Genomic DNA, 576,716 nt, shown 5'->3' with positions numbered 1-576,716 from the left:
CAAATAAAAGAAAAAGGAGGAAAACAGATCATTGTACCAAAGGAGGGGGAAAAAAATAAACAGAGGAACACTAGGTAGGCACGGATTTAAATTCAGATGGGGAGGATAACTATCTGTTCAGTGAACGTAGCAGGGTTGAATGATAGAGGGAAAAGGTTAAGCTGGTGGAATTCGTGAGGACGAATGCCTTTGATGTAGAGTGTCTACAGGAGACCCACATCCCATGGGGGAAAAAGGGCTTGTTGGATATTGGAGGGTATAATATGCTGGTATGTACGTCTCAAAGCTCAAATATTCGAGGAGTGGCAATATTAGCAAAAACAACCTTGGGACAGGCTAAACACAAAGCTGCTGACGCACTGGGAAAGTGGGCAATGGTAGAATTAGGGGTAGGGCTTACAGTGTGTGTGATCTATAGATCAAATCAAGACGATCCACAGATCTTTGAAGATCTTGAGTTGGAACTTGCGGCATGGCCTTGCCCATTAATTTTATGCTGAGATTTTAATATCTCCCAAGATTCTCGGCATGGGCAGCTAAACCAAGGGGGATACCATGGACGAAAGCCAAGAGTATATAGGGCATTAGCATCTCTCAAGAGTAGTCATGGTTTGATTGATATCTGTGTATGATTCTTTTAAGGCTGGCCTTAGCGGTGAAACAATTAGCTTTGTCGCTAGGGCAAGGAGACTGCGGGAGATTAAGAATGAACAACTGATGCGCAGTCTAGGGGAGGCGGAAGAAGAGCACGTTTTACTAATAATGCAGGGCCGGGATGTGGTTTATACCCAGCATGGAATAATTGGCCGTAAGGCGGAAATAAATAGCTGGCTAATGCAGAGATCGGCAGAGGAATATCAATCCCAGCGGAATAATTCTTATGAAAATGGTGAACTAGTTGGGAGGAGACTAACCCTTCGTACCCGGCAGAAAACATCTCTACATTTAGTACCCTCTATTAAAACAAGCATTGGAAATGCAATAGGTCTCGCATTAGAAAAGTTGGAGCTATTGATTTTGTAAATGACAATTTTTTTTTATGTGTTGGTCTTGAAAATAGCAAAATTAATAGCTTTGTCATTTACAATGCCAATACTTTTAACTTTTTCAAATGTGACACCTATAGCATTTGTAATGCAACATGTTTTGTATGTACGTGATGTACAGGAGGAAAAACTCAAGCAACCCCAGGTGGGTGACTAGGAACCAACTGGCTACAAAAGGCCTGAAAGAACACATGGTAGAGGTACACATGACTGGATAAAAAAGTCAGAGACTTGCAGTTTAGCAGCCTCGAGTTCCAAGTCTAATGAACGCGTGGCGTTCAGCTCTGTGCTTAATGAATGCGTGGTGCTGACGCCAGTAAGACGCCCAATTTATAGTGTATTTATTTTTTACAATAGCAGCACGAATAGCTTGTAAGGTATTACCTTACAATAATACAGAGGTGTTTGGCAGCGTCCAAACAGCAGCCTCCTGCTTCGCGCCTAATGAACGCATGGCCTTTAATATATCCTAAGAAAATAAATGTTAAAACACTTGTTACATATGGCACTGTAGAATCACGTATTTTAATGCAGAAAGAATAGAACAAAAATCTGAAAGCATGGCGCCAATAAGACGGCTGCTCACGGATGACCACCATGGTAGTGGACAAATAACAATAACCTTGCGTATTAATAATGCACGAGCAGCTTTGGTTTCTCCGAGACTCTAAAAGTATCCGATTGCAGGTGAGGAGCCCTTAACGCCGGGGGCCCGGAGCCCCTCCGGGTTCTCATAATAATCAGCCACGGATCAAAGCAGCCCCTGGGCGGGAAATGAAGAGAACCCCCCGCGTGGAGACCTACAAGCGCCTTTCATTTCAAGCAATGCCTGCTGCAGGGGTGGGCCCGTTGCGAACAGCATGGCAGAATTATTAATTCAATTCAATGGTGTGGCCAACAGTGGACGGGAGGGGCATGGAGGGAAGGGGAGGGGGGCGAATGGGGCAAGGGTAAATATGGACATGAAGGGGGTCGGATGAGGGAAAGAAGAGAGGATATTGAAGGCAGGGATGAATGACGAGTTTAGAAGAGAGAGGAAACGAGAAGGGAGGGCTGAAGTGAGGGGGAGGAGCAAGGGGATGAAAGGATGCTGAAAGGCGGAGTAGAAGGAGAGGTTACGAAAAGAATGAAGGAAAAGAGGTCAAGCAAAGGCATGAAGCAACTGAAGAAGGAAGAATGTAAGGATGGCAAAAGGGATGTGTAAGAGAGAAAGGAGGGAGAGAAGAAAGTCACGAGATTTACGAGAAGGAAAAAAGAAGAAGGAAAGAGGTAGGGAGGGATGAATGGAGAATCGATTGCAGGCGGGGAGCCCTTAACGCCGGGGGCCCGGAGCCCCTCCGGGTTCTCATAATATTCAGCCACGGATCAAAGCAGCGCCTGGGCGGGAAACAAAGAGAACCCCCCGCATGGAGACCTCCAAGCGCCTTTCATTTCAAGCAATGCCTGCTGCAGGGGTGGGCCCGTTGCGAACAGCATGGCGGAATTAATTCAATTCAATGGTGTGGCCAACAGTGGAGGGGAGGGGCGGGGAGGGGCAGGGAGGGAAGGGGAGGGGGGCGAAGGGGGCAAGGGTAAATATGGACATGGAGGGGGTCGGATGAGGGAAAGAAGAGAGGATATTGAAGGCAGGGACGAATGACGAGTTTAGAAGAGAGAGGAAACGAGAAGGGAGGGCTGAAGTGAGGGGGAGGAGGAAGGGGATGAAAGGATGCTGAAAGGCGGAGTAGGAGGAGAGGTTACGAAAAGAATGAAGGAAAAGAGGTCAAGCAAAGACATGAAGCAACTGAAGGATGGAGGGAAGGCAGAGAAGGTGAGGGGGGAGGAGAAATGCGACACGGCGGGCAGGGGAGGGGGCGGAGCGGGTAAAAAAAAAAAGGCGGAGGGAAGGCAGAGAAGGGGAGGGGGGAGGAGAAATGCGACACGGCGGGCAGGGGAGGGACCCGAGCTGGGAGAGCGGCGATGAGGGTGTGAAGCAGCAGGGGCCTTTGAAGTGAAGCTAAGCTTCACTTCAAAGGTGTGGGAGGAGTGCTGCTGGGGAACAGATGGCGATTTGATGATGTGCATGCGCATTTTAGGTCAATGCGCTTGCGCATTGACCTAAAAGCACACGGGCACAGCATCAAATCGCCAGTCAATCGCCAGTCTAGGTAAAGCTTATTTAAGCCCCTATAGTCTCGCTCTGCTCAATGTGCATGCGCATTGAGAGGCGAGACCTAAAAAATGAACAAACATATGCAGATACAGATGATATAATCAGGGTATTTCAGGATTATTATCAAATATTATATCAGGATGATACGGGCACAGCCGGAACACTATTGGATATGTCTCGTATGGTAAGCAATACTGATCTTGGCGAGGGGTTGGATAGTTTAGTTAAAGAAGACCTAGAAAAGGATATTTCATTAGAACAAGTTCAGGTAGCTTTGCAAGGAATAGCTAAAGGGAAGACTGCTGGCCCTGATAGGATACCCCTGGAAGTATATAAGATATTAGGAACTGTGATAATCCCTCTTTTACTTGATCTTTTCATGGGCGTTCAATATAGTGCAAACCCTCCAGAATCCTGCAAAGAGACGGATATTGTCATCTTTCCAAAGGAAAACCAATAGATAATCCAGCCTCATATCGGCCAATATCTCTAATTAATTCAGATACAAAAATCTATTCGAAGATATTGGCTAACTGGTTAGGGAGGGTTATAGGGCATCTGGTCTCCCCCTGGCAGCATGGGTTTATCCCAGGAAAAGAAACAATAGACCATATTCGTAGGGTTATTTCACTATTTGACATGGCCGGGACAGGGGGCCAGATGGCTATGATCCTCCTTGATGCCAAGAATTGCATGCAACGGATTAATACTTGGATGCAGAACAACTGCCTGAAATTAAATAGTGACAAGACAGAGTTTTTATTACTAGGGTCTAACCCCTCCTTCTGGTCCCCAAGATGTGGCCGGCTGATTTGGGCAACTGCCCATCGCCTGTCACAAAGGTCAGGAACCTAGGGGTAATATTTGACCAAAGATTAACCTTTGAAGACCAAATCAATAAGCTCACCTCTACCTTCTGGGGCATTTAAAAAATGATAAGGAAGATCCATCCGTTCATCCCTTTGGATACTTTAAAAACAGTGGTCACAGCATTGGCCATATCACGACTGGATTATGGAAATGCCCTATATGTGGGACTCCAGTCACAGCTTTTACTCAGACTCCAACGTGTGCAAAATGCAGCGCCAAGACTGATCTTGGATATCCCTAAACATGAATCAGTAACGCATCGTTTGAGGGACCTCCACTGGTTGCCAGTGGGAAAAAGGATTATATTCAAGGCACAATGCCTGGCATATAAGTACAACTATTGTCAGTCCATAGGTACAAGCAGTTACGCTGGGGGGGGAAGGAGTTTCATTGTAGGAATTGCGAAGGTGTGGAACTCTCTCCCCTTGGAGATAAAAAATAGAAAGTCGCTGTTGTCATTTAGAAGTCTGCTGAAAACATGGCTGTTTAAGAACTAATAGGTTTTTCAGGTATTATCCCACAACAGAATTCTAGCTTTTCCGTTAGTCCTAGCGCCAAGACGCCCTTGGGCATACGCTGCGCTTTATAAGTCTGTAAATCAAATTAAATCAAGAAGGCATTCGATCCGGTATCCTGGAAGTTTTTATGGGGGATACTGGAGTTAAAAGGTTTTGGACCACAAATCATAAGGGCAAATAAAGCTAGGTATTCCGACCCAAGAGCCCGGTTACAATTGATGGGGAAGGATTCTGGTACCATTTTAATATCTAGGGGAACCAGGCAAGGGCGTCCCTGCTCCCCCATTGTATTTGCTATGCATATAACCTCCCTGGTGGTTAAGCTCTTGCAGCGCGGATTCTGTTTGTGGCAAAGACCGAGGAAACGGACTGAGGTTAAATCGTTAACCCGACTGGAGGATTTCTGCATCTTGTGACTGTGGGAAACGCTCGCAGGATCTAACATCAGGGCCAGAACTTGTGGAAAGGACTACGGGTCCCAGGAGGCTCAGCGGAGCAGTGACAACCACCCGCCACGCCCAGCATAGAGCACCAGGTGATTTAAATCATCACTGGACCCGCGCATCGCGGGAAACCTTGCAGCGCAGATTCTGTTTGTGGCAAAGACCGAGGAAATGGACTGGGGTTAAATCGTTAACTCGACTGGAGGATTTCTGCATCTTGTGACTGTGCCATCACTTCTCGCGTTTCCCGCTTCGCGGGAAACGCTCGCAGGATCTAACATCAGGGCCAGAACTTGTGGAAAGGACTACGGGTCCCAGGAGGCTCAGCGGAGCAGTGACAACCACCCACCACGCCCAGCATAGAGCACCAGGTGATTTAAATCACCACTGGACCCGCGCAACGCGGGACGCGCGCAGGCGGCCGCCGGGCTAAGCCCGGGCAAAGGGCGGGCCCTCTTAGGCCCTCAGAGGCCGAAGGAGGCAGGGCTGGGCCCCTTCTCTTTCATTTCCCTTTCCTGATCGGCAAACAGAAGCTTAAGATGTACTGAGACTTCTATCACATGCTTAAAAGTAAGACGACTCTAATATAACATTTACCCTGTTGTTATGTTATAAAGGTCCGCCACGACACTGGTTGTGTTTAATCGCTGCTATTGATTAATGGTACCTAATTTGGTTCTGTCAAATAACCCATAACAATGCCAGCTACACAAAAAGAAGCTACGCCTCTTCTAGGAGGAAATAACCGAGGCCCACTAGATAACTATATATTTAGGATTGGTAATGATGCTGATAGGGAGGCAATGCTCGCTGAACGCCGGGCAGCAAGACGCCGCTCGGTGGAGCTCATGAAAAACAAACGCTCGTCTATGGGCGCGCTATCGCAGGCTATCTCCCCAGTTCCCAACTCCACCTATGACAAAGAGGGTCCCGTTGTATCCCCTGCAGATAGCATCCCATTAATTTTTCAGGATAGATCTCCCACCTTGCCAGTAACTAGATCTCCCACCCTGCCAGTAATTAGCTCTCCTACATCACATGTCTCAATATTTTCTGTTAACTCAACCCCTGAGGAGGTACCACCGTTAGATATTACACCACCAAGAAATAAAACCAAACAAAAGACTAAAAAGACAATTAAGTCAACCCCTATTCCGGACCCACCTCCGAAAAAAAGACGGAAAAGAGGTAGTGCCCAGAATCAAAATAAAAATAAAAACACCAACACTACTTCTGGGAGTAATAAAGGTGTAGTGGATGACCCACCACTAGCTCCTGTAGCTGTTACACCCCAGCCCATACCACCAAAAGATGCGTCCACTACTGACCTAATGAGTGATATGGAGAATTTAATTAAATCTCTCATATTACCAATAGCAGAAAGGCTGAAAAGATTAGGCTTACAATTGGGAATTTTGGAGCAAGTTATGGGGGAAATTAAAGAGGCCACGAAAGATTTAAAAAAGTCCGTTCATACCCCTTTCAAATCGGTCCCAGTCTCAAATAAAGCAGATAATGACGCAACTAAAATTGTGAATTTACCCAAAACAAAAGTTGCAAAACTGGCGCCCCCGAAACCAGTAGGAACTAACACAATTACTAAGCAGAACGATAAGGAAGGCCTGGCAACAGCGAACTCGATCCTTCCTGGGGTGCCCCAAAAGTAAAAGCAAAGGAGCGTACGAGGGAGTTTCCATCAAAAAAGCTCACTGTGGAGCTGCCGCCGGAAGCGGTCCCATTTGTGGTGGTATTAACAGAGTACCATCCTTGACGGAGGGGACCAATGAAGCCGAATACCAACTAAGAAACAAAGTAATATACTGGCTAAAACAGAATCGTCCTCTCCCTCCAAATCTAAATGGGAACATTTTGGATGTATGACGTTAGCACGCATACTATTACCACGCATACCTTTACAACGCGGTATTTACAACGAATACCGTTACAACGCATAGCGCTTTGAGGTGCTGGATAGTGTTAAGTATAATTTTATATTCCAACTCCAGTCCCCGTGGACACTAGGGAAGGTGTTGGATATAAAATTAAACTTATTCCCTATCCTAGAGCGCCCCCCAGCGCAATGCGTTGTAATGGTATGCGTGGTAATGCCTGCGTTGTAATGGTAGTGCTTGGTAAAAAATGCGTGCTAAACGTTGTATACCGAAAATTTTATATGTCAGACGCCTTCCCTGGATAGGGCACAGGAAAAAAGATATAGAGGGTGATATAATAATAATAAACTTCAAAGATAAAAGGGCAGTAGGACACATTATCAACTGGATCCCGCAAAGTGCTAATAACACAATAAATACATGTGACCTCACATATTTTTATCCTAGAATTCCAACGACCCTAATATCCAATGTGCAATCATTGCTCCATCCCACAGTAAACTACACAGAACCCCCAATTCAAAATCAGAAGGGTTGGCCAGGATACCCACCCTTAGATTTGGAAGGTTATCCTAGGCCTCTAGTACCTACATTTCGACAAATGCCCCGGCCTGTTGGTATTAATAGATATCTGCCGACTTATAGACAGACTGATTGGTCTAGGCAACCATCGCTGAATTCTGATGAATACCATAGGTACACGTTATATCAGTATCCCAAGTACCCAATCCCACTCTACAATCGTTATGCAGTAATGTCAGACATGGAGGGAATCGACTGACTTGATGGAGAGATTACAGTGGAAAACCGCCTTGAAAATAGCTTTGTTAGCCCGCAAATGGTTTTCCCCATGGTTACTGGCCAACAATCTTCAAATGACAACATGTCTACCCAGCGCCTTAAGCAACCCTGTCTGATAGACACTGTGATTGCCCCTAAATTTACAACTGCAGGCCAAAATGACCTTCCTCCTGCTTTCAAACCAAAACAGAATTGCCACTTCAGAACCAATAACACACAAAAAACATGTATTGGGGGGCATGAAGGGTCAGAGACCAAACATCGGATCTCTATTTTATTTTGGAATGTCGCAGGGCAGCGGGCAAAGGTGACTAACGATAAATGGTTGGAATTCGTTCCAACCTTTGAGATTCTAGCATTCCAGGAGACGTGGGCATGTGAGGCGATACACATGGAGGGATATAAGACCTACTTTTCGCCTGCCAAACCATCCACCTCAGGCAGAGCGAAAGGGGGACTAACAACCTACATCTCTAACCTTCTTAATATGACCAAAGTTGTACCCATTAAACTAGAATTAAATTTCCAGATTCTATGGATATGCCTCAACAATAAAGAAAACTTCCTTGTGGTCAACTTTTATAACAATCTTACAGCTCTTGAGGCACTAAATGTGGGAACACTGATTCGATCCACTCTATTAACGTGTAAAAGAAAGACTGACAAGGATGTGACAATTATTTGGGGGAGGGACTTCAATCTGGGTCCTTGTATTTCTGAAGGAAAAGGTACCTGTGGTGTAACAGACGAAGATGGTAACTCAATCACTCATTTTAGGCACTGCTCTTTAGGTAACCTCCTTAACGAAGTGCAAATTGATCTTGACTTAAAAATAGCAAAAACACTAATAAGGAGGAACTGTTACTTGCCCCAACATTCCATGGGAGGGGACATCAATCAGTGATAGACTTTATTCTGGTCTCCAACGGTGTTAATTCGGCAGAAGCAACGTTCACCCAGCATAAAATCCCATTGAGTGATCATACCCCAATCAGTATTTCTATGCTGTTGTCACAAAATACAAGGAGTGGATATAGCTCCATTTTAATGCAGAATAATTTGGACCTAAGTAGGATAAATGGTTACGCTCTGAAGTGGGGGAAAGTAGACCCTGCCGAAATAACAAAGCAGGTGGTAGTAAAGGCCCTTCCACACTTTATAAAATGTCTTAGTATAGAGGTAACTGACCATGAAATCCTTTCCAACTTCGAGGCAATTCTTAAAACAGTAAAAGAGGTCCTTTGGATCGAAATTAAACAAAAATCAAGGCAGAAAAAAGGGTGGTTCAACCACGCATGTACGGTGGCTTACTCTAATCTAAAAAGCGCCCTTAGAAAGATGGCCAGGATTCCCCAAGAGATAAAAACATTGCGGAAGACATATAACCTAGCACTTAAAACGAGGAAGAGGGAGCTAAAAAACCAACTTTGGGACCAACTGCACGAAAGCTGCAGTTCTGGAAACGCGGCCGCTTTCTGGCAGGTGGTCAAATCTCCTTTTTTAAACAATAACATCGATCTTCCGAATATTGAGATAGCGATACAAGAGAAAGACTGGGTTCAGCATTTCACTAAGATCTTTTCACACACCCTGGACCCCCAGTATATTGGAGATTCTCCTTCTAAGGTCCGACCCAGTCCTTATCCTATCAATCTCCAATTTACAATAGCAGAAGTTGCACAGGCCCTAAAAGCCAGTAAAAGTGGGAAGGCGCCGGGTCCTGATGGTGTCCCAATCGACCTATTTAAAGCCCAAATGGAATTATGGACCCCCCTTCTCACAAGAGTCCTGAATGCCACTTGTAATGCTGGTTTATTGGAATCCTGCTCACGTTCTATATTAGTTCCCATATTTAAAAAAGGGGACAGGGGGTCTGATCCTGTTACCGCCCAATCTCGCTCTTAGACTCCCTTGGTAAGGTGGCAGGTCGAGTCATATTAGAACTATTGCAAGATTGGGCGGAGGAAGGAAGAATCATCTCAGACCTACAATATGGGTTCCGTCAAGGGCTAGGGACCACTGAGCAGGCCTTGAATCTTTCCCTCCTTATTGATAAATATGTCTTCATTAAAGGTGGTGACTTGTACATGATCTACGTGGATTTATCATCTGCGTTTGATTGTGTCTCCCATTCTAAACTATGGTCCTTGTTGACCGAAATGGGGGCACCACCAAATGAAGTGAAGTTCCTGAGGGAACTCTACTCCAACGCCACAGCCAAAGTTTGCTATGGAGTAGGAGGAGAGCGGACGGAGGATTTCCCTATAGAAAGAGGGGTGAGGCAGAGATGTGTCCTGGCCCCCCTCCTTTTTACCTTATATACCAACGGGTTAGAAAGAGAGATGCTGGAAAACTCCCAAGACCTTCCAATGGTGGAAAATCGCCCAATCCCTGCATTACTGTATGCGGACGATACAGTAATACTAGCCCGCACCCCAATCGAATTGCAAAAGAACCTGGATAGGTACTCAAAGTTTATGGCAGGTCTGGATCTAAAAATAAATATTAGCAAAACCTTCGTTATGAGGGTGGGTTTAAGTCCCAAAAATAAAATGAGGGGGATCTACCTCAATAAGGAAAAAATAGCGACTACTGACAAATACTGCTATCTAGGCATAACAATTGACCATAAACTTTCATGGAGAGCTGCTGTGGATACGCGTAAACTGCTTTTTTTAAGAACTACAGCAGCCCTAACCAATTTTGCTAGAAAGTTGGGGAAGAGAGCACCCTTAGAAATGTTAAAGATCTACAGAGCCAAATGTCTTTCTGTGGCTCCTTACGGGGCGGGCCTCTGGGGATTTGTAGCACTCGATAGCATCCAACGGGTGGAAAATACTTTTCTTAGATACCTACTTGGTGTTGAGGTTCTGTAGCGATCCGAACCCGTGTTTTCGGTATCGTAGTACTGACACGATTTTGGTACCAGTGAACCGTAAATGATCCATTTAGTATGTGGCAGTGTTTTCGCCGTGCTACAAGCACGGATTCACTGAGAAATAGGGCATTCTGTTGAAAACACACAGCATCCATTTTAGATACGGCGTCCATCTTGTTTCTTGCCCTCACATAGTCAATGGACGAACGTTGACCCCGGCTGAATCACCTTGTCAGGGACACGTAGGCCTTAGTTCAAGAAAGCTGATGCTGCGTGACTTGGCAGAAGCTGCCTCCCTTGCCTGAGGCCAGTCCTGCTATACTGGTTCTCGTGTTCGTTGGCCTGATCACGATTAGGAGGCTGAAGACAGTAGCCGTGCCCGCTTTATGACCCACAAGCATCCCTTATCCTGCTTTTCTATCTTCTACACCTGGCTCTGCTCCTTTCCTTCTGGGCTTTTACTATGGGGAGGAAACATTTTTTACGATGAGGCGGATCGATCTATGAATAGAAAACTGACATGAAGACTTGATCAAATACTGGAAAACTCGCAAATAATTATCGTTTGGTATATGTTTATTGTTTGTTTGGGATACCGGGCTAGGCATGAAAGATATTTTAACAATGTTGCCTAAAGTCATTTTCCATGTATATAAGGAGCGACCCACTTTGTACAATTCGAACAGTCTCCTAGAATCTGCCTTTGTGTGGTTCCTGTGACTTCTGTATCCCTACAGTAAATAAACCTTGGTCTCTGACGCAACCATCGAGAAGCCTGTGTCTCTGTTTATTTGTGCACCGAGACAGGAAGATACTCAGGGGTCTTTTGGGTGTTGTTTCCCTGACACCTCTGGACTCTAAAAGTCCATAACCTCAATTGGCGCCCAACGTCGGGGCGACGTCAACTGGTACCGGTCCAAAGTCTGAAGATTTCGAGGAGCTTCGTGTGAAGATTCCGGAGGGAGGTACCCCGCTTCATCGATCCCTGCATGTCGTAAAAGTGGCCCGACGATCTCTTCCACGAGGGTTCCCGTTCCCAGACGGCTACAGAGGACCGCTGCCCTGACTGTCGCCCTGTCTTGGACCTGAGGTGCAGACCTTAGTACGGCGAGACGTAGACGGGTTCTCCTTGGTGACGTCTTCGACATTTCAGTTAAGTATTAAGTGGGCCACACCCAGTTTGGTTGCTCTTGGTGGCTCTTGTAAGGATTTATCATTGGTTGCTCTTGTACGGATTATCCTTTTGTTTTCTGGATACGCTTGTTTTGGATTTGTAGATTATCACTGGTTGCTCTTGTCAAGATAATCTTTGGTTTTTTGGGTATTGGTTCATTTGGATACTCGTGGTAGGCCTAAGTTCTTTGCGCATTTGGTTAGAATTTTGTCCTTAGTTTGTAATGGCTAGCCGTAGTAATTGTTTCCTGTCCTGGTTAAGTTGCAACAAGGATTCCCGGTTGGAGGACTCGTGTCCGGTTCCTCCGATTGGAACTCCAACATATGAGCTCTACTGTAAACATGGTGTGGGTCCTATCACTTTTAATGAAGTGTGGGTCCGATACACCAAGAAAGATGGTATCCTTAGTTGGCCACCACATGGTAGCTTCGAAACTGAAATTCTAGATAATCTGGAAGTGAAATTATTTAAGAAGAAAGCCCGGCCGGCAATGTTTGATTCTTTCCGTTTTTGGCGTAAGGAAGCCAGACAGAAAGAAATAAGAAAAATAAAAAAGGAACAGAAAGAGAAAGGGTTGACTTTAATGCAGTCTGCTAGGCAGTTGCATGTCAGCGAAACTGAAAAAGCGATAGAGGTAGCGAATAGAGAGCATAATCTGGCGATTGACAAGTGCTACCCTGCCTTGCCATCGTGTCCTGCTAAACCAGGAGAGGACCCTGAAAAGGATCCCCTGTTGTCTTATCTTTTGAGATCCCCTCCACCGTATGCACAAGGTGTTACGGCACCTCAGTTGCCACCTGTTGTACAACCGGCTGTGGGTCAGCCTGGAATAGTTGTTCCTCCTCTTTTGATCCAAACTCCTGTCCTTCCTGTGGTTAATGTTCCTCCGGCACCCCCTCTTCCTGGGTTGCCTATTCCGCCTTTGCCTGTCGTTTCGCAAACTGCTTTTCCTACTACTCCTACCCTTACAATTTCATCTGCTCCAGCTTCCTTGTCCCCGACCTCTGTAAACATTCTGACTCCGCTTTCTGTTCGTCTGAAAATAACTGACTCTGTAACTAATATTTTAACTCCTTTTTACAGGTCTTTAATTAAGACCCCCGTTTCTGACTCTACACAGAGACGTAGTCAGCTTCCTGGTCTCCAGGAACGAGAAATGTTAGATTTGACAGCTCTTAGGTGGGTTTCGAAAACCGTGAAATATGATGCACAGAGAGTGTTGGATACGTTTATGCAATGGAATGAGCCAACTCAGCGATACGTATTTGATGTGATGTGTTCCCTTTTGCGTGAGGAATGGGATAATGATGACTTGGATTCAGTTCCCGCTGATTTGATAGATACTCAGCGAAGGTTCGCTGCAGGAATGATAGTAGGTCCGGACGTAAAGGAAGCGATAGAACTGATTTTAGCATACAGGTCTGATTCTCCTCTTCGATCATCAAGGGACTCAGATGGCTCTCCGATTACTAGGAAGAAGCGAGGTCAGTATCCAATGAGGGAAGTTCCGCCAATATGGCGCGAAGCAGTTCAAGCTAATGCGAATCTTGGTATCCAAGCTGCTCCAGCACAGTTTCAGAGAGTGTGGATACACATTCCGTGGAAACGGCTGAAGTTTTAGCAGTAAAACAGGCATTGCCAGACCCGCGTAAGAATCCTGCTGGCTATTATAAAGAGTTGACCCAGACAGTTCAAGCTTGTGTCATGAATCTGGCAGACATTGAGATGCTATTTGGCAATGTAGTGCCACAGCCTATTTGGGCCAAAATTCGCCATGAGGACCATCAAGTTGCCTTAGGAGGTGATTGGCCAGCTATTGTAGCGGCAGAAGCACAACAAATTGGTGGTGCTAAACCTGAGCCCCTGATTGCTGCTTTGCCTGGCAGAATAATCGATCTGATGAAAACTCTGATGCCAGCGTTACGTGTCAACTGGGATAAATTATCAGCATGCAAGCAAAAGAAGGATGATAGTGTCTCTGATTTCTTCACCAGATTTGAAGAGACTTTCGTACACCACAGTGGTCAAGATATGAGTACTGAGGGAGGCCAGAGATTGTTTGTCGACAAGTTTGTGTTTAATTTATTGCCTGAATTAAGTAATAAATTGAAGGATTCTGAGAGTGCATGGGCGGTATCGACGACAGCACAGATACTTGCAACTGCTCAGTATTACGAAAACAGAGAAAAAGAAGAGAAGGAAAAGTCAGAGAAAAAGACGAAAGACTTGAAAACCAAAGTTCTTTTGCAACAGGCGTATCCGCCTCGCTCGAATCTGTCAGATTCACAGCAGCGACCCCAGTTTCAGCAACAGCCACAGTTCCAGCAAGGAATGTCCCAAAGGTTTGATTATGATATTCCACGACAAAAGGTAGCATGGAATCAGTGTGCCTATTGTAAAAAGGAGGGTCATTATAAGAATGAGTGTCCAGTTCTACATCCACAAACTAGTGGTGTCCCAGCTCCGAGAGGCCGTGGTGGTTTTGTGCAAGCTTCTAGAGGCAGAGGACGCGGCGCTGTGCCTCCACAGACTGATCGTTCCTCTAATTATTTTGATCAGCAGAATGTGCCATCGGGTAGATCTCAACAATACCATGTTGAAGATTATTATGAGGGTAATGGAGAAGTTCAGCGAAGTGAGTACTAGGACAGCCATAGGCAAAGAGAGGGAGTAGTATCAGTTCCTGTCGATCAGAGTGGACCTTATGTCACAGTAGCTACATCAGGTGTGATTGAACCGTTTCTGTTGGATATTGGTGCGGCAAAAAGTTCAATTATGCATGCGAAACTCCTGGCGCACCTTTGTCTGGCTTAACAAACATTTCGGTAGGATTCTCAGGCGCCCCTGTTCACAACCCTGTTTCTGGTCCTTTGTCCATTTCTGTTGGACCATGTCATCTAGAAGCACCCCTTATTCTAACGACTGGTTGTAATGAGAATCTGCTTGGTCTAGATCTGTTAAAACGCCTGCATGCGACATTGTACTGCTCTCCTTCAGGAGTACAGCTCACGTTGGGTAAGAGAGTGATCTCTCCAATGTATTTGTCAATGGATAAGCTCCCACCGGAGCTACATTCTCTCCCTGATCCTCTTTGGGCAACTGGTCCTAATGATGTAGGTCTTTTGGAAATACCTCCTTATGTGGTGAGTTTGAAGGCGAATGTTAGATTTCCACAAATCCCACAGTATCGGATTTCAAATGAAGGTGAACGTGCGCTTTTACTGATCGTACAGGATTTGATACAGAAAGATGTGATAGAAGAAACTAGAGGAAATGTATGCAACAGTCCTGTTTTGCCGATTTTGAAACGCACTGATCCTTCCAAACCTCCAGTCTACAGATTTGTGATTGACCTTAGAGAGGTTAATAAAAATTGTGGTTCCGCAATTTCCTGTGGTCCCGGATATCACTGCATTACTGACATTGATTCCTGCCTCAGCTACATGGTTTTCAGTGATTGACTTGAAGAATGCCTTCTTCAGCATTCCGATAGCCGAGGAAAGTAGGGATATTTTTGGTTTCTCCTTAAGTGGTCGTAGTTTTAGATTCAAACGCGCTCCACAAGGGTATTGTGAGAGCCCTTCGATTTACAGCCAAGCATTAAAAAGTCATTTAGATACTTTTGTACTTCCTCCTGGTGATGCTCTAATCCAATATGTAGACGATCTCTTAGTGGCTGCTGATGACGAGGAAACTTGCAAAACAGCCACAATTTCTTTGCTGCATCATTTATCAGACTTACATCACAAGGTGTCACCTTCTAAACTGCAATATTGTTGCCAAGAAGTGACCTATTTAGGTCATCTTTTGTCAAAGGAGGGAAGAAGGTTGACCCCAGAGAGAATTAAAGCAATTTCGCAGATGACTGTACCGAGCACACAGAGAGAAGTGCGTGCGTTTTTGGGTATTACGTCATATTGCAGACAATGGATCCCAAATTTTTCTCTTATGGCAAAACCATAGGTGGCTCTGACTGGAAAAGGTGTTCCGAGTCCTTTGCCGTGGTCTGATGAATGTCAGCAGAGTTTCTCTGATTTACGTGATGCGTTGTGTTCAGCTCCTGTGTTGGGTACTCCTGACTACAGTAAGCCGTTTACACTATATGTCCACGAAAGAGAGGGTTGCGCGTTGAGTGTTTTGACGCAACAATTCGGTGACAAGCAACGACCTTGTGCGTATTTCTCATCAACATTAGATCCGGTAGCCGGGGCATTGCCAAGTTGTTTGAGAGCTACAGCAGCAGCTGCAGTGTCCATTCGACAGTCTGCTGGATTGGTCATGAACAATATGTTAGTAGTCATGGTTCCACATGCCGTGGATACACTCATGAATCGAACGAAAACTCAGCACCTCACCAGTGCTAGACTATCAGGCTATGAGCTGACGCTTTTGGCAAGTCACATTCAGATTAAGAGATGCAGCATATTGAATCCAGCAACACTGTTGCCGACTACTCAGGAGTCGAGTGATTTGGAACCCCATGATTGTTGTTTCAGAACTGAGGAAGAGACAAAAGGACAGATTGATTTAAAAGATACTCCATTACTAGATCCAGATGGTATTTTGTATGTGGACGGATCTTGTTTTAAACTCCAGAATGGTGATGTGACTAGTGCGTACGCAGTTACGACTTTGAACACGATTGTTGAGACTGCAAGAGTGAGTCAGAATTCTGCCCAAGCTGCAGAATTAATTGCATTGACGAGAGCGTGTGTTTTACCTGAGGGAAAGAGAGTGAATGTGTTTACTGATAGTCAATATGCCTTTGGCGTAGCACACAGTTTTGGTCATTTGTGGAGAGAGAGAGGTTTCTTTACATCCCATGGGACTAAGATCCAACATGGACAATTAGTCAATGACCTGTTGGAATCTCTGACCTTACCGAAGGAAGTTGCGATTGTGAAATGCAGTGCCCATCGAAAGGTTACGGATGACGTTGGTCGTGGGAATGCGTTCGCAGATGAGGTCGCTAAGGAGACGGCCAAGAATATGATGAGTCGAATGTATGTTGCAATGTCTGCAAGATGGATGGCTGAATCAGGAATGTGCGAGAATTCGATTGAAAGTGTGAAGGCAATCCAGAATGAAGCTACTGAAAGTGAAAAGAATGCATGGAAGGAGAAAATGGGTAAATTGGATTCGAATGGATGCTGGATTGATTTGTCAGAGCATCAACGATGGATGTTGCCTGATGCGTATGTACTTGCGGTAGTTACGATGGCTCATGGAATAGCGCACATCAGTACGAAAGGTATCAGTAAGATGTTAGCTCCCGTATGGAAGAATGATGGGATTGCTAAGTGTGCGGAGAGAGTGGTGAAAAACTGCATGGTATGCCTGATGCATAATCCTGGCAAGGGAACCCCAACCCCAGCTGGTCACTTTGCTCCCCCTTCTTGTCCCTTTGAAGTGATTCAGTTAGATGTTATCCACATGGACAGGTGTAACAACCTCAAATATGTCCTAGTGGTAGTCTGTGCATTTTCGAGATGGATTGAAGCTTATCCGTTAAAGGATAACACTGCCCTGTCCACTGCCAAAATCCTCCACAAAGAGTATTTCCCTAGGTACGGCATGCCACGGATTGTATGGTCGGACAATGGAAGTGAGTTTGTAGGGAAAGTTATGCAAAGTGTGTGTGCAGGTTTAGGAATTAAACAAAAATTCCACAGTGCGAATCATCCGCAGTCAGCAAGTTTGGTTGAGGGGTACAATGGTACCTTGAAGCTGAAACTTGCTAAAATCCATGCTTCCACTGGTTTATCTTGGCCAGACGCTCTGCCTTTGGCCTTACTGTCTACCAGAGCGACTGTCCACTCTCGAGTAGGGCTTAGCCCATATGAGATTGTGTTTGGTCGCCCTGCTAATGTTTGGGGAGTTCCTAGGCCCAAGGAATTCAAACAGATCGAATATCCAATGTTGATTGATTACCTTTTTGACCTGACTGCTAAATTGAGTCTTATTCATCAACAGGTATTTGAATCCTTGCCTAAGCCGCCAGAGGGTCCAGGACACGCACTGAAACCCGGGGATTTTGTCCTCGTAAGGAATTTTGGACGAACCCGAAACCTTCAGCCGAGATTTGTTGGCCCTTTTCAAGTGCTCCTGGCCACAAGAACTGCTGTACGCCTAGCTGGCAGGAAAAATTGGGTGCACGCTACCCATACGAAGCGTGTGCCTCTCCCACTCCCCTATGACAGTTGGGTTAGACAGGGAATTGGTGATTCCGAGACAGAACCTGTTCCTAGGCTTGTCCCTTTCAGCGATGCAGAGTATATAACGGACAGACAAACTGAAACACAGAACTCTGACACTGCACCAGGAACTGTCCCTTTGAACCCTGAACAGAACATTGTACAAAGTGAACATTTGCCACCTGTGGATTTGAACATTGCCGCATCTTCAGATCCGTTGTTTCGAGATCAGACACAACCTGGAAAATTCTGTTACAACTTGCGTTCTCATTTTATGAACCAATAACATTGCATAAATACTTTTCTATTTGAAAACTGATCGATCTTACCATTTTCTTTTCAGTCAGGAAGTTTGGCTCATTAATTTTTTTGTTTTGTTTCTTTTAACCTTGCCATCTGGGTTGCCGTAGGGTCGCAACGTGTACCTAGTTTTAACTTGCAGGGGGCCAGACACAAGGTCGGTTTCTTCTGTTTATTTTGGGAACTCCCAGGGTAGACAGAGGCATTTTTAACAGGTACAAATCATCCGATTGCGAACGGTTGTAGAAGATGTAGCTTCCTGAACTGCGACGAATTAACGCTATCAATACTCCCAAGACAAAACTGTACAAAATTCTGCATAGTAAATGTTTCATAATGCAATGTGCTCTGACATTTTTGACTGTTTTAATAACTTTGGTGGGCGGAATTGTTTTCGGTATCCAGTTAATTTTTTCACCTGTTACATCTACAGTACCTCCCCATGTTTCTGTGTCTCCGACTATTGTTTCTCTTCATTCCTTCCACCCTTTTCCTGCACATGAGGAAGCTCGACGCTCTGAGTTTATAAATAACACTTTCATTCAGCTCTTGCACCAACACCAACTGGTAGTAAATACAACGAACTGCGGGTGTGCGGTCTGATACCACATACAATGGACAAGGGTATCCCCTATCTGGTTCTGCCCTTTAGTTATAATGGATCATTTTGGGCATTTCAGACCATGTTCGTTTATGCGCTTGAGACCTATCCCCCGCGACCTCCGCGTTCCACTAGGTATAACTCTGCTAATAGAGCCTTGGTAAAGGGAATTACTGACATGGTTAAAGATGTCAATAACACTCCGTTTATTCCCAAGCATGAGTTGCGAGTTTATATGGGTTGGAATGCTACGGAGTATGGCATTACTTTGGGTGAGAACAAGCGTAAGAGCTCTACTCCGATTTGGGTGGTACCCCACCAAGGTCAAGTCTGTTTGCAAGGGAATGGGAGGAATCCGAGAGCTCGGCTAGGGAAGAGTGGCTGTACTGAAACGTACGTTTTTCCATCACAGTCTTCTCCTGCATTCTTAGCTGCTAAGGGTACCTATTTTGTCTGCCAAGACAGAGCATATACATGGCTGCCTGCTGATTTTTCAGGCTCATGTTATATTGCCCGACTGTTACCTCCGACATACACTGCTGCACCGGATTATCACAAGACTAGAGTTGTGAGAGGTGTCTTCGACAAGGAAGATACTGCTGGCCAAGAAGCAGGAGACTTTTTCAAGGGTTTCCTTCCGTACTGGGGGCCCATGGCCAATAGTAGGAACTTACGTCAACTAACACGGGTAGTTGAATCCACTATTACTGAAACTGCCGGTGCCCTTAGTAACCTGACAGCTGAGCTCCAGGCGGATCGCCTCATGACGTTGCAGAACCATATGGTTCTTGACGTAATACTTGCAGATCGAGGTGGAGTATGTAAGATGATCCAATCGAGTTGCTGTGTTTTTATTCCTAATAATGCTCCAACAGTGTACGAGACCATTTCTAAGTTACACAAGATCGCTGATTCTATTCACGTAGATAAAGGTGATTGGTCGCTGATGGGATGGCTTTGGAATCTGTTATCTGCATGGGGATGGAAGGTTCTGATGGTCATTGGTGTTGCGTTGGTGTTCCTATTCTCATGCTGTCTCATTGTTCAGTGTAGTCCTGCCTTATGTGGCCTCTGTGCTGCAACATGCGTACGAAGGCCGCCTGTTTTGGGAAAGACGTTGCGAGATAGAATGATGCTCCAACACCATATCAGTGACTTGATGAATATAGAGATAGACTCTGACATAGAGTGAGTTATTGCCTTTGTAAGGGCAAAAGGACGGTCTGAGGTTCTGTAGCGATCCGAACCCGTGTTTTCGGTATCATAGTACTGACACGATTTTGGTACCAGTGAACCGTAAATGATCCATTTAGTATGTGGCAGTGTTTTCGCCGTGCTACAAGCACGGATTCACTGAGAAATAGGGCATTCTGTTGAAAACACACGGCATCCATTTTAGATACGGCGTCCATCTTGTTTCTTGCCCTCACATAGTCAATGGACGAACGTTGACCCCGGCTGAATCACCTTGTCAGGGACACGTAGGCCTTAGTTCAAGAAAGCTGATGCTGCGTGACTTGGCAGAAGCTGCCTCCCTTGCCTGAGGCCAGTCCTGCTATACTGGTTCTCGTGTTCGTTGGCCTGATCACGATTAGGAGGCCGAAGACAGTAGCCGTGCCCGTTTTATGACCCACAAGCATCCCTTATCCTGCTTTTCTATCTTCTACACCTGGCTCTGCTCCTTTCCTTCTGGGCTTTTACTATAGGGAGGAAACATTTTTTACGATGAGGCGGATCGATCTATGAATAGAAAACTGACATGAAGACTTGATCAAATACTGGAAAACTCGCAAATAATTATCGTTTGGTATATGTTTATTGTTTGTTTGGGATACTGGGCTAGGCATGAAAGATATTTTAACAATGTTGCCTAAAGTCATTTTCCATGTATATAAGGAGCGACCCACTTTGTACAATTCGAACAGTCTCCTAGAATCTGCCTTTGTGTGGTTCCTGTGACTTCTGTGTCCCTGCAGTAAATAAACCTTGGTCTCTGACGCCACCATCGAGAAGCCCGTGTCTCTGTTTATTTGTGCACTGAGACAGGAAGGAACTCAGGGGTCTTTTGGGTGTTGTTTCCCTGACACCTCTGGACTCTAAAAAGTCCAGAACCTCAGTGTACCTGGTAGAACGGGCACTCTTGCCTGCCACATCGAGCTAGGTCTTCCATATATCACGGACCTAGCAAGAATTGAACCATTGTTATTTTTGCACAGGATATGGACCTCAGAAAAGGCAATTTTCACCCAGCATATTCTCTCCGATTGTGTAAAAATGGATGACGCCAGTAACTCAAGGTGGCTGCGTTATGTAGCTAGATTCTTTCAAGATTTGGGTTGGGCCCAATACTATTCCAGTCCCTCCTTAATTAGTGAGGTACGGAGAAAGGTTCTAAAAAAGAAATGTTTGGCTCACCTCGAGGCTCTGAGATTAACTAGTGAAATTACAAAACCTTCTGTTACTCACGCCTTGATCATACAAACGGAACCTTCAATACAACCATACCTCACCTATAACACCACGAGTTACGAACGATACCTGCTGGTTAGGTTTAGAATGAATTCCTTTCATAGATTGGTCACACACCCTTCAAGAAACATTTGGGCAAAAGTACTCCCCCCTTGTCCTTGCGATGGCACTCGCTGCAAACCACTTCCCATATTTTATTTTTTTGTACATTTTATCACAACCTTAGGAAAAAATGGCTCGTGCCCTTTCTAAGGACTACTGGTTTTAAACAATATTGTCCAGCATTGTTGTTTCTACAATTGTTACAGGGTGAGCGCTTGGTATTCTTAGTGTCAAACTTCCTTAAATGTGTTGTCTGCCACCGCTTAACCCTTGAGCACTCAGAAGAACAAACTGAAACCGTAATTTTACAGACTTAACAAGTAATGCTTAGACATCTAAATTCAACTTGCAGGTTGCCAATCGAATTATATTTTTAATTTGTAAATAATGTATTTTAAATGTATTATAAATGTTTAAATGATAGTATGTATTTATGAAATATGTATGTTTGTACTGTATGCTTTTATGATTTGCAACCAAAATCGAAATAAAGCAATATTGAATTGAATTGTTGCAGAGCCAAGAAGATTAAACCTGTGGTAACCAGGGGGTATGAGACTAATGTGGTGGCTTACGCCAATGACGATGCTGTGTTAACCACAGATCGAACAGAGGCAGTCAGGGAGATTAACCAGGTAGCTGAGGGATATGGGCTTCTATCAGGGTATGCACTGAACAAAGGGAGGACAATTGGTATTTCTACAGATAATGTTGTTTTTAATGATTCTAGATGTGCAGAATCTGCAGTCTACCTCGGGATTCGTATTAGCCCGGAAGTGGACAAGATTGTGAAAAGTAATTTTGATCCCCTAGTTAAGACAATAGCCATGGATTTAAAGAGAGTAAATGGTCTACATCTGTCTATAACTGGGAGAGGGAACTTTTTTTAAATGACCATGTTGCTGAAAATCCTGTATCTCTTTCGTTCAATTCGGCTCGTGGTGGATGACCACCTATTGAAGACTCTGGACTCCATTTTCTCTCATTTTATTTGGCAGTATGAGAAAGGGAGAAGGTCTTTAAAACATTTAACCCTTCCACAAGATAGGAGAGGGCTTACAATCCCTAATATTACATTATACTACTGGGCGGCCCTTCTCCACCAGTTGATCTCCTTGTTTGTAGTACAAAGAGACAGTGAGATGGAACGGGGTGTGAGAATACCTACAGTATATGACCGATAATTACCGCTTAATAGCCCTCATTGACAACGAGGCGAAATACTTTGCTGGAATAATCTTAGAGGAGATTGTGACATGGGCGGACTCAAAGCAGATTATACCATGGAACCAGACGGGTTTCCGGAAAAAAACCGGAACAACAACTAACATCCTGGCAATCTCGCTGATTATTGACGGAGCCAAAACAAAAAAACTGCCGCTGCACTTGTGCTACATCGACTTCACCACAGCCTTTGATAATATCAAGAGAGGCATGCTGTGGCAGAAACTTGCACAATGGGGAATATCTCAATCACTTCTTAATATGCTGAAGTTACTTCACTATGATACCTGGGTGCAGGTGAAGTTGGGAAGTGGGACCCATCTGTCTTCCAAGGTTCGAACGACCAAATGGCTAAAACAAGGGTGCGTGTTGGCCCCGACCTTGTTCAATCTGTTTATGGCAGATCTATCAGGCCGACTCGACACATGCAACTCCCACTCTCCGAGGCTGGGAGGAAAATCCCTAAGTAATCTATTATACGCGGATGACGTGGTGCTTCTAAGCCACACACATATTGGCCTCCAGAATTTACTGAGCGAAATGCATAGTTACACAAAGAAAACAACCTAAAAATCAACTTAAATAAAACGCGTACAATGTCGATCAATACCAGGAACAAACAAACAGAAGCCCTGGAATCGGGGTGGCCGAAAAATAGAGTCTTCTCGAGAATATAAATACTTGGGACTTATCTTTGACACCGAAGGCTCATTTGTCCGGCAGATGGAGGAAACCAAAAGAAGAGGAGCCTCGATTGCGATCACATTGAAAAATGCAGCAAATCAACTATCGGGGCCGACTCTAACACCATATTTAAAAGTCATCCAGGCCAAATTGCACCCTTCAATTTCCTACAGCAGCGAGGCACTACGAGGAAGAGACTCCAGGAACCTAGACAACATCCAGGTAAAAGCATATAGAACTTTGTTCTCACTTCCATCCTACACCTCGCCTGCCCAAATAAGGCTTGAGTTTGGCTTAAAAAAACAAGACCTTGCAAGACAAGGAGCTTTCATTATCTGCTGCCACAAACTCCGCTCAGCCCTCAAAGACACCTTAAACGCGATGCTGTGGCAAGACATACAAAGCAGGGATGAATCTCAGGCATGCTCCTACTTGAAGGCAGCTTTGGGGGCTGTCAAGGCAACCGCACTCTGGGACATGCAACTGGGGCACAACCCCTTTAAAAAAGTGGTTTGGAAAAACGTAAAAACGATTTCCTTAATAGAGGACAAGGCCGCTTTTGCAAAAAGAAACCATGCGTGGATGACATTAAACACGTACAAATCTCTGACCCCACAACCTTACTTCAGCCAGGGCTACCCAAAAATTACAAAACTGAAGTTTTTGAAATATAGATTAGGGATCCTGCCCAGTAGAGAGCATCAACCACCATGGCTCAGGAGCAATGGCCACAAAGTCTGTCCGCTCTGCAATCTAGCAACCGGAGACATACTACACATGACCTGTCTGTGTGAAGAGCTCCAACAAGTACGTCGACAGCTATTAAGGGACCAGCTCAAGCAGATAGGGACCAGCACGGGAAGGCAGGCTGTGCTTGCATGCTTGAACCCTGCAAACACAAAACTGAACTGTTGATATGTCAAATTTCTGACTACAATAGAGCAAAGCCTGCAAAATCTACAACTGGCAGCCACTCCTGGCTCTGGGACCTAATGGATGAACCTTGGGCCACCAAAATCTAGCCTGCTCTGGCACAAGGAATACTGCCCGACAACCACCCTCGGTCTTCCACCGCATGCCTTTTGACAAAGACGATTACAGAGACTATATTTTTATCATATTTTAAGAAATTGTTTTAAATGCAGTGAATGTACCGGTTTTAATTAACTATACATAATAAAATTTACTTACTTACAGTATATGAACTCACCATAGGGAAGGAAGCTCCCGGGCTGCTGCTGAGACAAAAGGAGCAGAGTTATTATAAAAAGGTGCGCTTCAAGGTAATATATAGCGCATGGAAGATATGGAAAAAAGTGTTAAAATTAATGCGACACATAAGGTTTTTCGCTATACTCCTCTTTGGCGTAAATCGCTCTTCCCACCCATGTTTTACGATGCCATGGGGAAAGGATGAGAACAGCTTGATGTGGTTACAATCGGAGACCTCTATGATGGAGAGTACGTTTCTCAATTTTTTAGGCTGCAGGAGGAGTTCGGAATTCCAAATAATCAGTATTTTAAATATGTGCAGATTAGGAGTATCCTTACCACATGCAGACCAGCGATTAAATTAGATAGTACACTAAAAATGGAAGCTATTATTAGGAAATCAAGCAAAATTAGGAATGTCTACAGCTTGCTATTAGAGGAACTACCAGATGATTTAGAAAAGACTGAGACAGCCTGGGCAGGAAAACTCGATAACCCAGATGTGGATATTTACATGAGTTTATCTTTAACTGCAAGATACTTTTATCCACTAGCTTAAAGGCTTAAAGGCACAATTCTATAAAACTATATTTAATTTATATTTTACACCTTCAAAATTATTTAATTGGGGAAAAAGGGCAGCTGATAAATGCCCCAGATTTGAGGCAGGACCGGCTACACTGACCCATATGTTTTTTTAATGTGATAAATTGTCCCTATTAAAAAAGGGGTTGCTTGGCTTTTGGGAAAGATTATTCGGCTCTAGGATGGAATTGACCCCTACCCTGTTGATTCTAGGATATGATAGCTCCTTGGGGCTTAATACCACACAGGAATATTGTTTATTTGTGGGAACAGCAATATGGAAGGATGCAGAACCACCGACATTACAGATGTGGCGTGCTTGGCTTCTTGGAATATATAATCAAGAGACAGATTTGTATGCATGCAGGGGCAGGCAGGCCAGAGTTCGGGGAGGGGGGGGGGGGGAATGGGGATATATTTCAGAATGGAGCAGAGAAGCCAGGAGATGTTAATAAGGGAGTAGGAGACCAAGAGTACGATGGTAGGCTTCCCCATTTGAATGCTCACGCCAGGCGGGAAGAACAGGGTCGCAAGTGTCTTATGCCCTATAAGGTTGAATTGCAATACTATCTCGCCTGGGTTTAATCTACTAACCTCAACCCGTATATGCCATGTTTTAGTAAGCATTGTTATGCTGGTTCAGTTTATCAATGGTGCCTATTTTGCTAAGTGAAGTATCTCTATTTTTATTTTTGCACAAACCTATTAGAATTACATTGTAAGAATGAAAGGTAAGGTTTTATGATTTTACGCTTGGTTTTAATTCTTTGAATTTCAAAGCTGTATACATTTCATTTTGGCAATTGTTCTTATTCTGGATTAAGTTACATGTGATGCTCCTGTTTATTTAATTGTATTAACTGTTTTATGATCTGATTTATTGCTATTTATTCTTGTAAACAGTGCTTTCTGAGTATAAAAATTTAAAAAACAAGCATTTGCAATGCAATAGGTCTCGCATTAGGAAAGTGTGAGCTATTGTTATTGTAAATGACAATTTTTTTTAATATGTGTTGGCTTTGAAAATATATAAATTAATAGCATTGTTATTCACAAAGCCAATAGCTTACACTTTCCTAATGCGAGTCCTATTGGCTATGGCAATGCTTGTTGGTAGCAAGCAAGGACAGTGCTGTTGTGATGCTGAGTGATGATGTGGTTGGGCTGAGTGATGTTTTGGTGTATTAGAGTGATGTGGTGGTGTATTAGAGTGATGTGGTGGTGTCCCAGAGTGATGTGGTGGTGTCCCAGAGTGATGTGGGGGTGCCCCAGAGTGATGTGGGGGTGTCCCCGAGTGATGTGGGGGTGTCCCCCGAGTGATGTGGTGGTGTCCCCTGAGTGATGTGGTGGTGTCCCTCGAGTGATGTGGTGGTGTCCCTGAGTGATGTGGTGGTGTCCCTGAGTGTGGTGTCCCTGAGTGATGTGGTGGTGCCCCTGAGTGATGCGGTGGTGCCCCTGAGTGATGTGGTGGTGTCCCGGAGTGATGTGGTAGTGTCCCTGAGTGATGTGGTGGTGTTCCTGAGCGATGTGGTGGTGTCCCTGAGTGATGTGGTGGTGCCCCTGAGTGATGTGGTGGTATCCCTGAGTGATTTGGTGGTGTCCTCAAGTGATATGGTGGTGTCCCCAAGTGATATGGTGGTGTCCCCGAGTGATGTGGTGGTGTCCCCGAGTGATGTGGTGGTGTCCCTGAGTGATGTGGTGGTGTCCCCGAGTGATTTTGTGATGTCCCTGAGTGATGTGGTGGTGTCCCTGAGTGATGTGGTGGTGTTCCTAAGTGAAGTGGTGGTGTTCCGGAGTGATGTGGTGGTGTCCATGAGTGATGTGGTGGTGCCCCTGAGTGATGTGGCGGTGCCCCTGAGTGATGTGGCGGTGCCCCTGAGTGATGTGGTGGTGTCCCTGAGTGATGTGGTGGTGTCCCTGAGTGATGTGGTGGTGTCCCTGAGTGATGTGGTGGTGTTCCTGAGTGTTGTGGTGTGTGAGGGTGAGGGTGTGTGGGAGTGTGAGGGGGTGAGGGTGAGAAGGTTGTGAGGGGGTGTGAGGGTGAAGGGGTGTGAGGGTGTGTGGGGGTGTGAGGGGGTGAGGGTGAGTGAGGGTGAGAGGGTTGTGAGGATGAGGGTGTGAGGGTAAGTGAGGGTGTGTGAGGGTGTGTGAGGGTGAGTGAGGGTGTGTGAGGGTGAGTGAGGGTGCGTGAGGGTGTGTGAGGGTGAGAGTGTGTGAGGGTGTGTGAGGGTGAGGAGGTGTGAGGGTCCGAAGTAAATGGTGGCAGGGTAGACATCATAAGACAGAGAGAAGAGACTGCATGGTGACTGCGATGGTCAGTTTCAGAATCAGGAGGGGCAGTGTCAGCACAGTCTGTGAGGGATCAACGTGTCTAGAGGCAAAGCATAGAGGATGTAGCATTGCAGCTAGCAAGTCGAGTGTTTTCAAGCTGAGTGTCCCTAGAGAGATGGCAACACAGCAACAGCATTTGAGGAGCAAGGCTACTGTAAACAAGCATGGTAGGCTTTCACTTTCATCCAGAAACAAGCTCTCGGCATTGCTGTGGTGGTGCACGATGTGCACGCGGGGGCGGGGGAGCGGCAGCCTTTGAAGTCTGATGCCGAGGCACAGACAAATGGTGGTGTGGGACGTGGCTGGCGATGGTGTGCACGCGCATAGATCACATGAACTGTAGGCGATCCGCAGCCGTTTTGGTAGACTTTCTTTTCCGCTTACTATAATCTCGGCGGAGCAATGCGCAAGCCCATTGGCTCAAGCAAGACCTAAAAAGAAGTTCACGCAAAGTCAGATCTTCTGTAGTAGCATAACCTGGATTTCTGTGAAATCCTAGTGTTACATTAAACCATGATGAGTAATGTGGAACTTTACAAAATTACACATTTCACGCTGCTTGCTCTAGAGCACTCATCATCTTGTAGAATTTTGTCTTGGGGGGTTCAACTCGAGTGCAAATGTCATTCAAGAATCCACTGTCTTGCAGTTCCACTATGACTCAAGGATTAGTGCATTGCTAAAATGGCTTTATGCATGATCACATCTGCGCACAACTATCTGGAAGTATGACACTACACAATTTGTTGCCACTCGTACAATTCAGCACTCCATCTGTCCAGCACTTCCTGCTTTCCAGTAAATTCGGGCCCAACTTCTTTAGATTACTTTTCGACATATTGGGCCTCATGTATGGGTTTTTTGCCATAGGGCAGCGCAGCAGGCCTTGCTTCTGCGCTGCCCAACGACAAAAGAAAAGGACAGGAATGCTCCCTATCTATTAGGTACGGCGCATTCCTGAACTTTTCCCTGCACCGGTGCACAATGGGCGGCCGTACGCCAACACAGCCACATTTGCACCATGGTGCAAGGGTGACTGCGTTGTGGGGATGATTATTTTTGTGCAGGAAGGGAAACCTTCCTGCACAAAAACAATCACAAGAGGCTTTTCCCTTTTCTTTGTGTGCTGCAGAATACAGCACACACATAGAAAGAAGAAAAACGAGGAGAAACATAAATATTTCTCCTCCTTGTGCCTCCCTTAAGCCTCCCCTTGGGAAGTGTACGTTTTTGGCGCTGCCTCAGACTTACGATTTCTCGTAAATCTGGGATAGTGTCAAAAGGCCATGGATGCTGCCAGGAACGCTCCCCAGCAACATCCACGGAGCACGCCTTTCACACAGTTTTCTGCGTGAAAGGGGCACATATTTATAATGCCATGAAAAGCCACGTAACATAGCTTTAGGTGCCCTTACAAATGTTCCAGTGGCACATTGCAGCACGGGAACGTCAATCCTGATGTTCCGGCAGGACAAAAGTGCAGATAGGGCCTCATAAATGATGCCCATTGTCTTGCTAAGGTGGACTTTCTGTTTTTATCATCAGTTTTGCTGTCAGTCAATCAATCTGTGTCACAATACAGCTGTTAATACCTATCCTCTCTTCATCTGAATTTCCTGTTTGTTACAGATATCAAACTTGCCTGCTTTAAGTTACTATCAATACATTTGACTTCCACATTCGATAACATTTCTTTCACTCACAGACGTAACCAGGTACTTAATTCAGAAGAAAGTAGAATTGGCATATCTACTGTAGTATTTTGTTAACACACAATAACGACATACTTTGTTTATTAAAACACGCAATCTAATCCCTACCGGAAGCTTTCACATCGTTTGGGGCAAAATGTAATAGCCTAGTACAAGAAAGGCTGACATTTCACTTTATATTTATCTCATGCTTTCCAAAAACATGTTGCTTAGTAATGGATGAAAATTACAATATGACTCAGAGGCTTGTAGTCTAATGCGGAATGGGCACAGATACAGGATAATGCGGCATCTCTGTGTTTCTTATATCTATTGAAGTTAAGAATCCTCGTAATTGGTTTTGCTGTCTCGAAAAAACAGCTTTCCTCTGTACAAACGCAAACATTTCCAAATTCACCAACGCATTTGAGGCGTGTATTAATCACAGAATGTACATTTATATGGGCTGCTGTCTTCAGACACAGTTATTCATGGTTTTGTTGGACATGAAGTAGGCAGTGTAGAGTTTATTTTATTTATTTTATTTTATTTATTTATTTATTTATTTATTTATTTATTTATTTATTTATTTATTTATTTATTTATTTATTTATTTATAGTGCGGAAACTAATACCTGAAGGCGTCTAGGCGCTAAGAGAAACCTGAAGTGATAGCCAGATCTTAGCAATACTCAAACCTTTGCATTTGTGGAAGATGAACTAATGGACGAAGAGCCAAGTCTTAAGGCTCTTCCTTAAATAAAGCAGGTCAGAGGAGTTCTTTAGATTGGTGGGAAGACAGTTCCATAATCTAATGGTGACAGTAAAGTTCCTAGGAATGCAGTTGAACAATGCATCCTTCAGTTGGATGGGCCTTGGACTTTCTGCTTTCTTGCACATATTTATACGTACCATATCGTGGGTGTTTAACCAGGTTGTAATAGCCTTTAATTCATATTGTACTGCCAACTTCATGGGCGCCATATTGGAAGGCAGTTTTCTCCACTTCGGAGATGTCTACTTAAGTTGCATGAGTGCGCAAATGCACAGCTAATCCAGGAGATACCACTTGTGTACTCTTGTATGTTTTAAAATCTTTAGTGTTGGTTATTCATTTTATTGCTTTGCACCGCATTTTTTACACTGAATACCTAATACTTACCTTCTCCTTGGTCCACTACAGCTGGGTAGCAGCTGACTGTTGCGGAGAGAGAGTTGATACTAGTGGTGCCCACTTCCTGGTTGACACTTCACGGACACCATATTGGAAGGCAGCAGGTTAGTAGTTTTCTCCACTTTGGAGAAAACTACTTAAGCTGTATGAGTGCACGGACCTGCCGCTGGTGCACCAAAGGCAAGCCTGTTTGCATCTGGACTGTGCCCCTGGTCCTTTGATACAAGAAAGGTCTCCTCCTTTGGTCTATTCCAAGGGACAACTATGTAGTGTATATGATGTGGGTAAGTCACCTCCATGCTCCCTGTTTGGGTCTGAGGATCTTAAGCCAAAACATAAACTGTACTTGCTCCTCTTTTTGGTTTAGGGTCTCTCAGCCTCCATCCTGGGAAGGGATATCTACTAACACCGAAAACTCCTTAGCAGTAGCATATGCTCCTGATGTAATGTAAAATGTAATGTAAAAGGTTATTTATAGAGCGCAGACTGTCGCTCCGAAAGAAGCATCCTGGCGCTGAGAAGGGTAGCTCAATGGAGTGACGGAGAAGACATGCACTAGATGGCAGCTAGCACATATGAGTCTGGCAGATTATATAGCAAGGTTTTGTTTCTTTCTAAAGGCTGCTTTGGTATGTTGCATTCTGAGGTCGTTTGGCATGATGTTCCAAGCTTTGGGGGCAAGGACGCCGAATGATTTGCCGCCTTTCGTATTGGATTTTTGTCATTGGGACTGGGGCAAACACTTCACCGGGTCCCGATTTGGTTGATGCAATTCCCACAAGGTATACAATCCTTAGACTTGACAGGGTGGGCAGACCAGGAGGTGGTCTGGCTATTGTATATAAACTTAAATATCACTGCCACATGGAGTAGATTAAATATGCTAGTATCTGTGGAGCTCTTTACTTCACCATAGAGATATCACCCACTGACTTGTTTGCTGTCATCTTAATATATAGACCTCCGGGCCTAGGACCATGTTACAGATGAATTTGCAAACCTTATTGAACCTAGCTGAACACAAAATCACTCTTATGGGTGATTTTAATGTTCATCCGGAGGAGATCAGTAGTGACTCCAGGGTACTGATTGATATAATGGCTTCTCCATGGTAGACCGAACAGTTAAGACTACTTAGGCAGGCCTGTCAACATCATAAACAATGCTGGAGGAAACATGATGAGGAGCAGGAGAAAATCTTATACATGAGATTGCCAAAAAGAGTACAAAAGAGGTTTTAGAGAAGAAAAATCCCTCTACTATACTAATAAAGTTGAGTCTGTCAACTCTTCTAGAGAACTTTTTAAAGTTATTCATCAGCTCTAGGACCCTCCAGTTCCCTCCGAAATTTAGGGCTCACATAAAATATTTAACAAGTTGGCTGAATTCTTCCAATACAAGGTTTCTAATTTCTACAAAGAATTTGCATCTTCAAATCAAGAAGCGCATTCAGACTCGTGCCTCACAGCTCCATCGCAACAAAGCCTCCTAGAAACCACGGAGTCTGAGGTGATATATTTAGCAACCTTCTCCTACTTCCCTCCTTTGACTCTGGATCAAATGGAGATACAACTCCTCAACTTGAAACTGGGATCACTGCTGGAACATTTTCACCCTAAAATCAGTCAACTGGCAGTTAGTACAATAGCTCAACCTCTAACCGCTATTATGAACAAAACGATTAGTTCTGGGTGCAATCCACGATTTTGGAACTAGGCAGTCGTCAGGCCTCTATACTCCTGAAACCCAATTTAGATCTAAGTGACCTGAAGAACTATCGCCCAATCTCCTTGCTTCCAATCCCGGCCAAGATTCTGTAAAAACATCTTAGCCAGCATCTGATGGTCCATGTGGAGAAACAGGGATTGTTGCACATCTTAGTGCAGTTTCAAAAGCAATCATGGAATGGAAATTGCCCTGGTATTCGCAACAGACAGCATTAGGCATCTTGTTTACACAGGGCAGGCAGTGGAGGATCCTTTTGGATCTGTCTGCGGCCTTTATTACCATCTCTCCCACCGTGCTCAATAAACCCTTAAAGGATTTGGGTTTAGGCGATTGTAACGACCGGATTTTCAGACCAGATATCACCAGCTCACCAAGACACCACCAATCCAGCCGAAACGTAATCATCTCCCTCCCCAGAGCCTACTTACCACAGTACCTAGGTACCTTCCTGGGGATGGGGAATTAGCAATATACAAGCTCATATCATCAAAAACACCACTAAATCTATAGGATTACTAGGAATACTCACTGATTACTAAGGAATTCCATGTCACATCCTATGATCTCACCTTATAGTCTCACGGCAACTCAGGCCCAGACTATGCTACCCTCCTCCTCATAGTGAAGGGGGCAGTTCTGATCACTTACCATTACACACTGACCTCAATCAGTGCTCACGCAAGCCACAATCCTATGGGTATACACACCGTATCCTCCCGGTGCTCTCTCTCTCTCCGTCAAGCCACAATCCTGTGGGTATACACACCGTGTCCTCCCCGTGTTCTCACTAACGCCGCTACACAACGGCGATCACTGTCCTATTGATACCTTTAACTCTCTCTCTCTCTGTGGGGAAGTTTCACTATATACCACTGGGGATATCTCTCATACAATATTATAGGTTATGTGATAGATAGACAGTTCAATCCTCTCACACAAGAATGGCCAAATTACAATATGCAAAGGTTATTCTCTGATATAAGTGCTCCCTGCTCCCTTGCTCAGTTACCACTTACCCGGACTGGAAACGCATCCATCCACATAACAGCATCTGACTAGAAGAAAGGTTAACTTTACCATAAAAACAACAGTTACACAATGGTTCACTAAGAACTGGGGTCCCTTTATTACACAATAGCAAATTATAACATCACTATAACTAACAATCTAGACATAGCCTGAAAAGTAAAGGGAAATAGGCACATCTAAGGAATACATAAAGCTTTATTACTAACACATCCACATATAGCTGACAGGAACTGTAAATAGCTGAATTATAACAGGACTGCACACCGCTGAAAGAAAAGGGATTAATCAGTGTAACAATACAGTAGGGAATATAGCCTAGGAAATAAAGAAAAATGAATGATTAAGTGTAAAGCAAACTAGTTTAGAATACCTCACCCTATAAGAAGGGATGTCTCTCTCTCTCTGGTGGAATCAAGGTTCTCTCCCTCTGTCACCACGGCTTCACTCCACTGGCTCCAACTGCTCCAAAAGCTCTTCCACCTGACTGGCAACTGCTTCAATACATTCTGAGAAACTGGCAGCTCCAGCTGACAGTTCCAGCTCCAAGGATCATCTCTGACTGCTCTCTTCAGCTCCAAAGACCAACTGCCTTTTACCATTCCAAGATTCATCTTACCGCTCCAAGATCCATCTGACCGCTCTCTTCAGCTCCAAAAACCATCTGAACACTCTGCCTCTCTGCACTTCGCTAATATGGAATGCTCTCCCCTAGTGGAAAGTTCCAGCCAGTAGCCTCCTCCCACCAGATCCATGTACCAAGCTCCCTGCTCCAGACGCTCTCTCAGTGATCAGCTGCTTGTTTCGTCTAGAGACTTGAGCCCAGGGACATTTCTTGATAAGATTCAGCTCCGGCCAGTTCTCTCTAGTTTGCAAAGAGCGAACAACACCTCATAACTAAAACATCACGCTTGACCTACATGCATCTCAGTCTGCAGAGGCAGAAAGCAAAATGGAGTCTCTCTGGTTCTGGGCCTTGTAGGCCCGAAAAGGATGAAATAGACACATAACTCTATCAAAATACATACACAAACCCTACCAATAGTAAATATAAAGTCAGAACTACAGGATCCACCCTCTACTATAGGTCTTCAGGCTTGAGAATGATGAAAGGACACATAATTACGTCAAAGCCAATAGGCAATAGATGGATTAGAGTCGGAAATAAGGGATCTATCATCATATAAAGCGGCTATCCTCTAATTTATGCTTCTAAGTCTGAAAAGAGGCCTGAAAAGGACCAAAACAAGCTAAGAATAGGGATCTAGAATGGTAGCAAGCTAAAGTCACCATCACTCAGAAATAGAGCCAAAAACCCGGTCAATACAGCGATATGGCACTGAAACTACTTACCTCATTCCTTATGGACAGATCCAGATGGTGATCTAAAATCAATTTAAATCTGACCCTTTCTCCTTGCCATGTGGGGTTCCTCAGGGTTCTTCTCTGAGCCCTACACTGGTCAAACTATACTCTCTTTTGGGTTGCGGACCGTATCGTTTGCTGATGACACGCAGATTATTGTGTCTATTTCCAAAGACACGGATGCCACTGAGGCTAACTTTAATAACTGAATGAAGGCAGTGGCCAAGTGGTTGGGCAAGAACTGCCTAAAATTGAATGGTGAAAAGACAGAGGTGCTGATTTTTGGAAGCCAACCATCTGTATGGAACTAAAACTGGTGGCTAGATAACCTGGGGACACTACACATCTTTACAGACTCAGTGAAAAATCTAGGCGTTATCCTGGATAGTGACCTGTCATATGACCTCCAGGTCAATCATTCGAAGGCGTTCTGTTTCTGGATTATCATAACCTTGCGGAAAGTCTTTCCATTTATTCTTCTTCCTGCATGGAAACATGCAGCCTTAGCACTAATTTCATCAAGGATGGATTACTGCAATGCGTTTAATTTCAAAACCAATATGACAACTCAATTGAAGCAGCAAATGGTGCAAAATGCAGCGGCAAGGCTGACCTTAGACATCTCCAAACATCAGTCGGTCTCAAGGGATTGCTTGAACTTCACTGTCTGCCAGTACAGCAGCGTATTACTTTTAGAGGTCTGGGCATTGTTCTTAAAGCCCTGTACAATGCTAGCCTGGGTGAAATCAAAACCATGTTCCAATGGTATTCCCCTAGTAGACAGCTTCGCTCGGTGGCCCATAATCTAGTTATCATTCCCAGATTTCGTAGTAATAATGGGAAGGCAGAGCCGTTTCTGTCATGGCGGCTAGGCTCTGGCATTCCCTCCCCCACCATCTGACCTGCATGAAGTTGTATACTCATTATAGGAAGGCCTTAGAACCCTGTTTTTTTTCCCTGTAAGGAGGCAAGCCCCAAATGAGTTAACCAGGCTCTCTTAGTGCTGAATCAGTCTACTCTCAGGATTGGTTCTTAGCGCTGTGATACTTTGGGCATTTGCTGCGCTATATAAATATCATTTCATTTAATGTCATTCTGATAGGTGCTCTTCATCATTACTGGAAGTGGGATTCATGAACGAAGTGAGGAGTGGGCTGAACAACCATGTGTTTAGATTCTTCAGAATTCTAGGTTAAGTGTGAGCTTTCTTTCTCGGGATGAGAGAGTGGTACCCACATTGGTGTTCTGTCTGAAATAAGTCACATCACCCATGCAAGATTATCAGCAATAATAATTCTAAGTGCTGCCTTTGACGTATGGTTAAGCTTATCTGGATAACTGAATTGAAGTTTTCCTCGCAAGAAGATTGAGCCTATACTATTGCCTGATGTGCAACGCACATGATCATGAATAAGATCCATCTGGCCACAGGGAAGAAGTCATGGGCTTGAAGAGCTGGTGTGATATGGTATTCCCTCTCCGGTAAGTCTTAAGCAAACAAACAAATGAAAAAGACTTGCTCCCAAAAGATGGGAAATGTAGTATAGGTTGTGAAGAATTGGTTGGAGAAGGAGTCACATTTATTTAGTTTCTATTTTTAGCAAGTGTCACTCACCCAAGATGGTGCTAGTGAGGTCTATTGAAGCCTTAGTACTTTTCATCATTATAGATTTAACAGCAATCTCTGGAAAGATGACGGTAGGATATAGTTCATAGCTAAGAGCTGCCTGCAGGGAAATGAGAGCAAAAGAGAGTGAGAGGCAAGTTTAGAGAATGTAGGCGTCTAGGCACATGATTAGGAAGAAATATCAGCATTCAAGGAAGGGACGGAGGAAAGGCATAACAAGTGAGGTTGTGTGCTCGAGAGAAGCAAAGTGGGAAGGCCAGTGCAGTGGTGAAAGATGGCCATGTAGAAGTATAGTAGGTTAACAATAGCAGTAGAGAAGCAAGAAAAGTAGTGCACATGAAGAGTAGAGAGGTTTTCTGACCAAAGGTGGACTATATTAGAGAGGATAGTGCTCAATGCATAATTTTGGAAAGTTACATTTTTCCCAAGAGGCTGGATGAGAAGAAAGAAAGAGGCAGTTTAGGGATATATGGAATATCTGGGAGGAGCGCTAAGGATGTAATTCCAGATAGATTTGAAACCCTTCATCTTTACTGGATTTCCATATTTGCATCACAGAAAGGAATGTCAACAAACTAGTACAATAATAATGGCTTCCCAACATGTATGGATAGTTTTTAATTCCCTTGCTCTCCCACTTCCCCTATGAATCCCAACAACCAGGTCAACCAGTGTAAGAGTTTTCAACCTTCCTCCCACGGTGAGTTAGACATGTGGCGTGACTAACGCTACTGTTTGTAGGAAACACCATCTAACAATGGGGTAATTCATGGCTCGGCTAAACGCCTCATGATTCTGCCCTTAGTAAGTGAACATATTTAAAGACCACCATCTGGAATGTCATGAAAAGGATGGAAGACTCTTAGATTGATGAATCCAATATCAGACCCCAAATCATTTTAAACTCCTTGCACTGGTCAGATTTTGATTTTTGACAATCTCTATTGCTATGAAATTCCATAAGGTCAGGTGGCAGTGCTAGATGGAGAGAGGGTTTTTGTTTTTCAGTAAGAAGCTAATGTAGTGTTTTTGCTTCACTCTAAGCAACTTCACGGTTAGTCCCCATTTGGTATTCCATGAGAAATGAGCAGAAGACCAGTAAAACAAAGGCAATATCTGTGGGGTTGGATATCCCAAAATCGTTTTCATGGCTGCTCGGACCTCAGCCCCGAACTGGGAAAGTCCCACCAAATATGCCTAAAGATTACTAGTAGGCAGCACACTCTCTAAAAGTATGATTTAATGTGTGGATGAAATATTTTAACCTTCTTGCAAGTCTCAAAATTGAGCATGATATATTCTGGGACATGTCTGAGTTTGTGTCACAGCTTCTGATTCTCCGCCTTTCTAAGGGGCCTGGCTCTAAGCAAGGTGTAAAAGTGGTGTTGCCATGAATGGGTATGAGGGAAATGTGGTCAGGTTCAAGCATCTTGATAGGGTGTCGGAGAAGGTCAGTGTAGAATTCCTAGGAGCTCCTATTTTAAGCATTTGGAAGTCAATCTCATTGGGTACCTACTCCAAGTCCCAAATAAGTTGCCTTCTACTGCCTGATTCAAATGTGGCCACAGTTTGCAAACTACCTAAGTGACCAATCTAAGAGGTCTCACAGTAAAGGAGCCCTGTAATATATTGGAAACCCAGAAGGGTCAAATCTTCAGCCACCTCAGGGCAACACAAAACTATATAGGCTAACCTTGCTAGGTTTGACTACAAGATACATTTCAAACTTGTTTGTTTAAGTATTATGACGAAGAATTCCTTGTGCACTAACACCGGTAGTGCTTGAAAAAGACATAGAATCCTGCACAGAACGTTAATTTTTATGGTGTTAATTTGATTCATCCACGAGAGAAAGAGGGGTGACCATCTCCGAAAGTCCTCCTTTAAGTCTGTATTGATTTGTACGTGGTTTGCTTTGAACACATCTGATGTATTTGGAGTTGTATGTATTCCAAAGTATTTAATTATTCAATCAGTATTCCAGAAGGTGGCATGGGATTTTAACTAATTTTTCTTCTACAGGGAAGTGCGAGATTCAGAATCTCTGGTTTTGCATGGATTATTTAAAAACCCTTCGGCTTTCTCCAAACTTGTTTACTAGGATAGAATGAGTTAAATGGATGTGTCCAGTGATGATAGGTTAAGCAGCACATCGTTTGCAAATTTAAGATATTTTGTGTACATCTCTGCCAAACTGGATGCCTCTCAACATTCTTATCTGTCTGGTTAAATGCCACAAACGTTTTAATGCTTACTCAGTTCAAAAGCATGTGTTAACCATGCATTCAATATGAACCTTGAGATGGGTGATTAATAGCCCGCTAGCAGCATGGTTATAATTGAAAGTCAAAATCCTACCAGCTGTAATGCGTTGGCAAGGACCTACCAGTGCACCCAGTTGAGAGCCTTTTTTGTGTCTAATGAGATTTACACTGCAAGCATAGTCTTCCTCCTGTCTTTCTCAATCAGGTGTACTGTAATGTGAATATTATTATGTGTCTGATGGTCTTAAATCAACCCCCAACTGATCAGTGAGTATTAAAACAGAAACCAGGGGTTTCATTCTAGTTTAGCATCAACATTGAAAAGGCTTATTGGCCTACCTGATGCACAAAAATTTGGATTTTTACCTGGCTTCGAGTTAATGGAAATATTAGTCTCACTCATCAAAAGGGTCACTTTGCATTCGCTTGAATCTGAAATAAAACGGATGGTCAAATGTGGGGCTAGGGAATTAGCAATTACTTATAACAACTTCCAGTAAAGACATCTAGGCCTGGAGCTTTGTGTAATGTGAGGGATTTATATGCTGTCATTCCTTCAGGTTGGGTAATAAAGGACTCAAGCGTATCCCCCTGGTTAGACCTGGCACCATTAGCGTGGGTCTCCATTCCATTTTTGCTGTTGCCTCGTGTATTTTTGCTGGTGTTAGATGCTTTGGGTACTGTGCCACGGTTCCATGTTTGGCTATTTGGTTTACTTGTCAGACCCTAATACAGTGCACTGAGTGTGCCCAAGGCGTGTAAATCCAAATGCTGCTGGTGGGATTGCAGCACTGGTTGTGCCAGCCACAGAAGCAGCCTTGTAAAATGTGTCTATGGTCTGCCATTGTAGAGCCTGCGTGCAGTCTGGTACCGTCATGCTGACTGGGCAAAGTGCACCCACTTGCCAGTCCCTAAACCTTTGCTTTTCTTCATATCAGTCACCCCTATGGTAGGCCCAAGGGCAGGGTGCATTGTAAGTATAAGGCAGGACAAGCCCTGAATGTGTGTGGCATGTCCTAATAGTGAATTACAGCCGTTTTTCACTATTGCAAGGCTACCTGTTCTCCATAGGCCAGAATGGGCCGTTAGATTATTACATGTTTATAATCCTAACTGTCTCAGAGAACATGGTAGAAATTCGAGTTTAGTATGCCTGAACTCAGAATGATAAAATACATCTTTTAGTGAAGTTGGTTTTAACATTCTGTGTGTGCAAATACCACTTTTAGAAAGTAGGTATTTGCTTGTCTAACCTTTCAAGCCTGCCTCTGCTAGGTTTTGTATTCCTTTGTCTGGTTTTGTGAGTGGCAGGGCTGGGGAATTCCAAGAGACAGGATGAGTCAGCCCAGTGGTGAATAGATAGATCTGCATCTAGATGGGAGGGAAGAGTAGCACCTGAACCTTGAATAGGGCTGTGCCTGCCTTCCAAAATGCTGGCTCCACCTCTTGGGGAGCAGCTGATGTCTCTGCCCTGCACACTAAAAGAAGAGAAGGAGTCCTGTCAACAAAGTGCTCGAGGACTGTACTTGCCTTCCACAATGCTGGCTCCGCCTCCTGTGGGGCGTCTGATGTTTCTGCCCTGCACTGTGAAAGGAAAGGAGAAGTCTGGTAAACAGAGTGCTTCGGAACTGGTTTGGACTGGGCAAAGGCCCCTCTCCCCTCAGAGAACAAAGGATTTGGGGGTTTAACTATTTGGACCCTGATCCCATGAAATTAGATCACTTCTGGACTACAAGAAGAAACCTTTACTGAGGAGAGGAACCTGAAGAAACTGAGGAGAGACTATTCCCAATCTGAAGTGCGGCTTGGGGGATTGGCCTGCAGTGGTTGCCTTACTGCCAAAGGAAGGAGAAAGGAACTTTGTGTACTTTGCTTTCAACTTGTGAAGGATCTCCAAGGGCTTGGAAAAGAGCTTGCCTCATGCTGAAGTCTCAGGGACAACAGACTTCACCCCAGCTCCCCAGAGTTCTTTGGAAGTGTCTGCTGCTGTTTTGGGCCTTCTGAGGGACTGCGTGTTGCAAGGAGCTGGAAGCGCGACCCATCGAAGAAGAAGCGTGTCGCCGTCGTGGGGCCTGCCGTCGCAACTCCCAGGGAGGGTGACGGTGCTGGAACTTTCACACTGCACCGCATCGAGAGAAGCGTGCCGCAATGAAGAGGAAGCGTGTCGCTGCTGTTGCAACTCTGAAGGAGGATGATGCCGCTGTAGCTGTCGCATTGCATTGCATCAAGAGAAGAATCTCGCAATGAGGTTGGAGCGTGTCGCCGTTGCTGTGCCTGCCGTCGCAACTCCGAAGGAGAGTGTCGCCGCTGGAACTGCCGCACTGCACCGCATCGAAGAAAAGCACCTCGCGTCCCCGAGAAGCGTGCCACCATCGGAGCTGCTGCCGTCGCATCGTGGATGTCGCTGCTGTAGTCCCATCGTGCGTAAGCTTCACGCATCGTGGGAGAAGAGTGTCGCAAGTGGAGCTGCTGCAGTCGCATCGCGGAACAAAGGTGTCGCAGCGACAGACCACGCATCGAACAGAGAACTTCTCACATCCTGGAGAAGCGTGCCGCATCTATAAGATCTTCACCTCTTTATTTTTTTGCACCTGAACTTTGCCTCATTTCCCTCGCTGCTACATTGCTTGCAACCTAAGGTACATTGACGCAAAGTGTTGCATCTTAAGAACTAAACTGTTGTTTATGGTCTTGTGGTAAATCTATATAAAGTATACTTATTTTTTATATAAAACCTTGTGTGGTGTCCATCTGTAGTGTTGTCACTGAGTTACTGTATGTGGTCACAAATGCTTTACACACTGCCTCTGAGATAAGCCTCTCTGCTCTTGCCAAGCTACCAAGGGGGTGAGCAGGGGTTATTTTAGGACTGTAATCCCCTTATCCTGACTAGAGGCAAGGGTCCCTATTTGTCACAAGTACCTACCTTGACCAACTAGAGACCCCCAAATCTAACACCCCTGATCTGGAGTCAGCTGTAGGAGTGATGCAGATAGTAACAAAAAGAGGTTTGTTAACTGTGTAAGAGAGAGTTAGGGGAGTATAGAGTGGAAAAAAAGTTCAAAAGCCTCTATTTTATCTCCCTCTGAGGTGAGCATCGAGCCCGCAAAAAGTTGTTTCTCTCTTACATATACATCCTACAGCTTTTGCTGCAACTACCTGGCCAAATGGGTCCTAACTCTATTGCCCTAATTGTATGAGATATTTTGGAGGTGCAGCAGTGTCAGTTCTGAATTGTTCGTAGCCATTGCATTAAGTTTTCTTTTCAAAGACATGATTACATGTAGGAAATATTGGGTAGGATTTGGCTTGATTGACTGTTCAGCTTCTAAGAACTCAGCCTGTTGAGATTGGCAGTTACCAGATGCATTTACTCACAGAATGCTTTGAAAATGTCCCAATGTCTTGAGGGGCCCACTTTACCTGGGGTATTTAACTGAATGTATTCCTCTATATGTGATTAGATATCAGTTCTTAGTACAGGAACCCAAAGCAGTGTTGGATACATTATGCATAATCCAGTCAGGGGGAATCCCATATTTCAGAATTAGCTCAATCAGTGCATGTTCTGAGAGCACGATCAGATGTATTTTGGTATTCAGTTCAACTCACATTAATGCAAGGTTTACCAATGCGTAGTCAATTCTTGAATTTCTTGAGCAAGCATGAAAGAAGAATGTGAAGTCTCTCTGATCTGTGTGATGCTCTCTCCAGTGATCTATAGGCCAAGGGTCTTTAGTGTCTTTCTACTCTTTTTAGGAAAGACACTCTAGTAGGATGAGATGGAGCCTGATCTTTCTTTCTCAGCATTCCACACTAAGTTAAAATAGTGTCTCAATATTATATTGCCCGCAACAAACCCTACCAAGATTTCTAGGAAGGTAGTTATGAAATTTTCATGGCCATGATTAGGGGCATACATAGTGCCGAGCGTGACTTGTCTATTCTGACTTCAGCCCACCACCATAACTTCTCACTTGTATCTCACTTTTACTTGCAGTAAAGGCAAATTCCAGTGATTTCTGAAGGAAGAGAGCACACTATTATATTCATTTCAAGCCAAAGGTTGCTATGCAATTGAATATTGATTATGTTTCAGGCGAAGTTCATCACGTCTCCTTAGATGGGTCTCTAGAAGTGCTATAATATCATGCTTTTCCTCACCCATATAACGCCGAAGATTGCATCTCTTGTTGGGCTAGTGAGTCCCTTCATCTTTGATGAGCTGACTCTAACCAGTAAGGATATAAGGTATCCTTATAGTACCAACCCTCTTTCTCTTCCCATGCTTTGCACTATCGTTGTCCCCACTGGGTCTTGTGCTTCCTGATGTTCCTTGTTGCGTTGGAAAAACCAAAATATGTGCCTCTTTGATCTTGTCTGTGACACGGTTTGTCACTGGCTGGCACTTCATTCTCAGCACAGGCACTAATGACATTCCAACACATGGTAGCACTGTCTCTGTAATTTTGTGATAAATTGCAGAAGATCCTTAACCCAACCATGGTGCATTCACTTAACCCAAAATCTTTTCCCATGCAGCAACTTCAATGGGTCCTCCTAAAATTATAAGATGCATAAAAAAGCTAACCCTTCAACAATTTCTGACACCCTTTACAAAGCTCACTCAGCAGTGGCATGAAGTGCCCTATTTATTCCTATTTATCAATTTAACCTTTTATCACAGAAACCTGGCAAACTCCCAATCCTAGATGAATTAGTTCCCCAGGGGGTGTAAACTTATGAAGCTTATGAGAGAAGGCAAAAAGATGGAGGGGGCATATTATCAAGGAACGGCATTCTAATTATTGCCGTTTTAGCATCAGGAAACTGCTGCTAAAACGGCGATAATGGGCTTGATAAAATGCCATAGAGAAATCCAATAGAAACCCATGTTAACACCAGAACAGGTGCTTCTATTGGAATTCTCTAGGACATATTATCAAGCCCATTATCGCCGTTTTAGCGGCAGTTTCCTGCCGCTAAAGCGTCGATAATTTGAATGCCGTTCCTTGATAATATGCCCGAGGTTTTGCTGTTTTGTTTATTATGATGCACTTTTGCTTCAACAAATTCGAAACGATTCTATCTCTTTAGATTAACTCCAAGCCATCTCAAGTAATCTTTATTCTAATCTATCTCCCCCATCTGGATTTCCTTTTAGATTCACTTGACCCTTTAAAATAATTGTCTAACTTTCCTGGAAGAGGTTGCTTCCTCCAGATGTGATTGGCCTTAAACTCTCTAAATGTTTGCTTGTAACTCAATTGTGCAAAACAAACTTCTGGATATTGAACACCAACAAAGCAGAGATTATGTTTACCTCCCCTAAAATCCAAATAAAAGATCTAAATTAGCCATTTTCCTCTTTTCCCCCTCTCTTAGCTGACCCAAAAGTCCGCATTGATGAAAATCTTAGAGTTAGTTCTCACACATCCAAGGTGTCCAAAACCTGTTTTTTTTCTCACCTACATATCTCCCTGAAATAAAATGCTCCTATTATTAGAGTAGGAATTCAGGTCTCCAGTAGTCATCACATTGGAACTTTAATTTTAATACATAATCCTGCGCCTTAACCTTCATCACAATAGACCATCTCCTCTTCAACTAAACGGTATGGAGAGCCAAAAATCTTTGGTGATCATGTCCTAAACATATAGCCATTATCAAGCTTACCACCTAGTGACACTTTCGGGACCTGCAGTACTACAATACCGAAATTATGACACATGTATCACCGTCCTTAATGTACATTCATGCACTTGACGTCAACAGGACTCGTCTCAAGTACTCATTTGTTGTTTGCACAAGACTTTCACAAAAAATAAGGTATAAGCTCATCCTGCTCCTGTAGGCTTTCTAGAATGTGTTCAATATGTCCCCTACTTGCAGAATAATGAAGCTTGTCATACATTCTTCTTAGCTGTAGGACAAAGCGGAGTTCACATTCCTGTTCTGAAGAACACCCCTCTCCTGTTACCCATGTAAACCATCTTTCAATTAAGACCATGAACCATGTGAACTTGCATATAGTGCTTAATTTATGCACAGTGTTGCAGGTGACACCCACCTGCACTCTTTTTGTGTTGTGGATAAATACCTATTTTGCAACATCAGACTTTGACCCAGAGCAAGAGAGAGAAAGGCAAAAAAGGGAGACAGCAAGAGAAAAGAAAGATAGACAAACATTGACAAAGGGAGAAATCTGGCACAAAAAAGAGATTGTAAGTGTAGGTTAGGGGAAGAAAAAGGCACGAGGTGGAATCAACACTAAGCAGTCTCTGTATCTGCCAACCCCAGCAAGCTACAGTAAGGGCATCAAGCTACTAAGAACATTTTTATGCTCCTGCACCTTATAAAACAAATAAATGAAGTATTGCACATGACTAAATGGTCTTTATGGACAATATATCCATAGTCGTATCATGGTGTAAAAGCCCTTTCATACCACTGAGATCTCCATTTCATGCATCCTCATCAGTCACCAAAGTTGGCCAAAGCACATTTATTGTGTGTCCTTAAACCTTGAATTGCAATTGTTTTTCTTCTGAATTATACACAATGTATTATGGCCCTCATTTATGAAAAGTGACGCATCGCTGCGAGAAAACAGCGATGCGTCACTTTTCATTGCACCCTCCTTGCGACACCAATGATGCTTCGTATTTACAGTATGACGCATCATGTCGCAAGGAATTACAGATACATCAGTATTTCTGACGTATCTGTAGGCGCAAAAATTGTGCATTGCTGGAGTGTTTCACAAAAGTGACGCAACTCCAGCAATGGGTCATTACACATGGGCAAGTCCCATGTTAAATTTGCCTGCGTCAGTCTTATGCCTGCCATAAGGCAGGCGTATGATATTGACGCATTTGCATTCTAGAATTGACGCAGTGAAATCTCATAGATTTCACTGCGTCACTTCTACGACCCTTTCTTGCGTCGGAACGCCCCCTTTGCACACATTATACCTGGTGCAGGCATAATGTGGTGCAGGGGTTTACAAAGTGACGTATCAGCCTAGATGCATCACTTTGTAAATATGACGCAACATGGTGCATTTTTTACATGGCTGGTATGTCACACCAAGTGACCCACCGGCTGCGCAAAAGTGACACAACGGCCATAAATAAGCCCCTATGTTCCTCTCTAAGCCTCCCTTGTGTTGGCTCCACACTCTGCAGAGTAGGCTCATGGCTTAGAGATGACAGGATAACAATAGTGTTCTAGTATTTGAAGTGTAAACTAGAGATTGCCAGGAGGACCTGGCTGACATAATGCATAAAGTGTCAAAGTGATTGTGCAAGTAACTGAAAAGAGTGGCTGAGGTTCACCTGATCTAAAAGTGCTCTGAAAGAATGAATCAGTGTTCCGATAAGTTCTTCTCGCACCAACTTTAGCTCAACCGTCCACCACCTCACCCAGCAGGCACGTGATCTTCCTGAGCTCTTGTTGAGGGGTCCTCTAGGGAGATCTGATGCACCACAGCTCTGGTTGAACAGAGTTGGCCTTCATCCTGGCAGTGGTATGAATCTGTGGATTCTGGAAGGGCCACAGTAATCACATGACTTTAAGTGGGCCGGGTCCTGCCGGTGCTCAGCACCAGCAGTTCTAAAAAGCAGGTGCTGAGATGTGTCTTTATCGGACTCCCCATTTTTGCCCTCACCCCCGGGTGGAAAAAAAATCTTAACTCTGCAGCAGTACCACCCATCGCTGCCTTTGATGTAACTTCAAAGAGACTCGTTATAGTTCTCTCACAGTCTCCTCATTTCAGAACTGAGGCATTTTCACTAATATATATGTAACGAAGCCATGGCTGTTGCTTATTTATATTTTGCAACTAACAACCATTGACAAAGCCAATGGTCCTAGCCTGTTGTAGGTATAATGTTACTTGCTGTATTATATATCTGAATGCAATGACAGAAACAACAAAATACCAGCCGGGCGGCACACCATGCAAAGCACAGGGTTTTAGCTTAGATTTTTTTAAGCCACGCCATGCGTTACATAGGCCACGCCCCTTTGAGAGACCCTCCCACAGTTTTTTCATCGCACTTAAAGTCCTGAGTAAAGAAGTATGTGCCTGTATAAATGTATTCGTACATATAAAGTACAAACCTAGCTACAAAGCAATCGAGAGGATTGTGGAAAACCGGTATGATAACTTTGCACCTTGAGCATTGAAAAGAGACAGGTGGTGTCCCACGATTGCACACTGAACTAACCCAAGAAAGTTTTTGTTTGGAACATAACAGTAATACATTAACACCTTTTAGAGACCCAGAGTTTGATTTGGGTTCTCTTTTCCCTTCCCCGCAACAGAACCGCCACATGAAATACTAAGCAATATTTTAAAAGGCTTTACTTGAGCAAATTAAATACATCTGCTGTAGCAAATCTAAAAATGAATGCTGCCATTATGAATGAGCAAAAAGTAAATATCATGAGCACATTTGTAATAATACATTAAATGAATTCTCCTTTAGTAGATCCTAGCTAATAATAATTAGCATTGAAAGGCTTATGGCCGTGAGCAGTACACAGGATTAGTCACATACCTGAATACCAAGGTCAAACAGCTCATAGCGGCTTGCAAGGACAGTTTGTATTACTGAGACGCCATAATGTACTCAGTCTGTGGTTTTGAATGGAATACATGTTCTCCAGAGGCCAATATGTTCCTCTCTCCCTGACGAGAATGAAAATACTGCTTATATATTGATTTTCAAAACAATTGTGAGAAACATATAATTGCTACTTGTCATGTAACATCTAAAGGAAAGCGGGGGAGAAGGACTAGAAATAATGCTGTGTTATCAGTAAGTAATGGACGCATTACCTCCCATCCCTCCCTTGCCTTCCTTCTTAACAAATGAAACATAGCCAGCCGCGGCCGCTGTAGGTAACAGTGGTAGGGTGGTGGGGAGGGATTTCAAGAGATAACCATGAGCGGAAATTAAATAAATAATGAATTTGCCCTTGTGGTCGTCTCTCGAAGTCCCCCCTCACCTGGCCCTACCGCCCCTCCACTTTTACCTTCAGCGGTTGCGGATGGACATTGCAAATAAACAGAAACAGACAACTGAGTCGCAAACACACCCAAATTTATTAAAGTGCACAGATCATATAGAGAAATCCATCGTTCCTTCATAGAGGACAACACTCCTTCACCCAAAACACCATAAAGACGTTCAAACTCAGCAATCCTATGCTGACGAACAAAAGTGGATGGAGTAGCCATGTTGCAGCCGTACAAATCTCCACAACTGAGGTCCCCTGCAATTAAGCCAGCATTGCAGTCATACTGTGTATAAAACGTCCCTGAATCCCCAGAGGAGGAACCACACTTTTCACCTCATATGCTAAGATAACCAGAAAATATATTCATCTACTCAAAGTAGCCGTAGATTGTTTCTCCCCCTGCTTTACTGGACCAAAATTCACAAATAATGTGTCCCCTTTCCGAAAGGAACAACAAGCAAATAGAGAGGCAGCAATGGAAGTAATTATGAAATGCTTCAATACATCAAGACGAAACACGTGTCCTTTATAGATATGTAAAAGTCCTTTTTAGGTTTCGCCTGTCGAAACCTGCACAAGCAGCGTTTCGCGCAGGCGAAATCTTTTGTTTTGCAGTATGGCTGTTTGTCCCGCCTCTGTTTCCCATTGGCTAGCTCCATAAATGGAGGCTAGCCATTGGAAAAAAGAGGCGTCCGTCATTCTGCGAGGCGACTCGTGGGCGTTCCTGAGATTTTTTCTCATCCAGCCCCTTTGTGACGCCATTCCGGCGGTGGGCGGATGTTATTTTTTTTTTTTTCTCGTCCTGTTTTGGTCAGTTTCAAAGTGTCCTTTGCAGGAGTGGGCTGCAAGATTGAAGTTGCCAGGATGCGGTGGGCTGCGCGATTTCTTTCCTTGCAGGTAAGCAGCATTTTTAAATTTTTTTTAATCCAGTTTTTGCCCCCCCTACCGCTGTCCGTGTGCTCGTTCCCGCCCCCTCCCCCCTCCCGTTGTCTGTGTGCCCATTCCCGCACCCCCCTCCCGCTGTCCGTGCTTTTCCCGCCCCTCCTCCCGCTGTCCGTGCCTTTCCCGCCCCCCTCCGCCTGGCTGCTTTCAATGCCGCGCCACTTGCATATAAACTGAACGTTTCACTATCAAAGCCGAGCTAAGGTTCACGGGCTTTGATCGTATGTGCACGGTGCAGACCTCCACATGCTGTTTTTCCCCGCAGCCCCCAGCTGTTCTACCTCAAAGGAGCTGGTCTGCAGTGCCGAGGCGGGCAGGGCGTAGAGTGCGTATCCGCAGCATGCAGGGGCGAAGTTATCGTTGGTGCAGCGGGTGCAGTGCACCGACATCCATTGAACCTGATAATTGCTGTCCTTTTTACTACCTCAACAGCAGACAAAGGGGCTTTTTTCCTTCCTTGCACCATGGCTTATTCCAGCCAAGCCACGCTACTGGTAGCATCCAGATATGTATATGATTCGGCAATTGCATGCCTTCTGAATTCACTTATGATGAACCATCGTCTTTTCCTGCTTCACCAGCAGGGGCCTCCGAGCTCCAGGCCCCCCCCCCCCCCCTCAGCACAGTACCCTGGCCTGGGGGCTCCGGAGGGGGACCCCCTCAGGCTTCGTTGCACCACTGAAGCATAGCTCTCCTAGCAGCAAGTACCGGGGCACAGGATCCCAGGAGTGTGACGGGCGCCCCCAAACCAAATGATAGCATTTTTACTGCCTAATTACAGTGCATGCGGTAATACTGTTCCATGCTTAGGTCCCGGTCCCCATTAAGAGAGTCTTAACGTTACCTGGAAACGAGCGAACATGTGTCACGGTCATGTTAGTTTCCATGCAGTCCCACGTACGTCATCAGGGTTACTCTGGCCACTGACGAGCCAGTCGCAATGTCCAGAACTGTAGGACTATCACTACTAGTTCCATCTCCTATTCTATAATTCTCGCGACAGGTGATTGCAGACACTTCTAGCTTGTCTCAAAGTTGAGCGTGCTACCTTTAAGGTCACAGGTTAAAATCCTTTTGAAGTCAGTTCATGTTTGCAAAGTATAAGAAGTGAGTGCATGGAGTGGGGTAGTAGAAGTTGTGTGTTTTTTCGGCATGAGGGGTTGATCGGATAATTGATTAATGCGTAGGCCAGATGTCCCCTCTGCCCGCTCCTATGACTATATGAAAGGAATCGGTAACCAGAGCAATTAATAAATAGAAATCAGTAGCTCTCTCGGCCTATTGGGTTTGACTAAAGGTTTCATAATCAATACGCCACTTACTTTAGGCTTTCACAATGGGTTGACACAATCGTTAAACTTCTGCCTATGTGCTTCAACAACAGGATTTTCAATAAACACTCCCTGCCTTCAGACTCTGAAATAGAGGATTTCACAAGCAATAAGCTTCTGCCTACTGGCTTTATCAAGATGTTCTCCACTGGCTATGTGCATTGACAACAGTTGTTTATATGACAGCAGGCAATTACAGAGTTAGTATTTACAATTCTTAAACGCTACTCGCGCACAAGGGCTAGAAGCACAGGTCTTAGTTACCAGACAGCTGGGCAAGTATGCATAAGGACAATGGTGCACAAAGGGTGACTTGTGCAAGACAACAGACAATTTTAGGGCACAGTTTTTTAAAAGTTTTGGAAAAAGGCATAGTACCCAGTGTGTCGTGGGCCCTAGTGCAAGGAAGGAATAGACTCCGCTGGCAGCAGTTTCAACGGTGAAAGATAGGGTTAAACAGGGTTGAATGCACCCTCTCCCCCCACCCACCCCCCAGTCCAGGTGCCACTGCACCTGGTACACAATTGGAAGCTACGTCCTTGGCTTTGGATAAAAGCCACCTTTTTTCCCACCGTGTCTGGAGACAAACTTTCCGTGGCCGCAGGATCTGGCACCGTCCAATGCATCGCAAAATATTTGCACTTATAAGAACATTGGGTGCTGCTCGCTGTCAGCTGGAGAGTCACACAAACAAGAACCCAGGGGTTCATCTTTTATTTCCCTGCACACCAAACTCACTAAGGAGCTGTGCTTGCTTCCCTGCCCCCTTGCTGTGCTTGCTTCCCTGCCCCCTCGCTGTGCTTGCTTCCCTGCCCCCTCACTGTGCTTGCTCTCCTGAGTGTGTGTGTGGCTTTGGGTGGGTGTGTGTGGCTCTGGGTGGGTGTGTGTGGCTTTGGATGGGTGGGTGTGGCTCTGGGTGGGTGTGTGTGGCTCTGTGTGGGTGTGTGTGGCTCTGGGTGGGTGTGTGTGGCTCTGGGTGGGTGTGTGTGGCTCTGGGTGGGTGTGTGTGGCTCTGGGTGTGTGTGTGTGTGGCTCTGGGTGTGTGTGTGTGGCTCTGGGTGTGTGTGTGTGGCTCTGGGTGTGTGTGTGTGGCTCTGGGTGTGTGTGTGTGGCTCTGGGTGTGTGGCTGTGTGTGGGTCTGTGTGTGTGTGTGGGGGTCTGTGTGTTTTTGTGTGGCATTTGCCAGAGATTAAACTATTGGCATTGTAAATGACCATGCCATTTATTTATCTGTTTTCAAAACCAACACATAAATACAAATTTTGTCATTTACAATGCCAATAGCTCAAACTTTTCAAAAGGCGAAACCATTGCATTGTAAATGCTTGTTAATATGTCCTCTTGATACAAGATGTTAAAATAGACAGCCAATATTCTTAATACAGGATGATCAAAGAGACAGCCAACGCTTTTCGCCCGTTGCGGGGTTCCTCAGGTCAAATCTTCAGGTTAACTCTCACGATAAATAAATAGACAAACGTATAAGCTTATTAGCAAAGGTATCGAGTGCAAGTAGCGACGAAACGGAGAAGAGGGGATGTAAATTGAACACGGAGTAAATCTAAAAAGGTTCTTTAACCAACGTGATTCTGTTTAAATTTTCCTTATCTTTCACAGCTAATGATCAGCTCGGTGATATGGGTGTATGCTATGATATGCAACACTCCAATAGGTCCAGAATTTCTCAAAACGCCCCCATGTTGTCCTGGGTATCTCGACTCCCCAATCTGTCAAACCAAATTTCGCGCGAAAAAAAAGGCCTCCGAAAGGATTTCGCCACATCAAGGAACAATAGTAGTCACCATCTCATGTTCAAACAACTTCATCGGCACCCCTCTTCTGAAGAGGGCTCCGAACACAATTCTGGTAAAATCACCTCCTGAGTGGTGTTAATAGCTAAGTTGACCTTAGGCACAATGGTATCCTATCTTGGCACACCTTACAAAAAGGATACTTACAAGACAAGGCCTCTGACCCTCCCAGGTGCTTTGAGCAAGTAATGATCACCAAAAAATAAGTCTTAAATATCAATAGTTTCAAATCCACCTGAGCAAGAGGCTTAAATGGAGGACCACTCAAAACATCTAACACCAACTGCAGATTCCAATTTGGAAAAGAACGAACAGCTCAAAAATCAAATATCTAGGCCTCAGCCCCTCCTCATTATTTAGATTTTGCCAGGAAAAGCCCGAATACCAGCCCACTGTACCCTCAGAGTAGCTACTGACAAACCCATGCTAGCTCCATCCTGCAAGAATTGCATAATCAGAAAAAGACTAGCCAAAGTGAAATCCACCTGTTTCCTCAAAATACCAGGCCAAAACGACTTTCCAATGCCTAGCATGAGAATGGAGAGTAGACGGCCTCCTAGATGCCTGCAAAGTCATTTAACAATTCCTCAGAAACCCCCAAAATAGCTACACCTCTCTGTTCAACTTCCATGCCGTCAACTACAACTTCTATAATGACCCCAAGGGATGAGATGGAATGAAGAGAGGAGACGAGACAAGCAGTAGAGCCCATTCCTGACCTTTCTTTAACAACCCCACAAGAGGAAACCAATTTGCTTGGGGCCAATGCAGAGCAATCAAAACTACTTGAGCCCTCTCTTTCCTGACCCTCTCCAGAAAAGACCGGATCAACTGAAAGGGTGGAAAAGCATAGACGAGAGTTCGAGGCCAGGGACATGTCATCCCATCCATTGCCCATGCCTGAGGACACCTCACCCTTCAACAGAACCTCTGCATCTTGGCATTCTCTGGAGAAGCAAACAGACCCAAGTCTCGTAGACCCCCACCTCAGAACAATCAGATCAAACAGACACGGATGCAGAGAGAAATTCTTGGATAACAGAATCACCCTGCTCAAAGGATTCACCCTCATAGTTCCCTCCTCCAGAATGTAAAGAGAATTTAGAAACAGTACATAATCTTGCACCCAGTCGAAGATGTCCTGTGCAATCAAGTTCAGAGACTTGAATCTGGTACCGCTCTGACTGTTGATACAAGACTTTGCCACCAGACTGTCGGTCTGAAGCAGCACCACTTTCCCCTTCAGAACTGCTTGAAAATGAACCAAAGCCAGTAGAACAGTATTCAACTCGCTCCAGCTCGATGATCTCTGAGAGTCCAATAGAGACCAGAAACCTTGGACTTGCTCCAACTTAAGCCAAGCCTCCCTAACCTGAGAGGCTGGCGTCCGTTATCACCACTGGAGCCGGAGGAGAAAAGGAGATACCCTTCTCTTTTTCGGTTTGCAATTTTTTATTTTCATCAAAAGAGGCACATATAAAGACCAATAACAAAAAAAGCGAAAATCCACGGAAGGTTTTTACATTTACACATTAGACGAAAACATCCATGAAAAAGAAAATAGGAAACAAACGAGAATGGTTATATAGGGGATACACCACAAATTCATACAAAACTGTCAATAATTAGATTATTCCATCCAAAATCAATGGTCTCCACAATGTTTCTAACTTAACTAAGGAGCAAACTCCCCTTGCCTTAGCCAGGGCTGCCTCTAATCCATATGTCTCTCTAATAATGGACCATCAATCCTCAACTGAGGGCTATTTCTTAGAGACCCACACCCGAGCCACGGCCAATCTGGCAGCCGCCATCAAAAGTGAAAACAGACAGGCACCTGCTGGGTTATCCTCCTTATACCCAAGTAATATTTCCAAATTAGTGAGTGGAGAGTCCAAAGCTAGTTTAAGCTGGAGTAGCTGTTCGATTCCCTGCCAATAGCCCGTAAGCTCTGGGCATTCAATAAACATATGTAACAAATTGGCAGCGTATAATCCACATTTAGGACATGTGGTCTTATCCCCAGTCATGTTTCCCTGCGCCTATTTAGTTATTTTGGCCGGGGTATAATATAGCATACAAGTAATACGTAATTGCTGAAGTTGTAGACTTACAGAGTGAACTGAATCTTTAACCTGGCCAAGAGCCTTTTTGATCACTCCCGGTGTAACGCTAATACCCAAAGCTTGGCTCCAACGCCCTGCTAATTTCTCACTGCAATCTAATCTGAAACTATATAAATGTTCATACATTAACCCTATTAAGGATTTGGTTATTCATCCATACAAACAGTCCCAGATAATTGAGTGCCTTATTACTTTCGCCTCCAAATTTTGGGCCAGATAGTCTCTAATCTGTAGAAACTTAAAAACAAAATGAGTAGGAAGTTTAAAAAGTAACCGTAAGCTTTCAAATTATTTGATTCCATTCTCATCATATATGTCACCTAAACAAGTGATTCCATGTTTGGCCCAAAGTTTACCCAGTTGATCATAGAAGACTTAGGGAAACAGAGCATTCCCCCATAATGGAAGTTTTCCATGATATGCTGGCAATTTAGATCTATCAGCCATAGCTTGCCAAATAGAAACAGTATCTCTGACCGTCTTGAACCTAACTCGCTTAAAGTAGTTTGGATCTCTAATGCCATATAAAAACTTATCCCTCTGGTTGCCTAAAATAAAAATTTAATCTGTGTTATCTAGGCTCAACAAGCTACGAAAATGATCTGTAAAGGCAGCCCAAAAGTACATTTTGAAATCTGGAAAGCCAAGTCCGTCTTGCTCAAATGGCGATTTGAGCAAGTCGATTGCCCTCCTAGGTCTCCTGTAGCCCCATATAAAACTACTAAAGATCCCCTCTAGTTTTAAAAAACATATATTGGAGACTTTTAAAGGTATAGACCGAAACAAATATAAAAACTTAGGGAGTATTTTCATTTTTATGAGGTTGCATCTGCCTAGTAACCCTATAGGGAGCTTATGCCAGATTTTTAGCAGTTTAATAGTATCATTCAAAAGCGGTACATAACTTAAGTCGACAATCTGATTGACTTTAGCAGTTATTTTTACCCCCAGATAAGTAACGGTAGTACAAGACCCGATAATTGAATTTTGGATCCCAAAATTGGTGAGCACTTGGGTCTTGTTAGCATTCAATTTGTACCCCGATACATCGCCAAATTTCTCTGCATCTTCCTGGATCCTTATCCCTGCCTCATATGGATTAATTGCATAGACCGCAATATCATCTGCATATGCCGTGATCTTAAGTTTGGAATCCGCCGATTCCAGTGGCTTAATATGCATACAACATTGTAACATGCGTATAAATGGCTCTATATATAGAGCAAACAATAATGGAGACAAGGGACACCCCTGCCTAGTCCCGCATAGAATTCAAAATTATGTGGAGCGAGTACCCATGTAAGATAACTTTGCCTGTGGGTTACTATATAGAGCCTGCACCCAAGCCCGGAACTGTGATCCAAAGCCGGCCTTGATCAGTACAGCCCATAAAAACTCCCACCTCACCCGGTCGAAAGCCTTTTCGGCATCTAAAAGAATCGTACCGAAGTCAATCTTTTTTTCCCCGCAAAGTCAAACGCTCCAATAGCCATATTTACATGCAAGGTATTGTCCCTACCCATGATACATCCATGCTGTCTCGCAGAGACTAATTGCGGCATTAATGGAGCCAACCTAGTTGCCAAGATTTTTGAAAATATCTTGGCATCCGCGTTAATTAAAGATATAGGCCGGTATGATCCACATTCAGTCGGTGGTTTGCCCTTTTTTAGAAAAAATACCATTTGTGTCATACACCACGACTCAGCTACCTGCCCACTAGTAGACACCCATTGTATTACCCTACTGAAAGGCAAGAGCAAAATCTTTTTAAAAGATTTATAAAATTCTAATGGTATTGAGTCATCTCCAGCAGCCTTCCCCATTGGCAATGCTGAAATCACCAGCTCCACTTCTTCTATAGTTAGTCTTATCTAGCATAGAAGCTTTCTCCGTTGCTACTACCGGCAAATAGCTATCTTGAAGATATCGAAGTATCTCCACTTGGTTAGATATCTAAGAAAGTGAATACAACTGCTTATAGAACAACAAAAACTGCTAAAAAATAGCGGAGGACTCAGTATACAAAAGCCCATTCATACCCTTTATTGCACTTATCTTTGTTTTAGCTTCCGCCTCCGCTGTCTGATAAGCGAGCATCTGCCCTATATGTTCCCCATACTCATATTGTTTTAATCGATGTTTATTATAACTAGCCACAATTTTGTCCCTGAGGAACTGCTTCACCTAGGTTCTTGCATCTATTAATGACTGGAGCAAACTATCCTGATTCCTCCGAGCATTTTGTACTGCCTCGACATGCTGTTTCTCAATAATGCGCAGAACATTCACCCTTATCTCCATTTCCCCTTTGCATTTTTTATTCTTTAATGAAATATATTTTTGTGTAATACCACGAACATAGGCTTTCATAGTATCCCAGACAATTAGAGGAGATGCTGTCCCTAAATTCTCTCAAAAGAATTCCTCAAGTTGTTCGGACATTTTAACAAGATATTCGCTGTCTAACAGCAAATACCTAGGAAAAGAGAACTATCTACTTTCCCTTTTCTCTGCTTCAACCTGAAAGTATTAAAAAATGGGGTTGTGGTCTGAAGTGACCTGGGGACATATTTCCATATCAGATGTTAAAATTAAACTTTCCGACACCCAGGCCATGTCTATCCTAGAATACGATTTATGGGGAGCTGAATAGAATGTATAGCCCGGTATGGCTGGGTATAAATACCTCCATACATCCTTAACAGACTGAAGTCTTGCCGACGGAAGTATTGCAGCCCGGGTCTTCCGCATTCTAATACTACTACCCTTCTCCGTAGAGTCTATACTATGATCTATTACACAGTTAAAGTCTCCCATAATCAGTTTTTCACCCTCCCAATTTAATAATTCTAGATTAAGGTGTTCAAACATAGCAGGATCGTCCACATTAGGACCATATTTTGCGCAAGCCACGAACTTTCTGCCCCTTAACACGAACTGTGCCAACGCCCAGCGACCCCATTGATCAGATTGAGTCTTAGTCACGCTACAGTGAAACCTCTTATCTTTTAGTATGACCACTCCTTTTATAGATACAGATTGGGTAGTACAGATAATAATATCCTATCCTGAGTGTTTCAACATGTTTTGATCATTATAGGCGAGATGGGTTTCTGTTAAGAAGACCAAGTGGGGCTGATACATTCGTAATTCCACATGGACTAGCTGTCTCTTGGTCGCACTATTGAGGCCTGCCACATTCCAGGCCATACATTTAACCTGGTTCATAGCTCACTTTCACTTTCTACCATTCAAACCCATCCGTGTTACCGCTTTTAAATTCAAAAAAGAAAAAAAAGTAAATTTTGGTGTTTCGCCTGCTTGCACTAGAAAAAAACCTAGTTAAAAACCTTCCATTTTCCCTAATCAAACAGTGCCCTAATGATGACTTTTTTTGCCCCATTACAATGCCCTCAACCCTACCACCCCTGACAAAACCCCAACCCTCCCCACCCACCCCACTCCTGTCGCATAGAAGAGGACTCTCCCCCTTTACCAGCTGCCGCTAACTAGGCAGCCATACAGAGTCACAACCCCAGAGATCACCCCCACACCCACACCCACAACCTGTTCTATGACAACTTCATTTAAGATAGCGCCTATATTTTTTGCTACTAAATTAAGTATGAGCGGAGAAAGAGCAAACCTGGAAAGTGCCCACCCAAGAAAAAGCAACAAGAAAAGGGGGATGCCCTGCTCAACAAAACAAAATAAAAGCATAATTACACCTAGTTACAGCTAAATGTTTGGTGGGACACACACAACAATTCAACAATTCAACCCCCTTATAGTTCCTTAGTCTGTGACTTTTCCGCTGTATCTGTTTGCCACTTATTCACTGCCTGACCCATTTCCTTTTCTTCAGTAAAGAAATAGGTACGCCCACCCTTGAGAACTTTTAACCGTGCTGGTTCCTGCAAAAAAGCTTGAGCACCCAAAGCTTTTATCGGATCTATAAATTGACGCAGCTTCCAATGCCGGTCCATTGTAGACTTGCTTAAGTCAGATCTGACAAAAAAGTAACTGTTTCCATTGTTACGGGCGAATTTGGTCGAGCTTTAAGTGCGACAGCCTGTCTCAACAGATAGTTCCCAAAGTAAAAATGGCCTAGGGAATTGACCCCCTTATTCCTCTGAATCAATGGTACTCTGTGTACTCTTTGCAGCTGAGAATCCCAATCCCAATCTGATAAATCAGGAAAGGCCTTCTGAAGCAATAACTATATAAGCCCTGGGATCTGCCCCTTCTGCACCTTCTGGAACCCCAAAAAGCCTAAGGTTTTGCCGGCGCTGGCGATTTTCCATGTCCTCCAGCTTTATCTGAATGCCTGAGATCTGAGCCTCATGCCTCTGTGCTAGGGCATCTGTGCGTACAGACAGTTCTTCAGTATCTACAACTCTCTGTTGCAGCTCCGATATATCTCAAGGTATCCCTCCAAGCTTATCCGCCATTTCCTGTAGGGAATGTCGCATTTTATTATTATCCTCTCGAGCTTATTTATAATGCTGTTGAGCTTCCTGTCTTTTCTCACTCAGTGACTGTAGAATTAAACAGAGTGAAGGTGTCGTAGCTTCTTGACCACCCGTATCTCCCTCTATCAATTGCAGTGCAGCGGGTGTAGTATGAATAGCTTTGGATATTAAGGGTACAGACGGTACAGATTGCGCCCCATCTGACCCCCCGCTTAGCACTGCCTACTGGAACTGAGTGATTCCTCATTGAGCTACTTTCAGTAGGGCTACTGCCCGAGATCCGTAATGCCATTGTCTTGATCCCCGCTATCGTTTGTACCCATTTTCGTAGTGGGCTGTTATCTAGAATCGCTTTCCCACGTGAAGATGCTGCACTCTGCCCTGCTAGTGGCTTTTTTACTTTGTTTTTATACTTCCCTTTCCGTCCTAAGGTTCCTTTACCGAGATCCGTAGGGGAAGCCTGCATAGAGGATTCCGCCATTTCCTCTATGTCTTCATATAAAGCCTGCTCTTCACCTTCCTCATCCATGTTATCATTTACAATATCGCAAGTCTCTGAACCTGAAGCCATAACCTTGTCCCCTCTCACCACGTCTAAATGGTCTATTGATTGAGTATCATTCACCAGCCGCACATTAGATATAGGCCTACCCAACCTGCCAAGCTCATCCACCATCCCTTGTTGTGCTACCATTGGGGGTGAAAGGACAGTCCCTCCAACACCACTCTTTTTCCCAGAGTTAGCTTTGCCATTACTCAGAGTCCCGGTATTCGACAAGGCGGAATCCTCTGCTACATTGTCGCAGTCTGGTAATACCGCAAGCAGAACTTCGGCAATTTTGTTGCCAGTTAACTCCCCTTTGTCCAGTCCGCCAAAACGGTCCGCTAAAAGTTCGGCGGCTTTCCCCGACTGCAACAGATGTGCAAGTAGCTTACCAATAATCGTACTCGCTTTCTCCATGCTACTTCCACCGTCCAGTGCACCGGCTTCGTTTGCAGCAGATTTTCCAGCCCTTGTACACCTCGGGGCAGTCTTAGGCGGCGCCATGTCTCTCCCAACTCTCTCGACTCCTAACACCGGAGCCACTGCTGGAGACACCCACAGGAGCAGATCCGGCCTGTCAATCACCAAGCGGCCCGCCGACCTCCAGATGGCGAGCCAGAACGCCCACAGTAAGCGCCCGCTCTTTGCAGAAAAAGGCCGCAACATTCGTTATCTTTTAATTCTTCGTTTTGTTTATTTCTTCTCCTCTCGTGGTCTCACGGAGAATATGCTTTTTTTTCCCTGTAGTATAGCGCTTATCCCTCAGCGCTCGGCATGGGTGCAGGGGAGCCTCGATAGAGCTGTGCTCGGTGGCGGCTTCACTCCGCCATCTTGCTCCTACTCCCCCTGAATTTATTTTAAAGAGACATCCCTTCTCAAGGTGAACCTGCTCCAGCCACCAAAACAGATCCGGTGGACCTAGGCTGACATCTGGATGTGGACCTGAAGATCCTACGCACCTGGAGACCAAAAGCAGAGAATCCAGAGAGCAAGTTTGGCCCAAGGAACTAGAAATACAGTTGAAGCCAAGTGAACCTGAGCCCACAAGCAATCCACCACCTTTGGAGCTTTCTGAGCCACCAAAGCCAGAACCTGAGCCTGCAAACTGACTAGTCTTGTTTCTGAAAGAGTCACCAGCCCTCTGTAAGTGTTAAAACAAGCTTCTATAAAACCACGTCCTTGGATGGAGCCAGACAAGATTTTTCTCAGTTTATCAAAAATCTGTGCTATTGGAGGATCTGCAAAACCCTTTCTGTGTGAACCACACATTGGGATTTTTTAGGGATGGTACCAACAGACCATCTAAATGAGGATAAACGAAAACCATTTCTGTGTGAAGAATAGCTAGCAAAGGTGACAGAATTTTTGTAAACACTCTAGGAGAGGACTTGAGCCCATAGGGACGCACAAAAATTGGAAATGATCGTTCCCCCACTGCAAAATGCAGAAACTGCTGAGAGGGATCTGTGATAGGAATGTGCAGATAGGCATCTTGGAGATCCATTGAGACCAAAAATCCCCTGGACCTATCAGAGGAAGGCTCACCCCAATTGTTAACATTTGAAAATGGATGGCTTTTATCCAAGAGCTCACCCATTTTAGATCCAGGACCAGACGAAATGCCCCCAAAAACCTTTTATCCAAAAACAGGACGAATATGCCCTTTTTACCAGCACTGCGGTTAGAACTTTACAGATGGCCTCTTTTGTCTGCAAGTCGCTGATTCCATTTAGAATAGCCTGCCTCTTCTCTTGGGCAACCGGAACCGGAGTCAGCAGGTCACCAGTACCAGGGAGAATGTGCTCGAACTCAATTGCATAACCAATGGCCACAACATACAACACCCATTGATGTGACACATCTTGCTGCCAGCTCAGAAGAAAATGTTGATTCCTGCCTCAATCCGGCAGACCCCCCTCCCCCACGGACTTTGATTGTCAGGAGCCCTTCATTGTAGCTCCTTTCTGATTCGAGACATTGCGCTCAGGTGAAAATCAAGGCTGAAACCTCCTCCTCCTAAATGAAGAATGACCTTCCATTTCCGGGATGACTTAGAGGACTTAGTCCATCACTTCCCAGCTGAATAATCACTCTGATAGGGCAAGGTATGCTTTATTTCCTTAAATGCCTTAGAGATCATGGTGGACAACTGTTCCCCAAAGAGCACCTGACCCTCAAATGGAATCATCATCAGGAAGGACTTCTCTCCAGGGTCTTCCTTCCACTGCCTTAGCCAGAGATATCTCCAAGGCACAATCAAAGCCCCTGTGGACATGGCTGAAGAACGTTTGATAGCCGAAGAAATGTCTGCAGACAACCTCGCCTGCTGCTCCATAGCTGCCAACAGATCAGAACATTCTGACCCCCTCCCAAGCTTACCAAAGTCGGAACCAAGGTCTGCACAGAATAAGCCGAGAAAAAACTTGCTTTTAATGCCAAATTCTCAGCCAAAAAAAGTCCTTTTAATACCAGAGTCCACCTTTCTAATTGTGGCATCAGTGGGGACACAATCCTCAGGATTATTGGCAGGCTTATCAGAGTTACTAGACTAGAAGCTAGGTGAACTGAATGAGGAAGAGAGTCCTCCCTTTCCAATAGATACATCTGCAGAAAACTAGGGACCTGTATTTTATCCACAACCGTCCATTCCCGGATTACCATATCTCTAACTGCACCCTGAGAGGGCATGGCAAACCTAGAGGGGTTAACATATTAAGTTAATAGGGCTCCCCCTTTCTAAGTTGCTTGAAAGGATGGAAACCCCAAGCTTCTCACTCCTTTACTTTAGAATCGCTCCCAAGTCATGCCTTGCACAAAAGATCCGTTGACCCGGAAGCCCTGCCACAGCAGGACCGCTGGACTCCATCAGAGCATCTGCCAACCACGCTTCTTCCCCCGCCGCACAGAGGGAATCCGGAAAGGCTGCCAAAGCTGGGAAACTACTGCCAGGGTCCGGCTTCCCTTCAGGGATCAGCAAACAAAGCACCCCTATGCTCCATCAAGAAGAGAGAACTGGAAGGTAAGTCTAAAAAGAACAGGAGGTGGAGGGCGTGGGAGGTGTTTTTATTTTAAGAGGGGAGGGGTCTAGTTGGATACGAAGGAGCCTCATTAATTAAGATGGAAGGTGAGGGAGGGACAAAAGGTAATATCTGCTACAAAATGGGATGGGTTTAGGGAGGAGTAAGAAGGGGTTTAAAGAGGGATCATGTGGGGTTAAGGGAGGGACAAAGTAATGCAAAGACCTACTGACAAAAGAGTAAGCCCATTGCTATTCAAAAACTACACTGCTAAAGTTTTTACATGCCAAAAAGCCACAAAACAGTTGTAGAAGTACTTCTGACCAGCTTTGGAGTAAGTCCGGCACTACACATGACCGCTCACAGGTACTGCTACACACTCCCTTAGAAAATAATATTTGCAGGGAGTTAAAACTGTGTCATTAGGAAATAATATTAAAATAAAATAATGTATTTTGACTTTTTTTAATATGTATATATTCAATATAATGTTAAATACATATACATAAAAATAACTATTGCATTATAAAAATGTAACCCCTTAAATGCCGGCCTTTTCCCTCCCTGTGTGGAGTGCTTTTTTGGCCATTTGGGGTAGTTTGTGCTTAGAGCTCAATAACTTTTTTCCATATAAGGTATCCAAGCCAAATTTGGGTCCTTTTTTCCAACCTCCTGGGAATTCCGAAGGTACCCCAAGTTTGTGGATTCCCGGAAGGAACCAAGAAAATAGGCAAAATATTGCTAAATTTCAAGTTATTGGGGACATTTAGGAAAAAAGGGATCTGAAAAAAAATGTCTGTTTTTTTCTCTAAAAACGGCATCAACTAAGTTTGCCATGCTAAAGTCACCATTTTCCCAGTTTTCTGGACACGCAGAGCTGAATAAAAAAACAAAAACCTTTACTACTGTTTTGGCATTTTTCAAAGCGGTATGCCATTTTCCCTATTTTTGTAACTTACTTTCTGTTTGTGATGGAAACCAGTGTAAAACCTATAGGTGATCCAGAAAAGCTATAGATTTCTGAAAACTAGACAAAATTGCAAATTGAGCAAGGGATCATATGTGTAGATACCTCAAGGTTTTCTCAAAGAAACTAAATGTTGAATTAAAGAAATATTGAAAATGAGTAGAAAAAATATGGCCATTTGTGACAACGTTTGTCACAATGACTGATTTACAAAAGTAATATACCATTATGTCTGCCAGTCCCTTCTGGTTGTGGAGATATATGCGGTTTGTAGGTTCTCCAAGAACCCGAGGCACCCAGAGCTACAACTGAGCTGCACTGTACACTGTTTTTTTATTGTGTACAGAGTATAGACTAATTTATATGTTGAAATAGGAGTGAAAAATGGGCATCAGGAAAACCTATGCATTTCTAAAATGGGACCAAGATGTGAAGTTTAGGAACAGTGGTTATTTGTACATCTCTGAATTTTTGGGATACTGTACTAGCATACGATTTAGAGGGTATTTTTCAAAATACCTTCTTTGTTACACACAGGCTTACATTTGGAAGGCACAAATGCAGTGAAAGCCAATTGATAATAACAAATGTTCTACAATTTTATGCTCCCCTATCTCTTCCGGAAAACTGACCCTTTTTTTGCAAGATGGGTAGCTGTGGATTTTGGGACTTAGCTCAGCCGGCACCTAGGGAAACCTAGTAAACATGCAAATTTTTGTAAAACTAGAGACAATGGAGAATCCAGGGGGGTGACTTGTGTTGCTCTCAACATGTTTATTTTTAACTCAGAATCCCATGAAAACCTTACACTTTGACTACAAAAACATATTTGTCCTCAAATTTCTGTGATGGAAAGTTCTGGAATCTGTGGAGAGCCCCACACTTCTTTCCATCCAGCATTTCCCCAAGTCTCCCGATAAAAATGGTAACTCACTTGTGGTGTGGGTACGCCTCGTGCCTGCGGCAGGAAATGTCCCAAAATGCAACATGGATACATCACATTTTTCCACTCAAAACTAACCCTTTCTTGCAAGGTCAGTAGCTGTGAATTTTGGACCCAAGCTTGCTAGCACCTAGGGAAACCTAGCAATCTTGCACGTTTCTGAAAAGTAGATACCTGGAGGAATACAGGGACTGTTCACTTGCATAGCTCTACAAGTTTTTTTTACCCAGAATCCGTTCCAAACCTCAAACTTTGTCAAAAAAAGACCAATTTTCCTCACATATCTGTGATGGAAAGTTCTGGAATGTGCAGGGGGCAACAAACCTCCTTCTACCCACCATTCCCTGTAAGCCTAGTGCCCACAGCAGGACCAGCCCAAACACAAAATGAATACATCACATTTTGTCACTCAAAACTGACCCTTTACTTGCAAAGTGGGTAGCTGTGGATTTTGGGCCCCAGATCAGCCGGCACCTAGGGAAACCTGCCAAACATAGCAGTGGGATTTTTGCCTCCCCATTGGATAAAATCCTGTCTGCCCCTGGAGAGGGGGCAAAAAACTGGTTTAGCGTTTTTGTGGTGGGAGTGGGTGTGAGGCCAGTGCCAGAGTTCAACACCCGCACCACTTTTGTTTGCCCCAAAGGCAAAATCCATGTTGTCAGGTGGACTTTCTACACCCCCTAATTTGAGCAAACCTATCAACGAGGCCTACTGGACATCAGGGACTTAAAAAAAAATAATGGAAGAGTGGGGGCACCAGGGAAGCAGAAAGACACTATTGCCCCTTCTGGAGTGGGGTATGACTAGATGCCAGCGTAGGTCACTCCCCTCCTTTTGTTTTTTTGGCTTGTTTCGAAATCCCTGTTCAGTCGGCTCTCTGCCCCCCAGAGGCAAATTGAGGGTGAATACCCCTATATTCCCCCCAGGGGGGCAGAAAGTCTAAAGGGGGCGGCATTGGTGGGGGGAGAGCATAGGCCCATGCCCAGGGGGCCATCCCCACCCCAAACAAATACTGTATAAATGAAGACCCTGGTGTCTAGTGACCTTTCAGCCCAAACACAACATGAATACATCTACTCAAAACTGACCCTTTATTTGCAAAGTGGGTAGCTGTGGATTTTTGGCCCCAGACCAGCTGAAACCTAGCAGTGGGCTTTTTGCCTCCCCATGGGCAAACTGGGCAAAACTCCTGTCTGCCCCTGGGTGGGGGGCAAAGAACTGGTTTGCTGTTTTTGTGGTGGGAGTGGCTGTGAGGCCAATGCCAGAGTTCAACACTCCACCAATTTTGTTTGCCCCAGAGGCAAAATCCCTAGTGTCAGGTAGACTTTCAACCCCCGGGGGTAGATTTGGGGCATCCTATCCAATTTGAGCAAACCTATCAATGAGGTAGAAAGCCAACTAGACACCAGGGACTTTAAAAAAATAAATAGAGGAGTGGGGGCACCGCACAGGGAGGCAGAAAGACACTATTTCCCCTTCTGGGATGGGGTATGACTCGGGTAGGACTCTATGACAGGGTAGGCTACTCCCCTCCTTTTGTTTGTTTTAGCGCTGTGCGGAAATCCCTGTTGTTCAGTGGGCTTTCTGGCCCCCGGGGGTGGGGGGGGGGGGAGAATTGAGGGTGAATACCCCTAACTTCTCCCAAAGGGGGCATAAAGTCTAAAGGGACAGCATGGTGGGGGAAGAGCACGGGCCCATGCCCAGGGGGCCATCCCCACTCCAAACAAATACTGCATAAATGAAGGCCCTGGTGTCTATTGGTCTATTGAACCCCCCCCCCCCCACTAACTCAGGGCGGATTGGGGTAATCATCCCCATCCACTCACCAGAGAGGCAGACAGACTGTCAGCACATTTGTTTTGGGAAGGGCCAATGCCATGGCCATGATGGGCAGTTCACAGCCCTATATTTATAAACAAGGTAAGCCCTGGTGTTAAGTAGGCTTCCTGCCCCACCTAGGGGGAATATTGGGGGTAATCCTCCCCATCCGCCCACCCTGCCCCCCCTGAGGGGACAGAAAGAATGCTAGTTTATTTGTTGGGGGCTGGAGGTGGGGGCATGGCCATGATGGGCAGCTCCCAACCCTATATCGATGGGGTGGGCGCATCGTCATGGCCCTGATGTGCAGCCCCCATATATTGTTTTTATATGTCCTCGGTGTTTTGTGAGCCTTCTGCCCACGCCCCAGCATAGTTTTTCGATGGGGTGGGGGCATTGTCATGTCCCTAATGTGTAGATCACATATGCTTTTTTTATATGTCCCCAGTGTTTTGTGGGCCTTCTGCCCCCCTTCCACCCGTCAGGGTAGATTGGGGATAATCACCCCCATATGCCTCCACCATAGCAGAAAGACTGTCAGCATATTTACTTTTTGTGGGATGGGGTCATGCCCATGATGGACAGCCCCCACTCCTCTATTGTTGTATTTTTAAGTCCCTGGTGTCTAGTGGGATTTCTGCCACTGCCGGGTAATCACCTGCATTTTCCACAAGGGTGAAAGACTGGCAGTTTATTATGTTGGGGTGTATGGCCATGCTCGCAATGGGTAATCACCCTTCCATCCCCCCCAGGTGGGGCAGAAAGACTGTAAATATCAAACACAGTGAGGGGGAGCACCAATCCGGGTGGATCCCTTCTTGGGGATCACTCTCCTGTGGGGATCCCCAAGCAGGGATACACTGGGCAAAGATATAATTGGAAAGGAGAGATTCTCCTCTTTCAAATGATAAATCTCCCACTGCAATCAGCTCGGGCTGAGATCTGGCCCGAACACTGATTCAGTAAAAGTAAAACAAGCCCATGGCTCGTTTTACTTTCACTTTAGTGCAATCACATCAGCACACCCTGTACACTGATCGTCATTACACTAAAGCCTAAAAAAAGACTCAGGCTCTTCTGGATGCGCTTCCCGAGCAGCCTGAGTTTTAAATATTATGAAGGGATCCCTTTGGTTTTCTGCACCAGAGGAGCTTTTATTTAGCTCCCCAGTGTCAGCCAATGGCTGACAGATTCACCGTGAAGGTAGTGCGGGTGTCAGCTATTGGCCAACATCCACACTCAAAGGATTAAGAACGGTTTTTAAATACAAAAATAAATGTAACAGGTTTTTTCTTAAGTACATTCATTTAAATTAATTCCATGGAAACTTGCAATACATGATAAATACAAGTAAGTATTGTATTTCAGTTGAGATTTGTTTTTATAAATACTTTTTTAAACCTATTTACATTTAAATGAATTACATATTTAATCCAAAATTAAGTTACTAGATCTGTAGCTTTTATTTGTTCTACATTTAAAATACTTTTATAACATTCATTTAGATCAAGATTTAGCCTTAAAATATTATTACTATTTTTTTTAAAAGTTATATAAAGTTCACTTTTTCCTATACTTTACCGTAGGGAAATTCCTCAATCTATGTGTGAAAAGTTACTTGTAATCAGTTAGCATTCCTAAATTAGGCTCCAGAACCTGATTTTCAGGGGGCGGAGATATGCAAGTCTACACTCTGTGGTAACTTTATACCTGGAAATGATGACTAGCCAAAAGTAGTGACATTATTAGAAAGTGTAAGAATATATGTATCCGTTGATTTACTCATGTGCAAATTTATCTGTAAATATGCCTCACAGTCTCATATTAAAATCCTATTAAAAAATAGGAATATAAGACTATAAAAATAAAACACTATCAAAATTAATAAAGTGGCGGGCTTCTTTTATTTTATTGTAAAAAAACTAAAAGATTTCCACATCAGTAAAGAGATTCTCTAGGATGTATGAGATTGGGCTATCACCCATTACCCTAAAATGAATATACCTCGTTATCACGCAGTCTTTTTCCCCGCAGTGAGTTACAACGACTGTGTTGTAATTCCGCATACCATTACCCCGCAAGTCGTAATAACGACTTGCGGAGGGGGGGCGCTGGATGTTGGAATAATATAATTTACGATTCCAACTCCAGTCTGTGTGGAAAGTAGGGAAGGTGTTTTAAATCCAACACCTTCTCCCCCATCCGCAAGTCGTTGTTCCGACTTGCGGAGTAATGGTATGCGGAATTAAAATGTGGTTGTTGTAACAAAAGCGTTGTAATTCTCTGCGGGGAAAAAGTTTTGTGTTCACCCCTTAAAATGATTACTTCAAAACGGACATCACTCTTATAAGCATTCAACGTTATTTAAGGGATAAACGATTAATGAAATCAATCAAATTTACACAAAGTAAATAAAATCTCTAATAGATCTCCATTATTCGCCTACATCAGCAGAAATACGATTCAAGCTATCACTACCGTCTCTACTTGGGCTACAGTTAAGCCGAAGAGAATTAATTAAAACATTTGATTCTCGAGGAACGTTGAAAATCCGAAGTTTTGAACACAGCCATAGAAAAGGCAATTGTAGTTAAAAGCCATCTGCTTTTATCACTTCTACCAAACATCCCCCACAAAGAGCACAAGACCCTGATATGTAAGATGTTAACCATCAATTTCAGATCATCAAATTTGAAAACGTTATGGAAGTATAAACATGCAGATAATACAATTGAAACATACCAACACAATTATGTATATTTAACTTCTTCCTTGGAGCCAGTCTGTAAAAACAACTACCTAAGATTTCGCCTTTTGTATAATCTAAACACCCAATTCATGGGAACGTGAAACATAGCGTTTGACACCTATGCATGCAGATCTTGTGGGTACAAAGATAAAACTATCAAGCACATTTTATGTTTGGACTTAAGGAAGGACTACTTGAAGGCACCATTTACCGCAGCAAAGGTTCAGACCATTTGAAAAGCAATTAGATACTTCTTTTACTCACAAGACTGACAATTCCTTGACAGATTGACCCCATTTTTAAAGCTAGCTTAAAGCCGTTTAGAAATAGATCATAGCATGCTAGTTTAGAAAAAGATTTTATATTTAGTCAAATAATATTTTAACATAATGTGGTTTTGTCTATATTATTTACTAATCTAGATTATTTTATTGTAATTGGTATTTTTAAATATTTTTATGAAATACATCATTTCAATCATACAGTCATTTTCAGGTGAATCAGTCCTATATGCCACAACAGGAGAAACAGAAAGTGTTGAGCAAAGTGATGTTGATGGCAGCAATTGCTGAGGAGCGGAATAAATGGTCGGCACAGGAAGACAAAATACAGGTGATCCATAAGCAGCATTTGTGACAATGGCCAGTTGAAACACCCCACACATTGAACAATGAATGAAAAGGGGTTTAATGAGCTCTGTCTGATCCACAGGGAGCACACATTGATGTTCCAAAAGGATACTGATCACAATCATGTGATAGCAGGCGCAGCACTGGAATATTGTTCTCGCAACTGGTGGTACACATTTTTTAAATCTCAAAGTCTAATATACATACAGACTGAAACGCAAATCTACGACCAAATGAAAAAGTGATATCAAATTATCACTGATGCTTGGGAGGATTCAGCAAATTCATACCCTTAGAGTTATGGTTGCTCCTGAAATGATTAGAAGAGTTAGGAATGCTAAATAACTTGGAGGCGAGTGAGTACCAAAATAATAGTCAACCCACCACAGGAAATATGTATTCTGAAAACATAGCAAACATTGAAGAGAATAGCAGGGTATGAGGTAATGTCAATATGGGCGCCATCAACAACGGCAAGAAAGACCAGGCATCACAATGTCAGAAGGATTCTGCATTAAAACCATGTCAAGCAAGACTGAATTGTCTAAATGATTTGCACATGAAGAAACATTAATAAGGACAGGAGTTTCTTTTAGTAAACACTGGTACTGGAATAAAAGGCTCCATCGGTGCAAGAAACGGTTGTTATGAATAGGTGCATACCATACCATAGATGTTTGTCGTAGGCAGCTAAAGAAATTATAAGTATTAATAGGTGTGAAATTTCCATGCATTATTCACATTGAACTATGGACATCACCAGGTTAAGAAAGTGCCAATTATGTTTTTGTTGTACTGAGAGAAGATGGAAAACTCCATCGTTTATGGCTTGATCTTTGTTGCCATGCAGTAACAATGTATTGAACAAGGAGAGAAGTTCCATTAAGGAACCAAGGCACCCTGAGTCATTGATGAGTTTGTAAAGTACAAAGGAGCTGAGGGAGAGCACATACTTGAACCTGCTCCTGCTGAAGACATGATAAATCTTTTCTTAATATTGTGAGTACTGGTGAATTGATAGAAGTAACAGACTAAATTGAGTTAGAACTTGTCTGTTATGCTCAAGGGAAACAGTGTTTTACAGGGATTGCCTTTGTAGTTCTCAGTTATGATTAGCAGCTACTTTCTGTTGTTATAAAATAAAAAGGTGAAAAGGCCATTATTCTTTCTAGAACCAGCTCCACCTAAAGCAAAATGTCCACAACAAACAGCAAAGCGATTGAAGAAATGCTTGAATAAATCTTAGCCAATGGCTATCTCTGGAGCCACATTCCAGTCTTTTGCCGCTATGCCACTCTTGACAGAATCTTACTATATGCAGATTAGCCCTGGTCCTGCCCCAATAGGAACAGTCCAGCTAACTGCTAGATCATGCCCCCTCCAGATGGAAACACAAGCAACCCCAAACCAGTTTTGGCCTATTTGAGCTTCCTCAGTAGGGTGCAACTTAAGTGAAGCAATCCGCCCATCACTTTTTGGTTTATTTCCGTTAGATTAATGTCATTATATGTCATTTGTTTGTACATTTTAACAGAATGAAGGTCAGATGTCTACAATCATTGTTGACATAATGTGTCCACAATGTAAATAGTGACCTTTACAGATGAATACCTTACATCAGGTGTATTAGTAAGTTGGTTGGTCTGGATCAGTCACAGAAATACTTTGTTGTTGCTTGGCCTTAAATGTGCCATTTTATATAAGTTTATTAATCTTGTGCATTGTAAGTGCTCTCCCCATTTCCAATCTGAGAAGTGTGTGAAATTTCCCTTAGGCGCTAGCTAGATCACAAATGTGTAAGTATAGGAAAATCCAGGCACGTTGCTTGCTGAAGTGTCACAGAAAAAAATCTATCATAGATATAAACAGGCAAGTAATAATTTAGCCAACCCTTAAAGCAGCTAGGATCATGATCCTTGCCTACTAGGCACTTGAATGGAAGCATCCCAGTACTTAGTGTTGTTCTAGGAAGGGTTGAAGGAACTGAAGTGAATATATAAATGCATGACTTGTGACCCAAACTTTAGTAAAAATACTCAAGATTCTGTAAATAGAAATAAACAGATCAATCAGTTCTACGATCAATATCAAAGTAAATTCACTTTCCTTGGCAGGCCTTCCGTGTCTCGAGGGTTCCAACAGTGCTCCCCAATTATTGAAATGATGTCGTAAAAGCTGGCTATTTGATTGATGGCCACACCAATGGCCATATAGTTGAACAGTACATTGCCTTATAAATCTCCTCTTCCAGAGAAGGATCTTCATTGTCAAGCGAAGCATACGTTTTTTGATCATCGGAAAGGTGTTTGACTGTTTCAATATCCCACATGCTTGAAAAAGAACTTGCGGTGATAATGTCATCCAAACAAATGTGAATTTGAACCACTTCTGCAGGTCTCAAAAGGTGATGAAGCATTATAACTACTTGCTGTACAACGAGATGACTAATGTGTCTGGAGCTCTTGCAATACAGAAGATCGCGGAGGCTACTCAGTAAGATAGTGCCCATAAAATATCTTCTAAATAATAATTTGTATGGTAATCCATAGGCAGAATGATTAACTGACTGCAAATACCCATATTTAGGATCAAGGTAGACTAATATCTCGATCACTTTCCCAGCAACAGATCATCCATACAAGCTGCACAAACATTTCTAATGTAGGAGTGTCTGAAAAAAATGAAGGAACGCAACTCTTGCTTCCTGAGGAGCAAACTCCTCTTACAACACTGCAGCTTCTTGTAACTGTGAAGTCCCTTGTGATGGTGCAACCTCCAGCAAGGACACAGATGAGGTTGACACTTGTTCAGAAGTCTCTTGCACTGGATCAGAATTTGGGTAAAGCGAGTGTGAGCTGCTCCTCCTAACAGAAAAACATATTCGAACCAAAATAAACATGATGAAACATCTCAACTTGGCTGATATCTTCTCAGGGTGACTCCAGATTAGAGTGGATGTACTGATTTATTCTGGAGGTACTTTGGCATTGATGGGGGACAGCTGAACCTGATTGGCCACATGATGCTTCTTGATCAATCAATACTTTTCTGTCATTTCTGGAACCAGGGAGCCATAGATAGATTACTGTACAAGTGTCTTCTTTTTGTTTTTAAGATGTTTATTAGGAGATATGACATGTACAAGGAATCATACAGAAAAAAGACAAAGAAAATAAAAGCAACTTAACATACATCCATGTCATAAGTCCTTTTGTCGAGTTTATGCCCCCTGCCCCTCCCACCCCCGGTGGATCACTACAGTGCAAATAAAGAATGAGAAAAAAAAAGGGAGAAAAAAGTGCATAAACATAATTCACATTTCACATGCATCAGGATAGCTTGAACCTTAATGTTCAGTGATCAGCCAACTAGTTAATGGACCCCAGACCTGTTTGCCACCCTCCGGGCCCTATATCCTCTTCTCTTAAAAACAGAGTTCCCATTTACACACATTTAAAAATTTGCTGCACCATTCGTGGGAAGTCGGGGGAACGGGGTCCAACCAGACAGTAGCTAGACATAATCTCAGCACAGCCATGGCAATAAAAAGTAGCTTCCTATCCGATTCAGCCACATTTTGGTTAGCAATACCAAACATAATAACCTGGGGTGCTACTGAAATCCGACACCCAAAACCTTTTTCTAAACGTTGTTCTATTTTACATACCAATGGAACCAGAGAGGGGCAAGAGGCGAACTTGTGATTGCTGTGAAACGCTAGCTCCCCGCAACGGGGACAGTTTACCCCCACTACCCCCACCCCATTGATGTATACGGAGAGGAGTTATAAACAGGTTGAGCCAAGTCTTAAAACATTGGACCTGGAGATTAGCAGAAATAGTGGCAGTTTGACTATAAGCTAAAGAATCCTCACAAAGACCTTGTTCCACATGTAGTCTGGCCTGCCACAGACTAAAATGCTTAGCTAAATCATCACTCCTTTTATCATTAACCAGTTTGTATGTAGAGGATATGGTCGATTGATTCCCATTAGTTGATTCTACCAACGGGATACGCACCCAGCTAACAGTTTTTTTAGAGAAAAAATCTCGAATCTGAAGGAATTTGAAAAATTGCCCATTCTGTATCTCAAATTTGTGTTTGATAGATTCAAAAGTCAGGAGCCCAGATTCAGAAAAAATGTCCCCTTTGTACTAACCCCTTGTGCAGACCATTCCTTAAAATACCCATTCCGAATAATTTCCGGAAAAAGAGTATTCCCTGCAAAAGGGAGAGTATACATGAATTCTACCAATATTAAACATTTTCTGAGCCGTTGTCCAAACCTTAAAAGCACCAAGCAGAACTTTAAACCTCACCCGTTTAAAATAGGCAAAATCAATATGCCTAAACAATAAACCCCGATTCTCTTCCCCGTAAATTAAATGATAAATGGAAGTATCAAACCGATCTACATCTCCTACATCTAATAAACCAGCAATTTGTCTCAACATTATCGACCAGTAGTAAACGTGAAAGTTAGGTACTGTCCAGCCTCCCCTTTCCCTAGGGAGAGTCATATATTTCATAGCCCGTCTTGGGCGTTTGCCAGCCCATAAAAACCAAGAAATAATCTGGTCTAACTTTTTAAACCAGATTTGATCAATTAGCAAAGGAATGGCTCTAAGAAAATATAACATCTTGGGCAAAAAAATCATTTTTATCACATTGCATCTGCCCATCAACGTTAACTGTAAGTTATTTATTTGACGAGCATCAGCCTCTAATTTACACATCAAAGGGTTCAAATTAATCTCAACCATCTCCTCAGGTTTGGAACTGATCTCTATCCCTAGGTATTTAGATTTACTAACTACCCGCGGGTCAGCCAAAATGATCTTATCATTGCAGATTATTTGAGTTTTTGCATCATTTAGGTGATACCCAGATATCGCACCAAACTGCGACGTAATTATTTGAATTTCTTGCAAAGCTACCTGCGGGGAGTCAGTCAAAATAGCTAGCTCATCCGCATAGCCAAGGATTTTCGTGTCCCCGCCCTTAGCCTGAACAGGACGAATTAATACATCAGAAAAAAGATTTTTAATCAAAGGGTCGATATAAATTGCAAATAATAAAGGGGAGCAGGGACACCCCTGCCTTGTACCTCTCAGTATGTTTATTGAATCAGACTGAATACCCATAACCGAAATTTGAGCGGTTGGGTGTATATACATACTCTGAATCGCACAAATAAACCTCACCCCAAGACCGTAATGTCTCAATACAGCCCATAAAAAAGGCCAGGAGACCCTATCGAAAGCTTTCTCCGCATCAAGCAGGATTAAAGCCATAGGGTCTCCTGTAACCTTGGTGTAGTGGAACAGCGCAATTGTACGGCGTATATGTTCGATTGTTTCGCGCCCAGGCACAAAACCATGTTGTTGGGGCGACACAAGCTTCTTAATCACGCCTGATAACTGATTCGCCAGAATTTTTTAGTAAATTTTAATATCGCTGTTAATTAGCGTTATTGGTCGGTAAGACCCGGAATCTGAAGGTATCTTGCCTTTCTTTAAAAATGTAACAATCCTGGCTCGCCACCATGATTCAGGAGGCTTATCCCCATTTTGGACCCCTCAAAACATCTCTATCATTACTGGGGTAAGCGGAGAGCGAAAAAACGTATAAAATTCCCCTGGTATGAAATCGGGGCCAACAGCCTTACCACTAGGAAGAGAATCTTGAGCTAGCCATAGCTCTTCAATTTTTATTTCCGCATCTAGCATATCCAACTCTTCCGAGGATAGAGCCCCTACATCAATCTCCTGAAGGTATCCTTGGATTTCAGCCTGAACCACCTCATTATCACAGATATCTTCATTATATGGCTTTTGGTAAAATTTCTGTAATGCTAGAGCTATAGCGCCTTCTTCAGTTACTAGTCCTACTTCGGGGTCCATAATGCTCTCAATACGCATAGCAGATTCCTTTTCTCGAGTTCTGACCGCTAACATATGTCCAGCTCTTTCACTATTCTCAAACATTCTCGAGCGCCAAGCCAGAAATTTACTTGCGGCTTTGGCCTGTGAGATTTCGGTTATAGCTGGTTTAGCGATTATAATCTGAGTTTGAGCGGCATCACCATCCCCACCCACCAAAACAACCCTGGCCAGATTTAACTCGGCCTGTTCAAGAGCTCTGTATAGCTCCAACAGTTTACCTCTTTCCCCTTTCTGGCTCTCCCATCCATATCGAGTAGTCTCCCCCTTATACCAGCTTTAAGTGTGTCCCAGACATTTTGTATACTAGTACTACCTATATTTTCATTTAGGAATCTTGTTATCCAAGGTGCCATACAATCAATATACTTGCTATCTCTTAACAAACCATGATTAAAAGTCCATACATCTGGTTTCCTAGCCGTAGGTTGTATATTAACCTCAAGTACATGCGTATTATGGTCCGACATTACTCTTGGATATCTGATAATACTAGAACCTTGAGCCAGAATTAATGAAATAAAAAAGTACTCTAGCCTAGAATGGGTTTTGTGTGGTGCAGAAAAAAAGGTAAATCCAGAATCGTCCCTTCTAAAAGAGGCCCATACATCAATCAAACCATGCATTTCCATCATCTTCCGCAGAGCCCTATAAACTTTAGGTTTTCGACCAGCATATGCTAGACCTGGTTGATTAGCAAGCTTACAGTTAATATTTATATTAAAATCACCACATAATATAAACGAGGCAGGCCACCCAACCAGCTCTAAGTTTAACCAATTGTATAATTATGGATCAAGTACTGGGCCATAAACTGAACAAAGTGTAAGGGCTTTTTTCTGAAATTTACCATGAATGATGACCCATCTGCCGTAAACATCAGCAGAGGAGCGGATTATATTCACTGTTCCCCGCCGCGCCAGAATGGCAACCCTTTTGGTCTTAGCCTCCAATTTGGTCCATGAAATCAACTGAAAACCATCAAGCTCTAAGAGCTTATGCCAACTAGCTTTGATGTGAGTTTCTTGAAGACAGATGATATATGCCCGCAGGAAACGCACATCCTCTCTTATCCGGTGCCGTTTAGCAACATCATTTAGTCCGCAAATAATTATAGATGCTATCCTGATGTTAGCCATGGCATTATGAAAACATTACATACATATATCCAATTGAGAGATTGTGCCCACCCTGCCTGAACTACCCTATTCCCACAGACAATCCCCAACCCAAGCCTTTCCTTGCCCTGTAGTTCCTCCCCTACCTTGATCCTCCCCCCACCCACCCACCCCCCCCCCCCAACCCCCAACCCACAAAACTGGCAAAAAAGGTCCTCAGACCCTTGTGATGCCTCCCACTTGCCGAGTGTCACCCGGTCACTTCCTGTCCATATAGCGACATAACAAGAGAGAAGGACATTTAAGAGAAAAAAAAACTTGAGAGAATGAAAAGGAAGAAAAGGAAAAAAAAAAGCCAAAACATCCAAAACACGTTTGTTCCAAGAAAGTTCCAGAATGAAAGTACAACACATTAGCCCTCAGTGAGTTCCTTCAAATAATTTTCCGCTTGTACTTCCGAGGAAAATACCAGTATCTTGCCATGAAGTATAACGTTCAGCCGTGCAGGGTTCATCAAGAAGACTTCACACCCTTTTTTCTGAAAAGGGGTAATCAGCTGGCGAAGCAGCCACCTCCGTTCCACTGTTGTGTGACTAAAAACCGTTTCACTGTTGTGTGACTAAAATCGGGTCACACAAAGAAAGTATGACCCTCTACAGATCTTCTTGCATCTGGACGTGCTTTCCCAAAAATGGCTTCTCTCAGCAAAAAGTTACCAAAAAAATCAATGTTGCCCGGGGTTTGGCTTCGGGCCTGGTTTTTTTCCAACATAAGGGGAAACCGATGCACTCTCTGTATCTCGGTTTACCATCACCAATGTGAGAGCTCCGGGAACGCAGTTTTAAATAGTTTCCAAACAAACCCTCTAATATCCTCGCCCTCAGCTTTTTCCTCAATCCCTAGAAGTCGTAAGTTGTTCTGATGGAGCAGATTTTCGGAATCCTCCAACTTCCACATTATATCCGAAAGCCTTTCATCATTAGCCATAGTTTTTTTCGGTATTCTGCAATCCAGTCTCGAGCCCAACAATTCTTTCCTCCAGGGCAACTGTCCTGGCAATGACCTCTGAGCAAACCTTGGTATTTTTCCGGATTGCCCCTTGTATTTTCATTGTGGCTAGCTGGGCTCTCTTATGTTCTTGGTGAGCTTCATTTGGATAGACTTCAGCATGGCAAAAATCTGGGTATTCAAAGGAGGTAGGTTGGTGTCACCCCCGGGCTCCCCCAGGTCACCTTCTTGGGCTCTTGGCCCTCCTGAGCCTACAAGGGTAGTTGTGGCTCATGAATAATCCCATTGCAGATTGTTGCTGGCCTCTGAGCCATCGCTCTCACATTTTCTCAAAGTGGGCGATGGTATCTTCCTGAATTTACTGTGGCGAGGTGTAGTCCTTTTCAGAGTATCTGCTGTAGTTGGGGGACTCCCACTCTCCTCACCCGAGATAAGTTCTTTCTTTTCGGAGTCCGAGGTAGGATCTATATCAGATTCCTCTGCCAAAGAAAAAAAGCTGTCTCCATCCTGGGCATCCGGTATGCTACTAGCGCCAGATCCCGTATCCAAACCACCCCCAACGGGAGTTTGAAAGGCAGAGGTATTGGCCAGATCGGTCTCCGAGCCTTGCAGAGATTTTGCATAGCCCCCTTCTGCCCCTTCAGCCCCTCCTGTGCCAGTACACAGCACCGATGATACCTCAGGGGTTGTGTTTAGCTTCTTTACAAATTTATCCCCATCAACTATCCCGGGCTTCTCAGTTGCCATAATGCCATTTACTCCCCCATCACTGTCCTTTAAAAGAACCTCGATGTTATTAAGGGAACCGGCAGTATCCGCACCGCAGAAGAAAAATTGGTCTATGAGTTCTTCCCCGTAAACATCCCTGGGACGGTAACCATCTTCCCCCGCCCAGAGCCCTCCATCATCTGAGAGGGAATCCCTGACACACCTAGCTTCTTGCTAGTACTTCCATCGCTCAAGGTAGGTAGGGATTGGGTCTTTTCTGTGGCTTTCCCTTTTGCAAGACTCGCCGTCTTTAGACTCAACGCGATTATTTTAGACCCGGGCTTTTTTGCCACTCTGTCCGTTTTCGTAGATTTTTCAGATTTATCAGACTTCTCCTGAGCAGCGGGAGTCTTCCTAATCCCTGAGGCTGCCGCATCTCCCACAACTTTGGTGCTCGAAGCAGGTAAAATTCCATTTTTGCGAGGCGGCATGTTGCTTTGTGAGCCGCCGCTCACCCTCGTTTCCTGCTGGAAGTTCCCCGGTAGCCACGCCCGCCAGGTCCACAGGTGTGCACGGCTGCGAAAGATCGTTACTGCAAGCCGTGCAGACCGCAGCCAGAACTTCTGTTTTTCCTGGTACGTGAACATATTTTCCTTTTCGAAATGTCGAACTGCTGTCGAACTGATTCGATATTGCGTTTTTACTCCCTCGTTCAAAACTCTCCTCTCTCGAAAGAACCACCACTATTGCAGCACTGTTTAGGGAGCGACACCCACTCAAATCAAGCGGCCGCCATCTTGCCCCTGATCTGCACTGCTTCAGATGAATGAATCTTGTGATCAGATTTTCCCTACGCCTTTTGATTTTGAGATCTGTACAAGTGTCTTCTATTCCAAGAACTGGTACGGGTGGCTTATATAATTGTGCAAATGGCATTTTCCCCAAAGTTGCATTAGTAAAGAAACCACCAAACACCCTCAGGAAGAAACATGATCGCTCATCAGACTAATGAAGGCCAGAAACCTGTTGAAAGAGTTTAGCTCACTCTGAATTACTTGTGGGGTGGTCTGCCCTGAAGAGCAGGTGGCGCTTCACACCAGCCCCGCAGGTTTCCCCTGGGATGGTTCTCCCCTCCTCCGGGGCACTCCTGGGACAGGCCTCTCGACTGGGGGATACATTGCCTGGCTGCAGTGGGGTCGGACGGTAAATACGCACTGGCCGTACACAGTAAAGAACCTTCGGGCCTCAGGACCCCTCCCCAGCCATAGTGCGTGAGGATGAAACACTGTTGTGTTTGAATTGCAGTGGTGGTGGGATTCCCCTCCCCAGTAGACCCCTGAGGGGGGCTTACTTGGCTGGCTGTCGCGGGCTGCAGAGGTGGCCGAGCTAGGCTCGGTGCAGCTTGTGGCACGGGATGTGTCAGATTCCTAGAGGACTAGCCCGTGGTGTCCCTTATGTGATAGCTGGCAAGACTTATTCACGACGCCTGGTGACCCGCAGCGGTCCTCCTTCTAGAACAGGGCAGCACCCCGGCAGCGGACTTCCTGAGAACTCTGACCCACCATTCCACGGCAGGAAACCATGGACACCGATAAGCCAAGTGGGGCAGGAGCCAAACAAAACAACCTCGACCACTACACCCAGGGCCCGGGTGGAGGGGGTACAAGTGGATACGTGCCAGACAATGCGGCGCTCCTGGCAGCTATCATGGAGGCAAGAGATCCCCTTGACGCTAAAATCAGTGCAGTGGGATCCGAGGTCTCCTTCCTGCACCAGGATCTTCAAAAGGCGGTGGATCGCATCACGGAGGTGGAGACGTGGGTCTCATCCTTGGAAGACACCATGACTATCCTGCAGAAAAAAGTCAATAAGTTGACAGTAGTGTCACAGGGGCTGGAGACTTGGGTGGAGGAGGCAGAGGGCCGAGCCAGGCGCAACAATCTCCGTTTTGTGGGCTTCCGGAAGGGCTGTGAGGACACCTACATGAGTCGCTTCCTCACCCAGTGGCTCAGAGATCTCCTACCGGTGGACATGCTATCCCCCTGTTTTGTGGTAGAGTGAGCCCACTGGGCGTTGACAAAGAAACCGCCCCCCGGGGAAAGCCCACAGCCAGTCATTGCTAAACTGCTTAACTACGCAGACCGAGACGCCGTACTGAAGTTCAACAGGACACACAAGGACAAACTTCTATATAAATCCCGGCATATAATGATCTTTCCACACTACAACCGCCTAGTAAAACAACATCAATCCTTCACGGCGGCAAAGCGGAAGCTACAAGATCTTAATATTCAGTACATGCTCCTCTACCCTGCCAGACTACGTGTAATTTTTAAATCTAAGTCTCTCTTTTTCGACACGCCTGAAGCGGTCTTTGTGTGGACGGATGAACATACTCACCTGAAGCCTCATACCCCTCCGCTGCTGGAGTTGGATTACTCCCGTGGCTCTCAGAGAAATAGACCTAGAAAGCCGAAATCAAAGCGGCGACACAGGTTTGGTTCCAAGCGGCGCTCCTCCAATCCTGAACGAACATCCTGAACTGCATCAGCCTACGGGGATCCTTGTTCTCAGATTTCTATTGATAGCCCGATGCCTGAAACATCCTGTTCCTCCTAAGCATGGAGATGGCGTGGACAAACAGGTTATGTAAGTAAGTAATTTATTATGCATGAATAATTAGAACCGTTCCATTCAGAGCATTACAGGTTGATATGTACAAAAGTTACATTAAATGAACAATTAAAGTGAGTATAAGATTAAAAACAACCTTACATTTGTACTAAAAGACATAAAATTGTTCCGATTGTAGTAGCACTGCTGACACAGGATAGCAGGCCTTGATGAGGTCATTATATGTACTGCGTAATGTTAATAACGGTGGAGAGGGCCAATTCAGAGTCTGTTATAGTCTCGTTTGCTCACTGCTGTTGGCAGCAAGTAATTTTCAGTCTCTGAGCTATCAGGTCAAAGAATTTTGTAAGGTGACAGTTTAGCTGCAATAAAGAGGGATTAAAACACAGCATCACTGCCTGTCTGCAGGACTTTACTCCATGCTGCTTAAATAGTGGTTTTAACAGACTTTTCCGTATGTGGTCCAGCTTCTTGCATATGCATATAATATGAATCAAGGTCTCAGGGTTTTTCACACAAAGACGGCACAAGTAATCGGTCCCTCTTCTTTTCCACGGTGGCATGAACGGGTTGATCGGGCTGACTCCCAGCCGTAGCTTTAAAAAAATGTCTTTGGTCTCGAGCTTGGTTCCGTCCTTGAGGTAGGGCTGAGGTTTTAGAACATCGTAGTTGTTAAGTACAACCCAGCCGTGAGTTCTCTTGGAAACCAAGTTCTTGTCCTCTATGGCTGATATGAGCCTGGTCGATTTTGTTACTATTTTTTTTAAAACCAAATGGCCCATTGGTGTGTTCCAGACATCTACCAGGCCAAGGGACTGCAGAGAGTTCTGTAGGTAAACGTTAACTGGTGATTTTCCAGTGCGGGTCAGCTCTAGCCAAAGTAGGTTATTCAAGGTCCCTCTCTCACCAGCTCTGATTTTGTGCCAACTCTTTAAGAAAGCTCCCTGCCTTTCTATTTTCTGTTTCTGGATCCCAAATTCCAGCCTGATTTGCGCAGGTGAAACATATTTGGGGAGCTGAAATATCGCCCGGTAGAAGGTTGCGATTATACAGTCTAGGGTAGCAGCATCTCTTCCTGTCATGGATTTGCTCCCGTAGGTGATTACTGGTTGCAATTTTGCACGCAGGACGTTTAAGAGGGGGTCAAGTGTGAAGTCCGGTAGCAATTTCTTCAGGGGCTTTAATGCCAAGCAGGCCATTCCTCCCTTCCTTCGTAGAGATTCAAGTTGTGGTTTGAAGGAATTGTTTTTATCTAGGAGTACGCCCAAATATTTGTAGGAACTTAGCATGGACAATCAAGCCACAAGGCTGCACAGCCCAGACATTAGTGCTCCATGTTGACGTTCTATGGGAAGGTTGAGAACTATTGGCGGAGGGACTCTGTGCTCCACTGTTGGGGGATTTGGGTGTCCTTCACAGCGACAGATGCTTCTTGTTCATGGCAGTGTTGGGGAGGGGGGATGGTGTTTTGATGGGGATGTGATTAGTTGGATTAGTATTGGTTTTCGCAAGAGCACAGGAAAACTATATAATATGCTAGGTCCACAGAGCGCGTGTATAGAGGATAGATGACTAGTCAGGCTCACGTTTCCCCACTTGCGGATCTGACCGTGGTATCATGGACTGTCCGAGGGATACTCGATAAAATCAAGAGGAACGCCATTCCCCGTCAGGCCAAGCGCTATGGAGCCAATATCCTTCTCCTACAAGAGACACACTTATTGGGCACCAAGGATCCCTGTCTGGCGAGATTCCGATATCACTTGATATACCATGCGGAGTTCACTAGAGGTTCCTGGTGGACTGGTGTTCATTCATTGTGGTTTCCCTTTAGTGCACACGAAGCATTCGAGAGATTCAGGGGGACGATACTTTATAATATCAGGCACAATATATGGGGAACATGTGAACATTGACCGTGTCTGCGCCCCCCCCCTTAGCGAATACTTTCATTGACAAAATTTCCCACCTTTGGTGCGAACTCTCGGATAGACTGACCATTCTGGGGGAGACTGGAATGATGTCATGTCATCATTGGATAGAAAGCGGGGGTCCAATGCAGGCCCCCCATTAGATGCCTCGAAATGAAGTCTCCTCACCACCACACTGGGATGGTCTGACATATGGCGTGAATGCCACCCGAACCAACTGAGCTACACATACATATCGGCAGTTCACGGCTCCTTGTCCCAGTCGAACTACATGTTCACGCTGTATAGCTACATTCATAGATTCTTTCAAGTTTCCCACCCTCCAAGGGGGCTATCAGATCACTCCCCGGTCTCTGTTAAACTCCATACACGCTCCCAAAAACCTCCCTTTAGGTGGCATAGGTCTCCCATGGTACCTCCGCGACCCTGACTACCAGGAAACCCTCACTAGGGCAATCCAGGAATATATTGACATTAACGTTGCATTGGCTCCATCCAAAGCTATCCTATAGAAGGCCCTGAAGCCCACAGTCCGAGGGGTCGACATCAGATATTGTTCTATTGAGAAATGCAAACATTCTGCCCACCGGGCCAAAATAGAAGCCCGCTACACATCACTAGAAGCACAATATGCCCCACCCCCCACCCCCGGTTGCAGCTTGATTCATATGTAACAGCAGATACAACTCCACCTCAGGGGGAGGCTAAAAATCTGGTTGGTGTTGCAACATTGTATTTACCAATGGCCGGACAAATCCAGCAAAATGCTTCATAGACTATGTCAAGTAGGGAGGTCCCAGCACCTATACCAATTATTCAAGGCACGGATGGGGATCTGCATTCATCTCCAGGGGCGGTCATTTAGGAATCTGTGTATTATTTCTCCGCGCTGCACGTGCGGCAAGAACAGATATCGGAGGCGCTCATCGCAGACTGCCATAAAGATATCCCTCCTCGTAAACTTATAGACCAGATGGAAGATCACCTGGACGCCCCTATTACCATGGACAAATTAAGCGTGGCATTGTAGCGATGCGTCCCAGGCGGGCTCAGGGCCCCAATTGATTCCCCATGGAGTTTCTTCGGCCACACAAGTCCACATTGGGCCATCACCTGCTAGAGGCAGTGCATGACGCCTTTGAACAAACCTGGTTACCTCGGGATTGGCGGCATGCAGAGATTATCCTCTTCCTTAAGCGTGATTGCCCACCGGAGGATCCATCCTCATAGCGCCCCTTCAATCCCAAACTCTTGGGCAAAATCCTGGCCAATCGCCTGCAGGCTTGTATACAAGACCTGATTCATCCAGATCAAGCTGGCTTTATGCCGCACCCGGCCACTCGCCACAATATTCGTCGGGTCCACAACGCCATGGCTATGGCCCCGGAGCTAGGGTGTCTGGCAGCCATATTATTAACCGATATCAACAAAGCGTTTGATTCTCTCAGCTGGGCGAACCTTTTCCAGCTTCGAGAAGCTGTCAATTTCAGCCCGCATTTTTTGACATATGTCTGTCTTTTATACACAAATCTCACTGCCTCGGTGAACATGGCAGGACATCATTCAGCCCCCTTCCCTATCTGTTGTGGCACGTGGCAGGGCTGCCTCTTGTCCCCACTCCTATTCACCCTGGTGGTGGAACCTTTGGTGGCGTGGGTATGTGTACTCCGGGGCTTTGAGTGGCCACGGACGCAGCCGTATAGCACTATATGTGGATGACGTCCTCTTGTTCATGACCGACCTGTGGATCTCAGGCCCAAGAATGTTGCAGATACTCCAAATATTTGGCCAGACTACAGGGCTCCATAGCATTCCCTCTAAATCCATGCTATTCCCAATAAGTGGAGACCAGGGACGATAAACTTGCGCAGCCCAGCTAACCAACACGTCTGGGGGCTTTAAATACTTAGGCATTTTTAGGTTACCCTGCCCAAAAACCTAGTGGGTGCACAATATTAATCCACTTGTCGCCAGTCTTCGAGATGAGACAGCAATATGGTCCGCTCTTCCATTCTCAGTGTACGGGCGCGCATCGATTTTTAAGATGGTCTCGTTACCTTGAGTACTGTACCGGTTACAGAACTTCCCTTATCATATACAACAATCAAGTTTTGCACAAGTAAACACCACCCATAATAAATTCCTGTGGAGTGATTCGGGTGGCACTACAAAATTGTGCTCAACTTATTGCATAAAACTGGAAAGGCGTGGCAGGATGACATACCAGAGTTGACGGATGATGATTGGGCCAAAGCATTAGCTAGCCCTCAGGGAGCGGCTGTGTCCTGTCAAAACCACCTCAGCAAATATAAATACATACATCGTGTATACTATACATGCCTTCGCCTTTGGAAGATGGGGGTCGTCCAATCCCCGCAGTGTTTACGCTGCGGAAGAGAAGAGGGATCATTCCTACACAGAGTGTGGAGCTGCACAACACTGCAGCCCTTCTGGTGCAAAGTCTCAACCTGCATGGGTAAGATATTATCTTGAGATCTTCCGTTCAACCCAAAACTGATTCTTTTGCACAGTACCGAAGGGATAGGACGGAACCGGTAAAAACAGCACCTTTTCTTCCTTGCCCTCACAATTACCAAGCATGACATTGCCCAGTTATGGAAGGGGGCCTCTCCCCTGACATTAGGGAAATGGAGGAAGGGCCTTGACAGTTGCATGAGCGCAGAGATTGCGGTGTTCCAGGCACGGGGCTACCCCCAGAAGCATAGGAAAGCATGGTCCAGATGGGTAACATACCGGGGAATAGATTTACCCCCTTCCCGGTCAGTCCCCCTAGCGAATGTTAACCATCCACGATCCCAGACAACATCATATACATCTTTCCTCATCATGGCTCATACACGTACCTAGCTGTATTTCCGAACATACACGAGTATTGGATCTGTCTGCGCCAAACTGTTTTTGTTGTATGGTATATACGTGCAGCATTAATATGCCATATATACATGGTACACCCAAATTATTTTTGTCCTGCTTTCGTATACGTTGGGCCGCGGACCAGAATGTACCATGGAAATTCAATAAAATATGTTGTGGGGAAAAAAAAACGAGTGGTCAAAGTAAGAGGACAAACCTTGGCTTGCAAAGGAGATAAGGAGGGGTGTCCATTGAAAACCCCCGTTTGAGACTTGGTAAGGGTCAAACTGTACTTTGCAAGTTAGGAACCCATTTCTGTCTTATAAAAAAAACTTTGTACACAGAAAGACACTATTTTGCATTTTCTCACAGGCTGTGATTTATTTTAAGAATCACAGCGCTTGCGGGTACAAAACAGTTTTGTACATCTGTCTCTAAATTCCCGAAAATTATACCAGAAGTTGAAATTGTTAACCATCATGAAATGGGACTATACAGGCATTATTTGGGCAACATAATCTTCAGGATAGTCAATAACACTCTTGAAAGGTATCAAAGAAGATAAAGAAGCAGGATGTCCAACTATAAGACCGTAATAAGTCATTTAAGAGAGGCTGAGTGAGATTAATTAGATCTACTGACATAATTATTTTTGTATTAGAACTAAAAGACAATTAGTTGCCATAATGCAGTACTGAATACAATAGCTGTGTTGTTATACTTTTAGCATTGATTACAAATACAACTGATCAGTCAATTAAAGTGCTTAAATATTTGTTTCGTTAATGGGCATATCCCACATATATTTATTTATTTATTTGTTGCTATTTGTAAAGCGCGACAAATACCCTTAGGCGTCTTGGCACTGAAAACTGTAAACATTCTTTCTTCTCATCGCCCCAGAAATGTCCCCCCTTCGCCTTTTTTTTCTACACACATCTGCCTAGTCACCTTCTTAAAATAATATGAAACTGATTGCTTCAGTTTCCTGTCTTTGAATTTGAAATGTGTGCCATTGTACTTCAATCTGCCCAGGCACTTCATTTTTCACGCCCAGTTCACATCCACAACCCAGTAAATTATCCTTCGTCTCATCTAATCTAGACCTCTTTTCTCCCTTACGTTTTGTCTACCAAGTTTGACATGCCATGTACAATATATGTAGGTGCATTCGTTTTAAGTATAATAATTTCACATTTGCTTGTTTAATACAAGTTGTACTCTTTTTCAATATTTTTTGTGTTCTTTAAAATGGGTGTTTGGAACTTGGAAGTATCCCAGTGAATCGTTTTAACATAGGTCCTTCATACCAAACGTGGCTCACATTTGCCTTGAACATTTTAACCCTTCCACCCCCTTCTGTAAAGCGTCCCGTACACACAAAGGGAAGACCATGTGTAACGACTGGATTTTTGGACCAGATGGGATCAGCTCCTGAGAGCCCCTCTAACCCAGCCGGAACGTAACCACCTCCCTCCTCAGGACCATCTATCCAGGCACCTGGGTACCTACCTGAGGATGGGGAACTCCCAATATACAAGCTCATATCATCAGAAACACCACTAAATCTATAGGGATACTAAGAATACTCACTGATTACTAAGGACATCCATGCCCTACACCACACTCATACCTCATAGTCTCGCGACCACATGGGTCCAGACTAATCTACCCTGGGGCAGTTCTGATTATCTACCATCACACACTGATTACCCTCAGTGCTCACTCGACACGCAATCCGGCGTGTCTACACACATGGGCCTGCAGTCCCAGTGCTCTCATACACACACGGTCCGCAATCCGGCAGACCTCCACACCGTATCCTTCCGGTGCTCTCATTCACACACGGTCCGCAATCCGGCAGACCTCCACACCGTATACTTCCGGTGCTCTCATTCACACACGATCCGCAATCCGGCAGACCTACACACCGTCTATCTTAGGTGCTCTCATTAACGCCACTTACCAATGACGACCACTTTCCTATGAATACCTTCAGCTCTCTGTCTCTCTATGTTGGGAAGTCTCTCTCACTATTCACTAAGGGTTCGCTACTACAATAATATTATGGGATGGCCGAATCACTTAGTGTCAACAATTCCCTAGCTCAAGGGCTCCTTTTTCTCCCTACTTGTTCAGACTTACCGGATCAGGGGCAGCATCTGTTCTGGCTGTAACATCTGACTAGAAGAAAAGGTTACCTATGCTTTGAAATAGGAGACACTCTGTTTGCAGGAGTAAAAACGCTCTCTATCATAAAAACAACAAATACACACTAGTTCACTAAGAACTGGGGTCTTTTTATTTTAACAATGATGAAATACACATACACAAATCTGCGGGGTCTCTATGACTAACAGGAACTTTAACACACCGCTGAAAGAAAAGGATTAGACATACAGTACAAGGTTATCTGCGGGGACAGGAACTTTTAACACACCGCTGAAAGAAAAGGATTAGACATACAATAGCCTAGGGAATAAGGACAAGATTAAGGGGTAAGTATAAAGAACGAGGTCACCTTGGGAGTATGAAGTCTTGCTCTAGCTGTCATCTGGGCTCCTCTCTCGTCTGTGTCTTGGCTCATCTCAGACTCTCTCTCTCCTGCACTCTTGGATACACATCTGCGCTGATCACTTTGCACTGGATTTCTCTCCCCCACGGACTCTCTCCACCTTCCAACTTCAATCTAATGGTTTCTGCCGCTCTGATAACTGTTCATTCCACTAGCTTGTTCACTCTGGGTAAAGTCTCTGTGCCAATGTCCAATTAACTCCAGCTGCTCCCACAGGTTAATCCACGATATAACTTCAGTCTCTTCTAAAAGGCATTACTTCAGACTCCAGCTATTCACAACTCCTCCTGATAAGTAACTGCTTCTGACTGCTTCCTTCAGTTCCAGCTCACTGACTGTCTGTTTGTCTTCTCTCTGTTCCAAGCATTTTCTGTCTCTTCTCCTCCTGCAATTCCACTCCTCCAACTCTACCAACACTCTCTGCTCCTCCAATTCAACTCACTCTCTCTGCTTCTCCAACTCAACTAACTGCAACTTCAGCTCAGCTCTCTCTAGCTCGAACTCTTTCTGCAACTCCAACAACTAACTGACTCCGCCTCTGCACTTCACTAATATAGAATGCTGTTTCCTCATGGAAAGTTCCAGCCATCAGCCTCCTCCCACCGATCCCATGCACCAGGCTCCTTGCGCTAGACGCTCCCACAGTGACCAGCTGCTTGTTTCGTCTAGAGACCTGAGCCCAGAGACACTTCCTGATTAGATTCAGCTCTGGCCGGTTCTCTCTGGTTCGCTTAGGGCGAACAACAGCTCAAAACCAAAATATTACCTTTTCCCCTGAAGCCTCTCAGCTCCATCAAAATGGAGTCTGTCTAGTTCTGGACCTTGTAGGCCTAAGAAGGATGAAATAACCCTTAGCTCTGTCAGAGTACCTACATAAACCATACCAATGTGTAATATAAAGTCAGGACCACAGGATCCAACCTCTACTATAAGCAAAAATGACAGGCCAAAGCCAATAGGCAATAGATGGCCTCTTCTATGTCTGAAAGAAAGGGCTTAAAAGGGCCAACACAAGCTAGGAATACATATCCTAGATGTGAGCAAGATTAAAGTCTATATCACTTCCAACTAGGGCCAAAAAGCTGTCAATACACCATGCAACCCACCTTGCCATTCATGCTACCACTACTTCTACAATCTGGTCTTGATGAGGTTTCCTCTCCATTTCTTGCCAGCTTACACGAGATCCCGGCAGCATACATGTCTCGGGTAATGCTGCATCTGAGACCATCTCACGGAAACCCTCACATATCCCTTTTACAGTGTCCACTGTGATAAATCCAATATATAAATGAGGGGCCTCATGATCACAACAGTCTCCCATCAAATTTCCAGCACAATACACACTAGACAGAGTTATCCAACATTGGTCCAGTTGGGCTAGATCCAGTCAAATAGTCAAGCTAATGACCAAAAGGTTCAATCAATTTCATTTAGATTAATTGCATGTACATTTATTCCATGTTGTAGCCTGACAATATGCTTTGCATTGGCCCATCATGATCCAATGTCAGTTACCATTCACCACACTTTGCAGAAGGACAGCAGACATAGAATAAATAGCTGTGTGGTCTGACAGCCGTAAGCAAGAAATCTTCTTAAGCTGAATGATTACTTTAACATGTATATACATTATTCGTACCATGTAAATATTTTATACAATCTAATTTTTGGTACAAATATATTTGAAAACTAATCCCAAAATGTTCAAGCCACACTTATTTTCTCTAGTTTATTCTCTCACTGGACCACTTCACACCTAGGATGGCTTCCTCTTTTGAGACATCATAATCTCTGAACCTAATTATTCATTTTATAAAGCAAACATTTGTCACTTACCACTTATTTTCAGTTCTTCCCACCAGCCAACCTTTTCTGCCCAGATACTATATCCATTATTTATTTTCTCTCCATGGATCTTAAATAGACATTCTCTATTTTATTGTCCTCTCCTTAAATTATTTTTTTTAAGATCTCTCATTATCAGTGTTGCCTGTACAGAACATGCATTTGCAATCATTTCATGGCTGTCAGAAGAGGTCACGTTCCTCTAGTCGATACAAACCTCCAAAATGGTTCTTCATTTTTTTATTAAGAATCTTTTAATTTGTTGTTTATCATGCTTTTTCAGCTTCATTGATCTGGTCTGGTCTTTTATGAGTTTTTTTCAGCAATCTGTCTACTGGATTGTTACTTACTGCTGGATTATCTCAAATCGGTCTCTCATCTCATATTTATGCCTAGTCTCGTGTTATATTCCGTTTACAATACATTGGCCTCTTTCATTGCCAGACAAACTGTTTTTTTTCCGATTGGCAGCTGCTTAGTTACTTTTGTTGTCAAACATGTGTCTTCCCCAATATATATGGATAGAATTTCTTTATTCTTTAATTGCCAAAATGCAGATCTCTCTCATCATGCAAATGTTTACTGCTCACCCGATCCCTAATTTTGTAAATATAGCATTCCTTTCTTTGTAATCTTTAGTTTTCTTTGACAAAACAGCTTACTCCCATTCCACAAATTTTACCCTATTTTCTAAATTTTCTCCAGATTTTTCTCTGTTTTCTTCCCAAGTCCCAACATTCATATTCTGTTTTCTCTTGCCCCTCACATTTCAACACCCAAAAGAATACGTTAGTTACGTTCGGTAACTCTTTTTCTATTGGACCCTGTAATAGCAGATTTCTTACCTTGTCAATACCCCCAGGTGCCAGACTGGATGTGAGATTTTCTCAGCATAGCCTCTGCATGCCAGCAGATGGCATCAAAGCCGTCAATCTCAAAATGTGATCTGCAAAGACGTAAATGTAAATGTATTGGCATTTATATAGCGCACTACTTACCCGTAGGGTCCCAAGGCGCTTCGACCGCTGCGAAACCCTTCCTGGCTTCCCTGAGAGATGATCCCTTAATGGGTATCTCCAGGGTGAGACCAGGCATCCCCGGCGGTCTGGTGGGGCCGTTAGTGAAGATGAGGCAAGCTAATGCCCAGAGTTGCCGAGTGTGATCACTGATCAGAGTGGGCACCGAGGCGAGAGAATTATCGAGTCCGCTGACCCTGGTCCAGAAACCTGCTGCGCCGGGAATCGAACCCTGGTCCCGGGCTGTCCTCTGCTCTCGGGTCTGCCGCCTCTAACCAGTCTGTTTCGTTCTTGACTTGATCCGCGCCATTTGAGGCAGAGCTTAATAACTAAACAAAAATTGACAGTTTGTAGATTTCTAAATTCTGTCCTTGTTATATATTAACAAAGGAGTCCATTCTGCAGCACTTGGAAGTGGAAGGGCGGTGGGAATTCCCAAAGGTAAGCACCTTGTTTTTCTGATGGATACTTTTAACCGCAGATTCCTCAACTTGTGAATAGATACCAAAGCAGTACCTCTAAAGTGGTGGGCCTACTGAATGACTCAAACGAAAATATGCTGCAGGACTAGATGGTGAAAGTGCTCCTCCTGCCATACCAGGCTATCAATGCAGTAGTGATTTGTGAACTTATAGCTTGAAGGTCTGGGTCACAGCCTGTCAGAGACAGCTATCCGAGACAGGCACTCAAAGTGCCCGCACAGTGGTAGGAGCCTAGTCTGGTCAAATGACCTGTCAGAATCTGCTGAGGCAACAACTTGGCCAGAACATAGCACTTATATATATATATATACACACGCACACACACACACACACACAGAGGACTACCCACTTTGATATGGTCCTTTTCTGCACTGCCTTACTGGTCTTTGCTTCAATGCCACCCTAGTCCATAGACGCAAAGGACAGCTGTACATCTGCTCAAAAGGGGTACACAATAGAAAAGTGAGAACCAAATTAAGGTCTAACCATGGCATACAAAAAAGTTTGAGTTGAAACCTATGGACTAGAGGATGTTTGGTCCTGTAAATGCAAAAGGCTGAAAGGGCTGACAACCTTTAACAGTACCCACAGCATGTCCTTGCAGGGCTGAAGATCGAACAAAAAGCGTACGGCTCGACTTTGATCGAAGTTGAGTCTGACAAGACAATCAGGTCCACCAAGGCTGATGTTGAGGTGGAAGGGACCGCCTTGGGCCATGGTGAGATAGTTGAAGTCAGGTTAGGTTCTACACCTGGTTTCGGGGCAGAACCTGCACGTTCACAAGACAAATAGGCAGCATGGAGGTTGGATCTGCTGATGGTAACCCAACTGCAGGCCTCTTCAGATCCATGGGGCATGAACGCGCACCAGAGGAAGCAAGCAGGGTGTCAAATATGCACAGCACGGCTTCTATGAAAGCCTCCGACTGCTGCACTGTCACTGAGAGATCAGAAAAGAGGGGTACATTGGGACAAGTTGTGGGATTGGTTATTCAGTCAGTCAAAAATCTTTATTTCGGCCACAAGGACTAGGACCCTTATTCAGTAAGGGACTGGGATCGAGACAGAGGGGCCCCTCAATGCCAGTGCAAATTCTTACGATGAGTGGCGGGACAGGGAAGAATCCTGCTTCGACATCTTACTGTTCTTTTTCTTGGACTTACCAGACAGCTTTGACTAGGAAGATAATTATAATTGGTCAAAAGAACGTTCATGGGAGCAGGTCCGTGCTCTCAACTGTAGCAGGACTTACGTGCTTTCCACTATTGTTAAGCATTATAGAGATTGGGTTTGTGGTCCCAGATCACCTGTTGGTGACAGTTAATACAACGCTTAAACTCTATGGGTTTGGGTGTAGACATTTTCCCTTACACAGTTCAGAAGAATTTGACAAAATAGCTCATAATAGAGGAGAAAAAATAGTTAGGGTGCGAGCTCCGGATCTGTGTCCTAAGGTGCAGAAAGAAAGGAATCAATGTCAGCAAGCATGGGTGGTGCACGTGTCCTGATCGTCAATTGCCAATGGGACTGAGTCAGTACTGAGCAGCACGATGCCACCTGCTGCAGTAAAGATCACAATGAGAAAGCACTCCAGACCCAGTCTAGCATTTGTGGGTATTTATAAAGTATAGAATCTACCATCAGAAGTATCCATCAGGAAATATCCCTTTCCATGATAGCCTCCCAAAATGTTGTCCCATCTGGTTTGTTGCCTTTATATGTCTGTGCACTTTACCCTGGCTAACCAGGGGTAGAGCGTCTGTATTCCCCCTTTAAACATGAGTGAATTGGTTTATTTTTAATTGGCACATTTAACTTGCCTTGAACATTCTAATATCGCATATATAAAGGTGCATCCAGGGCCTGGAAGTTAAATGCCTGACAGAACTATTGTGCCATCCATTACAGTGGCAGTACAAACAAATTCAGGTCTACCCTGTGTAGCCCAACCGCTGCAGTGTGAAATCAACAGTTCAAAACCTGCTGGTAACCTATCAAAATTACCCTATCAGACAGGTAAAAACATTTCAATTAAATATTAGTAAGTCACTCCTACATGGGCCTTCAACCCCACAAGAGAGAGTGAATGGGTAAAGTGAGACAAGGCCCTAAAAACAATGTTCACTGTGACAGGCATGGTTGTCCTATTTAGAAAATTAGAGTACAGATTAAAATATTCATACTGTAGATCGATAAACCACAATTTTAATAGTTCTTCCAAATCCAATTCAATGGTGAAGTCGTATTTTAATAAATATTAAGGAAACATAACTTTTAGAAAGTTACCTTTTACCTGCCTGATCTGTCAGAAGGTTAATTATAGCACCATTTGCTAGCTCTCAGCATTGAACAGGTGTGAAATGCCTCTGAGGAGCCCACAATGGGCTAACATGAATGGGCAGGGATGAATCCTCTAAACTGAACAGAATATTTAGAGTTGGGACTGTGGGCATTCAGTGACACCACACTGTCAAATCCTGCTTGACAAGCTTGTTGAGCCACATGTAAAACATGGGCCCATTTGAAAGGGAGAGAAAAGATGGCAAGAAAATTCTTGTGTATTCTGTCTGGTTGCTTAAAGGCTCTGGTTTGTCCCACCAGACTTATGTCTTTAGATTGGTTGCGGACACAATACTTTAAACAGGGCCTTTGAACGTTTACTCCTGCAGTTGATTAAGACTTAAAAGGCTAAGTCAGAAAGCACAATCGCTCACCAGGATGAACCTAGTTGGTGTATCTGACCCAGGCTCCTTTGTGGTTGGCCTGAAATTGCTCCTTGGTCTAAGTCTGCCACAACCATTAACTATCATTGGCACTTTACTTTTTCTTGGCACTATCTGTACTTAAAACTTTAAAATTACCTTTCTTTAATTATCCTAATTGGATTGTCGTCATTTTGTTCATTAAATTTAGTCTATGTTTCTAATTCATCATCAATCAATCAATAAACTTTATTCGTTTGAGAAAACAACCATATAAGAATACAAAAAATGCATAAAATACATTTTAATACATAAAAGACAAATGCTAGTCCAATGATCCTGTCAGATTTTCCTAAAATATAAAGTCAGAGAAAACAAAACCGTTAACATCAGTCAACTGTTTTCTGTTTTAACAACTATTAACAGGGAGACCGAAGAGCCCCGACGGGGACCAGGTGAAGGAGCGAGGCGTCTGTGCGAACTCTGGATCGGAGGACTGCAGCCCATTCAGCACACGTTCCCCCGCGCTGTGGCTCTCCCTGCACTGGAGTGACTGTTGACTGGGCCCCGCGTCGCAGTGCGGCTGCTTATCAGTGTCACGTGCCCGGAGATCTCGAAGACCAGCCGACCGTGGTGGGGCCCTGACTGAGCACCAGAGTGATCCCATGAGGGCTGCATCGGCCGGTAAGGAGAGATTGCAGCGGTGCTGGTGGCTCCTGACTCTGGTTCCCTGGGGAGCTGGCTCCGGTGTGCACAGCCCTGCTGAAGATGTTTGCGGCTGCCCGGGGCACGGCTACCGGGGGCCAGACTCTGAGCCTGGAAGCTGCGTGGAGGTGGCTCTCTCTGCATTGACTTGAGAGTGCTCCACTCTACGAGGGATTGCAGCCCGGCCGCCCCTGTCCTCTTCCCTTCCTGATCGTGGTGCCGGACGGGCAGAAGCTTCCAGGATTTACCTTGCTGGGCATCTAATCTTCCACATTCCACTTTATTAGAGGCAGAGGAAAACAATCTAAAAAAAAAATTAAAGAACAGCGTGGGGGCTTGAGCACGTCCGCTGCTGTTCTCCACAATGTGCCGGCTGCAGCAGGATAACATGTGCAGCCAGGATAGAGGCTTTGTCAATGGCGGCACGGCGCAATGCAAAACAAGAAAAAAACGGCACAAACAGGGAAAAAAATGGCGGACGCAAAGCTCCGAAAATTTCGGAATCAGGGGCGTGTTTTGGCGTTCTGAGTGACGTCAAAGTCAAAAGAACGCAAAAAAACACGCCCCCGAATCCGAAAGAGACGGGGCTTTAAAGGAGTGACGCCTGTCTCCTCCAATGGCTGGCCTCCGTTTAGGAAGCCAGCCAATGAAGGAGAGAGGCGGGTTCAAGCCCCCATACTCCAAAACATTCAATCTCCTCCCGGAGACTGCGCAAGCGCAGCCTTCGGTCCTCGACCTAAAAATAAAGAGTGGTTAAAAAGCACATGAAATCAGGTTTAATCAAAGTGCATAGTGCTCAGTGAACGTACAGCTGTGTGAAGGAATAAGTTTACACAAATACATGTTTCTTCATCTCATTGTTGAAGATAATGGTAAGCTGGGATACAGTGCAGTAGGTTTCTAAGTCTCATAAAAGGAACAAGGAAAGTTTTAGTGTGCATTTTATAGAAGTCACATAAAAACAAAAAAGTGTAACATTGACTGATTGAAGACATCATTACATGGGTATTCTCTAGAGTAGAGTTTGTGCTGATACCCAAGAGGGAAACAGGGTAAGTATTCTGAAACTAAATAACAAGGAGCACTCCCAATTTTCTCTAATCTCCTATAAATAGCTGGTGGGGCGACCTCAGGGATTAAACGCAGGTAATGTGCAACAGTTGGTTTCAAGGTCTCAGCTCTTATCCTAGCTGTTTTTAACTGGGCTAATAACAACAGTGCTAGCACGTGCTTTCTGCTGAGGGTAGAGTGAAAAGCTATACCAGAGAAAGCATGGGCTAGGCCAATCATTTCAAATTGTTTTTAGCATATGCCAACCACGGGATAGGCAGTCGGCAATTATATCCCTTGCTACGGACGCTTCCTCCGCCGGACAAATGGCTGGCCAGATTAAGAGGAGTCTGATGCGGTCGCTCGAATAAATTCGATCCAGCTCATTATGGCTGATGAAGTGGGAAGTAGATCAGGGGGCAGCCACGATCTTCCTGCAAAAACTATATTCTTCCCTCTGTAAGGCCATGCATTCGGTAAAACGCCAGATTTCTGCCCTATAAGAAGCTATTGGGGGGCACCGACATGGAGTGGTGTATATCTGCAACATAGGGGCCCAACTCCCTTCCACAAGAAATGTGTGGGAGACTAAGGAGTGATTCAATCGCTCTGGATAGCTTGCACTGCTGTGTGAGATGTGTGGGGCCCATGAACCTGATGAGCAAAAGGTAACACCCAAATAAAAAAAAGTACTCATGCTTATAAAAGAATTTGGGCCAACTGAAATGCTTGAAAGTAGAGTTTGCTTAGGCCCACATGCAATTATAAATGATTTAAGAACATTTGTTAACAAGTCCATGTTGGCCAAAAAAGTGAACTAGCATGCGAACGGCATTCGGTGTACGAGCCATTGGAACGGCATTGTCCGCATACAGGAGTGCTGGGAGCAGAACGCCATTTATATTTGGAACATCAGAATTGCTCAGGGTTAACTAAGTGCTGAGCTTGTTAATGTATAGGATAAATAGCAATGGGGCAAGCACACATGCTTCGCAGACTCTGCGCCCATTACTGATTCCATCTGACACCTCACCATTTTGGCCACACCTGACCCTAACTTTTGTATTTGTGTGCAATGAAACTAATGAATGCACAAGTGTCACATCTCAAGGAGGAGTTGCCATAGCTTTGACTGATTTACAGTCAAAAGCCATGGACAAGTCCATGAAGGCTAGATGTAGTGAGGTCTGCCTTGCCACTGTGTATTTACCGAGGACTAAAGTTCTAATTTAAGCATTGCTCTACTGTGCAAATACTGGTATGATAGCCATATTGAAAGGTGTTTAAGATTCTGTTGTCCTTAACCCAGTCTTATATCCTGTTTTGAGGGACCCGCCCTAGAACGTTAGAAGGGATATCAATCAATGAAATGGGTTTGGAACAGTCCCCTTTTCTGAAAATTGAGACAATAACAGAGCTCACCCAGGAGCTGGGTATGGCAGAGTAACTTAAACTATTGAAAACACTGTCCAATAAAGAGGACCAGAGGTTCAGATTGCATTTGATTAGGTCTATGGGAACACCATCTGGCCCCGGGGATTTTCCCCACACGCTCTTCTGTATGGCTACAGTAACTTCCTGTAGGGAGACCTGCATAAATAAAAACAAATCCTCACATGCTGGCATTTTGAGTTTTGGGTCAGACGCTAAATAAATTTAGGAAAAATGGATCACCCATGCCTCACTGTCTATGTGGCAACAAATGGAGGTAGATATCTGAACAAAAGATAAAGCTTTCCGAAAGGATTTGCTATTTTTTGAATGGGACGTATGCATTACTATATACCACTGCTGGGTGATAACTTCATTCCGTCTAGGCTTCTTATTTAGGGCTCTACTCAAGAGATGGTTAGACCGGAAATACCGATGAACAAACCACTACGAGCCAGCAGCGCTCGTCTATTTGGTTTGCAGATGGACTGTCTGATCTTATTGCAGAATGCCACAAAAGAACTATCACCCCTTGGCCTGCGGCCTCCACCAGGCATCCCATAAGTAACTCAGTATTCTCGGTTACTAATTTCCTCAGAAATTGGGGTGGATCTGAGAACTTCCAGTTGAGTCTTAGATTATCTGTGTACATACAAGAATAGGTTATTGTGACCAGCTACAATATGAAAAGACTTTCTAGATGGAAAGTCCAATACTATCTCAACAGGGTTATGATCGCCGAAATTTGTGTTGATAATGGTGCCAAATGACAAAAAATGAATCAAATTTAGGGAAACAAAAATATAGTCGATTACTGTGAAACAGTTCCTCCCCCTAAAAGTGGGCAGGTCCGGGTTGTTGATTCCATCAGTTTCCATCACATTAGACAGGTCCGAAGAGGAGAAAGAGCTCCAGCTCTTTGCCCCTCGAATCCCCTCACACACCAGCATCTGAGACTTAGCAACTGCGAGTATTTGACAGCTTAGCGTTGAAGTTTCCAGCCATGAAACGGTACTTTTGCTGTCCCTCATTAGATTTTCGCTCCGCAATGGTGGAAATGTAATCAAACAGAACTGAGAATTTTTTGATTAGGCACATTAAGGAAATCATTATAGTAAGAGTTAATAAGGTACTAAGTCAATGACCCCTTAAAAAGTACCCCTTGGAAGTTCTTGCCTGGTGCATTCAAGCCTCTGCGCGGCTGCTGAGCTGCAAGTTAATCCATATAGTTAAACCTCCTGATGCTCGCTTTGAGGTGGATGGTACAGGTGGTATGCTAAAGCACAGGAAGCCCTCAAATGCTATATGGTTAGTATCCAAAGTTTGTTGCATTAGCAGAATATGCTAAGATCTTAGAAGCAGTTGCTGGAAGTGCTATCTTGGTGCTAAGTCCTGCAATATTCCAGCTTATTATTCTCAGCGGGCGGTGTTTGACCAGCAAGGGGTCAGTTGGGAGAATATTTTTGGGGCACGAACGCTTTAGTATTGTAGCCAGACATTCAAGTTAAACCAAAACTACTGGTTTAAGTAGGACAGCATGTACCTGGTGCTGGGGCATTATAGTCATGGTACAATGTCCGTGTGCGGTCCTAGGCTAGATTGACTGGGCCTCCTCCATAGTTGGCCGGGACACATCCCGTCAATCAAACTCGTTACAATCTATTAGTGATGCATACCGGCTGTTACGTTAGGCCCCAATGTGGCTGAGGGTGATAATTGTGTGGTAGGGAGCACAGTATCAGACTGGGCAGCTTGTAAAAATAACCCAGTGGCAGTGTGGTAATACTGGATTTCGTTGGTGCCCTCGCTGTATTTATACCTAGCAGTCTCTCCACACTACTTGGACGCCGAAGATTAACAATGATGCAGTTACCAGTTATGTCTTTTGGATGCGTGGCAATCCAGCTTACCCGCCAAACCATTAGGTTCTCGTTTCCATCTGCAACGTTAAAATTTCTATTTGCCCCAAACCAATGAATAACCTTGTTTCATGCCTGTTCCCAAGTCTCAGTTTGATTACTTTTCAAGGTTGGTACTCCTGCCATTATCAGGACATATGGGTAGGCTTCTGGAAGAAGATTTAGAGAAACAGTGCTGGGCTTGATGTCCATAGCTCTGGCAATGTTACTCTGAGTGGCTGCTGCAGATGGTGGCAATTATTTGGTGGACAAGTGCAAACTGTTGATACAAAAGTGGAGCCGGGAAACTACAAGGATTGACTTTCTTTGGTGCGGTGTCATGGATACTGGTTGTACAGCGGTGGACGAGAATTCCTCCATTGTCGGTCTCCACTACTGGGCTATGTGTTTCGGCTACAGGTGGGCCAATTAACAGTTATTTGCCCCAAGCCGCCCCCAAACCCCATAGATAGTCTGTGTTCCGTTAGGCTATTTCATAACTTACGACCTCTATAGCTCTCTCTAACATAGTATTGACACTTGTGGGTTTATGCAGCGGCATAGAGCAGTCAGTCACTTTGTGTTCGTTTGCCCACAGTGTTGATAGACTAAATGGGAGCACTTGCCTGCAGTGTCCAATTGGTGTGAGCTCTATGGTTGTGCAGTGAACCAGGCAAGTCTCGGGTGGCCCTGGATGGGTGCGTTCTTGGACTGGGCTTTGCCGGGGCACATCCTGTGCTGCAGGGATCGAGCGGCGCTTGAATAGCGTCAGTGTCTAGGGCCCCTCCTTAGGTAGGGGTGCTCGAGGACGAAGCCCCACCCCAGCAGGGCCTCCCAAACTCCCTGGAGCAGTCTTTGCAGGTAAAATCAGTGCGGGCAGAGAAACTGCAGATGAGTGGGGAAGCGCTCATTGGCGGTTTCTCTGTATGCATTGATTTTACCATCATAGTCTGCTCCAGAGTGTTTGGAAGGGCCTGCTAGGGTGGGACTTTGTACACCAGCATTCCCCTGACCTATGCTTCCAATTAGTTTTGGTAATATTGTTTTGCATTTTGCTTTGGTACTGCATAAATACTTTACACACTTCCATAAGTGAATATATGTCATGACCGCATGCGGGAAAATGAGGTTGTTACAACGACCGCATTGTTAAAACGTGAATCATTCCAACGCAAGTTGTTTCAATAACTTGCTGTAGGGGGCGCGCTGGACTTGGGAATAGTATAATTTACTATTCCAACTCCAGTGTGCGCAACAGTAGGGCAGGTGTCAGAATAGTAATTTATACTATTCCTTAGTTTAGCGCGCCCCCCTTTGTAACAACCGCATTGTAATAGCATGTGTTGTACCGCATGCGATGTAAGCGCCGTTTCCCCATAAGTTAAGGTCTATGCTCTGAACAGCAGCTACCAGAGGACTGGGTTCAGGAGAATTTAGTGACTTTAAGAGTTCACACAAGAGGTGTGATTATCCTTGTGGTGGGCTGTCACCGATTACAAATAATAATCCATTTTCTTACACTCCCAGTGGTATGTTTCTGTTCCACCCCCAAATTATATTTGTTTTGCTATCTTTTCCCCCTGGAAAGCGCCCCAAGCCCTATTTACAGAATCCTAAAAGTCAATTCCTTTTTCCAGCGATACATTTTCTTATTCATCTCATAAGCTTTTCATGACTTTCAAGCCTTCTCTTCTGAATTTCACACACATCTTATTTAGTCAATCTCTTGTCTTTACTTAAATATAGCCGGCGTATAGAAACAGTGCGAAAAAAGGGGGTACTAATCTAGTACCAAGATAGGAAAAGGTCTTCAAGTGGCCGAATGCCTGGTCATCTCTGGTGAAGAGGTAACAAAACTTTGTACTCCTCATCCTCAGCATATATCACAAAGTTAAGGGCTGTCCCAGCGCACCAGAGACCCCCGTTTTGTGGACTTTTGCTATAGTAGTGTGTCTAACATTCACTTGGTGTGCAGAACCTTTCCACTGCATGGTTATAGTCTTATTGCTACATCTTGCAAACCCATTATTCGCCATGTCATGATGAACTATGGCACAGAGCGGCGTTTCCCCACTAACTTTACCTCGGACTGATGCTTTAAGCAACAAAAAAAAGTAACACAGACCATTTTCTTTCTACATTTTATTATTTCAAACCATGTGAACAATTTCATAAAACATCATGTGATAAAAGCTACGCTGCATCCACATTTACTAAAAAGTCCCAACAACATCCCTTACAGGAGAGGAAAGGCGGGGGTCGGGAGAAGTGGCGGAGCAGAGATTTGCCACTCCGCTTTACATATAGCAGTCTATGCTCCAGCGATGAGTTATGGGGGGATGATGGGGGCATAGCCTGACTTTGGGGCATATACAGCAGCCTTGTCTGGAAACCAATGTGTGTTAATGTCAACAGTAAGAGATTAGGAAGATTGGACTGAGAAAATGTGGATATCAAGTTCAATAATCTCCAACAAAATTAGAGAGAGGAAAAGACCCAATTCTTGTCATTTCTGTGGGAAAGGTTGACATGTACAGACAAATGCTTGCATGAAACAAATGTGTTACAGTGCTCCAAACTGAGCAAAACCTACAGAAAGAAATAAACACAGAGGACAAGACATGCAAAGGGTTTTCATGTTCAGAAAGTGACCAAAATTTTGGCTCCAAACCTAAAACTTCCAGCGGTTTCAAACCACCAAGACATATCCATCTGAGAATAAAAATACCAAGGAAACAAAGAGGAGCTATACATTTTTCTGTTCTTATATTTAACAGGGAGGAACGAGGGACTAGCAAAGATGTGTACAACATAGATCCAGGAAGTCCTTTCCCGATTTTCAGGGTAATCTCTATGTAAATTAGATGTTTTTAAACACCCAGAAAGCTGCACAATCTGTATTTACTTTTCCTAAGTCAAGTAACTGTGTTCGTAAGGAAATATGATCAACATCTTCGGGGGAAGTGTGGCTTTGTAGACATTTCAATCTTTAAACCGTTTCACAGTTTTTCATAATGTTGGCATCAAAAGATGTATGGAAAATGGATCAAATGTCTGAATATGGCTGCTGTGCCTACAGGGGTCAGCATCGGTTCAACCTAAAAAAAAATAAAGGCTGCAGAAAATAGCAAAAATGGCTGGCAAATGAATGTCAGCGTGGGCTCACAAATGTACACATTTTCAGGCATATATCTAAAAATGTTAACAAATCAGAGTTACCCAGTATCTAATGAGAAACTCTTCTATGCAGATTTGAGAAATTACAGCTTACATGGTGAATGGAGGCATGATTGTGTGGAGTCAAGACTACAGAATAACTGGTCACGAGCCGGGCGGTGCGTACAAGTACAAGCTGACGGGTCCGAGCGCCAGCTTGGGAAAAAGCAAATGACAGACCAGCCATTTTAGGATACAGACAAACATGTCAGATATCAAATACAAATCCCATCCCCCTTAACCACTTGCTTCCACCATATGGCTTGGGTAGGTATTTTTGTAATATGATTTTTCAGGCACCCGTAAAGCTTATATTAGTCAATTATCCATCTTACATTACTTACAGTTCCTCGAAGGGCTGAGGGGTGGTTGGGGGGTTAGAAGGGGCAGCCTATTCTGTTGCCAGTTGTCCATGCTCGCTCTGGCTCTGCAGTCTTCATTCCCATGCTTGGCATACTCAGGTGTCACTATTTACAAATAAGGTTACAGGGCACTTGAATAAGGCCCATTTCAAAAGTGCCCATGTTTGGCTGCTATGCTGCTGAAAGGCCTCCTTTGATTACAAAAATGTTTATTTCAACTACAAATCTTGGGGGCGATGCGATGAGTTACCTCTAATCCCCTGCTTGCCAACCAAGCCAGATAAGATGAACCAGTGGCACTTCACCATCTGCTGTTCCTGGCAGGGGAAGAAGTTACTTTCTAAATGGTAAGTATAAGATTGAAGTGTCAGACAGGGGTGTCTTAAGGCTGTAAATGCAAGTAGGAAGTCGCATGTGCCTTTTTTTATGCAAAGATACTCTCACTGGATGAGTGGCACTTAATGGGAGGCAGGTCATGGGTTGTTACACAGCAGATCAAGAAAGCAAATTTATGGAGAAAAATATTGTAAACATACGAGCAACATCCTGAAGGCACAAAACTGACTGCAGATTTTGGATCAAGACAGGTTGACCACTTAGAACTTTTACATTTTAAATATATATCATTTTCTTAGAAAGTATTTGTTATTCAAGCAAAGTAAATAAGATTACATGTTTTTGCCTTTAAATTAGACTTTTTTTAAGTAACATTTTTTTTATTTTGTGTGCAAGACCATCATTTTTTAACAAATGTCAGGCTAGGACATGCTGGAGTATTTTTTTTTTTAAATCTCAATAAGAACAGGAAACCTCTACATTTTCAATTCAATATATCTTTCAGAGGCCCTGTAAATTATCTCAACATAATAAATCAAATTCTTTACTTTTAAAATGACATCATTTTTCATTAAAACATTTAGGCAAAGAAGCCTACAGGCTCACGGTTTAAAAACACAAAGTTACAGGAATAAACAAGCACTGGCAATGCCTTTATGGTGGGGAGGAAAAATAAAACAACGTACAAAATATATGACCAATTATTTCCTTAGAAGGAATGTGCGAACGCCAGGCAACTGGAGAAGGGATTAGATTGAGGCGTAAGGTTGGAGTAAGGGGGTGCAAGAAATATTGAAATTCTGGCACTTGCCCCCAAATTACTAAGTCTGTACTCATTTTAAAAGGATTTAAAAGCTGAAGTCTTGACACGATGCAGTAAATCTGCTTTTTCTCTGCCGCCTGTCTTGCATCATAAAAGCTGGTTCAAGTAATCCTGGAAGTAGAAAGAGGAAACGAAGAGATAAGGCACAATACCAGAAATGTCTGGATTTTAACATATATACAGGATGGTGTTTTAAAGAAAATGCTGCCCTCATAAAACATTTACAACATGGTTACGCAGAAAGTTTTTTGTGGTATGGGGAGACAATAGGTTTTGGGGGGGGGGGGGGGGGAACTTTTTTGCGGTTCAGCGTAACACAAATATATCTGTGGAAACGTTTGTGATCTAATTTCCACAGAGATTGCCATTTGTATGTTCCTTACTTGATCTGCATGAAAAGCGTTGGCGTAGGAAGTGTGGCAGTGATGTCACAGGTTGTTTGGCATAGAGCGCATTTAGATGCTGTGATGGAAATGTCAGGAGGGGAACCTAGCCAAGAACCACCCTACTCAAGGATCAGGATACGGACAGCAGGGAGTTTGTGTGGATGCTGTGCGAGTTACAACAGCGAGAACATAATTAAGGCTCCCTGTTAGCCGTTTTTACAGATAAATACAGACAGAAAACATGTATTTTCTTGTCTATTTATTTTTAAATGTGGATAAAAACGGAAATTGGGTTGCATTTTAAGTAATTCTAATTATTGTCTGCCATGACTGCCAGGTCAATAGCTGTGTTGATTGATAGGTAAGGGGGCTAAAAAAGAAAGGAATTTTAGTAAAGAGGCTTTAACAGCAGTAAATATGCACAAGGTTGATACTTGAATTTGCATATTTTCTTATAAGTGCATGCATTGATTTATCTTCTGCTGGTATTTACAGCCTGAGTGCATATTTACTGGTTAACCCCTTCCAGGCTCATGACGAGCTGGGCTCGTCATGGTGTAGCCTCCTCGCACGCTGATGACGAGCCCAGCTCGTCATGTAACAGAGTTCACAGATTCCCAGCACAGGAGGGGAAAAGCCATAGCAGCCAAGGTGCTAAAAAATGGAAATATACTAATTTCAGCTTCATTTTTCCACAAAACCAAAAATAAATATTGATAAATGCAGATATAATTTGCCAAAAATAAATATGGATAAATACAGGCCGAAATGTCAACAAAATAAATACTATAAAACTGGGAGCACTAAACATAATATATCCTCCTGAAGAAGGACCACATTGCATCAGGACTAAAACATGTCACATTCTAAAGATCACTAATAGGATACTGTTTGAGAAGATTTCTACTTAATTATAATCATTAAGTTAGGAACCCGATTCACAGTGACATGGTGGACCCTATGCAAAGTTCTTTACAAAACGTGCATAAGGCTTAAGTGAAAAATTCACAAGGGCATTTATAGATGCATGGTTTTGCAGTTGCATATCCAGGGAGGGCGGATCCGCACAGCAATTGGGCTGCTCACCAGTCGCTGCTTCACTGCGTAGATCCAGTATGTTAATAGGGAAAAAGCGAAGTGTGTGCCGCTGTGCTTAATTTAAGCCAGTGGTTTCTGGTGCTCTGCAATTAATTGCCCACATCAGCACCTATGGCAGCCTGCCACATGGTGGCACTGTCTGTCTAATTTAGCAGAACAGTTTATAATTAACACAATGTGCATCACAAATAACTAATGCCTGCCACTCAAGCCACTCTTATAACTTTGGGGTCCTGGAATAGTCTGAATTGTCACACTTGTAGGAATGTGATGGTTAGAGGTTTTGGTACTGAAGAATGCAGCACTGGCAGGGACAATGGGTGGAGTAAGTTGCAGTGGCCTCCTGACGAGTGTTCTGGCACTTACTTATTTTTGCAAATTAAGCATTTGTGTGCCCTGAGAATTTTACATAGCACAGATCACACGGGCCATGTCTTCAAGCCCAGAAAATGTGGCAACAAGACTGTCTCACAAAACCACTATCACCCTAAACATCTTTTATGCTTTCTGATGAAAAGGGACTGTATGCTGCCAAAGCAAACAACCTTCTATAGGATTCAGAGACAGCCTTTAGATGTTTTTATGGAATTTTTGGCTTTCGGAGCTAAAAATCTCTTGAGAATAACTGATTAGAATTGTACCATTCTACCTACCTCAAATCCGAAATGCCCAAGGTGACGTTTCAATGATTCACACTTACAACAAATGCCTTAAATATTTGAGAGCTTCTTGTTGAAGAGCAGAAGCACATTCTAGTTGTTTAATCCGGAGTCTTTTGGTCTTGGACGGAATACTTTACCTTCTACCTGTACCTGGTTCAGCACAGTCACAGCTCAGGATTACAGACATGCTTCCTCATCAACATATCTCGATTCCCATGCTCAACCTCAAAAACCCAGGATTATTCAGAATTCTTTGTCTTCCTATTCTTCAAGCCTTATAAGCAATGACTGCACATATCTAAGTTATGGCTCTCCGACATTGTTTATTTCACGGCCCCATTCTGAGTGTTATTTTTAACCTTTTTATAGGGATCATTTGCTTTTTCAGATGTTACACAAGACATACGATGTTCATGTACTTACAGTTTTATACCTCGTTTTTTGGACTATGAATTCCAAATATAAAAAATGTGTATAATTCATGTTATCTGTGACGTAACGGCACAAGTTGCCAGACTCACATCCTAGTCAGATATACTTAATGCAATACATACCTTTATTTTCATGATGTTTTTATAAGCAGCAATTTGTTCTAGGACAATTGATGTTAAGATAAATCAAGTAACAACATTCTGTCATCACGGTTGTGCTGTATAAATCTCATTGTGTTATGTTATTCATTGGAGTAGTTAGTTAAACAAAGCATCTAAAGTGCATTTTTCAACCTGGGTATCCATTGCGTTGGGTTTGGGAAAGTGAACACCAACTCCATTATTGAACACAATGACTTTAACTTTGATATATTGGTCAATTGTAACCATCACAAAGTTTCGCTTATGGGTTTTAGTTAGGTAAGTTTTGTTCACCGACCCAGCCAGAAAACTCAGGGCCAGGAATTCATATCGGCATGTTTTTTTTTTTCAACAAATGTTACTATTTCCTTTTTTACAACAAACGTTGCTGTTCACCTTTCAGTACTTCATTAACTTCACAATACAGGGGTATTTTCTCTCTTTCAGTTGCACATTTTATTTATTTAAGAACGTAACTCGTCATACGTATTTCCGCCTAATGAGCAGCGTTGCGGTTCACTCTAGATCCCTTTTCTGGAGGACCTAATTTCGGAGAACATTAGGGCAAGATATTTTTTTGTTGGGGACCAAGATATATGTACCATGTTTACTCATTGTTACATTATGGTGTAGTCTTTAGTGGTTTTTCCTTTTTGAAGTTGGGTTCAGGCTTCCTGCAGACTTCAGAAAAGGTTTTATCCAGGGGCAAGTATTTGTTTGCATCTTTTGTTATTTGTTCACAACTTCACCATTACACTTTCGAGCAGCTTTTTTATGGCTTTCTTCGTTTTTTGAAGTTGGGTCCAGACTTTGTCAGAGAGCAGACTTTACCGATGGTTGCAATCACTGCTATTTCAGCTGTGACTGAACAATCATAAGGTTGTGTTACATTTTATAGGGTTTATCACAATCAGATGGATGATTGTCGACAAAAGCGTTTTTTTTCTCTCACACATTTCTACATGAGAATTCACAATACGCTTTTTCGTAGGAATCATGTTCTCACTTGGAATATTACTTTTGGCTTTTTCATAGGCGGTTCATAGGTAGATCACTCACAGTATCCTCTAGTGCATTGACACTTTTGCTATATTCTGTTTCTCCTTATTTACTCCTTCATTTAGAGGATTTACAGAGCACCTTGCTGCATATTAGGTGATTAACAGAGACAAGACTCTCTGCTTGGAAGATCTATCCAGCTGGGTTGGAGTTTCATGTGGTGGTTGGTGGCTTTTTGCAGTTTTCACAAACATTGAGAATTGTCCCTCACAGCATGAGGTCAAGCATGTAACATTGTTAGATGTTGAATCTCTTCACACATGTCTTTATAGGTTTTTGATTCTAGACACCCCTGACAAATGGCTGTTACAGCCCGAAATGCATTGGGATGAATTTCATTGCTAGTCTTCAAAGAAAGTCAAGTCTAGCTGTCATGTGAAAGACTCGCGGACAAGAATCATGTCCTTGAAATTAAATCGACTTGATCAAGATTTTGTTTACGAGTGTTATAATTTGTAGCACTATTGTTTGTTGAATACTAGTGCCTCAGTATGTGTATATATTTTTTGCTCATAATGTTAAAAAACACTTAGAGTTCTAGCCAGATTGTATTCCAGTTGTGGGAAGTAGTAGTGCACACGGTGTCTAGGACACTCGTTCTAGGTACTCTCTCCAACATAAAGGGCATTTTCATTGGACAGTGCCTCATGGGTAAAAATTTGAAAAGTGGCCATTTCAGGCTCTGAAAAAATTATTAAAGGAAGTGAAAGATTATGATCAAAGTGAAATTACAGATCTTCTGAAAATAAAATATGAACAATGGGATGGGGATGGTAAAGTGTGTAGTGAGAGTGCATAATCTAACAGGAAAAATAATTTAAAAGGCTGTTTTCTATGGTCTCCTCCCACAAGCACTCACTGCGAAACCAAGTAACTGGTGCGGCTGCAGAGTGTGCCGAGAAGTCGCTGCACAACAAAGCAAGTCAGAATAGGCGTTCTTAAGGGTGCATTCAAAGGGTTACAAAAATAATGAAGAACCGTGTTAAAGAATTTATAATCTGGTAGGTTGCTAATGGACCGTTTAATTTATTTATTTTCGAGATTTTTATTGCGCATACGAATACCCTGGGGTGTCTCGGCGCATGAAGAGCTAATAGAGATCAGTCATCAATTTACTGGTTGTCAGACATCAATTTACTGGTTAAACAACCACGTTTTTAAGAGCCTGCGGAAACTCATCAGGTTAGGGGCAGTTTTAATCGCCAGTGGCAACAGATTCCAAAGTTTCGGAGTAGCCACCAGAAAGCGCCTATCTCCCCAGGTGGCAGTTCTCGTGCGCGGTACTGAAAGGAGACAGGTATTAGCAGATCTAAGTTGCCTCTTGGGGGTATACAGCTGAAAGGTTTCTGTGAGAAACCTGGGTCCGACGCCATGCACTGCCTTATAGGCAATACAGAGGGCCTTAAATTTAATTCGGCTCTCTACTCTCAGCCAGTGAAGGTGACGAATGGCGGGAGTAGTAGGCTGGCGGCGGGGGATATCAAGAAGAATCCTTGCAGCCGCATTCTGAATAGACTGTAGCTTCGTTAAGACGAAGTGTTTAAGAAGAGGGCGTTCCCGTAGTCTATTTTTGAGAATACTAAAGTGGAGACCAAAGTCTTCCCAGCTGAAATAGGGAGGTAAGGCAGTAACTTCTTGATTTTTTTTTAAATAAAGAATGCTTATGACACAACCTTGTTGACGTGAAGGCCAAATGATAGTTTACTGTCAAAAATAACTCCCAGGTTTCTGGCCTTTTCTACCGGGACAGGAGGAGGGCCCAGCTGTGCAGGCCACCAGATAGTAGACCATTCCGGGGAAAGCCTGCCGAAGGTCATGATCTCGGTCTTGTCAGAGTTAAGCCTCAGACAGTTAGAGGCCATCCAAGTACTGACCGCGAGCATGGCTTTTTGGAAGTTGGCAGCCACCACTGGGCCGTCTCTATGGATTGCCAGAACCAGCTGGGTATCATCTGCGTAAGATGTAAGCCGTACCCCATGGGCCTTTATTACCCTCGCTAAGTCCGCTACATAGATGTTAAATAACGTGGGACTTAGCGAGGAGCCCTGTGGGACTCCACAAGGGAGTGCAGAGATAGGGGAGTAGAAATCACCCAGCCTCACTGTCTGGGCGCGGTTTTCCAGGAAAGATGAGATAAGATCCCTGACCATACCGTTTATCCCCAGGGCTGTGACACGGTCGATCAAAATAGCATGGTCGACCGTGTCAGAGGCTGCAGACCAGTCCAGAAGGATCAGGACGGCCGCACCTCCCTGATCCATAATAGCTCTGATCTCGTCTGAGGCCTTTATTATTCCATGCCCTTTCCTGAAACCAAACTGCGTTTCGTCGAGAAGTTGGTGAGTATCGACGAACTCTGAGAGTTGCTTATTCATCAGAGATTCGCATATTTTGGCAGGAAAGGGGAGACACGCAATGGGTCTATAGCTGGCCACAGCTGTAGGATCCAAGGAGGGTTTTTTCAAAAGAGGTTTAATCACAGCCTTCTTCCATGACCTAGGATATTGACCGGTCTGAAATGCAGTATTGCAGATTTCCATGAGTGGCCGTGAGATCACTTCTGTAAGATTTGCCATCACAGATGGAGGACAAGGGTCCAAGGGGGAGCCAGACTTAATGGTGGAAATGAGTCTGCTAATATGGTCTTGCGTGATGGGAGCAAAACAGGGAAGGCGATCATGATCAGAAGTTACTTCTTCCTCAGTGTAAACTCTAAGTCTAGTCCTTGTGTCCCCTTCGAAAGATGAGTATATGTCTGCCACCTTGGTAGTAAAAAAGGTGGATAGATCATTACAAAAAGTCTGTGAGGGTTCAACCCCGGGGCCCGTGGAGGGAGTGGACAAAGTGGTGACAACAGAGAACAGCTCTCTAGCAGAGTTTTTGGCATTCTCTATTTGGGCCGAGAAAAAGACAGTTTTTCGAGTGATGATCGCCTTTTTATATATTATAAGGGCATCTTTATAGGTTTGCTTGGCTATGGGCAGTAAACTTTCCTCCAACGCCTTTCCAGGTTCCTGCAGTGTTGCCGATGGAGTCCGAGATCTTCAGTATACCAGGCCGCTGACGGAGACGTTCTATTAGGTCTCATGAACTTCTCCGGGGCCACTTGATCAGCGGCATTCCGAATCCAATCTTGGAAGTCGGAAGCTAATAAAGCAGGATTGCCTCCTCCCTTGGGGCAGGAAGAAGCATTCTTCCAGGCACGAGTCCCAGTCCTGGTTCGTGGCCTGGGGGGGGGGGGGGGGGGGGGGGGGGGGTTTGTAGTCCGGATATGTATCCCAAAGTTAATAGCCCTATGATCTGACCACGTGATGGGAAGAGTATCCAATACCAAAATATCGGGATTATTGGTGAACAGACCATCTAGTGTATGTCCCGCCTGGTGTGTGATTCCCTTGACCAATTGATGAAGTCCCAAAGTTGAGAGATCAGCAATAAGTTGACTGGTTTCATAATTATCCTGCTCTTCCAAATGGAAGTTAAAATCTCCCAGTATAATATATTCAGCAGAACTTATAATATGGTCGTCGAAGTCCGAAAGAGTAGAGAGAAAGGGGCTTCGGGGGCCGGGAGGTCGATATAACAAAATTCCTTTAAGGGCTTGTTTCTGATTAATGTTGATAGCAAAGATTGCCGCTTCACAGTTGACGGAGTTTATGGGCTCGAAGGTGGTATGATATTTATTCTTATAAATAATGGCGAGTCCGCCACCTCTTCCTATGAGTCTATCATGTCTAGCTACACTATAGCCTTCTGGGGTTGCAGTGCAAAAATCCGGTCCTGATCGGCGTCTCCCCAGGTTTCAGTGGCAAAAAGTAAATCCAGGTCATGGGCGAGGATGAACTCGCTGATCTGGAGGCTGTGGCATGGAAGAGAGCGCGTATTAATAAGCGCTGCTCGACAGCCATGGAAAGAGGTGTTATCCAAATCGTGAGACAGGGTGTGATTAAGGGCTTAACAGGGGGAAGCAGTAATCTTTTGCATATGTCCCCCCGTGTTGACAGGTTTGTTTAAGGAAGTGTCATATAAATCTATATAACTTCATATTGACATGCAAAAAAACAACAGGCAGATGTGTTTACTTTCCTCTACCTGCCAGCAGCACAGAATTAACAATATGGCAGATCTGCCTTAGAGGCCTCCCACTAACTGGAAGACCTGGCGTTCAGTGAGCAGATATTCGACTGAGGCTCACAAATGCTATTCATTCCATCATTCCCTAACCTATATCTATACACTCTTCTACTGACCTTCCTATATCGACTGCAAAACACCCTCAGTCCACCCCCATACCAGCTCAAAGTGAGAAATTTCTCTACAAGGTAGGATTTAAAAAAAATAGCTTTATGGTCAGAACAGTTTGCAGGGGTGTGGAATTCTAACTCCCAGGACATATTGTTTGGGGTCAAGGACAGCAAGTTTTCATGTTTATTTAGTCCTTGACACATGTAGGCCCAACCCCCTGCTAACAAACACTTTAGCTGCTAGTTTACAGTAGTACCCCATTATGGATCAGGGAAGGACATTGTCTGCAGTTCAGGTAATATTTGTTACCACATGATAATACGGTTTTAAGTTTTATTTATGGTTCATTAATACAAAGCCTTTCTTACTAGGGTGAGCGATCGAAGGAAATGTTGTAAGCTCGGACTGCAATACTGACAACCGTTCCAGTGTAAAAATGCGTACATGCATTTCCAAAGTTTAACTTTCTGAGGATAGATACAATGCTCACAGAATGCTCTCTAAATAGATACAAATATCTGCAGAAGCTTGAAAGCAAGATTGATGATCTTATGCTTTCAAAATAAGATGTTCACCAAAAAATGCAACCTGGAAAGAAAAAAGTTTGGCTAAACTACTATGAAATTGCAAGTAATATTTATTGAAATGTGTTGATGCATGCTAGTATTTCAAAAGAATATTCCTCTCTGCCTTGGTGCCCATTCGGTGGAAACAGGCTTGGGTGTCCCACATCCTTAAGAAACCTGCATTGGACTAGGCTAAGCCCGAAAATTTCAGGCCCATATCTCTTCTTCCTTGGGTGGCGAAAGTGGTGGAGTCACATGTCAACACCATATTAACCAATTTTTTGCATTCCAATAACATTCTGGATGAGACACAAAACGGTTCCTGCTCCGGACATAGTACCAAAACTGCCCTCCTGGCCATGACTGAGCATCTGCGGACCATTCTTGATGCAGGTCAGACGGCGGCACTGATCCTGTTGGGTCTCAGTGCCGCCTTTGACACGGTCTCACATGGCATTTTGATACAACGTCTGGAGGAGGCAGGTATTACGGGTATGGCTCTGGAATGGTTCCAATCTTTTCTGTCTGGGAGATCCTTCCGGGTCACTGCTCCACCATTTTTATCTCAGGCTCACTCTATTGAACAGGGGGTACACCTCAGGGCTCTGCCCTGAGCCCCACTCTGTTCAATCTATATGTTCAGCCATTAGCTGCGGTCGCCAAGCAGTGGGATCTTTCCATCGTCTCATATGCGGATGACACGCAGCTGGTGGTGGCTCTGACAGAAGGGTCCACTATGCATGCCTCTAGATTTAGAGATAATTTGACGACAGTGTCCGAATGGATGACTTCTAACTACACACTGCTAAATACAAGCAAAACTGAGGTTCTGATAGCTGGTAAGAACGCTAGCCTGTGGGGTGAACATTGGTGGTCGAGGGCGTTAGGTAAGACCCCTGAGCCTAAGGTGGAGGTTAAGAACTTGGGTGTGTGGATGGACTCCTCCCTCAGTTTTCGGTCTCACACAAAGAAAGTTTCTAATACATGTTTTGGTTTATTACGGGGGCTCAAACCTCTTTTAAAGTTTTTTGAGCCCGCAACTTGTCAGCGGATTGTCCAGTCAATGATTTTATCTCGACTAGACTACGCTAGCTCCCTGTTTTTGGGGGCCAATCAAGCTGAGATTGCCAGATTACAACGTACTCAAAACAGGACGGCCCGAATTCTGCTAGGGCTTCCTCTGTGCTGCTCTATCCCTGAGACTATTCGGAAACTCCACTGGTTGCCTATAGCGGAGCGAATTAAGTTTAAAACCTTGTGTCTTTCATTTAAGATACTAAAACTTGCTTCGCCTAGCCTGCTTTGCAACGTGTTGACTCCGTATGTTCCATCCCGAGCGCTGCGTTCTTCTGGGCAGCATCTAGTTATTGTCCCCCGCGGAAAGCGTTGTAGAGCGGGGGGGGGGGGGGCGCTCTTTCCGCTATCTAGCGGCCAAATTATGGAACTCTCTACCACTTGAGATCCGTGGCGTGGAGGGCCGGCTGGATTTCAGGAGAGCGATTAAAACGTATCTTTTTCCATCACAATAGTCCAGTCGTTATGGGAGGTAAGAAATGCAGACAAGGCGGTACCAAGGAGGGACTAACGGGCCTAATAATGACTCGAAAGCCAGCGTTTACGAAGGACAATGACACCAGCAAATTCAAAATATGGGCGGAGAGTGGGCGGGGCTTCAAAGCCATACTCCAATACTGCATGCCTTGCAGCAGTGCAGGCGCTGACCAGGCTCGACCTAGGTTTGGTTAACGCCAGACCTAGGGGCTCAATTCTTAAAGTCACTACTGCACCCATGGTCTATGTTCCTTGTATTAGTGCAGATTTACAGCTTTCATGAATTCACAAAAATGTACAGACTTAGGCAGGAAATTGTACTTCTAGAAAATACTGCTTTTTAGCACGAGCAAAACTTGAAGGTGTAGATTTGCACAGGCAAAAATCTGTTGAGCATTAACAAATTCACTTTCCCTCCAACCACTTTTTTTTCCCAACCCTGGAAGAAGTTTTACTTATGCCATTGTCAGGCAGGAGTAAATTTCCAACTTTTCTCAGTATGGGTAAAGATTACAGAAAACCTGCGAAACCCCCTAAAACATGCAATTTAGTCGGTTTGCACAGACTCAAAAGGGCACTCCATCCCCAGTATGTACATCTGGGGAAAGGTGGCAAAATAAGGAAATTGCTAGAATTCAAAGCCTACCATAGTACGATCCCTGACATAATCAGAAAGGCTAATATCAGAGCTTTTATATAATGTGATTGCGCCAAAATTTGTCACTGCACTGTTTAGCACCAGAGGGAGAGGTGGATTTCTTTACAGCACAAGTTGATTCATGAAGCAACCTGTCGGACGAATAGATATTCCATTAAATTCCACACCCCTGAGAACACCTGGTATCGAAATGGCTTTAAAAAAGCGCACTCTTTCCAATAGGCTTGGCACTTATAGCAGAAGTCGCCATTACACCACACATGAAGGGTATGCCATGCCTTCCCCATCACGTGGCAGTAGGCAAGTCTATGTTCAGACGACTGCAACAAGTAGCTGCTGATAAAGACATGAGCATAGAATCAGCACCACGTCACCTACGGATGCCAAAGTAGATCAGAAAGCAGTTTTTTTCAATAACAACAAAAAGCCCTTACTGACTGGCCGGAACAGGGATGTCGCCTCCCTTAGGAAAAAGCTGTGCAGATCACCAGGGAAACAGGTTGCCTGGTTACCGAGGAATATTCTGCTTTCCAAGGTTTTCAAGTTAAATCAGTATTACAGGAGATAAAAGACAGGGGGAAAAAAAGCAACAAGAAATGCACCAGGCTTGTAAACATCTGGCTGCTGATGCTGTCTCTATGGGATTTTGCAATCTGTTTGCTGAAACAGAATGGCGACTGCTTCCCACAGTGTTATCCCTAGGAGGAGGACACAGACCCGATGCTAGCTTTTTGAATCATCCCTCCACGATAATAGATACCTATGAAAACGCCAACACATCTCATACTCACCATTAGAAAAACAAACTAATATTTACAGAAAGTAGTGACGTTCAAAATGTAATCGTACAACTACAGAGAATTTTGCAAGGTGCAATCAGCAGAATGTTACACTGTTTGCTAAAATGAAAGAGTGGAGAGAACTGAAAGCTAGGTGGTGCCTTGGCCCACTGCTTATAGTGGCCCTTATTATAAAGGGCAACCAAGGGGTCACTGGTGGGGCGTGAAACGAGGGATGCCTATCACTACATGCATACTGAAATCCATAATTTAATAAAGCTGATAACCACCCGCGCTAGGTTTTAGACTGGTCAATTCAGCAATTCTCTATCCAGGCAATGTCAACAGTGTCTCTCTCCTCTCAAGAGTTATGTGAAAAATACTGTTACTACTTTTTAGAAAAAAAGAAAATAAGACTACTTCACTATCATTAAGAGCCAATAATTACACAACCTGTTTCAATTCATTCTGCAAGCCTACACCGCATTCCTCCCCCTTGTAGGTGCTTTTACACCAACAGATTTAATGTAGCTGTACAAGCCTGTTTGCTTAAACAACATTCATCCAGCTTTGCCCCCATCACTCCACATCTCATCAATTTATCCATAAAGCAAGCCTGTGTACTCACTGTTCTTAAAGAAGGCTCACCCTATAAAGAAACCTACACTTTGTTATGGATTTGACACGTTTTCACCCACATAAAACGCAACACCTATCTAGTAAAAATCCTGGAATTGGTTTTTGTTACCCAACTACAATCTTTTATGGCTATCAACAATATACTTTCCCCTATGCAACCAGAATGTCACCATTTGCATGGGAAAGGGTCTGTTATGTTCAGCTTTTGTGACAAGTCTGCTTTCAATGGAGGATGGGGCAGCATCCACGTTCTCCATGCTGGACCAATCTGCAGCTTTCGACACAGTAGACCATTGCATTCTTTTACACGCTTAGCCACAGAGTTGTGGGATGTACCTCATATCATTAAATGGTTTCGCTCCTTTTTGAAGGATCGTTCAAACCAGGTGAAGTTTGAGCCTTTCTTTTCTCATCTTCTGACCCGGAGTCAAGGAGTTTCACAGGATCCTGCCTTTTTAACATGCATCTGAGACCACTTGTGTAACTCGGTTACAACAGTAATATTTATATGCAATCACATACCGAAGAAACTCAGATTTATTTAAGATCTTCCAAAGCTTCCATATTCTGCTCCAATTTGAGCACTCCGAAGGGAGATATTTAAAGCTGAACAACTTGCAACTACTGCCAATCGAACAAAGCTAAAACAGAATTGGTAGTAGTAAGAGTAGATCGTTGTTTAACCAACAAATTCCGGAAACCTTTGGCAAAAAAAAAACCAGCTGATGAAGTTAAAAACTTGGATTTTCTTCACCCACACACTTCCTTCAAACTTAAATTCGAACCAGTTTTGAAAATATGTTCATCACCCGTATACTATCCTGACTTTATATGCCTTCAAAAGCAGATCTTTAGTGATGGGAGTCCATTATTGCAGGCTTAAATACTGCAATGCATTGACACAAGACATCCTATGTATTAGCAAAGGCCAGAGAGCCCAGAAAAGCGCGTTACTATCAATTTACTGCCTGAAAAGACAAAAGACTATGTTTCAGAGGCCTCGTGTTCGCTTTGCTGAATGTGGGTGCAGGCAAAAAGTGCTTTCAAGATCGTATGCCTTGTGTCCCATCCTCCACAACTCGGTGACATTTGACTGTGTATCCCAGAAAGCAATTAATTTGTGACACATGTAGGCCATTCTGTTTCCATTCAACCTCCTTTATAATGGCAATGGAATGCCCTACAACTTCCAATCTTCTCACCCTCAGGAAAAAAAACTAAAATATAGTTAGTTTGGTTAGCACTATGAGACCCTTTTTGAGTGGTGGATATTATGTAAATGTTGTAACTCACTGACTGTGGAAGGGAGTAATTGATTACAAAAGTGGGTGAAGTCTTCACCTCGAACAAAACAGAGTGAAAGATTAAGAGACTAAAGGTGCAGAGATCTCTTTTGCATCCGGAAGAGAATGAGAAATTGAATATATTGATGGTGCCTTATCTGTATTTTTGGAAAAGATCAACCAAAGTGAAGGTGCTTAGATTCATGTGCTTAAAAGAAGATCAAGAACATAGGCTAACCCATACCTTCCCAGAAAGGTCAGCAGTTTCCTTGTTAGAAGAGGCCACAATCCTTCAGGTTGTTTTTAATGATGACATCAGTGACCGCGTCAAACACGAACTGGATATTCTTGGTGTCGGTGGCACAGGTGAAATGTGTGTAGATGTCTTTTGTCTCTTTTCGCTTGTTTAAATCTTCAAACTTACTCTGGATGTAGCTGGCTGCCTCATCATACTTGTTTGCACCTGTGAAGGAAGGGAGGTGGGTCAGAGAACTTTGGCTTCGCATTAATAGAACCATTTTACAGAGGCCATGGATTGTTAACTATAAAATGTCATTTAAATTTACTAGACTGATCACTTTGCATACATAAAGCTCAATTTTGCCACCTTCTCGTATACAGATTTCTCCCCATGCAGGTCCAATGCTCTCTTAGACTCTTTAATTTAGTGCTCACTTTTTACAAGTACACTATACTTTGCTTTTATGTTCAAGCGAAAAACAGTTTGCCATAATTTATACACAAATTGGCAATGCTTTTTTATCAGGACAGAGTTGTTTCTCTCTTCCATATGTTGAATCGACACAAATACGAGGCTCCTCCCATTATCACTGTCCAATCTGGAAATCGTAATTACCCTGTTACACATAATTTAGAGTTCAACGCTTCTCCCCCCTTTCTATCTAAAGTTCAGTTCTTAACATCATTCTTTAACCAGTAAGAGATACTCTGTCCACAACCCCCCCCCCACAAGCATTTTCCAATATAGCTTCCTTGGTTCAATCAAATCCTGTAGATTTCCGCAGAAAACAAATTTACATTTTCCTCCTGCCTGCGTTTACCTCCCAGTTATAGAACAGAGTGCCAATTACTTTATGTGCAGCATCATTTTACATAATCAGAAAGCTTAAAAATATTTAAAAATTAATAACTGAGTATACTCCAAATTGCCCCAGTCGTGCTGATTTTCTCGAGTGGTCCCACAATTACAAAGGCCAATGCAGGCACAGTCAACTGGTAGCTATCCATTGATGGCGGATGGTAGGTAAAGGAGTGTGTCATTCAAAGATCATAATGTAAGAGGAACACTGCTCATTCATGAATGGAGGAAGGCTTCCATGAACACCTCCTCATTAACATCCAATGCTGGTGGTGGAGGTTTATTTAGTCAACAAAGTAGGCCAATGTTGTCTGTGACATTTTCATGCTGCAGTAGTATCTCATAGTCTTGAAAATGTTAATATCTCTAGTTTTTGCTTTCAGCGGTATGGGCCTAATTTGAAGCTATGCAGTAACTATGCCCGGCTGAAGGTGTCAAACTTGAAATGGCTCCACTTCATAGCTATGCTTACTCAGAATTATAGAAAATGCATTTGGGTGCCATAGAACGCTGAGGGGGCGGGGATTCAATCACAGGTTTATATGGAAAGGGACACAAAAACCACACTAGAACAGTGTGCCGGAACTGCTCTGATCAGGTCTAAAATAAAAGAAAATGTAGAATTAAGTAAAGCCTCTGGCTTAAGACTTCTAGACTCTCGCAAAAGATTAGGAAATAATCTAGGCAAGAAGCCTTTAATGAGGTTTAACAAAACAATCTCTCTCCCTAGTTTAATGCGTTGGGTCAGCAGCTGTCACATCATTAAGGGGAGAATCCACTTTGGAGCGAAGGGTTTGGTAACAAATGGTGTAAGAGAGTTCCCTAGGCTGGAACCTGTCAATGAACTTTGCAACAGGTCCCACAAGCAATTTTCCATGTCATTCAGATGCAGAGATATGCAGGGCAACAATTACATGGACACATTACATATTAACTGCAACATCTCTTCCCATAGAACAAAACAACATCAAATAACATAATAAATAACAAAATACATTATAAATAGCAATAAACGTACAGCATTATAGTGGCCCAGCAAACTAGCAAAGTACTCACAACCTGTACTTTGAAAAACAGGGTCTTATTTTTAACAGACAACACGTGGGAGATCAGTCAGCTACAGGCCTGGTTCCTCAACATTTTAAAACATGTCTCACATCAGAGCACTCCTTCTACTCAGACCATCTAGCAGCAGTACATTTGATCATACCCTCCTTCCAACACAACAGTGCTGGGACAGAATGCCACTTTCTGATATTTTACGCGCTTTTACCATCTTTTCTGCAAATGATGACCCTGTATGCTAGCACGGCATGCATACAATGATGCTGCATCCTATCAGCATCGTTCATCTTTTTAACATGTTCAGTTGAATTCTCCTGGCTTACCTACCTTGGTGACACCTTTTTATTCGCAACTGCATAACAGCTTCAATTTCTTGCAACAATACAAAAGATGCATCAAGTCTAGTGGAATTTAGAAGTTGTCCTACACCTTCACAATGACATGGCCTCCTTTCAATAATCCGAATAGCCTCCGACAGGAGGTCGAGCATACTAGCAATCAGAAATGTGGTCATCTTTACTAACGCAAACTGTGGATCACTATCCCACACAAAATGTTCAGGAAAACCACCACCATATGATCGATGACATCCCTTACTTTTACTTCACTGACAAACTCAGGCTATTTAAAAGAAGAAGCATTTGCAAAGCTAACAGGTTTCAACTATGCAAAATCTTTTGGCGTTGTCAATGTTTTTCTACATGTTGGGCAGCAGCGCGAGCTGCTGTGCAACACGGCTTAAAGTATTTTTTTTAAAGTGCAATGAGGCGGCCAGCGTTGACCGCATCACATCACTTTTTTCTTTTTAACCATGCCTGCACTGCTGTGCAACATGTAAAATAACAGTGGCGTGTATTTTGTTTTTTTTGGGGTGGGGGGCAACACATAGGAGAGCAGGAGGGCGAGTAAAAAAGAATTGAGGACAGGGGTTGAGGGGAAATACAGGCGGGAAGAAGGGGAGTTACTTTTGGACATGGACTCAGAGTGGGTATCCAAATAAAAGAAAAAAAGAGTACCAGCATGAGTCTGCGGCCAGTGGAAAGCAACTGGACAAAGGAAGCTGTACCTCGTCCAAGCTCCACGGCATGGACATAAACAGAGAAGCCCCAGAGAAAGCTGAGGCGAGGAGGAAGTGCTGACCAATAGTAAAGAAACATGAGTGACGTGGGAGCCAACAAATAGTATGTAGAAGTAATGGGCGGGCTCTAAGCCCATAAAGAATTGTTTTTTTAAAAAAAAAAGAACAATAGCTTTTGCAGAGACAGCAAGTACGACATAGGCGAAACCTAAAAACCAAAACCATGACTAACACACCTAAAAGCACCACTGAGCATAAAATATTACACTATGGACCCATCGCTCCTAGAAAGCAAGCTCAACTCTTCAACTCCTCGTATCCTTGCATCTAGATGGTGGCAACGGTCTGCTCCAAGACCTCTCAGGCTCTACTTTTTCTCTGGTCTCCTCCTTAAGGGCTTCCCAAATGCTGCAGTTTGCCTGACAAATATGACCACATCACCATCACACTGATGGACGTCCACTGGCTTGCCCACACCATCATCAAAACAAGTACCGGCAAAGCCAATAGGTTTCGGCTATGCAAGATCTATTGGCTTTCTCAATATCCTTTTTCTAATTCTTGCACAGCAGAGCGAGCTGCTGTGCTACTTGGCCTAAAGAAAAGAAAAAAGAAATACGACGTCTTCAGACTGCGTCATGGCCCTTTTATTTAAAACGTTAAGCTATGCACATACAAACAAGTTATAATTGGTATTTTCCCTATACTTGAAATGCAGTTTATATTCTTGAACAAAGGCCCATTGCAGTTACAGCATAGGAAAGTGTAGCTAGCTGGAACACTGAGCATGGAGAGGCTGTGGCGTTACGGCCAGAGCTGGTGCTTTTGGAGCTGGGGAACCAGGGCGGAGTTGGCACTGGCTCAACTTACTGTGATTCTGGGCAAATCACTTAATCTCATGTGCCTGTAGAAATGAGTGTATCCTTGTGAAATGTAGCTGGCGCTCACTTAAAGCGCTCCAAGTAAGTCCTTCCAGTCGACTTTGCGCTATATAAAACAAACTATGATGGAGCTTGGAGGGAGACACCTAGTGACAGGGTGGGGAAGAGGCATGCAGTGACTGGAGCAAGGTGGTGGGAGGGACAGGCCAGCAACAAACTGGGAAGGGGCATGCAGCGATGGAAGCAATTTGGTGCTAGGGATGGGCAAGCCACAAACAAAATGCGGACTCTTGAATGCAAAAATAAAGTGTGATCCAAGTCCGTGGCCAGTGGCCACTGGAAGCAGTACTGGGTCCGAGCGCCACCGCAAGGACGTAGACGTGATGACGAACAGGAAGTTGGAGGCAGGAGGAGCCGCAGACCAACATGATGAAAGGATACAAGAGTGGCGTGGGAAATAAGCCAAAGGTGAGTAATGGGCCGGATCTAACTCCCTTAGAGATTTTTTTGTTTTGTTCCAAGAAATTTCACAAGCACGGCAAAAGCAAAACCCAAACAGCTACACACTATAAGAATCCATCTTAACTGGCACCGCTACCTACCTGGATAACAGCTCTCCGCCTTCAGGAGAACTGGCAACATCAGACTGGAGATGAAGGGTGGAAAAGAAAAAAACAAGGCAACAGGCACCCAGGATCTGGAACTGCATCCTTATACCCCAAAGTCCACCCAAGCACTCCTCCAATTACCAAAGAAATGAAGATACACCCCTTAGAACACTAGATAACAAAACTGTGACAGCCCACCTTTGCTACCAGAACCCAGCTAAATACAATCATTTGCTGACTGTATCTTTGTATTTGACAGTGTATAGTATTCCACTGCCTTTCAGCTAGGCTTGCACTACAAGAATACCATATGTGTTCAAATTTAAATCACCTGATAAAATGTACAAGGAGTACAATGGCCTCTACCACCTATTTAAGGCATGAATAATTACATACCTTAAATATAACCTTCTCTACAATAAATAATATCTCTTTTAATAAAACACATGAAGGCAAGTTCTCAATAGAACCACACAGAATGCATGCCTTTAAAACTAGAGTATTCAAACCTACCTGTATACTCTGGAAAACAGATGGTCAGTGAACTGTGGGTGATCTTCTCCTCAAAAAGATCTTTCTTGTTGAGGAAGAGTATGATGGATGTGTCCGTAAACCACTTATTATTGCAGATGCTGTCGAAGAGTTTCATGCTTTCATGCATGCGATTCTAGAGAGAAAAAAAGAACGGAGCATTAGTCTATTCGTGTGAGTGAAACTTTAGAATATTGCACCAAAATGTTTCATCTGGAGAAGATAGAGGGGGAATATGTCAACTCATGAAACAAGGTAATATTTACCGGAAAAAATAAAATAAACTTGAAAACAAAAACCACCAATAGATTCTCCAAATAAGATTACTTTAAGTTTTTGTTTTGCAAATAAGTGTGAGCTGATTGACAGAACTGTATAATTTTCAGCAGCCATTTCCTATGCAAATTCTTTTGACCGGGGGATTAAAAGCAAAGCTTATTCATCTAGGAAAAAGAAGAGAATTGAAAATAGCATCTGACAAGCGCTGTCAGGACAACCGACTACGCCTATGTCTCTATGTACTTTATTTTGTTTAATTAATACAGTATACTGGATATTTGCATACATATATTAACACCCTGTCAAAACAGCAGAGTGTTTACAGTTGATATGTCCTGTTTCGTAAAAACTTCGTGATCAAGTAAGCACTGTTAAATGGGAGGAAAACACAGTTTGCAGCATACAAAGTAATAAATCACGAGACAATTTGAAAGTTATTATTCACCATAGAAGTGTCATATGAGCCTGCTTTGTATACTAGAAATTCACACTTATCAATATTTCAGTTCCGTATGATTTCTGCCTAATGCATTAAGGAAACACCACAATACTTTCACAATCAGCAGAGGAGTTCTGGATAATAATGTCTTAACTTTTGTCCAAATTATTGCTATACTGCCTGAGGAAGGACCAGTATGACAACCATTTGTTTTTAGGTTTGGCCTAGAGAAAGTTTTAGCTGCCTCCACACCCACATGTTTTCAGAAAAAAGAATACTAAATATACATACATTCAGTGGTTTGGAACTTTTAGATATTGACAACCAGGACATATTGTTTAAGGTCAAGGAAACAAGTCTTCGTTTCCACTTTATCCAAGTAGTCTCCACCCCTATAGTACAAGTCCAGGTTGCAAGTTTACAGTGTCGAATATTTAAGAACAAGGAATAATCCGCTGTTATAGCGAGACAAACACCCAGGCATAAAATAAGTTACAAGTAGTATATATGGGTCATTAATGCAAAGGTTTTACTCTTCAGTCAAATGCCATTAAGCAATACAGTTTGCTATAAGCATATATTGTGTAGACAAAAGTTTTTAAACAAAAAACGTACACATTTTTAAAATCTGACAATTGTTGAGCCTGAAACCGGTCCTAGGATGCTTGTTTCCAGTTCAGGGAGGACCTGGCCTGGCAGTTCGGGCTGGACTGTTACCACTGGGCGCAGGGTCAAGACTGATTTGCATATGGCTGGGTCCAAACTGGAATGGCATGGTGAGCAAAAGAATTATGGATTTAGGCCCAGATCTCTGTACTGGGGTGAATGTATGACATTGTTTTGCATTCTAGCCAATAGGACTCGCATTAGGAAAGTGTAAGCTATAAGCTTTGTGAATAACAATGCTATTAATTTATATATTTTCAAAGCCAACACATTGAAAAAAATGTTTCATTTACAATACCAATAGCTCACACTTTCCTAATGCGAGACCTATTGCATTGCAAATGCTTGTTGCATTTGTCACCAGAGTGGTACGGGTATGCCCAGATGTGGGTCCCGTGCTCTCCATGCCACTGGAGTCAAGCTATCCTGGCTGATGAGAAACCGGTCCTAGGATGCTTGTTTCCAGTCAAGGGAGGAACTGGCCTGGCAGTTCGGGCTGCACTGTTCCCATTGGGCGTAGGGTCAAGACTGATTTGCATGTGGCTGGGTCCAAACTGGACTGGCATGGTGCGCAAAAAAACGATGGATTTAGGTCCAGATCTCTGTACTGGGGTGAATGTAGGACATTGTTCTGCATTCTGTCCATCAATTGTTCTTTTTGCATTTGTCACCCCGAGTGGGTATGTCCGGACGTTGGTCCTGTACTTTCCATGCCACTGGAATCAAGCTATTCTGGCTAATGAGGGCTAAAAGCCAGAAACCGGTTCTAGGATGCTTGTTTCCAGTCCAGAGAGGACCTGGCCTGGCAGTTCAGGCTGCACTGTTCCAATTGGATGCAGGGTCAAGAGTGATTTCCATATGGCTGGGTCCAAACTGGAATGGCATGGTGAGCAAAACAAAGATGGATTTAGGCCCAGATCTCTGTACTGGGGTGAATGTATGACATTGTTCTGCATTCTGTCCATCAATTGTTCTTTTTGCAATTGTTGAGTATTGCCAATTTCACCAGTACGCTGCAAATACCTAAAGTGCTTATGGAGATAAAATAGTTATGTACTATTTCTTTTCTTCAAATAGAAACTCCTTTTCTATGCCGCACCTTGAGAAAGGACTTGCTCTGGCCCTTACACACAGTAAATCCATTTATATGGCAGTAAAGGTTGAATGAAGTCTGCAAAGTCCAAGAACTGTAAAGGCTGAACGTGCCCTTAACTGCCCACTTCTTACCCCTTGGCGTGGGATTTAGTCCACACTTAACATTAGATTGTGGTGGGGCAATATAATGTGCAAGTAAATTAATTCCTGATTGGTAGGTCACCTTTTTCTTAAAGCTTAGCAGTCATAATGGCTAGCTCTTTGTTCTGGTAAATATACAAACTTTACGATTTGGGACTTGTTTTTTGTCTTCCTGCTTCAAGCTACATTAACACCACTGTGTTGAGTTTTATGGAGTGCACCCTGTGAAACCCCCAAGCCCCCAATTATATCAATGCTTCTGAGCTATGGCAACAGACCACAGACTGTTGTCTTCAGCTCTCTTTGCTCTCACAGTATGATTGTATTCCAGCAGTCTCTGTTCTACACCATCTCCTAGGTTTCCCAGGCGGCAGTTTGTGTAGATGATGTTGTATAACATTGCATGAGCTAGACAATCTTTTAAATTCTGCTTGATCTTTGGTCTCACAGTAGGATAACTTCCCTTCAACGAGTAAGCCTTCCGTAGGATCCTTAACCTCCCCAAGCTGCACTTTGTGTGGACTTTGCAGATTTAAGAGGGCTGACCATACACTCTTCTTCGCCTACATCCCGGTCTTTGCTTCCAGGCTAGGATTGCTCCACTGTGAGGAGTTAATATTGTGTATGCTTTGTGAGAACCCCAAGTTTAATTTGTGTTAATGTTGCTGAGTTCTGACAACAGAACTTTTGAGTTCTGTGGTTTTCGTAGCTCATTAATTACCTTTCTTTTCACACAGCTTTGGGGTCCAGAGTTTCACAGACAATGATCCTTATCAACTGAACTGTAACAACTTATAGTGGTGCAATGACCCTTATCAATTGTGCAAACTGTAGGGTGCAATGAGCATTATCAACTGAACTGTAGAAACTTGGTCCCTGGCTTTTGTTTTCTCCCCTTGCTGTAGTTTGTATATTATGGGGTCCCCATAGACGTCCTTCTCTCACAGAACACCAGACTACTAATCTAGTTCTGTCTTTTTGTGTGCTGTATGAGGTCCACTATAACACTTTGCAGTGTCGCAGCTGATCCTTGAATCTCAATATCCAGTCACAACTTTATTCTCTTAGCTTAACCCCTTGAAAGCTCATGACGAGCTGAGCTCGTCATGAGCCACAGTGCTCCGGTGCTCATGACGAGCCCAGCTCGTCATAAGCCGTGGAACGCTCGCATGCGGGGATAATTCCCCTGCTGTGCTGAGCGTTCCACGGGAACAGGTGTGGCCGTGACGAGCTGAGCTCATCATGAGCACAGGAGCGCCGTGCCTCATGACGAGCTCAGTTCGTCATGAGCATGTGAGCGCTGTGCGCGCCCCCTCCCGCCCAGCACAGCAGGGGAATATCCCCCGCAGCGAAGGGGTTAACTTCCATGAAACGAGATTCAAAGTCTATGCTGGCTGAGATCCCTGGCGCTCCAACGCATAGCTGTTGCTTCATATTGACTAGAGACTACTCTCTATGTAGTCTCAAGCTCTGTCGCTCTCATGCAGTGATTACTGTGATGCGCTTAATGCTGTATGCACAGTGACATCCCTGGACTGCCTTAGACTGGCTGATGCTGGGTTCACACAGATGACCTCAGTCCCCGTTTAATCTCTACTTCTGTCCTTTCTCTCGTGTATTGTTGATTCCCTTGTGAAGAGCAGAGTAATGCGGTAACCCTCAGGACCCAACTTTTGTGAATTTTGTTGGGCTTTGCAAGCTGACCGTTTACCCTGTTTAATCTTCAGCTCCATCTTAGGTCACACACTACAATGTCTTCTAGGTGTGTTCCATAATATATGCTTGGCAAGGTCTGCCAGCAACATTGTGAGTGGCTGCTGCTAAGCCATGGAAGCGGAGGTGCTGCTGTCTGCGCTTTCTAACACTACCTACCTCATAGGCCTCTAATCCTTGATGTGAGGGGTCGTCATCTAGGGTGCTCCAACCATGCCATAATTTGAATGGGTCCTACGGAAGCTCTGGCATAATGACAATGCAACCATCAGGTCTCATCTCACTGCTTTGCACCCAAAGGGACAAGTACATTTGTTTACACAACAGGTAGATTTCTAATACATCTTGCATCTTGAACAAGTAGATAGGTTATCAAATTCAACGATATATATATTCATGTACAGAGGAGCTGTTGGCCAGTCTTCTCAACTCAATGGCCTGTTCAAGTGTCAATAACATTTTGTTCCTGCCCACAACAGCACAGGGCCATGGGTCTGCCCCCAAACTCTTTGGCGGTCTTGCACTGAGTGAGTGATGGCATACTGCCCGATCACATGTTCACAACCAACAGAATCCCTCAGCAGTGCCACTTGAGGGATGTTAGAGGAAGGCAGGCACATACAAACATGTGATTAGGGCCAAACAAAAAAACACCAGGTGGCAATGAAGCATAATGAAAAAATATGGGTCAATGGGGCAGAAAGAGGACATTTAATTAAAGGAGAGAGATCTCTACAATCTCACGAAGGCTGTCCAGCTGCCGTGCTGTGTTTGTGTCTTACTAAAGCTAGAGCCATGTTGTTCGAGTGCGCAATCAGCTGGTGGACTTAGTAGGCGCAGACAGTTTGATACACAGGACCTGCACTACCAATGACTCCAACACCAGTTATTAGGAAGCCATTGCTTTAGGAGTAACATGATGTTGGGCGGTCATATGAATTCATCTCATGACTCGACATAAAATGGAGAACAAAATAAAAGAGAAACATATCAACTCTAAAAATAATAGTCCAATGCTGCAGTTCAGCTGGGATATGGATGCTGAATTATTGGGAGTGTGGCCAGTTCTGAGGTGAGAGTTTAGTAATAGTAAGGGCTGGGGTTGTGCTCAAGTGGACTTGGAAGTTTCTGCTCTCCAAAAGTTTCCTTACTAGGAAAACCGCCATTTGCATATTTGATGTAACGAAAGTTGTTACTTAGCAATTTATTAATTTTCGAGCAATCTCGCCTAAAGATTTTTGTAAGCGCATTTCCTCAAGGACTGTTACATTGTTTACCCCAATTCAGAACTCAAAGGTATGGGCTATATGTTTAAACAATTTGCTGACCAAATAAAAGAGGACATTGGCTTGAAGATTTACTAAACAAGATGCAACCTTCACATGCATGACTACTGCATAAATTAGAACATGCCTATAACCCTAACTGTGTCTTTGGCCTTAGAATGGAAACTGATACTCCATTAAGGCCAATTACGCTTAATGTGCACCAAATAGCTAAACAATGCATTGAACCAAGCATCACTTAGCTCTCCAACATAATGAAAAGAAATGTCTAAATATTAATGAACTTGCACAATTCTGGATTAGGACCAGCCAATTGTGGAGCTATGTAGTCAGACGAAGAGGGATGTTCAGGCCAAGTGGTGTCATGGGTCTTGGCAGGGCAGACTAATATTAGTAAGCCAGCTATGTAACATCTTTTATCCTTGGCTTCACTTTGGCACTGGGATTACTATTTTCTCATGTCTCTCTGAGTTTTGCACTCTTTCAGTGTCCATTGTTCTGCATATAATAAACACTCATGAAGTTCCCATATTTTGTTCATCAAAACGTCAAGTTGATCCTAAAGCGAACCTGTGGAGAATTAACATGCTCATTATATATACCCATATAGTCCCTTAATGTAAAAGGAGGATGCCTCTTGTTCAAGAGGGAATCTGACAGAACTATTTTATGAAATATGCCTTTAAGCATTTTCAGTTTTTAAAAAACAAATCTGACTTTACCTGCAACCTTTATACCCCTCCTGCCCCCTCCGTTCGTCCAGCCGCTACTTCCTCCCTCATTTACAAATCAGTATATTTAACACCTTGGTTCTAGTAATGATCCACAGCTTGATTCCATCTACTCATCCTGAAGCACACCATAATGTATCCACTTCTCTCTTGTTGTCCATCACCTTGCTTGACCAAATTGATTTAATTAGATGTTAACTCCAGAACGCATCTCTTCTAGTGGCAATCAATACACTTATCATCCTTTGGGTTTCCAGAAATCAATGACAAATATACCAGTAGTTTCACTAAACTGTGTGGCTCTACGCTTTCTCTGCTATCGCATTGTGTTCGGAGTGTCATCACTGAGTTGCTGGAGGCCAGCTCTACCGTGCACCAAGGAAGGTCATTGTCTTTTACTCATGCTTTCATATTCAAAAACTATCAAACTTCCCACTTTCAGATTTTCCAAAGGGCGACTCACTTTTCCTGGGCTTTTTTCTCTACCATCCATCAAGTCATCAGAAAGGAAAAGGACAGCTATCAGAAAGGGAGCATATTTCCACTGGAGGAAAGAACTTGTTCATGCTGCTAGCCCACAACTCATACTTCTAAGAGATCTGCACAGCTGCAGGAGTGGGGATCTTGTGCCTGCTTCTTACCATCTCTTCATCTTCTGCAAGCACCAGGTCGTAGGCGCTGAGAGCCACACAGAAGATGATGGCGGTGACGCCCTCGAAGCAATGGATCCACTTCTTCCTCTCAGACCGTTGTCCGCCTACGTCAAACATCCTGTGAAAGAAAAAGACAAGGTTACACACTAGAAATTTAACAAGCAAAATAGTTGTAAACACAATCTACATTCCTATATGCAGCATTGATGGGGCTCATGACAATGAACAAGCGCGGAAATTTATTTTTTCAAATGTATTATTGTCATATCTAGTTCTCAAAGTTTTGCTTTGAAGGAAGTTTTTTTAATGGAAAAGTAACCTCCCTTCAGACAGGAGGTTAAAGTGAAAGTTACACTTGCAAGTATTTTCAGAAACTTGAAAGGTACAGATGAAGATAATTATTGAGTTAAAGATATTGTTTTGATTACTCATCGCTGTAAATGTCACTGATACGGCAGATTGTTGCTTTCTCACCTACCTGGGTGTGGGAGTAACAGATGTGCCCTTTTTAATGAAATGTGATTTGCACAGTTTGCAAGGGAGATATCACTTTCTGGACGATGATCGACATAGTCGTCGTGACACGGGTTTTCTCGTAGCGATAACAGGAATTTAAAGGAGAAGGAGAGACCCAGAACACCAGATAATATTCAAACGAGGTACTAAGGACTGGGAAAAAACCCTGGCACTGAAATATCTCCATTCTGGATGTGATTTTCTTAGGGACTGATTGAATGAATATTGAACTGGCCTGTACTCGGAACACACTCTTCACTCACTCAGGTGGAGACAAAATAAGAATGCCACAAACCAGTCTAGTGAACCAAATGGGCAACAGGGGAATATTTTCCCCTATTAGATGGCTCTGGTGTCTCTTACATTGGAGAAACCCTTTTCTGGGTTGTCCTCACCCACATTGTGTGGCATGCTTCATCATAGGATTCTTATGGCATCACAGACCCATTCTGCTAGAATGTACTCAACCATAAAAGCGACCCCATGATAAAATGTACTGGGAATGGAAGAGAATAAAAATGTCTTCATGACACCCGAAAGCATTCTATTAGGGTACCTTTAATAAGATTAAAAAGGAAATTGAGACGTAATGGATTTTAATTATCCTCTCATTTATAATGTAAACATGTTTCAGCAACACTTGAAAGCCTCTCCGGGTCAATGGCTTTCATCAGGACAACTTTGGAGGGTGTACCAGCAAACTGTCCCTCTCACTCCTCTCATACGCTTCAGTGGTATGTGCATCAAAATCCAGACAATGCATGGAAACCAGATTCTCCTTTCACACCTTTCAGATTTTCTTAAGGAGTAAAATACAGTCCAGATGTAATATTCGCTTGTCAGTTCCACCTAGTTGTATGAGGTTTCACAGAAGGTCTACTGTGCAAACATTTAGGACTATTTAGGCCCCTCACCATTTCTCACTGCTTAGCAATGTTTGATGGGCGTAAAAACGTGTGTTTTTTACTTCACCCCTGACTTTGTGCACTGAACATATCAGAACTAAGTCTCTGACTAAACTCACACCACATTAATGCTTCAACCTTGCACTGAGAGAGAAGGTGCAGAGTCCTCAAACAAGCGGACACACATTTTAGTCATATTTTTTGTCAATAAGCATACTTTTCCCCATTACGAACCTCAAAAATGCATATCTAAGAGAATACAAATAAATGGAAATTGTAAATATGACGAATACAATACAATAACTAGATGTTGGGAGCGGTCAGTGAGGAAAAGGGGAGAAAGAAGATGGAAAGCAGACCATGCAGAAAGAATGGGGGAGTTGGGCGTAAGGACCCTTGCGCATACTCCCAAGCGGAACCGCATACTCCCAAGCGGAACAGTTGTCTAAGTTAGAGACATTAAGATAAAATCAAGTATGTGCCTAATTTTCCTCAAACTCAAATGCTTTTTGCATTTAAGTGTTAGTACAATGGCAAGAACAAAGTTTGTTTCTCTAGGCAGAGCCCAGAACTGTTGATATAAAAACACAGATGAACAATGAAGCCATAGTTAACACAAAACAAAACAATGGAGGAACAGGAAGGTCGTTGGTGTTACAAATTTCAGTCTATACTAAAGTGGATAAAAAAAATTTAAAAAAAGGCAAGAAATTGGCAATATGAATACAAATGCTGATGTTCATCGGGAGAGAGCTTGCTAGAGGAAAATGATACATCACACAAGGTTATTGAGAAGTTACAAAATAAAAGGGACTTCCTACATAAAGCTACTCAGAACAGCAGCCGGGCTGAAAGGAGACACAGAACAAGCATTTACAATGCAATGGTTTCGCCTTTGTTAAAGTTAGAGCTATTGGCATTGCTTTTAACATTCTGCACTCTGAAGCTCCACTCTGAAGCTCCACTCTGCTATAGAACATAGAATGAGTGCATTTGTTGTATTTTTGTTAAACTAGATTTGCATAGTAACATTTATGTTGTTTGTAAATAATAATGCAAAGACAAAATAATGTTTATCTTTTTTATTTATGTAAATATATTTATTATTGTAAGCAAATTAAACTGTACTGAAAATACGTTTACATTTTGTATGAAACATAATTTACTTATGTTTTTGTAGTTCAATTTACAGTAAAGTTTTGTGTACTTTTTTTCAACTTATGGAAACATATCTTGTACAAGCCACTTTTAGATGGATGCAGGCAGCTGCTTTGAAACTTTTTTAAAGAACATATACAATGATGTGAAGGTCTTAGAATGCAATTGCATGTATTGTTGGAAAACATCAATAAGGCACTTGAGGATGTCACACCGAACCATGCATAAGTACAATATTGCACAGTGACTTTACTAGTTTGAAAAAACCATAAGTTCTGAAGAATCCATAGATTGATGTTAAATGTTGCATGGATGACTGATGGATGTGTCAGCGCTACACCCTGGGAGTTCCTGGACATACAGTCACAGATCTCTGCAGCAGGTGCCTGAATCCAGTGTGCCGTCTTAAAAGTGATACTAAACGTATAGGCAGGCGTATTCAATTCTTGTGGAAAAAAAGGAGGAGTGTCACTTTCACACGGGCGGTGCTCAAACTACCGACTTTGTTTGAAGCAGAGGCCAGCCATGCCTGGGATGAAACGGATGGTATGTCCGTTCCGGGAGAGAAAATGAAAATGCGAGATTCAACGAGACCTTTAAACCCATCAGCAGTAGAGGCGGTCGTGGAAAGTGCGTGTATTCCGGCGGGGGTGGGTCCCATGGGCCCTGGTGCGAGCAAGGACAGTGGTGCATTGGAATGATGTTTGCATCGTAATACACAGCAATCATCGGTGATCAGTGGGCCCCTCCGGGCTCTGGTGCTACTGCACCTGCTGCACCAATGGCAGGAATGCATGGAGTTCGAATTGCTGTAGGATCCGGGTGACAGTCTTCGCATAAAGGGCGGTCAAGACAGGGCACCACCCTCCTGCAGCAGTGGTGTAACGATCGGTAACTAAATGCAACAAAATTACCCCTGAGCAGCACATCGAAGTCTCGCAGTGTGGGGGCTAAACACTAAGGCGAGCGCCTGGACATGCAACAGGCTGGGTCCTGCAACATGCATGCGTCCCAGGTGACGGACACTGCCCCTGTCTCAGACTAACCAGGCGTTCCCCTATAATCCTTTCACTTCTGGGCCCCAGAACACACAGAGGGCTTGCGAGCCTACAGACCCAGTGTCTTCATCCCAAACACTGATCGGCCAGCTGAAACAACAGGAGCCGTTAATCTATGCAGCTCCACCCCCTTCTGCATGTAGCAATAGGTAGCGCATAGAGCTGCGCCCGAGGCGCAGAGCTTCTAGTGTAATCACATGGGCCACTTCTGAATAATTCACTCTGGCGCTGCTGTTGTTTGTCCCGTTCAGCTGGTCGGATTGTGTTGTGTGCAGCCCCCCTCCCCTGTCTCACCCTCACAATGCCTGCGACTCCTGCGCATTGTTTTCCCGCTCAGTAAGTGCCTGCTCGATGGGGGGTCGTGGCAGGAGGCGCGGTGCCCTGAGCTCCCGGCTGCCTGCGCCGGGAGGCCTGCATTGTTCTCCGCGCCCCACCTCCGCGAGGTGAATCACTCACACACAGCGCATTCCGCCCCCCCCCTCCCCTTGGCTCGGGCCGCGCTCTCCCTCTCTCAGACACGCCTGGGGTGGACAGGGGGAGTGGGCAGCGCAGAGGAGAAACCCAATCCTTGTATTTTCAGCCCGGGCTGCGCTGGAAGGCAGGGCTCAGTCAGACACACACAGGGAGAGGGTGTAAGTGAGACTCCGAAACAGGGCGGGGGGAAGGCAGAGGAAACGAGGGGACGAGACAGAGAGGAAGAAGGAGTTGGAGAGGGGGGAAGAGGTATGAAGTGAGGAGGAGAGAAGAGGCCGGAGACAAGAAGAGCAGAGAGACAAAGAAGTGGGAAGAAAGGCGGAAGAGACAGAACGAGTCAGAGGAGAAAGAGAGGAGGGAGTGTGAAAGGAAGGGGAACTTAGGAGGTCGAGACAGAGAGACAGGTAAACAGAGGGAAACACGTGTGTCTAGTGGGAGCCAGGGGCAGATGTGAAGATAAGAAAGTGGAAAGAGCCTGGGTAACAAGGAATAAAAGTGACAGTGAGTGACAAGGAGGAAACAGGAGGGCGAACGTAGAAAAGAATGAAGGTGGTAATTACACCAAAGGGAGAAAGCAACAGATAGGAAGGAGCGTGAGAAGGACTGACAAGTGGAAACGAGTTAGGAGCTTGAGGAGAGAAAACCGAGAGCAAGGTGAGGGGAAGAGGCGAAGTATTAGGAAACAGACACTGGAAAGGAGACAGGAGCAGAGTGACAAAGGGAAGCGGGCGAGACAGACAGAAAGTGGAGAGAGGAGTAAGGACATCGAAAATAAAGGAGGGGCAGAGACAGATAGGAAGGAGGGGGCGAGGTGGGACAGGGTGCGAAAAGCAGACAGCGGGGGACGCAGGAGGCAGGGCTGAGATTTGTGAAGTGGAGCTGGACGTGCGAGGGAAACAGAGGCAGGAAGAGGAGGCCGGGAGAGCACCCGAGATAAGGAGCGCGAGAGAGCGACCCGGGAGCCCGCGAGACAAAGAGCCTGACAGCAGAGAGAGCAGAGTCCAGGGGAGGACAGACCCTGCCGGAGGAGGACAGGACACCCCTGGAGGAGGACACGACACCCCTGGAGGAGGACAGAACACCCCTGGGAGGAGAAGGCTCGATGGACGGGCTCTGACCGGGCAAGGAGACCGAGAGCTTTCCAAGTCACACAAGGTAAGCGCCTGCACCGAGACACATGCTCCAAAGTTTCTAACTCCTGCAGTAGCTCAAGTCTGGGCACCGGGGGAGGGGCCGGGGGCGGGACCGCAGCGCCCGGACTGCGAGAATCGAGCTGTTTGGGGTAACTTCTGGTCTTTTAACCTTAGATCTGCGTGCCCTCGGTGACGCAGTTGTGGGGGCTTGGGAAGCTGCGAGTCCGAGGGGTACGCATGGGGCTCCTCGGCAGTGTGCGTCCTGCTGGGAGGCCCCGCCTCCTCGCCACATTTGCCTGTTCAAAATTCTCACACCTGGGCCGTTTGGTGCATATTCAAAGCCGGCTCTGTGTGTGAGGGAGCCCTGGGCGGGGGCTGCACGGGGGGCCTCTCTGCTCTTCCTGCCCCAGCAGGGCACATGGCCGGGAGGTATCATGAACTCACACACCCTCGTCCCCGCCCGGGACGCTGGATTGTCACATCCCTCCGCCTGGAGAGCTGTGCTTCAGGCAGACACATTCCACTTGTACACATCACACAGCAGAGCTAGCCTTCTGACACCTCACACAGAGAAGTCCGGGCCGGCAGAGTTATGTTACCTTTCACAATCATACATACTCATTCACAGCAGAGCTATCCCTCTGAGTGACACATCAGGCAGTGTGAGTGAGGTACGGGGTATCAGAACTGCCACCATTCACAAACCAGACAACACGAACTTCCCACAGGGCGGGACTGGCACACATCACGCAGTCTTCACAGCAGAGCTATCTTTCAGACGGACACTCTTTTAGGGTCTCCATACTCGGAGAGCTACCCTTCGCTTGACCATCAATCAGAAAGGCTCAAACCTCAAAAAAGAGCTTCCTTGAAGAGTACATAGGCATGAGATGCCAAAGGCAGGTCCCGGCAATGCCGGACCAGACACGGGGGCGTTCCCGGCGTCCCGTGACGTCGGCAAAAGCCAAAGAATGTCGGGAACGCCCCCGTGTCTGGTCCGGCATTGACGGACAGGCCCCTCGTCCAATGGCAAGGCTCCGTTTACGGAGCCAGCCAATCAAGGACGAGGGCCGGACAAAGCCACCTTACAGTTCTCAACAGGATTTCGCCTGCGCCGAAAAGATGCGCAGAGCGCATCCTTCGGCGAGGCGAAACCTAAAAATGAAGGGTTCAAAGGAATGAGGAGCACTGTGGGACATGCTGAGGAAATAGGCAAACAACAAGGACACACAAGGTCAAACCACTGAACAACAAACATCACTCGCACAATGGGACACTGGCGGAGGAGGCCCTGTTGCTAAAGCAAACTCACACATGTTGCTCAGTGGTGAAGGCACAGATAAACCGACAGTATAGCAAGCAGAAACGATTAAGAGTTGTTTTTTTTAAGCCTTTTATTGAATGCCAGCTTTTTACATAGTTTTGTCGCATAAAAAGCTAAATCAGGATTCAAGAGCCACTATAATGAGTTTCCGAATGTGTGCCATTTAACAATAAACATTAATTGGAACCTGAATAAAGTCAGCCTTAGAACCTTGGCTCTGACACAAATGATTTCCATACACAGGAGTAAATGACTACAAGCCAGGGAAAGCGTGCACACAAAACGCTGAGGGCACTGCTCTGAGAGGCCAGGAGAGGCGGGCACTGGCAATAAAAGTGGTGGGACTTGGTAGCAGATTGCCAAAGGGGCAACATAACCTCCAACAATGATCTACCTACACACAGCAGAAACATAGACCGCCCAGGCAGAGAAGCAGAGCGGCAATTCCTTTGTTTTTTTATGTTTTTACCGCTTTGAGGTGCGGCCAGAGAGCATCTTCACTGTGCTTGGGAGTACATATACAAAGGGGCGGCTCTTCCGTAATGGCGGAGGAGCGTTTTCCCACTGGCTCAACGCCAGCAGCTGGAAAATAAAGATATTTTATCGTTGTTTTATTTTTCACCTGCTGGCTCAGCCAGCGTGTGTAGGGAGGGGCGGGGCTGGGGCGATGGGAGGGGGTGGAGGACTGGTTGGTGCACTTGTAAGTGTGCATGCGTGTTTGGCCGGTCGTCTTAGCTGTATTGCACGGCCGGGTTGGAGAAACAGCACAGACTCCCTGAGCGGAGCATCAAACCAGCCTACTCAGGTCAATCCCTGTACTGCGCCCATAGAATGAGAGCAGAGCAGGGATTAGATAGGGAGTCTGTGATGCTGTTCCAGTGTCTGCTGGGACCAGGAGCACAGGAAGACCAAGGCGAGAGGCGGCCGTCAGCTTAAGTTAAGTTGTCAATTTTTTATTATTATTAAACCTCCCCCTCCGCCAGCGCCCCTGAAACTCACCCCTCCACTTTTCGGTTGTGACGGCCGCCACTGCATATGCAAGGAAAGGGGGCAAACAAACACATTATTGAATTTGTTCAGGTTTTAATTTTATAGCTCCACCTAACTTCTATTTTGACTGCTCCTTTGGGGATACTCCTTTTCTCGCCCTGAAAACACCAGAAGCAGCTGGAGATGTTGGACTAGACTGGTCAGGAAGCTCAGATGATGGCAGGCATATAACATTTACTAGCACCTTAAGAGGTTGACAAATTCCAGCAGAGGTAGAAAAAAAATGAACAATGACCACAAAATGTAGTGTTTGGGACTGACTTTGCGGTGGTCTATATGAGTAAATATGGGCGCCTTGGGAGGCAGTCCACGGAACTGACGTACGTCATGAGGTGGAGGGGCGAGGGAAGCTCTGGATGAGTTAAGAACTCTATTCTCAAGCTGAATGTAGATATTCAGGGGGCACAGGCACACCAGGAGAAGCGGTCTCCCCAAAGAGACACACAACTAAGGAGATGGTGGTGTCAGTTACCTCTTGTTACTCAATGGCATCTACTCAAAAAAGCTAAAAGCGGGAAAGGTTGACTCTTCTGCCACAGGATAAAATGTGCTTCAGACTTTAGGCGGCATGTTAATAGGGGTGATGGTGCAGGTCTTGTAATTCCCCATTGCAGTGGCGGCTGGTGGAATTTGAAACTGGTCAGGCGTATGCAGAAAGAATCAACGTATGAGAGCGTGCGCAGCGAGCGAGCCCGACTGCAATAAGGGGGTTCGGGGGGGTTCTCCCTCCGTGAAGAAATATTTTTTAACTTGGCATCTTTTGGTGAGATTTTCAGCACTATTTCTGTGATAAATGGACTAAACATTCAGTCCTTCTAGGCAACTTTAATAAAAGAAAACTCATACATTATTTCAGAGAATTTCTGGGTTGCCAAGCAAGTCTGACTTCTGAAGAGGGCTAGGGTACTAAGCAAAACTGCTTTGGCTCTACCCTTTCCAATAGAAAACACTAGTTAGCGATGTGAACAAGTTCAATGATCAAACTTGGGGTCTAGGGAGAGAATGGCGTAGGCTGGTAGTCTAACAACCACCTAAAACTGAACTCACTGAAAACTGAACTCCTCCTCATTTCCCCTCCTCTGACTTCTCCCTCCGGTACAAGAATGGCTGTGCTGTTTAGATGCCCTCAGCTGCAAACCAACCATCATGGAGTGCAAAACATCCCTAGGTATCAGCTTTGATTAAAAACTGGAGTATGTGGCCCCACACTAACTCCGCCACTCAAAGTGCGCTCCCAGCTCAGAATCCTCAAAAAGGTCAAACTCCATCACTCAGCATGACTTTAAGAATGTAGTTCAAAACATATTCAGACTTGAATATGGCAATGCCACGCTTATCAGTACTCATAAATCTCACCTGGTGCCTCTGAACACAACCCTCAATGCCGCTTAAAGACTGTTTTTCAGGAATAAGGCACTTTACACATATAACTTCTATCAGTCGACTGAATTGGCTACTGATTGAAGCAAGATGAATATTCAAAGTAGCTTGTCTTATTATACTCCACCTGCCTTGAGGAAGTCACTCCCTGTGTAGCTCAGACACTCTTCAACATGAGCCGCCAAGGTTCAATAAAATGAAGACCTCATGCTCCTCCTCTGGCTCCACCCCAGTGTACGGAACTTACTACTACAAGATGTTCGCACCAACCACTCATCTGCCACTTTTCATGAAGAAGTTAATTCCTATCTGACTTACTTCCTCTTTGAAGCGCTGGAGCCGATCCTCCTTTCTACCCTGGCCCTTACACCTGGATTATCCTACTGGTCTTACTTCAGGGTTCTCTCTTATCAAGTTTACTTTTCTCTGTGTTTGACACAATTTAGTAGTGTATATACCGGCCGACTGATGCCTCCTCTGAGAATTAAGCAACCTTCGTTCCTCTGCCACACCTTTTGCAATGTAAGGACCTTAATATGCGACAGCTGTCGGACCTCACTACTTGCGCCACAGCATGTTGCTGCTTTTATCTCCTAGCTTTCTTGCTTCTTTGTGTTTTTTTGTTTTCACTGCAACCTCTCCATCCAATTGTCGTGCTTTATACAGTGATCTGACCGCCGCGGCACCTACCCTCCCCCACCCCTTGATCATGTTTGGGGTTAAAAAAAAATTATGAAAAAATTAACCTGTGACCTCTGGAGCCACCAAGGTGCCTGTGGGGGTGGAACTGATGTCTCTGAGCACTGTCTGCAGAGCTGGGGGGCAAAATAGCCTATCGTCGTTCACCCAGCCCCTCGTAAATGATCAGGGCTACAGCACTGGGGTTTTGTGTTGTGTGCAAAGCATTTAAAATAATAACGCACACTCTGTGCCCAGCCTGAGGCTGCTGTGCTGGGTAAATAGAGAAGCTGACGAGACTAGAGCGATGCGCTGCATCACAACATTATAATTAAAGTGAGTGGGCAGTGGTGTAACCCAAAACGATGGAGCCTGCCCTGTAGAATCTGATGAGTGGGGTGGCTGGGGAGCACTGCAGTAGCCAGCACTGACTGAGCAGGATACTTGTTCCTCGTTATTGAAGGGAGGGTGAGAAAACAGCAAGGGAAGAGGTATGAAAGAAGAAAGAGAAACCAATGGAGGGAGATAAAGTAATAAGGGACATAAGACAGCCATCTCACTTTTATACTGTTACGGGTAGTGCAAACACTCTGTGTGCACACAAGATCTCAGCCCGGAAACAGCTCGAGTGTTCCCTTTCTAAACCCCAGCCTCATCCAATCAAGAACACACGTATCTCGCTCAGATATGGACTAAAAACAAAAGTACTCCCTTGGATATCTCACCCACTCTTTGAGTATGCATATATCTCTCTTACAATGCACCAACCCCAGCAAATAACATATTTCTGCACACCTGCAACACAGAGGAAAATCAACCTGAGGCAATCCATCCGCAGTCATTCCGGAGTGTCCCCTGTTCAAAACTTGTAATCAGCTACAGAACCCACCGAGCTCTCTCTGATCCAGTGCCTTGAATATCCCACCCACCCTCACAGCAGAAGTACCGTCCTCGTCCATCTACGCCACAACCAGAGCAGACTCCACCCTGACACCAAGAGCGAAGCGCTTCCATCACCATCTCACCCACCATCGGAGCTGACAGATTAATACCTCACTCGACAAGAGAGCACACACACATTGTCCTGACACTGCAGCGATGGTAAATTAATGTAAAGCGCAGTAACACAAACACTGCATCTAGGCGCTGGAATGAATGAATCTGATCTGGTGCCAACGCACACACATCACTCCTTCGAACACTGGCTCAATGCACTAACGACAAGTCTGTGGAACACGCATTCAAGTACACATATATTCATTCTAGGTTTACACACACACGAAAGCCGCGGCTCGCAATACTCGCGGGTTGGGGTGGGGGCGGGTAAGTTTAAAATTAAAATATAATAAAAGAAAACTTAGCGGTCTGCGTCACCTCTGCTTGACTGCTCCTGGGCCAGGGTCCTGCGCTTTTCAACCAACAGGAACAGCCGCAACATCACTGCCAACCCCTCTACTGACACAGCTTCAGCAGCGCCAGGATTGGCTTGAGGGCAGGGATACTCCCTGCCCATTAGGAGACCGAGGGCTGCGGCATGAAGCAACCCTCGGTCTCTTAAGGGGAAGGCTAGTGTGCATGTTCGGGCTGATCGTAAAAATGACCAGACCAAAAATTAACATGCGCACTATTGCTGTGACTGTCTAGTGCGCTGCTGTCACTCAACTCCCTGAGTGCTGCCGCAGCCCCGCCCCCACCCCCTCCAGCTTCCCTCGTTCTACTTCTCCGACGCTAATTCCAATTAGGAGTCCTGATTGGAATAAGCGTCGGAGAAGTAGAACAAATAATTTGAATGGGGCCGTGGCATTAGTGGGGCAATGCAGAGGCTTCCAGTCATGTACGAGCCCCTTTTAACAGGAAAGTTGGTTTCAGTAAGGCCCTCTTTGTGGCATCTAGTCCAGGACAACAGCACAGAAAGGGAAGCCATGATTACCACTTGAAGTTGCAAAGTCTGCATGCCCCACTGTTACCCACAAGCACTCCGGATCCCTGCTGTGGGGGATGGCCTGTTTAGGTCTCGCTATCAACTCGCACTGTCTGCGTTTGATAATTAAGCAAATAATCTTTTCTAATTGTAAGGAAGCTGTAATAATGCTCTCTTATGTTTACCCTAATAATAGGGTGACCAGGCGTCCCCCTTTTGCCAGGACGGTCCCAGTTTTTAACCAGCTGTCCCAGCAAATTTCAAGAAATGTAGCTCATGTCCCCGTTTTTAAAGAGGTCGACTGAAAACGGTGGGATGTGGTTTTTATGTTTTACAAAGCAGGGATAGTTAGCAGTTGGTTCAAGAAAGCAATTTAATTAACAGGCAAGCTACTGGGTTTAAAAATTGCATTTTATGTATGTTCTTAATGCCTGTTCTGTAATTCTCCGCTGAGGAGCGCTCTCATTCCTTGAAGTAAAATTGTAGTCCTTTTATTTTTGTGAAATTTTCCGGTTTTTGGCTTTAAAATTCTGGTCACCCTACCTAATAAAGTCCGGCCTGGAGGATGGGCCTCGGAAGAGGTTGTCAATGCTCGTCAGCAGCCAAAGAGAAATGGGTGGGAAATGGTGGAAATTCTCACCGCCTCCCGCCCACCCTCCCAAGCCTGAATTTAGACACACTGTCAGCTTTGCGGCCCTTTCAGCCAGTTCTGCAGGCAGTGAGAGAGTCTGGAAAAAAAGTGCAGTCGTAGGAGGGCCTAGGTACGTTAATCATTACCTCCAATCTGTTCCGCTCCTTCGCCCGCAGTCTTGGCAACGGTCAGCAGCGTTATGATGGAGTGGGAGACGAGCTGCGCGCCATTTTCCCCATCTGTCAATGGCCTGATAATAAGCAGATATTTATAATTTTCCACGTCACCCGGGTTCCTGTGGTTGGCAGCGCGCCAGGGGGGCACTGTGTATTTGTTACTGTATGGACGCCTCCTCGAGAATAAGGGGAAGGGTTTCAGTGAGAAAACACACTCGTGGAATTGTAAACAAGGCCAGGGAAGCGAGTCAGAACCAGTGGAGACAGGTCCGGATGTGTCCTAACATGGTTCAGAGAACTGGCACAAGGGGCAAAAATAAAAGCCCATCCTTGTCAATACAAAGATAACCAACGTAATTGGCAAATGCAACACACAGAAAAGCAAGAAATAAAACATATAAGCACCAGCAAGTTTTAAAGCAACATAAAATAAATGTGTTTTTGTTCGTAAACAGACACACACTTAGAAGAGGAAGCTGCACATAGACGATTCTGTTGTCTCCTATGCAAAAATAATGGCACCTTACTAACTACGACCTCCCGCCACACATCAGAGCCAAGCCTCACTTCTTGAGTTCCGTAAGAAGCTGAAGACTTGGCTCTTCGAAGAATCACGTTGGGGACTGTAAAATTAGATGAATGAATCCAAGGAGATGATTGATGTAGAAAGATGAAGTTTAATCCAGAGCATAAAATGTCCCATCCATCAGCAAGCAGGAGTCCGGTGCAACTGACTCAACATTCATCATGAACATTCCATCTCCAGGGTGCTAATCAAAGAGTAACATGTGTACATGGAAAATACAGATTGAATACAAACATAAATATGATTTATTTAACATAAGCACTATATTACATACCTTCCTCCTTTAATAACAAAACTATTTATCCATCACAAAGTCTTTAAATTCCATGGGTTTGGTTCTGATTCTCTCACTTCTCTTCCTAGTATGATCAAAGGGTTTACTATAAGCAATAGACTTTGGATCATTAACTGAACCACTACTCAAAAGAGATGTGTTCTTGATCTCTACAACCCTATTGAGGTTCCATATTCGAGAATCTTCCGTCTTGACAGCATTAGTTAAAACTTTAATCCTCACAAAGTGATTAAAGTTTGCTCAAGCGCCTGAAGACCCTCTCAGGATGCCTTCTTCGAACCATTGGCTTTACTCTTCTTGACCTAATGCAAGAACAGGACGGACTATCACTGGGGTATTCCTTTGCTAGATCTATCCATAGTTAGGTGGACAGCGAAGGCGGGTCAATTACTAGCCATGACATTAAATGGCCACCTGAGGGCTGCTAATGGTAGATGCCAATCCGACCGCCAAGGCAAATAGAACTTTATTAGGGTAGGCGATATTAGTAGAATTGATTGCTACATGGCGGACGTAAAGCTCTTGTCGGCAATTGTGGATATGGATATAGTTGAGCGCTTGGATAGTGACCACAATGCCCTTTGTATGTCTTGGAAGCTCTAGATGTACCACTCAGGAAACAGTGTGGTAAGGTAGGTAAGCTTTATTATATAAGTTGCAGCCTGCGGAGGTTAAGCAGCTCATCCCTGGCCAGCTAGTCATCAACTGCCGACCATGAAACCACGGACCCATGGGTGGAACATGGAACACACTAGGCACAGTGCTCCACACTCCACAAATGAGACCAAAACTCATCACAACAGTATGTTGCTATGGAACGAAGTACCCAGATCTCAGGTATCCTATGGCAACAGATCTATTAGCTTCCTCTCGTATGCCAATTATTTTAAAACAATCAATTGGGACTGGGTGATTAAAAACACTGAGGTATTGGAAGCGATCAAGAATAGTGTTACTGCCACTCATGATTCCCTATCCAAACTCCCGGCTGCCTCTAGAATTGAGAATTTTGCTATCCTCCACGAAAAGATACTAGCCCATGCCAGAGACACATTGGGGAAACCTGACAAATGATACAATGGTGAATGGAGGGAAGTGTGAACTCATTGTGGATCTGAAAACAAAAACTCAGCCAGATATAGCCAAGAAAAGAAAGTTGCATCAGCAAGCAATATTTAGAGGCCAAAAGAGAATGGGAGAGTACCCTATGGACCAACCTACATGTAGCAGTTAGGTAGAATCCAATTGAAATTATCAGTGAGACTTCTTTTCCAGATAGGGTACAAAACCAATTATAGTCCATGTATGTTCATTTCTCCGTTTATTCACAAGGCTTCATAAAAAAGAATCAACAAGAACAGCCAACACGTGTTTCGTTGATACATCCAATCCGTACCATGACTTCTTCAAGGCTGAATGAGATGATAAGAGCGTGGTAAATCGTGGCCTCGCTCTTTAGTATAAATATAAAAATCTGGTCTTGGCCTATATCCTATAGGTGATGAATACTATGCGATAATCTCCAATGTGATAATTTAGGAGGTAGAAGCTATGTGTTTCATACAGAGGGACAGTTCCAACCCCAATGCATGGATCGTCGCCAGTAAATACCCAGCATCGGCGAAAGTCTAAAGGAATATAATTGGTTGTGAAGCAATAGAGTAGCTGTGAGCTCCGTTTGTATCTTCAAATCCGCATGATAACGAGACATAAGCGACCAAGTTTGCTGGGATGCCGGTTTATATCCTATATGATATAGGTCAAGACCAGATTTTTATATTTATACTAAAGAGCGAGGCCACGATTTACCACGCTCTTATCATCTCATTCAGCCTTGAAGAAGTCATGGTACGGATTGGGTGTACAGACAAAACACGTGTTGGCTGTTCTTGTTGATTCTTTCTTATGAAGCCTTGTGAATAAATGGAGAAATAAACATACATGGACTATAATTGGTTTTGTACCCTATCTGGAAAAGAAGTCTCACTGATAATTTCAATTGGATTCTACCTAACTGTTTTGTCTCAACTTTTGTTAATTACATATTACTTGTTTTAAATCTACTTAGGATTGTGCTTCCGTTGACCCTATTGTGCATGGCTTTGTTAATGTGTTTAAGCTATGTTGTAGAGTACTTCTGACTGTCTGTTTAGTAGTAAAATATTTTAATAGTTGGTGGTTAGAGGGGCTCCTATAGCTTTGGGCCCCAGTGTCACCACACCTGCTGCACCATCTAAATAAAGCCTCTTTCAACTGCAAGGTAACTGCATACTGACTGCCCGTTTAGTAGCAAAATTAGATGTTTAGAGGCGTTCTGACAACTTTTGGCCCGGTGCCATTGCACCTGCTGCACCATTCGAATATATATAAAAACAAGTGTGATTATTATTATCCTGTTTAACAGTACACCATTTATTAACCTGAAAAAGATGAAAAGTGGAGATGGCCCACCAGATATTGAACTTGCTTTCTGAATGAGGAAAATAGAGAAAGAGGATGGGACATGCCATTGAAAGAGAGGAAGAGAAGAAACTGGAGTATGCTTCAATAAAGAATTCTAGAATTTGCAAGAATTAGTAATAATCAGTAGAGGCATGATCGCTTTCAGGGCCGGTAAATACATGATTGCTGAAAACATAATTTGATCAAGGATGCCCCGCATTTCTACACACACATGTACACGTGTACAATGATTTAGCAGTCACTGTAGGTGCACCTGAGGAATCGCATACCTGGCGCTGAGTGATTACAGTCCGCAAAACACGGTGCTTAGCAGTCTACGCAGAACTCCTCTGATTTTAACAGCGCATGGTCAATTGCAAAAGATGTATTATTCTTTTGCAAAACGAGAAAGGGCTGCTGCGGAGCCGACACAAAGAATGCACGCACAGCAGGCAAAGATAACCGGATGATATTACACTGATGGGTGGAGACAGGACTTTGGACTGCGCAGGCTTGTATTTTATTTTGTCCTTTGTCGTCCAAATTCACTCTTTTGAGCATAATAAAAGTGGCAGGCGAGTGATATGCCACCACAACAGTGTAACCTACCTCCTTTACAACTCGGTTTTAAAGAAAAGTATCGCAGAGGCTTGGTAAAGGTTTGCACAACACGCAAAGACAAATAACATACCGCAACACTTTTTAGTAATAAAAAGCAGCGGCAAAAGCTCTGAAATAAACAGGCACATTACTCGTATAGAAGAAAAACAACGCTAAACCTCAAAGTATCTAAAACGTGGACAAGGACAACTGCTTCAAGGCCAAAAAGATTTTAATAAAAAGATCAGCACAATCCCAGCAGCAAATTGCTTTGTGTGCTTCTAATACATTTTCATGATGCTTACTCCACGTTGGAGTGCACTGCGAGCTAGGGTTTCCGCAAGATAATTCATGTCCGATTCAGTTAAATTACTGAATCGGACATTAAACATACTTTGTTAATAAAAAACAAACCAGAGTAAGAATTCTTTAGCAGACAAAACAATTCTAGTTAGTGGTGGAAAACAAATCATGATACTGAAATTGGTGAGGTGTAAATAGACATTAAAGATTAAGTAAAAAGAAACCCCCAAATATATAGAATAAAATAGAGGCAAACTGGTATACATTTTTGGACCGATTGCATGTGTATAATTTGGTGTGAAATGCTGAGGTGTGTTTTTCGTAATATGCTCTTACGGTTTACATTTTGAAAAAAAGTTGAACCAATCTCACAAATTGCAATAAAAATGGAAACGTTTAAAGACTGGACGACTTGCCCTAATTTATTTTCCTAGAGTAGAGTGAATCCGTGTCAGTTGTGCAGGGCAGATAATATCGCAATCACTTTTAAAGGAAGCACACATATGTCTTTCAGAAAATAAGGAACATGAAGTTGCTTCAAGTGAAGGCAAGGTTAGTCAAAACCAAAGTCAATTTTACTGAGATGAATTTGACATGCTAAAATGAGCCAAATTCTGCTGCGTTTGCATCAGTTCCTCAAAGGCTAACGCAGAGTTGTGGCTGCTGTAATTACATCTGCTGCACAGGAAATGACGCCTCTGCTTTGCTGTCACAACGTGGAATGCAGAAGAACTTTTTGGATCTGAGCAAGCAGCTGTAGATAAATAGCTAAAAGAGAATGTAAAAGCTTTCTGGGACAGCGGACTGGTAAGGCAATAAGCAGACACATTGACTCAAAGGATGCCTAGCTAAAGTCTCTTACACTGCAAGAGCTCTAAAAGTAATTCCAGTTCACCCAATCAAAAGACATTTTAGTGTTGCCCGAGCCCAAAGCCTATATCCTACCCATCAGGGAATTATAATTTACCCTGTATGCGAAACAACGCATGCCATTACAACGTGGTCAGTACAACGATTGTGTTGTTACATCGCATGCCATTACAACTCAAGCCATTACAATGACTTGCTGTAGGGGGCAGAAGGTTTTAAATGGAGATTCCTCATTAGGTGGCAGCTATTCATTCGGATGAGTTCGGTGGAGGAAGAGGTCTTGGCGCTGGCTTTTGAAGATTATGAAGGAGGGGTTAGTCCTGATGTACTGGGATGGAGTTCCAAATTTTAGGAGCATTTCCAGAGAAGGAGCGTGATAGGGTTTTTTGTTTGTGAGTTTCCAGGGGAATGAGAAGTAAAGTGTTGGTACTTCTGAGATTCCTTGTCTTGCCAGTTTTATTGAGTTTAGAAGCCAGGTAAGCAAGTTTACCAGTGTGCAAAGCTTTGTGTGCGAGACCAGCAGTTCTGAAGTTGGAGCGCAATTCTATTGGGAGACATTTTAGCGAGGGAGAGATGTGTTCGTATTTCTTGACTTCAGTGACCGTCCTGGCAGCTGCATTTAGCGAAGTGAGATTTTGCCGTCCCAGTGAGGGGTGCATTCCTGTAGTCCAATCTGGACAGAACCAGGGACTGTGTAGCCTGTTTAAGGTCATTGGGAGGAATGAAGAATTTTATTTTGTTGAGTAATTTTAGGTTGAAGAATGCATTTTTTGCAGTGTTCTTAATATGTTTGTCCGTGTTTAATTTTGCCACGCAGCACCCCTCCTTATTAAAATGCAACTAAGCAACAGGGAGGTGGTGGTCTCCGAGGCTGGAAATGGCCCAGGAGGGGGGTGGGCCTGCCCCTTTTAATTTCATTTGGGCCTTGGGCAAGCGGTGGTCTCATGGGCCCTGAAGGGCAATGGAGAAGGTCTGCGCGGCTCCCTCCATTTTTTAAAAAGAAAATCCCAGGAAGGTGGTGGTCTCTGGGGCTCGCAAGAGCTTCAGTAGGGCGGCTTTGTGGCCCTCCTCAGTAAATTTGTCAAGTGGCCTGCCCTGGAGAGGTGGCTGTCTCGGGGCCAAGATTGGCTGTTGGGAGGGGAGCCGCATTGCCCCCCCCCCCTTTTTTTTAAGATCCAAATAGGTCCCCTGGACCTAGCCAACCCAGAGGCCACATTTTAAAAAACAAAGTAGACTGCTCGTTGTTTTAACTTTTCGTGGGTATTCGCAAATCTTTTCCCTTTGAACTTTTAACAAACAAAAATGCTTCTTGGCCCCAGCAGGGTCCATCAATCACCCCAACACCAGGCCTAGAGGGTCAGGGTATTCCTACCCTGCCCCCTTCTCTTTTTTTAATGTTTTTGTTTGGGACTTGGCTGAGTCAGAGTCCTTAGATTGCTGCCAGCAATTTTTGAAGTGTTGGCAGCCAATCAGATCTCTGCATAAGATCGTTAGATTTGCTTAGGGTCCGCGCCCATGGATATACACATTTTATTTCCCATAAAATCTCAAGAACTTCTGAATGGATTTACACCAAATAACAAAAAGCACGCTTCCTGGACCAAAAACTACCTTTCTGACAAATGTGGTGCATTGCCATCCAACGGTTCGAACTGTAGTCGAGTTCTTAATCTGTATGGGAAATTGTATGGGGAAATTACGCTTTGCGAACCCCCTTTTCTCAGTGGCATACTAATTTAGAGTTTGGCAAACAGCACTAAAGTAATGAAAGGAGATTACTTGAAAACATTGTGAAGCAACCACCAGTGTGCCAACTGAGTGTGAGAGCAGGTGCAGGAAGATTACTGCGCTAGTAGACAAACCTTGCAGCACTTTATTATTCCTGGTCAGCAGGGCAATGTTGCATAGAAATTAGGTGAGATTTCTGCAAAGCAGACACTAACATGTATCGTGGCTATCACTGTCTGAACCAGAAAACTATCTGGGTAGACTAATATATGTAGTTCACAAGCAGGTAAGGGTGTTGGTGCTTGAGCAATTCCCAGAGATGAGGCAGAAGCAGTGATCGATAGCCAATGGTGTGCACTATGGCTTCTTTCTTGCAAAGTGCCTTATACCGGACGAGACATTGCTGGTATGACGTCAGGTAAAGCAGAACCTCAGTGCCGAACTCCATAGGAGCGTAGTGAACCCCGTGCCTTGACCGCTGCATCAGGGGTGGGGGTCTCTTTAGGCCTCTTCTGTCTTCAACTCAGCTGGCAAAATCTTATAAATAATACTATGAAGGAATCCAGTGTGAACAGAAGAGCAGGCTGGAGCAAGGAAACATAAAACATGGGTAAATAGAAAAGGAAAGGAAGGAATATTGAAACAAGCATTGGCATAGCCAATAGGTCTCGCCTTTGGGCCCTTATAAGTGTTTAGCCATGCAACAGCTGATGTTGCACGAAGGATATTGTGCTGGATAACTAAACACTTATAAGGTCCCAAAGGCGAGACCTATTGGCTATGCCAATGCTTGTTGTATCTATTCCTCTCATTCACTTAGTTTTCTTCCACAGCACTTCAAGTTTACCATAATAATGATGTGTTTTCAGAAGGCGCTTCATACCACACATATGTTCTTCCTAAATTCTGCACACAGAGGTGTTACTGAAACTTGCATTCATGGTCCTCATTGTAATGACCTTGCAAGGATGAAATGCTCCATCCACATTGTCGGGCTTTAAACTTCTGCCCTGCAGATTCCGCACGTCTTAGCAGGAGGCGTTTAACTCACTTATTCTGTGGTCTTTTAGGTCCTTAACACCATGAACTATTGGGCACATTTTTTGAAAGAAGTTAAGGTCGTACACCCAATTCATGAAAGTGTTAGGGGTACATGTCTGACTTTCGGTACATTTACGTATAAATGTATGGAATTCTTGTATATTCCTAGCATATACCTGTATTCCACACCGTTTGAGGACCTTCATATTAAAGAAAACAAAATATGCATGGGGGTAAACACTGACATTTTACAAACATGCTTTTCCGTTTTTTCTTCACATGCAATGCAGCAGTCAACTCAGAATTTCTTCGTACATAGGTGTGCCTCCTTTCATAACTTCAATACTGAAAAACTTGCAGTTCCAACTACTTATTTGGTCTGGCCTAAAGGCAGCTTTCAATATCTTGCCAATTTCATGTGTTCACCCCCAAAAAGTAATTATTAATACACATCCATGTACATACACACAGAGGGGCTTCCCAAAAGACCTTCTCAACCATTTGTCTGTTTGTCATTCACATTTTGCTTCCCTCCTCCACAGCATGGGACAGTGGTTCAGTCCACTCCAGCCATTGGTTTTCTTGCGTATAAAGTAGTCCACTTCTGCATAAGGACAGGCAGACCAGTCTCTCCTTTTATTACTGCTTTCAGATCATGCTTTTTTAGTGTTGTATTTGGTCATTTTCATTTCCTTTTTTTTGCAAACATGCACATTTAGATGATAGCATTTTTACTTTTTATTCTTGCCAGGTATTTATTGTCTATTGAATATTGTTAAAAGTTTATACCTATTGGCTTTGCCAATACTTGCTTAGATATGTAATACCAAAAACGCATAATTTCAACTACACAGTTACAGATTTATCACCAACAGACGTTCAGTTCCAAGAATGAGCTTTTGGTGTTTAAATGTATAAAATGAGTTGTACTTCGGCATTAAAATTATAATTTTATTAGGGAAGGACAACTGTTTTACAAATTACAAGGTGAAATAAAAAAAAAGATTTTGGGGCAAGAAATACGTTCAGCACAGTGTGTTCACTACTACTATATGTTGCCAAAAGAAGTCAAAATAGACTGCACGCTGTGTGCAAACATACATGCAGCATGTAATCTGGTGCTAGGCGAGGGCTAAAGTTCTTTACATTCTGTGGTGATTAAAGGGCTTGTTAGATCACAGTTTCTAGAGAACTTGTGTGGGAGTTACTACTGAGGAGTTTCACCTATTGTGGATCGATGCAGAAATGCGTTGATTCATAAAGGACTGCTTTGTATCAAATATGTTTTCTTAGAATTCTGCTAGTTTCTGGTTTGCTGACATTGTTATTTTTTTTATTTGTGTTAACTAGTGATATTTTTGGCAGGTAAATGAAATATTTTGAGAATATGGCTTTTGATAGTCCTGATATATTTGTACAGGTCTCTGATACCAAATTTAGAATGAAAAAAAATCAATGTAAAAATAAATCAGTATGTGGGAAGCCAGTCTTTTGTTAACTCCATCAGGTCTTTATTAAGACATAAGGTACTAAGTTACCCTCCAAGAAGATCATATTAAAGTGAGAAATGAAAGAAAATGTTGTAAAAAATATAGGAACTATATTCCTTGGGAGTCAACTAGGGGTGTCTGCTCATTGCAGCTGACACCCCTAGCTTTGCCTTTAGTTCTGGCTACAACTGGTCGTGGGGTCCCTGCACTCAGTGACAGGAGCAGGGTGCAAGCAGGGCTCTGATGGATGAGTTTCCGTCGTGCATTCGGCGCCCCTTACCTGCCACTGGCTCCATGGAGGGTAACACGAGGCTGCGGATGTCAGCGGAGGCAAAGGGTACGTGAGTCACTTCCGCTCCACGTGCCATTTTGGTGAATCAACATTGACGGAATGTTGTGTGTGAAAGGAGGATAGCGCGAGATGAGAAGCAAGCAGGCAAACTTCTCTGCGGAGGGTGGGTGGGGGTTGGGTGGGGGATTAAGTGCTGGCGAGTAAGGCAGCTGGGTGGAGATTCCTTTTCTCTCTTGCAGTAGCAGACTGAGGAGAGGGGGGAGAACAATTTAGTGGACACAGCAGCTCTGTGGAACATGTGGTTTTAAACAAATAAAATGCATAGAAGGACCTTTGAATAGAAACAGTAATATCGTACTTGGCCAAAATGAAGACGATGTGCTTACTTTTCCTTCATAACATTGTGGTGTCTTGTGGAATTCAGTGGGGGCCCCCACACACACATTTAATGACAAGCATGCTTTTTAAGACTGCATGCAGCACACATACAAACATTTGTGAACACAGTTATGGACTATTTTGCAGTAAAAAGACGGGCAGTGTTATTTACCAGCGGCCCTGCTCAGGAAACAGGAATAGAAGGGAAATGGAAAAAAAACAACGTTTATTTGTTAAATTTATTAATAGGTAGAGATAGCGATTAAGCTGCAGACTGTATAAGCCCTCTCCTTTCTGCAGAGGTGAGGAGACCCGTGAGTTGTGAGTGCGCGCGAGCACGCGCAAAAGGAAATAAAAAAAAAACATCCGAGTGGTGAGCAAGTTGTGTGCGCGCGTGCACAAAAAGGACATTTTTAAAAAAGCTCGCAAGTGGTGCGCGCGCAGCAGTGGCAAAAGTAAAAGTGATTGTGCTCCAGATGGCGACTCGGGCGCTGAAAGCTGCCGGCTGCACGTGTGCGTAACCGCATGCGCTAGGCCAGCAAAAACTTGTGGTAGCACTTTTAAAATCCCACTTACTAAATGTTTCGCAGTTCAGCGCATGCGCTGGCTCAGGCGAGACCTAAAAAGGAATGGGGAAAGGTTAAGGGATGAGTAGGTGGATGGATGAATGAGTGCGCAAATGGATGAATGTGTGAAAGAATGAGTGAATGGATAGGTGGATAGATAGGTGAAATGATGGTCCTGTTGATGGATGGATGGGTGAATAAATGGATCAATCAATCAATCAGAGCATTTGTAAAGCGCACTACTCACCTGTGAGGGTCTCAAGGCGCAGCCAGGTCTTGAGGAGTCTCCTGAAGGTCCGCAGGTCCTGGGTCTACCACAGGTGGATGGGGAGGGTGTTCCAAGTCTTGGCGGCAAGGTGGGAGAATGATCTGCCGCCGACGGTCGCGGGGGACAGTGGTAAGGGCGAGGTCAGCGGAGCGAAGCTGGAGGTTCAAGGTGTAGAAGGTGAGTCGTTTATTGAGGTATGCTGGTCCGGTGTTGTGGTGTGCTTTGTGAGCGTGGGTGAGGAGATTGAAGGTGATCCTCTTGTTGATGGGGAGACAGTGCAGGTCTCTCAGGTGGGATGTGATGTGGCTGTGGATGTCCAGGATGTGAAGTGCAGAGGCGTTCTGTATGCATTGTAGTTGTTTCTGGAGTTTGGCCGAGGTTACTGCGTAGAGGGCGTTGCCGTAGTCCAGTCTGCTGCTGACGAGGGCCTGGGTGATCATCCTTCTGGTTCCGGTGGGGATCCATCTGTAGATCTTGTGGAGTATGCAGAGGGTGTTGAAGCAGAAAGAGGAGACTGTGTGGACTTGCTGGGTCATTGACAGCGATGAGTCCAGGATGAACCCCAGGTTGCGTAGGTGGTCGTCGATGCCACTCCCAGCGTGGCCGGCCACCAGGAGTCGTCCCAGGCGGAGGGGGTGGAGCCGAGGATGAGGACCTCCGTCTTGTCCGAGGACCGTTTCAGGCGGCTGTTCTTCATCCATTCGGCGATGACCTTCATTCCTTTGTGGAGTTTGGTTTTGGTGGTGGTGGGGGCCTTGGTGAGTGAGAGGATCAGCTGGGTGTTGTCGGCGTATGAGATGATGTTGAGGTCGGGCGATCGGACGATGTTGGCGAGCGGTGCCATGTAGAGGTTGAAGAGTGTCGGGCTGAGGGAAGATCCTTGGGGCATGCCGCAGATGATCTTGGTGTCTTTAGATCAGAATGGAGGGAGGCGGACACTCTGGGTCCTGCCGGTGAGGAAGGAGGTGTTTCATTCCAGGGCTTTGTCGCGGATCCCTGCATTGTGGAGCCGTGCGCGTAGGGTGTGGTGGCAGACTGTGTCTAAGGTGGCCGAAAGGTCCAGGAGGATGAGGGCCGAGGTTTCTCCCTGGTCCAGCAGGGTCCTGAAGTTTTGATCTGGATTGGGACGGGCCCTGGATGTTGTTCTCTTGGAGGATGGAGGTCAGTTGCCTGTTGAAAATCTTCTTGATTACTTTCACCGGGAAGGGGAGTAGGGAGATGGGCTGGAAGATCTTGAGGTCCTTAGGGTCAGCCTTGGGTTTCTTGAGTAAGGAGTCGATCTCGGCGTGCTTACAGCTCTCCGGGACGGTGGCGGTCTCGAAGGAGTTGTTGATGATCTTGCGGATATGGGGTGCGATGGTGGAGCTTGCTTTGTTGAAGATGTGGTGGGGGCAGGGGTCTGACGGTGAGCCGCAGTGGATGGTGTTCATGATTTTGATGGTGTCGTCGTCATTGACGTGGGTCCAGGAGTGCAGGGGCTCGGTGTGGCTGGGGGCGGTGAGTCTGAGGTGTCTGTGGCTCTCGGGGGTCTAGTTGTTGAAGCTGTCGTGGATGTCTGATCTTGCATGGAAGAAGGTAGCTAGGGAGTTGTAGAGGTCTTGTGACGGCAGGATGTTGTTGGAGTTGGAGCTGGGGTTGGAGAGTTTCTCCACAATGTTTAAAAGCTCTTTGCTGTTGTGTGCGTTGTTGTCAATGCTTTCCTTGAAGGAGGTCCTTTGGCGGCTCGGATGAGTTGGTGGTGTCTGCGGATGGCGCTTTTGTGGGCTGCATTGCGGTCAGGTGTCTGTCCATGGTGCCACTTCTTCTCCAGCCTTCGGCAGGTCTGCTTGGATGCCTGGAGGTCGGCAGTGAACCATATGACTTTTCTGTCGGTGCGTCTGTTTGAGGGTTTCTTGATCGGGCAAGAGTGTTGGTGCAGTCGTCGATCCATTGCCTGAGGTTGCGGGCGGCAGTGTTGGCGGTGTCAGTTGGTGGGTTTCGAGCGAGGGTGGTGATAAGCTGGTCTTCAGTGAATTTTCTCCAGCTAGGTGGATGGACATGTGAAAAGATGGTAAAGAGAAGGATGGAGGAATGGATGGATGAGTAGGGTGTAAAGATGAGCAAATGGGTGGATGGTAGAGTGGATGGGTGGATGGATGGATGGACGGCAGAGTGGATGGATGGATCAGTGGATGGAAAAGTTAATGGACTGATGGAATGGGAAAAGACTGAATAACGCATGAAGAAATTAATGGATGTAAGAACGTAAAGGCGAAATAGGGGATATCAGCAGATGGATGGCATGGTGAAAGGATGAATAGATAAATGTCTGGATGGAAGATACGGGAGAGCTCTTTGAGGCACAGTCGGCTCACTTGCTTTCCTTGCTTTGTGCCATCAGAGCTTTCATTTCAAAGTGGGAGGTACTTTAAATTTCTGGCTACACCCTCGACTGCATCCAATTATGAGAAGGGTTCCGAAAGATTTCGCCTGGGATATGAGACAACGGTGAAGCTATGTGGGATGAAGCAAAGGTAGGCAAGAGCAGCAGGGAAACGGAGAGCTTTATGTTTGGAAGGCTAGAAGGACAAGTCTGCCTCACAGCCCAAGGAAATAAAAGCACTACAATGATCCAAAAACACCCCATCGCAAACGAGAGACAAAAAATGGCCTGACTCAAAGGCTAAACTGCCAGAAGATCATCAAATCAATCCATCACATCATTCAGGGGAACAGCAAAGGCCAGAATCCATCGAAGTAGTGAAAGCCAGGAAAGGGCTGCAAAGTGGGATGTAGAGTCCAAAATGGAGACGGTGTGAGAGTTACGGTTAGGTCACAGCACTGATTCTTAGAGCAAGAGGACCCAAGAAGAGCAGAGCTAGAAAGTTTACCCCTACGCTGGGAAGCTCTTGTTAAAATGCAAACAAACAGACAGAAAGAAAAGGGAAATTAAGTGTCACGAGCCCAAGTAAAGACTGTCCTTGCCTTAAGCTTTGTCCTAAAACTAAAATCCATAGTGTATGCTAGAGAAAAACCAACAAATTAACAATAAAACCACAATCAAGGTAGCTAATATCAGGAATGAAAGCGAACCAAAACCCATCACGTTTAATGTTCAACAAGAACGCACCACAAAAATAAGTTTGCACGCGCACAGCGGAGTTCTGTGAGGGGGGTGTTCACTTTCTGCCCCCTTCCGTCACACAGAGGGCTACCTTCACAAAGGAGAGTGTTGCAGTCACTTTAGGAAGGTTACCCCGAAACATTCATGGCTCCAAAAACTAGATTTGTATTCATAACCTTTCTTATGAATTACTGGATGGCTCAGAGTATTGGCAAAGACATCCTCTACTTCCGATGTCCAAAACTGGACAGCTCAGAAGGCTGGCCTAGGAATACAGGGGCTTTTGTGCCTGGAATACAGGAACGATTCAGAAAAGGGGGTGGTGATGAACAGAGTGTCTGAATTAAGCAGACCACTCTTACCCAGTCCAAAGATCAGGGCTTGATCCATCACCGTTATTTATCTCACTGCACCATCCCAGCTCAGAACCTGGCTATATGCAAATCAGTCTGTCCCTGGCCCAGTGCATCATGGGAACAGGGCAGACTAAACTACCAAGCCAATTCTTCACCAGAAAGGAGACAAGCTACCGGGGACCGGTTTCTGGCATTTCAGCCGTCTTCGGCCCGGCTTGCTTGAATCCTGATGGTGCAGTGAGAAAGGGACTCATGTCTGAGTATACCCTGCCACACCTATAGTGGCCAAAAACGATTCAGAAAAGGGGGTGGTGATGAACAGAGTGTCTGAATTAAGCAGACCACTCTTACCCAGTCCAAAGATCAGGGCTTGATCCATCACCGTTATTTATCTCACTGCACCATCCCAGCTCAGAACCTGGCTATATGCAAATCAGTCTGTCCCTGGCCCAGTGCATCATGGGAACAGGACAGACTAAACTACCAAGCCAATTCTTCACCAGAAAGGAGACAAGCTACCGGGGACCGGTTCCTGGCATTTCAGCCGTCTTCGGCCCGGCTTGCTTGAATCCTGATGGTGCAGTGAGAAAGGGACTCATGTCTGAAATGCCAGAAACCGGTCCCCGGTAGCTTGTTTCCTTCCCAGTATAAGAATTGGCTTGGTAGTTTGGTCTGCCCTGTTCCCATGATGCACTGGGCCAGGGTCAGACTAATTTGCATATAGCCAAGTTCTGAGCTGGGATGGTGCAGTGAGCTAAAAAACGGTGATGGATCAATCCCTGATCTTTGGACTGGGTAAGAGTGGTCTGCTTAATTCAGACACTCTGTTCATCACCACCCCCTTTTCTGGAATACAGGAAGGCTTGTGTGCTAGGAAGAGTTATACATTGCTTTTAATCTCATGGAATGTATGGGGGGAAAACCTTTTTGGTCAGAGACTATCACCAAGGGACTGGTACAGGAATGAATGTTTATGTTTTACCCATCTGCACACCAAAATATGGAACACTCATTTATGGGGGCCATTCATACCCTATGCAGTAGTGCGAAAACAGGGTTCAATGCTATTTTTAACTGTTACACCACTGCATTAAAAGCTTTAAAAGGAACACCGCATCCGTGTCCCTCGCAATCAGATTAGGTTGCCGGACCACTGAGGCGTTTCAGTGTCCCAGGCAGTTCCCCTGCTCCTGCCACCTAGCCCCAACAGAAATACAAATGATGTGTATCTGGTGGCTTTGGCAAATACAATAGGTCTGTTTATAAAAGAAAATTCCAGCCAGACCAATTGGTTCTTAAACGTAGTTTAAATCAGTGATGATTCTGAGTTGAGCATTAATTGCACTTGCTCACAGTTTGCAATATTAGTTACTGGTGGCAAATACAAACGCAAAACATGCAAATGAGTTAATTACTTATATGACCATGGTGTAAAAATTGTTTCCACACATTATTTTTTTATTAGCACCATGTCAGTAAAAAGGGCGCGAAACATTGCAAACTCCTGGGAGTTTTCGCGCCCAACAATATCGGCAGGGATTATATGAGCATTTATTTCGAGCTGTGCAGATGCCTTACTGTATCCCCCATCGGTGATACATGAAATGAAATTCTCGGGTTTCATGCGATAAACAATGGGCAGGCAGCAGGTGCGCGTATCTGTGGCATGTCAAGCGTGTGCAATGTTAAAGTGCTACGTGCAATGTTAAAGTGCTACGTGCAATGTTAAAGTGCTACACTCCCACTGGCTGCACGCCGTTTCTCGCTCGCTGCAGTCTCTAGCAATATGCCACTGAATTTACAGCAGAAACATTATTAAATAGACAACACGTCAGTGACCATATTGTAACTGTCCCCGTGAGCAGATCATCGCTGCAGGACGCTGCGTCTCAGTATCTGATGCCATGCCCGATTGGAGCTGCGCAGCCGTACAACACGTCTCCATGGAGACTTCAAGTGAAAACAGACAGCAGCAGCGTCAGCCGCTTTCAGGCGTGACGTGTTGCCGTAATCAACGTCGCCATGTGACGTTCGGTAATCAGCGTCGCCGTGTGACGTTCATTGGGCTATCGGAGGGTCTGGGATGAGCAATGGAGTTTGGTTATCTCTCGAGTTTGTGGTAGAGAAAGGCAAGAGGCAAAATAAATAAAGCGGTAGTAAAGAACATTGAACGGTGTATTTAGTATTTAGAATTCAAGCGCCACAGTAGGATGAAATGTTAACGAAATTAATGTGTGATCTGCGACCCGCACCAGGGGCGTGCCATGAATCATCAACCCGGAATTTTGTCTCTTTCTGCTACCCTCAGCCTCCTCATAGCTAGACAAAGGGCCGTGGCATGATGGGACTGAGACCACAACAACCACCGCCTGAGTTTCCACCAACCCTCCAAACACATGGCCTCTGCCTCCCTCGCCTCAAAGTCCTAGATTGGCCTCCCCCTCCACTACCGGTCCTTAACCTCTCATCTTGGAAATCAGAAACGGACTCGAGACCTGGGTGTTCAACTGATTCCACCTAAGCAGCATGGATCTCAGCACCTGGAAACCCTTGCGCGTGATTACCAGCGCTCTAAAAATCCTGTTTGATTGATTGTTTTACTGTTTCACCTAGCTAGAGACATGGCTACAAAGAGCTAAATATAGACTGCAATAATGAAGCCCTCATCTGTCAGAAATCCAGTCCACAACAGGACTTATGCAAAAAGAACAACTGATGGACTGAATGCATAACAATGTCATACATTCACCCCAGTACAGAGATCTGGGTCTAAATCCATTGTTTTTTGCTCACCAAGCCATTCCAGTTTGGACCCAGCCATATGCAAATCAGTCTTGACCCTGCACCCAATGGGAACAGTCCAGCCTGAACTGCAAAGCCAGCTCCTCCCTGGACTGGAAACAAGCACCCTCGGACCGGTTTCAGGCTTTGAGCCATGATAGCTCGACTCCAGTGGCATGGAGAGCACAGGACCCACGTCTGGGCATACCCGTCCCACTCAGGGTGACAAATGCAAAAACAAGCATTTACAATGCAATGGTTTCGCCTTTGTTAAAGTTAGAGCTATTGGCATTGCTCTTGACATTATTTTTATTTATGTATTTTTTAACATAAATAAATGGCATTGTCATTTACAATGCCACTAGCTTTATCTCTCGCAAATGACACACAGAGCCCCCCCCACACACACAGCCACACAAAGCTCCCCACACACACAGCCGCACAAAGCTCCCCACACACACAGCCGCACAAAGCTCCCCACACACACAGCCACACAAAGCTCCCCACACACACAGCCACACAAAGCTCCCCACACACACAGCCACACAAACCTCCCCACACACACAGCCACACAGAGCCCTCCACACACACCCACATGGCACAAGCAGGCAACAGGGGCACACTGAGGCACAAGCAGGCAACAGGGGCACACGGACGCACAAGCAGGCAACAGGGGCACACTGAGGCACAAGCAGGCAACAGGGGCACACGGAGGCACAAGCACATCTGTCACTTGTGAGGAAATAAATGGCTCTCCGTGTGGCCAATGGGCTGGCAGTGACTCAGGAGGTCAGCCAACCATGGCAGCCCACCAGCACCTGCCGCCATTTACGCGACACCCCGGCCAGCACGCACAAAGCCAGGCCGCACTCTCTGAGCCCGGATCACCAAGGGGTGACCTAAGGCACACAAAACATCCCCCCCAAGGAAGGTTGGCATTTGGAACCCTCCACCCAGCCTTTGTTACAGCGTGGCCCTACACCAATGTCTGCCCAAAAACACCTGCATTACCATAATGTCTGTGCGGGTTCAATGTGCTAAATTACATTAACGCATCTCTCTCCTGCATACATACACAGAACCGTCTGCTTCAGAAACGTGTTTCTAAAACTCCCGTCAAAGTTTTATCTCTCTACTTTGGTTTCCAGTTGATTTTCCCATACTACAAACGGGCTGCGTTAAACCTCTTTACTTCAGGTGTGTATCTTGTGTACAATATGTGATCTCTTTACTCGCTCTCTGATTAACCTGTAGCAGTTAGAATCAAGGAAAGGCGAACTCCCCGTTTCATCCTTCCGAGGTCGATACCCCAACCATCATGCAAACGGGTGATAGTAACACCTGTTATGTACAGCGCCTATTGGTGGCAAAAAGTGCAACATTAAGCGCTGTAAATAATATTTCATGCTGGCTCCTACTCAGCCCCCAGGTGCCTTCCGTCAACCTCAAAAATTGAGCCCCATCAGGACCACGGATCACCTCTTTCCTAAAGATGCTTTGCACAGCTGTGCACAGGAAGGCTCAAACAACAGGCAGAATTTTTGGCTGTCTTCCTTGGAGGAGTCTTCTTTGGGGAACAGAGTAAATAAAAGACCATGGCGGGGATATTAACCTTGTCTTAAAACATAAAAAATTAGCCTGGTCTTAAAACATAGCCCGAGTCCAGTGCCCCTGGTGGGCACAGGATAGAGGCAGCCTGAGAGGAGACCACAGCAGAATTAACAAGCGTGTCATGCCTTGTAGAAACCATTACAAAGGATGGTTCGATATACACTGATGCACTGTGTAACAAGTGCACTTTGCACAAAACTCAATTAAATGAATGACATTCCTATGGAATGGTTTCACATGGTCATGCTAAAGTTTTCTGCCGAGTCATCCAAAGACCTTCCTCCTTCCAGTGTCCTCCCTGACACTCCTGTCGAACTGCCAAGATTCTGCTCCCCTTACCTACCTTGCACCAAACAGAGCAGCAATCTGCAAAACCAGATCGCTCAAGGTCCCTTCTGCCTCGTGTAAGTGGTTCATTTTAACTAAGTTATTTTATTTGTATTCTGGGTCTTGTAACTGATTTTCTCATTATAAGCCCGAGAATGCAAAGAACAAGACTGGACTGGATGAAAGAGAAATAGAATGAGCATCTCAAACAAAGACCTGGAGGGTCTCACCCCTGCCCCAGTTCATCCCTGTAAAACCAGTCACCCTGAGCTCCCCTGCAGAGTGGGCCTCCACGCTGCGCATTCGCACACCAACTCTCCACACCTAAGACGTAGGCGTAGCAGCCCTCACCGAGACCAGCCACACACCTTGTTCTACCCACTCTAAGCATCCACGCACCAAATCTAAAATCCGAGAATCACTCCTGGGAAGCAATCAAATTTTGAGCACACCAAAATGACCCAGCCAAAGTTTTAACCCAGAATATACACCAGAACTGATCAAATAAGAAACTTTACAATGCAATGTTAAATCCCAGAATAAATACGCATGCCTTCCATGGGCACAACAAAGTTTCAGTAATAATGGCTATTAAGGACTCGCTAAATGGAAGTTACCTACAGCTGGCTCTTATTCTGGGTTTTGGAGAGGTTTGTCCGGGAATTAGTTGTGTAACTATTAATACCTAGTTTCTGGAGTCTGGCGTCCATTCTGAACTGAGCCGAAGGGGGAATGCTGGGGTGGGTTATTTTGACTAGTGTTAATAGAGAGGTGGGAGTAAAAAGGTTACCAGTGAATGACCCTCAGTGGTGTTGAATTTTGCAAGATAACTATTTAAGGTGAGGGGTATAGGTCTTGCAGGATAGGGTGTTAAGGTGTGGGGTATAGGGAGGGTGGAAGGGATGTGCCTTACTAATTAGCAAGCCAAAAATCATAGAGTGTAAGAGAAGCTAGGGGTAGTGGCAACTCGTAGTATTGATAGAGGGAGTCAGAGAGAGTGTGCTTTTCTGAGAGGAGCTAAGGCAGGCCTAAGCGCAGTAATAAGGGGAGTCAGAGTGAGAGTGGAACATTCTAGGGCGGGCGAGATCAGGGAAAATGATGCGCCAGGCGTGAACTTACAGTAGCAATCATGAGCCCAACAGCAGACTGGAGCGGCCATTTTAAATATGTGTGTGTCACTTATAGGGGGGATGGAGGTTGAAAGTTTTCAGCAGGAGAGTGAAGACAGGACAATTGTTGCGCCGGGCGCGAGCGTCACAAAGGCTCTTTCAGCAAACTGGGGGGGGGCGAGCCTAGGTAGTTTGAATTTAATTTGTAATTAAGGCCTATTAACGTGGAGTCGAGGAGATGCGAGGGCTAACTCAACGGGCGCTACGCCTGCCACAGGAGAGCAGTATTTGAGGCGCCAGGAGCGGTGCGCTAAGTAAATATGAACCGTGCTCGGGAGGAGTGGTGTCTAGCTGAGACCCAGTGTAGGCAGTCTCTCTCAGCGTCGGCCGGAAAACAGGGGCAGGAGGGCTCAGAGATTATCTGGCTGGGAGACAAGAGAGGTGTTTTCCTGGCGGGGGTATAACTATAGTCGACAGGTCACAGGCGAAGGTACTACAGCTTGTGGGGTCCGGGAGAGAAACAGATCAAAGCAAAACCTTGACAAAGGAGCCAAGGTCCTCGTGCAGAGCGGCGTGGGTGGTCCGGCCAACGGCTGCACAATCGGCTCTGTCTGAGGTTGTAGTATAAGGAAAGGCACAGTGTTTGAGCGAATGGAGGGGGGAGGAGAAGCAGACAGAGCAAAGAAGCAAACAGAGGCAACCTGGCGTGTGTGTGTATGTATATATATATATATATATATATATATATATATATATATATATATATATATATATATATATATATATATAGAGAGACAGGCCTTGGGCGATGCCATATGGGAGGTCAGAGAAAGAAGCAAAACAATACATAGCAAAACAAAAGAAGACATCATGGGTGGTCCAGTCAGCGGCTTCACCATCGATTTCGTCGACGGCGGCCTTCCACAGAGTAGGAGCACAGTATCTAGTTGAGTGTAGGCGGAGGGCTCAGAGAGTGGGAAACAATGCAACATGAAGCGTCCGCGCCCTTCTCGGGGGCAAAATACCAGGCAACAGCACACCAAACAAAGCAAGAAGAGTCAAGCAGGCGTCAACCATTTGCACATATATCGACAACAATGTGCAGTTCGTACTTAGGCAAACATCAAGGCAGCACAGCAGACCACAGAATGTTTTTGTAAAGGAGGTCCGGTCGGCAGACAGTACCAACTGTGTGGATCTTGTCAGGGGTCAACTCAGGGCGATATTGGGCAAACACATCTTCGATAATGGTGTGTAGATAGTGGAGGTTGGGAGAGAGGCCAGGATCGGAAGGCAACAATCATCCCCCATCATAGAGCATAGAGAGGGCTTTAGCAACCACAACATGGCGGTGGGCAGAGGGATCAAAATCTGGCTGGGACAGCCGATGTGGTGGCTCAGTCGAGTGGACCCGAAGTGATGGTTCGGAGTGGTGGAGTCGCTGTGATGTTTGGGGCCTGTGTCCCGCTCATAGGGGCGAGTGGTGGACTTGTTCCCCTCGGGGACAAGGTCTGGGCAGGCGATCGGGAGCCTAGAAAGATGTCAACAAGAAGAAGGGCCTTTGGACTGGCACAACAGTAAACGGGCGCATAGTCAGGGAACCACATTCAAGACTACGGGGGTAGTAACTACTAGGCAACAATAGGAAGGTAGGTACCAACATCAGCAAGGCGCCAGACCTCAGGATAAGCTTCAGGGGTAGAAAGGTAGTGAGAAAGGCAGAGTCTTACGGATACCATCAGGCCTGGAGGGGACAGTGACCAAGAACTAGCTTTTTAGTACTAGTCTCAGAACCAGGAGCTAAAGAATGAGCGATGGACATCAGGAAAGACTTTGGAAAGGGAGGACTTTAACATTGTCTGCGGTATGGGGTGCTACCAAATAAGGTTAAAAATACGCAAACTCCTTACGTTTCAGAAAAACATCACCACGGGAACGGGGACGGGAGCAAGCAGCGACAGGCTGGGCAGCCCAGACAGAGCGGCAGGTTGGAGAGGCACTTCTCCGCTCTCCCCGCGGGCGCCGCCATAGTGCTTACCGTCTTCCTCTCCTTCTTCCCCGGGCTGCGGGGGGCGGGCACTTCCGGCCGGCCGCGCTAGGATTGGCCGGCCGGCCAGTCACGGGGCAATACAATCGGGGAGGAGGAGACTGGAGGCCGGCGACGGAGGAGAAGAGACGCAGTAGTGCCGGCAATGCCGGACCAGACACGGGGGCGTTCCCGGCGTCCCGTGACGTCGGCAAAAGCCAAAGAATGTCGGGAACGCCCCCGTGTCTGGTCCGGCATTGACGGACAGGCCCCTCGTCCAATGGCAAGGCTCCGTTTACGGAGCCAGCCAATCAAGGACGAGGGCCGAACAAAGCTACACTATGGAACTCAACAGGATTTCGCCTGCGCCGAAAAGATGCGCAGAGCGCATCCTTCGGCGAGGCGAAACCTAATAACAATTGATGGACAGAATGCAGAACAATGCCATACATTCACCCCAGTTCAGAGATCTGGGCCTTCCATTGTGGGATGCCCAGACGTGGGTCCCTTGCTTCCTCTGCCACTGGATTCAAGCTAGCATGGCTGATAAAGGGTAATACCCAGAAACCGGTCCCAGGATGCTTCTTTCCAGTCCAGGGAGGACCTGGCTTGGCAGTTCGGTCTGAACTGTTCCCATGAGGCACAGGGTCAAGACTGGTTTGCATATGGCTGGGTCTAAACTGGGGGTGGCATAGTGAGCAAAAGAACAATGGATTTAACCCAGATCTCTTGACAGGGGTGAATGTATGTTTTATTCAGCATTCCGTCCATTATTTGTTTGCGTAGCACTTTTCACCCTAAGTGGGATGGGTATGCCCAGACGTGGGTCCCTTGCTCACTGTGCCACTGGATTCATGCTAGCCTGGCTGATGAAGGGTAATACCCAGAAACCGGTCCCAGGATGCTTGTTTCCGGTCCAGGGAGGACCTGGCTTGGTAGTTCGGTCTGGACTGTTCCCATGAGGCACAGGGTCAAAACTGATTTGAATATGGTTGGGTCTAAACTGGGGTGCCATGGTGAGCAAAAGAACGATTGATTTAACCCAGATCTCTTGACTGGGGTTGAATGTATGATTTATTGAGTATTCCATCCATCATTTGTTTGTCTAGCATAACAGGATTTAAGCAACCAATATCCACAAGCCCACATTTGACATTAACCATAATAATAATAATAATAATAAAACATTTATAAAGCGCCTGGCTGCACAAAACTGTGTGTCCCCGCACTAACTGCTAATACAATACAAATCCAGAGGAGTAGTGGCATGGAGCTCAGAAGAAGGGTTACTTGCTAGGGAACAGATGAGTTTTTAATTTTGTCCTAAATCTCATTTCGGATGGCTCCATCCGCAGGTAGAGCGGGAGAGCATTCCAATACTTGGCCGCCAGGTATCGAAAGGATTTTCCTCCCATTTTAGCTCTTGTAATTCGGGGAAGTTTAAATAACATCATGCCCGATGATCTTAGATTCCTAGTCGGGCGATGTATGGTAAGGAGATTTTTTAAGTAGTCAGGGCCTCTGCCCTGAGCGATGCGGTGGGCATAGCAGAGGGTCTTAAACTTAATCCTCTCGTTAACTGGGAGCCAATGGAGTTTGGATAAGGCAGCTCTAGCAGATGTTCTTCTTGGGAGACCGAGCACCAGTCGGGCTGCTGTGTTCTGTACACATTGTAATTGATGAAGGCCCTTCTGGCTGAGACCAATCAGGAGGGCATTCCCATAGTCCAAATGGGGTGTTATCAGAGCATGGACTATGGTTTTCCTGGCTTCGGTGGGAAGAAGGTCTAGCACCTTACGAAGAACTTTTAATATGCCAAAGCATTTTCCTGTTATCTCTTTGACTTGGGTCTTACCGGAGAGGTCGGAATCCAGCATAACGCCTAGATTTCTAACCGTCTCTACGGGAGTAGGCAGCTTGTCCAGTTCACTAGGCCACCATGCATGAGACCATGCAGAGACTTCTCTCCCCACCACCAGTACCTCTGTCTTATCTCCATTCAGACGGAGACAGTTGTTGTTCATCCAGGCCGCTACCGCCGACATACAGTCTGAGAAATTGGTGGCATATTCTCTTCGGTCAGGGGTTAACTTGAACACCAGCTGGGTGTCGTCAGCGTAGTGGACAATTCCCACCCCATAATCCTCCACAATGTGTGCCAGGGGTTCCATATAGATGTTAAATAACGTGGGGCTCAAGCTAGAGCCCTGTGGAACCCCATGGCTCACCTTCCGAGGAGATGATCTGAAGGGTAGGCAGTGTAGCTGGAAAGTTCTGTCGGTCAGAAAGGATTGAAGCCGAGCGAGAGCTGGGCCCGTTACTCCCATATCCAAGAGACGAGACAACAGCGTTGAGTGCAGCACGGTGTCAAATGCTGCACTAAGGTCTAATAGGACCAACGCTGCTGTCTCGCCCTCGTCCACCATCTTCCGAATACATTCAGTCGAATATAGAACTGCCGACTCAGTTGAGTAGCCTGATCTAAATCCTGACTGGGAAGGATGAAAGAGAGCTTCTTTCTCCAAAAACTCCATAAGTTGTTTATTTGCCACTGTTTCTATGATTTTGGCACAGAACGGGAGAAGTGAGATTGGGCGTAGATTTTGGAACTGAGAAATATGAATGTTGAGTTTCTTTTTTAATGGCATAACTTGGGCAGTTTTCCATATTTCTGGAACATAGCACTCCTGGAAAGATAAAGTGATCATATGACTGATGTGATCAATTAATGTGCTTTCCATAACTCCCTTACACCGTTCGGGTGGGTAGGCATCGGTGGGGGAGACGGACTGTATGTCATTAATGATTTTGAATAGATCTTGTTTGTCCGGAGTAATGAAACTGGTAAGTGGGGATTTGTGCGTTTGGGTGCCTTTAGTATCCACGTTGATATTTACAGGAGTTGTGTTGCTTACAAAGGTGGCATGAATTCTTTCTACTTTTTCTACAAAGAAGTCCGCGATTTGATCACATATCTCAGCGGAGTATGTGTCTTGAGTATCTAGTCGTGATGAGACAGTGAGTTCTCTGTAGTTACTAAACAACTCTCTCGTGGGATTATCTGCTTCCTCAATTCTATTTTTATAGTGGTAACTTTTCTCTGCTCTAACCATTTTCTGATATTTTTTTAATTCAATTCTGTAGCTTTCTTTGAGTTCAGGTGCGTAGCTTTTCCTCCATTTACGCTCTATAGATTTACATTGAGCTTTTGCTGTTCTGAGTCTCTCCGAAAACCATGGAGCGGTTTTGGATTGTCTTACTGGAGCTTTGGCTGTCCAGGGATCAATCTTATCTAGTGCTTTCACCATCCATAATTCGTAGTTGTCCCATACCTCCTGTAAGGAGTTACCTATTGTTGGAGGTTGCTCGGCTAACATGCTCTTAAAGAGTTCAGGGGTGAATTTTTTCCAATTGCGGCGTTTGTGAGGAGGATGTTTTATAGGTGTGATTTCTGTAGGTTCTCTTATTATCTCAAATGGCACAATGCTGTGGTCAGACCAAATCAATGGGATCGGGGGTAAGGTCTTAATGCCCTCCCAATTCGCAAAAATGGGGTCTAAAAGATGTCCCTGCTGGTGTGTGGGGATTGTAGAGAGAAGTTTTATGTCTACAGAGTTAAGTGCGGCCGCTAAAAGTTGTGCTTTACTAGAGTTAATATCTTCAAAATGAAGATTTAGGTCGCCTAGAATGATTAGATTTTTATATCTAACTGCTAGGTGGGTAGCTATTTCGATGAGTTGACTGCAGAAAGGTGCCGCGGTTCCCGGGGTCCGGTAAATAAGTAGACCAGTGATCGTATTTTTTGGTTCTAATTTTATAGTAAATAGGCCACATTCACTATTGATTATGGTGGATTTTATTAAAGTGCATTCTAGCTCTGCTTTATAGATAAGTGCAAGTCCTCCTCCACGTTGTTTTTGTCTGTCAATTCTCAGAAGACTAACTGGGAGGTATAGCTTCTAGAATATCAGGGGAGGATGAATCTTCTAGCCATGTCTCCGTAAGAAACATGGCGTCCAGATCTTTATTTGTCAATAGGTCGCAGATTTCCATTTTATGTTTAGTCATAGACCTACAGTTTAGCAGTATCATCTTCAGATTAGCTACCTTTCCTGGAATTTTGTGTATCGTGGGGAGTGCCTAGTTGCATAGTTTACAGAGAGAGGGTATGTAATCAGGATCTATAGTATGAAAGCAGGTTTGAATTGGCTTCTTACCAAGTGTAAGGAGATCTGTTTTGGAGTAGTGAATTCGGTGGCTGCTGCTGCTTAGGGCGTCAGAATTTGTTTGAAGGGTGGGGCCATGGAGTCCTGCTCCGCGCCCCGGTCGTTCGCGGACGACCGCAGACGGGCAGGACTCTGGCTTGACTCCGGCGCGCGATCGGCGCGTCCGCTGCGCGGAACCATGGACGCATGTTTTTATGCCGTCGTCCGAGCGACGTGCACTGGGAGCCCTCACTAAGATGGCCGCTACCCTATCCCTGTCAGTCCCCGCAGATGACGGCCCGTGAATCGGCCACACACTCTATGCATGTTAATTATTGTGAGTTACCTGGGCAAAAACAGAAATTGCATCTATGACCTACTGGCAGATTTCAAAGTTGAACTCCTCTTTAACACCGAAACTTGGCTAGGTGAAGATGCTTCACATTGTATGGGCGCTGCAATACACAATGTTGCTATTACAGATGCTATACTAGAATGAATAGCTCCTGTCACTATGAAACACAAAATCTATGTATACTAAGGGACTTCAAAATCTAGTTTGGCAACCCAATACTACACAAACAATCTGCCTTCTCTCCAGCACTGAAGAAGCTGTCTTCCACCAATTGACCACCAGTCTCACCTACTCAACTGGCCAAATGTTTGACGCTATATTTTCCTCAACAAGCTTAATATCGGCACTGAAAATAGACCTATTGCATGAAGCAATCATCACATTGTTCACTTTTCTCAGATTATCTCCTTGACAACCAAACAACCTGTAGATTTGAACACAAACATAACTGCCACAACCTGGAAGCGATTCAATGTCAATTTAGTCAAAGAATGCTTCTCCATGCACTGCATAGAAATGTCCGTTAAGCACTTCCACAAATTATTAATAGAGCGTTTCACAGCATGGCCCATCTAAAAAAACATGCGTCTGTGGCCCAAAAGAAAAAGAGCTGGTTGGTCCAATTCAGATACAAAAGTACAGAAATCATATCGCTAAAAAAAACTCCAGAGGAAACATTGAACGCTGGCAATGACAAGTGCCTGCAAAGGTAAAACGTAATACGCAGGATAGTCATTAAGAAGCCAAGTGGTCCAACCAGGCACAACACTACCCAGAGGCTACATGCCCAACCAAAGATTTGTTCAGAACCACTGATGAATTTATAACCATACCAGCACTTCAATTAAGGTTAAACAAGCTCAGGAATTGCATTATCTCTTAGCAATTTACTTTGTCAGGAAAGACACCGCTTTCAAAGCCTACTTCCTCTATAAAGCAAGCGTAGTTCTCGGAGAGGTTCTCTCACCAAATCAGGCTACTCTAGGCACTCAACCAATACTCTGCGCATTTAACTTCTAAAAGTAAAATATACTCGTGAACGAATTAAAGCTTCAAATGCAGCTGGCTCTACAGCAGATCCTTGCCTGCCACACATCTTCAAATCATTCTTTCTTGAATGCTCTGCTGTCAATATCAGAGGATGCTCACCGACTCTTCCTATCAACTGGTGAATTTCCAAATGGACTTAAAACAGAATATATTTAACCCTTTCTAAAGGAACAATGAGTTAATTAGACTGAACCAACTGATTACAGACCAGAGCTTAGGTTCGCTTTCTTAGATAAACTCATTGAAAAGGTAGCCTTCGGACAGACATCAACTTTCTTTAACACAATAGACAGAATGGTTTCAGACCTTGAAGAAACACACAATAACCACTAATCTCCATTTAGTATGACCTTCAAGACGGTCAACAACATTGTGGTTGCTGTTCTACTGCTACTTATCCTGTCAACTACCTTCAGCACAGTTGACAACCTGCTAATAGGGCAAAGCCTTTATGACTGGAATGCAGTGTACAACCCTTTATAAAAGACCGTAACCAAATTTTCTCCTTATCACCTTTTAATTCTTCACTCTCCATCAGTTTAGGAGGTGTCCTTGGGGCTTCTACTATCACACCATTATTCTGCAACATCTACTTATCCCTCTTCATAAACCGGTGAACTCTTTCACCCTCAACTGCTAGATTGACACTGATGACACTCAGATAACAGTAACACTCAAAACTTCCTCACAATTAAAACCTTTAAGACTAAGAATGCCTACTGACTGAGGAACAGAAATACTCACCTGAGGATCATGATAAACCAATAACCTAATATACTTTTAATAATAGGAAAAGGGGCAGCCATCTAACACTGACTGAAATAAAAACCACTGTGGAATGATTGCAGACTCTAAAGTCTTGATTCAGTCCCAAGTGAACAAAGTGACAAGCGACGCATTCTACAAGGTGAGAATTACACAATGTATCTACACCTACTTGGGGCTCTCACGTCTGAGAGATGCAGCCCTAGCCTTTGTGATGCAAAGATTGCATTATGCATATAGACTCTACATTGAACACACAAGAAAATCAACTGCCAAACTGCAAGGAACAAACAACTTCACAACTAGGCACTGGCGCGCTCCACTGAATAATGTCAACATACAAAAACCTGGATACATATTACAAATCTAAGTCCCAGTTGTGAGGGAGAGTCGCACCATTTAGTTCTGAGTGGGACAGGGTTTGCTCTCTAGTCACATACCCGCCGTATATGTGGCTTTTTTAATGTTAAAACAATCAAAGCAGGCCGGTAACTACAAAACCTTTACCAGTGTATAGGTCTAAAAAAGTGAGGACCTCACATAAGTAACACCGGGAGGGTGGCTAGTAGGTACTCACCAGTTAGCTCCCTGTGTCATCATTGGCACTTTCCTGACACAAAAGGAAATGAAACCCAACTCCCAATTATGTGAAGCAGGTTGCAGGGAAGACGCGGATGCCAGGCCACCGGCGTTTGGGGTTGTTTGCCTTCTGTGACTTTTATCGGTGGCTTGTTGGTAGGACTCCACCTGGCAACTACCTGGTCCGGTGCATCCTCGAGGTGGAATTGGGTCCCATACCCTGATGAAATTGCCACAACGTTATTGGCAATGAAATATGTCGGCAGTTCAGGTTAAAATGGTCTAAACATGATATTGTTGTTTTTAAGGAGTACAGACACAATGAAAATTAAAGGCAGGTGTTTTGTGTTTCTGTAACTCAATTTTAACCTAATAGGAGTAGCATAATTGGCCTCCTGCATGTAACAGGGCTCTTCAGTATTTAACTTAATATCACTTTATTTTTGACACATTGCTTCTCTTCAGCTTCTCGTAATTGGGAGTTGGGTTTTGTTTCCTTTTGGGTCAGGAAAGTGCCAATGATAACAAAGTGAGCTAACTGATGAGTACCTACCAGCAGCTCTCCTGGTGTTGCTTACATGAGGTACTTCCTTGACTCACCTCACTTCTTTAGACCTATACACTGGTTAACGTTTTGTGGGGTACCAGACTGCTTCGATTGGTTTTATTTAAAAAAAAGTATATACGCACTTAGAAGGATTAGGTAATGCCGCCACTGTCCCTCAGCATAAACAAAGCCACAATAAACCCAAGTTAACCACCTCTAACAACTTCTCTTTCTATAACATTAATTGCCGCTCTCTTCCTAAACACCAGGCGGACATCTTTGACCTTTTAGTGGACCAACACCCAGACGCCATCTTTCTCACTGAGACACGGCTTAATGGCGCCTCAGGCCCCAACGTAGCCAGAGCCCTTCCACACAACTATGCCATTGTCAGGAAAGATAGAGTAGATAGGTTAGGTTGAGGGATCGCCATTATTTTAAAAAAAATCTTTACCTGCAAGTTTGATGTGCTACTGGTCCCCGGCTGTGAAGCGGCAGTGTTTAAACTTATCCTGACCCCTCAATTCACCTTTTCTGGGATGCTGGCATATTCCCCCCCCGCACATGGACCATTAATTTTCCCCGATCTCATTACTCCTTTTTTTGTTTGGCTCAGCCAATTTGACCATTTTAGGAGACCTCAATCTTCAGCTAGAGGACCCCACTTGTACTACCAGTAATAGTTGTATCTCTGATCTTGCTGCTATGAACATCCAACTTCATAACAGCGGACCAACCCATAAAGCCCCATTTTGTCGAGCCTACCTTCTCTACATTGTCCAGCAGCAACCCCAGTGTGGTGGACTGATCATTTTTTGGTAGGCTTTAGTATCGAGGCACCTCGTTTACCCTACATCATGCGTGATGGCGGCACTAAACTGTCCAGAAACTAGAAGAACCTTGATACCGCTAACTTCAATCGGTTTCTCTCTGCTAATGCCCCCATTTTTAAAAATCATTTTGCTCTTGACCTGATGGCTTTTCATGACTGGATTCAGTCTGTATTAGACACCAGCCTTCCCACTACCGTCAAGAAGATAAACAAACATCGCCCCCCGGCACCCTCGTTCTCTGACGAACTAAAAAGGGAGAAGACTAAATTTAAAAATTTGGAACGGCGGGGCGAAGGATTTATGGGCCCGAAGCTAAAACGGTTTACCTCACCGCCAGAAGGACCTACCATTCCCATTGTAAGTCTGCTTGAGCCAACTTCATTTCATCAACCATCACCCAGGCTAAAAACTGCCCAAAAACCTTATTTAAGATGGTTAAAGAATTATCGGGCTCAGCAACCAATCAAGCACCTCCCAGCTTAAATAACACCAAATGCGAGGAACTGGCACAATTCTTTTTAAACAAAGTGGAAACAATCTACTCTGCACTGGCCAGCTCCACCCTCCCTTCCACATCTATTCATTCTGTAATCCCTGTCCTATCCGACCCAATATCTGAAGGTGCACTACCCTTGCTCCTGACCACACACTTGATGTCTGGCCACTCCCGGACATGGTGACACTTACTCAACTCCTTAATAAAATCAAGTCAGGATCCCCCTGCGATTTTCTTCCCGTCACGGTCTTAGAGCAAATTGAACAACCATCACTGTGTTACATCCTTGACCTTCTTAACGCCTCTCTTAGGGAGTCCCTTGTACCCCCAGATTGGAAACATGCGATGGTTGTCCAATTATTAAAAAAACCTAATCTGGACCCTGCCTTTCCCTCAAATGACAGTCATATTTCACTTCTCCCTGCTCTCTCAAAAACTTTGGAGAGACACATCAATGGACATCTTTCCAGGTTCATCGAAACCAATGAGCTTCTACATCCTTCCCAATCCGGCTTCAGGACTGGTTACTCTACAGAGGCCACACTTTTAGGTGCGACTAAAATGCTCCGACAAAACCTGGATGCAGGCGGAACCATGGCCCTGGTATTGCGGGATCTCAGCGCGACCTTTGATACGGTCTCTCATAACGTACTTATTAAGGCCCTCCACTCCTCTGGGATTACTGGGACGGCCCTAAACTGGCTTTCATCCTTTCTTTCCAATCGTACCTTCCAGGTCTTTTCTTCTACTGCTAAATCTAAACTCTACTCTTCGCCTTATGGGGTTCCACAGGGCTCATTTCTCAGCCCCCTGCTTTTTAACATTTATGTTAGACCTCTGGCAGTATTGGTAGAAGACTCCGGGTTGTCGCTATTTCCATACGTCGACGACAGCCAAATTATCTTCTCCCTCTCAGCAGGTAAGACCACCGAGCCGTCTATCCTCAAAACAGGCTTAAGCAAAGTTATGACCAGGATGAATGCCAACTTCCTAAAACTTAATGGTGAAAAAACAGAGGTCCTGGTTCTGGGCGAAGATAAAGATCTCTGGGGCCCCCAACATTGGCCCCAAGAAATGGGCTTGCTCCCGCGACCCTTAACATAGGCATGCAATCTTGGTTTCATCATCGATGATTCACTATCCATGCGTCAGCAAGTTACCAAGGTTGCCGCTACCTGTTTTACCATCTTAAAATGGTTGAGGAAGATGGTGTGGATGCTACCTACTCATACCCAGCGTACCGTAGTCCAGGCCCTCATTACTTCAAGGCTGGACTACGGGAACATCCTCTATCTGGGCGCTAACAAGGATGTAACACGCAAGTTGCAGCGAGTCCAAAACTCTGCTGCTAGATTACTATACAGTGTTTCCAAAACTGCTTCGGTCTCCAGGCTGCTTGGGAGCCTCCACTGGCTTTCGGTGGAGAAACGGGTTATGTTCAAGGCCCTTACTTACATGTTCCGAATTAAGCATGCTACATCTCCCCTCTACTTACAACGCCTAGCTCATCTTTACGTCCCTTCGCGCGTTCTCCGGTGTTCCACACTTGCAAAATTCCAAGTCCCTAGGACCAGACTCTCCCGTATGGGAGGACGCTCCTTCTCTTACTTGGGGGTCCTGTCTTAAGGAATGCCCTGCCTCTGTCCCTCCGTACACAATCTAACCTTGTCATGTTACACAAATCTCTCATGACCTGGCTCTTTGGCCAGTAGTTCCTCCCGGCGCTGGGAAACCCTTTTTGGGTATCTGTTGCACTGACACATTGACACATATACATATACATATACATATACATATATATATATATATATATATATATATATATATATATATATATATGCTCCAAGGTTCCCACCTGGTGGAGATGCACTCAGACATCCACTGCAGCAACCTTCATGAGGTAAAAGCCAGATCGGCGCGCGGATCAAGTTTACAGCATGCCTGTCGATTCACGCCGGACGCGTTTCGTGCTCATTGCACTCTTCAGAGGCGCGACAGTCATTTTGGCATAGAAGCCACACCTCCCACTTAAAAATGTGAGCCCTCCAATGGGCGACTCAAATGAGTCCGCGTTGGTTAGTGGGTCTTGTAGTGTGTGCTTCAGTTATGTGCCGCTGGCCGAGCTGTTTCAAGCCCACCAATAGGCCTACACTTGCACCTCCGGCTTGTCAATCCTCCGTGGGTGCCTCCACATTGAGGATCAGTGATACGGAGCTCCGTGGCCCCAAATTACCGGGTGGTGCATCTCCCGCGGCTCGGAGGCCGCGTATAAATCAAAGCTCCAAGGTTCCCACCTGTTGGAGACGCACTCAGACATCCACTGCAGCAATATATAGGACTAACAACAAGATGGACCAATCATTTTTAAACTCACGGATGAATGAGTTAGTGGACTAGTGTTGATGTCATTTATTGTGTACTTTTCCTATATGGACCCTCAAAAGCTTCATGAAGGAATACACAAGTATTAGTCATTGTTACTGGGGTCTGAGAAGCATTTTATAAGGCTTATTGTATGTGTATGGATTCTCGTACTTATTGTTAGGGTCATGTCGTAGTGTCTCATGTTTTTGTATGTATATATATGTTTTTGTAGTGCATGTATGTACTCATGTCAAGTCTTTATATGTATTACAGCCCTGACGAAGTTCAACACTGCTTGAACGAAACGCTTTGGCTGGAACGTTTTTTACTGATTGAATTTTATGATTATGATAAAGCTGGAACTTTCCTAATGGACTAAAGGATTCTTTGATTATTGCATTTTCGGGTGCACGATTCCACTCTCTTGCGTTATCAAGACTGTCTGCTTCTGCAGTAAAACCATACAACGGCTGGTATTGGAAGAGGAGTGCACTACTACCTTGAACTTAATGTGAGGTGCAGTTTAGTTGTCTGCCGTTGCCCTCTGCTTCTTCTTGTAAGTCCGTAACATAAACAAACTTGAATACAGAACACCTGTCCTCAAAGCACTACAGCAATTGCCAGTGACCAAAGGAATATCGTTTAAAGCCCCTTTGTATTGCAAATCAGGGCAATCCACAGGCTGGGAACTAGATTTCTACAACTGAAACGCAAGACTTTAGGAGCATAAGAGAAACCGGAGATCAAGACTGGCCTCACTGCTTATTGTTCCCACTTACCATACAGCTTTTATTGAAAGTAATTACTACTCCATTCAGACATGCAAATTATGGAATTATCTGCCTAAAAAACCAGATGTATCAACAAGCACTTGCATTTCAGAAGGGCCATGAAGTTCTGGCTTTTCCCAAAACCAAGACTCTGTCCCTCTAAGGTCACACTCTGGCTGGCTTTGTATATGCTGTTTGTGAATCGGTCCTCACACTTTTTGCTTCATGCCACATACATTAACTTGCTCTTATGCCAACAGCTAAAGTCTGAAGCATGCCCTCTGGGCATCATGTATGACACCCATACTCAACTCTGGTAGGTAACACTGCTGCCAAGATCCTTGTTCAATCCACGAACCTCAGAACCAGAGGTCTGCATAGACAAGCGGTAGGAAAGGTCTAAACAAAGGTAGAAACCAAACCGGAAAACAAATCCGGACAAGAGAGGAAGGGAAACCAGGGTAGGAAGCCTGGTGAAGATTACAACGTCTAGTAAACAGTATTGGTAAGGAACAAATCAACTGTGAACTGTCAGTGCTTGCAACTCTGCATGAGTAATCTCCAGTGGCCTGAAAAAAGAGGCCAAGGAGTGTCTGAATATTATCTGTAGACAATATGGTTTTGAACCACCTGAGATACTTTTTACATGGAGGGAGATTCAACATCACCTGTAACTTTGTCCATAGGATCATGGAAGTCAGGGGAGGTGAAAAGGACTGTCACAAGCCTTTACATTTTGCAAACATCAGGAGCAAGGATGATACTGGCTAATAGCAACTATATATAGTTAATGCCTACTAATATATAACCACCACACTATGACAGTGAAGGCAACCTATATCTGGCATTGGCTCTCTTCCCTATGAGTGGTGGCATTATTCCTATGGACATGTGCACATCTGCCCATAGCGTAGTAGACTTCGGTGCCAAGGCTGGCAGGTCAATCTAGGCCTTTATTACTGCTTTAACTAATGTTTTGCAAATTCATTTTTCTGATTGTTCATTGTCCTTTGTTTATGAAAATGTGGATAACACCTTTAAACAGTGGAATTTTTACTTTGTAGTACTTTTAACATCGTATGCCTATGTTTGCAAACAATAAATAAATACAGGTTTAAAAGGGCCAGACCTACTGACTGCCAATTCTCGTTCTGATGATAGGGTCAAACACTCCTGATAACAGAGGTAATAAAGCAAAATATTTGAGAAAACCTGCATACATCCACTGAGTAAAGGGCTGGGGAACAGAACGGTGAGTTTTTGAGGCATTAGCGGGGAACACCTCACGCAAGCTACATTGTAGGCCCTCCCACTACCTTTTCTCAGGAGCTGTCACTCTTTGCTGAAAACGGTATGTTCCAGTTACGGCAGAGCCTGAACTACAAAGCTTGCATATTTTTTAGTTATGGAAGAGCGGGAGAGCACAGATGGGCAAAACACGGCAAGAAAACTATCCTGAAGAAGGACACGACCTCTGTCCCCAATAGGAGGCTGCAGTAGTGCAGCAGAAGTACTCAAAACGTCCTAGATGGCACTTCAAGGACACTGGGTGATTCCAAGCCCAATCCTGTGTGACATTCACAATTAAAAATTCTTTAATAGAATCAGTACAAATAGCCATAGGCCAATAACGCCTAAGCATTGTTTGTATTCACCATACTAATCTAAGCTACGGTCAAGATTCACAAGATGCCCAACCAGGATCACGTTGAGTTCATGTGTGCTTTTCTTACATTCATCCAATAAACAAATAAATGTATGCGCTATATTAAACTACAACTGTATAGCATTTCTTGATGCAGGGACAGCCTGCAGAAAAAGTAGCCATTCAGGTCTCCACCAATGTGTCACTTACTTGAAGTGCAGGTCTTTGAAGGTGAAGTGAGTCTCAACGATGCCGGTGGTCTTCACCCTTGTCCGCAGAACATCCTGCTGTGTAGGGATGTAATCTGCTCGGGCTATCCTCTCCAGATCGTTCAGGTAACTGCAAAAAAAAAAAAAAAAGTGAATGCAGGACACATGAGGGAGGGAAGCCCCAACGAGCAAGTGGAGGATGAGCTGCAAAAGTAGCACAGTCGCCCACAAGTGTCCATCATTCTGTTGGTAATGAGAATCTGGGATAGACATTTCTACTCTATGCATAGCTACAATGAGGCACGCAGCCCTGGGCCAAAAATAATTAAATACTTTTTGGGCTTTAAGTATCTTGTTTCCGAAAACCAAAATGACTGTCCTCTTTACCTGCCTTGGTGGTCTATTATACACAAATTTGAATGCCACTAAGCATAATCAAAGTAAATGCAACACACAAAATGCACTGTATTCCATTTGTCTTTTGGGCAAGCTTTCCAGTCAAAGCTTCTTTACAACACCCACACACAATCGAGGGGATGATGCGTAGAGCAACATTACACCAGACAGCAACTACAATGAGAGTGAAATCATACACAATCAGAAAGCAGCTGTCCTTTCATGGGGAAATAGATATCCAGTATGCCATTACATGAGATCTCTCAGTCCTGGAATTTTAGGCAACCAGTTAGCATTCTGGGACTTGTAGTTTTACTGTTTGTATCATTAGTATGGGTGAGTAAATCCCAACATGCAAAAGTGGGGTGATATCGGAGGTCCCACGAATAACTGTAAACCACAGAACAACTGTGCACGATGTTACAGTGCATTCTAAACCTAGGTGGTTAGGTAATAATTAGGCTGTCCGGGTTTAGGTTTAAACATATAATAACTAATAAAACTCCACGGAAGAGAAATAGCGCCCACTAGTGTAAACATATAAACACCAAAAAAAAAATGCACAACCACAAACTAAATGCCATTCAAAGAAAGGAAAAGGAGAGTGAAAGAGTAATTTGTATTTCTTCCTGAAGGGGCAAATACAATGTAACTTATACAAGGTAGTTGTAAGAAAGACTGGGATAATATTCTGTTTGAGTTTTGGTGTGTAGGGATGTCACTAAAATATTGTTTCTTCTTCCTTTTGTGGTCTTTGGTCTAAAGACACGGGGTTAGAAGCATCTTTTAGATGTTTTTTATTCATTTTATAAACTGTAGAGAATCAGGAAAAATCAAACGCATGTTTGATTTTTTAGCTAAGTTTGAGTCTTTCACTGATAGGAAACATGTAGGTTTCATAAGAATCTTTCCCAATATGTACCATCCCATTTACCCACAGAGAATGGGTAATAACCCTTGATACATCAGCCCCCTTCTTTTCTAGTGAGTCAGTATTGATAGTAGGTGAATTGCCAAACACCCCAATCTTTAAACATTCAATGCAAGATATAGTGACAGGTATATGTGAAAAGAGTGCATTCACAAAGCATCTGGGATAGTGTTGAAAACATGACACTAGACATTTGGAAAACATGTAACGCTGTGTCTCTTTGAATGCTTCTGCAAAAAGTTCTTACCAAGTTCAAAAAAGATTGGAGTGATATTGTATGTATTTGAAGTGATTCAGCTACGAATATGAAAAAGTTGTGATGACCTGTCAAAATCGATGTCTGACCTGAAGTGCTTCCCTGTAAGAGATCCTTGCCGCTTGTTACATAGTATGCAGAAATCATCTTTAAATTCTTCAGCGTTAATGAAGAAAGCTATTGACTTTTTAGTCCATTCTGGTGCACTGTTGAACAAGTTACTTACCTAAATAACGATATATCTGTAAGAAACATTAGTTAGTGATAGATTCCTTACCTTAGAATTACCCCAGGCATCAGACTGCATCCGGAAAGTTTTCGTCAGCAGTACCCCAGCGTGTCGGTAGGTGTCGTTGTGCAGCTCCGCGTACATCCTTGATGTCGTAGTCGCTGAGATAACATCGCTGGAGCTACTTAGACGTGCCCACGTGCGAAGACGTCAGTTCTGTACACAACTTTCCATGCCAGGAACGCAGGGCCATGCAAGATACTGACCACTGGTGCATTGAAACTAGGGCCCTGAAAGGGATGACCTTAACCCTAAAAATCAATTTGCAGAACGGGGAGGATGGGTGGGGCGGTAAGGAATCTCTCACGAACTAAAGTTTCTTACAGATATATTATTACCGAAGGTAAGTAACTTGTTCATCTGAAAGAAACACGTAAGTGATAGATTCCTTACCTTAGAATAGATACCCCAGCAATACCAATCCCGGTGGTGGGTCTGTGAACCAAGATCACACCAGAAAGTCACAGAGAACAGAACGGCCAAAGAAGCGGTCTCTCCGGACTTGACTATCAAGGCAATAATGCTTAGTAAAAGTGTGCAGCGAGGCCCACATGGCTGCCTGACGGATGTCCTGCAGGGGGACAACCCGTTTCAATGCAGTAGTAGCTGCTGTCGCCCTGGTAGAATGGGGGCGTAACCCCCGGAGGTTCCTTTTTAGCCACAGAATAACAGGCCTTGATACACAAGAGGACCCAGCTTGAGATAGTCCTCTTGTGTACAGCCTGGCCTTTCTTCGAGCCTACGTAGCCAACAAAGAGCTGGTCATCCACCCGGAACTGTTGTGTGCGATTGAGGTAGAATGAGAGCGCACGTTTTGGGTCCAGACGGTGGAGCCTTTCTTCCTCTCTGGAAGGGTGCGGAGGCGGAAAGAAAGTGGGCAAGGTGATAGTTCGCCCGAGGTGGAAGGCAGTGACAACCTTTGGCAAGAAGGAAGGACGAGCGCGAAGCACAACCTTATCTGGATGAACCGACAAAGGGAGGCTTACAGGAAGGAGCCTGGAGTTCACTCACGTGCCTAGCAGAGGTCATGGCAACCAGGAAAGCAGTCTTCAAAGTCAATAAACCAAGAGGACAGTTGTGAAGTGGCTCAAAAAGAGCGCACATCAAATAAGTAAGAACTAGATTCAAGTCCCATTGTGGCATAACAAACGGAATAGGAGGGAAAAGGTGTGTAATGCCTTTGAGAAATCTATTTACAACAGGAGACTTGAATAGAGAGGGCTGATCAGGGAGTCTGAGAAAGGCTGACATTGCAGAAAGGTAGCCCTTAATAGTGCCCAGAGCAGAGCCCTGCTGGGCCAGAGCAATATTGAACAAAAGGACTTCTGAAAAGGGGCAGAAAGGGGATCCACAGCCTTTGCTGTGCACCATGCCACAAATGTGTTCCACCTGCAGGCGTATACTTATTTAGTGGAGGGACGCCTGGCTGCCAAAATAATATATCAGACTTCAGGAGGCAAGTCAAATGGAATCAACGGTCGCCACTCAATCTCCACGCATGTAGGTGGAGGCTGTATAGGTTTGGGTGGAGGATCGTCCCCTGCTGCTGCGAAAGAAGATCCTCCCGAAGAGGCAGTCGGATTGGGGGATCCATGCTCATTCTTAGTAGCTCGGGATACCAAACTCTTCTAGCCCAGTCTGGGGCCACAAGAATAACTTGAGCCCGGTCGCGCCTGATCATCTTCAGCACTCTGGAGTGCGTATTAAGCAAGTTGTTTTACCAATTATAATCCCTTGAGTACCAAATGAAAGGACACCACACAAGGTATATATCAAATATATATGTATTTATTCTAAACACAACCCATCTGCACTTTTTATGAGGTCAGAGGTAAAAGTACAATACAAGTTACTCAATTAATATACGATAAGTTGCACAGTATACGTTATGCTCTAGGGGCCTCACAAACCATATACTAAAATAGTGGTATAAGAACCACAAGAGAATTAGAAAGCAGGCCTGGGGCCTGTGGAATCGCAGGGGCTACTCTAAACAACCAAAGGTTAGGAAGTAGGAGGCCCACGGGAGACGCGTGCAGTGTCTAAACAAGGCCGCAGGTTACCATGGACTTTCTATGGGAAACGAAGAAGTTACAAATTTACAAATCAAGGACACTTCAGGATGGACTATGTTGGAACCCTTTTAAACTAGGACACTTCGAGAGTCAAGACCCACAGAAGCACCGGGGCACTCGTGTTACCTCACCCAGGGAAGCCGAGTGCATAGGTGTCTTTTCGTGTCGGGTTTCGTCGTCGTTTTCAATGGAGAGCTGCAAAGAAGTGCTGCAGGCGACCAGAGGAAAAGTGTCCGGGTGGATCGAAGATCTGTAGAACCTGAAAGCAGAAGGGACAGAGTCTGGGTCACTTGCCAGGGACCAGGGTGGCGATAGAAAGATCCACCAGATGTCGGGTGATTTCAGGTGAAGATGTGAAGTTTGTCTCTTCAGCCACAAGGACCAGGAGGCGTGGACGATGACCAGGAGCTGGATTCGAGCTGTCCCACGAAGGATCTAGCTGACTGCGGTGTCGGTATCCGGACTGGACCCAACAAGCCTTGGCAAATGCAACCCACGCAGGATGGTCTGATGAACTTCTCCTTTGTAGGGAAGTTGGAGCAAGCCTGGAGCAACCAGGAAAGCAAGTTAGATTAAAAAGAAAGTATTCGGGGGGCTCACTAGGCAACGGACTAGAAAACGCGAAGACGCGTCGAGCTGAAATGCAAAAGCAGGGCCCACGGGTCACTCGTGAAGAGGGGGCCTCTGAGCTTCGGTGCAAATGGTGCTCGGGTCTGGGGCTTCCGGCACCCCAATGCACGACTTCGAGTTACCTCGTGAAGTGAGTGCAGCTTGCAAAATGCAGGATGTCCAGGAGTTCCGGTCCCACGTCTCTCGTGTCCGCCACGTACCTCAGCTTTGCTGTGAGCGAAGGTCTGAGTCAGAGATGTCTGGAAGTCCGTGTCCTGTGTCGCTGATTGTTCGGGATCCGGCGGGAGCCTCGAACATATAGACCGGCAAAGTTGCTGTTGGTGCCTGTTTAAACAGGGTGGTCACTCCTTGACAACAAGGGAGATGTCTTCCATCTTCCAGTCGAAATGGAATGTAGAAGGTCCAGGATTTATGTTTCAGAGTTTTGTCCAGGGTAATCTAAAGTCCTAGTGACTGGGTTCCTATACTTATACTAAGTTTAGGGGCTGGACTACCCTTAAGGTCCCTCCTATGGGTGGACCTGTTAAGGGGGTGGTTACACCCCTTTCCCTTTGACCAGTTTTGTGCCAGAGCTGGGGCAGAGTGCCCCAGCAACCGGTTTGAACTGGGAAATGCATGGAGCACCTAGTGTGTCCCAGGCAGTGTCTAGAAAGCATTCACTGAATGCAGCCCTCCCTGCCCCAATACACAAAAGCCTGTCTGGGGAGGTGCCAGTACCTTCTTGGACAGGAAACCTATTGTCCAGGCCTCCCCTGCCGGAGTTTCGTCCAGCAACAGGAGGTCAGACTCATGTCTGTGGCAGCAGCATCCATTTTGTGATGCTGAGGCTCTGTTTAACTTTAACCGAGTAAACCAGTAACTGCATGTCTTCTCCCTCTATAAGGATGGAATGCTACCCCCGCCGCCGTGATTAGCAGGTCCACAGCCACACTAAAATCGAAAAACCAGAGAATCACAGCAAAAAGTGGGGGTAACCATAGTAAGCAGACCCTACTCTCCTACAAATAGATCTAACCAAGACTATCCCCACTGCTGAAAGAGACCTTGTACCACCTCCGAGTGAAGACGCCATTTGTGATCCATCATGCGCCTGGGGCTGAGTTCGTCCGCCCAGGCGTTCAATTAAGCTGCCAAGTGTTGAACCGTCAAGGAAATGCCTTGACGTTCCAGCCATGTCCAGAGACGCAGAGCCTCCTGGCATAGGGTCCACGACCCCGCCCTGCCCGTTGCAATATCACATTGCGGTAGTGTTGTCTGTGAACACCTGCACTACTCTCCCCTTGACAGAGGGAAGGAATGCCTTCAGTGCAAGTATAATCGCCCGGAGCGCCAGAAAGTTGATATGGAGCCTGGACTCCGCCAGAGGCCTCTGATCTCCGCCTCTCCCATATGGCTGTCCCATCCCAGGAGGGACGCATCAGTCACCACTGTGTGCTCCGGTTGGGGAAGGGAGAGGGATCTGCCGCTGACCCAATCTTGGTTCGTGAGTCACCACTGCAACTGCTGTGCAGTGCCCTACGAGATCTGGACGTGCTCGGACAAGTCCCCCTGATGCTGCGTCCACTGGAACTTCCGGTCCCACTGCAGAGCCCGCATATGCCATCTGGCATGATTGATCAGCAGGATTCAGGAGGCCATGAGGCCCAGCAGCCTCAAGGTCATCCTGACTGAAACCCAGGACAAGGGCCAAAAGATCGGAATCATAGCCCAAATGTCCCAGACTTGCTGCTCTGGAGAATAGACCCGAAACAGTGCCGTGTCCAGAACCGCTCCGATGAGGAGGAGCTGCTGAGAGGGGATCAGGTGTGACTTCGGCATGTTGATGGAGAACCCAGCAAATGCAGGTCGGCCGTAGTCTGGAGGTGGGAAACGACTGCCTGGGGCGAGCTCGTCGTCGAGATAGGGGAAGACTAAAACCCCTTGATTTACGCAGATGAGCTGCGACCACCGCCATCACTTTCGTGAACACCCGAGGGGTGCTGGTAAGGCCAAAAGGGAGCACGGTGAACTGAAAGTGCTCCTGGTCTTCCGTGAACCGCAGGTAATGCCGGTGGGCCGGCAGGACGGGGATATGGAAGTAAGCGTCCTGCAAATCAACGCTACCATCCAGTCTTGCGGGTCTAGAGCAGACAAGACCTGAGCAAGTGTGAGCATCTTGAACCGCTCCTTCCGGATAAGATAGGACACTGGCCCTAGTCCTTCTTTAAACCAGTAAGTAGTGGGAGTAACAATCACAACCTACTTCTGGCGTCGGAACACGCTCAATGGCCCCCTTGGCCAAGAGGGCCTCAACTTCCTGCTGGAGAAGTGCCAAGTGATCCCCCGACATGTGGTGGTACTGAGGTGGCATGGCTGGAGGGGTAGTCTTGAAGGGGAGGGAGTAACCCCTTCGGACTATCTGCAAAACCCACCGGTCCGAAGTGATGGTGCGCCAATGGGGGAGGTGATGGCAAATCCTGCCACCCACTGGCGTTTGGTGGGCCTGAAACACCGGACTAGGAAGGTTTGGAGGCAGTGGCAGCAAGGGAGGTGGTGGACTGACCCGCCCGCTGGCCCTGTGACCCACCTCTAGGGCGCCCACGTCCGCAGTTGCGCTGCGACTGGTGTTGCGCAGGCCTGTGGCTCTGAAACAAACGTGTTTGGGCGCCCCTTCCTTGGCCACGAAAGGAGCAAAAAGCAGAAGCGCAAGGAGTCCGCGTGGCCGAAAGGCCTAAGGACATGGCCGTAGCGTGGGAGTCCTTGAAACGCTCCAACGCACTATTTGCCTTGTCGCCAAAAAGGTGAGTGTCATCAAAGGGCATGTCCATCAGAGTGTTCTGGACATCCCAAGAAAAGTTAGTCATCCTCAGCCAGGTGTGGCGGCATAACATCACTGTTGTGGAAATCGCTCTGCCCAGCGAGTCTGCGGTGTCAAGGCTACAACGAGTTGTGAACTTGGCTGCGTCTCTCCCCTCAGCAATAGCTTGGGAGAGCACAGTCCGGGCCTCCTCCGGACACTGAGGCAGCACCTGCATAACCGTGTCCCACACAGAGTGGGAATAACGGCCCAAGAGGCATGCACTGTTCACAGAATGCAGGCCTGAATTGGCGCGAGTATAAATTTTCTTCCCAAACTGTTCCAGTTTCTTGGATTTCCTGTCTGGTGGTGCGGAAGGTAATGCGCTTGGGGAAGCAGAGGCCTGGACAACCAAGCTCTCAGGGGGAGGGGTTTGGAAGAGGAAAACTGGGTCGCCCGGGGCATGCGATGGCATCGGGCCACGTTCTTATCCACAGGAGCCCCCATGTTGGGCCTGGACCAGGTGCGAAAAGAATGTCCGAAAGTGCGTCATTAAAGGGCAGCAACGGCTCCGTAGAGGAAGACGCCGGCCGAAGCACATCTTTCAGGAAGGCCACTGTAGGGAGCTTGAGATGGAGAGCCTCGGCTGCTCTACGCAACACCATAGACTATGTACCACCTTCCTCCATAGCCACGGTCGGAGGAGACAATGTGCCAGGTTCTGGAGTAAAATCCAGGTCACCTGCATCCTCCAAATCCTCTTCCCAGTACTGGTCTAACAAGCACCGGGCTGTGAGAGGGTCCTCAGACCCCTCCCAGTCCTCCCCAACTTTCCGGGCAGGCGGAAAAGAGAGGCTGATGGAGAAAAGGATACACTCCTAATCGGCGTCTGTATCTGTGTCGATCGACACCGGTCTGGCGCCGTCTCCACGTCGGGGTGGAAGCCGGGGAGGGCGTCGGCCATGGAGCTGGATGACGCCGGTGCCGTAGATGTCGATGTCAGTGGAGATCGTACAAGGCCACCCGACAATGGCTGGGATCCATGCATGGATCCATGGGGGTCTTGTGGCGTCGAGACCGGAGTTATCGACGACGTTGGGCCGGAGTGGTCGACGACGGGGGTCTCGTGGTGTCGAGAACGGAGTCGTCGACGATGTCGGGCCGGAGTGGTAGACGACGAAGAGCGAGGACCCCCACTCGGACCTGCGGGGTCCGATGGGCCAAAATGGCGGGCCATGGCTGACAAAGTCCTGTAGTTGGTCCAGAGTTGCCAACGGACCCGGGAAGGGCGGGTAGGCCGTCAGCAACTGTGCAGACTCCGCCGGAGCCCCGGGGTGGTACACCCTCAGCCATATCGCTTGACAGGCTAGGGGAAGGCGAAGAGCGATGACGCTTCTTCAACTTCTTGTTCTCCGCCTTACCTGACTCAGAGTGCCAAGACTTCGTCAAACGACGTGGTGGTGGCTCCGCGACCGGTCCCTCGACCTCCCACGGGACCGGGACCTTGAACGGCATGGAGCCGACTCCCAGGCCACCAGCAACTTTCAGGACCGCTCCCGCAAAGTTTTGGGAGCCATGGCCCGTCATTCGGGACACGACTCGGAGTTGTTGTCACGCCCCAGGCATTAGAGACATTCACGGTGCGGGTCCATCACCGACATCGTGCGGGGACAAGCTGCGCAAGACAAAACCAGGCATCCCTATACACCAGGAGTCAAAGACTCAAAAAACAGAGACAAAAGTCCCAAAAATAACTCAGTCAAAAAGTGACTCGGGGGGGGGGGGGCGTGGCCAAGATGGCGACGGAGTAGGACGTGATTCTAGTCCCCTCCGGCTCCGGGCCCTACAAAGCCTTGTCCACCATTAGCCCCGGGTGTCCCCCTGGGCTTTTAGGTCGCTCCGGTGTCTTCTTGGAGCGGTGGCCGGCAGTGGTGCGATCCCCGACGGTGCCTGAGCCCGTAATCGCAGTGCCGGAGCCAGCAGCGGTACCCGTGGCCTGTGCGGCGCTGCGAGCAGCGCGGCGGGCCGGAGGGTCCTGGAGGCGTTTGGCGAACGGAGGTTGGCGAGAGCACCTGGACACGGCGGTAGGGTGCTGCGGGGGCCCAGCGGCGGCGAGGAAGTGCCCGGTAATCGCCGTGACCCTTGATCCCAGGTAGGAGGCGGGGCTTATCACCCGCGAGCCGGTGGAGCTGCAGCGCGGCCAGCGGACTGCTTGAGGCCGTGGCTTGCGGCCTAGCTCGGAAGACAGACTGCGCTGCTTCTGGGACCCGCGCGGCCACACGGCGGCCCGGACTGTGGTTTGGCGCTGGGGCGGCCCCCGGGGGTGTGCGGACGACCCCTGAGGGAGTGTGAAGAGGCGAGACCGAGGTGGTGAGAGCCGCAGCCTCCTGCTTGGGCCCGCGCGCACCTGGTCGGTCCGGCCCGGTTGCTGGTGGTTGGGGCAGAGCAACAAGGCAGAGCGAGCACTTGGCCCCCAGGATTTGAGCAACGCTGCAGTGGGGAGCCGGTACGAGCAGCGTATGCGCAAGGAGCGCTGACCCAGGCATTAAGGGGGATGTGAGGACAGACATCTGCCCCAGGTGAGAGCGGCTGGCACCACAGAGAAGACTTTTGGGACGAGTTTGGATTCCCCCCCCCCTCCCCCCCCCCACCCACCCGCTCAGGGGTTGAGACTCTGCTAGAACACGGGGGCGAGCGGGACCGGTCTGAAGGGTGGAGCTGAGTGATCATCATTGGAGTGAGGCCTGACTGGTTGAAGTGAACGCTTGCATTGTGGGCCTCAGGGGAAGGTCGGTCCCCTAGACTTTCGATCTTCTCACAGCTTGCGACCGGTGGTACGACAACGCCCTTGGTATTGGTGTGGGGGCTGGAGCTGCGGAGGCCGCATCCGCTGGACCCAGTCTGCCTGACCCACTGGGACGGACAGGGATAGCAACTGGGAGTCTGGGCACACGCCGCGGACGGGCGGCAGGGGCATTGACGAGACTCTGTCCTGTTGTGGGGGGGCGCCGTCTGTGGTGTCTCCCAGGAAGTCAAAGGGGGCCGCAATGTCTACCGTATTGCGCAAGGGGAAGAACGGTAAAGACGGCCAGCCCAAGAACACCCAGCAGCCGGCATCCCCTGGCCCGAGGTCTGACGATGAGGCTCCTGTCACCAAGGCTTTCATGACTGACCTCTTTAAGTCCATTAAGGAGGATATCTCGGACCTCCGAGCGCAACTGACGTCTGATCTCCGGGAAGTGCGGAGAGACGTGGACGGAATTGGGGAGAGAGTGGCCACGCTGGAGGATCACGATCTCAGCATGGCGAACGACGTCCACCAGTTGCAGCAGGACGTGCTGAGGCTCACAGAACAGAACTTGGACTTGCAATCCCATGCAGAAGACTTAGAGAACCGTTCTCGAAGGAATAACATTTGCATACGAGCGGTGCCGTGGGATGGCGAAGCGGGTGATCTACGTGGCTATGTGCAGGAGCTCTTCCTTCAGATCCTGGGCGAGGAGGATGTCCATGAGATTCGGATGGATCGAGTCCACAGAGTTGGTCTACCACGGAGGGGCGGAGGGCCGCCCCCTGATATCCTAGTTTGTGTCCACGATTTTCAGCTAAAGGAGAGAATCCTCAGAAAAGCGCAAGATGTTCCAACTCTGCAGTTCCGGGAACACCGCCCGCAGCTCTATCAGGACTTGGCGGCAACGACTCTTCAGAAAAGGCGGGAGTTTAGGCCAGTGACGGCTTTTCTGCGGAACCACAACATTCCTTACTCATGGGGCCATCCCTTCCGCATAGTTTTCCGGTGGCAGAATAAGCTGGCACAGATCCGCTCCCTGCAGGTGGCGAAGGAGCTATTGGGCATCGAGGATGAGTCCCCGGCCTCAGGGGCGGGCAGCCCTTCGACGAGGAGGCGGCATCGATCCTCCTCTTGGCATAGAGTGGGGGCGGCGTCGGATCGCGGTCGGCCGGACCGAGCAACCAGCCTGCAGGAGAGGGTAGATGCGGTGGCCTCCGTCGCTTCAGCGACGTTGATGTCTTCACAGCAGAGCTCCGGAGCGGCCTGAATTGTAGGCTGATGGCATGAGGGCGCCGGAGGGGCTCGTGTACTCAGGTTCCGTGGGTATGGTGGTACTTTGTGAGAAGACACCCCGGACCGAGGCCTTGGGAGTCCCACCTGGAGTCTCCCGTCCCCTTCCCCATGACTACTCTGTGCGCTGCACCGATCTGGGACTATTCGTTGGGACTGCTAAGTATATTGGTTTGTTTTTGGGTTTGGGTTTGGTTTGGGGGGAGGGGCAATGGGTGTGTTGTGGGGGGCTTGGCGGGAGGGGGTTAGGTGGACTGGGTGGTGGTGGCGTCCGGAATGAGTGTATGGTATGTTTTTCTCTCATTGCTTCTGTGTGCTTGGTGTTCTTGATTGTCGGGCCTCTGGGTAGGACTGTTAACTGGGTGGAAACTGTTGCTGGGCTTGAGTTCTCGGAGGGTCTGTTTCCTGGGCACTGGAGGAGTGGGAAGGCCATCGCATTGAATAGACAGGGGTGGATTCTAAATTTCCCCTATGCCATTTAGTATTGGGACATGGAATCTAAAGGGACTTAACTCCCCTCAGAAGCGCCAAGAAGTTTGGAAATATCTTACTAATCATCACCTGGATATTGTGGGACTCCAGGAGACCCACCTGGCGCGTAAGGATGAACTCCGGTTGAGACATAGGCATTTCCTGCTTATCTATAGGTCCTCTGCATCCACTAAACATAGAGGAGTAGCGCTTCTCTTCCGAGCGTCCCTACATTTCCTTAGGTTGAGGAGGAAGGAACGGGAGGGTTTGGAGGCGGAACTGGCTACCTTAGAGCAGGCCCACAAAGCTAACCCATCTAGACTCACTCTGAGACCACTGACTGCAGTGCGGGGTAAGTTAAAGGCCCACTATGCCAATCGTGCGGAGTTTACCCTACTTCGGCTTCGGCGCATCTCCTACTCTCAGGGGAATAAAATAGGCAGACATCTGGCTCGTCAACTCCGAGATAAACGGGAAAGGGATTATATAGGTGGCATCTTGGACTCTTCGGGACTGCTACACCACAGTGATGCCGATAAGGCAAACCTCTTTGGCCGGTTCTATGAGACACTTTATAAGGGTGACTCCCTCAATCAAGCAGCTCAGGATCGCTTTCTGGCTGACCTCCGCATTCCACAGGTGTCGAAAGAGTGGAACGAACTGCTCGCGGCCCCTATCTCTAGAGAGGAGGTGTTGGAGGCTATCAGGGACCTGAAGCTCCACAAAGCCCCCGGTCCGGATGGCTACACTGCATTGTTATACAAATCCTTTCCTACGGAGCTCTGCGAATTTTTGGTACCCCTCTTCAACGAAATGGCAGTCGCGGGTCGGACCACGGGCTCCATGGCTGAGGCTATGATTTCCGTGATTCCTAAACCGGGGAAGGACCTGTCCCACTGCTCGTCCTACCGCCTGATAGCTCTACTCAACATAGATGCTAAGCTATACTCCGCTATTCTTGCCCGTAGACTTCGGGACCTGATGCCGGCCATCGTTCACCCAGATCAATCAGGGTTTATTAAGGGACGTCAAACACACGACAACCTGAGGAGGGTGATTCACCTCATTGAGAAAGCCACAAGGTTCCGTCTCCCAGCAGTGCTGGTGGGGTTGGATGCGGAAAAGGCCTTTGATCGGGTAGACTGGAATTTCATGTTCCGTACTTTGGAAGCCTTTGGATTCTCGCACCACTTCATTACCATGATTCGCGCGAACTATAACACTCCTTGCTCCAGAGTGATGGTGAATGGACATCGCTCCGCCAGCTTCGCTCACACCCGGGGTACGAGACAGGGCTGCCCTCTTTGACCTCTGCTCTTTGCCTTAAGCATCGAGCCTCTGGCCATTGCGCTGCGTGCGCGGGAGCAGATAAAGGGACTCACCTTTTCGGGGGAACAACATAAAATCTCCCTTTTTGCGGACGATGTGCTACTCTCTGTGGGGGATCCAGCGCAATCTCTGCCGCACATTCAAACTCTGCTGTTCAGCTTTGAAGAAGTAGCCGGGTCCAAAGTTAATTTTGATAAATCCTATATCTTGAACTTGACACTCCCACCAGCCGAGTTAGAGCGATTGCGACCGCTTACGCCGTTGGCCGGGCTGAAGACGGCTGGAATGCCAGAAACCGGTCCTCGGAAGCTTGTTTCCGGTCCAGGGAAGGCATGGCTTGGCAGTTCGGGCTGGACTGTTCCCATGAGGCACAGGGTCAGACTGATTTGCATATAGCCATGTCTGAACTGGGGTGGCAGAGTGGGCTAAAGAACGGTGATGGATTAAACCCAGATCTTGTGACTGGGTGTGAGTGTTTGATTGGTTCAGATGCTCCGTCCATTACCACCCCCTTTTGTACCACTTTTGGCCGCCATAAGTGTGGCAGGGTATGCTCAGACGTGAGTCCCTTGCTCACTTTGCCACTGGATTCAAGCAAGCCGGGCTGAAGACGGCTGGAATGCCAGAAACCGGTCCTCGGAAGCTTGTTTCCGGTCCAGGGAAGGCATGGCTTGGCAGTTCGGGCTGGACTGTTCCCATGAGGCACAGGGTCAGACTGATTTGCATATAGCCATGTCTGAACTGGGGTGGCAGAGTGGGCTAAAGAACGGTGATGGATTAAACCCAGATCTTGTGACTGGGTGTGAGTGTTTGATTGGTTCAGATGCTCCGTCCATTACCACCCCCTTTTGTACCACGCCGTTGGCGTGGGCACTGGCCTCCCTGCTCTATTTGGGGGTCTGACTGACGCCTTCTATTGGCTCCCTGTTCGCAGCGAACTTTCCGCCTATGTTGTCGACTGTGCGGGGGGAACTAGATCGGTGGAAGCCGAAATACATTACTTGGCTGGGCAGGATCCATGCCATCAAGATGGTCCTCCTTCCTAGGTTTCTATACCTTTTCCAAGCCCTCCACATACCAATGGAGATGGATTTTTTCCGGCGACTGAAGACTTGTTGAAATTCATCTGGCAAGGTGGCCGGGCACGCCTCTCCTATGCGACTTCAAGGCGCCCACGGGAGGAGGGAGGAGTGGGCCTCCCGGATATGCACCTGTACTATAAAGCCGCACAACTGCGGGTCTTGGTGGAGTGGTCGCAGCAGGAATCTGAAAAACACTGGCTGCACATGGATAGGAGTGTGGCTGGGAGGTCGATCTGGGATCTGGCTTGGAAACCCAAGCTAGACAGACCTAGGAATGTTTACGTCAGCACTCCCACAGGCACGGTCCTGAAGGTGTGGGACACGGTATCGGGAGGCGAGCACTGGACGTCGTTCCCCTCCCCCTTCACTCCTTTGCACTTCAATCCGGCTTTTCCGCCGGCGCTCCAGGAGGGACCATTTCGGCTTCGGAGGGAGGGCGGTTGTAGGGCCCTTACGCATCTATTTCATGGCACGGAGCCCCTCACGTTCTCTAATTGCATGCAGGACTATGGCCTGCCACCCACGGAACACTTCCGATATGCCCAGCTGATCCACTGGGCGACCTCGCCCGGTCTAAGAGAGGCAGCTACGAGACCGCCCTCGCCTTTCGAGGCCTTTCTTCTACGGACCGCCACGATGAAGGGAACGATCTCCTTTTTAGGGCTCGCACTGCGACGCAATCGCGAAAGCGATTGTCGCAGTGGAGTCCTATTGTAATCATTCTGGCTTTCAAGGACTAACGAGGTTTGGGACAACAGACTGGCACGCGCACGCACGCAGCCTGCCAGAATCGGATCAGGTCGCGCGCTCCGATTCAGGCAGGCTCTTCAGTCAGTCACCATGGATCACGCACGCACACAGAGACACACACACACGAGCGAACACATACAGACACACACCACACCACACCTCCCCAGCCCCCCCCCGCCCCCGCCCACACGAGCGCACACACACAGACAACCCCCCCGCCGCCGCCCTCGCCCACACACGCACAGAGACTCCCCCCAACTAACCCCACTCACCGCATCGCTGGACTCTGCAGCCTCCGCAGGTCACCAGCACTGCTTTTCTGTCCAGGCACTCCTGGGGCGCGGGCTTTCGAAGACGGAAGTCCCGCCCCACGGCAGGTTTCGTTTTTGCGCACGTCTTGTTTTTCAGTGCTATCAGTCTGACCCCACTCCCCTCCCCTCACCCCCTTGTGAACACTCGGCTCTGGAGCAATCTCAAGCTCAAAGGCAGCTATCAGCAACTTTTGTTTAAGCATCACGCGACAGCCGGGGCAGGTATAAAATCACAGCAGAGGACTTGAGATTAGTGACCAGCTGTCTGCCGTGACTTGGAAACACTCTCGTGTGAACACTAGTTTACAAGTAGTTGTCAAATTGTTTTATTGCCTGTGTATAGAGCCAAGTGCAAGGACGCGGTATACACAAAAAGAAAGGCCGACAACCACAAGGAAAAGCAACGCTAGAAAATGCTTCTACAAATGAACCCTGGACAATATCCCTTTGGAGAACCCTCTCCCCACATACTGATGCCACATCACACCTGGCTTTCAGTTCCATCTCATTGTACATACTACTGCGCCATTTGTCCCCGTGTGACGGCCATCCAATGTGACCCCAGCACACCACACGGCCCCGCACAGCGTGCAGCTTTCCTGCTGCTGGGAGGGTACGGAGGGCACTACCCTGCCATGAAAATAACATTGGCAGCTTACTCCCACGTGCGCTCACTCCTCAAAAAATAAGCACCAGGCTTAAAGCACGCGTTAGAGGTCATTTTAGGGAGAATGACAACATGCACAGCTAGTCAGTTCTTCGAGAGCCCAACACAGTAGTTTAAAACCATTTACAAAGACAAACCAGTGTGGGCCGTGCAGTGAAGCAGCAATCTCGGACAGGGTGTTTCAGGCAGCTTTGGGTGTGTGTAATGCAAGTTATATACTCTTGCGTACTGCTGCGATGGAGCTTGAATCTCAGCTGACTGAACAGGACGATGAGGGCTGGACAGGACGATGAGGGGGGATGGGACATAGTCCACAGCAGCACTTTTTCTTTACCGATAATCGAGGTTTCTGTGTCCGAATACTTCAGTATACCGGTGGAGACTGGTGACACTCCCCAGCACCGGATGAACACCGTATTTGGGGCATTTACTTGGTTCCGCCCTGCTCCATGTACCGTAGAGGCAGGCACGATAATTTGAGGGGGGCTCAACTGAACTGGATGGGGGAGGGCACTGAAAAAGACCTATGCCCCCTCCCCCCTCGATACCCTCCGATGAACGGAAAGCAGCAATGTGGGTCAAGGACATGGACAACACATGCTGCTAAGACAAAGGAACCACCCCGAACCCATCCTCCCACCCCGCCCGACGCTCTGAGACGGCAATATGCAGGAGGCAGAAAGAACACACGGGGAATGAAAACAAAAGGGCGCTGTACGGCTCTGTATCTGTGCATGTTCCGGAACAGTCTCTAGGCGCTTTATTGACTCAACAGCACGTCACTCCTGCTGCCAACCTCTGCTCAGGCAAAAGAAAGGCTGCAAATGTGTACTTGCAGCTTCATTGCAAACCATTTCAGAGGACACTCAACCACTGAGCTATCAGAACAGCCTGTACACAACTGTAGATATGTGAATCAGAAACAAAATGTAATCAAGGTGAGGAAACAGCTCGCACAACTACGGAGGCCAGCGCTGGCAAACGCCTGTGCCCGTCCAAGCATAGAAATGGGGCAATGGGAAAATTGTACACCAGTAATGGGACAGGAAGGAAAATGGGGCCGCCTCTGAAAAGAGCGGGTCGGGGTCTGCAAAAGATGGTGCTAGGCAGCAAGTGGGATTTCGGAGCCATGAAGATATACGAGTAATGGCTGGCAAACACTGACGGTTAGAAACACTAGGGGGTGGGGTATTTGCAACATGGCCCGAGCTGTCCCCAGTGAGAGCAGATTAGGATTCACTGGCCCATGGCATCTCAAGGGCTCCTCTTTGCAAACAGTGGGCTGAGCCCATCAGGGCTCATCCAAACAGCGCACAATGGGGCCGTAATAGAATTAAAGGCCTGAAAGCACACGCTAGATGGTCGCAAAGGTTGTGGGAGCATTGTTAGCCGTTAAACAGCTGGAGCGCAATGACACTCTGCATGGGAGGAAGCGGGGCGGGGGCTTAGAAGCAAGAGGCCTGGGTGGGTCAAAGTTCATTAGTGGCTGTGAGACGGTACAGGTGGTATAAGGTCTGGGTAGGATCGACAGAGGGTGAAAAAACAGTTCACTAAAATATGAGTGCACATGTGAGCGGGGGTGGGCACGCAACTGGTCAGCTCGGTCCAGTCCGCATGCAGGCCGCAGCTCCAGCCCGTGGAAAAGCGCGAGAAGATCCAGATCTCCTTGCGGTTGGGCCGGTAGCAGTCGCAGGGCACCTCCAAGCGCACGTTCTGGACCAGGTGGCGCCCGAGGGTGGTGCCCCCAGTCTTCTGGATGTGCAGGAAGACGATCACGTCATCGCCCTTCATGTCGAAAGACAGAGCCCGCTCCAGGTCACGCACCGGGAAGTAGTACTTCTTCACGTAGTTCGGGTCCGGGGTGGGAAAGAGGTCCAGGTCCTCCTGGGGGTACCGGCTGGGGGAACCCAAGTTCACAACCGGTCCCACGTACTGGTAGAGGATCAGCATGAAAAACACGGAGGCGACCAAAATCAAGAGAAACTTGCTGGCCTTCTAAACCATGGTCCTCCGAAGCCTCTTCATGTGTCAGCATCTCACAGGGCGATCTTGGGTGGATGAATGGATGAATAGAGCCTCCCAATCTCATGGTCCACAGCGCCAGCAGGGTCAGCAGCAGGCAGGGACAGGAGTCACCTGTTAGCACCAGATCAGTAACAGGTCAATATCACATGAAAACATAATTCATTGATTTAGCAGTGTTACGACATAGACAAGCCTGGTTTGTAGGGTTTACACCAATAAAAAGTCAGAAAAACCCTCACGTAGAACACTGCTAGAGCGCTCTGCACCACCACAACCCCTTCCCCAGTTAGAGGGGGTGTGGGGAGCGACGCAAATCCCCCAGATTAAAGCATAGATGGAGTGCCTTTAAAAAACAAGCATTTACAATGCAACGGTCTCGCCTTTGCAAAAGTTAGCGCTTTTGGCATTGTAAATGACAAATGTTTTATTTATGTGTTGGTTTTGGAAACAGATAAATAAATGGCATTGTCATGAGCAGTAGAGAGTGAGTAGTAGAGAGTGAGTAGTAGAGAGAGTAGTAGTGAGTAGTAGAGAGAGTAGTAGTGAGTAGTAGAGAGAGTAGTAGTGAGTAGTAGAGAGTGAGTAGAGAGTAGTAGAGTGTGTAGTAGAGAGTAGTGAGTGTGTAGTAGAGAGTAGTGAGTGTGTAGTAGAGAGTAGTGAGTGTGTAGTAGAGAGTAGTGAGTGTGTAGTAGAGAGTGTGTAGTAGAGAGTGTGTAGTAGAGAGTGTGTAGTAGAGAGTGTGTAGTAGAGAGTGTGTAGTAGAGAGTGAGCAGTAGAGACTAGTGAGTGTGTAGTAGAGTGGTGAGTGTGTAGTAGAGTGGTGAGTGTGTAGTAGAGTGTGTAGGAGAATGTGTAGTAGGGAGTGTAGTAGAGTGTGTAGTAGAGAGTGTGTAGTAGAGAGTAGTGAGTGTGTAGTAGAGAGTGTGTAATACAGAATGTGAAGTAGAGAGATTGAAGTAGAGAGATTGAAGTAGAGAGATTGAGGTAGAGAGATTGAATTAGAGAGATTGAGGTAGAGAGATTGAAGTAGAGAGTGTGGAGTAGAGAGTGTGGAGTAGAGAGTGTGGAGTAGAGAGTGGAGAGTCTGTAGTAGAGTGTAGTAGAAAGTAGTGAGTGTGTAGTAGAGTAGTAGAGAATGTGTAGTAGAGTAGTAGAGAGTAGTAGAGGGTGTGTAGTAGAGCGTGTGTGTAGCAGAGTGTGTAGTAGAGTGTAGTAGAGTGTGTAGTGTAGAGTGTGTAGTAGAGAGTGTGTAGTAGAGAGTGTGTAATGTAGAGTGTGTAATGTAGAGTGTGTAATGTAGAGTGTGTAATGTAGAGTGTGTAATGTAGAGTGTGTAGTAGAGTGTGTAGTAGAGTGTGTAGTAGAGTGTGTAGTAGAGTGTGTAGTAGAGTGTGTAGTAGAGTGTGTAGTAGAGTGTGTAGTAGAGAGTGTAGTAAGTAGTGACTGTAGTAGATAGTGTGTAGTAGAGAGTGTCTAGTATAGAGTGTGTCGAAGAGAGTAGTGGCTGTAGTAGTGAGTGTGTAGTGAGTGTGTAGTAGAGTGTGTAGTAGAGAGTAGTGACTGTAGTAGAGAGTGTGTAGTAGTGTGTAGTAGAGAGTAGTGACTGTAGTAGAGTGTGTAGTACAGTGTGTAGTAGAGAGTAGTGACTGTAGTAGATAGTGTGTAGTAGAGAGTGTCTAGTATAGAGTGTGTCGAAGAGAGTAGTGGCTGTAGTAGTGAGTGTGTAGTGAGTGTGTAGTAGAGAGTAGTGACTGTAGTAGAGAGTGTGTAGTAGTGTGTAGTAGAGAGTAGTGACTGTAGTAGAGTGTGTAGTACAGTGTGTAGTAGAGAATAGCGACTGTAGTAGAGAGTGTGTAGTAGAGAGTGTGTAGTAGAGTGTGTAGTAGAGAGTAGAGTGCGTAGCAGAGAGTAGTGACTGTAGTAGAGAGTGTGTAGTAGAGTGTGTAGTAGAGAGTGTGTAGTAGAGTGTAGTAGAGAGTAGAGTGCGTAGCAGAGAGTAGTGACTAGTAGAGAGTGTGTAGTAGAGAGTAGTGACTGTAGTAGGGAGTGTGTAGTAGAGAGTAGTGACTGTAGTAGAGAGTGTGTAGTAGAGAGTGTATAGTAGAGAGTGTGCAGTGATTTGAGTTTTACATCAAATTAAAAACGGGAACGGAACAAACTCATCCTATACATTATTGTGGTAGGTGCCCACGCATATAGGGTTAAATGATGCGTTAGATGCCACAGGTCCCACCAACACGCTTCCTTTATGATAGGAGAATGCCCAACATCGCGGAGATTTGCTCTCTGCTCTTCCCGGATATTTGTATTTTCAAATGTATAATGTTATCCTGCTAAACGAAGACGATGCTCAAACTATAAAAGAAGAGGGTTTCACAGATATGTTAGTCCTTCCGGGCAAACTAAATGACCCAAAGAAAGATCAAGTGACAGTTTAGAGCTCCAAGTGAGTCTTAATAAAATCAGTGTCTGGAACGCATAGCATCAAAAAACGAGCGGGGCATCAAACTGCAGTGTCATTCAATCAAAGCTTCAAGGCTTCTGAGCGCTAGCCGAGAATTATTTTTTGTGAAGCACTAATCACTGTGGAAGGTGCCCCTGCTATCCCAGATGTGAGAAGTCAGTCTGATATGAAAATAAGCAGTATTTGGAATGAATGTATTTGGCAGGGGGAAGGTGGGGCGGTGCAAGACCGTACTGACGAGTGAACAGGAGCCATTTTGTACCGAGTGATTCTGCCTGTGTGCATGTAGACAAACCAGGCAGCAGCATGAGCATGTGATTCGGTAAAATAACAAGCATTCACAATGCAATGGTTTTGCCTTTGTTAAAGTTAGAGCTATTGGCATTGCTCTTGACACTCTGAAGCTCCACTCTGCATTCTGAAGCTCTACTCTGCACTCTGAAGCTCCACTCTGCACTCTGAAGCTCCACTCTGCACTCTGAAGCTCCACTCTGCACTCTGAAGCTCCACTCTGCACTCTGAAGCTCCACTCTGAAGCTCCACTCTGCACTCTGAAGCTCCACTCTGAAGCTCCACTCTGCACTCTGAAGCTCCACTCTGCACTCTGAAGCTCCACTCTGAAGCTCCACTCTGCACTCTGAAGCTCCACTCTGAAGCTCCACTCTGAAGCTCCACTCTGCACTCTGAAGCTCCACTCTGCACTCTGAAGCTCCACTCTGCACTCTGAAGCTCCACTCTGCACTCTGAAGCTCCACTCTGAAGCTCCACTCTGCACTCTGAAGCTCCACTCTGCACTCTGAAGCTCCACTCTGAAGCTCCACTCTGCACTCTGAAGCTCCACTCTGAAGCTCCACTCTGAAGCTCCACTCTGAAGCTCCACTCTGAAGCTCCACTCTGAAGCTCCACTCTGAAGCTCCACTCTGAAGCTCCACTCTGCACTCTGAAGCTCCACTCTGAAGCTCCACTCTGCACTCTGAAGCTCCACTCTGAAGCTCCACTCTGCACTCTGAAGCTCCACTCTGAAGCTCCACTCTGCACTCTGAAGCTCCACTCTGAAGCTCCACTCTGAAGCTCCACTCTGAAGCTCCACTCTGAAGCTCCACTCTGAAGCTCCACTCTGAAGCTCCACTCTGAAGCTCCACTCTGAAGCTCCACTCTGAAGCTCCACTCTGAAGCTCCACTCTGAAGCTCCACTCTGAAGCTCCACTCTGAAGCTCCACTCTGCACTCTGAAGCTCCACTCTGCACTCTGAAGCTCCACTCTGCACTCTGAAGCTCCACTCTGCACTCTGAAGCTCCACTCTGCACTCTGAAGCTCCACTCTGCACTCTGAAGCTCCACTCTGCACTCTGAAGCTCCACTCTGAAGCTCCACTCTGCACTCTGAAGCTCCACTCTGAAGCTCCACTCTGCACTCTGAAGCTCCACTCTGAAGCTCCACTCTGAAGCTCCACTCTGAAGCTCCACTCTGAAGCTCCACTCTGAAGCTCCACTCTGAAGCTCCACTCTGAAGCTCCACTCTGAAGCTCCACTCTGCACTCTGAAGCTCCACTCTGCACTCTGAAGCTCCACTCTGCACTCTGAAGCTCCACTCTGAAGCTCCACTCTGCACTCTGAAGCTCCACTCTGCACTCTGAAGCTCCACTCTGAAGCTCCACTCTGCACTCTGAAGCTCCACTCTGCACTCTGAAGCTCCACTCTGAAGCTCCACTCTGAAGCTCCACTCTGAAGCTCCACTCTGAAGCTCCACTCTGAAGCTCCACTCTGAAGCTCCACTCTGAAGCTCCACTCTGAAGCTCCACTCTGAAGCTCCACTCTGAAGCTCCACTCTGAAGCTCCACTCTGAAGCTCCACTCTGAAGCTCCACTCTGAAGCTCCACTCTCCACTCTGAAGCTCCACTCTGAAGCTCCACTCTGAAGCTCCACTCTGAAGCTCCACTCTGAAGCTCCACTCTGAAGCTCCACTCTGAAGCTCCACTCTGAAGCTCCACTCTGCACTCTGAAGCTCCACTCTGCACTCTGAAGCTCCACTCTGCACTCTGAAGCTCCACTCTGCACTCTGAAGCTCCACTCTGAAGCTCCACTCTGCACTCTGAAGCTCCACTCTGAAGCTCCACTCTGCACTCTGAAGCTCCACTCTGAAGCTCCACTCTGCACTCTGAAGCTCCACTCTGAAGCTCCACTCTGCACTCTGAAGCTCCACTCTGAAGCTCCACTCTGAAGCTCCACTCTGAAGCTCCACTCTGAAGCTCCACTCTGCACTCTGAAGCTCCACTCTGCACTCTGAAGCTCCACTCTGCACTCTGAAGCTCCACTCTGAAGCTCCACTCTGCACTCTGAAGCTCCACTCTGAAGCTCCACTCTGAAGCTCCACTCTGAAGCTCCACTCTGAAGCTCCACTCTGAAGCTCCACTCTGCACTCTGAAGCTCCACTCTGCACTCTGAAGCTCCACTCTGCACTCTGAAGCTCCACTCTGAAGCTCCACTCTGCACTCTGAAGCTCCACTCTGAAGCTCCACTCTGCACTCTGAAGCTCCACTCTGCACTCTGAAGCTCCACTCTGCACTCTGAAGCTCCACTCTGAAGCTCCACTCTGCACTCTGAAGCTCCACTCTGCACTCTGAAGCTCCACTCTGCACTCTGAAGCTCCACTCTGAAGCTCCACTCTGCACTCTGAAGCTCCACTCTGAAGCTCCACTCTGCACTCTGAAGCTCCACTCTGAAGCTCCACTCTGCACTCTGAAGCTCCACTCTGCACTCTGAAGCTCCACTCTGCACTCTGAAGCTCCACTCTGCACTCTGAAGCTCCACTCTGAAGCTCCACTCTGCACTCTGAAGCTCCACTCTGAAGCTCCACTCTGCACTCTGAAGCTCCACTCTGCACTCTGAAGCTCCACTCTGAAGCTCCACTCTGCACTCTGAAGCTCCACTCTGAAGCTCCACTCTGCACTCTGAAGCTCCACTCTGCACTCTGAAGCTCCACTCTGAAGCTCCACTCTGCACTCTGAAGCTCCACTCTGAAGCTCCACTCTGCACTCTGAAGCTCCACTCTGAAGCTCCACTCTGAAGCTCCACTCTGAAGCTCCACTCTGCACTCTGAAGCTCCACTCTGCACTCTGAAGCTCCACTCTGCACTCTGAAGCTCCACTCTGAAGCTCCACTCTGCACTCTGAAGCTCCACTCTGAAGCTCCACTCTGAAGCTCCACTCTGCACTCTGAAGCTCCACTCTGAAGCTCCACTCTGCACTCTGAAGCTCCACTCTGAAGCTCCACTCTGAAGCTCCACTCTGCACTCTGAAGCTCCACTCTGCACTCTGAAGCTCCACTCTGCACTCTGAAGCTCCACTCTGAAGCTCCACTCTGCACTCTGAAGCTCCACTCTGCACTCTGAAGCTCCACTCTGAAGCTCCACTCTGCACTCTGAAGCTCCACTCTGCACTCTGAAGCTCCACTCTGAAGCTCCACTCTGAAGCTCCACTCTGAAGCTCCACTCTGAAGCTCCACTCTGAAGCTCCACTCTGAAGCTCCACTCTGAAGCTCCACTCTGCACTCTGAAGCTCCACTCTGAAGCTCCACTCTGCACTCTGAAGCTCCACTCTGAAGCTCCACTCTGCACTCTGAAGCTCCACTCTGAAGCTCCACTCTGCACTCTGAAGCTCCACTCTGCACTCTGAAGCTCCACTCTGCACTCTGAAGCTCCACTCTGCACTCTGAAGCTCCACTCTGAAGCTCCACTCTGCACTCTGAAGCTCCACTCTGCACTCTGAAGCTCCACTCTGCACTCTGAAGCTCCACTCTGAAGCTCCACTCTGAAGCTCCACTCTGCACTCTGAAGCTCCACTCTGAAGCTCCACTCTGAAGCTCCACTCTGCACTCTGAAGCTCCACTCTGAAGCTCCACTCTGCACTCTGAAGCTCCACTCTGCACTCTGAAGCTCCACTCTGCACTCTGAAGCTCCACTCTGAAGCTCCACTCTGCACTCTGAAGCTCCACTCTGCACTCTGAAGCTCCACTCTGCACTCTGAAGCTCCACTCTGCACTCTGAAGCTCCACTCTGAAGCTCCACTCTGAAGCTCCACTCTGAAGCTCCACTCTGAAGCTCCACTCTGAAGCTCCACTCTGAAGCTCCACTCTGAAGCTCCACTCTGAAGCTCCACTCTGCACTCTGAAGCTCCACTCTGCACTCTGAAGCTCCACTCTGAAGCTCCACTCTGCACTCTGAAGCTCCACTCTGCACTCTGAAGCTCCACTCTGAAGCTCCACTCTGCACTCTGAAGCTCCACTCTGCACTCTGAAGCTGCACTCTGAAGCTCCACTCTGAAGCTCCACTCTGAAGCTCCACTCTGCACTCTGAAGCTCCACTCTGCACTCTGAAGCTCCACTCTGAAGCTCCACTCTGCACTCTGAAGCTCCACTCTGCACTCTGAAGCTCCACTCTGAAGCTCCACTCTGCACTCTGAAGCTCCACTCTGCACTCTGAAGCTCCACTCTGAAGCTCCACTCTGCACTCTGAAGCTCCACTCTGCACTCTGAAGCTCCACTCTGAAGCTCCACTCTGAAGCTCCACTCTGAAGCTCCACTCTGAAGCTCCACTCTGAAGCTCCACTCTGAAGCTCCACTCTGAAGCTCCACTCTGAAGCTCCACTCTGCACTCTGAAGCTCCACTCTGCACTCTGAAGCTCCACTCTGAAGCTCCACTCTGCACTCTGAAGCTCCACTCTGAAGCTCCACTCTGCACTCTGAAGCTCCACTCTGAAGCTCCACTCTGCACTCTGAAGCTCCACTCTGCACTCTGAAGCTCCACTCTGCACTCTGAAGCTCCACTCTGCACTCTGAAGCTCCACTCTGAAGCTCCACTCTGCACTCTGAAGCTCCACTCTGAAGCTCCACTCTGCACTCTGAAGCTCCACTCTGAAGCTCCACTCTGCACTCTGAAGCTCCACTCTGCACTCTGAAGCTCCACTCTGCACTCTGAAGCTCCACTCTGAAGCTCCACTCTGCACTCTGAAGCTCCACTCTGCACTCTGAAGCTCCACTCTGCACTCTGAAGCTCCACTCTGCACTCTGAAGCTCCACTCTGCACTCTGAAGCTCCACTCTGCACTCTGAAGCTCCACTCTGAAGCTCCACTCTGCACTCTGAAGCTCCACTCTGCACTCTGAAGCTCCACTCTGAAGCTCCACTCTGAAGCTCCACTCTGAAGCTCCACTCTGAAGCTCCACTCTGAAGCTCCACTCTGAAGCTCCACTCTGAAGCTCCACTCTGAAGCTCCACTCTGAAGCTCCACTCTGAAGCTCCACTCTGCACTCTGAAGCTCCACTCTGAAGCTCCACTCTGAAGCTCCACTCTGAAGCTCCACTCTGAAGCTCCACTCTGAAGCTCCACTCTGAAGCTCCACTCTGAAGCTCCACTCTGAAGCTCCACTCTGAAGCTCCACTCTGAAGCTCCACTCTGAAGCTCCACTCTGAAGCTCCACTCTGAAGCTCCACTCTGAAGCTCCACTCTGAAGCTCCACTCTGAAGCTCCACTCTGAAGCTCTACTCTGAAGCTCCACTCTGCACTCTGAAGCTCCACTCTGAAGCTCCACTCTGAAGCTCCACTCTGAAGCTCCACTCTGAAGCTCCACTCTGAAGCTCCACTCTGAAGCTCCACTCTGCACTCTGAAGCTCCACTCTGCACTCTGAAGCTCCACTCTGCACTCTGAAGCTCCACTCTGCACTCTGAAGCTCCACTCTGCACTCTGAAGCTCCACTCTGAAGCTCCACTCTGAAGCTCCACTCTGAAGCTCCACTCTGAAGCTCCACTCTGAAGCTCCACTCTGAAGCTCCACTCTGAAGCTCCACTCTGAAGCTCCACTCTGAAGCTCCACTCTGAAGCTCCACTCTGAAGCTCTACTCTGAAGCTCTACTCTGAAGCTCTACTCTGAAGCTCTACTCTGAAGCTCTACTCTGCACTCTGAAGCTCCACTCTGAAGCTCCACTCTGAAGCTCTACTCTGAAGCTCTACTCTGAAGCTCTACTCTGAAGCTCTACTCTGAAGCTCTACTCTGAAGCTCTACTCTGAAGCTCTACTCTGAAGCTCTACTCTGAAGCTCTACTCTGCACTCTGAAGCTCCACTCTGAAGCTCCACTCTGAAGCTCTACTCTGCACTCTGAAGCTCCACTCTGAAGCTCCACTCTGAAGCTCCACTCTGAAGCTCCACTCTGAAGCTCCACTCTGAAGCTCCACTCTGCACTCTGAAGCTCCACTCGGAAGCTCCACTCTGAAGCTCCACTCTGCACTCTGAAGCTCCACTCTGCACTCTGAAGCTCCACTCTGAAGCTCCACTCTGCACTCTGAAGCTCCACTCTGAAGCTCCACTCTGCACTCTGAAGCTCCACTCTGCACTCTGAAGCTCCACTCGGAAGCTCCACTCGGAAGCTCCACTCGGAAGCTCCACTCGGAAGCTCCACTCGGAAGCTCCACTCGGAAGCTCCACTCTGAAGCTCCACTCTGAAGCTCCACTCTGAAGCTCCACTCTGAAGCTCCACTCTGAAGCTCCACTCTGCACTCTGAAGCTCCACTCTGAAGCTCCACTCTGCACTCTGAAGCTCCACTCTGAAGCTCTACTCTGAAGCTCCACTCTGCACTCTGAAGCTCTACTCTGAAGCTCCACTCTGCACTCTGAAGCTCCACTCTGAAGCTCCACTCTGCACTCTGAAGCTCCACTCGGAAGCTCCACTCTGAAGCTCCACTCTGCACTCTGAAGCTCCACTCTGCACTCTGAAGCTCCACTCTGAAGCTCCACTCTGCACTCTGAAGCTCCACTCTGCACTCTGAAGCTCCACTCTGCACTCTGAAGCTCCACTCTGAAGCTCCACTCGGAAGCTCCACTCGGAAGCTCCACTCGGAAGCTCCACTCGGAAGCTCCACTCGGAAGCTGCACTCGGACTCTGCACTCGGACTCTGCACTCGGACTCTGCACTCTGAAGCTCCACTCTGCACTCTGAAGCTCCACTCTGAAGCTCCACTCTGAAGCTCCACTCTGAAGCTGCACTCTGAAGCTGCACTCTGAAGCTGCACTCTGAAGCTGCACTCTGAAGCTGCACTCTGAAGCTGCACTCTGAACGGTCAGACTCCAAAAATCGGCCCTAATCACAATAGTATTATTTCACCTGCGTGAATATAAGTCTTTGAAATTCTGGCCAGTGGTAATACACACAAGTAATATAAAATTGTTGTTCCAAAGAGCATTAAATGGAAATAAAACAAGTACCAGACCCATTGACGCCTGCACCTTAAAAGCGAAACTGACGGAAGCGAGCGCCCGGGCCACGTTGAAAAAAAAAAGCCACACACATTAGATGCAGTCAAGGCGCGCTCACGAACTCAGAAGGCACTCCACATGAACAACTACCAGACACATTGACGCCTGCACTTTGAAATGAAACAAAGTGAAACTGACTAAAGGAAGCCCATTAGATGCAGTCAAGGCGCGCTCACGAGGTCAAATCTCCAAAGGAGAAGCTCGTGACAGCCTGACTACAGCAGAAAAAGCTTGTAACAGTCTGATGTCCACAATATTCCCAGAAAAGTGGCAACATAAGTTGTCTCGCATAGACAGCAAAAGCTTCGCTTTTGCTTTCGTCTAGGCGAGACCTAAAAATACACCAAACACCATTGAAACGTCTTTCCAGCCGAGTGCCGATAAAATCCGTAAAACTAGGCATTTTAGAGAGCGGAAATATATTTAAAATACACAAATTCACAAACGTACAGGAGTAAAAATCAGCATCGCCCCACGAAACAATCCTTCAAGCGGAGATAATCATTAGGGCTCCCGGTTTTATGGTATTCTATTTTTTTGCCATTTCCGTCTGTGTTTATCCATATTTATTTTTTGGGCAATTTTTCTGTATTTATCCACATTTATTTTTGACACAAGCAAAAGACGACGCTACAATTAGTATTTTTCCAGGTTTATTTAGATTGACTTTGCACACATGCGCTCAGTTGTTATTGGTCAACACTATACATTAATCTGAAAACTTTGCAGTTTGCAAAATGTCCCAAATATGCTTAAAAGTGCTATCACAAGCCATTTGTCTCAGAGCCTTGCAGTTTCTGTCATCAGCAGATTGCCACATCCTCTCCCCCACTGAACACCATACTGCCCTACTGAGAGAAACTCTCACTGCCTTCAGCTGCAACCCAATTGTGCCACAACAGCGCTAAAGCTGTCCCTGGCCATCACTATGCGGATTGATGTTTTGTGTATGCAGAAAAGAACACGTATTTGCAATGCAATTGGTCTCGCATTTACGCTAGTTTAAGCTATTAGCATTGTAAATGACAAGGCCTTTTATTTATCTACTTTAAAAACCAAAACATAAATAAAAGGCATTGTCATTTACAATGCCAATAGCTCAAACTCAAGTAAATGCGAGACCTATTGCATTGCAAATGCTTGTTATATAAGCTCTTGCTTGGCACGGTGGTCTCCCCTCGTCCCCGCTACATGGACCACTGGGAAGGTCAGCTGGGTAGGGACATAGCGGAAGGTGAATGGAAAGGTCTCTGGCGGGATATTAAGACTCACAATCATTCAGCGGATCTGCGAGATGCCCATTTCAAAACTATGTTTGATTGATACCTCTACCCCTCAAAACTTCATCGCATATTCCCGGCGACCTCAGATCGTTGCTGGAGGGGCTGTGGCTTACTGGGAGATTTTCGTCACATCTGGTGGGACTGTCCAGTTATTCGGCCGTTCTGGACCGAAATTTTATCTCATATCAAAGACATGTTGGGATACCCGATTCCAGACTCCCTGTCCTTTGTTATCTTGGGCCTCCGAGATCCGTTATTGGAACATCAGACGAAAGCGGACAAACAAATTTTGTGGCTTTGTTTGGGGGCGGCTAAGCTAACACTGGCTGCGGCCTGGAAGAGACCGACGGCCCCGGCTATGTCATTATGGCACGCGAAGCTATGGAGATTGATGAGCATGGAGAGAATGGCGGACATCTTCCTGGGCAACTTTAAGAACTTTATGTTCCGGTGGGGACCATTAGTCAGGTTCTTATCGAAGGGATTGCCATCTGCTGTCTGTCCATCGGCTTTACGAGCCCTTCACCTTGTCCAAATCTAATTCCCAGAGCGCTGTGAGTGTGTAACGAAGAGAGAGAGTGTGAGTTGGCGCCACCACCTGGGGGGGGGGGAGGGGGGACAGCGGGGGGGATGGAAGGGGGCACAGTTGGGGGGTTCTGTATTTGTTGCGGCATTACATGGCTGAAAGAGGAATTTGCCTGCCCGGGAATCTCCCGGGACACTGGGAGTAACTGGATTGCCCTTCCTCATGGAAGACTCAGCAGAGACATTGGGAAACGTCTGGCGGTTGGAACCCCTTGCCGTCATTATCTTTCCGATCTCCGCTTTGCGCGGGTAGCTGTGGCTCAAGGCTTCTAATGGGTATGTCGGAAGTTCTTGCAACGCTAATATATGTGATGCTGCAATATTGCCGCTTGTTTTTTCTCTCTGGCTTTTTCCTGTATCTGTTCCTTCTTTTCAAATACAATAAAAACAACTTTTATAAAAAAAAAAGTGACTCGGGGTACCGCTCTCTCCGAATCTGCGTTTGCTGGCGCGGAAAAAGAAAGTGCTGACATCAGTGCGCGTGGGCGCGTCTAAGTAGCTCCAGCGACGTCATCCCGGTGACTCGACGACCTTCTTCGGTTCTACGGTCTTTTTTGGGTCAACAGCCTTTTTTGGCTAGATGTGTTTTTTCGGCTCCATGACTTTTTTCGGTTCTACGGCCTTCTTCGGCTCGGTGGCAGTCTTCGGATCGACTACCTTCTTTGGGTCGATTCCTTTTTTCGGGTAGATAACCTTTTTCGGGTCGACGGTCTTCTTTGGATCGACGACCTTCTTCGGGTCGACAGTATTTTTTGGATCGACGACCTTCTTCGAGTCAACGGTCTTTTTCGGATCGATGACCTTTGGCTTGACGGCCTTTTTCGATCGACAACTTTTTTGATGTCGGCGCCCGTTCTCGGCTCTGTGGCCGTTTTTGAGTCGACGGCCTTCTTGGGAAGTGTTTTGCTCGGTCCCGGGGTACTGGAAGGCTTAGGTATGGTCTTTGGAGCCGGAAGGTGAGGCTTCTGAAGCGGTGTTTTGGTCGCGGCTAAGGCTTTTAGGCGATGCTTTGACTGGAGCCTTGTATGGAGGTGGCGGCAGGGTAGGGGCTTTGGTACTCACGGTTTGTCCCGGTGGGATATCGTCATCGGAGTCCGACTGGTCTTCTACTGTGACTAGTTCTAGGTCAGAGTCCGCTGCCTCTGGGAGTTCATGTTGGTCGTCGAAGATGTTTTCCGGTTCAGGTGCCTGTCGCTGCATCTCTTGTCGAGCAGCTCTTCGGTTCCGGATAGTTTTCTTCAACCGGAACTGAGCTCAAGCTGGACAGTTTTCTTCGTTGTGCTCCAGAGATAGGCACCTGTTGCATACTGTATGCTTGTCGCTATGTGGAAACTTGGATCGACATTGTGGGCATCTTTATAACGGGGTTCTTTCCATCGGCAGGAGGCGATCTTGTGATACTTCTAAGACTTTTCCAAGACAACAAGGTGCAAACATCCGGACCCAACACTAGGCGGCGATCTATGCTAAGATATGAATTCAGCAGCCCACATGCCTCGAACACACTGCTTCTGTTTTTAATCACGGCCCTGGATCTTAATTCCTATGTCCCCGTGAACTGGTATTAGTACTGAACATTTGGAGACCACACCATGTAATGAGAAATTAAATTCAGGCCTGTCCCTCTAAATGTCTCCTCAGACTGTCCTTACTTTTTTGCATCACCTTATAATGGATCTCCACCTGCTCCAACGCACTGGCATTCCTCAAGATAGCACCCAGCAAGAAACACTCCGAGAGAACCAGCTGGTTCACTCCCGCTCTCCATGAGTCCAGACGCACCTGTAGAAGGCTCAAGAAGAGATGGAGGAACAACAAAATCCCAGAAACCTACGCATCCTTCAAAGCTGCTGTCTTCGCACACTACACCCTCCCCAAAACTGCAAAGAAATAGGGAGTTCAAGTCAGAATCAAAGCCTGCGCACACAACAGCAAAGAACTCTTTGCCATCGTCAACGAATTTGCCAAACTCCACAGCGAGACCACATAAGCCCCACCCTCTCAAGACCTCTGCAACAAACTTGGCACCTACTTACACCACAAACTCAGGAAGATCTATGACAGCGTCGAAGTCCAAAAACCACCCATCACTCCTGCCACCACTCACAAGATGTCACCACCCCTCTACAGATCCTGCTCAACTGGACCCCGCTCACCACAGACGGCACCCTCAAGACCATGAACAGCATTCATTCTGGAGCCCCCTCTGACCCCGGCCCACACCACATTTTCCACAGAGCCACCACCACTATCGCCCCCAAACTACTCCACACCATCAACTGCTCCATTGAGACCCCCACCTTCCCTGATGACTGGAAACACGTTGAGATCAACCCCCTGCTGAAGAAACTGTCCGCCGGCCCGACAGACCTCAAGAACTTTAGACCCATCCCCCTTCTCCCTTTTCCAGCCAAGGTCATTGAGAAGGCCATCAACGCTCAACTCTACGAGTTCATTGAAGCCAACCACATCCTGGACTTCCCTCAATCTGACTTCAACCACAACTCTGAGACTGCCCTCCTCTCCACCACCGACTACATCCACTCCCCCCCCTCGACTGGGGAGAAACAACAGCCCTCATCCTCCTCGACCTCTCGTCCACCTTCGACACCGTCTCTCACCGCACCCTAATCACGAGACTCCACAACGTTGGCATCCAAGACAAAGCCCTGGACTGGATCTGTTCCTTCCTCACCAGTAGAACACAGGGAATCAGACTTCCCCCCCCCCTTTCCTCTCAGGATCCAGAGGGATCAGCTGCGCAGTGCCTCAGGGCTCCTCTTTGAGCCCCATGCTTTTCAACATCTACATGTCCCCACTCGTAGCCATTAACAGGAGCCACAGACTCAACATTGTTTCCTATGTCGATGGCACTAATCTCACTCTCTTCCTCATCAATGAGCCCACTATCGCCAGAAACAACTTTCACAATAGAATAAAGGCAGTCTCCACCTAAATGAGAGATAGTTGTCTCAAGCCCTACTCGGACAAGACCAAAGTCCTCATTCTGAGGCCCAACACCATTGCTTGGGCAGATTCCAGAGCTAGAAACTCCCCTCACACACCCACTGACCACGTACGAAACCACAGCATCATACTTGACTCTTCGCTCACCATGAACCACCAGATCAATGCTGTCACCTCATCATGCTTCCACCCTCTTCGCCTGCTTCGGAAGACATTCAGATGGATCCCCACTGAGGCCAGGAAGACGGTCACCCATGCACTCATCATCAGCAGACTTGACTAAGGCAACGCACTTTAAGCAGGCGCCACCCAGAAAATCCTCAGGAAACTTCAGAACGTCGCAGACAGACTGGTTCTCAACATCTCCCGCTGCAGCCACATCTCCGAACACCTACAAGAACTCCACAGGCACTCAGTTGACAAAAGAATCCCCTTCAAGATACTCACACACGCCTACATAGCCCTGCAAGACGTCGGACCAGCACACCTGAACCACTCTCTCATTACACATACCTACCTGACACATCCATTCTTTTTCCGAGAGGAGAGAATTCTTCTCCCCACTTCTTTGACTCTACACCACTATGTGGAGCCCATGAACACACACAACAACCTGCTTTAGACATTAGGAACTGCATACCACTATTTGTAGAGTTCCACTAACGGGTATGTATGCTGAACCTGGATAAAGAATAGCATGTACCTCCTTCCCTTTTGATTTACCTCCATTCTGCTCAACTGGCCCTCGCCACCATCCCTTGGATCCGCAAGATCAGGACCGGCTGAAGATATTTCTCCTGCATAGCCGCCAAATCCTGGAATGCCATGCCTCTCCACATCAGGCTATCCCAGTCTCTGACACCATTCACTAAGGATCTCAAGACCTGGCTCTTCGAATGAACCACAGCTCCCAGTCAGACCTGCAACCCCTCCTCCCCAGCACCTTGAGACCCTCATGGGAAACTATGGGCCAGATTTACAAACCTCTTATGAGACGAACAGTCTTTCTGACTCTTATAAGGGCCTTTGGCCCTTCAGCAATTGCAAGTAGGATGGGGTATGAAAGGGGCCTCTTATCGATGAATTTGCAAGATATATTTAAAAGGTGTTCGACTTCCATAAAAAATGATTGATCAGTTACCAGTTGTGAGTTGGGGTGGTAAGTGATTTGCCAAGGTAAAATAGGTACCCTTGGGACAGATTCCACTTTAGGATCTGTGTCGGTAACCTCAGGGGGAGGACGTACAGGACCTAAATGGTAAACTTTAATTTTTTAGAAGATGATCCTTTAATGGATAAAGGCTGTTGTACAAAAAAGGTTTCCCATTTAAAAAAGCAAACAAGGACAGAGGTCTGCAGGGCAGGAGGGCATCCATCCATTCTAAGGAAATCAAAGTGGGGTCGCAAATTGCAGCCCGTCGAATAAACATTCCTTTGACCCATGTCGTTTTGTGAATGGGCAATTTATAATATAATCTATTAGTACAGAGGTCACATTGCAAACTGCTCTCCCATTTGCAAAACAGACGGGGTGCAAAATGACTATCCCTGGTTTGCAAACAGGAATAATACATCTGACTCCAAGTCCATAGAAGCTAGCTACCAAAGTGGGGGTGTCGCTCTCAGGGCAACAACGTGTAAATAATGGGTGTCCTGGACCATTCTAAAGACCACAGCATCTTTTATCCCAAATATTTCTTCTTGAACAAAATGACTCAAGGTAGCCAGTACAGCCCTTTATTTCTTCAGAAGATCTAGAATAAGCCAATAGACTCAGTACTGGCCAGTCGTAAACGACAAAGTGCAAAACCAGCCAATAAAAACCACCACAAGGCAGGTTGGGTAAAGTCAGAGCATCTCGAAACACAGGCCATCAGCGCAAATATCCTATTTTCACTGGTGCAGCGGCCAGGGCAGCTGCTTTCGGAGCACCGGGTTCATGGTTCGAACCCCGGCTCCGCGTCAGCTTAGCTCAGCACCATGTGTCTCTGGGCAAAACTCACTTAATTTCCACAAATTAGGTTTGCGCTTTATAAATACGGATTTACATTTACCCCACTCCCAAAAACACAAACCAACAATCCATGGTGCGCACAAGCTGTGACATGCCACAAGGTGCCCGACTCCACTTACCGGCTAAGTGGGCTTTCACCGACAATCTCCTGTTAAGCTAATTAAAACGGTGCTAATCAGGGCACTCAGAGGCTGTGGATTCGCTAATGAAGCCACAGATCGCTACCAGCACCTCCCCCCTCCCCCCCTAGTCACGTGCCTTTAGGGATGCTGGAGACGAGTTCGAGCTTGCTGGAGGCAGCTCAGCGGGGCTGTTATTGTACATTAATTGACCAAGCCTTAAGTAGCCAACGGAGAGAACTTGGAGCGCCGTGTAATGCCCATGGGGGAGGCAACCTCTTCCCAATCTAGTAATGAATATTGATTTACGCCGATTACAGCGTAAACGGTTCCATTACACAGGTGCCTCATCCGATGCAGGGTTTTACGCAGGAGGACTGCAAGCTTGAGAGAGGCAGATCTTTACACCCGAGGATGCGTGTTCTGGTTAATATGCGATGGTGTTCACACAGTGCATGCTTTTGTGACAAAAAGGCTGTAACAAGTACAACAAAAAGGAACACGTCCACAGCAGTGAGAATTCACACCAGAGGAGTCATGCTCAACCTTTTGTCAATTATACTCCGTGACTAGAGATATTAAGTAAAGACAAAACAAGAAGCATTGGTAAATTTAAAGGCAGCTACGTCTTTGACGCGGTTCTGCACAACAGGATCATTGCGGCAAGACTGGAATTAAGCACCAATGCAGGACTACATTTATATGTGCAGTTGAAGGGCTTATGCTGCAGGAAAAAGTCAAAGTTGGCACTATATTATGCAATTCAATTAATTACGCAGCACTTTCTGTGACAATATACATTATGCAATTACATTAATTATGCAGCACATTCTGTGACAATATATATTATGCAATTACATTAATTATGCAGCACATTCTGTGACAATATATATTATGCAATTACATTAATTATGCAGCACATTATGTGACAATATAATCTCCCAAGACATTTAAACGCACATAAAATGGACCCCAATACAAATGTATATCGTGAAATTATATAGTGAACACAATCAGCAGATATCATTCAAATCGTATGGCAGTAGAGGAACTTAATAAAACTACCGCTACACGTTAGAGCAAAGCATTTTCAGTAAAACACATGCAAAGGTCTTAAAAGCGGAAAACATATTTAAATGCACATATTCCATTACTTGTAACAGCACATTTACTTAGTAGTAGCCTTTATTAAGCTAACACTTGTCTGTAAATGGCTTGACCCCGAACTACAAATACTAAACATCCAGAGATGCTACTTCTTCTTTAGGCTCTTATCTCAGGCCGCAGCCTTTGGTATAATTTGCTCTTGCAGATCTGGAACACACTTGGAAATGTGTACATCAGACTAGGAGGAGTTTGGGGATAATGTTGAGGAAGGCACACCTCGGAGTAATGAGGATTGCTGAGAATTAATCATGCCATACCCCCCCAACAACACGCATCAGTCCTTAGCCATGATGTTGTACAAAGCAGTCACGCACGCTCCAGTGTGTTTGCAGTGTCTGGATCACACAATGGGTCTAGACACCAGACAGAAGACAAGATCATGATTTAAATAAACACCTTTAAACTGAGTGGCAAAATTTACACTATCACCAAACAGTGCAAAATTGTCAGGGAGTATGAATTAACTTTCAAGAAGTGCCCGGATAATCCCCATATAAGGCCAGGGTAAGGCTGGTCACAGAAGAGGCAGAAATATGGTACCAAACTTTTGCCATTTGAGTACACCCAGCAACAATGCTATTTTTGGTGCCACTGTTGCAGTGTAGGGCCCTCTTGAGACCATCTGTTGTGGTGCAATAAGGCAGCTGCCTGCCACAGCCTTAATTTAGCACTGGCCATACATATCTGTGTTCAAATGCTTTGAACCACCTATCAAAATTCAGCAAATCAAGGTACTTTATCAAGCAAATCTGTTGGCAAATGTAAGTTACACGTCTGAGACTCCATGCCCTCAGGACACACTAATTATTCAATCCTAAAGAAGGGCCTATATTTATTGGTCATTTTAGATAGTGCTGCTCTACCAGAATAGGCCTTAGCGCACAGTAAAAGGGCAGTGAATAATGTATTTTTGTACTATAATCATCAGCGTATAAAAAATAGAGGGGCCTATTAATTGAATTATGATTAGTAAAAGTGATTTAAAAAACAGTATATTGTTTGTTGGAGAGGGAGCCACCTGTGTAAAAGATTGTGTTGCAACCAGGTGCTAACTAAGTATCCTAGAGGATAGAGGAGGAGGAGCCATGGCCATGATGGCCGCTCGGTGTTGAAGCTCTGTGATGAACCCACATACCGGCATCTAGAGCAGACCTCGCCGCGTCCTAATCCTGCCTAATCTAACAATTCTGCAATGGGAACACTGGTGGATCATTCTAAATACTTTACCGCCTCTCTGTGTTCCCGCCTCGCCGAGATATGATCCCCAACATCCCTGCACTGAAACGAACGAAGATGGCGCGCGGGGAATTGTGAGAAAACATCCCTGGGCCGAGAGAAGTTGACAGCCACGTCGTCGGCTGACGCTTTTACATCCGATAGCGGCCTCCCCCTCCCCCCTGCCCTCTTTCGAAGCAGGGTTCTGCCAGCTGACTGGGGAGAGAACTCCTGGACGGGAATACCCCTTGCCTGCACCATCAGCAAGGTACGAATACAACCGGAGGGGGAGGGGCCCGCAAAACATAAGCGCTACATAATGGGGGAGCACATCTGAGAGCACTTAGTCCTTCTGAAACCGCGATCTATATTGCGGACATCAGAGGGAGCATGGAATAAGTCTCTGTCTCCCCTCTACAGAAATTTTAACAAGGAAACAATCTCCTCGAAGTTAGGGGCATACTTTCTACTGCTCTTAATTCAAGAAGCCTTACTGGAGAACAGCCGGACCTCAAAACGGCCTCAAAAAAGGCACCCAATGACTTAAACATGATTAACGGTCTGCCTAACCTTAATGAGGACGACCTGCAACTGAGTTACGGTAACAAAACCACCAATCCCAAGGCAATGAACTCTAAAGAAATCTCCTGTCCAGACATTTACCCTCCAAAAACACCTTAACCGATACTTTTGATGATGCCTCCTGGGCGGAAACCTGAACTTGTCTTTATTTTCTGCGGTGTCCGAGCAGCCTTGGCTTATGCCCAGTGGAGCTGTCTCTTGCAGCTAAAGAGGAGTTTGGCTCTGGTTCACCCCTTGGCCGGAACCTACCCAGCCGGACATTGATCTGCTCGCCTCCCCGTTGTGTTTATATTTGAATTCCTTACCCCTGTTCCCCTTATCCCCTCTACATTTCCACTCCCCATAAGACTTGTGTACGCGTTAATAAGTAACTGATGTAACTATGTAACAATGTTCTGATGCAATGTCCTATCTCTTGTAAAGCGCTCTGATACCTTCGTGTCTAGCCAGCGCTATATAAAACTTTTCAAAGAAATAAATAAATCCTAATTTCAAGACAAACATGTTCCCCATTTGCCTTCTTGGTCACAAAGACCAAATTTAAAAAAAAGAAAAGTTATCCATAGTTGAAAAATCTGCATCCATTAGCAACAATAACAACTACCTTCTACTAGACTATAAACGCCATGCAGCTAATCAACAACAGTGACTACACCAGGAACCGAATTACAACCAGAAACAGAAGCTAACATCTTGCTTCACAAAGTAGCATGCTTTCCATCCGCAAAATGCTTCAACACCTCGTCAGTGGTAGTAAGTGTCTCACAATACAATACTTTCCATGGCTGCTCTTCCCCTGGACACAAAAATCAGTCAGTCCTCTTTCTATGGAAATGTTGCTATATTGCTATATTATTCTTCAATAAGGTAAGTCATTCTTCCATTTCCATCAAATCAGAAGTAAGGAAAAAGCTTCTTACCAGTATGCATCTGTTCTTGACATGTAGAGCTGCAGAGTTACACACTATGCATAGATGGCCACCTAGTGTTGGGCCCGGATGTTTGCAGTTTGTTTTGTTGTAGAAAAGTCTTTGGAAGTCACGGGATAGGTGACTCCTCCTTTGGATGATACTGTGCATGGGCATCGGCTTCATCCCCAGATTGTTTTTCGCCATTAGGGAATTGATGGAGCTGTACAAGCGGTAGTGATGTCCATGTGATTTGTATCTAATTAAGATAATACTGGAACAAATAAAGGTAGCCGGGGAGGCGGGAGGGCGTGTGTAACTCTGCAGCTCTACATGCCAAGAACAGATGCATACTGGTAAGTAGCATTTTCCGTTTGAGGCATATGAGCTGTAGATTACGCACTATGCATAGATTGTATAGCAGTACCCACACCTAGCGGTGACCACCAGTATCTGTTGCAGTTGTTTGAAACAGTGTTTTTAGTACAGCCTGGCCCACAGTGGCTTGTTGTTTAGTTTGCACATCTACACAGTAAAGTTTTGTGAATGTGTGCGGTGTAAGCCATGTAGCTGCTTTGCAGATATCATCTAGGGGAATGTTTTCCAAGAATGCCATTGAAGCCCCTATCTTCCTTGTTGAATGGGTTTTTGGAGAAATTGTTAATGTAGTACGTTTGGCTTTCTGGTAGCATATTTGTATGCATTTAACAATCCACCTAGCGATCCCTGATTTTGATATGGGGTTGCCTTTATGTGGTGGTGAAAAAGACACAAAAAGTTGTTTTGTTCTACGAAAAGTTTGTGTCCTTTCGATATAGTACAGTAATGCTCTTTTGACATCTAAGGTGTGTAGAGCTCTTTCTGAGACTGTTTGAGGCTGCGAAAAAAATACGGGCAGCTCAACTGATTGATTTAGATGGAATGGTGAAATGACTTTAGGAAGGAATTTAGGATTAGTACGAAGAACCACTTTGTTATGATGAATTTGCAGAAAAAGGTTCTTGAATGGTAAATGCTTTTAGTTTACTAACCCTTCTGAGAGGTGTAATTGCTACTAGGAAAGCTACTTTCCAGGTTAGGAATTGCAATTCACATTTATGTAATGGTTCAAAGGGAGGTCCCATTAATCTTATGAGAACAATGTTTAGGTTCCACACTGGTGCAGGTGGCGTTCTGGGAGGAATTATTCTTTTGAGTCCTTCCATGAAAGCTTTTATAGCTGGTACTATAAAAAGCGATAGATGTCTATTTTATAAGTATGCTGCAATGGCAGCAAGGTATAGTCTGATAGACGTATAGGCTAAATTACACTTTTGAAGGTGTAATAGATATCCTATGATGTGTTGAAAAGACACGTCTAAGGGATTTATTTGGTTGTTTTGGCAGTATATGACAAAGCATTTCCACTAAGCACAATCAGAAGTAAAGATTTGTTACAACTGGCTAGTACAGCAAGTAAGCACGCTGGCAAATTACAGTCAACGCTCCTTTCATTGTCTAAAAACCAGATCCTGTGCACATGCTGGCCACACCACAGAGCTTGAATAGTAACTTACGCTCCTTCACGTGTGTTAAGATTAGAACAAAGGACATCTGACACTACATACCATCTTGATTCACAGTTGTGCTGCACCGTGCACATACAGAGCAGCGAGTGTGTGACTTAAGTTTTATTTGTAAAGACTTCCTAACACCGGACCAGAAATCAGGACAAGAATAAAGAAAAAAAATGTACATTGCTATGAGCGAATGAAAAAAGTACAGCTCTAATATCCTCTACTCTTTACCAGCTTACTTCACGCACACTACTTAGATTCTACAAGGCCTATTCCATTTCTAATCCTCTTAGCAATAACACTTTGAAACTGCAGCTATAATTCCAATAAACCCACTGTAGCTAGGAAGTGGTAGATTAACCTACACAGCTTCCTCTTCATCAACCTGCTGGTAACATCAGCTGCAGTCTGCTGCCCACCGCTTCACGGGTGGAGTGCACCTTTTCTTCTGTTTCGTCATCTTTTCTTGCTTGTCTATTCTTTTCCTCTACTGTGCCCTTAGACAGAACCTCTACCTCTTTCTGCACATCAGGACTCCTTTAACCAGGGTTTAATTTGAGCTGGTGGATGGCAGTGGGAGCCACCGGCGCATTTTTTTGGGGTATCAGCGCTTATTCTTTCCACATCAGACATTTAACGATAGCCATGGAGGGAAAAACGCACAAACCGGAACACAGACGAAGAGAGAAACGGAAAAAAGTAACAAAGGGAGAAAGGAAAAGGCTGCAAGTGAGTAGGGAGTTCCTGGTAGTGGATTAAAGAGGCTTGAGGTGGGTTTAACACCACACAGCCTTGGAAGTCAGCGTGTCGAAATGTTATTGCACTAGCCAAGGGCTTCTGAGGAGAGATTTGGGGAGCAACACTCATTCTTTTACAAATGAAGCACTGTTAAAGACCTACGGGCAGATTTACAAGCCCCTTGCGCCTCTTTTACGCCGCCGTTGCGTCACTTTTGTGATGCAGCAGCGGCACAAAAGAGGCGACATGGCGCAGGGTATTTACAACATGACGCATCAGGGAGATGCGTCACGTTGAAAGCCCTGCGCCAGAAGTAGGCGTCCCTGAGCAGGGGTGGCGTTCCGGCGCAGGAAGGCCTCCTAAAAGTGGCTGAGTGAAATCTACAAGATTTCACTCAGTCACTTTTGAGCCGATGCTGCGTCAAAACCCTCCGCCTGCTTGAAGCAGGCGTAAGGATTGATGCAGCATTGTACCGATAGGGGCCCCCAGAGCATTGCTGGAGCTGCGTTGCTCTTGAGACGCAACTCCAGCAATGCGCCGCCTTTACGGCACAGATGCGCGACGCATCTGTGCCATTTTTGCCCCATGATGCGCCGCATCCATTATGGCGGAGCCGCGGCGCACAATAACTGGCGCATCCCTGCTGATATGCAGGGATGCACCAGTTATTGTAAATCTGCCCCCTAGTGATTATCAAAGTTAAGGTGAACGTTTATTCAAGTAGGTCAAAAGTAGTAAGTAAAGCTAGAGCACCCACCGGGAAGATGCTGTTCTCAGCTCAGTCCCAACTCTCACAACAAAACTGGTGGAACACTGAACACTTGCCGTCTACTTCTCTCCCCTCTACCTTTCCACTCCCCATAAGACGTGTGTACGCTTTAATAAGTAACTGATGTAACTATGTAACAATGTTCTGATGCATGGTCCTATCTATTGTAAAGCACTGATACCTTCAGGTCTAGCCAGCGCTATATAAAACTTTTCAAATAAATAAATCACTAATTCTGTGGAACAAAGCCAGAGGGCCCAAGAATACACACAAGGCAGGACAAAGTAGCAGGCTTAGCCCGAGCTAAAGACAGACATCAGGCCTATCCAGAGCAGCTGGGGATGTGACCATGGGGAGCTTGGTCCACGCCACCCCTTCTGCCAAGCGCGAGCAGAGCATCGGCAAGCACGCACTTACGGCCCGGCCCCCCGGCCCCCGCCCCCTACCTGATCTAGATAGGGGCGGCCGGTCTGCCCCAATCGGCGACCGGCCGCTTATCACTTCCGGGGCAGGAGGACGCACTTCCGGTGAGACAGAGGGCGGAGCCTGGTGACCTATTTAGGTTCTAGGGGCAGGGACCCCGGCCTCTCCTTCCTCTGTTGCACCGGATCGTGGCGGCCTCCCAGAGGCGTCCCCCCTCCTACAGCCCCTTTGTATAGTTTTAAACTTTCTCGTATCCCCTCGTCCGGAGTTGGAGGTCGGAGGTTCATCGGGTTGACGATTCAACCCAGCCAAGCGCGTGGTGGGAGGCGACGAGGAGGAGAGGTGCGTCTGGTTGCAGCCGTCTATCTCGCCAGGTAAGGAGTCAGGGGTGCCGGGGGGGCCTGTGTGCAGCCGCGGATTGCGGGAGGAGTATCCGGGGCGGGCGATGGTATGGAGTCTGCTCCTGTGGTCTGCGGCTGCCGGCAGGGCTCCTGGGCCTACGGGCTCCTTCCTGGTCGACGTGGGCGGGCAGTGTCCCCCATCGCATCCCCAGGACGGTCTCGTGGCCTCGCCTGGCCGATAGGCGGACGGGGAAAACTAAACACGGGCCACTTAGGGCCCGACAGAGAAGGCCCTGTACAGGCAAAGTGTAATTGCAGTCAGATTTGCGGGCGGGTCCTGCCCGAACGGAATCGGCTTCCGTGTTTCCTGCCTTAAGCGAAGGCTGCTTCTTTAAATGTCCAGACATCCGGGAGGGGAGACCAGGGTTCGAGCCTTGGGATGGTGTGGCTTCCTTTCGAGTTCACATGCCTCTTGTGTGTATAAAAGGTCAGAGAAAGATCAGTTCAGCAGATGAAGAGAAAGAAGCTCCTGGTCACAGGGACAGCACGGGTATTGCGCTCGTGAAAGTCAAGGATGCAAAGGCCTCTATCCAGCATCACAGCTGATGTGCCTCGGTAGATTTTGGAAGAAGGCACACCTGCCCAGCCCCGACGACGCTCACGATTGTTTTTGGGCTAATGAATGAGTCACGGAATTTGAGCTTCAACTAGTTCGAGCGACCACGTGTGTGTTACTATGCAATCGCGCCGAAGGGCGCAGGGGTCCCTTGAGTGAGCCGTCCATCATAGTGGTTAAATGGCGGGAAGACAGTGCATACCGCGAGTGCGTGGGCAGGGCCAAACGGGCGGGGCTTTCATGTTCTAAAATGAGAAAATACAGGATATACTTATTAGAATTGCTCTACATTCTAGAATTTCTAGGTTTTTCTAATCATTTCTATATTTAGAATACAATTATTTATTGTAATAACAATTTGCGAGGGTTTGTGATGAGCAAGGTATTTTCAGATCTCGGCAGCAGGCACTCAACCTACTACTGCTGGGTCCCATCTCAGATAAAATATAGCACCGTTTACGAGGTACTTCATAGGACTAGTGAGCTCATGGTCCTTCAAGGCAGTGATTAATATCTCTATTGTTAACTAAGGAGACGTGTTTGATAGTAACCAGTGCTGCGGGCCCCTTCCTCCTCCGAAGCGCTTGTGAAATCAGTGCAAAGCACACACACCGTTCTGTGCGGATTGTGTTGCCACAGCACACAGCTTGTTGGGGACTCAGTGTACTTCCTTCCATCCCTCCTCCCCCTCGTCCGTCTGTCGTGGTTCAATCTGGCACCACCTGGTCCCCAGGTGGCCGCAGCAACAAGTGGGTAGGGAAGAGGTGCTTCATTTCTGCGTGTTTGAAATGAGCCAAGTTACAACAACGCCATATTCTAGGCACTGCAGCAGAGACCTGAAAGGGCGTAGTGCAAGATTCGTCGCTATAAATAGTACAAATATAATATCAATCTGTCACTGTCACCCATTGTTATCCCAAGAGGTTTCGCACAGCAATTTTGGTGATAATGGCCATAATATAACAGTTTGCATAGTTGTGCGTGGCAAATTTTGCAAATTTGAGACTTCGTACTGTGGTACTCCACAGAAGTAGCAGGATGACTCAGTGAAACGAGCTAGTGATGTGATATGCTGTGATGTGCCGATAAAGGGTCTCCTTTTCTGCTATGCTGACTCAGCCTTTCAGACATTAAAGGTGGATAAACTTAATACTAAGATTTTACCTGATGGTAATAGTGGATATCTATAGCACGTAGAAACGACACTAATGCATTCTGAAGCGGTATTTCAAAACAGTTAGGTATCAGACATGAAATGTATGCATTTTACACATTGAATATCAAGTAAAAGGTATAATAATGGCCTTAATTTATGTCGTGAAATTCGTCACTCTGGGGGCTTTGGGATTGAAAGATCGACAATTGTAGTTGAAAAAGTGCAAAACGGAAATGGAGAAGCGTACTTTGGTTATATATGGAGTCTATGAAATTGCCCATGAGTTTGAAAGACAAAATATGTAATTTCTTTAATTGTTCCATTATCAATTGTTTTGAAGGTAGTTACGAATTATGTAAGGAATTTTAACCCTCAGCTGCTAACATTTTGCGGACTCCATCGGTTGCGCCATCACTTACCTCATCTGTATGCCCAAACCCCAAGGTGCCTGCAGGGTGGCTAGTTCCTAGTCTACAGATACCGTGGTATGCTAACAGGGTGCCCAGCTAGGGGCACAATACATATGCCACATATAAAGTCATCCCTGGTATAGGATGTAAAATGCAAGTATGACCTAGAATATGAGTGATGATATTTAGGAACTCAGTAACGTGCCAGGACGTCATAATGTTCGGTGTGTATGTCTTGAGAAATGTTGCATCTTTATTGCTGTGCCATAAGAACACGAATGGATCAGCCTATCATGGTTCCAGGATAATGCATCAAAAAGGGTACTGGGCAATTGATGCATCACACTATGGTGCAAAAATCGATATGCTATTTGATTAGTGTGACAAAAATCCGAAAGACTTACTTTTATTACAGGAGAAAAAGGTGTCATAATTTACTGCGTTACTTTTCTTTAGTTGGGCAACTGAAATGTTTTCATCCGGGGGTGAATGCAAAAATGTCCAGTATTTGCAATCATTCTAAACTATGCTTCGTGAACAATGTCCTCGGAGGAGTGGCTCTCGGAGGCGTAGGTGTTACAAGGCAAAGGCTGACGAGTTTTATCTCTTCGAAAATTGTGGTTTAGCAATTTTAATGGACCCCCACTGAATTACTGTGACCTTTGTGTCTGCACCTATGAGAATTTCGGTAATCAAACCTGGATGTAATTAAGGGCCATTGTTTGTTCACATCTTGCTCCCGACGGCTGTGTTTGGTTGGTAGGTGCATATGGTTTGCAGATCCACAATAAGACCATAGAGGAACTTAATGGGAGCAGACTGTCGTGGGGGGGCAAGTCTTTATTGGTTGTCAGTGGGTATTTATTAATGAACAAAGGGATTAGTAGGGGCAGAACGTGCAAGAGTTGAAGTTCAGCTCTGTGTGATCTAAATAGGGCAGGAGTGCTCCCTTACCATCGAGTAAAGAGGTTTATTGCTAGTACTTAAGACAAATGAGGATAGCGCCATGTGGGTACCTTGCATAGTAGTCTCAGTGGCTTATAGTTTGTTTATCGTGTACATACGGTTCACGGTACTGCTAATTCCGGAGTGGAAACCATATGATAAGCTGCGTTATTAATTCACTCCAAGACCCCCCCCCCCCCCCATATGTCAATTATCATCCTGGAAAGTAGGCCAGATTCGGGTAAATAAGAAGTAGCTAGATTTCACTGGTCTGGTCGCCTTGCCTGATAACATAGGACCCCGCCTTCAATTGGCGTGTAGTTCCCATATACCCTAGATGGGTCCGTCAGGTTGGGATATCATAGACTAGGTTTTGTAGGCAGACAGCCTCCATGCACCCCCTCCGTATACATTAGGCTATATGGATCAGCGAGCGCACAGAGTCTCTTGAATCTCCGCCTAGTTTCTAGCATCCTCGGAACAGGACGGCCCTGATCCCCAAGAGCATGGAAACTATACAGTCACTCGGGCTCACTTAGTTTGTCTCAGGAATACACAGGATAAAACGGGCTGTCCGTTTCCATAGAAATGTATATAACAGTTTCCCTGGCGCGCAGCAGGAGTTGGACAGGCCTGGGGTTGTACTTGTAGTATGTTGACTGTCTGTAGCAGTACCAAAGCAAGCCGTTCAGAGTAGTGTTAGCGGGACTGGGACTGAGCGTGTTGGGATACCCGGCCCTCTCGGGCAGGATACGTAGGGCAACGCTAACTGCAGAGGCAGGCTTACCAGACAGCACAATGGAATAGGTCGGGCGCTGGTGGCATGAGACCCATTTGGCCAGAATGGTAGTGTCAGAAATGCTAATGATTTGCCAATGACCATACTTGACTTTTCTATTTCTCTCCTGTTCAGTAGTGTGCCCGCGAAGGTGGTGGTGGCACGAGGCACTCGTTCATGCGACAAGCTGCAAGGCGACTATGGCAGTGGTGAGTGGTATGGCCGGTAGGCCTGAAGGGAACAGGGTTCCTGTGTCGGGGCGGGCGGCCCCGGGAAGAAGTCGAGAGCCTGGAATGTCTCGGTGAGGCGGCTCAAGTAGGAATTGCCCAAGTCGCGCTCAGTGTAGGGCCGCTTGTGTAACATTCCACCCGAATGGTCTCCAGTCTCCGGAGAGGTGAGGTATCACAAGGTTGGAGGTGACCAGGTGGGCTCAGTGAAGGGCTGCTGGTGTCACATTACGCACCGAATGGATTTTCCGGTGAGGTGATGTATCGCAATGATGGAGTGCAGTTATCGGGCATCGGTACATAGAGCTGGGTTAGAGGATTAGGGTCTTTCATGCAGAGCGCAGGTGGGGACGGTGACAGACCTGTGGGCCCGGATCACCTTTGTGGCGGTAGAAAGACCTTGGAACAGTACAATTGACCGACGGAATGGACGGGAGTCCGCCTTGCGTACTCCCTAGGCTAGCACTGAGGGGGGAGACGGTAAGCTCTCCGCTGTGAAATAGGGCCCCGGCTGGGGAGGCTAGGGCGACAGGTTACGAGCCTCCTGGGTTCCTGGTCAGCCTGGTGGTCGGAGGGTGGGCCCCTGGAGAAGGCGGACAAGGATCAGAGGTTGGGGGCCCACTCCTCATGGGGCGCAGGTGGGTTCCACCTCGCGTGGATGCACGGCATGGAAGAGGGGAGCCGGAAACCCCCCTTAGTGCTGGAGGATTAGAATCTTAATCTGGCGGAAGAAGATCAGGAAGTCCAGAATAAAATTGTGTTGATAACTGTATGTAATGAATTTTGAAATGCCTTGTCATGTTTATGAAATGTCAAAATATTAAACATGGCCGTTTTACACCCACACAAATCTCTGTTGTTGATTCTCATGTGGGTCGTCAGGTTATAAGGAGGGAGCGGGGAGCATGCTGGGGGATCCGGGTCCTAAAACAAAAGAATGATCCAGACTGAGCAGCAAGAAGGCCTAAGGCTGCAAGAGAATAAAAAGAAGTTGAGGAACATGCTATGCCACAACTGAATGACAGTCAACACTGAGCAGGAATATCCATTGAGCAGTTCATGGTGGAGGCTGCCCCACATTCCTACAGCCTATCAGGTTTTGGGCCTTCACCCAACCCTCAGATTCCTCTTCTAATCAGTCCCTCTGTTGTGGGAACATGAGGGTTCATCCCTATTATTCAGCAAACAACAGTTTCTCTAAAAAAAGAAAAGCCACCAAACAGAACTCGTGGCCTCTTCCCACCAAAATGTTTTTGCCATTTTAGATGGGTGATTATACATACCAATGTTGCATCAATTATACACTCTTCCCATTACCTTTCCTTAAGTGAAAAATGATAGGACTGCAGTCAAATCTCATAATTATGTCAAGACCGTGCGCTGGGTAAAGGATGCTGTGCTTTAAGTATTCCTATAGCTCCAACCCTCAAGGGGTCGCCATGCATTTTTTCTCTGGTGAGGAAGGCAGAAGCGGTGAGGAGGGACTAATGAAAAGAAGAACTAGGTGGGAAAGGGGAGTGACAGTCACTGTTTTAGAAAGGACGACTGCGCAGAGGAGAGGACCGGAGGAGCCTGTGATGAGTGGCCAGACAGTGTGCAAACAAAGAGAGACAAGGCTGCATGTGATGAACGGAGGGAAACACTGAGGACAGGAGGGACAGACTGGATGCGATTTACGCAGCAGTAAGGTAGGAGGGGAGGCCGATCAATGAACACGCTGGCAGGGCGGATAGGATGTGGCATAACGGCTAGATCAGTCGACCTCGAAGCTGGGGAACGGCATTTGAGTCTCGGCAGAGGCGCTCAATATCCTGCGATTCTGGGTAAATCACTTAATCTCCCTGCACCTAACAAAAGAACGTGTCCGTCTGCAACTCAACTGGTGCTTAAGTAAAGCGCTCAGATAGCTTTGGGTCAAGTTCGCGCTATATAAAACAAACAAAAAAAAAGTGAGTCCAAAGATGAACACTCAGCCGAAAGAACATATGCCCCATTTCCTGGAAGTTGGTCGACATTCGCTCTTGGTAGGGGCAAAGCCAGACGCTGTGCTCTTGGTGCCAGAGGCATGCACCATCTACTGTAATGTCCAAGAGCAACCCTGCAGACAGGGTGGAAGGAGACAGAGAATGAAACCAAGAGGCAGGTGAACGAGGAAGTGTAGGAAGAGCCAATGGTTAAAAGTAGAAAATGTGAGATGGGGAGAAAATACAGGCAGCTTTCAGAGTACACGGTAAGTCTGTGCTTGCATTTCAATTAAGGGAAGACCTGGCTGGAAGTTCGGGATGGACTGATGCTATTGGAGCAGGGTCAAGCGTGATTTGCATATGACTGGGCAAAAGAACGATGGGTTTGGAATGCTACCCTGAACGATTAGAATTATTGCAAGTATCACCAAGGGACAAGTTAGGGGTACTGTGCTGGGGCGGAGATACAGGACACTTTTGTCGACCACCTCTCCTGTGGAAACACGGACCTGATGTATGAAAAATGCTGCAGCTCCATCTGCTGCAGATGAATTACACACTAGGGCAGGATTTGCTCCACGTGGGCCAGCCAACATGATTATCAGGATACCAATATTGGATACATTTCCATACAGTTAAGTTATATAGTAATCCGTTACAGATTCAATGGCTATCATGAAAATCTGGCATGGATCGGGCTCTTGTGGAACAAATTTGGACATCCCTGCTCAAGGAAACTGCAGCAAACCTCAAGGTATTAAATTGTTTCCCTCACAACCTTCAGCATCCTAGCTAAGCCTTAAAACCTATAAACCATTCCCTTTTGGGATTTTTTTCTTGATTTCACTTTTATTCTGTATCTTAACTTGTTTTTTCTAATTGCTAGTGAGTTTGTACTGATGTTTTACTTGGTATATTCCTTTCAATAAAGCTTTCTAAACTTAAAAAAAAACTATAAACCAGTGTATGTGGAAATATAAGGTCACTAAAAGATCAAAAAGAGTGGTTAACTCTTATTTTCCAAAGGTTTCTACAAAGGAGAGGGCACTACACTCGCTCTCGAGAGGTCTCACACATTAACAGTCCAAACATGTTCTAGGATGTTGGAAACCATAATGACATCAAAAACCAGTACCAGTAAACCTTACATGGGGTAGCTGATTATAATAATAATAGTAAAAAAATACAACATGTTCAGGCGTTAATGAAAGAAAGCTTTGCATGCATGACTCGCTCCTCTCCCACGAGCCGAGTGGTCGCTCCCAGTGTCCCTGCAGACACATGGTATTGTAGCGCTGCTTTGCCTAAGAAAGCTGCTTTTCATCTCGCCTGCTGTGCGCTCAGTTTCCGCTTTTGATTCAGTCTCCGCTTTGATTAATTAGCGCTGTGTTTTCACTGTTTGTGCTGCTTACAACGCGCATTGACTAGAAAGCTGTATTTGCATCTCGCCTGCTGTGTGCTCAGTTTCCGCTTTGATTAATAGCGCTGTGTTTCAGTTACCGCTTTGTTTAATTAGCGCTGGGTTTTTCTTGGATTGGGCTGCTTACAACGTTATTTGCGCGTTTGCCTCCAGCGCTCCGCCCTGCTCCCCCCTCCGCCTCCATTTTGTTTGTTGTTGTCGTCCTCGTGTGCCCGCCCCGCCTCCCAGCTGAGACGCACTCCCACTGTCCTGAAATAGCGCTCCTCACCCTAAGCACATCGTGGCTCGCTCCTCTCCCACGAGCCGAGTGGTCGCTCCCAGTGTCCCTGCAGACACATGGTATTGTAGCGCTGTTTTGCCTAAGAAAGCTGCTTTTCATCTCGCCTGCTGTGCGCTCAGTTTCCGCTTTTGATTCAGTCTCCGCTTTGATTAATTAGCGCTGTGTTTTCACTGTTTGTGCTGCTTACAACGCGCATTGACTAGAAAGCTGCATTTGCATCTCGCCTGCTGTGTGCTCAGTTTCCGCTTTGATTAATAGCGCTGTGTTTCAGTTACCGCTTTGTTTAATTAGCGCTGGGTTTTTCTTGGATTGGGCTGCTTACAACGTTATTTGCGCGTTTGCCTCCAGCGCTCCGCCCTGCTCCCCCCTCCGCCTCCATTTTGTTTGTTGTTGTCGTCCTCGTGTGCCTGCCCCGCCTCCCAGCTGAGACGCCCTCGCCCCTCCCCCTCCACCATCCATATATGACAGTTACTCCCGCGCGCAGCGTCCACGCGCAGCGTCCGCGCCCAACCCGCGCCGAAGGTGCGCCAAAGGTAAGCCCGTCCACGCCCGTCCGCGCCTGGACCGCGCCCAGCGCCAGACCCCCTGCCCCTCGCGCTTCCCAGCCCTCCCGCATTACCTACGATGCCGCCACCCTCCTAGCCCTTAACCCCGGTCGCGCCCCCAACTGCGTCCAAGCCGCTCCTGGACACACCCATGGACCTTTCTCCTGCTACTCCTGCAAATTCAGCGGCACCGACAACATCTCCGCTACGATCACACCACAGACTCTCGACCCCAACCACCTACAGTGCATCCTTCTCAACACCCGATCGGTCCACAGACACGCCATTGACCTATGGAATCTACTAGACACCATCTCTCCAGACGTCGCCTTCCTAACAGAAACTTGGATGAACGCTTCCTCCGCCCCAGACATCACCATTGCCATCCCTGAAGACTATAAGATCACACGCAAGGACCGCACCGACCACACAGGAGGAGGAATCGCTATCGTCCATAAGAAATCAATCCGCATCTCAACCAGCTCTGACGCCAACCTTGCTAACTCCGAACACCTTCACTTCCAGATCCACATCGACCCCAAGACCACACTCAGAGGCACCCTCCTCTACAGACCACCAGGACCCCGCGCAAAATTCAGTGAAGACATCACGGACTTCATCACCCCACACGCGCTCCCCTCCAAAGACTACATCCTTCTGGGAGACCTCAACTTTCACCTCGAAAAGATCAACGACCGCAACACCGCCACCCTCTTAGACAACCTCGCCAACCTCGGACTTAAACAACTGGTCACTTCCCCCACCCACATCGCAGGTCACACACTCGACCCCATCTTCACCTCCAGCAATCATGTCTCCTTCAGCCACACTACGGACCTCCTCTGGACTGACCACAGCTGCGTTCACTTCACCTACAACAAGCCGAAACCCACCAACCACCTCCAACCAACTCTGCAAAGAAACTGGAACAAAATCACCACGGACCAGATCTCCGCCTCGCTCCTTCTAAACGCCCCAGCCCACTCTTCTAACGCAAACGAAGCCGCCGCCAACTTCACCCTATGGTTATCCAACACCGCCGACACCTTAGCACCACTGAAAAAACGTCAAAGCAAACCTGGCAGCAAAAAGGCCTCATGGTTCAACGATGATCTTAAGAAGTCCAAGAAACTCTGCCGCTCCCTTGAAAAGGCCTGGAAAAAAGACCCAACCACTAGCACCAAGGACGCCTTCAAAAACGCCACCCGCACTCACCACCAACTAATCCGAAAGGCCAAGAAAACAGCATTCAAGGATCGACTTGACAACAACGCCCACAACAGCAAGGAACTTTTCAACATCGTCAAGGAATTCACCAACCCTTCGGCCAACTCCAACGACATCACCCCCTCCCAAGCCCTCTGCGACTCCCTAGCCTCATTCTTCCACAACAAGATTGCAGACATCCACAACAGCTTCGACAACCAACCCGGAAACCAACCCACCCTACCATTTGCTGAACATTCTCCCCCCGTGAACACCCTTAATGACTGGAACCCAATCTCCACTGAGGACACAATCCGCCTGATGAATTCCATCCACTCAGGATCCCCCACAGACCCATGTCCTCACCACATCTTCAACAAAGCAGACTCCGTCATAGCACCGCACCTCCGAGATGTCATCAACTGCTCCTTCAACTCCGCCACCTTCCCGGAAGACTGGAAACACGCTGAACTCACCGCCCTTCTGAAAAAACCCACAGCGGACCCCACCGAACTCAAAAATTACCGCCCCATCTCGCTCCTTCCATTCCCGGCCAAAGTCAACGAGAAAGCTGTCAACAACCAGCTCGCCGCCTTCCTCGAAGCCAACAAATCCCTCGACTCCTCACAATCGGGCTTCTGAGCAAAACACAGCACTGAGACCGCCCTCATCGCAGCAACAGACGACATTCGAACTCTACTGGACAATGGAGACACAGTCGCCCTCATCCTCCTCGACCTCTCTGCAGCATTCGACACAGTCTGCCACAGCACCCTTTTACAACGCCTCAATAACATCGGAATCCAAGGAAAAGCACTTGAATGGATCACCTCGTTCCTCTCCGGAAGAACCCAGAGAGTCCGCCTCCCACCATTCAAGTCCGAGGCCACTGAAGTCATCTGTGGCGTACCACAAGGATCCTCACTCAGCCCCACCCTCTTCAACGTATACATGAGCCCCCTCGCGGCCATCGCCCGCCAACACAACCTCAACATCATCTCTTACGCGGATGACACTCAACTAATCCTTTCTCTCACCAATGACCCCAGCACCGCCAAAACTAACCTACACGAAGGAATGAAAGAAGTTGCCGAATGGATGAAACAAAGCCGTCTGAAACTGAACTCAGACAAAACAGAAGTCCTCATCTTAGGTACATCCCCCTCTGCATGGGACGACTCCTGGTGGCCGGAAGCCCTCGGAAAAGCACCCATCCCGACAGACCACGCACAGAACCTAGGCGTCATCCTGGATTCTTCACTCTCAATGAACAGACAAGTCAGCGCCGTATCCTCTTCCTGCTTCAACATTCTTTGCATGCTCAGAAAAACATTTCGCTGGATCCCCACCGAAACAAGGAAAACAGTCACCCATGCTCTGGTCACGAGCAGACTGGACTACGGAAACACCCTCTACGCAGGCACTACCGCTAAACTCCAGAAGAAACTCCAACGAATCCAAAACGCCTCAGCCAGGATCATATTAGACATCCCACGCAACGAACACATCTCTGGTCACCTTAAAGACCTCCATTGGCTACCCGTCAATAAGAGGATCACTTTCCGACTGCTAACCCACGCACACAAATCACTCTACGACATCGGACCAGAATGCCTCAACTCACGACTGTCCTTCTACACCCCCTCCCGCCAACTACGATCTTCCAGCCAAGCCCTCGCCACGGTACCTCGCATCAACAAGACCACCATGGGAGGCAGATCCTTCTCATACCTGGCTGCTAAAACATGGAACTCACTCCCCGCTCACCTTCGCCTTACCCAGAACCACCTAGCATTCAGAAAGCAACTTAAAACGTGGATATTTGACAAGTAATCCTCCTCCCCTTTCTAAGCGCCTTGAGACCCTCTGGGTATGTAGTGCGCTATATAAATTCTATGACTTGACTGACTTGACTTGACATATCAACTACCATACTGCAAAAGGCTTCAGTGTCACGTATAAACTTGAGCAATGCGGTCTTTCCACAATGCCCCGCGTAAAGGGAGTTATGAGACTGGCGACCAACGCAATTCCTCAGGAGTGGGCCAGCATTGCAGTAATATTGACCCGGAGTGTATTTATTTATTTAAGAAGTTTTATATAGCGCTGGCTGGACCCAGGAGTATCAGAGCGCTTTACAAGGTGTTTCCATACAGGTACAGTGTGTATAAGCACAGAAAATGGAATAATAAAAGAGCAAGTCCACATAGAATACATAATATCTAGATAAGAGAGTAAAAACAAATTGCTAGACATTATGATTAATACAAAATAGCGGTCACAGTTTGGCAGGAAGCCTCACTTAAGTATACAAAAGAAAACATGCAAGAGAACTGAGGGTCATGAGGAGGGGAGGTAAGGTGATCAGATAGAAGTAAAGGGAGTTGGCCAGGCGGGAGGTCACAAGTCATATGCGGAGCAGCTAGTCGGGGTGATGCAGAGGGGCGAGGCTACCAGGGAGTGATTAGAAACCCCAGTATTTATTAAAGAGAAGAAGTTTGAGTTCTTTTTTGAAGCTGGGGTAGGACTGGTTACAGCGTAGGTCTTTTGGGAGGGCATTCCAAATAAGTGGGGCATTGCCTGAAAAGGAGCGTGACTGAGTGGAATTCTTTTTCTGAAGGGGGGGGGTAAGTAGGAGGGTGTTGGAGCTTCTCAGCGATCGCGTGCAGCCTGCTTTGGTCAGTGTGTTGGAGAGTTATGTCGGTGTGTTTTGGTGGAGGATTTTGTGTGTAATGCAGGCTGTTTTATAAGTGGATCTGCCTTCAATGGGGAGCCATTTAAGGGATTTAAGGGCGGGAGAGATGTGTTCAAATCGTTTGCAGTCTGTGATAAGCCTAGCCGCGAGGTTGAGCACAGATTTAAGAGGTGCCAGGTGGGTTTTGGGAATTCCGGGACTGCCAGTTTAAAGTCATCAATTGGGATGAAGGGCTTAATTTTCTTAAGTTTACCGAGGGTAAAGAGGGCTCCTTTGGCAGAGTTGTTGATGTGTACGTTGAGAGTTAGGCGGTTGTCAAGGGAGATGCCCAAGGATTTGACTGAGGTGGCTAGGGACAAGGAGCAGTTGAGGGCGTTAAGGTCTGTGATCCACTTTTGGATAGGGAGCTGGTTGTTTTTTGGGGAGAAAAGAATAATTTCAGGTTTTTTTGGGTTAAGTTTGAGATGGTTCGAGTGGAACCGGGCTTGAATTTTGATGAGGGTGTTGTTGAGGTGGAGGATGTCAGCATGGGTTTTTATCTTATGGTAGAGTTGTGTATCGCCAGCGTAGAGGTGATAGTTAATCCCTGCTTGTTTGAGAATGAGGGTGAGAGGTTCCATGAAGAGGTTAAAGAGAGAGGGAGATAGTATGGATCCTTGTGGAACTCCTAGAGAGATGGGGGAGGGGTTAGAAAGGCAATTGTGGATTTTAATTTGCTGAGCGCGGTGTTGCAGGTATGAGACAAACCAATTATGAGTCATGCCATTAAGGCCGAATCGTTCTTTAAGGACTTTGAGAAGAACAGAGTGGTTAACGGTATCAAACGCTACGGAGAGATCGAGGAGGATCAATAGGCTAGATTCGCCATTGTAGAGGGAGTGGTGGATGTCATCTATAATGTTAAGCATGGCGGTTTCGGTGCTGCAGCCTTTCCTGAAGCCTGATTGGAGGGGGTCAAGTAAGTTATAAAGTTCAATGTGTCTGTCAAGCTGAAGGAGGACACATTTTTCAAGGGCTTTCGAGAGGAGGAGCAAGTTGGAGATAGGGCGGAGGTTGTTGAGGTCATTAGGGTCAGCCGTAGGGTTTTTAAGAATGGGGGTGATTTGTCCCAGTTGAAGGGAGGTGGGGACACAGCCGGTGGCAAGGGAGGTGTTAATGATCAAGGTCCAGGCAGGTGTGATGATATGTTTGAGGTTTTGGACGAGTTTAGAAGGGAGAGGGTCTTTAGTGTGGGAGGAGGGTTTAAGTTTAGCAATGATGTCAAAGACATCTCTTTCAGTGACTGGCTGGAAATTATGCCAAGCTGCGTTATTTTGAAAAGTGAGGATTGTGTAAGGATGTTGGATAACTAATCAACGAAGGGGTGAGTATTGCCGGAAGGGTTATATATGTTGTGAAGGCGAATGGGTTGGGAACCGTGATTTTTGAGTTCAGATTCAAGGTATTCAAGGGTGGAGTAATTAGTATTATTGACAAGGGAAATTTGTAGTTCTTCTTTGAAGATGATGGCAACACCACCGCCAATTCAAGCTGATCAACGAATACAGCAGTGGACAGTGTTTCGGACCAACACAGTAAAAACACTACAAGTAAACACCAACAACCACCACTTCTTCCAACTAAACCCCATGCCAGTTTCACTTTAGACAGAGAAGAGGACCAGCAAATACGTCAACCACCTTGCATTCTAGTCGCAAACAGTCCTGAGTTAGCAAGCACCTTGTATACATTTCTAAAAACATATCTGCAGCTCCATTGGGCTGCAGGGAGAAGGGACGTGCTAATAAAAGAATTTCCCAGCCAACCTCTTCCCTCCAGTGGCAATTAGCATATATTAGAAGCAGGACCGTTGCCAAGAGTATTTATTTACAGGGCATGTCACACAGTAATGTGAACATGACGAAAAGGATCAGACGGGGAGGGGCGGGGAACGCAGTTGGACTACCTTACGTTAAAAAAATATAAAAAATGTTGCAGTACACTTTGATGTGTGTTGGGATGGGTGTGGGTTGCAATAATGCAATCGCATAGCTGATACGTGACCATGTCTTTTGAGACTAACACTTGCAGCCAGTCCTGGTGTTATAGCCAGGAGCACAGTGCATTCTAGTCTATGTAGTTCCATGGTGGGGACTGGCCATTAACCCTACCAGTTACCTAAGAAGGGTAATCCCAAAACAAGTCTCTGGGACCTGGGTAAAGGGCAGTACATAGGAATAAAAAACCAGCTTGGTAGGGTTAATGTACATAGGAAAATTGGTCCCAGAAAACAATGATACAATAAGGCGGGGTCTTCATCAGGACCGAGGTGTGAGGAGAGGGGATCGTAAGTCGCCTCAGATGGGAGGCTGACGATATGTAGGGGCACGTGTGACTCCTTGCTCGTGAGAGCAGAAAAGCAGCACTATAGGGGTGGTTGTCTCTGTGTAATGCCGGGTTAGTCGGCTGTCAATGACATTTAGAGTAATCTTCGAAAAAAATGCGGGCCAGAACCTTTAGGTTTCCTACAAGCCGCTGCTCTGTTGGGGAAACTCATTGTGGTTGTTCGGCTCACGCATCTGAGGCGACTTATGATCCCCTCCCCTCCTCTAACCTCACACCTCAGTCCTGATGAAGACCCGCCGTAAGGAATGTAACAGCCTACTGATCTATTGGGGTCGAAACGACGACACTTTACAATCAAGCCAGTTTGAACAACAGAGATTTTGTACTGTGTCAATGTATGAAACCATGGCTACATAAATTTGTTTTGGTATAAACTGTGGCTAATAGGCTCGAAGAAATGAGCCACGTGTTTTCTGAGTGACATACTGTTTTGATGCACACTACACTTTTGCAGTCACTATCCTACCCTCACGTGAATCACAATCACCCCACCCTGCCCTTCCCTATTATCCCTACCTAGGGACATCACTGTTTGTAATGATATGTAAACATTGTCAATAACAGACCAATGCTCAGTGTGAATTAAACACTGCGAGCAACAAATACCTTGTGACTCAGTTTTGAATTTGTATTTATGTTGTGATTTTTATATTGTATCATCGTTTTCTGGAACCATTGTTCCTATGTACATTAACCCTACCAAGCAATATTTTTTTATTTGGTCTGCTACATTAAAGACATTTAGAGCCAGCAGGTTTAGGGTGTGATCACATTCCTCCTAATTAGTTTCAGTGAAGATGAACATGTTTCTTAACCTATATTGAGCAGTACACCTCTGGTATTTTAACTTGTCCCTCGCAGTCTACCATCTAAATAAATGCTGACCACTCACAGGAAATTTAACAAAGCTCATGCTGTCAGGGTGCAGGACCGTGCAAGGGACATACTGATAGGCTGCTTGAAACACACAAGCCAACTCGTGACTGGTCGATTAGAAATGGGACACAATTTTGCAGGGTAATTCTTCCCATCTTAACCTTGGAGTTATTACCAGTGGATTTGTATCTTCAGGGGAAGAGAGAAATCTTTCCACTGCGAGTTGGACACAGAGGATTTGCCTATATATGGGAAGTGATTGCGGAACAGCGCACCCAATAACTAATTTCTCACCTTGGCCCTTTTTAGGTCTCGCCTGTTGTCGATGCGCATGCGCATCGAGCAAAGCGAGACTATTGCGAGTTATCCACTCTTTATCCACACTGCAAGGAATCGTGGCGATTCCTTGCAGTGCACGATAAATTTAAGGTCAATGCGCATGCGCATTGAGCTTATGCGCATGCGCATTGACCTTAAAAGTCACGGGCGCGTGCACGTCCGTCTTTGTTTACCCCTCCGCCCCCTCCCGCCGTGTCGCATTTCTCCTCCCCCTCCCCTCTCTTCCTTTCGTCTTCCTGCCGTGTCGCACCTCTCCCCTCTCCGCCCCCTCCCCTGCCCGCCCCCTCCCGCCGTGTCGCATTTCTCCTCCCCCTCCCCTCTCTTCCTTGCGTCTTCCGGGCCGTGTCGCACCTCGCCTGCACGTTTTCGGCAAGGAACTTTGTCAGCGCTTGTCTCTTTTTGCCCACTGAAATAACCGTGTTTTATGTTCATCAGGCTACGTATGTGAGCGGAAAGAGCTGCTGGCAAATGGCTGCTGCAACATCAATGTGCCAAGTTCGCAGTTGCACAGCTGCAAGAGCTGCCTGCCAAATGGTTGTTGCAGTGTATATGAGTACTGTGTCTCCTGCTGTCTTCAACCCAATAAGGTTTGTGGGCTCCCGGCTTTTGATTGTTTTTCCCCTTTTCAAGGAGTTAGCTTGAATTAACTTGTGAGCACCTCTGCTCTTTGCCAGCAGGTTAGGTTGGAACAACATCTGAACCGGACATTTGTCATTCAGGTAGGTTAGGACTGGTTATGGCAGACTCTTCAGTAGGTTAAGTTAAAAATGTGTGTTCTTCCGACCAGCCTCAAGAGAAAGTGAGTCTACCATAGTTCTCTTTTGTCATCTAAGGGATTAGTTTAGAAACGTGTCTTGCTTTCTTTGTAACCGGCTAACTAGACCTGTGACTCTTTTATATATAAGATCTCACTGCACATAAGGAGAAAATCTCTTTTCTTTAAAATAAGGTTGGTGCAAACCCTTCTGCTGGCAATTATTAGTGTTCAGTTCTCTTCTCTTAATTGTTTTGTTTAAACAAAGTCTGATACAACACAGAGTAACTATTTCTCAATACCGACTAACGAATACTGAAAATTAATTTACGCCCGGGGAAAGTGGTGGCAGACCTCTCCGACTTACGTTTTCTCGATCTCCAGCTCCACTCAAGCTTCTGCTGCTACCTGTACTTCCCAGTAGGATAAACAGACAAAAGTCCGTGCGGTGCTGTCAATGCCGGTTCCGCTCATTGGCAATGACGGCATCCCAGAGCACTGAGCGTTGCCCTTTTGCAAAGAACCCTTTTTTTATCTACTTTATTTTCCATTAAATTCTGAATGGAAACTAGCCTTTTTGGTTCTTATTACCTCACTGTAATATATGCACTTTTTGTGAAGTGCCCCTCTTGTGTGAACATGTAAAGGATAGATTTTGGACTGAGAAGGACCCACATTTTAAAGGACGTTCAGTACCTGGACTGTGAATTTACCTGTAAAAAGCAAACTATAGGTTTTCTTAGAAACTGTTTTATGGTATTTTGTGGTCTTTCTCCAGGCACCAAGAGGCTTAAATTAATATGGCTGGGAGGACAGGTGCTTGCAGGTCGTGGACTAATAACCTTAGATGAGTTCGAGCTCCTCAGAGGGTTCATATTCATTCCTACAGAACAAAGACTTCACTGGTCACTTTCCTAAGACGTGCTTCCATTTCAAATATTTGTAAACCGCAAAGTATGCCACTTACATTTCTTGAAATGATTACTCTCAGGATACACTATTCAGGGCAGATGCTGCATTCATCCAGGATGTGTTTTGCTCAGTTTATTTGTTTGAAGGCTAGGCAAACATATGCGGTCTTGCTTTTTCCCAGTTTTTAAGTAGGAGTTGTCAGTTGTGAATTTCAACAAGTTAGAAGGAGAATGATCCATTCTTCCAGCCATCTCCGCCTACTGACACTGGAGCGCTTCAAAAAGCAGAGCAAAACCTCCAAATACAAGTTAATTTTTTCTTTCTTTTTGTGTTTTTCCACAAAATGCATGAAGCATTGCCGTCTGTTTAGACTGGGTAATATATCCCCCGCCCCCATCATAATCCTAATCAGCCCTTACTGTAAAATTGTACTGGTAACCAGCCCACGTTCAAATTTAGAATGAATTATTGGCAGTCTGGATTGTCTGCCTCTGAGGTGTTCTTCCTTTCACTCTCCCGTTCATGTAAAAGAGGCCTGTCTGGCAACAGTAAACATCCAAATACAGGTGTTAATTGTATAATATTTTGACCTGTGTGTAATTTAAATGTTATATTATTGGCGGTCATATAATCTAATTAAATATCTGAGTACAAAACAGCGGCTATGATTAAGATTCCTAGTTTTCCATATTTTGTCACAAAAAGTGTAAATTCTAAAACTTTTTAAAGCTGAGATGGTAATTCATAGCCTGGCATGCCACGGTTCAATGCTAGAAGTGTTTGCAGTTCTAGCTTTGAATCGGGGTTATTCATCTAGCTTTGAATCGGGTTTAGCACAAGGGTTGTGCTTGCCAATGGCACTCTGTTCTGTGTTGGGATTACAAATGTGCAGCAGTTCACCAGTTGTTTCCCACGTCGAGTCTCTTTTCTGCCAGTGATCCATGCAGACTACACAGCCACACCATCAGTCCGATCCAGAACAGAAGGGTGCTCTGGGCTGACCTTGCCTTTACTCACAAGTCTTTAGTCTTCTGTCTTAGCGTGCAAGAGTAGATGGTGAATGTTTGGCCATGCCCTTGTTTCTATTTCTTTTTTACTCTCTCTCCCGTCTTTCTCTCTAAGAAAGTAGCGGCAAAAAGTAAAAATAAACCCCATTCCTTCCTCCTTTCTCTCAGAGCTTCTTAATTTTGGTGCTACTTCTTGACTTGCAGTGCCCCTTCTTCCACAGGGCACTCCCTACCCCCCCCCAGCTGCAATTGGGCTCATCCACTGCTGACAGTTTCAGATGCAAATACGTATTTCTTTGAATCACATCTAAAAGGTTGAGCTGGACATTGCACATTTCCTTGCCTCATAAGGGTAAATTCGTTCAATATTACTTTATTTTTCAGTATTCAGATTGCCCCAAGGGACAGCGGAGTGCTTTACGTACCACAACACAAAAGCCAATGTGATCCTTAGTATTAAACAGGGACAAGGGTTTCTAAGCTTTAAAATATGAGATCATATTAAAATCAATTTGTTCTAAACTACACTTTTTCAGACTCCTTGTTCTAGATTGGAGTGATGAGGAGTGCAGCATTAAAATACTTGGGGGGGGGGGGTGGATTAGAGAAGGAGCAGTATGTGCAAAGGGACAGGTCCATACGGCTTAGGAACAGTTCTCACATGAGAGGTACCAGGGCTGGCTTAAGCACTGGTGGCATCCGGGGCGACAGTCATTTTTGGCGCCCTCCACACCCTAAGACCGCCTCCTCGTCTTCTCTCACTACCAACAGACATAAGTGCCCTCATCTCTCCAATCATAAGATATTGCTAAACACAGCAACCTCCGCCCCTCCCCCCGAAGGTCAGAGCCCAGTGCGGCTGCACCGGTTGCACTGCCCTAAAGCTAGCCCGCTAGGTACAGTCTGCTGTGGGAATATATTGCCATCATCCAAGTAGCTATTTCTAAACAGCTCTCTTTCTGGGGGAGAGTGGATGGATATGGCTGGTTATTAACATTTTGTGAGGTTGTGAACCTCATAGCAACCTGGCCAGAGCCAGCCAAACTAAATTCGGACTATAGCCATGGTTTTAGCATCTCTGACAGGACAAAGAGAAAAATGCAGCCACCAGAGCAGGGCGTGCTGTTTCTGTGCAGGAATAGCATGGGATGGACGAGGGTGCTACAAGTCAGAGTTGAGACGCGTGTCGGGGTTTAACGTGGATGTCACTTCTGGAGTAGGAGCAGGCCTGCAGATTAGAACCAAGGAGCACTGGTTGGTAGACTTGTGACTGGCAGATGCCTTTCACCTAGTAACATCTAATTGGAAACATGCTCACAATGTTATTTTCCAATCCTGGTGGTATGCTGTAGGTTTTAACCATAGACCAGATACTAATTATGTTTCTCCCATTTCTTTAGCTATAAAAAGAGATCTTTTATGGCCCCCAGTAACTCATTTTGTGTCCCAGTTTAGTTTACGTGCAAGTACAGGCATTTGTATTCCTGCTTAAGTACGGAAATGACCTTATACCAGTATATACACCACCTCTCTGTCTTTACCTATAGAATTACCACTGTATTTTTGTAATGTTTTTCATCTCTATAATATGTCTACATGTTGCTACTACTTCCTTCCCTTCCACTTTATAAATTCCTTAATGGTATTATTCAATCCCATTGCTTCACAACGCATGAGGTAGGTTTCATTCATATCCTCTATTCTACACTATATCATATATTTCAATTTTTAAAATGTTTTTCGTTATTATTTCTTTTATCACTATCAACTGCTGTTAAGTATTCTAAATAAACTCAAACTTTAAAAAAATAACTAAGAAACAGCTCTGTGCAGTCCCTGTTGAAATGGCAGGAGCTGCTGGGAAGTGTAGAATTGAGGGTCATAAGAGCTGTTAAATTGTCTGAATGGAGGGCATGGTGAACTCTGGGTCTGAATGGAGGGTCACTGGCAGAGCTGTGGCTCAGTCATGAAATATCAGGACTTCTATTGGGAGAGTTAGGAGCATCCGAAGGTCTTAATACTGGATAGAATGAGTGCAACGCAAGTCACGAGTGAGGTGCATTGACAGAGCTGTGCATGATTTTGTGTTCTGATCTAGAGCAGGATAGAGGGCACCGGCATAGCTCCGGGTGAGCCTACATGTAGGATTCGCACGGGGGTGCAGGACAGGATTAAGGTGCATAGATAGAGCTGGGTGTGAGTCCCTGTGTAAGAATACCAGGGGGCTCAAGGGCAAGAATGATGTGCACTGGGAGAGCTGCGATGCTCAGTGTAGTAATCGCAGGGAGCCTGTAGAGCAGGACTGAGGTGCACTGGGTTAGCAGTGTGTGATTCTCAGTGAACAGGCAGCAGGGGCTCCTCCAGGTTGAGATTGAGGTGCACCAGCAGAGCTGGGTGCGAGGATCACAGTCTTTGATATCAGTTAGTGCTGCAGGACAGGGCCAAGGTGCACTTTCAAAGCTGTGGGTGGGTCCCAGGCTTGACTAAAGGGCATGGTGCATTTCAGAATGGAGGTTCATTGAAGGAGCTGTGTATGATGCAGAGCAGGAGCAGCAGTGCAGGGTTAGAAGGCTCTGCTGAAGAACAGGACTAAGGTGCACTGGCCGGACTGGCACTTCAACCAGTATATCACCCACCTGTTCCTAGTTACCTTTATGTGCTGTAGCTTCTGGAGGATTAGCACCTAGACACCCCAGGGTATTAGTTTCGCTCTATAAATCTTATTTACATTTTTTCATTTCATGTGCCCTAAAGTGCAGGATTCTCAGGGTTCGCTATAGCACAGAGTTGAGGTGTGCTAGGCGAGCTTTGTGTGGGTCACAGTGCCGGTTTTGCTACCGGTCATGCTTGGGGTGCACTGTCCCAGTTGATTATGCTGGAGAACAGGGGCACAGCAAGAACAGTTTCGAGGAGCTTTGGCTCACATGTTTGTTAGTCTCAGTGGATGGTCTGCACTGAGTGCTGAAGTTCACTGCCATAGTCGTGTGCGTTACACTGTAGGACTGCCAGAGTTTGTTGTAGGACAGAGTTGAGGTGTACCATTAGAGCGGTGTGTCCACAATGCTGGTTAGTTGTGGATACTGAAGTACAGCACTGAGGTACATTGGCAGAGCTGTATAAGCACCTCAGTGCAAAAGCAGCCTGGTGTGCTTCAGGTCAGGTATGAGGTACACTGGAAGAGCTGCAAGTGGGCCCCAGCCTGGAGTAGCAGGTGGTGCTACAGGTCATGATGGGCGTACGTTTGAGAAAAGGAGGAACTGGGTGCGCCGAAGGTATAGTTCTGAGGCGCTTTGGCAGAGCTGCATGTTAGTTTCAGGACAAGATTAGCAGGATATGCTGTGTTGCAGAACCAGGTGGAGGTGCATTGGCAGAGCTGTGCCATCCTTGATCCTCTTGAATTTCCTTTGTCTACCTCAACCATACATCAGCTCTCCGCTCTGCCACTCTGCGCTCCACTCATCACTCCATTTCATCCGGCCTGCTTTCCCTTGATCGCCTCTGGTTCTGCCCTCCATTCCTTCCTCTCGCCATTCACTTCCTGCTCTCCGTTCTTATCTTCCCTGCCCCCTTTCACACACCTTACATCGCTCCCCACCTGCTCTCGTTCTTTCTTCACCTCTTCACTGTCCCCTTGCTGCTGTACAGGCCTGGCTGAAACTCCAGCACCGGTGTCCTGACACTGCGAGCACTTGCACTGTTCTGAGAACAAACTGTTAATTTGAGGCCAATTAGCTTAAGAGGCAAATGCAAAAACATTCGGCCCAAGTGGGATGGGTATGCCCAGAAGGGGGTCCCATGCTTGCTACGCCACCGGATTCAAGCTATTCTGGCTGATATGGAGTGATGCTCAGAAAACCAGTCCCAGGATGCTTGTTTCTGGTACATGGAGAACCTGGCCTGGCAGTTCGGGCTAGACTGTGCCCATTGGGCACAGGGTTAAGACTGATTTGCATATGGCTGGGTCCAAACTGGAATGGCGGGCAAAAAAATGATGAATTCAACCCAGAACTGTGACTGGAGGTGAATGTTTGATTTATCCAGCATTCCGTCCGTCATTTGTTTGTGTTGCAATTATCATAGGAGGGGCAATGCCAACTGTGGGCTGTCTGGACCCCGGTGGGTGCACTTTAAAGCAGGATAATTTAGAGAAGAACCAGGATATAAAATATTATAAAATCAGATGAATAATGTAGAGAGTGTCTGCCATGTGAAAGAGAGACTGAGAGCTTGTGCTTGAAGTATTAAGTTTCCGACGTATAATGCTATATAACCCTATAAAGTATACCTTTATCTAGGACATGAACAAAACCTAAATCACTTAGATCACACCTATGTTGTAAAATATGCTACTGTGTGCAAAGATGAAAGTCCCCGACAGGTCCCTGAAGGTGTGTCATTGTGCCATGTTCCCTTTGCCCCTGAAGCATCCAATCTTTTAGCTAAGTTTGTGGTCCCAGGATACAGAGGATCTCTCAAACTGCAAATAGGCGTGCCTTCAGGTCAGCCCTTTGGTGTACCCCCTGAGATGAGAAATCCTCAGTTGGTCTCCCTGCTGTGAAGTCTCAAGGGGTTAGGCCCTCCTTGTTCCTCTGTGCACTAACCCAGGCTGGTGGCAACATATGGGTTGTTTTTTGAACTTGAGGTTGCACCTAGGCGAGCTGTCAACTGGCTTTCCTGTGTAAATGACGCCCAGAGAATTGGTTAGGAGGCAACCCATTATATGTTTATTTTTTTTGCAACTTTGTGATGTTCTCAAATTCTTAATTTATACAATAACTAGGTTTTGCAACAGTTAATGGGTACCAAATGCTTTGTGGTCACTTCCAGGGCACCGGTTGTTAGGACCATCGATAGCCGTTCGCCAGCATTCACTTTTGATAGAATGCTGATAGCACGATAACGGAAAGATGTTGCCCACAAAAGACCGCTCCATCCCCCATTTCATCCTCTGTTCTTTGCTTTCATGGCTGTGCGAGGGAAGAATGCAGTTTCAGAGCAGTCTCATGGAAGATGCTCATAGACATCAGAGGTAGTGACCAGTATATGGTATTTTAGGGAGAGGATTGACAGTCGATGGGACTTGCCCAACTGCCTTAGTTAGCTCGAGACTTCTGACCTGGGGCCAATTCACCCGCTTACATAACAACTTCAAGACCTCATGGCTCATGGACCATGTTACTGCTTCTAGAACACTGAACTGAGTGCTACCAACTGTATCCTGACTACAAACAAGCCTTAACGCGTCTGCTGAAGTTCCAACACTACCACTGTTTAGAAAGGCTCTGGAAACGTGGCTTCTCTCACTATAATGTTTATTCATCCGTTATCTTTGATATATTACTCCACTGTATCGCCCAGACGCTCTTGGGCATTTGAGCGCAATATACATTTTAAATTCATTCATTCAATAATTCAATGGCCTACCCTAATGCTGCTGAATTTACCCGACTGGAAGGCCCCATAACTTAATATAACCTGGATTTAACTGACCTACTGGTGTCATAGTAATTCAGTACTCACTTGGTTTGCCTGCTAGCTGGAACTTCAAACTATCCTGAGGGGAACCCCTTTGGGCTTTCCGTAAGCATTTGTTTCAGTAACAGTAAGCGAGACAGTGGTCATTCCTAACAATTATCAAGGTTGGTGACACCCTTCTCCCCTACAGCCGTGTGAAAAGTCACTTACCACATGGAGTCCCTGGGTAGCATGCATTAGTCTTGGTAAACTATGTACATGGTTTACTGTGGATATGTTGTATTATTTCTACTATCTGGCTAACGATTTGTACTGTAAACGTATATTTATAAATGTTCTGTGTGCTCGACAAATCTGATCAGAAATCACTATAATAGCCGCAAGGGTAATCATGTAAGTAGTGTACCTAGCCTCACCCTATTCACCTCCCTCGCGAGTTCGTAAATGGGCCTAAGCCCTACAATGAGGTCTCGGTGGCATTCAATTTAATTTTGGATTTGCCACAGTAGCCATATAACCTACCACCTGCTGAATACTTTGCTCATTCCAATAAAAAAAAAATCTAGCTCCAATAGATTAAAAAATACTAAAACACCGAACAAGACCTCCATGAGGTTGACATACATGTTGTACAAATGAACGGGTCACTTTGTAGCTGGTGACTGCTGATTTCAGGCATTCCAGTGGGCAGAAATCTGCCTATGTGGTGGTAATATCACTAATCAATTAGGGGGAAGGCTTCTGACTGCACTTGGAAATAAAAACTAACATATTTAAAAGTCATTAAATAAGGATTGGAAGATGGGTTATCTGTCATGAAAATGTGTTTTTACATGTAATGCAAATTTATGTTTACATCACAGATACCATTCTGAAAACAGAAATCATTTCAACGGAGCACCCACAGCTTGGAAGAATGCCAAGCACTTTGCATCTCTTTTCAAGATATTATGCCATAAATCTTAGAGTACCACCTAGTGAGACACTAACACTATAAATATATTATAGTAAACACGGCCCTGCGGGAATGGTTCTTATTGAAAAATGTGGCATTCAGAAGCCTTATGGCGTGAATACAGAGTAAGCGCAAAGAAGAAGACGCGGTTTACAGCATAACTGGAATACACAAAGTAAAGGAGGTAAACCTCTTATTAGAAGAAGCATGCTTATGCAGGCTTCATTTCTGCTAAATGCAGCACCGTTTGTATTTTACACAAACTATTTAACTCTTGAAGGTAGAGAAATACGTTAGTAAAATAGTGCTCTGTGCTTCTATTAGGATAATTTCAATCACTGTTGGAGAATAACAATTCAACAGAATCTGGTGAATATACCGGTTACCTTACGAAGAACCTAGTTTCTATAACAGTAGGGTCCCTTTTGTAGCAGGGAGTATTAAAATGTAAAAATAGGTAATATCAAAGAATTTGCTGCACTATGTTCTCACCTTTGCCACATAACCTGGTCTTCCTTTAACTAATAATTCATGTGTCCCTGCCTTCTACCTGCTGATGAGAACACCAATGTCTTACAGGGAATCAGTACAGTGAGTAAGTATGCTGACAGGTAAGACCAGAACACCTGTATCCTTTGGTGCATAAGTTAGTCAGACCTTGACCATAAAAGTGCAGATATGGTACTGGAAAGAAGAGCTGAAGAGGCTACTCACTATGCAGCAGAGTCATTGAGCTGGTACTCTCTGGAGCGATTGAAGCAGACCTGGACTCCGCTGTCTGCCCACAGTCGCCTGATCACGTTGGAGAGGTCGTCTGGCATGATTCCCTGTTCCTCTGCGGTGCTTGCCAGTGCGAACAGTTGCCGTGCGTCATCCTATCGTAGAAGGAGGCACATTTAAGCAATGATTATCAAACCACATTCTAGGTGAAAACACTTTTTGCATATTAACTCCAAAAAATTTAGTCGAGGGCTGTTGGACATGACCAACATTTGCACTGGAGGCCGTAACTAACCTAGTTGTACATTTTAAAAACTAACCCAGATGGCCCCATGTACAAGTTAGCACCTAGTTGTGCCTTACACATAGCAAGGCACTGCATATATCAACCATAAACAAACAAAATCACAAAAACGACAAACAACCCTATGGAGGGTCAGTGTTACCGTGCAGATTACTATGTAAAATGAAATTTGCTAATAACTAATGCAGTGCCATAAATCATTTCACAGGTTCATTCCTGACACCTTGAGAATTGTCAAGATCAAAGTTGAAAAGTCTAAAGTGTAGATTTCATTTTTTAGGAAAGAAGACGGACTCCTGTAAAAAGGGATCAAGTCTGTCCTTGTTCGGATAGGAGATAACCGTATCATATATAGAAAGTACAAGCCATTGACATGATAACCTAAATGCATTTTAAGTTGATGATAAATATCTAGACCGGTGTCGTTGCTATAGGAGCTGATCAAAAGGAATGCTGACGGACCTTCTAAAAGTGAGAAGAAATCCATAATTTGAAGATATGTACCACATGGCCTACAGACTGCAGTAGGGGTAATTTACTATACAATGACCTACCAAAACTGTTGGAAAGGGCCTGAGAGTGATAAAAAGGGACTAATAGTGAAATGTGCAAAGTGAAATGCAACCCATGTTCACAAGGTAAAAAGAATTCACACACAGAACAGCTGCATTAATATCTTTATAGTCCATAGCGGTCTCCAAAGATTGGGAAGGAAGCATGGATGGTAAAAACATTTTATTCATGGAAGGTGTAAATGAAGGCCATATGAGATCAAGCCATCCTTTAGGGAGCATATTGTAATTAACAATGAATCCTTCTCAGTGAGGCGGTTTAAACCTGTAAAGAGGCCTAAACTAAAAGAAGCATTGGAGATCGGTGATATTTTAATTTTAAATATTTCTACTGGGTTAATTGTAGCATTTTTGTTAGAGCATCCAAAAAGACAATTCTAAACTTTAAAATATTAGCACGGTTTCCTTTTCTATACAATTCAAAGCAATTTTGAGGACTTCGATTTTCTCCAGATTTCAGCCATTTGTACTGCTTTCAAGTTACCAGAAGCTCCGTAGCGTACCAATCGACCAAAAAGAGTAACTGATCCACTTCCCAATGAGGAACAAATACAATTGCCTCATCTTGCTCACCATCGCCTCAATGTAACATTGAGTTAGACTGCCTGACCTTCATGAGTCAAAGGAAGAAGAGATGTCTTTTGTTAAATGGAGAAAACATGTCATCTACTGTCTCACTGATGTCAACTTTGTCAGAAGACATACAGTAATTTCCTGTGCTTTCCATCTCATTTCAGGTTATATGATTTTCTGTGATTGCATTGTTTGGCCAAAGGCCATGAGAATGTTTTTTCTGCTGGTGTTATAAGTATGCTAATTAGTACTTGAAACTAAGTTACTTATTATTCAGACCAGTTCACCATGCAAGGCACCAAAAACCTCTACTGATAGGAGCCACCCCGTTCAGCCGCCTCATAGAATAACGTTCGGGAGCAGGAAGGGGTGTTCATAATTAACCTCCCAAATGGAAGTGGCATGAAGATAGAACGTCTTACATTTTAGAGTAAGCCGTAGATGCCTCTTGTACGGAGGAGTTTTGAACATGGTGGCTTAGAAGCATAGACCAGCTCAGGTTCCTAATTGATAGTCTGTGCCCACATGGATTGTGAAGAGAAAGTACATGATAATACTGTTTGAAGGAAAGTCAATTGAATCACTTGAGTTCCTTTAATGTCGTTTAATACCAGAACCAATTTAAGAAATCTCTAACTAGCTTTACTAGGGAAGAAGAGATGCACCAGCGCATAATCCAGCACCTTAAGAGACCAAGCTATGTTTGTTAGTTAAATGATCCTAGACCATGTTGTCCTGTTATAGCAAAGCAAAAGAAGACAGTTTCTTAAAAAGTGTGCCATCACCCTGCCTAAATCATATTTGCCTTTTTTTTACGGTTACTTGTTCATAAAGTACAAACGTAAGCATGCAGGTTTAATCTTTAATTTAGGAAAACAACATTCCAACATCTGAAAATCCGAAAACATCTGTAAAGGAAATCAGTAAAATGTACAAATCCGGCACATAGACACACAAACAGATTTGGGGAAGCATGACAAACATGATACACATTTGGTAGGACCATCACAGAAACTTAGAAGGATATCTGTAGAAACTGATTTAGTTGGTTTAGTGGTTTACACTGGATGATTTGATTTGATTACTATTTAAATCACAACAGTGTTTTTGTGCAAATATATGTCTGCCAAATTTTGGAATGTATGCAGACTGCTTGCTTTTGCCTCATTCATGTTCATGTGTGTCACAATTGTCTTTGATGCAGTAGTAGGACACAGGCTGTGTCCCACTTTTTGATATTGTAATTAATTGATTGGTAAAATTCTACTATTGTGTTATTAAACTCTGTCCGGCTGGACAGTCTATATAGACTTCATTTGTTGTTCTATATTCATTCTAAGTTACTAACTAATTGTTGGGGACCAATGTTCCTTGAAACACTGATTTAGTTGGGGCATATTTTATTCTACTGGCTAGCACCGTAGACCATACATGCGTAAACATACCATGTAATTGAGAACACAATTAAAGCAGAGTATATTTGCAGAATAAAGGGAAAGTCAATTATTCATTAGCAATAGCTCAGATACTTGTTTATGAATACATCTGTATGGGAAATAAGGACCACAATGGTAGTTGTCAGTGTAGGAAAGCAGTATATTTCCTAGTGACAATTGCGAACTAAATTGATTTTGTTACAAAGTACATACCACGTTCACCACATTTGTAGAAGTCTTAGGGGAGGTCTTTCGGAATTGTTCATTTAGAATCTCAAATTATCTTGGTCTATTTAGTGCATGGCTGATTTGATGTTAATTTGTAAGACAATGGTCTCAAAGATTATACATATATATATATATATACACACACACATACATATATACATATATATATATATATATATATATATATATATATATATATATATATATATATATATATATATAGCATTAATATATTTACATATTTTTTTGTTTGACAGGTAACATTTTGACCTGACTTAAACAAGGCTAAAAAAAACTGCTAAGAGTTAACTGGTGATGTAGTATTTACCAAAAAAAATAAATAAATAAGAATAGGCTAGACAATACATCATACGCCACAAACCTTCGGCCATACATTAAGCCGACAAGGTGGCCCTACGTGTTAAACACTCATTAAAATTGCTGTGACCTACAGGTGACTAATCGAAATACAAGAAAGACCATCTCATCCTTCCAAACTTCTGAGGTCAGTAAATTGAGTACAACACCACTAGATAGAAGTAACACCTGTTCCTTACAGCTTTTAGAAGCAGCAGAAAATGGTATGCCGAGCTGCCTAAAACAAGACACCACTAGAATAAACAAAAAGAGAGCAAATACTGTGGTTGATTTACCAGACAGTCACCAACTAAATTGGAACCCAGACTAACAATGACTCAATTGCTAGTCGGAATTAGAAATTTATCAATTGTATTTATTTTATATTCAGAAAATCCTTATTTTTATACACAAACCAAAAAGTTGGAAAAGAGCTTTTTACATTTTTGGTGGTAACTGTGTCAAGTTGTTTAAATTGTTTTAAGCGAACTGCATGGATTCGGAGTTATCATGGAGTCATGCAGACCGGCGAGCACGGAGAGACGCCACCGATCTACGCGGAAAAAGATTTCCGCTAAAGCCAGCGGCATTTTCTACCACAGACAAACAAACACACAGCTGAACCTCGAGCGACACGCTACGCTCTGAGAGCCCGTGTTGAAATAAACGCCCGTTCACGATGACTCCATGATAACTCCGAATCCATGCAGTTCGCTTAAAACAATTTAAACAACTTGACACAGTTACCACCGTGACTTAACATTGAACACACACAGATTCTCTGGTCCTGATGAGAATCGGACAAAGGGTCCGATTGGAAACGCGTCGACCTTGTGTACATCTCTTTGTTAGGTTTTGGTCAATAAGGATTATTTATTATGTTTAATAATTTTTGTGATATTTAGTATTGTTTCAACATTTAAAGTGTTTTTGATCTGCCCTTGACTGTGTTCTTTTGACCCCTTCTCCCCTGTTCTACTTTTTTCTCACTTGCACATTGTTTGTTATGGTATGGAATGAACATGAGTGTGATGTGAAATGACTGATGTGTGAAAGTTGTATGCCCAATTCACTGACTGTTTGTCCTACACTGTAATTTATATCACTCACTCTTAGCTGTTCCTCTTGCATATATACGTAAAAAATGTAAAAAGCTCTTTTCCAACTTTTTGGTTTGTGTATAAAAATAAGGATTTTCTGAATATAAAAATAAATACAATTGATAAATTTCTAATTCCGACTAGCAATTGAGTCATTGTTAGTCTGGGTTCCAATTTAGTTGGTGACTGTCTGGTAAATCAACCACAGTATTTGCTCTCTTTTTGTTTATTCTAGTATTGGACTCTGCGTTACTGTGAATGAGTCAAAGCCCTTTTTTGTTGTTTCATAAAACAAGACACCACAGCATTAGGTGAGGCAAGAAAATCCAGCACTAGCACGTGCAGTTTCATCCACTGTAGGGCTGAAGATCGTTTACTTAAATTCTGGCTTCTCCAATGACAAGCCAAGCTCGTGAGCTACTGGTATCTCTCCAGCTACCTAGAAGAAGTTCTCTTATGTGCAGCCCAGCACGCTAAATTAGTATGTTTGGTAAATTAATACGTTTTTGTTTGGCTGAATTAATATATCTATACCAAAATTGAAAAACGCGGATTTGAGACGAAAATGTGTGTATTTTAAGAACTCATAAGCTGTGTTTGGGGGAAAATGGTTGGATTTGCTAAATATATTTAAAGCTGCACGAATTGAATGACAAATTATGCAGCTTCGCAGAGACTTATTACAAATAATATTACCTTGGTGACATGGGGTCTGCAGTAACAGATGTTATGTATTACCCGAAGAGAGGCATTTCACATTGATAAAGATTTTTTGTTTTTTACGTTGCTGCGGTCAACCCTGCCTGATGGCCCAAGGTGGTCACTGCTGACAGTCTTGCAATGGGTGGCCATTAATGTGATATTGTCTGTTGTGTTCACTATCACATCACTAATATTATTAGTAGCTCAGGGTGATTTTCATTGAACATAAGAAGCTCCTATAACAGGAAATATTGGAGACACCTTCCCCAACTGCGCAAGGTCCTTGACAATACTAATGGATAGGGGATCTGCACAGAAGCCATCTTGGCAACATCATAAATAGTGACTGAGGCAAAAGTCTGGCATTCAACACTTGTTTTAACCCCTTTGATGCGTGTGACAAGGTCAGCTCGTCATGGGCGTTACCTGCGCTGTGCGTGTGACGAGTTGACCTTGTCACGTAACGCAGGATTTTTTAAAACCGCTAGCGCGCATGCGGTTAACCTCCCAGCTTTGCTGTCATTGCTTCTGCCTCTGTGCGGCTTTGTGCTTTGACAGATGTTGTCCATCACATCTGGCGCTACAAGTTCAAGAGCACCAAGGTTCAGAGGCATTTTAAAGGACATCCCCTTTGACTAAAGGAAGGCAATTGAAATGGGTTCAAATCACTGATCCTACAAGTCAATTAAAGGCAAAAGCCGCTGAGAACTTAAAGTTCCTATAGGGAGCCCCCAGGGACTGCGAAAGAACACGAACTTCACCAGCCCAGGCGTAGGCGTCAACATGAACACACTTTCATCGGGTTTTAAGAGAGGTTGAGTCACACATAAAAGGCTCAAAAAAGATTCCGTTCCTCACTGTGGCACCTGCTGACAAATTATGTAATGACAGCACGGTCAGAAAATAGGCCCGGGAACAAAAATGAAAGTGGCCCCATTAGTGAATCAGCTGCAAATCGGGGCAGTTTTGAATTAGTAAAGACCGACTGGGTGGGTGTTTTTTGCGAAGGCATGATGACCTGCATGCATTTATGATTGCTGCAGGCAATCCCTTTAATAATAGGGAAATAAACAATAACAAGCATTTACAATGCAACGGTCTCGCCTTTGCAAAAGTTAGACTATTGGCATTGTAAATGACAAACTTTTTATTTATGGGTTGGTTTTGAAAACCGATAAATACATGGCATTGTCATTTACAATGCCCATAGCTTAATCGTTCGCAAATGCGAGACCTATTGCATTTGCACACACACACACACACACACACAGAGCCACCCCACACACACACAGAGCCCCCCCCCCACACACACAGAGCCCCCCCACACACACAGAGCCCCCCCACACACACACAGAGCCCCACACACACACACAGAGCCCCACACACACACACAGAGCCCCCCCCCACACACACACAGAACCAGACACACAAACACAGAGCCAGACACACACACACAGAGCCAGAGCCAGACACACACACAGACAGGGCCACACACACACACAGACAGGGCCACACACACACACTGACAGGGCCACACACACACACAGACAGAGCCACACACACACACAGACAGAGCCACACACACACACAGACAGAGCCACACACACACACAGACAGAGCCACACACACACACAGACAGAGCCACACACACACACAGGCCACACACACACACACACACACACAGCCACACACACAGCCACATAGACAGCCACACACACAGAGCCACGCACAGACACACAGAGCCACACACAGAGCCACACACAGACACACAGAGCCACATACAGAGCCACACACACACACGCAGAGCCACACACAGAGCCACACACACACACACACAGAGCCACACACACAGAGCCACACACAGAGCCACACACACACACGCAGAGCCACACACAGAGCCACACACACACACAGAGCCACACACACAGAGCCACACACACAGAGCCACACACACACACACACAGAGCCACACACACAGAGCCACACACACACACAGAGCACACACACTCAGAGCCACACACACACACAGAGCCACACACACACACAGAGCCACACACACACACAGAGCCACACACACACACACAGAGCGCCACACACACACACAGAGCCACACACGCACACAGAGCCACACACGCACACAGAGCCACACACGCACACAGAGCCACACACGCACACAGAGCCACACACACACACAGAGCCACACACACACACAGAGCCACACACACACACAGAGCCACGCACACACAGAGCCACGCACACACAGAGCCACACGCACACACAGAGCCACACGCACACACAGGGCCACACACACAGGGCCACACACACAGGGCCACACACACAGGGCCACACACACACAGGGCCACACACACAGGGCCACACACACAGGGCCACACACACAGGGCCACACACACACAAAGAGCCACACACACACACACAAAGAGCCACACACACACACAAAGAGCCACACACACACACAAAGAGCCACACACACACACACAGAGCCACACACACACACACAGAGCCACACACACACACAGAGCCACACACACACACAGAGCCACACGCACACACAGAGCCACACGCACACACAGAGCCACACACAGAGCCACACGCACACACAGAGCCACACACAGAGCCACACGCACACACAGAGCCACACACAGAGCCACAAACACAGAGCCCCACACACACACACACACAGAGCCCCCCCCACACACACACAGAGCCACACACACACAGAGCCACACACACACAGAGCCACACACACACAGAGCCACACACACACAGAGCCACACACACAGAGCCACACACACAGAGCCACACACACACAGAGCCACACACACACACAGAGCCACACACACACAGAGCCACACACACACAGAGCCACACACACACAGAGCCACACACAGAGCCACACACACAGCAGGGATGTCACAGTCTGGTATCTAGGTTGTGTAAAAATATCCGAGTTTAAGGCACAGTTCCTACTGTTATGTCACAGCCCAGAAGTAGGTTCCTGAAATGATAATCGAAGTAATATCAGAGTCTGATGCAAATTCTAGAAATATTGCCATTGTCTACAGTGATGTCACAGCCTGTTGTCAGGTTCCTGAAGTGATGCACAGACTGACGTCATGTCCTCGCAGTGTTAGCATAGTCTAATACAAAGTTTTTGTAGGGCATTTCACAGTGTGACGTCATGAGCCAGCAGCAGTCTCACGGTGCGACGTCAGGTTCCCTCAGATGTTACAGACTGCGACGGCAAGTGGAACTGACGTCAGACTGCGACATCACTGCAACATAATGACATGTGAAAGGAGACTGCAAAATAAAAAACGCTGCAGGAAGAAAATAAATCAAACACCTGCTTTCCAGAGGCCAAGCAGAAACAACACTTACATATGTTATTAGCAAAAAACAACACAGCGGAAATAACGTAAAGAGCCTTTGCTAATACAGACATATAGATTCTTAAAGTGCATTGTGTTTGTATAACTTAACATCTTCTCCGACAGACACAATTTAACATCGAGGCAGCCAACTAAAAGTGTCTGAATACCCTCATTCGAAAAACAATTTACTGTCAACGAATAAACCATCTCCCCACACAATAAATTTTGTTCGTGCTTGAAGTTTGGCAACGTCTGCAGATTATCGCTCACCTGACAAGGCTATTAAATAGGCACAAAGAGACTCTACTTCGAGTGTTCCCTGCTTACAAATATGCAAGTCTGAGGGGATAAACCTGTACTTTCCACGCCGTTTTTAGACCGGAGGTCGGCACACGTCAAGAAGTCAGCGCGAACAATAGTAAAGCTACACTACGCTCGCTTTGATCTTCTTCCATGCATGATACAAAAGTGCAAATATACTGAGGGAGGGTGGGTGGAGCGGTCGGTTATCACCAGATATGTGTGCCCAAGCCAAACTAGTTTCACAGCAGCAAGGTCTAAGCCCCAGTGCGAACTCCCCAGGCCCTACTCTTCAGCCTGATCGCCATAATCAATACTCTCTCCTCAACGCTGCACACCAGGGCCACCCTCATAATGTAGCACTACCTCTTTATTTACCTGAGAGCAACCGCTCTAGTTCCTCGTAGCCTGGGGGCAGTGGGTTCAACAAGTGTGCGAATATAGCGGCAAAGGGGTTGGCTGCGAGGGGCTCAGGCCGGTACATCTCCCAGAGTAGGTAGAGTGCGATAAGGCGCTGCGCCGGGCTGGGCAGCAGATCTGGCTGCTGTAGCAGCATCACCAGGACAGACCCGGCTCGGAAGTGCTCGGACTTCAAGAAGACATGATGGAAGGCGGCAGACAGCGCCTCGAAGTTGCTGGTGCACACCTCCTCCGAGAGCAGTCCTAGAAGGCTGGACAGCTCCTTGGGACCCAGGCTCATGGCGGGGCCGCCCACCGCAGGCTCCAGGCTGCCGCGCGCCTCCAGCGGAGTTGGTGGGCAGGGAGTACAAGTAAAGTAAACATTACCCCCAAACTGAGTTCACTCTAACAATATGTAGGATTTACCCCTAATTAAAGCTATTTTACTGATTGGATTACTAGTTTATCTTACTAGTAGACCCTGCGTTTCATGCCAGGCCCGACTCATCTTGTACCTCCCACCCCCTGCCCCCACGCCAGAGTTTGGCACTTTCACCTGCCCTTTATCCGGTCTCCGAGGCGCTGTCGTGCTGCGACGCCGCACTCCGAAGGACATTACGGACCGAGAGCGGCGTGCGGCGGCGGCAATCACCCCCCCCCCCCCCCGCCACCAGGCTATCAGCGGGAGCAGCCTGCAGTGCTGAGCGGCTGTTGGGTCAAATAACAGAGAAACGCACAAGACCTAACGGCGTCAGGTACCCGCTAAACAGTGCTGCCGGGGTATCGATCAGCTTATAGGGCAGCCAAAAAGTAGCGGTGGCACTGTAGTGGCCTGAGGGTGAATTTCTGCTGCCGCCGACGCTTCTTCCCCGAGTGACCTGCCTCGAGCCAAGCTGCGTCTGTCAGTCCCGTCCTTTTCAGACTGGGGGGCGTGTTTTTGACTGAGAACGTCACTAGGTAGAAAGAAAGTCAAAAACACGCCCCCAATCCGAAAAGGACGGGGCTTAGATCCAAAGAATAACGTCACTGGGATCTCTTCTCCAATGGCTGGCCGCCGTTGAGGAGGCCAGCCAATGGAGAAGAGGGGCAGGGCTTAACCTCGCTACTCCAAATCATTAAATTTCGCGAGCTCAAGTGCGCATCCGCGCCCCCGACGCCCCGCGAGACCTAAAAATAGGCCCATCAGACCATGAAACAGGTCCATAAACCGCCAAAGACAGGCAAAAAACGTTTCATACACTGACCTGTTAGACCTGCACTTTGGACACTCCCAAACTGCCCTATAGGCCCATGTTCACCCTGCACGACAACTAATTATAGCTCACAATTCATTAAGAAAAATCACTGCCTACAAAATACATTAAAAAAAGTTAATAAGAGGTCATACAAATGCCCATAATGCACCACACAAAAGCAGACAACATAGCTTATCATATGACCAACAATGTGACAAAATATAAAAAACATAAGACACAACAAATCATAGCAAAAACATAACACTGTCCATGAGAACTCCCGGAACCTTCATATCACCATGCACTAACAGTACTAACTGGATACAGCCCTTACAGCATGTGCATAAACAGCTCCATGTCCTGAAGCTGGCTAGAAGCTGACCACCACAATACCTCATTTCCTAGAAGGTATAGCCATGATTCACTCTGGCACACATATAAACACAGGACAACAGGGTGAAGAAGGGCCCAAGGGGAGAAAATATTTATAGACCTCTTGGTATCTTGTCCCCCAACTCTACAGTTAAACACACGGAAGATACCACAGGTCTCTATTTGAACCAATAGCAATGCAGAGCCTAAAAAGTGTTCTACAAAGATGGCTAGGATTAGAAAGGTACTACAATACAGGAGAGACGCAGAGGATAGTGAGTGTTTCTCTTTCACACATTCTTCTACACTTATTTCTAGCACTGCAACTAAGCCCTACCAGCCTTAGACTCTGTCATCTTCTTTGGTTGAAGGTTCAACCAGTGGTTCCTAAGCTAGCCTCGAGATCTTCTTGAGGAAGGGCAGTTTGGACACCATTTTTCAAACTTGAAATCCCAGATGACGAAGTTCCACTATTGAGTGGGCTGATGGGTACTTTTTATGGGTTCTTATTCTGAACTGTGTCTCAACACTCCCTATCCTCTGTGTGTTTAACACATATAAACACACCGTGGCTGCAATCCAAACAACTATGAAAGCAATAAGGTGCCACCTCAATAGCACAACCATTCACCAATGCACATATCAACCTAACTTAAAAATATGAAACAAACATACAAACCTCACTAAAAAGCCACACGAAGATGCCTTCAACAGCCTACTTAAGAAGACCAACCGACAAACATGCACTCTGGCACAACGAAACAAACAGAAAATTAGGTCAAACTAGCTGTCAGCACCAAGCGATTAACTTATTGGGTCAAGGAGTGTGCTACCACAATATGTGCATGCTCAGCATAATATTTTCTTATCTCCCGACTTCGGCCAGAAGAACTTTAGTCCAAGCCCTGGTAGTAAGTAGGCTAGATTACAGGAATTATCTACTGATAGTAGCAAACAAGACTTTGGTTGAAAAACTACAGATGCAAAACACGGCAGATAGACATTCTATATCTTCCACCAGGCACCCCACCCAGTCAGCTCCTCTATTGTATACAAGTGGTAGGGGAGGTGTGCACGGGGGACTTACTTAATGCACTTGTTTGCAGCTCTTTACAGGAGTGTCATGACAGACTTGGGACACATCAGATGGCATCGGCTGGTGTTTATGTTTATGGAATTTATAGAGCGCACGTATATCAACAGTCTCTTGGCGCTATGGGGAGAGGGGAGCTGTCCTCCAGGGCTCTAACAGTAAGCTTGGGCGAATAACCATGTTTTAAGTTTTTTCCTAAAACTGGTATATTCGGAGGTTGACCTGATTTCTATTGGTAGAGAATTCCAAATTGTGGGGCCTAATACCGAGAAGCGGAGCCGCCCATTCTCTTTCTTTTAAATCTTGGAGTAGTCAACATGTTCATAGTGGCTGATCTAAGATTCGGTTTAGGCAAGTATCTTAAGATCTTAGTGGATATGAACTTGGGCACTGTTTCATGTAGTGGGTTAAAGACCATACAACCGGTCTTGAACATAGACCTCTGTATCACAGGAAGGCAATGAAGCTGCTTCATCAGCGGTTTAGTGTGGCAGTGTCTCCGTTGCTGAAAGACTAGCCTGGCCGCTTGATATTGGATAAGCTGTAACCTATGAGTTTGGTTAGCAGTGAGTCTCAGATAAATGGAATTGGCATAATCCAGCCAGGACATTATTTGGGCAAGCAAAATAGCTATGTTTTGACAGCTTTACGGAATGCAAGATAGGTCTTTAGGCTGAGGATGGGAGCGCATTCCAAAGTTTTGAAGCCAAAGCACACAAGGAGCGCCATCCAGCACGCAGCAGAAGTAAATGTCCTCCTGTGGATAGTGAAGCACGGTACGGTAATACTGAGGTGGGACACACACTCGTTGACCTCTCATGGCACTGCTCCACACTTCGGGGAGGACGCTTTCCATTAGCTGTGTTTTCTGATGACGTGTCAAGCCAGCCCCGTCCAACAACAGAACTTCTTTAAATCCAAACAGACTTTTCCACTCTCTCACCGGAAGTGAAACCAGGCCATGCGGACACTTTCACAATACAACAGACGGGAATGCACTTTCGGTAAAAAAAACACATTCCTTCCTCCCAATTTATCAAATAAACGACTCACTGATGAACAGGGGCCAGCTTCGATCGGTAAACAGCTGTTACAACAAGTTTTTTACTTTGCTATACCATTGCAACGCATGAATTACCCCACATGCGTTGTACATCGCAAAGTCATTACTACGCATTTTTTTTTACAACACATGGTCATTTACCACGTATGCCTTTACAATGAAATTCGTTGTAAAGGTATGTATGGTAAATGACCATGCGTTCTAAAAAATGTAGACGATCCAGGTCGTTGTAAGGAAACAGAGGCTGTTCAGTTTCCTCACAACGACGTGCACCGCCCCGCCCTCAGAGACGACGTGAAGCAGGAGGAGAGAGGAACCATGAGGAGAGAGAGGTAAGGGGGATTGGGCATGGGGTGGGAGTTACTTTTCTAGGATTTAGGGTAGTGCAGTGGTGTTTGTGTAGTTTAGGGAGTCGTGCTGGGGGTAGTGTTTTAGGGTAGTGGAGTGGTGTTTGTGTAGTGTAGGGGGTCGTGCTGGGGTAGTGTTTTAGGGAAGTTAAGTGGTGTTGTGCAATGTAGGGGGTCGTGCTGTTGGTAGTGTTTTAAGGGTTAGGGTAGTGCAGTGGTGTTTGTGTAGTGTAGGGGGTCGTGCTGGGGGTAGTGTTTTAGGGTAGTGCAGAGGTGTTTGGGTAGCGTAGTGGGTTGTGCTGGGGGTAGTGTTTTAGGGTTGTGCTGTGGTGTTTGTGTAGAGTAGGGTGTCGGGCTGGGGGTAGATTTACGGTAGTGCAGTGGTGTTTGTGTAGTGTAGGGGGTCATGCTGGGGTAGTGTTTTAGGGTTTAGGGTAGTGCAGTGGTGTTTGTGTAGTGTAGGGGTCGTGCTGAGGGTAGTGGTTTAGGGTAGGGTAGTGCAGTTAGTGCAGTGGTGTTTGTGTAGTGTAGGGTAGTGTTTTAGCATTTAGGATAGTATAGGGGGTCGTGCTGGGCAGTGTTTTAGGGTAGTGCAGTGGTGTTTGTGTAGTGTAGGGGCAGTGCTGGGGGTGGGTTTAGGGTAGTGCAGTGGTGCTTGTGTAGTGTAGGGGTAGTGCTGGGGGTAGATTCAGGGTTTAGGGTAGTGCAGTGGTGTTTATGTAGTGTAGGGAGTCGTGCTAGGGGTAGTGTTTTAGGGTTTAGGGTAGTGCAGTAGTGTTTGTGTAGTGTAGGGTAGTGTTTTAGGATTTAGGATAGTGTAGGGGGGTCATGCTGGGTAGTATAAATGAAGTGTGAGGACTCTCACTTACCTTAGAAACTTTTACCACGACTATACCTTTACCACACGTTTTTGCGTTGTAATGGCATGCGTGGTAAAGGCATAGTCATTGTAAAAGTTTGCATTGTAATAGTATCTTGTAATTGACAATGCGTACTAATTCCCGCGTTGTAATGGTACACGTTGTATTAGTACGCGTTTCACAACGCAAGGTTTTTGTTTTTTATTTCAACCAGAGCTTCTCCCACAATAACAGATATCCCTAAACTGACGCGGTTTTATTTCACTTGTATCTCAATTTGGCACCAGCATGTTAAACTCTGATATTCTTTTGATCATTGTCTCTAAAATGTTTCTACACATTGCTCTCACCAATGTACTGCTCTCTCAGTAAAAGGAGAGTTTATAAGCAGTCCATCTCTGACACGCTCTCACCACTCTGCCAACAAGCAGCAGCTGAGATTGCCAGAGAAGAGACGCCATGAGTGTGCACATCTGCTGTTCGGGCGCGTGCACGTCTCCTGTCCCACTTCGGAAGAAAAATCGACAACAATAGATCTCACCAAGCGAGCAGCGCATGCGCTGCATGGCTAGGCGAGACCTAAAAAAGGGGGGAAGAGTACAACCTTTTTAGAGTTTCTCTCTTTGGTGGTTGCTGTGACATTGTTGTGGAGGAGCAGGCGCACAAGAAGGTACCATTCAGCATGAACAAAATGTCCGATGCACACGTAGTAAACAGGTAGTCTGTAAGGGACGAGCAGGTACTCAAGCTGTTGCAAGTTTTTTGTGATGTGGTGTTTGAAGCAAAATGTTGCTTTTCACGCAAAGCATGTCCCAGGGGTGGACAATTACACATTACAGATGCTTTGTCTCGTTCACAGAGGGAGAGGTTCCATGGGCTGGCCACGGATGCAGACAGACAGGACGATGATACCAGACAACATGTGGAGTACTGGAGAGAGGATACTGCAGTTGGTGGTAGGGTCTTATGCTGTATCAACCAGGATGGCAAACGCTCCCGCCTGGAAGGAGTTTCCGGAGAGGGGAGGTGAGTGGTTAGAACAGTGGGACAGGGAGGAAGATGTGGTGCAATACATACTCTCATTAATAGAGAGTGGTCTTTCAAGGGTCACAATATCGAGAAACTGGCTGGTACTGCATTCATGGGCAAACTGTTTTGGGGATATACGCCTGCGGCGGAGGAACTGGGTAGAAGAGTGCTAGAAAGGTAGACTAGGGGAGGGGTCAGTGGCCTCGCACAGGGAGGCGGTTATCTAGGCACTTGCTTGGTCAACTTTCGGCAGTACTTCCGCAGATATGCAAACAACAGGGATAAAGGGTCTTTTTCGATGCTCATGTCATGGATATTTTTTGGGGCTTTCAGGGTTTCGGAGCTGCTGGGTAGAAAAGGTATTCCAGGGTTGTACTGAGGAGACGTTGAGCGACAGGGAGATGGCCTGCATTTGTGAATTCGACAATTTACGACTGATCAGAAGGCAGTTAGAAAGAGTGTGAGATTCCAGGTTTAGCCAACCCAGGAAGTGAGTCCGGTATAATGGGGGCAAAGTGACAGGAGGTTGTTGGGGCAACAAGGGGGGCAGTCTTTAGTCACAAGGATGGGTCTTGGGTGACAGGGCACCTGTTATGGTTCATGTGTTGTACTTTGGGAAGCATAGGACAAGTCCCAAAGGAATTCGGGACACATTCAGTTCCGATTGGAGTGGCTGAAAGAGGTTGGGGCGGGTACAGGATTATGCCACAGGGCCGTTGGCCATCCAGCTGCTTCTGCCAATATGTACAAGGGGAACAAGAACAGAGGTTTGTGATGCTGACATTTCTGCATCTTACATTTGTATTCTTTTCAGGTGCAAGTGATTTGTCCGTATTGATAATGCGACATTCATTTATTAAATGGGCGGAGCGACATGAATGTCAAAAAAGGCAGAGGCAATAACCTTGGATTGGTCCGACCGCTTTTTACAGTGCAATGGAATGGAAAAGGTGGTATGCTTTGGCATGATTTGTTGCCTTGTTTGAATCAGTTACTGCGGAGACATGTCCTGACATTTAGATTTTGCATTTGGGAGAAAATTATTTGGTGGTACGTAAAGGCCTGTCTTTGTTGAAGGAAGTGAAAATAGATATGTTGGAGATTAGGAGGCAGTGGTCAGGGACACACGTTGCATGAATAGAATTTGTTCCTCAGCAGCATTGGAGAGGGGTGACCAGGCCAGCTGGCATTGATAAGGCTAGGCGTAAGAGTAACAGGGATATGAGGGTGTTTTTTAGAGAGTAGAGGTTTGGAAGGGTGGAACATCCAGAGCTAAAGTTTGAGGTGCCATAATTCTTTAGAAGGGATTGTGTGCATTTGTCACTGTACTGGTTACAGTTGTATTTGATTCAGCTAAGAGACTCTGGATAAGGTATTGACAGATAGCAGGGATCAGAAAAGGGTAGGAGGATAGGCCTTCTCTGATTGGCAGTTGGCAATCCAGATGACATGGTTATTTATTTATTTATTTATTTGAGTTTTATATAGCGCTGGCTATACCTTAAGATGATGTTTGTGAACATAGTGGAAGGAGGACAATGGGGGGAGATAGTCATACCAGGGGGAAGTAAAAGTTAAGAGTTAGGATGCGATAGTTCGATGATAATAGATGTAGGTCAAGTGTTTACCGCTGTAAAGGTTGATAGTTCAATGCCGAGGTAGGAGTTACAGTTGCAAGATTAGGATGTTAAAGGGGGGTGGTGCATTTAGGGGGAAATTTGGCGAAGTAATGTATAGTGAGGTCTAGTTTTGTGAGGCAAAGGGTGAAATCAATGTGATGTGCACCTGTCTTCAATAAGGCGACCCTTTTCACACCAGAAGTGAGTATGTGGTCTGCGCTGCTCCTTATAGCCCAAGAACGGGGATCAGAGGCGAGTGTACTTTTTCTCATTCCTATTCGTTGGGCAAAATAGGAAAACTGAAGCCGACAGTTAAGAGACTGAAGTTTTCCCGATTTCACATTACATGCAAGGTGTAGTAAAAAAAAAAAAAGACTACACTGCTTTTACAAGACCATTTCCTTGTCCAGACGCCGTGTCTTTGCAGGAGAAGAATGGTTGATGAGAAGGCTGGAACCTCCCACGATCAACATCAGGTATCAGGCAGACAGAAACCTGTGACACTGCAGGGTTAGCTGGTTATATAATTGTGGATTAAAGGGGGCTTGGGGCCAAAGAGGTTGTATATGGGAAAGGGAACAGGTGAGCTAGGCCAACCAAGATTTGTGTGGAAGGTGCAGAGATTGGAGCAGGGGGTACGGGTGGAGAGCTGACGAGCATCATCAGCAAGCTCTCCCTTTCCCTAGTTGATGTTACATCACCATGCAGCAACGAGAACTGGTGGCCTACACCTAAAGAATTCAGTTAACGGATGTGAAAATGTATGCCCTTTAGCTTTAAAAGTGAATTTGTTTTGCCTGACCTACACCATTACATGCAGATATACGCCCATATTATTTAATGCACATCTGTGTAGAACAATTTATCAAAATAAACTACAGACCCAGGAGTATGCTACCTTTCCTATGCCGGAAACTCGTGTTTGTGGAAGATTTCATTATCAGATGACTAAAGACATTGATGAGTGTTCAAGCCTCAGACTTTGACCCCTCTTCTCTATTCGAATCAATTGACAAAACATGCCAAGTAAAGATGATATTGCCTTTTGTAAAAATATATATGTGGATCTCCTACAAATGGAGTTCTCTTGAAAAAGGTGGGCAAACACCAGAACTTATTTTTAATTTTTGTCAGACTTCATGATCGGATCACATCATCAACAGTACCACAGAGGATGGGACACAGAGGAGAATCCTGCAGCTCAGTCACCCGGAGTCTGCCCTCAAAACTGCAACTGTTCTTTGTAAGATATCACTATGAGATCTTTATCCAACAAGGCTACAACTTCACTGTTTCCTCTTTGGAAGAGCCTGTCCAAAAGCATCCATTGTGGGAAACATTGCTGGACTGTGGCGGGGAGTGCTGAGCACCCTTATGGGTTCTTCACTCTAATACCCCTAAATTGTGGGGCACATGGTAATTTCACTCAACCTCTCCAAACCTTTGGGTGTTACGGTCCTCTCAACAGCAACATTTTCAATCATACACATTATCTATAGAAGGCATACTGGAACAGAAAATATACTCCCATAGCTATGGTTAGTCACAGTGCAGAGTGGAATTCCCAAATTGGCAGCCTTCATGCATAGTGTAGCCTTCAGCCAATAATGGTGAGTTAAAGGAAGGCAAAGTGCGCAAAATCGCAGCCTTAATGCTGGGCACAGACTATGCACCAACTGGGGGCTTTAGTGAGGGACAAAGAACCCCAAAACAGGTGTGGTTAGCTACACAAGACTGCCTGCCACAGGACAGGGTGAGTACCACCTAAGACGACAATTCCTCCAGATGAAACCGGATATTAGCCGAAAAGGGAGTGGGGACCTTTTGAAACTGTTGTGATGAAATTACTGAATAATTAGATTTTTTTTAATTAGATTTTTAGTCGGCTAATAGAAAGCACAGGTATTTCTCAGTCTGAGAAACTAAACGGGTGGCTCTACAGACATGTCCCTTCATACTCTGGTGAATTTCAAGCCCTAACCATGTAGGCAAGCCCTTCCCAACAGGAGCATCATGTACACAGACTATGGGAACAACTGCTTCAACAAAAATACACAGTAAGATCACAAAAGAATCGTATTAGATGATGCTTAAGTATTCACAAAAATAATCAATAAAAGCACGGTCATCACTAAGAGGCAGGAAATTGACAGGGAAGTCAACCAAAAGGACCGCAAAAATAACAGCTAATTAGGTTTACGAAGTCTATATTGAATTAGACAACAGAGCAGAAAGCAATCGAATCCATGCCATTTGCAAAGTCTTTACAGCACTGGATCTGCAACTGCAAACCTGGAGCTGCAGCATAAACTAAGGGGGAAATGCTCCCAAATAGTAATTCCCTTCATACAGAATTTCCAAAATGGGTTTGACCAATTTTGAGAATGCTGCGATGATAGTACCTTATAAATAAATAAATATAAATAAAACCCCTATCAGCCATCTCCAGATTTGGTGCTCGAGAACATGGCTCCACCTTCATAGGTTCTCTAATACGGGTCTTCATGTGGGCTGTGCAGGGCCAGCCTCTAGGTATCTATCAATCAATGTTATATATTGGCGTAGCCCACTCAAAGGTCTGTTAATACGTACAAAGATAGAGCACATTAATATAAATGTGAACCTTTCAAAAACTGCCCACATTTCCTGGAATCTATGGCTCAGAAGGCACTATAGCTTGCTGTCCAGCAGCCTATTCTGAGAGCTGCCTTCAGCCCCCACACACATCCTTAGTCCACGGTACACAGCTGTTTCCTAGCACCTTTATCCGGAGGTTCAGGGGCTCTAGGCCAAAAAGACTTGTATAATAATTTTAATTTAAACAATTTTGCCCAGAAAGTGGTGATTAATATTTCTGGATCGAGCAATACATGAATTATTTAAATATTCAGCAGTACTTACTAGTTTCAAGAAGCGCACACATTCGCTTCCAATCAAATGTGTGTTTGGTAAAGATGATGTTATTACGTGTTTGCAAAATAACTAAATTTGACCAATAAACGCTATAAGATCCACTGATCTACTGTCATAAGACCAAATCAATTGACATAATTAAAAAGGCTAATTAATGTGATTGCACTTTCTATTTGATAACTGAATCACTTCAATAACAAATTGGTGTCAGTTCTTAAGTAAAATGTGCTGCAATTATGTACACTAAAAAAAGAAACTTCAACAGAGGTAGTTTCCATGGCTCTGCGGAGTACAGCCTTCCACAACAAGCTGCACTGTGGCTTAAAGCAGACCAATCTATGCCTGATTCACCTCAAAGGTGAATGCAACATTAACAGCAACAACCAGCTCCCGCTTCAGCTTGAGGGGAATCTTCCTTGAACTCGGTTAGCTTCAAGACTCAAGGCAGGGTATACATCACTTGAGCCAAATTGACCCAAGTCAATCCTGGGGGAACATACAGCGCCCTTCGGCAACTGCTAGATGCCAAGACAGCCCTGCTTAAAGTGACACACTGAACCCGTATGGAAGGGTTAAAGCTAAGCACCATACCATATAAGGGGTGGGGGTGATGTGGTGGAGAGGCACTCACTAATCAGTATAGTGCAAGTCTCCAGCATTCCTTAGTCAATTGTGGCTTAGCCCACTCATCTCTCACTGCCTATACAAATGTCCTAGGCGCCCATCCATGGATGAGAGTGCACCTCCTTCCTAAATGTTTCTTTCAACGAGTCTTAGGGAGGGTTCTCCATCCTGGTATTTACTTTAACAGTCTTCTCTATTGACCTATCTGATCTCAAGGTCTGCTGAGAAGCATCCAACCATTTCACATTTTTGTCCTCTCATGGATGTTACCCATATACAGGGCTTTTTCAAAACTGAACAACTGTTCAGTAAAGTCTTCGAGTTTCGTCACTAATGTCCAGACTTTAGTAGCAGTGGAGATGAATGACTTAAGGAAAATCAGGTCTTCATAAATTAAACTTTTCGCTCAAGAAATCCTCCACTATTGTAGAACGTTTAGAAAGTACAATTTCCAGAGAGGCACCAAAGCCAAGGATTCACAATTAAGAATTTCTAGATATACAAGTTATTTACACAAAGATGGGGAAAAAAAAAACAGAAACAAATTTGCTCTGTCGTCAAAAATCTTTGTGGGAGGGAAAGGATAAAGACTTATCAGAAAAATTCAATCACTTTTGAAAGATAATGTAGGTTATAGAAGCGGTCAACGCCTGGAAATTCTTAAACATCCTTCACAGGGTAAATCAGGTGATAAGCTTGCCGGAGAAGGCTAACGACTCCAAAAGAGACTAAGTAGAGAATTTACAGGAGATACTGGGCAGATTTTTTTTTATGACAATGAAAAACAGTATACGATAAACGTGGCTCGCTCTGTTACCACGCAGAAGTATTGCTTTATTGTTTCTAAAATAGAAACAGACTACTAACATTAAGTGAGTCATGCACTCTTGGCTGATGCATAAATAAATGTCTTGCAGCAGGGGTGTAAACTCTCAATGCGGAAGCAACAGGCTGAAACACTTCATGGTAGAGCCTGGGGTTTTACTCCGATTTTGTGTCCGAGTGAATACACTAAGGCTCTTCCACTGGTTTTAAGATACGAGATAATGTTCCTAATAAAGAATGAGGCTCAGGTCTGTGAAAAGAAGTAGGATCCCTAAAAAACAGAATCCATGTGCGTGGGAGATATGGAGTGAATGAAACAAAACTGTGAAGGAAGTTCCAAAGAATTATGGCAGACTAGAAAATTAAAAGTAAAGACCAAATTCTCTGGTAGGTTTAGAAAAGGAAGAGTCCTCGGAAACCATCATTTGCCCTCCTTCCTGTCCCTGTCAATGCACAGGTTCAACTGACCATGTTTGACTCACAGACTTATGAAAGATGGCAAAGATTAAGCCTTCCTATATGGAAGAAGTGAACGTGGATTGCAATTCCATGATTTGATCTATAAAATGCATTATCTGCTTCCCATAGATTGGGTCAACAGGGATGAAAATACCTTGCTAGTGCCCTCTTCTTCCCTGGTATCTGCTTGTTACTTTCAGAGCTACCAGTCGTAATTTCATCTTTTAATGCAATTTTTCTAAATCTTATATCCAGAAGGAGGGCTTGGTCCCAACTCACTAGGATTCTTTGGTGCTTTCCAGAAAAAGAAAAGGCTTGATAGTGCCCATGTGTTGTCTTCCTGACCCTACATTATACAAAGAGTCAAACATGTCCTTGTCCCTTCCTTTGATGATGTGTACACATTTGTAAATGACATTTTGAAAGTTTGCACTTTTGTTGATCAGAATGTAACCCCCCCCCCTCACACACACACACACACACAGTGCTTGCACCCCAAGAAAACCAAGACAGGACTTCCACCCCTTAGAACACCACATGTAAATCAAAACGCTTTTTAAAGATACCCATGACCAAGTGAACTCAGGAACCAAAATAACTTGGGCTAACTACCCAAGCATCTATCTTGATTGTGCTTCTCTTTAATCCAATTTTTGATTTGATTGTCTTTCTACGTCAGTGGCATACTACTGTGCCCAAATGTCTTTAATGAATCCTCTCATTTCTCTGTCCAGAATTCTTTCTAGACCAGCAATTTTCAAGGCAAAGTTTGGGAAATATAATGAGTTATTCAGTGGCTTGCATCAATCATGGGTGGACATCTCTGTAGACAGAATACCTATGGTCACTCGGCAGGTAATGCATTACTGCTTGCTCTCTTTTTCCTGCATGATTTTTAGTGAGCACTAAATTACTTTTAATATCTTATTTCAAGACACACAAGGCTATCCAGAATCCATTTTATGTCATACCGTTTTTAATTACATTTGGCTTATATATTTGTTAATGTCTCCAACTGAAGCCCTGTCACCACCATCAGCTTATCTGTTGTTGGTAAGTGCTTTTACACATTTTTACAAACCACCTTATAAAATAGTTACTGCTCCATCAGTCGTGAGAAATTAACGTGATCAAACCAACGCTTTTATGAGTTTCGAAATCCTCTCGATCTTACAGGAATGAAGTAACCTTTGTTTACTAGACTAGAATCAGAGCAAAACAGGAGGCCAAAGGGATGCACCTAGTATAGTACTGCTCTTCCCCTCAAGCCCACTGCACAAGTAACAAGAGTTGTAACAAGACCCGGGTCCCCCTACAATCAAAGATAAAGCAAGCAGAAAGAGAAGGGAAGGGGAAGAGGTTATAAAATAACCAAGTAAGAAACATCTCGGTCACTAGTATAGGTTGTGATTTATCTGTAAATCAAAAGCACAAACATTGCAGGCCGCATGCACTCTACTCGTTTTTTAGGTTTCGCCTGGCGTCCGCTGCGCAGCAGCGTCGGGCAGGCGAAATCTTATGTTTCACTGTATGGGCACTTTGTCCCGCGTTCTCTTCCATTGGCTAGCTCTATAAATGGAGGCTAGCCATTGGAAGAGCGATCTATTCGCCATTGCCGGAGCAGATTCGTGGGCGTTCCCGCGATTTTTACTCATCCCGCCCCCTTGCGATCTTCATGCGGCGGTGGGCGTTTTTTTTTTTTAAGCTCTGTTTTCGCCATTTTTGAAGTGTTGTTTGCAGGGGTAGGTTGCGCGATGTCCCGCTGTCCGTTCCCGCCCCCCCCTCCCGCTGTCCGTGAGCCCGTTCCTGCCCCCCCTCCCGCTGTCCGTGTGGCCGTTCCTGCCCCCCCTCCCGCTGTCCGTGTGTGGATGCAGTATCTTCGGCGAACATTGCGGCTCTCGGAGCTGGCGCCTCGGAAGATGCGTTCCTAACTTATTATAATGAGGTTAGCCGGCTTGTTTGTGTCGGTGTGGGGAAGGAACTTGCAAAAGCGTAACTGTGAGCACCCGTCAGGATCGGCGTTGTGCGGGGAAGTGGGAGTGACGGGGATGATATAATCAATACTCACCCATCACCGTGGGGTCTGAGTCTGAGGACAGCTCTAGCTCAAACTCCAAATAGCAGACGTACAACGGAGGACGCCCTTTAGCACACTCTAACGCGAGGATGGGTTCAGGGGGAGGGGGGGTGTACAGATGGCCCCTTAAACAAAATAGTTTTATTTACAGTAACAAAAACGCCTTTGTACTTTTTTGTATTAAAGTGTGTGCATTTCACAGTTCACCGCCGCGGGCCCGGGAATTGTGTCCTTGCACTGCTGACGTCACCCCCCTGGGCCGCGCTAGGATTGGCCCTGCGTTTTAAGGATTCCCTGCTCGTCACGATGGGTGAGTCCGAGCACCCGGTGGTTTGTCTAATTGTTCAATCGTATGCGGCAAAGTATTGTATGCTGTTGGTCCGAGGAGTGAACATTGGGTCTTCCTGGGGGCATGGACGACGGCGGGGGCACACGTTAATGCTGCTCACCAAGGGTGTTCAGCTCTGAGACGTCATGCAGCTATGGTGTGATTGGTGGTGGTGTATCTTACAACAGAGGCCGCCCTTTAGCACACTGGGTGGGTTCGATAGGGAGGGGGTGTGTACAGATGGCCCCTTAAACAAAAATAGTTTTATTTACAGTAACAAAAACGCCTTCGTACTTTTTTTGTATTAAAGTGTGTGCATTTCACAGTTCAAGTAAGAAATGTGGGAGGATGTGGCTCTGGGTGGGTGTGTGTGGCTCTGGGTGTTTGTGTGAGTGTGTGTGGCTCTGGGTGTGTGTGGCTTTGGGTGTGGGTGTGTGTGGCTCTGGGTGTGGGTGTGTGTGGCTCTGGGTGTGTGTGTGGCTCTGGGTGTGTGTGTGGCTCTGTGTGTGTCTCTCTCTCTGTGGGTGTGGGCCTGTGTGTGTGGCTCTGTGTGTGTGGCTCTGTGTGGCTCTCTGTGTGTGTGGGGGGGGGCTCTGTTTGTGTGTGTGGGTCTGTGTGTGTGGGTCTGTGTGTTTTTGTGTGGCATTTGCCAGAGATTAAACTATTGGCATTGTAAATGACAATGCCATTTATTTATCGGTTTTCAAAACAACACATAAATACAAATTTTGTCATTTACAATGCCAATACTCAAACTTTTCAAAAGGCGAAACCATTGCATTGTAAATGCTTGTTTTTTATTGTACTGTTACACATGGTTTCGCAGTTCGCATTGGTAATGCGAAAATATATTGTGAAGGATGCTGTTTCGAGGCTGTATAGCTGTTGAAAATCAATCCCGAAAGTAATGGTTTAGTCAGTAATTTTGGTAAAAGTGCAACATTTAATTTTATTTTTTACATGGTTAGATCAGTGTCTAACGGTTGGTGTATGAGGACGATTGCCTGGTTCTCCAAAGAACATGGTTTATTTTGTTGTTATGTAATTATTTGTGTCTGCGAGCGCCCTCGTTCCTTCATGCCTGGTGGCGTTGTATTCCTGAAGTCGGTTGTGGTCATCTCCCCCGCCATGGTCCTGAGGGTCGCGGAATTGGAGGAACAGCGGTCCTTCCCTTTCTTTAACACCTTGGCTGCTAGGGGTTTTCCCCTCCTGTGCTGACTCTTGGTGAACCCCATTGTTCATGACGAGCTCATCTCGTCATAAGCACAGCTCAACCGTGCCTCATGACGAGCTGAGCTCGTCATGAGCAGCGAAGGGGTTAAACCAATTTCAATCGCCGTTGATAACGTTTCTGTGGCTCCTAATTTTTTTACATATATAACCTGTATGTTAATGAAGTTGTGTGATGGATATTTAAACTGATGGAACTTTACTTTCCTTTTGTACTCATCATAGCTGACACTAAGTCACAAGTCGCGGGAATGCCCAGTAATAACCGGATATTAATATACAGGTGTCCGCTGACAATTAAGAACAAGTAAAATAATGGCAAAATAATAGAGTAACATGTAGTTAGTATTTTCAATTAGTATGAGATAAAGCCCTCTGCCCTGGGCAATCCCCGACACCTACAAAGACCATTAAACCATACAATCATTACATCTCCCGGCCTCTAAACGTAGGGTTTTGATACGAAAATCATCATCAGCGGCTTATGCATATCATGTTAAATAATGCCTTCAAGCGTTTGCCAGGAAAGGTCCAATCTAAGATTTGGGCAATGAGCAGACCAATGGAAGTGAGAAATAATGTGAGGTCGTTCCGGGTGTTAAATTCACCTACTGAGAGTCCGGACTTCTAATTCTCTGTTTGGCCTTTTTTAACTTTCTGGATGACCTGCACTCCACTCTGTGCTTTACAAGTAGGACCATCGCCTTCACTGTGCTGGTTGCTCCAGATGTCTCCAGAAATTCTTGGAGCACAGGCTTCAAGGGGGTTCTCACCTCCCTTATGTGCTCCCAAAATCCAGCGGGCCCTCTCAAGCACTGGGGGAGCAGGAGGACACCAAAGCCTGCTTTTTCTCTAAAGCTCTCTAAAGCGCGGACCCCACCTCACTCCCAAAATGCCCTCTGCTACCCGAGGGGGTTTTGGATCAGCAGTGGTCGTACGCAGAAGTTATTGAGAGCCACTGAGTTTTAATGTCTTTTTGGAGGCCCTGGGAAGGCTCCGGAAGCAGGGGACCCAGACAGTGCAAAAACAAGGAGCCCCTCAGCCCACCAAGTAGGGGCCGCTGGGAGCAGAATTAGAGGCCGCGCAAGTTGATTGGACAAGCGGGTGGGCAAGAGCACGGTCAAAGCTTCAGGCTTACGGTGTAAGAATATATCTCTCCTCATTACCATGTTTACGCTTTTGATGCACTGTTTGCTAAAAAAGTTTTTTTTTTTTAAAAATTTATTTTACCATTTTTAAATACATACAACATATGTGCTATGCACACAACATTCAACCCCCCTCCCCCATGTGACATCAAGAATCAGTGAGATACAGTATATCATCATACAACAAGACTCATTGCTTTAACCCATACCATTCCGCAATACATCGAAGAGCTATTTAAGGTGCACCACTGGTATCTGCAACATCTAGAGGGGTAGTCAGTAGGTAAGTCGTCAGTGGGGACCAGACGCCCTTGGGCCTAGAGGGAGCTGGTAGCTCCTCGGGATAACATGCCAATTGATCCCTGCAAAATGCCAAATCAAGAAGCCAGTCTCTAAATTTTGGGGCTTCCTTGCTGTCCGATGTTTGTGCTACTTTCCTCTTAGCCAGTAAAACTCTATCAGGACCAGTTGTCTATTCTTTAGTTGAAGATGGCTTTACCAGCCCCAGCAGACAAATCAAAGGGGAGCACTCCACTTCCTCCATTATCATGTCCGTCAAAGATTGTGTGACAAACAACCAAAATCCCTTAATCCTGAAACAATCCCAGGTGAGATGAAGGAAATCTGCCTCTTGTACCCCACACTGTTTACATCTAGCTGTGTCTCGCGGGCCATACCTCCTTAACTGGAGGGGCGTATAATACAACTGTGGTAAATATTTAAAGTGAATAATGCGCAAGTTACATTTTGCCGTCAGCCGTTTTGTCATCAAGCAGCTGAATTCCCAATCCACTTCACTGAGAGCATTACCTAGAGCCTGTTCCTATCGCTCCTGGGCCTGGTTGAGTACACCCGCAGTGTCAGATTGCATAGTTTGGTATAGTCGGGTGACCGGCCTACCCCCGTGAGGGACCTGCCAATAAGGTCTGCGGGGGACTCAAGGTGTCTGGTGCAGCAGGGTGATTGGAATTAAAAGCCTTGAGAGCCTCCCGCAACCTATAGTATGTGAAGACTGACATTAGCGCTCCCTGATGCCTATCGCCAGTCTGTGCCATTGTGATGAAGGAGCCCTCCGGATATATGTCATCCGTCGTAACTATATCCATATCGGGCAGGATCCCCAACGCCAGTTTGTCCTGAGTCACTGAAAGTTTAGGGTGATATGCTATTGGAGGAGCCGGGGCATAAACCAGTTGTTTACCTGCATGTCACGCCATAGTGTGCCAAGCTTGTGCCTTGCAATCCGCAGTGCACATGACTCTAAGGGGATAGGTAGTGTGCGGTTTGGAGATTAGTGCCACTAATGGATCCGGACTCATGTCATCAGTTTCCACTGCTATGTGCGGTATGAATGGTGTAGGAAATAACCAATAGTGAGGAAACTGGGCCGGTGCACATAAATAATACAAGTACATATCAGGCGACGCAAACCCACCCTGTGAATATGGCCTCGTGAGAGTACTCCAGCTACACCGGGATTTCGTGCCTGCCCAGACCACACGCAATATAATCGAGCGCAACCGTGTGAAGAATGCCCTTGTTAACTTAATAGGGACATTAGTGGAGAAATATAAAAACTGGGGCAAAATGACCCTTTTTGTATCCACTATTCTGTCTGCTAGCGAGAGAGGTAAGCCAATCCATCTATTCACCTGTTCTTCCGTGGAGGTGGAAGCTCTACCAAAGTTTTCTCTCAGTACCATCTCTGGGTCAGAGTGTCCCAACACCCCCAAATACCCAACAGGGTCCGGCGACCATTCAAGTGAATATTCCATTGGAAACTGCGGTGTATCCGTCGTGAGTGGGAAGACAGAAGATTTTTCCCAGTTAATTTGTAGCCCCGATAAATGTTCATATTTAATGTATTCCAGAAATAAGAGGATGCAGATTCACTTCCGGTTCTGAAATATACAGAACCATATCATCCGCATACATGGAGATTGTGAGAGGGCAGTGACTAAACTGAAGAGCGGCATTTGCATATCTTTGTCGCACAACACATGCCAGCGTTTCCATTACAATGGCAAATAAAATAGGGGATGGAGGGCACCCCTGTCTGGTCCCTTTATGTATGTGAAAGTGTCGAGAATGGTAATTGTTAATACGTACCCTCGCCAAAGGTGCTGTATAGAGAATCTCCATCATCTAATGAAGGGGAATGGCAGGCCCATCCTCTTTAAAGTGTCAAACATATACCCCCATCTGACCAAATGAAAAGCCTTAGCGGCATCAAGAAATACCGCTACTGCTCTACACTCCAGGTCCAGCTGATGTAAGACCGCAAACAAAGTGTGCAGGTTATGGGACGTGGAAGGAACAAAAACTGATTGATCCTGAAGGACCAGAGCGGGCAATAGTGGTCGCAGTTTGGTGGCTATAATTTTACCAATTATTTTAGTGTCTATATTCAGCAGTGTGGACCGACGATGCGGCTCACAGTTGTCTGCCTGCTTCCCTGGTTCTAGCAATGTCAATATTAGTGCTTCCCGGAGGGTGGGGCCACCTTTCTTGTATGCCTCGCTGTACATATTCACCAAATGTGGGGATAGTATGACCGCATACTCCTTATAAAATTCCCCGGGCAGTCCATCTATGCCCGAGGCCTTGCCAGATGATAACTTGCGCATGGTGTCTTTCACGTCCTCTACTGTTTGAGGTTGCATTAAGTACTCCCATTGTGCTTCTGAGAGCCAGGCTAATGCTATGTCCTCAAAGAAGTCCAAAATCTCTTCAATCAGCCTCTTCCCCTGTTTACTTGGAAAGTTGTACTTTCTGAACTGCACATTTTCGATTTCAGTTGTTTAACCCATCTTTATGTACAACAGTACAGACAGAAGAAGCAAAGGAGGCAATCCTTGGAAGGGAGGTCTTAAACTCACTTTGACTCCAATATGAAGAGGCGGATATCTAGCCAAGTAGGGTTGTGGCAAAATAAGCAGAATCTGAAATCAAGTTGGAAAAGTACTCGCATTTAGGACCATACTAGAATAACCTACATTAAGTAGGTGTGCACAGCACAAGTGCGAAGTCACAATGAGAAAGGAGGTGCATAATCTCACCTCTGTCAGACATCTATTTTCAAGTCCAATTAGCGATGGAGAATGGAGGATAGTGGAAAAAGAATCGGTCAAGCGGCCATCTGCACAGATTGATTAAATCCCACTCCGCTTTCTGCCTCAGGGTAGCAGATTTCCCAGTAAGATAGCAATGAGAAGAAGCTCACTTGGGAGGAAATTTATTTTATGGATCCAGTCCAGGGCAAATCAATGGCAGCGTACATTAAGGGGGGGAATGTATTGAGCCATCAGAACCACTTATGGGTTGAAGATTTATGTGAAGAATATAACCGGGTCTTCATCCATTTATGTGGTATGTTTAACATTTAAGTATTATTACTACTCACAAGACATTAATGCACATCTTTCCTGTTTCAGCTGCGTAAGTGGATTAATGAGGGAGTATGTGCACAGAGGAAAAACCTTCTAGTGGAAAAGGAATCACCTGGAGTGAATGCCTTCTAGGAGGCCTTGACTTAATCTTGAGAGCCGACACGGGCACAAGCAGAAATATGGCTTGGAAAGTGCAACAAGGCTTTCTTACTGCTTCATTAATAGTTTAGTGTAGGGATGAGAAACTTCACCAAGCTTCAAAATGGCAGCCAGCAAAGAGTGTGACATTCAAATCACGTTTTTGACATCTAGGAAAGCCAATTAGGTGGGGGCGATTATGGACTGCAAGAGTAAACCAGCATTTGCAATTCAATAGGTCTCGCCTTATTAAAGTTTGAGCTATTGGCATTGCTAAATAACGCAACACCAATATTGGTGTTGCATTATTTAGCAATGCCAATAGCTCAAACTTTAATAATGCGAGACCTATTGCATTGCAAATGCTTGTTTTCTTAAGCTCCAGCCATGCTGCTGTAACAACATGGTGAAAACGAGGCTGAGCTATTGACTTCGCAAATAACAATGCCTTTTATATTTTTTTGTTTTAAAAACCTTAAATAAAAGGCGTTGTCATTTAAAATGCCAATAGCTTTAACTCGTGTAACTGCGAGACCTATTGCACTGCAAATGCTGGTTACATTTTGTTTATGAGTTAGACCTAAAGTATCCTGGGGTTTAAACCTGAAAGGGGGAGGAGCTATGTCCGTCCACTGCCTCTCTGCGCTATGTAAAACTGATAAACCTGGCTGAGTGCAAATCCCTGCTTCCCTAGTTAAACAAGTTTTGTGAACCTATCAAATCATTTTATGTCCCTGTACGTCCGTTTCCTTGACTGGCCAGCCTCATTGTTTGAAGTTTTTCAGTTCAACGGGGTCCTATAGAATCGAAACTACTACATAGTGAGGTAGACAATGGTGTTACTCCGCATATGACAGCCTTGGTCATATATTTATAGTCCATGTTACACTCGGACGTTATGATTCATTCGTCACAGCGTATTTTTTTAAGGTTTCAACGTCCGGGTTCAGAAACTAGAATTTTACTGTAGCTCATACAATGGAGTAATATAAACTAATGCACTAACTTGAAACACATACGCTGAAAAAAAATGTGATTCACTTTAAAGGTTTAGTACGGTATTTCCGGCCAAAAAAGAAACCTGGTTCTGTTCTATCAGTCTGCTGACATGATGACCTAATGCACTCTCCATTTAATATTTTTTTAATATGCCAAAACATATTTATCATTCTATAACCATAGATTATTTCTCCTTATAACGCATGCAGGCCATGTTAGCTGTTTACTATGAGACAAGCTAGCTTTTAACTGCAAATACACTAGAGGCGTCCAACACAAAGCAAGTGACGTTTGAGACGCAGAGGTAGCTCAGTGAGTTTATCATGGCAGGGCAAAAATATGGAACAGTCGCACGGTTTAAGTGTATCCAGTCCTGGACATCCAATTAATGACCATGGTGCATTATGGGAGTTGTAGTATTGTTTCACGTCAAAGAAAAGGAAAATTCAGGTCTGAGTGTATCAGGTAAGCCTGCTTAATAGTCTAATCAAAGACCAATTTGGGGAGCAAGAAGGTGGCAGGTCGGCCACGTGCGTTAAAGACTCACCGCTGACATTTGCGCGTGATCTGCCGGGTGCAAAGTAAAGTTTAGGCAGGACTAACAAAGCCTTTCATTCTTCTGATGATGATTTAATAATGAATACCATTAACGTAGGTTGTTTAGATGCTTAGTATGAAAAAAATACCGGTAAAAACACATATATAAAAAAATCATTATCTCTACATACAGTCATTACCTGTGTGCCGCTCATACTCGACCCCACGGGGCCCTCCCTCGAGCACTGTCCAGCTGAAAGCGAACGAGCAGGAAACGGAGCATGCTAGCAGGGGCAATGTGCGAGAGAGAAGCGGGGGCGGGTAGGCGGCAACCACAGGTGGGGAGAAAGACATGGCGGCTGCCGTGAGTTATGGCGTGTTGTGCACTACCAAAAGCACATGTTGAAAATAAAGTAAATCACCAAAAACAAATCCGTGGGGTGAGCCTACGCACACAGTTACCTTGTGTCTCTGTGCGAGCGCGGTGACCATTAAGCGGTGCCGCGCCCGAATCAAAGTAAACGAGCAGGAAGCGGAGCATGCTGGCAGGGGCATCGGATGAGGCAGCATTAAAAAAAAAAAAAAAAAAAAAGATGGCCAGGGAACCTGCAATCGAGCCGGTGAGTCCCAGCGTAACTGGATGCATTGCCGGCGCCCATACTGTTAGCGGACCTACGCCATGAGTGTGCACATCGGCTGTATCAAAGAGATGCCTTGAGTGTGCACATGGCATGTCCGGGCGCCGTCAGATGTACACGCGTATGGTGCGAGCAGCTGTTGTGATAACGCCGCGAGCCGAGCTGTACCCGTCACAGCTGATGTCTTCAAGAGCGAGTGCACCCAAGCTGATGTCTTCAAGAGCGCATGCACCCATCCTGCCCCGCATCGCTAAGCTAGGCGGCAACAATAGATCTCGCTTACGCGAGTAGCGCATGGTGCTGCATCGCTAGGTGAGACCTAAAAAGTACATTCAGAGTTTCAACTTGTTGTAAGGGATACAATACCAGACCTCCAAACATGGCCCAAAAGGCTGGTCAAATACAGCAACTATGTAGATAATTTTACAGACAAAGTTTTAAAGGGGGAACAGCCATAAAGATGCTGAGATGGAAATCTTGATGTATTCTGTTGACTGCTATCTACGGCCAGGTGTGAACCAGAAAGGGAACTATTATTATGAATTTTCAGAACTTACCAATCATGATCTATGACGGGATAAAAGAGAAAGAATTTAGGAGGATACCTCGATACACCAAAATTAAATTAGAGGTTAAGCCCTGCCAGTGATATTTTTGAGGAGGTGGTTGCCATCGGTACTGAGTTTTGGCATCAGGACATATTTTGTATTGCCAGACTTTGGCCCAGAACAAGAGAGCGAAGGGAAGTAAAGGGAGAAAGAAGGAGGAAGTGAGGAAAACGGTGACAAAGGCAGCAAGTATGGCTTAAAAAGGATGGTGCAATAGTGAGATAAAGAGTCAAGAATGAATATGCAACATTGCCTTGATGGAGCGCATACTTAGGTTGCCTACTCTCTAGCTGTCCACACCCACCGTTTGCTTCTCCACAATGCAGTGGAGGTATTTCCAATGGTAGTGAATGAAGGAGATAAGGATGCAAGTGCCACGCAGTGCAACGAAACACAGACAGACATTGTTTTGTAGAGCTGCAAGGACCTGATCAGGAGTAAGTAACATAGATTTACACGGTCCTTGAGATGATAAAGATCCGAAATGTAGTGAAGCACTTCATCTTTTTCCAATAGATGTAGTGCACAAAAATATCTACCTCCTATCTGGATATGATGCAGCCAATATTGCTCTAGAAAAGAAGTTCAATGTTTCTCCAGAAAGATGAACCTCTGGATGTCCTGCAGTAGTTCCTAAACGCAAATGTTACGGGTGTTGCATGGATAACAAGGTCTATGGATCTCTAGAGGTTAGTTGTTCTTTACTAAATTAGAATAACCGTGCTTCATGGGTAATGTGGGTGCTTTCTTCATAGTGCAGAGAAAAACTTAACCCATTTAAGTGAACCATTTGAGATAAAGCTGAGAAGAATGTCCCAGGCTCCTTAAACTCTTTAGAGACTGGGGGGGGCTGAAGTGATCTTTACCATTGAGTGTCTCATTTTGGACTGGATAGGCTAAGCATGAGGAACAGCAAGCAGATGTTGAAGGCTAGGAGGGAAACTACACCCTGGCCTTAAATGATCTTTACTGGCTAGGACAAATAGGCTGGGCATGGCTGGTACCACTCGGATGGAACTCAATGATTTGTCTGCGATATTGATCTTTTACTGACAGAGGACCTTGTCAGTCAAGAAGACGGGCAGACTCTTACAATCAAACTGGAAATCAATTCCCTATTATGGATAAAAAGCTGAAAATATTCACCCTCATCTCAAAGGAGACAGTCTTGAAGGTCTTGTCTAGCACATAGTAGTGCTACCTAGTTGTGTGCAGGTCACTGGGCTCGCTAGTCGGGTCATTGTGCTCGTGGCCTCTTGCAAGGAAAGGAGTTGGACGATCGATCAACCGGAGCTTCCCCGTTCCTCATGGCCCCAATGAGGTTTCTGGCAATGGAAACAGAGTGGCTGATCCGCTGGTAAACGGACTTGTATTGCCTGTCACCAATATAGTGGGAGCTACTGATTTCAAATGAGCAAGAAAACTCCATATCGTTCAGGTTGTCATTCATGACATCCAAGAATGAGTCTGAACTCGGGAGGAACAGCAGCATGTTGGAGAGTCTTGAGGCTAGAATTGGGCAAGGGAACAAAGCGATTACTATAAATCGATCAAGCTGATTCCAATTCAACAAGTCAGAATTGTAAACCCTGTTCACCAACCAAGTCCTCATTGCATGAAATGGGGACAGCCAGGAGACCATTATCTCTGAGGAGACAGACAACTGGTACTGGCTATGATTCATATGGTCTCTGTGCTTAGAACTGGACAAGAGTTTCTGGGATCAACTCTTGTTCTTCAAAGACCAAGCATGGCAGTAAGGACAGTTTTACACACTCCTGGATGGGGTGCATAGTGGCATCAGAGAATGCTCCCACAAACTACATGTCCGAGGATTAACAGGAGTAGGGTTCCTTCAGTTCCTCTTGCAAAACAGTTTACTGGTCCTTCTCAGCAGCTTTATACAGTGAGCAAGAGCTAGACAACTACAACAGGGACGGGGAAGAGACGAGAGGGTTGGCTATGCCTCAAACGACAGAATTTGCTACTGATACCATGCACAGGAGGAGTAGGCGCTAATTTAGTGTAATTCTCCAACACTCTAAAGTTAGCAAAGCAGCTTTGATTCTCTGGCTCACACCCAGGCATGGAAGCATGCTCAACCTTTTGGGGTAACATGTCAGTATGACCACAACAAGAAGGAGAGCTGGGTTCAAATATAAGGTATATCTGTTCATGAGTTCTGTTCTCAGAAGAGGAGCGGTCTATCCAGCTGATGATGCAACCGAGTCTTTCTCCTACACCAAAGTCTGGCCCCTGCAGGTTTAAATTGTTCCTCTGCTACTGGGCTTTTGACACCCATTGTTGACACTGGCAACCAGATCCAGAGGAAACATGTCTGGTAAATGTGAATGTGTGATTAGGTAATATCACTCTCACTTGGGTTAGGATTGAGCAGGATCAAAGAGTGACGACAACACAACAACAAGGCAAGCGGAAGGGCCCCTGGATGGGGTGCCATGCTGAGTTACTGACAAAAAGGGTTCTCTCTATGGCGCCTTATTGCCAATCCCCATACTCGCTCTAGTGATCGCAGCCAGAGCAGTTAGGTGGCAAATGACTACTCCTAAAATAGAAGCGACATAGGTTATGTAGGTCAGGTGCTGCAAACAGCCAGTGATGTGATGCACACCGCTTAAAAAGCAGCAGCATAAATTATGTGTACTGAAGGAAGGGAAGACTAGAGTGAGAAAACAAGCCAGTGAACTAGCGTAGGAAGTTGCAGAGTATGCCAGCAGGTTCCCCCTCACGCTGATGATCAGAAACGAGGTAAGTTGTGAACTGCTTGAAGATGAATGGGTGTGCTACCAGAAGACCTGCAGTTGCTGCTCTGTTGAACAGCTTTTGCAAGTAGATTCCGACCTCACCATATGGAGGCTCCAGCAACCACATCTTATGAATGGGAGCGAGTGCGAAGATAGTTTGCTTACGTAACTTACCACATTATAATTGAAGCAGTGCATCTAATTACATGTAAAACTTTCAGCACTAAGGTCTAATGATGACACGTTTAATTGTAATTCAGGCACTAATAGGATCACTTTTACTATACGAGGACACAAGAGAATTTTGCATTTAACGCTTCTTCTGACGTAAAACGTATTATCGCACAAAAACTAATAAGCGAGAGAATAAACAAACCAACTGATATGACAAGTTCGTTAAGTGGGCTTTGGGATTCACAAAATGGTACTTAAGGCAGCATGGGCTCAAGGGATACACAGAATACAGTTGTTCAAGCAATCACTGGATGAGTGCAAAGAACTGCAACAGAGGCTTATCGCGAAGAATGGACCTCTCAGGGATGGAGAAAGACCGAGGCGTTGATCTCCTGGGCTCAAAGGCTCATGGGAGAAGTACAGGCGTAGCCTCGTGAACTGGGTCAAGTGACTCCGTGCATGGTTTCTCATCATGCAAAGTGACGGCCTCACTCCTCTGTTGAAGGGTTATAGGGTGTGATGGGGTTGGGTCAGATCCATTCCCAGCAGCCTCCTACACTTAGCGAGAGCTAGACAACAGCAAGGGCTGGGTTGTTGGCTAGGCCTCAGTGGGCTGGAATAGCTACAGATAGCCACAGGAGGGGTAGACTCTACTTTAGTATGATCCCCTGACCCCATTGTTGGCTGAACAGCTTGAATTCTCTGGCTCACACCCAGGTATGGAGGCATGCTCAACCTTTTGGGGTAACCGGTAAGGAATGCAGAGAGCCACCTTAGGGAGCAGATGGCATTTGGGTATGTTATTTTATTTCACATTTAGGAGTAATACGCTCAGAACTGGCACAAAATATAGCCTAGGGAATTCACACAGTGTCAGCTGTTAGGCAATGTGTCCTAAGGGTTAGAGATGCTGATACAGGAACTGGTGTACTAGGTTTGATTCTAGGCTTTGGTTCAACTGCCTGCTCTTCTGGGTGAATCACTTAATCTCTCCCTGCCTAAAAGAAACAGACATTGGCAAAGGCAATATGTCTGGTATTGCCCGCTAGCCTTTAGGCTTTGTCAGTGCTTGTTTTTTCATGATGTTTGCAAAACTTTGTCAGGCAGCTGCAAAACCCTCACTAATGTAAGAAAGAAAAAATGTCTAAAAGCAAAACGTTTTTGGTGTCAATCAGCACACATTGACAATTTAGTCCTAAACACTTAGGGGGATTACATTGTGTGGGGTTGTACTTGTGAAAGTGCAGGAAGTCATTACTCACAATGCAGTTAGACAAAGGTTGAAGTGGGCTGCCAAATTGCCCTATGCCATACTGGGTGGAAAAAAACGTGAATTACTTCATAATGGATGAAAGGGGACTGGCTGGAAGACCCAATAAGTATATTCTACATATAATTTTAGTGCAATCAAAGAGAGTTGTTACGTTTGGTTCACTTATGAACCACTCTAATGCCCTTGGACAAGGTTTGTACCATAAAATAAACTGCAACAGGCTTCCATCACAGTGTACTAATGCAAGGGGACCGCAGCCTTCATCTCTAGGAGTGAGTTGTTTAGAAAGCTGACACAGGTGTACAGAGAACTTCACTGCTAAGGGTTTTTGCAGCACAGCGATACAGAGCATACTTGCCACCCGTTGAGCTGTAGATTTCCCAGTAAAAGACAGAGGTACAGATGCTTTTACCTTAAAGACTGGGGGCCAGATGTATCAAGATACACTTTTGCGATTCTCAAATAGCGGTTTTTGAGAATCGCTATTGGAGAATAGCAAAATGGTATGCATCTAGAAATTCGCCATTTTTTAGCGATTTCTTAAAATTCCTTATTTGCGATTAGCAAATTGCTAATCGCAATTCAGGAATAATTTCCCATTCATTTCTATGGGCCAGGAGGCCCAAAGGAATGAATGGGATGTTATTCTCAATTTGCGATTCGCAATTTGCTAATCGCAAATTGAGAATAATTTCAAGGGTGCAAGGGTGTCTTAAGGACACCCTGCTGCACCCCTGAAATTTACATGTGTCCGCATATGGTGCACATACATGCCCTAAGGGCATGTATGAGCGTCACATGGCACCTTTACAAATGGCAAAAAGCGTATTTGTAAAAGAATTTGCAAATACCACCAACTACAAGTTGGTGGTAATTTGCGATTTCTTAGCCTAAATTCGCAAAACTTAAATGCTTCATACATAGCATTTAAGGAATCGCAATTTGCGATATCTTAAATGCTTACGCAATATTAAGGAATCGCAATATTTGTGATTCCTTAATATTGCGAGGCTTTTTAGTTGATATATTCCATTTTCCTATTTTTTTGTCGCAAATGCTGCTTTTTAGCGATTCGCAGCGTTTGCGACAAACAAATGGTTTGATACATCTGCCCCCTGGATGATTTAGGGAATTGAAATAGACATGCAGAGCCTTTCGCCTTCTAGAGTAACTGATGGAGCCCCATGGGCCTCTGGCACAGACACAGTGTATCACTTCCAAGGCTGGATGGTGCATTGGATTCTGGCTACAATGTTAGTGTCTTTCATCTCTAGTGCTTGGTCTTTATAGGCCTATACCATAGATAAAGCAGCTCTGTTACCCCTGTGAACCCCTTTCCATTTCATATTCTTTTTGAAGCTGATAATCCTTTTGCCATCTTTGAGACAAAAACCTCACAAATGCAACAAATCCTGAAAAGAAGCAAAAAGGCCACATACTGCTCTGGCAGCATCTCCAAAGTCCACCTTCAGGTTGCCCATGGCTTTGATGATGGCCATGATGGACTGGATGGTGTTGCTGTACACCACGGCCTTGTACTGCTGGCATTCATCCTCCGAGTATCCGTCTTCATGGATGATCCTAGGGAGAAGGAAAATAGGAGTCAACCAGTGTTTCTCGAACATGCGTTAGCTCTTTCTGAAGGAAGCTCAAAGACTCTCTCTCACTATTTGGCGTACGAGAGGAATTCCACACACAGTGAGCAACACTCCTAATTTAAATGGAGAATTGTAGAAATTTTCCAAATACTTGGCCCCTGTTGCAGCTCCCAGTCCCTGCTTTTCATTAGGGCTGCGGATCAGAGCCAAGCCACACTGAAGGACCCAAATTTGGTTTTCAGCAATAGTATTATGGGAGTGATGTGAGAGTAGAGCGAGTTATAAAAAGGGCTCCCGGTTTTATTGTTTATTTCTTTGTACATTTCAGTCTGTATTCATCCATATTTATTTTTTGGCTGTCTTATTGGCATTTTCCCATATTTATTTTGTGTTTTGAGAATAAACGGAATTGTAAAATTGTATATTTCAACATTTATTTAACTGATAAACATGTTTCATAAGCCTCACGTTTTAGCTAATTAAGCAGCCAAATACAACAAAACACTACACCCACAGGTACATATTAGCATTGGATACCAATATTTGTTAAAGTATGCCTGTATTTAAGAAAATGTAATGCTGTTTTTTGAACTCTATGATGTCTATTTGCTCAACTGTTGGCCGAGAATTCATGAAAGACAGCACAGAGAGTCACTCACTAGCAGCACATTTTTCTGTATTTTTCTGCTCCAAAAAATAAATAGACAGGAAACACATTGTTTTCTGTTCTGTTTTTATCTGTAAAAATGGAAAACTGGGAGCCTTAGTTATAATGAAGGGCCAACTGTAGGCCCCTGTTCGTGTACAGCTGGAATACTGTGGGTCAGACCTGAATTTTATTTATTTATTTATGAAGTTTTACAATCAGGGACCTTAATATGGATACCTGTAATTGCAGGAATGCTGCGGGTCAGGTCCGAGTCATAATTAAGGACAAATGAAATGTGGATCAGGACTGAATTAGAATGAAGGCTCCAAGTGTGGTTCCCATTGCTTGCATTGCAGGAGTGATGCTGGTCAGGGTTAGATGACAAAGAGGGACCTATATTTGGTTCCCAGTACTTGCATCATTGGAGTGCTGCGGGCGTGTAGCGAGTTAGAAGGAAGCATGAAGTGTGGGTCCCTGTTCTCGAACAGCGAGAATACCGTTAGTCATGTCTGAATTACAATGAAGAATCCAAGAGTAATTCCCATTATTTGCATTGCAGGCATGCTGTGGGATAGGGTTGAGTTACATTTGAAGGACTCAAGTGTAGCTCCCAGTACATGCAACACAGCAGAACTGTTGGTCAAGGTTGGGTTACAATGAAGGACCAGGTGTGGGCCCATGCGCTTCAATAGCAGGAGTGCTGTGGGTCAAGGCTTACTTACAACAAAGCATACAAAAGTGGTTGTCTGATCCTGAATACAGGGGTGATGTAGGAGAATTCAATTACAGAAGGTCCAGATCCTGAGTATCAGGGGTGAGGTTCTGTGACAATTGTAAGTGGTGTTTTCGACTCGCATGAATATGGGCGAGTCTAGTATCTATGAACCGCAAATGACGAGTTTAGTAAGTGTGCGCAGTTTCGCTGTGCTAACTTAAACCGTTCGTTTGTTACGTGGGTTTTTCATCTGTACCCACGGGTTCCATCTTAGATACGGCATCCATTTTGTCTCTTGCCCTCAAGTAGCCAGCGAACGGACGCTGTCCGCTTCGCGACCCTGGGACTCCCAAGATATTTGCGGAAGACACATGTTCTTTGAAAGTGTCTTTATGATGAGGGGGTTGCTGCTGTAAGACAGATGATGCCGCTCGAGGCTCATCTTGCCGCGCGGACTTATTGTCTCAGCCGTGCATCTCATTAGGCACGTCCCTTTGATGCCTGTATCTCGTGCTTCTCGATACCTCCCTTTTTACACCCTTTCCGATCTCCCTACTGTCTCCGTCTTCCTCTGCACCTGTCTTCGTTCCTATTTCGATCTACTTTACTGCTGATTGGAATTTGCTAATGGTGGGAAGATGGGTTTTTACAGTTGGGAACCGCCAAATGTTTCCGCACTTATGTTCTGGACCTTGTGTGTTTCAAAGTGACCAAAGCGACCCCTCTGAGAGCGACTTGTGGGAACCAGGTTGTAAACTATTGTGTAGCATGTTATCCTATGGGTAAAAACTGTATAAAAGGAGCGATCCACAAATACAATTTGAAGCAGTCTCCCCGAACTACACTCGATGTACTTCCTGTGACTTCTGTGTTCCCTGCAGTAAATAAACCTTGACTCTTTGACGCCGAAGGAAGTGTCCCGTGTCTCTGTGACTTGTACGCCGGAGCAGGTTACCCACGAAGGTTTCAGGTGTTGTGCCCTGGCACCGCTGGGTCCAAAAGAACCCAGTCCTTCAGTTGGCGCCCAACGTGGGGCTTCATCAGTGGTATCGGTCCAAGCCCGACGATCGTGAGGAACTTCGTGTGAAATCTCCGAGGGAAGGTGCACCCCGCTTCATCGATCCTGTTGTCGAAATAAGTGGCCCGTAGACTTTTCCCGCGAAGATTCCCGCCTCCTAACGGCTGCGACGGACTGCTGCCCTGACTGTAGACCTGTTTTGGCGCCTGGCGTAGACCTTGGTATAGCGAGACGATTGACGGGCCTTCCTGAGGACGCCATTGATCTTTGAGTTAAGTATTTGTGGGTCGCTCCCAGAGTTCTTTGTTGTAAACACTTTAGCGAGTGTTTTTGTTGTAGACACTTTAGCGGGTGTCTTTGTTGTACACGCTGTGTGAGTGTTTTTGTCGGTGACACTTTGCTAGCGTACTTTGTTGTTGTTGTATTTGTTTGACGACTGCAGCCGCCAAAGACCGAGGGTTTAGTTCTTTGCTGGGACTTGGTAAATCCCGAAATCCCGTTACCCTTGAAGTTTGTGAAACTCGGCTAGTGTGCAAGATGCCTGGTCGTAGTACTTTGTTCAGTTGCTTTAGACCTTGTGGTGCGGATTCCCTGCTGGAGGACTCGTGTCCGATACCTCCGGTTGGAACTCCTACTTATGATTTATATAGCAAACATGGGCTAGGCCCGATTGCTTTTAACGATTATTGGATAAAATATACAAAGAAAGACGGCGATCTTCGTTGGCCACCTCACGGTAGCTTCGAAGCGTCGATCTTAGATAATTTGGAAATAAAGTTGTTCGAACGCAAATCTAGGCCGGCCATGTTTGATGCCTTTCGGTTCTGGCGCAAAGAAGCCCGACAGAAAGAGATCAGACAAAATAAACGTAGTCAGCGAGATACTGTTGCTACTATAGTGAAGAAAGCTGAGCAGTTTCAGCGTGATAAGGAGGATAAGGATAAGGAAGTGTTTGAGAGATTACAGCGTATGTCCATAGACAAATGCTATCCTGTTTTGCCTACGGAGACGGATAAGAAGGAAGAGGCAGTTGAGGATTCTTTAATGTCTTATCTTATGAAGTCGCCACCTCCGTACGTACAGGGTACCGCAGCTCCTGTGGTCCCTGCCGTACCTGTTCTTCCACCTGTTATTCCTCCACCAGTTCCTCAACCTGCACCCGCTCTTCCGCCTGTTCCTGCTCCTTTGCCTATTTCTATTCCTACTGCTCCTCCGCTTCCACATACTCCTGTTCCCGCTACTGCTCCTGTGTTGTTAACCCCTGTTGCTGCTAATGTCTCTACTCCTTCTCTTGTTAGTCCTGTGTCTTATTCTTCTCCCTCTACTCGTAATCGTAATTCTCCCCTTGCGACAAACTTCTTCCAGTCGCTCGGACCTGTTTTTGGGTCTGCTGGTTCTGATGGTCCTCAGAGACGTAGCCAGCTTCCTGGTAATAGAGAACGTGTTGCGCTATACAATATGGCGATGGGTTGGATGATAAACCCTGTTCGAAATCCACCTCGTGTTGTCCTCGAAACGTTTGATCAATTCAACATACCAACTCAGAGATATGTGTTTGATGAAATGTGCAAGTTTTTACATGATCAGATAGTGGTTAATGCGCCTGACGAGGTGCTGACCGCCCTGTCTGAACTTCGGCTCCAGTTCGCAACTGGACTGATAGTCGACACTAATGTTCGACGTGCTGTTGAGCACTTACTATCTCTTCGTCCCGCTCCTATTCCTTATGCATTGTTCGTTGAGGACATTGAAAAACAAACCGAGTCTGGCCAATATCCTATGCGTGAAGTTCCGCCAGTTTGGATACCAATTGATAATACTGGTGCCCAGCCAGTTCCGGCACATTTCCAGAGAGTGTGGATACACCTCCCATGGAAACGATCGGAAGTGCTTCAGGTGAAACAAACTTTGCCCGATCCTCGCAAAAATCCTGCTGGGTATTACAAGGAATTATCGCAGCTCGTAGACGCTACGATAATGAATCTTGCCGATATCGACATGTTGTTCGGTAATATCGTACCACAACCGGTATGGGCGAAGATTCGTCACCAAGATCACGCAAATGAATTAGGTGGTGATTGGAATGCCATTACAGCGGCAGACGCTGGACAAGTGGCTGCCACTAAACCCGATCAGTTGATTGCTGAACTTCCTCAGCGAATCATTACATTAATGAAAACGCTTATGCCAGCTATGAAGGTAAATTGGGATAAGTTGTCAGCCTGTAAGCAAAAGAAAGATGAGAGTGTCTCGGACTTCTTTACGAGGTTCGAGGAAGCATTCGTTGATCATAGTGGACAGGATATGGGTACTGAGGGTGGACAGAGGTTGTTTGTGGATAAGTTTGTGTCAAACTTATTGCCCGACTTGAGCCATAAATTAAGGAATTCTGAAAGTGCGTGGGCCGTTTCTACCTCAGCTCAGATATTGGCTACGGCACAATATTACGAAAATAGAGAAAAAGAGGAAAATGACCGTGCCGATAAAAAAACGAAGGAGCTAAAAACTAAAGTGTTGTTACAACAAGTATATCCGCCGCGTTCTAATCAGAATGCGCCTCAGCAGAATAGATCGCAGTCGCAATTGAATCGATCGCAGCTGCGTAATGATTCTTCTTTCCAAAGATCTTCATTAGGGTACAACCAATGTGCTTATTGTAGACAGGAGGGACACATTAAATTCAATTGTCCTGCTTTAAATGACCGTAGTGGTGGTAATTCGTCTAGAGGAGGCCGTGGTGGTGCACAGCATGCATCACGTGGTAGAGGTCGTGGTGCTCAGAATGATCGCTCTGACCATTCATCAACTTCTAATAACTGTTTCGATCAACGTGGATCATCGCAAGGACGATCTGCGCAGTACAATGTAGACGATTATTACGTCGATCAGGGAACTGACGATAGTAATTACTAGGACAGCCAAAGACAAGGAAAGGGAGTGGTATCAGTTCCGGTTGATCAGAGAGGGCCTTACGTCGCAGTTGCTACATCGGGCGTCGTTGAGCCTTTTCTGTTGGACACTGGTGCAGCGAAAAGTTCTATCATGCATTCGAAACTCCCTGGCGCACCTTTGTCTGGCTTAACAAATGTTTCCGTTGGATTCTCTGGCGCCCCCGTTAGCAATCCAGTTTCGCGCCCTTTGCCCCTTAAAATTGGGCCTCGTGAGCTCGAAGCTCCATTGATTTTGTCTACTGGTTGTGGCGAAAATCTTTTGGGTCTGGATTTGCTGAAACGCTTGTATGCAACTTTGTATTGTTCTCCTGCGGGTGTAAAGCTTACGTTAGGAGAGAGAGTAGTCTCTCCCATGTACTTGTCTCTCGATAAGCTTCCACCGGAATTGGATTCTCTTCCTGCGTCTTTGTGGGCGACGGGTCCAAATGATGTGGGCCTACTTGATATCTCCCCTTATGTTGTTCAGTTGAAATCTAATGTGCGCTTGCCACGTATTCCCCAATACCGTATCTCCCTTGATGGTGAACGAGCTTTGTTAACGATCATCTATGATTTGATCGAGAAAGATGTCATTGAAGAAACTCGGGGAAACGTGTGCAATAGTCCTGTACTGCCCATTCTTAAACGTACTGATCCTACCAAACCGCCTGTTTATCGTTTTGTTATCGATTTACGGGAGGTAAATAAAATTGTGGTTCCTCAATTCCCTGTTGTGCCTGACATCACGGCGCTACTGACTCTGATTCCAGCTACTGCTTCATGGTTTTCGGTGATTGATTTGAAAAATGCATTTTTCAGCATCCCGATTGCCGAAGAGAGTAGGGACCTTTTCGGTTTCTCTCTTGGTGGACGTAGCTTCCGGTTCAAACGCGCTCCTCAGGGCTACTGTGAAAGTCCATCGATTTACAGTCAAGCTTTGAAGGGTCAACTAGATGCGTTTAGGTTGCCGGTTGGTGCGGCTTTAATCCAATACGTCGACGACTTATTGGTGGCGGCTGATACTCAGGACATCTGCAAAATCGCTACAGTGTCGTTGCTGCAACATCTCTGTGAGTTACATCACAAGGTGTCACCTTCTAAACTCCAATATTGTTGTCAAGAAGTCACCTACCTAGGTCACTTATTGTCAAAGGAGGGAAGGAGATTGACCCCAGAGAGAATTGCAGCGATTGCACGCATGGCTGTGCCACAAACCCAAAGAGATGTGCGTGCCTTTTTAGGTATCACGTCGTACTGCAGGCAGTGGATTCCTAATTTTTCATTGCTAGCGAAACCATTGGTGGCTCTTACGTGCAAGGATGTTTCGACTCCTTTACCATGGACGGAAGAATGCCAGAATAGTTTTTCTGAATTACGTGATTCATTGTGTTCGGCTCCTGTGTTAGGTACTCCTGATTACAGTAAACCGTTCACGTTATATGTTCACGAGAGGGAAGGTTGTGCTTTGAGTGTCTTAACGCAACCTTTTGGAGGTAAACAACGTCCATGTGCATATTTTTCCTCGACCTTAGACCCAGTAGCTAGAGCATTGCCGAGTTGTTTGAGAGCAACTGCGGCAGCTGCGGTCTCCATCCGACAATCAGCAGGATTGGTCATGGATAATATGCTTACGGTGATGGTTCCGCATGCAGTCGATACTCTTTTGAATCGTACGAAAACTCAGCACTTGACGAGTGCGAGGTTGTCTGGGTACGAATTGACGCTTTTGGCAAGCCACATTCAGATAAAACGTTGTAATGTCCTAAATCCGGCAACTTTGTTACCAGTTAGTGCAGAGTCAGATGAAGTAGCAGAACATGACTGTTACTTGCGGACAGAGGAGGAAACAAAAGGTCGTGTGGACCTTAAAAACACCCCATTGGAAGACCCGGATGGCACCCTGTATGTGGATGGGTCATGTTTTAAGTTGCCGAATGGTGATGTGACTACTGCTTATGCTGTGGTGACATTGAATACTGTTGTTGAGACTGCGAGATTGAATCAGAATTCTGCCCAAGCTGCAGAGCTGATTGCTCTCACTAGAGCATGTGTATTAGCAAAAGGTAAACGTGTGAATGTGTACACCGATAGTCAGTATGCTTTCGGTGTAGCGCATAGTTTTGGACGGTTGTGGCGAGAGCGTGGTTTCTTGACGTCGCATGGCACGAAAATACAGCATGGCCAGCTTGTGAACGATCTTTTGGATGCATTGACTTTGCCGGCTCAAATTGCAATTATTAAGTGTAGTGCGCATCGTAAAGTGACGGATGATGTTGGTCGTGGTAATGCGTTTGCAGATGAGATTGCTAAGGAGACTGCTCGGAACCTTAGCACTCGAATGTATGTGACAAGTTCGGTTAGGTGGCCTACAGAATCAAGTATGTGTGAAAATACCATAGAGAGTGTGAAAGCTATTCAGAATGAGGCCACCGACACTGAAAAGATGAAGTGGAAAGAAAGTACGGGAAGGTTGGATGTGAATGGTTGCTGGATTGATTTGTCGGATCAGAAAAGATGGATGTTGCCTGATGCGTATGTACTGGCCGTTGTGCAAATGGCACATGGGTTAGCACATATTAGCGCGAAAGGTATTTGCAAGTTGCTGGCTGATGTGTGGAAGAATGATGGAATTACTAAGTGTGCTGAACGTTTGGTGAAGAATTGTATGGTGTGTATAATGTACAATCCTGGCAAAGGAACCCCAACTCCTCCTGGCAGTTTTGCTCCTCCTTCGTATCCCTTTGAGGTGATCCAATTGGACTTCGTCCATATGGAGAGATGCAATAACCTGAAATACGTTTTGGTTGTGGTTTGCGCATTCTCCCGATGGATTGAGGCCTATCCCCTCAAAGACAATACTGCTTTGTCTACTGCGAAAATCCTACTGAAGGAATACTTTCCTCGGTATGGAATGCCTAGAGTCGTGTGGTCAGATAACGGAAGTGAGTTTGTTGGAAGTGTGATGAAGAGTGTGTGTAAGGGCCTTGGAATCAATCAGAAATTCCATAGCGCCAATCATCCTCAGTCAGCTGGATTGGTTGAAGGGTACAATGGCACCCTTAAACTAAAATTAGCGAAGATTCAAGCTACGACTGGACTTTCGTGGCCTGATGCTTTGCCCCTAGCATTACTGTCAACTAGGGCGACTGTACACTCCCGAATAGGGCTTAGTCCCTATGAAATAGTGTTCGGCCGTCCTGCGAATGTGTGGGGGGTTCCTAGGCCAGGAATGTTCTCTGATCTTGAGTTTCCGATGTTGATCGATTACTTACATGACTTGACTGCTAAACTGAGGTTAATTCATCAACAGGTTTACGACGCCTTGCCGACGCAGACGGAGGGTCCAGGCCACCAGCTCCAGCCCGGGAACTGGGTGGTTACTCGTAACTTCTCACGAAAAAACAATCTGGACCCCCGATTCACCGGACCTTACCAGGTGCTCCTGGCCACGAGGACTGCCGTTCGTCTTGAGGGGCGGAAAAATTGGGTACATGCTACCCATTGTAAGCGAGTCCCTATTCCTTTGCCGGCAGACCCGTGGATAAGGAAAGGCATCGCGTCAACAGAAACAGAAACATTGCCGGCGTTTGTACCTTTTAGCGACGCACAGCTTGTTGGAGAACCCTCAGCGCAGCAGAAAGTCACTGTTGAACATTTGTCAGCAAAAGACTCAAGACCAGATCAACGAACTGATCAGCAGGACGCTGTCTCTTCAACAGATCCTTTGTTCGACGAGCAGACACGTCCAGGGAAACATCGATATTCTTTGCGATCTCACACTAAGGACAAATAAAATTTGCTTGCTTTGCTGAGATTGATAACTGCAATATCCTCGTTTCCCATGATCAATTTTGAACATTCGTATCATTGAAAGTTTTTGTATATATATCAAGCTTCCTCCTTGTATCTTTTTTCTTCCACAGCTGAGAAATATTGTGCTAAATAAATACATATTGTGTATTGAGGGCCGTAGGGCCGCGCGCGTACTTCCTTCTGGACAGTAGGTCTTGACGCTAGGTTAAAGACCGTCGGTTCCTAGGAACTCCTGGGGATTGACTATTGCTGCACAGAACGAAGTGCGTCAAGAAACGTTGCGGACGGTCGTAGGGAAATGGCATTTTCGAAGCTGAATGATTTGGAAGGAGCTCAGGCGTATAGAGTCAAGCTGCAGAAACTTAGTCGTACGAAATGTTTTGTATCCCAATTGTTTGTTTTGTTTTTGACTGCTTCTGCATTTTTGGCGGGTGGGGTATATTACGCTATATCTTACGTTTTCCTTGCTACTCCTACTCCTTACCCTAACCTTACTTCTACTGCTTCTCCTCATTCCTTTCATATGTTACCAGAACACGAACAGGCTAGACGTGTAGAATTCCGCAATAATTCCTTTATCCAGCTCCTCCATCAGCATCAGTTAGTGGTTAACACTACTAATTGTTGGGTGTGTGGGTTGATGCCACATACTACGGGTAAGGGAATTCCATATCTGGTGTTACCGTATAGTTCCCAAGGGTCAGCTCGAGCATTCCAAACAATGTTTCGAAGCGCACTGGGTTCCCACCCCACGCAAGAACAACGTTCCCCCAACTTTGGTCCTACCTCGTATCAGAGGCTGCTATCGATGGCTATAGAGGATATGGAAGATGAGATCCATGATCCTTTTCTTATCCCTAGAGAAGAGGTACAAGCCTATAGGGTCCTAAGTAGAGGGGAATATAGTATGTTCACTAATGAAAAGCAGCTTAAAAGCTCGTCTCCAATATGGGTCGTACCCCACACTGGTAATCTTTGTCTTGTGGGTCGTGGCTCGCAAGCCTCACTTGGAGTAAGTGCTTGCACTGAAAGTTACGTTCTGCCAATGTCCCCGTCCCCTGTGTTCCTGGCTGCCAAGGGTACATACTTTATCTGTCATGATCGTGCATACACATGGTTGCCCGCAGACTTCATGGGCTCATGTTTCGTTGCAAATCTGTTGCCTCCGACGTTTACTGTAGATGCCGATTATCATAAGACTAGAGTTGTACGAGGCGTAATTAGCGAAGAGGATACTGCCGGTCAAGAGGCAGGAGACTTTTTCAAGGGTTTCCTCCCGTTTTGGGGACCTATGGTTAATAGTAGGAACCTGAGACATTTGACTCGAGTGGTAGAATCGACAGCTAATATTACTGCCAGTGCCCTTGGTAATATCACCACAGAACTTCAGGCGGAGAGACTTATGACATTACAAAACCGTATGGTTTTAGATGTTGTCCTAGCAGATCGTGGTGGGGTGTGTAAAGTGATCCATTCGAGCTGTTGCATTTTCATTCCAGATAATGCTCCTACTGTCTATCAAGCCATCTCGAAGTTGCATAAGATCTCCGAATCCATACACGTGGATGTAGGGGATTGGACGCTACTTGGTTGGTTTTGGGGCCTGGTGTCGGCTTGGGGTTGGAAGATTCTGACGATCATCGGGGTTGTGGTAGTGTTCCTGTTCACGTGTTGCCTTTGTGTGCAGTGTGGTCCTGCCTTATGTGGCCTCTGTGCTACAACGTGTATGAGACAACCATCTGTTACCAAGGGGACTCGATCGGACAGAGCTATGCTACAACGACATCTTGATGGTCTGATGAATATCGAATTTGATTCCGACTAGTGCTTGCCTACATGAGGGCAAAAGGAGCGTCTGAGGTTCTGTGACAATTGTAAGTGGTGTTTTCGACTCGCATGAATATGGGCGAGTCTAGTATCTATGAACCGCAAATGACGAGTTTAGTAAGTGTGCGCAGTTTCGCTGTGCTAACTTAAACCGTTCGTTTGTTACGTGGGTTTTTCATCTGTACCCACGGGTTCCATCTTAGATACGGCATCCATTTTGTCTCTTGCCCTCAAGTAGCCAGCGAACGGACGCTGTCCGCTTCGCGACCCTGGGACTCCCAAGATATTTGCGGAAGACACATGTTCTTTGAAAGTGTCTTTATGATGAGGGGGTTGCTGCTGTAAGACAGATGATGCCGCTCGAGGCTCATCTTGCCGCGCGGACTTATTGTCTCAGCCGTGCATCTCATTAGGCACGTCCCTTTGATGCCTGTATCTCGTGCTTCTCGATACCTCCCTTTTTACACCCTTTCCGATCTCCCTACTGTCTCCGTCTTCCTCTGCACCTGTCTTCGTTCCTATTTCGATCTACTTTACTGCTGATTGGAATTTGCTAATGGTGGGAAGATGGGTTTTTACAGTTGGGAACCGCCAAATGTTTCCGCACTTATGTTCTGGACCTTGTGTGTTTCAAAGTGACCAAAGCGACCCCTCTGAGAGCGACTTGTGGGAACCAGGTTGTAAACTATTGTGTAGCATGTTATCCTATGGGTAAAAACTGTATAAAAGGAGCGATCCACAAATACAATTTGAAGCAGTCTCCCCGAACTACACTCGATGTACTTCCTGTGACTTCTGTGTTCCCTGCAGTAAATAAACCTTGACTCTTTGACGCCGAAGGAAGTGTCCCGTGTCTCTGTGACTTGTACGCCGGAGCAGGTTACCCACGAAGGTTTCAGGTGTTGTGCCCTGGCACCGCTGGGTCCAAAAGAACCCAGTCCTTCAGGGGTGTTGCATGTTATGGAAGCTTCAATGTAAGATCTGTGGGAGATTTATTTTAAAAGGAAGCAAACTACCTTCACAACTTCAAAAATAGTCCATCATGCCACTAGAAGGAACTACTACTGTAAAACAACAAAGGCAAAGCAAATGTAAGCTGAATGAGCTGCTTTCAAGACTGGGTCACACATCTGTAACTCTTTCTTGTGTTTATAAGGGCTAGAGATGAGGTCTGGATTAAGGTGCATTAGCAATGCTGCACATGCATCTCTGACCAGGTGTAGTAGGGGCTGAAGCAAGGAACTAAACAAGTATGTTGGCAGAGATGTGTGTATTTTATTTCTTTGTATTTATCAAGTTTTGTATACATATAGCAGATACATGATTTACAAATGTAGTAAATAAAAAATACATAGAGCTAGTACATATGAGAAGTGTACGATAACCAATGGCATCTGTAGGCTATAACATAAATTAGAGCCAGAGGCATCAGAGCACTTTGCCGAAATAACACAGAAGCAAATTATAGGAGGTACATATTGAGTAAATAAAAATACATAGTGGCAGTTTGGAAAAGAGGTATACAAACGGCATTAAGATATGTAGACGATAAGGATCTGAGGTAGTTGAATATGATATATATACAGTAGGATATGTGGACGACAAATTCCGAGGTAGATATGACATGGTCTTAGAGAGGTGGCGTAGAGTAGAGGCACAGTTTTTCCCCAAGGTAACGAAGCGCAGATTTATTTGAAGGGTGTGGGATAAGGGAGTCGGGTCAAACAGAAGGCTTAGGGGGAGGGTTTAGGTATTGACTGAGATGGACTAAGTTTCTTCCTGAAGTGAGGGAATGATGGGTTACCACGTAGATCCGGAGGCAGCGAGTTCCAGATTCTGGGAGCTTTTGTGGAGAAGGAGAGGGTGCGAGGTCTTTCTTTCTTAAATTTGGGCAGAATCAGAAGTAGACTGTTTGAGCTTCAGAGAGGACTCTTTTGGCCAGCTTTTGATAGTTTGTTTGAAAGCTAGATTGTTTTTTCCGTGTAGAGAGCTTGGTGCATAATGTAAGCAGTTTTAAAAATAAATCTTGCCTCGATTGGTAGCCAGTTGAGTTGCTTGTGAGTGGGAGTAATTTGCTCAAAGCGACTCTCCCCCGACAGCAGTCTGGCTGCTGCGTGGAGTGTAGCTGTCAGGGGTGCAAGGAGTGTTTTCAAAGGGTCTGTGATCTTTGAGTTACCCTAGTTTAGCTTGGAGAGGACTAGGATTGCACCACAGACCTCAACTCTTCTATGGTGATGAAGGGTTTCATTTTGATAAGGTGCTTCAGAGAGTAGAATGCATTTTTGGATGTCACATTGATGTGCTCTTTCATGCTCGGGTTTTTGTCACTTTTAATCCCCCATGGATTTGACAGAGCTGGAGATGGATTGTTTGCAGTTCAGTGCAGTGCGGTTGTCGAGCCAGAAGTCTACGAGAAAGGACTTTCCTTTCGGTCGGATGAGGAAAAGTTCTGTTTTGTTGGGGATGAGCTTGAGCCTGATTGCACAGTGGAAAGTGTGCTGTTTGGGTGTTGGATATCTTTCATTGACAATATTTTGATGTAGAGTTGGGTGTCATCTGCATAGAGGTGATAAGCAATGCTGGCTTGATTCAGGGATTTCATATAGAGGTTGCAAAGGGCAGGAGACAGGATTCACCATTGATGAACTCCTTGTGAGACTGGTGCTGCTTTTGTGGGGTAGTTTAGTTTGACTAGCTGTGACCGCTGGCTTAGGAAAGATGCAAATCATTGAAGGACAGTTCCATTGATGCCAGCACACAATGAGAGTGTGTTTAGGAGGATGCCATGGTTGACAGTATCAAAGGCAGCCGAGAGGTCCAAGAGGCAGGCCTGGCCATCATCCAGAGATCTGTGTAGGTCTTCTGTGATGTTCAGTTTTGCGGTCTCTGTATTATAGTCTTTCATGAAGCCAGAGCAAGGTGTTGTGCAGGTTGCATTTCTTTTATATGAGTGTTGAGTTGTGCCAGCACACATTTTTCATTGGTTTTTACAAGGACATGGAGGTTAGTAAAAGGTTTGCAGTTGTTACGGTCGTTCTGGTCAGAATCTGTTTTTTTGATGAGGGTGGTGTCTTGGCTGAATTTGAGGGAGGCCGGCACGGAGCCGCACAATAAGGAAGCATTGATTATTTCGGTCCATGCAGGCGAGACAATGTGGCTGAGATTTTTGACAAGCACAGTAGGAAGGGGGACAGAGATGTGCTAGGTGGGTTTCAAGCAAGCTAGTAATTTGACAATTTCATCATCAGGGATTTTTCATTTGCACAAGGTTGCAGTTGGTGTTCTGGATTGCTCAAGGTCGAGGAGGGGGGTGGGGGAGTTGGAGGGGGGTGGGGGAGTTGGGGGGGGGGGGGGGGGGACAACCCTTTAGTTGGAGGTGGTGCCTGAGTTGGACTCCTATGGGGGCACCCTTGGTCCAGGGAAGTGATTTAGGTGGGTCGATAGAGACAGAGAGGTTGATGTTAGCTATTTTTTCAGAGAAGAATCTTGCGAGCTCTTCATATTGCTTAGTAGTCATAAATTGAGTGTTGAGGGAAATTTGTTGTTTGATGATGTTGAAAAGGTCTTTAGGTCTGTTCATAGATCAGTCATGTTTAGCTCGGAAGAATGACGATTTTTCTCTGAAGATGGGAATTTTGTATTTTAGGCGGGTTGTTGTCTCCAGTTTCTGTTTGTCAATCGGAGTTGTTGTCCCTTTTTATTAAGGTCTTCATTAAACCAGGATCTGGAGGGGATAATTCTGGATTTCTTGAGTTTGAGAGGGGTGACTGTGTCGAGGAGTTCAGCCATGTTTGTGTTTTAGTGGACTGTGAAGTCATTTGCGGCAGTGAGGTTTGTTGGAGGAAGAATTTGGGAACTGAATAATGCTTCTAACTCTCCCCGGGGGATTAGATGTATGTATGTAGGGCTTGGGATAGATGGTCTGGGGAATGGCCTTAGGTTGGATGGTGTTGAGATCAAAAAGAATTAGGTGGTGGCCAGTCCAGTTGGTGGGTAGGGTAGAGTGGAAGGATAAGGTGTTGTGCTTATAGATGATTGCATCAAAGGTAGAGTCCTTATTGTGAATTTGTTAATTGTAATGTTGGGTGAGATTGTTCCCTGCCAGGAGGGTGGATAGGGCTTGTACTATTGGATCTTTGGCATTATTTCGGTGCAAGATTAGATCTCCTGGTATAATGTCTCTTCTGCCTCTTGGTGAGCTTTGTGTTATTAGGTCACTTCGGTCTTCCAAGAAAAGTGTTTTGTCACCTGAAGGGTGATAAATGACATGACATTTGATGGGGTTTGGGCCGTTAGAGGTGAGCCGACCTCCCAAATATTCAAAGTTGGGGCATTTGGTAGTGTGGAAGGGAGTTAAGCAATGATCGTTTTTGTGGCTAATCCACCACCGACATGATCCTTGCGGTTGCAACAAATGATTGAGAAGCCCAGTGGGGTGAGGAGATCAATGAAAGGATACGAGTGGTCATTCAGCCTAGTTTCAGTTAGAAAGCAAATGACAATTTTAATTGGTAGGATGGTTTCAGCTATTTAAATGGCATGCTTGGCTGCTGAATGACAATTTAGTCGTTTTCAGCAAAGCGTGGGTAATGTTCTTGAACCGGCTGACTGGGTTGGATGGTAGTTGGGCAGGTGGCCTGGGAGGGTGAGGGGTGTTCAGGGTCCTCTTCGTACCAAGAATGACCAGGATCTTGTGCGGGCTAGGAGCATTGTCATATGTGCTGCTCAGTATTTCAGCTTCCAGCTGGGACATTCCAGTCGTGGAGCGTCTAGGTTGGCTGTGGTGATGAGTTTAGGGGATGGTATGCCTAGGGGTAAAGGATGGGGGTGTGGTCGAAGTCTACATCTGCAGCAGGATCAGTGTTTGGCATAGAAGCGTGAGGTTGGGGCAGGATGTAGTTAATCTGTACATCCTTATATAGTGATTCAACTCATCCTGAATAGTGCTGATTTTGAGTTCTAGACGGGCTATTGTCGGGATCAGTTGAGAGGCAGTTGGGTCTGAGGTAGGGAGTGGGGTATGCTGGAGTTCGGAGTCTACGGTAGAGGTTAAAGAAGTATCCAGCCTGCTGTGGTTGTAGGACTGATAGGGGATTCAGGCATGGAAGAGGAATCTAGATGGGCAGTGGAGGTGTGCCTTGAGACGAGGGAAAGTAATTCAGCTAGTAAAACCGAAGCTTCAAGGCGTCTGGGCATGGAAGAGGCTGCAGGGGTACTGGGGATACTGCATGGGTGCGTTCTCTAGGAGAGGGTGGGGTTGGTGGTGAGAGCGGATGGCATGGAGGTGCAGAAAACACGGAAAATATCACAAATGGATAGGTTTCACTCGGAGTGCTTCTGGAGCCAAAGTGCTCAGAGCAAGTCAGAACAAGAACATGAGAGGTTTGGGAGATGAGCTGGTGTGATGGGAATCCCCATTTATATTACCCCAGGGGGAGAGTGGCAGAACAGGGTTTGAAGGGGCAACATCGACACGGATAACTAAGTCTGCATCAGGGCAGCCAGCTGGCCAGCAAGGTAAATAGGGGAGCGGAGCCCGATATGACAAGGCCTCTAAGATGTTACAGAGTGTGAGGGTCCCACCTTTTGAGGCCAGGATGTAGTGGAGACTGGCTCACCTGTATTTTAGGGCATCAGAAGCATAGGGCCCCTGCATGTCTCCTACCAGAAGGATTAGGGAAATCTCCCAGCAGCCGAGCCCAATCCAAGATGGCTGACTGGTGCAGAAACTGGTATCTGGAGAGGGGCGAGAGGTGCGACAGGACCAGCAGAGCAGGTGGTGTAAGACCAGCCGGGGAAAGTAAGCCCAAGAGATTAGCAGCACCACCTGTCTCCAGCCCTGACGAACAGTGCCTATGTCCCAGCAGACAGGCCCAAACCAAGATGGCCGCTGGGCACAGAAACAGATACCAGGAGAGAAACTGGTGTAAAGGAGGGCAAGTGGATGGTGGGCACTCCTCCCGCCCTCCCCAGGATGGTTCAAGCAATGCCACAGTTACAACTCTGCCACTGGTCAGCAGAGATGGTCATGGAGCATTAGTGTTAAGGTATTGGGTGCCTCCTGGCAGATTTAGCAGGATTTGGGCTTCTTCTGCAGCATCTGCGGCCCCAGTGCCTGCTCCCATGACTGAAGGCACTGGTATTGTGGAGGGCAAGTAGGGGGTAGGCGCTCCTCCTGACTTCCCAGGGATAGAACCCACAATGCCACAATGTTAGTTAGGCCAAAGGTCGGCAGAGGAGTCATGGAATGTTAGTGTTACGATGTTGGGAGTCTCCTGGTAGATTTAGTAGGGTTTGGGCTATCTTTGCAGCATCGGAGGACCTCAGTGCCTGTTCCTAAAACTGTACCCATCGCTATTGAGTGGGGTAAGTAGGGGTTAGGCGCTCCTCCTGGTCTGCCCTGGTTACAATTCTGCACCACGATTGGGCCCCATACTAATCACCTCTGTTTGGGAGCACAACCGTTCCAGCGCACTCCACTGCATATACAGCCGCTTCACCACACCCTGGGGGCAAACAAAGTGTGTACTCGCTGTTCAGTCCGGCACTACTAATTCGACCACTTCCGACTGCTGCGACCAACCGCGGGAGGCCCCAGGCACTCTTCTCGCGCCTGGGTTCGAGTGAAGTGACGGATGACACAAGGAATCAGGTCCGGGAGATCACCACAGCCAAATCGTCAATACTCAGATGCCAGGGAGGTAAGCTTATGCACATGCACCGCGGTCGCTCGCCCAGAGGTTGGCTCATGCAGGCTCATTCGGGGATATTCACAAATAGTGATCTCAAAGGCTGGGGGCTTCTCAAAGGATCGACCACCTGGTTGACATCTTGATTTATTGTGTGCGTGTCTGAACAGTAGAGTAGCAAGGGTGCCATTGGTCCTTATAAAAGTAAAGGAAATTGCCCCTTTGACTGCTGTTGGGATAGTGAATAACTACGATTCTGGATATAAACACTGCAATAGCATACAATGCTGCAGTCCAAAATCATAGATTTCAAAAATAGATTTAAAAATGATAACATTGAAAATAGGGTCTCTTCCAGTGAAAAGTAGACAGGCCCAATCTATTGGCTGAAACGCATCAAGAAAATGTGTTTTGCACTATGGGCATGAAAGAAAAATCAAGTGAAAATATAGCAACCTAGATTTTGAAAATCTGACTAAAGGGACTATTATGCCCCAGGGCTTGGAAAAAATCCAACTGTGAGTACAGGTCATGTAACTTAATAAAATCACGAGACATTCAAGGCCTCCAGACATCCTTGTTTTCTTAACGTAGGACTAATATGTTTGTGTGTGTGTATGTATATATATATATATATATATATACATATATACATATATATTTTGTGTATGTATAGGTTACTTCATTTGTCAAAATGATTGCCTTAGTCAGGGGCTGCTCTCACTATTTGGTGCTCTGCAGCAGCTCAGCTTTATGTTCTTCATAAGACATCTAACCTGATAAAGTCTGCTCTTTATTCCAACTTGTCAAAAAACGACCTTTTGCTTTACTTTAACAATGAGCTGGGAGGGTTTGGGAGCATTACGTAAAGCATGGGGTAGTACAGATGTGAGAAGACAGCAGCACATAGGGAGAGAACAATACAACACATGCTGTCTCATGGAGTGCAAGTCATTCAAGCAAAGCATGGTAAAGAAGCCGTGCTCTAGTGGGGGGACAAAGACAAAAAAGAAGCCAATTAATACGAAATAATCTAATTAAACTCACAAGATAGACATCAAATGATGGATAATGGGCTGCAATAAAGTCAATTCAAAGTACTGATTTTGCGCACAATAGGTCTTAGAGATCAAACAGCTAAAGCTGCCTGTAGATGAGGCCTAAAATGGTAGATTTTAACATTGGCAGACTGTTTTTTAGGCGGCCAAAAAGTAAGAGATGCATTTGAAAATATGTATCAGAAGTCATGATTATCTTGCAAAAGAGGAACAGCTGCTTTATAGGGTCGGCTTATGTCATTAAAGGCTCATGGAGCGTTGCCTACCTACATTTCCCTACAAAAAGATAGAATGCAAAGCAGTTGCATTGTGTTCTGTTCCACTATCCTGTCTGTTCTGCCTACCTCTCCCCGAACTGTCTGGCACAGAGCCGCTGGTATTACCCTGTGAGAGCACCGGTCTCCTCAGTGCCAAGCTCTTTTGACATCGTGCGTCTTGAAATCCCAACCACGCGACCCAAAAACAAACAGGTGAAAATGTACGTTCATGACAGAAAGGGTAGGACTAGGAGCCTTGCACGATGTGAAACGTTTACCTGCTTCAGGTCGGAGGGTGATGTTCAGTGTGCTGTTTGTGTACAAGCCAAGAAGCGATGAAAACAAATGCTTCAAAGGGTGAGAAGGGTGTGCACCTGTGTTGGCAGCACGGATGGTGGCCCCTGGCACTCAAAGAGAGTCCACAAACGACGGGGCGTGCCTGGACTCAACTGTCAACACGGGAATATACATTTTCAAGGGGTGAGAGGATCCATAATCTTACTTTTTTTTTAATGTATTTAAATAAGTTTTATATAGCGCTAGCTCCACCCGGGGGTATCAGAGTGCTTTACATTTGCATAATAATAATTAGGGAATATTAATATATTTATATAAATATTAATATACTCCCATTTGCACTTCTGACCATTTACATTGTTCCTGGCATGTTACTATCACTCACTCTCGGACTGACACCAGAGGTCAGAGGAAGGTCACCGGCAGCAGGCTTGCAAAGGGTCAAAACTCACTGCATTTCAAGACATTCAAGAAGACCCTACTGCTGGCAAAGTCGTTCACAGCACCTGGGACGATTTAAGAGGGGAAACCAGGTCGACCTTCAATAAATCTTCTCAAAACTGAAAGCACACAATTTTTTTAGGCCCGAGACTGAAAAGCTCTGTGGAATCCCAGGGCCAGAGTAAGAGGCCTTCTGGCTGTCAGGACTTAGTCTAAATGCCAATTATGTGCTTGGGTCCCAGCACAGAAACTGAAGAGGGTGCTACGGTCACAATTGAGGAAAAGTAGCAGAACTTCATGCAGGACTCAGTTAATAAATCAAAAAAACACAGGGATGGAGCTTTGCAAGTATTGGCTTAAGATGCATTAGACGAACTCCTAACGTGCAGCACTAGTTACATTTTAGTGAACTCTGGCAAACTCCATACAGTTGGACTCTCCTCCCATTGTGAGTATTTGTGGATCAGAGATCACAGGGTATTGTTTGCGAAGGAGCACAGGAAAATGTTGCTTCTCCAAGAACAGTGGACGCGACTGTATCAATCCGCCTTTCATGAAGCTCTTGCCTTGTCCTGCTTCCTGGCTGGGGGATGCACACAACTTAGTTCCCTGGTGGCCATCTCCAACATGTATGGAAAGAAGCCTGCAAAAATGCTTTGCTGTGTGACCTGACCTGACCTGCACAAACCTCCTGCAGGGATTTCTTGGACACTGAGCTCTATGAACGCGTTTACTCACCTGGGACTAAACCTACATAAATTTGCCAACAGCCAACAAATCTGCAAGCCTCCTTGGAGGACTCTGTGAAGCCCTCATCCGGTTAAAAAAAAACAGATATTGGAGGGGTCTGGCCACAAGAACTTCAGAATGGCAGCCTTTGTCCAAGCTCGAGGCCACAGACGTTTTCCTTCTAGGCACTCTAGAAATTGAAGTAAGTATCCGAAGGCTTAAACAGGAGATGTCCGGTACCTTTGATGGTGCACTTGGCATCTGAAATACTGAGCCCTAAGAAGTGGTATTAACGGAGATTCCCTCTACCCTTCTGCCCAAAAAGAAGCTAAGATGACAGAGTTTAGGTTCATCCTGGGTGCGATTCACTTTGGTACAGGTGACAACATCCATCCTCTACCTTCACCCCTGCCGGCACTGTGTCCTGGTTATGCTGGGAGGATGAGTCACACATCCTGAGGCTTATCCCACAGTGTTGGGGTGGGGACCTGCTCGCTGTCTATACGAAGTGAGGACAAAGGAGTCTGTATTCTACCAGTAAAGATCATCTTCAACACCCTCATGCAGTGCTTAATTTGAGCCGGTGGTTCCCCATGCTTAGTACCAGCACTTAATTGTCAACACTGGCGCTTTTGCCAGTCTGCCACATGGTGGCACTATTTGTATAATTTAGAGATTCGCACAACAGCTGTTTATTAATTCAATTTACATTAAAAATCACTAACACCATCTGACCAATCCATTCTTACTGCTTTTAGGGGCTGGAATAGTTACACTTTAAGGAATGTGATGGAAATTAGTTGTGCTGGTACTGTCCCTGGCAGGGGAAATGTGTGGTTTAACAAATTAAGCACTACCCCCATGGCACCTAACTTCATGATTAGCTTCATTACATTGACATGTAGGCTCACATTTGCTACTACTCGTGAAAGCTACTATTTGCAAGTTATGAGCCCAGGACGGACGCGGATTGTCGACAACCCCAACTTCCCTTCAGGGTATAACGCAAAGTTTTTAGTAGATGGCGTGGAAATGGATGTAGGCAAGTAGGCTCGCTTTTTTACCCTACTGGGGTCATCCCCTTAGACCGACTCAAGCAGGATTACTCTCTTCTTCCATCAGACGCGTTACGTTACTTACAGCTGAGACACTGGCTGAATACCCAGAGTTTCAAAAATGGCTCCTCCCGCCCACTTACATCCTTTGAGAAATGGCTGCTCTGTAAGGATAGTGACAAGAATCTCATTACTGAACTCTACGCCCTGCTCTCTGACGGTGGTTCCCCTTAAACCGAAGGGCCAAATATGCTGGGAAGAGGAATTGGAGCTCTCCCTCTCCCCTAAAGAATGGAATAATATTTTCTACACTACATCACACTGCACACAACATGGCCAGTACGGAGTTGACCTATATAGTAGCCGCCTACTGGCATCTCACACCTCCACGTATACATAGATGAAATCTCAGACGTGCTGGTGAGGCTGTGAGCAAACAGGATCTTCTTCTTCATCTCCTGTGGCATTGTCCCAAATTAGTTACATTCTGGAAGCAGGTCCTGAATGATATTGATCTGGCATTCGATAATGCTATACCCAGATTCCTAGCCTATACTATCCTAGCACTAGCCAACTCCCTGACCTTTCCCTTACGATCAAAGAGGGCAGGCAAATGGCTCTAGCACTAAGCGCAGTGCACCAAGTAATCCTCCTGCATAAGGGGACTGAGAAAATCTAGGAGCATGTCTCATGGTTGAACAAATTATGGTTCACCCTGGCGATGGAGTGTATGTCGCTCCCTGTAGAGGACAGAGCGTCCGCCTAACCAGACATGTGGGCCCCCTTTATCCAAATCCCTTCAGCAGAACTCAGGGAAGTGAACTGCCAGAAATATCTTTAGATATTAGACCTGCTCTCCCAAAAAGATACTGAAGCTACCGGCACCCCCCTCTTGATACGGACTACATGCACTTTGAATTGTAGAACACACCCCGGTCAAAGTGGTACAATTGGGTGAATCTGGTGCGGAGGAGTGGGGTCGGGTGGAGAATATTGTATTGATTACTCTTTCTTTTCTCTTCTCTAATGTTAAAAATGGTCCATTCATCGCTGCCGGCCTCCAGCTTGTAGGCATTTAGCTGTGTACTATCTTCCATAAGCTGATCACGCTTCCAGCTGTTGGCAAAAATCTGTGTCATTGACATAGCAGGCACCAATAAATAGATGAGTATAGATTAATTTAACCACGTTTAGAACAAGCATGACCACAACCGTATGGGGGATTCTCTATCAATTAACAAACACATGGACAGATATTACTGGTGTCTAGAGAGGGTCATTCTTTCCCCAAATCATCACTCAATATGGAGTTCACTCACTAAATAATCCACCCTACTTTCTACCATGCATTTGTCTACAGATACCCTAATTAGGACATGCAAAGCAAACACAACAAGATGATGGACAGAGCGCTGAAACTTTTCAACACTCACCCCTAGTCACAGATCTGGGTTGAATCCATCATTGTTCTTTAGCTCACTTCGCCACCCCAGTTCAGACCCAGCCATATGCAAATCAGTCTTGACATTGTGCCTCATGGAAACAGTACAGCCTGAACTGTCAAGCCAGGTCTTCCCTGGACCAGAAACAAGCATCCTGAGAAAGTTTCAGGCTAACACCCCTCATCAGCCAGGCTAGCTTGAATCCAGTGGCAAAGGTAGCAAAGGACCCACATCTGGGCATACCCTGCCAACTTAGGGCTAACAAAGCAAACACAAGGAGATGGACGGAGCTCTGAAACTTTTCAACACTTACACAAAGTCACAGATCTGAGTTGAATCTATTATCTTTCTCTAGCTCACTACTCCACCCAAGTTCAGACCCAGCCATATGCAAATCAGTCTTTACCCTGTGCCTCATGGGAACAGTCCCGAAAGCCAGGTTCCCACGAGTCACAGGGTCAAGACTGATTTGCATATAGCTGGGTCTGAACCGGGGTGGCAAAGTGAGCTAAAGGACAATGAAAAAACAAAGGATTTAGGCCAAGATCTCTGTACTGGGGTGAATGTTTTACAATTGTATTTATTTTTATTTATTTTGAGAGTTTTATATAACGCGAACAAGATCTTTGCAGATAACAGCGCTTTACAAAGGCAGGAGGAGGGTAGGGGAACAAGGGGGCATAGTAGGGAGGTAGATCATCAAGTACGTGTACATAGCAAGAATATTACGTATAGTACAGGTATGAGGTAGCAAGGCATAGTTGGAGCGTAGGCCATCAAAACGCTGTAAATAATACAGAAAATTATTATTATAAAAATAGTACGTATAGTACAGGTATGAGGTAGTAAGGCATATTTGGAGCGTAGGCCATCAAAACGCTGTAAGAAATAGAGTAAAAACTGATATGAGGGAGCAAGGATCTAAGCACTTTAGACTAATATACGTCAAAACACACGTGCATAGGAATATATAGGCAATATCATAACACAATACTGGTAATACTGTTCGCAATGTAAATCAAACTAATTGTTCAAGTGTATTTAGCCATAAGGATACTTTTGACTTCTTTCTTAAAAAGAAGGGAGGAAGAGATGAGCCTCGTTTCAGGAGGAAGTGCGTTCCAGATCCTGGGTGCCATTCCAGAGAAGGAGCGTTTGTAAGTCTTTTCCTTCCGGAATCTTCGCGGTTTCAGCAAAAGATTGTTTGTGCTCCTGGTAGTTCTGGACCCACCAGAAATTGTCAACTTATGAGTGAGGTAGCTGGGTGATTTCAGGTGTATAGCCTTGTACGTCATGCAGGCAATTTTCAGCTGTATTCTGGCGTCAAGAGGCAGCCAGTTCAAGGATTTGAAGTCAGGGGAGATATGCGAATGCTTTTTTGATCCAGTGATGAGTCTTGCAGCCGCATTTAGGACGCTCTGAGGGGTGCAGTTGTCGTTAAGGGGAGGCCGCAGAGGGCCACGCTGCCGTAGTCTATGCGAGGGATGACTAGAGCTTGTACTGCTGTTTGGAAGTCTTTTGCTGGGAGGAAGGGTTTCAGTTTCCTCAAGGTATTGATTTGGAAGTTCGCCCCCTTAGTAGCCTTGCTGATATGCTGCAGCATGTTGAGGTTGGTGTCGAGTGTTATGCCTAGGGATTTTGCTGAGTCCACGATGGTCGGTTGGACATTGAGTGCTGTTAGGTGCTTAAGCCAGGTTTGTGCGGAAGATATTTTCGTGGGAGGAGAGATTAGGAGGAACTCAGTCTTCATAGCATTGAGTTTGAGGTGGTTATCGGCCAGCCAAGATTGGGTGCTTCTGATCGTTGAATTCAGACTCAGGATGTCTTTGGGGGATTGTAACTTGAGATATATTTGAGTGTCATCGGCGTACATGTGAAAGTGTACATTGGATGCTTGTAGCAGGGTGGTGAGATGTGCAGCATTCTGTCCATCAATTGTTCTTTTTGCATTTGTCACCCCGAGGGGGGCTGGTATGTCCAGACGTGGGTCCCATGCTCTCTCTGCCACTGGAGTCTAGCTATCAGAGTCAAGACCTATTTGCATATGGCAGGGTCTGAACTGGAACGACATGGGGAGCAAAAAACGAAGGATTTAGGCCCAGATCTCTGTACTGGGTTGAATGTTTTACATTGTGCAGCATGCTGTCCATCAACTGCTCTTTTTTGCACTGGTTAGAACACGGGCATTTACAATGATCCTGGGTAGTCAATCAAAATCCTACAGTAGAATTTACTGGTCACCTAATAGATTCACTGCCGTGAATCGTGAATGAGTGAATCTACTGCCTAGGGCAAGGTGCTAGGAGCCTTGAATCCACCCCATGCTAACCATGAGTCAGGTTTACTATAGTGTAAAAGCCAACAAGTCCAGGAATATTTTTCTCCTGAAGGAAGGCCATCTCCGGAGAATGGAGATCCATCTGCACCATGCTTCCTTTCCTCCCCAACAACTCCAAGGCCATGCACATTGGTCTGGTCAAACCAACCTCAACATACTACAGCAACATCACAGGTCCTGGAATGCGTGGCTGAACTCAAGTAACCAGCGCTGAGTGAGCCTAAGGTGACAGCACATTCACCACGTACAGACCTACGTGGCCAAAAAAGAAAATGCCATTCCAGGTACCGACCATGTAATACTTGAATAAAAACCCAAAGCTGTATATATATATATCCCATGAATTACAAAAGGACAGAAAGAAAAAAAAACTGCTTCCCCAAAAAATAATTCAGAGCGGAGTCTCACATAGTTAAATCATGGGTGTTTTACGTCTGTCTTAGAAGGCCAGAAATGAGCCTCGTTTCTAGGATACCCGCATATGGTAGTTACATAAAATGAATCTAAATGAGCCCAATTTACTTTGTCTCTGGTTATTATGAGAATCTAGTATAGATCACACCAAACTGGGTTTACTTTGGAGGTGGAGTGTGCTAAAGAAAATCCAAATACCGCTGTATATCATGACAACAAAACGCTTAATTCAAAGTGCAATCCAGTCCACCCGGTTTTCGCAGTCGAGATTCTTGTAGAAAATGGAGAGTAAATTTTCACTGTGTTTTGTGCCTTTGTGGTCCCTTTGGAGAAGTGTGCTAGGAATATTTGCTGAAAACCGGTTTCAAAAGAACATATCCAAGCATAACAGCACATTTGTCAGAAAAGGATAAAATGCTAGTACAAACCAGCGCCAATTTGCGGAGTTTTAAATGGATTTGGTGTTTAAGAGTGTAACTCCTTGAGCTGTGAACAAAGGCATTTGAATAACAGAAGCTTTTTATCACAGGCTATGTAATAACCCAGATGTTGCTATGCATTAACCCCATAAACAATTTTACCACCAGCATGAATAGTCAACCATTGAGAGATGAACTATGATGTCGAGTTGTTTTTGTTTAACAGATAAAGGGGCATATGTATCTAGCCTTTTTCCCATTCGCAAACGGGACGATTCTCAGAATCAACCCGTTTGCGAACGGGCAAAAGCCTTTTGGGATATATCATCCCAAAAGGCAAGCGCAAGATAGGGAATCACAAAATTTGTGATTCCTATTTTGCAAATGCATTTAAGGAATCGCAAATTGCGATTTCTTAAATGCAATTCTTGAAGCACCCAGTTGTGCGAATTTGCATTAAGAAAAGGTAAATTACCACCAACTTCAAGTTGGTGGTAATTTGCGTTTTCCTAGAAAAATGCACTTTTTTGCATTTTTCAAAGTGCCATGTGGCGCACATACATGCCCTAAGGGCATGTATGTGCACACATGTATATTTCAGGGGTTCAACAAGGTGTCCTTTTGACACCCTTGCACCCTTGAAATTGCATTTGCAATTTGCGACTACTTAATGGGTACTCGCAAATTGCGAATGTCTTCCCATTCATTCCTATAGGCCTCTAGGCTCATAGGAATGAATGGGAAGGTATTCCTTAATTGCGAATCGCAATTAAGGAATACGTGGTAATCACAATAAATTATGCGAAACCTACATACATTTTATTTTGGGAGTCCTTAATAGCAATTTGCTAAAAGTCGATATTGAGTACTTGCAAAAGGATTTTTTGATACGTACCCTCAAATGTAAGTGGGGACCAATCACCTGTTAGCGCATGGTTGACATGCGCTTTACAACTGCTGCTAACTCAATCGTCGCTATTGTACATCTTCTGTCCCGCGTAAAATGCAGAGCAAAGGTGAGGCATCAATATTTGACATAAAACCTGAGAATGAGCGAGAATAGCCTTCCTCCTAGGCTCGCTGACGAGAATTTGATGCTAAGATGAGTAGTCATGCAACAGAGGCAACCAACAAGCCAAGCCCCCACTTTTCTCCAGAGCCTGTACTGCATTCGGGAAAGGAACAAGCAAAAATCCAGGGTAGACACTTTTTAGGAGATTAGTTCAAAAATGATTGTTTTTTTTTAATAAACAGGTCCTGTAAGAGGTTTAGTGTTTGCTTCCTCAATCGAGAGCAGAGGCACAGATCTGAAAGCAGCAGCTGCAATGTAGCTGTGAGACAGAGGCTTAGAACGTGGCATCCAGGGAATTATTTCCATTGACTTATTCAATTTTAATCAATTAACTCAACATAAACCAGTGAGGAGTCCATGCAGCAATTTCAAAGCTGCAGTACCGTGGATTGTGAGAGCGAGGCTCTAGACCGATGCATCCTGGTAATTACTTTCATTAAGTTTTGATGAACAAAGAGTAAAACAATGAGGAGGGCATATTGGCATGGCGACAATAACAAATCTTCTTATTCGCCCATTAACAGCAAACTCTTCAAGAATTTAAAACAAACTACAAAGCGTGGAGTACACTTTATTGGTCATGAACACAGATACTTTCATGTTGACATCTTTAATATCTCAGAGCAATGAGTTCCAGTTCACTGGACAACAATGTTTCAGTTAACACACTGTGGTTATTCATTTCTTGCAAATTCCTGGTTTCTTAAGAATAATTAACAAAGCGCTTGAACGCAATAGCTCCAAGTTCCCACAGGACGAGATTTTGAGTTGTTTTTTTTCCTTGGCAGCCATGATAAGATTGAGAGTTTTAATTTGCAAGCTTGATGTAATTCCAAAGCTTGATGCAATTTCCTTCTTCTCTACGACCATAGGTGGCCAATGGGCGCTCCCGGCTTTCTTATTTGCATTTCGTCGCCAAGCCTGCCCCCATCACAAAACTGAAGATTTCTTGTTCCACATTCAATAACATGCCTTATACTTTGGATCAGAAGGGTGCAATGTAAGCTTGAAGGGATCAGAAAGTTAAATTCAGTATTTAACCTTTCTCCTTCCCAATCAATGCCAATCTCCATCTCACATGGAACCAAGCATTGGAAAAGGTAAGAGGTCCCGTCTTTTAAACCTGTTGGCTTAGGCAATACTATTTGGTGGGTCAACACAAGAGCCCAGGGGAGGGATGAGGTTTCCAGGAGGACAATGGAGAGGGCAAATGGAGCGTGTGGTGGCAGGGTGGTTTGCAGGTTGTGGAAGCACATGAGGAAGAAAGCAACAGTGAGCATGGGGAAGCAAGTAGTTTTCAGGGGGGAGGCAAGTGTGAGAGAGTACCAAAGCATGAAGGTGGGGAGTGAACTCATGATGTCAGGAAGGAATTAAAGCCCTTGGTCTTGATGGAGCGAGATATTGAATAAGATTTTGTTCAAGCTCACAAAGTTAAACTTCCATAATAAGTATAATAGTACTAATGGCATGGGTTGAAATAAATAACCAACTTAGTTTTAAAAATTGCAGACACTACACGCGGGACTAATGTGCTTCTATGTTGCATTTGCAAGTACGTGGAAAAATAATAAACTAACCTTGTCTATTGTTTTTGTCAGTATTAAATGCGGCTGTTTAATTAATGGCATGTGCTATATTATTTATGTGCAATATGTTTTCTCGTGTCTTTTCTGTGGCAAAAGCTCGTGGAGAATCCTTATGGCCTGAAAGAAGAAGGTTATTATGAAGCTGCTTTTTGTGCTTTGGCTATTACTGTCTTGGGTTTGTTTAAATACTAGTTTCCTGAGAGGCCTTTTGGGCCTACAAAGATGGGGTTTTGAAACCTGTCCAGAGAAGAGCCTTGCACACACGAGAAGTGGAAAGGTTTTACCACGTTGACAGAAATTACTGTTGAATAAAAGACGTGCATATTGTGCTCATGGAGTTATGTCCAAGGACAGGAAGCGGCAGGATTGCCAATGTGAGGAAGCTGAGAATTGTAACTCGAAAGAACTCAATTTTGAAACATTCTCGAGGAAGCAAAATATTACGAACAATAGGGCTAAAGAAGAGCCCGTTCTTGGTTTGAAAGCGGTGATGACATGGATGGTCTGACACAAGTCAGCCAATGGGAACTCTGATGGCAACGAAAAAGAACTCTTTTTAGGAAGATAAACTAGTTAGAAAGGTATAAAATCTGGCCCTACAGGAAGCAGGGGGCTCTTGCTTCCAGATTCCTGAATGACATGCTGATGGACTTCTCGTGCACGTAAGGACAGCAGTCTTTATTAATTATTCCTTTAGGTGAAGAGAGTTTTAGACAGGGAAATAGAATTTAGGGAATGGAAACTTTATTTTGCTTTAATTCATGCTGATTGATTTACCTTTTTAAAATGTCAGACTAATGTGCCTTACCTTGAATGATGCTTTCAAATTGCTAATAAAATAATGATTTCTGAATAAAAAAGCTCTTTCCATGAATAAAATAAAGTTAATAAAATTAGATTTTTGAAATGACAAGCTGGTCTTGTTTATTTATGGACTAGTTATCATTATTAGATCCATTCGCCTAAGTGACTTAATTAAATGTCGTATGATTAAAACTATGGTAAGAAATAATAAATTGCAGTTGTATATATCTTTGTAAATAGTTTATGAATAGAGTGTTTAATTAGGTCACATGATTCAGTCGCTCAAAATTGTCTCTTCAGTTTATGGGCCTTAGTAGTGATTCATGATTAATGGTGAGTATTGTGAAGAAGAGTAGTGTTATTGAGACAGTTTTTCATTAGGAGCGCTGGATCAGTCTCGAGAGCAATGGGTGGGGCAAATAGTGTCGGATAAAAACGTAGAGGGCTTGTCAGTGGAGCTCGATTTAATGTGCATCAGAAGGTCCTCCACTTTATATCTGGTGGGAAAAAAAGGCGATCACTTTGAAGCAGGACAAGATAACAGGGGAGCTTGGTTACCATGCGTAAGCTGAGTCCCTGTAGGTCTTCTGGCTTACGCATCAAAGAAAGATGCAAGGTTGTTGGAAAAGGGCAATGAGGCTGGGCAACGTTTGCTATGCATTGAAGATCAAAGAATCCTTTTAGGTAACTTTACGGAGAATCAGGAGCTGCAGTGATGCACGTCATGATTGTCTGCTTTGGCGTTTAAAACTGCGCTCATACACCAATCCACACTTTTACATAAAGAGATCTTTCTCCTTGGATGTTGTCTTGCAATGACGTTCTACGGGTAAGCTTGACCCATACCTGTAAAGCAGTACCCATTCAGGAATCCAACATTTACTGTTACAAGAAAAAAACACGTTTCTCACCATCTTTTAGAGGAAACAAACACCAATGTGAAATATAAAATTAGCGCTTAGTTAGTCGTCTGGATAAAGAAAGACAATATGGTTTAAAGTCACTCGTGACACTTTTTGGTATGAATCCTACAGAAAAGTGTTGGTTACTCTTTAGTATCAGAGCTTGCTGTTACTTATTACGTTTTTTGGAAAGAAGGTATTGAAGTTATGGAATGTATTTCTGTTGAGGTCGCACTGACCATGCAAAGAGCTGAAGCATCTTTTAAGCATGTATTAAACAAGAACTGCATGAAGATGCATCACTCGAATACACCAGATGCATCCCACCCCTAGTAACGCAGTAAACCTATTCACTCTCAATTCCTACAACTGTTATGATATAATACAGGTATACCATAGATTATCTTCAAATGGATGTATTCTTCAGAGAAAGATCCTAAACATCTTCATGCCAGACACAGCTGGACCAACTGCTCACTGATGCCACATGCATGACATCATCTTAGAACCATCTAAGGCATCATAAGGATGCAACATTCTATTGAGTGAAACATGTGAGTAATGATAAAGTGATGAACCACATAACATATAAATATAACAAACTCCTGATAATAATGTGTCCTCAGAGCAGGTGCCACAAAGTCAAGTTATTGTTTTAAAGCCTTACGCGCTACAAAAGATCAAGCCGTTGACGGTTTTTGGCATTAATGAGGATTCCTTCCGATATACTGGTTCCATGACAATAGTTTGAGATCCTCATATCTGATTTTTTGGGGCCAAGCCTCTGCACTTTTTGAGCCATGGCCCAAAAACATAACTTCAAGGTAGTAATGACGGTAAGGAGAGTGAGAAGATGGGGGAAGAAATGGCAGCTGACTAATCTGGGCACACCACAAGCAGACTTGTCAACAAGCTTTGACGAAGAAGAGTGATAACTAATGTGTAACCACAACTGATTCACTTGTCAGAAAGCAAATGATGGAAAGGAAAGGAAATGTTGCTCACAGGCCAGACATGCAGGATGGGAGCGAGATTTCCTACCACCCGTCTGAAGAAGCAGTGTTTTCAATGGGCACCGCCTACTGGGTGCTGTATTCAGACAGAACACATTCAGAATCATGCCACTTACCTGAGGTAGATCTGTTACTCGGCTTGCATGTGGCAGCCCCAGACAACCACTAGCACAAAACAGAATCCAAGCACCACTTGCTCTTCCAATTGCAGGGAACCAAAGACCACTACATGCAACATCAAAGCACAAAGCAGCTAAGACTGGACTGTCGGTTTACATCAGACAAAGAACCCTCATATGTATTTCAACAGTGGTGGCCGCCAAACAAAAAGTGGTGAGGTGGTGGAGAAGGAGCGTGGGAGGGGGAAGCGCGGGGGGGGGGGTTAATGATAATTAAAAAACAAAAAGGAAGACTTACCTGAAGCTGCCGGCCACCGCCCGCGTCGCACCTCAGTGTTTTTCCTAGCCCCAGCAGACACTAGAACAGCATCACAGACTCCCCATGTAATCACCGCACTGTTCTATGAGAGCAGCGAGGGGATTGGCCTCAGCGGGCAAGGTTATCGCTCCGCTCAGGAGGGAGTCTGTGCTGTTTCTCCAACCCGGCTGTTCAATACAGAGCTGGGTTCGGGAAACTAAGTGCCCATGAGTGTTTGGTCGGCCTAAGACAGCCGGCCAAACAAACATGTACACTTAGAAGTGCACAAACTAGACCTCTCCCCCCCTTCCATGGACCTGACCTCGCCCCTCACTATGCACACCTGCTCACCCAGCAGGTGAAAAAAAAACAATGATAAAAGATAGTTTTATTTTTCACCTGCTGGCTCTGAACCAGTGGGGCAACGCTCCTGCGCCATTGCGTGGAGCCGTCCCTGTATTTCAAAGCTCCAAAGACACACAGTGTGATATTGTGTAGCCTCACCCTTTCAATGAGATTATTTATTTACATGTGAAATCGACACTAGACTACTGTGTGTACGATCAGTGTGTGAAATGGGCACATGTGAATGAGCGACGTAGAATGTTTAAACCATTGATGGTTATTACTATGTAACTCCCAGATGCAAGTGTATAAAGCAGGTACACACAAAAAGAAGGGGTGAGGGTATGGACTCACCTACCCTGAACTCCCTGTCAATACTTAATACACCAGAAGGAGTAGGGAGAATTAAAATCTGTCTCGTTGTGGCGCCTGCTGTGTGACCCAATACTGCCTTCACTCACACAATTGTGTGACCTGCTTCATCGTAGGGCTGCTTACAATACACCCCGGCGTAGCCCACGCACGGGGTGGTGCAAGACTATACAACAAAGAAAGAAACAATTATTTCCACAGTGGCTGGGAACGACGGTAGGGAAAGTGCAGTGTGATTTGGTTTAAAACTAGCTCGGAAGTGTAGCTGTGCCTAAGACTTTATTCTTGAACTATTCTGCCAGGATTAAAAACGTGAAGGATGGTGGTGATTGGGATATGCAATGTGCTCCTAACACCCCTCCTTACTGCCCGGTGGTCAACATGTTTCGGCCGTGTGTGTGCATCTCGCTTGGGGTTACGCCAGCCCTCCTTAGGACTCTACCGGTCCCAGTGAAATAATACTCTCACCCGAGGTTGAGTTAAGAGGTTGTTTAAAAACCTTTGTTCCATTTCTGAGGGATTTCCTCAAGTTTAATGGTGGAGTTACTAAAAGGAACAGGGGAGAAGGAAGATCAACAGTGAAAAGGGAGAGAAAGAGAAAAGAGGTTAGGAGTAATCTTCTCTCTCGTGTTTCTCAAGCTCAGTATATATGTCTCTTTCTACACATGAATTAATCCTATTGTATCGTTCATTGCCCCAATAAAACCTTGGGTGCACCACCCTTGATCAATTCACATTCATCAGGTACTAATAAATGGATATTCAATCTGTCACACATGCCTGTTGCCCTTCGGGTAGCATTAAAAACCAGATTTGTATACATCATGCTCCCAGCCACTGTAGAAATAATTGTTTCTTTCTGTGTTGTATTGTATGGTCTTCCCCCACCCTATTGCTCCACCGCGTGCCTGGGCTATGCCGGGGTGTATTGTAAGCAGCCCTATGATGAAGCATGTCACACAATTGTGTGAGGGCAGTATTAGGACACACAGCATGTGCCATCATGAGACAGATTTTAATTCTCCCAACTCCTTCTGGTGTATTGAGTGTATAAAACTGGCCAAAAGATCTTATCTACAGAAAACCAACAATATTTACACATAAGAGACAGCAGTAGAGAAGGAAAATGATCATGCTTACTTCATCTGTTTGACAATTGTGCTTTTCCCAGATTCTCCAGCACCTGCAAGTAGAAGAGATACAACATCAGTAAAGAACAGGCTCTTCAAATCATTTTCATGAGTAACTACAACAAACTTTGTCCAGTAGCTTACATGTGGCACTTGCACTTTCTCTGTTTGCAGTTGCATTGCTTTGTATTTGGGTGCAACTGCTCCTTGAGAATTTGAGGACAATGTCCACTTCATTTGTGTGCTGCTGTAAGAATGAAATAAACGGAGTTCTTGTGAGTGCAGATGAGCAGTCAGAAGGAAACACTCAGGCTCCGTTTGCACCTGCACCGGGGAATGGTAAACTCGGGGTCTGAGTGTGTGTATCACTGCTCTGTGAGCATGGGGTACTCGGCTACATTTGTGATGCTGCCCTGCGAGAAAGAGATACACAGATTTTCTGTGTGCAGCTGCTCTAGGAGACTGTAATGCTCCTAGACCCTGTATGAAGATACTCGAGGAGAATGAGATGTTCAATGTTTCAGTGTGCAGCTGCTCTGTGAGAATGAGATGCTCAGGTTTCCTGTGTGAAGCTTCTCTGTGGGAATAAGATACTCGGGTTACATGTGTGCAGCTGCTCTGTGAGAATGAGATGCTCAGGTTCACTGTGTGCAGCTGCTCTGTGGGAATGAGATGCTCAGGTTCACTGTGTGCAGCTGCTCTGTGGGAATGAGATGGTCAGGTGTCCTGTGTGCAGCTGCTCTAGGAGAGAGATGCTCAGGTTCCCTGTGTGCAGCTGCTCTGTGAGAATGAGATGCTCAGGTTCACTGTGTGCAGCTGCTCTGTGGGATTGAGATGCTCAGGTTCACTGTCTGCAGCTGCTTTGTGGGAATGAGATGCTCAGGTTCACTGTGTGCAGCTGCTTTGTGGTAAAGAGATGCACAGGTTCCCTGTGTGCAGCTGCTCTGTGGGAATGAGATGCACAGGTTCTCTGTGTGCAGCTGCTCTGTGGGAATGAGATGCTCAGGTTCACTGTGTGCAGCTGCTCTGTGGGAATGAGATGCGCAGGTTCTCTGTGTGCAGCTGCTCCGTGAGAATGAGATGCTCAGGTTCTCTGTGTGCAGCTGCTTTGTGGTAAAGAGATGCTCAGGTTTTCTGGGTGCAGATGCTCCCCAACATGAGATGCTTGGGTCCTGTGTCTGTTCTTCGTTGGCAAGAATGAGAAACAGATTGAGACTCCCGGTGAGCGGCTGCTTTGGTAAAGTATAACTCCCTGCTTCTTGGGCACAGCCTTTCTGCAAGAATGCGATGCTCAACTTCTATGTGTATACAATTTTAAGAATGAGACACTGGGTTCTCTGTGTGCAGCTGCTGGATGACAATACTATACCCTGATTGCCTGTGTATGTTACTGCAGTGTGAGAATGAAATGCTCGGCCTCCCCATGTACAGGTGACCTGTAAGAATAATATTCTTGGGGGTCTAGAATGTGCAGCTACTCCAAGGAAATGACCACCTCATGTAAGAGAAGGACTTCAGTTTCCATACTACAGCACTATGTTGCTCGCTCTCGTCCAGGAAAAAACACAGCTCCTAAATTCCATATGGTGCCAATGTGCCCATCGCGGAGAGTGAGGTAAGACAGAAAATTATGTAAAGAGCTCTATAAATCACGGACTTGAATTGGACAACAGTTAGTGATTTGCCCCCACAAAAGGACAATCTAAGACAAACACCTCACATTTTTGGCACTCCAAATATATGCTGCACCACAACAAACATCCCACGAAATAACCACATTTATCCTAACTTAATACATTTCCTCTGTCATTCACTTTGGAATTCTTGAAGTTATTCTGTTTCCTGGAATTGGGGAGGGAAATGGCATGATAGGATGAGGTAAAGGGATTTATTTTTACTGTGCATAGAATTGGAAAAGGCTCTAATGCTGGGTCCTCTAATCATCATACAAAATAAGAATTCCAATTCATATCCATCAGTAAACATACTTTTTTATAGGAGAAGGAAGGTATGTGAAAGGAAGGTGAGCAGAAGTGATGATAGAGGACCATAAGATCTTCATAGTACTATAGGAGGGTTCTAGGGTTCGACTATTAATCTGTTATGTATTTTCCTAGTTTTTGGAGAGCCTGGGTATCACAAGGTATCCCCTGACAGTGACATGTGTCAAGGATATGTATGCACAGTCTACACAAATCCATTTGGGATACTCCAAGCCACCAAGCACTTCAAGACCTATCAATCGACGGATGATGCATAGCTCTACTAGAAGGTACTGTGGTAGTTACACAGACCACCTGAATTCGAGCTTGAATGTTAACTACATGAAGTTGAAACCCCTGAAAAAGAAGTTCACACTGACTTCCAAAAGCAGCGCATAAACTTATGGAAATGAACTCCGATGTCATTGTTGCCCTAATTTTGAAGATGCAGGCAGTATGGCGTCAGCTCTACCCGCTCCACAGGGTCAACCTGTACCTCCCAAAACATGACTTTAGAAAGTCTCTTCAAGCATTGGTCCTAAACTATACTGTGGCAACACTTGTGTCCTCCAAACCGCAGGAAGTATCAAGGGACTGAGTAATAAGCATGACTTGATGACCTCAACGTTTAGGGATTGGCTTCTGCACCCACTGTCCATCGGCATCACTTTAGGATTTGCTGTATTATCCTGAAAACAACAAGCTCTACCATGCCTCACTGTAAGACAGACTAGTGCAAGGGACAAATGCAACATACACAGCAATGATACAGCCAGTTGCAAAATTAAGAAGTGCAAGAAGAAGACGAGAAGGCAAGTCTTCTGCTACACACTCAGAACAGAAACTCTCACTAATACAGACATTACACTCCATTTTATCTCCAGTTCTGCCTACCTAGTACTATGATGCCCTTGCGCCTGTGTTTCCTCCACATAGTACCATGCTCTGCTGCATTACAACAGGTTCACGCTAAGGCACGGATTACGAGGTCGGTCGGAGATGCCTCCAACCAACATCATCCTCGATTTTCAGACCGACATACCTCTAGTAGGCGGTCCAGATCGCAATATTACAATTGGACTGCACAAGGTGCAGTCGCATACTCTCATTTCTCTATGGGAGCTCGTGCTGTGGCCGTAAACCAGACGTAGCACAAGCTCCCATAAAGAAACGGGAGATTCTGTTAATCCCTGCACATTGTGGCAGGCACCTCAAGGTGCCTGCCACACGGTGCAGAGATTAGCAGGGGGGCACCATAGGTGCCACCTGGTTCCCCAACCGGAGGCCGTGGAGGAATGAGGGTCTTAGAAAGGGCCCCCCCAAAGTCACTTTCTGACTCCTATTCCATGTTGGAAAGCCCAACATGGAAAGCCTGTCAGAAACAGATATCGGAATCCCGATGGCGGAAACACCTTCCCCGGGGATTACGGTGCGGCCTCAAACTGAACGAGTGGCTCCTTGAGCCCGTCGGAATCCAGCCGGAATGACCAGCCAGTTTCACTTTCGACCACCGGCATTGTAATGCGGAAGTCAAAAGTGAAACCTACGATGTGGGGCCGGAGGCTCTCCGACTCACATTGTAATCAGGCCCTTAGTGTCCATTAGGTATATACACATAGAAAGATGCAATGTAGAGAAAGGAAAAATGGCTTGGAGGTGGAGAAAATGAATGTTTGGGGACATAGGTCAATGGGGAAATCTAGACTATATGCTAACTGACTAGAGTACTAAGCCTTCATTCACTTCTGACCTGCCTGAGTTTCTCCAATTGTGACCCACCCAAGCATGAGGCAGTGTACCAGTGCATCTTATCCCATGAGCTAAACATGTGTAACACCGCTTGAGGCATGCACGAGGCCTTGTGACTACGTGCTGCACTCCATAATAATTTTAATATTTCCAGATTTGTAAAGGACGACTTATCACCCCTAAGGGTTACCCAGGCGCAGGGGGCCATTGGGGAGATCAAGTGAGCTACAGCCTAGAGTCACATGATGTTGAGCTCTGCCAGTGCTGGGAATCGAATCGCGAGCCCCACGCACTGGAGTCAGCCGCTCTGGCCGCTGCGCCACACCTCTCCCTCTCCATGACTTAACCATGCTTAAGATGTACGCACCCATCACCGCAATCTGAGGCAAAACTGCCTATGAAGGAGTGTAGCCAAGCACATCACCCTGACTTCTGCATGCCTGGAGCAATGCAGCAATTCATCTTGCTCTATCACCCAAAATAAGGCAGCATGTTTGACAGCTTAATAGAGTGAAGCAACACCCTCCTTCGCTCACTCATTATTTGGGTGTTGTGTATCAAGCTTGCAAGTCACATTTCCGGGACTCGTGAGTACTTTCATACACCAGCAAGGTGAGGAAAGAGTAGAAGCCAAGAATTAGTGCAGAGGAGAAGGGACCAAAAATAGGTTTCAAAAAGGCATGGCGAGCACCATCTGTAGAGTCACTGGGGTGCAAAGAGAGGAATTTAATGCATCTTACTCCAAAGTCACTTTCACCACTTGTGTGACCAAACCCTGCATGAGGCATGGTACCCCCTGCCCACCAAATAATAAATAAATCCAGCATGAGATAAAAAGTACCACTCGCTGCAGTCATATAGAGCTGCGTGAGACAATGTTACCCTGCAACTCGCTCGATGAGTTAAAACGGAGTTAGTCAATGCAACGCCGTGCGGCACCCAATCACTTGACTCTGCCCACAGAGGTTTGGCACTGCTCCTGCTGAAGTAAGGCTTGGCACGGCATACAAGGATATGCCCCAGCAGGCAGCGCAGCCATGAACTTTAAGCAATATTCAGGATTCCAAGCCACAGGTAGCAAGCACCACTGCTAAACACAACGATAACAACTAGGAGTCGCCTCGCTTCACTGGCGTACAGTGACAGAAAATCAAAAGATGCGATGTACAACAGAAGGCGTAGAGTTTGTATTGCCATTACTCTACGCCTGTTCGGCTGTCATGCGTTGAAGCTGCAGGCAACTCACACCACAAGCCCTACTTTCCCAGATCATTAACAAGTGTATGGGGGCAGATTGCATGCATACTACCATCACTGCACCCCGTTGAGTTACAATTAGACAAGAGGAGGACATTGATGTACCCTAAGAAATATCACTCGCAGCACCTGCGAGTGATATTTCAGGAACGACGCCTTGTGGTTATGTTTGTGCTTCTGCTAGTATCCCTCGCCGTTACCAATGCCAGTGATGTCATGATCCTATTACTCATGGGTGGTCACAAATAACGAGATTGCCATGCCAACCGTGTTGGGCTCAGAGCTCCTTCCAATTGCTCGCAGCTTCTAATGAATGTTTTTTTGGCAGCTCGCCCTCTACTCTCCCAGCCTTCTGTCCCTACATCGCAATCGCAGACGCATTCTTCAATCCTCAGGGGGATCTCGCCGATGAGCTGGCACCCACCACAACTCAACAATGGCCTCAGCGGGCTCCAAGTGTTACACTGTTGAGCTGGGAGCCTCCCTTGCGCCTTACCTGCTGTTCTGCACACCTACGACTTCTTCGTATGAAGACGGTATCCAACACTACACAGACCATCGCACAGCATGAACACAACTCGGAAGGTGCGTTCAAGTGGACGCCCCTTTGCAGCTATAGCACCACATTTGCCAATGTGGTGTTGTCATGTTAGACTCAACACTACACAAACTGACAACCTTGTTCCAAGTGAGTAACACATTTCAGTAATCAAGCTGTCTCTTGTCCCTGATTTTACAGATAAAGAGGCCTTTTTATGATATAAGCACTCTGAATGCTGGGATAACATTCCAATATGATGGCAGCCTTGCATGCCGACCACCTTTAAAGATACCTTAAAGCTGGATTCGGTAGAAGGGGGTGAACCTGTCAGATGTGTGGAAGAGTCTAATGAGAAGGTAGGGAAGCCCATGGGGTGATACTGGTTTCAATCAGGGAAATATTTTGTCAAAGTGTTTACAATCTAAAGATATGATTAAGTGACTCCCGTACAAGATGGAGTAATGGTGAGTGACATTTATAAAGGTGAGAGTTTGTGGTAAGAAGGTGACCATGATGGCATGTTTGCCCCGAGAGGGATAGTCAAGACTCCAGCATGATGGCTGATGGCTGCAGTCATGAAGAAACGAGGCTTCAGAGATGAGAGTATGAGAAAAAGGATTCTAGAAAGCTGTGATGTTCAGATACAACCCCACTGAGTATGGTAATAAACATTGCAGAGACATGGGTGGCACAAAAAACAGGTTGGCCAACATAAAGTTAGTCATTCCAGAGCGGTAAGGAAAGAGTCATGCGAACCCCTGAAGGTCCATAGGGGGCAATGCCTCACGACTTGACTGCATCATAACTGAGAAATTGGACCCAAAGGAAGATGAAACAGGTCAATGCCTCCACAGAGGACTGGAAAGACCTACATGAAGGCCTAACCCCTTGAAGCCTATCAATGTATGCACTGCACCCGTCATAGATGTCACCACAGTGCCGGCATCATGCTCAAATACAGGCCATCAAAAGATTATAGGGTATGCTGTATATTAGTAACGGCCAGAGCAGCCCACATCGGAGCTGCAGGAACCAGGTGCAAGTCTTGGCGTTGGCTCAACATCCTGTGATCCTGGGCAAATCACTTAATCTCCCCGTGCCTACAATTCAGTGCCTTCATACCCTCACGGGTGATATGCAGTGCTTTACAAATCCTGGATTTATTTATAAGTCAAGGGCACCGCAGAGTGTTTGATTATGGGACATCAAAGGATTCCATCTTATTAAATGTATCTGGCAACGGCACCAGCATAGTGCCTGCATCGTGTTCAATTACAGACCATCAGAGGGTTTCAGTGTATGCAACAGACTTAATGATAAAGCTGATGATGACTACAATAAGGCATCAATCCCATTCTTGTGTGGTCACATCCACCTGTGGTGCTATTCCTGCATGCAAACATCCCCTGCAGTCTACAATGGACCGTAAGTGGTCTCGGTCACAGCTCCACACGTGACCAGCACAAGGGTGTATCGCTTTGGACGTTGATAGCACAGCCTGTCTGGGAAGCAAATATTCGAGCTTCTGAACCCTTTTCATCCTGCTCTAGCATTAGAATATGCAATCTGTGCCAAAGAACTTGCTGACTTCAAAGTCGCGAGGCCTTGAAAGCCTCATCAAGCGATATCCCCCGCGAGACCATGTCGCAGAGGGGCTCTGATGCGGCAGGTACCTCTGGTTACTAGAGTGACATTTACCATGCACAGCCGACAACAGCCTCAAAACCTCAACACCCGCTGCTACCTCGCTCTCAGAGAATACTCTAATGAAGTTCCCGGCAAATGGTCTCAATTTATAATGGCCTACTTCATTTTAATGATTTGGACTTTAAGCAAATGTTTAAAGGGGAAAGTAATACTCTTAAGGGCGGTAGGGAGTAGGTTGTGTTAACTGAAGCTCTGCTGAGCACGGCTGGAGCCTGCAGGATCCAAGAAACCAAGGATAGCTCTGCTGTGCTGCTCCAAAAATGGAGGAAATCATTGCAACCAAGGAGATGTTGCCTGTGGTAGACATCAATGAATGCAAAATCTACGCAGCCAAGGAAAGGTAGGCTCTGTTGGCTGAGAGCGTGCAAAATTAAAGCGAGCAATGTTTTGATGTTTTAGGTGAGAGCATGCACACTATATGCAGCAAAAGGTAGCTCTGCTATGTTACGTGAAATCGTGCAATATCTGAGCACCTGATCAACCAGAGAAATTTCTTGGCTAAGGAAAATAGCTCTGCTGTAAAAAATACTCAGTCCTCATTCTCTATGATGCGGATGAACTACAGCTCTGCTGTCTTAAGGATCAATCTGTTCAAGTAAATTAAGAGACCGCTACACAGGCTGAAGTTTCCATGTGAGATCACCAGGTTTTCTACTAAATCCACCCCCACATTGAATCAGAAATGTTGGCTTTTCCAACAAATAACGTTTGAGAAGTGGAGACACCAAACGTGGGTCAGGATCGCGTGACCACCAATCTTTGCACGCTTTTTTGACACATCTGAGGTTTAATCTGTCAACCAAACATGACTACTTGATTCAATTTCCTTTTAGGTACATGCTTTTCCAAGTAGGGACACATTCAGCAGTAATTTAAAACAACGATGGACTGGGATGCGGCCCAGAGGCTTGGATTAAATCAAGCAAAACATCCACCACTTTTTTGTATACTTTAGTGTGTCACCCTAAGCAGAACGGTGTGCCCAGCCGTGGGTCCTGTGCACACTGTGTCACTGGAACCAAGCTATACCAGGCTGATGAGCCCTAAGTAGGGTGAAACTGGTCTGAGGTTGCTTGTGGTCCGGTTTAGGGAAGACTTGGCATGGAAGTACGAAATGGGACAGGGTCAAGTCTGATTTACATATGGCTGGTTCCAAAATAAGGTAGTATGGTGTGCAAAATAATGATGGACTGAGTTGCGGCCCGAGTAATTACCAGTGGCTGACATTCAGTAGGACAGCACGAGGATGAGCTGGCAGGTCTGCATGCAATCTGCAGGCCACATGCTTGAATCCCAGGACAGTAACCCCACAGTCAGGACAATAAAGCACTGCTGAGTGTGGAAATAACACAATGTCTGGCACGTACGGGGTTTGGTTAGGTGCACTAAGACGATTTATCACTAACACTGGAATTACACGCAGCTGATGAAAAACAAACCTGACTGAAGTAAAAATACCAAAAAGCAGCTAACGAAAAGCCTATTCAAAACGAGACGTTATTTTTAATTAATACAAACATTAGGGTGGGTGGTTTCTGTAGTGAAGCAGGGAGTTGCTGCATCGAGAACTAGAGCATAGTGACAGTTAAAATAAGCACTAGCAAAGTCAACACGTCTTGCCATGGCAAGCTTGGGATTTAAAAATTTTTTTTTTTTGTGCAAATCTATGCCAGGGGTATTGAAAGTTTAAACCTAATAAAAAGGAAAAGTGCTGCAATTTCTGGGAGACCTTGTTTAAAAAAAAGTAGTAGCAAAATAAATGACCCAACGTAAAAATAGAGCAAAATAGAGCGCAAAAAAAATAAAACACATGAAATAAGGGCAGAAATAAAAGATTGGCCCACTAGCCCTGGCACTGAAGTGGACTACCTCTTAAGCAGATGGGCACAAGAATGTGCCGTCACTCACAGTAAAAAGAGCTAATGGATGAAGCAAGCTCACCCACTGATTGGCCCATGATGTTGTGGCCACAGGCAAAATGGGAGTGGGAAAGAAGAGGCTGGTGAGACAACCTTGGTCAGTCCTAAAGGGGAAGGAGATAGATGGGTTGGAAAGTGAAAAATATAAGTGCAAAAGTATGCTTAATATTTTTTGAAAAATTAAATAAAGCAATGGCATATTGCATTCCCCGTGCTGATCCCTTACAGGGGAATCAGAGAAAGGCTGCTTGTTTGCATCAAATCAGAGTTTACTTGCAGAGGAATGCAGTCCACAATATTGAGTCAAGGTGGGTATTCCATTTTTAGATTAAATAAAATCTAAAATCAAGGAAAAAAAATCAACTCAGTTGATTGATAAACGAAAGCCTTAATAGCTAAGAGACAAAACAGGACCAAGGAGCTGAACTGAAGACCTGAACAGTGAAATACAGCATTGCACCAGAAGGCGGCAGACTAGCTGAAAAAGGCCAGAGCAGGGTTTAAAAAGCAAAGAGGCATGTGCACCAAAACTGAGGGTGCCCATCAGGTGTAAGAGGCCCCAATGTGAATCACTACCACAGGCATCCACCCCTACTTGGTTTAGTTAAACCAGGTTTACCGCTCACGCAGGAGTACAAGACAAACGTGTATGGACTTACAGAAGTGCAGGTACTCACCATCTCGGCATACCGGCTTGCCACTGATAAGTGCCTGTAAGTCCAATTAAAAGTAATGCACCTGTGCTGGGCAGTGCAGGTACTCTCGCTGAATAATTAAAAAAGTACTTGGTACCTGGCAGTACTTGTCATTTTAAGGCACTGGTGGTGACCAGACTGGATTTTACATGCGGAAGAGAGAGGGAGGTAGGCCTTTCTCTCCTTAGGGTACAAGTCTGTGCTCCTATAAGTGCAAATCACTGATAGAAGCCATTCAGTCACTCATAGTTCTGCAGGGAAAAGGTTACCATGGTGGATGCAAGGAGAAGCACGATGGAATGGATGCTTTTTGACTAGTTAGTCTGACTTTGGTGGGCGGGGGCACATCTGAAGCGGTTCCTAAGCCACCATATGAAAAACTTTGCAATAGGAAAGTTTTGACGGTGGATTTAGTATTGCAAAAATGTTCAAGTGTTAAAGGAGGAGCTTGAACCTTTGATAACTGCAGCAAGCGTAAAAACGAATTGATGTCCTGCTTGCTATAACTGTTATTTCAATAACTGGACTGCTGATTCGTTTAGCATTTGTAAGTTTTAATGCATGGTTACATGTGCCATTATACAAGCAAGAGTCTCATTTTCAATGACAAATATTGAAAGAAAATAAAAAGGGGAATGCCACGCTGGGACAATGTTAGTGTGAATATAACTTGATTAACGTGATTTTGGAGAACGGACAGCACTAGTTCAGAGAACAAGAAAGTAAGATGTGCATGCTTTATAGTTCTGGGGGGCGGGGAGGGGGTCAAAATTCAGCCATTAGAAAGTAGATATACTCTTGGCTCTTGCAGTCGTAAGTCGTGTTGGGAATGAGTCGACTGGAAACCACTGGTATCTCAGGGTGTATCTAACCAGTTCTGGGTGGAATTGCAATTACACTGACAAGATTTCTAAAAATGTTGCACGGCTGGTTTTAGAGTAACTTTTTTACCTGAGAGTTGTTCTGCACGATTAAAAAACAAAAAAAAAAAAAAAAAACATAAAGAGAATGTCTTGTGCAATACCAGCGGGAGACTAGTTTGCAAAGAAATTGTGCTGCAGACAAAAAAAATTCTAAGTGAACCAATCCCCTGCAAGTATCTTGCAGGGTTTTTTTCTGACGGCAAAGTGGACCTGTAGGTTCAAAAAATTGATCTGAGCTGCCAGCAAATCACAGTTAACTAAAAAAAAAAAAAAAAAAATGTAAATTTTAATGGAATTTCAAAAAAATATTTTTTTTAAAAATGTGTCTAATATTTGTTGAATTGGCTATAGAGGCATGAGGAATGGTGCTCTGTGCACCATGGTAAGAGCTCGGAAAGAGGCTCTAATTGGGATTCAGGTTTATTCTTATAGTTTCACCCTCAAAAATTTCTGTAGCATTTCCCTGGATCGAAAAGAAGCTTCACTGCTCTGTGTCTTTTTGACACTGGAGCAGAATTGATCACAAAAGTGTTATTTTGATTCGGTCACAGTGGCGATCACAGAATTGTGCCATGAATGCAAAAGACACCCTTTGGTTCGAAGCTGGTAATGTCAGGAGCCTGAGAGAGCATTAATAGGGGCTTCTTGGGAAAACGAGATTTTTCAGCTTTAGTGTAAAAAACAATGATAGGACCAGGTATCGTGTTAAGGAGAACTAGAACACCACAGCCATGTGAGGTCACCCGTGGCCCAGGGTCACGAGGTGAGACTTCCTCTTTAAGTTGCCACAAGTGACAATCAAGTACCCACTTCTTGAAAACAAATGTCACGGTGGATGGATCTTCTGACAAAGTTTCCACAAATGAAACTGTTGAAAACTAAGACTAAAATACAGCATAACCATCAAAATGTAATCCTCTCAAACATGAAGTTAAGCCCACTTCTTTTAAACTTTGTGCATGGATCAAGGAAACCGGGAAGCCGTCCTTGTTAACAAATCACACAACTGTTCATATGACAAGGGAATATGTGACGGACTGGGAGAGAGGAAAGAAGGGAAGTAATAAAACTAATTTAAAGATGGAGGGGAAGGTACTTAAGCAGTCAACAAATAGCAATATATGTAGTTCAAAAAGGAAGCATTAATATTTCGTACAACTAAAAAGGGAGACTTACTAGCATACTGAGATATGGGAGAAGTTGACGTTTACTAGAAGGACTGTTGAAGGATGATGGTAAGGTAGCCAGGTTAATGGCAGCTCAGAGTTGAAATGCCAACTGTCGGGAAAGCTCAGATTGGTATGATAAACTGGGATTTGTAATGCAGATCAACGCTCACAGAAGAACATACAGATTCAAAGAGAGTAAGTGAAGGCAGCACCTCAACTAATGAGTTTTTGGTATTTTTAGATTTTGTGGCTTATCTACTATTATCTACTATTGACAAACCCCATCAACCTTAGCTTCACTTAACAATTGGGTGGCAATGCAATCAACATCAATCTACTCTACTCCACGCCACTGTACGTGATTCCACTCTATGCCACTCAACTATACACCACTCTGCCATTCCATTCCACACCACTCTCTTTTATGCCACTAACGTTTAAGCATGCTGAACAGCAGCCACGCTGGTGTACAGCATGGCTAAAACACATTGGTAATGCCAATACCTCTTGCCTAGGCAAGACCTATTGGCTTAGCCAATGCGTGTTCAATTTCTGATTGACAGGCTTGCAAACCTTAGATGGCCGCCCAAGATAACTGCACATTTTTCCCCCAGTATGGCCTACTATTTTGGCTTTTCTGAAAAACAAAAAAACACGCTGAAGTGGTTTTGACCAAACAAGAAACGCATTGTATGTTGGAGCAAGCCACTTCACCTCAATCAAGTTGGTAAAAAGCCATATAGCGGTTTTCACTGTAGCTGAAAAAGTACACTTTTGTGATGTTCCCGACAACTTAGGACACCTTTAACAGTTCTTCCCAAATCCCTCCACAACCAGAGTATTAAAGAAGCAGCAAATCTTAGATTCCCTTCATGCGGTTTCAGAAAATACTTGCAAAGTTATTAAAGATTCATAAACACTATTCCAATGACGAGTGCGATGTAACAAACAACAGAGTCACTTTTGATGATTCTGTAAAACAAACATATATAGGTGTAAGGCGTGGTAGATACCACATCTCAAATAACAACTTGAGTATTTGTCCTATGCACAGTAATCCTTGAGAAGTCTCTTGGCACTATTGATAGCTACGGATGTTTATCATTACCCAAATCAATGGGAATGAGTCATTTTACAGATCTCAGAAGGATGAAGGGCTGGGTGGACCTAACAGAATCCAGCAGTATGAATAAGATATTTGCTTTTTTTGGTTAAGAGACTTACCAGATATAGATAAGGGTAATATGTGGCACAGTATTACAAAAAGGTCAGCAACAGCATCACCTATGTAGATCAAACACTGAAGCTCTTACGCATGTGACCAAGCAACATTTTCATATTAGTCCTTAATTTGCTTTTTATATTATTAATCGATCTGCTTTTGAAATATTTTCTTGCGAGGATATTTTAGAAGAGCTCACCAATTGAAGTAAATTGAGTAATATGCATACCATGAAATATAGTGAATTAATTACTAAGATAAGCCCTTGGGTTTTGCCAGGATAAACAAAATTGTAATTACACAAGAATATTTATTTAGTGTATAAATAACAATGCATCTTTAACAGATGACGGTGTGAAGTGAATACATTTAAAATGTTTGTACATTTGTATTTGTTGCTTCTGCCAATTGTACAAGTTTCAAACTGTAAAAACAGACTTACTGCGTTGCGTACAAATAGTCACCTGCATTTGTAGGGATATTTGAATAATGTGCGAAATAATGTATCAAATACAGCCCTGGTTTTGTGGAAACGCAATTTTAGCCTGTATGTAAGTGTGATATAGTTTATATACAAAAACAAAGAAATGCATTAAATCTAGCTAGATGAGTCTTTTAAAAACACATTTGAAAAATGAACCAAATTGCATGAAATGTAATGGTTTACAGAAGATGAGAATCAGTAGGTCTATTAAGCTTGATGATTTGATGCCTATACTTTACGCAAAGACAATCTGATTCTACATGTTCTCTCTTTCCTATTCCACTGCAGGCATTCTTTTCAGCACATTAACAGTAAAATAGTGGGTTTTAAAAGCCTTTCTAAGGTCTTTATATAACACAGGAAACAGTTCTGAGAAAATTGTAAGGAAGGTGTCTGAGCCCCATGAAAACTGATTTTAGAAAAACAAAACATTGCTTGCAAACAACGCTTGTGACACAGTTTTGCATAAATTGGATATGTTAAAAGATTGACAATTCTTCTTCTGCAAATACCTTATCAAACGCTAGAAACGTATGCGTTCATAAATCATTTTGGCCCACTAAACCACTAAAAAGAAACGTGAAAAGTAGCAAAAAAAAAGACAATGAAATTACTCCGCATAAAAATGACTGCGTAAGTCATGAAATATCTTTAACATCGGAATGAAATTGTGCACTTGGTAGAAAATATTGTTCTTGTGTCAGCATTAAATATGGGTTTATCAGCAGTGAAACTAACCACGCATGTCAAAGAAGGACTTGTTCATCAGTATGATATGTCATCACAGAACTCAAACAATATCTAGGTAGAAATGGCCTTCAAATCAGTATTGAAACTACCCAAAATCAGTAGGAAATTGCAGTCGTTAGATCCATGGGATTACCCCTAAAAGTTACAAAACCACTTCACTGTCACCTAGACTGCACAGTTTAATGAACCACCCCCGCAATGTCAGTATCTTTCTACAGTTATCCCTGAAATTACCGCGAGTGCCATGACTCTCACAAATCACTTGAAATTTCCTGTGGCATACAATGAAACTGTTCTATGAGTTACCATACAAGTTTACAAAACCTTGTGACTCTCCCAAAACCCTGCAACTGCATTACAAATTTCAAGGAATTGGGCCATTTGCCTAGAACATTTTCGGTAATCCTCAAACTAATTAACTTGCCTTATAGTAGCCCCAAACAAGGGTGCCTACAACCGCCATACCATAAAGTATGCAATCAGTATGTCAAGAAACTGTCCCATCTAGGCATGAAACATTCCCACAAATTGCGACTCTCTCGGAAGCCATGAACCTGCCATCAAGTGTGCAATGAATCTGTCCCCGAAATTATGAGCCTGTTCCTGCGAGATGTAAAATGGTCACCACGCGGCACGCTCTTGCCACGCCTCAGTAGGCTGGGGAGTTTAGATACCAGTTTGTCCCAAGAAGGTAACAGGTGGCAAGAGATTTTGGCCATGGAGAAAATTTTACATTAGTACACTGGTCAATCACAGAGATATTATCAGCAAGTTTGCGCCACCTATGGGCCCCAATTTACTCAGGACATAAAGTTTGGAAATTGAGGCCCAAATAAAACTAGACCAAGCAAAAAAAACTGAAGCAATAAGAGTGGGTGCATGTCTGTGCACAAGGAAACAACTGCCGTACTTGGGCATGTTCTTGTGATGACTACGATGTTTGAGCCAGGAGGTTATTGCCAGGAGACGCATAAGGAAATGAAAACGGGATATCACAGGCGGTAGGTTGCAAAATGCTGCCATTTGTGGTAGATGATAGCTCAGCTCAGAAAACTAGAGGACATTGTCTAATTCAGTGTCTGTAGGCTTTGTCTAGTCGGTTCTGATGCAACAGATCCTAAGTTAACTGTTTTGTATTCTCAGATTCAACTTGGTCCATTGGGGCACTTAGCTGTTTTGTGTGCCTTCATCGGATAAAGGTATACCAACTGTTTCTGTAGTCTTACTTTACTGAGCTGTTTACATGAGGGGGTAAGTAAGAGCAATAACCTACTGTGCAGATCAGTTCTGATGTGCATGGAGGTCAAATGGGGGTAAACTGTGTCTAGCCGTTGCCCCCCCCCTTGGATTTGGTTATCAATGAACTTGCCCTTGCTGCCCCCGTTCCAGGCATCAAGAAAGGAATAGCAGGAACAAAAGTAAACCAAATTCGAGAAGCCCCGCTTACATTCTGTTGCATCCCCTTCTTGACATGGGGAGGATGTTCAACGGCTAAAGGTGGACAAGAAGTCATCCAGGTGAGATCACGGGGGTTAAATGGCCCATAACGTCAATTTCGTAAGTATATATACTTTGGTGACTCAAATTCACATTCATGTGGCTTTCCTCCAGTTCCATCTCATTCAGTGTACATCTTTTGATTTCCGCCCAATCATATTCCCTTGGGACAGTTATTGACGGAGGGACTGAGAAGCGATGTCTGCTATGACCAGCTACCCAAGTAACCAACACTGAACGAATCTCATCACCACCTTCTAGGTTTTAAGGTAATGACGAGTGGGAGAAGCTTTGCCTGTGATCACACAATGGCACTTGTCTCGCCGAGCCGAGGAGACCAGACCAAGGACCTTGAGTAACTTGAGTAACTAGAAAATTAAACAGACACATACCAGATAGAATTTACTACTACAACTAGGTAGACTGATACATCAAACATGGAGCTTGCTACACTTCTTACAACCTAGACAAAAGCACAATTCTTCTGGGGCTTATGGTGGGCATTTTACTGTCTTAACTAGTACTTATTCAGTTTAGGAAAAAATTTTAACTCTGCGAAATATATTTTTTGCCTATTTTATTAAGGTTCTCTTCAGCTGTGTATCACTTTTGTTTTATGATAAATATAGACTTTTTTAAAACAATTTTAAAATGTCGTATACACTGACTTTGCAGGGCTCTGACAATTCTGTGCTTGTAGGCGCTTTAGAAAATCAAATACAAAAATAAGAGGAAAGATGAAACAATTACTATCTCTGGATCCATTACAAGGCATATTAAATATAAAACTATCCTCATTATTACAAAATACAGAACACCCTCAGTTTGGAGGAAGCTTCAGGAAAGGAGCCATTTCTTTGTGGTAAGGGTACAGTTGCAGCCGCCAAAAGACAGACGAAAGGCTTTGTAGATAGGTGGTGCTCCTGTAATAAGCACTGGCACTGTTCTGCTAGGGGAACTCCCACCCCACAGATTAACAAAACCGCTTTGTCCGATTATAACCGCCATGGCGGGGCTGATATGGCAGACTTTAAAGAAACACGAACTGAAACCACAGCTACATCTGGCCTGGCTGCAAACGTAACATGTCTAGGTGTGAGAGAACGCATGGGCGAAATCGCACTTTTTCCACAAAATACGTGAAATTACTTGTAATGCATGAATACTCAACATGTATTTTGCTTAATGATGAGTGTGTACCACACATACAAGTCATACAAAATAATGGCAAGAGACTGGGTGAAGCAGAACATGTCTCTCAGCTGTAGCTTTTCTGTTCCCTGAAGACTGTTTCTATATACACAGGCAAAAATAACATGCAATTGCTTCATGCAAAATTTACAGGAAATTTTGTGAAAATGGTGTAATACGAAATTAGCGAACTGTGCATAATTTCGCCTGCACCCAAAAAAAAACTAAAATAAAGTCCCTGCATAAGATCCATTCACTAAAACTACGTGGCATGGGGTCCTTGACCAACGTCGAAAGGGCAGACCAGAGAAGAATTTGGCCGATAGTGCTTCACAACGTCTAGATTTTTTCATACTAATCTGTCACTCATCTGGAGTGACAAGCACAATTCAGATCTATGCATTTTTCTGAAACAACGCAAAGTCTCAGCATGCTCATTAATGCATTAAGCACAAGGCATTTCAAAGTACAGATGAGTGTCATTTAATTATTCTAAATTTGACAAATGCAGCTTAAAATAATTAAACTCCAGGAAAGAGGGAGGAAAACCGGAGCCAACAGTTCCCCTAATGCAACCTAGAATCTGCGCCACAGCAGTGCATTATAACAAGCTGCCAACAGAAACCAAAGACCGGCTGTTAACCATCTTTAATGGAGATTTTGGGATTCTGCTTGGCTGCAGAAACCTTGTTTTTCTGATTGAAAAGACAAGATCTAGGTCTGCGTTGGAAGGCAGGGGCATGCAGTTGAAACAAGGTGCAAGAAAACTGGGGGCTTTGAAGACCTGGCACTCCCTACCCTCTACACCTCAGGCAATCACGGTTGCTTGCAGCCGCAATTGAAGAAGGACCTCAAGAGTTGGCTCTTCGACCTACACCGTAGACACCCCCCCCTCACAAACACTTAATGACTTGAAACCCTCATGGGCGAGTAGTAACACTTTATAAGATTACTGATTGATTTGACTTTGATCATGAAGCACTTTACAACATCATCTGGAGAGCAACTTTTAGCCAGGCATTACACAACTGGGTAGTTGAATGGAGTTGCAAGCTGAGACAGGGAGAAGAGGGAAAGATGTGTATACATGAGGGCCTTCTGAGTAATCACAAATGCTTGGTAGATAGTGCTTGGTAAATGGAGTTATTCATCGCGGCTTACTCAATTTTGACAATTGTGAGGAGCTGTGTTATAGCTCCGGGGGGCACTTTTTCAGCGCTAACTTGCACTCACACTTTATCCTTCAGCCATCTTGGTCAGCGCTCCAGTAGTTGGACGCTGACGCGGGAGCTACAAAAGGAGCCGATGACACGACCAAAGAAAAGCCCATCTGCGCCTGGTCGGGGCCAGGGGCCATAACCCCTGCATGCATTCCGTCTAAGAGTTACACTTATACCTCGGCCCAACTCCAACAGTTAATGGGGGCTCCCAAGGGCAATTGCTTACATTCCATTCACCCTAGTAGCAAGGACACCGGCTGCGTCCACTGTCCTTTTAAATTTTCACTGTCAGTCAATTCCCAAGTGGCCTTGCCTCACCAGGAATCGTACAGAATGTTCTTGTGAAATTGTAGGTCACGGTCTAAACATTTGGCCGAAACCTCTATTTTGTTAGAGGAAGAACGTCCAGAAGCCCTGTTTTTGACAGAAACCTGGCTAAATAATGGATCTGACCCCGACCTTGTTCAAGCCCTTCCTCGGGGTTATTTTATCCATAGGCAAGACCGAGTTTCAGGTAAACGTTGCGGCATTGCTACTATTTTTAAAAGTCAGCTCACCTGCTGCATTTCTGTAGGCCCTTTGCCAGACTGTGAAAACTCATTTGCGATAGGATTCTCACCCACCCTTACCTCGTCAGGTATTTTAATCTATCGCCCCCCTGGTACACTGGGTCAGTTTGGTAAATCTCTTCCTGATATGGCAGCTAACCTAGCCAGTGTCCCCCTCCAATTTTACTTTATTAGGTGATTTTAACCTTCATTTCGATGACCCCTCTCACTTGGCCGCAGTGGAGATGACTAATGACCTGGCAGCCTATCAGTTTAAACAAAAAGTTACTAGCCCAAACCATGTGAAAGGCCACCTACTCAATCCTATTGTATCCAATATTGATGAATTAACAGGAAGTAACCCTATTCCAGTGCCCTGGTCCCATCACTTTCTTATCCAGTTTATCTAGAACCCAACGTGCCCCACTTTGTTTGTCAGGTCGGTTAGAAGCCGGTCACGTCTTTGGTTTAAACTGCCATCAGAACACGGGATCCTGGCTTTGGAAAATACTAAGCCACCCCCTGACCCTTATCCTATCATTGCTAATAAAACATTCAATAAATGGATTGATGCCTCACTAGACCGGGTTCTCCCGAACATGTGGATTCAAAATACAGCCGGAATCAATAGAACAGCATGGTATTCTCCTAAGCTACGTGAGCTAAAAGAAACTTGAAAGAATATGAAGAAAGGACTTAGTCAAGAAATTGAAATATAGGGAAGCCATTAAAATGTATAAAGCAGAAATTAAATTGGCCAAAGCCTTATATTCTGCAGAAAGAATTTCTTTGACAGCTAATTCTCCTCGCGGAAGTTTTTTCATTGTGAAAAAACTGCTTAGAGCCCCTTTATCTCCAGCTGCCTGTGATGTTACCTGCTCTCGTTGCAATAATCTGGCAGACTTCTTTTCTGAAAAAATTCAAGCCATCTATACTTCTTTTCCTTCTGCGAATGGCCACAGTAATTCTCGAATGCTAGAGAGTATTCCTCAGAGCAGGGAGCAGCGCTGGGAAGAAATTCCTTTGATGGACTCCAAGTCGTTCGAAACGATCTCGGCGCTTGTAAAGTGCGTGTCGCCTAGAGACTCCGCTCCGCCTATTATTTTGAATTGGGCGTCTGGAATAGTTTCTCCTATTATACTGGAACTGATTAACACCTCCAAATTTAGGGGAGTAGTTCCTCCTCCATGGAAAAGTGCCATGGTGAAGGCGTTGCTAAAAAAGCCTAGTCTCAATCCTGATCTCCTGGGAAATTATCATCCCATCTCGCTTCTTCCAGGGATCAGTAAAATTGTGGGAAAACATGTCAACTCAGTCCTTTCTACATTTTTGGAGTCCCACAATCTTCTTCACCCCTCGCAGACTGGCTTTTGACCCCTACAGGACACAGAAACTGCCCTCTTAGCAGTAGTTGAAGAGTCCAAGAAGATCTTGGACGCCAGAGGTACTACAGCTGTTATCCTCCTGGATCTTAGTGCAGCCTTCGACACTTAACCACCACATTTTGGTCCATATATTTAGAAATCTGGGGGTCCCTCGGGGGGCCATAGTGTGGCTGCAATCATTTTTGGAAGGCAAAAAAAAATAAACAAGAAAAAAATCTTTCACTCTTTTTTTATCCCTCAACTATCATTTTCAATCAAAATTAACAGAACATGTTCACTTCTCAAATTCCATATTAAAGTATACTAATATACTACCCAAATAACTGAATAACATATCCACTCCTCAAATTACTTCATATTTTTTACTATACTAATTTTCAACAGTAATCCTTTATGGGTTCTGGAGTGGCGTGCTACTTGCCAGAAAAGCGCTTCAACACCCATCAGGGGTAACAAGTGCTATATGAATGCAAATCTTTCTTCCCCTTTTAATCCCTCTGCTATCCTTCTCACTCAAAGTAACTGACTAATATCCACCACTGAAATGACTTCATATTTCACCATATTAATTCACCACTAATCCTTTGAAGGCTTCCTGAATAGCGTGCGTCAATAAGCGCTATGTAAATACAATCCTTGGTCCTCCTCTATCCTTCTGCTATCATTCCAAATCCAAATAACTGACTAACCTATCCGCCACTTAAAATGTAGTTGCATGTTTCACTATACTAATTCAACACTAATCCTCTATGGGTCCCGGAGTAGCGTGCTACTCACCGAAAAAGCGCTTCAACGCCTCGTCAGGGGTAGTAAGCGCTATATAAATGCAATTACAATACAATACTTCAAAATGTATGTCTCTCCGCTGCGGTGTTCCGCAGGGATTGTCCTGGAGTCCCACCCTGTTCAATGTATATATGAGCCCGCTAGCGGAGATCGTGCTTCCTTTTGGGGTGCAGATTATCACCTACGCTGACAACACTCAGCGTGTCTTGGCCCTGAACCATTCTGATAGTTCCTCTCTTGGCCTACGCCTTTGCTTGGAGAAAGTTGCCAAGTGGATAGATCATTCAAATTTGAAACTGAATGGCGATAAGACAGATGATGCTTCTTGGGAATCCCCTTCATTTTTAATGCAGGAGTAATAAAGCCAGTCTGTCTGGGTCCCGTTCTCGCTCCCAAGAACCAGATTAAAAGTCTGGGTATCTGGCTTGATGGTGATTTGAACTTTAAGTCACAGGCTCGGAATGTGGCGGCTTTCTGTTATGGTATCCTTAGGATGCTCCTGAAAGTCCTTCCGCTTCTACCTTTCCTTGCAAGAAGGCTCATGGTCTAGGCTCTTATTCTCTCTCGCCTGGATTATATATGGGACCGTTCTCTATTTAGGAGCTCCTTGTGCCACCATCTCGAAGCTCCAGCCGGTGCAAAATTGCACAGCGCGGATGCTCCTTGGATCCTAAACCCTCAATCTGCGAAACCAGCTCTGAAGTCCCTCCATTGGCTTCCTATTCAGGAGAGTTAAATTTAAGGTCATGTGTATCGTCCACAAGATGCTAGCAGGGAAGGCACCATCTATTAATTGTACCACTATTTTGCCTTATTGCGCAAATAGATGCCTGCGTTCGTAGGACCTCCATCTTGCATTAGTCCCTAGAATCAAAAGGGCAAGAAGCGGGCTGTCTGTTTTCTTACAAAACTGCTAGGATGTGAAACACCCTTCCACTCAACATACGCAGTGAATCTCATCATTTGGCCTTCCGGAAACTTCTAAAAACTTGGCTTTTGTCCTAATGTGGTCATGGTGTCTATTGTTGTGCCTCTGTCAGTGCTGGGATGCCCTCGGGTAGCTATGTGCTTAATAAATGTTTCTTTCATTTCATTTATTTATTCAGATTTGTACAGCACATGGTCACCAAGGGTATGGATGTGCTTTACAGAAAACACAATGCGTTGTAGAGTCTTACACAAAACTCCTAATGAACTTAGGTAGGAGGGCTGAGAAGTGGCTATAAAAGGCAGAGCAGGATGGAGATTTAGTATTGGGAGGGGGAGTTAGCTGGATGCGATGAAAGGGGCAGGGGGTAGAAGGAGAGGATGTGGCCTAACCGCTAGGGCGGTCAACCTCAAATCTGGGGAACCGGGTTAGAGTCTTGGTAACAAACCTCAACATCCTGTGATTCTGGGCAAATCACTTATTCTCCACGTGCCTAACAAAAATGAATGTGTCCTTATGTGATGCAACTGGTGCTCATGTAAAGCGCTCTGATACCGGATACTTACGTATCACGTTCCCGCTACATAAAGAAGAGGGTACAGAAAGGATACAGAAGAGAAGTGGAGATGAGGTAGGGGTTAGACAGGAACAGAAACGAAGAGAGGTTGAAAGGGGGAAGGATATTAGAAAGGTGTTGACAGAGGATGGTTTAACAAGTGAAAAAACGAAACAGGGCAGTGACTGCATTTTAATACAAATTCAATCAATCAATCAGTCGGAACTTGCATAACGCAAATTATCACCCTTGAGGGTATTCAGGTGCTGGGCTGCTGTTTTCATTTGAAGAGCCTGTTGTTGAGTCTCTTCCTGAAGTTTGTTAGCGATGGTTATGTTCAGAGTTTGAATGGGATGGTGTTCCAGGACTTGGCGGCAGCGGAGAATGTGCAGAGTCTGTGCTATGGCGCGGTGAGCGGAGGTTTCTGGATTGTTGGTGGAAGTTCAAGCAGTGGTTCATATATGCAGGCCCGTAGTCATGGAGGGCTTTGTAGGAGTGGGTCAGTAGTTTGAACTGGCATCTTTCCTGGATTGGGAGCCAGTGGCGGTCTCTCAGGTGCTGGGTGATGTGGGTCCTTTTTGGTAGGTTGAGAATCGGTCTGGGTGCTGGGCTCTGTATCGTCTGGAGTCTTTTCATGAGTTCGCTGATGGTGCCTGCATAAAGTGCACAGTCCAGATGGCTGGTGATAAGGGCCTGTGTCACAGTTTTTCTGGAGCTGATGGAGACCCATTAGAAAATTCTGCGAAACATGCAGAAGCAGGCTGAGGAGACGGCATTGACTTGTCATTTCATGTAGAGTTTGCTATCCAGAATGATGTCAATGTTAAGAGCGTGGTCTTTGAGTGTGGAGGTGGGTCCGAGTTCCGCAGGCCAGCAGGTGTCACTCCAGAGGGACGTGTGGCTGCCTAAAATCAGCACTTTGGTTTTATCCGTGTTATGTTTAGGGCAGTTGGCTTTCATCCAGGCAGAGATGTTCTTTATGCAGTTGTGGAAGTTGGACTTCATAGTGGTGGATTTGGCTGAGAGCGAGAGGATGAATTGGGCATTGTCTGCTCAGGAAATGATGTTGATGTCGTAGGTTCTAACAATGTCTGCTAGAAGCCTCATGTAACTGTTTAAGTAGTAGTAGAAAAGCTTTATTCGATTTCACAATATTATAAAATCATAAAAGCGACAATTCATTCAATAATTGATATAATCAAACGAATTACAATTCATGCCAGTTATACATTCATAAAAATTTTTAAAAACACATTAAACTTTGCCTGTTTAAGTGGGTGGGACTGAGGGATGAACCTTGGTGTGACGCCGCAGATGGTGCTCCTAGGGTTGTGAGGTGCAGGGCAGGAGACTGATTCTCTGGGTGCACCCCTTGAGGAAAGATGCCACCAAACTAAGGGCGTGGTCTTTGATTCCGATCTGATGTAGACGTTTGATGAGTGTATGTTGTGAGAAGATGTAGGCTGCGGAGATGTCAAGAAGGATCAGGGTAGCAGATTCTCCTCTGCTGATCAGGGCCGTCTCTGTGCTGTGGTTGGCACTGAATAAGGAAAAGGGCTTCACACCCCACCCCCAAAAAATAAAGGTATCACTGACTGCTTAAGCTGTGGCACATCCAGGGGATTTATTTTGAAAAGGGCAGGAGCCTGCCTTTTTTTTCTTCAAAGTTGTTAGGCACATCTGCTTTCTAGATATCAATATTACTGTTTTTGACCCGGTTATGGGTCACTTGGGAAATGGCCCCCCTCCAGCAGGCCAAAGGGTAATTCTGCTCTGCCCCTTTAAGTTTTTTTTAGATTTTTTCACAGGAGAGGGGGCTGCTGCCACATAATTGTTTATGTGGTGACTGCCAATCACTTCTTATCTTGAGATCCATCGGCTCAGTGGATCTCCCATGGTGATATATATATATATATATATATACATACATTTTGAACCTTAATTTCTCAAAAACTACTTAACTGATTTACACCAAACCATAAAAAGCACGCTTTCTGGACCAGACCTAGCTTTCTTCCAAATTTGGTGCAATTCTGATCAGCTGCTTTTCAGTATCGATGTTCAAATTTCCCATGGAAGATTGCATGGGAAAAAAGTGTTTTTTTCCAAAACATGATGCCAAATTAAATAACCATCACCTAACTTAGACAACCGGTGTAACCTCACACATTTCTGACAAGCATGATCTGTTCACATTGTAGAGACGGAATGGATGCCTCAACTTATGAAGTGAAATGGGCGAATCATCCTACAATCCCCAAACCAGCTTTTGTTCCTCGGTAGTGGTGGTAGTCACATTTTCCCAACCACAGTTAACAAATGTGAGCGTAATGCTATTAAGTGCGCCCTGATGTTATTCAAATGTTTGTAAGTTTGCACTGCACAAGTACAGTCTCTGAGACTAACGTTAACTTGGGCTTACCTTAAACCTTATTGTAGGGTTTTGGAGAGCTGCCATACAGGTGACCTTAGATTAGAGATATGTTTGATGCTTGAACTAGTCAGATCTACATACCTTCAGGGGTGCTGCCACAGGCGTAAGATTGTGAAACAGGCACATTTTTCATTCCCTGCTCTTCAAGGTAGATTGCCACAGTGTAAAACTTAAAATCGACTTCTACAATGGAAATATGCGAAGCAGTGGGAAACTTAAGTACTGAAAATATTTCATACACCTTGAAAAATAATAGAAGCCCAAGTCAAAATGCGTTACCTGCTAATTTGACCTACATATAAAAATGAAAGCAATAAGTCCTTTGGAAAACAGATCTGTAAACATCGACTGCTGGATGGGTTCCCCTACTGAGGAAAACTGTAAAACATGTGATATTTACAAAATTCTCATAAATCAGTAGCCCCTGCCCTCACAAAAATGTCCTTGGGAAGGTCATGATGGCACTGTAGTCCCTGATGTACTGAACTATTTCATGAATTTGCCTTCTGAACAGTCTGTTAAAATTGTTTTGTTTGCCAATTTCTTTCGACAATCACGCCGTAAAATGAAGTGTTTCGTCCTTCTTGGTCAAAGTGAACATGAGAGAAAGTGGCTGCCTTTTCTAGGCGCTGCCATCCCACCAAAAACAATCACTGTCAAAGCCAAAAGCTCTAGCTTGGATTTTCACTAAAACTTTTTATAATAAGCCTAATGCGGTGGTAAAAACAAAACAAAAACGAGTGTTTACGGTACACAATGAATCTATGAGATAAAGATTTTAATTACGGATAGGAGTGTAGTTTTAGAGGTAAACTAGTCCATCATGCATTGCAAATAAGCTATTTGAAGTGTAATGATACACCAAACAGAGCAAGTAAGAGCTAAACATTCTTCTGGGTGCAGCCAAAGCCCTCACGGTGTATATTTTACAGCACTGGTAAAGTAAGTCTTTCAATGATGCATTCTTCAGCCACACCTAAAAATCTCTGGACGAGAGGAAACCAAGCCTCCTCAATTCTGCAATTTGCCGGGGTTTCATCAGGACCAAACATTTTTCGACTGCTGATGAGCTTCCACTATCTTCCTGAGGTCCTGCACTGAGCCCTCATGGGCACCATCTCATCCTGTGACAGCATCATTACTACCAGAGACCATAGTGTTCTATGATGTCCAAGCCTGGAATGGCTACGGTCCAAGTCACAGAAGGACATTAAAATGAAGTCCCACCGCTTAGGGTGGGTCGATGGCTGCCACAATACGCTTGGCGGATCATTAAAACCAGCGCGTCTGCTCGCTTGTTGACCCTCTTCCTATATGTCCAACTTTAGCACAGAAGCCCTCTCAGAAATCATTAACAGCTAGTGAATCCTTCCTCGCCCCCAACCCCTGTGGCAGTGCCGCCTGCTGAAAGCGCATACCCAGGCAGCGCAAATCCAGCCCTCAGATCCATCCAATTAGAATTTAATCAATCGCAGCATTTCACGCACCGGTGCAGATTGAAGGCCTTGTCAAGCATTAAAAACTCCGGCTCGGCCTCTGAGAACACCGCATCTCACGTGGATTCAGATGCATCACAGGGTCAGTAGCCCTCTTCTACAGCAACCACTAAAAAATTAATAGTTGGCTTTGGGGATTTATTGAACATGTTGAGGTGGCTTTGATGAAGTGCTAATGCAGGCTTTGGAAATGCCCGCGTTACATTTGTAAATATGCCCACAAAATTGGGGACTCCGCAACTTCGACGACCCTTTTTTAGCGCCAGCCTAACATACAGCAAACCTGTCTCGATGCAAAAGCCCTATCATCAGCTTACAAAGAACTTCCAGTGGGCTTAAAGCCCACCCAATGCCTATCATTGGTTGGCTTTATTGTCACTTTCATTTCTTGGTTTCTTATTCAGTGACTTGCCTTGCCCATCTTGTATTTGTTCCTCCCCTGGAGCACAGCATCGTCACTTGTATCCTTCTATGGCTTACTTTTAGGGAAATCTTTTTTCTTTAGCACTCCATGAAAGTGCATGCGTTTTCCAGCTTTCTCCCTAGAATGCTTCTCACCCCTTTCCCCCGGCACTCAGTGTTAATTTCATTCGCTCTGTGTAAATCTGACTCACCTGTGTGCTTCGCCATTTGCCCCTTGTTTTTTTTTTCCTTCATGATGTAGCCTTATGGCTACAGCGCAGGGCCGGACTGGCAATAGCAGGCATCGGGCATTTCCCTGGTAGGCCTCCAGGGTGGGGGCCGGTTTGGGCCCCTGGGGGGGCCGTTTTAGTTACAGGGCCGTTTTTGCAGCATAGCTGCAATGTCGGCCCCTGTAACAAAATCAGCCAAAACCGGCACTGGCAAATCTCTCGGACGCACCCTCAATCCCCCGGGGGCCGGCTGAGCACTTTGCCAGGGCCAGTTTAAGTTCCCAGTCCGGCCCTGCTAGAGTGGGCGACAAAAGCTGGGGAACCGGGTTCGAGTCTGGACAAACAACGCTCAACATCCTGTGATTCTGGGCAAATCACTTAATCTACCCGTGCCTAGCAAAAATGAATGTGTGCTTGTGTAACAAAACTGGTGCTATGTAAAGCGCTCTGATATCCGATTTCTTCGAGTCTAGTTCGTGCAATATAAAACTCTAAAAAACCTTCTTTTTTTTTTTTAAGTGCGTCTCTGCCTGCCCTCCTTCTTACTCTGCTTCCGGATCTATTACTCCATTGCCCTCTTTCCCCCTGACCTTCCCTTCATACTGCTGGAACAAACTGCTGATGGCTTTTCAACTTTCAAAATAAAAATGTTTTTTTCATTTTCGTATTTTTTTTAATTTAAGATCGACCTTGGATCCTGCTGTGTCTGTACATGAGGGTCTAACATGAACTATATACTTACATCTTAATTGAATGACTTCAGGCTCTAGGGTGAAGACTCTCCCCTCAAACAGTTTTGGTTATCCTACACCTCTGTCTGGTCACCAGCGCGAATGGGTTACTGCGACTTATGTGGCTAGGTATGCAAAACAGTATTCAAAACCTCCTTAAAATAAGAAACAAACAAAATACAAGTGGATACCTTGTGTGCGAGAAACTAACTTTCATGTACAGGATGTTGACAGCAGTGTCAAATAATTCTGTTTAATCTACAGGCTCAAAAAGTTAGGTTGCACCATCTACGCTTGAATGCTACTTGCCTTTGTTTTCAATGCCCTGTTCTCCATTTCACAATGCATCCCCTTGTTCGTAAAATTCTTAAGCAGAAGATAAAAATGTCATCTGGAAAAAGGTGAACGGCAGGAAGGACATAGAGAGGACTGTCCTCCTCTTCTATAAGAAGCAACATCATGGAAGAGGATACCCTGTCCCTGTTGCAGATTTCAGGAGTGGACTCAAAAATGTAATTTAGTTTGGCTGTCTCAGATATTCAAACGATTTGGACTGAGCAGGAGCATCTGTCTGCGGGGCCACCCTGTACTAAATGGCTATATTACAACCCTGCTAATAGGCAGTTCCTACAGAGGATGCTAATGCGGTCATGAGCCTGAAAGATGCCAGCAACCCCTTCCAACACCACCACCATGAGATCAGCCGTTATTGGCCAAATAAATGTTGGTTTTCGAAAAATAACTTGTTCTGACTCGTGGACCCATATCCAATGATTACCCATGTAGACCCATAGTTCTCTAGTCCTACAACTATAAGTTCTGGCATCCATGCAGCCATGGGTTCCGGCACTCCAGCAGCCACATAGTCTGGCCTCCCTGCAGACCCAACTGCTGACACTCCTTTCACCCATAGGATCTGGCATTCTCTAGTTCCGGCACTCCTTCGGCAAAAGGGGTTCCGGCACTCCTTCGGCAAAAGGGGTTCCAGCACTCCTTCGGCAAAAGGGGTTCCGGCACTCCTTCGGCAAAAGGGGTTCCGGCACTCCTTCGGCAAAAGGGGTTCCGGCACTCCTCAGGCAAAAGGGGTTCCGGCACTCCTCAGGCAAAAGGGGTTCCGGCACTCCTCAGGCAAAAGGGGTTCCGGCACTCCTCAGGCAAAAGGGGTTCCGGCACTCCTCAGGCAAAAGGGGTTCCGGCACTCCTCAGGCAAAAGGGGTTCCGGCACTCCTCAGGCAAAAGGGGTTCCGGCACTCCTCAGGCACAAGGGGTTCCGGCACTCCTCAGGCACAAGGGGTTCCGGCACTCCTCCGGCAAAAGGGGTTCCGGCACTCCTCAGGCAAAAGGGGTTCCGGCACTCCTCAGGCAAAAGGGGTTCCGGCACTCCTCAAGGAAAAGGGTTCCGGCACACCTCCAGCAAAGGGTTCCGGCACACCTCCAGTAAAGGGTTCCGGCACACCTCCAGCAAAGGGTTCCGGCACACCTCCAGCAAAGGGTTCCGGCACACCTCCAGCAAAGGGTTCCGGCACACCTCCAGCCAAGGGTTCCGGCACACCTCCAGCAAAGGGTTCCGGCACACCTCCAGCAAAGGGTTCCGGCACACCTCCAGCAAAGGGTTCCGGCACACCTCCAGCAAAGGGTTCCGGCACACCTCCAGCAAAGGGTTCCGGCACACCTCCAGCAAAGGGTTCCGGCACACCTCCAGCAAAGGGTACCGGCACACCTCCAGCAAAGGGTTTCGGCACACCTCCAGCAAAGGGTTCCTGCACACCTTAAACATAGGGTTCCTGCACACCTTAAACCTGCTGTTAAGCCACACCTCAGGCTTAGGGTTCTGGCACACCTTAAGCCTAGGGTTCCCGCGCACCTTAAGCATAGGGTTCTGGAATTCCTGTGTACATTAGGTCTAGCACTCCTGAAGCCTGGGCGGTGGCCAACCTCCAACCTCCTGCTAAACTACAGTTACAAGTAACAGTGGAAACTGCAGTCCCTAGTTCTGGGTTTCCTGAAAGGCATAGCATTCAGGCTTTAACAGCTGTAATCTGCTAAACTGACATTTTCCTGACCCAACGCATCCTTTTTGTTTGGTCGATGGGTTAATTTTAGAGTGGCTCAGCATGCTACGTGTATTTTCAATCTCTCTCCAGCCCTCTAATGTGCAGCCTGTCAGCTGCAATGGCCCTGCCACCCTATCATTACACTCGGAGTCAGCCGCGCTGCGGCGCAAACGGGCTCTGCGTGGAAGGGTCCGCAACCTCCGTCTGACTGCATTCACTGTGATGTGGGCCAGAAAAAAAAGCTTCCATCAGGAAAAAGTCTACTCGCGTCATCGCAACGTACGGGGCTTAGCCAAAGCCTGTGGGCCTCGGATAACCAACCCCTGCGAACATGTCTCTCAGGAGGGAATGCTGTGGGCTTGGAAACAAGCATTGGCAAAGGCAGGAGTTTGGTAGTTTGTTGAACACTTTCACAGCTTCCACTTTGGCAAACAGCTTCGGTGGAGTATGGACAGCAGCAGAGCATGCTCTCAGGCAGACAATACACGTACAGCAGCGGGTGTGCAAGCTCACATCACAAGCAGATTAAGTACAGCACAAGCAGCAGCGAAAGGCTTCTTTCATGCAGGCAAATCCTGTGCACAATGAGCACAAGTGGTGCACACCTCCCTCACAAACACAATAGTGACAGCAGCTGCACACATGACACCGGCGCAGCAAAGGAAGTAGCAGAGTGGGAGCCTCTCAGAACAGTCCCAGTACATACACAGCAGCACTACAAGTATCCTTACCTGCCAGAGAGCTGCAGTACGGGAGCGAAAGGAGCTGCAACATGCACACGAAAGAGCATACTTTGTGAGTCTTCAAAAATTCAAGACTAACCGCCCACCAGGGTGTCGAGAAATAATACAAATAGAGGTAAAAAATAAAATAAAATGAAAAGCAAGTTGTTCCCAGCAGATTATGAGCGGAGGTGCTCTTAGTTGGTGTGCTCAAAGGTGGGCGTGTAGCACGACAGCCTACGTCTCTCCGCTACAAGGAATCAATGGATGCGGCTAAGGCACATGAAAGGCCCTCTTTTCGTGTCCACTGGGGCTCTTCAATTCATTCCACCGCTTAAATGTTCTGATGGAACCTCCTGCCACAGCAGTCCCTTTAACAGATCCTTGAGGTTTTAGAGGTCACCTTGCAGCTTCATAGGCGACCCGGCAGCTTTCCCTTCTAATGAGGATGCTGGGTTCTTTGGACTGAGATGGAAAATTGGGCTTCTAAAACCTTCTTCACTCTTCTTGGCATCTTGGCTAAGCAGTGAAGTCCTAACTCATTGAAGGCTGAGCCAGATGCAATACAACTATAACACACAGTAGATGAGACTTTTAATAACCGTTATCACTTGAAAAGAAAGCTCAACGGACAAATTAAAATTACAGCGCAGTAACCATTGAGATTGGTGGTAATAAGAAGACTCTAGCCAAAACCACTCGAGATAGAACTTTTACACAGCGTGCGTTCAGCTGCGGAGAGACCGACTGGAGTACTGCTCGCAGTCCAATATGGGGAATGCGACTCAAAGAAAACAATGAGACCAGGTTATCCGGAAAGTAAAGTATCTTTAAGAGCTACAGACCTGCCTAGAGGACAGGCTATTACCATTAAAGTCATAACAGGCGACGATGGGGTAGGCTGGAAGGCAGACGCGTGCTGGAGTTAAAAGGTACAAGTAACCATGGTGGACTCATTTTGTATCCTTTCCACAGTTAGAGAAGGACTGAATTAAGCCAAACTCGTGCCGGTCAAAGTTAGATGAAGATGTCTAAAAGCTCAGTTACCTCAGTTTCTATTGGAAAACGTGTAGTTATGGTACCCGCCAGTGCACATGGACAACCTGAGAAAAAATCCTGTAATCCTCCAGTCCCTGCATAGAAATTACAATCCATGGGGCAGATTAACTAAAATGCTACTCTACTGATCAGATCACCCTAAAACTTTAAATTATGTTACTCTGTAACTGCCGGTCATATTCAAGCTTGTGCTATCTAGCTTTTTATAGAAATGTGCACCCTAGATTTTAGGAAAAGAGATCCTTGGGCATGGGAGTGCTAAGCACCAGAGGTCAAAGAGAGACAGGACACAGGGAGAGACAGCCTATAGGATGGAAGGAATCCTGGCTTGATCCATCACTAAACAGATCTTTAAATTAAAGTCCAGATGAACAGGAAGTACACCAGGGATTTCATAGTCCTTCTAAACTAGCTCAGGATCTAAGTGCAGATAAGCTGGCCAGCAGCATGTACCGGCATCTTGCAGAATAGCCAGCAGGTTCCTCGAAGTGGAACTCTGGGATACTCACCTACCACAAGGTCTGATACTGTTGAAGGGTTCAGGCTCACTCCACTGCATATGGTAGTCAGTGGGTTCAGGGGAAGCTGCGGGGGAAGGACTGCCCACAATAACACAAGGTCACCATGTAGTGGGTTGTCAGTGGGACTCTCCTTTGTACGCAAGTCTAGGAAGCCCACCTCATGCAGATCGCAAGGCTTGGTCATGAGGATCTAGGTAGTACACAACTTGAGTTGGGGAAGTTTGTGTAACTTACATTTCCAGATAGTGAAAGCCGAGTCAAAACCCCTCTGCCAATAAAATGCTGAATCAACCCAATTTTATAGGTGCCGGCCAAACTATTTAAAGAATATTCTGTTGTTCTCCCATGGTCCAGGTGAAAAAAAATTCCAGTTTCCTTTAAATTCTGGTCCGATTCTAAATACTGTCCCTGTGTTTTGTTGAGGAGTCTGTATAGATGTTAACAATTGTGGTCTGCTCCACCATGTATATTGTGGACATATGTACTGCAGTTGGAATAGATGTGTGTGTATATAGGTAATATTTGGCATGTAGTGGTATGGATAGTGCACCGACAATCCCAGCCTTGCCCATACCATAATCTTCCTCCTACGCCGTTTCCGAGATTGCAGCCAATCTCATAGGCCCAAAAGTCCTGAGCTTTTCACAAAAATTGACCATTTTTTTATGCTTTGGCCAATGTGCAGTACAGCATTATGTGCAGCAATAGGCGCATCTATTTTGCAGAGGCTAAATATATGAATCGCTCTGTAACACATGCATGCACCACTCCAGTAAACTAATGCACAAGGGTCTTGGTGGTGCTAGCTTGCAAGGTGGCCAAGAGCTAAACTCTCGCAACACCTATTATTTACAGCTCTTGAAGAAGGCAAAGCTGCAGTAAACAGTGCCTAATTAATCAAACACTGGCAAAACCAATAGCTCTTGGGTTGCCTGACAAATTGTGGCTTTGTCAATCTGTGTACATTTTGTTTTCCTTTTATAGAAGCGTGGAAGGAGACTACTTTTGTCTTTAAGTGCCCAGTGTGCAAGAGCAGAATGCCATCATGCGTGGAGTATTAAGACCAGTAAGCTCACCATGAGCCCCATGCAGTGTGTTGCGACAGGCAGAATACAAATGTGAATGAATGACACTAAAAGGGAAGTAGAACACCCTCCCCCCTTAACAGCCAACACATTACACCACACACTGGAGTCGCCCCGGGCTGTATCCACTGGAATAATCAGAGCAGCATTAGTCCAGCGCAATCGACAGAGTCCCAGAACTAACAGAAAGAGTACTAGCACAGCACGTTTATTAACCCCTTGTATGCTGATGACGAACCCCAGCCGTCATGCACTACGGTGCTCGTGTGCTGATGACGGCTGGGGTTCGTCATGGCCCGCCCCGTTCTTTTGTTTACAGCACAGCGGCGGAAAAGGGCCAGCAGCGAAGGGGTTAAACAATGGAGGGCTTGGGTAGAGCCACAAAACTAACATTAACACAACACGTTCAACGCAGGGAAGGCGACAATAGAAACTACAGGTTATGACGGGCTAAACACGAGTAGTCCAGATGTACCGTTCTCTCAGTGCCACTCCCAGGACAATCTGCGCAATACTCTATCTACGAACGGTGTAGCAGCCCTACTTCAATGCAGATGGCGCACCCAGAGGCGCCCTTTCGGAGTACACCACTCTGTGTACTCAACACGGTGCACACTACTATGGGTTCCTGGTTGATACCTATATGTTTAGAAAATCAATTCGATTGGACAACCACTCTTTTACTTGTCTGCATTTATTGGAAGACTGATTCTAAGTATTTACAGATCTTCACTGTGCCGTTACCTAAACACGTACATACATATACAATTATCAATGTCACGTCACATTGTGTATGCAAACAACGTTATACATTAGATGAAAACAAAGCTTCTGAACAAATCCCAATGTATTTTGGGTTATTAACCCTTCTTCAGGGGCGGGGGGCTGTTAATGCGAAAATAGCAACAATGGTACCAATTGTACTGAAGAAACACTCATTTTAGAAACAAATAGTAACACAACTCTGTGTCCTACAAATAACAGAGCAATAGTCTCAAATCGTACATTTGTGTGATCAGTCAAAATCATGCTTTGAACTTAACTAAAATACAGAAGAGAAAAGACCGTCATACACCTAAAAAAAAGTGAAAGGTGTGGAAAGCTATAACACCCATTAGTGAAAAAAACGCGAATTGATGCCGTGATTGTAACGGGTTAAAAGAGACCCCTCACACGGTTCTGCAACCGCCCTTAACCCTCCAAGTGAATTATGAGGTGTGCCATCTGTATTAAAGTAGTGCTGCTACGCCATTCGTAGACGTAGTAATGCACGCATTGTCCTGGGAGTGGCACTGAAAGAACAGTATGGGTAATGTACCCAGCAACTGTACACTGAAAGGACCTTGTCAGTCAATAAGATCCATGACCACAAAGAGCCACATGGGTGGCGGTACTAGAATTGAGGACTTTGTGAGGGATCTGAAAGGGTGTAAGTTTGCTACAGCCTGTTCACCACCGTGAGTGCGGTCTGTGGCGGTGCTCCAGCTTGTCAGCAGCTCCTGCGTATGTAGAATGGAAGGGGTGAGGTTGAGTAGGGTCATCGGGTTTGAGATGGAGTCTGGCCTATGCATGTTTCAATTCCACCAGCCTGGCCGCAACCTTTCCTACCAGCTCAATACATGGATCCAAAAAATGGGTAAGTCGTCCCGGTGTATGCTGTGGTGCTCTTTCATACTAAAGAGATCGGTTGTTTGTAAATGAATAAAATTAGAATCTCTAGTGCAAAATTAAACACATGAAAAATCAGATAGATGTGTGTTGCAAACAATAACAAGAATCAGTTTAATACAAGTCCAATATTTTTAAAAAAATGCTGCAGCTCAGATTGTGCAGAAACGTGCACATAAATCCATCTTTCTATAATTACCTAAAGCGGTAACAAAAATAAACATGTTGCCATAAATATCTCCTTTCTGTTTATTTCTGCTCGACTAGAAAAACAAAAACAGACGGTGGAAAAGTCACGCTCGTTTTTGTTTTTTAATTGTGCTCATGTTTTGCCTTTTCCCTAGATTGCTGGCTGTGGGCATTGTGACATCAGAACTCAAATGTAATAAGTTGTTAGAGTTGAGCAGCTACATCATTTCTTTATTACAGGTGATTAGGGAGATCACAAATAGCATGTGGGGTAGGAAAAAGAAATGGGATTCAGGCCATGAAACTGGAATGAATGCTTTAAGATGGAAAAAACCAATGAAGACCGAGGCATGGAACCGGAGTCGCGGCTTATATGAGGTACTGGGAGCCTAAATTGTAGGAATTGAAGTGGAAGCACATTATGTGAAGCAGGTGGGTGAAGATCTACTGAGTGGCATGCCCTTAAGCATCAATGGAGAATGATCTTCACAACACCAACAAATGCCACCCCCCTGTTTCAAAACAACCAATGAATGCATGGAGCAACATTTTTATGCATGCACAAGCCGTTCTACTCTCAGAACTGTAGCTTCTCAACCAGCCCCCCTTTCCAAAAATTCAATTGGTTAAGCTACTGAGACCACCTCAATCCAGGCTACATCTTCCCACATAGGACAATACAGACACGTCAGGGTCTGCTAAATTGGTTTCAGAACCCTCTCTTACTTAGAGAATGAAGCTATAGGCAGATCCCATAATCCCCTGGGGTCTTAATCATGGAAGCCCCCACTAAGTACAGGGTTCCCACTCAGTCTAGGGACTTTGCATGCCTGTAAAGCCGTTACCATAAGTGAAACTGTAGGGCACTCATCATGTATTTTGAATCACGAGACTGGCATGTCCACCATCAGAAGAAAAGTATGTGGGAGAAGGGGCGCAGCTTTAAACTTTGCATTTTAATAGAGGGCTTGGTTCTTAAGTATACAGCACAGGAAGCCCCACACTAAGTACTTGTTATGATAACTTGAATCAAATATGGATCGCGGGGCTTTCCTGCCAAAATAAGGAACAACCTTTAGCCCAACAGCTGGTTCGGAGCCTCCGGTAACACAAATATTACAAAACTGCCGTAATCGTGGGAAAAATGATGGCGTCCAGCAACAAACCAGGGTACTTCAGGGAATAACATCTTCTATTTATAAACAAACCAACTAAAGACTCAGCACTGCACAACACTACTGCAAAAGAGGTCTACACTCTAGAGCTACACAAACTAACTCTGAGAAAACAACACCCACTTTAAGAAGCACTGGACACAAACATCACACCGCAGAATGAAAACGAATCAAGCACTTTCAGGTATTTTGCCATGTGCAATGTTCTACAGCATTCAAAGTCCACACAGCCTAACCAGGTTAGCTCCTAAGAAGAGACTGCAGGCCTTTAATAAAAGCAAAGTGACTGCCTCAGTGAAAATTGAACTGCACTGATCAAATGAAAAGAAATTGCTTCATTGAGAACTGATCAGATTCTAGTGCAAAAAGTAAGACTGAAACCGAAAAAGAACACACATTTGCAATGCAATAGGTCTCGCATTCGCGAGCATTTAAGCTATTGGCATTGTAAATAACAATGTCTTTTATTTATGTGTTTTTAAAAGCAACACATACATAAAAGGCATTGTTATTTTTGATGCCAAGAGCTGAAACTCTCGCAAATGCAAAATCACTTTAATGGAGGCTGCACCCCTATTTTTAGACGCTGCTCGCGTATTCGGGTTACAGTGAGCAGCGTCTAAAGAAAGGTGCGTGGTCAACATTAAAGTGAAGTTGCATATGCGGCGCTTTTACTCAAAGTGAAAAAAATGGTATTAGTTTCAAAAGGTTCTGCAGCGTAGCCACTTAAGTGAAAGCGAGCCGCGCCATAAATTCAATAAAAACATTACTAATAATATAAAAGTGAGCGGCATGCTGAGATGTCGTGGGTGGAATAAGGGAAGATCATTAAAGAAAATAGTGCTCATTGACTTATAAAGCAGACAGTGTAATAACACAAGTAAAATGACCAGTCGTTTGGGTGTGGGGTGGGAATGGGAAGTAAGACAACGGCTTAAGAAATGGAGGCTAAATATATATGCGTCAACATAGATTCTTGTGAGGGGGATGATGCCTTGGTCCTTGATTAATGTATACCTGTCAAAGTATAACTGATTCATTATTGTAATGTATGTGTCGGCTATATGTCCCTTGATTGTACATTTTTGAAATGTCAGTAAAAACAATTAAAAAAAAATGTACAGGAGTTATGAAAGTTTACAAATGCAGACAAGGACATACAAGGGGGGACTATTAGGCCTATTCAAAAATGAAAATTAACGATTTCGCAAGGATAGTAACAAGAGCCAATTGAAAAGATGGGCAGAGCTTCTACGCCATCCCTCAAAACAGCATGCCTCACAGATCAGTGCATGCGCGCTGCCCACGCTCGACCTAAAAAATGAATCTCCTACAATGGTAATGACCCTTACCGAAGGCACACAGCTATTATACATCTCGTGCTGCCTTGTGTACGTGTTCCTGCGATCTGTGGTTGCATTATTAAGTGTAGGTGACATGTTAAAGGTGCTAGAAAGCTAAGACGAGGCAGGGGAGGGCAATGCCAAATAATACAGAGAATCCAAAGGACTTGAATAACAAATAGTTTCTGCCCATCAAACAGCCGGAATGTTCTTGGATCACTTCCACAACTGTATCCTCACCTCTGCCCAACCTGTTGACACGAGGATAGATCCTGCTCCACTGACCCTGGGCCTGTAGTATCCACCCAGCACCTCCTTTGATGTACAGACAGAGAGGGATAGATTTTGGGATTAAGCCAGATCATGCGGAAATCCCTAACAAGCTTACGGGAAGGATTTAGCGCTTCAGACAAAGGTTTACATGAACTGACAGTGTAAGATGTGAGCACCAGCATTTCTTATTTTCCCTAAAGGGACACCATGTGCACTTCTAAGAAGGGCAGCATCACTTTAATGGGACAATACCAGCATTCCACTATCAGCTTCAAAACAACTTACAGCACCACCTGAGTGCTATCAATAAGATAAAACTAAGGCTTTGGGTCAATATTTTTGACACCAATGTCTGCACAGTGCATGGATCCGACCAACAGGAGATTTGGTATTTGCTAACTTCAAGACTAAAACTTCAACAATGGACTTTTATTGAGCGTAAAGAGCCATCTTAGTACCACATAGGTTTGTGTTTCTGGGAGAAGTCATCTTATTCCCCACTTTCAATCAAGACATCGGAAAGCTTCCATATTCATCACGTAAGGAGAGTTAAACCAGGAAGAACGAGTGAGAGGCCTCCAACTGAAAATGTTTGTTATTTAGGATAAACTGATTTTGGCCTAGGTTAAATTAAAATTTACTTTGCAGAAATTATTGACATGCCAGACAAATTTATCAAAATTACACAATGCCTATCCCGTAGATTATGATTTTTTAGGTCAAAGCCCACTAGACAGCGCAGCGGTCTGGTTTGCCAACGACATCTTGGGTACATTCGGAAACCTTTCCTGGGATTAGATTCCACATGTTGCTTACCATTGGCTTTGTGGTTTGTAACACATTTGCTTGCGTTTTATTTGCTGGCTCTTTTTGTCTTCCGCTGTCCAGCTTGAGTGTGTCCCTTCTGTTACCCAAACCCTATTTACTGTATTATTGCACCAATGCTCGTTTTCTGTAACCAGGCCTTTAAAATCTTGTTCTTATCTGATCACATTTGCAGTGCATTCAAATAAAGAGGTCAAATGCCACTTTGTCTTCCAAGGAGCTTGGTGGTTACTTTCCTTGACCTGACTTCAAAGTGATCGGATTTATGTGACAACTGTGCTGGCTACTAGGGGCATGCATGAGGAAGGTCGTATGGTCAGTATGATGGGGGGGGGGGTTCTAGCACACAACAAAATGTAAATGTCTGTACATTAACTGTGCGGACATTCAAGAATATATTGGAATTAGGAAAGTACAAATGAAGCACATTTTTTGTTGAGGAAACAAGTATTTTATTATGATAAAAGCAATTCAATCAACTAGGTGAAAACATTTCCACACATTATCGTTTGTGCACTGTATACTTTTACCTGTAAAGTCTGTGCAATTGTAATGGTCATTTCAACTGCCGATCTGTTGTCTGTAATGGCAGTATGCTACCACACTATGCATAATTCACTTTACCCCACTCCACTCTGTATCACTCCACACCACGTCACTGCACACTATGACTCTACTCTATACCACTGCACTCTACCCAATACTACTCTACTATGCAGCACTGCACCTTTGCCCACTACACTCTACACCACTCCACTATGTGCCACTCCAATCTAGACCACTATACTCTGCAACACTACATTCTATGACGCTGCACTCTATATAAATGCACTGTATTCTGTACCACTTCATTCTATGCCAATACAGGTGATGCCAATCCACTCTATACCACTCTAATCTACTCTGAACTCTAAACCATAGAACTCTACAGTGCACCACTCCACACTACTCCGAAACAATCTATTCTGCGCCACTGGACACTACATACATCGAAAAGCACTACATTCTCTCCTCAAAACCAATGCACTCTACAACAAACTGCCCTGCTTCATTGCACTCTATGTCACTATATTCTACAACATTTTATGCCACTGCACTCTACGCCATTGAACTCTAGGTTACTGCACTTTACACCACTCTATTCTACTCTACGCCACTGCACTCTACGCCACTGCACTCTACGCCACTGCACTCTACGCCACTGCACTCTACGCCACTGCACTCTACGCCACTGCACTCTACGCCACTGCACTCTACGCAGCACAACTCCACATCACTTTACTCAGAAACAATCTACTCTATGCCTCCACTCTACAACATTGCACACTACTCTGAACCACTCTGCTCTACGCCAATGCACTCAACACCATTTTACTCAAAACCCATGCACTCTATGCCACTGCACTATACGCCAACTACTCTGCACTAATACACTCTACGCCACTATATTCTAGTCTGCAACTCTCTACGCCACTGTACGCAATGCCACTTTAGATCATTACGCTCTAGGTCACTGCGATCTATGGCACTATATTCTACTCTGCACCACTCTTCACCACTGCACTCTATGACACTCTAATCTACACCTCTGTACTCTGCCCTGCACTGCTCTACTCTGTCATGCCACTTTACTACACTCTGTGACACTCTATGCCACTCGACTAAACACTTCACTCCACTCTATGCCACTCCTCTCTACTATAATCTACTCTGCTCTACGCCACTCATCTCTACAACCCTGTACACAAAACCCTCTTTGTCAATCCACTCCGTCCAACATCACTCCACAACACTCTGTGCCACTCCATGCTACTCAACTCTACTCCACTCAACTGTATCCTCTTCGACTTTATGACACTATACTCCCTCCATGACACTCCACAAAACTCTACACCACTCCACGACACCCCACGCTTCTAACTTTTAGCCATGCTTAGGAGCAGCCACAGTGGTGCACATGGCTAAAACATATTGGCAAAGCCAATAGCTCTTGTATAGGCGAGACCTATTGGCTTTGTCAATGCTTGTTTTAATGTGAAATGTGTCCTTGTATCCATTTTGGGCTCAAGGATGCACCTGTGAAAAAAAACAATTGCACAAGCCGCGAACAACAGACATTGGTGTTCTGTACATTCACCTTGTTTGCATTGTTCTGCAATGGCCCTTGGATCCATTTTGGACATAAGGGAGTATTTTGCTCTTTAAAAAAACGTTAAATTGTGCATGGGGTGAGCAACAACTGCCAACGTTGTATTCATTCATGTTCTTCCCTAAATAGTATTTTTAACTAAAGAACTCTTAATTAGGCAATGTGGCATAATAGTGTAATCTTGGGCATTTTGCATAACAAGTGTAATGTGAAATGCCAGAAATTATGCAAGATTACCCCAGCATTAACACAATTCACAGGGGTCTAATTTAGCTAATTTTTGCACTTTTTTCTCCTTGCCTTATCTTTTCTCTAGCCCTCCTCTCTCCATCAATCTCTCTTGGGGGCCACTATGGCCTAGCAATATGTCTGTACCTTACTGATGTCCAGGACCAGACTGGGAACCACAACGGCCCTGGCAAAGTGCTCGGCCGGCCCCCCTCCCCACTCGGGGGGTGGTGGTGCCGCCGAGCTCTTTGCCTGGGCCGGGTTTCGGCCGATTTTGGTATAAGGCCGATTTCTATGCTGCAAAAACGGCCTTGTAACAAAAACGGCCCCCAGGGGTCCACAACCGGCCCCCACCCGTGCGGCGCACCGGGGGATTGCCCGGTGCCCGCTATGGCCAGTCTGGCCCTGCTGATGTCCATACAGATAAGTAAATGAAATGCTAACATGTGAAAGCCTCGAAAGGAACACGGGTCTCACAAGACCAGTCACCTACTTCTTTGCTGAAACAACTCTCCAAACTAGAGGTCTGATAACCTATGAAAACTGGAAGGTATTCCTACTGGCTGCGCCAGAACTGCTGCGCCAGATTCTGCTCCCCAGGCTAGTGAGACATAGGACTGAATGTGCCATACTCAAATTACCTTTTATCACACCATTGAGTTAGCCTGTGTCTAAAAGAGTGAATGAGAGAATGATGGTGTGGACACGTACAATGATCAATATGTTTTCCTTCAAGCCAGTTTTTGCCATTCACAGTGGATGCCCGGCTCGATTGAGATCAGATCCATGCCAAGTTTTCAAAATATCCATATAAAATAAATTGAGGTAAAATTAATCTAAATGGAACTGGTTTGGGTAGTCAATGGTTACACTGAAAGTCTGGCATGGATCCACCTCTTTTTACATGATTTAGTACTAGAGGTGGGCAAGCCACTGAAAAAGAGGTCTCTCTCTGGCTCAGCTCAATTTGATCTTGGACCATCAAGCCTATAAGGAGCATAGCTTTCGCGTGGCTTCCCCCTGCCTCCTATGCTCTACCTTCTTGCTCCAACAACAGAAAACAAAGCACTAACAACCTTTAATGGTAAACAGTAACGAAAGAGATACCAGATAGCGACCTAGTGGCTGAATTGCACAATGTGAACCCAAGACTCTGGGATCAATCCTGGATTCCCTAGCTTTAACAGACTATGCAATTGACGGCAAATATTATACTTCAGGGGGCTCTGTGTTGTTCACTCTCACAAATGCAAGCACCTACAAATGACGGAAGATCAGGAAGCGCACTGTACATACATCTCGTGCTTGATTTAATAGACTTGAATACTGTTTCATCTGTACTATGAATCAAGGCCACATGTAGACAAGGGCCAATGGACTCATGCTGCAGGGCAGACTAAAATATGTGCCATGATTGATGAAATTATGTGGCAAGAAAAAGCAAATTATGCAGTACATTCTTATTTTGAAATGTTTACACAAGCACAGTTTGTGCAAAGGTTTCACCTAATTCGTTGCAGTTTCACACTCAAATACAGCAATAAGCAACAGAAAGGGGACTAGTCAACCGTTGCAAAAGGCCTTTTACTGCCCAGCAAGACTTGTTGCTGTGTTTTTATTAACCGATGATCAATTTCATTTAGAAACATTTCTGTTTTGTTAAAATCTGAAACATATGTAGCAGAAATGGGATTAGGAGCTCTGCTCTGGTTCGACTCTCCCTGTTTATTTGTTAGTTGGCATCTTTATTTGGGCACCACTGCCCCACTCACTCTCGCAAGCCTGCAAAGCACTTACGTATCACTAGATTGTAAATAGGGCTCCCGGGTTTATGGTTTATTTTTTTGCCATTTCCGTCTGTATTTATCAATATTTATTTTTTGCTAATTGTATCTGTATTTATCCATATTTATTCTGGGTTTTGTTGAAAAATTAAGCTGAGTTAGGATATTTCCACATTTAACCGATAAATAAGCACTCATGCCTGAATGTCTGCCAAGTTTCAGTGCTGTGAACACCCACAGAAGAGAACTTAGTGCACTTATATAAAAATATGCACATTTCAGTATCAACCTTGTGCCTATCTACTGCTGTTGAAGACTCCTTCCTAATATTACTTTGTTTTTTAACCCTCTTATCTATCAATCCACACATTTATTGGCCTGGCAGTCTTGGCAGACAGTATTTATAATTACTCAAAAAGCTACCCAATTAACGTTTTATTCCACATTTAAAAGTAAATACAGACCAGCATTAGAAATGCAATAGGTCTCGCAGCATTAGAGTTAGTGCTTTTAGAATTGTTAATGGGTTTTTTTGTAAATCTTTAGCATGAGGTTGAGGGTGAGTGAGGGTGAGTGAGGGTGAGGGTGAGTGAGGGTGAGGGGTTGAGGGTGAGTGAGGGTGAGGCTGAGGGGTTGAGGGTGAGTGAGGGTGAGTGAGGGGTTGAGGGTGAGGGGTTGAGGGTGAGTGAGGGTGAGGGGTTGAGGGTGGGTGAGGGGTTGAGGGTGGGTGAGGGGTTGAGGGTGGGTGAGGGGTTGAGGGTGAGTGAGGGGTTGAGGGTGAGTGAGGGTGAGGGTGAGTGAGGGTGAGTGAGGGTGAGTGAGGGTGGGTGAGTGTGAGTGTGAGTGTGAGTGAGGGTGAGTGGGGGTGAGTGGGGGTGAGTGTGGGTGAGTGTGGGTGAGGGGTTGAGGGTGAGTGAGGGTGAGGGGTTGAGGGTGCCTGACCACCTGTCATCGACAGGAATACTTAAATGTGGCATTTTGTGTCGGTATACAGTGATTAAATGCAGTATCACATTTCTTATGTGCCAATAATTTTTATGCGGTGTGCATTCAAAATAAAATTGGTTCCTAAAAGTCTTCAAAGTCCACCTGATTTTTGGAAGCAGTGGCACTGTTCAATTAGAATATGCAATATTTAATTAAAGCACGTTGGCAGCAAGCCCAGATGTAGACTTTTTTTTTGCTATTCTTGTGGCACAACCAAAGACCCCTGCAAAGCCAAGCAACCTATTCAACAATTAAAGAGTTGTTCCCTACAAAATAATTAATTACCAAAAAGCCAACAACCGAACCAGACAAACCCAGTGAGTAATATACACATCGCATGTGTTAATAAGACCGGCCCATGTCACTCCTGTCTGGGCTCCACCAGTCCATATCTGAGCTATTTTCACTAACTAGACCCAAAGAGGGATATCCATGTGGGGTCAGGTTTCTACGCCCAGCACGCTTGCTTTGCGCTTCGAAACTAGGAATAAGCTTGTTACACTATTCCATCTTTTCATAGAAAGGGTAAATGTATTTACACCCTTAATAAACCAACAATGATCTTGTCTCAAATTTTAAAAGCACTGTTTTCTACCCGCATACAGAAAGGCGTCTAAAATCGACTCTCCAAACCGAAACCTTTTAATGTAAGAAACCGATGAAATGATTACTTACTGATATTCAAAAAGAAAACATAAAACAAGTTCGCAAAAATGCACGTCAGAGTAACAGAATGTAATCTGGATTTTCATGTCGAAAACATCTACTTAATAAAAGATGCAATTTAACTACAGTTTACGGGCATGACCATATAAAGAGATTAAATCTCCAAGTAACAATATATTTGAATAACATCGAGATTTAACTTGAAGAGCTAAATCCTCTGACAAGAAGCATTCCCGATAAAAAAAATTAAACAAGTTGAACGCGTCCTGGAACTGCGGTCAGTGGTAAACCCTACCTGGTGAGACCTGTGGAGACCCCTGCGACACACCAACCGCTTGCCGCCAGGATTAAACAGATTGGGTGGATCTGGTCGACCCCAAAGTGCAGCCTGTGCCTGCACGCCATACTGTGAATGGGCCCGCTTTCTCTTTACAAGTGGTAACAAGAAAGGGTGGAGGGGGCAGGGGAGGAGGGGTCCGGGGAGGAGGGAAGGGCCAGAGGGACTTGATGGGAGTGGTGGGGGGGAGGGGGAGGGTATAGAGAGGGAGAGGAGGAGAGACAGGACAGGGGGAAGCAGCAGAGACACGGCGGGTAAAATAAACAAACAAGCCTTTCACCGTAACACGGCGGGCAGGGGAGGGGGCGGAGAGGGGAGAGGTGCGACACGGCAGGCAGGCAGGGGAGGAGAGTAGGAGGAGGAGGGGGGAGGAGAGTAGGGGAGGCACGGCCTAGCGGCAGGCAGGCAGGGGAGGAGAGAAGGAGGGGGGAGGAGAGTAGGGGAGGCACGGCCTAGCGGCCGTGCAATCAAGTAGTGAGGGGGCGGAGCTGGGGGAGGCTGTGAGAGAGAGTAGGCAAGGCAGGCGGCTGGGGGCATGTGGCACGCGCATTTAAGCTCAATGCGCATGCGCATTGAGCTTAAATTTCTCGTGCACTGCAAGGAATCGCCACGATTCCTTGCAGTGTGGATAAAGAGCGGATAAGTGCCAATACTCTCGCCTTGCTCGATGCGCATGCGCATCGACAGGCGAGACCTAACAAGAAAACGAATGTTTTCTGTCCGTATTCATCTGTAAAAAATAGTAATCAGTAAAAACGGAAAACACGGAATCTTAATTGTAAACTAGTGTTTTACGCATCATCCGCCAAGCCCCCCCTTCTTTTATATGCAAATTACACTGGCGGCCCCGCCCCCCACAGATTACTGCTCATTAATCTCCTCGCTTCCATCCCCCCACTGCCCTCCACAGAGTCAGGGCCAACTCCGGGGCTCATCTCCCTGATAGAGGCCGAGGCGTTAATAGTATTACCGGGCGGGTGTGAAGCCAGCTCCAGGCGCCCAGGACAAGTGCTCAGCTGCACCCCAACACTCGCCCGAGAGAAATTGGACCCTCGGCCAATCTGTTCTTTCACACTAAAGCCCCCTTCAATAAGGAAAGGCAGTGCGTGATAACGGCCTCCAAACAAAGCGCACACGAGCAGTGAGAGACACAGGAACACCAAGGAAGGAAAGCCTTAACACATACAGAGGCTCAACTAAAAGGGCAGACAGCAGGGCACAAGCCCTAAAAAATACACAGAAGGGGGGGAGGGGGTGGGGGTGGTGTGTGGGGGGGTGGTGTGTGGTGTGTGTGTGTGTGTGTGTTAACCAATTCAGAAGCATGTAAGTGACATTATGGCGCATGACATCACAGGAAGTGGCATCATAACCTTTGACCTCACAGGAAGTCACATCAAAATATGTAACATCAGCTTTTAAATGCATTACAATATTTAATAAACGATTTTGTGCCTGGGTTGTGCAAAAAAAATTACACAACCTAGAGCAAAATCTGACAATCACCTTCTAAATGTTTTTTTTTTTTAAACCCAACCATTAGGAAATTGGCAACAAAGCGGAAACATGGCTGAACATCTGTTCTGCTTAACTGGTGCAAAGTCTGCATTTTAAAATATCATATGGAGGTCAGGCACCATCAGCAGAGATCTTTGTGTGCTCAGTCATTTTCAGGGAATAATAATGGTAAAATAACTCTGGAGGTTAACTTATTTGCTGGAGAGATTTGTGTTTTGTCTAGTCTCAGTTTTGAATCAATGCAGCATAAAGGGTTAATATTTCACCTGCAAAGCACATCATGTAAGACGCAGATGACGGACTTACTTTATGGAAATCTGTAAGTGGGTTACAGTTTTTAACAAAGAATCTTTTTGTTACTTGCAGTTCATAGCCCGTAAACCAAATGTAGCACAGTGAGATAGGAAGGACATGCGACACCTACACCTTGTAACCCTCACGGCCTTCTGCAACTCATCCTGTAAACTGATCTACATGCTCATGGTGTATTGTCAATGCAGAACGTGTACAAGTGTACATGTAAAGCAAATTGGTGTGTAAACACTGGGACAGACCAACGAATCTGACATTTACAGTGCATGTACTTCACTTATAAACAGGGACTGAATAAAGTCAAAAGCATGCCTCTTAAGCACTTGAAAAGTAAGGTGTGTGCCTTTGTTTCCCCCCATTGCGTTTGCATCTAGGTGTGAGGCTCCAGATTGCTCCCAGCAGAGTACTCCAACAAAAGAAGGCCCGATGACCCCTTAAATTTGGCCCTTGTTTTAGGACCAGCTGGAATTTTAGATAACAAAGCCCCCTCGCACACTGCTGCTCAGAAGGAAGGAAGACAACGTGTGATGGTGCTGCTGAATGTGTCCCAGTGTATGAAAATTAAACCAGGACAAGTTTAGCATATTTCTGTGGGGGCCCACCTACTTGGCAGTGTACACTACCCGGGGGCCCCCTCGACCTATGCCCTCGCAGACAGTGTCAGAGGAGAGAGGACCATGGCATTGTCTCAAGAAAGTGGAAAGACTGGCTCAATCGCCAACACTGATAAACCCAAACGACATAGTGGGCACAGAACATAACAAAATAAAAAAGGTTCAAAGACATATAAGGCCCAAAGATGCACGAATAAAATCCACAGGTCCAAACAAAAGCCCACTTAGATGAACACAGGTCCCCTCTCAGACTGACTTGCCACATGCAAGTGATATTGATGCAAACAAAGGGGTGGCACGGACCTAAATAAATGGTTTATTTTTTTTTTTAAACACCCGGTCAGACGAAGACCTGCAGACAAGTATTGGATATCGGACAAGTGTAAGCCAAACATTGAGGACAGGGCCACAGGCACAATCGCAAAATGCAGGAAACACTTTCATGTTTTAATGCAAAGGACAAAACCACAGGCTGAAAACAGGTGACACGCAGGATCAAGTTCAGTTAAAAGTGCATTTAAGTAAGAAATGAGGTTTCCGGTACACACTACTAGAGGCAGCAAGATCCTCACAGATGTTATTCATTGTGAGATTTAAGTTGCACTCACCCAAACATCACCAGTGTTTTGAGTGGGCTCCGGCACGCACATCTCCATGCTCAGCGGAATGTTTTAAGACCTGTAAAAGTTCCACCACAGATGTGTTCCAGTGACCCAAACCAAATTAAAGGATGCCAGTTGCCAACAAATTATGGAGGCACTTGATTAATGCTTCTACGAAGACCACATGGACATCTCTACTACTGCGAACAAGGTAACAGGCAACAGAACAAGATGGGTGGGACATGAACAACACGGGTTAACAGAGATGTTACTGTCTGTAGAGTTGCTATAAACCAGGAAGCTCCCACAACTAGCTCAAAACTACTGGTTGTTCTCCAGCTACCCATGAGGAGCTCCCCTGTGTATAACCCAACTTAGTAAATGAAAATCTTTTGTTGCTTGAATAAGGTATATTTCTAACATTAACCCCTTGACCACGGCGCAAATTTTGCTACGGTGCTGGGGAAATAATGATTGGACGGGGTTCGGACAGCCCCCGCCGTCCTCACACACCGCCTGTGACGGATGCATGCAAGGGGTTAAATAAAAATGTTCTATTTAAAAGTAAAATGGTTGCATGTTCATAACTGATAAGCTGATGGTTGTGAACAATATACATTTAAGTCTGCTATTTAAATGGTAATTCATTGTATTGTAATTACATTTATATAGCGCTTACTACCGCTGACAAAGCATGCTACTCCGGCACCCAAGGATTAGTGGCGAATTATTATAGTGAAATATGCAAGTAATTTCAGTGGTGGATAGGTTAGTTATTTGGATTGAGAAGGATAGTGGAGGGAAAGAAAAGGGAACATTTTTGCATTTACATACCACTTGCTACCCCTTATGAGGTGATGAAGTGCTTTTTGGCAAATTTGCACGCTAGTCCAGAACCCATAAAGGATTGGTGGTGAATTAGAATAGTGAAATATGAAAGTAATTTGAGTGGTGGATATGTTAGTCAGTTATTTGGATTAACCCTGGGCGAAGTACTACGCTACGCTCGCGTAGTTTGCGAAGTTTGCGCTACTTCGCACTACGCAAATTGCAAGTAGCACAGTGCAAACACTCGCAGCTGCAACATTAAGATGCCGATCGCGAGCTTGGAAAATAAACCTCCCAGCAAGATTCTCAACACAGGGAGGGCAGGTTTCTCAGTGCGAGTGGTCGCATATGCTCACGACCGCGCGCGATGAGAAACTACCAGTCCTTGTTGAGAAAGCTGCCACTCGAGTAGAAATCTTCTTGAGCGGCAGAAAACGACCGCTTGCACTGTGCAAGATGCGGTTTGCACTGATTGCACAGTGCAGACAAGCATCCGGCACTGTGCAATCAGTGCGAACAGCATTTTGCACAGTGCACTACGCAGTTCGCGTAGCTCGTGAAGTGCACTTCATGTAGCTACGCATAGTGCTACTACGCAAACTACGCCCAGGGTTAATTTGGATTGAGGAGGATAGTGGAGGGATAGAAGAGAGAAAAGGTTTGCATTTATATAGCGCTTGCGAACCCCTGATGTGGTGTTGAAGCACGCTACTCTGGAACCCATAATGGATTAGTGGTGAATTAGAACTATAGTCCAAATCTATCTCCAATAAGTATATGTCCGATAAAATTTCATACCCGGCAAACCTAACACTGGCAGAATGCTCCGCAGACGCCTACTAACTCCACCTGAGATGCGATGGGCATACTCCACAACCAGTGCTCCTAGGAATACAATTGCAATCAAATGTTGTCTGACCCAGGTCACTCAAGTCTAATTAATCCAGAGCAAAACCCCCAACATGCGGCCGCAAAGAAACGTAGGATGCGCGGCACAAAGAGGCAGAATTCACAGCACAGGACCAGGCCTAGATTTCCCCTATCCATGCTGCTATGCTGAGTTTAGAGTTTTATTCTAATGTTCTTTCTTAGGCCCTGGGACACTGGAAAATATATATGATTGATAGGACTTGTTGAGGTCTTCAAAATGTAAACTGATAAAGCTTTTTTTTTCTTTATCATTTCTGGTTTCTTATCTAATGCACTGAGGTTGTCACTGTTAAGTAATTCAGCACGCTCTCAGTACTATAGAAGCCTGTGTAGTTGTTGCCGCCATGTTCAAATTCTGAATCAGTTTTTCCTAAGCAAGTATGAGCGATGAGTTGCACCACAGGTCTTTCTTTAACATTTTAAACACCCACATCTTTCACTGGTCGCCAATGATGTAACCCAAATTATACTGAAATGGCCGTAGCTCCAGTGAAGACAATGAAGAAGAAAAGAGCCTTCTGCTTTACCATTCCAATTTTCGGCTTTCGATTTCTTTACTTTAGAACACTCTATCCTCAGTGGGTGAACTGTGTAAATATCTTTAGTGCCCTCTGTATCAAGCTACAGTGTTTGTGAAAGGCGCTCTCTTGGCGTATAGGGCCTCTTCTAGTGCTTAGACCTATAACATGGGGATACGCCTTTAACAACCAGGCAGGGGCTATAATGAGAATAGATGCAATGCTATCTTCTTCATTAGTTACATGTGCAAACACATGATGTAAAGGACACCCCCACAGCAACAGGGTAACATTCATGCCTAGTGCACACCTCTTCATTTCCATCTGCCAGACCTCTAAGTAGAGACACTAGCGTAAGAGTTTATGTAGCACCATAGCCTCCTGTGCTGAGCAGGACTGTAACAGAAACAGAGAGCGATATAACAAGCAGTTTTTCATTCAGAGAGCCGTGATCTCCAGCCAGCCACAAAAGAAAAACAAGTACTGTCCAAGCCAATAGGTTGGACGCTGAGTGATGAAAAAAGCAACATAAATGACTGCAGCTGTGCAGAGCAATAAAAACAAGCATTGACATAGCCAATTGGTCTTGCCTTTGGGACCTTATAAGTGTTTAGTTATCCAGCACAATATCCTTGGTGCAAAACATCAAGTGTTGCATGGCTAAACACTCATAAGGTTCCAAAGGCGAGACCTATTAGCTATGCCAATGCTTGTTTTAAGTGAATAGCTTGTGTATGTATGCCACTGTGAGGTAGAGATGCTGCAAGTGCTTTTACAGGAGCCCCTGTGACATTGCGCCTCTTCAAAATGTATCTTGGTTCTGGTGTAATACTTATAGCCCCTATTCCCGTCTTGTCGCACCCAATGCAGCCTTAAATGTCCGATGTACAGCCGGGGTTGACACTCTTATTGTGGTGGTGGGGGTGATGGATGTGGTGGCGGGGGTGGTGGATGTGGTGGACGTGGTGGTGGATGTGGTGGACGTGGTGGTGGATGTGGTGGACGTGGTGGTGGTGAATGTGGTGGAGGTGAATGTGGTGGTGGTGAACGTGGTGGTGGTGGTGGATGTGGTGGTGGACCTTGTGGTGGACATGGACATGGTGGTGGTGGATGTGTTTGTGGTGGAGATGGTTGTGGACGGGTTGGTGGACGTGCTTGTGGTGGACGGGTTGGTGGACGTGCTTATGGTGGACGGGTTGGTGGACGTGCTTGTGGTGGACGTGGTGAGGGATGCAGTGGTGGTGGACGTGGTGGATGACGTGGTGGTGGACATGAAGGTGGTGGTGGATGTGAAGGTGTTGGTGGGGATGATGGACGTGGAGGTGGTGATGGACGTGGAGGTGGTGATGGACGTGGTGGTGGTGATGGACGTGGTGGTGGTGATGGACGTGGTGGTGGTGATGGACGTGGTGGTGGTGATGGACGTGGTGATGGACGTGGTGGTGGTGGACATGGTGGTGGTGGACATGGTGGTGGTGGTGGACATGGTGGTGGTGGTGGACATGGTGGTGGACATGGTGGTGGTGGACATGGTGGTCGTGGACATGGTGGTGATGGTGGTGGTGGACATGGTGATGGACGTTTTGTTGGTGGACGTGGTGGTGGTAGTGGACGTGGTGGTGGTAGTGGACGTGGTGATGCACGTGGTGGTAGAAGTGGTGGTGGACATGGTGGGGGAAGTGGTGGGGGAAGTGGTGGGGGTGGAAGTGGTGGTGATGGACGTGGTGGTGGACATGTAGGTGGTGGACGTGGTGGACATGGTGGTGGTGGACGTGGTGGTGCATTCTTTAAATTTAGGGTATGTTGGAACGTCACCAGACCGTGATTTTCTAATGAGGAAAGGGACCGTGAAAGGACCAGAGATACGAGAGACCAGGCAAAATGCTAAATGTATACCTGTGGGAGGTGGGGCGGAAAATAACTTGCAATTGTACTTGAATGAAAAAACAACAAGTGATGGACCGAATGTGGATCAATGTCACACATTCCCCCAGTCAAAAGATCTGGGCCCAAATCCATCGTTTTTTTGCACTCCACACCACCCTGGGTTAGACAATGGCGATATGCAAATCAGCTCTGACCCTGTTGCCCCATGGGAACAGTCCAGTCCGAACTACAAAAGCCATGTCCTTCCCAGAACGGAATCAAGCATCCGAGGACCGGACCGGTTTCGAGGTAACACCTCTCATCAGCCCGGCTAGCTTGACTCCAAGTGGTGTGGAATGCCTGGGACCCACGTCTGGGCATCCCCAGCGCACTTAGGGCGGCAATTGCAAAAACAACAAGTGATGGACCGAATGTGGATCAATGTCACACATTCCCCCAGTCAAAAGATCTGGGCCCAAATCCATCGTTTTTTTGCACTACACAACACCCTGGGTTAGACAATGGCGATATGCAAATCAGCTCTGACCCTGTTGCCCCATGGGAACAGTCCAGTCCGAACTACAAAAGCCATGTCCTTCCCAGAACGGAATCAAGCATCCGAGGACCGGACCGGTTGAGGTAACACCTCTCATCAGCCCGGCTAGCTTGACTCCAAGTGGTGTGGAATGCCTGGGACCCACGTCTGGGCATCCCCAGCGCACTTAGGGCGGCAATTGCAAAAACAACAAGTGATGGACCGAATGTGGATCAATGTCACACATTCCCCCAGTCAAAAGATCTGGGCCCAAATCCATCGTTTTTTTGCACTCCACACCACCCTGGGTTAGACAATGGCGATATGCAAATCAGCTCTGACCCTGTTGCCCCATGGGAACAGTCCAGTCCGAACTACAAAAGCCATGTCCTTCCCAGAACGGAATCAAGCATCCGAGGACCGGACCGGTTTCGAGGTAACACCTCTCATCAGCCCGGCTAGCTTGACTCCAAGTGGTGTGGAATGCCTGGGACCCACGTCTGGGCATCCCCAGCGCACTTAGGGCGGCAATTGCAAAAACAACAAGTGATGGACCGAATGTGGATCAATGTCACACATTCCCCCAGTCAAAAGATCTGGGCCCAAATCCATCGTTTTTTTGCACTCCACACCACCCTGGGTTAGACAATGGCGATATGCAAATCAGCTCTGACCCTGTTGCCCCATGGGAACAGTCCAGTCCGAACTACAAAAGCCATGTCCTTCCCAGAACGGAATCAAGCATCCGAGGACCGGACCGGTTTCGAGGTAACACCTCTCATCAGCCCGGCTAGCTTGACTCCAAGTGGTGTGGAATGCCTGGGACCCACGTCTGGGCATCCCCAGCGCACTTAGGGCGGCAATTGCAAAAACAACAAGTGATGGACCGAATGTGGATCAATGTCACACATTCCCCCAGTCAAAAGATCTGGGCCCAAATCCATCGTTTTTTTGCACTCCACACCACCCTGGGTTAGACAATGGCGATATGCAAATCAGCTCTGACCCTGTTGCCCCATGGGAACAGTCCAGTCCGAACTACAAAAGCCATGTCCTTCCCAGAACGGAATCAAGCATCCGAGGACCGGACCGGTTTCGAGGTAACACCTCTCATCAGCCCGGCTAGCTTGACTCCAAGTGGTGTGGAATGCCTGGGACCCACGTCTGGGCATCCCCATCGCACTTAGGGCGGCAATTGCAAAAACAACAAGTGATGGACCGAATGTGGATCAATGTCACACATTTCCCCAGTCAAAAGATCTGGGCCCAAATCCATCGTTTTTTTGCACTCCACACCACCCTGGGTTAGACAATGGCGATATGCAAATCAGCTCTGACCCTGTTGCCCCATGGGAACAGTCCAGTCCGAACTACAAAAGCCATGTCCTTCCCAGTTTTTTGTAATTTTCTCCCTGAGTGTACTGGGGTAGCTCAGACGTGGGTCCCAGAGCCTCCACACCACTGGAGTCAAGCTAGCCGGGCTGATGAGGTGTTACCTCGAAACCGGTCCGGTCCTCGGATGCTTGATTCCGGTCTGGGAAAGATATGGCTGTGTAGTTCGGACTGGACTGTTCCCATGGGGCACAGGGTCAGAGCTGATTTGCATAAAGCCATTATCTAACCCAGGGTGGTGTGGAGTGCAAAAAACGATGGATTCAGGCCCAGATCCTTGGACTGGGGTGAATGTAAGACATTGATCTACATTCTGTCCATCAAAATGTTTTTTGTAATTTTCTCCGTGAGTGTACTGGGGTAGCTCAGACGTGGGTCCCAGAGCCTCCACACCACTGGAGTCAAGCTAGCCGGGCTGATGAGGTGTTACCTCGAAACCGGTCCGGTCCTCGGATGCTTGATTCCGGTCTGGGAAAGATATGGCTGTGTAGTTCGGACTGGACTGTTCCCATGGGGCACAGGGTCAGAGCTGATTTGCATAAAGCCATTATCTAACCCAGGGTGGTGTGGAGTGCAAAAAACGATGGATTTAGGCCCAGATCCTTGGACTGGGTTGAATGTAAGACATTGATCTACATTCTGTCCATCAAAATGTTTTTTGTAATTTTCTCCCTGAGTGTACTGGGGTAGCTCAGACGTGGGTCCCAGAGCCTCCACACCACTGGAGTCAAGCTAGCCGGGCTGATGAGAGGTGTTACCTCGAAACCGGTCCGGTCCTCGGATGCTTGATTCCGGTCTGGGAAAGATATGGCTGTGTAGTTCGGACTGGACCCTTGGGGCACAGGGTCAGAGCTGATTTGCATAAAGCCATTATCTAACCCAGGGTGGTGTGGAGTGCAAAAAACGATGGATTTAGGCCCAGATCCTTGGACTGGGGTGAATGTAAGACATTGATCTACATTCTGTCCATCAAAATGTTTTTTGTAATTTTCTCCCTGAGTGTACTGGGGTAGCTCAGACGTGGGTCCCAGAGCCTCCACACCACTGGAGTCAAGCTAGCCGGGCTGATGAGAGGTGTTACCTCGAAACCGGTCCGGTCCTCGGATGCTTGATTCCGGTCTGGGAAAGATATGGCTGTGTAGTTCGGACTGGACTGTTCCCATGGGGCACAGGGTCAGAGCTGATTTGCATAAAGCCATTATCTAACCCAGGGTGGTGTGGAGTGCAAAAAACGATGGATTTAGGCCCAGATCCTTGGACTGGGGTGAATGTAAGACATTGATCTACATTCTGTCCATCAAAAGGTTTTTTGTAATTGTACTTGAATGATGCACTTATGAGTGAGTAAGTGTGTCTTTTTAACCAATAAAAAACAATAAAAAGTAAAACTTTGTAAAACAAAAAAAAATGTTCATGTTTTATGCGCGAGGGCTGCTTTCTTTTCAGGCCACATTCAAAAGTTTGTTTGTTTATTTAAATTGTGTGCACGCACACAATGGCTGCTTTCTGGGGACTGGGCATGAGGCAGTCTCCGGACCCCTCCACGTCTCCCTTCCTGGACCGATCTTCAACAGTGAAAGCGATGCACGACGAGCCTGCAGGACCAGAACCCAATAAAGAAAAGAGACCTTACAGACACAGACAGTACACCGAGGCCCCAACAAGTATGAGAACAAACAAAACAGAATACAAAAAAACAACGCAATACAAGAAATACGTACTCTGATGCAGCTCTTAAACAAGCATTGGCCACACGTGCGCCTTGCGCTCAATATAGAATGGTGGGGAGAGTGGGTGGGGGTGTGGGAGGGGAGGCCAGCAGAGTGACGCGATCTGTGGTGGGGGAGGGAATTGAAGCGCGGAGAGAGGCACGCATGGCTTAATGAGCCTGGACAGAAACCCACATGTTGGCTGCGCACGCGCACGCAAGCTTGAGGCCAGGAAAAGCCTGTGGTGGCTCTTTCAAAAGACACTCACTAAATTTCTTGTAGGGCATGCGCTGGCTCAGCAAATCCTAAAAAGGATTGTTTTGTGTGGGGAGGAGTGTCTTCAAGGGGTGTAGCTATCATTAGTGCAGCAGGTATAGTGGCATAGAACACCAAATGGGTCGATCCTTTACTACCCAACAACAGAGTGGGGAGGTCCATTTCCTCCCTTGCATCCGAGTTAATGGCACCACTGCTACAAGAGTCAAGTCTTCCCGTCCCAAGGGAAGTATGTGACAGAGATATAAAACAATTACAACCACAAAATCGATCAAAGCCAGGCTGCAATTTCTCCTTAAAACATGACTGCCCATGGCCTTCGTGGTCAACCACTGGACACACATGATCTAGAAAATAGGGGGGTGCAAAGCTCTCAATTTTTAATCAACTTAAGAGCCAGGTCTCTCAAAACATGTACACTACACTCTGCCATCTACTGCACTGTGCGTCAAATAAAAAGAACAAGCATTTGCAATGCAATGGTCTCGGCATCATTAATGGTAGAGCTATTGGCATTGCTCATGACATTTTTTTTCTTTAAATCACAAATAAATGGCATTGTCATTAACATTGCCAATACACAGCACTCTGCACTCAACAGCACACAATGCTCTGCACACTCACTCGGCACTCACTACTCGGCACTCACTACTCGGCACTCACTACTCGGCACTCACTACTCGGCACTCACTACTCGGCACTCACTACTCGGCACTCACTACTCGGCACTCACTACTCGGCACTCACTACTCGGCACTCACTACTCGGCACTCACTACTCGGCACTCACTACTCTGCACTCACTACTCTGCACTCACTACTCTGCACTCACTACTCTGCACTCACTACTCTGCACTCACTACTCTGCACTCACTACTCTGCACTCACTACTCTGCACTCACTACTCTGCACTCACTACTCTGCACTCACTACTCACTACTCTGCATTCACTACTGACAGACAGAGAATGATCAGCCATGAATAGAGAGTATGACAGTAGGTTTGAAATCAGTGTGAGGTTTAATGGGTTGTCCTGATTACATGTGGATGTTGTGCAAGTATTAAGCAGTGAGTGGTTAGAGGACAACTGCAAGTACAGATGAAGCGGATTGCTAATGTACAGGTAATAGTCTCCAACAATGATGACAGAAATGTTGGGTACTATTGATTCAAGGACACTGTCAATGTTTGTAGCACCTGAAGAGAATTAGAGAAGCAGGACATTAGCCATGAACTAGGTGATTATCATTGCTAAATGGTATTTGAAGAAGAAAGATCGATAGGTGCCTCATTAGGAACAGGACAATACCTACACCGGCACCTTTGTTTATCAGCTGTGGGAAGTCAGAAATGTTTGCATTGGTAACATGGAGAGCTGTATGTCAAACAACCTCGGTCGACGAGGGCTGGGCACCGAGCGGATGGTTGAACCCTGCCCGAGCAGAGCCAAGATGGCGTCGGTGGAACCTGCGATGTGTCGGTGACGACACGGAGAGCGGGCCGGTACGGCGGAATTGAAGTGCTGTGGTCCTTCAGAGAGCAGCGGTGCGGATCCCAGAGCGGACCGAACAGAACAGCTAAGGAGGCGATCGCAGGGCGGCGAGTATTGAGGAAGCCGCTTTGCCCCCGGGAACGCCTGGTGACGCCGTGGCTGTAGAGGAAGAGGCGGACAGCAGTGCGGTGGTCGGCGGCGCTTAATGCTGTCGGAGACCCGCTGGGATATAGCTGGAGTCACCCCTGCCTGGAGCCCAAGACTGAGAGTCTTACTAAAGGGCTGACCAGAGGCTCTAGCCGCCATCGTGGGAGACGTGCTGAGCAGGGGAGAGGTGGAGACCCCAGCACTCATTCATGCCGGCCCCGGATCGGGCGCTCCGCCTCAACAATTCCACAGGTGTCTATGCTGAAGTTGGTGGATTGGGGGTGCCAAAGATGCTGGGAGGTGCCTCTGCGAGAGCGGGTCTTGTACTCACGACGGTATTGGATGGCGGAGGTCAGGGCAGCGGTGTAGCCAGTGGGGGTGCTGCAGAGCGGGGAAGGGACCCTCCGACTTCAGAGATTGGGTCCGCGGTCTAGGCTGGAGGTATGGCGGGGCATCCTGTTTACTGCCATGGTTGTGCTGCGGCCGGAAGTCAGGCACGGTCGCCTGTGACGGGGGCAGGGCCACGTCCAGACCGGAAGAGGAGGCAGGCGGAGTCAAATGCGTCTCGCGCCCGGGGCTCCTGTGAGCGGTGTGGAGCCCCGGGGCCGCGCTAGCAGGAGGTTGGACGCCGCGTGCTGAGAGCAGAGTCCCCGACATTGGCCAGGTAAGTTCCGAAAGGCTGGGGGGGCTTGGTGCACTTGTGTGTGTGTGTGTGTGTGCGTGTATGCTCGTGTGTGTATGTATGTGTGCGACGGTGGCGGGGGAGGGAGGGGGGGCCTCGGTGCACTTGTGTGTGTGTGTGCGCGCGTATGTGTGTATGTGTCGGGGGGGTGTCTCTGTATGTATGTATGTGCGTGCGTGCATGGGCGCTTGTGTGTGTGTATGCGCATGCGTGTGTGGTGCTTGAGCTTCCCAGGAGACAGCGCCTGGCCACAGCGCGCGTTCCCATTTGAAATCGGCTCCAGGGATGCGCGTGGCCGAAACGGTCTCCTGGGAAGCACACTCGCTAACAAAAGATCTCGGCGGAGACGCGCTTCCGCGCGTTTAGCCGAGACCTAAAAAAGCAACAGCATGGATAGTCGAGACAAAGCAGCGGTGACATTTTTCCCAAAGCCGACACAAGAAAATAAACACTAGCAACTCTGCTGCCTGTTGATACAAATTCAGAATTGACATATTTGAGTAGGACAAATTACATCTCAAAAGATAACTGGGATGTTTAAAAAGTTCAGCAGTCCTCCCACATTCAAGGCTACACAGCGAACTCATACACTCCCCCGAATTATGAAGGTAACATTCTCTTCTTGGTGTTGCAAAAGTGTCAAAGAAATAAAAACATCCTCCCTGCCGTGTAGGCTCGTTTTGGCCTATTTCCCAAGGCTATACAGAGTCTCTGAAGATGCCTGAGAGCAGCAGTGTTTACCCTAAGGCAGAAGTGTCCAAGGCAGGCCCAGGATGACCAAATCAATGGCAGTCTTTCAGAACATCTACTTAAGATACATTTACATGCACAGAATCTAAATGTTAATTATGTACATAGTCAGTAGTTAGTCTGAAAATGTGGTGTGGATCCTGCCCTCCTGGTTGTACGTTTAAGACCTATGTTGTATCCCATCAAGACATTAACGAAAAAGTCCAGTCTGCAGTGCTTGAAATCTCAAACAGATATGTAGTTGATAAATCCAAGATTAGGGCAGATCCATGACACATTTTCAGAATAAGCACTAAGCATATGGTACCCATACAGAGTCACTGTGTGCAAATTTAACTCACATGGCAAGCAAGAAAATCTGGTATGGATCCAGCTAATAATAGTATAGCACAGGACACTCAAATTGTAGAGTATGGGGGTTTGCTAGGATTATAAATATGAAGGAGCCTTGAGCTTGAAGAGTTGCAAGGTGGCCGATTAAGATACACTACACAAACCTTGCAGGGACAGAAAGGAGAGCCAATCACTGTACCGTGCACCAGCTCCTGCCCACCCCCAAACATGAAGTGTATGTTACTTTCATTTAGCAGAGAAAACACCTCAGTCCCGGCCTTTGGGAGAAGATATGGATTAGAAGATATATTGTCGATCCTGGAGCCTGTAAACTTCAATTCAAATGTCCACAGTTCTACCAATTGTATGCTCTTGTTGGGACTGGCTAGCGCAGCAGGATGAGCTATACAATCCAACGCATTTTTTATAAATTGGAGAACACCACATTAGCCCATCCTGTAGGGGGATATCTCTCAGGGGATACTCACTTGGCTTAAGTCCCCGCTCCAGCATATCACCCCACTAAAAGGGCAAGCCACTGGTGCCACCTACTCCAACGGGCATCTATTTTACCATCTTTTGTAGGCCATGATGGAGCACGCTGCTCACTGTAGGAGTCCATAGAGGAAGCCTGGGCATTTAAAAACACACTAACATGCATCAATAAGAAGAACAGTAGGTATTGCATTACAGTCTCATTGTAGTACAATGATATTAAATATGGGATAAAGTTCCCCCAAGCGTTCATAATCAAGATATGGCAAAGCACCAAGGAACTCCGTGACCGCAAAAAAGCAGAAGGCAGTGGGCCAAGAGCCTTTGAAAGGTCAGAACTTTGAGACAGCTTGCCAAATCCTCATTATCTGTGGGATTAGAGGCACTTTCGCTTTTTAACACATGGTGGCCAAGCAGCTCAGTGTCCAAGCCTCTGATAATAAACAGGCATGTACAAGACACCATGGCAGAGCGGTTAGTGTAAATTTGTAAACATTGCAACACATTTGACCACCATTAAACGCTTTCACAGAAAAACTATCAGCGCCATAACAGAGGTGTTGAATTTGTTCCAGATTTCTATTTACGTAAACTGTTTTGATTAAAATGCGATATGTCTAAATGATATAAGTCATACAATTACTGGTTCAAATGCAAGATTAGATTGCCAGGCTCCCTTTCAAACCGCTCACCACCCAGAGCAGTTGCTTTGGCATGTTAAGTCAAATACAGTATTATTCATCTCATCACAGATTATTGTGCAAGGCAAAATTGACCTATTTTCATGTTTTTTAGTATTAACATTGATTCCAGCCATGCGTCTTGCCTTCAACCCTGTACACCTACTCCTGAGCTCCTCATTTCTCTTTACTCATTAGTGCAACTTTGAGATTTGGTGAATGAAAGACTATTGGTCATATCAATGTATCTCAACATTAACCAAAGCCACCACATGAATCAATTTTTGCCATTTTGCCAAAAATAACTGAAGCTGAGCCTCATTTGAGGTGTGAAGAACGGGACTATTAACAAAACACACACACATTTACAACCTTCAGTGAGATACGCATTTGAGACACTGATTCTAAGCTCCTGTCAGACCCTTAATTTTCTTCACCCAACCTCTCAACTAGTGCCAAAGGGCACAAAGAGCTTCAGCTTTTATTTTATTTCAGCTATGTTCAATGAGGATCGGGTTTCCTGGGAAAATTATAAGCAAATCCTAATTTGATTTCAATGTCAGTGCTATACGTTAATGTTCAGTTCATGGTAAATGGAAGGATCATACAAAGCGGTCACCAAATCATCCATACCTACACTGTCCAAGCCAATGACTTCAGCTCCAAAGAGTGAGACGGCAATTGTGATTACATAAGTATAACACCTAATGTGAAAGTCATAGGATCACCAAGTTTATGATCAAGTTTTGAAGAGATTTATTTTTTTGTAGAGTTTTATATAGCGCAAACTAGACCCGAGGCGTCCGGTAATAGAGAAATTTACATGAGCACCAGTTTCGTTACATGAGGACACATTTATTTTTGTTAGGCACGGGGAGATTTGCCCAGAATCACAGGAGGTTGAGTGTAGTTGCAGAGACTCAAAACCGGTTCCCCAGCTTCGAGGTCAACCACTCTAGCCATAAGGTTACATCCTCTCCCCCTAGAGATATGTATACTACAGTGACTCTTGGTGGACACTGCTGGGCAACTGGAGTCAATAGAAGGAGAGAGATATATATATACCCCCCCTCCTTGACAGCAGTGTCATAAGTTATTCATGGAAAGCACTAAGTGTGTCAATACCTTTAGATGGGAAGAAAGATTGTTCCACAGTCATCCTGCCAACCACCAAGAAAGAGTGATGTCTAAAGCTACAAAGGCAATAGCAAGTAACAATTTGAGTACTGCCCTGGTCTATCAGAGACTTCACAGCAGTACGTAGGACTGAACCACAGGGGTTTGCCGTCATGGTGGACCCAAGAATACAGGTGGGGCCTCACTTGGCTTCAAGGAGGGACAACATACTACCACTGTTTTTTTTTTTATTTGGAGCATTAAGCCAGGATGCCTTGGAAAGCGCGGACGGAACCCATTAGCTGCAAGAGGCAAACGGGGTCACCTAGGTGGGCAGCAAGGGCAGTGAAACTGGCATTTATGCAAAGGAGCCTGTATGGGCTCCTCATTTTCTTTTTCATTTCTGCACCTACTGCCCACAGACACAACCAGTGCTGCACTTGGCCCCTCTGCTTCCTCTTTTCGCATCCACTGTCCCTAATTTTAATGCCAATGAGAATGGATCTCGTGCTACTGTTCTGCTTGTTTTGGTATGTTATTATCTTTCTTCTTGCTGGTCCTAGTCATGTGAAGGCCGGTGAGTCCAATGGGTGTTGCGCGCCTGATTATATATATTATATTCCGTCAGTGCTGCGTGTCAATTCAGACTCATACAAACTCTGTGGCAATAATGAGGCAAAGAGGAACCAAAAAGGGGAACAAAATGAAACCCTGGTGACCTATGACATCTACAGACACCAAGACTTATCAATTCTAACACAAGCAGAAAGACTAACCAGCTGGCACAGATATGTACCTTTAAGCAAAACTGGCATACGGGAACCAGGGTCCAACTAATACCATCGAAGAGTTAAGGGGAAGGGTGAGATACATACACAAAACGATGCATACACAAAGATTCATACATTGACACACATCCACAGCTAGCCCAAGACTAACTCGCAGGCACACAGATTTGGCTGCGAGCACTAAAATTGACCTAAAGCAATAAGATTTGACCCACAGATGCCATCAAACAGAAAACGAAAGGGTGAAAATGCATACATAAAACAATCTGCACACAAAGATTTACACACTCGCCCACATTAACACAAGTGAAACTCAAAGATATCTGTCTGCAAGAACCAAAACTGTCCAACAGCAACCTGGGGCGAACCTCAAATGCCAAACAGACAAAAGCGACGGCTGAAAATACATACACAAAACACTGTGCACACAAAGGTTCACATGCTCAACACAAAACGTGAACAATTAACTAACACTAAAACTGACCCACAACAACCAATGTTGTCCCAAACATGCTCTCAAAACACACAAAAAACTGGTACACATAGATACACACACACACACACAATGCTGTACAAGTTATAGCGCAAAACGAGAGACCGGCACAACATAAAGGTGTGAACAGTCAATAATGCACATAAAAACTGAGTAATTAGCAAAAGTGAGCAAATGGTAGCTCTGCCTTGCAGCATAGGACAGTGGCATCTTTCTTGCTTTGAGCTGATTAAGCACAACCATTGGCACTGAAGCCAGAAGTGGCGGGAAGGGATATTGCAATGCAGCATAGATTCTGTAAATGCAGAATTTATCCACAAGGCAATGGATTCCATCCAGCCACACACAGTCTTTAATCGGCAGGTCCGTGCTGGGTCTCACAAAGCATCATTGCCGCAAACATGAAAGCCCTGCGGACTCCGAAGGCAGCATTTTATAAAAACACTTTAAAAGGCCAGGCTCACCACAGGCTCTCCTGCTCTTTTCAATCACAACAATGTGGAGCAAGTGCCAAGCCAGAACAGTATTAAGGATAACTAGTAGTTGCTAAATTGGGCACAAAAATATAAAGATATATGTTTGAGTTGAAAGTCCAGAACGAGCGTGCTCTGTGGGAATGACACATTAGATGTTACATTTAAGTAATGCTGGGCCCTAAACACCCCCCCCCAAAAAAAAAATATTCAAAAGAGATTTCATATAATGCACAAGCACTGTGATATAGGGTCTCTGAAAATCACACACACAAAGATATGGTAATCTAAACCAAATTCAAAGCAAGACTAGGACCATGTTGCTGAAAACAGAAAAACAATGAAACACAACCAAATACCCCTTTTTGGGAACAATGTGCAGCAGATCTGGAAACTACAACACAGCGACTACATATCTCAAAGAAGCCCCATTGACCAATACGTTTCATTACAACCAAGTGAATCAGCGCGGACTCCCTGAATTTAATAAAACTCTGGTTAGTCTGTCAAATCAATATTCTTCTGTGGGAGTGAAGTTTGTGCTTCCACATACAGAAGAATTTGCAGCAAGTGGCATTCTGGCAAAATAGCAAACAGAGTACATGTCTGCAGATGAGTACAAGAGGTCCGCAGGATGCCTTCAATAACTCTTGGTGAGCAGTACTAGGGCGCCACCAGTAATGGCTTGATATGGAAACAGTGACCATGAACCCCAGAAACCATGCAACCTAAATATCCTAGAAATAAAACAGGCTACCTTTTACACTGCCTAAAATAGAAAGAAGCAAGAACTGCCAATGTGGATAATTTCTCCGTCGGATCATCAATGCCATGAAGGATAAGATAACCCAAGATGCACATTTGCTTTTAGAAGTGCCAAAGATGGTTGAAGAGGCAGCAGCATATATATCTATGTACTGTGTGACACGATGACTGACTGACAGACACATACACACACAAACACACACTCTCTTCCTCCATCCATCCCCCCTCTCTCTGAATCCTCAAGGTTGGCCATAAGTCAAGCCAAAAGGATTAATTAATTGAATTAAACATGGGTTTACCTGAATATTTAACTAATTTGCAAGGAGGGACCCAATGCCGGCTACAACAAAGCCAGTGTTTAGGCGGGCCTCTTCTCTTTGGCCATTGGCCACTACAGGGGAGAGAAATGCCGGAGGCCGGCATCATCTCCCTCAACCAGAGTAGTTGTCCCCTCATTCACCCTCCTAGTCACTGTTCAGTTACAATGACGGGCTCCGCTTTGAGTTGCCTTGTATCCACCCGCCCGGAGCAGTCACACAATGGGCTGGCTACGGATATGTGATGAGATCACCATCAGGCAGAGCCAAGGCACAGGCAGGGACAATCAGCACACATTTGTAACCAGTAGCAACCGAAAAGGAGGGGAAAAGTGATGTTCCACTTGGAAATGGAGTCATTGTCAACTGGAAGGTGAAGAATAGCAGTCCTCCATGGGAACTCACTGGCCATGGGGTGTGTAGCGAATGCCCGAGGAGAAGGAACTCCTTGCACTCTCAGCACAGAAATTAGTGTAAGCTCATCCCAATGGCTTACTGTGCCATACACTGCGAGGCACGTGAACAGAATAGGAAACTTCTGCAAGACACTGTGGCAGCCATTGATTCCAGCAAGCAACACAAAAAATGCAGATTTTACAACGAGAAAAATGTACAGTCCGAGTTCACATAAAAAATTGTAGAACTTTAGCATTTACTGGGCTCATCGAGTCTAGCAGAGAAATCTGTCATTTTGGGGTACAGTAAAAAATAATAAACTTGTGAGTTTGTACATCCTCATAAAAGAAAAATGTAAAAATATTTTTTAAATAGCATGTTTAGTTTCTCTTTTAAACAGAGCAGGTCTTTATAACATGATACACAATTCTGAGTGCTGTACCAAAATTCTGTAAATTGGTTTAAAAATTGGATATATATCGATCTTAGCCATGATGAGGCATCGGAGCCCTATTTCAGCGAGTAGCACCCTACTCTGGAACCCAAAGGGGATTAGCGGTTTATTAATATAGGGAAATATGAAATGTATTTGCGTGTTGGACATGTGAGTTTGTTAGTTCGATTGAAAAGGATAGGGAAGGGATAGAAAAAGGAAGGGTCTAGAAAGTGTTTTTTTGGAGCTCATAGCAGTAGGAGAAGGGGAGGTGGGGGGCAGAGTCCAAGGTAAGGGTTTAAAAAAGGCTTGTTTGGGAGATCTGAATAGTAAAAGATGATGTGTGCGTCCTTTTTTACCTAAATACAATTACACAGAGACTTCCTGCCCAAAGACACACTCACGTCCCACTTAAATATGGTATTTTTGAATTTCAACATCTGAAAGCACACATTTTAGCTGCCGGGACATTCACGTTTTGTCTATCGGAAGCCACAACCTGAACAGAGATTAGGATGCTGGTGAAGCTTTTTTCCACAAAAAAATAATCTACCTCAGTGTCATTTAACCACCTAATATCAGTGAACACTCAAAAAAGGCTTTGTCAACTTGAGGCACAGTCAAATGACAAAATAAAGTAGAGTGGCCGCCTGTAATCTGCATAATAGTTCTTCAGTGACATCAGAGAACCTTGAATATGGCCTGTAACATATGACCCCCTACCTGGCCAGCCACAAACATCACCAAAAAAAGTCCACAGCATAGAGGAATACAGTATACAGGAACGTTCATCCTCATCTAGCAATGCCTTATTGAAACTGAATAAAAGACTTAAGGCTAGATGTAAGTAATAAATTCGGTATTTAAGAATCAGTAAATGTGATGTAGGTAATAAATCGGTAAAAGTTACAGATTCAGTAATATTCCTTATTACCGAATCGGTAATACTGATTCGGTAATAAGGAATCACCTTCCCATTCATTCCTATGGGCCTAGAGGCCCATAGGAATGAATGGGAAGCCATTTACTATTACCAATTCGGTAAAAACGGAATCAGTAATAGGGGGAGCATATTCAAGGGTGGCAGGGTGTCACATTGACACCCTGCTTCACCCCTGAATCGTGCATGTGCGTACATGTGGCGCACATACAAGCCCTAAGGGCATGTATGTCTGCCACATGGCACTGAGAAAAAAGCAAAAAAATGCTTTATGTAAGGTATTTGGTATTTACCACCAGCCTGTAGTTGGTAAATAACGAACCCATAAAGCTAACATGCACTCACTTGAGTGCCTTCTACATAGGTTTTAAGGATTCAGTATTTTACAAATTCCTTAAAATAAGGAATCAGTAAATTACCGAATCCTTAATACCGGGCTCCTACATTAGAAAAAGTTAAATACCGGTCGGTAACAGGATAATTACCGATTTTCGGCCGTTACCGACCGGTATTTAGCTACCTACATCTAGCCCTTAGTCAGTTCAGTCATTTAGCAAAAAAATTCCTCCATCTAGGAAAAAAAACTGTTTCTAACGCAAGTATTTTTCTAGTGCAGGAGCAGGCTTTGCAGAATAATAGACATTCGTTACGATTACAACACTGCAACACATCTTGGAAAATAAATAAGCATTTTCAAAGCCAATTGGTTAGGCATTTCTATAGCATGTGGATCGGACATAGGCACCCTGCTCAAATCTCATGCCTAGTGTCTTAAAGTGCAGGTCGACGCATGTGAAAAACGGATGCTACAGAAAAACTCGACGATCAAATTCAGATATAATACAGACCCTTGTGCATTCCAGTGGAAGCAAGACATACCCATTCAACCAATGGAAAAATGGCCTGACTAATAAATACCATGCTCTGATCCAATCTGAGGATTGGCCATGTTTCACGCCAATCCTTGAAGCTTTTGGAGCAAGAGAAGTCAATGGTGAAGGCTGCCTACCCAAAGTGAACTACAGAATTTAAACTGATTGAACTGAATGAAGCCAGCACCGTACAGGTAACATCTACAAAGGAATAAAATACAACACATAGTGTAACTCCAGTAAACTTAATGAAAACAATATGAAAGGATTCCATTCCTGGGAGTCAGGGCAAGATAATAGGTACAAAGAAATACACCTAGAGGGACAGAGCTGCAGATAACTCAGTTGATGAGAAAGCAGATGCAGTTCAGTCACACAGACCAGATATTGCCTAAGAGATGCATGAGAGTAAATTCAGGGGTCTTATTATTTATTATTTAAATTTGTAACAAGCACTGCTACTCCAGTGAGTGTCCAGGCACAAGCCAAAGAAACGGTTGAAAGTTAAAGGACACCTTCAAAGAGGAAGGTTTTGAGCTTTTTCTTAAAAGTGATAAGATCCTGAATGCTACGTACGGCCAGCGGGAGGGCCTTCCCAGCGAGAGCAGCTTTCCGAACAGCAGAACACCCGGCAAGCTTTTGTCGGTGGACGCGGACTGTCTGCACAAACAGTTGTGAAGAAGAGCGCAGTTGTCTCCCTGGGACATAAAAGGAAAATCTCCTGTGGAAATATGTGAGCCCCCGGCCGTAAAGAGCGCTGTGGGCGGTCGTCAGAATTTTTTATTTTACTCGCGCCTCGACCGGCAGCCAATGCAAAGAGCGCAGATGAACGTGCACACTACTCCTGCTGGAAAGACCCAGCAGGAGTCTGGCAGCCGAGTTTTGTACTATCTTAAGTTTATTCAAAAGATAGCGTGGGATGCCAGCATACAATGCATTGGCATAATCCAGGCGGGAGAGGATCAGAACGCGAACAACAGTTTCCCTAGCCGACTTAGGGAGAAGAGGGAGAAACTTCCTTAATGTTTTCAAGATACCAAAGCATGTTCCAGCTAGCTTTTTAACCTGGACAGAAAAGGTCAGGTTCTCCTTAAAATATACCCCCAGAGTCTTAGCACAGCCTGTATTTGTACTATGGAAAAGGGGGAGTCAGGAGGCCAAAGTTTCTCTCAAAAATTTGCCGGGAATTTACCGTACAAGAGTATCTCGGGTCTGACGTGCTTTCAGAAGCACACCAGAGGCGCAGAGAATAGAGAAGATGAGGGATTAAGGAGTAAGGACCATCTGCAGCTTCGGACTATGATTTTTACATTTTCCAATCTGAGATTCGTCCTTTTGGACGTTCATTCATCCATCCAACATTGCAATGGGATGGCTAAGGTGTTAGTTACATGACTAAAAGGCACAGTTGTTAACCCATAAGCCCTCGATGTAAGGTCGCTATTCAGTGAAACTGAGGGGATTGAGACAGTTTCACATCACAATCAAACCTCATGAAAGCTCAACTGGGATCCTGAAGCACCTGGGGCTCGGTGTGTGGGAATTCAAATTTCAGCACCATAACTAGATAAAATACATTTTTGCAATTTTATGAAATTGTAATATTTTAAAATGTATTTATTAATAGTGTCACCAGTGAAACTCATTCACCCATGTGCAAAATTCTCCAGGAAAGGTTACATTTTGGGTTGGGAGTGCCAGTAAAATTTTCTGCCAACTTCACACCCCCACCCCTGTTAAACGTAACCGATTTCATGCATTTGGAGAGGCTTTCCATGTGAGTTTATGAAATTCGCATAGTAAAACAATTTTATATAATCCTACCTTGGACCTCTAGGCGGGGCACGAAGACAAATTGTGTTTCAAAATTTCTCAGTGGGAATCCGAAATGCATGTCACCCAACCTTGCCCCGGAAGTCCCGGCCAATTATAGACCGATCTCGCTCCTCCCAGCACTCACTAAAATCCTGGAGAAACATGTTCACAGCGTGCTCTCCAACTTCCTGGAGTCTAATGAGCTTCTCCACGCGTCTCAATCGGGTTTTCGACCCGACTTAAGTACTGAGACTGCGCTCCTGGAAGTTTCAGAGATTGTGAAGGAGGTGCTGGATGCCGGAGGCAGGGTGATGTTAGTTATGTTAGACTTGTCGGCGGCTTTTGACACCGTCCCCCATGAGGATCTCCTCACAAGACTACATGACATCAGTCTAGGGGGGACGGTGCTCAACTGTTTTTGTTCTTTCTTAGCCAACCGCCGACAAACGGTCTGGGCCTCTCCTGGATCTGCCGAAATGCCGCCATTGGGAGTTGGAGTTCCTCAGGGCTCAGTATTGAGCCCTACTCTATTTAACATCTTTATGACCCCTCTGGCGACATTGGTGGAGTCCTACGGGGCCCAGATCGTCTCATATGCTGACGACACCCAGCTTCTCTTCACCTGCCGTAAGAGCGAAGAATTCGATGGGGAAAGTATCCGTGAGTGCCTTGGGGCTGTTTTTAACTGGTTCCAACTGAACAGCCTCAAGTGTAACTCGGATAAATCCGAGATACTTTTCTTTGGCTGCCCATCGGATCCGGATTGGCATGGTTGGTGGCCTGCCGACATGTTCCCTCCAGCTCAGTCTTCTGAATGGGCTAAGAACCTGGGAATTGGGCTTACGCTCAAATCCCAGGTGTCAACTCTCACAGGAACATGTTTCGGCATCCTCAGGATGCCTCGAAAGTTTTTTTCATTGCTTTCTGAGGAACATCGGAGAATAACTGTACAGGCCCTCATTGGATCCAGACTGGATTACGCTAACATTCTGTATCTGGGTCTTCCGGAATATCTCTTACAGCGTTTGCAGGTGACCCAGAATGCTGCGGCACAAGCTATTATTGGCCTGCATCGTCGAGCTAGTGCCTCGAACTTGCTGCAATCTCTCCATTGGCTCCCCATACGGAAGAGGGTAATGTTCAAGGCCCTGACACTAGCCCACAAAGCCCTGCACGCTACAGGTGCAAAATATCTACAGAAGAGGCTGGATTTTTACCGGCCGGCACGATCCTTAAGATCGGAGTCACTGGCACTTGCTGTAGTTCCTCGTATCAAGAAAGCTCGTGTGGGTGGTCGGTCCTTTAGATTCCTGGCCCCTCAGCTGTGGAATTCTTTACCGCTGTCCTTACGGTCCACATCTAATCTGCTTGCCTTTAGGAAGGGTTTAAAGACTTGGTTATTTTCTGGTTAGAGTCTCTCTATCCTTGGGTTCTGTTTTCCTTTTTATTGTTGTTATGTTTTTCAGTCTCCTTTCTGGGTCAGGAGCACAAAGCGCCGGGACACTCCTTTGGAGTAGCCGTTGCGCTATAGAAAACCCATAAATAACATAACATAACAGTAATCATGCAGTGGAAATTTAGAACGCAGGTTCCAATATGAGGGATGAAGGAGTTAACCCAACATAGACACACGTCTGTCAACAAAGCAACGCAACAGTTCAGAATGCGGAGAATAGATTGAGCAAAAGATCCAGTAAAATTAGTCTTGACCCCTGTAGCAGTGGATTGTGCTGAGTGGAGTGAAACTGCCGTAGTAAAACTTTATATGCAGTTCATGTTAATGCAACACCAAATCTGATGCATACTCTATGGGCGTCAATCAGCATGAGCAAGCCAGTCTGCTCAGCGAAGATAAATGCTGGATATTCCATGAGGAGATAGGATGAGCATATGCTACTGACCTGCCCAAGCGTGGAGGAGTCTCAGGATGAGGTTATACTAACTGAGTAGACATTGCATTAAAAAGCACAAGACGCGAGAAGGACCAGATGTTCGTTAGTTCAAAGACCCATGCCACCATGGAAGTAAAATCAGCTGCACGTGTAAAGAAAGCAATGGCAACATGTATAAGACTTTTCTTACGGCACTGACTTCTCAAAATAAGACTATAATATGAGAATGGGTCAGAAAAATGGGCGAACTACCCACTATGGAAACTGTGACCTATTGAGCACAAGACAGAAAAAGAAACTTCAAGGAAAATCTGAGCAGAACGCATTGAAATAATAGAGTTGTAATTTGTTAAATATACTTTTCATTTCTTTTTACAAACAAATGTCAAATCACTTTTACAACAATTATCATCAAGCATTGGCAAAACTAATAGGTATTACCTTTAGGACCTATTGGTTTTGCCAATGCGGTTTACTGATGCAGTGTATTTTTGTGGCCACACTGCGCAGCATTGGACACGTTTTGCTTTTATTTACCACCCATAGATTGTTGTTGGTTTTTTTTTAAGGCAATCTAACCAAATCGAACGCGCTTTTTGGAGGGGGATGGGTCAGCAGCAACACATGGGGCATTCAGAGAAACTCATGGGAGACGGCAACACAGACAAATGCACACAAGGGAGAGAGCAATAAGGGAAATTTGGTCCACTAGCTCCTTAACCCATTTAATAATTCTCCAAGCCAGTAGCTGACTCTTAACACATGGAAATCAGCAACCATCAAAACAATATTTTAAGGAACCTTCGATAAAACAAGACGATCCAACAATTTCTGACCAATCTCCTCATTTCCCTCTTTTCAAAACCATGGTCTTGTAGAAAGGCAAATAATCCAAAGAGCAACAAATTGTTAGATTACTTTGGTCTGGATTTTCCCCAAGATACAGAAGCAAATTAGTGGCTGTTTTGAGCTTGATGATCTCCGGAGACTGCAGGGTGTTGCGGGCATTCAAGCAATGGCTCTATTAGACATTTCTGCCATTTCGGACACAATCAACTTCTCAATCCTTTTCTCCAAATTGACCATGGCAGGGTTCTCCATTACTTTTTTGAAGCGTCTGAAATAACTTCTGAGCACTAGGACTCAGTACACAGCCTTACCTCTTTTTAAATATAAACATAGGACGTTCATCTGAGGTTTCCCACCGAGTCAATATTTTTACTCACCGTCATCTACTTCAGGACCCTGAGTAAGTGCTCCTCTATGCTAGGCTCTAGTTTTACATAATCACTGACACCATCCAGATGATTTTTCGTCTAGCTCAACATACAAGGGCGGAACAGTCCAGCTGCATCATTTTATTATCACAAGAGCTGGTGCCTTCAACCAGAACCACATCTCTGGTCAGCAGTGCTGGACCCTACGCTGAAAATTATCTCAAAGGACATTTGCAACCTTGTTATTTTCACTGATGTGGATTTATCATCAGGGTAGCAAAGGGTTTGTTTGCATAGTGGTTATCCTGAAATCCAGTTTGGACCAGCCATATTGACCCACAATGGACAACACTCTTTACAGGCTCAGCAAATCTCCATTTGCTCAAATGGGCAGCTGTCCACACCATATGCACATACACTGGATAACACAATAATACAACTCACGCTTCATTCTATTCTTCAAGAACGTGAATTAAAAATGTACGCAATTTCAACAGCAGTTCAGTGGAAAATTTTTACACACCAAACTGGCTCTCCACTCTTCTGAAAAAAACCTCAGTTCTCACCAAAAGAAGCAGTTCCACTTTTGGAACACACTTCTCAAATAAAGAGTATGTGCAATAATTAGCTACGTGAGCTGCCCAGCTAAAGACGGAGGCCGTATCCAGTGCAGGTGCAAAAACAGTCAATACAGCATGGAACAAACAGTGGCAAAGTAAATAGGTTTGACGCTTGCACTTTAACAGATAATAGCAATATAATGCTATCTGTAAGCAAAACAAGCATTGGGAAAGCCAATCGCTTTGTGTACAGGTATGCTCTTGCAAAAAGCGCATAATATTGCTACTCACAGTGAAGGGAAATTTGCCAGTGGCTGAAATCGCTCTAGTGTTAGTCTTTCAAGAAATATAAACATGTTAGTCCCCCCGCCCCCCTAGTCCTGCTTTCCTAGATGCATATAATACCACATTTGTTTAAAAAAAAAAACTTAAGATGAATTTCAATTCCTGAGGTACTCTATGGATCCCTGCCACATTCCATGAGAGTGGTGTTGCAGAAAGGGTCATTGCCTATGTTTCTTTGTTGATAGGCAATGGCGTCAGACCTGGATCCTAAGCATAGAATCAGTGTCATAGTGCAGGTGCGCCCCTGCCTCCCATGACCAGTCTTTCTTTTCCACCCTAGTTTAAGGAGCATGTGATACAATACAAAATAACACTCTTTACGCAGACTCTGCACTGATTTTATCCATGAAGTAAATCGGTCCCTCCTCCTCCATGGGGATGGAGAAGAGTTACATTTTTGTATGCTTCTGAATTGCTATTTGTGCCTTTAGTGATGTCACCTAGTGTCGAGGGAGAGGGGAAAGAGCCTTTTGGTTTGAAAAGAAACACGTTATTCCCAAAGTTATAATTGACTGTGAAAGCAGACTAAATTTGTTATGGCATTTTGTTCCAGTGTTAATTTTTTTTAGTTCTCGTGACCGAGTCGCGCTTTGGTGGACTCTAGGGATAAACTTGACTGTGGATACGGCATGCGTACTGAGACGGATCAGAGAGGGGACAGCTGCGAGAAGTTTCCAAATTGCACTTCAATGAAGGATGTGCTGTTGGTCTTTGCTTTTATAGTTTGAAGAAGTAAAATCAAAATTGGGCTGTTCGATCGATGTGCCCTTCACTCAAATGACCATCTGGTTCATATACTTGCCTCTCCCTGTTTGTTCGTTTTTGTTACGGTCAACGTGAATACTCGGGTGCAACTTTGACTCAGTTAACCTATTCCTCACCACAATGTGCATTTAGAGGGGAAATTAACTTCAAAACAGCAGTCAAAACGTTGGTCATTTTTCAGCTAGGTGAAGGTATTGATCACCTGAAAGACCTAACAGACACCACACTAGCCCTTTAGGAAGGCACCGGTCACACTGCAGCGTGTCTCATCAAAATCCTGACACAGTTCTACAAAATCACCAGCGCGTAGACGGAACTGCACTGGGTCCCCCTCAGTGACAGCATCACCTGCAAACCCACCAGGAAGGCCACATCGACATACCTGGCCAATAAAATATCTGCCTCAGTTGGTCAATGCCAAACTAGAAGCCAGGGCTTTACCATACTGGAAACCATTATATACAAAAGCACTGGCAAAGCCAATAGGTCAGGCATCAATGTGTCCATGCATGATGCAAACAAAGACATTCACAAATTCTGTTTACATGCGCATACTCGGTGTATAACATTCCAGCCTGCGCTATTGGGTTTGGCAAAGCTGGAGAAAAAGTAGGACAAAAAGGAGGTATTTCTTTACAAAATGCACATGGAAGATAAACAATTGAACATAGCAAAAGTGTGATGATCAAGAATCATTTTCAGATGCAAAATAATCCCTCAGAATTCCGACTGGAGCTCTTCTTGGAAGGTGGAATGATGCACCAAGTAGTCAATACAATGGAGGTGAAAGTATACTCCTGTTGGTGAAGTAAAAACCCACTAAGTATACTTAAAAAATTAATAACACATCTATAAACAGCCACCCTGTCAAGCTAGACCTAAAATTAAATGGCAAGCCTTTTCATTTACAAACCCCTGGATTGGAACAACATTCATTAATATAAGATTAGTCCCTATCATCCTTCTACCAAGTGAGGAACTTATGACCACCTTAAAGAATACTACAGCCAAACATGATCAAACCACCCACAAGGCCACCAACCGATGAGCTTCATGAAAAATAAATAATTGCTCTAGAACTAGGTTTGTGCGTTACAAATACCATCTAAATCTGTAGCACCTTACGCACAAGGAAGCTCCTTGTGAGTGAGATGAGGTGGTGCATCTAAGTTTACCACATAGTTGGTATTTTAGCCTAGCCTGTATATTTATGTGCCTACTATTAACAATATTGGTGAAACCAATGACGTCAGATATATATCTTTCACCCTTTTGGAATGTAAACCTAAAACAGCAAGCACGTGAAAAATTCAATAAAAAATGTTTTTGAGTGCAGTCTCAATTATTCCTAAATCCCCATTAAAAAAAACATATGAATAATTCCCACATTACAGAAGAATACTAAAAGGTTTACACCTTTGTCAGCTATCAGCTCCTTGCCTTTCTAGAATCCCTAAACCTACACATGCTAGTATTTCTTTTTTTAGAAAGATGGCAACCCTCGCGTGCGTCACACAGAGGATTATCGACCACCGGTTTCTGCATTTCTAGAAACACTTGCTTTTTTTATTATAAGGTGATAACAGTGGTGGCACGTAACGAGAAGCCGTTTTTTGAGGCACTACAGGTGTGAAGGTACTGTTCATCCATGAAATGTCTTCGTTACAAGGATGGTCGGTGTGGGGTGCCTTCCCTCTACTGGGTTTGCGACGCTCTTGTAGTGCGCCGTTATTCACCAGAGACCATCTGATCTTTTCGCGCCTCTCTCTGTGCGCGCGTGTGGCGGATGCGGCGCCTCTGCCGGGGACATTAATTACACGTTGTTTGCAGCTGCTTGCAGCTGCTTGCAGCCGCTCGCACTGTGACGTCATCCGCACAGCGCCGCACCGCTCTCTGCTTGGAGGTGAAAGAGCTGCAGTGCAGTCAATTCAGAGGCAGCGTCGGGACGGGCCTGGCCCGGGAACCAAATCAAACGTGGCAAATCAGAGGGGTAAAAAGTGGCCCACAATTGAATAATTGGCTGTCCTGCAAAAGACTCGAGGTGCAGGTGTTTTGCAAGGTGCAGAAGACTGCGAGCCCTTTTTGTGCTTGCTGGAGGCAATATTTGTGGTATTCTCAGAGACATAAATTGTGACACCAGTAAGAACCGGTTCATCAGGCCATAATAAAGGCCCAAACACTGACCTGTAAGACAATGCCCTCTGGCACCATCAGATTGCCCTATGTAGGCCCAGCAGAGCACCACAACACTCATGGCTCAATTGGTCTTCTTTAACCCCTTCGCTGCGGCAGGAATTCCGCCGCAGCGCTAAGGGGGTGGGACGGCCGAGCGGCTCTCGCATGCTCGTGACGGAGCCGCTCCGTCACGAGCCGCGGTTGAGCTGTGCTCGTGACGGAGCGGTTCCATCATGGCCTCCATGGAACGTCCAGCGCAGGCGCGAAATTCGCGCCGCGCAGGCGCGCCGAGCGGGCCATGACGGAACCGCTCCGTCATGAGCACAGCTCAACCGAGGCTCATGACGGAGCGGCTCCGTCATGAGCATAGAACGGGTTAAACTGAAGTCCACCCAGCAGATTGTGGACAGCAAAGACCCCAAGCATTGAAGCTTTTATAATTTCTTGAACCTCGCTGGATATTCCAATAGTTACCTGCATCCCACCGCCTCTAACTAGAAATGAAAAGGGCGGGTGGGTGGTTCCTTGTTACTCCATTTGGGAAGGACTGGAGCTCGGCAATACCTGGCCTTATGGTCTTCTTTACGATGAAGCCCACACAGAAGGTTGTGGACCAAAAAGTCTCCAAGCATTGAAGCTTTTGTCATTTCTTGAACCTAGTTGGATAATCCAATAGTTACCTCCATCCCTCAGCCTCCAACTAGAAATGAAAACTGCCCACCTTCTGTGTAGCGCACCATGGATTCAACTTGTCTCCCAGTAAGTGAAACCAAAGAACCAATGGCGGACTCCAAATGCTGCACTATTCTCCGTGTGTTCCCCAGTAAGTGATTTGAATATCAGTTGGTGGTTGGTGTGCACAGTCAGCTCCTGCACCCGCTGTTGTGGGATGCAACCCGCCAAGCAGGGAAACAGAACTGTAAGAACAATGGAGCGGTGCACTCCCAGGTATTTTGTAATGTTAACCCGTTCCGTGCTCCCGTCGGCCGTTGGGAGCACTACCTCGCGGATGCTGCCGTCGGCCGACGGAGCCCCGCCCACTCAATAGAACGCCTGCACCGCGGCGGAAAAACCGCCACGGTTAAGGTGTTATTGAAGAAGCTCGATCAGTGTCTTCGTTGAAACTATCTTTATTTTTGAAAATCCAAGTAAATAGAAAAATACATCAGCCAACGCGTTTCGTTCATGAAATGAACTTCGTCAGGGAAAAGCAGATGTAAGATTATAACGTGACTAGGGCGCTCCTGGGAGTAAGGTCAGCGGCACTCAGTATGGTCACTGGAAAAAATGAGTGGGCCTCCTTGATAAGGGCCAGCAGAAAGTAACCTGTAAAGTTGGTCTCAGCGTATCAGCTACCCATACAGCATGCTGTACTGGTAGCTGAGACCAAAATTACAGGTTACTTTCTGCTGGCCCTCATCAAGGAGGCCCACTCACCTTTTTCAGTGACCATACTGAGTGCCGCTGACCTTACTCCCAGGAGTGCACTAGTCACGTTACCATCTTACATCTGCTTTGCCCTGACGAAGTACATTTCATGAACGCGTTGGCTGATGTATTTTTCCATTTACTTGGATTTTCAAAAATAAAGATAGTTTCAACGAAGACACTGATCAAGCTTCTTTATTAACGTTACATCATCCTGGGAATGCACCGCTCCATTGTTCTTATTGTCCCCCAGTAACTTTGTGTCTCTACATGGCAGCCCATTCGGATCCGGACATTCAGCAACCCAACGCCGGCCTTGATCTCATTCAGAACTGGAAGTCCAACACCCTCCTAAAGGTCAACAAACCAAGACAGAATATTTGCAGTTCACCAAATGCAACAAACTATCACAAACTTAAGTGTGGGCCTTGAAAGGTTCCATTCCACAACTTACACCAAAGAGAAAAGGTATTGGATTGGCCATTTAAAGTAACCCCTCCTTCAGGAAATGCATCACCAAGAAAAACAATGCAGCACAGTAACGACTTTACCACAGGATAAAGTGCAAAGTTTCCTCCTCAAAACTTACTTCAGAACACAGTTCAAGTCTCAGTCCATTCACATCTGCCTGAAGTAAACCACTGCACTAAGGCTTCCCTGACATCACACCTGCTCCTAGTGGTCGAAGTGGGGATGATCTGAGGGGCACGACTAGACAGTTAATTTCTAAATTTGAAATGCTTCAGCTAAAGTATAAGGCAGGGACTCTCCTGTGAAATTGAAAGAGGGGCAGACAGATAAGCCTTCTTCCTAGGGTGCCTGCTAACCTGAAAGATATAAATATGTGCATCCGATCAATCTGCAAATTTAAAGGGTGCTTGGAAGCCGGTGTTTGCTTTAATTGATGGAGTTACTTGAAGCTTCCTGATTACACACATTTATTCTTTTTTGGGTTCATTGTAAGGGAGCTACCAGCTAAGCAGTGACACGTGCTTTTAACAGACAGTTATAGAAAACATGTGCACTATGTACAGTCTGGGTATTACAATAATCTATATTTTAGAAGCACATTTTTGTCTTAAACCTTTTTGCGCAGCAGCCTATATTATGCTGTATGTACTACAAGTTTAAAATATACATATTCACAGTGCTTTCTATCACAGCCTGGGACCTGGTAGCACTGAACGTGCAGCGCACTAACTAATAGAGATTGTATAAGGTACGATTGTGCCTCTTCCCACTGATTAAAACAACTTGGATTTAATTTTCGTTTAATCTGTGCATTATTTTATATGTAGTTTACCTGAAGGTAAAAGACAGAAAAAGTTATAGGTTTGTTTTTTTCTACGCCTTTGAGCACACTCTTTCACCCACACCACCCTCGTGCAGCATCACAGATCCCATACTTTTTTTAACGCACTTCGACCACTTCCTGCTCCCATGAAAGGCATCCTAAAGGCTGCAAGCACATACCATCAAAGTCCTATAGACTCTTGGCATTATCACTGCAACCCTGAAACAGTACGCATCCATTTCAAACTGATAAATTAACTACTTCAGCCGTAGGAGAATAGGGCCTCACCAGGTTGGAAACCGTGATTAACAAGCATTTACAATGCAATGGTCTCGGCATTATTAAAGGTAGAGCTATTGGCATTGCTCATGACTTTTTTTTTTTAAATCATAAATAAATGGCACTGTCATTTACATTGCCAATAGCTTAATCGTTAAATAAATGGCATTGTCATTTACAATGCCAATAGCTTAATAGCTCCCAAATGCATGACCTATTGCATTTACACCCACACAGAGCCACACACACAAAGCCACCCACACAAATACAGAGCCCCCCACACACACACAGAGCCCCCCCACACACACACAGAGCCCCCCCACACACACAGGCCCCCCCCCCACACACACACAGATCCCCCCCCACACACACACAGATCCCCCCCCACACACACACAGATCCCCCCCCACACACACAGAGCCCCCCCCACACACACACAGATCCCCCCCACACACACAGAGCCCCCCTCACACACACACACAGAGCCCCACACATACACATACATACACAGAGCCCCACACACAGAGCCCCCCCACACACACCCACACACAAAGAGCCCCACACACACACAGAGCCCCACACACACACACACAGAGCCCCCCACACACACACAGAGCCCCCCACACACACACACACAGAGCCCCCCACACACACACAGAGCCCCCCACACACACACACAGAGCCCCACACACACACACAGAGCCCCACACACACACACAGAGCCCCACACACAGAGACACACACACAGAGACACACACACACACAGAGACACACACACACCCAGAGACACCCACACACCCAGAGACACCCACCCACAGAGCCACACCCACCCACAGAGCCACACCCACCCACAGAGCCACACCCACCCACAGAGCCACACCCACCCACACACACACAGCCACACACACAGAGCCACAGCCACACACACACAGAGCCACACACAGAGCCACACACACAGAGCCACAGGCACCCACCCACACACACAGAGCCACACACACAGCGCCACACACACACAGCCACACACACACACACAGCCACACACACACACACACAGCCACACACAGCCACACACACACACAGCCACACACACACACAGCCACACACACACACAGCCACACACACACACACAGCCACACACACACACTCAGTGCAGGTGGGGCGATAGGAGGGTTGTTAAGAAAGTGCACAGGTGTGGATGTTAGCAGCACACCTCTGTATTCTTGCTCACAATTTGTTAATCATCATGAGGGGATAATTTGTGACTTTCTTTAACCATCACATCATGACGGAAGTACCAATAAAATATTTAAATATTAGTTTGTGCTATATAAAAACACTTCTCACAAAACACACCAATGCAGGGCTTCTTACCCATTTTGAAATTATGGATAGGTCACCAAAGGACACATTCCAAACCATTTTGCTGCACATGGTTTGCTAATGCCCAAAGCTTCTGCTCCTATCAGCCCATCAATGTTAAAGGTTTTGCAGTTATAAATCTAAACAATTGCTACCCCGCCTCCTCTACTTCCACCCTATCTGAAATGTGCATATACATAGGTCTCAGGCATGGCTAACTGAAAATTAGTACTGGAGTCCTCCCTCATCAAAGTTTCTGCCATAAATAACGCGCCCAGAATCCTTTTTTTTTTTTTAAACAAGTCATAAATATCTAGAGTGTGTTTGTGCAAAGAGTGAACTTTAATCAGCGCCGCCTTCAATTCTATTCGACTCTCTCTGGATTTTGCCCTGTAATTGACCTGATGGTTCAGGCGGTAAACGCTATGTTTACAGCTGCCACATGAGATACTGTCAACACAATCTACGAAAAAAGGGACTACATCCCTTAGTTTCCGCCTCCTCATACCCTCTAGTTCCGCTGACGTGTAGATACTAATTGACCCACCTTCCACAGCAAAACCAGAATAATGGCTGGCCGGTGTCGGGACTCAGACCGGGACAGATGAGCCGGACTTATGCATACTTTTGGCGCACGTGTTTTCGCTGCAGCCATCTATGTATCCACAAAAGACTCCTGATCAGTTACGGAGCACTAGAGCACACCAGACACAAGATGGCGTCGCTACAAGTCACGACCAAGCCCACATCCTCGCCTCGCTATCGTGTATCAGTTTTTCCCAATCAAGCCAAACACGTTGGACAGGCTGAGCTGCCGCTTGAAGTTTGATATCTCAGTGGATATTGCGAAAAAGAATGCAGAAAAGATTGTAAAAACCACTTAAAAATTAGTTTAAAAACATTCAATTGTATTCAATTTAGCAGTAAAATCCCCAAACAGGCTTAGCGATTCAAGGACAGCGAAACTCACCACAATTCCCTCTCAGTACCTAGTTATGCCATGGTTGCACTGCAATCACCACTATAAAGGAGAAAGAATCCTCCTGATCAGTTAGGGAGCACTGCAACGCTCCATACACAAGATGGCGTCGCTCCGTGTCCTGACCAAGCGCCCCTCCCGGAAACCCTAGCCTTGGCACTGTATATCAGTAATGCACAATCAGTCCAAAAATGTTGAACAGTCTGAGCTACCACTTGAAGTCTGAGTGGATAGCGCAAATATAAACATACAGAAAAGAAAACAATAAAAAATAAGTTGAAAAAAATTGCCGCGAGGCGCTGACTCACGAGCCTGGAATCAACCCGAGGGCCGGAGAGCGCTGCTTCCCTCGCACACCCTGGGGCCTGTAATCTCTCTGCGGTGTCAGCCTCTTCCGGCGGCTCCCACTGAAGGGCCTAGAAGACCGTATCCCACAGGAAGCGTCCAAGCCCTCAGTGCACAGGCCCCGGGGCCACCGGCGAAGGAGCTGTTCTGAAAACGCAGGAAGGTACGCGCAGTGTTTTTCTAATTGACTGGGTTCAGGCAGCAAGAGCAAGCATAAGCTCTTCCGGTTCAAGAGCCATCACAAGCCCACACCCCCGTTAAATAAATGTGACTACTTTCAAAAAGGTCAAGTGGAGAAAGAAGACAGAATTATTCCCCTCCCCAAGGTTTATAGTAGGATAATGCAGCTTCAGACCGCTGCCAGCACAAAGTTCGATGACAGGGCAGAACAAGGGAGAAAGAACCGCCACGTTTCTCCGAAGCGAGGCAGAAATGCCTCCGAGAAAGCAGGGTCATTTTTCGGATTGAGGGGCCTGTTTACGTTCTCTCCTCTTCCCATTGGCTGGAAGGTAAGATTCCAGCCAATGGGAAGAGGAGAGAAAGTAAATAGAAAGAAACAAAAAAATATACCCCTTAATCCGAAAAAGACGGGGCTTGAAACAAGGGATGCCCCTCTCCTCCAATGGCTAGCCTCCGTTTAGGAAGCCAGCCAATGGAGAAGAGGGGCGGGTTCAAACCCCCTCTAAGAAACATAAAATCTTCGGCTCCGCCCACTGCTACGCAGTGCGACTGTCCTCAACCTATAAAGGGGAAAAAAAGTGCCAGGGCCCTCCTCAGGAGGCCACTGCTATGGCCACCGTCCGTACTGCCCATTACAGTAACAACCAAACTACTAACCATCACACTCATACAAGTGTGACAATTCGGACTTCTCCAGGCCCCTAAACCTATAAGAATTGCTTTGGCTGCAGGTATTAGACATTTTAATGTATTTTAATTAATAAACAACTGTTGTTGTGCTGGTCTCCAAATTAGACAAACAGCACCACTGTGTGGCAGACTGTCATAAGTGCTGGTGTTGGCAATTAAGTGCCGGTACTGAGCATTAGAAAACACTGCCTCAAACTAAGCACTGCTGGAAACAAAATAAAAATGAAAAACCAGAGGACACGCCTTCTCCAGTAATGCTCCCAGGAATCTGGAACAATACCCTTATCTGCATTAAACTGTCCCCCACTTACTTCAATTTAGAAAGGACCTGAAGTCTCATCTCTCTGGAAAACACTACACCTTCACACATGAGGCAACCACCCCTGCTCAATAGTTTTGCTTCAATGTAATCCTGTCCTTGTTCAGTGCTATGCTGCACTAAAGCAGTGCTTAATTTGATCAGGTGGTTACAGATGGAAGCCACTCAGGGGCGGCTCCTCCATTAGGGCGGAGGAGCCTCGCCCTACTGCTCTCTAACAGTGCGAGAAGCATAAGGGTTTGGTTGGGGGCGGGCAGGTGGGCGTGTCTGTTCTAGGGCTGGGGAGGAGTGGCTTGCCCACTGCTGAGGGCGCTGACTGATGGTCGGCCCTCTGGGGCCGACCAAACCAGTAATGCGCACTCTGCCTTTTCTCCATGTAAGTTGCATGCAGCCTACATGGAGAAAATGGCCTCCACATAGGCAACTTGGCTAGTCGGCATCCTGACCAATCACAACTCTGCCATTGCAGCGTTGTGATTGGTCAGGACGCCTGCGTCCTGTTCCTGCCAGAGGCAGGAGAGCAGGAAAACGCAGGATCCACGGACAGGTACGTTTAAAAATGTATTAACCCACACCACCCCACCCCAGCGCAGGACCCTCCTGCACGACCCCCCCCCCCCCCCCCCCCCCACAACCGCAATTAATGGTCGCCATGACTGAAGACACTGGTATTCATTTTTGGGTACCAGCACTTATTTTAAAGTAAACAGACATTGACCAGAGGAAGAGAGGGCAAAATAAACAAAGGGAATGAAAGAAAGACGGCAAACTGTCACAACAGTAGAAAGCGGGAAACTGCAAGAGAGAGATAAAGGGACAGGGAGTGTCTGGCAGTGAATTAGAAAGACATCAGGTGGATTCAAGGCAACACAGCCTTTGGTATTCACCACGTCACTGTGCATAGTGCTGACCTCAGGCTTCTTTGCAGAGCTTTGGGCACCGGCACTGATTCTTTTACAAATTAACCACAGCTCTGAAGCAAGGATCACGTTCTACAAATAGCTGCATCTGCATAGAAGCACATTTAATCTCGGATTCTGCAATCTCGTGGTGCATTCAACACATTTTAGAGTGGCTCCTATCAGATTTGAATTACAATACTGCTGCTAGGGCCAGACTGACCACAGTGGGCACCCGGCATTTTCCCGGTGGGCCGGAAGGGTGGGGACCATTTTTTCATTGGTGGAGTGTTTTGTGACTGGGGGCCAGTTCTACAGCAGTGCTGGAATATCGGTCCCCTGTAACAAAAGCAGCAGCAGAGCTCCTCACCAGCACCCCACACAGGGATGGTCCAACTGATTTTCATTCCCAGTCCGGCCATGACTGCCGCAGCCCCTACCTACACTCATCTCATCCTTTGCCTCCATACATGCCTTGTATCAGAATCAACTCTCCCATCCCATACACACTTACTCCAATCAACTCTCACCATATCCTTATTTTCTTACCCACTATTCATTCACTTCTTACCCTACTCTTATACCATCCTCACAACTCCATCCCCTCTCTTGCCCCATCTCCAGCTCTCATGCCCCCATATCTAAATTGCATGCCCTATAAAGTCGCCTAATATGTTAAATCATAAGAACAATAGGAACGTTTTTTTTAAGTAAATGAAACAAAACATATTAATTTAAGTAACAGGTGTTAAGAATCACTAGCTGGACAATGTTTTATTTTATTTATTTATTTGTGTTTTATAGAGCACAAACATAACCTGTTAGAGTATCTGAGCGCTCTACAGGGATAACAAGTTGTATACAAATAAGACGTAGGTAGGAGGGTGGAACATTTGGGATCAAAACAAGTGTAAACAATTTTCAAGTCAAATTTTTTTTATTTATTTTTTTATTTTTTTATTTATTTGAGTTTTTTTTATATAGCGCTGGACCCGGAGGTATCAGAGTGCTTTACATAAGGAAACAGCAGGTTACAAGTTACAAAAATATTCATGTTAATTACAGAATGAAAAGAGTTTTTTGTGAAAAAAGAAAAACAAGATCCAAAAAGGGCCAGGGAGAGCGGCAGTCCACAGGAAAGAGTAAGCAGCGGAGAAAGAGACTAGATATATGTCCAAAGTCCAGCTGGGTAGGTGACAGCCATAGCAGGGTGCCAGAGCCAGGTCTCCCCTATAGCTGAGCGGAGCAGCTCCACCGGGAATCGGTCATACAGTTTGGACTCCGCCGGTTAAGAGAAAGGATTAGGGTGGGACCGAAAGTCTTGAATCCAGAGACGTGCGAGTGGAGATAGCAAAGGTGGCAATATAGGAAAAGGAGTGTAGTTTGGCTGCCGTCTTGAAGTCAGGCAAAATGCGTTCGTAGATGCTTAGACATTTTTAATGGCTCTGACTTCAGTGTAGCCCCGGCTCGGGCGCCATCTTAAGGTAAAGCACAACCTCTAAATCTTCAGCCTAGTTTAGGGTCAAAACATCTCCAGTCCTGTCCAAGATTACAAGTGTGGAGTACTGGGAGGTGCAAGGTGGATAGCAGCCAGTCAGTCCAAGTTGTAGTAGTAACAGAATAAAAACATGGTCGCTAAATGGTGTATGCAATGCAAGAATTATGAGAGGAACTTGCCCAATAGGAAGGTTTTAGCTTCCTTTTTAAAACATGCCAGAGATGGAAATCTTCTGATAGCAGTGTGGGCTCGTAGATGCTTAGACATTTTTAATGGCTCTGACTTCAGTGTAGCCCCGGCTCGGGCGCTATCTTAAGGTAAAGCACAACCTCTAAATCTTCAGCCTAGTTTAGGGTCAAAACATCTCCAGTCCTGTCCAAGATTACAAGTGTGGAGTACTGGGAGGTGCAAGGTGGATAGCAGCCAGTCAGTCCAAGTTGTAGTAGTAACAGAATAAAAACATGGTCGCTAAATGGTGTGTGCAATGCAAGAATTATGAGAGGAACTTGCCCAATAGGAAGGTTTTAGCTTCCTTTTTAAAACATGCCAGAGATGGAAATCTTCTGATAGCAGTGTGGGCTTTCATGTGCATTTTTAATATTGTCCTACTAGGCAGTGAGTGTCAAACTTAAGAAATAGTTATAATTGATGCATCAGAGTCATTTTACTACGGAATCTGACTTTGTCTGCCTGTACAAGATTCCTTTTTTTTTAAGGCACTGTAGTATTTCGGGAAAGATGCACCAGGCAGCATTTGTTTCTCCTGTTGCAAACTCAAAGATGGAATCATAGCATAACAGCACAGCTTAAATTACACATAATTGTTAAAATGTGTCCTTGAAATAAATATTACTGTTTCCACTACTTTTCACAAAGTTTACACAAAGTTACAAGCAGCACGGTTTTCACTACCAGATATCACGCATAACAAATCATTCTAAGGAGTTCTTGTGTAACCACGTGTCATGCTGCATTTTCTGGGTACCCAATTTAACAGTTCAGAGAAAATTTCCACTAATCACAATATATTTTTTTTAACCTACACTCTGATTATTGAGCAAATCAAATAAATGAAACACATGCATGTCAGCAAGACAGCTTGAAGTTCAAACATCAGTCACAAAAATGTCAGAGAGCAAATACTTTAACAATCTGTCACAAAGGCTATATTCCAGGAAAAAAATTCTACCTGAAAAGTGGCACCTGGAACCCTGCCCTTGCCCTCTACCTCCCCCATTATACCCACCAGAGGCCAAGAAGATGTTCAACTTTATTAAAATGTACACTCTGGTTTTGTGAGGTGCTTGCACACCTTCCATACTTGCTTATTAAGCTCTAAAATTACATACAAATCGACAGGCTAAATCCAGAGCATGGAAACTACTGGTGCACATCTTTCAGTAATCTGGTCTGCAGGCAATTCCTAAACCACAGATCAGTTTGTGTTTAGATCCCAAAGTATAGTATCCAATCAATGTTTCCCCATTATAGCAATGGAACAACATTACAGTTAGATTGCTTATGCAAGTGAAGGAGATTGTTGTACTAACTGGATCTCAGACAACTATTTGACTGTGACATTGCACAAATTTCCTAACATGTAGGCAGGGGCACTAGAATTATGCGGCAGGAGAGGGACAAATTATGCGGCAGGCTTGCGTCAATTATGCGTCCGGAAAACGCAAATCATGCAGCACCTTTTGTAATGGTATTACTTCATTATTTCATCATTTTTAAACTTGGTAATACTCTCTGGGCATTGGTTGCACCTCATTAGTACCAGTTTAACACCTAAATTTAGAAATAAGCAACAGAAAGGGGACTGCAAAGGGCCTTCCACTGCGCAGCAACACTTGTTGCTGCATTTTTAGTAATTTCTGAACCATTTGAGCTAGAACTTTTTTTGGGGCTAAAATCTGCAGATTATGCAGCGGATAATGGATTTTATGATAAATGCGACAAATCTTATATGCAGAATCGCCATGGGCACACAATCGTATTATTCCAGTAGCCCTGCATAAAGGTGAGGAATGGTGTAGTTCTTAATTGAAATGTGTTGTGGGCATAAATGCTGCCACTTCATTAGTATCTCACAGCAGTTAAATGGGTTCCCCTCATGACCCATTCCTTTTTGAGGCATTTTTAGGTTCTCTCTAACAGAGTTCTAGTGAGAGTACTACCATGGCAAAGTGATGGCTAAGTGTCCTACTAAAATTAATAAATGCACACGTTTGTTGCCTCCCACAGAGCCATATTTTTTTCTCCAGTGAGTAGGGTCATATCCTTCTACAAGCCTTAGCTACAAAAATAACCACCTCTTAGATTTGTGGATGAAGTGTTGTCTGGTTGCGGACCTTGAATCCGGCAAAGATCTGGATTCTAATCCCAACATCGTTTGCTTCTAAAGTTTTACGCTTCAAACACTTATTAAAGATAATCAAAAGGGCAACTAAATATTCGTTTTGTCAACATTTCTACAGAGAGGATCTCCAAAGCCCTGAGAAAGTTTAAGTAAGCTCACTCAAAATATCTGACATTTTACATATTGAGCATGGGAATATATGGACATTTCCAAGACTCTGGAGGCCCACACAATTTATTTTCCATTTCCAGGGGAGAGGAGGGACGTTGTAGTCTCATCCCTTCTGATTTCAGTATTTTTAATTAAGAAGAGCTCCAGAACATCTACAGATAGGTATGGAGGGTACAGCGTCACATCTCGCGGTCTTTGACCAAACAAGGCTGGCCTATGGGAATCCTTTCCCTACAAATGGAGCGTGTGCTTCAACTGGCCAGGCGCCTGTGTTAGTAGGCATGAGGCTGCCTGGATATGGTAAGGGTTTTAGGAACGTTAAGTGCCTTACGACAATACATCTTTAATCTAAGTTAGTACTATTAAGACTTCAAAAGTGTTCTAATTGGTCAGCTCTGGATTCCCAAATAAGCAAAGTAGGCACAGGCCCCACTCTTTCTAGGGGCCCCGTGACAACGGATCAAAATAAAACTTAAAGTACATAAACCAGACATCAGATTCACATAACAGTTTATCTCTTAAAAGCTCATCTTCTGGCAGCTGTCAGTTTGAAAAAAAATCCTGCTCACTGGTTATTAGGAGATAATTTGCGAGGGGGTGGGTCGACATTTCGATTGCTTAGGCGCCTCCACATGGTTTAATCCGGCAATGTAATTGGCCGGCAAACCCCACAAAACTCAGCTCGTTACTTAAACCATGGTTCGTACAGTTTCTTCAGTCCAAGAGTTAAGGGCAGATGTGGCCCGAGGCCAGAATTCCCGACTTTGGAACCACGGAACCAAGCTCGAGCCCTGGCGTAGGCTCAAAATCCTTGTGATTTTCGACAAATCACTTAATATATTGTTGCTTAAAAAGATTTTTAAAATGAATCTGACCTTGAGGAATGTCAAACTGGTGCTCATGTTAAACGCCAAGTTTGCACTATATAAAAACTGCAAAAAAGGTGAAAATTATACGGAAAAACAACAATGGAATTTTACTGGCCTGAATATCACTGAAGAGCCCTGAACAGAAGTAAACAAACGCTTTTTTGGTCCTACAAATTAGATTCTGTGTGCTTGTTTTTGCGTCCTCGAGCTGACAGCTATGTTCTTAAGACACCAATTAAACACCGGAAGCGACCCTAGCTTCCCCAGAGACGGTCTTATTTATTGTTTTAAAGTTTCAAGTAAGCGTTCTCCACACCTGGAATCCGAGCCGTTTACAGGGCTCGGGCAGATAATTAAGAGAATGCGCGAGGCCGGCGGAAACACACCATCCAGAGCGGAAGCAAGACGGGCGTATCGCAGAACTGGCACAGCGGGCCTTGGCAGCTGTCGGGGGGGAGCAGAGAGCTTTAACACCACTGTAAGAAATGCCCAGAATACTAAACCGCCCCAGCGTTAACATACAGGCCCCCTTGTTGAACAAAGGGGGCGGTTCGGTCGAGCGGGTTAGCACGTAGCCGTCACATCCCTGGGAGAGGGATGACAACTGGGAAAAGAGGAAAGCAGTGTTATTAAAATCCTTGTAATGTCCATGACCCGTCTTCCAGAAATCTTTGGGGAAGAGGCCAACAAATTAGGGGAAATGCTAGCTTAAAAAAAAACACATTCTAAAAAGGAAGACAGAAGAAGATAAGAGTCGGTTTATTAATCTTCCCTCTGCCAGTCATCAAGATACAGAGAAAATCCGAAGCACAGACTTATAGTTATAACTGAGCTAACAAGCATTGGCAAAGCCAACAGATCTGGCTTTAATATGAGAATGCATGTAAGCAAGGGCTGGGAAACAGTATTAAACAAAAAAAATTGTTTTCCCCACAGAATGTATAAAAGGGACCCAAAAGAAACTGAATGTGACGATCAGCGCCATGACTCAATGTACTTTTCAGATGGGCAATAAAGTCCCTCGTGCACGCCAATGGAAGCACTTCCTGGAACAGAAATGAAGCACCAAATACTTAACATGAAATGAAAAAAGAATACTCCTCTTGGTGGGCCAGAGCCAATTGTATGTATATTTTAAAGACTTGGTAGCAATACATATTGTAGAAAGCACTTTCAAGCAAGACCTGAAAAGCACTTGGAAGAGACCACAGGGGTGTAGTTATCATTTAGTACAGAAAGGGCAGGAGCTCCCAGGCGGTGAGTGGTCCCCAATGGACCTCAGGTATAGGCTTACAACTCAACGCCGGTGGTAGGGGCTCATATGCATGGTATTGGGGGCCCCCAGAACTCTTGCTACATGACTAAGAAACAAAGTTTCGGTTGGTGTCCATCCAAGTCTCCCTAGTAAAACTTGTATGCTCCACTATACAAATCTCCCACTACCGCCCCTCTCCATAAGCCAATAACCCACAACGTTTCTTTCGACCCAACAAACTCAGTTGTCTGATTTATTGGCTTCGAGGGTTGCTCCCACCAATAGTGTGCATTACCAGCAGTGAACATTCAAAAGATAGATACAAATTACTGTTAATTAAAAATTGAAATAGCAGGGACACCACAGAAATGTATAAGACTAATTAATCACCAAAGCTAGGAACCTTCCTTTGGCTTCATGGATTCAAAATACGATGATAGAACAAACTGACACAAGCGCTTAGGATATGTACAAAAAAAAAACCTGCAGACACTGCGAAGCACTCAAAACTCCTCTGCCACAAAAGTCACCCCATTCCTGAACCTCCCCTCACTTTCTTAATCGCTGAAGTCGTCCAGCAAGAAATTTAAGCAGAATTATGTATACAGAACGAGAAATGCTGTGAACCACAATAGCAAATTAACTCTGACCTAAAACCTCACCAACAAGTGTGCTTACACTCCATGCCTTTTCACTTCTAATGTGTGGGAAGATAATAAAGCAGGTCACGAATTGGGATGGTATGGTAAACCAGCGTGGAAACAAGGAAGGAATTTCTAAGGCAGCAGCTCTAAAGGAAGTGCAGTTCTTAAGTTTATTCCCATGTGCTAAGGCTCCCAGACATCAAGAGATGCCCATGTGGCGGTCTTTAATATTTCAATAAGCAGAAGCATCTGAAAATCGGTTGAACTGCATTTGCTCGGACAAAGTTGGCACAGATGTCTTCTGAATGGGGAGAGCAACCACAAAGTACTAATTTAAAACACTTGTCAAATGGCTTCCCATAGCTTGAAGCCATTTTGCGGAGGGCAAGTCCTTTATATAGTAGTTAATAGGCTCTGTGTGTAAATCTCAGAGCTCCTCCAACAATAAAACTGTATTTGGTTTTTCTGCCATCGTGGCATGTGATCTTTAGATGAAGGTGGGTTGATGTACAACTCTCGTCACTTGTCACATATATGAAGAACGAGCGCGTTGGGCATACAACCATTCCGCTAATCATGCATGTGCAGAGCACCTGCAACTTCTTTATTTGCCATTCAGAAGAGAATACAACTAAAAATGCCTTTTCAGCTAGCCCGTTCTAAGTCACCGGTTACCATGGTTTCAAAAAAAGTGTTTTTGCAACATTGTGAAAGCTATATTTAAACTCCACTGTGGATGGCAGTCTCCCACGTCGTGATACAAGTGCAGCAGACCAACAAAATGTCATCTGACTGCTTCATTCATGAAGGGAAACATTATTGAGGGAACTTGTTCTAGAACAAGATGATAATTAGCTTTTCCATGGGTATTTTATAACCTATTTGGGTAACGAGGCATTTACACCAAAAAAAATATAATTAGCAAAGCATGCAAGAGGTAAAGAGACAGAACCCAGATAGCCAGGTAAAACAATCGCGAGGGTGATTACAAGACCTTACTTTGTGAAAACAGACTCCTGCTATGCCTAACTATATAACGTTTTTTCCTAAGCCTTACTATCATAAGTTGCCTAGCAGCAAGCCAGGATTAGGCTGGACACTTGAGGCGTGAAGTTTAAAAATTGCTGCATGCTTACAATTATGGGGCGCAGGATCCCTGCTTTTGTCACCCCGAGTGGGACCGGTATGCCCAGACATGGGTCCTTTGCTCTCCATGCCACTGGAGTCAAGCTATCCTGGCTGATGGGGGGGAGGGGGGGGGGGGGGGGGGGGTGAAACCCCGAAACTGGTCCTAGGATGCTTGTTTACAGTTCAGGGAGGACCTGGCCTGGCAGTTCGGGCTGGACTGTCCCCCTAGGGCGCAGGGTCAAGACTGATTTGCATATGGCTGGGTCCAAACTGGAATGGCATGGTGAGTAAAATAACGATGGATTTAGGCCCAGATCTCCGGACTGGGGTGAATGTACGACATTGTTCTGCATTCTGTCCATCAATTGTTCTTTTTGCAGGATACAACTGAATGGCACTTGCTCTGTGTGATGGTTTCTTATGATCTCGCCCGAAGACACGCCTCCTAGAGCATAAAAACTCTGACCTTAATTCTTTGGTAGCTGCTGAGGGAGACCCTGTCCGCTTTTTCTGTGATCATAGCCTTTTCATGCATACATTTTGCAGGTTCGTCCTGAAAGTAGAGGTATGAAGTTTTCTTTGGCATTATTCTTTCAGGAAGGGGTTCTGCCTCAACTTTTGAAAATATAGGTGGGGGCTTGTCTTTGCTCAAGGGGGCTAGTTTCTGGAACAACCTTTGATCAATTTCAAAAGCAAATCAAAAATGTACTTCAGGCAGGGTAATTTTTAGCATGCACAAGACTAAGTGGATGAGTGCCGATCTCCTTCGTCAGTCCAATAGGAATGCAATGCCTATGGATCTCCGGTCACCTAAAATGTGCACACAGAAGGTGTTAAAAATCCAGTATTCAGCTTCTAATGTTAGAAGCAGGACAGTGCCTTTGGTATTTACTTCCTTCAACAAAAAAAAACGTAGCGCACTCTGAGGACAGCAGCAAGGAATACAATACATTGTGATGAGATTATGAAGCTCTCCCGCGCCCTGCCATCAGTAAGCATCAAGTGATTAACCGACTCCTCTCCATGTTGTAGTCCAGCATTAAAGAGGTGGACCCTAGTGGCCTTTAAGAAGACTCGATGCAGCTTTGATGTCTTCCTACAGGATTGTAGCTGCCTCTAGAGGGTTCATGGCTTTTAACAACTACCAACAGCAGGCAATAATGGTATAGTAAACACTGCATTGCGCTCTTTTTCTTTGCAGACTGAATCTGTTAGTGCAAAGTTACAAAACAATGGTGAAATATAGAAGACATATTTGCAGTGCACTTTCTGGGGTGCTCAGAGGCACAACTTCACAGATGCTGCAGGTACTCCATTTTTCAGGTCTCCCCTACAAAACAGCTTTGCTGGTGCCCGTAGACAATGGCCTCTTGTGGACCATAACAAAAAAAGCTTACTGAGCTCAGCCACTGCTTACTCATTTTATTTTAACTCATTTGTTTGCTTCCTATTCAATCACCTACATTTCTCTTCTTGTGTTTGGACCTCGCCTGAAGCATAAAATCATAACCTCTTTATCATCCTTTTGACTGGCTGGCTTGCACTCTTCCACTGCTCACCTTCAAGGAACTACTTTTTTTTTTTAGGTCCGGCCTGCGAGAGATCCACTCTCACTTGTGAAGCTCTTCTGTTCAGTAATAGGCTTCCAACCCACCTATAGCTCACCATTGGTTGGCATCATAGTCGCTCTTCTTTGCTGTCTTCTTATTGGGCAGTGCCTGATGTGTCATGTCTTTTTCTTTCAGTGGTGCATGGACCTAGTACAGGTTTATTAGCTTTGATAAAGTGTCCCTCTGCTGGCCACCTACTGCTCGCGCTGACCTTCAGGAACTACCTTTTTGCTCTAGCACCACAATTTCAAGTATCCCAGAGCGAAGTTGAGAATATTGCAAAGAAGAGGCAGCACGTGGCAAGCAGCTCTTTGATAAAATAGGCAACTTAGACAGAAGTGGGTGCTACTGTGTATTCTGAGCGTGTAGCGCTAGGAGATAAAGTGATAGAATCTCAGCGCTTTAGATCTGCTTTTTCATGTCATGAGTTTTCTGCACATGACTCAAAAAGTCGGCTTTCAGAAGTACACAGGACAGGACTTCTCAGAAGGGGGGATGTGACGTGCTGCTGGGACCCATCTGCCTCGCCTCGTACAAGCCATCCTGCTTTTCAGATCACATCGTATCAGTACACTAAGAATGTGCGTTAATGCACAAGTTTCCCCCATTGTCTAGCGATGCAATAGAACTGCAGTTGTGAGGTCAATTATCGATACTGGAAAGAGGAAAAGCTATGCCAAACAGGCCACGTGGAGGTATCTGCAGCAGATGCACTGTCACGCTAGGCTATATTACCAGAGTTGGCTGTCTCGGACCACTAATCGTAGTAAAACACACAAGGTGATGGACGGAATGTTGCACATTGGCAAAACATTCACCCCCTGTCACAGATCTGGGTTTAATCCATTGTTATTTTGCTCACCATGCCACCCCAGTTCAGGCATGGCCATATGCAAATCCAGGGAAGACATGGCTTGGCAGTTCGGGCTGGACTGTTCCCATGAGGCACAGGGTCAGACTGATTTGCATATGGCTATGTCTGAACTGGGGTGGTGGAGTGAGCTAAAGAATGATGATGGATTAAACCCAGATCAGTTGATTGGGGCTGAGTGTTTGATTTGCTCAAATGCTCCGTCCATCATCTCCTTTGGTATCGCTTTGTTCGCCCGAGTTGGCAGGGTATGCCCAGACGTGGGTCCCTTGCTCACTCTGCCACTGGATTCAAGATAGCCTGGCTGACGAGGGTTATGAACCCGAAACCGGTCCCAGGATGCTTGTTTCCGGTCCAGGGAAGACATGGCTTGGCAGTTCGGGCTGGACTGTTCCCATGAGGCACAGGGTCAGACTGATTTCAATATGGCCATGTCTGAACTGGGGTGGTGGAGTGAGCTAAAGCATGATGATGGATTACACCCAGATCAGTTGACTGGGGGTGAGTGTTTGATTTGCTCAAACGCTCCGTCCATCATCCCCTTTGGCATCGCACTAATCGTAGTGCATCACAGAATTAGAACACAATTATTTTGCTAAAATTAACGCTGCCCTTTTCATGGACTACTAGATGTGTGACACCGTTCTGTCACTGTAACAGTTTCTTTAACCCACTGGGTTATCCCGCTATATTTAGAGAGTATTAAAAATCACACCAAATTGCTCATCTTTTAATTGTGTGTTTTTTTAAAATATGTTTTATGTAGCAGAGGCTGTAAGCATGAGCTTTGAAAGGCAGGTCATGATAGGGTTGCCATCTTTCCCTGAGAGAAAGAACGGCCATTTGTTCACGTTTTAGATTCTGCAAAGGCCCGACATATGTAAACAGAACTTTATTGAAAACATTTGGTACGTATTTTTAGCATGACCGCTCTCTTTACTTTAATTATCAGGGATCATCCAGACAGGTCTGGAACACTTTAATAGCTTTGTTCTACTGATTAGAGTTTAATGTATTTACGCAGGAAGCGACGAGGTGAGACAAAGGTGTGGTGTGTCATCGCAGGAGTTTGAGGGGTATGCGTAGGGCGGTTGTGACGTCGCAGCATGGAGCACAATGACATCAGTTCAGTAGCAGGACTGTCGTGAAGGCATGAGTGAGGGACTGGAGCGAGGGGATGAAGTGATGACGAGTTGGAGTCTTCAGGGTTAGACAGTCCGTTCACGTGACCACATCTTTTATATTCACGATTTTCACTTTTTTGCTTGCAGGATTTTGTAGTAAATGAAGTTGACTGATCCCAGTGAGATTGGCGATTAGCTCTCTCACATACTCCATTTCCTTGGGGATTGTACAAAGCAGTGCGATGGTGTGAAACACCACAACTCTTTAGAAATGTTTGCATCTCTTTAGAGGTAAGTTGTGTACCATTACCTGTGATGATGACTGCGGGAATACCTTCATCCGGTCCCTGAGTCGTGGAAGGGAGCTGAAGTTACCATATTCAAGAAAGGTGCAAGGGAGGACCCTGCAAACTACAGGCTGATTAGTTTAATCAATGCGGTTCAAAAGGTAGTGGGCAGGGTTATTGTTTCTAGAATAGGGGCTTGGATTGATGCGGGACCATATTGACTCACTTTCAGGCGGGTTTCAGAGAAAGGGTGGGCACGATGGACCAGGTCTTCAGACTCTTTGCGGTCTACTGGAAAACTGTGTCCATTGAGAAAGGAAGTTTATACTTGGCCTTCATTGACCTGAAAACCGCCTTTGACTTGGTCCCTCGGGCAAGACTATGGCAGGTTCTAAATGACATGGGCTTCCCACGCCACCTCCTTGAATTTGTCAAAAAGCTCCATGAGGAGAATTTTGCTAAAATCAGATGGGGGAGCCAGGGACAGTTGACTGGCAGGGTTCCTGTGAATAGGGGGGTCCGCCAGGGCTGTGTAATGGCACCGACCCTGTTCTCTCTCTTTTTAAATGGGTTGGTAGCTCATTTGAGGGAGAGCCCGGCCGATGCCCCGGTCCTGGCGGGCGAGAAAACACCTACCCTTCTTTTCGCAGAGGATACCCTGCTGATGGCGAAAACCCCTATGGGGTTACAGAAATTGCTGGATAGTTTCAAACTGTTTTGTGACTACCGGGGTTTGCCTATTAATACCTCTAAAACTAAGCTGATGGTATTGACAACAGTCAGAAAACCAAGAAGGATTAACATTACACTAGACGGATCCCCATTAGAGGTAGTGGAGGCGTTTGATTATCTAGGCATCATGGTGAATAACAGAATGAAGTGGGAATCTCATGTGACCAAAATGCTTCTAAATCTTAAAAGAGCATCTGGGGCTATATTGAGAAACCAACAAATCTCAATCAGCAAACCTATAGCCCCTGCTGTTGCGGTATACGAAGGGAAAGCATTGGCTTCCGCTATGTATGGTTCAGAAATATGGGGGTTTGAAAACACCACGGAACTGACCAAAGCAGAAAATAAGTTCATGAGAGATTTGGTGTCCCTTCCCCTTTCAACACCCTTAAAACCCCTCTTTCATGATCTAGGAAAACGTTCAATAAGGGACATAGCTCGCCTCCGTCCATTACTATTTTGGGTGCGCCTAAGGAGGACACCCGAATTGGCGAACTATGCTTTAGTATTGGTCGAATAAATCAAATTGAATACCTCTAAGAAAATCAAGTGGTTGAACAATATAAGGAAGCTGCTCATAGACCTGGGTCTGGAAGATGCTTGGATGGCCCAAACACCCCCCCCCCCTCCAAAGGCATTATGAAGCAAATATATTGGGAGTGGGTTCAGACAGAGGACTTAAGTAGCACCAAGTGGGGGGCCCTAACAAATACATTTCTAGAGCATAAGCCCATCAGGAAGCTGGAACCTTTCTTGGACTTCATACAAGTACCAAAAGATAGATCACTCTTTTTAAAAATGAGATACAGGACTCTCCCATTAAAAGATTTTACAGAGAGATGGAAGAGGCCCGGGGTAGAGCTAGCCACCTGTCCGGGCTGTTCTTGCCCTAGGGAGTCCCTACCACATTTGTTTCTTGCATGTAATGCATACAGGGACGTTAGAAGAAAATGGCTAACACCAGTCTGCAAAGAACTCGGAGTAAAACATTACAAGACAGCACTACGTATCCTTAGATGCAACACATCGTGCCTTTCCATGATCTGTGGGGTTGCAAAGTTCTTGGGTAGGGCTTGGCTAATTCGTACCACTATTTTAAAAAACAAATTTGCCTAGATGATTGTGGTCATGTTGATGAAATTGAACGGTTTATATCCACTGATGCACTTTAAATTACCTTGTTCTTTTTATTGTAAATAAGCTTTTTTAACGGTTTTATCGGTTGTATTTTATTCCATGTATTCCATTGTTGTAATAGATAGGATATGTACCTACTTTTATGATAAATCTATCGAATAAAGTATTACAACAAAAATACCTTCATCTTTAAAAAGATTGCCCAAGAACTTAATAGTTTTTTAGTGGTAACCTCGTTGATGTACTCTACAACCAACCATTCAGAATAAATATCAACCACAACGATGGCAAACCGGTCTTCTTCATTTAATTCCCCCATGGGACCAATAAAATCCAAAGAAATTGTGTACCAGGATGAACCTGGGTTTGTTATGTGTGCATCTTTAGACTTCGGACCCACTTTAAGTCTCTTCTCACCTTCCCTACAAATAGAACAGTTCTCCACCCATTCCACAACATGAGAATCCATTCCTGGCCACCAGAAGTGATCCTTGAGTCTCTGTTGTGTAAGAGTTTGACCCAGGTGCCCCTCATGTGCTAAAGCTAGGAGTTTACATCTGATACTGAAAGGAGGTATACATTTTTCACCTTTAACCAAAATAAGTTGTTTATTAAGGTATAGAGAAGTAACCAGAGCGGACTGCTCCTTACAAAAGCAACCAGTAACTGTTATAGAACAGAACTTTACAAGCAAACATGGAACAATACATGAATACATTCTGAATGAAGTAATTACATTCTACAAAGACTAGAGCGCATACTTATGTACTACATATTTCTTTTATTTCCACATGTAATGCTATCTAGTGTCTCGTTCTAGCGTTTCAACACAGGGCTGGCGCTGTTATAGGGCTCCCAATAGTTTTGTACATTGAACTGTTGTGCACATTCTCGGTCCTGAATGGGGGGGTGGAGGGGGTGTCTGGGGAGAGAGGTATAACCAGGCGGCTGGAGTAAGTGCATTCACAGTTTTCTTGAGAGCACACACCTATTCACAATGACCATTAGATTAACCGCTTACCTTGTGTTCTGGAGTAGCAAGCGGTTTAATGCCTCGTCAGGGGTAGTAAGTGCTTACAATTACACTTATATTTCTGAGCTATAATACGGTTAATGCTGGCCACGTCATACTTTTTTTAAAACTTATTTCCAACTGTTTTTTCTCCCTTCCCAACCCTATCCACACCACCCCCACATCTGCCCCGTATTATTATTTTTTTTTTACTTCTACCCACTCCCTCTTTCGTCTCATCCCGCCCGGGTTCTTCTCACGCTTCCACCAGCCCCAGTGACTGCAATCTGGACATATACAATGCTAATGCTAAGAAGCGGCCAGCGCTGGTCACTTTATAGCGCTTTTTAAAATCATCCCATTATCCATGTCCCCTTCCCCCATCTTCTCCCGTCCCCATCAGCCAGCCCCAACCGATTGCCACAGCTAGCCCATGGGAGAGTTCTATTGGGTTTGCCTATGCTTGTTTTCTTATAACACTCTTAGATAGCTCTCTCCCTGTTTTACAGGTCAGCACCACTCAAGCTCTCTATGTAGATCCTTCGTTCCTCCCCACCTCAAACTCATCCACTGTGTTCCCCACACCCCCTGGATGCTTCACAGCATCTGCAAAAAGCACCGGCAAAGCCAAAGTGTGAGGAGAGACTGGTCTACTTTGGCACTACTTGCTGCAGCCAGAGTTCCTACTTGGTCTCCGCCTTTACACATATAAAAGTGCGAGGTGAGCAATGCTCGTCATGGCATTTCCAGCCAGTAAGCTGTGCCCACCGCCGCCCTAACAGTAGCAGTTGGCCTCTCCCTCAGGCTGTCAGCGGACAGGAACTTTTGAGCAATCGTCCGAGTAGAGAATGGTTTTCCTGCAGCCGGGCAGGGAAAGGGAAGAAGCCGTTTCCGGCTGCAGACAATACCAGAGGCGCAGGAAGCCCGGCCGAGGAGGGCACACAGGCAACATCAACGCGCATCTATCCACACGCATTTCCCCAAGGGCGGCCTAATGCAGGCACATGTTGGAAGAGGGGAGTGTAACACTGCAGCCGTGGACAGGTGACAGTGGCATTCCAGAGCAGATCTGCCGAGATTATTATCATTTTAAAGGAGCGTGACCGCCATTTCATGTTGATGAACCGAGGCTGAGTGACTGACTTCCCTGTAACACAGAGGTCTTCAAACTTTTTGATGCCGAGACCCCCTTGTAAAACCTTTTTAGGCGTAAGGACCCCCTTCCGACAAAAGTTTCTAGAAACTGGTACTCCTCATCATCAACTTTTGACAACCATAAATGCGCCTGTTGGACCTCATCACATCCCTCCATCATTCATCCACCCACACTTTTACACATCCATCCATCCACCCTTTCATCCTTCCATACATCCATCCACCCATCATTCATCCACCCACCTTTTCACACATCCATCCATCATTCACCCATGCAACCTTTTATCCATTCATACATCCATCCACCCTTTCATCTTCCCATCCTTCACCTATCCACCCTTTCATCCATCCATCCACCCACCGTTTCATCCATCCATCTACCCATCATTCATCCCCCCACCTTTTCACACATCCATCCATGCATCATTCATCCATGCAGCCTTTTATCCATCCATCCATCCACCCTTTCATCCTCCCATCCATCCATACATCCATCCTTCATCCATCCACCCTTTCATCCTCCCATCCATCATCCATCCATCCACCCTTTCATCCATCCATCCATCCTTCATCCATCCACCCTTTCATTCTTCCATCCATACATCTATCCTTCACCAATCTATCCTTCATCCATCCACCCTTTCATCCTTCCATCCATAAATCCATCATTCATCCACCCTTTCATCCATCCATTCACCCTTCATTCATCCACCCATCTTTTTACACATCCATCTATCATTCATCCATCCACCCTTTCATCCATCCATTCTTCCGTCCACCCTTTCATTCTTCCATCCATAAATCTATCCTTCACCAATCTATCCTTCATCCATCTACCCTCTCATCCTTCCATCCATACATCCATCATTCACCAATCTATCCTTCATCCATCCACCCTTTCATTCATCCATCCACTCATTCATCCACCCACCTTTTCACACATCCATCCATCTTTCAGCCTTTCATCCATCCATTCACCCATCATTCCTCCACCCACCTTTTCTGTGCCTCTCTCATGGGGGGGGGGGGGGGAGGGGGGGTGGAAATCAGTATCTCTCTGCGTCATCTTCATTCTTTTTTCCCACTCATGGGAGGGCTTCTCTGTGCCTCCCTGCTGGGGGCGGGGGACGTGTCACGGGACCCACAGCTCCAGGCGCCGCAACATCCATTGAACTCAAAGGGCTACACTACAGCCTGCTCCCTCAGACCCCATCCCCAGCCCCCTTCCCCAGCTCGTGTATGTGAGCCCAGCTGTAACAGCTTCAGAGACACACACACAGTCACACCCAAGTACTTGACACGTCTTTAAAAGACCTTTTACTTCTTAATGAGGCGTTGATGTTTTCACACCTCGGTGTGAATCAGGCCTCCGCCGTGAGCACCCTCAGTGCAATGCCAGGAACTGCACTCTGCGACCCCCTTCCCAGGACTCCACGACCCCCCAGGGGGTCGCGCCCCACAGATTGAAGACCGCTGCTGTAACAGGAGGTCTGCTCACAAATGGAAAAGAGGGGAGGGCAGCGGAGGGATACGGGTAAATGGACACCTTCTTTTAAAGAATCCCCACCCTTGTACTGCTACCGGAGTCCCGAAATCAGTATTCGGGCACCAGAATACGACATCCCTCTTTAATTTAGCATTTTAAATGACGATAAAACTGGCATGACAAAGGAAGAGAGGAAGCTGGCCTAGTCACGCTGGTGAGAGGGGGCAGTGCAAGGAGTCACACGTGCATTATTCAGTAACATGCAGTAATGAGTGACATTCAATCCTCTCCCTCGCAAGAGACCATTGTGGTACGTCGGTGCAGGCCGTAATGCGTGCAGTAATGACGCGCAGAGAACACAACGTGCTCATTGGTCAGGGTCCCAACTCTCTGTCCGCGCGCCGTGCAGGCACGGCTCCAGGGTCCGGGAGGACCATTATTATTATTATTATGTTTCTTATATAGCGCCTGAATCGACCCCCGAAGGGGTATCTCCGCGCTTGCCTTGGGAACCCGTCCTGGCTTTTCCCTGTGAGATAGCCCCTACAGGGCATCCCCAAGGTGAAAGCCAGGCATCCCGCCGCGGGGGGCCGTTGTGGAGAGCATGGAAGCCCCAAGAAGATGAACGAGGTTCTTAAGCATGTCCCAGGTGTCTGAGGGGCAACTCTGGACATGCCTAGTAGTGGCAGGCCCAGCTTTAGTGCTGGTGGCTCCACTGAGACAGTCTTTGATTTTTTTGGGGCACCCCTCACGACTTCCTTCTCCATTGATACCCTCATTACCACCCTCCAACAGTGCCCGTCGTCTCTCCATAGACCTTCTCTGAAATGCTTTTATTTTTTTAATAGCGCTACTTATTGTTCACTAACACTTAGTCCTGTGATCTGCACGGTACACGTTCTTGGCAGCAGGCACATCAACCTTCTGCACTACTTTAGGACGCAAACTGCCACTAGACAAAACTCCAATCCCTCCCCAACACAATCAGCAGTCTCATCTTGACATTTTTATTGTTGCCTGAAAACTGCTGGATACACAATGAACTCTGCTGCTTGTGCTTTTAACCCAGAAGTTCTTTTTAGACACAGTGCCTCTCCGCCGCACAAGGTCAGCGCCAGGTGCAGCTGCACCAAGCCTCCTCTACTGTCCAGGTTATGCACTAGTTTCTCTCTGCATTTCTGGGGTTTGGTATCCATGGGTTTATCTCATCTGCTCTCTCTGCCTCACTGTCCTTTGACTCTCTGCTTCACACTCCTTGCTCACCACCTCATCCCGATTCCTCACCCTCTGTTTACTCTCATCTCATCCTCTTCGTTCTCCACCTCATCTGGTTCACTGCCTCGCACTCTTTCCATCCACCTCACGCCCCATTCTGCTACCATTGGCCTCCTCTCTCCCTCTACTACAACCTCTTTCTCCCCCTCTTTATACCTCACCTTTCTCTTTCCACGTCACCCGTCGTGCTGCCATACTCACTGCATCAACCTCCTATTTCTCTACTCACCCGACTGTCTCCAACTCCCCCTTCGCTCTCACTCTCACCATTGTTGCTGGGCCTCCCCCTCCACTCCCTTTCTGCTGCATCCTACTTGTTCGCTTCACTTCTTCCTTTTCATTCTCGCTATCTTTCATCTCTCTACCCGGGGCTTTAAGTGGGATGAAAAAACTGGGGGGGGGGGTTCCAAAGGGGCGTGGCCAATGTAATGAAGTGCGTGGCTTAAAAACATGTACGCTAAAAATCTGTGCAGAGCATAGTGTGTCTCCCTTGATGTTTCTGTCCTTGCATCCAGATATATGACACAACAAGTGACATCATACTTACAATAAGTCAGGAATATTGGCTTTGTCAATGGTTGTTAGTTGCATAAGAGAAATAAGCAGCAATTATGGCTCGTATATAATATGGAAAAAGCTTCCACTTAAAGCGCTGGGGACATCACAACGATGTTGCTGCTCCTAAGTTCCAATAAGATCAGGGAAATCCAGAGAGAAAATGCCTCTCTTTAAAGGATTTCCCTTCTCCTACAAGGCCTGCCTGGCATGACGTCATGCCGTAACTTCTCCACTGGTGAGAAGTGTAAGCAGGCACACATCGATGTGCCTGCTGTCTCGAAACGGGTCTCTATCGGGATCGGTTTTGCACCCTGGCACTTGCTGTCACTGCAGCAGTCCAGAAAAAAGGATCGCCTGTGCCAGGGAACAAAACAGAGTCCGATAGGGACCCACTTTCGAGGCCCACTTAAAAAAACTGCAAGTGCTCAGACCCGGTGAGACCCGGCCCACTTAAAGCCCGGTCTCTACCTCAGCCTCCACCCACTCCCCTTAACTCTCCTACCGATCAGTCTCCTTTTCCTGCTGACCCTCCCCTCTCTCCACCTCATTCTACCTCCCTCCACCTCATTCTCCTCGCTTCACATCACCCTCCTCGCTCTTCACCTCACGGTCAGCATCACCTTTACTGCTCCTGCATACTAAATATGGATTTTGTGTATGTAAAGGAAGCTTGGTCTGCTACAGTACAATCATTTGGGAGTGTACCTGTGAGGGTGTGCGCATGTGTGCATAATCAGACCTTACACTCCTGCTGTCCTGGACATGTTATAGAAAAGAGGGGTCCCAGAACATCAGGACAAATTCGAGAAATTATACAAAAACACTATTTTGCTTATTTGGAAAACACAATGTTGTTTATTCACATCGTGTTAAAGACATCTTAATGTGCATTTTCATTGAAACACTTTACAAAGATGGGTGCCCACAAAGGAGGGAAAGGGGGTGGGGGTGAAATGGTTGGGATTAGTGCAGTTTGGAGATGTGACAAGGTCAAGCATACACTCTTTTTATGCAAAACAAAGTTAATAGTGGCTTCACAGGGGAGCCATGCGAGAATACATCATATTTTTCATTTTTCCGTTGCCATTCTTTAATAAACAGTGTTGCGAATCACACTTGTGTCAGGTGGCGGTGGGATGATGGTCTACGTTTCGACCCTGGGGTGGTAGGGGTGCTATCCCTTACAGAGCGGGTCTTCTTCAGGACGAAGGGGGGTGGTGGGCAGAATTCCTAAAAGGAACAAGTTCTTCACTGAACAGTGGCAGCACAAAGGCCTGAATTAAATACATCATGCTCATGAGCAGGTACAAGATCTACAAAGTGTATTTTACAGGCATATTTAAAGAGATAGTATGGAGCTACGCAACGTTTTAACGTTGTGGATGGTGCCTACTGCTGTTCATTTGCTCCAAAAAGAGTGATAACATTTAGAAGAGCAAACAAAGTTGGCAACTTCAGAAGAACCAACCAAACAGCAAATGTGAGCCTGTTTCTTCCCATATCTGCCCACTGTGTCCCGTGTATAGCCACTGAGGTTGACAAATGGACTTCTCATTCGGTCGCTATTTTCTCACCAAATATTTGGTTGTCAATTTCTTGAGCAGAATGTATTTTAAGGGGGAAAAAAGAAATGTACAGCTAATGCGAGTGACTCAAATTTGAACTGTTGTGCCAAAATTAGGACTGACATGGTGCCGCCTCTTTCACTTTCTCTTTCCCACTAGTCTCTCCCAGTCCTGTCACCCTCTGTTTCACATTCACTCTGCCCACTTGTCCCTTTTGTTCTATCAATCTTCTCCAGTCTTGTCATCTTCCTTCTCTGGTCCTTCGCCCACCACTGCTCGCTTGATCATCACCCTTCTTTCTGATCACCTTTTTTCTCATTATACTCGTCCTTCAACATGCTCATCCTTTGCCTTTACCCTTTCTCTACTCCTCCATGTACTATTTCTCTAAACATTTATTTCTTAGAAATAAACGATTTTGACTTGACTAGATTGCTGCTATATGGTTTTTAGGAAGAACTGTGTGATGAGAGCTTGAGTGGGTCTCTGGATGTGATAGGAGTGTCACAGGTACCCTGCTATTCCCACATGCATGATAGAAGCCATCATCCTGACTGGCATCATACCTGTCCCAGGCCCTTGAAGTAGCCCAAGAGCATTGGTGTTTTTTTATTAAAGCTAAACAATTAAGTGGAGAAAGGGAGGCTGCAGATCCAGGTGAATCCATAAGACCAGCACTGGTACTGAGCTTTGGCAAAGCACCTCCCCAGAAGTGAAAAAAGAGATATACAAATGTTAATACAATACGTATGTGCACCCCCTCCGATCCCTGCAGTGCGAGGGGGAAAGAGGCAACAGATTAAAACACTATCACTTGTGTGGAGTGCTCAAATACGAAGAAATAAGTAGCTCCTAAAACGGAAGCAGTGGATGGACCCAAGTTCTTGGTCCATACTCTGTGAGAGGACTAAACACAAGAAGTCGGTTTACTAAAGCAAACCATTAACCAGCACTTATCATTGTATAAAGCGCTGTCTTACACAATGCATACCTTCTAATGGTCATCTTTATGTTATAAAGGAAACCTTGTACATATGTCACAAATATGTTCCATATTTTTTTCACTGGGACACCATTCACCAAACGTTTGATTATTATTTCAATATCATGTATGTAATGTTTTTTCCTAAAAAATACTGTATAAATGATTGTTCATAGAGTACAAATCTATGGTGTGTTCAGTTTGCTCTCTTTTTGACATCAATTTAACTCTTCATATCGCCATTTGCATTTTTATATTAAGACTGAGTTGCCATTAGACCACAGGAGCCATTGTTTTTCTGATAATAAACACAAGAAGAGGCATGGCACATGCATGCCACAGATAGACATGAAGGATATAAGTGCAACAATGGAGTGAACAAATGGTAAGTCTATGGGTGGGCTGAAGCCCACTGAAAGCGCTGTCTTGTTGCAATGCAAAAAATAACAAAAGTTGATTTACGGATTGTAAATGGGGCTTGGGCGCCACTGAGCTACCTTGAGAGGGCACGACTCACCATCCCTCTAGAACTGGGCCTGGCGCCAAAGACTCCTATGTATTAGCTTGTGGCCGGGCACTGTCACCAGACTACATGCACTGGCTTGCGCCTGAAGGTCAGGCCACGCCCTTTAGTCCTGTACACTACTACAATGTCTGGAGTAATAAGAGTTCACAAGAATTTTGAGAGGTGCACTCGGTGGAGTAAATAGCGAAAAAAGTTCATGAAGTTTGCAAATCTTTTCTTTCTTTATTGAATTCTTTTTTTCTCTTTTTAAGATACAAAGGCACAGCCAACGCGTTTCATTCCCTTTAGTGCCATGGGAATTTCGTCAGGGCTACAACTGGGATCATCTCAATCCGATGGTCCGAAATAATGTGCGCATTCACCAAAGGCGCAAGACAAAAGTATTGTCGACGCTCTGAGCCTGAGATTCCTGTATTGAGTCCAATTCGCTGGAAAGAAATCAAAGTGCGTTCCTCAGAGTGTAGCGGACAGTTGTATTCAGAAGAAAAACTGAAAATCTTCCTTACCCCCGAGTGGGAAGTCCGTGTCACCGATGACTCTTAAGGGTAAAAATGGGAATCACAGAAATTGGCGTCCATAAGGGTTGCCAGGAAATTATAGATCATGTGTTGCGGGACCTTTGATAGGATCTCCGACGATGCCTACTCCTCCGTGTGCGTGTTGGAAGCAGTCTGGAGTAATGATACATTCATTCCCCTGGGCCAGGGATAAAAATTATCTACACAGCTCTGTTTGTATAATTGTGCCATGAGGACTAGAAAAGAGCAAGTTTTTTAAATCCCTGCAATTGTAACTAGCACAATAGCTCTGCAGCTCTAGCTTTGCGTGTCTTTAGCAGGAGCTCTGCACCTCTGTGGTGACGAGGTTAAAGCTCCATTACTGTTGTCTTAGTGATTTACACTGAACTGTGCACTTCAAAGGCTTTGAAGATAAAAGGAATTTGAGTTTTGTTTTTCTACTGTATTCTCAGCCGTTGAAATTAACGTGCTTTAATTATTGGGTGAAATGCTGCAGTTTGCCTATTCTGAGCAATAACAAGTACATTGATTTTTTTAACCTAATTTAACAGTCCGTTGCCATTTGTAAGGTGGGAAAGCCTGAGTTGGCATTGCCAACAGTTAAACTTTTGACTTGCAGATCACAATAAAAAAAATCATATAATGAACAAGCATTTGCAATGCAATAGGTCTCGCATTTGCGCGAGTTTAAGCTATTGGCATTGTAAATGATAATGCCTTTTATTGATCTGTTTTGATAATTAACACGTAAATAAAAGGCATTGTCATTTAGAAAGCCAATAGCTCAAACTCTTGTAAATGCGAGACCTATTGCATTTCAGAGAAGCGTCCGCCATTGTCCCAGGCTGCTTGGAAAGGGAAATCGTGCTCAGCGTGCTGAATGTTGCAGGAAAGCATGTCCTGCCTACAGTAGGAGAAACTCAAAGAAAATAGTGCTTACAGACTTAATAAAATGTATTGTGTAACAACTGAGGTAAAAGGGCCTATCCTCATGGGAGGTTACAAATGACAACATGGCGGTACGAAGGCGGGACTAACAAGCCGATTAACGAATCACAAGCCCGCATTTACGAAGGGCAATGACACAAGTCAATGGCAAATATGGGGGGAGAGCGGGTGGGGCTTCAAGTCCATACTCTAATACAGCAGGCTTCGCAGGGCAGCGCATGCGTTGTACTGGCTCGACCTAAAAAGGAATGTTTTGCGTGAAGAAAGTTGAAACAAAAGTGCTTAGTAAAAAAACATTTATTTTCTACCTTTTAAGAAATCTTGCTTTATTTGCACACCTGTTTAGCACGGTGTATGCCTTTTTTGTAATTTACAAAAAAAAATTATGATTCCCAAGCAGATTTTCTTTTGCTGGCTTAGCTCGTACCTTTGTTTTTAGAGTTCCCTGTCTGACTGACTGACTGAGGGTACTTGTAAAGCGCACTTATGCCGAGGCGTGATGGCGCTTGATAGGGTGATCTGAGAATGCACCGGCAGTTAGCATTGTGTAAAAAGCATGGTGTCGATAGCTTTCCTAAAGATGGACCAAGAAGGCTGTAATCTAAGAGACACGGGGAGAGAATTCCATAGTTTGGCTGCCAGGAATGAAAAACGTTACCCCCCCCTCCCCTGATCCTTTTCATCTTGGGAGGAAGAACCAACCCAAGGTCCAAGGACCTTAGACAACGCAAAGGAATGTAACAGAGGAATAGTTGTTGCATGTCTTCCACCCCACCTCCATAGAGTGCTTTGTGCACTAGGCATAGGGCTTTGAATTCCACCCGTCGTCTCACTGTTAGACAATGTAGTTGTTTAATACGAGCCGAAGTGGAATGGTGCTTAGGTAGACCAAACAAAACTCTAGCTGCCGCATTTTGGAGTGACTGAAGCTTATTCAGCTGTTTCGCTCCAGCACCCAAATAAAGAGCATTACAGTAATCTATCCTTGATAGGATAAGGGAGCCAATCACTGTTTTCCGGAGGGAGAACGCGATGAATGGAAGAATTTTGCGCAGTATCTTGAGTGTGAAAAAACACGTAGAGACCACTTGGTTAATTTGGGGAGCACAGGTCAGGTCTTTATCAATGAGAAAACCGAGGTTTCTGGCCTTGGCCACCGGTGACGGGCAGATGCCGGCTTCAGGGGGCCACCAATGGTGGTTCCAGAATGAAGGTTGTTTGCCAAATTCCAGAATCTCGTTTTTTCTGTGTTTAATTTTAAGAAGTTGGCATTCATCCAGGACATAACAGAGAAAAGACAGCTACTAAAACGTTCAGCAGAACTATTGTCGTTTTGAGTGACTGACACTACCAATTGTGTGTCGTCAGCATAAGACACAAGCGCTAGTCCATGACTTTTGATTAGCCTTGCCAATGGTATTACATAGATGTTGAACAGGGTGGGTGAAAGTGCCAAGTCCTTGGGGAATCCACCCGGGAGGATGAACTGCTCCAATCTAAGACCTTCCTAGTATATTAGTTGTTCTCTGGACTCGAGAAAGGAAGAGAGAAGGGACGAGGCCTTACCGGTGACTCCCACGGACTGCAGCCTATTAATTAACACTGTATGATTTACAGTGTCAAAAGCTGCTGTGAGGTCTAACAGTATTAGAGCCGTCCTGCCACCCTCATCCAGCACATTTCTAATCTCCTCAGTAGCCATGATCAGAGCGGATTCAGTAGAATGCTGTGCTCTGAACCCATGCTGGGTGGAGTCAAGAATGATATTCTCTTCAAGATAGGCAGTCAATTCCACATTAAATGCCTTCTCTAGGATCTTAGAGGGAAGAGGTAAACAGGAAATGGGGCGGTAATTTTTGGCCTCCAAAGGATCAGAAGAGGGTTTTTAAAAAAAAAAAAAATTTTAAATGGGCCTTACACAGGCCTTTTTCCATCCTGTTGGAAAGATCCCAGTTCCAATAACTAGATTAAGCAGAGCGGTCAGCGTTGCGCAAACTTCATCTGAAGCTAGATGTAGGATGTATGTCTCAGCTCAGGGTCAACTATTCCCATGAATTGTTTGGCTTGCCAGTCTCCAGGCAAATGTACACAGTAAAAGATGCACGCAAAAAAAAAAGTTAGCTTGACTGTCAACATCACAAGGTCACTAGTGGGTGGAGACGAGCATGAGAGAGGACAGCTTCTAGAATTAGCCAGCTGATGACTAGAGGTTTCAGACCTTCCAGAACTGTGCCTGGTCACTGGCAATGCAGGAGAGGTGTTTATGGAGAGGGAAGTGAGATAAGGTATGCCACAAATTGAGTGGACCACTATTAGGCTAAAGGATTTCAGGATCCATGAATCTTAAGCTCCAGAGACCTCAGGGCATACTTCTTGCATCTTCAAGAAAGCACTACAGGGCACATCAATAGAGACCAATTTTCAGTGGGTATCGTGCAAAGGTCCTTAAAGCGATATCAATTTGGTGGAAATCCATTACATTTGAGTGGCGCAGGACTTGGGAGAGTGTTTTTGTTTCAACTCAACAAGTAAGGTAAAACCACAGATTTCTATATTTTAATTCAAGTATATAGTGCACCTCTGACATCTTCCATATAGCATGGTGCTTATGGTAGGGAATCTGGCCAGGCACACACGCCTGGTCCCCAGTTCCAGACACTCAAGACAGAAAATATCAAATACATTATGTGATAATGATGCCTAGTACTATCCCCCCAAAATACCAGCCTCCGGAAAACCCTCTCACCGCTTGTTGCCTCGCCATAGAATCAATCAGTCCTCTTTAATGGCACTTCACTTCATTTTCAGGAGAATATCAAAGCTTTTTTTTTAGCACCAACAGCATTATAATATGTTATTTGTTGCTCTGAAGGTCAACCTTCCATGTAATGGGATGGAACACTGAACTCTTCATTACATTATAAGATGCACCAAAAGGATTCGGAAACAGAGTCCCAGGGAGCACATGCACGATTTGTAAAATGAACGTCCCAGTTTGGGCCTGTAACAAGGGCTGCAGAAGAAACACTACACTTACCTGGAGACATTTTTTTCCATATTTGGAGATCACTTATTCAAGAACTCGGAGGAATTCTCTTAGATCCTTTGTTTTCCTGTTGTAAAAAGTATCACACCAACTGTAAAGCCTTGCTTATTAAGAAGTGCTCAATAATATTACTAGTAGTAAGTTTCAATGGGGTACACCCTAAGAAACCTCTGACCTGGGTCAGTGAAGTTAGTTACAATAACAATGGTCAGAGTCTATCGATTCATTAGAACAATAAATGTTAAACAAGCAATTAATCAGGTATAGAACAAAATAATATTATATCCAAAGTGTGCTTATGTTATTTATTCATTAATTCAGCACAGTATTTGACAGGTACCTGGTTCAATTCAACGGGTACCTAGACACAATCTGACTATCCACCTGAAGACACTAACCAACTGTAACAGCCAGGGAGTGATTTATGCCATTTTCTGCCCATGTGGGCACATATACATAGGTCAGACCAAGCAAAGGGTAAAAAACTGTATACTGCAACACTGCAGCAGGATAAGGTGTCAAACCACAGGAGCACCCCTAGTTGAACATTTCATGACAACGTCACATACACCTGAATCTCTCCAATGGGTGGTCATTGAGAAGATTACACTTGGTGCCCGGGGTGGAGACTTAGACTCAATCATGAATTTACGTGAATGCAAGTGGATGCAGTCGTTTGACTCTGTCCAAAATGGTTTAAATGAACAGGATGCAACTTTTTCCCAGATGGCACTACTCAGCCAATAGCCGCAGTATATGCAGAAATGTGGATTTTAGCTGTGTGCTAGGATGCTTGATTTCCTTATGTTCGTGGGTTTAAAGTATATTCCAGTCTCTTTCCATAGAGATTACCTGGTTAATATTACCTGTTATGTATTACTTACGATTGCTCTAACGTTAAACATATGACACCAGCATTTCTTTAAATGTCTGACTATATGCATCTAATTAGACGATGTGATTGCACATAATATGTGATACTTGCATCAGCATCTTGTAAATAGCGCAAGTATGTGTTGAATATTGCTTTGTCGCCACCTCAATACAATTACCATCGTAATTTTAACACTATCTTGTTAACAGTTTCAGCATGTGTGGAGCATTGCTCTGTTCTAACGCAATCGGGATATAATGACAAAAAGATCGGGTTTTACTCGTACACAAACTTCTTTCACCACTTATTTCAGGTACTGTTCTGTTTTCTACAGTACAGTACAAACAAACCTCTACTTGGTCCCTAACATGAACATCCCACAGCGGGACTTTTGATACGTTCCCTAAACATCAAGATGCTCTGATTGGCCATGAGCAGTCGAGCCCCTGGGAAGTATCCGGCGGCTGCACCTCGCGGCGCAGACCTAACCGGCAAGCGAGAACGAAGGATCTTGTAGACAGCCTCTGCTGTCAAATCTAACGGTGAGCCTTCCAATCAGTCTTGAACTGAATGATCTATCCCCTCCGCGGCCCTAGCGGCTTCAGAGATCTGACGCGCGCTGTACTATAGCGCTTTGTAGCCTTTTAATTTTTATGCATAATGCTGTATGTCAGCAACCTTCTTAGCGGCTAACCCAGCGCTACATTTTAGCGCCAATACTTCCTGACGAGGCCCCATTTTTTAGAAAAGAACGTATCTCTGCGTTCCTTTGTTTAAAAATATAAATGTTTCACAAATGTCCAGGCAATTGCCATTAATACTTGACTATGTTACATTCCTCCCCCTCCAGAACCGCGTGGGGTGCGCGAATTATGACCGCACAAACGCTGATTTAGCTGGAACAGAGAAACAACCCATTGGATGGAAGGCTCTCATTCCCAGTAAGTACCCCCCTGGAATCTTTCGACAATTAGTGCGTGTTCCGCGCCTACAATTATTTGTATTAGTAATTAAACAATCCCCTTTCAGATGAAGGCGGGATAACCATTTCAAAAGAAAGGAACCCTTGACGGTCCTACCACAATGGCCACGTAAGGGCCTCTGCCAAAGTAAGCCATTTCTCACTTTTAACATGTTCCCTCAGTGTGTTTTTTAGCCTCTTTAAAACATGATACACTCATTTAAAATTATTATTCATAGGCGCTCCTGTATTTTCCTGTCCTGATGAAGACCCCAATATGAGGATCAAACCTACCCTTCAACCAGGGGGTCGAAACGTAGACCTGATCACAACCGTTCTCCAATCATAGGATTAATCAGCAGAGTAACACAAATCCTATGTATATGTGCATATTGGAACTTCAGATCTAACTACAGACTGTAAAGGGTTTATTTTATCTCACTGTGATTGTTTCTATTCTCAACCACCTTTACCCAGTCCTCACGTGTTCCCCATCACACCTATCCTACCTAACTGTTTCCCTATTTCTATCACTTTGAGCGCGACGTTCATGTAAATAATTGTTGTATAACGTTTGTCTTGTTTCTTTATATGAAGCTCTTAAGTGGTATATTCATATGAGACTAATGTCCATTGACGCATATATGATTCAATGACGTAATTGAATAACTATATTTCTTTTGTCTGCATGTAATGATACTCCTCGTGTCTAGGTACCCGTTGAATTGAACCAGGTACCTGTCAAATACTGTGCTGAATTAATGAATAAATAACATAAGCACACTTTGGATATAATATTATTTTGTTCTATACCTGATTAATTGCTTGTTTAACATTTATTGTTCTAATGAATCGATAGACTCTGACCATTGTTATTGTAACTAACAATAATATTACTAAGCATGCTGGGAAACCTGTACCTTCAATATACTGGATTGAAACTTCAATATTTTGGAGAGCAATAGCAGGAAAGTGGGTCTTGGTTACTAACATGGCTGGCGGTCGAAGTCCAATGATGAAAGATACACTCAGGCCACAAAAATGGGAATGCAGTGTCCACCTCCTGTAACCACCGGCAAAGATTTACAACTGGACAGTGGTCCGAATGGGAAGAGAGTTAAAATACAAAACATAACACTGGGGTTACTCAGTACAATAGAAGCAAAGATTGGTAGACAAAATAAATATGACCTAATATCACGTGCTTAACCCCGCTGTGGCTTTCTGTACTGCAAACTATACTGTACTATATTATACAGTGGCAAAGTGAGATTTTACAAATTTGGAATGTCATTCAAATATGGGTTTCCATCTAGAAAATGATTTTCAGAAAATGTGGATTTAAGACAAGAAGTGCAGGAAGTGGTTTATACATCTGCGTGTTATGTTGCTCCCACAGGCTATGGCCGAGGAACGGCGGAAGAGGGGAGCTACACATAGCCTACATTTCACCGGAGGACCACACAGTTACACTGCATGGAGAGCTTTTCTGTGTCGGATGATCGTATAGTTTAGAATGTAGCTGAATTTTTTTACGCATTCTTCAAGAACTGTTTTTAGGTAAATAACTCATTTGTATGAGCTGGATAAAACATTAAGAAGTCTTTGAACAGCAAAAAAAACCAAAAACTCCAAGTTGTGTAAATCTAGATTTATAACATTTCACATGTCTAGTTGAATCCTTCAATTGAAGGAAGGCAAAAGCGGGAGCCTGTTAGCAAACGCTGAACATAGTAACAACGTCTGCGAGTCAACCTAAGAAATTATTGAATGCTTCAGTAACATCACCTGGCCCAGAGTGCAGTCATTGAGACACAATATAAATTATGGTAGTTAATGCCAAAAGAGACAGATGGCATCTTGAGAACCTAGCATCTGTACTTGGATCTGGTCAATCATTAACAGATTACCTAGATGATGATGCAGTCACTGCTTCGGCCATCAGAGCGACACAACACTCTGTGATCTTCCCCCAAAAGGAGAAATGAAGAATGGCACTGACTGACATATCAATGAGACATCTGGTCAGAAGAACAGGCAGATTTCCAAGCCAACCAGGATTAACAGAGGCAGCAGAAGCTTCTAGCCCAGGTCCTAGGAGTAGCATCACGAAGCCCAGCACCATATTTTCCAAGAAATGTATCTCCCAGGAAAGGATTGCTAGGCTTGGTAGTCAATGCAAGTGTAAAGTAATCCTGTAGTTCAACAACTACTTCGAGCTAGGGGCTTCCAACAATGCTTAAGTCGTACATGACAAAATCTATCAACTACACTTGCACTTGACGATGCTAGTGTTTGGGAGAGGGATTACCAAAATAACGAAAACTTTAAAAATTGGGGAAACGCCACAGAGTTTCACTGAATGTTTCTATCGCAGAAGTCACCACCGATGGTCACCTTATGGGAGGCACCTATCAACCGAGAACGGGAGCATGTTGGTGATTATAAATCATTAATCCAAGTGATTTAGTGCAAGAAATGTGTGTTCTTTTTGTCTCGCCAACTCTTATGTTGACATGAACCAGGAGAAATGTTTAATTTTTTTTTTGTTTTTTAAAGCTGCACTTTAATGATATCTACGGTCTTACAAGGGTACCTATGTATATCCAAGTCCGAGCCCCGCAATGAACAGCTGCATTCAAGCTAAATCCACCTTATTCATGGGTCACAAGAATAAAAGTCTGGTTCTTTTGAGTTATACTTCATATAAATGGACAGAAATAATCAGGTCTTATTCAATATATTTAGAATAAAAAACATTTTAAACGTGTGTGTGTGCACATGTTGAGTCCCTGTGGCTTTTCTTATCAGAATACGGCAACTTTAAGGTAACCCTTGAATATTTTAGTTATAAGGAATAATCATGGAATACCTTCATTTGCATCATACATGTTCAGGTGCAAATCTGTGCATCCCCTTGATGGGAGCGAGTCTGCAAGGTTTAAATGATGACAACGATGATAATGTACGTTGTGTTAACACACAGGCCCAGGAGGACAAATGCAGGGTGCTTGTATCAAAACTAAGAGTAGTGACTCAGACAAATTCTATTTCCAATTTAGAGTAGGCTCCCTTCCAGTTAGGTGTTTTACAGCTAAATGGGCAGGGGAAAACGGAAAGGATAAATGCCCTAGGTGTGGGGAAGAACGAGAGACAATAAGCCATCTTCTCTTCTTTTGTCCCTTATACTCCGCACCTAGAGCCTTGTGGGTTAAGCCTATTTGCAGAGCAATTGGCATACGTAGGCATGCAGAGGCCTTAAGAATTGTATGTACTGACCCCAGCCCTTTAACCCCTTCGATGCTGGTGACGGAACCATTCCGTCAGTCACGGTTGAGCTGTGCTGACAACGGAATGGTTCCGTAAAGACCACACCCTGTTCTGGAATGTCCTGCACCGGGGAAGAATCTGCACCGCACAGAAGGTGTTAATTGCCATAGCTATGGCTAAATTTTTTTAATGGGTTTGGGCAATCCGTATGCGCCTTGTTGCGGCAGGGCTATGATTATTAATTAATTGTTAATGTTGATCAGGTGTAAATATGTGGGATTATTCATTTTATATAACCTATGTGCAATACCCCCTGTTCTGTTAAAAAAAAAACGATGGACTTTGTTTTATGATTTTAGATTTTATGAAATTGAAATAATTGATATTCGGCAATAGTCAATAGTAGTTTAACCTTTTCTTAGTTATTTATTGAACTGTTCTATTGGATTTTATATAGAAAAACTGTTTTTTTTAATGTATGTTTTATGAATGCTTTTATGACTTAATTGTCGAATAAAGTTTATGAAATTGAAATTGACTCAGACAATGCAGAAGATACAAGGGCTGAGGTCAGTGAAGTCAGCTTATACATTCATAAGATAGTTTCGAGCCACTGGTACACCATGCTTCCACACCTTGAACGACACTAAAGAAAACGTTGCTTTATGGAATTACGAGTTTGGGTTAAGTTTAATTAAACTAACATATGTGCAAGATATGTGAAAGAACAGCCCAGGATTCGAAAAATGGTATGCCACTAATGTCAAAGTATCAGATCCCCCCCGCTCCCCCCCCCCAGAAATATAGAGCTTTATGTTCAGGAAACAATTTATCAGCCATTTTTGTATGCTTGCTTGCTTTAACAAGGACTTACATCTCGTATGCCATTATTGGGTTAAAGTGCAAAGCATTTGAGGCTTACATAAGTCCGAGCTTCCAGTGAAAGGCAGCTTCAAGATGTACTGAAGCAACCGCAGACCTCCCCTGGAGGCAGCTATTTGAGCGTCTCTAACCATACATTAAAAGCACTGAAATTAAATGCTCCATCATATACAGGCCCAACCAACGCAGTAAAAACGCCCAACGTTCAATTTCACAGAGTCCTCGTCGGGAAGGGTGCCAGCAGCTTACCAGGGCATCCGAGCAAACAAGCAGCACCACCTGAAAACCAGGCAAGCAGCATAGTAAGAACTCCATTGCTGCAGTGAAAGGCAGAAAAAGAAGTGGAGAAAAGAAGTGGAGAGACCACCTCCACCTACCACGCCAAAATAAAGTACAACATGAAAACAGTGCACAAATGTTCGAGCCAAAAGAAAGTGAACAAAATTAAATGAAAAAATAATATGGTTAACTTTTTTGCTGCATCCTGAATCAATCAGCAAAATGTCAGTCAAGCAAGGATAACATTCACCAAATGTCAACACTGACCTAGTGCTGGCACTTTCACGAAGAGAGGCGAAGCCCGCCATTGGTACTGAAGGCCAGAAAAAATCATTTTGTTACTAAATTGAGGGGCTCTCAAACAGGTAAAATTACCATTTTGCCTGGACCACTGAAAATCCGTGCACTGTTCAACTGATCTGTCTTCCAGATGGTGTCGAAAGATCTCCAGGGCTCCCTAAAAGAGCCCTAGGCAGGCTGCTGCTGGAACAAACTGGGCACCAAAGGCGTCCGTCCCCCTGAATGTGTTCTGGAGGGGTTGCGGGCATCCTTCTCCCACCTTCCTTACAGAGACGCTACTGGCTGCAGCAGTGATTGATAGTGCCTGCACTCCAGGGCAGTTTGTTTATCCCAACCCTCCACACCCCACGTTAAAGTAATCCTTTTTTGCTCTCACTCGGAGTGTTAGAAGTTCATGCAAATGTGGTATTGAATGAGGAGTGAAATGTGTAGCACGATGTTAAATGGGTGCATGGCAGCACCCCTCACTCCTTCCTGCTCCTTTCTCTGTGGGAATCCTGAAGACACCCCGACCAGGCAGCTTCTCGAAAGGACGCCCGAGAAAATGTCCAGCAACGCACCTAAGAGATCCAAAATAAGGTGGAAGAATAGCAAACCAGGAAGGTAGCATTTTTTAAATTAAGACAAACTGTAATGTGGCACCACCAAACCAGCGGACCTTGGCTGGGAACACTGTAACAAGGTTGCTAAGATGAATCGGTGTTTTATGTGTTATGTGTATGTATAGATAATAAAAACAAAACATGTTAAAATCACAGAAAAAAATAAATAAAACAAATTTGTCATAATCAGGGCCACCGGAATTATGCGGCAGGGGAGGACCACATTTTGTGGGAGGGTGGACTAAGTTACACAGGAAGAAAAAGCTAATTATGCAGTGTAAAGCAGCACATTACCTCCTAATCATATGATATTTAAAAATGTTAACACTGTCTGGACAAAGTTCACTCCGTTAATACCATGGTTATAGGCCAAAACAGCAATAAGCAACAGCTAGGTGCCCAGGCAAGCTTTGTGAATGGCCTTAAACTCCACAGCAACAGACATTGCTGCATGTTTAGTATATTTTGATCAATTTGAGCTATAAACATTTTTTTGTTAAAATCTGTAACTTATGCAGCAGATGGTACATTATGGTGCGAATCCACAATTATGTAGTAAACGTTACAGCCGCACAAATCACACAATTCCATTGGCCCTGGCCCTTCCATCCTGTCATTCTGCTATCTCCCCACAAGCGCCTTGGGACAACTTGGTCGTTGTGAAATTCAGAGCGGGACATAGCCTAATTTGTAAGATTGGGAGGGGTGTATCGTAGTAATGAAGATTACAAGTAAAGAATTTTCCTTTACAGATCCCAGCCTGCAGGTGTCTGCAATGAGAGCGTCATATATTATTCTTGTGTGTTAAAAGAGCAGCTCCCCCCGCCCTGAGGGAACTGGGAGACAGCTGTGATGCTGCTTCCGGTTCCCAACTGCAGGATGATTACATACTGGAAGTTCCTGCCGGGCGAAGAACAGTAATCTAGGCGGCAGGGAATTTCCAGCAGCTTGCTCAATGCACGATCATATCCATGCCCCCTGCACCAGCGATGGAGGGGGGCACCTGGCACTGCCCTGCGGCAGAGTGAGCACGAGCGCAGAGAGCGTGGTTGGGGGGCGCCACGTAGCCGAGCGCGAGGAGCGCGCATCACGCGGAGCTCATTATTACACAACTGTCCGTCGCGCGCTGAGAGCCTCTCCAGGTATCAAGAGCTGCTTAGTGTCTCATCGTTCTCACCCAATACACACAATGGCAGCTTCGGCAAGGGCATTCTCAGATTGGAGTGGCATTTAATGCCACTTAGTCAATGAAAACCTGTTCACGGGCTCGCTATCTCCACAAGACACTCGAGTCAGAGCAGAACCTGCATATCCAATGGGATAAGGCCCAGGAAGGCGGGCAATGGCTGGGCACCCCACTTGTCGAGAACCTTTTCTGAGCTGTGCACGGGTGACATGTCGTGCCCAGACTATACCGGGTCAGCCACGCATCAGTGATAGAGGGAAGGGTGCAGTCTTCTTCTCAGGTCTTCAGAGCGGTGTCTAAGCCCCGTAGTAAATCCAACATGATCACACTTGGTTCGAGTGTATGCAAGAGTGATATCCTACCCTTGCAGTGTGTCACCATGGTCCGACTATGGATACAAGGTTACCCCCCCTCTTCTCTGTTGAAGACTTTACGGATAGCCATGAAACGTTCCATTTTATCTGCACCTGTGTGCCATTCCCTCCTCATCCTCAGGAAAAGTCTGTTGTTCGGCTGTCTTTCTCAGCGACGGAATCAACATACATATAGCCTTTGTCCTTCAATGGCTGCTGTCGAAACATTCTAACCAATCTTGTCCTTCAATGGCTGCTGTCGAAACATTCTAACCCATCTATCTCTATGACTGTGATTGGACCCCAGTCCAGGTCCACAACTTTACCATTTAACTTGATCTGCAGAATTGGATGTGCCCCCGGCATGGGCGTCCGGGTAAGGGGTGCTTGCTATCTCCAGCCCGAATCAAGCTGGAAAATAATTCTACTCTTAAGGCCTACTGATATGCCTACTCAAGAGTCACTTGCTTTCCACAGTGCAGGCAGGTACCACTCTCAGGTGTGAGGAGCCAGAGGATAGTCCAAGAGCATCTGACAGCACTCTGGAGAGGATGCAAGCAGACAGACTAAGGGACATGATAGGTCGGCACAACAAAGCCAAAAGGATTTCCAAAGATGATCAACAAAAATGCAACCTCCTTGCTGGGCTCACTGTACACAGCAGCGTAGAACAGTGATCCAACTGGAGGGCTGATTGTATGTCAAGGACACCAGGATCTCCCTCTGGACAGTACCAGCATCTCGGGCTGGACTGTTTCCATTGAACACAGGGTCAAGACTGATTTGCATATGGCTGGGTTCAAACCGGAACGGCATTGGGAGCAAAAAAAAACATATCTGGTTTTAGGCCCAGATCTCTGTACTGGGGTGAATGTATGACATTGTTCTGCATTCTGTCCATCGATTTTTCTTTTTGCAGTCTTTTTTGCAGCACCAGTATCTCAGCCTTAAACTGAACACATTGGTTGCCACAAACATTCTGTGCCAACTCTTCCTGAAAGTACAAAGGACCAGTATTCAAACCCGCCATCAGGAGGAGGCAAAGGTAGGACCACCTTCTGTCTTTGCTACAAAGCAGGAAAAAATAGACACAGCTACACAAATATCTATCTAATGGCATGAACAAGGCATGCACTTATAAAAGAACTTGGAAACGTAAAGTGAGTACTTTATCATGTATCCACATCGCACTCATCGGTGGTACAGTAATTCTTTTTTTGGCCGTAATGAAATCAATGAATGAACAAGCCCCTGGGTCGGATAATAGTAAGACCGCAATATTTATTGTGAAGTGAGCCCCCATATCCCCGAGCCCTGGTGCCAATCCATCAGCTGCATCACTGAAAGCCAAATCCCATGGCACCCATGAATGAGTGAACTTGCTTCAGAGTGTGTTGCAACATGCAAGCAGCAGTAGGGACAAAAGGGTGGTCTAGGAGTAGGAGAGAAGTAGTAATATGGAGGTAAATTTTGCAGACCGCATCTCTACCATAGACGCCCACCCATGCAGTGTCCCCACGCCTATCTCGGTCCACAGAAAACTCTAGACTTGTTGTCAGCCACAGTAGACTGTCCTACAGAGGGCATGGTAGCAATCCGACTCCTGGTCCTAGAGGTCATTGGTGTGTCCCTACCAACAGAGGGGAAATATGGAGCAAGCACATAAAGGCACTTAGACTAAGGGAATGGAGCAGTGTAATGAAACTTTAACAATGTTCTGAGTTTTGTTGTGGGTAGAAGAGAACCTGTGGTAGGAGCTATTCTATTCTGGAAGGATATCTAACCTGCCACAGTGCATCCTTTGAAAAAAGCCTGCAGCATAACAAATTGGTATATATATATATATATGAAAAAGGAAGTTCCTCCTCAGCTTGCTCTGCGCTCGCAGACACCGCCTCCACGCCAGCAAAGAATGAGGACCGGACCAGCAGAGTCAGCAAGATGGTATTTATTTAAGACAAAAACAGAACCAGCGACGCGTTTCGGGCGGAAAGCCCTTGGTCACGCTATATATATATATATATATTCACAAAAAAAGGTCAATACTGAGTAATGGTGTTAGCTTAAACGTGCAAAACAACAAATATTCACCAGTTATGATATGCAAAGCACACAATGCACGTCCTAGCTCACTCCAACTACCAGGTTTTGCTCGATAATTGTTCTTTTTTCCTGTGCTATCTTGAACTGGGTGTTCTGTTTTGTGTATGGCAGGGGCGACGTGAAATATGGCGTGTTTGGTTCTTTTCAAAAGTCGTTCTCTTTGTCATGCTTCAAACCATTCGTCCCCTCTCGATTTATCCCAGCTGAGATCTCAGATTTCATCTTCTCCTTAGCCTCCTATCACGCCTACTTGGACTTTTCAGATTGTAAGGTGCACCTCCCTCTATTCTTCTTTCCCCTCCCCCCTCTTCATCCTCCTTCTTTCCCTTTTTGTCTCTCCTCGGTCCCACAAAAAACTCTCCAAGATCACAGGCAGTGGCCAGCCATTTCCTATGACGCTCAGCAGAAGGCGGCCATGTGCTAACTGGGCCCGCACAGCAAAGACCCAGCCTTTTATATGGTCTCAAGCAGCATTATAGATTCATCATACTATCCCTGCAAGAATGTGTAGGTGGGACAGCATCCAGCACAAGCTGTGCTGAAAGACGACACTTAATTGAAGAAACAATTTTCCTACTTCCAACTTCTGCAACATAAACCAATCGAAACTCGTTCCATCGACTAGGACAGCGCAGCTGTCTGGCTGCAAAAAGACTTCTTGTGGGCATTCTGAAAGCTTCCCTGAGAATGTATACCACCAATTGCTTACCATTAGCTTTGTGATTCTTAACTGACATTTTCTGGCTTTCGGTTTGCTGGATGTATTTATTTTAGGCTATCCAGCAGGTCTTCCTCTCTTCCAAGGAGCAAAGCTCGTTCACAATTTGCACTTGCATAATTCCTCAAATCCTCGGTTTCTGTAAACTGGCCTTTAAATTTTGTTCTTATCTTGTTTCATTTGCTGTACCTTCAACGACAGGGGTCAAATGTAAGGGTCCATCTTGCAAGGGAGCTTGGTGTTTACTTTTTTATTGTCCAACTTCAAAGTGAGAGAATGTATCGGACTGGGATTTTTTTTTTCTAGCACGCAACAAAATTAAAATGTCTGTAAATGAACTCTGAAAATATTTCAGAATATATCAGAATTAGGAACCCAAGATATGGAGTGGTGCACTACACGTTAATGAAGATAGTTTGTCAATAAGTCACATATTCTTGATTAGGTGGTCTTAATGAATCCATTATTTTCATAAGAATCCAAATACAGAAAATTGCCAGCCAACGCGTTTTGTTCATATACAATGAACTTCTTCAGGGCATAGAGTGATGTACGGTCCTGGGAGAGAATGCATATGTACAATATGGCTGCGTGGGCCTCCTTGATAAGGGCCTGCATGCGATGAATCTGACCGGGTTCGTACGGCCTCTGCCAGAACACAGCAGCGGAGTGCGGTCACTGCGTCCGCCGTTGCCTGTAACTGTACTCTGTTTATATCAGAATTAAGGTAGCACAAATGAAGCACATTTTTTTTGTAATGCAGAAGTGTGGTGGAAACAAATATCTTAATACAATCAAAACAAATCAGCCCACTAAGTGATACCATTTTCACACATTATCGTTTGGGTGCTGAAACTGTATGTGCAAATGTAATGGTTGTTTCAATTGAAAATGGGTTGTCTGTAATTCAAGTGCGCTACCACACCATGCATATTCCACACTACACCACACAGCTCTACACCACTCAACTCCAAACCAGGCCACTCTACACCCCTCCACCTCCACGTCACTCACCTCTATGCCCCTTCATGACTCTAGTCCATGACTTTATTCCACTCTGCGCCCCTCCACAACACTGCAGTCCATTACACTATAGCCCAATCTACGCCCCTCCACTTTGACACACTACTTTATTCTATTCTTTGCTACTCTACTCCGCAAACTCTACTCTACAACACTCTCCTTTACTCGGCTAGAGTAGTACAACATGGCTAAAACGGGAAAAAGCCTTTACATTGCGGCTTGTCCCACGGTGTGCCTTAACAACACGGTCCGAACTACGAATGCTTCTTTACTACGCATTCATTTACCACGACTTGCCTTAAGGAAAGCATTGTTGGACTTGAAGTCCAACACTTTCCTTACTGTTTGCAGACTGGAGTTGGAATAGTAAATTATACCATTCCAAAGTACAGCGCTTTTCATTGCAACAACGTGCATAGTTAAGAAATGTGTTGTAAAGACGTATTCATGATTTGGGCCACGTTGTTAAGGCAGGCGTGGTAAATGCCTGCGTGGTTCAGACATACAATCGGCTAAAACCCATTGGGCAGACCCTCCATGATTTTGCAATCCTGCAATTTGCAAAAGAAAAATCTCGAAAATAGGACTTTTGTAAACATTTCATGATTTTTACAAAAGCCCCTGCAAAAATCACAAAAAAAGCTCCTTTTCAAATCCTTTTAATGATCCTTCGCTGATGTATTGGGTCAATAAAAGGAGGAGGAGAGAGGCATTTTCATTCTCTCTCCTTGTCCAGGGTTCCCCACTTTGAGCTTCAAGGGGGGCATAGCCTGCTTTCACGTACCTCAAAAAACAAATGTTGTCGGACCTGCTAAAAAAGGAGACTGCCGGAGTCTGGGAGACAGAACGGGAGCGTCCCGGCCTCCCTTGGCAGTCTTTCTCTTCATCTCCAGCACCCTGACCTAGCAGTCATTCTGCTCTCACCCACCTGCCCTTTACAATCTTCCTTTTGTCTCACCTCTGTACCTAAGTAATCTTTATTTCAGGACCTCCTCCCCGTCCTCCATATGACCCTTTATTTTATCGCCTATTCCCCCTTTCTCCTGCAAGCCTCCTGAATCACGGGGCAGCGTGAAACTAATGTTGCTGTAGGAGGCTGCTACACAACACCCCCACCCCTCCATCCAGAGACGTTTTAAGGCATGTGCTAAGTGGGTTTTGGCCCAGGGCCCCAGCATTTTATGATGGCCCACTGATGTAGCCAGCTCTGTTCTTCAGAGAGTCTAGCCCGGATGATCTAAAATATTCTTAAACAGACTGTTTTAAATACCGTTTTCATTTAATTTACTTGTAATGTGGGTGAGTGCGAGAGACTATTACAGGCATTTTGCAGAGAAATGTGTTTATTTTATGCAACAACCATAAAAAAATGTGTTTAGATCAAAACAGGACCCCACATATGTGAAAAGGGAGGGTATCGCAGATTATTTGCAGTAATATTAGTGAGCTGCTGCTGTGTGACAATATTGAAAACACACATCACCATCCCTGAATATTAGATGTAAACATATTTAGAATTTGGAGGTGAGTAGTGTGGCTGCACTTGCATTGACCTGGCCAACGAGGGCATGAAACAGTTGAAACTGGATCATTAAATCAAAGTGTTCCAAACTGGGGCCCCAAAATATGTTTGGCCCAGGGCCCCCCAAATACTTAAGATATCCCTACCTCCATCCTCCTCCCACCTTGCATTAAGATGGGAGGAGGGTGCAGGAGGACAAATTAACAGCCCCCCTCCAGCAGCCTGTATGACTCGCTGAACAACGTGACAGGGAGTTCAGATTTTAACTGTATTTTGCACTCTCTCGCATCAGACATCTTATTCCCCAGCTCACGCTAATAATGTGCCTGTCACAAAAAAGCCACACATTTTACCTATTTTGGCTCAAATTGTCTCATTTTGCGGTTGCAAAATTTGCAAAACGAAGCAACGATGTCCTGGGGGATATGTTTGGCAAAGCCAATAGCTCTTGCATAGGGAAAAACAATTGGCTTTGGCAATGCTTGCTTTGTTAGTAAATATGAGGCTATGCTTCAATTTGTGAACTGTTTTCAGAGATTTATACAAGATATAAATAATATAACAGGAGAACATGAGGTGCAATGTTTAGAATGACCCTAGTCACTAAGGTGCAAATTCCAAATGTCCACTTTCCTTTACTCTCCACCAACAAAAAAATACAACCTTTTTCTTTACTCTATAGTGATACTCTAAATATCCTATTCTCTGATGTTACTTGTTAAACGCCGCCATTTGCCAAAGGCGGTTAATTGCATTATCTGTAGCATTCTTTAATCACGCATGCCCCTCATTAAAAAAGTTGGTGCATTTTGCAGCTCACTGGCCTTAGTACAGCTCTTAGTTACTAGGGCCATGGTCGGAAGAAGTAGCTAAGGAGGGTGGACAGAGTACCATGGACCTGCAGACTTATTTTGAGGGACTGTCCACTTTTAATGCATGGCTGTATCCTACAATATTGAGACGATAAAAGAACAAATAAATCTTCAGCTGTCCCCCAGTTCCCCAACAACTCTACTCGCAACACCACAGCGTGTTATCATATTTAACAGTTGTCACTCAGTTTGGTCTCAGTCTTCCATATTCACTCCTTGTCAATCTTGCCTTCCTTTCTACAGCCCCTATGCCCCCTTGTCAGCTTATCCTTTCTTGTGTCTTGTTTCTGTAGTCTTTAGTTTTTAGCAGTCTTTCCCACTCTTTGGTTACGCTTTCATTTAATTTCTTAGGCACTAGTCCGCATTTATTGTCTCCCGATCTCCTCACAGCAATCCCAGTTCTCTTTTTAGGTCGAGCATTCGAGATCTCTTGTCTATACTTTAGTATATACTTATATGTGTATGTACTTTGTGGGCCCTGGAGATCAGTCCAAGGACTTGTCTGCTTCCGGTTAGAGACTTTTCTTTCTGTTCAACTGCCTCTATTTAACTGTCTTGATAGAAAACGACCAGTAGAGGTCAGTAAAATACCAGAATTGTTTTCTGCTGAGGGAATTTCTTTAAAAAAAAATTCTAGCAACTGCCTCTATTTGACTTTTGTGATAGAAAACGACCAGCAGAGGTCAGTGAAATACCAGAAGCACTGTAGCATTCTCTAGATTCCTGTCCATAGAAATTGTCTTCCACGAGCATCGGTAGACAATCATTTTTTTCAAATCTTCTATTTTCAGTGATATGACCACAGATGGCCCTGATTTTATATAAAAAATAGAGCTTTGGACTATTCCATTGCCCATTGAAAGGCAATTTTTCTCTCCATGTGTTCCCATACCTAGCGAGCCAAGCAGTTTGGTGCTTACTTTCACCCCATGTTAAAGAACAGTAGATGTTTCAGCACCCAGGCTAATGTGCTGCATAGCTAAATACATATAGGGTCCCATAGGTGAGACTGATTGCATTGCAAATGCTGGTTATAGTTCTCGACCAGGAATTTCCTATCTACTTCTAATATTCCATTTGACATAAATTACACTGAAAATACTACATAGGGATTTTTGTTATTTGATCAAATTTGCCTCAACCTCATTGTAAAAAAAAAAAGCAAAAAGAGTAACGTGCGTTAGTAGATGGTCTAAGGGGGAAAGTGGCAATTTAACAGTACAAGCCAAAGGGTATTAGAAGTCATCTGTAAAAGTAAAATAGAGAGAGATCATTGTAAACGCCTTTTATGTGCAGAAAGGATTGAATGATTAGGTCTAAATTGCTTCCATGGCCTTGCTTTGAAAGGTAAAATGTAATCTACATATATTACTTTGAGAAACCAATTGCTAAAGAACGTGCCCTGTGGCTAAACATTTGTTCAGGTATGTGGAAATGGGTGTAACCTGCCGGAAAGCGAAAACAAGTTAAAAAAAAATAGGTAACTGTACAAAACACACACAACTAGACTGGGACATTTATGATTCCAAGAAACTGATCGTCTTCATTACAGTTCGTATTCCAAGGCTTTAGATGAAGTTAGGGACACAAGAACATAGCCAAGGAAGGACGGAGGAATTAATCTATCTACAATGAAAGCAAGGTCAGTCTACCATAAAAGCAACAAAAATAAAACAAGCATTTACAATGCACTAGTCTAGCATTTGCGAGAGTTTGTGCTATTGGCATTGTAAATGACAATGCCTTTTATTTTTGTGTTTTGAAAACTTGCAAGTGCGTAAACACGCACTTTGTACTTATTGTAGTCGCTTACAAGAAGAAAGGTTGGCAGTAACTGCGCCTTTTTTACTGCCAGCCTAGCTTCTCATAAGCAACTACTATAAATACAAAGTGCGTGTTTACGCAAGCTTGCAGGTTTCCAAAGCGCATAAATAAAAGACAATGTCATGCAAGACCTATTACACTACAAATGCTTGTTGAGTCACAAGAAGCAGGGGTGTGGAATTTATTAAAATATCTACTTGTCCATGGGGCAGGTTGCTTCATAAATCTACTTGTCCTTTAACAAAATCCTATTGTCCCTTTGGTGCCATGTAGTGCTGCCAAAAATTATGGCAGCAATCTCATTATATAAGAGCTCTTGTGGGGGGCGCTAGAGGGCGCACAGCGGAATGGCTGGCTGAACTGTTGGCTCCGCCGGACGGACGCGACCATAACGGCCCTCTCGCCCCTTCCATCTGCCGTTACCACTGAACAAAGGACTGCGCCCTGTGTCGGAAAGTGGAGCCGACACGATGCTGTAACTTTAGTGGCTGTCTACGAGCCATACAGCGAGAAAACAGCGGAAAAGCGGTACACCGCCGGAGCGCATTCAAAATGGCCGCGCCTGGCGTTTGCCGGCTTTTAGACGAAACATCGCCTGCTGAGCGCTGAGGACTGCCACGCGACGGTGACAATGCGAACTGGTGATGCTGAGAGGGCTGCGGGACCGCGGGACAGCGGTTATCGGTGACAGAGGCAGAATGCGGAGACTTTAGCGATGCGTTCCACCGGATTCAAGATGGCGGCGGCGCTGGAACGCATAAGACCGGCAATGTTGACCGCTCCCGGGGCAGGCGAAACGGAGCCACAGCGCACAGAGAAATAACAGCAGACATCGGAGTGAGCACACACGAGGTGAGCCGGCACAGCGATAGACTCTGTGGGAACCGAGCCGCTGCCCCCCTGGATAGCGCGCCAACAACTCTGCGCGCTTAGGGAAGGTGCGTAGTGCTCCAGGGTCACAAAAGCACGTGGCGATCCCCCTGATGCTGTGCAGACTTGCAACACGCTCCACAACCAGTCCGCACCCAGCAATATAACGCACCATTGCGCGGTTCCGCTACGGACTCTGCCATTAGTTAACCTACAAGTAGATAACACCATCGAGAACGCTCCTGGCCGCCGCCAACGTCGATGAGAAGACGTACCCCGAGGTGGGGGGCCCAGACACCAGCGAGACACAGTACGCAGACGGCCAGCAGCCCAAAAACGGCCGAGCACTCCTCGTCTCTGTCACAGCGGACCATGGGGAAGCCGGAGAAACAACAGTCCAAGCTCCCCTTCGAAACGAGGAAACAGCCCAAAAATATAACGACCACCCCTGAAGTAGATGGCGACGGAGACATGGCGGAAGGGTCGGCCATGGAATCGGTGCTCCGCGCAATCCAGCAGAGTTTGCAGGAAATGAACGGAAAACTGGACAATGTGATGCAGAGGGTGGATAATATGGCGGCCAAAATAGAGAACCACGACGGGCGGCTCGCAGAGGCGGAACAGAAGATTTCTAGAGTGGAAGACGAGCATAAAACCACATCGAAGGTATGCGGAGGGCTGGAGAAAACTGTGGAGACCCTTCGCGCGAAGGTGGAGGATCAGGAAGCCAGGTCCAGGCGGAACAACCTCCGAATTTCGGGCCTGCCGGAATCCACCAACACGGGGAAGATGGAAACTTATGTCGAAACACTCCTGAAAGATATATTTGGCGCTGACAAACTATCCTCAGTTTTTCTGATCGAACGGGCTCATCGCTCACTGGCACCTGTACCAAAACCGGGGGCTGCCCCAAGAATGATCATAGCACGTACACTTAACTACAGGGACAGAGACACAGTCCTTCGACTCGCCAGAGACATGGGCAAAATTACTCATCAGGGGAATACTCTGGAATTCTACCCCGACCATACCATGGCGGTGCAGCTGGCGCGGAAAGAATTTGCACCGGTGAAAAAGAAACTACGGGACCTAGGTCTCGAATACGCCATGCTGTACCCTGCAAAACTCAAAATCACGAACTTGGGCAAGCCGGTCATTTTACCGACGGTACAGGCGGCGCACGACTTTATCAAACAGCAAGGGAAGCGACAGAAGGAGCAGAACAGAGCGGAATCGACGAGCGATTTGGAATGACGAGTGGTGCGGACAAGATACCTCGATGCCCCCGGAGCAGCAAAGGGACTCCACTGGGCCCCAGGAAGCTGTGACTAGAAAACATTGGCCTGCCCCGAGGCGCTCAGCCAGATACTGTGGGACTACAACGACTTGCAGACTAGACATCACAGCGGTAGGGCCCGGGATGAACATCCTCGCAGTGAGTATTTGGAGGGCAGGTGGCCTCCGGAAGGCGCACAGAGAGACAACATGATCGGGAGGCTCACTAGCTCCCCTGACAGTTGAATATGTACCAGGGGTGCGAACACTGGAAGGCCCCCGGGCTGATCCTTATTGCCCCACTGCCTTGAACTTCTACTGCCATGTGAGACTGGGGTATGTCGACTTATGTTGTTTGGGGTTACTTGATGTCATACTCTTACTTTTTGTTGGCAGATGGAGGGAGAAGGGTGAAAGATCTTACACACGACATTGAAGTCGGAATAGGCGTCTGTCCACGTCCACCACGTGGATGGAGATGTGTGAACCTGGCGACACCCCCAAGCGGGTGCGCCCCACACTAAGTTTTCGAGTGAGGGTACAGTTTGTTAAGGGATGGCTTTGGCAAAGTTCGGGTGCTAAAGTGGGTGGGGGGGAAGAGGGGGAACCGGGGTTGTCCGAAACACAAACTCTGTGTCTGAGAAGCATGGCGACCTCCTTGACCATACCTAACCATGCAAGTTGTTATATCAGTTTCGCCGATTTGCTGTGGATCACGCACCACACACTCCAATGTTCAGTGTCTGTGCAGAACCGTAAAATGCGGTTACACCTTGTGCGATACATCCTGATGAGTACAAGTAACAATGTCGAGAGTTAATACATTGGCCCTTCTCACGTGGAATGTTAGAGGCCTAGGCAACCCGAAAAAGATCAGGCAGATGTTTGCTTACTTTGACAGGATGCATGTGGATATAGTGTTCTTGCAGGAAACACACCAGGCCACCACACACACACCTACATTGGGTAATAGATGGGCAGAATCAGTTACAAGCTCGAACTACTCGACCTACTCCAGAGGGGTCAGTATCCTAATACGTAAAGGGACGCACTTTGCAATCACGAGCGTGAACAGAGACTCGGAGGGTAGAAGTGTTATGGTGGAGGGAAGGGTCAGAGGGCAGAGGGTCCTGTTGCTGAACACGTATGGCCCCAATGTAGATGACCCGGGGTTTTACAGGAAACTGTGGCAGACAATCACAGACAAACATATAGACCACGTACTGTGGGGAGGTGATTTTAATGTAACATTGCAGGACCAGTTAGACCGAGCTGCACATACTACGGAACACCATGGTAATGCAAGGCACATGTTGCAGGACGCGATGGAAGATCTCCAATTGACTGACATATGGAGGGATAGTAACCCGGGGGTCACCGCTGCGACTCACATTAATGCGGCGAACAATAGCTCGGCGCGACTGGACTATTGGTTGGGTACACGGGAGATGCTAACTTGGGTCAAACACATTTCACATCTGCCCAGAACACTGTCAGATCACAACCCAGTTTTGCTAAAAATAGCGGTCCCGCAATATGAGCCGCCGCCCTTCACTTGGCGTTTCAACGCGGCTGCCTTGAAAGACCCACTGTATGTCACCACGATACACGCAGCAATCGTAGACTACTTCGACATAAACGGCCCGACAACAGACGACCCATGTCTTCTGTGGGAAGCGTTTAAGGCCACAATCAGGGGGGTATGCATTAGTACGTCCTCGGGTATATTGAAGGACATCCGACACCAACTGCGCACACGCGAAGAGGCCATACAGGGGCTGGAGCAAATGTACACGCACACAGGGGACACTAGGGTGCTGGGAGACATACAGACCCTTCTGACTGAACACAGACAGTTCGCCTCTGACGAACTCAAATATGTCACCAAACGGGCAACGGCCAGGCGCTATGGGGAGGGCGGCAGACCGGGCAAGGCGCTGGCAGACAAGATATGCTCGGGGAGGGCCCCTCAAAACATAACAGCCATCTGTTATGGCACTACCACGGAGGCCTGGAGACTGATGGGTAAGGCGGCTAACGCTCTGCCGCTGTACGCTCCGGCACTTCCACTGGCCCATCACCCGCATATCTCGGTTACACAAGAACAGGTAGGCATGGATCAGCTGAGGTGGGCAGGCATAGATAAAATGGGTGACATGTATCAAAATGGGGTCTTTCAAACGTTAGACACAATGCAATACATCAGTAACCCGTCCCTCCTATTTAGGTTTAACTATTATAGGCTACAGAGGGCACTTAAGGAACATTACCCAGCACACCCGGAGGAGCCGACGCCACTGGCGCCGCTGCAGCTCCTACTCACCACGCCCACGGCATCTCACCTGGTGTCTAAACTATACACCAGCTTGCAGGGAGCAATAGGGGGAGGCACTGACAAAGCTAGGAACAGGTGGAGCGAGGGCCTTGTGACACCCCTCACTGAGGAGGAGTGGGCATCTGCGTGCATGCTAACCGACATGCTGACACCATATGGTAATTTAAGAATCATTCATTACAAATATCTGCATCAGGTGTACTATACGCCTCAGAGACTATACAGATATGTGCTGCAGGAGGACTCAAAATGCAACAGGTGTAAACAGGATGGGGCGGATTTCATGCACCTGGCTTGGCACTGTCGCAAGGTGGCGGGCTATTGGGAACAAGTGGTGCAAACGTTGAATGAAATGTTGGGCTCTGCCTTGCTATGTGATGCCAAACTTTGCCTCTTGGGTATTGAACCACAGTTGAGAGCGAGGAAGCGTAAGTTCTGCGCAGTAGCGCGGTTACTGGCCAAAAGGAGGGTGTCCCTACACTGGAACAGTAGACGGGGTCCGGTGGTTAAAAGCTGGTTGGAAGATATGACGTACTGTCACGATACTCTGACCACTTATGAGGAGGAGCTACCGACTAGATCAAGGCCCAAGGATTATTGGGAGTACCTCAGACACTATTTATTGGAGCACGGGGCGGCAGAGGAGGTCAATGTAAACAACTAGAAAAGATGCGTGGAGGGTGGCAAGCTGCTGAACACTAATACCGTGGAATGGATTGGGAGGGAGGATGCTGTGACACAGATAATTCGTTGCGGATGGACACTTCAGAGTTAATTTAATGGATGGTTAAATTCAGTTACAGTTGGGAGAAAATGTTACCAAAAAAGTAAGAACCCTGGCATGGTTATGAGTGAATATAGCACTTGATACTAGAACTGTGATTACACTGTAAGACGCCGCCGGTCCTCAGGATGTCGGCTGATGGGCTGTGTACATGACCAAGCGAGCCCATTCGGGCACACACAACTGAAGCCGGCCAGAAATGGATGTAGGCGAATCACATGTAACGTATTACCTTCTGTGATAAGTGCAAATAAACCTCTTACACCAAAAAAAAAATATATATATATATATATATATATATATATATATATATATATATATATATATATATATATATATATATATATAAGAGCTCTTGTACAGCCTCTCGGATTATGCCAGGGCATATCCCATAGTAGTGTTTGAATACTAGTAATTATTTTATGTTGCCAAGTTTCTGCAGCTACACATACTGGGACTGAAGATGGTGGTAAGCAGTAGTTCCAGGCTTGAAATGCCCTATTGAGTCTGTGCAAACCTACTAACTTGCATGTTGTAGGGGTTTCAACAAATTTTCTCTAATCTTTCCCATACTGAGAACTTTTGGAAATGTAATCCTGAGAGTGGCATACGTTAACCTTCTTTCAGAGTTGGGAAAAAAGTAGTTGGGAGGGAAAATTAACTTTCAAACATCCAGGTTTTCACATGAGCAAATCGACACATGCATATTTGCTCCTGCTAAAATGCAGTTCACAAGTATTTTGCAGAAGTACAATTTCTTGCACTACTAATGTAAAATCTTGTGAATTCACGAAAGCCATGTACCAAAGGTGCACTTTTGAGACTTTCTGTAATAATTGAGCCCCTAATTTGGTCTGGCGTTAACCATGACCTTTTGTGTTTATTAAAATTCTCTCTCTCTGAATCGGCTGGCTTCACTGTGAGTGACAGCATTCTGCTCTTTCACAATGAGCATATTGGTACACAAAGTAGTTTTGTTCAGTGCCAGTAACTAATGTGGCAGTGTGTGCTTTTTTGAGACCAAAAACAATTTTTGGATTTGCCAATGTTTGTTATAATGGTGCGGGCCTGGCAGCTCTCACATCAATAAGGTTTTACAAAAGCTATGCCAAAACAAGTCATGCATTGCCAAAACTAAAAAGCTGACTACCAATTTCAGACCTACTGGCTTTGCCAAGGCTTGTTTATTTTTCTTTCCGATAATCCTATTGAAACTAGTTACACGCATTTTCCAATATGAATATTTTTGGGAAATACTAGCATGCATCAACACATTTTACTAAATGATGCTGCAACGAAATGGTACCTGACATTTTACAGTAGTTTAGCAAAATGTTATTTCCCTACTTTCATTTTTTAGGAACATTTTATATTGAAAGCAAAGAAACATTAATCTTGTTTTCAAGCTTCTGCAAATATTTGCATATAATCAGAGAGCATTCTGTGAGCATCATGCATAGCCTCATGTTGCTAAACTTTGAAACCGTGTGTACACATTTTCATACTGGAACCACTGTCAGTAGTGCAGTCAGAACGTACATTTACCTAGAAAGCTCTCCCTAATAATAAAGGCTTTCAATTAATTAACCATAAATACTAGTTTGAACAGCATTAACACATGCACACAAATATTAACTAAACTACAGGCAGTACCCTTCCCTGATCCTTAATGTGGTACTGCAAACTGGCAGCCAAAGGGTTTATGCTGCAGGGGGTTGGGCCTACTTGTCCCAAGGACAAAATACACCTTAAAACTTGTTGCCCTTGACCCCAAACAATATGTCCTGGGCGTCGGGCTATAGGAATTCCACATTCCTTCTTAGAAGACAGGGACCATGACACCAGGGAGTGCGTTTCAAAAGCAGGAGGGAGGAGGAGGCAGCTGCAGCCGAAACAGACCCATGGTCTTTGAATGCACAGCAAATGTGGCAAGGTAAGAGGGAGATTTACAGCCCTGTTTACAACAGAGCTCTGTTAACAATGAGCACTGGGGCCTTCAGTGCTCCAGCTTAAAGAAATAGTGCTCACAAGCTCTGAGTAACAACACATGCAACAGGGGGCAGTCCTTGAAAAAGGGTGGAGCTTTTACAGCCCATAGCCTGAATGCAGCAGGTCTCGCAGAGACAGCGCAAGCGATGACTAGGCAAGACCTAAAAAAGCACAGAAGGAGCAATATCTACACCCTTGAATAACATGTAACAGCTAGCATTATTTACTGAAATGCCTGCTAAGCCCTTCAGAGAAAAAAAGCAAACTTACCATTTGCAGCACCACACAACCATGAGAACCCAAAACACTACTAGAAGTATATTAAACAGCATTCTCTCTAGGTACCTCATAGCTTCTATACCTAGCACAATGCTACATACAATATCGTAAATTACAGGTCAGCAGATCGGCATGTAAATTCCCCGAATGGAAACTAACCTGTCAACTTCTCAATCATTAACTAAACTCAGTAGATGGACACCAAGAGGTCAACCTACCATATGTATGTATGTATGTATGTATTGGCATATTTATATAGCGCAGTGGCTGTCACCCGGCGGGTATCCTGGCGCTTAGACTGTTGTAACACATACATGATGTTTCCAGCTACCGATCCATTTACATTATTCTAGGAAAAAAGGTATGTTTTTAAGGCTTTCTTAAAGGAAGGGAGGTCTCCCATACCTCTCAAACCCGACGGAAGAGAATTCGACAGTCTCGCTGCAGTGAACCTGAAGGACCGACCACCCATCCGGGACCTCAGAATCTTGGGCACTACTACCAAGCAAGCCGAGGCCGAGCGGAGTGATCTGGACGGGGTGTACCAAGAGAACAAGTCCTGCAATGGAGACGGACCTTGTCCGTGAAGAGCCCTAAATACCAAGCATAGAGCTTTAAAATCAATCCGCTGAGGGACTGGCAGCCAGTGAAGGTCCCTGAGTGCCATGGCTGAAGAGTCAGAACGATGGCGCGAAAGTGCCAGTTTGGCGGCGAAATTCTGTACGCGCTGCAATTTTCCCACCAAGGTCGCAGGCGCCCCCAGGAGTAGTGCGTTACAGTAGTCAAGCCTACTTAAAATTATGCTCTGCACTACCTCTGGTCTAACCTGCACAGGGAGCATGGGTAGAATCTTCCGCAACGAGCAAAGCAGTGCCATACAAGTGGCCACCGTTTTATTCACGGATACGTCTAGCTGCAGGCTGGAGCTAAACATCACCCCCAGGTTTCGAACGGATTCAGCAGGCAGACTAGTGCCCTGAAAGTCAGGAGGCCAAAAATCCTGTGGAAGAGGCCTAGGGGTATGATCCATGGAGCAGTGCAGCACCTCGGTTTTGGAGCTATTAAATTGCAAGGAGTTGTGGCTCAACCATTCCGCCGTGGTGATCATACAGCTGTGAAAGATCTCCTGTGACACAGCCTCCTTACCCTCAAACGAGAAGATAAGTTGGGTGTCGTCGGCATAATTGGTGACTGCTATGCCAAAGGATTTTATCAGCTTGATCAGGGGGCGGAGGTATAGATTGAATAAGATGGGGCTGATGGCCGACCCCTGAGGCACGCCCTGTCCAACCCTCCTGATGTTAGATTTAAAGGGTGGCAGGGCCACCACCTGGTGCCTGTTGTCGAGGTAAGACACCAGCCAATCAAGGGCCAAGTGGGATACCCCAACCTCCTCCAATCTCCTGATCAAGATCGCATGGCTGACCGTATTGATTGTGTCTTTGATAAAGACACAGACCTTGCTATTACACAGATTAATGAAACTCCTGCTTTCAGAAGCATCTAACCAACTTTGATCTCCTTCTACTGCTTATATTTGAATCTTAGTTCTTTCGTAAAACCCATGTGATGTGAATGCACATTTTAAATATCCCAACATATTGCACAGTGATGTAAATTCTTAATATCCAAACATTTGGACAAGTGCATGTTTCCTGAATCAACAAATAACCAAAGCATATTGGCTCTTTAATTACCATAGTTTGTGACCAACAAACGTATGAAATAAATGACCTCCAACAAAAGAAAAATAGCAAACTAGCTAATTAAAGTAAACAATGAAAGCACTCTAAATTCTTCAGAAATTGGGAGGCGCATTTAGTGATATTACTTTTAGAAGAGACACAACCCTGCAAAGTAAACTGAAGTGAGTGGGTGTGGAAATGTACCTAGAAAGCTCCACCACAACGGTTATATTAGCAGGTAAAGCCACCAAAAGAATAGGTAATGACCTGTAAATCCCCCTGAAAGAAATGAGCCTGCTGTCTTTATCTGGACCAGGCCAGGTTCCAGGATTCAGGATCTGAGTGGTCCATGAACAAGAATAGGTGGTTCATGAAGATGAATTAAGTTGTCAAGTGTTTTCCAGGTGTCAGAGCTGAATTTTGGAATGCTGGATGGTCTTGTAGGGGGATGAGTTGCATGCAGGGGCATTGTGTTTATGAGTTTTAACTCTACTTCTAGGGCTTTAAACTGAAGAGCTTTGTTTCTTTTGCTCTCTCTGCCTCACCCTCCATTCTTTCTGATTCACTCTGCTCTTCTCACCGTCGGCATCCTTCCACCTCACACTCTCACCTTCCTCTTTCCTTAGCTCCGCCTCCTCTTTCTCCATACCATCCTCTTTCCCTGCCTGCCATGGCATCCTCTCTCTTCACCTCATTATCCTTTCACTGTACCTCCACTTCTCCCTCATTCTTCCGCCTCCACCCCATCCTTCTCTCTCGCCTCTCCAGTTACACTTCCGTGCCTCTCTCCCTCACCCACCTTTTACACTCCACATCACTAAGCACAATTTCTCTTCACCACCACCCTTCCTCTATTTGCCTCCCCCTCCCCCTCTCTTCCTCACACTCCTATCCCCCTATCTGCTTCACCATCCTCTCTTTCAATCTCAGTCTCTTCTCTTGCACATAAACCTTCGCTCTCTCCACCTCACCCTCTTCTGTCAGACTTACCTTAACTACTGCTGCCTATGGGGAAGTGATTTTCTGTAGCTAAAGGCATCTTGTAATTCTTCAGTGCAAGTGATTGCTTTTGTGTGGGTGTGCGTAGGTGGACCTTGCAAACCTGCTGCCTTGTACCTGTTCTTCACCGGCAGCTCTCAACATTTTGAAGCGCAGCCGCGCCAAGGCCTTGACGATATAGAGTGCGCTCATCAGCACACAGATCTACAAAGACTTGAGGGCCATGACTATTATAAAAAAATAGTAAACAGATATGTAACTCTAACTCTTTGTAGTAGAGGATACTAACTTTCGCTGCAAAAGCAACCCAATTGGCAACTGTCAGACATCATATGTGACCCCATTTCTACACTTAGCTACCCAAGAGTACAGTTTATGTGGTGGACAACTGGGCTTGTAATTTAGTGGCTAGTTTTTCAATGAATATTTGGCTGTTAGACCTTTGAGTAGAATGTATTTTAAGTGGAACCAAGTGGATATGAGCATGTAATGAGAGTGCCTAAAAACGGAATCGTCTCTTCTAAATTGTGACTGGCATATTCCCTTTTTATTCCTGTTCTCTTCCTTCCTCCCACTAGTCTTTCCTTTCCCCATCAACCAGTCTGTCTCCATCACCCTCCCAACCATCAATCTTATCTCCCTTCTGTTCCACCACTCTCCTCTTAACACTCATCTTCCACTCAATTTATCAATTTGCCCATCACGCTCCTCTCTAGTACATTTAATGTCTTATCATTTCAAAGCTTTACCAGCCTCATTTTCCACCTTTACCCTGCCTTACTCCGCTCTTTACCCTACTACCACCACCCACTTTGCCTATCATTCTCCGGCTCCATCAGCCTCCATCATCTACCGCCAACAGTATCTTCATCACCTTTTCTACTTTATGACACGCGTCACGCTCCTTTCTAATCAGCGGCAAGCAAAAGTCATGCTGTTTCCACCCGCTGTCGCGAAAAAAATTAAAGTGAAGAAAAAGCAGAACAAAGAAGAATAAAACAGAAGTACATTTTTCAAGATGGAAATTCTTTAAGAGATATACAGCTCTTTAGGTGGTAATAAAGCAAAAGGATGCTCGTCAAGATCCAAATGAGTATCATGCACACAAGAAGCCAATGCAACGAGTCTCAACTGTGAGCATCTAGGTCACCCTGCCCTGGGAGCCGACGGCGAGGCACTGCGCGTGCCAGGCACCGCCGGTCATTGTATTTGAAAGGATAGCCGCTTCCTAGTCTCTTCAGTATACTAGAGTAAGACGTTTTGTTCTCTTTCACAGCTATAAAAGGGAAGCCAGCAAGCTGATGAAGGAAGTGAGTCACAGCCTGCAACGGGCCAGCGGCGGTGAATTAAGGAAGCCATTCTACTGGACCAACAGCTGAAAGCAGCTACTGACAGGACCTAACTGTTCGAGGCAAGGCCAGCTTGAATCTGTAGGAAGGACAAGAAATAAAGTTAATGGGGGACAATGGACAGAAGTAGAATTCTGTAACCCTGAACCGGTCACTGAGTAGTTAACAGAAGCAGATTGAAGGTGATTGCCACATTGTTTAGGATCTGCACCTCTCCATTTCCTTCCTTTCTACTATATTTAAGAGGATCGCATTGTTTTGCATTTTTTAGTCTGGATTTATTTTTTAATTCCTTTAATAACACAAAACAATTTTGAGTCCCATGTGGAGTATTAAATTTTGTCTAGCATGTGGACTGTCAAGTAATTGGGGTGTGCGAAACTGCGTGCGTTTTTTCTCGCAAATTCCCATAAAAATATCACAAAACTACCCTTTTGTGGTAAAGGGTGGTTTGCCAGCATCTTGCATCACAGATTTATTTTACTCAAGCGCCTCGGCTAAAAAAATTGTTAACCAATTTCACAAAAAGTGAAATTCAGGAATTTTGCTGGTGTAATTGAAATTTCACACAGGCCTAGCTATGTTGAATAAGACAGCTTGGTTAGAATAAGGTGTGTGAATTAGGCACTCATGCCACTGGATACATTGATGAGTGAGGGAGGAGAAAGTGCGTAAATTCACACATTTTGTTGTTGGTCTACTGCCCAGTCGCTACCAACTCTCCAGTCGAAGCAGGAAGATAATTCTGACCTTAGTTTGAGCCTCCTAACAGTCTGTCTATGCATTCCAGCAAAACCTAGGGAATTGAGTCCCACTAGGTGCCACATGATGCAGAGTTCAAGGCGTATGTCAAAGCTTGCATCTCCTGAGTGTGTGTGTGTGGGTGGGGGGACGTGAAGAATTGTATGTCAGAACCATACACTCCCTGTTTAAGCAAGATCTTTGATTTAACTCCTACTGGGTGGAGGAGAACTTTTGGTAGGCATATCAAAGAATCTAGTTCCTGAAAAGTTGGTTTTCACTCCAGGATACACATGTGGATTGGCATAGGATCCTGTGAGACGTGGTGTGCATTATCTGGGCAAAATAACCCTTAGAGTAACAAAAACAGTTGGATGTACAGCGAGACACAATCAATGGCATATCTATAATGGCTCTGAAAGGGATGTATGACGTTACAACGCATACTTTTATCACGCATGCCTTTACAACGCGGTATTTACAACGAATACCTTTCCAACGCATAGTGCTTTGGGGTGCTTGATAGTGAATAGTTTAATTTACTATTCCAACTCCAGTCCCCGTGGACACTAGGGAAGGTGTTGGATAGTAAATTAAACGTATTCCCTAGCCTAGAGCACCCCCCAGCGCAATGCGTTGTAATGGTTTTCGTTGTAAATAACGCGTTGTAAAGGCACTGCGTTGTAAAGGATGTTTCCCCTCTGAAAGCAGAGCGCATGCCCTTTCTTGGAAAATCTGTAAATGTTGTAAGGTGAACTTAAAATTTGCAGAAGGACAACAAAGAGAGAATAGCAACAAATTAAAGGACAATATTGTAAAGTGTGGGAATAGGTTTAGCAAAAACAGGGAGAGGACTGTGAGCAAAGAACCCTGGGCACTGCTGCTATAACCTTCAGATCTAGCTTTTCCAGGGGTGACTTTCAGGCAGCATCTGCCTATCCTAGATGCAGACTTCCAAGTTGCAATCTAGGGATCTCTTCATCAAGGTGGCAAGATTGCCCTCAAAATTAGACCAAGACTTCAGATCATTAATGCATTATATGTACGTATGAAGTCTTTGGGGTGAATAATAATAATCACCGGCTAACAAATAATAAAGTAGATGAATGACAGAAAGGGTTGGAAGCTTCACAGTTAACAGGAAGGGGTTCATATGTCTGTCCTCCAACACAACAACACCATGCCCGCCAACGAATCACTCTAGTAGCCAAGACATTATATTTCATTTAAGGTGCCACATCCTCAATCTGTGCCACAGATCACTTCAGATGTCGCAGTGCAAAGATGCTGACTCGAGATGTGCGATTCCCAAATGTAAGTGATGAGATTACAAGGACATTCTGGATTCTGACACCTATGGGGATAACAATAGAAATGACAGATTTCAAACGGGCAAAGGATAAATGTACCTATGGTGTGGGGTAGACCGAGAAAAAGTTACTAGAGCTTTGAAAAACTCTGCACTCACCCGGAAAAAAACAGCATATCCTCCACAAAATCAAGAATAACCTCTAAACTAGTATACCACTTATGACAGCTACACAAACCAGACACGCCCATATGACGGAGAAGGAAATGGGTTAGCGAGGCGGGAATAACTTTTTTTATGTGATCCAGATTGCACGGACCAGTCTTTGGGAGAAAAAGTAAAATATCTACTTTCAATGTAGCAGGTATGCTCATATTCGAACGCAGACTGCTTTTAGCAGTTGGATTACCATGAGAATTTCAATAGGTATGCATTGGCTAAAGGAAACAACGCAACAATCAGGTTTTGCCAAAGAGCAGTTTTTTAGAGTTGGCTATACATTTTCAGTTACCATCAACTAGCAGCCCATACAACATTAGTCTACTAGCTATAGTCACAGTTGTTTAACAAGGCACTAAAAGAGTGATGCTTCATTTCTGAAAAAACAAGCATTGGCAAAATCAAAAGGTCTTGCCTATGGGAGAGCTATTGGCTTTGGAAAGGTGTTTTAGCCATTTTGTACACTATTTTGGCTGCTGGTCAGCATGGCTAAAAGTTATTGGTGTGGGGTGGGGTAGAGTGGAATAGGGTAGACTGGGATATATTTGATTGGGGTACAGTGGGGTAGACTGGAGTGGGTGGAATAGGGTAGATTGGAGCACGGTAGACTGGAGTGCAACAAATTGGAGTAGGGGAGTTTGGGTACATTAGTGTGGTAGACTGTAGAGGGGAATGCAACTGAATTGGGGCACATTGTGGTGGAGTGAGGTAGATTGGAGTGAATTGGGGTCAACTGGAGTGGAGCAGATTAGATGGGGTAGAGTGGGATATATTGGGGCAGAATGGAGTGGGATATATTGGGTAGACTGGATTCCGTAGAGTGGAGTGGGGTAGATTGGTTGGAATATAGTAGGGTAGAATGAAATGGAGTGGGGGTAGATTGGGGTAATTTGGAGTGGGGTAGATTTGAAGAGGGTAGATTGGAGTGGGGTAGATGGAAATGGGGTGGGGTAGATTAGAGTTGGGTAGGGTAGATTTCACTGGAGTTCGTTAGATTTGAGGGGTGTGTGGTAGATTAGAGTAAAGCAGAGTTGGGCAGAGTGGAATGGAGTGTGGTAGATTGGCATGGAGTGGGGCAGATTGGGTGGATTGAAGTAGGGTAGGATGGTGTGGGGTAGACTGAAGAAGGATGGTGGGAGTGGGATCGTTTGGAGTGGCGTTGATCGGTGGGATTTATTGGAGCAGGGTGGATCGGGTGGGGTAGATTGGAGCGGGGTAGATTGCTATGGAGAGGGGTAGAGTACATTTTGGTGGAGGGGGTAAATTTGAAGAGTTAGGTAGATTGGAGTGGAGTATGGTAGAGTGGGGTACATTGTGGTAGACGGAATTGTGGTGGAGTGGGTTAGATTGTGGTGGAGAGGATAGCAGTCTAGTTTGGAATAGAGTGGGGTTGATTGGAGTGGGGTAGACTGGAGTCATGCAGAGTGGAGTGGGCTGGACTAAAGTACATTGGAGTGGGTAGATTGGGGCAAGCTGGGTAGATCGCAGTGGGGTAGGCTGAAGTGAGGTAGATCAGTGTGGGGTAAATTGCAGCTAAGTACAGTGGGGTAGACTCTGGTAGATTGGAGTGGGCTAAGTGGTGTGGAGGGGCATAGATTGGAGTGGCGTCTTGTGTCGTGAAGTGAGTGGTGTAGATTTGAGTGGTGTCAAGGGGCGTGTCGTAGAATACATTAGATTGGAGGGGCATGTCATACAGTGGAGTGGTGTAGAATGAGTGGTGTGGCAAAGAGTGGAAGGGCATAGAGAAGAGTGGAGTGGCATAGTGTGGAGTATGCATGGTAGGGTAGCGCACTGTCATTACATACAACACATTTTCAATTGAAATGGTCATTAACTACATACAAATGATAATGTGTGCAAATGTCAAAACATAGTGTATTGATGTGTTTTGATCGTACTCAAATATTTGTTTCTGCCCCACTTAAGCATTACAACAACAAAAATAAAAATGTGTTTCATTTGTACTACTTCTGATATATTATGAAACATCAACACAGGTCGTTTTATTTTGTTGTGTACTATAAAAATACATCCTACACTCTCCTCTTACACAGGTACTTAGCAGGATTGCCACAAAAATTCTCTCACTTTGGAACCAGAGAAAGAAAAGTAAACACCTAGCTACCTCTGAAGACAGCTTGACATCTGTCTTTGAATGCACATCAAATTTGACAAGATAAGTACACGATTTAAAGGCCTTTTTACAGAAAGTGAGTTCGTAGAAGAATACAGTAAACAAGGTTTGGGCAACAGGAGGGGCAAACTCAAGCTGGACAGGCTCAAACAATGCCAGCAAATAGAAATCCAGATAATGTGATTTACAAAGCTAATGGTCAGCAATGGATAGAATGGATTCCTAGGTCAGCTTTCTGAATATCCCAAAGAGGTCTTTAGCAAACCAGACTCAGACTTCGACCTAAAAATAGGCTATCACAGGAAAAAATGCGGTCACTTCCACCTGCTGGAATCACGATACTGTAACACTTAACAAATTTCCTATGATCGGAAACCAGGCACTGAGAAGCAAATGTCCACTCTGAAGCCTTTGTGGAAAATTCAGAAATGGGAGAACGGGAAGAACCTTGGGAATAAAGAGAACCTGATACAACCAAAACAAAAGACTGGCTGTCACACTAGGCAAATGAGAAAGTAAGCTAATGTTTTGTAAATCCTTAAATTCCATGTAGACATCATTCATTCACTTTAAGTGCACAGTCAACAACAATTGCACCACTTAGAGCCCAAAGGCATCTGCATCGAAGAAACAGGGCATCTGTTTCACTCTACGAACCACATCCCTACAAGCCAGCCTCTTTTAAGATGCTGCTAATTTTCAGGTATACCACTAGTGTTCTAGACATTGAAGATACTGACTGGACACCACTGACCATTAAAGATGGACGTGCTTCTAAACAGAGATGATCCTGTGTAGTGTAGTTCCTATATTCCCAATAGGCTTTAGAATAATCTATCCTGTAGATTTGACGTAGGACTTATGTCGACTAGGTCTCTATCGAATATATTAAACTTAATTGTGAGTGCCGGCTAGCTCAGAGGTCACTAGAAACTTTCTCGAATTCACAAGAAGGGATTAGTTTCTGACAACCGCATAAACATGACAACTTTGTTTCCCAAGAATAAGAAATGTATCTCTAGAGTCGCAGAAACAATAGATAAGTATTTCACTCAGTCAATCGTGCATGCTTGGTTTTAACAGAGGTGCAGAGAAATAGAGACGGCGTTTTCAATAAAAGGGTTTATTGAACAGTCTTCTTTCTCATGCAAGTAAAGTGAACTGCTACAGCCGTAATGCAGGCTGCAAAGTATAATGCGTACAGCGAGAACAGTATTATAAAATAATACTGTAAGAGCATTGTATGGTTTCAAAGCCATATAAAAATACATATATAAATAACAATGACTAAAAATACTCAACTGGTGCTTCTAAAATACGCCTACCCAATGTACCGAACCTAAGTTTAGTACGGGGGAGGGAGTAAGTAGGTGTGTAGCATAGTTTTAGTTTTCATTGCCAAGAATCTATCCAAGATTTCTCTTAGGTTCTAATCAGCTCCATACCTTAGTTTAGAATGAAGGAGGTCTGGTATCTCTGTCTCAGGACTCGATTTCCCAACACCCCGCAAGGGGAGCTTGGAAACACTGGAGCTGGATTCTCAGCGAGAGAAAGGACAACTTCTTGATCAGTGCGTCAGCTGGAGGGTCGGCTTCCTTCGGCACTTGCTGTAGCGAGGTGCGTCGGGCAAGTAAATAGTCGAACTGCTCCGAACCACTATGTCTTGCTAGAGCAAGTGAAGGCATATTTATACCTTGAAGGTGCCTAGTTTGACGCAAAGTTGGGCATCAGTAAAGAACCCCAAGGGAATAGTAGTTCTTTGTAAACTCCATGAGTTTTGGACAAATGAATATTCAAGCAAGCGGAGGTCCCTGACTGCTTAAGCCAATTTTCCAAGAAATCGTTGTGGCGTTTTGGTACAGGTGGAAGTAGCCATGCCTGTATTTGGACTGCATGGGCTATGTCTAAATATGGGTATGATTTCTATGCCTATATTAGGGGAATGTGAATTGTACCTATTTAAGGGCATAAATCAGGGAAAATTTGCTCGGATCCTAAAACGCCATACAACACCTGAATACATTGTACATTTTCACAATTGTTATCGGACATTCACTCAAAAGTAACACAGGTGGAGAGGGAGTGTAGTCAACATTCAGGGAACATGACCATCACCCTGCACCGTTCTGACCATCCTCACAGAAGACACCTGTGTAAAGAAACGTTCAACGATGGAGTGATATCTATAAAGCTCTACTGCATTCCACTTTTGTAATTACTGTTAAAATACCTTTTTGTAATTTCACAACCCTGATTTTCTAGTCCTCTTAGAAACCCCACCACCCTTTTTCAAGAGTTCATTTATCGGGTCTATACAAAACCACAGTAACTTCTGTTATACAACATTCCACCTCACCCCCATAAGAACATTCCAGCATGAATGAATGTCATTTCTTTTATTAGGCCATTACACTTATGAAAAGACGCAACCAAAATCTTTAATCTCGCTTCTGCCTTTATTGAGAATTGCCCTGAAAGAGCATCCAGACAAAGTGCTCGACAGAAGTCACTTCTAATTACACACTGCCTCTCATAGTTTCAGTATTGCACACCATTAAGAAACAATTCTATTATTATAATATTTCTAACAGGGGTATCCATAAACAACCCAATCTGACCTGTGGAATATGATTTTGGCTGAAGTCGCAAGTCAACTTCAACGTGGATCTTCCATCTCAGTAAGAAGGTTTACCCCATCCTAAGCCCTTTCCTCTCAGTCACCATTCTTCACACCCCGTCCACTCAGAGCACATTCATTGACTGGCCTCAGGCAATGGGAATCGAAGGACAACTCTGCACATAGAAGAACCTCTCTTCTCTGGGGTGCTGACAGCTCACCACTTGGCAAAGAATGTAAAGCACACAGGTTGGTAGTGTTACCTGTACACGTAGCCTCTTAAGGCTTCATTGCCCAACCTAGTGTAAACAATATATCATCTCTTTACACTAATGCAAGATATAGGACTCTGGAGCAAGGGTCTAGTGATTATAAAATGTATTCTAGACACTTGATGGAATTTGCTAGCTGTCAGAGTTGCTGGTGGATGCAGAATATCTTCCAGTGGACAAAAGAGAAAACTGAAGTCAACTAAGCGGATGAAATCCCTAAGATCAGATTCAAAACAACAAGGTGTATACACAAGCCTGCTACAACACATGATGCAAGCTGCACCAACACCGGCCATCAAGAAGTCTTTACAATCATAACTCTAAAACTGGGGTTACAAACACAATCATAATTCAAAAACAGGGATTACAAAATACGGCAACAGCCTGCAATCAATTTCGTCTTCCATAAAGCCAAGGATTGAGGGCACATGCACACTGCACTACTGATTCCATGTTGGCCTCTCTTGGACACTGGCCTTCAAGGTAGAGCTTAAAGTTTACTATTGCCGTCTATCCCATCGTTGTATGGTTTCCCTCTAGGGATCAGTTGTCCAATCGGCAGCTGAAAGCCACTCTTTTCCAGAGGAGACAAACCATAAATATGGTATATGGTCATGGAGACCATTTTCAAGAGAGGTCACGATCAACACTAAAAGGAGGACCTTAAACTGAACAACAAGGACATGATCCTAAGGCTCCCTATTATGAAATGCCACCCCTACTAAAATCCAGAGGAGTAGGACAATGCAGCAACACGTCCGTTCAGCGCAGAGGACCTCTTCAGTTTAGCACTCAACCTTAACTCACTGTGGTATATTGCAGAGTATCATGGCCCAAAGTCTCAGAAGAGTGATGGCATTCGCTCGCCCTGTAGGGATCTCAAGGCGCGCATGCTGAACTAGTGAAGCACATGTCCTACATAGAAACAAACTCAAACAAAACCTTGTGTCTTTCACAAAATTGGTAAACAAACTCTCATCTCCAGAACTGTCGAGTTCGTAAATGCTCAATGGCCCTGAAAATTGTCCGGCTCGTCCATATCCTTCTCATCTGATCAGCTCCTGTGTTTTGCAATGTGACACTTGTGAACTAAGAGACTTGTATGCAGCAGCAATGAACAGGGCAGGATTGGAGATGTGGCTAGCGCTGCTGTATCTGTAACTTGGGGACTCAGGTTTGAATCCTGGCCTCTGCGCTTGCCTCAACATCACGTGGTTCTAGGCAAAACAATTAAATCCACTAAGCCTAAAAAAAGTGAAAAATAATGTATGCAATGTATTTTTGTTATCCACACTTAATGTAAATCTTGTAGATCATCCCCCCCATGTAATGCTCTGCACTCTGTTGCTTTCTAACTAGGGTTGCGATCTATAAATACCAATACATACATAGCTAGATACATTATCAGTAAGACAATCCACATTCACTCACCTCTGCGACTGAATAGCATGAAATGTCATGAGAAAAATTCGACTTTCTCCTCTAAGCCAAAAGCCAGATGAATGCCACTTGGATATATTGTCTATAATTTTAGGAAAGGAGGGCAAATAAATACCCCTGTGACTGTCTGATAAGTGACCCCTACAAAAAAAGCATTGGCAAAACAAATAGGTCTTGCCTATGCAAGAGCTATTGGCTTTGCCAATATGTTGTAGCCTTGTTGTACACAAACACAGCTGCTGTTCAGTATGACTAAAAGTTATGGGGTAAAAGGGTGTGGCGTGGAGTGTCAAAGTGGACTAGCGTGGAGTGCTATGAAGCGGCATGGAGTGATGTAGGGTGGAGTTGACTGGCGAGGAGTGGAGTAGAGTGCTGAGCAAAGAGTGGAAGGGAGTGTTGTAGAGTGGAGAAGCATAGAGTGTTGTGGAGGGGTGTGGCGTCGAGGGTGTTGCGTAGAGTGGTGTAAAGTAGAGTTGCATAGAGGAGAGTGGTGTGGCCAGGAGTGGATAAGTGTAGGAGAATGGACTGGCATAGAGTGGAGTAGAGTGCAGTGGTGTGGCGTGCAGTGGCACAGAATAGATTAGCGTGCTGTCGATTGATGCAGAGTGTAGTGGCGTAGAGTGCAGTGGAGAGGCGTAGAGGTGCGTGGTGCAGAGTAGACTGATGCAGAGTAAAGTGGTGTAGAGAGCAGAGGTGTAGAGTGGGACAGCATGCAGTGGTGTAGAATAGATTGCAGGTGAGTTCAGTGGCTGAGAGTGCAGTCTTGAAGAGTAGAGTCTCGTAGAGTGGAGTGGCATAGAGTGCAGTAGAGTGATGTAGAGTGGAATACAATGGTGCAGAATAGAGTGGCTTAGCATGCAGTGGCGTAGAGTGCTGCAGATTAGAGTATAGTGTCTTAGAGTGCAGTGGTGCACAGTAGTTGGAGTAGAGTGCATTGGTTTTCAGTAAAGTGATGTTTGGTGCACTGGCATGGAGTGCAGTGCTTTAGAGTAGAGCGACAGAGGGTAGTTGCATAGAGTATAGTGGTGCAGAGTAAAGAGGTGCAGCGTGAAGAGGTGCAGCGTGAAGAGGTGCAGCGTGAAGAGGTGCAGCGTGAAGAGGTGCAGCGTGAAGAGGTGCAGCGTGAAGAGGTGCAGCGTGAAGAGGTGCAGCGTGAAGAGGTGCAGCGTGAAGAGGTGCAGCGTGAAGAGGTGCAGCGTGAAGAGGTGCAGCGTGAAGAGGTGCAGCGTGAAGAGGTGCAGCGTGAAGAGGTGCAGCGTGAAGAGGTGCAGCGTGAAGAGGTGCAGCGTGAAGAGGTGCAGCGTGAAGAGGTGCAGCGTGAAGAGGTGCAGCGTGAAGAGGTGCAGCGTGAAGAGGTGCAGCGTGAAGAGGTGCAGCGTGAAGAGGTGCAGCGTGAAGAGGTGCAGCGTGAAGAGGTGCAGCGTGAAGAGGTGCAGCGTGAAGAGGTGCAGCGTGAAGAGGTGCAGCGTGAAGAGGTGCAGCGTGAAGAGGTGCAGCGTGAAGAGGTGCAGCGTGAAGAGGTGCAGCGTGAAGAGGTGCAGAGGCCTAGAGGTCAGTGGCAAAGAGTGTAGTGTTGCAGAGTAGACAGCTGTAGAGTGCAGATGTGTACAGTAAAGTGAGGTAGAGTGCACTGGAGTAGAGAACAGTGGCATAGAGTACAGTGGGGTAGTGCGCATTGGTTTTGAGTAAAGTGGTGTAGAGTTCAGTGATGCAGAGTACAGTGCAGTGGCACAGAGTAGACTGGCATAGAGTGCATTGATGCAGAGTGGAGAGGTGTACATTGGAGTGTCCATGAGTGCACTGGCACGGAGTGCAGCACTGTAGAGTGGTGTAGAGTACAGAGTGGTTTTGAGTGGATTTGCATTGAGGGCATTGGCGCAGAGTGGAGCGGTGGACTGGTGAAGGCACCAGTGAAAAAGGCACCTTGACTCTAAAAGTCTCCTTAAGTAAACCCAATGGAGACGCAAACATTCTAGACGATACAGACAATGTGTCTTCCATGGGGGACAATATATGTTGCTTAGGATCTCCTCTGGACTGACCACAGCTGCGTTCACTTCACCTACAACAAGCCAAAACCCACCAACCACCTCCAACCAACTCTGCAAAGAAACTGGAACAAAATCACCACCGACCAGATCTCCGCATCGCTCCTTCTAAACACCCCAGCCCACTCTTCTAACCCAAACCAAGCCGCCGCCAACCTCACCCTATGGTTATCCAACACCGCCGACACCTTAGCACCACTGAAAAAACGTCAAAGCAAACCTGGCAGCAAGAAGGCCTCATGGTTCAACGATGATCTTAAGAAGTCCAAGAAACTCTGCCGCTCCCTTGAAAAGGCCTGGAAAAAAGACCCAACCACTAGCACCAAGGACGCCTTCAAAAACGCCACCCGCACTCACCACCAACTCATCCGAAAGGCCAAGAAAACAGCATTCAAGGATCGACTTGACAACAACGCCCATAACAGCAAGGAACTTTTCAACATCGTCAAGGAATTTTCCAATCCCTCGGCCAACTCCAACGACATCACCCCCTCTCAAGCCCTCTGCGACTCCCTAGCCTCATTCTTCCACAACAAGATTGCAGACATCCACAACAGCTTCGACAACCAACCCGGAGACCAACCCACCCAACCATTTGCTGAACATTCTCCCCCCGTGAACACCTTTAACGACTGGAACCCAATCTCCACTGAGGACACAATCCGCCTGATGAATTCCATCCACTCAGGATCCCCCACAGACCCATGTCCTCACCACATCTTCAACAAAGCAGACTCCGTCATAGCACCGCACCTCCGAGACATCATCAACTGCTCCTTCAACTCCGCCACCTTCCCGGAAGACTGGAAACACGCTGAACTCACCGCCCTTCTGAAAAAACCCACAGCGGACCCCACCGAACTCAAAAATTACCGCCCCATTTCGCTCCTTCCATTCCCGGCCAAAGTCATCGAGAAAGCGGTCAACAACCAGCTCGCCGCTTTCCTCGAAGCCAACAAATCCCTCGACTCCTCACAATCTGGCTTCCGAGCAAAACACAGCACTGAGACCGCACTCATCGCAGCAACAGACGACATTCGAACTCTACTGGACAATGGAGACACAGTCGCCCTCATCCTCCTCGACCTCTCTGCAGCATTCGACACAGTCTGCCACAGCACCCTTTTACAACACCTCAATAACATCGGAATACAAGGAAAAGCACTTAAATGGATCACCTCGTTCCTCACCGGAAGAACCCAGAGAGTTCGCCTTCCACCATTCAAGTCCGAGGCCACTGAAGTCATCTGTGGCGTACCACAAGGATCCTCACTCAGCCCCACCCTCTTCAACGTATACATGAGCCCCCTCTCGGCCATCACCCGCCAACACAACCTCAACATCATCTCTTACGCGGATGACACTCAACTAATCCTTTCTCTCACCAATGACCCCAGCACCGCCAAAACTAACCTACACGAAGGAATGAAAGAAGTTGCCGAATGGATGAAACAAAGCCGTCTGAAACTGAACTCAGACAAAACAGAAGTCCTCATCTTAGGTACATCCCCCTCTGCATGGGACGACTCTTGGTGGCCGGAAGCCCTTGGAAAAGCACCCATCCCGACAGACCACGCACGGAACCTAGGCGTCATCCTGGATTCTTCACTCTCAATGAACAGACAAGTCAGCGCCGTATCCTCATCCTGCTTCAACATTCTTCGCATGCTCAAAAAAACATTTCGCTGGATCCCCACCGAAACAAGGAAAACAGTCACCCATGCTCTGGTCACGAGCCGACTGGACTACGGAAACACCCTCTACGCAGGTACTACCGCTAAACTCCAGAAGAAACTCCAACGAATCCAAAACGCCTCAGCCAGGATCATATTAGACATCCCGCGCAACGAACACATCTCTGGTCACCTGAAAGACCTCCACTGGCTACCCGTCAATAAGAGAATCACTTTCCGACTGCTAACCCACGCACACAAATCACTCTACGACATCGGACCAGAATGCCTCAACTCACGACTGTCCTTCTACACCCCCTCCCGCCAACTACGTTCTTCCAGCCAAGCCCTCGCCACTGTACCTCGCATCAACAAGACCACCATGGGAGACAGATCCTTCTCATACCTGGCTGCTAAAACATGGAACTCACTCCCCGCTTACCTTCGCCTTACCCAGAACCACCTAGCATTCAGAAAGCAACTTAAAACGTGGATATTTGACAAGTAATCTTCCTCCCCTTTCTAAGCGCCTTGAGACCCTCTGGGTATGTAGTGCGCTATATAAATTCTCTGACTTGACTCTGACTTGACTTGAATGCTATGGGGACAGCACTTCTATTCTCTAGGGCTGAAAGGCAGGTAATTGATACAGCAATACAGACCATCTTACCTGAGGGTTGGGAACCAGCGAACGTGGCAGGGGTACAAAGGTTGTAATCGCCCATTTACTGACAATATGGTGCATGATGACAAACTCTCTGACTTCTAGGATAAACTGACTGACTAGGACTGGAGAGTGGATCAACGCTGCAAGGGTACAGTCTCTCCCGCTGCCAGGAACGGCTGATGGGTCTATCAAGGAAGGCGACAGGCCTCTCTTACTTGAAACTTGGAAGTCATTGAGTCAAACATTACTAAATTGGAGAATCAGACTGCCCTGGTTAAGCTTCCAGATAATCCATCTTTACACCACCAGGAGGCTTATGCATATACAAAGGATCGGCGATTAAGAACGCAAGCCTATTAATTATGCTGTCAAGTTTTGATTTTGAACCATAGTGTTTACAGTTCACATTGACTCTGTCAAACGCCCACATTAAACGTCAAGCTAAGCTAAGGCTGTCAGTTTACAAATTCACGAAACTCACGAGGATCAACCGCTGAAGGTTTCTGTCAGAAGAGCTCCTACAATCTGAACACAGGGATGGGGTTTCAAACGTTGGTAAAAAGCATTTCCTGCGTTAGACGGTCAACGTGTATAGTCTAGCTTCGTAAAGCCTGGAGCAAGTGGACTATTGATTCTTAAGTACCATTAGAACCACGAAGAGGAGCCACTCCAAGTTGTGTACAATCACGGATTGACTCACGAGACAAGCTTCTGGGAAATGGGTCACTTTGGTGCTTTAAGCATCTACATTCTCGGAAAATTTTATTTTCTCACCTTAGTCTCTGTTTGCCCAAACCTCTGAGCTGGATTATACCATTGACCAATTCATTTGGAAATGACACCACGAAAGCAATCCGTCTCCTTACAAGGAAGCCACATTGCAAATTCAATTTTCTATGCAGGTGGCAAATTCATTTTCCCACAGTGCTTACTGCGTATGGTTAATAAGCACGGACACATAACAGTGTGTCTAAGTACCAGGCAGATGGTGGACACCAAGCTGGTTCACTGGAAGACTGTGGTTTTGGGAAACACTTGTTCAGTATTGTAGACAAGCTAAAGCTGCGGCTATATCTACAGCGCTCAACAAAGGGAGGTCCACAGAAGGCAGGAAGAAGCTGGGGATCCCAATGGGGAGGACGTGCGGCATCATCGAATGGGAAACCAACGGATCAAAACTACGGCCTCTGGGTGGAAGCACCTGCTGAAGGCCCGGCTTCTGTTGATGAGATCACGACATGCCAAGTCAATAAGCCATTAAAACATGTCCGGAAAGCGGCTCGGGCGTAAAATCTAATATATCTACAAGCACATTTATTTTTACCCAGGGGTTGCTTGTGCTATTAGAGGATTAATCAGCATCATATGGTGTGAGGAGCTGTTTCACAAATTAAAAACCCTTCTGAGGGAATTGAGTCAAGAGAAACTAGCACAATGCTAGCACCGCAAACAGCAAAGCAAAGCGCAATGCTGAAGCAGCAGTAGTCCCTCAAGATTTCTTCTCAAACCAAGTTTCTAACCCAGTCAGCCTGAAGCTATGAAAAGTATCTCTGGCCTCTACACGGTTCAGGGGGCAGAAACAGCGCTTTACACAAAGTGTTGCAGCACTAAGTGTGAAGACACTAATCCACTGATCTTGCCCCTGAGAGACTATGGAATGGTATCTCAGCCTTCTACCCCTCTTAATATGAGTGCAAAGGGAAGGACACTGCCTACTGGAAGACTGAGGGGTAAAGACCCCAACCTCCCACCCCAGACTAGTCGATAGGACCTCCAGTCATTTGCCAAATTTGAGTTCGAAAAGTAACAAAACGAGTCTAGCCTTCAAACACTCAAACAACAAGAGTACGGTGAAAGTATCTCAGCCTACCATGCACCATAGCTTAGGGGTGGGCTGATCCTCGCAAATATTTTAACACGTGCCTACCTTTAGGTCAGGACATTTGTCATAATTCTATTTGAACATCAGATGCACAAAGGCCAAGATAGTGGAAAGAGTACAATGTATCCCTCCCCACCCAACAACCCCTAGGTTGAGCTGTTAGTTAAAATGTAGAAAAGAATATTGTTGTGGTGCACAGAATCTCACTTGCAGCATATTCATTATGCTTCAAACTAACTGCTCTAAAGGATCCCAGGGGGCACCTGGTTCATATATTCTCGGTTTGATACTCCGAGTTCAGTCTAAATAGGACTTCCTGCACTACTTGTACATTACACCCTTCCTAAAAACCAAAGAGAAGCTCTTTAAAAACTGACTGCAGACCCTTTTTCTATTACACAGATAGGGTTACTCCTTTTTAAAGAGCCATGCAGGGAATAACTACCTTAACCCATCACCCAACACTTGGCTAGAGGATGTCTTTCTCTCCCTTTGTATGTATTTGATATATCAGCGTGGATCATGTTTGGCTCCGCTCTATTTGTTCAAAAACTCTTGTCAGAAAAACTAAATACTAGGCCTGGGTGTGTAATCCGAAAAATTCAGCAGAGCAGTTCTTTTTTTTACTCGTGCACGCTGGCCAAAGTGAAGTTGGCGAGCGTGGAATATCTTATCCAAAACACCTCCCGGTGAGATTTCCAAACGCGGACAGTTGCTACCGCTGGCTTTGAGAAACCTTCAGTTCGCATTGAGGAAGCTGCCGGTCGAGTAGGGGTAGCAGCCTCTTGAGTAGAATGTCTACTCGAGCGGCAGAAAGAAGCAGCGCCCTCTTGCGCTGCATGTGGTGCTGTTCATGCTGATTTTCCAGTGCAGAACCAACACCCGGCACTAAAAATCAGCATGAAAGATGCGACGTAACGCACTCTGCCACTTGCGTAGCCCCTTGTATCGTGGCAGCCGCGGAACTCCTCAAACTCCACCCAGACCAACTAAATACCACCATACTCTGCTAGGACTTGTTGTAATCTTCCAGGAAATTGAACAGTGGACCCGGTGACTGTGGGTACGTGTCCATTCTCAACTTAGTTATTAACATTGAGCTAATGCCAGAGTTTCTGCATGCCGGGAAAGCCTACATTGGCACCCAAGGGCTTACAGATGAGACCAAGAATGCTAAAAGTTCTGGTAAAGCGATTGTCAAGCTCTTAATGATGAGATTATAAGCCCTCTGAAGAGCCAATGTGTTAATTAAGGGCACCAACCTGTAAAAATGAAATGTGTGTGTGTAATGCCTGTACAGCGCACAGTGCATCCATTAATTTTACCAACCATCAACCGCAATTGCTCTATTTACCAAGGGAAGGCTTGAAAGTGGTACGTTTACGTTACTCTCAGAAAAAAAAAGAGAAAGATATTGCCGACAAAACATTATTAGAATAAATACATTAAAATTGGGGTCTATGAAATAAAAAACAAACTCTAAGGGTTAAATAAACCCAATCATTATAGAATTACGTGACTAAGCAAAACATGCCAAAAACTCTGAAAAAAACACATAGAAATGAAGGCAAAGTGCGCCTATCAAGTCTCTCGTGGATCAAACACCTTGCAGATCCAGCTCAAGGAAAGCATTCATTAGGAGGGGCTTCAAGTAGGAAGAGCAGAACAAATATCTCTGAAAAATAAAAGGTACTTCTAATGGGAAAGGTCCTAATGGATCTTACAGAAGCACAAAGAAAATGCTACTGACTTTTTTGGATGAAATGTCTCAACCGAGAATTTCTTGAGCTCCAGCAGCAAGCCACTTAACCATCACTTCATACAGGAAATGGCAGACTGTAAAAACAGGAAGCAAAAAACACACAGAAGCACATTTTACCCCAATTCTTCACTCCTACAGTTTAAAACATGTTCCCTTAAGTCAAGGACAAAAACTCATCCTTAAAGCATTTTCAGGACACAGTGCCCCCAAGGCGAAAGGGACTGCTTCCTGCAAACAATGGGGCACACTTCCCTCTTACCCAAGACACAGCAAAAGTGGTCTCTATGACCCCGAGTTTTAGAGCGCTGTGGCTTCCTCGTCAAAAAGTTTTCGTTTCGACCCTGTGTGAGCAAAAGGGTCTCTTCAGGACTAAGTCATCTGCCTCAGAGCCTGCATATACACGGAGGCAGAACCCAGAACCGTTCATCAGTCAATAAGCACCTCAACTTTTAGCAATCTCAAGTGGAAACACAAAATTGAAGACCGACCAAAAAAACTCACCAAAAAAGGGAGTATTTCACTGGTGTGCCATCTACTTCAAGGGTTGAAGCATCTTTACCTTGGTTCCCAGATGGAGTGTCCTCTACACTACAGGATTGTGCAATTCTTTATGCACATATACATCGAAAAATTGCATATTGAACCAGGGATAACATAGGTATTCTATGCATTTGTTTTATGCATTCATGCACTCACTTGAGCACTGCCTCATCTGTACTTTTGATACTATGTTGTACGGAATATTGCATATATATTTGATAATGTATACTAGCAACAGAAACCCTCTCAGTCTGTATATATGTATATATATATACATATACATACACTTATATATACTGGACCTGTGCGGTAAACTCTGCTCTGTTCGCGGAGTTAACAGAGTTTTTCACACTCATCATAGAGCACAGAGTTCCCAAACACTCAGTGGAGTGGCACGTAGCAGAGTTTATCCTCTCTCGCGGCTCGCCAACTTTAAGTTGGCGAGAGGAAGAAAGGAAAATCAAATGCTAGACTACCTCCCAGGGAGATGTCTCAACACTGGCGGTCACAGCAGGTCCGTACCACTCGCATTCAGAAACCTGCCGCTCACGTTATGTAAGCTGCCGCTCGAGTAGATCATCTACTTGTGCGGCAGAAAGAAGCTGTGCCTCTTGCACTGCACGTGGTGCCATTTTCTTTGATTTTACAGCATGGGACAAATGCCTGGCGCTACAAATCAGCACGAGCAGTTAGACTTACCTCACTTCGCCGCTTGCGTAACACCACGGAGCACGGCAGTTTGGTCAGTTCGTGGAGTTCCGCGAATTCCACCCAAGCCTAATATATAAACAATTCAAGAAAGAACATACTTCTGGTTTGTCTGAAGTACACATTGATTTGTGGTCTCCCATACATGTTTAAAGGGACCCACGGTGCATTGCGTGTATATCATTTTAGGAAATACTTAAAAACTTGGGTGTTCTCCCTCACAGATGCTGCGTGCAGAGCACTAGTGTAAGGTATGTTTCACCGAGCGGCTTTCTTCCCTCCAATCTATTTCCATCTGGGTTGGTTGAGCGCCAAGATACTCCTTGGAGTGGTAGGAGCGCTATATAAGTGTCCATTACATTACATTACATCTGTCTCTTCAAATAGCACACTACAACGTTGCTTTTACAGCAGATACCGCATATAGTGCTACTTGTCTCCACCCCACCCTGAATACTCTTGTACAGTGTTTCCCAAACTGTGGTCTGCAGACCCCCAGGGGTCCGTGACACATTCCCAGGGGGTCTGCAGGCAGCAGTTTTAAAAGCACTGCAAAGTATCTTGTATAATTAGCAGTTTTCAAACAACAATAAAAGTGTCAAGATAACACCAGTGATTAATGTACCTGCTGGAGCAAGATGAGTTTTGTCCAGTGGCAGCTTTGAATTATCTAATGTAGCACAGAGGGCTAATATGCCTACTGCAAAGAACATGTATAATGCTTTTTAAAAACAGATTATTTTGTTACTGTGCAGTTCATAAGTGACAATCGTAATCTAGCACTGTGACCTATAAACTGTCATCAAGGAGCTGCTTGCAAACTGCAAGGTAAAGGTTAGTGACATGTTTCCCCCATTATCCTGATGCTGCTAAAAAGGTTTATTTGGGTGGAAATACATTTTTATTGTTAAAGTCAATGCTAACCACTGTGTTATGTTCTGAATCCTGAGTTTGTTCTTTTCCAGACCCCACACTATTTAAAAATGCCTACCAGTATGAATGACGTGAATTCTACACCTTGTAGTCCTCTTTGCCTTATATGACTTTTTCTATACACTGATTTACATTATTCAGGGGCAGATGTATCAAAATACCTATTTGCGATTCTCAAATAGCGATTTTTTGAGAATCGCTATTTGAGAATTGCAAAATGGTATGTATATAAAAATTAGCTACTTGTTAGCGATTTCTTAAAATTCCTTAATTGCGATTAGCAAATTGCTAATCGCAATTAAGGAATAATTTCCCATTCATTTATATGGGCTAGGAGGCCCTTAGGAAGGAATGGGAAGTTATTCTCAATTTGCGATTCGCAATTTGCGAACCGCAAATTGAGAATAATTTCAAGGGTGCAAGGACACCCTGCTGCACCCCTGAAATGTACATGTGTGCGCATATGGCGCACATACATGCCCTAAGGGCATGTATGAGCCCCACATTGCACCTTTACAAATGCCAAAAAGTGCATTTGTAAAAGGATTCGCAAATTACCACCAACTACAAGTTGGTGGTAATTTGCGATTTCTTAGTGTAAATTTGCAAAACTTAATTGCTTCTTACATAGCATTTAAGCAATCACATTTTGCGATTCCTTAATATTGCGATGAGTTTTAAATGATACATTCCATTTTCTGATTTTTTTGTCGCAAACGCTGCTTTTTACCAAATCGCAGCATTTACGACAAAAAAATCGTTTGATACATCTGCCCCTCACTGTCTCTATATGTGTGTGATGTAAAGTGCTTGACATCCTACAATGGTATGAAAGATGCTATAAAAAATGTAATAGATGTGACAGAGGGGCTATGGAGAGATGAGAAGCACTGTTGGAGGGTGATAGTGGGGGTATTATTGAAGAGCCCCAAAAAAGATTGTCGTATTCTGGTGCACAGTAAGGACTTATTTTACTATTCTTTAAAAGCTAATACAATTCAATATGTAATGACAGCTGTGTTGTAGACCGGGCCATTGTTTCCTAAATGGTTTTGGGGGGGGGATCCCAAAGCCCCCTTTGTAGTGGCCAGGCTCACTCACTGCACTTGGTCTGCACCATATGGGGACTGATCTGAAAACATTTTCCAGGGCTGCTTTGGGTTTCCAGTCTGGCCCTGGCAGGAGCAGGAGCCTCGAAATGCGAAATAAAACCAACTATTTAAAAGTTAGTCACGGAGATGCAGCACAAACCTTCCCATTAATTTTCTTCATTCTTTGCAAATGTTTTTAATATAAAATACAACAGAAATAGCAGAGAGTGTTGTTAGCCTCCTTGGCTTAATGACATGCTCCGCCACATCAGAAACGCAGGGCTGCACCTATATTTACAGGAATATGATGCAGCCCTGTGTTTCCCCTGCTCTCGCTCTACACTTAACTTTGTGGCGCCAACGCAGGCACCCTTGCACCATGGTGCAAGGAAGTCTGCATGCAAGAGAAGAAGGTTTATGAACAGTAAGGTCCCCCCTCCAGCACAAACAATTTTGAAATGCCAGTTTGTCACTTCTATATGTGCTGCTTAATGCAGCACACATGGAAGTTACAAAATGTAATTTTTTTAAAAGATTGTTGTGTGCGGGAAGGGTCCTCTTCCTGAACATTAACAATCGAAGGCGATTCACAAAAACGAGGAGAATTAAAGCATTTCTCCTTGTTTTGCCAAGTTAAGACCAGGTTTTCCCTTGTCTAAATTTTGGCGCTGCCTCCCATTTAAGCTGCCCTTGTTATTAGGGGGCAGTGTCAAAATCAATCGGTGTTGCGGTAGATCGCCCACTGGCCATCCCTTTCACGCTAAGCATAGGGTGAAAGGGGGTGCTATTTACAAGCCAGCGTTAAGCCAGTGGCTAAATGCTGCCTTGTTAATAAAGCTGAGCGCCTGACGCCACGGGAACGTCCCAAAAAGTGATGTTCTCATGGTGATAGGGGCTTGTAAATATGCCCCTAAAATACCTACTAATTAGAGTATTTGTTTTGAGTGCACACGTGTGTTTTTTGGGGGGAATAACTGTTTTAATGTTTGAATTTTAAATCCTACAAATTGCTTTTGGGTCCCTTGCTTCCATTGGTGACTCAATGGGGGTCCACATGAGTCAAAAGTTTGGGAACCACTTCTCTAGCACTAAACCAGGAGAATGAAAAGGCGCCGGTCAGCTTTATTCAATCGACATCCGGCGTTTTGGCCTTGGTGTCACTGTGCTGGAAATACACGATCTCTGGCAAACGAAAACAACGCAATCCAACTCCGATTCAATGACTGCCTTACACCGCTCTACATGAGCTGTATACTTAGAGAATTGTTTAACAGCTCCAGCACTAGAGCTCCAGTCCACCTCTACGCATTTACAGGCATATTACCGATTTTAATGCATACAGCTATTGTCATGCTGTAAGCAGAACAGGACTGCAGCGCAAGGGCTTTTCTAACATATGCAGCTGCAGAAGGATCTGCATGCACTGCAGATGTGAGCATTTTATATACGTTGGCAAACGATGCGTCGCGCAGCGCTGCGACCCTACACAAATTCAGAACCTTCCAAAGAAATGGGAATGGCTCTATTGGCCATGCAAGCCTCACTCTTCCAAAAACATGGTTTGCCCTCATTCTGTCCTTTTTGCTTGCTCTTGTGCTTTGCCTAGAGCTTCACTCTCCCTTACACTCTGAAACGTGCTGTCTGCAAGCTTCCGAACAAGGACCCACCTCAGCTGTACCGCACCGGCCACATCACGTTAGCCATTGCCACAGTTCTCCCATGCCTTCCCACACCCTTGTTGGCTTTGTTCAACTTCCTTCATAGTTTCTACTCTGCACTCTGCCATTCCTGCTCTCAGAGCCTTCCCCACTCTGATAATCTTGCTCTCCAGCAGGACGTACAGCCAGTTCCCGCTCTCACCCGTCCCAGTGCTCTTTCAGAAGTTCAAGGTCTGGCTTCCTATCCCTTAAGCTCCATCTTTCTCTCCCCAGACTGGTTAGTTCAAAAAAGCAACCTGCCTCGTGGCATTGATTGGAGGGTGGTCTAGTAAGATGTGGGCACGGGTAAATGGTAATTAGATAGAAAGAGGGTGGGCGGTTGACAAAAGAAGAGCAGATCTGTTGGCAGAAGTTTGGGAAGCCAGTCAACAAAGACTCCAAGCGGTCAGTCATCTGAAAAAAAATAATAAATAAAGACCGGGACGAGTGAAGGGTAGGGAGTCAACTGAAGAGGACCCTGGGTGAGACAAAGTTAATGGAAGGGATTTAACATAATTTGGGTACAGATTAGCAACACCCAAAGAATGTGAGCAACTGCTTTCCCTATAAATTAAGCACAGTTGAGCAAGGGGAACTTCCTCGTCAATTCATCCACAGTTTTAGGGCTCTGTAACTGTGTTGGAGTGAGAGCTCTGAAAACGTTTTTTTTTTTTTTTTTTTTTACTGTGAAGGGTGGAGAACAGGGCCAAGTCTCAGCCTCCTGTCTTCATTCTGTTCTACTGACGGGTGGGGAGACAAGTGGGGGCTCGCATTTCTTCCCACTGAGGCAGCATACCCAAGAAAAAGAGAGACCGGCATACTGGACACCTCAAAAAAGATATTTTCTCCTACCTGGCCAATAACCAATAATACTGCGAGAGAGAGGGAGGGATGAAATCCTCTGAGGGCCTTTCATCCATCTCTGATGGCCAGTTTGATGCTGCTCAAATGCCACAAACTAAGGAGAGGGATAATCCCAGCTCCACTTTAGCTATCAGAAGGGCTACATATACCTACACAAGACATGCAAGGACTTGTTGGTGCTTCTTGGACCAAACTGTGCATTGCTTACCCACTTCGGGTTGGACCAGATGTCCTCTGCAGGGCCCTGAAGTTGCCTGCCTCATGAAAGTTGTACACAATGCTAGGCTCACACTCCATCACAAGTCAGTCAAAGGTGTCTCCAAGGGGCCACAAACAATGGTCCGAAACCCTTCAGAAAGCCCTACCATGGGGTGGAGAGTCGCCTGCAGTAAGAATAACAAAAAGCAGGAGGGGAGACCGCTAGCAATGGAGATTGTATTACCACATGAACTTTCTGGGGAACAGCCTTGTCAACACAATGGAGACTCCTTGCCCTCTGCTTGGGAGGAAATGTGCATGGACTCTGATGCACTGTGCAGAGGTTCCAGCTTCCCCCACCATACCAACCGTAGCACTGTAATTCAGATTTAGTGAACTGGGACAACAAGGTCCATGGTGTGAATATCTGTGTATCTGGGCTGGAATTATCAGTCTGGTAATGTGAGAGCAGTTCAACCCGCACCATTTCGCAGCCCCTAAACTCAGGATCACTGCCTGTGTTACTAACACTATGGCAGCCAGGGAGACCCAACCCTAAATAATAATGAACACTACCAACCTAACTACTATCCATCGTTCTCCTACACGTGTGACATTTAAGACTATTGCAGGCTCCCAAAGCTAAAAGAATAGCTAGGGCAGAATGTATTAAGTAATTTTTTATGTGAATTGAATTTATAAACAACTCTTGGTGTGCTCATCTCTAAATTAGACAAACAGAGCCACCTTTTGCAGACTGTCATAAGTGCCGGTGTTGAGCACAGGAAACCACGGTCTCAAATTAATAACAGAAAAAGGGGATGGAGCCATGGTTTGCCTACATCCAAAAATGTGGAAAAGAACAAACGAATCTGTGAATTAAAGAGCAGAATGCATAATAGTAAAATTTACTTTAAAATATCTCTTGGGTAGAGCTTTAAGTCTACCACGATTCTTTCTCATTTTAGTATACTATAATTTTAAGGTGCTTAACCCCTCCCCTGCTGATGACGGAACCGCTCCGTCATCAGCTACAGTTGGGCTGTGCTGATGACGGAGCGGTTCCGTCATTGCCCGGCCGCCGCGCCTGCGCGGCGCTGATTTCGCGCCTGCGCTGCAGTTTTAATGAGCGGGGCGGGTCATGACGGAACCGCTCCGTCACCAGCACAGCTCAACCGCAGCTGGTGATGGAGCGGTTCTGTCACCAGCATGCGGCGGCCGCCCCGCCCCTTTAGCGCTGCGGCGGAATAGCCGCCGCAGCGAAAGGGTTAATATGGCTTTTTTTGTGTGTGGACATCTGTTTTATACCTCACATCACTCAGAAGCTAGACAGTGGCTGCTTGGCCAAGCCACCGATAGGAGTCAAAGACCCTCTGCAAGCTAAACATGCGTCTCCTACTAATTTTCAATAGCTGTGACAGTGGGGAGCACATATAGGTTCACCTTTCATACTACAAGGAGTTATATGACGTTACAACGCGGGCTTTTACCCCGCATGCCATTACAACGCGGGGATTACAACGAAAGTCATTACAACGACTTTCGCTGGAGGGCGCTGGATAGTGGAATAGTTTAATTTTCTATTGCAACCCCAGCCCACGTTGACAGTAGGGAAGGTATTGGATAGAAAATTAAACTATTCCCTATCCAACAGTGCCCTCCAGCAAAAGTTGTTGTAACTACTTTCGTTGTAATCCCTTCGTTGTAATGGCATTGCGGGGTAATCCCTGCGTTGTCATGGCTGTTCCCCTACAAGGTGGTCTCTACTACTCAAGGATCTGGGGAAAGGATTGATTGGAGGGATCAAAAGACGGGCGGGGTCTGATGACAAAAGCAGGACAATCAATGGAAAGGTCAAAATCGATAGAAAAGGGGAGTCAATGAAATAGAGGGATAAGCAACGAAAGGGGAAGCAATAAAAACAATGGGATCGGGTAAAATGGCGGGGAGTGATAGAAAAAAGGGCAGTAGCAGCTGCTACAGGGCACTAGTGGTGAGGCGTTAAAATAATAAAGAAAAAAAAGGGATTTTTTTTTTTTTTTAATTGAACTGCCTGCCGCTGCTTCTCCTCCGTCCTCTTCTTTTGTCGAAGCAGGAATGAGGAAGAGGAAGCACCCAGGCTTCCAGACTCCCCTAGCCAATCAGGACGATGCTAATAGCAGCTTTGTGATTGGTTTGAGTGCCGTGGTTTGGCAGTCAGATGGGGAATGGGAGCCTGGGCACGTTCTCTACCCAGGCTGTTCAAAACACAGCCCGGTGGAGATCATGCCAAGGGTGCATGACTGTTTGGCCGGCGGCCTTCCGTCATGCAGACTTACAGAGTGTCCACCACCCCTCCCCCTGCTCTGTGGGAAGTCCAGCGCGCCCTGACCCTACAGAGGAGTACTAAAAAATAAAACGATAGTAAGAGGTTATCATTTTATTTTTCCTGCGGGGCCACGCTCTCCGCCTTCGCAGAAGAGCCGCCCCTGGGGGACGGGAGGCAGCAGTCTGAATAGGGGACTGTCACATGCAGGTGGTGGTTGTTTTAATGTAGGACGCAGGTATGCAGATCTGTGAACACATTAAGGTGCCACCACTTAGCCACAAACATTCATGCACAGAGCACAGGCAGTCAACAACGCCTTAGTCATATCCCAAGAATAAAGGAATCAGGCTACCACTTCCTCTCGGTTTTTACTGCACACACACGAATAAGTCTCGACAGCAAACAACTCCCTGCTGTGCGAAACGCAGAGCAGCATCAAGACATCACTGGCTCACCACCCGCATCTCACTTCCGGTCTTGAAGCCCCGCATCTTACTTCCGGTCTTGATGCCGGACACAGCCTGATGCTCATTCAATTTATGTGCTTCAATTGTATGTTTTTTAACATTAAAAAAAAGCGAGCTTACTAAAGCTGCCGTAGACTAAGATACAATGAACAATGTAAAATGTTGGTTCCAGCCCAAGGAGACCTCTCACAGCAGACAGCAGCAGCCACATAAAGCTGCCACCGACCACTCCCTTCCTCTTTTCTCTTGCTCAAGATTCAGAAATGCAAAAATGAAAAACACATTTCTCGGAGATGCACGAGCCTTTGTGAGAAATAGACAGGAGGTACTTCCGTGACGTCAAGCAATTTACCCAGGTTAACTTCACCAAGACGCAGTCAAGCCACAAAAAAACATAATGCAGAGAGATCAGGGCACGGGCAACTATAAAATATGCAAACACGAGTCCCTAGAATGTAAAAAATAATGATCCTTTATGACCATCTATCATGCTATATACCATTCAACTGCATCGGGGAACACTGGATATCTTCAATAGGCGCACATCAACCAAAACTCTATTCCTGCTCGACCTCTCCACAGCATATCACACTGTATGTCACAACAGCTTATCTTCAGAGTAGAGGCAGAACTGGTCCCAGATTTTTCTTTGCATTCTGGGACTTGGAGTCCTGGTTTGATAATCGGTTTAAAAAGACTATAACCCTTTGAATGCCTAAAAAAAAGAAAGGAGTATGGCCTGGAGCAGCTAGTTACACACAGACCTGGGAAATTGGCAGGCTTGCAAAGTCCCCTTCACTTCCCAGCAAAAAGCCCCCCCCCCCCCCCAACTTCAAAGACCCATCCCCCTACAAGCCATTTTTATTTATTTAATGCATTTTTATAAAGCGCAGACTTTACCCAAAGGTGTCAGAGCGCTGTACAATAGAACCAGTTACGTTACATGAGAGAAATGGTACAAATAGAACGTCACAAAAATCAACAGGAGAGGTACAGTAAAACCATATAGGCAATCACAAAATATCAGACACAGCAATCAAGGTTGGGGAATAAATAAGAAGATGTTACAAATTTACCATGGTGAACTAACTTCCTGGAGGGGTCTGAGAATGAGGGTATTAGTTCTGAAAGTGTCTTTGAAAGAGAAGAGATTTGAGGTCAGCTTTGAAAATCTGGATGGAGGTGGTGGCACGGAGCAATGGCGAAGCGAGTTCCAGATTCTCACCACATTACCTGAGAACGATTGAGCCATCGATCTTTCCTTTTCGAAGCAGGGGGGCTCAAGCAGAAACGTTTCCGCATTCCGAGAGGGTCTCGAACCACCTGATATTTTCAGTTTATTCACCAGGTAACGAGAGGAGGAAGTGTGCAAGGCTTTATGGGTGATGCAGGCAGTTTTATAAATGGATCTTACCTCGATGGGAAGTCATCGAAGAGAAGACAGGATAGGAGTAATGTGGTCACTATGTTTGGATCCTGAAATAAAGCGAGCTGCTGAGGGGAGGATGGATTTGAGGGGGGAGAGGTGAGATTTGGGTAAGCCAGTCAGAAGACAATTGCAGTAATCCAGTGTAGAGAGAACTAGCGATTGGACCAATGTTTTTAGGTCTTTCTCCGGAAAGAACCAACAGATCCCACACAGGAGGCGCAACTGGTAACATGCGTACTTAGCAATGGAGTTGATGTGGGAGATTAGGTTAAGTTTTTTGTCAAGTATGACACCTAGGGATTTAGCTCTGTCGACAATGATGGGTTTATTGTTCAGTAAATTCAGCTGATCAATCCAGGACTGAACCGGAGGAGGTGAGAGCGATAGATAGGAGGAGGAATTCAGTTTTGGTGGGATGGAGAATGAGTTGGTGATCTAACATCCAGTTGTGAGTAGAGTTGAGTAGTGAAAGATCGTGTGCAGAAGACACCTTGAGGTAGATTTGGGTGTCATCCGCATAGAGATGGTAGTGGATCCCGGATTTACTTAGGAGGTTCCCTAATAGTTCCAGATAGAGATTAACAAAGTGAGTGCAAGGATAGAACCTTGAGGGACGCCTTGACCTACCGCCAATGGAGATGAGACTTTTTGCTATCTTGATCATTTGGGATCTGTCAAAGAGGAATGAGGCAAACCATTTAAGCTCTGTGCCTTCCACGCTCATTCTCTGTTGAAGAGTGTTAAATAGGGTGTTTTGATCAACAGTGTCAAAGCTGCAGAGAGGTCAAGAAGAATCAGAGGGCACGATTCCCCAGAATCGAGTATATGCAGCGCATCATCAATAACTTGCAGCAGGGTGTTTCAGTGCTGCAATTGGATGAAGCCAGACTGGAACACGTCAAGGAGATTATTGTCCATAGCATGTAGGGAAAGTTGTTTCGCAACACATTTTTCTGTGATTTTAGAATGAAAAAGGAGGTTGGTGTTGGGGCTGAAGTTGTTGAGGTCAATCGCATCTGTGGAGGTTTTTTTTTTTTTTTTTTAGAAGAGGGGTGACCTGTCTTTTTTTGAGGGCAGCAGGGAGGGAGCCTTGACTGGGGAAGAGGTTAACTAGCCTGGTCCAGTAAGAGAGAGTATTGGTGTAGAAATCAATGGCGATACCACCAGGGATGGGTCAGAGGAAAGGTTGGAGGGTTTGGTTTCAAGAATGCATTTGTGGAGGTCAACTTCAGAGATGGCGGCAAAGTTCTGCCAAGTGACTAAGGATTTTCGTTCCTTAATGGGGGTGGAATGGGTGACCTGATCCACTAAAGATTTTACCTTTTCATCAAAGAATCGGGCAAATTCAGCTGCTTTCTTTGAAGAATCCTCAGGCTCAATGGTTTGGGGAGAGCAGTGTGGGTTTTTGATGAGGTCAAATAGTTTTTTTTGGTCTGTTTTTGGCTGAGTCGAGAAGGGATCTGAAATGTGATGCTTTTTCATGAAATTTGTGCTTGTGGTATTTGGATCTTGCAGAACGTAAAAGAGAGATTGGTGGTGGATGTAGATCGTCTCCACTGTTTCTCCAAGATTCTAACGTTTTTCCTTTCATCATAGAGAGCTTTATTATACCAAGGGGCAGAGGGGGCGAGTCTTTTCTTTTTGCTTTGGAGTGGGGCAACTAAATCGATTTTGACTGCTAGGACTGAGAGGCAACAGGACGTGAGATCCTTGACATCCCCGCTAGGGTCTAGTCTAGGAAGTGATTGCAATGCAGAGTCACACAGAGTGTCAATATCAATGTTTTTAGTGTTGCAGAACCAGGTGGTGGCCCTTTTCGGTTGGCAGAGTGTAATAACGTGCAATAGATGAAAATGGAAGGGAATGAGGAAGTGGTCTGACCAGTCTACATGGACAGGGGGAGCAATAGTGAGCAGTCTGCTCTGAATAGGACAAGGTCCAGAATTGAGCCCTTAGAGTGTGTAGTTTCGAGCAGTGTTGGAACAGATTATTGGCTAATAGAAAAGTGGCAAGCTTGTCCTGACTGGAGCTCTATGCCCATTCACATAAGTGGCACAATCAAACAAATGTCACAGTGTCTTGTGCAGTGCTGCAAAGACCACTAAAGATCTGCTGGCAGGTCAAAAAATGCAGTGAAATGTGCTTTCTGGACACAGTGCTCCAACCTCGCTCCAGCCTCGAGTTTCGAAGGAAATCATGCAACAGCGATATAGCTTTACATCCAGAACGCTGACCTGCCAACTAAATCTAAACTCACACTGTGTGAGACGGGGTGGGGCCTTGGAGAGGGTGGGACCTCGTGCTGAGAAGCACCTAAGAGGCACTTGAGCTCCATTCCCGGCCCCAAACTCTCACCTAAAAAAGGGGGGGGGGACAAAAGCTTCTGTTGTTGCTGGTGTTCATGAGTGCTTTCACACCTATTAGTGGACATCTGCAGTTCAAAGCTCTGAAAACGACTGCTTACAGTGGTTTTCACCTCGTTTTCCCTTCCACTGTGAGATATCACCTCTTCGCCAGGTGACCGCGTGAAGAGAATAAATATTGTGCGTCACATGATGGCATTGTGTGCGTTGGCAGGCCTGAGAACTAGCTATCTGTAGTACAAAAGGGGGTGGTGATGAACAGAGTGTCTGAATTGAGCAGACCACTCTTACCCAGTCCAAAGATCAGGGCTTGATCCATCACCGTTATTTATCTCACTGCCCCAACCCAGCTCAGAACCTGGCTATATGCAAATCAGTCTGTCCCTGGCCCAGTGCATCATGGGAACAGGGCAGACTAAACTACCAAGCCAATTCTTTACCAGAAAGGAGACAAGCTACCGGGGACCGGTTTCTGGCATTTCAGCCTCTTCGGCCCGGCTTGCTTGAATCCTGATGGAGCAGTGAGAAAGGGACTCATGTCTGAGTATACCCTGCCACACCTATAGTGGCCAAAATCGATTTCCTTCCCAGTGTAGGAATTGGCTTTTGTAGTTTGGTTTGCCCTGTTCCCATCATGCACTGGGACAGGAACAGACTAATTTGCATACAGCCAGGTTCTGAAACTGGGATGGTGCAGTGAGCTAAAAAACGGTGTTGGATCTAGCCCTGATCTCTTGACTGGGTGAGAGCTTTCTGCTTAATTCAGAGACTCTGTCCCTCACCACCCCTTGTTGTAAATATTTTTGTCCACCCTAAGCGTGGAAGGGTATTCTCAGATGTGAGACCCTTGCTCATTGCACCATCAGGATTCAAGCAAACCGGGCCGAAGACGGCTGTAATGCCAGAAACCGGTCCCCGGGAGCTTGTTTCCTTCCCAGTGTAGGAATTGGCTTTTGTAGTTTGGTTTGCCCTGTTCCCATCATGCACTGGGACAGGAACAGACTAATTTGCATACAGCCAGGTTCTGAAACTGGGATGGTGCAGTGAGCTAAAAAACGGTGTTGGATCTAGCCCTGATCTCTTGACTGGGTGAGAGCTTTCTGCTTAATTCAGAGACTCTGTCCCTCAGCACCCCTTGTTGTAAATATTTTTGTCCACCCTAAGCGTGGAAGGGTATTCTCAGATGTGAGACCCTTGCTCATTGCACCATCAGGATTCAAGCAAACCGGGCCGAAGACGGCTGTAATGCCAGAAACCGGTCCCCGGGAGCTTGTTTCCTTCCCAGTGTAGGAATTGGCTTTTGTAGTTTGGTTTGCCCTGTTCCCATCATGCACTGGGACAGGAACAGACTAATTTGCATACAGCCAGGTTCTGAAACTGGGATGGTGCAGTGAGCTAAAAAACGGTGTTGGATCTAGCCCTGATCTCTTGACTGGGTGAGAGCTTTCTGCTTAATTCAGAGACTCTGTCCCTCACCACCCCTTGTTGTAAATATTTTTGTCCACCCTAAGCGTGGAAGGGTATTCTCAGATGTGAGACCCTTGCTCATTGCACCATCAGGATTCAAGCAAACCGGGCCGAAGACGGCTGTAATGCCAGAAACCGGTCCCCGGGAGCTTGTTTCCTTCCCAGTGTAGGAATTGGCTTTTGTAGTTTGGTTTGCCCTGTTCCCATCATGCACTGGGACAGGAACAGACTAATTTGCATACAGCCAGGTTCTGAAACTGGGATGGTGCAGTGAGCTAAAAAACGGTGTTGGATCTAGCCCTGATCTCTTGACTGGGTGAGAGCTTTCTGCTTAATTCAGAGACTCTGTCCCTCACCACCCCTTGTTGTAAATATTTTTGTCCACCCTAAGCGTGGAAGGGTATTCTCAGATGTGAGACCCTTGCTCATTGCACCATCAGGATTCAAGCAAACCGGGCCGAAGACGGCTGTAATGCCAGAAACCGGTCCCCGGGAGCTTGTTTCCTTCCCAGTGTAGGAATTGGCTTTTGTAGTTTGGTTTGCCCTGTTCCCATCATGCACTGGGACAGGAACAGACTAATTTGCATACAGCCAGGTTCTGAAACTGGGATGGTGCAGTGAGCTAAAAAACGGTGTTGGATCTAGCCCTGATCTCTTGACTGGGTGAGAGCTTTCTGCTTAATTCAGAGACTCTGTCCCTCACCACCCCTTGTTGTAAATATTTTTGTCCACCCTAAGCGTGGAAGGGTATTCTCAGATGTGAGACCCTTGCTCATTGCACCATCAGGATTCAAGCAAACCGGGCCGAAGACGGCTGTAATGCCAGAAACCGGTCCCCGGGAGCTTGTTTCCTTCCCAGTGTAGGAATTGGCTTTTGTAGTTTGGTTTGCCCTGTTCCCATCATGCACTGGGACAGGAACAGACTAATTTGCATACAGCCAGGTTCTGAAACTGGGATGGTGCAGTGAGCTAAAAAACGGTGTTGGATCTAGCCCTGATCTCTTGACTGGGTGAGAGCTTTCTGCTTAATTCAGAGACTCTGTCCCTCAGCACCCCTTGTTGTAAATATTTTTGTCCACCCTAAGCGTGGAAGGGTATTCTCAGATGTGAGACCCTTGCTCATTGCACCATCAGGATTCAAGCAAACCGGGCCGAAGACGGCTGTAATGCCAGAAACCGGTCCCCGGGAGCTTGTTTCCTTCCCAGTGTAGGAATTGGCTTTTGTAGTTTGGTTTGCCCTGTTCCCATCATGCACTGGGACAGGAACAGACTAATTTGCATACAGCCAGGTTCTGAAACTGGGATGGTGCAGTGAGCTAAAAAACGGTGTTGGATCTAGCCCTGATCTCTTGACTGGGTGAGAGCTTTCTGCTTAATTCAGAGACTCTGTCCCTCACCACCCCTTGTTGTAAATATTTTTGTCCACCCTAAGCGTGGAAGGGTATTCTCAGATGTGAGACCCTTGCTCATTGCACCATCAGGATTCAAGCAAACCGGGCCGAAGACGGCTGTAATGCCAGAAACCGGTCCCCGGGAGCTTGTTTCCTTCCCAGTGTAGGAATTGGCTTTTGTAGTTTGGTTTGCCCTGTTCCCATCATGCACTGGGACAGGAACAGACTAATTTGCATACAGCCAGGTTCTGAAACTGGGATGGTGCAGTGAGCTAAAAAACGGTGTTGGATCTAGCCCTGATCTCTTGACTGGGTGAGAGCTTTCTGCTTAATTCAGAGACTCTGTCCCTCAGCACCCCTTGTTGTAAATATTTTTGTCCACCCTAAGCGTGGAAGGGTATTCTCAGATGTGAGACCCTTGCTCATTGCACCATCAGGATTCAAGCAAACCGGGCCGAAGACGGCTGTAATGCCAGAAACCGGTCCCCGGGAGCTTGTTTCCTTCCCAGTGTAGGAATTGGCTTTTGTAGTTTGGTTTGCCCTGTTCCCATCATGCACTGGGACAGGAACAGACTAATTTGCATACAGCCAGGTTCTGAAACTGGGATGGTGCAGTGAGCTAAAAAACGGTGTTGGATCTAGCCCTGATCTCTTGACTGGGTGAGAGCTTTCTGCTTAATTCAGAGACTCTGTCCCTCACCACCCCTTGTTGTAAATATTTTTGTCCACCCTAAGCGTGGAAGGGTATTCTCAGATGTGAGACCCTTGCTCATTGCACCATCAGGATTCAAGCAAACCGGGCCGAAGACGGCTGTAATGCCAGAAACCGGTCCCCGGGAGCTTGTTTCCTTCCCAGTGTAGGAATTGGCTTTTGTAGTTTGGTTTGCCCTGTTCCCATCATGCACTGGGACAGGAACAGACTAATTTGCATACAGCCAGGTTCTGAAACTGGAATGGTGCAGTGAGCTAAAAAACGGTGTTGGATCTAGCCCTGATCTCTTGACTGGGTGAGAGCTTTCTGCTTAATTCAGAGACTCTGTCCCTCACCACCCCTTGTTGTAAATATCTGTAGTACAAGCACAACTGCATACATTGAGCATAACATAAGGCACACATAAAATAGTTAGAACAGTAAGTCAATGTAAATACATATGGCTCAATATGCAAGCCAACAATACAGAAAAGGTCTACTGAAGAGTTTGTAAAGTGTTCAGTCTTTTAATTTTAAAGCAAACCAGCCGACAGGTGTTTTGTCACATGTGGAAAAATCTTTCCGCTGCTTCCTCAGGGCTATATCGGACAGCTGCATTCAGACACTAGCATTGGCAAAGCCAATAGGTCTCGACTATGAGAGAGCTATTGGCTCTGCCAATGTGTTTTAGCCATGTTCTACACCAGTGTGGCTGATGTTCAGCATGGCTAAAAGTCAGTGCGGGGGATAGATTGTGGGAGGGTAGATTGGAGTGTGGTATAGGGGAATACATTGGATTGGGTAGATTGGCGCAGTTTGTGGGGTAGACTGGAGTGGGGCAGATTGGAGTAGGGTACACTGACGTGGGGTGTATTTGAATGGGCTACATTGCATTGGAGTGAAGTAGAGAGGGGTAGATTGGAGTGGAGTAGATTGTGCTGGATTGGAGTACAGTAGATTGGGTAGAGTGGGGTAAATTAGGTAAATTAAAGTGGGGAAAATTGGGGTGGGATAGATGGGGTAGGTGGAGTGTGTTAAATTGGGTTTAGTAGATTGGAGTGGGACAGATTGGAGTGGGGTGGGGTTAAGTGAAGCAAATTGAAGTGGTGTAGTTTGGTTGTGTTTGAAGAGTTCTAGATTTTAGTGGCACAGATTGTAGTGGGGTAGAGTGGAATCTGATAAATGGGGTAGACTGGGGCAGAGTGGGGTGGAAGAAGGTAGATTGTAGTGAGCTGAGTTGTGCAATAAAGAAGGGGAGCAGGCAGAGGAAAGGAGCAAAGACGTGCCATGAAGATGGAGAAGCAGTAATGTGATGAAGAGGGAGGGCCAGCGGTGCCATGAGGAAGTGGGAGCATTATTATGATGAAATGCACATTTATCCTATTGCAGGTACAAGATGAAGAACCTTACTATTCACTTTGAAATGATTGGAAGCCGTTTTAAATGTAGGTATTTTGTTAATAAAACGTAATCATTCCCTGTAATTTTGTTGTCTTTGCATAACATGTGTGTTGCTCCAGGCAAACAACTGCAAAATTCAGTTTCACTGCACATTAGCTTAATTTTTTACTGGGCTGTAACTGCAATGTCGAGAAAACAGTTCCAGGGTTCATTTGCATGCCCATAATGACATGGGCTCTAACTGTTGAATTAAGTTGGTTCTTCCTTCCTCCAGCAATATGTTTAAAAGTTGCCCGTAGACCGCGCAGAGGGCATGGGCAGTGGGTCCTAGTTTTCAAATTCACTCACTTTAAAATCTTTTCAGATTAGGGTTTTAATTACTGTTCTATCCGATTTTGCTGTAACTCGCGTCATCTCGCTTCCAAGTGAGAAGGGGAAGCAACAACAGCTATTGAGACGGAGGGTGTGGGGCAGCAACATGAAATACCAAGTTAGTGGCATTTGCTTGTTAGTTATTGTCAAAGGAATAGGAGTGGAACCTAAGTAGCAAACACTCATGTAGAGTGCTTATATACACTTAAAAGGGTGTTGGAGCGGGGGAGGTAAAGAAATAACAGGGGGGGGGCGAGACAGAAAAGAAGCAACACGAATGGGGAAACGAGCGAGTGAAAACACAAGCACTCGTATGGAGGGTGTAAACACATTTACAAAATAGCTCCGAAATACAAGAGCAGTGGATTGACACAGGTACTTGGTCCATGTTCTAGGGGAAGGATAAACGCAAGAAGAAGCATGACGCATGCAAGCCATGGCAAACTGCAATGAAGATTAGGAGTTCTACCTTCCAGCTTACAAATGGTAAGCCTGTGGGTGGGCTGTAGCCCACTTAATGTAAACTATAGGTCTTGAAGAGAAAGAGCATGTGCTGTCTACCTGAGATTTAAAAAACCTAAACACAATCATAGAAAACATAGATCAATAAAAAGCTAATTCAGTGAGCTTCATTGATGGGAGACACACTCAACCAAGTGAGACATGGATTTGCCTGTCCCCCAATTAAGACTACTTCATGCCCCATAGTTTGAAAACCACTGAACTACGGACTTCTATTATGCTCAGACAGTAAATCATGGAATGGAATGAGATTCACAGCTCTCCTTTAGTCACAAGATCCCAGCAGATGCCAAGGACATATCTTTCAACCTCTTGACTGGAAAATTTGGATGAAGTCAGGTGTTTAAAAGGGAGATCCCATTATGGTGCATGGAGGCATTTTGTTTTTTCAGGTGGTACTACAGAAATGAAAAGTGGGCAATGAAGTGAGTTGACAGGTGTGTAATGATGATGTGAAAGAGCTTTCTTCTTTTGGAAAATAATTATTGCATCAAATTTACTAGGTCCTTAGTGCTTTCACGACTGGATTACTGTAACATGCTACACTGGGGTACAAGGAAGGAAATTCATAACCAGACAGAATGCACACTATACAGACCAATATCAGCAGATGTTTAGGAAATCAGACTCTTTCACATAAGCCTCAAATGTCTGCATTGGCAAAGAAAATAAAGGTATGAACACTGCACCGCATTCAAATCACTTAGGATTGTTTTATCACCACCAGAAACTTACCACCCACTGCGCCCCAATAAATAATCTAGATCAAGGAACACTAATCTGATCCTTCAGAGCAGGTTTCAAAGAAAGTGGTTACCTGGCAGAACATTAAGAACAGTGGGCGAACAACTCTGGAAGACTTTAAACACGGACCTGATGAACTAATTTGAGACTACCAGCCTTCAGAAGAGCACTGAAGACAATTCTCTTTGAAGAGGCCCTTAGTCTCTAGGCCAAATCAAAATAACCCCAGCATCATCACACTCCAAGAAGAGAGAGTACAAACTGCATGGACCCTGTGTAACCACCACCCGAAACAGAATATTAAGGCATCCGAATCTAACCATGAAGAGAAGCCTCAGAGGGATCTCAGACCACACAACTTTTCAGCACTGCTAAGGGGCATATGGGGATATTGTGCGCTATACAATATAACTAAAATAAATATTGTGAGCCGTATCCATTGAAAGTTGAGGCTTCCTGGCCTCCCTTTTACAATCTCAACTGCTCCACTGAAACAAGAGGCTCCAGCAAATTGTGTGCTCCCTGCACCAATGCACAATGATATGTTTGTGCACTCAAATCCATTTTAGGGTACTAAAATTACTTTTCCCGTTAACTTTACAAGCACTTCGCAAACAGGAAATATGCAATAAGCATTAGATAAACATTGAAAGATTATTTATAAAGAAGGTGAATTTTTCAAACAAAAATTGTATCCAATTGTTAATTTTCTAATCGTTTCTTTATACAAATCTTAATGTGGAAGTGAAAATGATGATGGGTAAGGGGCATCTATTGTGTCTTTAAGCTCTAGTCTGTCCAGTCAAGGTTTCTTTTCAGCTGAACCTCTGGGACAGAAAGCGGAAATTTACAGCGTAGCTGTCGTCCGACAATTACGTGAGAACCACCTTGAGAGGGGTTTTGGCTCTGCCCACGTGTAGGGAGCCAGGAGTACATGTTTTGATTGAGCAGAAGTTGTGTGCTTCCACGAAAATTTGCCTGCCTTCCACGCAGTTGTGATCTTTTATGTATCAGGCTGCTTAAGGTTGAACTTCTTCCAGGGGCACAAACGTTGCAGTATAATGCTATTAAAGTATCTTAGATAACGATACAATTGTTGGTGTTTTTTTTTCTGGTAGCAGCACAGATAGGAGGTGGCCAGTCATTAACCCACATGGATATTTAGGTCTGGCTTGATAGTGCGTTCATAAGCCACACCTATTGTCATTGCCAATGCTTGTTTTTTTGTTTTAAAGATCCTACAATACAATACAATACAATACAATACAGAGGTAGTTGTGACTGTTTCAGAAATGCATGGGGTGTCCACAGCCCCCCTTCTGTTGCCTGTGCGATCACAAGGTGAAAATTATTCACCGGTCTGCGGGCTGTTGTCTAGCATTTTATAGCACTGATGAGTGCCAAAAGGAGTTGAAATTATCTGTGGGAGTGATCACTGATAAGCAGATAACAAAATCAATTTGGTATGGGGACCAGGGAGTGTAATCAGCCATGAGTCTTTGTTTAGGTGGGGTTGTGCAACAGTGAAAACGAGGGAGTGGGGATACCAGGGTGTCCAGATATGTGTATAGTCTGGGTGGACACAAAAGAAGTCACTGGCAATGGCTACGCCATTGACCCTACTGAGGTCGCAACCCATGTGCTAACCCTCGAATAGTGCAACAGAGGCCCAGCTGAGATAGGAGTGAGGCAGAACAACAACTTTATGCACTGCATGTCCTTCGACCAATCCACGCAAGATGGCCCTTGACCAGCCCTGTAGAATGTCAACATAAGCTGCACCCACGGATCTTTGAAGGGGTCTGTATTGTTTAAATGGTAAATGGGGCGGTAGTTGTACAATGCTAAAGGTGTCCTGCAAAACACATCTTTAAATCAAAGTTAAACGTCAGATATGCTAATAAGGGGGACTGTGAACACCTATGGGTAAATGGCCCTAAACCAGCTGGCGATCTGTCCAACAGCCTTTAATGAAGCTGGGCACATCCAGATTAAGTTAATGGTCAGCTCTTGACTGACAGCAGAACTTCTGATACTTTTTAATTGACTGGATGTACCCTCTCTATATCTAGTCCCAGCTATGTTTTAAGACATGGGCAAAGTGGGCAACTGCCAAGGGGGCCCCCTGTAAAAGTGAACATTTTCTCCATCTGGGTCTATTTCTCTATCTCAGCCTTTACCATATTATTCAACATTGCTTATCACCATGGGAATTGTATGAGCAGAAAATGGGTAATAAAATTAAGAGTTGTTCCGAACAGAGACCCTCAAAATATTTCTATGCCCCCCAAAATCCTTAAAATGACACTATGTAGTCCCAAAGAAAGGGCTTGTTTGCAGGAGCACCCGCCAGAGGGCAGGACACGCAAGGCTTCGTGCTGGCACACGGAGCTCCCATGAACCCTGACGTTCTGTGGATAATTTAGTGTTTGTTTAGTGAGAAGTAATACAAAGGCATCATTTGTACTTCCCTCTGGGCCCTTGAGCAAAGTCAAGTCTGCAAACAACAAACAAACTGATGTCTGGCACACACTCCCCCTTCGTTCCAGTGACCTTGAGCTGGCCTCCTCCTCCTCAAAGTCAACCACATGCAGAGCATGGAGAGCAGCCAGATCATCTTCAGACCTATTCTGGGTCTTAGTGAGGAATAAAAAAGCCTCGTGATGAGAGGCGGAGTGCTACTGCCGAGCAAGCCCATCCAGACTTATTCCCACAAAAGCTGGACAAAAATGTCATTTTGTGGGCAGTTCTAAGATTCTCAGTCCCTAACCCGAATAGACAAACATTAATTTTCTTGGGAAATGCAACATTTAATAGAACTAGACCTGGTCTCAGATTATAGATTAGTTATAGGCAGATGGGAACATTTGTGCAAGGGTCACAGCTAGAAGCTAACCAAGGTCACACTGAAGGTCAGAAGGAAAGGATGACCGTGGTGGGGATTCTTCACACACAGTAAGTGCTGAATGGTTTCATTCGTGGGTACTGCAGAGCCTTCTGGGAAACTGCTGTAGACAATCTGGATGTGGATGTGGATTTTGACAGGAAAATAAGCGCTCATTTAGAAGTGCGGTTTTATACCAATTATGCCAACCGCACAGCTGCCTATAAATATGTTGGGTGGGATGCAAGGAATGGATGCAGCGGAACTAAGGGGAAACGAAAAACACAAAAAAGCACAGGCAAAGCCAAAAGTTCGCACCTTTTGGCTGCCAATGCGAAAATGCAGATTTTGTCCTTCCTTTTTTTGCCAGTATTGTTCATTAAGGAGTATGGAAAGCAACAGAGAAACTGGGTGGGCCAGAGCAACAGCAAGGTGTGGGAGGGGGTGGGGCACGTGAGTAAGAGAACAAGAAAAGCAAAACACTCACATTGAGTTCTAAAATGAAGCATTGGCTAGGCAAATAGGCCTGGCATTGGTTGAAGACCTCGCTCAAGTAAATACATTTTTGGCTTTAGGCAATGCCTATTTTACTTGACAGAGGGATTAGCAGCTACTCAGCACTGCCACTGGGCCACTCAGCCCTAACATTTCTTCATATAGAAATAATTTACAAACAAATTAAACATTGGTAAAGCCAAAAGGTCTTCAACCAATGCCAGGCCAATTGGTTTTGCCAATGCTTTATTTTAGAACTCCATGCAAGTCTTTTGCTTTTCTTGTTCTCTTCCTCACGTTCCCCACCCCCTCCCACGCCTTGCTGTTGCTCTGGCCCACCCAGCTCATCGGTTTCTTTCCTTACAGACAGTAAAGAGTGTAGCTGTAAAGTAGTCACACTTGCAGTTCAGTAAAAACAAGAGGAGGTAGAAGGGTACATCATCTTCCGATAACAGAACATGAAGCTTCAGATAAAAGGAGGATCTGTGATGTTTACTGGAGGGAAAGTAGGTTTCCAAGGAGATCAAAGGCACCAGGCACACTGGGTTCACCAAGCAGCGACCTTGAAGCTAATCATATTGGTATAAACCTGGCACAGATTTCTAACGCTGCAGAGAAAAAAGCAGTACACAAGAGAACTGGCAAGAGTGGTCAATGGAAGGCAAACAGGACTGCCCAATATGACACCAGCTATCCGCAGAAGGGGCGGGGGAGAGACAGAGGGAAGAGCAGAAGAGAACCCCCTTCTCCGCTCGAAATATGCTCACATATTGTTACAAGAATCAGGCACACAAAGGCAATACTTTGCATCTCAAAGAACTGAGGTTCATACCCAGAACAGACTTCTTTCTCTTGTTTACCCTGAGGAGGAATGTGGTATTCCTCAGGGCACAAGTCCTGAAAAAAGAAGTGGGGGGACGCTGTCACCGGAAGTGACGTCACAACAAGAAGTGACGTCACGAAAGGTGCCGAGCTCCTCGTCCCAGAGAGGCCAAAGAGTGAAGTCGAGCTGTTTGGCAGGGGGGATGGCGTCCCCCCGGTAAAATAAGTGGGGGGACGCCGTCCACCCGCGTGGTACCCAGAATAGAGCCCTGGTATTACTATGAACGACAGTCCAAAATGTAAGCGCTTACTGCAAAATGTGGCGAGGATATCTGGCAACTGCCAGCACCCAGCTACCTCAAAGATACATAAAAGCCTTGGAGCACAGAGGAGGTCTCAGTGGAGGGTTCGCTTTAGCAGCGGTGCCTGAGAGCCAATGTATGAATCAGCTTCCCTCGCCCACTGCTGCCAGAGATCACACCACTGGTAAGAGTTTTGTAACAGGTTACATTTTTGATTCTTTTTTTATTTTTAAGGGTAATTTGGTGGAGTGGTGTGGCTGACTGGTTAGAGGCGGCAGACCCGGAAGCAGAGAACGGCCTGGGACCAGGGTTCAATTCCCGACGCGGCAGGGTCGTGGACCAGGGTCAGCGGACTCGATAATTCTCGCCTCGGTGCCTACTCTAACCAGGGATCACACTCGACAACTCTGGGCATTAGCTTGCCTCATCTCTACAACGGCCCCCCACATTCGCCGGGGATGCCAGGTTTCACCTTGGAGATACCCAGTAGGGACCATCTCACAGAGATAGCCAGGACGGGTTCCCCAGCGGTCTACAGCGCCACGACGCCTCAGGGCAGCAGTGCGCTTTACAAGACACATACATACATACATACATTTGCTTAACTTGTCACTGGGACACGTTCAGCAGTGCATGCACGTTGTCTGCTTTCCACTCCCAACAGCAATGTGCAGGGAGTTTTTTTTTTTTATAGCTCCAGCTGGGCCAAAGATAAAGACTAAAGTTAAGGGGCCATCAGGTCTCCTTTTGTTCCAATATGATCCTGTCTGGGAGCGGTCTGGAGCTTCACACTTCGATGCCAATACAATGGAAGGGAAACAAAGGTACACAGCTTTTCACTTCACACGTACATAAAAGCGGCAAGGTTTTGAGTTTCTTCAGTCTCTGTATATTGGAGTTCAGCATGCATTGCAAGAATGTCAGATGTGGTGGTCTTTCCCAGTATTTATACAAAAAACTAATTAAATACCACAATGTTATTTCTTTTATAGAGCTACTTACCCCAATGTAAGGTATCAGAGCGTTTTCCGTAACAAACATTATACATTGACAATAAATCACGTAAGTAGGTATATCAATGTACAGGATATGTTACAGAAGACATTGAGAGTTTCAGTGAATAGGTGTCACGTCCTTCAGAGCTCACTGTGCTATATTAAAAGGATTACAATTTATGAACACCAAGTAACAAAAGGATCTGTGTTAAAAGCAGTAACCCGCTTACTTATCTACATAAAATAAAAATCTGTCATCTGTTTGTTACATGATGTGCTTTGCAAGAGACACATTAACCTTCTATACTACTTTGATCGAAATCTTGTACTAGACAAAACACAGATCTCTCCAGCAAAAGTGTTAACTTCCAGAGTTATCTTACCATTCTTAATATTCCCTGAGATTAAATGAGCACACAAAGATCTCTTCGTTGTGTGCCTTTCCCCAACAAGAGATTTTAAAATACAGATTTTGCAACCAATTAAGCAGAACAGATCTACCATCATGTTTTTTCTTGTTACCAATTTCTTTGAGGCAGAGTTTTTTTTTTTTATTAATGATTTCGTTGAGGCCCAGATTTTTTTCAGGGTTGCACCACTTTTTTGGCACAACCCAACACAAAATCTTATTTGTTAAATCTTGTAATGCACTTAAATGTACTCATGCTAGCCCTCCTAAACATATATGTGACGTCTTAATATCGGATGTCACTTATTGTGATGTCACTTTGAGAGGTTGCTTTCCTGTGAGGTCATGCGCCGTGACGCCATGAGCGGTGATGTCCCACACCATGAGGTCACTTGCATACTGCCTAACTTGCTTAGTTCCCCACTTCTTTTTTAGCACTCGCACTCTTGGTGTGGGGTTGTTGCCCAGATTATCTGCATTTGTCCTCAGCCAGGCACTGACCACAGGAGCCTGTAAAAAGAATAGGTTTTCTAAAATCATCTTGAAATCAGCAAAGATTGACAAAATAGGAGTACCATTAGCCTAAGTGACTGGATATACCACTCGTACAGATGCAGGATTGGGAGAAATAAATAATGCAGGTCCGACCAAAGAAAGAATGCCTGAAATCTCAAATCTTTGGGTAAAAACCTAGTCCGAATTTTTAAAAATCTACAGGAAGCATCGTTTTAAAACTAGAAAAGTTTTGGCAGTAATTTTTTCAGGTAAGAAAAAAAAATGCTGGTTGTTACTTTTTCACCATTGGTGAGTCAGTTACAAGTCCTATTGTGACATTCTGGAAGTGGAGGGATGGTGTGAGGCAAGGATTAAATTATTGCTCAAACTAGTACTATTATAAAACCATGACCCAGTAACCAAATTCTGCGCAAATTTTCAGAGATCTCAGTCTTACTGACCCAGTTGATCAGAAAGAAAATTTGCTTTGGCTTCCATCAGCCTCCTGCAAGACATCGGCATACCTCACATTAAAGGTTCCACGCGGGACCGATAGGTTCATTCACACCGGATGCGCCAATAAACCAGACCTTATGCAGCACTTATCCACTTCCTAATTAGAACCTAAGCGTTCTTAGTGCGCAATACTTGTATACAACTAACCCAACTTACTTCGATCCACTTCCTGTGAAAAGCTGTTACCCACTCCTTCTACTGCACCTACACTTTTCACAGCCATGAATACATTACAAGAGACTTGAGTCTTAACTGCCGCTTCCTGGAAAGCTTTCACCCACTTCCTACTAGCGGCTTGTAAGTATTTTTTCAAAACTTGTGTAACTTCCTGCGAAGCACCTGTAAGTGTCTGTAGACACTAAATCGTACAAATCTAATTCGACCCAAGTTCAGTAGTTCTAAGTTCTGCCAAAAAATATGTATGTCATACGACCTAAACTCTAGCGCTGTTAAGCAACTATATCGGCAATAAAATACTAAAGACTTAGATGCTCAAAAATAAGAAAATACTGGTTATTCCAATAAGAATCCTAAAATGCATATCGTGGTTTTACCTAAAATGACTACATGCCCGCACCTTCGGACAGAAACTTTGTGGCACTTGGGGGGGGATGGGGATGGGGGGGGGATGGGGGGCTATGAAAGGCACCACACATTTCACTCATATGTGCTGTAACTCTCCAACGCTCCCTTAATTTAATCATTTATTAGCACTTAAAGGCCACAGTCCAGGAACTCTTTCACCAGTAACGGTGATTAACAAAATATTTTCCATTAATGCAGAAAGTTGAAGGAGTTGATCAGGGTCAAAACCATACCTAGACCCACCAGTTCAGGTGGGTGAAGGCACCTTATCAGAGTCCCCACTCAGCTGTCCCACTATAATATTGAGAACGCCACACAGTAAGACCTATACTTATTAAAAGGATTACGATGGCATCAGAATTGGGATTAAACCATCCTGCGGTCAAGGAGGTCAAAATCACATAATCTGTTTAAAGCCCAATCATTTTGCAAGAAGCTCCTGGCCAATCTCGGCTCCCTCCCAGTAGCCATAGAGCCTCACGAGATACTGTTGAGCAAGCCACATGCAGCAGGTGCCCCCATCACTGAAGCTGCTAGTGCCACATTTGATTGGCAGCTCAGAGTGACGTGGTGCTTGCTGTTGGGAGGCATTACTGACATAAAAGTCCATACACCGTAAGGCAGTTCTTTCTCTCGCCCACAAGTGCCAATTATAGTTAGTCATCCTTGCGGGCTAATTACACTGAGAGGTGGGTGAGGTGGCAGCGACCGGGAACGTCAGACTCCTACATCTTGGGCATCAGCCTGGCACTGTTAAATGCTAAGGGGTGTCGGTGTCACCATAGGTCTCCGCCCGCATGACTGCATGTCTACTGTGCCTAGACAGCCTTCAAACGTGCAATCTTGCTGCGGCGTGGTGCTGGCCCGGCTGTTTTCTTGCTCATTTAATCCTCCATATGCGTCGACCAAGCTGAGAATCTGCCAACATGGACATTCTTTCATTCCCTAGGCGCCATCTTTGCACAGGGGAGGAGGGGGCAACACCACAGAACTTCACACAGGAGGAAAAGTGGATCTTTCAGACTTTTTGAAGGACAAGTGCTATACTTTCCAATTAAATATACAGATTGGCTCGCATGATTCTGTAATCCGGTGAAAAAAATATAGATGTGAATCTTGAGAATACAAAAATGTGAAGAAATAGAGAAATACAAACAAAGGAATGTTAAATCATTTTAGACAGATTCAATATATACTGCTAGGTAGGTCGAGATGAACCTGTACGCCTTACTGCTTAGGTAGTTGCGTTCTTGTGGGGCTTATCTCCATGGCTGCTAAGGGTTTTCCCCCCCGGTGCTGGGATCCCACATTTACCATTGTTCATGACGAGCTCAGCTCGTCATGAGTGTATGGAGGTGTACATCATGACGAGCTGAGCTCGTCATGAGCGTCCAAGGAGTTAAGGTACCAACAGTTGCGGGGCTGGGCGGACAGTGAAGCACTGAACCATCGTTGCGCATAAAAATGTCTGAAATTAAAATCTAGAGCAAGAGCACAAATCTTTTAAAGAGCCCCTAATCAAAGAGAAGTCCAATTCTCTCATTCAACCACCTTGGATGGAAAAAAGTTCCAGTGTGTTGCATCTCCAGGCAAAAAACCAACACTGTGACAGAAACGAAAGGGTATCCCCGGAGATCACGAGTCTCACGGCACATTAGAAGCTGCTTAGCTAATTATCAGAAGCCAATTAGTTGAAAAGGAACAACTATGTCTCTAGAGCATTGAGGCATCCATCGCAATGAGAACAGCTCAGTGCTCGGCTGCCGACATCCTGGCCTCCAGCTACCATGGCGAAAGTTGCAGCTTCTAAGGGGCATCTTGCAGGGCTATCCACCTCCTCAACAGGGTTCCGCGTTGGTAAAAAAGGGAGCCGGTGACAGAGCAAGCTTGGGAAAAATAGAGATGGGGGACCCGCAATAGACAACCCAAGTGGACCATCAGTGTTACAACCTTATTGGCTCCTTCAGCAGGATAAATCCAGGGGTCCTGTAGCTTAGAGGACCGCGTGAAGAAGGCCAGACGGGACCTGCAGACCATGAGCCAAGTGGAACCAGCTGCCACTGAGGAGGGGGTGCTTCAGCAGGGGCTAGAAAACCAAAGGATACATTAATACACAGGGGGTTGCAGCTAAATAAACTGTTGAGGACATGCAGTTGGATAAACCGAGGGGTACCTGTTGTCAGAAAAGTAAAAAGGGGGGCTGCAGCTGGATAAGCCAAGAAGGGACTGCAGCAGGATACTTCAAGGGAGCCTAAGGCATGGGTCAGCCAGGGGGGGTTGGGGATAGTAGGGTGCCATGGTGGGACACATGGTCCGATATGCCATGCAGGAACTGCAGCCTGATAAGTCATGAAGGGCCCTGCAATTTAATATGTAATTGGGGGGTTTGGAGGCGTTTGCAGCTCAAGTTTTTAGAGAGGGGAAGGGGAGGAGGGTAGCAGCCTACGTTTTTTTTTTTTGGGGGGGGGCGGGGGGTTTAGATTGTCTGCTGCTGGTAAGCCATACAGGAACCTACAGACAGAACCACAATGGGGGCTGAGCAGCTGGATGAAACACTCCAGATGTGCAGCTGGACAAAGCAAGGCAGGCTGCAGCCAGACACAGCAAAGCAGACCTGCAGCTGGGATATAGCAAGGTGGGATAAGAGAGCAGTGACCTGCCAAGTAGAATACAGCCAGAAGAGGACATGGCACCAGACTCAGGAATCTGGCAATCTGGAGTGGGGTTAGGTGGGATGGGGTACACAGTGTGTGTGGGGAGGGGGCGCAATGCAGGTGGGAAAGATGGTGGGTCTAACCAAGGGGTCCAATCCTGTACTGGAAAAACCAGGAAAAGTGGGAATCTAAAATGGGAGCTGGCAATGAACAGTGGTCCTTAGAATCAACATACAGTGGGCAGTGTGAGTGGCCTGTGAGCAGCTACGTCACTGTTGCACGGCACTAAACTCCATTCAAAATAATTTGCTAGGAAATGGTTAACAGAAGAGACCTGTACAGAGCGAACCCGTTGTATCTTAATGAACCCCAAAGGCCACGGATCAGCTTTGTGTGTGTACTCCCACTGTGTGGTCACAACGCATGCCTGTATTGTAGGAGCAGTTACAGGGCAAGGGCGCCCAAGCGTACCACTTCTGTGACTCGATGTTCTTTACCTGGTTGACCTCTGCATTTGCATCCAGATCCCCGCTGAGGTCAGTTGGCGAAAGCAAACTGCGCATTCCTCAAACACAATGCAGAGAAAACAGGTCTGCGGAGTGATGAAATCACTCAAATTAGAATCTGAGAATCTGAAATCCAGTCAAACGAGGCTTCCATACAATATATTTTACAAGCCTGAGACTGGGAAGTGAAAGGGGATGGGAAGGAGGTCATACGATTTAGTTCTGCATCAGCAAGAGGTTTCAGAAACTCAACAGCCTGCACTGATTCACGCTCATGTGCCCGGTGTGGTGCAATCCGTGACATAAAACATTGTTTGGGTCAGCCAGTAATGATCTGGTTTCTTGTAGCATTACGACCATGGCAAAGGCAACTCTGAGCAAAATCAATCTGGACTACAATAGGAGTATTGATCAGGGCAGAGTGTAGAACACTGTAATGGGAGGGCAAAGAAGTCGGGGAGGGTTAAGAAAGATATCTACCTGCTAGGGAGATAGCGAATGACCCAAGAATTTGGGAGGCCATTCCTGGCCTCCCAAACATCGCCCTCAAAGTGTCACCATGGCTGGAAATCCTCAATGGACCGATTAAGATCATATACTCGTCATGCTGCTTTGGCAAAGGGGGGCACCTAGTGCTCCCGAATTTACCCAAGATCAGCTACCAACATGTGGAGTGTGGTTTATGGCAATTCGAAGAGACTCTCCCCATTTCTTCCATCTGGTGGCTTAGTGGAGGAATTCGTCCAATGTAGAGGCCTGTGTTTGAACTCATGGTCACAGGTTTGCAGGCCCACGCAGCCTTTTATCCTTCTCAGGTAGATAAAATGAGTACCACTGGATTGGGTAACAATAAACATCTCTTATTCAGCACCAAGATACCCTTCTGGGTGAACGAGCGCTTTACAAATACCGGTTATGTAAGTTATGCTTAATTATGCGGAGGCAATGGATATCAAATATAAAACAAACAAAACAGCTACCATTCCATTATCAGCAGTTTTATGGATACAGTGGCCACACTGTACAATATAGCCTTTAACAGTTCATTTCCCGGTGGGTTATTGGCAATTGCGTTACCTTTATGTCCAATACTTTTCGCAATGCAGTAAGTGGTAGGTAATGTCATAGGACTGCATGGTGCGGGAGTAAATCTGAATACTTTTGCATTCGGTTAAAAGCACACCAGCAAGTTGGGGGAACAGTTAAACCTATTCTTTACATACCAAAGGGCACATGGGTTTGTGGTTCATGCTTATTTATAGTTCTCATTCTGTTAATTTGGTGTTTTGCAAAGCCCAATATCTTCAAAGTGAACAAGCCTGACGGTCCAGCCTGCAAAAGGTGGCCCAATGACTTCATAGCACCTACCCACGAAAGTGCTGGGTCTCTCTGTAAAGTAGACACGTACCGCAGGAGCCCAGAAGCAATGCATCTCTGTTTGCGCAAAGCCATGTATGAAATCACAAGTCCTGTAACACTCATGAGAGGATAGCATGCCCAAGAAAGCATGAAATGCCTTCCAGTTAACAGCCAGGCGCCGGCAGCACACAAAGGAGCCGTAGCCTCAGAGAAGATAAAAAGTCAGAATTGAACGCGCATCTCTACCGAATGGAGAGCGGGAGACCGCGCCGTACAATTGAAAGTTGATTTCACTAATGAGATGCGCACATTTTTTGAGAATTCAAAGTGCCTGTGCGGTTATCTTGACACACACTATTTAGTGTTCCTACCTTGCATCTGAGATTTCCAGGTGCTTATGGCCCAGTCATTCTGAGACGTGTCTCCCCGAGGCAAAGCATATATCTAGAAGGTCCTGGCACCATGCCTGCAAGTAAAGAAACTATGTGGTCTGATGTTAAAGCTATGTAACTTTTCACAATGAATTGCTTGAAAGCTTTTTAATGAAGAAGAATAAAGTGCATCTAATTTGAACAAACACCATCACCAACAGTCAAAGGATAATTTTAGGTCTTAAATTTATCCGATGAGATATTTACTTCTTAGATTTGTGCGGCGAACGAACTTTTCAGTCAGTGAAGCAGTTGGTGCAGGGACTTTGCTTTAGAAAAAGTTTTGTGAACGTTTGTATTGGTTCCCCATCACAGCTTCGTTTGAAATATGTTTCATACAAATGCTAGTTCTCAAATCCTGCAGTCTTCCATATCACCACTTTCGCTCACGTGCCCCGGCAGACTGCAAGGATCTAAACACAGCACCTGGGGCAAACCTTAAGGGGATTCACAGCACAACCACACAAACGTGCACAGAAGGGGTAATAAGGGACTAGGGATAAAACAACCAGGGCTTCAAAGGACAAGAAAAGGAGATGGTTGAGGGCAGTGAAATCTTGCACTACTCTTCACCAGTCAAGAGTAATGGGTGACTGGCTGAAAGCAGTTCAGACAATTCCAATAAAGACTTTCCACCCACCTCACCAAACGTACACTATATAGTGGTAGACAAAGCCACATCCTGCGTGATGGTGTCTACAGCTCTAAAACGCGTTTTAATAAATACAAGTCGACAAAGAGGCCCAAGTCTGAATGGGTATGAAAATACAACTCTTCTCTTACCCCACAGAATTCCAGCAATCATCTGCCCACAGGGCTAAACATGCAGCAACGGATGTGCTTCTAAACTAACTTCACCCACAAACAACTCTAAAATAAAACAGTACTCAGAACAGCACAGTGTAACATATTTCCCTGGCACACAAGGAAATCCCACATTACCATCTTGTGTCAGAAGCCCTTGGGCCGACCTGCCAAGCTTTCAAACGTCACTGTGTTTATTTTCTGGCTTCACGCGTTATCAAAAATTCAAAGACAAAAGAATGCAGTGTGCAATGGAAAACGTGTTCTCCCCGACAGACGAAGGAAGGAAAAACACAAGGCTGCTCCTCTCCTCCCCTGGCAGGCTGACAGCACTGCCAGGGGGCTGGAAAAAACTGCCCGCGAGCGGTGGCAAGCGGAGAGGAGGGCAGAGACCTGTACACACCACTCCGATGCTCTTGCTTGCACCACGAGGCCCACAAAGAGGCTCCGTCAGGCGCGTGCGCGAGAGCAACTGGAGCATCCGCCGACGTTCCCGGGGCGACGCCGGGGCGCGGGGCCTTATCAGACAACGACAAACAAGCGCTGCCCTGTGCGCCGGCCGGGCCTGGCACTGCCATCCGCGGCTCCAGTTGCCCCAGCTGCTGCAGCAAACAAATGCGAGGATGAAAATAATGTGAATACAACCAGCAGCTCCTTGTGCCGGTTTCGTATAAGGACGGAAGGAGGTAGTCAGGCACGGGCAGAGCGTTTTGGCGCCATTTTAGAAGTACCTCAGTTGATTTATCGTTTGAGGTTAAAATAACTCCTCGAAGTAATGTGAAGGAAGGGGACGGTGTTCACAAGGGACACTACTTTATAGCGGAAGTAGACTAAACGAGTAGCTGCACTCGGGCAGCCTGTTTCCATCATTACAAACAATCCGCTGCTATGCCTCTCTGCCGACCGTGACTGATGGTCAAAGGCGCACAGAAGACATGTAAAGGAGGGTATTTTGGGGCTTTCATAGGTCTTGAAGTGATATGAAAGGGGGGCCCCTGAAAGGATTGGGGCCTATAGCGTTAAGGGCGAAGCTTAAAAATCTACACTAAAATTCCAATACAGTGACACCCTACCCACAAGTTTACATAGAATCACACTGCAACTGGCACATGGGATTATTGCTACGTGCACCTTGCAGAGAGGCCAAGGATTGAATCCTCACGGGTGTTTGCATACATTTTCCTAAGGGCCAAAAAGTTTGTTCTGTGGTGTGATTGGGGGCCGCACTGATAGAAGCAGAGTGTCAGTCCGATATGGGTGGGCGCATGTGTAAGGTGGGCGTGCAGGAAGTGAGGCAGGTACATCTAGTGACAAAGGCACAATGTGAAACCAGAAAACCTGGGATAAGTCCCAGCTTCCCCACTGGACCTCGTATTCTGACTGAACACCATTTTCCCCCACTGACAGGCCCAGAGAGAAATTCGCGCTGCCTTCAGCCCCAACTCAACGGTTCCCGGTTATAACCACGTGGAGGCGAAGCTATAATTATGCAGGAGAGAAGAGAGTAATAGGATGCCTGCAAAAAAAATAAAAAATTACTAAAAACATCCTGGAAAAAACAAATACTCGGAATGCAACATTAATTAAAGCATTACAAATAAATAAACCGGAATGACATTAATAACCTTGCTTTTTACACTCATTGTTCAGAATTCGATCAGTGTTTTATGCCTGCAAAGGGACTTGCCCCACTTAAAGCCTGGTCTTTCGCCAGTTAGGTCTCAGGAATTCAGTCTTTGGGAAAATGTGTAGAATTATTACCAAACCAATGTAAAAAAATCTCTCCCAACTGCCCTAACCCACGTGGTTAGGTCTAGAGCAGGGAATGTGCAACAATGTATTTCACTGTACTTTCAACGAAAGAATGCAAAGTTTTCTTAATTCATGATCGAGACCTGTAAATTAAAGGTCCTGTAGGAGTGAAGTTCCTGAAATAACTGGGGCACCATATTGTTGCACATAGTACCACAGAATAAGTTTTTGGAGCATGCAAAGAGTATGTACAGCCAGGAAAAGTGGTCATGCTACACACCAGTGAGTCGACTGCACATAGAAGAGCTTTGTAGTTGGACAAGGACTTTCAAATCAGAGTGTTGGATCGGGATGTGCAGTCCTACTTTCCATAGCAGACGCTGGCCCATATAATTGTCATGCTAATCCCTAAAATAAATTGAGACCCATAGAGTGGAAATCATTCAAAGAGGCTTTGAGGCTTCTTAGTATAAGCCGTCCAAAGGGATCCATGGGCGTTACGGTGAAAATTGCTGTAAGGGTTGTAGTGGGTTAACCCCTTCGACGCTCATGACGAGCTCAGCTCGTCATGAGTTACGCCTGTCGTACGCTCATGACGAGCTGAGCTAGTCATGAACCGCAGGTTTCGTCATCAACCGCAGGTTTTTTAAAAACTCAGCGCACAGCAGGAAAACGCGTAGCGCGCATGGAGTTAAACAAGCTTAGACCACACTTAATCAGGATAGGGTGTTCGGTGAGAATTGGGTGCAAGCCTCCAACCAAACAAGGCCTGGTTGAGATACAAAGCAAATCCACGAGGCAACGGGGTTATTTAGCAGACAATCCAAGAGTAGGTAATAGGGCACTAAACAGGCTTAGTCTACTTGGGAGGCGCCAAATGGGAGTCTGTCAGAAAGCAGGTTCTCAAAATGTGTTAGAGGGTACAATATAGTGGAAGCCTAAAGAAAATTACATCAGATACACAGGGCAAGCACCAGCAGAACGCCCAGATATGCATTGGCTGCCCATAAACTTGGCTGATATTTTTAAAATATGCAGAAAAGCTCCCAGACTGGTCTCAGAAGAGAGAAAATGTGGTTTGTATGCACACTTAAACCATTCTTCTTCATTGCACCACTGGTGTATCCCGAATCCATACCATAAATGTCCAGGGTATTAAAAAGGGAAAGGAAGTCTGGTTTGAGGATTGTTAAATTTCCATGACCAAATACGAGGTATTATCTAAGCACCACATCACGCTCGCCATGGCCTAAATCCTTCAGGAACTTACAAAAGTAATTTTGCAAGTTCATATCCTGCCTGCTGCAATCCTAGTACAGAGAGGGTAAGTCAGCAGCCACTCAGAGAATGTCAGCAAATGTGTTGTCGCAACATGGTTTATCATAATTTCAGACACCCAGAATCTACAGAGTTGGACAAAAAAAAGCATAGCATATCTCAACCTCGCTACATCACTGCAGTCCCTCTATGCAGCCCACAAGGTTATATTTCTCGATTTTATTAGTTGAACTGTTGCCTACATCACACCCTGAAATAATTTACGCAGCTCATAAAGTGACTCTCACTGGTTGTAAAGATAAAGCTCGAACTGGTGGTGTGTGAACAGCACATGTTTACACACTGCACTACAAATCAAGGCCAAAGAAGAGAAGTATCATACAGGCATGTCCCAGGGAAGCCCCTCCCGTGGTAATTTCAAACTAAACTTGCAGTTGAGATGTGTAAATATCTAACAGATTTCTGGGATGGAATATTTTTCGTAGGGGTGGGGGCAAGGATCAGGGACCCTCTAGGGCTAGCACTGCACCGCAGCACGTCTAGTTTGGGACAGAATCCTACAGTGAAGTATGCCATCTTGGCAGGTGAGGCTTCTTGTCCATTAAAGAATATCTTCTTTGTTTTCCTGTGGGGACAATCACACAGCAGATAACGTGTGCTCACAAACATGTTCACAAGGGCCAAAAAGATTTGTCTGTGGTGTTACTAAGGGCCGCATTGATGCCAGCAGAGTGGTGATCCGGTGTGAGGGGCATACGGAGGCGTAAGTATGTGTAAGGTGGTTGTACAGGAAGCGAAGCATGTACATCTGCTGGTTGAATTTCACAATGTGAAACCAGAAAACCTGTGATAATTCCCGGCTTCCCCACTTGACCAAATAGTGTGATCCTAGGCCAATGTTTTACTTCACTATGCCTCCTTTGTCTTCATTTTCATACGAGAACCCCAAGATGCATAACTTCAGGATGAGCTGTACGAAACCTTCTCCTGTGTTTGATTTAATAAACTAAACTCTGTCCATGAATAATAGCAACCCAGGCCATCCAAAGGCTGCACATAACAACTGACTTGCCTCTTCACTATTGGCATTGCTGTCAGGGTGGGTGAAAGCATGATGAAGGTTTCTAAATTCATGTTTGAAAACTACCACTCTAAAAAAAATACTTTTTAATGCACCAACATATTCTGGTGTACTAAGATGAAACGTTTCTGCATGTTAATGAAATACAAATGTTTGAATTTTAAAGAGACTATCACATTTTTACACATTTGTTGCAAGAGGTCTTTAAAAATGAAGGTGTTCATTCTGTTAGATGGTGAAGGACACCCTAGTTACTTCCTTCTTTAACTTCGATTAACCTGTAAATAAATGCTTGCCACTTTAACATATTTTTAATATTAGTGTTGAGTCGAGTAAACAGCAGCCCAGCTGCATGTAAAAGTCAGGAGGGCTGCATTTGGCCCCAGACCGTACTACAAGTATCGCTGCCGTAGACCATTCTTTATAAATTTAGACGAATGAACTAATAAGTTAATCTCAGGTCTCCCCGGAAAGTCATATTTCACTATTTCATATTCAGGTGGGGAGGGTAGGCGACGGACCGTTAACACCTCCCAGCCCCATACATTTTGTATATTCATTGGTTATTTGTAACACTACAGGTGTGCCAAAACGAGTAACTCTGCACTACGAGGGTTATGACAAGGTTAAAATAGCCTGTCTGAAACGGCCTTTAGAAAGTCGTTAAAAACACACTTTTTTTTATTCTTGTATATGTACTGATAGGCTCTCCTCAGCTGTCTTTGCTTGAGTGATCCTTTCCGCTAGCGCCGGGACGCTTCCTTGGAGGTAGCTGTGTGCTTTACAAATGGATTGTATTGTATTAAAGATAGGGTACCACTGTTCCCCAACAGACAAGGCAATGTTAGCAACATGGTACCACAGCATCAAGAAGGCCAAGGCAGGCTTAGAGAAGGACATTGCTGTACCATAAGAGGCAGGCCACTGTAGGGAAAGGGTACCACTGAACCACTACAAGACTAGAGGTAGGATGCCACACCCACAAGGACCAATGTAGTGTTCGATATAGAGTACCACTGTACCATGATGGCTATGGCAGTATTGGAAATGTACTGCGCCAGAGCATAGATAACATTTTATTATATCAAGTTATTTAAAAACATCACAATATAAGAGCAGCAATTTGGATAAAAGAGATAAAACTGAGCAACAAACAAAGCTTGATCATTTGGTACATGTAGAGGCCTTTACTCTGTTGCAAATCAGATCCAAGGTGTGATGTTGTCCACGTGGGATTAAAATGGCCATCAAATGAGAAAATAAAAACCTACTCCATACACAGAAAGTGTGCGCACTACCAAGAGTTCAATAAAGAGCAAATGTTCAATAAATACATTATTATGGCTGAAATGTACCGTGTAGAATCATCCAAATGCCTCTGCATTGTGTCCGATGACAGCAACATAATTTTCATCATCGTTTGGATGAAGTGCCACAGCAGCCTACTAAAAGAAATTCATTTTGACTGGGGTCTACTTAATCGAATATTAGTGCAAGGCAAGCAATGGACGCCCCAGCCAATTAAAGCTTGTTCAATGACAGGAGAAGTAAACTCTAGCGAATAGTGTGGCCTTTCTAAAGATGCAGCAAAAAAATCTGTAATGCAGGTGCAAATCAAATTCCTACAGGAATCCTTTTTGACAATAGTCTGCACAGCTAATTTAAAATAAATTTAAAAAAACAGGAACCAAGAGTAGTCCAACTAAATGGATAAAAGGGCTAGGCACTCTACGACGGGTAAGATAGTTAAACACTCTCCAACAGTAGGTTCAGTAGCTTTAGTACTTCTTTGAGAAATTTCACATACCTAGCTGATAGCTGTGGGTTAATACCGCTCAAACTTGCAGAGACAGGTATGTTGCATTGTCTTACACAGAGTTTATGAAACAGGGGTTTCAGCAATAGCATCTTACATTTTTGAAAACTGGGCACATGCATATTACATGGAAGATACTTTTCTTCTTGTAGTTACATAAGCAGCAGTGCTTGTCTGTAGAACTGGGTAACCGCCAAAATGTAGAGCCTTTTAGAGGAATTAGCGCGCATGTCAGCCTCAGCAGATCTGGTTTGGCAGCCAGTTTCAGGGGGCAGGCTAAGTACACTGCTACCCCCGGTTCTCGGTACAGTGAGTCACATAGACTGGCACGGGTTTTTCGAGACAGTTCTGGTTGGTCGTCAATTCCCGATTGTATCTTCACCATTTTTACCAACAGTTTTGCAGTAAGCACTGCACCAGAGGCCAGGCCAGAGATACAGATAGGGTACGCGTGTGCCATTAGAGCCAATACAGGGCAGAGATATGGTATCACTCTTAGCAGCAGAACCCAGGCAGGGTTAAAGAGAGGGAACCACTACCATGTTGACCGAGTCAGGGTAAGGCCTGAGTATCATCACTATACAAGGGAACACAGGCAGGATTAGAAAAGGGAGGGAGGAGAAGCCAACTGCATTCTAGACAAGAACATAGTTCACCATCAGAAAGAAATCTGCATCTGGCTCCATCGCCTTCCTTCAGAGTATGAAAATTCGACCACAATTATACAGAATGAGTTCAGAAGTACAGGGCAGCTATCACATCTACCCAGTAATCAGACCTAACAGCTGCACAGAACACGACCCATCCGGAGAGCAAATGTGGAGGAAGTAAACATTAAAGAGCCTGAAGCGTGAGGGGAGGAAAAAAAACCTCCAGGACGAGATACAGCGAAGACAGGCGCTAATGAGGGAAACGTGGCAAGAAACCGTGCAGCTCCAGGGCCCAGATAACATCAAAACCAGCAACACCTGCACCAAAGACAACCCCCTCCACGGCTAACTGACTATCATGGGTGTATAGTAATTGCTAACTATCCACTGGGCCTAAGTCAGTCAAACCTGATGGCTCTGCGGTTTTTAGTTTTCAATTGTAAGTGATGGGGGCACAGCTGGGGCGATCGGGGTGGGGGGGGGGGAGAGTGGGGGGGACAAGCAGTGGCGTAGCAGGGTGCCATTTTCTCTAATGCATGGAAGAAAATGGTCACTATCCCCGGTTTAGCAGTGAAAATAAATGTTATGATTGGGGGTTGAGCTAAACTATCCAACCACGGGACCCTGGTGCCACTGCACCTGCTGCCCCACCTTGCGGACAAGCGCGATGATTAGACTGATTCTGCTGAATACAGTCTTGGAACATCGCCATACTCCGCAGGCCAGTGTGCAAGGCTGGGCAAGAGTTATAGTGACACAAAGCCCTTGCCTTTTGCTAGGAGACTGCCTTGGCCACTGGAAGGAACAAGCAAGATGAGTGGGTGGTCTTAGCCTTCAAAAGTCACCAGCGGTGGCATTCCTGGTGAAGAGGAGACAGAGTATGACTTCTGACATATAGACTTTTTCAGGCACCACCCAATCAGATATTTGCAGTACAAGGATAGTTGGTAACTGGTCTCTAGGCGCCGGTGTGAACACGTGCAACACTAGGACCACAGAATCCATCTTGCCACGAGTGCATCTCTGTACCACAGCTCTGAACGATGAACTCAAATTCCAGTGCTTTGCAACTGTGCACACAGGTCAATATAAGCATGATAATATGTATATTTTTAATGTAGCGCTAAATACTACACTTTTGGCTTTTCTTGTTGCTGTAAAATCACCACTGAGATACTAGTGCACTGCAGGACTTGCTGCACCTGTGCAAAGGCCAGACTGACATTTCCAAGACTCCAAGGATCAGTGAGCGGGCAAAGGCCACGCTGGGGATCTTAGAGCCCAGTTTTCTCAGGTGCACACTCTGGTCACTTCGACTGGAAGGGGGAAACTCACTTTCCAAATAATCGATGTTCCTGCATACTGGTCACTGTTATGAAGGGGACCTGTGTTCCCTCAGGTTCCCATTTAATTCCTACGTTGGTGTGCGTCTGAAAGCTCACAAGCCCACTGAGATGATTTCCCGGTCCACTGTGCAATTACAAGTCACAGGGTGTAATTTGGTACTATAGATGTGTGCCAGTGTGCACATCTGAGGTTCACTCAGCGGATTCTACCATTCTCCAGAAGTGCGCCTGTGTGTCCACAAAGGCCACTGGGAGGATTGAAGGACTGTGAAGGAGCACCTACGGGCGAATTGTACTAGTTTCTGGTTGGACTACATCACTCTGTGGGTGTGCGCTTATATCTACGTTCACATTCTATTGGCTGGACTCTAGCATTCTCTGAAAGTGTGCCTATATGTCCACACACAGCCCTCTGGGTCTAATTACATTATTTTTGAACGTGAGCCCAAGTGCATTAAAGGACACAGGGGCAATCGCCAATTTCAGCTATTCAGATGATAAAACTTGTGGGACACCCCCGCGCTGCACGGCCACCAGCTGCTGCGTGTGTCTCCCTCTGCCTGCCTTCTGCCTCGCAGCCGGCCTCGCTGACGCCTGGCCGTTCCCCTCTGGTTTTGCCAGTGTTTTTGCCCAAAATTTGTGCTTGTTTTTTTTCTGTGCCGTCCGATCGCTTTTTAGCTGTTTTTCCCGTCTATTGTGCCTGTATTCCCTTGTGCTGTACCATCGTTTTTCCTTCCTGTTTTTGCCTTATTTTTCCCTCCATTTGTGCCTGTTAATGTAATTTTTCCTCTTTGCCGTGTCCAGTTTCCTTCCTGTTTGCCCGCCTACCTCGCCGCCCTCCGCTCTCCCTCCCCGCTTCCCGCCTCCCGCCACCGCCTGTGGCCACGCCCCTTTCTCTTCTGTTCCCTCCCCGCTCCCGCCTCCCAGCTGCTCCGCCCACCCGCGCACTTGGCCTTAAATGGCGACCGTGCGAACGCGCAGCGGTCACGCGCAGCGGGCGCGCCGATTGTGCGCCGAAGGCGCGCCAAAGGTAAGCCCGTCTGCGCCCGTCCGCGACCGGACCGCGACCAGCGCCAGGACCCCTGGCCCACGAAGACCCCGACCTACCCGCCTGACGTACTCCGCCGCCACCCTCACCGCTCTCAACACCGGCCGACTCCCAGAATGCCACCAAGCCACACCACGACGCACCCACGGACCTTTCAGCTGCCACGCCTGCAAGTTCACCTGCATCCGGACCTGCCTCGCACCAGCACCCGCCAAGTCGAACACCAGCAGCACCCACCTCAAGTGCATCCTGCTCAACACCCGCTCCGTCCACAGACACGCCATCGAACTCTGGAACCTTCTAGACGCCACAGCCCCTGACGTTGCCTTCCTCACGGAGACCTGGATGAACGCCTCTTCAGCTCCCGACATCGCCATCGCCATCCCAGAGGGCTACAAGATCGTCCGGAGGGACCGAAACGCCAACCAGATGGGAGGAGGCATCGCCATCATCCACAGGAGCACCATCAGTCTCACGACCAGCACCGACAACACTCTGACCAGCGCCGAACACCTGCATTTCCAGATCCACACCAACCCGAACACCACCCTCAGAGGCACCCTGATCTACCGACCCCCTGGACCACGCACGCAATTCAGCGAGGACATCGCCGACTTCGTCAGCCCGCATGCCCTCCCCTCCGCTGACTACATCCTCCTGGGAGACCTCAACTTCCATCTGGAGAACAACAACGACCGCAACACCAGCACCCTGCTCGACAACCTCGCCAACCTGGGACTCAAGCAACTGGTGTCCACCCCCACCCACCTCGCCGGACACACACTCGACGCAGTCTTCTCATCCAGCACAGACATCAACTTCAGCCACGCCACAGAGCTTCAATGGACGGACCACAGCTGCGTCCACTTCACCTTCAAGAGAACAACGACCCACCAACACCAGCAACAGACCGCCCGCAGAAGCTGGAACAAGATCACAGCAGACCAGCTCGCCACCTCCCTGAGCCAGCACCCTCCTGCCAGCTCAGCGAACCCCAGCCAGGCCGCCGACAACCTCACGAAGTGGATCAGCAACTGCGCGGACGAACTCGCCCCACTGAGGACCCCGCCTAGCAGACCCGGCAGCAAGAAGGCCCCATGGTTCACCGACGAACTCAAGAGCTCCAAGAAGAACTGCCGAGCCCTCGAGAAAGTCTGGAGAAGGGAACCGACACCAGACAACAGGACCTCCTTCAAACTTGCCACCCGGAAACACCACCAGCTGATCCGCGCCGCCAAGAAAACAGCATTCAAGGACCGGTTGGACAACAACACACACAACTGCAAGGAACTCTTCAACATCGTGAAAGAGCTTTCCAACCCCAGCGCAGGAAACAACGACATCACCCCATCGCAAGACCTCTGCAACTCCCTCGCTTCATACTTCCACAACAAGATCGCGGACATACACAACAGCTTCAACAACCAACCAACGCACACCATGACCGAACAACCACCCCCCACCACCACCCTCCACGCCTGGACCCCGATCAGCACCGAAGACACCATCCGCACGATGAACTCCATCCACTCCGGATCACCGACCGACCCCTGCCCTCACCACGTCTTCAACAAGGCCGACGCGGTCATCGCACCCCACCTGCGAGACATCATCAACACATCCTTCGACACCACCATCTTCCCTGAGAGCTGGAAACACGCCGAACTCAGCGCTCTACTCAAGAAACCAACAGCGGACCCCACCGACCTCAAGAATTACCGCCCCATCTCGCTCCTCCCGTTTCCAGCCAAAGTCATCGAGGAGACCGTCAACAAGCAGATGGCCGCCTTCCTCGAGACGAACGGATCCCTCGACACCTCACAGTCCGGCTTCCGAGCCAACCACAGCACCGAGACCGCCCTCATCGCCGCCACCGATGACATCCGAGCCCTGATGGACAATGGAGAAACAGCGGCCCTCATCCTCCTAGACCTCTCCGCGGCTTTCGACACGGTCTGCCACCGCACCCTAGTACGGCGCCTCAGCAACATCGGAATCCAGGACAAGGCGCTGGAATGGATCATCTCCTTCCTTGACGGAAGAACACAGAGAGTCCGCCTACCACCGTACAAGTCAGAGGCCTCCGAAGTCATCTGCGGCGTCCCCCAAGGATCATCTCTGAGCCCCACCCTCTTCAACGTCTACATGAGCCCCCTCGCGGCCATCGTACGCAAACACAACCTCAGCATAATCTCCTACGCCGACGATACCCAGCTGATCCTCTCCCTGACCAACGACCCCGCCGCCGCCAGAGCCAACCTGCACGAAGGGATGAAAGAGGTAGCCGAGTGGATGACGACCAGCCGCCTGAAACTGAACTCGGACAAGACGGAGGTCCTCATCCTGGGCTCCTCACCCTCCGCCTGGGACGACTCCTGGTGGCCTCCCGCCCTGGGCACCGCACCCAAACCGACAGACCATGCACGCAACCTGGGCTTCATCCTGGACTCCTCCCTCTCCATGACCAGGCAAGTCAACAACGTCTCCTCGGCGTGCTTCAACATCCTACGCATGCTACGGAAGATCTTCTGGTGGATCCCCACCGAGACCAGGAAGACCGTCACCCAGGCCCTCGTCACCAGCCGACTGGACTACGGCAACGCCCTCTACGCCGGGACCACCGCCAAGCTCCAGAAGAGACTCCAGCGGATCCAGAACGCCTCAGCCAGACTCATCCTCGACATCCCACGAACCAGCCACATCTCCGGACATCTGAGAGACCTTCACTGGCTCCCCGTCAACAAAAGAATCACCTTCCGCCTCCTCACCCACGCACACAAAGCCCTACACGACCAAGGCCCGAGCTACCTCAACAGCCGAGTCAACTTCTACGCTCCCAAACGCCACCTCCGTTCAGCCAACCACGCCCTCGCCGCCGTCCCCCGCATCCGAAGAGCGAATACAGGAGGAAGGTCCTTCTCCTACCTGGCCGCCAAGACCTGGAACTCCCTCCCGACCGACCTGCGCCTGACCCAAGACCACCTCTCCTTCAGGAAGAAGCTGAAGACCTGGCTGTTCGAGCAGTAGCGGCAACCCCCCCCCCCCCCCCCCCAGCGCCTTGAGACCCTACGGGTATGTAGCGCGCTTTATAAGTGTCAATGATTGATTGATTGATTGAAAACTCTCAAAAATTAATTTCCTGAGTTGACAAAAGACACATAGGAGAAGGGCCACCGGGGAAACAAGGATTGGAAAAGCTGGCTACACATGCTACATGCAAAAATGACGTTTAGCATATAAAAGACAGACCTACCGGTGTTACAAAAGCTGGGGACATTTCCTGTATAGAATGCTTATAGGAAATAAAGAAATAAACGTAGCAAAACGTTTGATGACCGAGTGCGCTTCTTGCATTTACAAGAGTTCTTAATGTATTCCAATGGAAGCCCTTCCTAGAAGGTGGAATGATTCAATCAACAGCATGAGGTGAAGGAAAACTACTCCTCAGGATGGAGCCACGCCCCACTCCAAGTCCATTTGAAAGAAGTGGCAACTACAGGCATGCAGACAGATGGGCTGTCAAGTGACACCTAACAAATAAAGTGTCTGCCTCTTCTATTTATTGTTCCACCCAACAGATGGAATAGAAGGTCACAACATCCGTCTGCCCCTTCCCCTGCCCTAATCAATCAGCAGCCGAGACCAAGGGGCTCAGAAACACAAGCATTGCCACCTGTTTCCTCTTCAAGGAAGCATCGATCGCCCTGGTCAAGAAAGAGGCAACCCGACCACTGACAACCCGACCACTGACACGAGGACACATCCCAGTGTTATGGTACCTATGAAGCAGAGCAGTTTTGCACACTCTTTACACCTAGTGACACAGTATTCACATAACCTAGGCCTGTTAAATGACACTGCCACGTCTGCGGCAACGAAACAGTCATCAAGCTAGAATGGATGTGCCAATGGGTGAAGGGTTGGACCTCCCTCTCACTTATAGGTTTCCACTGCACACCTCAAGCAGGAAGACCAAGGTTCTTCAGACCCACAAGAAGCTCAAGACCTGCTCAGATCACATTCCCAGAGGCGAAACAACCTCGACTGTTCAAGAGCATGACTGTCACTTACCTCATCTGCCCTAATGATTAAACGACAAACCACTGAAGAAAATTCACTCTTCCCGTTGAGTTCACTGTGATTAAGAAGAAAATAAAGCGCAAGGACCACCTTAAGTGCACATAAAAATATTATTGGTTTAATCACCGGGAAGACATTTTTTTAAGTGATAGATAAAACGCTTGGATTAACATCAGCCAGAGATAATTACTCTGAGCCACGTCCCTGTCAGCCGTTGTTGTGCTCACTCTGCCATTAAAGCTGACCAACCATTGGCAAACCAATCTTGGTGCTGCAAACAGCACAGCCAGGTCATATACACTTTGATTAAAATACGAGCAACCCATTGGAAAGGCCTATGTTCAAATATGAGAAGAGAGATTTAGGATTTATTGAAAAATTTGATCTTTACAACCCACACCATGTAGCTGACAGCTCTTATAAGCTACTTGTTATCCATTTAATTCACGTTGGAGAGGGTAGAAGAAAAGCGTGAATTACCCCACCCAAAGGCTAATAATAAATACTCAGATTTATATAATGCACCCGGGAGGGTATACAGGCCCTGTCCACGGATTAAGTGATTTGCCCAGAATCATAGGATGTTGAGCCGATGCCGAAACTTGAACCTGGATCCTCAACTCCGAAATCGGCAGCTGGATGAAGTCTGGATAGAAGTAACTATGTTATACACATGATTTTAGTAAAATTAAAACAATCTTGACAAACATCATCTAAAAATAGTCAGTTTCTCTTTGGATGCAAGCCTCTTGAGTATGGGAAAGAAACAAACAAAGGAAGAGTGAAAGAAAGATATGAAGAAAGGAAAGGAAGGCAGGAAAGACAAGAACGGTGGCAGATAAGAAAAACAGCAAAAAAGCAAGAATGCAAGAAAGAGAAAAGGAAAGAAAGAAAAAAGAAAAAGAAACAAGGAAAGAACAAAAGAGAAAGAAAGCAAAAAAAAAGAGAAAGGAAGAAGGAAAGCAAAAGAAAGAACCATGACAAGGAAAGAAGAACGAAAGAAAGAACAAAAGGAAAAAAGAAGATAACACGGAACAGTTTCAAATGGACACAATCTGGTATGCTGAGAAATAGCCGCAGTCAGAAAAGCAAAAACACCCCAAAAGGAATTTACAACAGCATTTGCAGGAAATATTATCTGGTAAAGGCTCTGTTGTAATTGGCCCGTCCGTGTTAGCGATTAGCTGAATCTACACGTTGTCCTCCTTAACTTGGCTGTATACGATAAACGCCATTTTGAATACTGTGGCGGCCATCTTAGATCATGAGCGGCCTCGTGGCCGACGTGCCCTTTAGTCCTTTGTCCGTTCCACTGACCACTCACATCTGCCCAGCAACAGGCTATTTTTAGTACTGGTCAAGCCACACATGCGCAGTTCTCACTGACCCGTATACCTTCAGGAATGTGCCACTAACTGACCAGTGGGTTTGAAACCCTCCAATGAGCTGGCAGTATTCCAAAACATGACCATGTATGTCTCTAAAAACTGTGTCTTAACTTGTGCCGCCTATCTTTTATTGCCCCAAAATTGTATATAAACGGGGTCACACCGGTGTTCGGTGTGATACCTCTTGCAATACCGAAGGGTGCTGTTTGAGTGTACCACCACCCCATGGGGTTTTAATAAACCTGTTCTTTGCCTTTTACAGCTTCCGTGCCAACAGTTCTTTTGTGTATGTGGGTAATCTCTGGAGCGTGTAGGCCTTGGGAACCCTGAAATACTTCAATTGGCGACCACGAAGGGACTCATCGGCGACTCGGATGCCCGAAGGAGAGGTCGTGACGAAGGCTTGGAAACTCGCCATGGACGCGCACTGCCACGAGTGACCCGAGTCTTGGCTGCCAAGGTGTTTTTTCCTTTCCTTCCGATCTGACCTTCCAGGTGGCGCCGGTCTCCGACTGAGTTTTCGAGTGTCCGCTTCACTGAGAAAGTGCCGTTTGGCTGATTTGGCTTACAAGACCTTGGCAGTTGGAATCTGGACTTTTGAGAATTGGTAAGCTTTGTGTTCGGTAAGGTAGTCTTCAGACGCTTACTGAAGTCTTGAGATTTGTGATCAGTGAGGTAGTCTTCGGACGCTCGCTGAATTTTGTGAACTTTGATCTGAGTTAGCTAACATTTTGAATTTGTGACCTTTGAACTTATATGTGTAGTGCACTTCACATAGGCAGGCATGTAGAGATGTTTCTCTAACCTTGTTTTTCCTTTGAACGGCACAATTGTGTGAAGAACTGTAAGTGCCCTTTGGTTTGGTGTCACGCTTTCGTGATACTTTTTGAACATGCCTGTTTTCAGCAAACTCCGGGGAATGTGTTGCTTAGGAGATGATGCATCAATTAGGTTAGCGGAATCACAGCCAGCTCCCCCAGAGGGAACGCCAAATAGGGACATGTATATCAAGCACGGCCTTCCACCTATTATGTACAGTAAATTATGGCATAAGTACACTAAGGCCGATCCCGAATTGCAATGGCCCCTACACGGGTCATACGATTTGAGTAAAATCCAATTTGTCGAGCAATGTATGTTTCAACGTAGGTCTAGACAAAATATGTTTGATTGTGTACGAATGTGGGAGAAAGCGGTGCGTGAACGAATGAAGCGTGAGGTTGCCTTGGCGGACAAAGAGCAGCGTAAGGCTGCTCGGGATAAGGCTTTACAGCTTGAGGAGAAGGAGGCTCAGGAGAAGAAAGAGAGGGAGGAACGGGAACGTAAATTGCAAATGACTGGTCAGTTTCCTATTCGCCGACCGCTTTATCCTGTCCTTAATAATGAAATTGATGATTTTTCTTTGTTAGATCGGTCACCGCCTCCGTACGTTTCACCGACGGCTCCGGCTGCGGATTCCGAGGATGATGGGCAGATTCAAGTGAGCCAGAAAGGGGTATCGGCTCTCAGGTTTACTGCGGAGAGGTCCGCTCATTTGCGCAGTTGGGCTCGTAAAGTGAATAAGCATTGTGTTACTCAGGAACAGTTGGTAGCGGAGAAACAGGGGTGGTCGGATCTTGAATTAATGTATTTCTTGTCCACTTTAGCGGATGAAGTTGTAAATGCATATCGTGAAGTTTCTGAAACGTTAGAACCTAAAGCTTTGTCGGTATATCGTGAGAATTTAGCTAAAGGTGATTTTGATCTTACAGATGTGGACGACCTGTTCAAGCAGTTGATCGCGCTGCGGGATGAGACAATTTCTTTACGACAGGAACTGAAACGGAGGAAAAAGGAGTCCGAGCCGGGAAACGACGGGGCGGTTAAGGAGTGTTCTCTTCGTGGTTCAGATAAGAGCTCTGCGTTGCATGTTATGCCTATGCGTGAAGCCGCGCCTTTGTATGTTCCACCAAAAGGGGAAGGTACGGATGATGATAAATCGTCAAAGGATGCGAAGGGATATTTTGTGTATAATTGGGTGTATACACCATGGAATAGAGCAGATGTCATGGCACTTAAAAATTCTTTACCTGATCTCCGAAAGAACCCAGCGGCATTCTATGAGGGGGTAGAGGGGGCTATATCGTCTTGTGTGATGACTCTTGTAGATATAGATTTGTTTTTTGGGTTGATATTACCACCTGACATGTGGCGGCAGATTCGTAAAAATAATGATGAGACAATATTGGGAGGGACATGGAAAGAAATAAATGCTGCAGATTTAGACAGGGCACCAGCATGCAAGCCTTGTCAGCTAATTCTAGAACTCCCGGCAGCTATTTTGCGTAAATTGAAAACGCTTGTTCCCGCCAAAAAGATTGATTGGACCATGTTAACGTCGTGCAAGCAGAAACATGATGAAACGGTTTCAGATTTCTTTACACGCTTTGAGGAGGCATTTCATGATTACAGTGGTCAATCTTTAACTGACGATACGGGTCGGCATTTGTTTGTAGATAAGTACGTGGCTAATCTCCTACCAGAGATTGCAAAGCGATTGAAGTCGAGTGAGAGTTCCTGGGCCACGGCGACCCCTGCGTCCTTGTTAACTATGGCTCAGTATTATGAGCGGCAGGAAGTGGAGGCTAAAGAGAATGTAGAGAAAAAGACGAAGGAATTGAAAACGAAGGTGATGTTGGCACAGGTTCGGGGAACACAGAGTAGAGGGAATGATAGAGGTAGACGAGGTGGAGGAAATGCGTCGTATGGTCGTACGGACATTGCGGAGGATCAGTGTGCTTATTGTAAGGAGTTTGGGCATTGGGCCGATGATTGTCCGGTACTTCGTGAACAGCGTAGTCAGCGTGGTCGAGGTAGTGGAAGGTCAAGAGGAGGTTATACTGGAGCGAGAGGTGGTGGAGGTGATCGTAGACAGGTTGAGGAGAGGGGCCGTGGCCAGGACGAACGAAATACGTTTGATAGACGGAATCAATATCAGATTTTGGAAGGAGAGAATGTGGAACATCAGGATTATGTGCATGCATAGGATTGCGTAGGATGGGGTAAGGAATCAGTCGAAGTGCCAGTAGATCAGCAAGGTCCATATGTAACAGCGGGTATTTTGGGTTCTACTGATCAGTTTCTAGTCGACACAGGAGCTACTCGTAGCGCTCTGTCGAAACACTTGGTTCCGAGGGCTCCCCTGTCTGGCGAAATGATTACGTGTGTAGGGTTTGATGGCACACCCTCCCCTAGCCCTTTGTCCAAGCCCCTTGCACTATGCATTGACAAGTACTTTAGTTTTGGCCAATTTTTGTTATCGCCCCATACCCCAGATAATATCTTGGGCATTGATTTGCTTAAATATTTTCGAGCAACAATACGCTGCGCTCCAGAAGGAGTGCGGGTTATTCTGAATGACAACTACCCTGATCCTGATGATTGTCCTGAACGTGACAGATTTTGTGTCATTTTAGACATTCCCGCTTTGGCCTCTCTGCCGCACACGTTGTGGGCGACATCAGATACGGATGTGGGAGAGATGCGTATTCCACCAATACATATCACTGTTAAGGAGGGGGCCCCTCTACCACGAGTGCCACAGTATAAGATCTCGAAGGAAGGCGAAATTGCACTAACACATATTGTTCAGGATTTGATTTCTGCAGGGGTAGTGGAGGAGGTCCCTTATAATGTCTGTAACAGCCCTATTCTACCAATTCTTAAGAGAGACTCAGATGGCAAGATCTATCGATTTATTATTGATTTGCGTGAAATAAATAAAATTGTCATTCCCCAATACCCAGTGGTGTCTGATATCACAACTTTGCTTACTTTGGTTCCACCGACAGCCACCACTTTTAGCGTTATCGATCTAAAGAATGCGTTCTTTTCTATCCCTGTTCACCCAGATAGCAGATATCTGTTTGGTTTTACGCTCAATAATAAATCGTATAGATTTTGTCGTGTTCCCCAAGGTTATACTGAGAGCCCTAGCATCTACAGCCAGGCTTTAAAACGACAACTAGATTCCTTCGAATTGCAGTCTGGCGTTGCGCTCATCCAGTACGTGGATGACCTTTTGCTTGCTGCTGACTCCTATATACAATGTGAACAAAGTACGCTTGCGTTGCTGTCCTTTTTGGCACAAAACAATCACAAGGTCTCCAAGAAAAAGCTTCAATACTGTAGACCCCAGGTGACCTACCTCGGTCATCTGTTGTCTAAGGAGGGGAGGGCATTAACATCTGATCGAATTCAGGCGATTTTAGATACACCAGTCCCCCGCACGCAGAGAGATGTGCGTGCCTTTATAGGGTTGACATCTTTTTGTAGACAATGGATCATGGGTTTCTCACATATCATAAAACCTCTGCTAGCATTATTGTCCAAAACTACACCGATGCCTCTTGAGTGGACAGACGAATGTCAGAAAGCCTTTGAACAGTTGAGACAGGCCCTTTGTTCTGCACCCGTGTTAGGAACACCAGACTACACGAAACTTTTCACATTGTACGTGCACGAGAATGATGGGTGCGCGTTGTCAGTGTTAGTGCAGTTACACGGGGATAAGCAGAGACCATGTGCATACTTCTCTGCCATTTTGGATCCTGTAGCACGAGGGCTGCCTGGGTGTTTTCGAGCAGTAGCGGCAACAGCAGTAGCCATACGACAGAGTGAGGGCATAGTGTTATCACACAAATTGCTGGTGTTGGTTCCTCACGCAGTAGACGCCCTGTTAAACCAAACAAAGACCCAATACCTCACGAGTGCACGACTTACAGGATATGAGCTGACACTTTTAGCGCCACACATAACATTGAAGAGATGCGCTACTTTGAACCCCGCGACTTTATTGCCCTATCCGGCCGAGGAGGGTCAGGAAGAAAAACATCATGATTGTGTTTTCCTGACTGAGGAACAGACAAAGGGTCGTGTTGACTTACAGGATGTGCCACTTCCAGATGTGGATGGGGAACTGTGGGTTGATGGATCGTGTTTGAGGCTGCCAGATGGCACGACTTCCGCAGCATATGCGATCACGACACTTAAGACGGTGGTAGAAACAGCTAGAATACCACAAAAATCGGCTCAGGCAGCAGAGCTGATAGCTTTAACAAGAGCCTGCGAATTGAGTGCTGGCCTATGTGTGAACATATACACAGACAGCCGGTACGCCTTTGGAGTGGCCCATGACTTCGGGCTTCTTTGGAGGGAACGCGGGTTTCTGACGTCACATGGGGAGCACATTATGCACGGAGAGTTAGTGCGTGATCTCCTAAATGCGCTGCTTGGCCCTAAAAAAGTAGCAATAGTGAAGTGCAGTGCCCATAAGAAAATTACGGATAAGGTGGGCCAAGGAAATGCCTTTGCAGACAGCATAGCAAGGCAAACGGCTATGTCCCGAACTAGCTCCCCCATGTATGTGGTACAATCACAGGCTGAACGATGGAGTGATGCTAGAGCAGAGATACGGGATATACAAAATTCAGCTACAGAATCTGAGCTTGCGGCTTGGGCAGCAGATGGGGTGCTAGATGATGAGGGATGTTGGAGAAGTAAAGACATGGAGAAGTGGAAATTGCCTGCGGCTTACTTACAGGCGATGGTCCAGATGACACATGGACTGGCGCATGTCGGAGCTCTTGCAATCACTCAGCTTTTAACACGAGTTTGGGAACATCCCGAGATTGCGAACACTGCAAAGAGAGTAGTGCAGACCTGCCTGGTATGTTTGCAACACAATCCTGGAAAGGGGGCCTATACTCCGAAAGGAGGGTTCGTTCCACCTTCTGCACCGTTTGAAGTCCTTCAAATGGATTACATTCAACTCGAGCGTTGCAATAACCTGAAGTACGTCTTAGTGGTGGTGTGTGCCTTTAGCAAATGGGTTGAGGCCTACCCCACGAAAGACAATACGGCTTTGACAACAGCTAAGGTGTTGCTTAAGGAATTCTTTCCTCGCTTTGGAGTTTGCAAATTTTTGTGGAGCGATAATGGGCCCCATTTTGTCGGAAAGATTGTGGAATATGTACTGAAGGGGTTAGGGATTCAGCAAAAGTTCCACGCTGTATTCCACCCTCAGTCGGCAGGTTTGGTCGAGCGGTACAATGCCACGTTGAAGCTTAAGCTGGCCAAAATTGTGGCGTCTACATCATTGAAGTGGCCAGATGCGTTGCCGCTAGCACTACTGTCTCTTAGATCAGTACCCCATTCACGGACAGGCCTTACACCTTATGAGGTGGTGTTTGGCCGCCCCATGAATATCTGGGGAGTGCCCAAGCCGCGATTGATACATGATGTGCCTTGTGTTATGATGAATGATTATTTGGCACGATTAACAAATGATTTGCTCTCCATTCATCAACAGGTTCGAGAAGCGCTCCCTGACAACTCTACTGGAGAAGGCCACGATCTTCGTCCTGGGGATCATGTGATGATCCGTTCGTTTGAAAGAGCAAGCAGTTTGGAGCCCAGGTGGAAGGGCCCCGAGCAGGTCCTTCTGGCAACCCGCACCGCCGTACGAGTGACCAACAGGAAGCGGTGGGTGCATTCGACTCACTGTCGTCGAGTCTCTCCGGATCTGGTGACTCCTGCTGTGCTTACTGATTATAAAGAGATCTTGGAGAAAGAAAAGAGCCCAGCTGTGACGTCGGCCGAAGTAGAGGGAGCCTTCCCGGACCAATCTGCTGCTGGAAGAGAGCGCTACAATCTACGACCGCGATAAAGAAGATTTTTGTTCCTTTTTTAGACTGGTTGGTAACCGCTCCAGGTTTGTGAAACGGAAACCGGGAATTCCAAGGGGGGGGGATCAGTTCTGCCAGAGTAGCGACACCCGTCTTGGCCCGGAGAAGAAAACAACGGCTACCTCGGAGTTCAGCACCGCATTTTTCTTTTTTTTTTTTAGGTATACACGTATGTGTATCAGAGACTATTTGTGAGAAACTGTGAGCACTGAACTTTCTTGAACTATGGCATCAATGGTATCGCGTGATAAGAAAATACTGGGTGCCTTTCTTTTTGTTTTCACGATTGTGGTGATAGCTGTTATTGCCTGGGTAGTCGAACTTGTGGTGCCTGTACGTGAACATTTGCTGCCGACTACCCCGGCACCGTCTGAACATTTTCACTTTACTCTGCCTTTTCATGAAGAACGCCACCGTCAAACGTATTTAAATAACAGCTTCATTCAGATTCTTCACCACACACATAATATGACCAATACCTCTAATTGCTGGGTGTGTGGAATGTTGCCTGGGCACCAGAAGAGAGGGGGCACCCCACTTATTCCACTCCCGTTTTCGCATAATGGGTCTTGCAACGCCTGGTACACCCTCCTCTTTACCTTGAGATGGCCAACAAAAGGGGGGGTGCTTTTTCGCCTAAATAAAGAATGTCCCCATGACAAGGATGGGTTTCCACGGGCTGAGGGTACACGGTTTGAATGGGAGGAGTATAGGCCCGACAATGTATCTGCCCCACGAATATACAGCAATCAGCGAAACGTGAATGTATCCAGTGCTCATGTTATAAATGTCATTGCCACGAAAGCCGATCTATGTATCCGGAATAAGGGCACGATTGCTGTGGGGAAAAGTGAATGTAACGTTACTCTCACGTTTGATAGCCCGAATGGCATTTCATTTGTTGCATCCCGAAACACCTACTTCATCTGTGGAGCGAAGGGGTACCATCAGCTTCCAGTGGGGTGGTTGGGCACATGTTATGTATCGTTTGTGCTACCTCCTGTATTCATTGCCCCTCCGATGTATCACAACGACTATACTCTGTACCATGACTTTGTTTTAAACAGAGTTAAGCGAACTGTTGCACTAGAGGACATTGATCAAACGGACACTGCGTTGCAACAATATGTGGATTTCAATCTGGGACTATTCTCCTTTGTGGGGGCCGCACTGAACAGTCGGAAGATCAGACGCCTGACACGTGTTGTCGAGGCTGTTGCGAATGACACTGCTATTGCCCTGGGGAATATTACCGAAGAACTGCAGATTTCCAGAATTGTCACCCTCCAAAACCGGATGGTACTGGATGTTGTTTTGGCTGATTGTGGGGGGGCATGTAGGATCATCGGAAGCAGCTGCTGTGTTTACGTGCCTGATAATTCTCCATCTGTGTATGATGCGATTTCAAAGCTGCATAAAATAGCTGCCGAAATACACCCGGACAATGGAACTTGGACACTTTCTGGATGGTTCTGGTCCATGATTGCAACTTGGGGCTGGAAACTGTTGACAATTCTCTGTATACTTGTGGGAGCAATGTTTTTTATCTGCCTGTGTATCCAATGTGGTCCTGCATTATGTTCAATGTGCCTATCGGCCTGTTTGCCATCGAGACGAGCTCTTGCCTACGATAAAATGATGCTACATAAGGAGGTGACACAAATTATGCTAATTGACATCGAGGACGAACATCCAGACTATGTTCATTATGAGGTAGATTCAGCTAAACGCTAAAAGGGTCGTCTGTTGTAATTGGCCCGTCCGTGTTAGCGATTAGCTGAATCTACACGTTGTCCTCCTTAACTTGGCTGTATACGATAAACGCCATTTTGAATACTGTGGCGGCCATCTTAGATCATGAGCGGCCTCGTGGCCGACGTGCCCTTTAGTCCTTTGTCCGTTCCACTGACCACTCACATCTGCCCAGCAACAGGCTATTTTTAGTACTGGTCAAGCCACACATGCGCAGTTCTCACTGACCCGTATACCTTCAGGAATGTGCCACTAACTGACCAGTGGGTTTGAAACCCTCCAATGAGCTGGCAGTATTCCAAAACATGACCATGTATGTCTCTAAAAACTGTGTCTTAACTTGTGCCGCCTATCTTTTATTGCCCCAAAATTGTATATAAACGGGGTCACACCGGTGTTCGGTGTGATACCTCTTGCAATACCGAAGGGTGCTGTTTGAGTGTACCACCACCCCATGGGGTTTTAATAAACCTGTTCTTTGCCTTTTACAGCTTCCGTGCCAACAGTTCTTTTGTGTATGTGGGTAATCTCTGGAGCGTGTAGGCCTTGGGAACCCTGAAATACTTCAGCACCACTAGGGTAATTATAAGTAAAAAAACAAACACACAAGGAACTAGCTTGTGTGCAGATGTGCTCCTTGTGAATGAGCAAAATATAGTCACTCAAAGTGAAGTTACCCAGTGGCTTAATTAGACTGACCCACTGCCCCCATGCTATGTGCTGTAGTTGGCAGAAGCAAAATGTGAACGACACAACAGACCAATTGATGGAGAGGCGACTGAAAGCCACTACATGTAAGTATATCATACATATTTTAATAAAATCAAAAGGTCTTGGCAAATGCCAGACCTAAAAACGAGAATCATTTGTCAAAGCTAAAGATTTGACTATAAAACTGAGCCAGACTAACATCGATGCTTTAACATTTTTACAACACCATCTTCCTGAATGACCACCTTCCTAGAACCGGCCACATGTCCATTGTTGCATCCTGCTGCTGATCAGTCCACCTGATGTCTCTCTGGCCTAATACCAGTGTGCGTATGAAACTCACTCCATGCAGTGTAGGAATGGCCATTCGATGGCCGTCCACACTACATCCGGTTTGTAAATACAAGAGCGGACCAAGGGACATCGCCTATAGTGGGACACTGCAAACAACATGGCGGCAACTGAGCAACAAAACATGTAGAACCCAAAGTCCTTGCTGTTAAATAGCTGCTTGCAACAGGAGTAGGCACTGACCGTGCCGGTCTTTTTGTTACTTTATGGACACATAATTTTTAAGACAATGCCTGTTTTGGGAGGAAGTGATGTCCTGTGGTGGCGACAGCAGGTCCACGTGAAACAGGAAGCAGCACTATGACCTTTCCTCTAATGTTACTGATTGGTCAGTAAAGTGTACCGAAATTAATGGACCAATAAAAGCCCCGGACATGCATTTCAATTTTACAGCCAATGCGGACAGTTTTACAGTCGGATGTGTGCAGTGAAGGAGAGCGAACAGAGGAGCTCAATATAGTTTCTGCGCTGAGGAAATTCGAGCACTGGAAGCCACCGCGGTGCGTTATTACCCCCTGGTGTGGCGAAAGGAAGGGGAAACATGCTGAAGCCCAGGGCAACACCAGCTGAGGGCAATAATGCCCAACGTCCAGGGGAGGAGACGTGTACCGCAGGAGAGGGCACACCGAGGCCCAAGGAGGCAGAGGAGGGCAATATAGGCCAAGACTAAGAGAAACAACGAGGAAGAGGCATGAATCTCTCGAGAAAGCACTCATGCCTCGATACAGGAGGGAGACGTAATACAGGGGACACTAATGCTAGATACAAGGGGGAGGGGATGCTCAGCACCGGAGAAGTCCGCGCTGTGTCGATACAAAGGGGACGAGATGTGTGACACAGGAAAAGCAGTGACTCCTAGATACAAGTAGGGATATGCGATCAACAAAGGAGACTGCAGTAACACCTGGATGCAAGAGTGGAGAGTCATGGGGCACCGAAGACAAAAGCAAGCATTTGCAATGCAATAGGTCTCGCATTAACGAGAGGTTAAGCTATTGGCAATGTAATAGCGTAAACTCTCACAAATGCGAGACCTATTGCATATATATTTTTTTTTTTTTACCAGACCCATGCGGCGCTTTCACATTCATGAAAGCCGCGCCCCTTTCTTTAAACAAGCTGCATTTAAAGAAAGGGTTGTGTCAGACATTAAAGTGAAACCGCGGCATGGGGGCTAGACAAAAAAAAAACCATCAGTTTGTCAAGTTGACAAACGTATGGGTTTCTTTGGTAAAAGCGCCCAGGCTGCGCTTTCACTTTAATGCCAGCCGCGTACCTTTCTTTAGATGTGGTTTGTGTAAAGAAAGCAGCGCAGCCTCTATGAATGTGAAAGTAAAGCATGGGCGCTAGTTCAAGTAAATAAGCGCGGCCGCTATATGCGGGCCACGCTGCTAAAATAAATAAATAAAAAACGCAGCCGCTATAGTTAAAGTGGACCGCCATTAGTAGAAATTAAAGTAAAAGCATGCACCGTGCCGCGAGGTGGTGGGTGGAATAGGGGAAGCGCTCTAAATAAAATAGTGCTCACCGACTTATAAAGCAGACCATGTAACAAAATCCAGTAAAAGGTCCAGTCGTTATGGAAAGTAACAAATGCAGACAAGGAGGTACCAAGGAGGGACTAACAAGCCGGATAACGACTCAGAAGCCAGCGTTTACCAAGGACAGTGACACAAGCCAGTTAAACATATGGGCGGAGTGGGCAGGGCTTTAAAGTCATACTCCACTACTGCATGCCTCGCAGCAGCGCATGCGCTGCCCAGCCTTGACCTTATAACTAACTGAAAGGGAAAAGATACGCAATACAGGGGTTTAGACAGGAGAAGACAGTAGCACCTCCAAACAAGGGTGAAGACGCATCTGATAGGAGAACATTTAAACACCTGGGTACCAGAAATAATGAAGAGACGAGTAACAGGAGAAATGAGTAACTCCTGGGCACAATGAGGAAGAAACGTTTAACAGTTGAAAACAGTCATGCCTAGGTGCAAGGGGGAGGGGAAATGTGTAACAGAAGAGAAGAGATTACTACAAAGTGAAAAGATGTAACACAGGATATACAAGTGGGGAGAGACTTGTAACACAGGAGAAAAAATACCTAGATGCAGGGGAGTGGGAACGTGCAACACAAGAGAATTTGTAGTGATACCAAGTTACAAGGCGAAGATGTCAAATACCAACGGAAAGTAATAGTTCATAGACTCTGGGAGGGGCTGGTGTGGCACACGAGATTGCACTAACACCCAGACACAAGTGGAGGGATCAGTAATATGAAAACATTGGGGGGGAAACATCTTGCACCGAAGTAGACCAACATCTAGAGACATGGGCAAGAAGTGTAAAACAGCAGAAGTTGGCAACACCTAAAAACTATTGGGAGAGAGGTGTAATTCATGGACATGAAGCAACCTAGGGTGCTTGTGATGGGGTGCGAGGAGCAGACGGTTCAGCACCCTCTCAAAGTAATCACAAAGTTGTCTTCTCTTCAGCTGTTTTTGTGAGCACACCCCTCTCAAGGTGACACCGCCAAGTCGCCTCTCCCACCCGCATGTCCAGGAGTGCCCCCGACTAGAGTCTATTGGAAGCAGTTCAAGTGCTGTTTGCTTTAATCGATGACTGGCCCAAAGCAGAGGCTGTGGAAATCTTCGGAAAGAAGAAAGGACCGAGTGGGAATACTAAAATCTGAACAAATGACAAAAAATGTACTCAGCATTTCTTAAGGTAATGTTAAAAATAGCAAATGAAAATGTCAACCTCCATGAATGTTTAACACCTTCGCCGCGGCGGACATTCCGCTGCGGTGCTGAAAAAAATTACGCGTGCGCGGTTAAGATGGACCCCGGCCGTCCTCCGCACACGCCCACTGTGACGTCGGACGGCCAGGGGCCGTACAACGCATGGTAGGGGTTAAAATTTATTCTATTTGAACTGTGTGGTGAAGCCACCACAACACACACAAACCACCTCCCACTCCTTTTCCTCAGCCTGACTGCAGATGTCAGTTCATACAACTCACCTCTACCAACTTTATGTGTGTCTGAGAATCTGACAACACACACGAACCTTTCACACACAGTTCACGTGGACACAAGTGGCCCAGCTATCGAAATTTCCTAGGTCAATGTGTGGGTAGCTCTTGCAGAGCACATTGTTCTTCGCATTCTGGGACTTGTAGCACTGACTTTTAAATGACTAAAGCGGACTAGAAGACACAGAAATCAAGAACAAATGGACTGACTAAGCAAATTACCCACAAACCTGTGAAATTTGAGAGAGAGTTCACTGGGTGGCCTAACAGTGTGATCAAGTAGAGAGCTCTATAGCCCCGCTCGGACACAAATCCACAAAAAAAACAAGCATTTGCAATGCAATAGGTCTCGTATTTGGGAGCTTTTAAGCTATTAGCATTGTAAATGACTATGCCTCTTATTTAAGTGTTTTTAAAAGCAACACATATATAACAGGCATGGTTATTTTTAATGCCAAGAGCTCAAACTCTCGCAAATGCAAGACCACTTTAATGGTGGCCACGCCCCCTTTTTTTTTTTTAGACGCTGCTTGCATATTGTCTTTAGATGGAATTGTCTGGTGACAATGACCCTGTGCTTGCTACTACCCACCAAGTCAATAACCCTACTTACTGGCTTATAGTGTCAGATAAAACAAATGTATAGACATGGTGAGCAGTGATTACACTATGCGTAATCAAGTCTACTACATTACAGTCTTCATTAATGTATCTTAATACATGCCTAACAAAAATGAATGTGTACTCGTGTACACAACTGGTGTTCATGTAAAGTGCTCTGATACCCGACACCGTTGGGTCGCATTTGCGATATATTAAACACCCCCCCCAAAAAAAAAAAAAAAAAAAGGACAAAAACCCCTACTCCTCACCTTGTAATATTGCAGCATTAACCTTCAATAGGCACAGGACATCTAGGGTTCATGCCGTGAGCCTCAAGGCCTATCATGGGGATTCTACTGATTTCAGAAACCTTAAGATAGGTTGCCTATGTTACATTACTGCAGCACCAAAGCCCGGAGCATTCGACGCTGTGAGCTGGAAGGAGAGCTCAGTCCAGCCTTAAAGGGCAGCCAGAGATCTCCTTTCCGGAACAGTGATTTATCCATGGAAACAAATAAATGCACCTGCTCCCAGGTGTTCAAATGCCGCTTGGAGAACGCTGGCTTCTAGAAAACCCTGTGGGCCTGGCCAAAACTGCAGTGCTGATTTTAAGCAGGTAACGCACATTTCATAAATGGATCAGAAAATGGTGTGGAGAAGCATCAACATAAAGAGCACGTTACCTTGGGTAATGCCTTATATGGTAGAAACTCGATCTAGCTGCAGATTTCTTACTTTAGAATTATCTCTAGGCGTCGGAATGGATCCAGAATTTTTTCGTCAGCAGTACCCCTGCATGCCGGTAGGTGGCGTCATACAGCCCCACGTGGCCTCGCTGGCATCATCCGCGCAGGAAAGGACATTCGTGGTGCCCATATAGGAGCCACCCAGGCGAGCTGACGTCAATTTTCTCACTTCACACCCCCCCAACCAGTCAGCGCAAATCCAGGCAAGAGCTACCCCTCAGTTTCTTTTTGACTAGCTTTTTTCAACGTTTCATACCCTCTTTATAAGTGTGCCTGACGATGGGTCATGCTACTTGCTGCCGAGAAAGCCTCTCACCTGTTATGAGATTTCATTTTAAAGTGAGAACATCTACAATCCCACAGCCATAAACACAGTGGTGCCAAACTCTATGTTTGCGGCCACCTTGATTGCTTTGTTTTCGTTACGACTTCAAACGACCAGGTGGGAACATTTAAAAACAAGCATTTGCAATGCAATAGGTCTCGCAGTGACGCACGTTTATGCTGTTGGCATTGTAAATTACAATGCCTTTTATTTATGTTTTTAAAAAGAAAACAAAAATAAAAGGCATTGTTATTTAGCAATGCCAAAAGCTCAAACTTTAATAATGCGAGACCTATTGCATTGCAAAGTTCTGTCTCTGTACATAAGTGCAGACACTGTAAGACTCAGATGGGGTGGTCTCTCCCAGTATTTACACAAATAATTTAAAATAGACTATTTTATTTGTTTAATAGCGCTACACCGTGATGTCATGTACTGTATGGCATGCGTCATGATGTTACTTGCAGTGTTTAACTTGGTCATCTCCCCCACTTCTTTTTATGGGACTTGTGCCCAGCTTGTACTAGATCGCCATCCCGAAGCAAATTTAGTTTGCCTTTGGAAAGCTTGTCGTGTCAAGTCACAAACAAAAACAGGTACGATGGTCACAGGATTTGTTTATGATCATGTGATATGTTTCATACTTTAAGAGGTTTGGGATTACACCTGCATACACACCAAGAGGTGATGTCAGTCCCAGCCGGAAACGGAAGGAGTCCATCATGACCAGAAATGACAGATGAGGAGTATGAACTAGTTGAGAGACCGCTCTCAACTCCGGAAGAGCCCCAAGTCTCTTGCCAGGGCCCCGAAATGCAGGCGCAAGGACCCCTAGCAGCGGAACCCTCAAGGTGAAGTATGCCACGGTACCATGTCAGCGGCTTCAGGACTATGTAAGAGACTGACTGAAGGAGGGATGGAACCAGTCTAAACGAGAACCTCCTGAGCGACCACCTCAAGAACTGAAGAAAAGCGGATGTTTGTGTGTGTTGAAGTAAACGAATGTTTGGTTTTCTGTTTATTTCAAGTTAAGGAGGAATGTAATATCAAGAGCAGAGGGGTGTTCACCCGATGCCCCAAAAGAATTAGATATGCATGACCGTGGAAAGATAATAAAAGGGCGGGCCGCGGAACGGTAGGTAGGCCCTGCAATGGAAACCTAAAGATGATGTTTGCGTGTGTATTACTGGGCCCGGTACTTGTAGGCTTAGCTGCACCCTGTAGAATCACCGCTGACGTACCAACAAACCGCTTTCAATATTTTCACTCTTTCATCCACTTCTCTGTCCTAATGAACACATCCCGTTTCAATTCAGTCCCGCACATGGACTCTGGAATATTCCCCACAGCAGCCGTGGAAAGTAAAGTCTCCTTTGAAGGCCTGCTTGTGCACACGGTTTACGCTTCATTTACATTACATTTACATTTACATTCACCACCCAGCTGCATTCCTGTCCGAGAACTGGCAGATGAAACAAGCCTTTCCACGCTACACAGCCCACCGCCTCTCCGTCTTCGTACCGCAAGCAACTTGTATGTGGTCATTTGCAATGCGGACATCGGGAGGAGGGCGAGAACTGATGTCAACACATGACGACAACTGAGAAGACGGGAGGGAAAGCGAAAGCCAGAGCAGCACTTACTTTGATGGCCCGAGCCGCTCCCAAAGCAGGTCAGTCTCCTCCATCACGGGGCTCGGCAGCAGGGCGCGCCGGGATGGTTCACAGCGACCTGAGGCTTGGGGTCCCTTGCCCGGCGATAAAGTTCAGTGCCACGTGGGCTTAGGCTCCCCGGACCGAGTGAGGAGGCAAGGAGCGAGTGCTGCGTCTGGGGGGCTCTGTATACGAAGGCACAGGAGCAGGCTGTGCTGAGGAGGCAGCAGGCACGCTGAGCGCTGGCACGGGTGACACGCCTTAGCAGAGAGGCGAGCCTCGCTCGCAAAAGTGAAGGCGTGGGGGAGCTCGCAAAAGTGCCGAGATCGCAAGAGAAGAGAAGCTGCGGGTGCACATCGGCTGTCTGAAAGACGCCGTGAGCGCGCACATGGTTTGTCCGAGCGAGGAGAGAAGAAGCCCCTCCCGCCCGGCGTCGACGACACTTCCGTTGCCAGGCAACGGCCCCACCGGCACCAATCCCAGCGCGGCTCCTCGTCTGACGTCAGAGGAGCTGCGCTCGGGATTTGTGAGGCTACCGAAGTTCCCGGGCTGCGGCGGTGTTTACGGGAAGGCAAGTTTTCATTTCCATATAATGCCGCTGTGGGAGGCGGCGGTGATTTGAGACAGCGCACCTTCTAGCACAGTGCATTCCCATGCGTAAGGGGAGAGGAGCCCGGTAAGTGGGGTTGAGAGTGGGGGTGTACGCGCGTGTGTATGTTGGAGTGTGTTTGTGCGTGCGTCTGTTTAAGGGGGGTGCGTGTGTGTATGCAGCGTGTGTCTGTTTAAGGGTGTGTGTGTGTGTATGCAGTGTGTGTATGTGCGCATGCGTGCGGGAGCCTTTGTGTGAATGGGAATATCAGGCAGGGCGACGCGACGTGCGCGCTCACGAGCTACAATCGCCAGGAGGACAAGCTTGTCACAGTCTGCAGTCCACATTCCCCGGAAAGCGGCGACATAAGTTGTCAAGCCCTAGACAGCAAAGCTTCGCTTTGCTTTCGTCTAGGCTCGACCTAAAAATAGAAAAGCCCCATGGCTGCTTTTTTCCGACTTTAGCGTGTTTTGCGTCACCAGTACGTTTTTGGACGTCATTTTTTTCTTAAAACACCAACCAAGAATGAGGGTTTCCTTTTCACCACAATACGTCAGGAGAACCAGCAGGGCCAGGAGCCCCAGGGCATTCTGGGTCTCCTTTTCCAAGATGGCTGTTAACGAGATGCCAAACCCTGTTAAAAAACAGGAGAATTAAAGGATGTTGCCATATAAAGTAGCACAGTGGGTTCCATATGCCTGTGCTGTGTGCAATTAGTAACACTGGCTTTAATTCTAAGACAGTAGGTTTGGCCACTTATCCTACAGAGTTCGTTTGGATAAAAATATTTCAGTGGAGAAGAGAAAACATCTGTAATTACAGCGCAGTGAAACCAAGGGCGTAGCCGCTATAAACAAGACACATTATTATTGCCAATTTGTTGAAGGTAGTCTAGGCCAGATGTACAATGCTTGCATTTTGCAACTCGCAAGTTGCTTTGCGACTCGCAACTTGCGAATCGCAAAATGCAATGTACAACAGTGTCACAGACACTGGTAGCGATTCCCAATGGGGTTGCAAATTGCATGCCTCATCAATATTCATGAGGGAAGCGTAATTTGCGACCCCATTGGGAATAGCAAGCACTCCCAGGGATGGTGGCCTGCTGGGGTCAGCAGACCACCATGTGTCTGGGACTGCCTTTTACATAAGCATTTTTTTTTTTTTTTTTTAATGCATCCCGTGTCCCTTGAAGGAAAAGAGGATGAATTTAAAAAAGAAAAATGAAACTTTTCAGTTTCATTTTTTAGGGGCAGACAGTGGTCCCTGGGAGCACTGCCTGCTCTTAAAAAATATTTTCGCACCCATTTGCAAATGGTTTACCACCTACTTGAAGTAGGTTGTAAACGGAGTGTTTTACGACTGCAAATGGGGTTGCAAAACAATGGTACATACCATTTGGACTCGCTATTAGAAAGGAACACCCTTAGCATGCCCATTCCAAATAGCGAGTCGCAAAGGATATTTTGCGAGTCTGACTCGTACAATAGTATTGGTACATACCACCACCTTTTTTTGCGGTGACCACAAAAAACGGTCATACATCACGCCCTGTATCACTAAATTAGGCTTAAAGGAAAACTATCGGAGGCGTCTACATGTCACATGGTGGGTCGTGCCTTGAGAGCCCCCACGCCTCTCCATTCGTATGCGGTGGTATATGCTTTGCTCCCACATCTGTCTCGTGAATATAAACTCCAGGCCTGGAAGTCGGATGAAGAAAACATTTACGTCCGGCCCTCAGCGAGGGCATGTGTTTGGCTGCCAGAATCAAACAAGAGGAAAGACACTGGGTCTGCCGGAGGCGGGCAAACAGAGCCACGTGAGGAAAGGCCGGGACTCCCAGAATCCTAAAGGCGGAAGAGGTACCGCTTAGAATGGTCACCCTTCCCACCACCCAAAGAGAAACGAAGGGGTTAAACGCCATCTCAGCCAGACACTGGCGCCATTCCACTATAAAGCACGACATTTGTTTTCAAAACACAACAGGGCACTGTCATGTTATAAACAAACTTGGTTCGTTTAGAATTATTTTCAAAGGGAGAATTACAAACAGGGTGGTTTATTTTACTCGTACAAAGGATTTTTGTTTTTTTGAAGGGAAAGATTGCATATTTACAAAACGGATATAAAACCAACCATGCAGGTTTTAAAGGGATTTGAACGGGAATGCCGATTTGGCCAGCTTGAAGTGTCAGGCGTGGGTCGGGGCCACCTGGTCCAACCCTGCCTTCATCGAGTGACAGCATTGTGTGACCTTGGTTAAATCGCGTTATCGCCATAGGGTTTTTCACAAAGGAACAGTCTTGGCAAACATAACCCAAAATGCACTGGTGCTCCTGTCCATGCTGAAACTCCTAATACACTGACCCACGATAAACCTTATGCAAGCCATTAGGCATTGTGTGATCCTGGTCACATTATATTATATGCCCTGAAGCCCAGTTAGCTTAAAATGGTTGCACGTACAAATAGACAGACCAGTGCACTAGGGGCTATGCACATTCGGAAGGCTGAAATGTATAGGACAAGAACAGCTTGTCTATGTAAAAAAAACACACACGGGGCATTCGACCCAAATGGCTGCTCGAAGCTCCTAAAATCACATCACAAGTCCTCTGCCTTTTGATGTTTTTCAGCAATATACAGTCACATCAATTCTAGATCATACAGCTTTCTGGTCCTTTAAAAAAATTACATTAGGCTCTGCAAGTACAGACCAGACTGAAATAATACATTCTCACTTCAGAGCATGTGCTTTAACAGGCCACAGCAGAAAGAGCAGTGCCAGAATAAACACGTGCACTCAACGGAAGTTTCAGAGCGGCATGAGTGATAATTCAATGCGTGGAGGTCATTCAGCAGAGCTATGTGGGTGCAGCCACCAGCTCAAGCGGGAGCCCAATCAGGACTGACAGCTTTTCGTTGTTTTGGGCGCAATACGCTGAATTATGAATATGGCTCCCTGTTTTCCATTTTTACGTATTTTTACAGATAAATACAGACAATGCGTTTTCTGTCTGCATTTATTTTTTAAAGTGGATAACTGCAGAAAATTGTGCTCTTTTTAAGGGACTCTGTGCTGTCTTTGATGAATTAAAGGCATGCAGCTGAGAATATGGACAGCATGGGAAATTAGAAAACAGGATGAATATCTTTAAATAATGCCATTTAAAAACATAAATTTATGGTATAATGCTAGTATTTATCAGTGGATGTACTGGTATGTAATATTTGACAGCTTAAATAGCTAAAACCCATCAGACATCAAATTATGAGTGTGCGTCTATCAGTTAAATAAATATGGAAATGTACAGTTCATCTTTATTTATACGCAAATCACAAAATAAATATGGATAAATATATATAAAATGGCCAAAAAATTAATATGGATAAATACAGATGGAAATGTTGAAAAAATAAATACCATAAAACCGGGTGCCCTAATTATGATTATGAGGGCCGATTTACTAAGGTTTCATGGGCGTATCTTAAAACTCAAAAGGACAGGTTAGTGGGCCTGATTTACATAGGGTCTTGCACTGCTTTAAGACAGCCTTAAGAACTTTTATGTACTTTAAAAAAAATCTGAAGACCGCCTTGAGTCTGGAAACTTCCTTGGTAAGTCAGGGTTCACGTGGCAAGTGAATCTTTCAGTTTGTGTTGTGCCAACACGTGAAAAGTCAATATCTTTACAAGTCACCCTGGGTTGTAAAAAGATACGTAGCCTTGATATAATTTATTCAGTTTCGGATTTTTATTCAGAACTTTAGGCCACCATCAAACAGATGCCATCATTATATTGAAAGGCACCTTAAAAGATGCCCAAGACGGTAGTGTCCAGAAAGGTAACTGGTCTGCACAGGGACAGGCCAAATCAAACCAGGAAGAGAGATAATAGTGAAGGTTCCAGATCAGCAAACAAATGGGTCCTTGTATGATATTGAGTAGAAGTGCACCCGCTGCGTCCAGTACATACATTATATCTCTACCACCCTACCAGATTGACTGTGGGTTCAATTAGTTAGGACAGTGCTGAAGAAGAGTGTGCAGGGGGAGGTAGGCTGCAACACCAGGCCTAGCACCAAACCTGTCGGTACTTGGTCAGAAAAAGTCACACAAATAAATCTGTTCACTCATGGTCAGCCCACGAGGCAACAGGGAAGCAAACCAAATTACTGCCCCAAGGATGATGTGTGAAGTAGAACTAGGCCCAGCCTAAACTGGACTTGGCACTGCCAACCAGTCAATCCGATCCAGACTTAACTCAATGTGCGGGTTGGGGAGAGGCAGAGAGGCCCAACACCTTCAGGGAGAATACCTTTTTTTTTTGTTTTTGTTTTTAAAAAGGTCTGGCCGGCAGAAAGTATTAGCTGTCTTCCTTGCCTCATGTAGTAAAAGTGTACAATAAAAAAATACATACATATATGTATACATACTTAGAGGGGTCTTTCGGTCAGCCCTCCTCGCCAAATTAGTCTGTTTAAGATACAGTCACATTTTGCTTCTGCCCACCACAGCATACAGTATAAGGCAATGGGTCAGTCCACTTTATTTACTATCTCTCTTGCATTAGGAGTGACATCTTCCTAAACAAGCATTGGCAAAGCCAAATAGGTCTTGCCTATGTAAGGGAGCTATTGGCTTTGCCAATGTGTCTTAGCCATGTCGTCCAACAGTTTGGCTGCTCTTCAGCATCGCTAAAAGTTGGGGTCATAAAGTTGAATGGCAAAAATTGGAATACAGTGCGGTGGCATAGAGTGCTGTGGCACTGAGTGTTGTGTATCGGAGTGGCGTAGAGTGGAATCGCGTAGAGTGGCGTACAGTGTAGTTGCATAAAATAGAGCGGTCTGGTGCAGACTGCATTGGAGTAGAATGTTGCAGAGTATAGTGGCGTAGAGTGCTGGGCATAGAATGGCGTAGATGATAGTGTTGCACAGTAGACTGCAGTGGGGTACGGAGGAGTGGTGTAGAGTTGTTTGGCATAGAGTGGCAGAATATAGAGCCTTAGAGTGCAGTGGTTTAAAGTGCAATGGCGTAGCGTTTGTGCTGCAGAGTGCAGTGGCATTGAGTGGAGTGGCGTAAAGTGGAGTGACGTAAAGTAGAGTGGCGTAAAGTAGAGTGGCGTAAAGTAGAGTGGCGTAAAGTAGAGTGGCGTAAAGTAGAGTGGCGTAAAGTAGAGTGGCGTAAAGTAGAGTGGCGTAAAGTAGAGTGGCGTAAAGTAGAGTGGCGTAAAGTAGAGTGGCGTAAAGTAGAGTGGCGTAAAGTAGAGTGGCGTAAAGTAGAGTGGCGTAAAGTAGAGTGGCGTAAAGTAGAGTGGCGTAAAGTAGAGTGGCGTAAAGTAGAGTGGCGTAAAGTAGAGTGGCGTAAAGTAGAGTGGCGTAAAGTAGAGTGGCGTAAAGTAGAGTGGCGTAAAGTAGAGTGGCGTAAAGTAGAGTGGCGTAAAGTAGAGTGGCGTAAAGTAGAGTGGCGTAAAGTAGAGTGGCGTAAAGTAGAGTGGCGTAAAGTAGAGTGGCGTAAAGTAGAGTGGCGTAAAGTAGAGTGGCGAAAAGTAGAGTGGCGAAAAGTAGAGTGGCATAGAGTGAATTGGCACAGAATGTAGTACTGCAGATAAGAGTGCCATAGAGTTCAGTGGTGTAGAGTGTAGTAGCGTAAAGTAGAGAGATGTTGAGTAAAGTGGCGTAGAATGCAGTGGTATGAAGTACAATGGCATAGAGCAGAGTGTTGCAAAGCAGAATGACGCAGAGCGCAGTTGCATAGAGTGGCACATAGTAGAGTGGATTGGTGCAGAGTGGAGTTGCTTGGAGTAGCCTAAAGTGCAGTGGTGTAGAGTGCAATGGCATAGTGCAGAGTGCATTGGCAGAGTGTTGAAGAGTATAGTGTCGCAGAGTGCTGTGGGATAGAGTTCAGCGGCACAGAATTCAGCGGCTTACAATGCAGTGATGTGTAGTAGAGTGCATTGGCACAGAGTGGAGTGGAGCAGAGTTGAAGGGGGGAGAGTGCAGTGGTGTTGAGTAGAGTGATACTGGGTGTAGTGAGGAGTGCAATGACAAAGTAGAGAAGAATAGTGCACATTGGCTTAGAGTGCAGTAGAGAAGAGTAGAGTGGCGTACAGTGCAGTGTTGCAGAATAGAGTGGCATAGAGTGCAGTGGAGTAGAGTGGCAAAGAGTGAACAGGCGTACAGTACAGTGGTAAAGAGTAGAGTGCAGTGGGATAAGTGCAGTGACGTAAAATGCAGTGGTTTAGAGTACAGTGGCGTACAGTACTGTGGCATAGAGTGGAGTAACAGTAGATTGTTTCAGAGCAGAGTGGTGCAGGGTAGAGTGCAGTGGTGTAGAGTGCAGCTGCAAAGAATTCAGCTGTTTACGATGAACCATCGTAGAATGCAGAGGCGTAGATTAGAGTGCTGTGGTACAGAGTGTAGTGGTGCAGAGTGGAGTGGCATAGAATGCAGTGGCGTACAGTGCAGTGGTGTAGAGTGGCACAGTGTGGCATAGAGTACACTGGCATAGAGTAGAGTGATACAGATTACATTGGCGTAGAGAACACTGGCATGGAGTAGAGTGGTGTAAACAAGAGAGACAGATTGAGTGGCGTAGAGCACACTGGCATACAGTGAAGTGGTGCAAAGCGGAGTAGAGTACGGTGGCGTGCAGGGTTGTAAAGTGGAGTAGTGGAGAGTAGAGTGCAGTTACATAGAGTGCATTGGCAGAGAGTGCAGAGTAAAGTGGCGTAGGTGGAAAGTGCAGTGTTGCAGAGTATTGTTGTGGAGTGCAGTGGTATAGAGTGGCGTAGAGTACAGGTGTACAGAGTAGAGTGCATTGACGTAAAGTGCAGTTGTATGGAGTAGAATGGCATAGAGTATATTGTTTCAGAGTAAAGCGAAGTGGGCGCAAATTGGAGTGCTGCAGGGGAGAGTGAGACAACCGCACACTGTCACAAAAAACACCAACATCAATCAATCTCCAGGATGACTGAGAAGTAAGACTTGGAAGATGCAATACAGTTTTTATCTTTTTAGCATAAACGTTCTATGGTCAACGTTTGTCCTGCGGAGTGGGGATTTCTGGCGATTTCATTTAATGCAAATTAGACTTTTACAGGCTTAACCTCGCCCCATTTAAAACAAAATGGGCAACTTTTGTAATCTTCAAGAAGCTTTAGGGAAATTGCATAGCATCAGTACATGAATAATGGCTTTGATCTCTTTGAAAAAAATAAAATAACCGATCACCGATTCAGCCATCACCTGCAATGTGTGCAAGTAAGTGCCCTTTCTTCCCACTTCCTCAAACGCATCTGCGTACTTCTGTCAATCTTATCACCATTAATGTGTGCATGCGGACTTACACATCTCCACCTACACACCCTGAGCCCGCACCCTTCACCTACATCGCCTTCATAGGGTGCACGTAACCTTCTGCCCCACCACTTCGGTGTGCCTGCGTACTCCTGCACCCATCATTTCAATATGTGCCTGCGTATGACCTCCAATATATACAGCCTGTGGCTGTGTGTGCACTTACAACCCACACTCCAACGTGTACCTGGAAACTACCGCCCCAAATTCAATGTGGGCCTGCGAACTTCTACCGCCATCACTGTCACTGTGAGCCTGCCTGCTTCCATCCCATCATCTCCAACATCTGCCAGCACTTCTGCTTCCATCGCTTTAAAACGCAGCGGCCAAGGCTGCAGATTTGGGAGCAGGGGATCCGGGTTCGAGTCTCTGCATCGGCGCAACATCCTATGATCCTGGGCAAGTCACAACATCCCCGTGCCCATGGACAGCGCCTGGATCCACTCACGGATGAAAAGCAGCGCTATATAAATGTATAAACGTTTAACGCGCCTGTTCACCTCCACCCCAGCACCTATAATGTGTGGCGCGTACTTCTGCCTCATCACCTCCAATGCCATCAGGCACACAATTTGTTTGCGTCTCAACAATTTGTTTGAGTCTCAAAGCGTCTAGCGGTCTCGTGCCGGGGTCACTGGCCTCCTCGACACCACCCACTTGCGTCAGGACGCACGCTGTCAAAGCTGTCGCGAGCGTTAACTGAAAAGGAAGAAGTACTTGATCGTAATCATAGAAATTATTATTATTAATATTATTAAAATTTTTTATAGAGCGCGTAGTCACCCGTAGGTATCCCAGCGCTAAAAAAACCCTAACCAGTGAGAGGGGGGGGGGGGAGAGGGGGGTACAGCAATTTTAGACAGAAGCAATTTTAAATGGACAACATATTAGACGAACAGGACGCGGGAGCACTAACTGGCACAACATGAGGGCCGAACAGAGCCGGGGCTGAGTTTTATGTAATGATGGTTCTTGGGCGCAGCCCCTTGTGAAATAGCGTTTCTGGCTAAATCCCGTCACCCTGACGGGAAGCCGAGGGGGTGGCATTTCCATCTCACAACAAAACGTTATGTTTTTTTTAAACACACACTTGGCATGCGGACGCTGCACGCCTCCAACCCTCCCGGGCCCAAGCCATTCACTGCAACTGCACTTCTCGCGCATGATGAGGAAAAGAAAATATTACAGCGGAGACGAATCCCCACCCATTATCTTTGACTGTTTGTTCCCCTTCCTGCCTCTGTTCTAGCGTCTTATCTCACCACAACAGAATTTGAGCAATCAAAGTCCACGAGGAGCTTTGCAGAGTGTCTATCCGCAGAGGGGGCCAAGGAGCCGTACGGCCAAACGATCAACCACCGTCAGAGTTCCTGCGGTGAGGAAGGTCAGATTAAGAGATCCAACTCTACAATGGACTGCTAAACTCAGCGGATGATGCAAGCTTCCTCTAAAGCACACTTAAGATGGCACCACACTCCAAGGGTATACAGGCAAAAGGGATCACAAGATTGATTGACCCACATGCCTGGCGTAGTGGAAGTGACTTCACACACCTTTTCACCCCAATGACATCCCATTTAAACCCCTGTCCATCAACAGCCTCCTATTTGTTTGTAAAGGGCCAAGGAAAGGGCCAGGAGTGGGGACTACAGAATGTAAACAGGGTTGCTACAGCCATGTTTACTCTTTGCTCTTGCAGCTGCCTTACACATCCATGAGACCAGAGTAAGCAAAGATATTGTTAGGGGACACCAAAGGGCAAGTCAGAGCTAATAACTTTTTATCTGGCTAGTGAAAGTTGATGTCCATGCACTACTACCTCTAGTTCACTGCACAGTTCAGCCATTTTTTAGGTCAAAGCCTACCTGACAGCGCAGCTGGTGAGTTTTGAAAAGACGTCCTGGGGACATTATTGAACATTCCCTGGGAATGCATTCTGCCCATTTGCTTACCTTTGGCTTTTGTAACTCACATTTGCCTGCTAATTGTCGGCGTTACTTGTTTTATGCTGTCCTGCATGTCTTTGCCCCTCCTGTTGAGCATAACCTGGTTATTCTTCCAAGAGTGCTCGCTTTTCTTATCTTGAAACATTTGCTGTGCATTCAAAGACAGAGGTCAAATGTCAGGCTCTGTCTTCCAGGGAGCATGGGGTTTACTTTTCTTTCTCGGACTTCAAAGTGAGAGGATTTATCCGACAATCTGGGGGCGCGAAAGAAAAGGCTTTTTCTAGCACACAACAACACTTAAATGTCTGAACAAACTGTGCAAGTATTTCAGAATATATCACAATTAGGAAATCCCAAATGAAGCACTTTTTTAATTCTGGACTGTGCTGGTAACATATTTTAATATGATCAAAACTAATCAGTACACTAGATGACGCAATTTCCACACATTATTATTTGTGCGCTGAATAGTTTTATCAGTAAAGCTGTATGTCTGCAAATGTAATAAGTCATTTCAATAAAAAATGTGTTGGCTGTAATGGCAGTGCACTACCACATCAAGCATACTCTGCTCTTCGACACTACTCTACTCTGCGTCCCTTCACTCTACGACACTCCACTCTATTACACTACACTATGCCACTTTACTCTATGCTCCTCCGGGCCACTCCACTCCGGGCCACTCCACTCTGGGCCACTCCACTCCACTCTGGGCCGGGCCACTCCACTCTGGGCCGGGCCACTCCACTCTGGGCTGGGCCACTCCACTCTGGGCCACTCCACTCCACTCTGGGCCACTCCACTCCACTCTGGGCCACTCCACTCCACTCTGGGCCACTCCACTCCACTCTGGGCCACTCCACTCCACTCTGGGCCACTCTACTCCGGGCCACTCTACTCCGGGCCACTTAACTTTAGTCCACTCAACGACCCTCCACTCTACGCCATTCCACAAACTTTTAGCCATGCTGAACAGATGCCGCGTTGGTGTTCAACATGGTTAAAACACATTGGCACAACCAATAGCTCCTGCATAGGTGAAACCTATTGGCTTTGTCAATGATTGTTTGATCCTTTCACTTTCACTGTTTTTGGAAAGCAAGAATGTACTCCAACATAGTGCCATTCCAATTGCTTGATGGAATAGTGGGTCTTTAACCATTTACTTAACTTTGGGGTGCACCTCTGCTCGTAGAGGTAAAGGTAGTGAGCTGCAAAGGGTGGAGCCCTGAAAGCATAAACCATCTGTATCAACAAGAGCGCTTCAAAGACGGACTGGGAGGATGAGCATATGCATGCAGCAACAAGGGATGGGGTTAAGTTATGAAGTTGGGAGCACCACTATGCATGGCCGTGTGCATCAAGCACTTTTAAATGTGGCTCTGGGTGGTTGGTAAGCAGTGGAGTGACATCTGAGCAAGTGTGATGTAATCAGTTCTCCTTAGGCCAAAGAATAAATACAACTGGAGTGTGCATGTGTGAAATGCTCTTTTACAACTACAGTGTGCCAGAAGAATGTTACATATTTTTCTTGTTGAATGCCTCCCCATGCCTATGCCCATATTAGAGATTCTTACATATCTAATTGGCTATCCGTTTTTTGGGTTTGGCTTGACAGAACAGTTGTCTTCAAGGCCTGTTGTTGGCAATCCTTTAATGTACGCATAGGGTGGGCTTTGGGTCTGCACCACAGGTGTATTGCCCACTTATATCGTGCTAATGGGTGTCATATGAATCCTACTGAATATTTGCATTACAATGCATGAACGCCTATTTTACATATCAAAAACAATCGAAATCATCATACGCTAAATTATTGGTCTCAGACACACGATACATACAAAACTCTTGTTTTTGTGTTTTTACGACAGAAGGCTTTTTTCTTTTCTAAATTACACAGGACTCGAATGTGAGCCGATATTTGGGCTTTTGTCAATGCTTAGTCGTGTTGTTTTCCACCTTGAAAAACAGGGCAGGATGGAATTTTAACCTTGCCTTCCATTTAACCAGTCAGTAACTTACGCAAGAAATGGTTAGCCCAAAGGTTCATGTTATCTAAGGAAATGGAATGACTGCCAAACTTTGATGCCAGAGGGCTCCTTTCCCAATGCTGGCTTATTCAGATCTCTACTACTTTCTAAATGCCTTTTTTATTCTCTATAACTCAAATTTTATTTTTATTATGATCTTCTCGTAGATTATCTCAACTCAGCAAATGCCGGTTCCTGCTCGTTTTCCTTTTCTTTGCATCCCCACCCTAAATGTCTTATTGGATTGTGGTTTACTAAAAGACTGGGTTCCACATTTCAAAGACTAGATCTTTAGAACACCCACTCACAAAGAGAACTGAAGCTCAGATCCATTCCTCCTACAACAAGAGAAGTGATAACGCCTCAAGAGATGCAGCCAGGAAGCTGTGCCACTCGCCTCCAACCAAGGAGCATCGAGTCCGACGCAGGTGACGCAGCCAAAGAACATGGAAAGGTCAAACGCAAGGCGTTCTTTCCAACAACAACACGCAAGCAGCAACCACAAACAACTGTGGGTAAGGAACTTTTGAAGAGGCTGCCGCAGAGGTTTTCGGGAAATCTGGGATGGGCACAGTTATGCAACTTCTTTTTAGTGCATCTGGCCACAGGTCGCGCAACATAAATCGGACATGATAAATTTAAAACCCAGTCTGTTTTGGGATTTATAGGTGTGACGTCTTGTTATAAAAAAATTAAAATAAAGTCCAGATCAAAGGAGCGATTCAGGAGGGACCATCAGAGATGGTCAGTAAACTCACACGGGCATATAGGCCTTTGTGGCTCAGCATACAGCACATCAACTTACGTGTGTTAGTTTGTGCATTGTACACACACGCCGTCTATACGGGTGGTACCCACCTCCCTCTTCTCCCGACTTTCCTCCCACTAGTCCAGGATCTACTTAAAGCTGTGAGGCTAGCCTGAAAATTCACAGATGATAGTTGTGGCTGTGATCTTAGTAACTTGAAGTACGCCACCAGGGAAAAAGACAGAAGTGAGTACTTATCAATCAGTTGCACACTCCGAGACAATTCACAAGGAGAGCAGAGTTAAAACCTGCTCCGACTTCTGTGCATTAACGTGCAACAAGGAAAGTACCAAAGCAACAGCACAAAAGACATTCTTTGGATGACTGTTTGTTTGTGCATTACTCCACAACTATGTGTGCATTTACAAACTGGTCGTCTACACCCTTGCAAATCAGAAAAAGCGAAATTGTCCAAAGTCCCTCAGGAGCCACCAGGTAATGCCTCAAATAAGACTAAATCTTCTTCAGTTAGCAAAGGTGTAGAGCAGTGGTTCCCAAACTGTGGTCTGGGGGACCGCTGGGGGTCCGCAAAGCCTCCTCAGGGAGTCCGCTACTACTTAGATAATGACATAATAATATTAACAGATTAATAAAGTGTATATAAATAAAGAAGCTAAATGGGCAATTGAACATTTTAAAAAGGTACTGCAAATAAATGTGAAATTGGAGGCAAAACATTAAATTAGTATCTCAGATTGATTCGTGGGAGCAGCGCAGGTGTATCAAACAGAATATCGAATGGAGAATAAGTGGCCTCAATTGACTTTAGAAAAGCTCCAACCTTTCTATTAAAATGACATTTTTAAATTTTGATTTATGTGTTTACAAATAAATAAAAAAAAAATGAGTCAACATTTGTGTATTTGAATGATTTTTTCTGTATTTTTTTGTCTATTGTTTTGCGGTTCAGATATTCGACAATTCTTAGGCCAGGGACCCCAGCTTCCAGTAATGACCTGCCGAGAGGAGGGGGGCTACCCGAATTCCAGTATTGATTCAGTGAGGTTCCACATAAGTCAAACGTTTGGGAACCACTGGTAGAGCAAGAGGTAAGTCTTCAGCCAATAAAGAATCTCCAGTTCGCCTACCTGACCTGTTCAGCCGTCGGAAAAGACGCATGCTTTCAAGAGCTCTCTCAGTTGCCAGAAGTATTGCTCCATCTTGCCTTTACAGGTTACACCAGTTCTTCTGTCATTCCAACCCAGGGCACCCACTGCCTCCACCTGCTCAAAAGCCACAATAATGTAGGATTCTCCCTTCCACATTCTTTCTGTGTGCAAGTGCTGCAAACAACAGGTGCCACTATTAACTCAATGTAGCAGGACTCAGGATTCCAAGTTCTACAGATCTCTGCAGCGTGAGCTTTAACCCAAAGAGTGGCAGGACGAGCAAAGTTGGCAGGTCAAGTAAAGTTGTGTGATGAGCCCAATTTATTCTTTATTAATACAGTTGACATCCCATCTGAACTGGGCAAAAACACTGGAGGACTGAAAGAAATTCCTCAATTTTCAGTTACGCATAACCTGTGACATTCCTTGAAATTAAGCATTATGTAATTTCACATACTTTTTCTATATATGAGATACCAGCGGGAAACAGGTTTGCACAACAAATGCATTGCCCACAGGCATTTTCAATTCGAGCCAGTCGCTTTAAAAAATCCTGCTAAACTTTGTATGGCAAGGTCACGCTCTGGAAAAAAGAAAAACAAAAGTGACGCAAGATATCGCCAAATCCCATGTAGCAACAAAAGCGTAGTGTTGATAAATTTTCAAAAACTTCATGATATTTCAGTAGCTAGAATTATGCAATTTTACCGGTCCACCTTAAGAGTTCCATCATATGTGGATAAAAAATGTCCTCTTTGATAGTACCGTAGGTAAGTAAAAGTGTTGAATATCTAATTCACACACTGTATCCCACTAACAATTTAAATTAATCAGGCAAAGTCTAAAATTCAGACCTTGGGAGAAGAAAGGCAAATACCAGCAGTAATTTAAAGGCAAATGGATGGGCATAATTAAAAGAAAAAGAAAGGAATATGTGGAAATCACAGCAGCTAGTAAATTGGCCTGGAAGCCTCTTGAACAGCTTGACTGTACATTTTCAAAAAGAACAGAAAATGGACGGAATGCTGAACAAATCAAACATTCACCCCTAGTCACAAATCTAGGTTAAATCCATCTTTTTTTGCACGCCTCACCATTCCAGTTTAGACCCAGCCATATGCAAATCAGTTTGACCCTGCTCCCCACTGAAACAGTCCAGCCAGAACTGCCAGGCCAGGTCCTACCTGGAGAAGAAACAGGCATCCTGGGACCGGTTTCGGGGTCCAGGCTAGCCGGAATCTGGTGGCGTAGCGAGTACGGGACCCACATTTGGGCTTACCCTTCCCATTTTGGGCAGCAAATGCCAAATGAACAGATGATGGACATAATGCTAAACAAATCAAACATTCACCCCCAGACATGGGTCCCTTGCTCGCTATGACACTGAATTCAAGTTAGCCTGGCCAAAACTGGTCCCAGGGCGCTTGTTTCCAGTCCAGGGAGGACCTGTCCTGGCAGTTCAGGTTGGACTGCTCCTATGAGGAACAGGACAGATTCGCACATGGCTGGGTCCGAACTGGGGTGCCATGGTGAGCAAAAGAATGATAGATTTAATTAGATCTCATGACTGGGGGTGAGTGTTTGACAAGTGTCAGCACTTCATCCATCATATTGTTGTGTTTGCTAATTGTACATTTGGGCGGATAATGCTAAGTCCATTACCCAATTAATACAAATGAAGAGTTGTCCCGGCGCAACAATATTTAGCACCCATACGGTTTCAAAGTAGACAAAAAAAAAAAAACTGAGGTCACACGTATTGGACAAGGATCACTAAATCCAGTAGCACAATTTTATTTTAATGTTGAGATTCATCTTTTTAAAGTTTTTTTAATTCAAAGTTTACCATCTGTTTTAGAGGAATTTAAGATAAGAGGATATGAAAACCAAGATGTAAGCAATACTGTGATGCTTTTAAGGAAGTGCTGAAAGCTTTATTCAAAATTTTTTTTATAAGGGACTGTGAAATGGTTTACAAAAAAAGAATTATCCAAGAGAACATTTACAAATAATTTAAATTGGTATTGCCCATGAAATTCGACAGGTTAAAATTGAAAAGTTATGCTGTGACACAAAAAACAACACTCACATAAATAGCATATCCTGTTTGTAACTACACACGTTTATGAAATAAAATATTAACTAATACAAGGGTTGGAAATCGTTGGAACTCTGGCATGGTGCATCATTTGTGATTTATTATACCAGCAAACTATCTTTTGCAAAATAATCAAGAGGAGAGGCCTGCCTCAGTGATTACTAGCAAAATGTTTAAAGCATTTATAAATAAGGTTACATATATTTTTTCCTAAAGATGTTTTTAATATATTTTAAATACTGTGTTAAATTAGCAATTTAAAATGTCTCAATTGGTATTTCTATTTCTTTAAAAAAAAAAATTTAAAGACTACCTTACCAGGAAGCACGTAGCCCCTCAATAAGGAACCCAGACATGTACAACGTTTTGCATTCAGGTTACATATCAGACTCTGGAATATTGTTAACATGCAAATCAGCCTATCAGTTGAAAGCAAAGGGGACAGCAAAAAGATCAACATTTCACTACAATGTAAGGTTTTGTGAGTGTTTACACCCAGGTTCTACTGTACATGAGAATAAACTGGAGGCATGTACTAACTTGGTTCGTTTTTAGGTGCAAGATCTTTAAATTGCTTATAACCATTACAACAAAGAAAATTGAATCTAAATTACATGTTCAAAATATATCAATACTCTGAAATGTGGAGCATGGGGAAAATCGTTTCTTTCAATTCTATAAGAAAAATCTACACAGGCTACGTTTTACACCTAGCTGGAAGACCGATCACAACTTACGAGAAAAAAACTGCAGTGGCATACGACACAGTGATCCTTGCAATCAGATAATTCATCTGAGATGCATATTCAGCAAGGTTTTTGTGGTGTCCCGTTATCGCAGACGAGGATGCCCCCGGGGTATTTTCTTGGGTGCATTCAACAACGGCACAGGACCTCACTTGGAGTCAGGGTATACCTGGTAATGTTCTGAACAAATCAGTACACAGTCAGTTCCCAATCCAGGCCACAGTTTTCATCCCTGCAGCTACTGAAGCCTTAGACGTATTTCCTCTTGCTACTGTGATGGACCAGTCACCAGAGCTCACAAGACGTTTTAACAGTAATATAGAATGGCTGTCAGTTCACTAAGGGTAGGAATTGTTTCATTGCAACACCCAACAGTAGTTTTTAAACACGTACACACAAAAAAGTAGTAGTTATCGAGTACTTCTAGAGAAACTACATAAGTAGAGATAAAAAATAAAAGTTTTTACCTCTACATATAAGCATTATACATGTAAGTCCCAGACACAAACCCTGTTACTCAATCGTTAGCCTTAAGCCCAACCCTTTTTGTTCACTTACACAGTGTAGTCTCCTGTTTTACAAAGGACCCCCTGTTTCCCTTATTCTGCACCAACCCTTACACCTTAAATTACTCTAAGCCCATCCATCTACTTACCCAGACTAAAATGTAACCAAGTTCTTATGCCAACCCTAAAGTTTACGTCAATCTCAACACTAACTCTTACTTCATCCCCACCCAACCTTTATGCTAACCCTAACTAAACAGTTCCCAGTCTTACTTTTTTCTCACTCTGATTCCAATCCTAACACTATCACTGCCATTACATCATCTCATCTGAAAAAAACCTTACTTCAACAATAACCCCTAAACATGACCATAAAGTTCTCACTAATTCTAACCCATGCTCATTTGTAATTTATTTAAGTTTTAGTAGATTGTACTTTTTTGACGATTGTACTTTTTTGTCATCCAAATTCGACTTTTCCACGTCAAGTGTTTACTTTTTTGTTTTTAACGGCAAACCCACACTCTGGTATCTTTTTGTACAAGGTGGGTGAGCCAGTGTGAACCCAAGTTGGTGTAAAGCAAGTACCGTAGCTGTGAGCAGGGAAATGCTCACAATGAGCTCGTCTTCGCCACCTCAGCTTTAATAAGAACGCACACATCAGTATTGAAGCCATGAACCGCTTACTAGAACTTAATATGAATAAAGAAACATTTGCCACTTAATAGGAGAATTTGAAACGCTTTGATCGGCATATCAGCCATCATATTCCATACATATTCGCACCTTTTGAACTTGGGATCTGAGGGAAAAAAATCATAGTCCCGACCACATTGCCTCGCCTACCACAATCTCCTATTTATTTGTTTTGGTGGTTCCGCTACTAGGCGAACCACGTCCTGATCTGGTTATCAAACTAATGAAGAGGATTAGGGCTAAAAAGTATAACATGTGCACCATCCTAGATGTGGTTAATTAATGATGCACAAAGATGCCTAGCCTGCCACCCACTGCAGCCTCTGGACCACCCAGCTACACTTCCACCACCCTAGCTTGTACAATATTTGAACATTCTTACCACTTTGGTATTTTCTCCTAAATCAAACTGCACATGTTTTACTTTACTGCTTCTCACAATGTGTAAATGAATGCTAAACTTTGATTATGTTTGGGAGAGATAAAAGAACCTAAATGAGTAAACACTGCAGGGAAAGAGATATAGTGAGGACATCAAATTCCTAAAGGCAGTGATCACAGGACATGAAGCCTACATTTTTAGGAGAATAAGCATTCTTGTAACTAGAGGTCATGCTTCAAGAATGAAGTGGGGAGATAGGCAAAACATTAAAAAAAAATCAAGAGGCATCGCCCCAAAAGCTGAGAACATCATCTCGGATAAAAATTCCAAATGATTAACTGTAATATTGAAAAGAAAAGGTCAATCTAGAGACCCTGTTAGGTGTGTCCAATAAGGTTAAGCAGGAAAGCGAGCACAGTAGATGGCACCATGTGAAAATAGGCAGTAAAACAGACTGCCAAAAACAGAGGCTCAAAAATACAATTTGACAAAGTATCAACCTCTCCCTCCATAAATCTCAATCCGTTTAATTTCTGAAAATCCAGCTAAATGTGCTTCCCACCTCGTGTAGAACCTAGAACATTTTCTACTCAAAGTGAGGTCTAGAATTTTTGGGGGAGATGGGCTTTATTGTGAGTCAGGGTGCATGTAGAATTATTTAGGGCGATAAACGAAAAGATTGATAGAGTGTGTAGATTTGTTTTTTCAATTTATGTTTATTTCTTTTCACATGGTCCTGTCTCGATGAACTTGTTACTCAGACCCTATCTACCTGAGCTAGATTTAAAAAAAAAAATTGTTGTATTTTTCCTACAGTGTTGTTTGGCAAGAAACGTAGTTTTAATAGATCTTTACAAAACAAATTGTAAATGTTTTATAATAGAGATGCTGAAGTGTCACATTCAAATAGTAATATGAAAGTCAAGCGTACATCGGCTCTAAAATCATGACTAACAGTGTTACCTTTGAACATCTATCAAACACAAGAGGTTATATGCAACATCAGTAAAGATTCTTGTATATTAAATCAACTAAGTCAATAACATTTAACCACTAGCAGTCTACATAGATGACCAAACTCGAGGGATGAGCTAGATTTCTATGCAACATGTTTCAGCACGTTGGAAAGGCCTAGGGCGTTGCTAAAGGCTTTAGAGTTATCTACTGTCAAACACTCATAGGGCTAGGGTAGAGTCACTGGTACTTATGGAACAGGTAGATTTAGTCAGTATTTGGATGATGGGCCTTATTCCTTGTTGGCGGAATGTGTGCCATCAGAGCAGGGTCATGGTGCGGGCGGAGTTCACCAGATCGTTTAGTTTTGCCGACTATAGTAAGTATGGCATTGTTTTGCAATGTTTGTTCTAGTGTGTAGCCCAAAACAGATTATGACGCGCTCTGGCTTCAGGTGGGTGCCAGGGCGTTTCTCGCAGGATTGCACTTCCCGGTTGACAAAAAGGGTAACACAGCCGTGATACTAGCAATAGTACACACACCGGTTGACCCCCTGGCCTTCTCCACATCCTTAGGTGAACGTATTAAGTATGTTCATTTATTAAGTCTGTTGAGGTTCTAATTAAAAGCCCACTTGAAGGAGCTGCAACCTGCAGCACTTGAAGGAGCTGCAACCTGCAGCACTTGAGGGAGCTGCAACCTGCAGCACTTGAGGGAGCTGCAACCTGCAGCGATATAGCAGTTCCAGCTCTGAATCCCTTACAGCTGGATCTCTCGCTAATTTACTAAAAGAACAAAAGACCCGAGGATGTGACTATGCAAAGGCCTAGAATGGTGCAATAACTTAAGAGGCAAAGATAGAGGATTCAACAGAAGTCCAGGTTTCCTAGGAGGACACAGGTTAGAGAGGGAAAGCAGCAGAATAAAGAAAAAAATACTAACGTCACACCCCTCCACGAAATCAGGAGAAAGACTATTTAATTTAATTTTTTTCTAAAATACAAAGGCATTGGATAACTATTTGGTCTGAGCAAAAACGACCAGTGACAAAGGAAGAAAAGGGACATATACACCCAAAAATGTTCATATGCAGAACAATCAGTGAGTGGCCATCCAAATGACTGATCCAGGATATTACTATTCTCCCTTCCTAGAGACAAAAATTTGCCACTAAATGGATAAAAAAAAAAGGAACGCCCGACTCGTCCTGGACATACCTTGACACAACCACATATCAGAACACCTGAGAGACCTACACTGGCTCCCTATCAGCAAGAGAATCACGTTCCGTCTCCTCACTCACGCACACAAGGCCCTCCACAACCTAGGACCCAGCTACCTCAACAATCGCCTATCCTTTTACACCCCCACCCGCCAACTACGTTCGGCCAACCTAGCCCTCGCCGTGATCCCACGCATCCGAAAAGCCACCATGGGAGGAAGATCCTTCTCTTACCTGGCGGCCAAGACCTGGAATTCCCTCCCCTCTCACCTCCGTCTCACCCAGAACCACCTCTCATTCAGGAAGCAACTCAAGACTTGGTTATTCGATCAGTAACAATCCCCTTTCCCCTAAGCGCCTTGAGATCCTCTGGGTGAGTAGCGCGCTATACAAATCTCTGACTTGACTTGGATGAAGGAGAACACATTTTCTTTCATATGTATTTTTTATCTGTGAATCACAGGCACCGGAGGGTGAGGTGACGTGGGAGGAGTAGAGAGAGAACATTTTACAGACCTTTATGAGTTAAAAGACAGACTAGAGGGAATGGGAGGGGAAGATAATTAATTGTGTAATACATCCTAAATCTACTCTCAACCATCACACTACCTCCCGTAAACCAATCAATGACTGATCAGCCAAGTTCCACAGTGAATGAACTTTTCACTGCACACGCGTCTGGCATCCTGAATACTAAGGAACACACAAGGACTCACCTTTGATACTGCTACAATACCCTTGCTATTGTAAGATCTAGGGAAAAGTCTGGCACATGCAAATAAGAGCATGGTACAAAATAGGTTTGATTTTCTGCCACTGCTACTCACACTCCAACCTCAATTTTCTAGTTCCACAAAATTTTAAGACATCCTTGTATGCCTAGAACATGTATTTGTAAAGTGTGTTTACCCGTAGGCATCTTGGTTCTGAATAACAGATGTTTATTGTTACCCCACTCAATGGTACTCATTTCATCGACCTCAGAAGGATGAAAGGCTGAGCGGACCCTTCGGGATTTGAACCTGTTCCCATGAGGTCAAACTCAGGCCACTGCAGTGGACGCATTAGTCCACTGAGCCACCAGACCCATCTAACAGCCAACTAAAAACTTTCAGATATACAGAAAATTATGGAAATGTGATTTTTACCATGAATTTCTACAGGTGTGAAAAATTTAGAATAAACTTTGATAGAGGTCCACATTTTTATTCTTACGGTGTTGTTAGTGGCTTTGAGACATGGGCACGTTTTTCAATATTTGCTTTTATATCACATAACAGGCAGCAATACAAATGCCACCTTGACTTGCATTCCCATTTGTTTACTGCTCTGATTACATGTTTGAATTAAATATGGCTGTGCTCTGTGCGACGAGGTCTTGGCCTTTTTTCCTTGCTGACGGAAGCCTGCCTCATTGCAGGACATTTCTGGGTTGCAGCACTGTAGTATGTTGTTGATGCTCAATGTTACCAGGCCTAGCCAGGGATTTCATGCAAAGATATCAGCAGATGATTGTTAGGGGTTCGCATCTTACTTTCCTGGACATGAACAGGTAGGGTTTCCCTTAAAAGGTGAATTGTGCTGTTTAAGATTGTAATTGAGAGGACAATAATGCAACTGTCCATGCGTAAGAGCTGCATCTGGCGTTTTGAGATCATTGATAGATCTCGTGTTATGGTAGGTTAGTTAACTTTGTATCAGTTGTTATGGTTGTGGCTGTGACAACTTGGTTGTACGTGATGGAAGAACTTCAGAAGACTGTGTAGGTTTAAAACAAAAAATGATTTGGAGCAGCCCCACCGATTTTAAAGCCAAAGCAGCATTTGATAAATATATTTTAGGAGTTATGACACGAAACTAAGAAAATTGGATAATGTGGCATTGATTTAACAATTGATCAGCAGGGGCCTTGAGAGTGCGGATGTGGAAGTTAATCTATTTTGCATGTGGGAAACACCCCCTTTTGAGGCCTCCGTTTGCCTTGTTCAGGATGTAGTGACATACATGGTGTCGAGTCAGGATGTGGTACACCAAAGTACAACTGCATCATCTTCCTGTCTCACACTAAGACCCATAGTCTCCACCCCAGCCAGAAACTGTTTTACATCCACGCTTGAGCACCTGCAAACTTTCAGATTAATACACTAAGGAAGTTGAAACCCTTCCTACCTCCCAAGGACTTCAAGATTGCGGTTCAAGCTCTAGTTCTACCACAGCTGGACTATGGAAGTGTTGCACTATGCGGTCTCCCCAAAGCCACTACAGCTCCCCTATGAGCCGCCACCAACGCAGCTGCAAGACTCATCACTGGCTCGAAAAGAAGGTCCCACATCTCCCCTGACCTAAGATCTCTAAACTGGCTGCCTTTTGAAGCCAGAATTAACCTGAAAATAGCCTGCATGACTTAGAAGGCCTTACATCACCGTGCTCCCAGCTATCTCACACAAAAAATCCCAATATCCGGGGGGAACAGATCCACAAGAAGTGCGGAAAACCTCCTTCTGAAGCCACAACATTTCAACAAGAAAAAAACGTACAAACGATCTTTCCCAGGAATGGCACCCAGGATATGGAATGCCTTTCCATCCGAAACAAGACTGAACCCCTCCCCCTCATCCTTCAAGTTGGAAGTAAAAGGAATCCTCATGGCAAAATTCACCTAAACATAATCCCAGGTTCTCACGACCTTGCTTCGTCAGCCCCCCCTGGCTCGGCACCTTACTGCTTTGCTGTTTGCATACTCATTATTCTACTATGATTCACCAGGCCGTTCCTGTTCTGCATCATGTTGTTTGACTTTGTCTTCATGAATAATGCTGTGCTCTATGGTATGTGAATGTATGATATATAACTGTAAAGCGCTCTGATACCTGCAAGGGTCTTGTCTGCGCTCTATAAAACTTTCAAATAAATAAATAGTGCTCAGTAGGCAGGCCATGCTTGGGGGACGGGTCCAGCAGGAGGCCCCCAATGCTTGAGGCCCAGCAGGACCTGGAGGCAGCTACTACTGGGGAGCACGGAATAGGCGGCCAATGATGGTGTCCATGAAGAGGCAGACAATGCCCGAGACCAAGTGGGGATCAATTGGGTCTTGGATGTAGGGTTGGATCAGCCAATGGCCAGGGTCTTCACAGAGTTATCCAATGTGAGGGCTCAGGAGAAGGCAGCAAAAACCCGTAATTGTGGAAGAGGCAGCCAATGCCTTGGGCCTAGGAGGAGCCAATCAACGCCTGGGATCAACAGAGAGGCAGCCAATCCCAGGCATGGGCAGAGGTAGCCAAGTATGTTGTCAGAGGTGCAGCAATTAAAGCCTGACAAAGTGGTGGTGGCATCTGATTTGGGCCTAGAATGAGGAAGTCTGTGCCCAATGCCGATGGAAGGGACTCAGCCAATGCTTGTAAGATTGGCCAGAGTGTGTAGCAGATATACCTTTTTTAAAAATATTTTTTGAAGTGCCAAGAAGTGCCATGCCATTTTGTATGAACAATACATTCAGTCAGTTACTTCGGATCTGAAAGGAGCCTTTAAGTTAGCAGCACCACATGAACCTCGGAAAACAACTTCAAGGGCATCCCTGTGCCCCATGCACCAAAACAATTAAATCCCGCACAGACACAACAAAACTCACTGAAGAAATATTTTGAATAATTGACTGAAGAGCTGCGTATTTCAGATTAAACCCACTGTTTACAGCACTCCCCCGATGAAGCTGTGCAGTGGCAGTTGGGGAGATAAAATGCTCCATGCCATGTTGCACATGGCTATCTTTGATGTGTCCGAGTATCTGATTTCTGGTTCCACCCCTTCTTGGAAACTTCACACTTCAAAACGATCAACGACAACAGAAAATGTAAGAATGCAAAAGGCAATATAAACCATCATCACACAGAATGTAAATATCACTCTCCGTGGACAATGCCAAGGTTGCTTCTACAGCTGTCAGCCGGTCAATCAGACTTCAGCAACCACATACTCCTTTCACAGCAAGAACTTAGCAGCCAGGACAGCGGGCTCTACAAATGCATGCCTCATGATGGCCGGCTTGCGTTAACGCAAGCACCATGTCCTATAAACTGGGACCGGCTTATAATGAGTGAGTCTCATTACGAGTCGAAACATGCAGTTTCTCAGAGTCTTTAGGCTACTGCACCCAGTGATGTAAATTTTAGGGAGTGGACACACGCTGGGCCAGTTATAAAACTGGTGAGGGCACCTACACAGGCAATGGGAAGTGTATGATATATATATATATATATTATATATATAGATACATACACACACATACATACATACACAGTGTCAAATGTTAATAAATGTAAGCAACTACATGGGCTAATGTATTACCTCAAAAACTACTTCCAGCGAACAGTGGTAGGACTGCTTAAAGTGTGTGGTAAGGTACGCTTTTTATTGCTCTGCAAGCAAAATCAGTGTTGGTGGGGACAGGACAAATGGAGTTGGGACACAGGCCCCATATAGAGATTCACATAGTGCTCTAGGTCCTGGGGTTTTCGCCCACGCAACTTCCTTCAGATATCAGCAGGAGGAAACTGCATGGGCACAACATTACAGTACAAAAGAAAGGGTTGCCCATGTAAACGGAAGGCTAAGCAGTCTTGGCATTGGGAAACCCCCAACACTCAGAAGTGCTGGCGGCAAATTCCAAAGAAAAAAGATCAGCCCTGGCACTTATCAATTTATTTACAAATTAAGCAGTGGAGCTACATACTAATTTCAGATGTTGGAAGAGTGCCCGCCTGTTATCAGAACTCCAACCTTCATTGATAAGGCTGCATGTCTACCACACTTTTTAGGTTCCAGATGATCAAAGAACAAAACTTTGGAGAGATCCTGAAGGGCCACTTAGGTCCACAATCACAATGCCACAAGTTTGAGGCTGTGCACCTACTAGACTGAGTCAGGACTCGTGAACCAGTGTCACTGGGGCAGATTTCACCATCGCTGGTCTCAGAAGCATGAGCTTTAATGGTGGAGAATGACTGCCACGCCTGACTCCAGCTTATCTTCACACATAGATGCAGCGGGATCTCCAAATTTACCCTTAGTCGGTGACAAACGCAAAATGTTAAGACCGCCTGAAACTTTGGTGAAAGGTCTCCAAAATGTAACCTAGTGTGGCCACCTAGCTGATAACCAAGCCTGCCCCCTCCCCCTCTTGGTGGTTGGGTGTTCCTGCCTTACAGAGCTCAAAGTTATCCTCCTGCTTACATGTCCCTTTTTCCCAAAAATTATTCCAGGTCTTCCTAAAACTGTTTTAACTTATTTGCATTTACTAAAAACCAGAATACAGATCGAAAGGTGCACTGACGTGTGGTCAATCAATTTTCTTGAGGGCGGTTAGCTTAAAGCAAACACATCTTTGCAGAGCTTCTTCCTTTCAGTGTTACTCGACCACACGCAGTAGCTTATTTTCAGGTGGTGGAAAAAAGAACACCAACTCTAACGAAATTTGCATTTTTTTTATGTTGTCCACCCCAGCCTACTCAATGTTTTAATTCAAAGTGTGTGGGAGACAGGCGACAGCCTTATTTCTTTGCTACAAATCTATCTCACTGAAATATGTGGGAGGCACACGGGTAAAACAAAAGTTTACAAAATGTAGCAAAACACTAGAAGACCCTCTGTTGCTTAATATCAGAGATCGCAGTTCAAAAAAACCCAAAAAACAATCACAGACAGCATGATATGGCGACAGGCCACATCTGATGAAAAGACATCAGGTTGTTCCAAAAATCTGATTCGCACATAGTTTTATAAAAGTGCTTCAAACTGGCATTCTCCAGTTTATAAGCAATCACACGAATGGAAAATATTGGAGTCCATGCAAGAGAGAGGATGGATACCTTTGGTTTGTCAACACCATTTGGCCACACTACAGTTCCCGCATAAGACCACCCATCCTCCCAGAACCCTGCGGGCTGGAGAGGGTCATTCCTGGTGTATCGGGTTTAATAGCTCCAGCCAAAAATGGCAGTCCCACAAGGGGGTCTCATTATAAGGCACAGTTGTAGCAGGTGTCACTTTTAGTGGATTTATTTGCTTGGAGAATTTAAATAATTAATAACAAACCACCCTAGAACCACATCACCAATAAAACTTTTAAAAATTGTTTACTCGTTTATCTCCCGACCAAGAGTCCCTCTTAGATTGACGGTGTCAATTAAAATTTAAATGCCATAGTATGTTAACACCATTAATTAAACAGTGTTTTAATCTGTATGCTGCAAATAGCACTTCCTCGCATGTAAAAGGAAAAAAAGAATAAGAAAAGTGTAGAAACATTTTTTTACAACAGGTCCCACAATATTAAAGCATATTCTACTGTCAAACTTAAGTGGTCGTCACTATCTGTGAGAGAAAAAAACACATACAAGGAAACACAAATCAGTGGGCAAAGTAGTGCGCCTTGGCTATCACTTCGAGGAGGAGGAGGTAAGTTGCAGACTCACATGCAGCTCTGCATGTTGCCATGTTGGAAATGTTTCCTTTATCAGATGGTTGTCGAGTCCAGCTCTGTGATCACAAGGATAACAAAATCTGGCCAGGCTAGGTGATTCAATGACGCCGTGCCAAAGGCTCCCCAACCCTGGTATATCATCAGAGTAGCTCACTTTACTCTGCACGCATTTACAACGCGTGCCATTACCCTGCGTTTTTCACTCAGCAAAGACTTTTACAACGCAGGGGTTTACAACGCAATCCATTACAACTCATTGTCCATTACAACGCAATTTACTATTCTAACTCCACTGGGGCGTTGTAAGGGGGAATGCGTTGTAATGGTTTGAGGTGTAAAGCCCTGCATTCTAAAAGTTTTTGCGGAGTAAAAAATGCAGGGTAATGACATGCGTGGTAAGGCATGAGGAGTAAAGGACGCTTCCTATATCATCAATGCGACCCTCTTTAGCAAAAGCTCCAATGCAATAGGTTATGGATTTACTGGGCCCAGCCAACAGCTCCTTTGCTGTGGTTTATTAATTCAATGGCCTCTGGCGAACCGCTCCAACGCCCTGGTTAATCGATTCAATGGCCCCTTGCCAACAGCTCCATTGCCCTGGTTCATCAAATCAAAGGCCCCTGCAACAGCTCAATTTCTTGTTTTATTAATTCAGTGCCCCCTTGCCAACAGCTCCCGTGCCCGGGTGTATTAATTCAGTGCCCCCTTGCCAACAGCTCCACTGCCCAGGTGTATTAATTCAGTGCCCCCTTGCCAACAGCTCCACTGCCCAGGTGTATTAATTCAGTGCCCCCTTGCCAACAGCTCCACTGCCCAGGTTTATTAATTCAATACCCCCTTGCCAACAGCTCCACTGCCCTGTTTTATTAATTCAGTGCCCCCTTGCCAACAGCTCCACTGCCCAGGTGTATTAATTCAGTGCCCCCTTGCCAACAGCTCCACTGCCCAGGTTTATTAATTCAATACCCCCTTGCCAACAGCTCCACTGCCCAGTTTTATTAATTCAGTGCCCCCTTGCCAACAGCTCCACTGCCCAGGTGTATTAATTCAGTGCCCCCTTGCCAACAGCTCCACTGCCCAGGTGTATTAATTCAATACCCCCTTGCCAACAGCTCCACTGCCCAGGTTTATTAATTCAATACCCCCTTGCCAACAGCTCCACTGCCCTGTTTTATTCATTCAGTGCCCTCTTGCCAATAGCTTCACTGCCCTGATTTATCAATTCAGTGACCTCATAACCGCTCCACTGCCCTGTTTTATTAATTCAGTGCCCCCTTGCCAACAGCTCAATTTCTGGTTTTATTAATTCAGTGCCACCCTTGCCAACAGCTCCTCTGCCCAGTTTTATTAAATCAGTGCACCCTTGCCAACTGCTCCACTGCCCAGTTTTATTAATTCAGTGCCCCTTGCCAACATCTCCCCTGCCCTATTTTATTAATTCAGTGCCCCCTTGCCAACAGCTCCACTGCCCTGTTTTATTAATTTGGCGCCCCCTAGCCAATAGCTCTCCTGTCCAGTTGTATTAATTAAGTGCCCCCTTGGTAACAGCTCCACTGCCCAGTTTTATTAATTCAGTTCCCCCTTGCCAACAGCCACACTGCCCTGGTGTATTAACTCAGTGGCCCCTTGCCAACAGCTCCACTGCCCAGTTTTATTAATTTGGTGCCCCTTGCCAACAGCTCCCCTTCCAGTTTTATTAATTCAGTGCCCCCTTGCCAACAGCTCCACTGCCCAATTTTATTAATTCAGTGCCCCCTTGCCAACAGCTCCACTGCCCAGTTGTATTAATTTGGCGCCGCCAACAGCTCCACTGCCCAGTTTTATTAATTTAGTGACCCCTTCGCAACAGCTCCACTGCCCAGTTTTTTGTAATTCAGTGCCCCCTTGCCAACAGCTCCACTGCCCTATTTTATTAATTCAGTGTCCCCTTGCCAACAGCTCCACTGCCCAGTTTTATTAATTTGGCGCCCCCTTGCCAACAGCTCCACTGCCCAGTTTTATTAATTTGGCGCCCCATTGCCAACAGCTCCACTGCCCAGTTTTATTAATTCAGTGACCCCTTCGCAACAGCTCCACTGCCCAGTTTTTTGTAATTCAGTGCCCCCTTGCCAACAGCTCCACTGCCCTATTTTATTAATTCAGTGTCCCCTTGCCAACAGCTCCACTGCCCAGTTTTATTAATTTGGCGCCCCCTTGCCAACAGCTCCACTGCCCAGTTTTATTAATTTGGCGCCCCATTGCCAACAGCTCCAATGCCCAGTGTTTGTAATTCAGTGCCCCCTTGCCAACAGCTCCACTGCCGTGGCGTATTAACTCAGTGGCCCCTTGGTAACAGCTCCACCGCCCTGCTTCATCGGTTCATTAGACTCTCGCGACCAGCTCCAATGCCCTGGAATGGATATTTTGATTGAATGTTTGTATTTTAAGTAGACACGATTTCAGAAATGGCGGTAAGGGAAGCACCGCGATGGAATAAACAGAGAAACAACATCAAGCACATATTACAAAACCCGACAACCTTCAGAATGACATAAAAACACGAGGTTTCTGAAACTCTCAAAGCGCCCTCGTTGGAGATGGTTTTTTGAAGGTAGCACGCCCTCTGCCTCGGCAGAGAAGAGTAAATATGTGAAACCATAAATCACAGATAAGATTAGGGTAACAGCGGGTTAACACACTAAGAAAATTAAAACAGGAAGTGTTTACCCAGGAGGAGAGCTGACAATTTACACATTATACTGCAAACTCAAAGCAAACACAAATGCAACAACTGCTATGTGAAAGACCTCTTAATTAGATGGTCAATTTCTGGGAGGGGGGGGGGGGGGGGGGGGGGGGTTCCAAGAGGAATCGCAACATTTATTCACTCCAAAATTTAAAAATCATGACTTGTACACATTTCTGAAAATATCTTTGATAGGTTTCACTAAAATATATGCAGGGCAACCGGAATTACATGCTGGGGATTAGGCAGCAGGTTTCATTTAATTATATGGCGAGAAAAGGGAAGGTATGTGGCAAAAAGTTGTGTTTTTTATATTTAATTTCGTCATTTTTACATGTTAACATTGCCTGGGAAAAGGTTTCTTAACCTTGGTATCAATTTAACACATAAAAAAACTGCAGTAAATTAAAAAAAATAGGTAACCAGGCAACTTTCAAAGAGGTTCACTGTACGCAACATGACTCGCTCAGCTTTTAGTTACTTTTGATCTGTTTGAGCTAGAAACTTTTTTTTAACAATCTGCAGATTTATGCATAAAATGATGGATTATGTGATACATGTGACAAATCAGAAACACACCATGGATACATGTAACCCAGTCCCAGCCACCGGCTTCCACTAGCAAATGACAACATGAAGCAAACCTTTTGAAAAGCTGATCAAACCTACAAGAATGGGATGGCAGGATTCCTGACATTCAAAGAGCGCCTGCGATGAAAGGCAGGGCAGGGCATGGCCTGGACTCAGGGCGCTGGTGCACATCAAGAGATGGCCACTTAATTTTATTCTAGGATTTGTCTGCACCGATGGTCTCTACTGTTCTTTGCCAAAGATTCACTGAAGCTCAGACGGAGCTTCTGCGTCTCAGCTGGGAGTTTCCAACCGTGGCTTTCCTCCCTTGCTTAGACTTTATGGGTCCACAGTATGGGGAATGTCTTGATTCCAGGATGAATACTTTGTGTTGACATTAGATTCCCATCAGCATCACTTGAAGGAGTGATGACAAGGGTGTGAATATGAGGTTTAATGGCCGAGGAAACGATGAGTGACGGGTATAGGAGGAAAGATGAATGGTTACTATGGCAAAGACACAGATGACTTGTAAAGGGGAGAAGAGAAGGGACAGGACGAGAGCAGCTGGCATTTGGAATCCATGGTACAGGTGAATCTGGGAGCAGGTGGACGGGCAAATGTACTTAGATAAAATGGAGCAGGGGGTGGTTACAGCTGACTGGAGGCCAAGGGTGGTGAAATGGACACTAGCCATAATGATGAGCTGGACCGAAAAATTAAAATGTTGGTGGGAAGATGTAAGCAACTGTCTAATAGTTGACTGGGCAGACAATGGAACATATGAGAGAGATTATAGAGCGGGGGGACATGGTGAATGAGGTGCAGTAGGGTATGATTAACATTGTGGGGGCAAACAGGGAATTTGGGCAGAACAAAATGAGTGTGTAAAGGATGTGGTGTGTAACTCAGCAAAAAGGAACAAGCTGTGTTAGACAGAATGAATGACGTTAATAGAATGGAGGAGGCTGGAGGAAGAAAGAGCAGCTCAGAGGTGGACAGGAGGGTGTTTGGGCATCAGGGTGAAGGTTGGTTAGAAATCAGAGTTGTCCAAGAGATGTGCGGCAATAGAAGATGCTGGGCCTGGATGGACACGGTGAGTTGGAGCTAGAAGGAGTAGTAGACAAGAAGGTACGGATGAGTAGAGGGGGCGCCGATGGGGAATAATTCGGTTGAGCAGCAACCCCATTCCCTATATTCACTGGGTAGGGTGTGTGGGTGGGCTAAGTGCTTAGACCAAACCTGTAGTGGGGCGAGAATAACCCAATCCCTTAGCTACCAACAACTTGTGAATGTTGCTACTCTCCTACACAGGAGCCGAAACGGCTTCTTGTACCCCTGTCCCTTTTGAGTTCAGCAGCCTACTTCCCTTTTCTTCTAGCCAAGGGGTCCCGTATGCTGTACACCCCCCCCCCTACAACACAGTAGCTCATCCCCTAATTCTATTCTCCATGACTATGGAAGTGCCTTCCGAGTGTGTTCTTATAGTTTGAGTGTCTGCCATTTATTGCAGTATTATCCTTCTACCTGTTGTGTTTGGTACTCTTTTGTAACATGCACACGTCACTTTTCTCTTGTAACACACTGTTTGCTGCCTCTTACATTTTGTTTGCTTTAGCTACTTGCACAAGTGCCACCATTGCCTACGTAACGTTTGTTCTTGTGTTTGAGTGTCTGCCATTTATTGCAGTATTATACCTCCACTGGTACTTTGTACGCTTTTGTAACCTGCACACGTCACCTTTTTGCTCCTGCAATGCACCGTTTGCTACCTCTTGTATTTTGTTTGCTCACAATTGTCACTTTTGCCTCATGTAATTTACATTTGCTTTTGTCATTTGTTCACTTGTAATTTTCTCCTCATGTATCATTACTGTTCCTACTGTGTGAAGCGCTCCGACACCTTCGGGTAAAGCCCCAGCTATATAAAAACGCATACATAAATAAATAGAAACATCAGCCTGCTCTGCGCCCTGAAACAAGAAGTTGGCCTCTCGCTTTTCCTGTCTCCACCCTCATCTTCATAAACTACGCTGTCAACCAGCGATACATCCACGCCACCGTTAACCAAGGCCGTGGTGCCTCGGACTCCCTCGCCCAATCACCCTGCACTGGGGTGGGCACCCTGCGCCACATTTCTCAACCACCACTGACTGTCCCTTCACCCAGCCCCAGCATCCCCGGCCCCTTACCCAGCAGCAGCAGCTTGACCTCCCGCGCCGCCTTCTCGCCGTCCTCCCGCAGGTTCTTGTCGATCATCTTGGAGCGCTCGGCCGCGGCTTTATCCTCGGCGCTCACCGTGCAGCCCATCCTGCGCCTCGGCCCCCACAGCTTCCTGCCGGACAGGGGACCCGAGCTCGGGACCCGCAGCAAAGAGACCCGCTGAGACCCGCAGAGGGGAGACCCGCAGCAGCCCGGGGAACAGCCCGAGCCTCGGCCGCTCTCAGCGCCGCCTACCGCCTGCCCCGCCCCGCTCACACCCCGCTCGGGACCCGCTATTTCCCCAGCCACCGTCTGCCGTGCCCGGTGCTCCCTGTGGCGCAGTGTGTGAGCGCCGCCTCCTCCTCCGCTGCAGCCGCCGATGCCGCTTCCTGACCCTCCCCCTTCCTTCTCGCTCCCCTCACGGGCTCCCTCCCTCGCAGGCTTCCTCTTCCCCTCACACGCTTCCTCTGCACTCGCCTCTTACTGGCTCTCTCCCCTCCAGACACTTCCTCTGCCCGCACGAACACACCCTCCCGACTCGCGGTCCTCGCAGGATTCGGGTGCCCCACTGCCACCCCCGGGGGTCCTCTATTCCTTCTAGTCTTTTGTCCCCCTGCTTCAAAGTCCCTGGCACCCCACACCCTACTTCATTGCTCCCTCCAGACTGCCCCGCAGTAGCATCTTCCCTCACAAACTTCATGTGGCTCGCCCCCCACCCCTGCAGTTTTTCTCACGTGCCCTTCAAGCCCCCACCTGACTTCTCTCCCCCCATGCTTTCATCGCAGCCATCCTCCCGCTCCTGGGGTTCCATGTTCACCCTCAACACCTTCCTTGCATCGCTCACTTTCACACCTAATTTCCTCCCCCTCACAAACTTTTCTCTTTATCCTCCTTTACACATTTCGTCTTTTAACTTCTTTTACTCACTGAACTTATTTCCTCTTTCCTTGCAGACTTCTTTTTCCTACTGTTTCTCCATGGGCTCTGCTCCCTCAGCTACACATACACGCCCTATTGATTATTCTCCCCTACCTCACATTTCATTTGCTTTGTCGTCTTACGTTTTACCTCTTGTGTTTCTCTACCTCGCGGTCTTTCTCTTACTGTTTTAACCTCACCCATTACCTTTCACGCTTCATCTGACTTCCCTCCTGACTTGCGCAATTGGTGGGGGTAAGGAGAAACGCGCAGAAAGTATATTCCCCTGTGCCTGGCAACCTAGCTGGCTACGGGTACTCACCTTAATTAATCCTAGGGCACTGGCACACCCTGCGGTGTACGCGTGAGCTGTTTTTTTCACAGTTCGAGCAGAATTTAAGCAACGCACTCGCGTTATTGGCGTAGGGGCTGAGCGGTGCAAGCTTGGTTGCGCTTTTCACTGACATTCTTTCTGCCCTTGTATTACCGGCTGAGTGCTGGTTCTCATTCCTTGGTGCCGGTGAGGGTATTTGATGCCAATTCTGCACGCTACCAAATAGGGTGCCAGGTTGCAAACAGGATCATGTTTGGTAGCTGATCCGGTGACCTTCAAAAGGGCCTGCTCCAAGGCCTATTGTGTGTGGCCACGTGGTAGCAGCACTTGGCCCACAGCCCACTGACTGCTGCCCTGCTCACTGTGGGGAAATCCATCTGCTTTGCATTCCTGTTTTTTGAAGACCTAGACGTTTAGCCCAGGCGTTAGCCAAGGCCTTTTGATTTGATTCAAATTATATGTATAATGTACATAGGCAGACTTTCAGTCCCCGCCCTTCGTCCATTGCTCGGTTATTTTGTCATTCACATATCTCCTCCACCCACTACAGCATACAGCACGAGGCAGTGGGTCAGCTCGCTTCAGCCATTTGCTAATTTCTCTGTGAGAGGCAGCATTTTGCTCTTTTGCAAGGAGCACATCCCCATGGGTAGTATACTAGTGTCTTTCACTACTAGGGCAAAGTATGCTTTTTGACACTAAAAACATTTTTGGTTTCAGAAAATGGTATTTTTTTTTAAATTTAGCTTGACAATGAGCCCAACATCTTTCCCAACAACAATTTTTTTACAAAAACCACAACGACAAAAAACAAACTTTCACATCCGACAGATGGCAGCCAAAGCAAGACCTATGGGCTTTGACAATGGTTTGTGAGTTTTGCTGTGCTTTCACCTGTGCTGTCCCGAAGATATGCTGAACTGGCGTTTAGAGACAAGTGCCTTACTTTAAAATGGTACTTCTTCTGACTTTCAGTGCAGGTCTAATGACAACAGACTGGCCTGCCTTGTTTTAATAGCGCATTCACTGAAACTGAAAGAAACTAAATGTTCTTACTGCCTGCTTAACTGTAGACGTGTTGATGACTGGGTTACAAATTTATCAGTTAAGAGACAGAACAGTCTACTCAATCCAATATCAGTTTTTAGGTCTCGTGACCTACAATGCGCACAAGCGCATTGAGGGAGCGAGAATTCAAGTGCTCGAAATCCTCGTCAAACCAAGGGCTTCTTGCGCTGCGGTTTTCATTAAGTTCACGTGAATCACGTGACCAAACAAGCACGCGCATTCACGGCCGCAGAGCACATCAAAGGGCTTCGCCCAGCGTGCGCTCTGCGGCTTCTCCTCCCCTAATTGAATCATGGCCGGCCGTACTTTGTTTCCCGGCCGGCGCTCTTAACGCTTGTTGTTGTGTAGCCGCACAGCACATCAAAGGGCTTCGCCCAGCGTGCGCTCTGCGGCTTCTCCTCCCCTAATTGAATCATGGCCGGCCACAGGCCGGCCGTACTTTCAGTTTCCCGGCCGGCCGCTCTTAACGCTTGTTGTCATAATCAGCAATCCTCCATTCGTTCTGATCTACCAACTCAAGGCAATTTGCTAACAGGGAAACAGTTCATTTTCAGCGTACAGCTCGCGGAAGTATAAAACATAGTATTCGACAAAATTCCAACACTGCTTGCGATGCTTGTTTGGTGGCGAGTACTTTTTTATCTACTTTGACACTTGAACAGCACCATCACCTTGGGAGCCGGTTATCAAAGCTAAACATTCTCTTTCCATTGTGCAAGGACACACCCTATCAGAATATTGCAGGATGGAAAGCTTGCATGCATGCCTGGTACGTGCAATATGATACAGCAGTCTCAAAGCAGCGGCTCAGAATAGGCAGAGAGACAAATGCTACAGCACTGGCCTTGTGTGTGTGCTCTAAATCTGACAACGAAGGCCTCGATCGTGGATCCAATACAGAAAATATAATTTTATAACAACACACAAAGACATTTCCATATCAATATTGAAGCAATGTTAGTTTTCCAAACGACCACAGGCCCTTGTTTAACCCTGGGCGTTGTATATCACATGCAGGGATTGAACCTATGAAAATGGAAGCTCGGCACACGCAGGAAGGCCTCGTGTTACTACGGGTTTTTTCAGTCCCCATGCAGAGCAGCGCATTTAAAGAGCTCGTTCTGCAGCCTCGGCACACAGCTAAGAGCATCTGACAGCAGCGTACACCTGATGAGCCCAGCGTGATGGATGCAGGCAGAGCCACCCTGTCCTCGGGGGATGACTGACCTCAGTCACTATCCACCAGAGATGTACAAAACACTGCCCACAGGCCGGGAGATGCCCTCCGCAGGCTGGCACACTGCCAGGTGCCAGCGATGCTTCCGCATGCGACTGATACGAGTCTAGATTCTGACACAGGGACAACACAGGCAAGGCACAGTCTGCACGGGGGCCATATCTGATCAAACCCGTGTCCGTAGACTGAACCTGCAGTCGATGTGTGATGGTGGACACACGTCTAACTGCAGAACAGCCTCAGACAACCGCAGCGCTTGGCTCGGATGTCCAGTCCTAACAGCGCCTCGTTTTTAAATAAAGATGGGGCAGCTATCCTCTTACAAAATATCAGCCAGCCTCCTCCCCCGGTTGGATTCATAATCATAGCGAGGACCCTCTGTTCTTGGCCATCTATCTGCGGGTGAGCAGCGCGTAGGTTGTGGTACGTACACTGCGGTGTGTGCCTTCTCTGCAGATGCAGCTCCGCCGAGGCGCTAGCTAGCCACCGCTGCGCCGCGCACACACCCTCAAGGTTAGCGACTGAAGCCCATCTTTGTCCTCTCCCTCCTCCCACTCCCTCTTCTGACACAGACATCAGGAGCGGCAGGGGGTGGGATGCTCTCACACACACACAGAAGCCTTTACACGCACACACGCACGGCACGTTTCACTCTGACAATCCCCCGAGCTCAGCTAACCCCGGCCTATCAGTATTCGGGTGCTGATGCAGCAGCCGTGTAATATCCACAACGTGAAAACACTCGGGGTGTCAATGGCGAACACCGCACAGAGATGGTACGCTGGCCACCCCGGGGCACACGGCAAGGAGGGGGCTCAGGTGCATGCACGCACGAGATAATTAGCCAGTGAAAAGAACAACAAAAGGGAAGGGGACGACTGACAGCATATAAACAGGCGGCTTGTGCATGGAACAAGCCCTAAGCGACCTAAGCCCTATGTGACCCCAAAAACACCACCCATCATGGATGCATTGAGAAAGGAGCAAAATGAATGGCATGTAAACAGAGGAGTGACTGAACAAACAAAAACTTTAAAAAAAAACACATTCACAGATGAAATGCACATATGCATAACAATTACAACGGGAGATAACGAATGCAGGAACACCGGTGTGCTAGTGTGAATGAAGTTAAGAATGCGAGAAATAAGAGAGTTTGTGTCAAGGAAATGTTTGCAATGAAAGAATGAACTCGAGGAAGGCGTGAATGCATGGAGGGAGGAAGGCGTGACTGCATGCATGGATGGATGAAGGCGTGAATGCATGGAGGAACTGCTGAATGAATGAACACTTTAAGGAACACATTAAGAAGCAAGGACGAAAGGGTTTAATGCATCAATAAATGCACTAATGGTGGGAGCATCCATGAACCAAGGCACGAAGACTGGTGAATATAACAAGCACTGGCGTTGCCAATAGGTCTCTCAGTAGGAAAGTTGGAGCTATTGGTTTTGTAAATGACAAAGCCCTTTATGTTTTTAAAATAAAAACAAAAATAAAAGGCATTGTTATTTGCAATTGTAATAGCTCCAACTTTCCTATTGCGAGACCTATTGGCAACGCCAGTGCTTATTTAATGTGGATAGCTGCTTAATCTGCAGCCATCTCTACTAAAACCTTAAAACCCACCGTAGTAGGCTCTACCCACCATTAAAGGCCTGCTCAAGGGAGCGGGCCTTTAATGGCTGGTACAGCCCACTGCAGAGATTTGTATGACAGAGGCATGCATGGCTAAACCACACATGCCTCTACTACGCTGCCTATACAATGAAGGCATCTGAACAACGCATTCCTTTACCACGCATGCCTTTACCATGTAAGTTTGTGGTAAAGGCATAACTGGTAAAGGGATTTGTGGTAAAGATCACACTGGGGACACCCACCCTTAGCCCTAAAAGCTACCGAGCCCTAAAAACTATCCCAACCACACTCTGAGCCCTAAAACCTACCGACCCCCCCTGCCCTAAAAGCTGCCTGACCTCCATGAGCCCTAAAAAGTACCCCAACAGCCCCCCAGCCCTGAAAACCACCTCAACCCCGATCCCTATAAAATACCCCACCCAAGCCCTAAAAGCAGCCGACCTGAGCCCTAAAAACTACCCAGATCTCCCAATCCTGAGCCCTAAAAACTACCCCAAGCCTTAAAAACTACCCCACCACCCCAAAGCCCGGCCCCAGCCCCACTTACCAGTCCGCGTCCTCTCCTTATCCTTCCTCTTCCTGTGCCCACCTGTCCCACCATCTACACCTCAAACTACTTTAACCATGCATATCTGTGGTTAAGGCACGTGTGGTAAAAGGCAAGTGTGGTTTCCGCTTTCGAGGAAGCCAAGTGTGGCTCAGCCGGCGCTGTTAAGGCCGTTTCCCGCTACGGAGGGATCTAAGGCTATTGGAACATTCCACCCATAGAGGGCTGAATGTTCTAATTTGTAAAACAAAGTCCTCATAGAGCCAGAGGAGGTTGAAATCCGCTTGGGCTCCGTGAGGCCTTTGTTCACAGCAACAGCTGTGACCAAACATTGTAATGCTGATGCTTCTGGCTTCTACCAGCCATTAGCAGCCGTGAGCACTCCATTGACTGCAATGGAGAGCTCAATATTCCAATGTTCTGATAAAAATGTAAAACAATTATTTAATTGAATGACTATTTCTATCATGGCAGCGTCTTGAGAAAACAGCTTACACACAAGTAGATATGCAAAGAAATCTTAATTATGAAAACATAGGAGAGTACCAATATGTCTGATTGCCATGATGAGGATTGATGAAGTGAATTTAGATTTCTGGCTTGGTGGTTTGTGCTCCCATTTTGTGTTCTAGACATCTGGTGTTTTGATCTCTGCAGTCTTTGGCCTGTTAAACAGGCCTTGCCATGTGTGCTTTGCCTATACATGGGAAGTTGAAGTGAATTATATATTGGTCTCTCCTACTTTTAATTTATAGGAAATGAGAGGTACCCCTTAAGACTGTCAAGGGAAATGAGGTTCAACACCAGAGCAAAAGTATCCCCTTAACCACAAAAATCACAGTTCTGAATCAGTCACAATAGCAAAAAACAATGTACAACTATATATAAAAACGGTATGAGGTATTTATTACACATGTAAAATCATACACAACGCATTTAATCAGTTATATTACAGATACAAGTTTCCTAACATATAAAATATTCACCATGAATTAAAATACACACAATTATGACCTGCATAATTGGAAAAACAGACACAAAAAAGTAAAACATTGAATTTGTTCAATACAGAGTATACATTCAGTATACTATAACTGCAATTTGTATTATGCAATCCACAAATCCGTATATCAATACAAATGCCGGAATCTTGAATTGTACTAAAGTAGAGCGTTGACGCGTTTCGATGGATTCAACTGTATTAAACCATCTTTATCAAGACTTGGAATAAACTGTCATGTCAAGAGGGTTGATTAAAATACCCCTTGGTCACTAGATATCTCCTTTAAAAATGTCCAGTCTTGGGACAGTTCCTTTCCCGAATGTTCTTTTTAACGTCAGATTATTTCCAATTATTTCAATACCCTTTAAGGTTAATTTGGGATGATACGTAGTCTCCTCAAAGTAATTTTGGATTTTAAAACCAGGTTCTACTTGTCCCTGTCCTCCTTTCAATTTGTTACCTCCAATAGGAATACCTGTTTCCACAGCCCAAAGTTGAAACTGCCACCCGTGTTTTGGTCGCGGTGGAAGGAGGCCGATTTATTACACGAGCAGGCGGCGGGATACTTCGTGCTCCTGTCCTGCAGTCAGACCATCGGGGTTCCGCAATGAAATGCGGTCCCAAATTGAAAGGAGGACAGGGTAAGTAGAACCTGGTTTTAAAATCCAAAATTACTTTGAGGAGACTACGTATCATCCCAAATTTACCTTAAAGGGTATTGAAATATTTGGAAATAATCTGACGTTAAAAAGAACATTCGGGAAAGGAACTGTCCCAAGACTGGACATTTTTAAAGGAGATATCTAGTGACCAAGGGGTATTTTAATCGACCCTCTTGACATGACAGAAAATTCAAGTCTTGATAAAGATGGTTTAAAACAGTTGAATCCATCGAAACGCGTCAACACTCTACTTTAGTACAATTCAAGATTCCGGCATTTGTATTGATATACGAATTTGTGGGTTGCATAATACAAAGTGCAGTTATAGGATACTGAATGTATACTCTGTATTGAACAAATTCAATGTTTTACTTTTTTTCTGTCTGTTTTTCCAATTATGCAGGTCATAATTATGTGTATTTTAATT

The 576,716-nt window shown here is 45.4% G+C and overlaps 1 protein-coding gene and 1 long non-coding RNA gene across 2 annotated transcripts; both read right to left on the bottom strand.

Annotated features, from left to right (window-relative positions):
• Window positions 1–100,778: 100,778 nt before the first annotated feature.
• LOC147692601 (guanine nucleotide-binding protein G(i) subunit alpha-2) lies at window positions 100,779–569,499 on the bottom strand. Its single transcript, XM_086938805.1, has 9 exons — window positions 568,870–569,499; window positions 318,160–318,202; window positions 284,259–284,400; window positions 245,708–245,868; window positions 177,547–177,675; window positions 129,140–129,269; window positions 122,131–122,284; window positions 117,131–117,349; window positions 100,779–103,499 (listed from the first exon to the last, which is right to left on the bottom strand). Exons 1-8 carry the CDS (start codon window positions 568,985–568,987, stop codon window positions 117,159–117,161), a joined length of 1,068 nt encoding a protein of 355 aa, XP_086794931.1. The 5' UTR covers window positions 568,988–569,499; the 3' UTR covers window positions 100,779–103,499; window positions 117,131–117,158.
• On the bottom strand, window positions 555,457–557,892 carry LOC147692602 (uncharacterized). The gene is made up of 3 exons (XR_015299836.1): window positions 557,312–557,892; window positions 556,383–556,889; window positions 555,457–556,332 (listed from the first exon to the last, which is right to left on the bottom strand). It is a non-coding gene; the product is annotated as an uncharacterized LOC147692602 (long non-coding RNA).
• Window positions 569,500–576,716: the final 7,217 nt, after the last annotated feature.

The sequence above is a fragment of the Lissotriton vulgaris genome, chromosome 9 (assembly GCF_964263255.1).
Source record: "Lissotriton vulgaris chromosome 9, aLisVul1.2, whole genome shotgun sequence".
Classification (NCBI taxonomy): domain Eukaryota; kingdom Metazoa; phylum Chordata; class Amphibia; order Caudata; family Salamandridae; genus Lissotriton; species Lissotriton vulgaris.
Note: the sequence above shows the minus strand (reverse complement) of the source record. Positions and strands in the feature narration are given on the sequence as shown.

Bases quoted from the DNA above. Each gene is read 5' to 3' on its own strand.
- LOC147692601 (XM_086938805.1), bottom strand. From the start codon at position 568,987: ATGGGCTGCACGGTGAGCGCCGAGGATAAAGCCGCGGCCGAGCGCTCC. The intron at 284,401-318,159 runs GTAAGCATGATC...CCTTCTCCCTAG, and splicing joins ACAATTGTCAAACAGATGAA to GATCATCCATGAAGACGGAT. The intron at 117,350-122,130 runs GTAGGTTTGAAT...CTTCCTTCACAG, and splicing joins CTGTTTTCCAGAGTATACAG to GTGCAAACAAGTATGATGAG.